At 50.5% G+C, this 565,364-nt stretch overlaps 15 protein-coding genes, 2 long non-coding RNA genes, 1 other non-coding gene and 3 pseudogenes across 73 annotated transcripts in view; 7 read left to right on the top strand and 14 right to left on the bottom strand.

Annotated features, from left to right (window-relative positions):
- Positions 1–5,170: 5,170 nt before the first annotated feature.
- HIF3A (hypoxia inducible factor 3 subunit alpha) lies at positions 5,171–52,094 on the top strand. 9 transcript variants are annotated; one of them, XM_004061014.4, is made up of 15 exons: positions 5,171–5,242; positions 12,041–12,231; positions 13,388–13,533; positions 16,361–16,445; positions 16,800–16,912; positions 17,288–17,496; positions 20,292–20,398; positions 20,637–20,784; positions 28,582–28,700; positions 29,905–30,095; positions 33,591–33,695; positions 37,284–37,555; positions 39,471–39,588; positions 43,596–43,677; positions 48,193–52,094. In XM_004061014.4, the coding sequence occupies exons 1-15, from the start codon at positions 5,217–5,219 to the stop codon at positions 48,288–48,290; spliced, it is 2,010 nt and encodes a 669-aa protein (XP_004061062.3). In that variant the 5' UTR covers positions 5,171–5,216; the 3' UTR covers positions 48,291–52,094. The 9 variants fall into 9 exon arrangements, with proteins under 9 accessions (XP_004061062.3, XP_063557541.1, XP_055225777.1 ...); XM_063701472.1 differs by lacking the exon at positions 5,171–5,242 and adding an exon at positions 6,518–6,654 and having other exon boundaries at positions 48,193–51,318; XM_004061015.5 differs by lacking the exon at positions 5,171–5,242 and adding an exon at positions 11,624–11,830.
- On the bottom strand, positions 14,616–14,721 carry LOC115931672 (U6 spliceosomal RNA). Its single transcript, XR_004068120.1, has one exon. It is a non-coding gene; the product is annotated as a U6 spliceosomal RNA (small nuclear RNA).
- A 3,354-nt stretch (positions 52,095–55,448) lies between the features above and the next one.
- PPP5C (protein phosphatase 5 catalytic subunit) lies at positions 55,449–99,092 on the top strand. Its single transcript, XM_004061018.4, has 13 exons — positions 55,449–55,842; positions 62,366–62,607; positions 84,008–84,155; positions 84,847–84,968; positions 91,802–91,867; positions 92,171–92,269; positions 93,195–93,300; positions 95,483–95,625; positions 95,756–95,843; positions 96,772–96,812; positions 96,917–97,095; positions 98,293–98,374; positions 98,526–99,092. Exons 1-13 carry the CDS (start codon positions 55,722–55,724, stop codon positions 98,586–98,588), a joined length of 1,500 nt encoding a protein of 499 aa, XP_004061066.1. The 5' UTR covers positions 55,449–55,721; the 3' UTR covers positions 98,589–99,092.
- On the bottom strand, positions 84,150–133,386 carry CCDC8 (coiled-coil domain containing 8). Of its 21 annotated transcripts, none has more exons than XR_010132005.1 (5): positions 115,281–115,870; positions 95,983–96,112; positions 92,480–92,611; positions 91,058–91,212; positions 84,150–84,569 (listed from the first exon to the last, which is right to left on the bottom strand). XR_010132005.1 is itself a non-coding variant. In XM_019014352.4 (2 exons), exon 2 carries the CDS (start codon positions 129,424–129,426, stop codon positions 127,786–127,788), a length of 1,641 nt encoding a protein of 546 aa, XP_018869897.2. In that variant the 5' UTR covers positions 129,427–129,789; positions 133,264–133,386; the 3' UTR covers positions 127,194–127,785. The 21 variants fall into 21 exon arrangements, 2 of the variants coding, with proteins under 2 accessions (XP_018869897.2, XP_018869896.2); XR_010131995.1 differs by lacking the exon at positions 84,150–84,569 and adding an exon at positions 85,951–90,915 and having other exon boundaries at positions 91,146–91,212; XR_008673862.2 differs by lacking the exon at positions 84,150–84,569 and adding an exon at positions 85,951–90,915.
- Positions 133,387–140,096: 6,710 nt separating this feature from the next.
- Positions 140,097–144,365, bottom strand: PNMA8C (PNMA family member 8C). The gene is made up of 2 exons (XM_019014388.3): positions 142,043–144,365; positions 140,097–140,378 (listed from the first exon to the last, which is right to left on the bottom strand). Exon 1 carries the CDS (start codon positions 143,789–143,791, stop codon positions 143,177–143,179), a length of 615 nt encoding a protein of 204 aa, XP_018869933.1. The 5' UTR covers positions 143,792–144,365; the 3' UTR covers positions 140,097–140,378; positions 142,043–143,176.
- A 39,205-nt stretch (positions 144,366–183,570) lies between these two features.
- Positions 183,571–189,278, bottom strand: PNMA8A (PNMA family member 8A). 4 transcript variants are annotated; one of them, XM_055369808.1, is made up of 3 exons: positions 188,354–189,278; positions 186,744–188,131; positions 183,571–185,666 (listed from the first exon to the last, which is right to left on the bottom strand). In XM_055369808.1, the coding sequence occupies exons 2-3, from the start codon at positions 188,050–188,052 to the stop codon at positions 185,650–185,652; spliced, it is 1,326 nt and encodes a 441-aa protein (XP_055225783.1). In that variant the 5' UTR covers positions 188,053–188,131; positions 188,354–189,278; the 3' UTR covers positions 183,571–185,649. The 4 variants fall into 4 exon arrangements, with proteins under 4 accessions (XP_055225783.1, XP_055225781.1, XP_055225782.1 ...); XM_055369806.1 differs by having other exon boundaries at positions 186,577–188,131; XM_055369807.2 differs by having other exon boundaries at positions 186,673–188,131; positions 188,354–188,624.
- An 8,839-nt stretch (positions 189,279–198,117) lies between these two features.
- PPP5D1P (protein PPP5D1) lies at positions 198,118–326,616 on the bottom strand (annotated as a pseudogene). 3 transcript variants are annotated; one of them, XR_010132011.1, is made up of 4 exons: positions 326,483–326,584; positions 248,408–248,555; positions 247,163–247,284; positions 198,118–198,473 (listed from the first exon to the last, which is right to left on the bottom strand). The product of XR_010132011.1 is annotated as a protein PPP5D1, transcript variant X1 (transcript). The 3 variants fall into 3 exon arrangements; XR_010132012.1 differs by lacking the exon at positions 326,483–326,584 and adding an exon at positions 250,268–250,375; XR_010132013.1 differs by lacking the exons at positions 198,118–198,473; positions 247,163–247,284; positions 248,408–248,555 and adding exons at positions 268,532–268,635; positions 272,636–272,780 and having other exon boundaries at positions 326,483–326,616.
- Positions 211,158–216,467, bottom strand: PNMA8B (PNMA family member 8B). The gene has a single exon (XM_019015018.4). The coding sequence runs from the start codon at positions 215,434–215,436 to the stop codon at positions 213,529–213,531; it is 1,908 nt and encodes a 635-aa protein (XP_018870563.3). The 5' UTR covers positions 215,437–216,467; the 3' UTR covers positions 211,158–213,528.
- On the top strand, positions 280,153–281,139 carry LOC101129178 (glyceraldehyde-3-phosphate dehydrogenase-like; annotated as a pseudogene).
- Positions 326,617–326,820: 204 nt separating the features above from the next.
- On the top strand, positions 326,821–336,367 carry CALM3 (calmodulin 3). Its single transcript, XM_055369810.2, has 6 exons — positions 326,821–327,037; positions 331,420–331,450; positions 333,783–333,926; positions 334,068–334,174; positions 334,432–334,567; positions 334,711–336,367. Exons 1-6 carry the CDS (start codon positions 327,035–327,037, stop codon positions 334,737–334,739), a joined length of 450 nt encoding a protein of 149 aa, XP_055225785.1. The 5' UTR covers positions 326,821–327,034; the 3' UTR covers positions 334,740–336,367.
- Positions 333,418–334,862, bottom strand: LOC129528585 (uncharacterized). Its single transcript, XR_008673867.2, has 2 exons — positions 334,684–334,862; positions 333,418–334,591 (listed from the first exon to the last, which is right to left on the bottom strand). It is a non-coding gene; the product is annotated as an uncharacterized lncRNA (long non-coding RNA).
- A 10,295-nt stretch (positions 336,368–346,662) lies between the features above and the next one.
- PTGIR (prostaglandin I2 receptor) lies at positions 346,663–351,332 on the bottom strand. Of its 2 annotated transcripts, XM_055369811.2 has the most exons (3): positions 351,187–351,332; positions 349,653–350,432; positions 346,663–347,868 (listed from the first exon to the last, which is right to left on the bottom strand). In XM_055369811.2, exons 2-3 carry the CDS (start codon positions 350,418–350,420, stop codon positions 347,476–347,478), a joined length of 1,161 nt encoding a protein of 386 aa, XP_055225786.1. In that variant the 5' UTR covers positions 350,421–350,432; positions 351,187–351,332; the 3' UTR covers positions 346,663–347,475. The 2 variants fall into 2 exon arrangements, with proteins under 2 accessions (XP_055225786.1, XP_063557543.1); XM_063701473.1 differs by having other exon boundaries at positions 349,653–351,306.
- Positions 351,333–360,071: 8,739 nt separating this feature from the next.
- On the bottom strand, positions 360,072–365,422 carry GNG8 (G protein subunit gamma 8). 2 transcript variants are annotated; one of them, XM_055369813.1, is made up of 3 exons: positions 362,076–365,422; positions 360,675–360,801; positions 360,072–360,326 (listed from the first exon to the last, which is right to left on the bottom strand). In XM_055369813.1, exons 2-3 carry the CDS (start codon positions 360,756–360,758, stop codon positions 360,198–360,200), a joined length of 213 nt encoding a protein of 70 aa, XP_055225788.1. In that variant the 5' UTR covers positions 360,759–360,801; positions 362,076–365,422; the 3' UTR covers positions 360,072–360,197. The 2 variants fall into 2 exon arrangements, with proteins under 2 accessions (XP_055225788.1, XP_055225787.1); XM_055369812.1 differs by having other exon boundaries at positions 360,675–365,422.
- Positions 365,423–373,263: 7,841 nt separating this feature from the next.
- On the bottom strand, positions 373,264–387,650 carry DACT3 (dishevelled binding antagonist of beta catenin 3). Its single transcript, XM_055369815.2, has 4 exons — positions 387,136–387,650; positions 379,262–379,358; positions 378,943–379,095; positions 373,264–376,148 (listed from the first exon to the last, which is right to left on the bottom strand). The coding sequence occupies exons 1-4, from the start codon at positions 387,646–387,648 to the stop codon at positions 374,758–374,760; spliced, it is 2,154 nt and encodes a 717-aa protein (XP_055225790.1). The 5' UTR covers positions 387,649–387,650; the 3' UTR covers positions 373,264–374,757.
- LOC109024142 (uncharacterized) lies at positions 387,651–402,772 on the top strand. Of its 4 annotated transcripts, none has more exons than XR_008673869.2 (4): positions 387,750–388,756; positions 394,449–394,591; positions 398,315–398,431; positions 402,459–402,772. It is a non-coding gene; the product is annotated as an uncharacterized lncRNA (long non-coding RNA). The 4 variants fall into 4 exon arrangements; XR_002003587.4 differs by having other exon boundaries at positions 387,769–388,756; positions 398,324–398,431; XR_002003586.3 differs by lacking the exon at positions 394,449–394,591 and having other exon boundaries at positions 387,651–388,756; positions 398,324–398,431.
- On the bottom strand, positions 399,625–442,473 carry PRKD2 (protein kinase D2). 3 transcript variants are annotated; one of them, XM_019015023.4, is made up of 19 exons: positions 442,296–442,473; positions 441,476–441,880; positions 439,209–439,347; positions 436,281–436,412; positions 429,874–430,028; positions 429,548–429,770; positions 426,417–426,494; positions 426,181–426,334; positions 423,101–423,218; positions 422,523–422,600; positions 419,241–419,499; positions 417,293–417,345; positions 417,095–417,167; positions 415,959–416,065; positions 414,897–415,058; positions 406,977–407,075; positions 403,718–403,985; positions 400,339–400,424; positions 399,625–400,041 (listed from the first exon to the last, which is right to left on the bottom strand). In XM_019015023.4, exons 2-19 carry the CDS (start codon positions 441,713–441,715, stop codon positions 399,829–399,831), a joined length of 2,637 nt encoding a protein of 878 aa, XP_018870568.2. In that variant the 5' UTR covers positions 441,716–441,880; positions 442,296–442,473; the 3' UTR covers positions 399,625–399,828. The 3 variants fall into 3 exon arrangements, with proteins under 3 accessions (XP_018870568.2, XP_018870566.2, XP_055225789.1); XM_019015021.4 differs by having other exon boundaries at positions 442,160–442,473; XM_055369814.2 differs by lacking the exons at positions 439,209–439,347; positions 442,296–442,473 and having other exon boundaries at positions 441,476–441,588.
- A 2,391-nt stretch (positions 442,474–444,864) lies between these two features.
- STRN4 (striatin 4) lies at positions 444,865–471,856 on the bottom strand. 3 transcript variants are annotated; one of them, XM_063701476.1, is made up of 18 exons: positions 471,531–471,854; positions 464,168–464,271; positions 463,544–463,617; positions 462,177–462,255; positions 458,401–458,598; positions 456,094–456,235; positions 453,980–454,139; positions 453,258–453,371; positions 452,816–452,910; positions 450,855–451,030; positions 450,714–450,761; positions 450,189–450,310; positions 448,492–448,662; positions 448,187–448,327; positions 447,618–447,716; positions 447,362–447,448; positions 445,890–446,125; positions 444,865–445,692 (listed from the first exon to the last, which is right to left on the bottom strand). In XM_063701476.1, the coding sequence occupies exons 1-17, from the start codon at positions 471,810–471,812 to the stop codon at positions 445,956–445,958; spliced, it is 2,262 nt and encodes a 753-aa protein (XP_063557546.1). In that variant the 5' UTR covers positions 471,813–471,854; the 3' UTR covers positions 444,865–445,692; positions 445,890–445,955. The 3 variants fall into 3 exon arrangements, with proteins under 3 accessions (XP_063557546.1, XP_063557544.1, XP_063557547.1); XM_063701474.1 differs by having other exon boundaries at positions 452,816–452,931; XM_063701477.1 differs by lacking the exon at positions 448,187–448,327 and having other exon boundaries at positions 452,816–452,931; positions 471,531–471,856.
- Positions 471,071–483,902, top strand: FKRP (fukutin related protein). 11 transcript variants are annotated; one of them, XM_055369817.2, is made up of 4 exons: positions 471,071–471,472; positions 473,426–473,487; positions 473,915–474,287; positions 480,832–483,902. In XM_055369817.2, the coding sequence occupies exon 4, from the start codon at positions 480,871–480,873 to the stop codon at positions 482,356–482,358; it is 1,488 nt and encodes a 495-aa protein (XP_055225792.1). In that variant the 5' UTR covers positions 471,071–471,472; positions 473,426–473,487; positions 473,915–474,287; positions 480,832–480,870; the 3' UTR covers positions 482,359–483,902. The 11 variants fall into 11 exon arrangements, with proteins under 11 accessions (XP_055225792.1, XP_004061077.2, XP_063557548.1 ...); XM_004061029.5 differs by having other exon boundaries at positions 473,915–474,117; XM_063701478.1 differs by having other exon boundaries at positions 473,915–474,034.
- A 16,450-nt stretch (positions 483,903–500,352) lies between these two features.
- On the bottom strand, positions 500,353–515,484 carry SLC1A5 (solute carrier family 1 member 5). 2 transcript variants are annotated; one of them, XM_019015032.3, is made up of 8 exons: positions 512,883–515,484; positions 509,981–510,023; positions 509,561–509,608; positions 507,843–508,009; positions 504,137–504,370; positions 502,658–502,852; positions 502,422–502,556; positions 500,353–501,200 (listed from the first exon to the last, which is right to left on the bottom strand). In XM_019015032.3, the coding sequence occupies exons 1-8, from the start codon at positions 513,446–513,448 to the stop codon at positions 500,963–500,965; spliced, it is 1,626 nt and encodes a 541-aa protein (XP_018870577.2). In that variant the 5' UTR covers positions 513,449–515,484; the 3' UTR covers positions 500,353–500,962. The 2 variants fall into 2 exon arrangements, with proteins under 2 accessions (XP_018870577.2, XP_063557551.1); XM_063701481.1 differs by lacking the exon at positions 512,883–515,484 and adding an exon at positions 512,722–512,774.
- Positions 515,485–534,579: 19,095 nt separating this feature from the next.
- Positions 534,580–535,174, top strand: LOC115931579 (heterogeneous nuclear ribonucleoprotein M-like; annotated as a pseudogene).
- A 27,508-nt stretch (positions 535,175–562,682) lies between these two features.
- The window catches only part of AP2S1 (adaptor related protein complex 2 subunit sigma 1), a 12,792-nt gene continuing 10,110 nt past the window's right edge, over positions 562,683–565,364 (bottom strand). For both annotated transcript variants that reach the window (XM_031004429.3, XM_031004428.2), the window contains exons 3-5: positions 563,960–564,073; positions 563,262–563,321; positions 562,683–563,070 (exon numbers count right to left, since the gene is read on the bottom strand). In XM_031004429.3, coding sequence (XP_030860289.1) covers positions 562,969–563,070; positions 563,262–563,321; positions 563,960–564,073 — 276 coding nt within the window. In that variant the 3' untranslated portion in view covers positions 562,683–562,968. The remainder of the gene's footprint in view (positions 563,071–563,261; positions 563,322–563,959; positions 564,074–565,364) is intronic.

Genomic DNA, 565,364 nt, shown 5'->3' on the forward strand with positions numbered 1-565,364 from the left:
GAATGAATGGATTAATGGGTGCATATATTGTTGGAAGAATAGATCCAAGGGAAAGGAAAGAGGAGGGTAACAGGAAAAGAGCCCAGCTCACCCTAAAAGCATGAAGGCTTCCATTTGCCAAAGGCAGAAGATACTTAAAAAAAAAAATCTTATCTCCACAACCAGATGATCAACCAACTAATCAATCACTCTCCAAACCATGTCCCTCTTGCCTCCTAAACATTTCTTGTTTCTTCCAACATTTTATTATGAGCAATTTCAGGCATGCAGAAAAGTTGAAGGATTTTACAATGAACACCCTTACCCCAATCACCTAGACTCCACTCTAAACATTTTACTGTATTTGCTTAATTATATTTCTATACATTTATCCATCCCTCCATCCATCCCTCCATCCCTCCATCCTTCTTCCATCCACCCATTACTCCATCCATCCATCCATTACTCCATCCATTCATCTCTCCTTCCATCCATTACACCACCCATCCATCCATCACACCATCCATCCACCCAACCATCCATCCATCCATTTATCCATCCCTCCATCCATCCCTCCATTCATCCCTCCATCCATCCATCCATTACTCCATCCATTCATCCATCCATCCATCCATCCATCCATCCCTCCAGCTTAGTTTTGATGCAGTTCAGTGAAAGTTGCAGACACCAGTACACTGCCCCCTAAGTCCTTCAGAGTGTCTATCGGTATTTGTTTACCATTCTTTATTTTCTATTTTGAAGTAAAGTTTACATACAAGATGTGCAAATCTGAAGTGTGCCATTCACTGAGTTTTGACAAATTCATATACCCGTATAATGCAAACTTCTGTCAAGATAAAGAAGCACTCCCCTGATGTTTTTTCCACTATACATGAGCCTTACTTGTTCTGGAACTTCATTTAAATGAAATTGCATAATACATTCTTTACTGTGTCTAGCTTCTTTCGTTCATCATAAGGTTTTTGAGAGTCATCCATGATATATGTGTATCAATACTTCATTTTTTTTTCTTGCTGATAGTATTCACTGCATGGGCATACCACAATTTGCTTATCCATTCTACTAATGATGAACCTCAATATCTCTTCAATCCATCCCTTTTCCTTCATCTCCATGGCCCCTTCCCTGGCCCAGGCACCTCTTCTTTACACCCATGTCTCCACTCCAGCCCAGCCTCCTTCTTGCTCTCTGATCTCTAATCTCACTCCCTGTCATCCACCTTCCAGAGGATTTTGTTTTGTTTCATTTCGTTTTGTTTTGTTTTTTAATACAGGGTCTCTGTCACCCAGGCTGGAGTAAATGGCAGGATCATAGCTCACTGCAGCCTCAACTTCCTGGATTCAATCAATCCTCTTCTCTGAACCTCCTGAGTAGCTGAGACTACAGGTGCATGCCACCATGCCCAGCTAATTTTAAAATTTTTTAAAGAGATGGGCTCTCACTACGTTGCTCAGGCTTGTCTCAAACTCCTGGCCTCAAGCAATCCTCCTGCCTTGGCCTCCCAAACCTGGGATTACAAGTGTGAACTACCACACCCAGCTCCCAGAGGAATCCTTATCAGGCACATGTTGTGTTCTGTCCTGCTCAAAACTCAGCCATGGCTCCCCAGTGCTCCCTGGGGAATGCCCAAGATTCTTTAATGGCTTTCAGACTTGGTTTGATCTCACCCCGACACACCCCTCCACCATCACTTCCCATCTCCTCTCTTTATACTCCAGGCTGCAACCACAGTCTACCTGTCAGTTCCCTCAATGTGCCAAGCTCTCTTTTGCTTCCAAACTGTTGTATTATCTTCCCTTTGCCTACAATACTTTTCCCCCAGCCCTCTGATTCATGTATTTATTTATTTTACAGATGAGGTCTCACTCTGTTGCCCAGACTGGAGTGCAGTGGCACAATCATAGCTCATTGCAGCCTCCAGCTCCTGGGCTCAAGCAATCCTCCCATCTCAGCCTCCCAAGTAACTGGGACTATAGGTGCACATCACCATGCTTGTCAAAGTTAAAAAAAAAATTAAGAGATAGAGGCCGGGTGCAGTGGCTCATGCCTCTAATCCCAGCTCTTTGGGAGGTTGAGATGGGCGGATCACCTGAGGCCTGGATTTTGAGACCATTCTGGCCAACATGGTGAAACCCCGTCTCTACTAAAAATACAAAAATTAGCCAGGCGTGGTGTCGGATGCCTGTAATCCCAGCTACTAAGGAGGCCAAGGCAGGAGAATTGCTTGAACCTGGGAGGCAGAGGTTGCAGTGAACCAAATCGCACCAATGAACTCCAGCCTAGGCGACAAGAGCAACACTCAGTCTCAAAAAATAAATAAATACATACATAAATAAAATAAAAATTAAGAGATGGGATCTTGCTATGTTGCCCAGGCTGGTCTCAAACTCCTGGCCTCAAATGATCCTCCCCCTACAGCCTCCTGAGTCATTGAGATTACAGGTGAGAGCCACTGCACTCGGCTGTCCCCAACCCTCTCTCTGCTTGCCTCACTGTTATTCCTTCTTAAGTCTGCATCCAAATGCCCCTTCCACAATAAACCTTTCTGACAGCCCCGACAGGGTGGGTAAGGTGCTTCCACTAAGCTCCCACAGTTCCTGGCAGCTCAGACCACTCTACAATTTAATATTAAAAGGTCTTAAATTCCCACTTAACTTCAGTTCCAGGTACAAAACTTGTCTCTTCAGACAAACAAGAACATATCCTTTAGCAAAAATTGGAAATCATTTTAACGGACACATTTCCCTTATTGCCTTAGCTGCTGGGAACCTCTGAGCGAAGTTTAACGCTAACCTACATCATAGAGAGACACCTGTTGCATCTCTATATGTAAAGTGTTAGTTCTATTTTAATGTTTGTTGAAATAGTGCCAGCTTTTCCTGGGCACTGTAAATCCCTCCGATTGGCTCTCTGCTATGACTCCCTCATACCAAAATCAATGAGTTCTTCCACTGAATCTATCATCCAACTACTGCCCCCTCCAAACTCTTCCAACACACCCACTGGAACTCTCGTTGCCTTGTTAACAACCACTCCCCTTCCTCAGTTTCTCCCTTGAACATTTCTTATACCCCATGTCCTTACCTAAACCCTAAGAAGCTCTAAGAACAATGCTTCCTCTGCAGCCCCTTCTACTATTTATTTATTTATTTAGAGACAGAGTCTTACTCTGTCACTCAGGCTGGAGTGCAATGGCATGATCTTGGCTCACTGCAACCTCTGCCTCCTGGGTTCAAGTGATTCTCCTGCCTCAGCCTCCCGAGTAGCTGGGATTACAAGGGTGTGCCACCACGCCCGGCTAATTTTTGTATTTTTAGTAGAGATGGGGTTTCACCATGTTGGCCAGGCTGGTCTTGAACTCCTGACCTCAGGTGATCTGCCCGCCTCAGCCTCCCAAAGTGCTGGGATTACAGGCGTGAGCCACCATGGCCGGCCCCCCTTTATAATTCAGACTGCTCCTTTTCTAACATCCCACCTGCCTCCACACTGAGGGTTGAAAGCTGATTTCTCTATCAAGATTCTTTTGGGTGCAACTATCTAAAATCCATTCAAACGAATCTAAGCACAAAGCAAATAAGGCAATAGTGAGTGAAGCAATATTTGACAAAAGCAACAGAAAAAAAAAAAAGCCCATTGTGGGTTTCATTTGAAAATCCAAGAATTAAACTGGAGTTCAGGTATGGCTGGATCCAGGCACTCAAGTGCTGGTGTCAAAACTGCCTTTCACAATCGTTCATTTCTGCACAATCTCTTTTGCACTGAACCTCATCTCATAAAGCCTCTCCTCTCTTTGTGGCAGTGTGAGCCCCATCTGCTCCATCTGCCCAGCAATTCCAGCAGACGTAGAAAATCCTCTTTCCTAATGGTTTCAGCAAATGTCTCACGGTTGATTCTCATTGGGCTAAATTAGGTAACATGACTTCCCTGAACCAATCACTGTGGCCAGGGAAGCAGACTCAACTGATTAGCCAGGTTTGGATCCTATGTCCATCCCTGGAGCTGGTGAAGGCAGAGCAGTGGCCAAGCCCTATTCAAATTATATAGATGAAGAGGACAGAGAAGTGGTTTCCCAAAAGAAAACAGAGTGGGGAACTGGCGTGAGCCGGGGAGCCGTGTGGATTCCTGGAGGAAGAGTGTTCTAAGCTGTGGGAACAGCAAGTGCAAAGGCCCTAAGGTGAGCAACTTGCCTGGCAAGTTCAAGGTTCAACAAGGCCACTTCTGCTGTAGTATCCTCTTCCCTGCCAACCAAATCCAGAAGAGTGGTCCAACACACACACACACACACACACACACACACACACACACACACACACACACACTCTGTTCCTTATCCAACTGTAATGCTTTCACCCTTGCTTGGTAACTTTGTACTTCTCCCTTCATAGTCGACTAGTTTAAAAAAAAATATTTCTCGGCTCTTTTTTAAATTAGGTGTGATTGAGTTAAAACATATTTACTTGACATAAGCTTAATTATTCATCAATGGGAACCTGAAAAGGGAGTCAGAGAGGCCAAGAGGTTAGGGTGGAGTAGAGGGGGTAGGGAAGGTAAGCTGGGGTGCAGAGGGTGCAGACTGGAGGAATGGGGGCGAGGTGGGGTATGGGACTGGGGTGGCAGGGAGGGGCTGGGGAGTGAGAGAGAAGGGTAGGTGCCAGAGGGCCAGGGATTGTGGAACTGGGGTGGGGTTGGGAGTTGGGGGGTGGGGAGGGGATGTGGGGTACTCTGTGAATACCTTAGAAGGGATAGAGGAGGCAGGGCTAGGGGTTTGGAAGGGGTGGGATTGGAGGTCAGAGGGGCCCAACTGGGGTTAGGAAATGGAAAGGTGAGAAGAGGTGGGGGTTAGAGGCTGGGGACTGGGGTCCAGAGAGCAGAGTGAACTGAGTGGGTTCAGAAGAGTACTGGCGTTGGCACTTCAGAGGCTGGACTAGAGAAGGCGCGTTCAGCCGACGGTGCGGGCTACACTGCCGAGGAAGTCCGCGGCGAGGGGCGTGGTTGGGGGGTGTGTATTACACGGTATCCCCCGCCCTTGCCTTTCCAAGTCTTTTCCTCTGGTTCCGCCTCCTTTTCAGGAGTGACATACCTTCGCCCAATCAGAGCCGCGGGCCTGGCGCGGCACAGCCAACCGAGCGGTGTGGGGAGGAGCTGGGGAGGGGGCTCGCAAGGCCGGGGAGGGGGCTAGGGGCCTCCGAGGGCTCCGGAGCGGCGACTGGCGAGCCATGGCGCTGGGGCTGCAGCGCGCAAGGTACTGAAGTTCGGGGGCAGGAGTTCTGGGAATTGAGGGGCTCTCCTCCTGGAGACCCCTGAGCTGGATTGTTGGTGGGGGGGGGTTCGCGGGTGCGAGCCAAGAACGCCCCGGGGCGCGCAGTTGGAGGCACATCCCCACCGCACTCTCCACCCTTAGGGACTGCAGGGGTGGGGGATTCCCTACGTCTCTGGCTGCCCCGCCCCTCTGGCCAAGAGCGGCTTCGGGGTTCCCGATTTCTCGCTACCCAAGGCTCACTTACCCTCCTGGTTGGGGGTGGAACTTGGGATTCCTGATAAATTAGGGGTGATTGCATTTGAGCAGTCCCCAGGCTTCTGCGGGAGATATTCGCCCTCCACATATTGATCCCTCTGGCCTCTGAACCCCCCAAATTGAGGGTGTTCTCTGCCACCAGGTGCCTGGGATCCTAGGTGATATGGGATACCCCTAAATGGAGCCTTCCTACATATAGGGAGTCCCTTGGAATGGCATTCAACTCCTGAGTTCAAGAGAGGAGAGATCTCCTCTGATAGTATGCTTCCTGACACAGTCTCCTAAACATTGGGTTTCCCTAGAAATGGGCAGAGGGGAGCCCCTTTCAGAAGCCGTCTGGGACCCTTCCCAAGAGACTTTTTGTATCCTTTCAAAAGCCAGAGTCACCCCCTTAAATAACAGGGAAACAAGCTGGACCCACTTCCCAAAGTCCAGCCCCTCATCTCACCCCTGCACCCCCATCCTGAGAGACAGGGGAGCCTCATCCAAGCTTTATTTTGGGGAGACTCCATGGCGGGGTGCTGTGAGCCTGCAGGCTGTGATGGGAGCGCCCCCTGCCGCAGTACTCAGATGGGGTCATCCCGGGCAGAGGGTGGGTTTCTGGGTTCACTTGCCCAGCAGGTGCAGCTCTGCTGGAACACAGGGGAACCTGTGCCCTGGGGCCGCTGCCGGGGGGGTCTTATCTGGCCATGTTCTCATGGGACCCTGGAAAATGTTCTAGGTCCTCAGCTTCCCCTGTCCAATGTGAGGCACCCAGTAAGCCTCACCCCCTTCCCTCCTCCCTGGCTTCTCAGGCCTGATTGGATCCGTGCACACCCCATGTTTCTAACCGCCCCCATCCTCTCCCCGGTCCCCCACTCTATTCCAGGCCCTGGCTCTGGGCCTAACAGGGAACTCTATCCCACCCCTTTTGGGCCAGCTGTCGTCCCGCCCCTCTCAGCGCCCCCTCCTGGCTGGGTGGGGGCCCCTCTTGGCTGAGCTGGGGTGCCCCCCCCTCCCCACCCAAGGCCGGCCCTTTCCTGTGGAGTCATCTCACCGCCGTGCGCACCCACTCGTAACTCGCACCCGGGTCCTGGCTGCGCCGCATCCCCTCCTGCACCCCCTGGATGGCCCTTCAGCCAACGGGGGCCTGGGCGATGGTGAGTGGGCCCCCCACACCCCCTTTCCCCCTTCCCTTCCTTTAGCTGGGGCTGGCTGCCATCCCACTGTGGCCAAGGATGCTCTTGGGAAGTCCCTGGTGGGTACGGCTTGCAGCCCAGAGTGCCCAGTGAGGTAGTATTCCCGGAGAAGATAGGATTTTGGGGACCAGCACCCTACCAGATTACCATGTCCTTGAGAACAGGCAGAGTCGGGGGGCAGAGAGACTCCCCCAGACCCCCATGCCAAGTCCCTTTGCAAACCCAAACCCTGCCTCTGGTCTCTCAGGACGCCTCTCTGCAATGCCAAGAGGCATCCTTGCCCAGCTACAACCTAAGCCCCCACCCACCAAATCCTCTGTGCTTTTCGTAAGACCCCCCCCCCCCCCGCCCAAATACCCAGCTGGGTGTCAGAATAGAAAAGCCCAGAAGTAGCCCTGAATGTGGGCAGGGACTCCCTGCTTTTATTATGCCTTCCTCATGGGTGGCAATTCTTCAGGGCAGGGAAGAGGTGAACTTCTCTCCTTCCTGGTTGGAGGGGGGCACTGGGCCCCAACCCCCATTCTCAGGCCTCACCCTGAGCCCGCCAGGCCCTGGCCCCACCCCCTGTTCTTGGCTGGAACACGGAGGAAGGGTGGCAGAGTTCCAGCTGCACGTCCCAAGCTGGGCAGAGTGCCAGGGGGCTGGACCAGGGCTGGGCATGGGGCCAGCTGGGGCGATCTGGAGGCAGCAGGGGTGTGACAGGGGAAGGGACCGAGGCTGCTAGGCAAAAGAGGGGCAGGGCAAGGGCCTCTTGGTTGGGGGGCACACCTGCCAAGAGCACAGGCCCCAAAGACAGGGTTCAAATCCCATCTCACCCACTTCCTGGTGGTGTGGAATTGTGTCAGTGACTGCTGCTCTGAGCCTCACTTTCAGATCCTGGAAATACGGGCAGGCCGGGTGCGGTGGCTCAGGCCTGTTATTTCAGCACTTTGGGAAGCTGAGGTGGGCGGATTGCCTGAGTTCAAGACCAGCCTGGGCAACATGGCAAAATCTCATCTATACTAGAAATACGCAAATTAGCCAGGCATGGTGGTGAGTGTCTGTAGTCCCAGCTACTCAGGAGGCTGAGGTGGGAGGATGGCTTGAGCCTGAGAGGCAGAGGTTGTAGTGAGCCAAGATCAGGCCACTGCACTCTAGCCTGGACAACAGAGCCGGACCTTGTCGCAAAAAAAAAAAAAAAGAAAAAAAAGAAAACTGGGTATCACACTCCCTTTCCACCACCCCAGATCAAGATGAGGAGCCAGTAGTGAGGAAGGAGACGGTGGGGGGCGGGACACCCAATAGGTGTGCCACAAACTGAGCTCAAGTCAGAGTAGACAGACCTGGCTTGAATCCTGGCTCTGCTACTAAAAGCTGTGTGGCTTCAGGCAAGTTTCATCACCTCTTTGGGCCTGCTTCCTCATCCGGAAAATGGGGAAAGTCATTGCAGGAACATGGTCGGATTCACTGAGAAGTGGTTGAACATAGTTCAGAGTCGATGGAGGGCGCTGGGTTACTTGGGCTGGGGATGCCATTGCTCCAGATCTCAGTCTCTGCCTCTTTAAAAGGAGAGATCACTTCTCCTGCTCAATAGGGTAGTAGTAAGGACTTAATGGGTTCTCTAGCTCCGTGAGTGTTCAACACACCAATGCTATCATTATTACAGTATCACTGTTATTTAGTCCTCCTTTTAAGATGCTTGTGTAAAAAACCATGTATGTAATTGCATGCACACACCACACTATGGGGCGTGTAGAGTAATCCACAGGTTACTCTAAAGCCCAAGAAGCTCCTAAGCCCATGCTTTCCATCTCTGATACGCACAGAGGGAGAACAGTAAGTCTAACCTTGGCCGGGCGCGGTGGCTCATGCCTGTAATCCCAACATTTTGGGAGTCCGAGGCAGACAGATCACCTGAGGTCAGGAGTTCGAGACCAGCCTGGCCAACATAGTGAAACCCTGTCTCTACTAAAAATACAAAAATTACCCAGGCGTGGTGGCAGGAGCCTGTAATCCCAGCTACTCAGGAAGCTGAGGCAGGAGAATCGCTTGAAACTGGGAGGCAGAGGAGACAGTGAGCCAAGATCAAGCCACTACACTCCAGCCTGGGCAACAGAGCAAGATTACGTTCACACAGCTTATAAGCAGTCACACAGCTTGTAAGTAGTGGAGCTTGTAAGTAGTAGCTTATAAGTAGTGGAGTTTATAAGTAGTAGAGTCAGGATTGGAACCCTGAGCCAGAGGAACTAGCTCCCAGTCTGTGTAATGGGAAAGACCCACACTTCCCAGTAGAACATCCAGAGGGCAGGCTGGGAGCTGGAAGGAGGGTCCCTCCGCAGCCACCAGCTGGCTCCTTCTATGGAAGAAGCAGCCCAGCCACAGAGGATTACAGAGCCCAGCTGCCTGGGAGGTGGGGCGCTGGCCCCACCTCCCTGCCAGTTCCCACTCCCTGTTCCCTCTGTCGGGCCCCCAGCTCCGTGAGGCCCTCTCGCCCCCACCCTCTGGGCAGGAAGACAAACAGGGCTGGAACAGAACAGGACGGAATGTCCTCTCAGGCAGGCAGGACTGAGGCCCCTGCCCCCACCAGCCAGGAGGGAGGGGACGGGGACAGGGGCCGTATCTCCCCTGCTCCAACCCTCCATCCAAACTGCCCCCTTCTGTGCCTCCCTCCCTGCTGTACTGAGGATTTTATTTTCCTTCTGTCTCCAGACAGGAAAATATCCCCTTGCCCTGGGGGGTGGGGCCGCAGGTCTCTTGCCTGAGGCTGGGGTTGATGCCACCCCAGAAGCACCCTCTGCTCTTGAATTTAAGAAGGGACAGTGTCCCCTCCTAGAGGTTCTGCTTCCCTCGGATGGGTCCCAAGGAGGGGATGAGAAAAAGCCTGAAGACTGGAAACTCACCGCCCAGATTCAAATCTCAGCTCGGCCAGTTGTTGGCTTTGGGGTGTCTTGGGCAAGGACTTCACCTTTCACAAGCTGTTTCCCCACTGTAAAGTGGAAGTTTAAAATGCCCCCCTCCGCCGGGCATGGTGGCTCACGCCTGTAATCCCAGCACTTTGGGAGGCTGAGGTGGGCAGATCACTTGAGGTCAAGAGTTCGAGAGCAGCCTGGCCAACATAGCGAAACCCCGTCTCTACTAAAAATACAAAAATTAGCCGGGCGTGGTGGCAGATATCTGTAATCCCAGCTACTCGGGAGGCTGAGGCAGGAGAATTGAACCCGGCAGGTGGAGGTTGCAGTGAGCCAAGATCGTGCCATTATACTCCAGCCTGGCTGACACAGCGAAACTCCGTCTCAAAAAAAAAAAAATTAAAAATTAAAAAAATAAATAAAAAATAAAATGGCTCCCTCCTAGGGGTCCCCTGAGGATTGGATGAATACATGTAGAATATATAGTACAGTGGCATGCACATAAATGCTTAGCAAATGACAGCTGCCTATTACTAATAGTAATATTTATCAATATAAATGTAGATGAGACTATATATACCATATACTACACTAGATTATATATACAATATAGTAGATGTAATACATCATATAATAATTTTTTATTTTGCCTATTTTTGTTAATTTGTTTTTTGTCTTTTTTTTGTTTTTTGTTTGTTTGTTTTGAGACGGAGTCTCACTCTGTCGCCCAGGCTGGAGTACAGTGGCGCGATCTTGGCTCACTGCAACCTCCACCTCCCAGGTTCAAGCGATTCTCCTGCCTCAGCCTTTCGAGTAGCTAGGACTACAAGGCGCCCACCACCACGCCCAGCTAATTTTTTGTATTTTTAGTAGAGACGGGGTTTCACCATGTTAGCCAGGATGGTCTCGATCTCCTGACCTCGTGATCCGCCCGCCTCGGCCTCCCAAAGTGCTGGGATTACAGGCGTGAGCCACCGCGCCCGGACTGCTTTTTGTCTTTTTTTAGAGACGGAGCCTTGCTGTGTCACCCAGGCTGGAGTGCAGGGGCACAATCATGGCTCACTGTAACCTCAAACCTGGGTTCAAGTGATCCTCTGTCTCACCCTCCCAAATTATAGCCGCTTCCGGCTATAATTTTGTATGAAAGTAAAGAGGCCAGGCGTGGTGGCTCACACCTGTAATCCCAGAATTTGGGGAGGCCAAGGTGGGAGGATCACTTGAGTTCAGGAGTTCAAGACCAGCCTGGACAACAAAATGACACACTGTCTCTACAAAAAATACAAAAATTAGCTGGGCGTGCTGATACGCACCTGTGGTCCCAGCTACATAAGAGGCTGAGGCTGGAGGATGGCTTGAGCCTAGGATATTGAGGCTGCAGTGAGCCATATTCATGCCATTGCACTCCAGCCTGGGCAACAGAGCGACAGCCTGTCTCAAAAGAAAAGAAAGAAAAGAAAAGAGAAACTTTGGGTTCAGACAGACCTGGAGTTTGAATTTGAAGACAGTGGCAGAAACAGGGAGAAGAGCTAAAATTCTGGACATAAACCCAGGCCCATAGAGAGAGAGAAAATTTGAGAATTTAGGTAGACCATTGTTTAAAGGCAGGCTTCCCTATTTGTGGGCAGGCACTGCACCTCTCTGAGCCTCGGTGTCCTCATCTGTTCAATGGGACGTTATCAGCTTCCTTCTGGGTTGCCTGAGCATTAGGCGGGTTAATATAAGTTTCGCACTTGGCACTGGGAGTGACAAAATAGTAAAAGCTGGATAAGTGGCAGGTATTTCTGACAAAACGACACTTATTCTTCCAACCCCACATGCAAAATGTAGGTATTTGAAGTGGATTATAGGGCAGGGTGAGTGGTAAACAGAACAGGTTGCTTTGCTGTGTCACCCTGGCGGATACCTGCCCCTCTTAGGGCCCCTGTTGGTGGTTCGTCGTTAGACTTTGAGATCTATGTTCCAAGATTCACAGGACGGCTCAGTTGAGGGAAAAGGGCAGAGGAGGAGATTCTGGGAAACTGCAGGGCAGGGGGCCTGGGAGGCTGTAGGCCTCTCCTTCGTGGGCCCTCCCTCCTCTGGCCCCTGGCCAGCTCAGCCAGCCCCCTCCCAGCAGGGGCCCTCCCTGTCCCCCAGGCGTCCCTAGCCCGGGAAATAAACTGCAGATAAGTCAGGGAGGGGACAGAGCGGCCCTAGGCACGCCACAGAGAGGAGCGAGGCGCCGGAGGCACCATGGACTGGCAAGACCACAGGTAAAATCAGGGCTAGGAAGGGCTCCACAGTGTAGCCCTTCCAGGCCCAGGGAGCGCCGCGAACTCGACAGGGCCACACATCGAGGCCTGCGCAGCCGCGGCCCAGCACTCCACGAGCCCCGGCCCCACGTGGCAGCTCCCCACGTGCTCGTCCCGTCCTCCTTTTCTCTTTCCCGAGTCACCACCAGTGAATGCTGCCCATGCCCTCAGGTCGACCACCGAGCTGCGCAAGGAAAAGTCCCGGGATGCGGCCCGCAGCCGGCGCAGCCAGGAGACCGAGGTGCTGTACCAGCTGGCTCACACGCTGCCCTTCGCCCGCGGCGTCAGCGCCCACCTGGACAAGGCCTCTATCATGCGCCTCACCATCAGCTACCTGCGCATGCACCGCCTCTGCGCCGCAGGTGAGCCCCGCCCGCGGGAATTCCCGTCTTGGTCAGGCCCCGCCTACGGAAAAAAACTACATCCCAGGGAGGCCCCTCCTCCGGGAAGCCTTATTCTGACAAAGCCCCGCCCCCTGGTGACGTCTTTTCGGCGGAGCCCCACCCCCCTGGAATCTACTTCCCCGGGAAGGCCCCGCCCCCTTTGAGTTCCTGGCCTGCTGGGAGTCCCGCCCCCTTCGAAGTCTATCCCTTGTGAGGCCCCGCCCCTGGAACGCGCCCTTTGGAAGCCCCGCCTCCTTAGGACTCAGAAAATCCCCTAACCCTTCAACGCTTAGGATTTGGTCCTCTAGGAGACTCTCCCGGATGGATAGGCCCTGGTCTCTCATAATATATCCACCGGGAGGCTGCGCCGCCCAACTTTTCGTTACTGTATCTGAGAGTCCCTTGTCCCTTCCCCACCCCTCTAGTTCTACATCACTTGTTCTCTTAGTAGGCATCTCCTTGAATTTCTACCCAGTTAGAATTGCATCCTGCAGCGGGCTTTGCCACGCACGTGCACGCGCGCGTGCACACACACACATACACTCACACATAAACCCCGTGGAATCCCAGGACCCTGAAAGCGAGGGAAGTAGCGTTATTCTCTGGGAGGCTCTGTCCATTTGACTTCCCTGCCCCATAGAATTTTACTTTTCTTGGAGGCTTTACCCCCTTAGAGGTCTGTTCCCTGGGGGTCCCTGCTTCTCTAGAGTTCTGTCCCTCTGGAAGGTCCTGCCGTCCATGAGTTTTGAACCCCTTCGAGGCTTCCCCCTCAGCTCTATATTACAATTCCCCTTAGGCCCTGGCCCCTTCATATTTTGACCCTGGGGAGTTCCATCCACTTAGAATTCTGTCCTCCTAGGAGGCCCACCCACATCCTTAGAATTCTGTTCCCTTGGGAGACTCCTACTTCCTTAGAATTCTGCCACCCTGGGAGGCCCTGCTTCTAATTCCAGTGCTTCTTGGTCCTGCTTTCTTCCTTGGGAATCCAGGCCACTAGGATGTACCCCCACTTCCTTGGGGGTGCATGTAAGTTTCTCTGAATGAGGAAAGGCAGAGGGAGGCTAGCCCAGGGTCAGTCCATAATTCAGTCCATAACTGACTAGAGATGCCCCCATCCCCCTGCCCCGGGCACCAGGGGAGTGGAACCAGGTGGGAGCAGGGGGAGAACCACTGGATGCCTGCTACCTGAAGGCCCTGGAGGGCTTCGTCATGGTGCTCACCGCCGAGGGAGACATGGCTTACCTGTCGGAGAATGTCAGCAAACACCTGGGCCTCAGTCAGGTGAGAGGAGCTCCTTGCTCTGTGCCTGGCCCTGTACTGGTGATGCTGGGGATACAGTGGTGACCAGGACAGCCATAGCCCTACCTTTATGGGACTCACAATACAAAGGGGATATAGGTATGTCACTAGACAGGAAGACCCAGAATGGTCAGGGCTGGGATGGGACAGTCTAGGGGGCTGTGAGAGCACAGGGGTGGGGTGTACCTGACCCAGCCTGAGTGGGAATGGAGGGCTTCCTGGAGGAGAAGACATCTGAGCTGAAATCTGAAGAACTTAGCCGGTCAAAGGGTATGGAGAATGGATGGGATGAGTGAAGATCAGGAATGTACATGGCAGAGGGAACAGAGGAGGCAAAGGCCAAGAGGTGAGGAGAAAAAAAACAGAATAATTTGGGGAAATAAAGTTGGCCACGTGCAGTGGCTCACACCTGTAATCCCAGCACTTTGAGAGGCCAAGATGGGAGGATAGCTTGAGTTCAGGAGTTCAGTGTTTCACCTGGGCAACATGGCAAAATCCCGTCCCCACCAAAAATACAAAAAATTCGCCAGATGTGGTGGCACATGCCTGTGGTCCCAGCTACTTGGGAGGCTGGGGTGGGAAGATCACGTGAGCCTGGGAGGTGGAAGTTGCAGTGAGCCAAGATTGCACCAGTACACTCCAGCCTGGGTGACAGAGCAAGACCCAGTCACAAACAAACAAACAAAAAAATAAAATAAAAAGTTTATCCTCCTAGGTGCAGAGTGCAATAGGAGAAGCTGAGAGACAAAAAGCTAGAGAGGTCATCAGGGTAGACTGTGGCCAAATTTAAGGCCAAATTATCTTTATCTCCAGGGCCCTGGGGAGCTATAGAAGGATTTTAAGCAGTGGAGAGGTTGTGCCAGAAAGGTAGAATCAGATTTACATTTTTGAAAGATCCTCTAGGTACGGCATGGAGGTAGATTTGGAGGGAGTGAGATCAGAGGTTGAAAGATCAGCAATGGGTAGATGCCAATCTCAGGTGGGAGAAGAGGAATAGGGGCAGGGACCATGGGGATGGAAAGATAGGAACAAGAGACATTTAGAAAGTAGAACTTACTTTTTTAATTAACATGGAAGGCTTCATGCATTTGCATATCATCCTTGTGCAGAGGCCATGCTAATCTTCTCTGTATTATTCCAATTTTTAGCATACATGTGGCCTAAGCAAGCATAGAAAGTAGAACTAACTTTAATTCATCCTTACAGCAAGGCCTACAAGAAAGTTCCCATTCTTTTTTCTATCTCACATAAATGGGCTCCATAGTCGGTATCTGTTCCTTTTCTCTGCCTCGTTACCCCACTCCTGGTACCAATTTCTCTGTTAGTGTGAGTGAGCTTTTTGGACCCAGAGAGATGAATGTCCCGAGGTCCCAAAGCTAGGAAGTGGCACAGCCAGGATTCGACTCCAGCTACAAGAGATGTTGTCAGAGGAGCGAGATCTCCCTCTTTCCCTATTCACCAGCACCAGCACCATTCACATGGTGAGCCAATAGGGTCCACCTTCATCTGTGTCCCCTCCTCCCAGCACCAGGCTCATTTCCTAAATTGAAATGAAGAGTTGGGTTTTCTGCCTGCTAGAAAAGTGTGATTTGAATGGAGTCTCATCTCGGGGCCTTGCGCTTACTATTCCCTCTTTCTAGAATACTCTTACTCCAGGGGGCCATAAGGCCACCTCACTTGCTTTGTTCAGCAGTTTTTTTAAATGTCACCTCTTCAAAGAAACTGTCTAGACCACTCTGTCTAAAGCAGCCTCCCATCATTGCGTTACCTTGTACTGCTTTTGTTTTCTTCATGTTACTTGTTATATTGTTGTTATTTGTTCTTTCATTCACTGTCTGTCTCACCCCACTGGCCAGTAAGCTCTTCAAGGCAGGGATTTGTGTGTGCGGTCACCGTGTCCATACCATTTAGAAGAGCCAGGTGCAGTAGCTCCCACCTATAATTCCAGTACTTTGGGAGGCCAAGGTGGGAGGATCACTTGAGCTCAGGAGTTTGAGACCAGCCTGGGCAACATGGTGAGACCCCCATCTCTACAAAAGAATTTGTAAAAATTAGCCAAAAGCTGGATGCGGTGGCTCACACCTATAATCCCAGCACTTTGGCAGGCCAAGGTAGGCAGATCACTTGAGGTCAGGAGTTCGAGACCAACCTGGCCAACATGGTGAAATCCCGTCTCTAATAAAAATGCAAAAATTAGCCGGGCGTGGTGGCACACACCTGTAGTCCCAGCTACTCGGGAGGCTGAGGTGGGAGAATCACTTGAACCAGGGAGGTGGAGGTTGCATTGAGCTGAGATCGCACCATTGCACTCCAGCCTGGGCAACAGAGCGAGACTCCATCTCAAAAAAAAAAAAAAAGAAAAGAAAAAATAGCCAGGTGTGGTGGTGTGTGACTGTAGTCCCAGCTACTGAGGAGGCTGAGGTGGGAGGATCAGATCGCTTGAGCCCAGGAGGTTGAGGCTGCAGGAAGTCATGATCGCGCCACTGCCCCGCTGCATTCCAGCCTGGGCAACAGAGCAAGACCTGTCTCAAAAAATAGATAGATAGACAGATAGATAGGTAGACAGACAGACAGACAGACAGACAGACAGATAGATAGATAGATAGATGAGGGCCTGGCACTTGGTATGTGCTGAATAAATGCTTGCTCAGTGGGTGGATGGATGGATGGATGGACAAATGGATGGATAAATGAATGGGGAGACTGGTGAAATCATCCAGGCTCATGAATTGGAGCAGGGGAATGAGGATGGGATGGAGGAGATGGATCAGAAGCCCTGGTAGACCCCCACCCCTCTCATCCCTGGCAGCTGGAGCTCATCGGACACAGCATCTTTGATTTCATCCACCCCTGTGACCAAGAGGAGCTTCAGGACGCCCTGACCCCCCAGCAGAGTGAGTTCCCTGGAGGCCTCTGTCCCCACCATACAGAGGAAGCTGAGGCTCCACCCCTCCCTCAGCATATCCCCACCTCCTGTGGAACACCAGACTAAGACAAGTAGGAAGAGGAGAGATGGCCCTGCCCTGGGGTCTGTGGGGACAAAGACCCTGCCCTGGGGGGGTCTGAGGGGACACAGCCCTGCCCTGGGGGGTCCGAGGGGACACATACTACCCCTGGGGGACCCTCTCTGGTTCCAGGTCCCAATTGTTAGGATGGAGCTGGGGAGGCCTGAGCAGCCAGGGTGCCGGAGAGCACTGGGCCTGTGTGTAGCTGCCTGTGACCTCCCCCCTGCCCCCGGGCCTCCCCAGCCCTGTCCAGGAGGAAGGTGGAGGCCCCCACGGAGCGGTGCTTCTCCTTGCGCATGAAGAGTACGCTCACCAGCCGCGGGCGCGCCCTCAACCTCAAGGCGGCCACCTGGAAGGTGCGTGGGGCCGGGCCAGAGGAGGGCGGGGATGCTGGGGCTGGGTGTGAGCCCCGAAAGATCTTGAAGGGTGCTGGAGTCCAGGCATCTCCTGGGCTGGGGACCCTGCGGGGCTCACTCAGGTCAGGTCTAGCAGGTCTCAGGGCATCGAGGAGCATGGGTGTCTGTGGAGTTGGGACCTGGGGCTCCTGTAAGCTCTCTTAGGATGGGTTCCTATGGGCCTGGGGCTGGGGATCCTCAGTCCCTTTGAACCTGGAGTCTTCATGGGTTTGGAATCTCAGCTCCCTGATGGGCCCTGAGGACGCATCTTCCAACCCCATGGGTGGTCTCAGGCCCAGAGGCGCCACTGCCTTGTCCCCTCATCTCGACCCCCAGGTGCTGAACTGCTCTGGACATATGAGGGCCTACAAGCCCCCTGCACAGACTTCTCCAGCTGGGAGCCCTGACTCAGAGCCCCCGCTGCAGTGCCTGGTGCTCATCTGCGAAGCCATCCCCCACCCAGGCAGCCTGGAGCCCCCGCTGGGCCGAGGGGCCTTCCTCAGCCGCCACAGCCTGGACATGAAGTTCACCTACTGTGACGACAGGTGGGCAGGGGCCCCCTCTTCCGTCTGCCCAAGTTCAAGTGCTGTTTCCCTCCCCACCTCCACACCCCCGCATTTCTCTCTCTCCTTCTCTCTCTCTCTCTCACTTCATCCATCTCTCTCTCTCTTTGTGTGCTTGCCTGTCTCTGAATTTTCTACGTGCCTTTTATATCTTTTCTTTTTTTGTAAAAACGCTGCCTTGCCATTTGCCCAGACTGCTCTCAAACTCCTGGGCTCAAGCCATCCTCCCACTTCGGCCTCCCAAAGTGTTGGGATTACAGGTGTGAGCCACCACACCTGGCCTCCTTTTATCTTTCATTCTCTTTCTGTCTCTGAGTCTTTCTCTTAGTGTCTGTCTCTCTTTGTCCCTTTTCTTAAATGAGTCAATTTGTGTCAAGCAGTTAATATGGTGCCCAGCACACAGGAAGCATTCAATAAATTGTTGATAGGCCAGGCACAGTGGCTCACACCTGCAGTACCAGCACTTAGGGAGGCCGATGCGGGAGGATTGATTGAGACCAGGAGTTCAAGACCAGCTTGGACAACATAGGGAGACCCCATCTCTACAAAAAATGTAGCCAAGTGGGGCCGGGTGCAGTGGCTCATACCTGTAATCCCAGCACTTTGGGAGGCCAAGGTGGGTGGATCACCTGAGGTCAGGAGTTCAAGACCAGCCTGGCCAACATGGTGAAACCCCAACTCTACTAAAAATACAAAAATTAGCTGGGTGTGGTGGCGCATGCCTATAATCCCAGCTACTCGAGAGGCTGAGACTGGAGAATTGCTTGAGCCCGGGAGGCGGAGGTTGCAGTGAGCTGAGATTGCACCATTGCACTCCAGCCTAGGCGACAGAACAAGACTCCGTCTCGAAAAAAAAAAAAAAAAATTTGTCAGGCGGGTGGCATATGTCTTTAGTCCCAGCTACGCAGGAGGCTAAAGTGGGAGGAATAATTGAGCCCAGAAGGTTGAGGCTGCAGTTAGCCATGATTGCACCATTGCACTCCAGCCTGGGCAACAGAATGAGACACTGTCTCTAAAAAAATAATAATAATAAATAAAATAAACTTATTATTTGTTCACCCTCTATCCTTCCTTTCATCTCTTTTTCTCTCCCCCTCTCTTCCTTCTGTCCTTCTCTTCCTTCTTCTGTCTTATCCCTCGCCCTGGTGTCATGCTTAGGAACGGTGACTCTGGATTCAGCCTGCTTGAGTGTCAGTCTTGGCTGTGTATCCTTAGCCAAATGACTTCACCTCTCTGTGCCACAATTTCCTCACCTATCCTGTGGAATCATAACAGAACCTGCCTTGTACGGTCGTTCTGAGCAGCTCAGTGAGTTTCCCGGTGCAAAGCACAAGTATCTAATTTTTAAATCATTATTGTCATCATTACTTTTTGTTGTTGTTGTTGAGGTGGAGTCTTGCTCTGTCACCCAGGCTGGAGTGCAGTGGCAGGATCTTGGCCCACTGCAACGTCCACCTCCCGGGTTCAAGTGATTCTCCTGCCTCAGCCTCCCGAGTAGCTGGGATCACAGGGGCCTGCCACCATGCCTGGCTACTTTTTGTATTTTTAGTAGAGATGGGGTTTTACCATGTTGGTCAGTCTAGTCTTGAACTCCTGACCTCAGGTGATCGGCCCGCCTCGGCCTCCCAAAGTGCTGGGATTACAGGCGTGAGCCACCGCACCCGGCCTATCATCCTCATTACTTTTTATTTATTTTCATTCTTCTCTTTCTTTTTGTGTTTTTTTCTTCCCCTATCTTCCTCTCTCCTATGTCATGCATGCTGTCTCTTTTTCTGTCTTTTCTTAGCTCTTCTTCCCCTCTCCACCCCTTCTCTTCCCTTGTATTAGTTCCCTATTGCTGCTGTAATATATTACCACAAACTCAGTGGCTCCAAACAACACAAACTCACTGTCTTACCGTTCTGGAGGTCAGAAATTTGAAATGAGGCCAGGCATTGTGGCTCACGCCTATAAACCTAGCACTTTGGGAGGCCAAGGCAGGAGAATGGCTTGAGGCCAGGAGTTCCAGATCAGCCTGGACAGCATAGTGAGACCTCATCTTAAAGAAAGAAAAAGAAATTAGAAATGAGTTTTACAGGCCAAATTAAGGCTGTGTTCCTTCTGGAGGCTCCAGGAAAGAATCTGTTTCCCTGCCTTTTCCAGCTCCTAGAGCTGGGCCCACCTGCATCCATCTCCCCATCTCAAGACTAACGTTAGGCAGGCCGGGCGAGGTGGCTAACACCTGTAATCTCAGCACTTCGGGAGGCTAAAGCAGGAAGATTGAGCCTGGGAGTTCAAGACCAGACTGGGCAACATAGTGAGACCCCCATCTCTACAAAAAAAATGCAAAAAGTAGCCAGGCAGGGCACACACCTGTAGTCCCAACTACTCAGGAGGCTGAGTCAGGAGGATTGCTTGAGCCTGGGAGGTCAAGTCTGTGGTGAGCCATGATTGAACCACTGCACTCTAGTGTGCGTGACGGAGCGAGAGCCTGCCTCAAAAAACAAACAACAAAACAAACAAAAAACTTCTAATGTCATCATATCTGTAAAGTCCCTTTAGCCACGTAAGAGACCATATCTACAGATTCCGGGAATTAGGATGTGGACATCTTTGGGGGTCATTATTCAACCCACCACACTCCTCTTGTTCTATTTCTTACTCCTTTTCTCTCGGTTACAATCCTTCTCGACATCTTGCTGGCTTTGTTCCTGTGTCCTCTGCTGCTACTTCCCTCTACCTACCCTCTCTCTCATCCAGTAGCATCCTGACCAGACCCCACTCCGCCCCACCCCCAGGATCGCAGAAGTGGCTGGCTATAGTCCCGATGACCTGATCGGCTGTTCCGCCTACGAGTACATCCACGCACTGGACTCCGATGCGGTCAGCAAGAGCATCCACACCTGTATGTATCCCATTTCCCCAGGTGTGAAGCCAGCTGCCACATGGCCCCCAGCTGACACCAGGACCCCCCAGCTCCCCATACCCCAGGATGCACTGCCTCCCCACCTCAACACCAGCTCCCTGCTCCCCAAGCCCCAAGGAACTGTCTCCTTCCTTGCCCCCTCATACCCAGTCCCCAGATCTTTCTCTCCCCATTTGCCCCCTTGGTGGCCCTGACCCCTCCCGATCCCCCTCCTCAGTGCTGAGCAAGGGCCAGGCAGTAACAGGGCAGTATCGCTTCCTGGCCCGGAGTGGTGGCTACCTGTGGACCCAGACCCAGGCCACAGTGGTGTCAGGGGGACGGGGCCCCCAGTCGGAGAGTATCGTCTGTGTCCATTTTTTAATCAGGTAAGCAGGAGGAGGGGCTGGGGTGGCTGTGTGTGGGCCTGATCTGCATGTGTGGACAGGTGTATGTGTGTGTGTGTGTGCATATGAGCATGCATGTGTATCATGCATAAGTGTATGTGAGGGAGTGTGCACGTGTACACATATGAGGAATGTGTGTCACCATGTAAATGCCGGTGTGTGTGTCTGCATGGACACAGTTACGTGTATGGGTGTGTAGACTGTTAATTTTGTGTGTGCGTGTGTGTGTGTGTGTGTGTGTGTGTGTGTGAACCTCTGCTTAAGTGGACTGTTAATTCAAATTAGAAAGGGCTCTTTATTTGACCTGGCATGGTGGTTCATGCCTGTAATCCTAGCACTTTGGGAGGCTGAGGTGGGCAGATTGCCTGAGCTCAGGAGTTTGAAACCAGCCTGGGCAACATGACAAAATGCTGTCTCTACCAAAAATACCAAAAATGAGCCGGGTGTGGCGACACATGCCTATAATCCCAACTACTCGGGAGGCTGAGGCACGAGAATCATTAGAACCCAGGTGGTGGAGGCTGCAGTGAGCCGAGATTGCATCAGTGCACTCTGGCCTCGGCAACAGAGCAAGACTCTGTCTCAAACAAACAAACAAACAAAAGGACTCTATATTCAAGTTAAAATAAGAAGTGTAACAGAATCATGGGGTCTTTTTTGCTTTTTAAATTTTGATGTGGCTCACGCCTGTAATCCCAGAACTTTGGGAGGCCAAGGGAGGAGGATTGCTAGAACCTCGAGGTTCAAGACCAGCCTGGGCAAAGTGGTTAGGACCCATTCTCAAAAAGAAAAAACAAACAAACAAACAAACCTGAAAAGAAACCAAAAAAAAACCACACACACAAAAAGATATATGTTTGCATACGGTAAATTCTCTTTATGGTGCACAGTTCTGTGAATTTTTGACAGATGTATGCAGTTGTGTAACCACTACACAATCCAGCTATTGACCAATTAGTGTGATTATAATAGTGGTTACACAATTACCACGATTTTTTTTTTTTTTTTGAGACAGAGTTTTGCCCTTGTCACTCAGGCTGGATTGCACTGGCACAATCTTGGCTCACTTCAACCTCTGCCTCCCAGATTCAAGCGATTCTCCTGCTTCAGCATCCCGAGTAGCTGGGATTACACGCAACAACATGCCCAGCTAATTTTTATATTTTTAATAGAGAAGGAGTTTCACCAGGTTGGCCGGTCTGGTCTCGAACTCCTGACCTCAGGTGATCCACCCTCCTCAGCCTCCCAAAGTGTTGGGATTACAGGCATGAGCCACTGCACCCGGCCCATGTTGTGGTATATATCAGTAGTTCCTTTGTAAATAGTGAATAGTATTCCATGGTATGAATAGAGCACAGTTTTTTTTTTTTATCCATTCACCAGTTAGAAGACATTGGGCTGTTTCCAAGTTTGGGTGATTACAAAAAACAGCTACTGTAAACATTCTCATACAAGATTTTATGAGATCACATGTTTTCATTTCTCTTGGGTAAACAGCTAGGATTGGAATGGATGGGTTATATAGTAAGTGTGTATTTAATCTAAGAAACTGCCATGGCTGGGCACAGTGGCTCATGCCTGTAATCCCAGCACTTTGGGAAGCCAAGGAAGGAGGATGACTAGAGCCTCCGAGGTGAAGACCAGCCTGGGCAAAGTGGTTAAGACTCAATCTCAAAAAAAAGAAAAACAGAAAACCTGAAAACAAACCAAAAAAAAAAAAAAAAAACCACAAAAATATATATGGTTTTCATGCAGTAAATTCTCTTTATGGTACACAGTTCTGTGAATTTTGACACATGCATGCAATTGTGTGACCACTATCACAATCCAGCTATTGACCAATTAGTGTGGTTACACAATTACCACGATTTATTTATTTTTATTTTTATTTATTTTTTTTTTTTGAGACAGAGTTTTGCCCTTATCACTCAGGCTGGAGTGCACTGGCACGATCTCGGCTCACTTCAACTTCCGCCTCCCGGGTTCAAGCAATTCTTCTGCTTCAGCCTCCTGAGTAGTTGGGATTACAGCTGGGATTACACCAAGCCCAGCTAATTTTTGTATTTTTAGTAGAGTCGGGATTTCACCACGTTGGCCAGGCTGGTCTCGAACTCCTGACCTCAGGTGATCCACCTGCCTCAGTCTCCCAAAGTGCTGGGATTATAGGCATGAGCCACCACACCCGGCCATTACCACGAATTTTTACACAAAAATATTCTCTTGTAGTAAACCCCTCCCACACCCCCATGTCCCTGGCAACCACTGTCCTCAGACCCCAGAGTTTTGCTTTTTCCAGAGGGTCACATACAGGGAATCGTACAGTGTGTAGCCTTTTGGGCCTGGCTCTTACTTAGCTTGATATATTTAAAATTCCTCCATGTTGTGGTTTTTCTTTCTTGATTTTTTTGTTTTATTTTGTTTTTAGAGACAGAGTCTCATTCTGTTGCCCAGGAGTGCACTGGTGCAATCTTGGCTCACTACAGCCTCCGCCTCCCAGGTTCAAGTGATTCTCCTGCCTCAGCCTCCCGAGTGGCTGGGATTAGAGGCGCGCACCAACACGCCCAGCTAATTTTTATATTTTTAATAGAGAAGGAGTTTCACCAGGTTGGCCAGGCTGGTCTCGAACTCCTGACCTCAGGTGATCCTCCTGCCTCAGCCTCCCAAAGTGCTGGGATTACAGGCGTGAGCCACCGCACCCAGCCCATGTTGTGGTTTATATCAGTAGTTCCTTTGTAAATAGTGAATAGTATTCATGGTATGAATGGAGCACAGTTTTTTTATCCATTCACCAGTTGGAAGATGCTGGGCTGTTTCCAAGTTTGGGTGATTACAAAAAAACAGCTACTGTAAACATTCTCATACAAGATTTTATGAGATCACATGTTTTCATTTCTCTTGGGTAAACAGCTAGGATTGGAATGGATGGGTTATATAGTAAGTGTGTATTTAATCTAAGAAACTGCCATGGCTGGGCACAGTGGCTCACGCCTGTAATCCCAGCACTTTGGGAGGCCGAGGAGGGCAGATCAGTTGAGGCCAGGAGTTTGAGACCAGCCTGGCCAACATTGTGAAACACTGTCTCCACTGAAAATACAAAAATTAGCCAGGTGTGGTAGCACATGCTTGTAACCCCAGCTGCTTGGGAGGCCGAGACATGACAATCACTTGAACCCAGGAGGCGGAGGTTGCAGTGAGCTGAGATCACACCGCTGCACTCTAGCCTGGGTGACAGAGTGAGATTCTGTCTCAAAAAATTAAAAAAAAGAAAGAAAGAAACAGCCAGGACAGGGTGCGGTGGCTCATGCCTGTAATCCCAGCACTTTGGGAGTCCAAGGTGGGTGGATCACCTGAGGTCAGGAGTTCCGGACCAGCCTGGTCAACATGGTGAAACTCCATCTCTACTAAAAATACAAAAATTAGCTTGGTGTGGTGGTGCATGCCTGTAGTGCCAGCTACTCAGGAGGCTGAGGCAGGAGAATCACTTGAACCTGGGAGGCAGAGGTTGCGGTGAGCTGAGATCACGCCACTGCACTCCAGCCTGGGCGACAGAAGGAGACACCATTTCCAAAAAAAGAAAAAAAGAAACAGCCAAACTCTTTTCCAAAGTGGCTGTATCATTTTGCATTCCCATCAGCAACGTATGGGGGTTCCAGTTGCTCCACATCTGTGCCAGCATTTCGCATTGTCTGGGTGTTTGGGTTTGGTGTTACTTTTAGTCATTCTAATAGATGTGCAGTGGGAAAATCACGATGGGGTTTTTTTTTTCCATCATGTGTCATAGAAGCTTTTCACCATTTAGAAATGCAGAGGTATCCATGACAACATTATGAGGCAGAGTTAGAATTATAGCTTTTCGGTCGTGCGCAGTGGCTCAAGCCTATAATCCCAGCACTTTGGGAGGCTGAGGTGGGCAGATGACTTGAGGTCAGGAGTTCAAGACCAGGCTGACCAACATGGTGAAACCCCGTCTTTCCTAAAAATACAAAAATTAGCCAGATGTGGTGGCGTGTGCCTGTAATCTGAGCTACTTGGGAGGCTGAGGCAGGAGAATCACTTGAACCCGGGAGGCGGAGGTTGCAATGAGTGGAGATCAGACCACTGCACTCCAGCCTGGGCGACAGAGTGAGAATCCATCTCAAAAAAAAAAAAAAAAAAAGAAAGAAAGAAAAGAAAAAAGAATTACACCTTTTCTTTGAAGGTTATCTTATAGGACATGCACCAGTTTTCTAAAGCCTTAGGGGTTTTTCTAGATCTGGAGGAATGTTCTGAAATACAAATCAACATATACATATGTATATAAATTTTTTTTGAGATAAAGTCTTGCTTTGTCATGCAGGCTGGAGTGCCGTGGCACAAACAGGGCTCACTGCAGCCCTAACCCACCTGAGCCTCCCAAGTAGCTGGGACTATAGGCACGCACTATCATGCCTAATTTTTTTTGTATTTTTTGTAGAGATGGAGTTTCATCATGTTGCCCAGGCTGGTCTTTAACTCCTGAGTTCAAGCGACCCACCCGCCTCGGCTTCCCAAAATGCTGGGATTACAGGTGTGAGCCCTGGTACCCAGCCTATAATTTTTTAAAAATAGGGATGGGGTCTCCCTGTGTTGCCCAGGCTGGTCTCAAACTCTTGGGCTCAAGTGACCCTCCTGCCTCAGCCTCCCAAAGTGCTGGGATTGCAGATGTGAACCACCATGCCAGGCCTACAAATCAACTTATGCCTCATGTCTCTACCCTTCTCAGAGCCCTTCTGAAGCTCCCCAGTATCCTCAGGAGAAAAGCCAAGGGCGTTGGTGTGGCTCACCAGGCCCTGTGAAGCTCCTGCCTCCCTCCCCTTCTCACTTACCCTCCAAATCTCAGGGCCTTTGCACAGGCAGTTCCTCCTTCCCAGAATGCTCTCTTCTCTTCCCTCCTCTCCTTTCTCCTGAGTCATGCCCGCTCATCCTTCCAGTCTCAGCTCAGACATCACTTCTGGAGACCCTCTTTCCTGAGCCCCTACATGAGCTCAGGTGCCCCCCATGCCAATTTTCTCTCCTGGTGTCCTGTACTTTTGCACCAGAGCACTTAAAACCATTTGTAATTATCCTATTAACTTGTGTGTTCAGCCAGGCCTTCTTCGATCGTCCTTTTCAAAATTGCAAACTCCCATCACTGCTTTATTTTCTCTGCAGTACTTACCACTATCTTTTTCTTCTTCTTCTTCTTTTTTTGAGACAGTCTCATTCTGTTGCCCAGACTGGAGTGCGGTGGCACAACCTCAGCTCACTGCAATCTTAGCCTCCCGGGTTCAAGTGATTCTCCTGTCTCAACCTTCCAAGTAGGGATTACAAGCACCCGCCACCACACCTGGCTAATTTTTGTATTTTTAGTAGAGATGGGGTTTCACTATGTTGGCCGGGCTAGTCTTGAACTCCTGAGCGCAAGTGATCCACCCACCTCAGTCTCCCAAAGTACTGGGATTACAGGCGTGAGCCACTGTGCCTGGCCCTCCCTAGTATTACCACTATCTAACCCAACGTTGTCCAATAAAAGCATGATGCCAGCCACATATGTCATTTGGATTTTTTTTTTTTTCTTTGAGACAGAGCCTTGCTCTGCCACCCAGGCTGCAACCACATTAAAAAGGTAAACAGAATACTGGGCATGGTAACTCACACCTGTAATCCCAACACTTTGGGAGGCCAAGGCCAGGAGTTTGAGAATAGCCTTGGCAACATAGGGAGACCCCATCTTTACTAATAATTTAAAAATTAGCCCAGCATGGTGGCATATGCCTGTAGTCCCAGCTACTCAGGAGGCTGAAGCAGGAGGATCACCTGAGCCTGGGAGATTGAGGCTGCAGTGAGCTGAGACTGCACCACTGCACTCCAGCCTGAGTGACAGAGTGAGATCCTGTCTCAAAAAAAAAAAAAAAAAAGTAAACAGAAGCAGGTGAAATTAATTTTATTTTTTAAATTTCATTTTATTTATTTATTTTGAGATGGAGTCTCACTCTGTCACCCAGGCTGGAGTGCAGTGGCATGATCTCGGCTCACTGCAGCTTCCACCTCTGGGGTTCAAGTGATTCTCCTGCCTCAACCTCCTGAGTGGCTGGGACTACAGGCGCATGCCACCACACCCAGCTAATTTTTGTATTTTTAGTAGAGATGGGGTTTCACCATGTGGGCCAGGCTGATCTTGAACTCCTGACCTCAGGTGATCCACCTGCCTTGGCCTCCCAAAGTGCTGGGATTACAGGTGTGAGCCACCGCACCTGGCCTAATTTTAATAATACATTTTATTTTCATATTCAAGATCACACCACTATGTAAGTAGCGGAGCTGGGATTTGAACCCAGGCCCCTGACTACAGAGTCCTTGCTATGAACCACTACACAGTAGTGCCTGATGAGGATATATTTGTGGAATGATGAATGAGTTAACTGAATGTGTCACACGTGCACATATTCGAGCCCAAGTGTATGGAGCATGTGAGCGTATATGTCCCTATATGCACTCAGGTGTATGTGAGCGCTCCTGTTTGTGCCTGTGTGTACGGAGTGTGTGTACAAGTTCGATTGTGTGTGCTTGTATCTTTCAGGGGAATAAGGGTGGCTTTGATCCAGCCTAAATTGGGATGTTTCCAGCCCAGGGAGGGTTTATTGAGTGTGGGGAGAGGTCATAGCTTCTCAAGGAGCTGGTGGGAAGACCAGGCCCACCTGCCTCCTGTCCTGAAGGGGGTTATGCAGATGAGATACAAATGAGGGCCTGATCCTCAGCCCCACCCAACTCTCCAAAAGCCAACTTGCACAGCGAGCATTTAGATTGTCTCTGCAGCCAGAGACTGTGTGAAGGGAGGTGCCGGGGACATAAGGATGTATTTCTAAACCTGTTCCCTTGAATATGAAAAATATCTATGAATAGAAACAGCATAAATAAAATCTTATTCATAAAAATTACAGCCCTATGAATTCTTCCTATTTGGTCATGTAATGAAGACTATGTTAAAAATATATTTTTTCATCAATACCTTTCTAAGAATATGTTTATAAGTAAAAATCTATAAAGAGAATATTTAGTTATTCTGAAGCCTTTCACTCACCCCTCTCTTTGCCCCTGGGCCTCCTTTCTCTGTTCCTAGGTCTCCTCCCGCTTCTGTCTTTCAGTGCCGCCCCACCCCCTTCCCTCAGTCTTCCTCCTCTCTGCCCAGGCTGTGCTAAATGCCAGCTCTTTTTTCTGCCTTTCCTTTTACAGAAGGAGCTTGGGAAGGGACAAACTTAACTTTCTTTTAAAAATGCTGTCAGAATAGGCCGGGCGCAGTGGCTCACGCCTGTAATCATAGCACTTTGGGAGGCTGAGGCAGGTGGATCGCCTGAGGTCAGGAGTTCGAGACCAGCCTGGCCAACATGGTGAAACCCCGTCTCTACTGAAAATACAAAAATTAGCTGGGTATGGGGGCTTGCATCTGTAATCCCAGCTACTCGGAAGGCTGAGGCAGGAGAATCGCTTGAACCTGGGAGGTGGAGGTTGCAGTGAGCCGAGATCGCACCACTGCACTCCAGCCTGGGCGACAGAGTGAGACCTTGTCTTAAAAATATAAAATGCTGTCAGAATAAAAAGCAGTCAACAGAAATGAAACCCTTATAGGAGACAAATAAATGTGGGCAATTATTTTCTGCAAAATGCCCTCCAAGCCCCTGGGCGCCATTGCCTTCTGTAATAGGACATCACCTGAACAGGCTTTCTGGGCTGGAGCCAAGGACCCTCCCTGACTCCCACCTCCCTTTCTGCCTTGTACCCCAGCCGGGTGGAAGAGACCGGAGTGGTGCTGTCCCTGGAGCAAACGGAGCAACACTCTCGCAGACCCATTCAGCGGGGCGCCCCCTCTCAGAAGGACACCTCTAACCCTGGGGACAGCCTTGGTATGGGGCAGGGCTGGGGCCGGGAGGGGTTGTGTCCCCAGGGCCCTTGGGAGAAAGCCCAAGGACCTTAACATGGCTCACCAGGCCCTGTGGGACCTGCCTCCTGCCTCCCTTCCCTGCGCACTCAGCCTCCAAAACACACAGCCTCCTAAGAGCCCTTGGAACACTCCAGCCTCGTGCCTCAGGGCCTTTGCACATGCAGTTTCCCAGAATGCTCTTCTCTCTCCTGTCCTCCCTCCCCTTCTGTGGCTATGGCGTGGTTGCTTCAGTCTCTTGCTGGCCTCTGCTCTAAATCCTGCTGTGGCTCCACATTGCCCCCACGCTTCTGCCTCTTCCCTGTTCTGGCTTTGCTGCTCTTTGGCTTCCAGTAATCTCGATCCTCCTAAGTCTGGCTCCTTTCTCCCTCTTCCTTCACTCTCCTGCCATCCTGGATGAGCCTCCCTCCCGGTCTATCCTTCAAGACCTCACCTTCTCCAAGCTGTTGCTGGCCACCCATGCTCCTGGGTGTGGGGTGGGATTGCTGATATAATATCCTTTCCTTTTCTGGCTCAGAGCTGGCTCTGGGCCTTGTCTTAACTCTGGGGACCTTACAGCCTCCTTGAGGGCTTGGGGCCAGTCTTTTCTCCTAAGGTGAAAGCTCCCCAGAGCTGAATGGCCAAATGCTGTTCTGAGCCACCAATCCCTTCCCCTCGGACCTTTCAGAGCCTCACCACAATCTGGCCACTGAAGTTCACAACCGGGCTGGGAGCAGTGGTTTATGCCTGCAATCCCAGCACTTTGGGAGGCCGAGGTGGGCGGATCACTTGAGGTCAGGAGTTTGAGATCAGCCTGGCCAACATGGTGAAACCCTGTCTCTATAAAAAATACAAAACTTAGCTGGGTGTGATGGCAGGCACCTGTAATCCCAGCTACTGAGGCAGGAGAATTGCTCGAACCCAGGAGGCAGAGGCTGCAGTGAACTGAGATAGTGCCACTGCACTCCATTCTGGGCAACAGAGCAAGACCCCATCTCAAAAATAAAAATAAAGTTTACACCTGGCCCAGCAGGGGTCCTCCAGGCCCCTTCCTTACCCTCACACTAAGAACAGTGGCCAACCTGACTTGCTGAAGATGTCAACTGTGTTCCTGGGGTTGGTATGGAGGGCTCTGGCCCTCGGCCCTCAGTCACCAGCCCGTGTTCTCCCCATCTCCATGTGTCCTGCAGACGCCCCTGGCCCCCGGATCCTTGCCTTCCTGCACCCGCCTTCCCTGAGCGAGGCTGCCCTGGCCGCTGACCCCCGCCGTTTCTGCAGCCCTGACCTCCGTCGCCTCCTGGGACCCATCCTGGATGGGGCTTCAGTAGCGACCACTCCCAGCACCCCGCTGGCCACGCGGCGCCCCCAAAGTCCTCTTTCGGTAAGCCATCCCACCCACGTGAGCCCTCAGCATCCAGTGCTCAGTCCCTCAGGGGGTCTTGGCCTGTGACTTAAACCTGACTGTTCTCTGGGCCTCAGCTTCTCCATCTGTGTAGTGGGGAGGTTGGGATGAGATGGGGTTGAGGTTCCTTTAAGACGCAGATCCAGATTTTTCAATTGTTAGAATTCCAGAGTCTGGCTCTGTTTAGGGAAAAACTCTCTCAAGCTATGTTTTTCCTCTGCTCTCCTAATAATGCAACAATCGTCAACACAGAAGAAGACTTCTGTGACCAAATGTGGGCAGTTTTTCCCACACACCAAGCAGCAGACACCAGCTGGGTGTCCTCCAATTCAATTCCGGCATCATCTACCTGGAGATAGTGTCAGATTTCACAGGTTGGGCCCCAGTCCCCAAGACTGCTCCTTGCTCTTCAGACACCAGTCACAAGTCTGGGCCTCCAGAATTTCTTTTTTATTTTTATTTTTATTTTCGAGATGGAGTCTCACTCTGTCACCCAGGCTGGAATGCAGTGGCGCAGTCTCGGCTCACTGCAACCTCCACCTCCGAGGTTCAAGCAATTCTCTTGCCTCAGCCTCCCAAGTAGCTGAGATTACAGGTGCATGCCACCACACCTGGTTAATTTTTTGTATTTTTAGTAGAGGCAGGGTTTCACCATGTTGGCCAGGCTGGTCTCGAGCTCCTGACATCAAGTGATCTTCCGGCCTCGGCCTCCCAGAGTGCTGGGATTACAGGTGTGAGCCACCGTACCTGGCTCTTTGGGTTTGATTAATTTGCTGGAGCAGCTCACAGTAATCAGGACAACACTTATTTAGGTTTACTGGTTCATTGTCAAGGATATTGCACGGATACGGATGAAGGGATACATTGAGTGAGGTATGGAGGAATGTAGGGTCTCGGAGCTTCCATGCCGTCCCGGGCACCACCCTCCAGAAACCTCCATGGGTCAGCTATCTGGAAGCCCCTCCAACCCAGTCCTCTTGGGTTTTTATGGAAGCTTCATGACATCAGCATTCCTTCCCCCAGGATATGGGGCAGGACCCTCTCTGGGGACAGTGTTTTTTTGTTTTGTTTTGTTTTGTTTTTGTTTTTGTTTTTTTTGAGACGGAGTTTTGCTCTTATCGCCCAGGCTGGAGTGCAATGGCATGATCACAGCTCACCACAACCTGCCCCTCCTGGATTCAAGCAATGCTCCTGCCTCAGCCTCCCAAGTAGCTGAGATTACAGGCGCACACTACCACGCCCAGTTAATTTTTTTATTTTTAGTAGAGACGGGGTTTCACCATGTTTGTCAGGCTGGTCTCGAACTCCTGACCTCATGATCCGCCCGCCTCAGCCTCCCAAAGTGCTAGGATTACAGGCATGAGCCACCGCGCCCGGCCTCTGGGGACAGTCTTATGACCCACAATCAAAAAGGCAGGGGAAGATTAGAGACCTGCCTTTGGGCAGGTGAAATGAGGGCAGAAGAAGGCTGGAGAGATTCTGTTTCCTGAGGCCTAACACACCCAGTGTTCTAACAAAAGACTGTTAGAACTGTTTTACTAGACTGTTCTAATAAAAGACTGTTCTAACAAAAGACAAGGGCCATGGGAGTTTGACCCAGGAACCATGCACAAAATCATATATATATATGTGTGTATAAAATAACACCACAGGCCCTGTATTAGTCTGTCTTCACGCTGCTGCTAAAGACATACCCAAGACTGGGTAATTTATAAAGAAAAAAAGATTTAATGGACTCACAGTTCCACATGGCTGGTGAGGCCTCACAATCATGGCGGAAGGTGAAAGATATGTCTTACATGGCGGCAGGCAAGAGAGAACGAAAACCAAGCGAAAGGGGTTTCCCCTTATAAAACCATTCAGATCTCATGAGACTTATTCACTATCACAAGGACAGTATGGGAGAGACCACCCCCATGATTCAATTATTGCTGACCAGGTCCCTCCCACAGTGTGTGGGAATTATGGGACTATAGTTCAAGATGAGATTTGGGTGGGGACGCAGCCAAACCCCATCAGGCCCCTAACCTGGGATGTTTGGAACTGGCACAGATGACCCTCCTCCCACTCCAGCTTGTGACTAAGCATCCAGTTCTCTGAACTTTGACCTCAAAGAGTCAAAATGTCTAATATCCTGATTTATACAGACCTGGATTAAATCCTAAATCTGCCATTTATCAGCCACGTTACCCTGGCTGGGCAAGCAAGTTCTTGAGGCCTTAATTTCTTCAGCTATAAAAGAAAGATATTAACATGTCACCACATCATTGGTTATTCTGAGCATTAAGTGACAGTATTCATGAGAAGCACTCAGTAGGGGCCTGGCACCTATTGGTGCTCAATAGATCATACCAGTTACTATCACTATTTGTTGTGAAGATAGTCTGACCTTTGACCTCAGTGGGTCCATGTTATCCAGTGTTGACTGTCTTCATCCCCACTCTCCACCCCAAGAAAATATCCTCTCTCCAGAGAAATACAGACTGTGACCTTTGACCTCATCCTTTACCCCTGAGACAGCTGAACTCTCCATTGTTTCCCCACTAAACTCCAGGCTCCAAGACCTTTAACCCCAGAGGATTTGTTTGAAAGTCTTGGCCTCAGGCTGGGTGCGGTGGCTCATGCCTGTACTCTCAGTACTTTGGGAGGCTGAGGTGGGGAGATCATCTGAGGTCAGGAGTTCAAGACCAGCCTCACTAACATGGTGAAACCCTGTCACTACTAAAAATACAGAAATTAGCTAGGCGTGGTGGAGGGCGCCTGTAATCCCAGCTACTTGGGAGGCTGAGGCAGGAGAATCACTTGAATCCAGGAGGTGGAGGTTGCAGTGAGCTGAGACCATGCCATTGCACTTCAACCTGGGTGACAGAGTAAGACTCCCTTTCAAAAAAAAAGTCTTGGCCTCAAGCTCATGTTTTTATTTATATATATATAGTGTGTGTGTGTGTGTGTGTGTGACAGAGTCTTACTCTGTCACCCAGGCTGGAGTGTGGTGGCATGATCATAGCTCACTGCAGCCTCTGCTTCCCAGGCTCAAGCCATTCTCCTGCCTCAGCCTCCCTAGTAGCTAGGACCACAGATGTGTGCCACCACACCCAGCTAATCTTTGTACTTTTAGTAGAGACAGGGTTTCACCCTGTTGGCCAAGCTGGTCTCGAATTCCTGACCTCAAGTGATCCACCCACCTTGGCCTCCCAAAGTCCTGGGATTACAGGTGTGAGCCACTGAGCCCAGCCAGGCTCTGATCCTTCTAACTGGAACTTCCATGTTTGCCCCATCCATCTATGTACACCCAGGCATTCTGAGTTTTGAACACCCAGGTTCAAAACTCATCTGCATTTGCTGTTGGACCCCCTTTGTGCCCCAGATGCCTGGCATTTGATCCCCACTTCTACCCTTGAGCTGCAGACTGTCTTAATGTTGATACCTCCCAGGCTCAAGATTTCCTGAAGTTTCTACTCCGTCTCTCCACAGGCTGATCTCCCAGATGAACTACCTGTGGGCACCGAGAATGTGCACAGACTCTTCACCTCCGGGAAAGACACTGAGGCAGTGGAGACAGATTTAGATATAGCTCAGGTAAGCGCTGGCATGGAAGGGAGTAATCCTCAGCCCTGTGTTCTGGGGATTCACATATGTGGCTTTAGAGAAGGGTAGTGGGATGGTTAAAGGAATGAATGGATGGATGGATGGACCATTGTATTCATTAGGTGGATGATGGTGGATGAATGGATGAGGTTTAGGCAGATATTTTAATGGATGGATAGATGGGTGGGTAGGTGGATGAATGTTTGGATGGATATTTTGATAGCTGGATGAAAAATGGATGGGTGATATTTGGATGAATGATTTATTGAATGCATAGATAAAATGACAGCAGCATGATGCATTAGTTATCTATTGCTGTGTAACAAATTGCCTAAAAACTTAACACCTTAAAACAACAACTATTTATTATGTCACATGGTGATTGAATATCAGAAATTCAGGAGCACCTTATCTGCTGGTTTTTGCTGAGTCTCTCTCATGAGGTTGAAGTCAAACTCTCAGTCAGGGCTACAGTCATCTGGGGTTAGAGGGTTTTCTTCCAAGCTCACACACATGAGGTTGTTGGCAGGCCTCAATCCCTCACTTTGCTTTGGCTGGAGGCCTCGGTTCCTCATCATGTGAACCTCTACATAGACTCCCTAGGTGTCCTCACAACATGGCAGTTGGCTTCCCTAAGGCAAGCAATCCAACAAAGAGAGAAAGGGACAAATGGAGAAGTAGAGAGACAGAAAGAACAAGTCCCAGACTGAAGACACAGTCTTTCATGGCCTAATCTCAGAAGTGACAAACCATCGCTTCTGCCATATTGTTTTGGTCATATAGATCAATCCTGTACACTGTGGGAGGCAATAACATAAGAGTGTGAACATCAAGAGGCAGGGATCATTGGGAACTTCCAATGATTGATGTCTCTCCCTCATGCAAAATACACTCACCCACCTCTCAAGGCCCCCCAAAGTCTCCCAAAGTTTCTTCCCATTACAGCATCAGCTTGAAGTCCAGAATCTGATCATCTGAATCTGGTCTTGGTGCTGGGGAAGCTCCTTGAGTACAGTTCCTCTCAACATTTTGGCTTGTGGACTAATGGGGACAAGTCGTCTGTCACCCACATACTCAATATACAGTGGTGAGACAGGAATAGACACTACTATTCAAAAAGGAGGGGGAAGAGGGGCATGCATATATCCCTGGTCCATAGCAGTTTTGAAATCCATGTGGGAAAATATCACAAGTTCTTTCATTAGGACTTTAAAAAAAATTGGGGGCCAGGCGTGGTGGCTCACGCCTGTAATCCCAGCTCTTTGGGAGGCCGAGGCAGGTGGATCATGAGGTCAGGAGATCAAGACCATTCTGGCCAACATGGTGAAACCCTGTCTCTACTAAAAATAAAAATAAAATTAGCTAGGCGTGGTGGCACATGCCTGTAATCCCAGCTACTCGGGAGGCTGAGGCAAGAGAATCACTTAAACCAGGGAGGCAGAGGTTGCAGTGAGCCGAGATTGTGCCACTGCACTCCAGCCTGATGACAGAGCTAGACTTTTGTCTCAAAAAAAAAAAAATATATATATATATAAAAATAGAGACAGGGTCTCAGCCCAGGCTGGTCTTGAACTCCCAGGCTCAACCTCCCAAAGTGCTGGGATTAGAGGTGTGAGCCACTGTGCCTGGCCCAAGGGTGCTCTTCATTGCTCTGAGACCACTTTTTTTTTTCTTTTTTCTTTTTTTTTTTTGAAATGGAGTCTCACTCTGTCACCCAAGCTGGAATTCAGTGACGCAATCTTGGCTCACTGCAACTTCCAACTCCCAGGTTCAAGTGATTCTCTGGCCTCAGCCTCCTGAGTAGCTGGGACTACAGGTGCCCACTACCATGCCCAGCCAATTTTTCGTATTTTTAGTAGAGATGTGGTTTCACCAGGCTGACTCAGAGACCACTTCTTAATGTTAGCATCATTTGCCATCTGGAGGGCTCCTGCAGTCAGCCAAACTCAAGGTTAATGGCATGGTTCTCCAGACTGCCAAGTCTGCCCAAGACTTCTGACATCAGACACAAGTTTGAGGGTCCCCAGGGTCACCCTTACTTTAGACCAGCTGCCTACCAATGTGGAGATTCCCAGACTCCTGTAGACTCCCTCAGGTTTGATAATTTGCTAGAAGTGTTCATGGTACTCAGAAAGTGCTATACTTAAGATTGTAGTTTTATTATAATGGAAGAATACAAATCAGAAACAGACAAAGGAAGATATTCATAGGTGGAATCTGGGACTGGAGGGTCCTAGATGGAAAGTTTTCTTCTCCTCAGGGACATGTTGTCCTCCCAGCATTGATATGTAGCAATATGTGGAGAGTAATGGCAACTCAGGAAGCTCACCAAAGCATCAGTGTTCAGAGTTTTTATTGGGGTTTCATTGCATAGGCATGATTGAGCAAATTACCGCCCATGTAATTGAATTCAGTCTCCAATGCTACCTTTACCTTCCCTGGATCCGGCTGATTTTGTGTGGGCCAAAGCCCCAACCCTCTAATCACAATGGTGGTTCTTTCTGCATGGCCAGCCTCCATCCTGAGTTATCTCATTAGCAAAAACTATCTAGAGGCTCACCATGAGTCACCTGGTTAGCATAAACTATCCAAAGGACCCACAGTGAATAGCAAAGACACTGCTATCACTCAGAAAATTCCAGAGGTTTAGAGGTTAACTTCCAGGAGCTGGGACAAAAGCCAGACCTCTCTTTGGGTAAAGTTAATTATTCACTACACAAGGAGGTTGAGAATCTTCAAAACCTTCAAGTACTATCTCCTTCATGTTTAACATTTCTTCCTTTAGGAGAAATATTTTTTTACCTCTCTCTCCTCTTGCCTTTTACTATAAGTAACAAGAAGAAATCAGGCAGCCCCTTCAACACTCTGGCTGGGAATCTTAGCTGGATCACCTCGTGTATTTGTTATATTTTCTACTTTCCACATAACTGCAGGCAACAGTGTTGCTAAACTTTCAGCCACTACAGGACAAAAATTCTCTTTCCTCTGGTTTCCAGTGATACGTTTCTCACTTCTCTCTAAGCCCTCACTGAGTCTTCTCAATGTTCAGATTTTGACCAATGGTTTCTTTGAGGCATTTAGGTGTTTTGTTTTTTTTTTGTTTTTTTTTTTGAGACAGTATTTCACTCTGTCACTCAGGCTGGACTGCGATGGTGTGATCATGGCTCACTGCAACCTCAAACTCCTGGGCTGAAACAATCCTCCCACCTCAGCCTCCTGAGTAATTAGAACTACAGGCATGGGCCACCATACCTGGCTAATTTTTTGCCTTTTTTATGTAGGTGGGGGTCTCACTATGTTACCCAGACTGGTCTCTAATTTCTAGCCTCAAGTGATGCTCCCGACTCAGCCTCCTAAAAGCTCTGGGATTACAGGTGTGAGCTACCATGCTTCTGACCCAGTTTAGGATTTCTCTAACATGTTCTTCAGGGAGTCCTTATACCCATTTTACAGATGAGGAAACTGAAGCTCAGACTGTTGACCACAGGCACAGAACTCAGAAGTCGTGGTGCTGGGACTTCAGCCAAGGTCCACCCAAGTCCAAGGCTCATCCTCTTACCTCCCTCCTGCCCTCCGCAGGATGCCGATGCTCTGGATTTGGAGATGCTGGCCCCCTACATCTCCATGGATGATGACTTCCAGCTCAACGCCAGCGAGCAGCTACCCAGGGCCTACCACAGACCTCTGGGGGCTGTCCCCCGGCCCCGTGCTCGGAGCTTCCATGGCCTGTCACCTCCAGCCCTTGAGCCCTCCCTGCTGCCCCGCTGGGGGAGTGACCCCCGGCTGAGCTGCTCCAGCCCTTCCAGAGGGGACCCCTCAGCATCCTCTCCCATGGCTGGGGCTCGGAAGAGGTGAGCCACAGTAAAGGGGGGACATCAAGGCAGCATCCCCTCACCCCGTCTTGCCCCTGCCTCCTGCTTCAGCCTCATCCCTCACCATTTCTCTAACCCTGATCTCTGCTCCAGCCAGGCCCTCGGTGGGCCCAGCACATGCCAAGTTTGTGCCAATCTCTATGCCTTTGCCTAGGCTGTACACCCCTTCTGGAGTGCCCTCCACTGCTCTCACGGTTTATCCAAATCCCACCTGTCAACCAGTGCTCTCTCCTTTGGAACATAGTTATATCTGATCTGGTGACAATTTTTGTCAGAGTTTAGAAGACATTGCCGCAGTGTCAGAGAAACTATCTAAGCTGGGTGTGGTGGTGCATGCCTGTAGTCCTAGCTACTTGGGAGGCTGAGGTGGGAGGATCTCTTGAGCCCAGGAGATTGAGGCTGCAGTGAGCTGTGCTTGTGCCACTGCACTCCAGCCTGGGCAACGGTGAGACCCTGTCAAGAAAAAAAAAAAAAAAAAGAGAGAGAGAGTGAAGAGAGAGGAAGGAAGGGAGGAAGGAAAGAAGAAGGAAGGAAGGGAAGGAGGGAGGGAGGGAGGGAAGGAAAGGAAAAAAGAAAAGAAACTGTCTGGAACTAAATTGCAAGCATGTGCTCATTTCGAATCCAGAGTGATCTTATCCTTATGGATACATCTTGGTATCTCCCAAGGCTCCCAGCTTGGTACTGGCTATAAAGTGGGTACCTAATAAATAATTATTAAATGAGGGAGGGAGGGAATTATTAATGAATATAGTTGGCACTTTAATGGGTGGACAGGTGGATGGATGCATAGGTCGATGGAAGGACAGATGGATGGATGTGTAGGTGAAAGGGTGTATGTATGTATGTGTGGATGTGTGGATGGATGGATGGATGAATGATGGATGTCTGGGTAGACAGAAGGATTGATGGATGGGTCAACGGATTGATGGGTGGCTGAAAGGAAGGATAGATGGTGGATGGATGGATGGATCAATGGATGGATGGAGGGATGGATGGATGGATGGATGGATGGATAGTTGGATGAATGGTGGATGGATGGCAGATGGATGGTGGGTGGATGGATGGTGGATGGATGTGTGGATGGATTAATCAATGGATTAATGGATGGATGCATGGATGGTGGATGGATGGATGGATGGATGGATGGTGGATGGTTGGCAGATGGATGGTGGATGGATGGCAGATGGATGGATGGATGAATCAATGGATTAATGGATGGATGGATGGTGGATGGCAGATGGATGGCAGATGGATGGATGGGTGGATCAATGGATGGATGGATGGATGGATGGATGGTGGATGGTTGGCAGATGGATGGTGGATGGATGGCAGATGGATGGATGGATGAATCAATGGATTAATGGATGGATGGATGGTGGATGGCAGATGGATGGCAGATGGATGGATGGGTGGATCAATGGATGGATGGATGGATGGATGGATGAATCAATGGATTAATGGATGGATGGATGGTGGATGGCAGATGGATGGATGGGTGGATCAATGGATGGATGGATGGATGGATGGATGGTGGATGGCTGGCAGACAGATGGTGGATGGATGGCAGGTGGATGGATGGCAGATGGATGGATGGATGGATGGATGGTGGATGGCTGGGTGGAAGGATGGATGGATAGATGAAGGACAACTAGGTGGATAAATAGGTGGATGAATGGAAGGATAAATGGATGGAGGTTGTTTGGGTGGGTGGGTGATGGATCATTGGATAAATGAGAAGATGGATTGGTGGATGGATGGATGGACTGGTGGGTGTATGACTAAAGGAATAAATAGGTGCTCAGGGGAGTGAACAAATGCTCACCACCTGCTTACACTGTTATCCACACTTGCCCAGGTTTGCTGTGTCCTGAGATTCTTGCCTGTTTTCCTCCAGGACCCTGGCCCAGAGCTCAGAGGACGAGGACGAGGGAGTGGAGCTGCTGGGAGTGAGACCTCCCAAAAGGTCCCCCAGCCCAGAACACGAAAACTTTCTGCTGTTTCCCCTCAGCCTGGTGTGTTGGGGGATTAATGGGATTCTCTGGCCCTCATTACCTAGCTGGCTTAAACCTACTGTTTTATAGATAGGAAACCAGAGAGGAGCAGGGGCTGGTTGTGGGTCATACAGAAAGTCAGTGGGCCAGCTGAGACTAAAGCCTGATCTTCTAGTTTCACTAATGGGTATTAAAAACCTCTGCAGTGAACTGAGATTGCGCCACTACACCCCAGCATGAGCGACAGAATGGGACCTTGTCAAAAAAAAAAAAAAAAAACTCTGCAAATACATGTAAGATGGCAGTAAGTCAGCTGGGCGCAGTTGCTCACGCATGTGATCCCAACACTTTGGGAGGCCGAGGCAGGCGGATCACCTGAGGTCGGGAGTTTGAGACCAGCCTGGCCAACATGGAGATACCCCGTCTCTACTGAAAATACAAAATTAGCTGGGCATGGTGGCGCATGCCTTTAATCCCAGCTACTCAGGAGGCTGAGGCAGGAGAATCGTTTGAACCCGGGAAGAGAAGATTGCAGTGAGCTGAGATCGTGCCACTGCACTCCAGTCTAGGCAACAAAAGCGAAACTCTGTCTCAAAAAAAAAAAAAAAAAAAAAAGGCAATAAGTGCAAAGAAGGAAAAATTAAGCAGGCTAAGGGGAGAAATGGCATGTGGCTGGTATCTGCAGGGATCTTCTCTGCTCCCATGGGACCCCCTCCCCAAACTAGAACAGGTCTTGGCCTTGGATTACTAGTGCAGAGTTCAAAGTGCAGACACTAGAATCAGACTGACCTGGGTTCAAGTCCCAGGTCTGCCACCCAGTAACTGCCACCTGACCTTGGGCAGGTGACGTCACCATGTGGAGCCTCAGTTGCCTCATCCAGAAAGTGGGAATAGTTACATCTCACGGGACTGCCATGAGGATTAAAGGAAATTAGGCCCTTAGCTGACACTCAGTGGGCTGACCATAAATGGTGTACAAAAACAAACCAAACGGCCTGGCGCGGTGGCTCACACCTATATTCCTAGCACTTTGGGAGGCCGAGGTGGGTGGATCACCTGAGGTCAGGAGTTCGAGACCAGCCTGGCCAACATGGTGAAACCCCGTCTCTACTAAAAATACAAAAATTAGCCAGGCATGGTGGCAGGCGCCTGTAATCCCGGCTACTCTGGAGGCTAAGACAGGAGAACTGCTTGAACCTGGGAGGCGGAGATTGCAGTGAGCCGAGATCCTGCTGCTGCACTCCCAGCCTGGGTGACAAAGAGCAAAACTCCATCTAAACAAACAAACAAACAAAAGCAGCCTCCCTGCAGTGTCCCTCCTCCAGTCTCCCCAGCTATTCATTCTGCACAACAGCAACCACAATACCCTTTTCAAAAGCCTGGGCCAGGTGCGGTGGTTCCCACCTGTAATCCCAGCACTTTGGGAAGCCAAGGCAGGAGGATCACTTGAGCCCAGGAGTTCGAGACCAGCCTGGGCAACATAGTAAGATGCTGTCTGTACAAAAAAAAAAAAAAAAAAATTAAAATTTAAGCGGGTGTGGTGGCATGTGCCTGTAGTCCCAGCTACTCAGGAGGCTGTGGTGAAAGGATCACCTGAGCCTGGGAGGTCAAGGCTGTAGTGAGCCATGATCGTGCCACTGCACTCCAGCCTAGATGACAGCACAAGACGCTGTCTCAAAAAAATAAAAATAAAAAAGCCAGCCTGGACTATGTCACTTCTGCAAGGCCTCCCTCTAGGACCTTTCATGGCCCCCTAGTGCTTACAGCAGTGCCCTGGTTCTTCACTCTGCAAAGGGTTGTTTGAATATGAGATGTGCCAGACATAATGCCTCACACCTGTAATCCCAGCACTTTGGGAGGTTGAGGCGGGATACTCACTTGAAGTCTGGAGTTCAAGACCAGCCTGGCCAACATGGTGAAACCCTGTCCCTACTAAAAATACAAACATTAGCCAGGTGTAGGTGCACACCTATAGTGCCAGCTACTCGGAAGGCTAAGGCACAAGAATTGCTTGAACTCTGGAGGCAGAGGTTGCAGTGAGCCGAGATCGCGCCATTGCACTCCTGCCTGGAGGACAGGGTGAAACTCCCTCTCAGAAAAAAAAAAAAACCTTTCTCTCTCTATATGTATATATGTGTGTATATATATGTATATATGTGTGTATATATATGTATGTATGTGTATATATGTATATATGTATATATACATATATGACAGCTTACACTTATTAAGTGCCTACCATGTGCCAGACACTGCACTAAATTCCTTGCATGACTAACTTATTTAATCCCCACAACTACTATTGAAATGTTCTTGTTACTGTTATACACACTTACACAGAAGAAGTTAAACAACTGTATCAGAGTCTGCACAGGAAAGGTAGCACACTCAGAGGGAGTGTTGAGGAGAATTTAATAACAGGACTGTTGAAAAAGGTGTTAACATAGTGTAGGGAAATCAGCAAGCCTGGTGCAGTACCTTGGGGCACAGCATGGGAAGTGGGCATCAGCCCTGGCCTGAAGGTGCAGGGCAGGGTGGTCACCAGATCCTGCAGCGAGTGGAGTCCAGCTAATGAGGGCTGAAACCTTCCATGGAGGGACACTGCCAACTCACAGAGAAGAATAAATACCCTACCTGCTGGTGTCTCCCGTGAGCTAACCAACAGGAACACACGGAGCAAAGTTGCACGCTGTCACGGTCTCTGTGTACAGGTCCTCGGGCGAAGGAAGAAGGAGAAGGGGGAATGAGGCTCAGGAGGAACACAAGTAGGATGACTGGACAGGGACTGACCCAAAGTCACACCACAAATGGGTGGCCACTGGACCCCAGCAGCCCTTAACTGCTGCACACCATCTTGTCTTTGGATATATATTTTTTTCCTTCCTTTCTTTTCTTTTCTTTCCTTTTTTTTTTTTTTTTTTTTTTTTTTTTTTTTTTTTGAGACAGAGTCTCACTCTGTCGCCCAGGCTGGAGTGCAGTGGCGCGATCTCGGCTCACTGCAAACTCCATCTCCCGGGTTCACGCCATTCTCCTGCCTCAGCCTCCCGAGTAGCTGGGATCACAGGCAGCTGCCACCATGCCCGGTTATTTTTTTGTATTTTTAGTAGAGGCAGGGTTTCACCGTGTTATCCAGGATGGTCTCGATCTCCTGACCTCGTGATCCGCCCGACTCGGCCTCCCAAAGTGCTGGGATTACAGGCGTGAGCCACCGCACCCAGCCTCTTTTCTTCTTTTTTGAGATGGAGTCTCACTCTGTCTACCAGGCTAGAGTGCAGTGACACGATCTTGGCTCACTACAACCTCCTCCTCCCAGGTTGAAGCAATTCTCCTACCTCCGCCTCCCAAGTAGCTGGGATTACAGACATGCGCAACCACACCCTGCTAATTTTTGTATTTTTAGTAGAGATGGAGTTTCACCATGTTGGCCAGGCTGGTCTCGAACTCCTGACCTCGAATGATCCACCCATCTCAGCCTCCCAAAGTGCTGGGATTACAGGCGTGAGCCGCCATGCCCAGCTTATTTCATTTTTTAAATTTTTTGTAGAGATAGGGTCTCGTTATGTTGCCCAGGCTGATCTCAAACTCCTGACCTCAGGTGATCCTCCTACCTTGGCCTTCCAAAAGCACTAGAATTACAGGCATGAGCCACTGCACTTGCCCTTATTTTTATTTTTATTTTTATTTTCATTAGAGATAGGGTCTCTGTCACCCAGACTGGAATGCAGTGACACGATCATAGCTCACTGCAACCTCAGACTCCTGGTCTCAAGGGATCCTCTCACCTCAGCCTCCTAAGTAACTAAGATTACAGGCACATGCCACCACACCCAGCTAATTTTTAAATTTTTGTAGAGATGAGATCTCACTATCTTGCCCAGGCTGGTCTCAAACATTTGGGCTTAAGTGATCCTCCCAATCCTCTGGCCTCAGCCCCCCAAAGTGCTGGGATTACAGTCACCACGCCCGGCTGTTCCTTGGATACTAATGATGATAATGATGATGGTGGTGGCTTTGTCTCTCTCCCACAGAGTTTCCTTCTGAGAGGAGGACCAGCCCCAGGGAGCCTGCAGGACCCCAGCACCCCACTCCTGAACCTGAATGAGCCCCTGGGTGAGTAGCAACCTGGGTATCCAGAGCCCCAGAGCACCTTCTCCCCCAGGAGGTGCGAGAGGGATGGAGCCATTCCAAAGGTGCTGGGGAACTGTCAGTGCTTGGAGGTGACCTTGGTGGAAATGGCAGCTCCTGTCTCTTCTCTCTTCTCATGGGCACTGTGGAGGAGAGAGGCCCTAAGGGAGGCAGGGGCTCTCCAAGGCTGCCCTTTGGGATGGAAGCCCGAGCCTAGGTCTCTGGAGCCTGCACGCCTATGATCACATTTATTTATTTATTTATTTATTTATTTATTTATTTTTTGAAATGAAGTCTCACTCTGTCGCCCAGGCTGGAGTGCAGTGGCATGATCTCGGCTCACTGCAACCTCCGCCTCCCAGGTTCAAGCGGTTCTCCTGCCTCAGCCTCCCAAGTAGCTGGGATCACAGGTGTGTGCCACCACACCTGGCTAATTTTTGTATTTTTAGTAGAGATGGGGTTTCGCCATGTTGGCCAGGCTGGTCTCGAACTCCTGACCTCAGGTGATCTGCCTGCCTTGACCTCTCAATGTGCTGTAATTACAGGTGTGAGCCACTGCACCTAGCCTAAAAAAATTTTTTTAATTGGCTGGGCATGGTGGTGCATGCCTATAGTTCCAGCTACTCTGGAGGCTGAGGTGGGAGGGTCACTTGAGCCTGGGAGTTCAAGGCTGCAGTGAGCTATGATGATGCCACTGCATTCCAGTCTGGGCAACACAGCGAGACCCTGTCTCAAATAAAAAAGAGTGCAAGAGGGCAGGGTGAGTGTTTCATGCCTGTAATCACAGTGTTTTGGGAGGCTATGGAGGGGAGGATCACTTGAGACCAGGGGTTCAAGACCAGCCTGGGAAACATGGCAAGACCCCGTCTCTACAAAACATTTTTAAAAACCTGGTGGGTGTGGTGGCATGCACCTGTTGTCCTAGTTACTTGGGAGGCTGAGACGGGAGGATTGCTTAAGCCCAGGAGTTCGAGGCTGCAGTGAGCTGTGACTGCACCACTGTACTCCAACCTGGGTGACAGGGCGAGATCCTGTCTCTATTAATTTATTTTCACATTTTTATTTTCTTTCTCTCTCTCTCTTTTTTTTTTTTTTTTTTTTTTGAGACAGAGTCTCACTCTGCCACCCAGGCTGGAGTGCAGCCGTGCGATCTTGGCTCACTGCAGGCTCTGCCCCCAGGTTCATGCCATTCTCTGGCCTCAGCCTCCCGAGTAACTGGGACTACAGGCGCCCGCCACCTCGCCTGGCAAATTTTTTGTATTTTTAGTAGAGACAGGGTTTCACCATGTTAGCCAGGATGGTCTCAATCTCCTAACCTCATGATCCGCCCACCTCGGCCTCCCAGAGTGCTGGGATTACAGGCTTTCTCTTTTTTTTGAGAAGGGGCTCGCTCTGTCACTCAGGCTGGAGTGCAGTGGTGCACTGTCAGCTCACTGCAGCCTCTGTGTCCCCGGGCTCAAGCAATCCTCCCACCTTAGCCTCCCAAGTAGTTGGGACTGCAGGTGGGCACCAGCACACTCGACTTTGTGTGTTTGTGTGCATGTGTGTGTGTGTGTTTAGTAGAGACAGAATTTCACCACGTTGCCCAGGCTGGTCTTGAACTCCTGAGCTCAAGCGATCCACTCGTCTCAGTTTCCCAAAGTGCTGGGATTACAGGCATGAGCCACCACACCAGGCCCCTGTCTCTAAACAAACAGGCCAGGTGCAGTGGCTCATGCCTGGAATCCTAGCACTTTGGGAGGCTGAGGCAGGTGGACCACCTAAGGTGAGGAGTTCAATACCAGCCTGGCCAACATGGTGAAACCCTGTCTCTACTAAAAATACAAAAATTAGCCAGGCACACTGGCAGGCGCCTGTAATCCCAACTACTCGGGAGGCTGAGACAGGAGAATCACTTGAGCCCAGGAGGCAGAGGTTGCAGTGAGCTGAGATCACGCCATTGCACTGCAGCCTGGGCAACACAGCAAGACTCTGTCTCAAAAAATAAAAATATAAATATAAACAAATGAACAAAAAAGAGTGGGAGATGAAAATAAGTGTAATGGGGAAATAATGCATGCAAGGAAAAAGGTTTGGAGTAGGGGGATTTCAGTTTTAAACAGTATGATCAGGGTGGTTTCATTGAGAAGGTGATAGCTGAGCAAAGACCTGGAGTGAGTCCTGACGATATCGGGGGGAAGAGTGTCCCAGGCAGAGAGAACAGCAAATGCAAAGGCCCTTAGGTGGGGACTGTATCTATCTTTTTTGGGGGGTGGGGGGACAGGGTGGGTCTTGCTGTGTTGCCCAGGCTGGAGCACAGTGGTGCAATCACAGCTCACTGCAGCCTTGAACTCCTGGGCTCAAGCGATCCTCCCATCTCAGTCTCCCGAGTAGCTGGGACTACAAGTGCGCTTCATTACGTCTGGCTAATTTTTTAATTTTTGTATAGAAAGAGGTCTTGCTATGTTGCTCAGGCTGGTCTCAAACTCCTGGGCTCAAGTGATCCTCCTGCCTCAGCCTCCCAAAGTGCTGAGATTGTGCCTGGCTGCCTCTGTCTTATTCGGGGAAAAGCAAGGCCAATGTAGCTGAAGCAGAGAGGAGAGAAAGGTGAGGGCTGACTGCATGGAGCCTCTGTGGGGCATTGTGATGGCTTTGAAGTCACCTTGCTTGAGGAGGCTGCCTCAGGGCCTTTGCATATCCTGATCCTTCTGCCTGGAATACTTTTCCCTCTGTTCTTTGCCATGTTACCACATCCTTTAGATCTCAAACCAAATATTACTCCTTACACAAAGCCCTGCCTAACTTCATACGCTCATGGTTTATAACACTCCATAATTACACAGGCCTTTGTGTCATAATTTGATGACTGTCTGTCTTCTCCTTTGGGTATGAGACCTTCAAGGGCAGGGGCCAGGGCTGTCTGGGTCCCTGCTGTTCTCTTCTTTGTGCACATGGGTGGGCGGTGGCTAAGCACAGAGGAAGTTCTCAGCACATATTTGTGAATGAGGAGCTAAGATTCACACACTCGCACCGTGCCTAGCTTTGTGCTAAATCCTCTATGCACCTGATCCAATTGGTGCTTCTCACTGGAGTGTCGGTCCCATAAGGGCAGGGAGATTCATCCATCCTGGTCACTGCTGTGTCTCCAGCACCTGGCACAGTGCCTGACACAAAGTAGGTGCTCAGTAAACGTGTTGGGTTTTTTGTTGTTTCTGAGATAGGTTTTCACTTTGTCACCCAGTCTGGAGTACAGTGGCACAAACACGGCTCACCGCAGCCTCGACCTCCTGGGCTCAAGTGATCCTCCTACTTCAGCTCCCACAAGTAGCTGGGACTGCAGCTATGTGCTATCATGCCTGGCTGATGTTTATATGTTTTGTAGAGACGAGGTTTCACCATGTTGCCCAGGCTGGTCTTGAACTCCTGAGTTCAAGCGATCCACCTGCCTTGGCCTCCCAAAGTGCTGGGATTACTGGTATGAACCACCACGCCCGACAGTAAATATGTTTTGAATGAATAAACTCTCATAAATGAAGTACGTGTGAGTATCCTGGTTTCCCAAGTAACAACAGCTGACTTAACTGCTTTCTCACCAGTACTAGTTATGATTCAAAACACCTTCCATGGATTTACTCATTTATTCCTCACAACAGAGGAGTAAATCAAGAGGGAGGTGCTGTTATTAGCCCGTCTTACAGATGAGGGAACTGAGGCACAGAGAGGTGAAGCCACCTGCCCCAGGTCACACAGCAAGTAAATAGCAATGCCTGGATTCAAACTAGGGCAGCATCTGACTCTGGACTCGGGTTCTTCACCGCAGCCCTGAACACCCCAGAGAGGTTCAGAGAGCAGAACGTGCCCAAGACGTCACTGCCGTTTGAATCCAGACAGGCTTGCCTCACCACCCAGGCTTTTAACTGCCAGGAAGGGGAGACGGGTTGGTGTGGGATATGATGAGGTTTCTCTTCAAATAACCCGATCAATCTTTTATTCTTTAATTCATAGTACCCCCCCACCTTTTTCCCTTCTTCTCCTTTTTTCCTTTTTGCCTTTGTTAAATGCCCAGACACACCACAATACCAGGCGTTATCAATACCAGCTCACATTCCTTTCCTTATTTAAAAAAAGGACTAACTTTCTAACTCATCACAGACACCCCTTCCCCTTTCCTCTCTGCTTTCTTTTACGTGTCCACCTTATCTAAAAAAAAAATCAAATGTTTAGCCAACTGAAATTAGTTTAAATTGTATAACCCGACCCCAGCCAATAAAAAAAAAGTACAAAAACAAGACTTGCGTCAAAAATAAAGGCTCTTGTGCCCCTTTGTTCCAGTGTGCTCTCATGGCAACTAGCCAAAGAGGCACCCCTCTGCGCAAAAGTAAAATTACTAAAAATCCTTTGTTCGAGTGTTCAATTTCCTTAAGATTTTAAACATTATTCCTGACATTGGGGTTATGGTTGTCCTGTGATTTATCTTTCATCTTTTACCTTTCATTTATCATTTATCTTTCATCTTTGCAGGCCTGGGCCCCACACTGCTCTCTCCGTACTCAGACGAGGACACTACCCAGCCCGGGGGCCCCTTCCAGCCAAGGGCAGGCTCAGCCCAGGCTGACTGAGCCGGCTCCTCTCCCCATCTGCCTTCTCCCCCAGAAAGGACCTCAACCACACTCCACGCCGGCAGCCAACGCACAGGATGGGGGCACGAGGAGAGGGGCCCCTCTCTCCTCTATGTGCCCCCTGCCCACCTCGGGCCTACCTCAGCCCTCACCCCTCTGCCTGCTCCCAATCTGGGGGCTCTCTGGGGTGGTCTCAGCTCAGTGACCTCTGGGAGGTGGTCCCTGGCCCCCTCCTCCTTCTCTCAGGATTTCTCTTGGGGTTCTCAATACTTGGTTACCTCATTATCCCTTTCTCTGCCTCTCTTGGCTTTATTTTGGGGAATCAGGGGTGGGGAGGGTTGGGGGGGTCATATCTGTGTTTCCAGGTTCTGGGGAGAACAATGATCCACGGGTCAACGTGATCACGTTTCCTTCTATCCTTCTTGTATTATTATTTTTATTTTTGTCAATTTCATGATATGGTTTTTAATCATGATGAATTGCCTGGGGTCTGTAAGAATGTGGGACTCTGATCTTCCCCCTCCTCAGGTGTCAGTGCGGAGAGGCTCTGGGCCAGACCTCACCCCCAGTGACTTCCGATTGAGGCCAAAGACCCCAAGCTGCCTGCCAGCTCTGCCTGCCCCTTGCGCTCTGGGCTTCCTGCCGCCCCCAGCTTTGCCTGGACACTGACTTCATTCATGGTCCTCCTACTTCAGGGGCAGCCTCCCAGTTCCTCTGCTTCCAAACTATGCAACCTCCAACCTGCTCCAGTTCCAGACTGTATAACCTCTGACCTGCACTGGTTCTAGACCACACAACCTCCAATGTGGTCTGCTTTAGATCACCTTCTTCTTCTTCCTTCTTCCTTCTTCCTCTTCCTCCTGCTCGTCTTCCTCTTCTTCTTCTTTTTTCTTGACAGAGTCTTGCTCTGTCACCCAGGCTGGAGTGCAGTGGCGCGATTTCAGCTTACTGCAGCCTCCGCGCCCTGGGTTCAAGTGATTCTCCTGCCTCAACTTCCCAAATAGCCGGGACTACAGGCATGTGCCACATTGCCCGGCTAATTTTTGTATTTTTAGTAGAGATGGGGCTTCACCACGTTGTCCAGTCTGGTCTCGAACTCCTGACCTCAAGTGCTCCACCTGCCTCAGCCTTCCAAAGTGCTGGGATTACAGGCGTGAGCCACTGCACCCGGCTAGAACTCACTTTCCCCAAATCCCTCTGCTTCGAATTTCACCGTCTTCAGCTCTTTCTAGTTCTGGACCTCACCAGCCTCTCATTCTGCCTGTTTTCAAACCTTACGATCCCCAAAAATTGTCTGGTTCTGGGCCTCTAACTCCCTCTGGCTCTATAGTCTATGACTACCAGATTCTTTTGGTTCTAGAATTCACTAACTTCCTCTGGTTCTAGACCTCTTCCTATAAATGAATCCCTCTTGTTTTAGATCTCACACCCTCCAACTCCCTCTGGTTCCGGATCTTATATTCAGTGATTTCCTCTGGTTCTGGACCCCACAACTCCAAGCTTCCTATTGGTTCCAGTTCTCCTGATCGGTAATACATTTGGTTCCAAATCCAGACCTCTTAATCTCTCTCTTTTTTTTTTTTTTTGAGACAGAGTCCCACTCTGTCACCCAGGCTGGAGTACAGTGGCTCAATCGCGGCTCACTGCAGCCTCCACCGCCTGGGTTCAAGCAATTCTTGGGCCTCAGCCTCCCAAATAGCTGGGATTACAGGCGTGTGCCACCATGCCCAGCTAAGTTTTATATTTTTAGTAGAGACAGTGTTTCACCATGTTGGCCAGGCTGGTCTTGAACTCCCGACCTCAACTGATCCACCCGCCTCAGCCTCCCAAAGTGCTGAAATTACAGGAGTGAGCCACCATGCCTGGCCAGACTTCTTAATTTCTAAATCACTTTTGTTTTAGACCTTATGAGGCTCAGCTTATTCTTCTGCAGTTCTCTATAACCAAGACTCATTTTCTCTCATCAAAAACAAGTACGGAGAGTTTGATGTGTTTATCTCTTTTTTCTTCTTTTTTTTTTTTTTTTCTTTTTTGAGATGGAGTCTCTCTCTGTTGCCCAGGCTGGAGTATAGTGGTGCCATCTAGGCTCACTGCAACCTCCGCCTCCTGGTTCAAGCAATTCTCCTGCCTCAGCCTCCTAAATTGGTGGGATTACAGGAGCCCACCACCACATCCGGCTACCTTTGTGTATTTTTTAGTAGAGACGGGGTTTTGCCAAGTTGGAGGGGCTGGTCTTGAACTCTTGACCTCAGATGATCCACCCGCCTCAGCCTCCCAAAGTGCTGGGATTACAGGCATAAGCCACCGTGCCCGACCCTGTCCTTATCTTATAATAACCAGTTCTTCTAGAACCAGACGATGCTCTAGTTCTCCTAGATTCTGAACCTCATGACCTGTACCACTCACTAGTTCCAGACTACACAACTTCTAGAAGGTGCCACCTCCAGGGTCCTGATTCAAGATCTGGTGATCTGCTGTTTCTCTGGTTCTAGAACTGACTTACAAGTGCCTTCTGATTCTAGACCTCATTCCGTAAGTTCCCTTGGCTCTAGACTTCATCATTTCCAGCTCCTCCTCACTCAAGATCTGACTCCAAATTACCCTGGGTCTAGAATTCAGCCTTCAAATATCTTCTGATTTTAGACTTTGCCTTATACATTTCTCTGGTTTTAGATCTTACCACCCTCAACTCCTTCTGATTCTAGATCTTATGGTTCCCAAATCTCTCTGGTTCTAGAACTCAGATTTTAGGCTTTTGTTTTTCCTTTTTTTTGTTAAAAAAAAAAAATAGAGACGGGGTTTCGCCATGTTGCCCAGGCTGGTCGCGAACTAGTGAGCTCAAGCAATTCTCCCTCCTTGGCCTCACCAAAGTGCTGGGATACAGGCATGAGCCACTGAGCCCAGCCAGGCTTTTTCTAATTCTATGCTTTATTCTATAAATTCCTCTGCTTCTAAGCCTCACAGCTTCCAACTGCCTTTGATTTCAGATCCAAATTCCTCTGATTCTATAATTCAGCCTCCAAATGCTTCTGATTCTGGAATCTAGACTTTTCCCTAAAGATTCCTCTGGTTCTGAATCTTATAACCTCAACTCCCTAATTCCAGACCCCAGCCTCCTAAATCTATTCTGGGCTTCCCACCCCACTGAACTTACCCAATTCCTTCTTTCAGTCTTAAGTCTTCCCATTCTAGACCCCTATCCTCTAGGCTGTGCTGCTCCTGGACTTCATGCCTCTCCATTCTCATTGCCTACAATCTTTGTGTCCCAGAACCCCCTCCACTTCCCACCCCAGCCCTCCAGACATGCACTTACCTTGACTTTACCCCACATGTTTGGGGCACCTGGGGCTCCCTCACCCCTTGGATGGTTTGCAATCTGAAGACTTCTCCAGCCACACAGGCACATGCACAGGCATGGTGCTGTCTGCATATTGCCAGGTGGGGAGAGAAGCCAGGACCCCTCAGCTGTCTGCCACCATCTATGTGCCTCCCTTACCCCCCAGCTTTCTTTCTACAGATGGTGCTACTCTTGATCTCCCACAGGAAAAGGCCTCCCCCCTTCTTAGCCCCATTTACCCCGTTTGTGGAAGGCACTGCTCGCTCTGTTTTGTCAGAGAGTGGCCTATCCAGATTGGTGCTATGGCGGGGTCTGACCCCTCCCTCCTCCCTCTGGAGGTGATGTGGGCCCTCAATGGAGGGAATTGTGCTGGGCTAGGGAAAGGGGAGGGACTAGACTGGCCACACTGGCTCTGAAACTCACCAATCTCTATACACCATAAAGACCTCACCTTGGTAGGCACCAGAGCTCTGCGTGTTGACTCATCTTTTGGATCTCCTCTGGGAGTGTGGGTGCACTGGTGGCTGAGTGTCTTTCTTTTTTCCTTCCTTCCTTCCTTCCTTCCGCTCTCTCTCTTTCTTTTCTTTTTTTTTTTTTTTCTTGGAGTCTCACTCTGTTGCCCAGGCTGGAGTGCAGTGGCACAATCTCTGCTCACTGCAACCTCCACTACCCAGGTTCAAGCGATTCTCCTGCCTCGGTCTCCCAAGTAGCTGGGATTTCAGGCATGTGCCACCACACCCAGCTAATTTTTGTATTTTTAATAGAGACGGGGTTTCACCACATTGGTCAGGCTGGTCTCGAACTCCTGAACTCAGGTGATCTGCCCGCCTCGGCCTCCCAAAGTGCTGGGATTGCAGGCATGAGCCACCATGCCAGGCCCTTTCTTTCTTTCGAGACAGGGTCTCACTATCTCACCCAAGCTGGAGTGCAGTGGTGTGATCACGGCTCACTGCAGCCTCCTGGGCTCAAGCAATCCTCCCATCTCACCCTTCCTGGTAGCTGGGACTACAGGTGCATGACACGAGGCCCAGCTAATTATTTTCATTTTTTTGTAGAGACAGAGCCTTACCATGTTGCCCAGGCTGGTCTCAAACTCCTGGGTTTAAGCGATCCTCCTGCCTCAGCCTCCCAAAGTTCTAGGATTATAGGCTTGAGCCACTGCACCAGCCCCATGTTACTTTCTGATTCTGTGTATCTGTATGTGTGTGTGTGCGTGCACACGAGTGTGTGCACAGTGTCATTCTGTGTATGTGTATGGGTCTTCGTGACATTCTGTGAACCTGTGTTGCAGCGGGTGGGTGGGGTTGTGATTCCTTCTACAAGTGCATATTAGTATCTGGGTGCAGTGATTCTGCCTTATGTGTGTTTCTGGTTATTTTGGGTTTCTGTGTTTCTGAGTGTGGAAGGTGCTGTGATTTTTTTTTTTTTTTTTTTTTTTTTGCCTATGTATGTCTGTATGATATGATTCTGTGTACATGTGTGGGATTGCTTGATGCTGTAATTCTGGGTACCAATGTGTGTGTGACATGATTGCCCATAGTTAAGTGAGCATGTGTGTGCAAGAGTGTGTGTCCATGGACTCATGTGCAGGTGGGTGTGTCTGTTGTCATGTACGTCACTCTCATAACCCCCCATACAGGGTTGCACATAGGAATCTCTTCAAGGGAAGAAAAACACTCTCAAGCCTTTGCACTTCCTATTCTTCTGCCTGAAATGCCTCTCTCCCTTCCCCTCTCCCCTCACTTGGTTACCTCCTACTCATATTTCACATCTTGGTTTAGGTACCAGCTACTCCAGGAAGCCTTCCCTGCCTGCTCCAATTGGGTAAAGTGCCCCTAAAAGCTCGCCTTGGAAGCCCCCTCCCATCACAGCACTAGGCACTCTGCCCAACTCTGAATATTTGTTTTGTTTTATTTGTTTTTTGAGACAGAGTCTCACTCTGTAGCCCAGGCTGTCGTGCAGTGGCGTGATCTCGGCTCACTGCAGCCTCCGCCTCCTAGGTTCAAGCAATTCTCCTGCCTCAACCTCCCTAATAACTGGGACTATAGGTGCGCACCATCATGCCCAGCTAAATTTTTGTATTTCTGGTAGTGACGGGGTTTTGCCATGTTGGCCAGGCTGGTCTTGAACTTCTGACCTCAAGTGATCTGCCTGCTTTGGCCTCCCAAAGTGCTTCGATTACAGGCATGAGCTACCATACCCAGCCCACTTTGAGTATTTGTGATGGAGTGAATATAAAAGTACTACTCTGTGTCAGGCTCCCTGACAAATGCTGTACTCATGTTATCGAACTCTCCTCTAATCCTGTATGATGGGGATAATTATTATCCCCACTTTACAGAGGTTGAAACTGAGGCTTAGAAGAGGGTGATCACTTGCCCAAGGTCACAGAGTCAGGAAGGATTCCGCTGACTCAAATCCACTATGGCAGCTCCTTTTCCCCCAACCCCAAAACAAACAATACGAACAAACAAAAGAAAAATTTACTAACCCACCAAGATGGGCTCTGGCACCTACAGAGGCAGTAGAGTGGCAATGAAGGACATAGGAATTAGATGGGATTCCTGATCCTGGCTCTGTCACCTTCTTATGTTGTTGTGACCTTCGTCAAACACCTCTGCAAGTCTGTGTCTTTATCTGTAAAATGGAGATGATACTAATATCTGCCCTTTAGGGTGATTGTTGGTTGTGCTTGGGGCCAGTAGGAGAGATGGGGTTGGACTAACAAGAGGTTTGGGAGTGGGATAGATAGGTTTAGGAGTGTGCTTCCAGGAGGGGATCCAGAGCCTTACAGGACTTAGTGCTACATGAGGGCTTAGAAAGGACAGACTGGAAGGGTGTACGGCGGGTGGGGATTGGCAAAGGGGTGGAATCTGGATATTAGACTATTCAGCCTGAGGTTAAGACTATTCAGGGTCTCCTAATCAGGAGTTTGGGTTTTCTCCTAAGGGTGCTGGGGCCATGGAAGCCTGGGAGCGAGAGTGTGCCACGGTTTTATCATGTCTTAGAAAGATCCCTCGGCCGGGCGCGGTGGCTCACGCCTGTAATCCCAGCACTTTGGGAGGCCGAGGCGGGCGGATAGCTTGAGGTCGGCAGTTCGAGGCCAGCCTGGCCAACGTGGTGAAACCCGTTTCTACTAAAATACAAAAATTAGCCGGGCATGGTAGCGGGCGCCTGTAATCCCAGCTACTTGGGAGGCTGAGGCAGAAGAATTGCTTGAACCGGGAGGCGGAGGTTGCAGTGAGCCTAGATGGCGCCACTACACTCCAGCCTGGGCGACAGAGGGAGACTCCCTCTCAAAAAAAAAAAAAAAAAAAAAAATGTGAAGGGTAAACTGGAGGGAGGCAGAGTGCATGCAATCAATGCTGTGATCTCAGACAAGAGAATCTGTAAAAACACAAACAGGAGAGTTTATTTGAAGATTCAGGATTTGGGAAGCTGAACACAGGAAGAAAGGAGATGGTGCAACACACTTCTAAGCCCTGCTCAGGACTTGAAATCCAGAGTGCCTTCAGTTAAAAACTCAAACACTGACCCTCAAGGTTGGACCCTTTTTGGCTTGAGAAACCACTCATTTTTCAGAGATGGGTAACTGAGACCCTAGAGAGGAAGGGAAGATTTGTTCAAGGTCACACAGGTAGTCGACAATAGGGCTCGACGCCCGGGTCCGGCTCCGCGTAGGGCATGGCGCTGCCTTGCAAAACAGCCACACCCGCCAGCGACATTCACAACCCACCCCCCAACCCTAGAGGACAGCGGGGAAATCCCACTTTCAGAACCGAGAAACTTTTTACAGCCTTGGAACACGGTAACTTTGGGAGGAGAGGCCACACCAGGTCTGTTTCCCCGCGCGCCCCTTCTCTCATTCCCTATTGGCTCTCTCTACCAGGGGTACCGTCTGGGGAACCTCTGGTCACCTTGTCCTCCGCGCGCTCTATGGCGAAAGGGACCTGCGCAGGCGCGTGAAGGGCGCCTTCAGGGCCCGCGCTTTACGACACTTGTGCGGCAGCGGCGGCGGCCACCCGGCGCTCCTTCGCGACGGTTCGGCCGGGTGCCGCTGGCGGCCGTTGCCAGGGTAGGGGTCGCTTTGCGGCATGGCGATGGCGGAGGGCGAGAGGACTGAGTGTGCTGAGCCCCCCCGGGACGAACCCCTGGCTGATGGAGCTCTGAAGCGGGCAGAGGAGCTCAAGACTCAGGCCAATGACTACTTCAAAGGTGCGCCCGCCTGGCAGGGAGGGTGGACAGTGGCCCAGGCTGAGGGGTGCCGGGCCCGCGCGGAACCATAGCAACGCGGAGCTGCAGCCTGGGCGCGGGGCAGACACTACCAAGTGACCGGGCGTGGGGAGGCCCAGGATGGCGCTGCCAAGGGGCGACATAGGGGGCTTCGGAGAGTGATACCTAGGAGTGGCGTGCGGAGCGGGTGCTACTCAGTGGAGAGACTGAGGAGGGCGCCACCAATTGTGGGGCGAGAGGGGGACTGGAATGAGGGCGCTACCAAACGTGAGGCCTGTAGAGGGCGCTACCAGGCAGTGACATGTGGTGGGGGAGTGATTGATGGCGCTACCAAATGGGGAGTCCTGGGGTGGGTGCCGCCAAGTCGGGGGTAGAGGAGGCACAGTCCCAATAGAGAAGGCAATCGTGGGGGTGGGGAATGGATCATTAGATGGGGGGAACAAGGAAGTAGGAGATTTGGGCTGACCCGAGGAAAAGGAATGTGATGGTGGGGGCCTTGGGAGTAGGGGTGGGGATCCCTAAGAATAGTATCACTTAGAATATTGAGAGTCAAGTGTGGGGCACCCATTCATTCATTAATTCAACAAATATTTATTGAGTACCTGTTATGTGCCAAGGACTGTGCTTGACTTTGGGGATATAGCAGTGAATGAGACAGATGTGGTCCTGTCCTTAGCTTGTAATTTTGCAGGTGAACCAGACATGAAAAAAAAAAAAAACCATGTAAATAAGTAAAATACTTAAATTGTGATGAGTGCTTTGAAAGCAAACCAGCAGTGTGATGAAGTAGAGAATAAGGGTTGGAGGCTACTTTAGATAGGGTAGTGGGGGAAGGCCTTACTGAGCAGGAGGCGTTTAAGCTGAAACTCACAGAGGGAGAACTGGAGAGGAGTGTTCCAGGGAGGTAAAGCAGCCTGTGCAAAGGCCCTGGGATGGGGAATGAAAGGATACTGGCATGGCTGGGGCTTTGGCTACTTAGGGGGAGACCAATAACAAGATGAGATTAGGACAGAGGCCAGATCGTGCAGGGTCTCCCTGAGTCATTGCAAAGACCAGTTTGGAATTTTTTTTTTTTTTTTTTTTTTTTTGAGACGGGAGTTTTGCTCTTGTTGCCCAGGCTAGAGTGCAATGGCTCAATCTCGGCTCACTGCAACCTCCGCCTGCCTGGTTCAAGCGATTCTCCTGCCTCAGCCTCCCGAGTAGCTGGGATTATAGATGCACACCACCATGCCCAGCTAATTTTTGTACTTTTAGTAGAGACGGGGTTTCGCCATGTTGGCCAGGCTGGTGTCGAACCTCTGACCGCAGGTGATCCGCCCATCTCGGCCTCTCAAAGTGCTGGGATTACAGGCATGAGCCACCACGCCCGGCCCTACAAGAAGACACATTGAGTAAGTAAATGGGCCAGTCTGGACTGGAGAAGAATTTGGGCGTGATCAAACTATGGTTGGGAATGGATGAGATCATCTAGTAAGAGGGTCTAGAGGGGGGACTTAGGACAGAACCCAAATGGAAGAGGGTGAGGCTAAGGAGGAGCACTTAGTGAGGTGGAAAAGAAGCCAGGAAAGGTGTCGGGAAGGCTGAGAGAAGACAGCGCTTCTAGAACAAGGAGCTGGTGCCTTTAGTCCGATGCTGCCAAGGCAAGCACTGGCCATTGGCTTTGGCTCCATGGATGCTGGTAGTGATGTTGACAGGAGCAGTTATTGGGGAGTGATGGGGGTGATGCAGCCAGGAGGTGCTGAAGAGTGAATGGGAGGGGAGGAAGTGGAGACAGCAAATGTTAAGTGTTAGGAGTATTAGTTCTGAAGGGGAGTGGAGAAATGGGGGAGGGTGGTAAGACGAGAACGTGCACAGGAGTTCGAGACCAACCTGGCCAACATGGTGAAACGTCGTCTCTGCTAAAAAAATTAGTCGGGTGTGGTGGCACACACCTGTAGTCCCAGCTACTTGGGAGGCTGAGGCAGGAGAATCACTTGATCCTTGGAGGCAGAGGCTGCAGTGAGCCAAGATCACACCACTGCATTCCAGCCTGGGCAACAGACTCTGTCTCAAGAAAAAAAAAAAAAAAGAGAGAACATGCAGTGTCAGGGAAAGATGGATTTTTTGTAAGGATGGAAGAGAGTAGAGTCCAATAGAGATGGAGAATTGATTCTGCACGGGAGAGGGGAGACTTGCAGCAGCAAAACCCTGGAGAAGGTGGAGGTGGGAAGGATCTGGAGCCCTGGAAGAGAGTTGGCCTCCAACGGGAGCAGAAGCAAAGTGTGGAGAAGTATGATCCGGTGGGAGCCGTGAAAGGGAGGTAGGACCAGTGAGAGATGAGGCCAGAGGTAGAACCTTGGAAGTCAGATTGGGGAATATGGGTGTCATCCTGGGGGTGGTCGATGCCATGGGAAGTTTCAAGAGCAGGGTGCTGTGGTTCAGTTAGTGTTCAGAAAAGATCCCTGGCTGCCATGCAGAGACTGGACTCCAGGGTAAGACAGGAAGGAGTCTAGATTAGTGGACAGGTGAGGGGTGGTGATCGCCAGCCAGGCTGGAGGGAAAGAAATAGATTCAAGAAGTGTTTCAGGGAGGAAGAGAGAGTGGCTGCCTGGAGAGAGGGTGGATGGTACTCCAGGCAGGGAAAAAAAAACAAAAACAGGTGGCAAAGGCCCAAAGGTGAGCAGAGCCTGGCATGGAGGCCATAAGTGGGGCCACAGCGTAGGAGGCTTTAGGAGGTTATGATGAGTTTGCGGGGAGCAGATTGCGCAGGGCTGTGGGAAGGAGCCAGGGCTTTCTGGGGTGGGGTGGCGGTGGGGGGTGGGGCTCTGGGGAGCCCTGGGAGGTTCTGAGTAGGGAAAGGGCAGGGTCAGGTTTGTGTTTTAGGAACACCCCTCTGAAGGGGCAGGACAAGAGGCTGCGAGGCCAGGTGGAGGCTGAGCCAGGAACCTGGGAAGGAGAGGCCAGACCAGGGCTGGGTGGGGCTGGAGGGTGAGAAGGGAGTGGCTGAATCTGAGAGATGTTCAGGAGGCTGACTTGGCAGAATAAGTGAAGTGACTACGGGGCTTTGGGGGCTGAGGGATGGAGAGGAGTCCAGGATGAGGCTGTCTCAGCTGGGTGATGGGGTGGAAGGTGGAATTCCCTGGGATGGGAGCAGCCTGCATGGGGGTTGCTGCTGAGGCCGCATCAGAATTCTGGGCCACAGCAGCCATTGGAGGAGCCTGTTGACCCCCAGGACCTGGGATCCAGGCTCTCAGGAGTCCTGGGGCTGGGCAGGCAGCCAGAGGGGCCTGGCACTGAGCTGGCACGGAGGAGAACGGCCCTGCTGGCCCAGGCCCCTTGCTGTCTGTCAGGCAGTAGCAGGCACAGAGCCCCAGGCTCCAGGGCTGTGGGAATAACAATAAAAAAGAATAATGACAGCTCACCTTAATTGAGCCTTGTGGTGGCCAGGTACGCTGTGGGGTTTAATCCTCCCCGGGGGCTGGGAGATGGCTAGGAATGGCCCTGTTTGTTTTATAAAGGAAGCAAGGCTCGGAGAAGTGAAACCACTCGCCCAAGGTCAGAGTGTGTGAGCAGCAGGGCCCGGATATCCCCTTCCTCGCCACGTGCTTGGCTCCCATGTTCAGGTTCCTCCCAGAGCTGTACTGGCCCTGTTGAGGAGAAGAGGGGCCCCAGCAGGGAGAAGAGAGGTCCCAGGGCTCAGAGGACTGTCCCCTCAACTGTGGCTGGTTGCTCTGTAAGTTCAGGCCTATTCCAGAAATCCTGGGGGCAGAGCCTCGTCCCCCGTCTCATGTCTGAGTCTAAGGGAAGTGTCTCAACTGTCTTCCCCTCTCTGTGGGCCTCAGTGCCCCGCTTCTGTAAAATGGGGGGTGGGGGCTTATGCTTAACCCCTAAGGCGGCTCCAGGTATAAGAGCTTGTGGGGAGGAAGCAGGCCATGGTTGAGAGCTCAGGCTGCCTGGGTTCAAACCCTGTGTCTTCCTCTACCTGCTTGATGACGCCTGGACAAATGACTTAACCTCTCTGGGCCTCTGTTTCCTTGCATCGAAAATGGGGAATGTCTTGAGGCTTAAATATGGTCCTGTTTGTAAAGCGCATAGAACAGGGCCAGGATATGGCATGTGGGTCGACCCGTGGAGTACAGGCTCCTCCCATTTCCTCTTGTTCCCTTCACTTCCTCCCTTCATTTAGTCATTCACGCATTCACTTCTTTTGCCTGCTTCTTTTGCTGCAGCCAGTTTTCTTACACAAGTTCGTAAAACCCTCACGGCCACCCAGTGAGGCAGAGCTCAGAAAGAGGAGGCTGTTTGCCTGCAGCCTCGAGTTAGAGATCTGCAGAGCCGGGTGGCAGGCCCTGAGACTCCAGGCTCCCCTCCCTGTGCCAGTGGAGTAACAGCTGCCCCATCAGGAGCGCGGGCCAGGCGGCCTCTGGACCACAGCCAGGAGGCCTGAAGGAGTCCTCGAAGGTGCTGGCATTCCAGGGAGGGTCGGTCAGATCTGGGCTGCCCGGTTCTGCCCTTGCTTGTTTTTGGGAAGTCCCGGGCCCTGCCCTCCTGGGGCTTACAGCTCTGGAGGGACACACTCATTACTTAACAGTGACGATGAGAGTGGACAGGGCTGGCACAGGAGAGCCCAGGGGCTGGGGCAGCCCAGTCGGGGGCCTGACCCAGCCTGGGAGTAAAGGAGGGCTTCCCGGAGGAGGGGACATGTGAGCATTTGAAAGATTGCCAGGAGTTAGCCTGGCAAAGAGGATTGTTGTTAGATTGTTGCTGGCCACATCCCCAGGACCCGGCTTCTCCCTTCTGTAATGTCAGTCCTCATCTCTCTCTGCATCCCTCCTTCCTTTCCCTCTGGAGCCACTCATGGAGCCTGGGACTCTCTTCTTCCATCTCTTCACCCAACTGACTCCCATCCTCCAGGTCTCAGCCCCAGTGTCCCCTCTAAGCTGCCCCAACCCTAAACACTGGGCACCACTGTCTAGGGATGGATCTGTCTCCTCCACTGGATGGTAAGCCCTGGGAGGGCAGGGCTGTGTGTAGAAGGACTCTTGGAGTGCTGTTAAGAACATTAAAATGGGAGTGAGGGTGGGGACTCTGTTCAGGGCTGCTGGTAGAAGGACTCTAGGAAACCCTAGTCCACAGGGGGTTCCTCAGTAGCCCAGGGATACCCAGGTAGTAAGAGGCAGAGCTAGGGACTGGGCCCAGGCCACCTACTCCTGCCTCTGTGCTTACCCCTGTGCCACGCTCCTGCCCAGAGGTCACCATGGCATGGGGCGTGAGAGTGGGAGACTTTTGGTCTTGGCCTGGCTCAGAAGGCCCACTTGTCGGCCAGGCGCGGTGGCTCACGCCTGTAATCCCAGCACTTTGGGAGGCCAAGGCAGGAGGATCACGAGGTCAGGAGATCGAGACCATCCTGGCTAACACGGTGAAACCCCGTCTCTACTAAAAATATAAAAAATTAGCCGGGTATGGTGGCGGACGCCTATAGTCCCAGCTACTCGGGGGGCTAAGGCCGGAGAATGGTGTGAACCTGGGAGGCGGAGCTTGCAGTGAGCGGAGATCGTGCCACTGCACTCCAGCCTGGGCGACAGAGCAAGACTCCATCTCAAAGAAAAAAAAAAAGAAGGCCCACTTGTCACCTGCTGTGTGACCTTGAGCACCGGCCTTTCTTCCCTGAGCTTCAGTCCCCAGATTTGGAGATGGGGGTTAATGCAGTTTCCCTGGGCTTGTGAGAGTTCAGTGAAGGGGGCCTGTGTACTAAAGCCCTGCATGGCTCTGGTACATCACGGCCCCCAGTGGGGACAAGCCTCTAAGGCTGTTTAAGCCTTGGCTCTCCTGCCTGTCAAATGGGCACGAGGGAGGGATCAAGCCTGGCTCTGCAGGTGCAGACAGGGCATTTGACCTTGAGCAAGACCTCCATGGCTTGTCTGTAAAGTGAGCACCAGATGGTCCGTACTCCCGTGGAGACATGAGGATTCCACAGGTCACGAGGTAAAGTGCAGGGTACAGCTGTAGCTCATCTCAAATAAAATCCGACCTCTCCTCCTTGGCCAGATGTCACATCCTGTCACTCCACACTTAGAACATCAGTGTCCAGACCTCACTGTGGCTGCCCGGGGCCCAGGGATCTGTCCCACCAGCCTCCCTGCCTCATCTGTCCTCCCCCTGCCCACTCCACCCAGCTGCCTCAGCTCTCACTGGCCCTCAGACAAGGCTCAACTGCCTCTGGGCCTCTGCACCTGCTCTTCTTGCTATCGGAGTGCTCTTCCCTCAGTCTGCTGCAAGTGCACAGCTTGGGGCTGGAGGGGTGGGCGGGCGGGTGTGTGGAGTCCTGGAGACTGTGGCCGAGAGGACGAGCCCTGAGCTAGGTTGGTTGGGACAGGCAGGAGGGGCAGGCTGAAGAGATGTCTCTGGGCTCAGGGTAGCCCTCAGCTTCCCCATCTGTGAACAGGGAGACTGGGCGTCACCCAGCCCAGGGCCTGTCCTCGCAGGGTTGGGGCACTGCCTCATGCCTCTTCTTCTGTCTCCGCAGCCAAGGACTACGAGAACGCCATCAAGTTCTACAGCCAGGCCATCGAGCTGAACCCCAGCAATGCCATCTACTATGGCAACCGCAGCCTGGCCTACCTGCGCACCGAGTGCTATGGCTACGCGCTGGGAGACGCCACGCGGGCCATCGAGCTGGACAAGAAGTACATCAAGGGTTATTACCGCCGGGCTGCCAGCAACATGGCACTGGGCAAGTTCCGGGCCGCGCTGCGAGACTACGAGACGGTGAGCTGGGGAGTGGGCCAGGCCTGGCACCTGAGCCAGGCAGATACTGAGGGCTGGGCTGGCGGGAACGGGTGTGAGGAGCCATTCACTCCTCTACTTACCACTCAGACAGCCAGCAAGTGCCTGTGGGGCCTTGGGCCCAGGCCAGAGTGCCCAGGCCACAGCTCTGCTCAGCCATCTCACATTTTGTGACCCTGAGCCAGTTACCCCGCCTCGCCACACCTTCCTTTCCATATCCGTGAAATGAGGAGAACAAGAGGATCAGCCTCAAGGGTAGCGGTGAGGAAAAGTGAGCTTTTGCCTTTCACACGAGTAGACCAGTACTTGGCCCGGGGTCAGTGTCCTGTGATTGTTCACCTGATGGTTACTGTCATTGTTAGTGCTGGTGCTGGACAGGAGCCACACAGCCTCTCTTCTGGTGGAGCTTGTCTTTCAGGGGCAGGCAGAAAACCCACTACTGAGTAGGTTAGCAGAATAATTGCAGGTGAGGATCTGCACTTTGAAGAAAAGAGGAAGGGCAGTCGGGCACAGTGGCTCACGACAGTAATCCCAGCACTTTGGGAGGCCAGGGTGAGAGGACTGCTTGAGCCCAGGAGTTTAAGACAAGCCTGGGCCACATAGGGAGGAGACCTCATCTCTACAAAAAATACAAAAATTAGCCAAGCGTGGTGGCACGCACCTTTAGTCCCAGCTACTCAGGAGGCTGAGGCAAGAGGATTACTTGAGCTCAGGAGCTCAAGGCCGCAGTGAGCTATGCTCTCACCACTCCACTCCAGCCTGGGCGACACAGTGAGACCCTGTCTCAAAAAAAAAAAAAAAAAAAAAAAAGAAACAAAACAGGAAGGGTGATACGCTGCCAGGGACAGCATACAGTGATATGCTGATGAGGGAGAGGACCTAGGGCACAGTGAGAATTCGCTAGTGCCCTCACCCACCTAATGAAAATCCTGACGGTATGAGGCTCTGCAGAGCGAGCACACACCTTCACACCAGGTGTGCTCTGCATCTTCCTTCAGGGAGGCTGGCTGAATCATTACAGCACCCTGGGACGTGGGAACTGGGATTACTCCCCTTGCACAGATGAGGAAACAGTCCCTAAGGGGTGAAGTCACCTGCCCAGTGACCCCCACCTGGTTAGTGGCAGAGCTGGGATTTGAACCCAGGAGGTCTGGCCCTCAGGGCCTTATCTCTCCCACCTCAGAGTTCGCTCCCTGAGATGGGGCCATGCGCTTGTCCTGCGCATGGGGATGGTGCAGCAGGGGACTTGGTCAGTGTGTGTCGAGAGGATTGTTATCCTGCCCCCACACACAGACACACTTCACTCCCTCCTTCCCTTGCAACCATCACACTGGGAGCTGCTTCTGTCGTGTAGGGAGGGGCAACCAGGGAGCTGGGAGCCGCGAGTCTGCAGTTGGTCGCGGGGCTGAGAAGCACGAGTCTGCAGTCGGTGGAGCCAGCTCAGACACTGTCCTGGCTGTTGGCCGCTGGCCTGGGGTGGAGGGTGGACTTCAGGCCAGGTGAAGGCTTGAGCTAAGCATGAGTCCAGGGGACACATGTTAGGATGGGGGCAGAGATGTGGCAGGGGGTTAGGGCGACACCTAGAAGGGTGGGGGCAGGGGCAGTAGAGCAGAGGCCTTCCCAGCTTGGGCTCTCAAGCCATTCTTGGCCAAGCCCCTCCCTCATTGTCTCTTCCTGTCCTCATCTAGAAAATGGTGACAAGAGGAGTGGCCGCCTCCGGATGGCTGTGGCTGTGATGACATGGTTGAGTAAAGGTCACGAGCTGCAGGGCTCAGTAATGAGTAACCAAGGACAGTCGGTGTTGGGTTGGGGCAGGGCTCCAGGTGGGAAGGGGGCCTGGGGAGACAGTGGGGCAGAAGAGAGGAGCCCCAAGGACAGGTTTAGGGCAGGGTCTTCATCTCGTGTGGGGCTGCAGGAGCATCTTTCCCCAGGGTAAGGAGCAGGGGCTGCAGGCAGGGTCTTCGTCAAGTGTGGGGCTGCAGGAGTGTCTTTCCCCAGGGTAAGGAGCAGGCTTTTCAAGGCTCTGGCCCAGTCTAGGGCCCAACCCCGCATACTCCCTGAGGCTGGGCTGGTTGGCTTGAGCCATCTTGTGGGTGTGCCACGTCTGAGCTGTGTCCCAGGCCTGGCGGATGGCAGGGAGGGTTGAGGGGGTGGGGAATTCAGAGTCTTTTACAGAATACCCAGCACCTAAATTGTCATGGCCCATTTCCCCATGGGGGCTCTCCCAGCAGCATTGGGGACCCCCACATGAACATGAGGGCTTACCTGTCATCAGGCCATCCATATGCCTGCAGGCCTTCAGCCTTGCTCCTTTCTGCGCAGTTCTTCAGGCTCCATGTGCCCTGGGGCAGTTCATCTTCCCAAGACTCTACCTCCTGCTTGCTGGATGCTAGAGTTTCCTCCTAGACCAGAAGCTCGCCAGGGAAGCAGAGCAAAGACGTGACCTTGGCCTTGGGCGGGGGAGCTCCCCTTAGCCTCGGTTTCCTCAGCTGTCTGCTCACTCTGGGCCCAGCACTGCTGGGAGCCCTTTGTGCACCTGAATTCAGCCTGAATTCAGACTGAGGCCTAGAGAGGAGATGTCCCTCCTCCAAGGTCACCCAGCAGGGAAGTGGCAGAGCTGAGACTTGAACCCCTAGTCCATGCTTGTAACTGTTTCTGGGCCACAATCAGTTGAATAGCTTCAGCACTTTTGTCTTCATCAAACAGAGAAGAAAAAACGGTTCATTGTTTGGAGGAAGTGTGTATAAATATTGTTTTGTGGAAATGACTTTTCATTTACACAAGTACAGATGAGTGATGGGTGTGATATAAAAATCCCTATTTTACATGTGGGCTGCAGGCAGAGAGTCTGCGGTCACCAGTGCAGGGGCTAGATGGGGCAGGCTCTGGGCTCAGGACGCCTAGGTTCACAGCCAGCTCAGATTGGGTAGCAGCTGCATGGCTCCTAGTGCCTTTTTTCTCAGCCTCAGTGTCCTCATCTGTTAAAGGAGGTGAGAATATAGGAATAACAACCAAAGTGTTTTTTCTTTGTTTTTGTTTTTTGTTTTTTGTTTGAGAGAGAGTCTTGCTCCGTCACCCAGGCTGGAGTGCAGTGGCACAAATCTTGGCTCACTGCAACCTCTGCCTCTTGGGTTCAAGCGATCCTCCCACCTCAGCCTCCCAAGTAGCTGGGGCTACAGTCGTGTGCCATCAAGCCCGGGTAATTTGTGTAATTTTTGTGGAGATGGGGTTTCACCATGTTGCCCAGGCTGGTCTCAAACTCCTAGGCTTAAGGAATTTGCCCACCTTAGCCTCCCAAAGGGCTGGGATTACAAGCATGAGCCATGGCACCCGGCCCCAAAGTGTTTTTTCTATTCCCTCAGTCAACAGTTACACAGAAAGTTTCTGTGACCACTGGTCACGAAAGGGAGTGGAGGTCTCTCCCTACCGGCAACCAAGCAGTCGATTCTGCAGTGGACACCAGCTGGGTGTTCTCTAATTGAATTAATTCTGACACTATCTGTCCAGAGATAGCATTAGATTCCACAGGTTGAGGACTTAGTCCCCACTTGTCCCTTATTTCTGCTGCTGATCACAAGACCTAGGTTATTTTGCCGGTGATTCTGACTGACTGGCTGTTAATTAGGGTTCCTGTGACCCACTCCTTGGGTTCAATTGATTTGCTAGAGAACTCCCTCATGGAATTCAGAGAAACACATTTACCAGCTTATTATAAAGGCTGCTACAAAGGATACAGATGAGATGCGCAGAGCAACGTGTGGGATGGAGTGCAGAGCTTCCGCGCCCTCTCCTGGAGCACCACTCTTCAGGAACCTCCATGTGTTCAGCTATTCGGAAGCTCCCTGGACTCAGTCCTTTTGGGTTTTTATGGAAGCTTCATTATGTAGACATGATTAATTATACCATTGGCCACTGGTGATCAACTTAACCTTCAGCCCTTCTCCCCTCCCGGAGGTTGGAGGGTGGGGCTGAAACATTCCAACCTTACAGGCCCACTTTGGTCATTCCAGTGACCAGCTCCCATCCTGAAGCTACATAGGGGTGGCTAGCCATTAGTCAACACATGAGCATGCAAAAATACACATCATTTTGGAGATTCCAAAGATTTTAGGAGTTATGTGCCAGAAAACAGTACATGATGAATATCAAACCTGTATTTCACAGTACCGCTGGCCACCCATCGTCTTCAAACACAGTTCCCTCATATCCAAAGAATATACAACTCAAAAGGTACTACTGGCCAGTTTGTTACTAGAACTACATTAGGTCATTAATAATTAGTTCATCATATTATATGATTATGTCTCCCAGGGTGAGACCAGTCAGGTTTGCAGGTTTCTATTCAGTCTTGCCAATTTCCAAAAGCAGGCGTGATCTCAGCAAATATATGGCTTCCCCCTTTCAGGCATTAGGTATAATTGAGATAAGAGACAATGTCACCCTGGTTCTGAGCCTCTTTCAAAGTGTTAATGTAATACTGGAGATTTCTTAATTCATAACTCATTTATTCATTCGTTTACCCTCGTAAATGTTCCTCCGTTTCTTCATTTATACCTGTTGTCCTAAAGGAAGAAACTGAGGCAAAATTAATATAAGTAGAGATTTTATTTGGGCCAAGGTTGAGGACCAGCCTGGGAGCCTCAAGTTATCTCGGGAAGTGCTCCAGAGAACAGATAAGCTCAAGCGTTTAAAGACAAAAGGATAAATCGGGGAGGAGTGATTACAAAGGGTATCTTTCAGGAATTCTCATTGGTTTAGAAAATAACATTGATCAGTAATTGGCTCTGCGTTATTAAATTACAGGGTGTAAGTGATGGCATCCGTGTATGGCATTGTGAGGTTGATGTGTAGCTGTCTCTGGACTCTTACTCTTGAGTCCACAGGGTCAGTGGCTTCGGGGGATGAGTTTTTCTCAAGGTGGGGAGTGGGACATGACTGCTCCCTCATTCCAGTTCCTCTCTAGGCTCAGTCATTTAAAGGGGGTTTGCATTACTCAAGGAAAAGTTTCTTTTCTTTCTCATTTTTCCCTTTTGGTCAAAATCTTTCTTTTTAAAAGCATTGATCAGAGTCTGAGTGTCAGGGTGTCCCTCGTCACTAGGAAGGCTCACTTTAGGACAGGCGTGTTCTGTGTTGGGGAGGGGGAAGGAGATGGTTCAGTGAGGAATTTTCAGTGTGTCCAAAAGCTGAAGTAGGATGGCCTCACAGAGTGGCAAAAAGAAGACCTGAATCAAGTCACTGATTTATACAGCTGCGTCTCCGTGTCCAATCATCTCTAGTCTTCAGAATACCATGATTTTCATTTTCTCGGAAGTAAAACAAGAAGATTAGTAATTTAAATAGTAGAAATATAATGCACATAAGGATTATAATGAAAACAAGAATGTATACGCCAGAATGAAAAAAAAAACCTTTTCCAATTAGGGAGCCAACTAAAAACATGAGGAAAATGAAACCCAGCTTCTGCTTTGGGGACTTACTGTAGCCAAGATAGAATTCAAGATTCAGTACAAACTGTAGGCAAGTAATAAAAACCCAAAAACAGTGGTCATGGCTAGAATCTAAACACAGATGTGCAACTGAAGCATCATTTTTCCTCTCCAGTCTCCCAGTTTTACCAAAGACACTAATAATAGCAAGACCAATTTATTCTCAAAATAAGTTTTAGTGTTATACTTTATTTGCATAAAGTACAGCAAGATTAGTGACTGACCATATAGACTCCTTTTAAGTTGGCTTTCCCGGAAAATGAGGAATTTCGGATTAGACTTTTTTTTTTTTTTTTTTTTTTTTGAGGCGGAGTTTTCCTCTTGTTGCCCAGGCAGGAGTGCAATGACACAATCTCGGCTCACTGCAACTTCTGCCTCCTGGGTTCAAGTGATTTTCCTGCTTCAGCCTCCTGAGTAGCTGGGATTACAGGCACCTGCCACACACCTGGCTAATTTTTGTATTTTTACTGGAGACGGGGTTTCACCACATTGGCCAGGCTGGTCTTGAACTCCTGACCTCAGGTGATCCACCTGCCTCGGCCTCACAGAGTGCTGGGATTACAGGCCTGAGCCACTGCGCCCGGCCTGTAAGATACTTTTTGAGAAGAATTAAAGTAAAACAATAATTGCCTGTGTATGACAGAGGACTTAGAACAGCCATGGTTAAAGACTCAATTGACCAGGAAATTTGGCTGTTTCTGCAGCATACAATTTAACATAATAATCATAATTAATAACTGATAACATATACGAGGACATAGTTTCTTTTTTAGAAATCTGTACAATTTTGGAACATATATTAATGAGACTCATACAAATATAACAAAAAAGATCAGCACCATTTCCTACGTGACAATACTTCCCATATGGTTTTTAACATCCCAGATAAGCCTAATATGTCTCTCTTGGTCTTCTGGGGTCCCTGACATCCAGAAGTTAGTTCAAGGTCAAAAAGACTTAGTTTTAGAATTTGAAATTAGATTTTTCTTTGAAATTAGATTTTTCTTTTTTTTTTTCTTTTTTGGAGACAAAGTCTCACTGTGTTGCCCAGGCTGGAGTGCATTGGCACAATCTTGGCTCACTGCAACCATGGCCTCCTGGGCTCAGTTGATTCTTGTGCCTCAGCCTCCCAAGTAGCTGGGATTACAGGCATGTGCCACCACACCCCGCTAATTTTTTTGTATTTTTTGTAGAGGCAGGGTTTTGCTATGTTGGCCAGGGTGGTCTTGAACTAGCCTCAAGTGATCCGCTTCAGCCTCCCAAAGTGCCAGGATTACACGTGTGAGCCACCACGCCCAGCCCTGAAATTTGGTTTTGTAAACCCTACAAATGCATCAAAGGTTTGAAACACTTAATCAAAATAGGATCACACATCACTGTGAAATAATATAGTCATTCATGTAGCCAAAGTGTTAATTAGAAGATTTCAAAAAGCAAAAACCTTTACTCTTTGGTAGAGAGGAGACTCAGTTTCCCAAATAATCAAAAGACCTAATAAAGACAGCATAAGAGCAACAGAATCTTTCTCTCCCTCTCCCCTTTTTTGTTTTTTCTGTGTTGTTTGTTTGTTTGTTTTTTGGGATTTTTGTTTTGTTTTGTGTTTTGCAATTTACCCAAAAGATAAATGAAAAAAAAAAAAATTTTTTTTTTTTTTGAAACGGAGTCTCACTCTGTCGCCCAGGCTGGAGTGCAGTGGTGCAATCTCGGCTCACTGCAAGCTCCGCCTCCTGGATTCACCCCATTCTCCTGCCTCAGCCTCCCAAGTAGCTGTGACTACAGGTGCCTGCTACCACGCCCAGCGTATTTTTTGTATTTTTATGAGAGATGGGGTTTCACTGTGTTAGCCAGGATGGTCTCAATCTCTTGACCTCGTGATCCGCCCGCCTCGGCCTCCCAAAGTGCTGGGATTACAGGCGTGAGCCACTGCGCCCGGCCGAAAAATCTTTTATTATCTTTACTAATACTACACCAGCCAGGCATGGTGGCTCACGCCTGTAATCCCAGCACTTTGGGAGACTGAGGCAGGCGGATCATGAGGTCAAGAGATCGAGACTATCCCGACCAACATGGTGAAACCCTGTCTCTACTAAAAACTTAAAAAAAAAAAAAAAAAATTAGCCGGGCTTGGTGGCATGTGCCTGTAGTCCCAGCTACTCGGGAGGCTGAGACAGGAAAATCACTTGAATCCGGGAGGTGGAGGCTGCAGTGAGGCAAGATCGTGCCATTGCACTCTAGCCTGGCGACAGAGCCAGACTCCGTCTCAAAAAAAAAAAAAAAAAAAAAAATACTATACCAAAATCTTGTTCAAAAGAGAAAAACAAATTCTTCCTTTGTATCAATGTATTATTTATGGTAAAGCTAATTTTAATAAAACCTTATAAACAAATCTATCCAATCTCAATCAGCTTTGACCATACAAAATAAGATTTCCATGAATCTTTTATAACTTATAAATTTTTCCATTCTTTTTTCTCCCTACTTTCCATATCTATTCAGTTTATCTCATTTTTTCTTTCTTTTATTCCTTCGATTTAATACAACCTTTACCTCTAAACTAAGTAAAATTGCTTTTCCTTTAACAAAACCACATCCTCTGTCTTGTGTATAACCTTCCTTACCAAAACCACATCTTAGACGTTCTGTATACAGAATTGTTTCTCTTGGTTATCACATATTAGAATTTTAACTCTTAGTAACCGTAATTCATAGCAAAAACCTAAGAAGTAAGCAATTTTTAACTGTTAGTCATGTAGCAGTAATTTATGGTGCCATCTTTATAATTTTTAGAAATATAGGGTTTCTAATGGAACAATTTTTCAATGGAACAGGACATTTTTCTTAACAGATCTCAGTATCTTTTGTTTCTCTAAAATAAGAAGTCAAAAGCCATATTTAGTAGTTACTGTCTTAGCATCATCTCTTATTTGGAAATGATCTAGATATTCAATGAATATTTGTCATTAATTTAGCTTAGTAAAACCCTAAGGGCATAATTACCAAAAGATTTGAGAAACCTTTTCAAGTAGGCATATTATAAAACATAATTATTATTAAAAGTTCATTTATAAAGTTGATTCTATTTATATGTATTTAATTTATTCATTTTTAGTGATTGTTGGGAAAATTTCGTGAGACAGACAAATCCAACCATCATCTCAAGTTAAATTTTCTATTAACCATTTTTTATTATTTTACGTTAGGCAAGTATCATAGAAGTAAGAACCTTAAAGTTAGATACATACATATTTTGCTGGTAACTCAGAAAACATAGTTTTTATTATTTATTTATTTTTATTTTTATTTTTATTTTTATTTATTTTTTTTTTCAGACGTGGTCTCACTCTGTCGCCCAGGCTGGAGTGCAGTGGCGCAATCTCGGCTCACTGCAAGCTCCGCCGCCCAGGTTCATGCCATTCCCCTGCCTCAGCCTCCTGAGTACCTGGGACTACAGGTGCCCGCCACCACACCCGGCTAATTTTTTGTATTTTTAGTAGAGATGGGGTTTCACTGTGTTAGCCAGGATGGTCTCGATCTCCTGACCTCATGGTCCGCCCGCCTCGGCCTCCCAAAGTGCTGGGATTACAGGCATGAGCCACTGCCCCTGGCCGCCGATATAGTTTTTATTAAAACAACAATTTTAAACTAGTTTTATTTGCCAAAAGATTTACTCAGGTCATGTGAACTTGGAAAATATTTGGGCTTACTTTCTTTATTTTTTTCTTTTTGAGACGGAGTCTCACTCTGTCGCCAGGCTGGAGTGCAGTGGCGCGATCTCGGCTCACTGCAATCTCTGCCTCCCAGGTTCAAGCGATTCTCCTGCCTCAGCCTCCGAGTAGCTGGGATTGCAGGCACGCACCACCACATCCACCTAATTTTTTCATACTTTTAGTAGAGATGGTGTTTCACCATGTTGGCCAGATGGTCTCGATCTCCTGACCTTGTGATCTGCCCCCCTCAGCCTCCCAAAGTGCTGGGATTACAGGCATGAGCCACTGCACCTGGCCTCGGTTTACCTTCTAATTTGTGAGTGCTCGTTTGTCTTTAATTTTGTATCATGTAGATAATATACAAAAACATGTATAGACATATATGTAGACACAACATATAGCACACATGTTGTATACATGTATGTATCGACAAGTTACAGAGATCAAGGAGTTCTATGTAAAAGAGAATAGAGCTTTAGACCTGAGAGGAGCCTGTTTACCCACAATGCTTGGGGCTCCATGAGGATAAACAGAGGTTCCCTCATGTGATACCAAAGGTGGCAAGAGGAAGGAGGGACAGACAGCGGTACATCAAAGAACAGGACTTAGAGGAGCCAGTCAAGGAGATCTTGTTTTCCATAAAGCAATTAAGTTTTACATTATCCTTGGCAAAAATCATGTCAACAAGAAGAAAGAGGGATTGTGTATAGTTAGGAGCAGTTTGAGAAGAGAGGAAATCAGAGAGAACAGAGGCATCAAAAAATATATATATACGTGTGTGTGTGTATGTGTGTGCATACATATGTAGCCAAATATCAGCTTTTAATCAAGTCAGCTTTTGACTATAGAGCTCTTTAAAAACTTTTAATTGGGTTTTAGCCAGGCAGATAGTAAACATTCAGCCAGATGCGGTGGCTCACCCCTGTAATCCCAGTATTTTGGGAGACCGAGGCAGGAAGATCACGTGAGGCCAGAATCCTGGGCAACATGGCAAGACCTCTTCTCTAGTCTCAAAAAAATATTTTTAAAGAGATAGCAAACCTATCTGTTTCTTGGCTTTCCCTTTCTGAAATTCACATCAAGGAGTTTGCTTTGGGAGGTGGGGCATATTTGTTTATTAGAGGTCTAGGGTAATCATTATTTAAAGCTATTTGTCTTTTGTAAATCTTGCAGCAAAGTTCAGCAGACACTTTGAGCATTTAAAGGGTTTTCTGGGGGAGTTTCCTAAAAAAAAAATAATTGTACCTTTCAAATCTCTTATGAGATTGCAGCCAGGACAAACAGGAAGTAGGTCTCCATTCGATTTGTCTGGTTCTAAATCCTGCCTTTTCCAATTGTGTGCACAAATACATTAATTTAGGAATTTCAAGACCCTCATTTGGGCCATTGCACTTTGGGGTATCTCCCGCCGCTGGGTCCATTTACCTAGGTATTTGCAGGATGGCGCTCCATAGGTATTAGACATAAATCCAGCTGGTGTTTCGGGGCTGGGGCGGGGGGGCTGTCCTTTAAGGCAAAGCTCAGTTTCAATGAGCAATTTCCTATAATTTTATTTATTTATTTATTTGAGATGGAGTCTCGCTCTGTCACCCAGCCTGGAGTGCAGTGGCACAGTCTCAGCTCCCTGCAACCTCCGCCTCCTGGGTTCAAGCAACTCTCTTGCCTCGGTCTCCCAAGTAGCTGGGATTACAGGCATGAGCCACCACGCCGAGCTACTTTTTGTGTTTTTAGTGGAAACGGGGTTTCATGATGTTGGCCAGGCAGGTTTTGAACTCCTGACCTCAAGTAATCTGCCCACCTCAGCCTCCCAAAGTGCTGGGATTACAAGCGTGAGCCACCATGCCCAGCTAATGTTTGTGTTTTTAGTAGAGGCGGGGTTTCACGATGTTGGCCAGGCTGGTTTCAAATGCCTGACCTCAAGTGATCCACCTGTCTCGGCCTCCCAAAGTGCTGGGATTACAGGCGTGAGCCACACACCCAGCCTCCTATAATTTTAGAATTTCCTTCTCAAAAGTGACCAAGGCCAGGACAGTATATTGGGTCGAGGTGTGCCGCTCTGTGGGTGTCACTCTTCCAGGTGTCACCAGTGAATCGTGAGGCGTGTTCTTATTTGTCTTGGAATCTCTTATCACCTTGTGGCAGCAGAGTGCTTCAGGTATCAGAGTGACCAGTCCCTTATTCATACCTTTCCAGCTAAGCAAGAGTCCTTACTGGTCTTCTTCCTAATGGGAGGCCCTTTAAGACTCCAACACGTCATGCATGGAAAAACGTCCCCATACCTCTGCAAAGTCTCTGGTTGCCTAAAGAATCCAGTGGGTCAAAGGGGGCAATTTTCTCTTCTCTTTGAGGCAAGATGACTTACCCTCATGCAGCTTAGTCAGAAGCAGCTGCAATTTAAAAAGCATGCTGTCTAATTTCAGCCCAGAAGTGCAGCCACCAGTGCCAGAATGCCAGTACTGTGACCCGGGCCTCCTGCTGTGAAGCAGCAGTGGAGAAGGCAGTTTTCTTTTCTCCCCCCTGAAACTCGAATCCCTTGCTCATAGACAAAGATGGAAACCTTCATTCTAGAAAAAGAGAGATAGAAAGAACCACTCAAATAAAGTCTAGACCTCATCTGACAAGAGAGGGGGTCCAGATTCAGGAGCACTCACCCTTTTGCCCCCAGTGAACCTGTGGAGTTGGAGGAACACAGTGGGTTTGTTCTGGTACTGAGCATCGAGTCCAGGGGCACCCAGTGTCTGAGTGGGTAGCTCTGAACCCTGCTCACAGGGCCAGAAAACATTGACATAACCGAAGAAACTGAGGCAAAATTAACATAGACAGAGTTTATTTGGGCCAGGGTTGAGAGAATTGCAGCCCTGGAAACACTTCAAGTTACCTTGGGAAGAGCACTGGAGAACAAGGGAGAGGCTTGTGGTTTTTGTTTTTTTTTTTAGAGACAGAATCTTACTCTGTCACCCAGGCTAGAGTGCAGTGGCACCATCATTGCTCACTGCAGCCTCAAACTCCTGGGCTCAAGTGATCCTCCCACCTCAGCCTCCCAAGTAGCTGGGACTGCAGGTGCATGCCACCATGCCTGGCTAATTTTTTTCTTTATTGTAGAGATGGGGTCTTGCTTTGTTCCCCAGGCTGATCTCGAACTCCTGGACTTCTGCCTCAGCCTCCCGAATTGCTAGGATCACAGGTGTGAGGCACCATGCCTGGCCTGCTTGAGCTTTTAAAGAAAAAAAGGACAAATGAGAAGAGGGGTGATTATAAAAGGGGTTTTGCAGGAAATATCATTGGTTTACAGAAATAACATTGATTAATAATTGCCCATCCATTGTGGAACTAGAGGGTGTGAGTTACGGTGTCTGTGGTTGGTGGCAGTCTAGAGTCCACGTAGCACGTGGCTTCAGGCGATGAGTACTTCTCTTAAGTGAGAAGTGGGATATGACTGCTGTCCTATTCCAGTGCCTCTCTGGGCCTGATCATTTAAAGGGGCTCACCAGATAACTTTTCTTTCTCATACCCACCCTTTTCGAAGGGGCATTGGAATTGGCCACTGTGCTGGGTCTAGGTTGTAGGCAGCAAACTAATCTAGCACATGCCTCCCCTTAGATCACTTCCATTCAGATAGGGTGTGGTTACATAGGTGCGGGACTAGTGGGCTATTTTTATCAGCAGGCTATATAACTGCATTCACTGTTAGCCCCAGTTTCGCCAGATGGTGTGAAAGCACAACCCACTCCCATCCGGCCCTTGGGAATTCTGACAGAAGGTTTAAAAACATAGTTACGGTTTCTTAGGAATTATCCCTGCTTCCAGCACTGTAGATAGAGCCTTGGTGCTAGGACCATTACATCAGGTAGGAGAAAGAAAGAGAGAAATAAAATTTATAATCACTGTACCAGCGTATTTCTCCCTTGGCTAGAACTGCAGAGTCACACCAACATCTTCCCCAACCCCTCTTCCCCAGATTCTGCATGTAATGTTGCTGCTCGGGGAGTTTGAGAAGACGCTGACAGTTTGAAACAGGGATCAGAAGGTGGCCCACCAGGAGTGAGCTGGAGATGCCCGGTCTCTCTTGGTTTAACGTAGAGGATGGGGAATCAAAGGCTTAGGGAAATTGGAATGCTTGAGTGGATTTGTAACATAAAACCCACTCACCCACACTGGAGGGTCCAGAGAACACACCTTTCACCAATACTTTGAGAAGCAGATTTATGAGGGGGCCCCGGCATCCCTGGTTGCTCCTCTCTGCAAGCTGGACCTTACGGTGGGAACCGCAGTCACTCAGTTGGAAAACTTACATGCAGTGGGAACAATTAGATCCTGGAGAGGCAGGGACCAAGTGTCAGCACTCAGCTGCTGAAGGCAAGATGTCTGTCATGGATGCAGAAGCAAATCCACAATTAGAATAATCTGACTGTTGCGCCCCAGTCAGAATAAGGGCTTATGGGGGCCTGGTGATGAATGGAGTTTTAGCTCAGGTCCGACTCTCAGTGGGTTGAGTGGGTCCCTGGACCCCTCCTGTGGTTATTTCCCCCATTCCAGCTGCACAATTGGAATAAATGTACTCAGCAGCTGGCGGAAAATCCCCACGTTGGTTCCCTAAGCTGTGGAGTAAGGGCCATTATGGTGGGAAAGGCTAAATGGAAGCCATAGAGCTGCCTCTACCTAGGAAAATTGTAAATCAAAACAGCAGCACATCCCTGGAGAGATTGTAGAGATTAGTGCCACCATCAGAGACTTGAAAGCTGCAGGGGTGGAGAGCCTTACCACACCCCCACTTCACTCTCCTGTTTGGCCTATGCAGAAGACGGCTGCATCCTGGAGAATGGCAGGGGATTATTGTAAGCTTCACCAGGTGGTGACCCCAGTTGCAGCTGCTGTACCATGTGGTTTCATTGCTTGAGCAGGTGGACGCACCTCCTGGACCTGCCGTGCAGCTACTCATGTGGCAAGTGTCCTTTCTCCATCCCTGTCCGTAAGACCCACCAGAAGCAGTTTGCTTTCAGTTGGCAAGGCCAGTGCCACACCCTTGCTGCCTGCCTCAGGGACATATCAGTCCTTCAGCCCTGGGTTACAGTTTCCTTCACAGGGATCTTTTCTTTTTAAAAAATTAATGAAATTTTTATTAATTTGTTCCCTTTTTATTTGAATAGCTTTTGGGGTACCCGTGGTTTTAGTGGCATGGATGAACTGTATAACAGGGATGAACTGTATAGTGGCAGAGTCTGAGATCTTAGTGCACCCGTCACCCGAGTACTGTACACTGCACCCAGTACATAGATTTTACCCCTCACCCCTCCCACCCTCCCCCTTCTAGGTCTCCAGTTTCCATTATACCGCTCTGTATGCCTTGCATACCCATAGCTTAGCTTCCACTTACAAGTGAGAACATAGAGTGTTTGACTTTCCATTAGTGAGTTATTTCACTTAGAATAATGGCCTCCAACTCCATCCAAGTCTACAAAAGACATTATTTTGCTCTTGTTTACGGTAAAGTAGTATTCCTTCATGGGGATCTTGATCACCCTTCCCTTCTGCAAGCTATCACACTGGTCCACGACACTGATGGCATTTTGCTAATTGGACCTAGTGAGCATGAAGCAGCTACTCTGTACTTATTGGTAAGACAGTGTGGAGTGAGGCAATTCTCCTAATAAACACCCTCTCATATATATCCACATGCATAGGTACAGTCACGCATTGCTTAACAAGGGGTAGTTTTTGAGAAATGTGTTGTTAGGTGATTTCATTGTGTGAGCATCATAGAGTGTGCTTACACAAACCTAGATGTTACAGCTTACTGCATACACACCTAGGTTATGTGGCATGGCCGAGTGCTCCTAGGCTACACGCCTGTACAGCATGTTACTTTACTGAATGCTGTGGCAACTGTAGCAAAACAGTAAGTATTTGTGCATCTGAACGTAGAAAAGGGATGGTAAAGTCATGGCTCACGCCTGTAACCCCAGCACTTTGGGAGGCCGAGGCGGGTGGATCACGAGGTCAGGAGATCAAGACCATCCTGGCCAACACGGTGAAACACCGTCTCTACTAAATATACAAAAAATTAGCCGGGCGTGGTGGCAGGTGCCTGTAGTCCTAGCCACTCTGGGGGCTGAGGCAGGAGAATGGCGTGAACCCGGGAGGCAGAGCTTGCAGTGAGCGGACATTGCACCACTGCACTCCAGCCTGGGTGACAGGGCGAGACTCTGTCTCAAAAAAAAAAAAAAAAAAAAAAGGCCAGGCATGGTGGCTCACGCCTGTAATCCCAGCATTTTAGGAGTCTGAGGCGGGCAGATCACAAGGTCAGGAGTTCAGGACCAGCCTGGCCAAGATGGTGAAACCCCATCTCTACTAAAAATACAAAAATTAGCCAGGCGTGGTGGCATGCGCCTGTAATCCCAGCTACTCGGGAGGCTGAGGCAGGAGAATTGCTTGAACCCAGGAGGCGGAGGTTACAGTGAGCCGAGATCAAGCCATTGCACTCCAGCCTGGGCAACAGAGCGAGACTCCGTCTGAAAAAAAAAAAAAAAGAGAGATAAAATCTAGTACACCTGTTTAGGGCACTTACCATGAATAGAGCTTGCAGGACTGGAAGTTTCACTGGGTGAGTCAGTGCGTGAGTGGTGAGTGAATGTAAGGCTAGGACAGTAATGTGTATGTCTGTAGGCTTCATAAGCACTGTACACTAGATTATATTAAATTTATTTTTAAAAGTTTTTGGTTCTTCAATAATAAATTAACCTTAGCTTACTGTAACTTACTTTATAAACTTTTTAATTTTTTAAAACTTTCTCACTTTGTTGTAATAACACTTAGCTTAAAACACACATATACACCTGTACAAAAATATTTTCTTTATATCCTTATTCTGTAAGCTTTTTTCTGTTGAAAAAATACTTCTTTTGCTTTTTAAACTTTTTTGTTAAAAACGAAGACACAAACGCAGACATTAGCCTAGGCCTACGCAGGGTCAGGAGATCAGTATCACTGTCTCCCACCTCCACACCGTGTCCCACTGGAAGGTCCTCTGGGGCTGTCACACGCATGGAGCTGTCATCTAGGGTGACAGTGCCTTCTGGATACCCCTGAAGGACCTGCGTGAGGCCCTTGAGAAGGTGTGGTTCTTTTCAGAAAAATGTCCATGGTGGTTCGCTTGGCTTCTTTTTTCGTCATGGATTTGTGTGAGTAATGGCGTTGTGCTGAGACATTCCCATGGCTGTGCTGTCACCAGGCAATAGGACTATTTCAGTGTGTTTATCTTCTGGGACCACACTTGTATATGCGGGCCACTGTTGACTGAACATCATTATACAGCTCATGACTGTGTGTATGTCTCTCTCTTTTTTTTTTTTTGAGACGGGTCTTGCTCTGTCGCCCGTGCTGGAGTGCAGTGGCGGGATCTCGGCTCACTGCAAGCTCCGCCTCCCGGGTTCATACCATTCTCCTGCCTCAGCCTCTCTAGTACCTGGGACTACAGGCGCCCGCCACTGCCTCTGGCTAATTTTTTGTATTTTTAGTAGAGATGGGGTTTCACTATGTTAGCCAGGATGGTCTCGATCTCCTGACCTCATGATCCGCCCACCTTGGCCTCCCAAAGTGCTGGGATTACAGGCGTGAGCCACCACGTCCAGCCTGTGTGTGTGTGTCTCTCTGATTGGTTCTGTCTCTCTGGAGAACCCTGACTCTCATGATGGATCTGTCCCTCACGGGGTCCTTTTCCGGAAGACACCACCTATGTTCTTTCCTGTCTATGCTTGGAACTTGGGTGCAGACCTAGGCCGGATCTGGGGGACTCCCTCTGCGCTCCCTAGCCCTTCCTGGGATCTCCTGATTTTTGTTCTGTGGCTTTGGGTTCCTTATATCAGAGTCCAGCACAGTCAGAAATGCGTGTTGCCTTGCAAGCGGATACTAGTGCCTGTACACCTACAGCATGGATCTGTGAATGTAACAGGAATAGTCACAACCACTATTTCATCCAGCGCTCGCCAGGGCCCAGGTTGTGACCTTCATGCAGTAATAACTCATTTCATCTTCACGGCTACCCTGCGCAGTGGAGACTCTCTTTATCCCTGGTTTATAGGTGAGGAAACCAAGGCCCAGAGGGTAGTTCACTCCACTGAGGTTGCACAGCCAGGAGGTGGCAGCTTTGTCCCAGAGTCAGGCCATAAGCAGGGCAGGCGCAGCGGGTCCGAGTTTCTCGGCACAGCACTCACCCTTAGCTCAGGCACTGCACCTTGGTGGTCTCTCCTCTGACTTATTATACAGAGAATGCTGGGTATGACTTGCCAAACTCATTCACCAGAAACTAACCCACTAGGGTAAAAACCCTCATGTCAGGCTTCAGGCTGTCACTAGCAGCGACATTTCCTGCCCTGGAAACCTGACTTCCCCCAGCTGCCTGCATGCCTCAGGCGGGCATGGCTCCCTTCTGGGCTGCTGCTCATTGTGTGCATGTTGGAGATATTCAGAATGCCCTGTTACACCTTGTACTGTGGGTCTACTCCACGTGGGATCTTGATGCTGCTCTATAATCCCTCACCCTCAGTTTTAAAACCCAAGCAGTTCTGAAGAACAGTTGTTCTGGTAAGTTTGGGCAGCTCGTTCAGTGGCAAAACCTGACCTGAACTACTAAGAAGCTGCTGATGGTCTTGATTACTCTCCAGTGGCGTGTCTGGAGGTTTTGCTGCAGAAATGGCCGTGTGTGTGCTTGTGATTACTAGGTACTGACCTGGACCTGCTGGGAGTGTCCTATGATAGAGCATGTACACCAAATCATGTGGGTTTTTTGTATTGTTTTGTTTTGTTTTGTTTTTGAGACAGAATCTCACTGTGTTACCCAGGCTAGAGTGTGATGGCACAATCATGACTCACCGCAGCCTTACCTGGGCTCAAGCAATCCTCCCACCTCAGCCCCCCAAAGTAGCTGGGACTACAGGCATGCACCACCACACGTGGCTAATTTTTTTTTTTTTTTTTGGTATTTTTTTCTAGAGATAGGGACTCACTATGTTGTCCAGGCTGGTCTTGAACTCCTGAGCTCAAGTGATCCTCCCACCTCAGCCTCCCACAGTGGTGGGATTATAGGTGTGAGCCACCACACCCGGCCATCTACCAAATCACCTTACTAAAATCCAAAAAATTCCCAATCCCCAAATACACGCAGCCCCCAGGGCTTCTTAGGGGATTGTGAACCTGTGTTACCATTTCACCAGCTCCAGACATCATTACCCATGAGTACTCACCGCCGAAGATAATGCTTTTAGAAAGAACTTGTTTACTTAGCACTGTGGATTCACCTGCAGTTGTAAGAAGTAATACAGAAATCCCATTTTCCCTAAAGGTATATCTGGCATAACTACATAAATATCACAGTCAGAATACTGACCTTCATACAATCCAAATGCCACTTTAAAAAAAAAAAAAGTTCAGTGTGAAGTTCTGACCCGGTGGGCCTTCAGGAGCTGAGTCCCTTCCGGTCTGGACTGAATGACCTTCCTCAGGAGCAGGAGCCCAGCAGGGCATCTTCACTGTCCCAGCTAGACCTTGCGTGTCTCAGCAGCTACAGTAGCAGCAGGCCTTGGGATGAGCACTTGCCTGCTGCTGCCTGGCATTAAGTTCTCACGACAATCCTCCAGGGGGTGCTGGCACCACCCCTACTTTCTAGAAACTGAGGGAGGCTTGAGATGTGAGGCCGCCTGTCCTGCCAGGCCTGGATTCAGACCCAGGAGGCCTAGTCCCAGAGCCCAGGCTCATAACCACTGCCCCACGCTGCCTCCCTGGAGGGCATTCAGTGTGCCCCAGGGACGAGAGGCCCAGGCAGGGAGGGGAGGTGGCGGAAGGGGAGCCCGTCCCAGCGTGCATGGCGGAAATCAGGAGCCTGGGCTTTGGCGCAGTTTCGCCTGGGAGAGAAGGGAATCCTGGCTTCCTGGGTGGGTGACTTCACCTCCCCCGGCCTTGGTTTTCTTGTCTGTCAGATGAGGATTGTGAAAACACTGCCATGTAGAGGTGCATGGAGGATAAATGAGCAAGTGAATTGCTTACACAATATTAGGCACATAGTAAGTGCTCTAGAAGGGAGCTGTGTATTATTACTGTTGCTGCTGCCACTGTTGGTATTCCCACTCCCTTTCTCCTCCCTGCACTGTCATTGTTTGCCTTCATCTGCCTTCCCAGCCCGCCCACCCCTGGAGAACAGGAGACTGGCGGGGAGGAAATGCTCAGTCACTCATTCATTTCTTTGGAGACAGGGGGGAAGGGAAATTCATTGACTGCTGCACGCACAGCTATGGCTGAGCCTCAGCCCTGCCGTCACAGGGCCACCTTCCAGTGGGGTGGACAGACCGGTTCCCAGCAGGGCTCACGGCTGGAACAAGGGAGCCCAGGGGCCTTTGGGAGCCCAGAGAGGGTGCCTGACCCAGCCTCTGGGGCTTCCTAGAGGAGGGATCAGTGGGGCTGAGACCTGGAGGAGGAGCTGGAGGTGCAAATGAGGTGCTCTGGGCAGAGGCAGCCTGCACAAAGGCCTGTAGCCAGCATGCTGGGGACATGAGTGGTCTGGCTAGGAGGTATAGAGGGGTGGGAGGAGCCGCATGGGCCAGGCCACATGCTGGTTTGGATGCCAGCCGGGTGTGGGCACATAACCACTCCCCATTGGGAAGGATGCCAGGGGCTGCCTGGCACTGTCTTCCTCCCCTGCCTTACACCCACCCACAGCCCAGGTGGAGCTGCCTGGCAGGGTGCCCTGGGCCTGCCCAGACAGGGAGGAGGCCGTGGCCTGCTGGGCCTGGGCTCTTCTCACCCCGCTTGGCGCACACACCTGTTTCCAGCATAGATGAGCCTCACCCCCTGCTTCTGTCACACCAACCTGCAGGGGTCAGTGGGTGTCTCTGTGGAGGTTTCTGAGTCACGCTGCCAGGCTTTCCACCAGAGGCCACCCCTGCTCCTTGAGGGCCGGCCCTGGGACCTCCCAGTCTGTCCTCTGGCACAGGAGATACGGGGGTCCGCTCCTGGGGAGGCTAAGGATGGTGGGCAGGTCAGACGGGGGTCTACGTGACTAAACAGGTGAAGTCACTTGCCCAAAGTCACATGGCAAGTAAGTAGCAGAGCCAGGATCTGAATCCAGCCCCCAAATCCAGTCTGCTTTTCAGGTTAGAAGATCAGAGTTTGCAGGAATCGGGGTAAATAAGGTTGGGGGGATAGGGCTCCTTTCACTGGGAACTTGCTATGTCCCAAAGCTGAACGCCCCATGCCTATCGTGTATGATCTGGTCATTAGCGCAGCAGCCCCAGAAGGGGGACCGTGAAGAGCAGTGGGCGCCCACGTGGAGTTTCCTTTCACCTGGCACCACTGTGCAGGGTTCACAAGCATTCACCCATGCAGCTCTCCCAGTGGCCCTCTTGAGGGAGATATGGTTCTCAGTCCCACCTCAGAGAGAAACTGAGCCACAGAGAGGCAGACTCACCTGCCTGAGGTCACCCAGCTCATGACTTGCAGAGCTGGGATTTGAACCCGGTCTCAGGGATCTGTGACCCTCAGTTCCTCTCTTCAGTGGACAAAACAGAGAAATCTTTTGTCCCGGGCCTCACCAGAGCGTGAGGGAGGGAAGTGACAGCACTCGGTGCTGCTGCCCGCCTGCCCCTGCTGCATGCCGGGCCCCCTGTGTTACTTATTCCTTCCCACAGCCCTGGCAGGGGAGCCCTGTGTCACCTCCCTGTTAGAGATTAGGTAACCTGGGCTCGGGGAGTCCATGTCGTCCAGCAAGTCATTGGCCCTTTGCGTGAGTCTGGGCTGTTCTGTGACCGTAGACCCAGCTGGGCCCTTCCTCTCATGCTCCACCACCTTGGTAGTCACGATAGTAGCATCAGGACCTGTGCTTGGGATGCTGCTCACCCCACAGGGATTCTCACAGGGCACCCGAAGCTGAGCCCGCAGTCCTTAGACAGGCAGTTGTTTGATTTTAGCGCACTCATAGCTAAGATTGATGAAGTGCACCCGTGCGGGCAGCTTTGCTGTGCCCAGTTTTGGGGTGCAGAAACCAAGGCTCGGCAGTTAAACACGTCTAGGGTCGCACCATCAGCACCTGGCGTCCAGGCGGTCTGACTTCCACTTTCATGGAACCCAGGGCTGGGCAGCCTGGGGGCAACCGCTGTGCCCCCACCTCAGCCTCAGTGTGCACGCCCCTTCCCTCCCACCCAGGTGGTCAAGGTGAAGCCCCACGACAAGGATGCCAAAATGAAATACCAGGAGTGCAACAAGATCGTGAAGCAGAAGGCCTTTGAGCGGGCCATCGCGGGCGACGAGCACAAGCGCTCCGTGGTGGACTCGCTGGACATTGAGAGCATGAGTGAGTCAGGCCTGGATGCTCCACGCTCCAGCCCAGAACATTCCACATGGGTCTTCTCCATTCCCTGGGGGTGGGGTTGGGCTCAGGGGTGGCCCCTTGTTCTGTCCCCAGGCTGCTGTCTGTCGCTCCTCTGCCTGTGCTCCAGGGCGCTCCATCCGCAGTCCAAAGCTGGGCCTCACGCTTCCCAGTGAGCGAGATTGGAGAGCCATGGACCCCCTGCCATTTCACGGGCCCTTCCTCCGGGTAGTAGCACAGTCCCCACAGGCTGTGTCTGATTCACCTCTAGGTGCTGAGAAGGTCCAGCCATTCATCCCACAGATGATTATTGAGCATCTCCTATGTGCCCGGCACTGTCCTAGGCACTAGGGGTACAGCTATGAACAAAACCCTTCCTGTCCACATGGAGCCGATATTCTAGGAGGGAGATAAGATGATGAACAAGTCATGAAATGAATAGTGCTAAGTGCCATAAAACTGAATAGAGTAAAGGGGGGTGGGTGAAGGAAGACAGGGAGGTCAGGAAGAGGCCTCTGGGCCAGACCTGACCCAGGAGGGGACTCTTCACTCACTCTGTCCCTCTCTAGACCTGTGTGTCCAGACCCAAGTTTGCCCCATCCCTGGGAGCGAGACCCCCTTCTCCCTCACAGTGGCTGTGGTCACTGACTCTCGTGTCCCCTTGTTCACACCCTAGCCATTGAGGATGAGTACAGCGGACCCAAGCTTGAAGACGGCAAAGTGACAATCAGTTTCATGAAGGAGCTCATGCAGTGGTACAAGGACCAGAAGAAACTGCACCGGAAATGTGCCTACCAGGTAATGCATCTGTCAGGTACCGGGCACCCGGGAACCCTGGGATGGCACCACAGCACTGCCAGCCGCGGGCACTGAGCAAAACGACAGGAGAAGGGCAGCCATGACAGCCAACACCAAACAGGAGTCGTGTGCCGGACACTGTCCCGAGGGCTTACCACATGATCTCATCTTGTCCCACAGCAGTTTGGGGAGGTGGCAGGCAGTGCCATTTTACAGATGCAGGGACAAAGGGCCAGAGAGGTCAGGTGACTGGCCCAGGGTGAAAGGTGAAGAAGCAGTAGAGTCTGTTGCTTTGAGTTCTCATCCCAGGCTCTTGGGCGTCTGTGGCTGCTGGTTGTTGCAGGTTGTTTGGGACCTGATGGTTGCTCCTAGTCCTGAGACCACCCTCTCCCCGACCCAGGAGGGCAGCTGGCCACAGGGTGTTAACTGGTTGAGTGAGACTCAGGCTCTGGTATCCCATCTGGACAAGGCCCCCTGCCCTGACCTCTCAGGGCTACAGGGACCTTACCATAGTTTTGGGGAACTGCTGAGATCCACCACCTCCTGGGTTGGTTATGAGGATTCGGGACTTCTTGTGAGTCAGGTTGACAGGCAGGTGACTCTTACAGGAGTGTGCAGGCAATATGGGAAGCCGCCATTTGATAGGTCCTAGAGAGCCAAGTGGCCTGGGTTCAAATCTCTACCTTCCCACATACTAGCTGTGTGCCTGTGGGCAGATGGCTTCACCTCTCTGTGCCTTGATTTCCTCCTCTGTACAGTGGAGATAATCATACCGTCTCCACCAAGGGCTGTTGTAAGGAGTAACTGCGTGTAATCCACATCAGTGCTTCGAATAGTGCCTAGGACATGGTTAGTGCTCTGTATGGGTTAGCTGTTGATGATCACGTTGTTAAAGATGAAACAGGAGGAGGAATGTCCACATTCCTGGTTGTTTTTAATTGAAGTATAATTAATGCACAATAAAATACACAAATCTGAAGTGTCCTGTTAGATGAGTTTTTAGAGTTTTATGTGCCCACTGCCCAAACAAGTTACAGAACATTTCCATCAACCAGAAAGCTCCCTTTGACCCCTTTCTAGTCAGCCCTCACTCCCATCCCAGCGGCAACCACTGATCTGATTTTTCACCACTGTAAATTAATTCTGCCTGGTTTTGAATTTCATGTCAATGTCGTATGGGCTTACAGCGTTTAGTGTCTCTTCTTTCATGTGGCACAATGTGTGTGGGATTCATACATGGATGTTGTGTATATCGGTAGCTCAAGTCCTCCATTGTCTGAACAGCCCATGACTTGTTTATGCAGTCTTCTTTTGAGAGACATTTGGGTTATTTCTACTTTGTAGCTTTTATAAGTATAAGCTGCTATGAACTTCTTGGACAAGTCTTTTTGTGAACATGTTTTCATTGTTTATGTTGAATTTCTCTATTGATTGTCTTTTGTTTCATTGATTTTTCATTCATTATTCTCTATGCATGCTTGAGGTTTAATTTGCTTTCTTCTGGCTTCTGAAGATGGACATTAATGCTCTTAATTTTACATCTTTTCTTCTACACAAAGCATTTAAAACTAAATTTCCTTCCAGGCAGTAAGTTAGCTGCGTCCCATGAATTTTAATATGTCGTATTTTCATTATCATTGAGTTAGAATTGTTTTCTAATTTTCTTTATGGTTTCTGATTTTATCCATAGGTTATTGAGAAGGGTATTGTTTAACTCCCAAATATTTGGGGACTTCTAGATGTTACTGTTACTGATTTCTAATTTGGTCAGACAACACACTCTGGATGATTCCATTGGGGCTATTTTTAGATCTGTCTTGGCAAACATGCAGTATGTACTGGAAAATAGTGTGTATTTTGCAGTCGTTAGTCATAGGGCTCTATAAATGTCAATTAGTTCAAGATGGTTGAGACTGCTGTTAAAAATCTTTTATAGCCTATTTTTTTCTAATTGCTCAATCATTTATTGAGGGGGGCTGTTAAAAGCTCCGACTATACTTGTAGATTTGCCTATTTCTCCCTATAATTCTCAGTTTTTTGCTTCCTGTATTTGGAAATTTTTATTAGGCACACATTTAGAATTGTTATGCTTTCTTGATGAATTGACTCATTATAATGAAGTGACTTCAGTACTTTTTGGCTTGAAATCCCTGTTTTCTATTAAAATAGTTAAACCAGATTTTTACAGTTAATATTTGCATGCTATAACTTTTCTACCATTTTGTATTTAACACATTGGTATCTTTATATTTAAAATGTTTTTCTTATAAACAGCATATACTTGGGTCTTGCCTTTTTATCCAGTTGGACAATCTTTACCTTTTTTTTTTTGAGGTGGAATTTCGCTCTTGTTGCCCAGGTTGGAGTGCAATGGTGTGATCTTGGCTCACTGCAACTTCTGCCTCCTGGATTCAAGCAATTCTCCTGCCTCAGCCTCCAGAGTAGCTAGGATTACAGGCACACGCCACTATACCCAACTAATTTTTGTTTTGTTTTTTGAGACGGAGTCTCATTCTGTCACCAGGGTAGAGTGCAGTGGCGCAATCTCAGCTCACTGCAACCTCTGTGTCCCAGGTTCAAGTGATTCTCCTGCCTCAGCCTCCCGAGTAGCTGGGACTACAGGTGTGCGCCACCATGCCCGGCTAACTTCTGTATTTTTAGTAGAGATGGGATTGTACCATGTTGGCCAGGATGGTCTCGATCTCTTGACCTCGTAATCCACCTGCCTCAGCCTCCCAAAGTGCTGGAATTACAGGCATGAGCCACCATGCCTGGCCTAATTTTTGTATTTTTAATAGAGACAGGGTTTCACCATGTTGGTCAAGTTGGTCTCAAACTCCTGACCTCAGATAATCCACCCACCTCAGCCTCCTAAAGTGCTGGAATTACAGGTGTCAGCCACCATTCCCAGCCAATCTTTACCTTTTAATTGGAGTGTTTAGTTCATTTATGTTTAACTATCAGCAATCATATGATTGCATTTCAGTCTACTGTCTAGATATCTCTTTTCTATATGTCCCATTTGTTTTTTTTTCCCCTTGTTTCTCCTTCTTTGACTTTCTTTGTGTGAATCAGGAATCTTTTAGCATTTCATCTGTTTTATTGAATTTTTTGTTATACTTTTGAATGTGTGTGGCGAGGGGTGGAGTGTTACATGGTTGCTCTAGAGCAGCCCTTCTCAGCTGAGGCTCTATAGAAAGAATTAAGCCCTAACTCCCTTAGGCATCCATTATATCTGCAGTGAATTAACTCCTCTCCTGTGAATCTGTGTGCTCTTCTTGGGAGAACTGAGCAGATATCACTGAAAATATTTTTTGTGGGGCTTAATCATTTCCCGGAACCCTGGATGAAAAAAGCTGCTCCAAAGATTACAATGTGTAACTTTAACTTGTCCTATTCTACTTTCAAATAATAATATGATACTTAATGGACAATATACGAATCTTATGGCCTGGGGCAGTGGCTCATGCCTGTAATCCCAGCAGTTTCAGAGGCCGAGGCAGGTGAATCACTTGGGGTCAGGAGTTCCAGACTAGCCTGGTCAACATGGCAAAAACCCCATCTCTACAACTCTGTCTCTACTAAAAATACAAAAATTAGCCAGGCGTGGTGGCACACACTTTTAATCCCAGCTGCTCAAGAGGCTGAGGCAGAAGAATCACTTGAACCCAGGAGGTGGAGGTTGCAGTGAGCCAAGGTCGTGCCACTGCACTCCAGCCTGGGCAACAGAGTGAGACTCCATCTCGAAAAAAAAAAAAGAATCTTACAATATTGTGATTGCTTTTATTTTCTCCCAGCCTTTGTGCTCTTGTCATGCTTATGCATCTGCCTATAAATACATTGTTGTCATTTCCTTAAATAGACACTAGTCTTCTAAAGAAATACACGTATGAATACATGGAAAATGTCTTTTATATTTACCCTTTCTCTTACTCCTTGTTTCTTCTTCCATATGTGAGTTTCTATCTGGTATCATGCCCCTTCTGCCTGAGTACTTTTAGCATTTCTTACAGTGCACGTCTGCTGTAGACTAATTCTCTCAGCTTTGGTCTGCCTGAAAATGTTTTTATTTTGTCTTCATTTTTAGGGGTGTCTTTGCTGGATGTAGAGTTCTAGGTTGACATTGTTTCTTTCAGTGCTTTAAATGTGTTTTTTTCCCATTGCCTTTTGACCTCCATTGTTTCTGTGAGAACTCAGCAATCATTCATATCTTTGTTCTATATAGTCTCTTGTTTTCTTCACTGGTTTTAAGATTTTATCTTTGGTTTTTAGTAGTTTGACTATGATGGGCTTTGATGTGCTTTTTTTGAGTCTGTGGGTTAATATCTTTCATTGGTTTTGGAAAGTTCTTAGCCATTATTTCTTATATTTCTTCCCATTTCTGCTCTCCTCTCCGTCTGGAAAGCTAACAACATGCTCTTTGATACTATTTGATACTATTCCTTAGATCTTAATGACCTGAATTTTTTTAATTCTTTTCACGATTTTTCCTCTATGTATTTCAGTTCAGATAATTTCAGTTGTCCTTATGTTCACTGATTCTTTGTAACTGCCGTTAAGCCCAACAAATGAATTATTTATTTCTTACATTGTATTTTTTATTGGTAGCATTTTCATTTAGTTGTGTTTTTTTTAATAGACTTTTCATCTCTGTGTCTCATATGTTCATGCATGTTGTCCACCTTTTCCACGAAGTCCTTTCACACATTTACCATGGTTATCTTAAAGTCTCTGTCTGATAGTTCCATCATCTGGTTCATCTCTGAGTCTGCTCTGTTACCAGTTCTTCATGTGTTTTACAGTTTTATTGTATGCCAGCTATTTTGTATAAAAGAACATTAGAGACTGAGGTAAATAAAGTTTTTCCTCAGAAAATGGCACACTTAGGCTGGGCACCGTGGCTCAGGCCTGTAATCCTAGCACTTTGGGAGGCCAAGGTAGGCAGATCGCTTGAGCCCAGTAGTTCAAGACCAGCCTGGGCAACTTGGAGAAACCCCACCTCTACAAAAAAAAATACAAAAATTAGCCAGGCATGGTGGTTGGCACCTATAGTCCTAGCTACTTGGGAGGCTGAGTGGGGAGGATCACCTGAGCCTGGGAGGTTGAGGCTGCAGTGAACTGTGATCGAGCCATTGCACTCCACCCTGGGTGACAGAGTGAGACCCTGTCTTAAAACAAATAAACAAATAAGAAAATGGCACACATTTCTCCTGTAGAGCCACAAGAGGGAGGGGCTGTGTGAACCTCATCTGTAGTTTAGGGGCAGCTTTTATTGGAGTTTCTTTACCACCGGCTTTAAATGTGTTCAGAGTAGAATTAGGACTTTCCCTTCAGCACAGCTTGGGATCTTAGCCCTGGCAGAATTCCAGGGATGTCTTTATGTTTTAAAGTCGCCAGCTTTTGGAACTGTGGGAGGCCTCTGGTATTCAGCCCTGCCGCCAGACTGTGGGGCCACTGGGGTGCTCTCCGCTCTCCAGTCTCGCCCCCACTTCTGTACCTCAGGAGGTTTCTCTGCACCTCACTCCCTCGCGCCCAACCTTCCATGAAGCCCGTGTGAGGGAGTTGGCAGGGGGCAGAGGCGGGCTGTGCTGGGGCTCCCTGGAGTCCTCATCTGTCACGCCAATCCCCACACGGTCATGAACTTCCACTCATTTCCCCTCACGCAGGGCATCCCACCCTGCTGCCTCGCACCAGGATGAAAGCTGTGGGCTCCTTCACCAAGGAAGGGCTCGTCCTGTCTGCATTTTGATTAATTTAGGTCCCTTTGCATTGCCAGCTCTCAGACGGCTTTACATTTGATTTTGTTGCTTGTTTGGCTTGTTTTCATCTTTAGGGCGAGACAGTCTTTTGTAACTTTTCTACCTTCTGACTAGAAGTGGATGCCGCCTGCATTTTCTTAACACCTTTTTCCCCAGCTTATTTTGGAAATCGTCAAACCTACAGAGAGCTGAAAGAACAGTACAGTTAACATCTGTCCACCCTTCACACAGATTCACCACTTGTGAACATTTTAATGCGTTAACTTTATGTGTCTGTCTACTTATTTATGCATTTGTATATGTATACTTTTTTCTTTTTTTTCCACTAACCCATTTGAGAGTAAGTTGCAGCCATCATAACTTGGATCTCCCAAAAACAAAGACGTCCTCTTGTGTGACCACAGTTGAATTGTCCTACCTTAGAAATTCATCATTGATGTGATAATACTGACTAAGGTAGACAGTCCACAGGCCATCCGGAAAATCTGGAAACATTGACAAATATGCATGTCATTGTCAAGGTCATCTCCAATCTGTGAAAAATAAATCATCTGCATTTCTAGACATCTATTAGTATTTTAATTCTCCCCAGCTCTCCCCAAAACATCCTTTTTAGCTGCTTTTAAAAAATTCAGCGTCCGTTGAAAGCACCAGTGTTGCCTATGACCTGCCTTTTTACCTCTTTTTACCTAGAAAGTCTCACTTCTTTTTTGGGAGACTCTTTTATGACAGTGACATTGCGCTGTGTCCAGGCCAGTTCTTTTATAAAATGTTCTACGATCTGGATTCATGCATGTATTTCCACATGATGCTGAGTATTTTAAGATAATTCAAGAATCAGGTTTTCGTATGAAACAATCGCAATGCTCCAGCACTGCACAGGCCACAGAAGCCTGCGGCTGCCTCCGGCCCCGCCTGCTCCCGCTCCCCCAGGCCTGCCCTGCCCTTTTTCTTCTCTCCCTGCTTCTCCCTCGCCCTCAGCCCAGCAGCGTCTCATGGGCAGTCCAGGCTTTCGGGTCCGGGTTGGGCAGCAGCCCCTGCAGCCGGTCCCACTGAGTCTGCCCTACCTTCCAGATTCTGGTACAGGTCAAAGAGGTCCTCTCCAAGCTGAGCACGCTCGTGGAAACCACACTCAAAGAGGTGCGCGTTGTGGGGCAGTGCGGGGAGGGCCAGCGGGGGTGGGCTCTCTGGCTGGGGAGGGGCCACAGAGCTCAGGAACTCACGGATCCACCTCCCTCTCTCCCTCACACCCCACCCCTGTGCCTTTCCTCCTGAATATCCCATTTCTCTCCTGGCCTCTTGGTCTTCGTTTGTGTTCCCTGCTTGTGTCTCTTGCATGATTCTTCTTGGTCTACTGTGAACTCTTACCCTTCCCCTCATCTCTGCCCCCTCCCCACGTCTCTCTCTGGGCCCCTCCCTCTCCGGTGGCCTCTTTTCTTTCAGACAGAGAAGATTACAGTATGCGGGGACACCCATGGCCAGTTCTATGACCTCCTCAACATATTCGAGCTCAACGGTTTACCCTCGGAGACCAACCCCTATGTATCCTTCTCAGCAGAGCCACCCTCTCCCCACCTCCACCCCCAGCCGCAGCCTCAGGTCTGCATAGAGTGGGAGGAGCCCCTGCCAGGAAAAGACGTGACCTTGGAAAGGAGAGGCCTGGCCATGCTGGGGCACCAAGGTGTGGGTGGAGCTGCAGGCTGGCCATGCACCCCAGGCTCCAGGCTCGGACAGGCCTGGGCCAGCACCCACCTGCTGTGTGACCTGAGCTGGTAGCTCAGTCTCTCTGGGTCTTGGCTTGTCTTCGTCTGCCTCAGGATCGCATTTGAATGGCACCTGGCACTGGCCACACTTGGGTTCCATCCTGGCTTTGCCACTTCGCAGCTGTGTGACCGAAGCAGGTTACTTCACTGCTTGGTGTCACAGTTTCCCCATTTGCAAAGAGGGATAATAATATGTGCAACCTTGTTACTCAGCAGTTACTGAGAGGACAGGTTAAGAACAGGGCCTGGCCCACACCTGATGCTATCTAAGTATTTCCCGTATTATGGTATCTGCTTGATGAATGGCCACTTGTAGGGCCACTAGGCCTATGCATTGTTGAGTGGGAGGGCCCGTGTCCCATCTCCCCCATGGCTCCAGGCCTCTCTGAGGAGAGCTGAAGGAGGTAGACTGACTAGTCCCTGCACCTCCCCGCCACTGGCTTTCCGGGAGACAGGAGGCAGGGTCCTCAGTGCCATACTACTGAGGCTCAGCGGCCAAGCTCTGGCTGGAGCCACAGTGAGGAAAGGATTAGAAACCCAGATCCCTTGAGCCCTGCCAAGTCCTCACTCCTTGGGAGGTGCTGACAGGAGGCTTGAGGCCAGGCAGGAGCAGCCCATCTAGCCCATCTTCTGCCACCACCCCCAACCCCACCACACCGCACCCCTTCCCCTCCACGCTTGCCATGTTTTCCTCAGCAGGACAGATATTTAATGGTGACTTTGTGGACCGAGGCTCCTTCTCTGTAGAAGTGATCCTCACCCTTTTCGGCTTCAAGCTCCTGTACCCAGATCACTTTCACCTACTTCGAGGTGAGCTGGGAAGTGACAAGGTTTGGGTTCATTGTGGGGTCCTGAGTGGGGCACTCACTCTGCAAGGATAATAGTTGCAGCTGTATTTATTTTGTGGACTCGGAGATCATGCACAGGGCGGCCTTTTAAGATTGAGTATGTAGTGCACTGCACAAAAGCATCACACCAAAGGATGCGTTTACATCGTAGATAGTGTAGAAATGGATGTTTACTCTGACCATTTTTCAGCAGATGGCAAACAAGGGTGTGAGGATGGGCCCCTTTTTCTAATTTGCACAAGGGCATGAAACAGGCTCCTGGGTGGCCCTAAATCTGGCACTAAAGCTGAGTGACTGAGTGAACAGACCAGGGCTCGAGGGTGGGAGTAAGGAGACTGTTGACGAGGCAGTTGTGCCCCCTCAGATTCAGGCTTGGTGTCAGATTTGGGTTCTCTTGATTGAAGTAGAGCCTGGAGCTGAGTGTGCTGGTTCACACCTGTAATCCCAGCACTTTGGAAGGCCGAGGTAGGAGGATCACTTCAGCCCAGGAGTTTGAGACCAGCCTGGGCAACACGGTGAGACTTTGTCTCCAGTAAACATTTTTTAAAAAGGCCAGGCACAGTGGCTCATGCCTGTAATCCCAGCATTTTGGGAGGCCAAGGCAGGTGGATCATCTGAGGTCAAGAGTTCGAGACCAGCCTGTCCAATGTGGTGAAACCCCGTCTCTACTAAAAATACAAAAATTAGCCGGGCATGGTGGTACACGCCTGTAATCCCAGCTGCCTGGGAGGCTGAGGCAGGAGAATCGCTTGAACCCAGGAGGCACATGTTGCAATGAGCCGAGATTGCGCCACTGCACTCCAGCCTAGTCGATAGAGTGAGACTCAGTCTAAAAAAAAAAAAAAAAAAGCCAGGCATGGTGGCACCGTGCACCTGTAGTCCCAGCTTCTTGGGTGGCCAAAGTGGAAGGATTGCTTGAGCCCAGGAGTGTGAGGCTGCAGTGAGCCATGATCACACCGCTGCACTCCAGTGTGGGCAACAGAGCAAGACCCTGTCTCTTTGAAAAAAAAAAAAAAGTGAGAAACTTGAAGTAGAGCCCAGAGTATTTGCTGGAGGAACAGACACAGGTGTGAGACAAAGAGGGAACGAAAGGGGCCCTCTAGGGTTTTGGCCGGAGTATCTGGAGGGCTATGGCTGCCAGTGACGAAGACGGGAACATGTAGAGCAGGGTGTGGCCAGGAGCTGAGGAGCTCCCCTTTGGATGTGGCTGAGACTCAGGAGACATGGGATGTGGGTGGGGTTCCAAGGGGTGTTGAAAATGTAGGTTTCTTGGTGTCCAGATGAGATTAGACAAGAGGAGCTCACCGGGATGTGAGGGCCACACAGGGGAGGCCCTGCCCATGGCGGGGTCGGGGTGAGTTGGGAGGTGAGTGGTAGGCTGGGGCGAAGCCTGCATGCCCGTGTCCCTGGGCTCACAGGGTTCACGCAGCAGTGTCCAGCACAGGGTCAAAGCTCAGGAAGCCCCACTGTGGGCCTCGTTGCAGGAGGCAACAAGTGCTCAGGCCGAGGAGTCGGACAAGCAGAGTCTGAGCAGGTGCGAGACTGGGCAGCCTTCTCCTTGCCCCCAAGCTCTGGAAGGGAAGAAGGAGGCCGGGTGCTTGTGTCTGAGACAGAAGGATGGAGCTCAGGGTGGGGTGGGCTGGGGACATGTTCTGTAGATGGGCCTACTTTTTGGTTTTGAGATGGTCTTGCTTTGCTCTGTTGCCCAGGCTGGAGTGCAGTAGCATGAGCATAGCTCACTGCAGCCTCCGCTTCATGGGCTCAAGTGATCTTCTGGCCTCAGCCTCCCAAGTAGCTGGCACTATAGGCACGCACCACCATGCCCAGCTAATTTTTAAAATTGTTTTGTAGAGAGGTCTCAGTATATTGCCCAGGCTGGTCTCAAATTGCTGGGCTCAAGCAGTTCTGCCTTGGCTTCCCAAAGTGCTGGAATTATAGGTGTGAGCCATGGTGCCTAGCCATGGACCTACTTTTTGTCAAGATTCCCCCCTTGGTACCTCCAGTCTGGAAGGCACCGCAGTGGGAAGTGCGAGGCCCGTGGGGGCAAGGGACACATGCACAGTTCTGGGCCTTGAGGGTGCCAGGCTGGAGGACACTGATGTACCTGGAGGCTGAGCTTTCTCTTCTGTCCCCGTGTTGGCCAGGCAACCACGAGACAGACAACATGAACCAGATCTACGGTTTCGAGGGTGAGGTGAAGGCCAAGTACACAGCCCAGATGTACGAGCTCTTTAGCGAGGTGTTCGAGTGGCTCCCGTTGGCCCAGTGCATCAACGGCAAAGTGCTGGTGAGGACGGCGCGAGCCCCGAGTGTGGGTTCCCCACCCAGCCACACCTGGGCAGATGTGCTGGTAAAGGAAGTTGGGGCCTGTGGGTGGGTGGCGCCTTCCCTCACAGCGGCATCCCCCATCTCCCCAGATCATGCACGGAGGCTTGTTCAGTGAAGACGGTGTCACCCTGGATGACATCCGGAAAATTGAGCGGAATCGACAACCCCCAGATTCAGGTGAGCAGCGCGGGGCCAGGTGTCTCCAGCAGAAAGGGGCAGCCTGGGCTGAGCTCTCCCCTGCAACCCATCCCTGCCTTAGAGGATGGGCTTTGTGCCCTTGGCAAGAAACAGCGGGTCTGAGCCTCAGTTTCCTCACCTGCGACTTGGGCCAGTGCACCTCCTTCATGGGGCTGTGATGGCAAGCACGGTCGTGACCATGGTGCGGGGTGAAGGCACGGTGACCGCCGAGCACACCTGTCCTTATTTGTGAGTTCAGCTGTGGAACCCTGGAAGGAGAGGAGGTCTTGGGGCTCCTGTCTTAGTGACAGGCACACTTCAGAGAGTTCACCCACAGGTGCACACGCACATGCACACTGTGAGTGCTGCAGAGGACATGGATTGGGTGGGCTGGTGCCGGGTGCTCAGGGAGGCGAGGTTTGAGCTGACACTGCGGGAAGCAGAGGCACCTGCTGTGCACAGAGCCTGGCGAGCATATTCCAGGCTTGAGGAGGGGTCCTAAGGCAGGGAGAAGTTGGCGAGTGGGCAGGGCTGTGCTTTGAGGGCTGACATTGGACATGGGGTTCACTGGGCCCAAATCCTATGGCGCTTTACAGGCCCCAGTGAGGAACTTTGTTCCTAGGGCAGTGCGGAGCCACCAAAGGCTTTGAGTGGGAGAGGGGCCTGATCTGAATAGTGACATTGAAAGCTCTATCTGGCTTCGGGGCCACAGGGGATTGAATGGGGTCTGGAGGGCAGATCAGCAGAGAGGGTGGGGGTGGCTCAGAATCATTCGCCTGTCCTGAATGTCCATGCTGGATGTCCCCTGCCCAACACCCACCCAGGCTGGGCTGTGGGGTCAGCACCTGGCCAGGCCAGGAGGTGGCCTGTGAGTGACCACCCCCGGGGAGGTGGACGGGTCCCTAATGTTTCCCTCGCTCCCCACCAGGGCCCATGTGTGACCTGCTCTGGTCAGATCCACAGCCGCAGGTGAGTCTAGGGTGGGATGCAGGGCCGGTGGGTGTGGGCTGTGGCAGCAGGTGGAGGCAGACAGTCACCCTGAACCCCTGTCTCTCCCTTCTGCCCACCCTCAGAACGGGCGCTCGGTCAGCAAGCGGGGCGTGAGCTGTCAGTTTGGGCCTGACGTCACCAAGGCCTTCTTGGAAGAGAACAACCTGGACTATATCATCCGCAGCCACGAAGTCAAGGCCGAGGGCTACGAGGTGGCTCACGGAGGCCGCTGTGTCACCGTCTTCTCTGCCCCCAACTACTGGTATGTCTTTGCCTTTCCCTCCCAGGGCCTCTACCAAGCCATGGGTTTTTGTCTTGGTTTTTGTTTTGCCTTTTTATGATGGAACATTTCAAAGACAGGCAAGAGCAGATAACATGACGAACACCCCCGTGTGTGTCACCCACCCATGCAGCACCAGTGGGGCCAGCCTGTGGGCGCTGACCAGCTGCCCTGTGTTACAGCAAGCCCCTGGCACTTCACCTTTCTCCCACTGATTGCCCAGCACTTTTCAGAAGGAAAGGGATCTTTTTCTTAACCACAATATCGTGTTTACAGTTTTGAGTGCTGGCTGGGTGTGGTGGCTCACGCCTATAATCCCAGCACTTCGGGAGGCCGAGGTGGGCGGATCACCTGAGGTCAGGAGTTTGAGACCAGCTTGGCCAACATGGTGAAACCCCGTCTCTACTAAAAATACAAAAATTAGCAGGGCGTGGTGGCACACACCCGTAATCCCAGCTACTCAGGAGGCTGAGTCAGGAGAATTGTTCAAACCCGGGAGGTAGAGGTTGCAGTGAGCTGAGATTGCGCCACTGCACTCCAGCCTGGGCAAGAGTAAGACTCCATCTCAAAACACACACTCACACACACACGAGTGCTGATCCCTTGCCCCCACCCGAATCCTGCCAAGTTCTTTCTCCTGGTCTCTCCTAAGTGTCTTTTCCAGTTGACTTCTTCCAGACAGGACCTAAACAAGGACCACATTTTCAGTCTCTTTGCCTGTGAGTTCCCTGTCTCTCCCCACCCGCATCATTTATTTATTGAAGAATAGGTTGCTGCCTGCTGTACGAGTCACCTGTGTCCTGGACTAGGCTGACTGCATCCCCGTGGTGCCGTGTGACATGTTCCTCTGTTCCCTGCATCTCTGGGTGGGCAAAGCTAGAAGCGTGATCAGATTCCTAGTGGGGTCTGGCGAGCATCCACCTCCATGAGCTATGCCCTGCCCCTTCCTGCTCCTGCTTCCCTCACTCCCACCCTCTTTTCCCCATCCCCATCCTCCTGCCCCTCCCATTCTTTCCCCTGGATTCGTCTTTCCCATCTCTGTCTCTCTGTCCATCTGTGTCTGTTGTGGCTCTGTCCCTCCCTCTCCCTCTGTCCCTTCTTGCCCAGCCCTTCCTTCTCTTAACCCACCAGCCTCACCCAGCCCTGACCACACTGTCCACTCTGCTCCTGTCCCTGCAGCGACCAGATGGGGAACAAAGCCTCCTACATCCACCTCCAGGGCTCCGACCTACGGCCTCAGTTCCACCAGTTCACAGCAGTGGTGAGTCACCCCTCAGGGCCCCTGCCCCTCCCATCCCGGCCTGGGGACAAGGAGGCTGAGACCCTGGTAAGGGGCAGGGGTAGGTTCTGCTGGTGGGTGCTCAGGGGCTCTGTTCTGACTTCTCTCCATCCCACCTGCCCTCGTCCCACAGCCTCATCCCAACGTCAAGCCCATGGCCTATGCCAACACGCTGCTGCAGCTAGGAATGATGTGAGGTGATGGGCGGGGCGGCCTGCATCCCAGGGCCCCTCCACTCCCACCGGACCCAGGCCCCGGGCCAGGGGCAGAGCAGGCCCCGCCCCAGGGCAATGTTGGACCCCCTTTTACTTTGTAAAGTTTGTATTTATTCCCCTTTAGGTTTGCAGAGGGGGTAGGGGCAGTCAGGGGCTGGCCAGAGGGTCTGCTCCCTGGACAGAGAGGAAGGAGGTGGAGCAGCTGGGGCTGGGGGCACAGCCCGGGCATTCGGTGGGGAGGCCGTCCTCGGGGTGGGGTGGGGCCGAGTGGCTGCCCTGCCCCCCTCATTTGCATGGCTCCTCCCCCACTCAAGCAATAGGGCCCCGCCATAGGAAGACCCCCAGAGAGAGGGTCAGCAGGGGGGCCCCGCCTGCGCCTCCCCTCCTATAGCCCCATGGTGGGGCTAGGCTGGGGCTCACCCCCCTCCCCAGCTATTTTATGTCTGTAATTAAATATGTTAAAATAAAGTCATTATCGGAAGTCAGCTTGTCTCTGGATGGTGGAGCCGAAGGAGCTGCCCGGGTTGGGTTACGCCTGCTCAGGAGATCCGGAGGGTGGGGAGGCCGCAAAGTCCCACTGGCCGGGCCCACCCAGCTCTGGGCTGACCGCCCAAGTGGCCTCTGCCTCTGCCCAGCACCGTGGGCTCCTGGGGAGAGTTCTGCCCCCTGGGTGGGGCGATGAGGCCAGCACTGAGTGGAGCAGAGCAGAAGCTGAGGCATATCCTCATCCTTTGCTGGCTCCAGCAACAAGCATGACAGTGCCATGACAGTGCCGCTTCCTGCTCCCTGCTTAGGGTAGGCCCAGCAGTGGTTCTTGACATCACACGATGAGGCATGCATCTCCTGTCATCCAGGGAGACCAGAGGACCCTTGTCTCACTCCCGGTTGGCTCTTAGTCACAGGTAACGTTGGATTCCATTCAGGCTGCCCTGCCAGGCCTTGGCCCTCCAGAGAGATTGTGTTTTCAAGTTTGAGCTCCTCTGGACTCAGCTTTCTCCAGTGGTATGTGGCACTGGGGGATGGTCTACAGCAAATGACTCCTGCAGGGCCGAGTCCGGGAGTGTTTGGCCCTTTGGAGGCCTCCCAGGCAGACATGAGGCGTCCGCGGTCCTGATTGCGCGTAGGCGCTGGGGAGGTGTTCTCTAAGGCCCATCAGCCTTACAGTAAGTGCACCGCCTTCTGGGGTCAGGTGCGCCAAGGTCCAGAAGCCAAGTACACATGGCTTCAGGAAAACAGGCACGAGGCCCAGGTTGCCAGTGCCATTCATTTCCCCTGGGAAAGACAAAAACAGCCACCATGACTGTCGGGAGGGTGCTTCAGACCTGATGGGAGTCAGCCAGGCGGGCAGCTGTGAGGCTCTCAGACTCACTGGGTGTCGGGGTTCCCTGCCGCTGCAGTTCAGGAGGTCTCCCAGGACCCAGTATGGTCATTATCCTCAGGGCCTATTATAGCAAGAATATGGGGATGAGAATGAGAGGAGGGAAGAGGCAGGCGCAAGCGTCCCACTGCCCTCTCCCGTGGAGCTGTGTGGACAGCGCTTATTTTCCCCGCATGGATGCGACAGCGTGCTGGAGTTTGGCCACCTAGGGAAGCTCACCCAGGCCTCTGCAACCAAGGTTTTCTTCAGGGGTTGGTCATGGGGACTGCTCACCCCGCGTGGCTGACCATAGCCTCCAGAAAGACCCACGGCCCCCACCCTAAATCACATCCTTAGCATAGACTGTCCACTGTGGCCCAGGGCCCCAGATAAAGAGACGCTCCTATGAGGGAGGACACACCGAGGGCTCTCCGGTGACCTCCCAGGAGCCAGCCTTTTCTTCCTTCAGGGCTGCAGCCATGCTGCACAGCTGCATAACAAACACCCTAACCGCACACCCCCCCGCCCCCACCCCCCGGCTTCCACAACAAATGCCTTGCTGTCTTCCTCAGTTCTGTGATTGGCTGGGCCTGGCCGTGCAGGGCGCACCTGAGGGCTGAGGCATTTGTGGTCGGGGGCATTTGGGGCTGGAGGCATCCGAAGACTCGCCCGGCTGGACTCTGTGGGGGCTCACTCCTGTGACGGCAGTTGCTGTGGGCTGTTAGCTGGGCTGGCACTGGAACGCCTGCGTGTGGCTTCCATGTGGCCTGAGCTTCTCTCAACGTGGCAGCTGGGTCCCTCAAGGGAGCATTAAATGTTTATATTTAAATCAACCAACTGCATTCCAGCTGTAGCTCTTGCCTCAGCAATGTCCTGCCACACATTCAATTGTCTCTTTCATTTCCTTCAATCTGGAACATTTCCTCAGCCCCTCTTTGTCTTTGACATGGACGTTTGTGATGATCACGCTCCTCCTGCTCCCCGTGTCTGAAGAGTGCTCCCTGACTGGCTGCCGTCTCCTCCCTGTCGGGTCTGGCTGGGTTCTCCAGAGGGAGTGCTGCGGAGGGGACACAGCAGAGGCCCCATGCTTGTGATGTATGTTGCAGATCATTTTCCCCCATTCTGTCCTTTTTTGTTAAATTGTGGTAAAAAGCACATAACATAAACTGTACCACCTTAACCATTTGAAAGTCTATATCCCAGACTGTCTTTTATCTTTAGACTTCACTTGTGGTTTGTTGCCACGGTACAAGTTTATTTTTATGAAGCCAAATGTATCAGTATTTCTTTAATTGTGCTGGCGTGGGAGTCAGCACTTCTCCGTACACCCAGGTTTCAGGGAAGTTCCCTCGGGTTTCTTCTGGTTTTTGTACAGTTTTCTTCTTTATGTCAAGATCTCCAGTCTATTTGGAGTTCCTTCTTGTATGTGATGTGAGGAATGGGTCTAATTTTATCTTTTTCCAAGTGGCTATTGGAGGAAGTTTTTAAACGAGAAGAGAAATTCAGAAGATGCTGCAAGAGATGGGACCTTTACGGCGATCAATGTCTCAGTAAAGTCAGAACAAAGAGACTCAGGCACACCCACCACAAGTACCAAAACTTTGAGCAGATCAACGCCACAGAGCTGGGCTTGGGAAAACGGAAGGGCCATGGGAGGGAGGGAAAGCATTTAATGGGGGAAGGTCTGGGTAAGCCGATAAGTTTTGGGGAATCAAGGGGGATAAATACACATGAGTAGGGCTCTGAAGTTAGAGGCAGTGAATTGAACCAAAAAGAAACAGTAACTTCCAAAAGGGAGTGTGACGGAGAGACGCCCTTAGAGGCAGGTGATGAACATCCAGGGCTGGCCAGGCACGGGGGCTCACGCCTGTGATCCCAGCACTTGGGGAGGCCGAGTCATGTGGATCGCTTGAGCACAGGAGTCTGCTAAAATAGGGGACACCACTCTAGTTACAGTTTGGATCAGGGTCATCACGCTGGGGACATGCCAGGCACACGGAGGTGGGGGAGAGGCTGGGGGCAGGTGTGGACACTAAGCAATGGTGTCGGAGGCTGCTGGGGAGTCTCAGGGTCTGGCAGGAGCAGATGTGGACTCCCAGGAGTCATGGACATGAATTAGGGGTCCTAAGAAGCCTCGCCACTGACAAAGGAAGCTGTGAAGGGAAGACCAGAGAACCGGGGGGAGGGGGGGTCTTAGGTGCTCCCCACCCCATCGACCAGGATGGACCCAGGCATCTGCCCAGCTGGATGGAACAGAGACTCCAAGGCAGGAAGGACCCGAGTTCTGTCTCCCTGTCGTTCTCTTGAACCCTTTCACGCTGTCTTCCCCCACCCCCATCTGTCAATGGCCATGATTAGATCACAGACCCAAGCTCTGGCCACCAGGGAAGGCAGAAAGATGACCTAACCTCCATAGCACCGGGTGGGGCCCCTGCCTCCCACCTGTGGGGGGTGTCAGTTGCTTGGCAGCCAGAGGGACAGATGCCACCACCCCTCCCCTCCCGGCCAGCACCACAGATGGAGAAACTGGGCCCATGGTTCCCTCTGCCCACACCCTCCCGTGGCTCTCATCTCCGTGGTCCAGCGGATGGGGGGAAACAGGTTGAGGAATTTGGACACTGGAAAATGGGTGGAAGCAGTTAAAACCTGAGGGGACCAGGAGGGGCAGGGTGGGCACCCATCTCAGGATGAGTCGAAGAGCAGCAGGGTGATTTTCCATGCCCGCCCCCTTGGCTCTGTTCTAAGAGTTTACACGCATTAACATTTCATTCTAACTCAGTGAGTCAGACACTTTTCAGATGCCCATTTTACAGATAAGCAAGATAAGAAGTACAGAGAGGTTAAGTTACATGCTCAGAGTCACACAGCCAGCAAATGGCAGAACGGGACTTGAGCACCAGCTGACTGGCTGCAGAGTCTGTGCCCTGAGCCAGTTTGCAGTAGCATTGAGCACTTTGTGTCAGGCGGTTTACAGGCACTTTGGGTCCTTGCAACAGCCCCATTTTACAGATGAGGAAACTGAGGCACAGAAGCAGCAATATACCTGAGGGGACACAACTAGGAAGGAGGATAGAGCGTATTCGGTGGGAGATAATAAAACCTTTGATGCCAAATGCTAAAATAATATTTGGGGAAAAGCTTTTGACCCCTTTTAGCAAACAATTTTATGATGGCAAGAATTTATCCTGCCTGGTTAATCTGATTTTTCCCTTTTTAGTACATGGGTGTTCCCTAACCTTACCCCTGAAGAGAAAACTCACGACTTCCCCCAGAGCTGTGCATTCTCAAAGCTTTTTTTTTTTTTTTCCTGAGATGGAGTCTTGCTCTGTCGCCCAGGTTGGAGTGCAGTGGCGCAATCTCGCTCACTGAAGCCTCCACCTCCTGGGTTCAAGCCTCCTAAGTAGCTGGGATTACAGGCGTGTGCCACCACGCCCAGCTAATTTTTGTATTTTTAGTAGAGACGGGGTTTCCCCATGTTAGTCAGGCTGGTCTCGAACTCCTGACCTCAAGTGATCTGCCCGCCTCAGCTGCCCAAAGTGCTGGGATTACAGGTGTGAGCCACTGCACCCGGCCTCAAAGCATTTTTGTTAGCGGTCTTTTTAAGATTTCTCCACCGGGCGCGGTGGCTCACGCCTGTAATCTCAGCATTTTGGGAGACCGCGGCGGGCAGATCACGAGGTCAGGAGTGTAACACCAGCCTGGCCAACATGGTGAAACCCCGTCTCCACTAAAAATACAAAAAAATTAGCTGGGCATGGTGGCACGTGCCTGTAATCCCAGCTACTCAGGAGGCTGAGGCAGGAGAATTGCTTGAACCAGGACCCAGGAGGCGGAGGTTGCAGTGAGCCGAGATGGCGCCACTGTATTCCAGCCTGGGCTACAGAGCGGGACTCCGTCTCAAAAAAAAAAAAAAAAAATTTCTCTTGGAACTGTTCTGTGACTGTCCACTGTATGGCGCTAGGGGGCGCTGTAACACCACGGTGTTTTATAGTCATTACAACACTCTTCCAGCAGATGGCGGCAAAGTGTTGGGGAAAGGGTGCCTTTTCGCCAATCCCCATATATTTTTCTAATTTTCTTTGTATGGTATGCAAACATTTCCAATGCTCAAAATTTGGTCTCAGCTACCATTCTAACTATTCGAGGCTTACGCTTCTCTGTTTCCCCTCCAATCTGGGCCGAAGTCTTCCTGTCAGTGAAACAGGGATGTTTAAAGGAGTTTTTTTGGGGCCCCTTTCCCAGAGCTGTCCTGATGGCCCATTTGGGGCAGTTTCTCTCTTTTTGGAAAGTGGAGCTGCTCTTAAGGCCCTGCCTGCTGGATTCTCAAATAGCATGGTGGACACTCCCCTCCAGACCTCCTCTGTGGGCCCAGCCTCCCCTCTCTTAGCCCCTTGGAGTTCCCGCCCCTTTTGGGCCCCAAAGTCCTGTCTCTAACTCAAAGACAGTTAGTTATCTGTGTTAAAATAAAATAACATGGGCCGGGCGTGGTAGCTCACGCCTGTAATCCCAGCACTTTGGGAGGCCGAGGTGGGCGGATGACCTGAGGTCAGGAGTTCCAGACCAGCCTGGCCAACATGGTGAGACCCGATCTCTACTAAAATTATCAAAAAACAAGTTAGCCAGGTGTGGTGGCGGGTGCCTGTAATCTCAGTTACTCGGGAGGCTGAAGCAGGAGAATTGCTTGAACCCGGGAGGTGGAGGTTGCAGTGATCGGAGATCGTGCCAGCCTGGGTGACAGAGCGAGACTCCATCTCAAAAAATAAATAATTTTTTAAAAATGGAGACCAGGACTGAGAATTCCCCAAAGCAGACAAAAGCAGTTAGGCCATGTAAACAAAACTTAATCTAGTTTGACTTCTGAATGTGAGTGAAACTTAGCTTATTCCCTGTAAATAAATGCTGCTGAGAATCATAAACAAAGCTGAAATCGCCTTCCAAAAGGATGTAAGACAATCACTTTTAACCGATCCCTTGTCATATGGAAGCCCCCACCATCATAGTCGGTCATCGTGAAGGTGAAGCCGCCTCCTGGTTTTTGCTTTTTTTTTTTTGAGATGGAGTCTCACTCTGTCGCCCAGGCTGGAGTGCAGTGGTGCAATCTTGGCTCACTGCAAGCTCCGCCTCCCAGGTTCACGCCATTCTCCTGCCTCAGCCTCCCGAGTAGCTGGGGCTACAGGCGCCCACCACCACGTCTGGCTAATTTTTTGTATTTTTAGTAGAGACAGGGTTTCACCATGTTAGCCAGGATGGTCTCGATCTCCTGACCTCATGATCCACCCGCCTTGGCCTCCCAAAGTGCTAGGATTACAGGCGTGAGCCACCACGCCTGGCCTTTTTTTAATATTTTTTAATTTTTTTATTTTTTTGAGATGGAGTCTCACTCTTGTCGCCCAGGCTGGAGTGCAGTGGTGCAATCTCCATTCACTGCAACCTCTGCCTCCTGGGTTCAAGCGATTCTCCTGCCTCAGCCTCCTGAGTAGCTGGGACTACAGGCACCCACCACCATGCCTGGCTAATTTTGTGTATTTTTAGTAGAGATGGGGTTTCACTATGTTGGCTAGGCTAGTCTCGAACTCCTGACCTCGTGATCTGCCTGGCTCGGCCTCCCAGAGTGCTGGGATTACAGGCGTGAGCCACTGTGCCTGGCCGGTTTTTGCTTTCTAAGCCATCCTACACCAGCCTGCCTCTGAGTTGCTTACCGCTCAGATTGAAGTCTCCTGGATCACGATTCATGCTTTTTGCATGACAATAAACTTTTTTTCCCCCCCCCTAATTGGAGCCTATTTTATTCTGGACATTTTGGGGGAATTAGAAGTGAGATTCAAAGAAGATCCCAAGGAGTCCTGACTGCAGGGAGTAACCAGGCATGGGCACCCACACAGCCAGCTGTGTTCACTACTTTCTTGCTAACCAAGGGGTTTGGGATAAGTCTTTTTCGGATCTGAGCTTCCTTCTCTTCACCTTTGAGCTCTCCGTTTGTCACACAAAAGGGGGCGATTCTGTTTGTTTCTATTTGTCTGTCTGAGTTTGAGCTCGGGTAAGTCATTCTTTCCTGTTCAATAATGGAGGAGGATCTGTGTTTCCCTGCATCCTAGAATGGTAACCCCCTGGCTAGACACCCCATAGCTTATTTGGCAGAGTCTCAGAGGAAACAAAGGCCAGGGTGCATTCAGGACATCCCAGTATTCTCCACCTAGAACTCTACCTGCTTATATGTTTAAGAACTATGGCCAGGCATGGTGGCTCACACCTGTAATCCCGGCACTTTGGGAGGCCAAGGCAGGGCGGATCACCTGAGGTCAGGAGTTCAAGACCAGCCTGGCCAATATGGCGAAACCCCATCTCTACTAAAAATACAAAAATTAGCCGGGCATGGTGGCAGGAACCTGTAATCCCAGCTATTCCAGAGGCTGAGGCAGGAGAATCTCTTCAACCCAGGAGGTGGAGATTGCAGTAAGCCGAGATCGCGCCTCTGCACTGCACTCCAGCCTGGCAATACACCGAGACTCCATCTCAAATTCCCAGTGTCAGCCAGGCACAGTGGCTCATGCCTGTAATCCCAGCACTTTGGGATGCCAAGGCAGGGAGGATCACTTGAGGTCAGGAGTTCAAGACCAGCCTGGCCAATATGGCGAAACCCCATCTCTACTAAGAATACAAAAATTAGCCGGGCATGGTGGTGGGAGCCTGTAATCCCAGCTACTCCAGAGGTTGAGGCAGGAGAATCTCTTGAACCCAGGAGGCGGAGGTTGCAGTGAGCTGAGATCGCATCACTGCACTCCAGCCTGGGCAACAGCCAAAATGCTGTCTCAAAAAAAAAATAGATACATAGATAGATAGATAGATAGATAGATAGATAGATAGATAGATAGATAGATTTTTATGGATCTCTCTGAGATCCCTGACACTGTATGGGCCTCTTCTTCCACAGATGTGGGCAAAATAAAAAATGCTGCACCTATGAAAATTCAGACTGATCTTTCAAAACCACTGTTGAAGTTGTCTCAGTACCCGCTTTACAAAAAGCCATACATGTGCAAACTCCTACAACAGAAGATTTAATGAAACAGGGGCTATTTCTTGTAATGTTCCTATCCTGTTTTAAAAAATGTACAGATGAGGATGGATATTTGTACAAGATCTCGATCTCCGTGGGATCTTTACTACATCCATAAATAAAACATTTAAAAATGTCCCGTATACATATGTAACAAACCTGCACGTTGTGCACATGTACCCTAAAACTTAAAGTATAATAAAAAAAAAATGTCCCATAGTGCCCAACCCCAACACCCTATTGATGAAGGTGCCAAATGATTCCAAATTGAATGGTTCACAGGAGTGGACATATGCTGTCTGTGCTGCTTCTTTTTTTTTTTTTTTTTTCTCAGAGAGTCTCACTCTGTCGCCCAGGCTGGAGTGCAGTGGTGGAATCTCGGCTCACTGCAACCTCCGCCTCCCGGGTTCAAGCAATTCTCCTGCCTCACCCTCCCGAGTAGCTGGGATTACAGGCGTGCGCCACCGCGCCTGGCCCCAACCTGCATTTTCATTGGTTGCAGGGATAAAAGGCAAGTCCCACTAGAAAATCAATGCCAACCAGGAACTGAGGGTGGCGGTGTTCAGTCTGTTCCCAGGGTTTTGAGAACTGGTGCAGTGCCTAACAAGCACACACGTTCCCCTTAGTAAGGAAATATGGTTAAGAATGAAGTAAAAAAAATTGTTTTCTTTCAATTTATGTGTCTATATATTTTCATTTTTTATGTTAATAAAGACAAGGTCTCGCTATGTTGCCCAGGCTGATCTCAAACTCCTTAGCTCTGCATATTTTCAAATGGCTACTAACTTCTTAGGACATAAGAGCTTAGGTTGTTTAGACCTCACCAGATGAGAATGGAACTGTTAGGTATTTCTTTGGGGGCGCTATGGAAAAAATGACTGAATTACTAAGGTCTGGTGCACCAAGCAAGTCCAGGGCCACCTGCACCAGGGCACAGGGGTTGAGAGCCTGGGCTCTGGAGTCAGAAGACCTAGGTTTGCCACCTCACTTTGCCATCCTTGGGCATTGTGCGACCTCTGCGCCTGTAAAACGGGAATAGTTAACAGTTGTGGGATTAGTGACAAAGCCCATAGAAAACATTCAGACAGGCCGGGCGTGGTAGCGGGCGCCTGTAGTCCCAGCTACTCGGGAGGCTGAGGCAGGAGAATGGCGTGAACCCGGGAGGCGGAGCTTGCAGTGAGCCAAGATCGTGCCACTGCACTCCAGCCTGGGCGACAGAGCAAGACTCCCTCTCAAAAACAAACAAACAAAAACATTCAGACAATCCCTGGCATGTCTTAGCAGGCGATAAATGTTAGTTTTATAAATTTATTTATTTCACCAAAATGGACTCATTCTACATATGTATTTCTATCAATTTTTTCCTTATTATAATCTGGACATTTTTTTCTAGGCAGGCCTGTAAGGATCTTTCTTTCTTTCTCTTTCCTTCTTTCTTTTCTCTTTTTCTTTTTTTTTTTTTTTTTTTTTTTTTGAAACAGGGTCTTGCTCTGTCACCCGGGTTGGAGTGCAGTAGCACGATCTCAGCTAACTGCAGCCTCCATCTCCCGGGCTCAAGCTATCTCCTCCCACCTCAGCCTCCTGAATAGCTGGGAATACAGGCACATGCCACCACGCCCAACTAATTTTTTGTAGAGATAGGGTTTCACCATGTTGCCCAGGCTTTTCTCACTCCTGAGCTCAAGCCATCCTCCTGCCTCAGCCTCCCAAAGTGCTGGAATTATAGGCATGAGCCACTGCGCCTGGGCAAATGTTCTTTCTAATAGCCCCCTAGTCTGCATCCTTCAGGAACTTCTTAAAGTAAAAACTTCCAGCCAGGCGCGGTGGCTCACGCCTGTAATCCCAGCACTTTGGGAGGCCGAGGTGGGTGGATCACGAGGTCAGGAGATCAAGACCACCCTGGCCAATGTGGTGAAACCCTGTCTCTACTAAAAATACAAAAATTAGCCGGGCATGGTGACACGTGCCTGTAATCCCAGCTACTCAAAGGCTGAGGCAAGAGAATCACTTGAACCAGGGAGCTGGAGGTTGCAGTGAGCTGAGATTGCACCACTGCACTCCAACCTGGTGACAGAGCGAGACTCCGTCTCAAAAAAAAAAGAACTTCCAAGACTTCAAGGTTCCCCTGAAGCTTGGATGCAAACGTAAAGCCTGACCTATCCTCATTGATAAATAGGCCCTTATTCTCCCTTCCCTTCCATTACTTCCCTCCTTCTCATAGGAAGGCGTTCCATTTCTTCATCCTGCCATTTGAGGCCTCTGCCTCTGTGTCCTGCCCTGGCTAAGACCCCTGCCTCTGTCTCCACCATGCCTTGTGACCCTGGAGAGGTCCCTCAATTCCTTGAGCCACAGTTTCCTCATCTATATAATGGGGGTGATAATAATAGAAGCTGCATCCCTGGGCTGCTGTGAGAATTACAGAGTTCAACCCCCAAGGCTATGACGAATCTGCCTGTAGTAAAGAGTGAGGCCGGGGGCGGTGGCTCACCCCTGTAATCCCAGCACTTTGGGAGGCCAAGGCAGGTGGATCACTTGAGATCAGGAGTTCAAGACTAGCTAGGCCAACATGGTGAAACCCCGTCTCTACTAAAAATACAAAAATTAGCCGGGTGTGGTGGCAGGAGCCTGTAACCCCAGCCATTAGGGAGGCCGAGGGCAGAAGAATCGCTTGAGCCCAGGAGGCAGAGGTGCAGTGAACGGAGATCGCTTCACTGCCCTCCAGCCTGGGTGACAGAGCAAGACTCCTTCTCAAAAACAAACAAACAAAAAACCAAACTGTTCCCCTGAACTTGTTTTTTTGTGGCAACTGGTGGCAGCTGGGCCTGTCAGATAGAGGCTGATTTGGAATCAAGACGTCGGTCTTTTGGGGCAACCGTTCAGATTCTGTGAGTTTGAAACCACAAATGCCAAAGTTTAAATTGGGAGACTGGACCCTGCAGGCACTATTTAAATCCGTTTTTGTGTTACAAAGAGTGAACCCCCCCCCACCCCCCCCGCTGCCATCTGCAGGCCACTAAAGTGTCCATTCCACATCTGAGTCCTGGGCGATTCTGACGTGGGATCCAGAGGACAGAGATACTAATAAGTTGGCTCACGCCTGTAATCCCAGCACTTTGGGAGGCCGAGGCAGGCAGATCATGAGGTCAGGAGTTCGAGACCAGCCTGGCCAACATGGTGAAACGTCGTCTCTACTAAAAATACAAAAAATTAGCCGGGTGAGGTGGCGGGAGCCTGTAATCCCAGCTACTCAGGAGGCTGAGGTAGGAGAATCACTTGAAACCAGAAGGCGGAGGTTGCAGTGAGCTGAGATTGTGCCACTGCACTCCAGCCTGGGCGACAGAGCAAGACTCCGTCAAGAAAGAAAGGAAGGAAGGGAGGGAGGGAGGGAGGGAGGGAGGAAGGAAGGAAGGAAGGAAGGAAGGGAAAGGAAGGAAATGAAGGAATAAGAAAAAAGAAAATAAAGAAAAGCAAAGGAAAAGAAAAGAGAAAAGAAAAGAAAAGAAGAAAGAAAAAGTTGTGTCCATTCCTGAGTCAAACTTAGACCCCAGGCCTCTTTTCCCAGCTGCCGCCAGGGGGCGCACCGTGGCGCATTGTCTCCAAAAAACAGCCGCTGTCAATTCTTCCCTTCCCCGTGTGCCCCTGGTACTTCCCCTCGTCAAGAGGTGAAGCCTATTTCCCCTCCGCTTGAATCCAGACTAGCCTTATGACTTGGTTGGACCAAGAAGTTGAGTCCCATGGAATGACTCCTCTTCTCTTCAAATCCTCTCATGGCTTCCTATGTCACTAAAGGTCAAAGCCAGAGTCCTTATAACAGGGTCTGGACCTGTTCAGTGCAGCAGCCACTACTGACATGGGGATATTTTAATTTCAATGTAACTAAATACAACTAAACATCCACATCCTGAAGTCACAGTAGCTACATCGCAAGTGCTCAAGAGCCACACGTGGCCAGTGGCTACCACATCACGCAGTGCTGGTGCAGGACACTGCCACCATCGCATGCAGTTCTCTTGCACAGCTCAGGTCTACACACTCCGCCTCCATCTCCCCCTCTGCCTTGTTTCCCACCTCCCTCTCTGTGTCTCCCCCCGTGGCTTCAGCCACTCGGGTCTCCGGGTCACACCAGGCATATTCCTGCCTCAGGGCCTTTGCACTACTGTTCTCTTTCTGCAAATGTCACATTCCCAGGGAGGGCTTCCCTGACCACCTATAAAAATGTAACCCAGGCTGGGCGCAGTGGCTCACCCCTGGAATCCCAGCACTTTGGGAGGCTGAAGCGGGCGGATCACCTGAGGTTGGAAGTTCAAGACCAGCCTGACCAACATGGAGAAACCCCGTCTCTACTAAAAATATAAAATTAGCCAGGCGTGGTGGTGCATGCCTGTAATCCCAGCTACTCAGAAGGCTGAAGCAGGAGAATCGCTTGAATCCGGAAGGTGGAGATTGCGGTGAGCGGAGATCGCGCCACTGCACTCCAGCCTGGGCAACAAGAGTGAAACTCCATCTCAAAAACAAAACAAAACAAAAAACAAACAAACAATGAGGAGCAGCTGGACTGGTCCAGATGAAGGCTGATTCAGAGACCAATCTCTGGTTTCCTGGGCTTCCTCTTGGAAACCTTCGTGCATTTGAAACCACACCCCAGAGGCATCAAGGGACTGATTGGCCCTGCAGGTGCTGTTTGAAGGCCCCTGTGATGAAATATAATAACGAACACTCTGTTCTGTCTCAGTTACTAGAGGGCTCCCCCTACCTGTGGGGCCTCCCTGAATGCTCACGGTGGGGATGCTGGGAACAGGAGTTCAGAAAAGGTTGTGTTCACTCGACGGGGGACAAATTTTGACTCAGTGGGGGATAGACTTGCCCAAAGCCTCAGGGCCACCCAGAAAGGCTATGCAAATAAGACCCAGGGATGGCCGGGTATACAAATAAGACTCGGGGGGCTGAGGCACGAGAATTGCTTGAACCCGGGAGGCAGAGTTTGCAGTGAGTTGAGATCGCACCACTGCACTCCAGCCTGGGTGACAGAGACTCTGCCTAAAAACAAAAACAAAAACAAACAAACAAAAAAACCCAGGGAGACGGTGTGAAACTGTTTCTTTTTTCTTTTTTGAGACAGGGTTTTGCTTGTTGCCCAGGTTGGAGTACAATAGCACAATCTCAGCTCGCCGCAACCTCCTGGGTTCAACTGATTCTCCTCCTACCTCAGTCTCCCGAGTAGCTGGGATTACAGGCATGCACCATCATGCCCAGCTAATTTTTTGTATTTTTAGTACAGATGGGGTTTCACCACGTTGGCCAGGCTGGTCTCGAACTCCTGACTTCAGGTGATCCACCCACCTCGGCCTCCCAAAATGCTGGGATTACAGGCGTGAACCACTGCGCCCGGCTGTGAAACTTTCTGCAAGCATCTGTGTGTCTGTGACTGCCTGGCTTTTGAGTTTCTGTGTGATAACATGTGAGTGTGTCCATCTGGCTGAGGGAATCAAAGTGTGCAACGGCGTCTAGCAGTGTGTGATGAGTCCTGAGTGGGTGAACACGTTGACATTTCCAAGTATGTCAGTGTTTGTGTGAATGGGTCTGTGAGTGTGTGGGGGTTGGCTTCCCGGAGCACAGTGGGTCTGTGTGCCTCTGTGAGTACACGTGTGTGTACTACATGTGTGTGTCCGTGTCTGTGTCTATGTATGGCCAGATTAATCATAATGTCTGCTGGTGAATGTGGGTCTGCCAGTGGTGCCTGAGTGTACATGTGTCTGTGGTATGTGCTGTGCCTGAGTGCCTGGATCCGAGTGTGTATGTGTCTATGTGTGTGTACACACGTGTATGGCAGTGAGAGAGACTGACCCAGTGTTGCCTGATGTCTGTGAAATCCACACAGCTCCTCGTTTAACTCCATCTTGCCACTTGTTTGGGGTCCACACCACTTTCCTTCTCGTGGGCCCCTGATGTTCCCCCAAGACCCCCCCCCGCCCATAGCTCTGGGCGCTGCAGGAAGGAGGAGCAGAGAGACTCGCTCTGAGCCTTCATTTCCTGCATTCATGCCGTCGGCTCCTCCAGTCTCCGAATCCCTCCAAACATCTGTCTCTGCTGTTCCTTTTTACCTTCCAGCTTCTCAGGCAGGCCAGGTCCCCAGGGTCACGAGACCTCTGCCCTCCCAGGTGGGCAGCGACAAAGGAGAGCCACCCTCCCCACCACCAACCAGAACCTTCCCACCCAGCCTGTCTTCCTCCGCGCACCTGCAAAGCCTCCCCTCCAGGTGAGGTCCACAGCTTGTATTTCTTCCAAACCTCCCAGGGCCTCGTTCTTGCCAGGCTGTGAGCCGTGGACTACACGGCCAAGTATCCACCAGCATGCACAAAGGGGCTCTAGCAAGGCCATGCGGCGCGCCAGGCAGCAAGCAGCACCAGCAGTAACCACTCCATTCAGAAAAGAGCAGGGGTGGGGCGCGGTGGCTCCTTCCCATAATCCCAGAGCTGAGGCCAGAGGATCGCTTGATCCCAAGAGTGCAAGTGAGCCGTGATTGCAACACCACACTCCAGCCTGGGTGACAGAGCCAGACCCTGTCTTGAAAGAAAGAAAAGAGAAAAGAAAAGAGAGAAAGAGAAAGGAAAGAAAGAAAGAGAGAGAGAGGGAGGGAGGAAGAAAGAGAAGGATGGAAGGGAAAGGAAGGAATAAGAAAAAAGAAAAGAAAGAAAAGCAAAGGAAAAGAAAAGAAAAGAAAAAAGAAAAGAAAAGAAAAGAAAAAGCAAAGAAAGAAAAAGAAAAGAAAGAAAAAGTTGTGTCCATTCCCGAGTCAAACTTAGACTCCGGGCCTCTTTTCCCAGCTGCCGCCAGGGGGCCGCAACGTGGCGCATTGTCTCCAAAAAACAGCTGCTGTCAATTCTTCCCTTCCCCGTGTGCCCCTGGTACCTCCCTCCGTCAAGAGGTGAAGTCTATTTCCCTTCCGCTTGAATCCAGACTAGCCTTATGACTTGGTTTGACCAAGAAGTTGAGTCCCATGGAATGACTCCTCTTCTCTTCAAATCCTCTCATGGCTTCCTATGTCACTAAAGGTCAAAGCCAGAGTCCTTATAACAGGGTCTGGACCTGTTCAGTGCAGCAGCCACTACTGACATGGGGATATTTTAATTTCAATGTAACTAAATACAACTAAACATCCACATCCTGAAGTCACAGTAGCTACATCGCAAGTGCTCAAGAGCCACACGTGGCCAGTGGCTACCACATCACGCAGTGCTGGTGCAGGACACTGCCATCGCACGCACTTCTCTTGCACAGCTCAGGTCTACACATTCCGCCTCCATCTCACCCCCTGCCTTGTTTCCCACCTCCCTCTCTGTGTCTCCCCCCGTGGCTTCAGCCACTCGGGTCTCCGGGTCACACCAGGCATATTCCTGCCTCAGGGCCTTTGCACTGCTGTTCTCTTTCTGCAAATGTCACATTCCCAGGGAGGGCTTCCCTGACCACGTATAAAAATGTAACCCAGGCTGGGCGCAGTGGCTCACCCCTGGAATCCCAGCACTTTGGGAGGCTGAAGCGGGCGGATCACCTGAGGTTGGAAGTTCAAGACCAGCCTGACCAACATGGAGAAACTCCGTCTCTACTAAAAATATAAAATTAGCCAGGCGTGGTGGTGCATGCCTGTAATCCCAGCTACTCAGAAGGCTGAAGCAGGAGAATCGCTTGAATCCGGAAGGTGGAGATTGCGGTGAGCGGAGATCGCGCCACTGCACTCCAGCCTGGGCAACAAGAGCGAAACTCCATCTCAAAAACAAACAAACAAACAAACCCTAGCCTAGCTCGGTGGCTCACGCCTGTAATTCCAGCACTTTGGGAGGCCGAGGCGGGTGGATCACTTAAGGTCAGGAGTTCGAGACCAGCCTGGCCAACATGGAGAAACTCCGTCTCTATTAAAATATACAAAACTTAGCCACGCGTGGTGGCGCGCGCCTGTAATCCCAGCTACTCGGGAGGCTGAGGCACGAGAATCGCTTGAACCCGGGAGGCAGAGGGGCAGTGAGCCGAGATCGTGCCACTGCACTCCAGCCTGGGTGACAGAGCAAGACCCCGTCTCAAAAAGAAAAAAAAAGTGACGTCTTCTGCACTTGCTCGCTTTATTTTTCAGACCTCTGATTGCCCCTGGTTCACTCATTTGTTTCTCAATAGCACGCCGACTTGTCAGGAAGGTTAATAGAGGAAATTGGTGACACAGACATTGCAATCAGGAAGGGCTGAGAGTAGGAAGTCAGGTGGGCTCACCATTAGCAATGCAGGGAGCTGCTGTCTCGTGAGGATTGGAGGAGCCACGTGGAAAACGCTGCTGCCCGGAGCCCAGGTGGCTGCGCTGGCCAGGCAGAAGCCCCTGGTTGGCGGCGGTGGCCGTCACTGCTGCTGCTGCTTCTGCAACCACCACGGCCCAAGCATCCCCCAGATGGCGTCCCCTTCCTCTGGCTTCCTCTCCCATAGCAGAGGACTCTGGAGTGGTGGTTGCGGGGTCCTACCCCGCAGGGGGCAGGTGGGCGTGGCGGGGAGAGGCAGTAGAGTCGCTCAGGGTCAGCTCTGACCTGTCCCCGCGGTGTTCCAGGCCCCAGCAGCTGCTCAGTTATTTGTCGAATGCTGACGCTCGGTCGGAAGAAACCACCCGGACTGAGGAAGGCTGACCCCAGATGCGCCTAGTTGGGAATGTGCTGGAAAGATACGCCCCCTGGAGGGAGTGAGCCCAGGAAGTGGGGAGGAGCGTTTGAGATCGAAGGAGTGGCCGCGTAAAGGCCCTGAGGTCTCGCAAGGAAGGGTCCCGGGGCGTCCCAGGCCCTGTTCTAGGTGCAAGACACAGGAACCTCCTGGAGCGAGCATGCGGTGGGGAGGCAGGGGGTACGCCTCCTAGATGAGGAGGAGATCCACGCATTAGGAAGATGAGGCCTGCTGGGGACAAAAGTCTGGCAGGCAGGGCCCGAGGAGGGCCGGGGCAGGAGAGGGTTTGCAGTCATCGTAAACGGGGCGGCATGGAAAGCCCTCACTGAGAAGGTGCCAAAGACCCCAAGGAGGTGAGGGGTTGCGGCCGGCAGATGCCTGGGGAAAGCGCACGACGGGAGGCGCGGGAAGAGCCAGGTTAAAAGCCCCAAGCCAGAGTGTGATAATAGGGGGCTATTAATGTGTGACTCCTGCCCCTCCCGTGCCAGGCTCGGTGCTGGCGTAGGGGAGGCAGTGGGGCCAAAGAAGGCCACCTGCCTCCATGGTGGTCGCTGTCGGGTTGGATTTCCACGTGCCTGGAGTTTAAAAGTGAGGCAGCCTGGAAATGAGCTTGCAGAGTTCGCTGGGGGCGTGGGGGAGGTTTGGCCGTGTAGACTTTCAGATAGCGGGCCCAGGCAGGGACCTCGATCCTGACCCCCCCCCCCCCCACCCCATCCCGGAGCCAGCTCAGAGACAGGGGCGCCCGAAAACTCCTAGGGACATGACCAGGTGCTGGAGGGAGGGAGAAGTCTGGGTTCCGGGGACAGAAAAAGACACTCCCTACCCACAACGGGTTCCCCAGACCCGGTTTCCACTGAGGCCCCGCCTTCCCCAGCTCAGTCTTCGCCCCTTGCATAGGAGGCCACATCTCCCACACGTAGATATGCAGAGAGCGTGTCAACGCGCAAGAGCTGCAGCGCGCCATTTAACCACCAAGAGGCGCTCCAGGGCCGCTGGTTAAAATCGTGCGGGAAGAGATAGCTTGACGCCAGGAGTTCAAGACCGGCCTGAGCAAAATAGGGACCCACCCCCAACCCCCGCTCCCCGCCTCTCGTCTATACAAAAATAAATATACATAAATAAAATAAAATAAGCAAATAAATATTACATCGTGCCGGCGATGGTGTTTCCCGAGCACTCGAAGCGCCTAAGTTTTCCCTGGCCTTTGAACGCTAGACTGCAGAAAGCGGCAGGACAGCGGTTCTCAAAGTCAGGTTCTGGACCAGCTGCGTCAATGTCTCCTGGGAACTAGATACACATTTTCGGGCCCGCCCGAGACCTACGGAACCCCTTTGGGCAGGCAGCCCAGCAAGCTGAATTTTCGAAGGACCCCCCCAGGCACCTGCGATACGGGACCAGTTGGAGAAACGGTCCGGCATCACAGTTTGAGACCCCAGCTGTGGGGTCTGATGGTCTCTAGGACGCCTAGGGTCACAGTTGTCAGCCCTGGCTGCCCGTTGCTGGGAATCACCTGGGAAGCTTTAGGGACTGTTGCTGCCCCAGCGGAGGCCTGCACCATCCCGAGATTCCGAGAGTGGGTCCTGTATGCATGCTGGACATGGGCTCCGGGTCGTTTCAGGGGCAGCCGGGGCGGGGACTGCTGCCGTGGGGTCTCTGTCAAGGCCGACGTGTGCAGTGAAGAACTGGCCGCTGCTGATGCCTAGCAGGAATAAGACGAGATGACGTCTCCTAGGCTTGATTGGAGCACGAACACATCTCACCCTTTTCAGTACCCTGAGCAATGCTGGAAGGAAAGCTCTGCTATGATCCCCCTTTCCCATGAGGACATGGAGGCACAGAGAGGTCAAGTAACCAGCCCAAGGTCACACAGCTTGCAAGGGGCGGTGCTGGGGGAGCCAGGCAGCCGAGCTCCAAATTGCTCTCCTGTCACACCCTGTGGGCCTGGGAGGGGGACCCACAAATCAGAAATCCTTCCACCCCCATGTCTTTTTTTTTTTTTTTTTTTTTTTTTGACAGAATCTCACTGTTACCTAGGCTGGAGTGCAGTGGTGCAATCTCGGCTCACTGCAACCTCCGCCTCCTGGGTTCAAACAATTCTCATGCTTCAGCCTCCCAACTAGCTGGGATTAAAAGCACCTGCTACCACGTCCAGCTAATTTTTGTATTTACAGTAGAGACGGATTTTTGCCATGTTGGCCAGGCTGGTCTCAAACTCCTGACCTCAAGTGATCTGCCCATCTCGACTCCCCGAAAGTGTTGGGATTATAGGCGTGAGACACTGTACCCAGCCCCTCCGTCCCCATGTCTCAGTGTGGCATCCCTCCCCTCCATGTCTGTGTTCTGGAATCACCTGTGGCCTCTTATGTTCCTCTTTGGTAACAATGAGGAGCAGCTGGGCCGGGCACGGTGGCTCACGCCTGTAATCCCAGTACTTTGGGAGGCCGAGGCGGGCAGATCACGAGGTCAGGAGATCAAGACCATCCTGACTAACACAGTGAAACCCCATCTCTACTAAAAATACAAAAAAATTAGCTGGGCGTGATGGAGGGCGCTTGTAGTCCCAGCTACTCGGGAGGCTGAGGCAGGAGAATGGCGTGAACCCAGGAGGCGGAGCTTGCAGTGAGCCGAGATCGTGCCACTGCACTCCAGCCTGGGTGACAGAGCGAGACTCCATCTCAAAAACAAACAAACAAACAAAAAACAATGAGGAGCAGCTGGACTGGTCCAGATGAAGGCTGATTCAGAGACCAATCTCTGGTTTCCTGGGCTTCCTCTTGGAAACCTTCGTGCATTTGAAACCACACCCCAGAGGCATCAAGGGACTGACTGGCCCTGCAGGTGCTGTTTGAAGGCCCCTGCGATGAAATATAATAGCGAACACTCTGTTCTGTCTCAGTTACTAGAGGGCTCCCCCTACCTGTGGGGCCTCCCTGAATGCTCACGGTGGGGATGCTGGGAACAGGAGTTCAGAAAAGGTTGTGTTCACTCGACGGGGGACAAATTTTGACTCAGTGGGGGATAGACTTGCCCAAAGCCTCAGGGCCACCCAGAAAGGCTATGCAAATAAGACCCAGGGATGGCCGGGTATACAAATAAGACTCAGGGGGCTGAGGCACGAGAATTGCTTGAACCCAGGAGGCAGAGGTTGCAGTGAGTTGAGATCGCACCACTGCACTCCAGCCTGGGTGACAGAGACTCTGCCTAAAAACAAAAACAAAAACAAACAAAAAAACCCAGGGAGATGGTGTGAAACTGTTTCTTTTTTCTTTTTTGAGACAGGGTTTTCTTGTTGCCCAGGTTGGAGTACAATAGCGCAATCTCAGCTCGCCGCAACCTCCTGGGTTCAACTGATTCTCCTCCTACCTCAGTCTCCCGAGTAGCTGGGATTACAGGCATGCACCATCATGCCCAGCTAATTTTTTGTATTTTTAGTACAGATGGGGTTTCACCACGTTGGCCAGGCTGGTCTCGAACTCCTGACTTCAGGTGATCCACCCACCTCGGCCTCCCAAAATGCTGGGATTACAGGCGTGAACCACTGCGCCCGGCTGTGAAACTTTCTGCAAGCATCTGTGTGTCTGTGACTGCCTGGCTTTTGAGTTTCTGTGTGATAACATGTGAGTGTGTCCATCTGGCTGAGGGAATCAAAGTGTGCAACGGCAACTAGCAGTGTGTGATGAGTCCTGAGTGGGTGAACACGTTGACATTTCCAAGTATGTCAGTGTTTGTGTGAATGGGTCTGTGAGTGTGTGGGGGTTGGCTTCCCGGAGCACAGTGGGTCTGTGTGCCTCTGTGAGTACACGTGTGTGTACTACATGTGTGTGTCCGTGTCTGTGTCTATGTATGGCCAGATTAATCATAATGTCTGCTGGTGAATGTGGGTCTGCCAGTGGTGCCTGAGTGTACATGTGTCTGTGGTACGTGCTGTGCCTGTGTGCCTGGATCCGAGTGTGCATGTGTCTATGTGTGTGTACACACGTGTATGGCAGTGAGAGAGACTGACCCAGTGTTGCCTGATGTCTGTGAAATCCACACAGCTCCTCGTTTAACTCCATCTTGCCACTTGTTTGGGGTCCACACCACTTTCCTTCTCGTGGGCCCCTGATGTTCCCCCGAGATCCCCCTCCCCCCATAGCTCTGGGCGCTGCAGGGAGGAGGAGCAGAGAGACTCGCTCTGAGCCTTCATTTCCTGCATTCATGCCGTCGGCTCCTCCAGTCTCCGAATCCCTCCAAACATCTGTCTCTGCTGTTCCTTTTTACCTTCCAGCTTCTCAGGCAGGCCAGGTCCCCATGGTCACGAGACCTCTGCCCTCCGAGGTGGGCAGCGACGAAGGACAGCCTCCCTCTCCACCACCAACCTGAACCTTCCCACCCAGCCTGTCTTCCTCCGCGCACCTGCAAAGCCTCCCCTCCAGGTGAGGTCCACAGCTTGTATTTCTTCCAAACCTCCCAGGGCCTCGTTCTTGCCAGGCTGTGAGCCGTGGACTACACGGCCAAGTATCCACCAGCATGCACAAAGGGGCTCTAGCAAGGCCATGCGGCGCGCGAGGCAGCAAGCAGCACCAGCAGTAACCACTCCATTCAGTAAAGAGCAGGGGTGGGGCGCGGTGGCTCCTTCCCATAATCCCAGAGCTGAGGCCAGAGGATCGCTTGATCCCAAGAGTGCAAGTGAGCCGTGATTGCAACACCACACTCCAGCCTGGGTGACAGAGCCAGACCCTGTCTTGAAAGAAAGAAAAGAGTGAAGAAAAGAGAGAAAGAGAAAGGAAAGAAAGAAAGAGAGCTAGAGAAAGAGAGAGAGGGGGAGGGAGGGAGGAAGAAAGAGAGAAAGAGGAAGGATGGAAGGGAAAGGAAGGAAAGGAAGGAATAAGAAAAAAGAAAAGAAAGAAAAGCAAAGGAAAAGAAAAGAAAAAAGAAAAAGCAAAGAAAGAAAAAGTTGTATCCATTCCCGAGTCAAACTTAGACTCCGGGCCTCTTTTCCCAGCTGCCGCCAGGGGGCGCAACGTGGCGCATTGTCTTCAAAAAACAGCCGCTGTCAATTCTTCCCTTCCCCATGTGCCCCTGGTACCTCCCCCCGTCAAGAGGTGAAAGACGTCTATTTCCCCTCCGCTTCAATCCAGACTAGCCTTATGACTTCGTTTGACCAAGAAGTTGAGTCCCATGGAATGACTCCTCTTCTCTTCAAATCCTCTCATGGCTTCCTATGTCACTAAAGGTCAAAGCCAGAGTCCTTATAACAGGGTCTGGACCTGTTCAGTGCAGCAGCCACTACTGACATGGGGATATTTTAATTTCAATGTAACTAAATACAATTAAACATCCACATCCTGAAGTCACGGTAGCTACATCGCAAGTGCTCAAGAGCCACACGTGGCCAGTGGCTACCACATCACGCAGTGCTGGTGCAGGACACTGCCATCATCGCACGCACTTCTCTTGCACAGCTCAGGTCTACACACTCCGCCTCCATCTCACCCCCTGCCTTGTTTCCCACCTCCCTCTCTGTATCTCCCCCCGTGGCTTCAGCCACTCAGGTCTCCGGGTCACACCAGGCATATTCCTACCTCAGGGCCTTTGCACTGCTGTTCTTTCTTCAAATGTCACATTCCAGGGAGGGCTTCCCTGACCACCTATAAAAATGTAACCCAGGCTGGGCGCAGTGGCTCACCCCTGGAATCCCAGCACTTTGGGAGGCTGAAGCGGGGGGATCACCTGAGGTTGGAAGTTCAAGACCAGCCTGACCAACATGGAGAAACCCCGTCTCTACTGAAAATATAAAATTAGCCGGGTGTGGTGGTGCATGCCTGTAATCCCAGCTACTCAGAAGGCTGAAGCAGGAGAATCGCTTGAATCCGGAAGGTGGAGATGCGGTGAGCGGAGATCGCGCCACTGCACTCCAGCCTGGGCAACAAGAGCGAAACTCCATCTCAAAAACAAAACAAAACAAAACAAAAAACAAAGAAACAAAAAAACCCTAGCCTGGCTCGGTGGCTCACGCCTGTAATTCCAGCACTTTGGGAGGCCGAGGCGGGTGGATCACTTAAGGTCAGGAGTTCGAGACCAGCCTGGCCAACATGGAGAAACTCCGTCTCTATTAAAATGTACAAAAATTAGCCATGCGTGGTGGCGCCTGCCTGTAATCCCAGCTACTCGGGAGGCTGAGGCACGAGAATCGCTTGAACCCGGGAGGCAGAGGGGCAGTGAGCCGAGATCGTGCCACTGCACTCCAGCCTGGGTGACAGAGCAAGACCCCGTCTCAAAAAGAAAAAAAAAGTGACGTCTTCTGCACTTGCTCGCTTTATTTTTCAGACCTCTGATTGCCCCTGGTTCACTCATTTGTTTCTCAATAGCACGCCGACTTGTCAGGAAGGTTAATAGAGGAAATTGGTGACACAGACATTGCAATCAGGAAGGGCTGAGAGTAGGAAGTCAGGTGGGCTCACCATTAGCAATGCAGGGAGCTGCTGTCTCGTGAGGATTGGAGGAGCCACGTGGAAAATGCTGCTGCCCAGAGCCCAAGTGGCTGCGCTGGCCAGGCAGAAGCCCCTGGTTGGTGGCGGTGGCCTTCACTGCTGCTGCTGCTGCTGCCACCACGGCCTAAGCATCCCCCAGATGGCGTCCCCTTCTTCTGGCTTCCTCTCCCATAGCAGAGGACTCTGGAGTGGTGGTTGCGGGGTCCTACCCCGCAGGGGGCAGGTGGGCGTGGCGGGGAGAGGCAGTAGAGTCGCTCAGGGTCAGCTCTGACCTGTCCCCGCGGTGTTCCAGGCCCCAGCAGCTGCTCAGTTATTTGTCGAATGCTGACGCTCGGTCGGAAGAAACCACCCGGACTGGGGAAGGCCGACCCCAGATGCGCCTAGTTGGGAATGTGCTGGAAAGATACGCCCCCTGGAGGGAGTGAGCCCAGGAAGTGGGGAGGAGCGTTTGAGATCGAAGGAGTGGCCGCGTAAAGGCCCTGAGGTCTCGCAAGGAAGGGTCCCGGGGCGTCCCAGGCCCTGTTCTAGGTGCAAGACACAGGAACCTCCTGGAGCGAGCATGCGGTGGGGAGGCAGGGGGTACGCCTCCTAGATGAGGAGGAGATCCACGCATTAGGAAGATGAGGCCTGCTGGGGACAAAAGTCTGGCAGGCAGGGCCCGAGGAGGGCCGGGGCAGGAGAGGGTTTGCAGTCATCGTAAACGGGGCGGCATGGAAAGCCCTCACTGAGAAGGTGCCAAAGACCCCAAGGAGGTGAGGGGTTGCGGCCGGCAAATGCCTGGGGAAAGCGCACGACGGGAGGCGCGGGAAGAGCCAGGTTAAAAGCCCCAAGCCAGAGTGTGATAATAGGGGGCTATTAATGTGTGACTCCTGCCCCTCCCGTGCCAGGCTCGGTGCTGGCGTAGGGGAGGCAGTGGGGCCAAAGAAGGCCACCTGCCTCCATGGTGGTCGCTGTCGGGTTGGATTTCCACGTGCCTGGAGTTTAAAAGTGAGGCAGCCTGGAAATGAGCTTGCAGAGTTCGCTGGGGGCGTGGGGGAGGTTTGGCCGTGTAGACTTTCAGATAGCGGGCCCAGGCAGGGACTTCGATCCTGAACCCGCCCCCACCCCATCCCGGAGCCAGCTCAGAGACAGGGGCGCCCGAAAACTCCTAGGGACATGACCAGGTGCTGGAGGGAGGGAGAAGTCTGGGTTCCGGGGACAGAAAAAGACACTCCCTACCCACAACGGGTTCGCCAGACCCGGTTTCCACTGAGGCCCCGCCTTCCCCAGCTCAGTCTTCGCCCCTTGCATAGGAGGCCACATCTCCCACACGTAGATATGCAGAGAGCGTGTCAACGCGCAAGAGCTGCAGCGCGCCATTTAACCACCAAGAGGCGCTCCAGGGCCGCTGGTTAAAATCGTGAAATCGTGCGGGAAGAGATAGCTTGACGCCAGGAGTTCAAGACCGGCCTGAGCAAAATAGGGACCCATCCCCAACCCCCACTCCCCGCCTCTCGTCTATACAAAAATAAATATACATAAATAAAATAAAATAAGCAAATAAATATTACATCGTGCCGGCGATGGTGTTTCCCGAGCACTCGAAGCGCCTAAGTTTTCCCTGGCCTTTGAACGCTAGACTGCAGAAAGCGGCAGGACAGCGGTTCTCAAAGTCAGGTTCTGGACCAGCTGCGTCAACGTTTCCTGGGAACTAGATACACATTTTCGGGCCCACCCGAGACCTACAGAACCCCTTTGGGCAGGCAGCCCAGCAAGCTGAATTTTCGAAGGACCCCCCCAGGCACCTGCGATACGGGACCAGTTGGAGAAACGGTCTGGCATCACAGTTTGAGACCCCAGCTGTGGGGTCTGATGGTCTCTAGGACGCCTAGGGTCACAGTTGTCAGCCCCGGCTGCCCGTTGCTGGGAATCACCTGGGAAGCTTTAGGGACTGTTGCTGCCCCAGCGGAGGCCTGCACCATCCCGAGATTCCGAGAGTGGGTCCTGTATGCATGCTGGACATGGGCTCCGGGTCGTTTCAGGGGCAGCCGGGGCGGGGACTGCTGCCCTGGGGTCTCTGTCAAGGCCGATTGAACCTCCTGGGTTCAACTGATGCTTCTCCTACCTCAGCCTCCCGAGTAGCTGGGATTACAGGCATGCACTATCATGCCCAGCTAATTTTTTGTATTTTTAGTACAGATGGGGTTTCACCACGTTGGCCAGGCTGGTCTCGAACTCCTGACTTCAGGTGATCCACCCACCTCGGCCTCCCAAAATGCTGGGATTACAGGCGTGAGCCACCGCGCCCGGCTGTGAAACTTTCTGCAAGCATCTGTGTGTCTGTGACTGCCTGGCTTTTGAGTTTCTGTGTGATAACATCTGAGTGTGTCCATCTGGCTGAGGGAATCAAAGTGTCCAACGGCATCTAGCAGTGTGTGACGGGTCCTGAGTGGGTGAACACGTTGACATTTCCAAGTATGTCAGTGTTTGTGTGAATGGGTCTGTGAGTGTGTGGGGGTTGGCTTCCCGGAGCACAGTGGGTCTGTGTGCCTCTGTGAGTACACGTGTGTGTACTACATGTGTGTGTCCGTGTCTGTGTCTATGTATGGGCAGATTAATCATAATGTCTGTTGGTGAATGTGGGTCTGCCAGTGGTGCCTGAGTGTACATGTGTCTGTGGTATGTGCTGTGCCTGTGTGCCTGGATCCGAGTGTGCATGTGTCTATGTGTGTGTACACACGTGTATGGCAGTGAGACTGACCCAGTGTTGCCTGATGTCTGTGAAATCCACGCAACTCCTCATTTAAATCCATCTTGCCACTTGTTTGGGGTCCACACCACTTTCCTTCTCGTGGGCCCCTGATGTTCCCCCAAGACCCCCCTGCCCATAGCTCTGGGCGCTGCAGGGAGGAGGAGCAGAGAGACTCGCTCTGAGCCTTCATTTCCTGCATTCATGCCGTCGGCTCCTCCAGTCTCCGAATCCCTCCAAACATCTGTCTCTGCTGTTCCTTTTTACCTTCCAGCTTCTCAGGCAGGCCAGGTCCCCATGGTCACGAGACCTCCTCTGCCCTCCGAGGTGGGCAGCGACAAAGGACAGCCTCCCTCCCCACCACCAACCTGAACCTTCCCACCTAGCCTGTCTTCCTCCGCGCACCTGCAAAGCCTCCCCTCCAGGTGAGGTCCACAGCTTGTATTTCTTCCAAACCTCCCAGGGCTTCATTCTTGCCAGGCTGTGAGCCGTGGACTACATGGCCAAGTATCCACCAGCATGCACAAAGGGGCTCTAGCAAGGCCATGCGGCGCGCCAGGCAGCAAGCAGCACCAGCAGTAACCACTCCATTCAGAAAAGAGCAGGGGTGGGGCGCGGTGGCTCCTTCCCATAATCCCAGAGCTGAGGCCAGAGGATCGCTTGATCCCAAGAGTGCAAGTGAGCCGTGATTGCAACACCACACTCCAGCCTGGGTGACAGAGCCAGACCCTGTCTTGAAAGAAAGAAAAGAGAGAAAGAGAAAGGAAAGAAAGCGAGAGAGAGAGAAAGAGAGAGAGAGGGAGGGAGGGAGGAAGAAAGAGGGAAGGAAGGAAGGAAGGAAGGAAGGAAAGGAGGGAGGGAGGCAAGGAGGGGGAAAGGGAGGGAGAGAGGGAGAGGGGAGGGAGAGAGGGAGAGGGGAGGGGAGGGAGAGAAGGGGAGGGGAGGGAGGGAAGGAGGGAGGAGCGTGGAAGAGAGAAAAACAAAAGGAGGGTGGTGGGATAGAATTCTTTACTTTCCTGAGGAAAAAAATAAGAAACTTAGGCCAGGCCTGCAACCAGTTAGGAAGACAGACTGGCCATTGGACCTCCATGAACTCTCTTTTCTCCTGCCCTCAGCAAGGCTAGAGTGTGGTCATTTGCTGTTTTTCACTGCTAGGGGTTGTGGGGACACAAGACAATACAGGCCCCCAGCTTCCTCCTAACCTCCACAGGGCTTTAGCAACCCAATTTCTTCCCAATTATAGGAAGCAGTTGGCCGCGCGCAGTGGCTCATGCCTGTAATCCCAGCACTTTGGGAAGCAGAGGTGGGCAGATCAGTTGAGGTTAGGAGTTGAAGACAAGCTTGGCCAATATGGTGAAACCTCATCTCTACTAAAAATACAAAAATTAGCCAGGTGTGGTGGCACACACCTGTAGTCCCAGCTATTCGGGAGGCTGAGGGAGGAGAATCGCTTGAACCAGGGAGGCGGAGGTGGCAGTGAGCCGAGATCGTGCCACTGCACTCCAGCCTGGGAGACAGAGAGTGAGATTCCATCTCCAAAAAGAAAAAAAAAAAGCAGCCGCAATTAATGCACAATACACACAGCCTCTTTTTTTTTTTTTGAGACAGAGTCTCACTCTGTCACTAGGCTGGAGTGCAATGGCACAATCTCGGCTCACTGCAACCTCCACCTCCTGGGTTCAAGAGATTCTCTTGCCTCAGCCTCCCGAGTAGCTGGGACTACAGGCGTGCGCCACAAGGCCAGTCTAATTTTTGTATTTTTATTAGAGACGGGGTTTCACCATGTTGGCCAGGATGGTCTCGATCTCTTGACCTCGTGATCCACCTGCCTCGGCCTCCCTAAGTGCTGGGATTACAGGCGTGAGCCACCATGCCCAGCCAACCACAGCCCCTCTTTTGGGCCTTTTCCTATTGCAATGATTTTTCAATGTGTCCAGTGGCCGAGTTGCCCAGATGTCTGTGGAGCTTGATGCAAACAGAATTCAGAGCCACACAGGCACCGCTAGCAAATCCACACCTCTGGTGCCGAGGGCCCCAGAATCTGTGTTTTGAATGCATTTTTCAGACCCTTTTACTGTACCTTATAACCAAGATCGGGTGAGGTGTGCAAACCAAGGGCCCTGTCCCCTCCAAACTAGCAGAGCCCGGGGCATGAGGATGGCAAGCGAAGTGACAACATAAACACAGGTGTCTCCATCATCAAGGATGGGAGTGGAACGGACAGCAAGGGCCAGGTCACCCCCAGAGCATTCGTCAGTTGTCAAGTCCAAAGCTAAGAAATCAGTTCATAAATTTTTTTTATTTGCATGTTGGCTCAAGCCCTCTTTTTAAGTCCAAGGAGGCAGTCCACATTAAGTGTGCAGGCAAAAAAGAGATGGAAAAAGGAGTCAGTTTCTCCCCTGCCCTCCCTCTCTCCCTTTATCAACCTGAGCACCTTGAGTTGCATTTGAGGAAATTAAAACTATAGGTGACGCAACCCCATTGTATCGAATTCTTTCTTTACATTTTTTGGGTTGCTACAAGGAATCAGTATTTTTTTTTTTTTTAAATCAGATGGTGTGTGTGGTGGCTCACATCTGTAATCCCAGCATTTTGGGAGGCCGAGGCAGGAGGATCACTTGAGGCCAGAAGTTTGAGGCTGCAGTGATTTATGATCATGCCACTGCACTCCAGCCTGGGCAACAGAGTGAGACCCTGTCTCTAAAAAATTTTTAAAAAATCAATGCATGAACAAAACTTTAACAAGAGAATAAAGAGGGTTGTTAGGTGGAGATGTGGCCAGCACTCCACCTCCACTTTCAAGTTCGGAGGCAGAGCATCTCTCCCTCCCACACTTGGAGGGAGGGCCCGTGAGCTGTCTTTAGCCCTCACCTCACAGCTGGTCTTCTTGCTCTCCCTGCTTAGCTTCTGCTCTGGCCTCGGCCCTCAGCACCCTGAGGTTCCTGGCCTCGCCTGCCCTGGGGACTCTCTTGGGCAGGGTTGGCAACCGGGGAGTGTGCCAGAAGGCTCTCCGGCGCTTGCGAAACCACGAAAAGCGTCCAGGGGTCTGGAACCTCACTGTCTTGACCTGTTTCCGGGCCCTGGCTCCTGGAGCTGTTCCTGTGGTCCCTTGGGCAGCTGAGACTTCAGCTTCCTGGATACCTGGGGCCCCTGCCCTCTGATTATGTGCAGCCTCTGCCCTCTGGTTATCTGCGCCCTGTGACCTCTGGTCAGCTGGGGCCTGTGCCCTCTGATTATCTGCACCCTGGACAGCTGGGGCCCTTTCCCTCTGGTCATGTACGGCCTCTTCCCTTTGATTATCTGTAGCCTCTGACCCCTGGTCAGCTGGGGCCTCCGCCCTCTGATTATCTGCAGCCTCTTCCCTCTGGTTATCTGCGCCCTGTGACCTCTGCTCAGCTGGGGCCTCTGCCCTCTGATTATCTGCAGCCTCTTCCCTCTGGTTATCTGCAGCCTCTGCCCCCTCCTCAGCTGGGGCCCCTGCCCTCTGATTATCTGCAGCCTCTTCCCTCTGATTATCTGCAGCCTCTGTTCCCTGGTCAGCTGGGGCCCCTGCCCTCTGATTACCTGCAGCCCCTTCCCGCTGGTCAGCTATGGCCTCTTCCCTTTGACTATCTGCAGCATCTCCCCCCTGATCAGCCTCGATGTCTGCCCCCTGACCTGTGGGTGCTGTCTGCTCCTTCCTGCGGCGCCGAAAGGAGACCCAGTTGATCTTGGGCCTCCATCGCCTAGGGGAGGCCTGGGGCACACAAACATCTCCCGCGTTTCCCAGGCGATCCCCGGGGCTGGTGCCCTCTGGCGCCGATGATACCCCTGCGCTCTCCACTGCGGTGGAGGCCAGCCGGGCCTCGCCCACCCCGGGGCCCGTCCTCGGCGCCCAACCCTTCACCCTCCGCTTCAGCTTCCCCCAGGACACCTGGCTGACATACTCCCGCCACCTGTCCGCTTTGGACAGCTGAGGCCCCAGGTTGTCCTCAAACATGGGCACTGGCAGGTTGACGCGGCGGCGGGCAGGCGGCGCGCTGGGCTGCTTCTCCTGTCGCCGGAGGAAGGCCTCGACCAGTTCCTCATCATCCTCACTCTCCAGGTCGCTTCCCAGGAACTTGCTGCCCAGGTAGCTGACGGGCATTTTGCGCACCTTCTTGCCCCGCCGCGGGCCCTGGCGGCTCTTGTCTCTGGAGGTCTCGAAGTCGCTGAACTCGCTGTCGCTGGCGTTGCTACTGTCGTACGTGCCCACGACCAGCCGGGGCGGAGGAGTCACCATCTGCTGCACTCTCCTCCTCACTCGGGGCTCCTTGGGCTTTTTGGGGGGCTGGGGCGGGTGCGGGGTGCTCTTCTCGATGACGCGGGCCACGTCCTCCAGGGTGCGGCCCTCTTCTTCCAGGAACTGGGTCAGCCGCTCCCGAAATTCTGCTTCCTTGGTGGCGGGCTTAGAGATGACTCTCCAGACGCCCCCGGCCAGCCTGACCTCCCGGGGGATGAGCAAATAGTCGACGTCCTCCCCGATCTGCAGCATCCCCACCGTGGAGTCCTCCTCCTTGCGGAACACCTTGCCGATCTTCTTAAACGTCCCCACGGGCTTTAGGGCTTCCACGAGGACGTCCAAATCCACATCTTTGCAGACATCGGGGACGCTCCAAAGAATGAGGCAGTCGGGGGACGGCAGGAAGCCCCAGGGGAACCAGCCCCCCACGTGGCTTTTCTCGAGAGTCTTTAAGATCTCCAGGGTGGTATCTGGGGTGAGGGGGTAATGAGCCCCAACAAACTACTGTAGCCCTTAGTCTTGAGGGAGGGACTGGATGGGGGGAGTTCCAGCAACGCTGACCGGAGAGTCTCACCTCCCCAGCCAGGGACGAGCCAACGCCTCCGCTCTCTTCGCCTGCAACAAGTACAGTCTTGATCAAGTACGGCTCCCCCACCAAGGACTTGGGGGAATCAATTTCCAGGATGCCTACGTGAGCCGGGGGCGAGGTCAGTCCCAAGGCTCAAGGCCCACTCCAAGCTGGAAACGTGGTGTCCCAGCTCCAAGTTGGGGCGCGCGGGCTGCCAACGACTCTTCCTGCCCCAGGCCCCAGGGACGCGGCTGGAACTTGGGACAGGACTTCGCAGACAAAGACGGTCCAGTCGAGGCTATTCAATATGGCCGAGGCGCTGGGAGGCCCCAGCCCGGCCCCCCAGTAGGGTCTCCCGCCCCCAGGCAGGCCGCCACCCAGCTCCAGGCTGACCTTGACGCGCCGCAGCCTGCCAGCCCGCGCGCTTAGAGCTCTGCACGGTGGAGCGCGCGGGCAGGAAGTTCCTCCTCGCCCTCCGCCAGAATGAGGCCCACCTTCCCCCGTCTCATCTTACACTCCCAGACTCTGGAAGACTGACAGGGGGGCTGTCCACTCCCTTCGGGGCGGCCTCCTTCCCCTCCCCCACAGGGGTGTGGCCGCGCCCCGGGCCTAGCTGGGCCCATTGCTTCCCAGCGAAGCGGCAGTGGCCCACGTCAGCACCTTTCCTGAAAGGCAGCGGTTCCCAAACCTGCCATCCGAAATGTGCAAGTTTCCAGCCAAGTCCGGGAGGTGGGTGTGCTAGTGGATTCTACTTTTTGAGAGCCACTGGCACCACAGATTAGCATTTTAAATTCACGCGACTATCGGTACCCGTACACCTATATGCGTGGGTAGAGAAATGGGTACCGGGGTCTTACTGCAACAGTCCCACTGTGGCGCTTGGCAGGTCAGGGCTCAACACATATTTTTGAGGGGATGAATAAACCCAAATGTTCATGGCCAGGCGCGGTGGCTCATGCCTGTAATGCCAGCACTTTGGGAGGCCCAGGTGGGTGGAACACTTGAGGCCAGGAGTTCGAGACCAGCCTGCCCAACATGGTGAAACCCTCGTCTCTACAAAAAATACAAAAATTAGCCGGGTGTGGGTGGTGCGCGTGCGTAGTCCCAAGCTACGCGAGAGGCTGAGGCAGGAGAATGGCGTGAACCTGGGAGGTGGAGGTTGCAGAGATCGCGCCACTGCACTCCGGCCTCGGCAACAGAGGGAGACTGTCTCAAAAAAACAAAAGTGCAAAAAAAAAACACCTACAAATAAACAACAACAAAAAACCCTAAAAGTTCATGAGTAGAGACTGCCTCTATTTTATGGTAGTATCTTACAGTGAAATATTTTGCAACTTCGAAAAAAGAATGAGATGGCTAAGGATAGGCACGGTTTATGAGGCGCTTCCTATGTAGTAGGCACCATTCCCAGTGCTTTCTATGAATGAACTCAGGAAATCCTTGCTATAACAGGAGACTGGTAGCATGAGTACAATTCCCATTAGACAGCTGAGGAAACTGAGGCCCACGGACATAAAACCACACTCTCAAGGTCACAGCCATGGGGAGTGGTTGAGTTTGGATTTGAATCCAGAATAGTCTGCCTTTTGTGTCGACCAAAGAGTCAAGATGGCCAGGCGCGGTGGCTCACGCCTGTAATCCCAGCCCTTTGGGAGGCTGAGGCGGGCAGATCACGAGGTCAGGAGATCGAGACCATCCTGGCTAACGCGGTGAAACCCTGTCTCTACTAAAAATACAAAAACATTAGCCGCGCGTGGTGGTACGTGCCTGTAGTCCCAGCTACTCGTGAGGCTGAGGCAGGAGAATCTCTTGAACCCGGGAGGCGGAGGTTGCAGTGAGCCGCGATCGCACCACTGCACTCCAGCCTGGGCGACAGAGCAAGACTCCGTCTCAAAAGAAAAGAAAAGAAAAAAAGAAAAGAAAAGAAAAGAAAAGAAAAGAAAAGAAAGAGAAAGAAGGAAAGAAGGAAAGAAGGAAAGAAAGAAAGAAAAGAATCAAGATGTGGACCAATGCTAGTCGCATTCGGCCGGGAGCTCTGTTCTTGAGACGCGAGTCTACCGAAGCTCCCGCCAGTTGAGAGGCGAGTCTGCCGAAGCTCCCGGCCGAAAAAAGCCAAATCCTTCCTTAACCCGGTGTCTGAGGGGTTTTGTCCGTGGCTCCTCCTGCTACAGTACATGCGAATAGCATTGGTCCACATCTTTGGAACCAGGCATCCAGAGACATGTTGAATAGGCCTCGTTGTTAGGAACCCTCAGAGGTACATGGTAAGGCCAGTGCCATCGATCATCTTTTTACAGATGGGGAAACTGAGGCTGGTCTGAAGTTGCACAGCTCTGAGTGGTGGATCTAATATTAGAACCAGATCTTGGGCACTAGCATTTAAAACACTAGCTGACGCTAAAGATACAGCTAATCCCCTTCTCCTAAATGTGTTGCACCATTTAACCACTTAGCAGCCACAATACTTGCAGCCACTCTTGCCTGGATGTGTACAAATCCCCCTCACTGGGCTCCGCGCCTCCCCATCACTGCTTGCAACCCAGGCCCCATCCAGAAGCTGGGGGCATCTTTTAAAAACTTAGGTCCGATCTGTCTCTACTCTTTTGAAAATTCTCCATCTCAGGCTGGGTGCCGTGGCTCACGCCTTTAATCCAGCACTTTGGGAGGCTGAGGCGGGTGGATCACCTGAGGTCCGGAGTTTGAGACCAGCCTGGCCAACACGGCAAAACCCCATCTCTACTAAAAAATACAAAAATTGCCGGGCGCGGTGGCTCACGCTTGTACTCCCAGCATTTTGGGAGGCTGAAGCGGGTGGATCACCTGAGGTCAGAAGTTTGAGACCAGCCTGGCCAACATGGTGAAACCCCGCCTCTACTAAAACTACAAAACAAACTGTCTTGGTGGCGCATGCCTGTAATCCCAGCTACTCCGGAGGCTCACGCAGGAGAATCGCTTGAACCCAGGATTCAGAGGTTGCAGTGAGCTGAGACTGTGCCATTGCACTCCAGCCTGGGCAACAAGAGCGAAACTCCGTCTCGAAAACAAACACAAAGAAAGAAAACAAAGAAAGAAAGACAGAAAGAAAGAAAAAGAAAGAAAGAAAGAAAGAAGGAAGGAAGGAAGGAAGGAAGGAAGGAAGGAAGGAAAGAAAGAAAGAAAGAAAGAAAGAAAGAAAGAAAGAAAGAAAGAAAGAAAGAAAGAAAGAAAGAAACAAGAATTAGCCGGGCGTGCTGGCACATGCCTGTAATCCCAGCTACTGGGGAGGCTGAGGCAGGAGAATCGCTTGAACTGGGAGGCGGAGCTTGCAGTGAGCCAAGATCGCGCCACTGCACTCCAGCTTGGGCAACAGAGCGAGACTCCGTCTCAAATAAATAAATAAATGTGATCTTATTTAACTCATAAAGGAACCAGGCAAATTTTTAAAGAGGGAACGGAGGAAAAAGAGACGGGCGAGAGGGAAAGAAAAGATGTGGGGGCTTAGGGGAAGTTAAGGTCTCAGCGAGCGGCCTGTTCACAATTACCGGCTTATTCAGGTTGTTTTTCTCTTGCAGAGCCAGGTCGTTGGGCTTCGCTGGATTTTTCTCCTCTTTCTCCCTGGCTCAGTCCCAGCCGCCGCGCTCAGCCCCCGGGCCTCCCGCGGCCCCGCCCCTCCCCTCCCTCTCGCACAGTTTGTGGCCTCCGCAGTCCGGCGGTCTCCATGGCAACCACGGGACGCGCTCCTCCGCGCGGATCAAAGCTAAGCGGGTGGGGCGGAGGCGGACTAGAGTGCAATGGCGCAATCTCCGACTCACCACAACCTCCACCTCCCACGTTCAAGCAATTCTCCTGCCTCAGCCTCCAGAGCAGCTGGGATTACAGGCCACCCCACCCAGCTAATTTTGTATTTTTAGTAGAGACGGGATGTCTCCATGTTGATCAGGGTGGTCTCGATCTCGAACCTCAGGTGATCCACCCACCTTGGCCTCCCAAAGTGCTGGGATTACAGGCGTGAGCCACTGCACCTGGCTTTTTTTTTTTTTTTTTTTTTGATGTTAATTTTAGAATTTATCTCACAGAGATTTTTTTTCCCCCATCATCCTAAATTATTTTCATCACAGCACTTACCACTTTCTGTTTTTGTTTTTTTTTTTTTCTTTGAGACAGGGTCTCACTCTGTCACCCAGGCTGAAGTGCAGTGGCATGATCATGGCTCACTGTAACCTCGAAATCTTGGGCTCAAGCAATCCTCCCACCTCAGCCTTCTGAGTGTCTGGGGCTACAGGTGTGTGCCACATGCCTGGCTATTTTTAAAAATTTTTTGTAGAGAGGTATTCTCATTATGTTGCCCAGACTGGTCTTGAACTCCTGGCCTCAACTGATGCTCCTGCCTCTGGGTCTCAAAGTGCTGGGATTACAGGCAAGAGGCACCACGCTGGGCCTATTTGTATGTACTTATTTATTATTTCACCCTATTAGAATACTATCCCCATGAGGTCTGGGATATGAGTCTGGTTTGTTCACTGCTGAAGTCTCAGCATCTAGAACACTTCAGGTAGGAGCTACAAATATTTATTAACTGAATGAATGCTGAGAATTGCACTAGATTTATTACTATAAAATGTGTTTTCACTTAATGTCCTTCTGTATCAGTGCGTGCCAGTCTGTTTTCATTTGTCACGACAGCTTCCATCTTTATTCCTTCAAGCCAGGAACATGACACTGATAATAATTCATTTTTACTGAGCACCTACTTTATCCGTGGCCCTGTGCATTTTCTCATTCAGTCCTTAGAACCCTTCCTTAAGCAAGTGTTATTCCTATTTTTCAGATTAAAAAAAAACTGAGTCCAAAGAAAGTCACACCGCTAGGTAGTGGCAGAGCCAAGCTTTGAATCACTCAGGTTTATTAGATTCCAATCTCCACACACTTTTTGTTTGTTTGTTTGTTTGTTTGTTTGTTTGTTTGTTTGTTTTGAGACAGGGTCTTGCTCTGTCGCCCAGTGATACGATTTCTGCTCACTTCAGCCTCGACCTCCTGGGCTCAAGCTATCCTCCCATCTCAGCCTCCCAAGTAGCTGGGACTACAGGCCCATGTCACCATGCCCAGCTAATTTTTTGTAAAGTTGGAGTTTCGCCATGTTTTCCAGGCTAATCTCAAACTCCTGGGCTCAAGTGATCCTCCTACCTCAGCCTTCCAAAGTGCTGGCATTATAGATGGAAGCCACCATGCCTGGCCCCAATCTCCACACTCGGTGGGGTGGATCGCTTGAGCCCAGGAGTTCAAGACCAGCCTGGGCAACATAGCAAAACCCCATCTCTACAAAAATAGTACAAAAAATTAGCTGAACGTGGTGGTGCACGCCTGTAGTCCCAACTACTCGGGAGGCTGAGGTGGGAGGAGCATCATCTGAGCATAGGATGTCCAGGCTGCAGTGAGCCATTATCGCACCACTACACCCCAGCCTGGGTGACAGTGAGACGCTGTCTCAAAAAAGTTTAGAAAAAAGAGGCCAAGGGCTGGGCACGGTGGCTCGCGCCTGTAATCCCAGCACTTTGAGAGGCCGAGGCGGGCAGATCACAAGGTCAGGAGATCGAGACCATCCTGGCTAATACGGTGAAACCCCATCTCTACCAAAAATACAAAAAATTAGCCGGCCGCGGTGGCAGGTGCCTGTAGGCCCAGCTACTCGGGAGGCTGAGGCAGGAGAATGGCGTGAACCCGGGAGGCGGAGGTTGCAGTGAGCCGAGATCGCACCAAGGCACTCCAGCCTGGGAGACAGAGTGAGACTCTGTTTCAAAAAAAAAAAAAAAAAAGAAAAGAAAAGAAAGAAAGAAAAAGAAAAAGGAGGCCAAGGAAGATACCACAGAGGCAAAGCCGTACAGAGTGGAGGAGGCGATGTGGATGTAACCCTGCAGGCAGAGGCTGGAGAGATGCAGTCAGCAGCCAAGGAACTCCTGGAGCCACCGGAAGCTTGAAGAGGCAAGCAAGTTCCTCCGCCTGGAGCCTCTGGAAGGAGCTCAGCCTTGCCAACAGCTTGATTTTGGATTTCTGTCCTCCAGAACCATGGGAGAATACATTTGTGATGTTTTAAGCCATCTAGTATATGGTAATGTGTCACAACAGCCACAGGAAACGAATACAGAGCCCGTTGTGTGGCCACGAATTCCCCTGAGTCCAGTGAGGGCAATTCCAAATTAAAACATGCTAATTTTATTCTGTGACCTTGTCTCTCAGGAATAATTATCCCTGAAGTGAAAGAATTCTTGGACAGTGTCCTGCGCCCTAGGAATTACATATGGGTGACGGGCACCTTGGAAGTGGTGGGGTTTTTGGGGTTTTTTTTTTTTTTTTTAGACTGAGTCTCGGTGTGTTGCCCAGGCTAGAGTGCAGTGGCCCCATCTTGGCTCACTACAACTTCCACCTCCCGGGTTCAAGCAATTCTGCCTCAGCCTCTGGAGTACGTGGGATTATAGGCATGCGCTACCATGCCCAGTTAATTTTTGTATTTTTAGTAGAGACGGGCTTTCACCATGTTGGCCAGGCTGGTCTCAAACTCCTGACCTCAAGTGATCCAACCACTGTGGCCTCCCAAAGTGCTGGGAATACAGGCGTGAGCCACTGTGCCCAACCACTGCTCTGATTTCTGTCCCTATAGTGTTTTTTTAGTTTTATATAAAAGGAAGTATATAGTGTGTGTCCTTTTTGGTCTGACTTCTTTGACTCCGCATAACGCTTCTGAGGTTCACCAATGTTGCTGTATGCATCTGAGGTTCATTCCTTTTTATTTTTTTGAGACGGAGTCTTACTCTGTCACCAAACTGTGACAGGAGGAGTGCAGCAGCACAATCTTGGCTCACCACAACCTCCGCCTCCCCGGTTCAAGCAATTCTCCTGCCTCAGCCTCCCGAGTAGCTGGGACTACAGGCACCCGCCACCACGCCCAGCTAGTTTTTGTCTTTTTAGTAGAGATAGGGTTTCACCATGTTGGCCAGGATGGTCTCGATCTCTTGACCTCATGATCTGCCCGCCTCAGCCTCCCAAGGTGCTGGGAGGGCGACTGCGCCCGGCCAGTACATTCTTTTTTGTTGCTAGGTCATATTCTGTTGCATGAATACATTGCAGTTGGTTTATTCATTCACCTGTCGTCGGCCATCGAGTTGTTTCTAGTTTTTGGTTGTTAGAAATAAAGCTGCTGCCGGGCGCCATGGCTCACGCCTGTAATCCCAGCACTTTGGGAGGCCGAGGTGGATGGATCACGAGGTCAGGAGATCGAGACCATCCTGACTAACACAGTGAAACCTCGTCTCTACTAAAAATACAAAAAAATTAGCTGGGCGTGGTGGCGGGCGCCTGTAGTCCCAGCTACTAGGGAGGCTGAGGCAGGAGAATGGCGTGAACCCTGGAGGCGGAGCTTGCAGTGAGCTGAGATCGCGCCACTGCACTCCAGCCTGGGTAACAGAGTGAGACTCCGTCTCAAAAAATAAAAAATAATAATAAAAAAAAGAAAGCCTGAAGGGCGACTGAAAGTCAGAGGGAACAGCAGGTAAAGAGCCGTGTGCTCTGTGCCCACCTAGGCACATATGCCCACCCCTTCCCTGTCCCCCCCAACTTCCTGCCCCATCAGCCGGGGGTCCCACAGCACCAGAGGACACATGCAGCTGGGATATACATATATATATGTTTTTTTCCTTTTTGAGACAGAGTCTTACTCTGTCACCCAGGCTGGAGTGCAATAGCATGATCTTGGCTCACTGGAACCTCTGCCTCCCAGCTTTATGCTATTCTCCCACCTCAGCCTCCCGAGTAGCTGGGATTACAGGTGCGCAACACCACGCCCGGCTAATTTTTGTATTTTTAGTTGAGATGAGGTTTCACCATGTTGGCCAGGCTGGTCTCAAACTCCTAGCCTCAAGTGATCCACCTGCCTCATTCTCCAAAAGTGCTGGGATTACAGGCGTGAACCACTGCACCTGGCCGGAATCACAAGTTATGTGTCGGTCACTCAGAGACTCAGAGACTGCCTTCAGAATCCCTGTTTCTCACCAAGGACTGCTGGGAGGAGGCCTCAGGGTGCTGTCTCCCTGGATTCACCAAGACCCCATTCCTCTTTGTGCTGTGCCAGCCCTCCATGTGGTGGAGCACATGGGCTCTGGAGCTAGGCTGCCTGGGTTCAAATTCTGGCTCTATCACTCTGTGGCTGTGTGATCTTGGGTCAGTTCCTTCACCTCTCTGAGCCTTGGCTTCCTTCTCTGCAAAATGGCAGTTGTAATGAGACTTAACCTCATGGAGAGGTTGTGAGCAGTTCACGAGACCATGATAGGTATTGGCACAGAACCCAGGGATGGTAAATGCTCACAGTTATTAGAAAAGGCAGAGTGGGCCAGGCATGGTGGCTCATGCCTGTAATCCCAGCACTTTGGGAGGCCAAGGCGGGCAGATCACAAGGTCAGGAGATTGAGACCATCCTGGCTAACATGGTGACGCCCTGACTCTACTAAAAATACAAAAAATTAGCCGGGCGTAGTGGCACGTGCCTTTAGTCCCAGCTACTTGGGAGGCTGAGGCAGGAGAATCACTTGAACCTAGGAGGTGGAGGTTGCAGTGAGCCAAGATCGCACCACAACACTCCAGCCTGGGTCACAAAGCGAGACTCCATCTCAAAAAAAAAAAAAAAGCAGTGTGGTCTAGCTGTTTGTAGACTCAGTTCCGGTTCACATCCTGGCTCTGTTTACAAATCGTGTGGCTCTGTGCCTCAGTTTCCAAATCTGGAGAATGAGATTGTATCAATCTCATGGTGTTGAGTCTTATGAGGATTAAATTAATTGTTTGTGTAAAATGCTTAGAATAGTGCCTGGTAGATATGATTATTCAATATGCACAAAGATTATTCTCTGCTCTAAGCCCCTACTTAGAACCAGAGCGTGTACTGCAGTTTCAAACAGGCCCTCAGAGTGCCACCCACCTCTTTCTTGTTTCTCAAGGAATCCTGAAGAATTTCTTCTGCCCAGCCGTTTACCAGAGAAATCATGCTCTATGACTCCGATGTCAGCTGGGGCCTCCCAGACTGAGAGAGACCCGAATCAGTGTTAGGAGCACAGAATGTGGTCAGAGGCCTGTTTTCAATTCCTGTTGTGCTTTGCTCTGTAGCCTTAGACAAGTTACTTAGCCTTTCTGAGCTTTACTTTCTTCATCCATAGAATGAGATGATGATCTTAATAATAGTACAGTTTGATCATCTAATCTCTTATCTGGTCTTTTTTTTTTTTTTTGAGATGTAGGGGGGTATCACTCTGTCATCCAGGCTGGAGTGCAGTGGTGCAATCACAGTTCACTGCAGCCTTGATCTGCTGGCCTCAAGCGATCCTTCCACCTCAGCCTCCAGAGTAGCTGGGACTACAGGTGCATGCCACCTTGCCTAATTTTTTTTTTTTTTTTTTTTTTTAGTTTTTGTAGAGATAGGGGTCTTGCTGTGTTGACCAGGCTGGTTTTGAACTCCTGGCCTCAAGCAATTCTCCCACCTTGGCCTCCCAAAGTACTGGGATTACAGGCGTGACCCACTGCACCTAGCCCACTACAGAAGTATTGATGGAATTATAAGGGCTTCCTGCATCCCCCTGGGAAGTAAATTCTACAATATAAGGTATAGTCACTGTATCATTTTTCTAAAATCCAAAACTCTGAATTCTGAACCACATATACCCCTGAAACCACACCTGGCTGAGGGTTTTTATAAGGGATTGTGGACCTATAGGGCCATAACTCACAGGGTTGGCAGGATATGATGGGTTAATGATATGAAGGAATGTGGCATAGTGCCTGGAACACAAGATAGCTGTTACTGTTTTTATTTCAGTTAAATTGTTTCACCTTTCACACCAGCCACTGGAAAATGACCTGACATCCTGAGAAGTCCGTAGGATAAAAGAAAGCTGTGTTTCCGCCGGGCGCGGTGGCTCACACCTGTAATCCCAGCACTTTGGGAGGCAGAGGCGGGCAGATCATGAGGTCAGGAGATCGAGACTATCCTGGCTAACACGGTGAAACCCCAACTCTACTAAAAATACAAAAAAATTAGCCAGGCGTGGTGGCAGGTGCCTGTAGTCCCAGCTACTTGGGATGCTGAGGCAGGAGAATAGTGTGAACCCGGGAGGCGGAGCTTGCAGTGAGTCAAGATCACGCCACTGCACTCCAGCATGGGCAACAGAGAGAGACTCTGTCTCAAAAATAAGTAAGTACATAAAAATAAAAATAAATGCAGTCCTGGAAGACTTCAGGCCATGGAAGCAGTTTTCAGTACTTGTTTTAGCAGCCACATCATTTTTCCAAATTAAATCTTACATGGATTTCCCCCCATATGTCAAGGGGCAGACTATGATTTCATTAGCATACATTTATTTTATGAGTTCATATTTGTACAAAAGAGCATCTCAATCACAAAGAACAATGAAGAGTTTTAGCTGAACCCCCTTTTGAAATCAGGGGTTTACAGAAGCCAGACGCAGCCCTCCAATAGCTGGCACATTCAATTTACTTGTGAATTTTTGCTTGGGATTTGCCCTGCCAGTGATGTTTTCACTCAGCTAAGTAGCTTCAAATGGTGACAGTTTTGCATGACAACTTGCTTTGGAGTCCCAGGATACACTTTGGTCCAGAAAATCTTGAAAGAGAAGTGGTAGGATTTTGATTTCATGGGCAACATTGAACAACCGCGCATGTTGTGTATCACAAATATAAATGTTATACCCCTGAAATCCACAATAAGCACAAAATACAGTCTTCATGCTGCAATATGATAAGAAATGTCACACTATCCCTTATTATACAACGAATATGCCTTGATGGGAGAGCAGCATGCAACAAACACGCTGGAGGCTTTCGTAGCATTTATTCAAGCTCAGACTCTGGGATGCAACAACGAACACAGTAGTACAATATTCTGCGAGTGGGTGAGCCCAGGCTGGGCATTTACAAGGAATAGAAAGATCAGGCCGGGCGCGGTGGCTCACGCCTGTAATCCCAACACTTTGGGAGGCCGAGGTGGGCGGATCACAAGGTCAGGAGATTGAGACCATCCTGGCTAATACGATGAAACCCTGTCTCTACTAAAAATACAAAAATTAGCTGGGCGTGGTGGTGCGCACCTGTAGTCCCAGATACTCAGGAGGCTGAGGCAGGAGAATCACTTGAACCCAGGAAGCAGAGGCTGCAGTGAGCCAAGATCGTGCCGCTGCACTCCAGCCTGGGCTACAGAAGGAGACTCCATCTCAAAAAAAAAAAAAAAAAAAAAAAGAATCAACAGAGAAGCTGGGCGCAGTGGCTTATACCTGCAATCCCAGCACTTTGGGAGGCCGACGCGGGAGATTGAGACCATCCTGGCCAACATGGTGAAACCCTTTCTCTAGTAAAAATACAAAATTTAGCTGGACGTGGTGGTTCGTGCCTGTAATCCCAGCTACTAGGGAGGCTGAGGCAGGAGAATCGCTTGGACCAGGGAGTCAGAGGTTGCAGTGAGCTGAGATTGCACCTCTGCACTCCAGCCTGGTGACAGAGCGAGACTCTGTCTCAAAAAAAAAAAAAAAAAAAAAAAGACGTTAGGAGTCTCTGACATTACAACTTGGTAGGCTGAGTCTTTGTGTTGTGTGTTAAGTTACATTTTTGAAAAGAGATTCAGCTCAAACCTTTGCAGATCCTTGAACTAACAGAAGTTTGCAAATTAATAGGTCCGTTGTCTCTGAGCAAAAGATCTGCCTACTCACATGTATTTGGATTTTACCTGATTTTTAAAATTCTTCTTCACCTCAGTGTTAACGTCGTTCATTGGTAACTCTTGAAAATGGCCTCTTAATTATTTACCTCCTTTTGGACCATTGCCCAGAAGCCTTGCCTCTTCTTTAGAGAGTGGAGTTCACTCCTCCTCACCAAGCCAGAGCTTCTGGAATTTAACTTGGGGAGACTCACACCCTCACCCCAGGCGCCAATCGGGGCAGAAGGTCCCGCTTCTGACCCCTTCTGTAAGAGAGACTCAGCGTGTAGAGAAAGGCGACAGCTTTTCAAGAGCCGCTTACAGATCAGTGAGTTCCTCAGAGGTGGGGAGCAGGCAACTCACTCTCAGCCATGGTTTCTGCTTGACATGCGCAAAACAGGGTGGCCCACTCCGAACAAGTTTGTGCCAGAGGTACATTCAAGGTACATGCTTTTGAAACACAGAAAACGGCTCTAGACTTTGCAATAACAGGATTTCCAGGAGGGCGCAAAGCTAGAGGGGTCCGTGCCGCCCGCCTCCCCCCAGCAAGAGAGGCTGTCCCCAGAATCAGGCCGTACCCACGGTGACAGCCGAAGGAGGATGGCGGCCCTTCTCCCGAGTAAGGATCTCCCTGACACGTTCCTCCTGGATCTGCGTGAGTTTTCTTCAACTCCAGTAAGAGATCTGCAAAACCTTGGAATCCAGGACCGTTTCCACCTCCTCCATTTTCTGCAAAGGGCGCAGGCGCCTGGGGGCAGCCTGTGGTCTCCATAGCAACGGTCGGACGCGCTGCTAGGTTCTGGCTCTGACTGCGCCTGCGCGGCTGGTCCCGCGGGGTCTCCCGGGTGGCGGAAGATATTTGTGGGTCTTTGAGACCCTTCCTTGCTTAGAAATTACTCTCATCTACTCAGATGATACCCATACACATATTCAGGTGTTAACCCGCACACTCTCAAATATTACCCACAACTACTTTCAATTATACGCGGATGCCACCCACACACTCTAATGCTACCCACACTCACTAACGTGTATTCAAGTAACCCAAATGTTACCCGCACCTACTCAAATAGCTACTATGAGAGTCACGGGCAAGGTTTTGGTCTGTTTATTCCCCTTCTGTATCCCCAGTGCCTGGCACACTGTAGGTCCTCAGGAAATTTTGTTGGTTGCATGGATACATGGATGAATGAGCAATCCACACTCAACCAGATTTTATGATCATTCAGCTGTTACCCACATGTACTCAAATGCTACCTACGCTCACTCTGATGTCTCCAAGTAATTCAAATATTACCCACTTACTCTGAGTGCCATGAAGGCAGGGATTTTTATTGAGTTTACTCCCTTCCATATCCCCAGCTCCTGGAACAGTACCTGGAACATAGTAGGTATGCAATAAATATCTGTAGGATGAATAAATGAGCCACGGGCACCCAGACGTTAACCACACCCACTCAGATGTAACCCACAAGTTAGTTAACTCAGATAAAGATATCCACCTCTTTCGCACTAGTCAGATGTTACCTGTGCTATCCAAATGATACCCATTCTTACTCCAAAGTTACCCCCTCACTAGAGTCATTCCCACCCTCCCTTGCATTACCCACACTCACTCGCACTCCTTAAACGTAGTGAGGTGGTACCTACCCTCCCACAGTCATCACCCACACCCCCTCAGACACTCCCCACGCCCACCCGATGCCACCACCTCACAGCTTCTTGTCTGAGGCGTGATGCCGCCGGCGGTTTTTCTTGTTCTTCCTTTTGCCCCTCTTGCCAACTCCAGCCTTGCTCTCCTTCTCGGAGGAGTCCAGAGGTGGCACCACGTCCATCTGGACGGTGGCCCCAGCCTCCGGTTTCTCCCCCAGCCCAGGCACAGAGCACTTTCTTGCAGGCAGCTCTCTGGGGCCCGTGGCTGGGGGACACAGTTCCTGCCTCAGGACCCGGGCCATATCCTCCACCGTCCTGCCCTCGCTCTGCAGAAAGAGGTTCAGCTTGGTCAGGAATTCAATGTCCTGCTTCCGGGGCATGTAGACCACTCTCCACACACCGCCCTTGCCCTTGATCTCCCTGGGGACCACGGCGTAATTGATGTCCTCCGTCAGCTGAATGATGGCCGCCTTGGATTTATCTTCTTCCAGATAGGCCTTCCCAGCCACTTCGAACTTGCCTAGAGGTTTGAGGGGCAGCCGAATAATCTCTTCGAATTCCTCGTGGTTGCAGTCCTCTGGGATCCCCAGGATCATCAGGGACTTGTAACTGTCCACCTCCAGGGCCTTGCACCCGTGCTCCAACAGTGCAATGTCCTTCACCCCGAACAGCATCTTGCCCAACTCTTTGAGGCAGCAGTATGCCCGCTGGTGGACACCTGAGCTGCCTCGGGAATCCACGAAATTATCCAGGATGCCGCGATTCCTTCCCAAAGGCTACGAGAGAGTGAGGCCTCAGGGGCCGGAGGCCGCTCCCAGGACCCCTTCGTCCAGCTCAGTGAAGGATGCCCCCAGCCCCTGCCTGCAGGGCTGTGCAACGTCGGGGCTTCTGTGGCTCCCTCTGAGTGGGCTCGAAGATTCCCAGGGACTTACGCGTGCTGGAGAAGCAGAAGGCGGTGTTTGCCCCCTGACTCGTGGCTCCCGGGTCCTGGGCAAGGCTGCACCAAGGAGGGTCTAAAGATGATGCTTCCCCTTTCTTGGCGTGGCCTCCGAAGGTCTCACAGGCCCCAACGGTCTCTCCGGATCTGGGACTGCTGATCTCCCTGGGACAACTGCCAACGGAGTGTTGTAGGCGCGGCCCTGGCAGGCAGGGAGGCGCGTCCCTCACCGCTGGCCAAGAGGTTGCACTCAGTGTCCCGTGGCCGGACTAGGACGAGGATGTGGCCGCTGCACTTGCTCCTGCAGTGACGTCACCGCCTCCTTCCGCTCTGCGGCCTGGCGGTCTCCATGGCAACCGCTGGAGCATCCATCGCCTCTGCCATTGGCCGACTGGCCGCATTGAAATCAAGAGTCTGAGGGGGTCATTCGGAGGTGAGGGGTCGGCCACCAGCCATCAGAAGCGCCCGCGATTCTCCTTTGAATAATAGCCGATTCCAGGTGTGAGGGGACAGCGAATGTACAAGAGGCACCCGGGGCATCTTTTGGGGTCAGAAAGTAAGGAAGTGATTAAAAAAAAAAAAATGAGAACACCTGGAAAGACAGAGGAACCAGCCTGAAAGGCTCCCACTGGCCAACCCTGGGACAATTTGAGCATCAACGTTAAAAATGAAAGTAACAGATTATAACCCCTTGAATAAAATTAGAATCTATGAGTTGATGTAGATATAAGCACATGAATGCAAAGTTTGGTGAGGAATGTGAACTATCAAAGTACCTGCCCATATAATACTCATCAAAGGAAACAAATGTATCTTTACAGTGGAATGTTCTTGCATGTAGGACACACACGCACACACACACTATAATATTCAGAGCGATATGACAATTTAGACTCAAAATGCTTCAGGGGAGAAAACATTCTTTTTTTCCCTCTGTTGCCCAGGCTAGAGTGCAGTGGCCCGATCTCGGTTCATTGCAACCTCCGCCTCCCCAGTTCAAGCGATTCTCCTGCCTCAGCTTCCCAAGTAGCTGGGATTACAGGCATGTGCCACCACGCTCAGCTAATTTTTGTATTTTTAGTAGAGATGTAGTTTCACCATGTCGGCCAGGTTGGTCTTGAACTCCCAACCTCAGGTGATCCGTCCACCTCGGCCTCCCAAAATGCTAGGATTACAGGCCAGAGCCATTGCACCTGGCCGAGAAAACATTCTTTATACTATATTTGCAACTCTTCTGTAGGTTTATGGTTGTTTCAAATAAATGTTTAAAAATAAATAAGAAATGTCTCCCCCATATGATGACATCCACAATGTCTATTCCTCTCCTCCCCAGTCCTCATTAATAAAGCCAAAACATTTGGGTTAGGTCGACACCCTTTATACCCCCAGTTCCAGGGATAAGCCCTGATTGGCTTGAACCAATTAGCATAATCTCACCCCCCCTTCCCACAGTGATTGGTTCAGAAATGGTCACCCAGGTAACCTGGACAAAAAGCAATTAGTGCGTAATATGCCCCTCTTCTCTGAGATTGGTTAAAGGTTAGACACGTGAACTCAGTAAGTCCAATCAGAATGAAGGTAAGGATTTCTGCAACTGGTAAGAGGAGGAAGACTCTCTCTTTCCTCCTAGACATGAAAGACTAAGTATAGGAGCTGCAGGAGGCTGTCTTGGAAGCATGACAAACTCTCTCTCCTTCCTTCCTTCCTTCCTTCCTTCCTTCCTTCCTTCTTTCTTTTTTTCTTTCTTTCCTTCTTTCTTTCTTTCATACAGAGTCTTGCTCTGTCGCCCAGGCTGGAGTGCAGTGGCACGATCTCGACTCACTGCAACCTCCACCTCCCAGGTTCAAGCAATTCTCCTGCCCCAGCCTCCCAAACAGCTGAGATTACAGGCCCCCGCCACCACTCCTGGCTAACTTTTTGTATTTTTAGTAGAGACAGGGTTTCACCATGTTGTCCAGGCTGGTCTCAAACTCCTGACCTCAAGTGATCCACCTGCCTCGGCCTCCCAAAATGCTGGGCTTACAGGCATGAACCACCGCGTCCAGCCAATAAACACTTTGAGGATGAACTTTGCATCTAGAGGAAGGCAGAGTTGAGGGAACAACCAGAAACCAGGCCATAGTCAGGAAGACATCATATGCCTCAGGATCAAACAACACCTGAAACCGACATCCCCTGAAACTTTGTTTTTACACGTAGTCAGAAGTGCATGAATTATAAATGAAAATCCATTAACTGAACACATGGTGTAACCAGCACCCAAATCAGTAAATGAACATCATAGCATTCCCAGAGGATATCCCGTGCTTTCTCCAAATCAGTATATCCTCTCAAGGGAAGCCACTATCTTGACTTTCAACAGCATAGGTTAGTTTTGACTGTTTTTGTATTTTACATAAATGGAATCACATATTACGTGGTCTATGTTTCTTGGTGAACATATAGGTACATATCCATTAGTTTTAAGCCTGAACAAATGCCTTAGCAGATTCTACAAGTTTCCCAAACTGGTCGTACCATTTTATTCTCCCACCAAACAGTGTAAAAAAAAAAAAAAAATCCAGTTTCGCCACATGCTCATCAATACTAGATTTTTTTTTTTTTTTCCCTGAGATGGAGTTTTGCTCTTGTTGCCCAGGCTAGAGTACAATGCCACGATCTCGGCTCACTGCAAGCTCTGCCTCCTGGGTTCACGCCATTCTCCTGCCTCAGCCTCCCGAGTGGCTGGGACTACAGGCGCTCGCCACCACTCCCGGCTAATTTTTTGTATTTTTAGTAGAGACGGGGTTTCACCGTGTTAGCCAGGATGGTCTCGATCTCCTGACCTCGTGATCCGCCCGCCTCGGCCTCCCAAAGTGCTGGGATTACAGGCTTGAGCCACCGCGCCCGGCCGAATATTCCTGATAACCAATGAAATTGAGAATTTATTTTCAGATGCTTATTGGCCATTTCGATATTCTGTTTTGTGAAGAGTCTGCTAAAGTCTTTCACTTGTTTTTCTATTGGATTGTCATCTTTTTCGTATTGAATTGTAATCTTTCTTTCTTTCTTTCTTTTTTTTTTTTTTTTTGAGACAGGGTCTCACTCTGTCACCCAGGCTGCAGTGCAGTGGCCCAATCATAGCTCACTGCAGCCTCAAACTCCTGGACTCAAGCGATCCTCCCACCTCAGTCTCCTGAGTAACTGGAACTACAGGCACATGTCACCACGCCCAGCTAACTTAAAAAAAATTTTTTTTTTGTAGAGATGGGGGTCTTACCATGTTGCCCAGGCTGGTCCTGAAATCCTAGGCTCAAGCAATCCTCTCACCTCTGCCTCCCAAAGTAATGGGATTACAGGCATGAGCCACTGTGCACGGCTGTAATTTTTTTTTTTTGTTTTTGTTTTTTTGAGACAACACCGAGGCTGGAGTGCAGTGGCATGATCTCGGCTCACTGCAACCTCCACCTCCCTGGTTCAAGCAATTCTCTGCCTCAGCCTCCCGAGTAACTGGGATTACAGGCACCCAGCACCATGCTCAGCTAATTTTTGTATTTTTAGTAGAGATGGGGTTTTATCATCTTGGCCAGGCTGGTCTTGAACTCCTGACCTCGTGGTCCACCCGCCTCGGCCTGCCAAAGTGCTGGGATTACAGGCGTGAGCCACCGTGCCTGGCATTTTTTTTTTTTTTTTTTTTTTTTTTGAGACAGGATCTGGCTCTGTCGCCCAGGCTGGAGTGCAGTAGCACAATCTTGGCTCACTGGAACCTCCACTTCCCAGGCTCAAGCGATCCTCCCACCTTAGCCTCCTCAGTAGAGTTGGGATTACAGGCGCACACCACCACACCTAACTAATTTTTGTATTTTTTGTAGAGCTGCGGTCTCGCTGTGTTGCCCAGGCTGGCCTCAAACTCCTGAGTTCAAGTGATCCGCCCACCTGAGCCTCCCTCAGTGCTGAGATTACAGGCATGAGCCACTGCACCTGGTCCCCAGCTGTAATTCTTTATATATGTTGGGCATTATCAGGATTGTTTTAAGCTGATTTTATTTTCTGTAAGTTGTATCCCAAAAGACAGCTTACCTAGCACAGAAAGACTCATGAGTTTGCCACACACAACATTTTGTTTTGTCTTTTTCATGTCTAATAATTGTCATGGCCATAAGCTGATTCTTTTTTTACAACAGAGGTTTATTACCTACTGAGAAACTTCTTTCTCTCAATTTTTTTGTTTTGTTTTGTTTTTTGTGGGGGACCAGGTATCTGTTGCCCAGGCTGGAGTGCAGTGGCACGATCTCAGCTCACTGCAACCTCCACCTCCCGGGTTCAAGCAATCCTCCTACCTCAGCCTCCCGAGTAGCTGGGATTACAGGCATGCCACCATGCCTGGCTAATTTTTGTATTTTTAGTAGAGACTGGGTTTCACTGTGTTGGTCAGGCTGGTCTTGAACTCCTGGCCTCAAGTGATCTTCCCACCTCAGCCTCCCAAAGTGCTGGGATTGCTGTTGTGAGCCACTGCGCCCGGTTGTCTCTCTCAAATTTCAAAGACACTTCAATTCTCAGTGCCTCCTCCTTTGAGTCGTCCTGGGAGCAGACTGGAGACTGGACAGGTAGACTGCTTGATCTTGAGGGCAGGACTAGCAGGGATCAGGAACTGACCTAGAACACGACAAGTCCATCTAACTGGGAATCAACTTAACTCCATATTTCACCTGTCTATGACACCTTGCACTCAGCACTTTGCAACGGCACCCCACGCATCCATGCGTGCCAGCACTGAATGGCTAGCGTAGCTATGTCAGTGAGCATGTGGGCAGTGTCTCGGGAAAAGTGGGGAGTGTTACAATGACCTTGGGTAATGCCTTGGGAAAGGTCCGTTCTTAGAAGAAAATGTTTAAATCAGAGGCCACAGATTAGAAGCCTAAACAGTGGAAATGGGGCTTCAGATATGCTTTATTTGTTCAACTCCACATTTCAAAAATTTGAGGCTGGGCATGGTGGTTCACACCCTGTGCTACCAACATTTTGGGAGGCCGAGGCAGGAGAATCACTTGAGCCTAGGAGTTTGAGACCAACCTGGGCAACATAGTAAGACCTTGTCTCTACAAAAAAATAAAAAAATTAGCCAGGCATGGTGCCTGTGGTCCCAGCTACTTTGGGGAGCTGCGGTGGGAGGATTGGTTGAGTCCAGGAGGTGGAGGCTACAGTGAGTCATGATTGTGCCACTGCACTCCGGCTTAGGGGACATAGAATTTGTCTCAAAAAAAAAATGATGTTGGCCGGGCATGGTATCTCACCCTTGTAATCCCAGCACTTAGGGAGGCTGAGGCAGGAGGATCACTTGAGGTCAGGAGTTCAAGACCAGCCTGACCAACATGGTGAAACCCAGTCTCTACCAAAAAGTACAAAAGTTAGCCAGGCATGGTGGTGCACGCCTGTAATCCCACTTACTCAGGAGGCTGAGGTAGGAGAATCACTTGAACCTGGGAGGCAGAGGCTGCAGTGAACCGAGATGACCCCACTGCACTCCAGCCTGGGCAATAGAGGGAGACTCTGTCTCAAAAAAAAAAAAGTGATATTGATAATAATGATACTACCACAAATACTACTACTACTAACGTTGGTTTTAACATTCATTGGTTGGCATTACGTATCAGTCAGCATAGGTTAGATTACAGAGCAGGAACAAGTAATGGGCAATTGGAAATAATAGAAACAGTAATGTCCACCACAAGCCCACACAATGTGCACAGCACCAGGTTCAGCTCTGTACACATTGTTTCATTTCACAACAACCTATGACATGGGCACTATTGATGCCTCCGGTTTTTTTTTTTTTTTTTTGGTTTTTTTTTTTTTTTTTGAGACGGAGTCTCACTCTGTCGTCCAGGCTGGAGTGCAGTGGCGCGATCTCGGCTCACTGCAAGCTCCGCCTCCCGGGTTCACGCCATTCTCCTGCCTCAGCCTCCCGAGTAGCTGGGACTAAAGGCGCCCGCCACTAGGCCCGGCTAATTTTTTTGTATTTTTAGTAGAGATGGGGTTTCACCATGTTAACCAGGATAGTCTCAATCTCCCAACCTCCTGATCTGCCCTTCTCGGGCTCCCAAAGTGCTGGGATTACAGGCGTGAGCCACCGCGCCTGGCCTGATGCCTCCGGTTTTATAGTCAGGAAAACCGAAGATCAGAGAGGTTAATTCACTTACCTAAGGTCACACAGCTAGTGAATGGCAAAGCTAGACTTCCCGCCTCAGCACCCTGACTCCTGGGCGCACAGATTTAACATTATACAATACCATGGAGTTCCCTGAGAAAGGGGTCCCATATTGTGTCACGCGGCTTAGTTTCTGTTCTGTCGTGAAGTTTCTGAATGACAGTTCCCTCTCTGGGCTGTATGTTGATTTTGTTCAGTGCCAGTTTAGCTAAGCTGGGCCTGTGTGTCCTAGAATAGCTTTCTGCAGGTGGCTGTTGGTTAGAGTCGTCTAAAAGAGAAATGTGCATTAGATTTACACAGCGGCTGGTGCTGTGAAAAGGTCTGCACAGGGTGCCACATGGCTCATGCATTTCGTGACTGGTCTGTGGGTTCACCTTGTTGGCTTGGGGCAGCCTCTGGGACTCCACCTGCTCCTGCCGGTCTCCTTTTCAGCGTCGGTGAACTTGGGGCCAGCACCGGAGCAGCTCTGTGGGGGCAAAAGGCACCAGCTTCCCCTGCAGGTCAAGCGTGGAATTGAGGTTGAAGGTGGGAAAAGAGACATTGGTGGGGGGTGGGGGTTCCAGTTTGTCTTCAAGGATTCTAATTTTTTTTTTTTTTTTTTTTTTTTTGAGACAGAATCTCGCTCTGTTGCTCAGGCTGAAATGCAATGGCGCCATCTCTGCTCACTGCAACCTCCACCTCCCGGGTTCAAGCGATTCTCTGGCCTCAGCCTCCTGAGTAGCTGGGGATTACAAGCACCCGCCATCACGCCCAGCTAATTTTTGTATTTTCGTAGAGATGAGGTTTCACCATGTTGGCCAGGCTGGTCTCGAACTCCTGACTTCAAATGATCTGCCTGCCTCGACCTCCAAAAATGCTGGGATTGCAGGAGTGAGCCACCGCACCTGGCCTAGATTGTCCTTGTAGGTTCCAATTTGTCCTCCCTGTCCTGGTTCAGTTTCTAAATTGCCCAGCAGACTGGCCTACAGAGACTTAAAACCCAATACTAGTCACAGAAAAAAAACTTTGATACACCCCTCCTCCAGCAACCCTACTGCTCCCTGGATAGTAATATATATATATATTTTTTTTTTGGAGATAAGGGTCTCTCTATGTTGCCCAGGCTGGTATCAAACTCCTGAGTTCAAGTGATTCTCCCACCTAGGCCTCCCAAAGTGTTGGGATTACAGGCCTGAGCCACCACGCCCAGCCTCAGTAACTTTTAAACAAGATCTCGCCATCCCTATATTATTATTATTATTTTGCCATCATGAATATAGTTTATTTTTTAATTTTTAATTTTTAATTGTGTAGGTACATGGTAGCTGTATATTTGTATGGGGTGCACGAGATATTTGATACAGGCATGCAATGAGAAATAATCACATTGTGGAGAATGAAGTCGCCATCCCCTTAAGAACTTATCCTTTGTGTGACAAACAATCCAATTACATTCATTTAGCTATTTTGAAATGTACTATTATTATTAACAATAGTCATCCTGTTGTGCTATCAAATAGTATGTCTTATTCATTCTTTCTATTTGTGTTGAGTATTGTACCCATTAACCATCCCCACCTCCCCCATCCATCCCCCCGACGACCCTTCCCAGCCTCTGGTAACCTTCTGTCTATATGTTAAAAAAAAAAAAAAAAAAAAACTGTTTTTTTTGTTTTGTTTTGTTTCGAGATGGAGTCTCACTCTGTCACCCAGGCTGGAGTGTAATGGTGCGATCTTGGCTCACTGCAACCTCTGCCTCCCAGGTTCAAGTGATTCTCATGCCTCAGCCTCCCTAGCAGCTGAGATTACAGGCACGCGCCACCACGCCTGGCTAATTTTTGTATTTTTAGTAGAGATGGGGTTTCACCATGTCAGCCAGGCTGGTCTGGAACTCCTGACCTCAAGTGATCCACCCGCCTCGGCCTCCCAGAGTGCTGGGATTACAGGCGTGAGCCACCATGCCTGTCCTCGTTCAATTGTTTTGATTATTTTAATTCCCACAAATAAATGAGAGCATGCAGTTTGTCTTTCTGTGCCTGGCTTATTTCACTTAACATAATGACCTCCAGTTCCATCCACGTTTCTGCAAATGGCAGGATCTCATTCTTTTTCATGGCTGAATAGTACTCCATTGTGTATAAGCACCACATTTTCTGTATCCATTCTTCTGTTGATGGACACTCAGGTTGCTTCCAAATCTTCGCTGTCGTGGACAGTGCTGCAACAAATATGGGAGTGCAGAGATCTCCTTAATCTACTGATTTCCTTTCTTTTGGGTATATACCCAGCAGTGGGATGGCAGGATCGATTTTTAGCTTAATTTTTAGTTTTGAGGAATCTCCAATTTACATTCCCACCAACAGAGTATGAGGGTTCCCTTTTCTCCACCAGCATTTGTTCTTTGCTGTCTTTTGGATATAAGCTTTTTTTTTTTTTTGAGACGGAGTTTCACTCTTGTTGCCCAGGCTGGAGTGCAATGGCGCAATCTCGGCTCACTGCAACCTCCTCCTCTCAGGTTCAAGCAATTCTCCTGCCTCAGCCTCATGAGTAGCTGGGATTACAGGCATGCTCCACCACGCCTGGCTAATTTTTTGTATTTTTGGTAGAGACAGCGTTTCTCCATGTTTGTCAGGCTGGTCGTGAACTCCCGACCCCAGGTGATCTGCCCACCTCAGCCTCCCAAAGTGCTGGGATTACAGGCGTGAGCAATTGCATCTGGCCAGATATAAGCTATTTTAACTGGGGTGAGATGATATCCTTATCTTATTTTAGTTTTGACCACTATCCCTTTCTGGGTCCTCACCTCCCCAGATTCACCCACAATTGTCTAAGATCCAATCACATAATGTTTCTTATCCCACATGGCTCATAGCAGACCTCCTTCTGCTTAACACCGACCTATCCTGAACAACCATGACTCTTCCTTTATAAACATCAGTTGCACTAACATATTACTTTTCAGGTTTTCCAGTAGAGAGAAAACAAGGGAAGTGTACCCTCTCATTTAGGGGTTTTAGGAACCAGCTCTTCCACAGATTTCTTTTAAGTCTAATTTTGTCATAAAAAATTTTGCATTCGAGCCGGGCGTGGTGGCTCACACCTGTAATCCCAGCACTTTGGGAGGCTGAGGTGGGCGGATTACCTCAGGTCAGGAGTTCGAGACCAGCCTGGCCAACATGACGAAACCCCATCTCTGGTAAAAATACAAAAATTAGCCGAGTGTGTTGGCATGCACCAGTAATCCCAGCTACTTGGGAGACTGAGGCAGGAGAATCACTTGAACCTGGCAGGTGGAGATTGCAGTGAGCCAAGATTGTGCCACTGCACTCCAGCCTGGGTGACAGAGTGAGACTCTGTCTCAAAAAAAAAAAAAAAAAATTCACATTCGACTCCATGACATGACCATTTTAATCCAAAGATGAGTTTTCCTTCCAAAGATGAAGTAAAATTGTTGATCCAAAATATTTGCCACAAGTTTATGAATCCTTGACATGCCATTGCATATCCCTGGGCTTATGCATGTTCCAAATTGAGAAGCAAGGGAAGAGAATGGTTCATTTATTTGATCCACCAGGATTTACTGAGAAGTGTCCTTGTTCTAGGCTTGGGTAACGTGCTGGGCATACTTGAGTGAGGGAGACAGGCTCTGCTTTGAGGAGCTCAGTCCAGTGGTTACGACAGGCTGGCTCAGTCTGTTTACAGGCAGGGAGAGAAGCCTTATAATTCCCACGATGTGTTCCGATCCTGGTGTGGGGTGTAGAATACAGAATATATCAAGTGAGCTTAGTTTTCCTGGAACATGTTTTGCTAGAGTTTAAAGAGAGAACCGCATAAAGTCCTTTGGAGGCCCTGAGATACCTGACTGACATCATTACTGTATCAGTAACCTTTTTATTAATTCACTCTTCAACGTATCTGATTAATTCTCCATAAAGGAATTCATCTGTCTGGTCTCATCTGGGAAGGCTTCCCGCAGGAGGTGACATTTGAGAGAAATCTTGATGGATGCATATAATAACCACAAATAATACTATTTTAAAAAGTAATCACTGCTAACTTTTGCATAGGGCATACTAAAATATTCTAAGCCTTCTATGTGTACTAAGTCATCTAATTTTTACAACAGTCCATGAGTTAGATGTTTTATTGATTCAATCATTTATTCATTCAACAAGTATTTATTGAATAGTTCCTGTATCTTATAGTCAGGAAAACTGAGGACCAGAGAGGTTAAATCACTTACCTGCGGCCACACAGCTAGTGAGATTTTTCTTTTTTTTTGAGATGGGGTCTTGCTCTGTTGCCCAGGCCGGAATGCAGTAGCGCAATCATGGCTCACTGCAGCCTCAACCTCCCAGGCTCAAGCAATCTTCCCACCTCAGCCTCCTGAGTAACCGAGACTATAGGAGCATGCCACCACACCTAGCTAAGTTAATTTTTTTTTTTTTTTGTAGAGACAGTCTCACTATGTTGCCCAGGCTGGTCTCAAACTCCTGAGCTCAAGCAATCCTCCTGGCTCAGTCTCCCAAAGTGCTGGGATTACAGGTATGAGCCATTGTGCCTGGCCAAATGAGTTTTGATTTTTTTTTTTTTGGGACGGACTCTCGCTCTGTCACCCAGCCTGGAGTGCAGTGGCGCGATCTTGGCTCACTGCAACTTCCGCCTCCCGGGTTCACTCCATTCTCCTGCCTCAGCCTCCCGAGTAGCAGGGACTACAGGTGCCCGCCACCACGCCTGGCTAATTTTTTGTATTTTTTTTAGTAGAGACGGGGTTTCACCACGTTAGCCAGGACGGTCTCGATCTCCTAACCTCGTGATCCGCCCGCCTCAGCCTCCGAAAGTGCTGGGATTACAGGCGTGAGCCACCGCGCCCGGCCTTTTTTTTTTTTTTTTTTTTTTTTGAGACTGAGCCTCGCTCTGTCACCCAGGCTGGAATGCAATGGTGGGATCTCAGCTCACTGCAACATCCGCCTCCCAGGTTCAAGTGATTCTCCTGCCTCAGGCTCCCGAGTAGCTGGAATTACAGGTCCCCACCATTACACCCAGCTAATTTTTGTATTTTTGGTAGAGAGGGGGGTTTCTCCATGTTGGCCAGGCTGGTCTCAAACTCCTGAGCTTAGGTGATCTGCCCACCTCGACCTCCCAAAGTGCTGGAATTACAGGCATGAGCTACCACGCCTGGCCGAGATTTTTACAATTTGATTTAGCTTAATTTTTTTCCATGAATTTTCTGTTTGTATCTTTTACCCATTTTTATTAAAAAATGGGGTTTCCTTTTTTGCTGAAGAGTAAAAAAGCTTTACAAATAAAGGAAATTAGCATATTATCACACCACACGTAATAGCTTAGTTACTTGTTTTTTGTTGGTGGCTTTTTTTTTTTTTTGAGACGCAGTCTCATTCTGTCACCCAGGCTAGAGTGCAGTGGCCGATCTCAGCTCACTGCAAGCTCTGCCTCTCAGGTTCATGCCATTCTCCTGCCTCAGCCTCCCAAGTAGCTGGGACTACAGGCGCCCGCCACCACGCCTGGCTAATTTTTTGTATTTTTAGTAGAGACAGGGTTTCACTGTGTTAGCCAAGGTGGTCTCAATCTCCTGACCTCGTGATCTGCCCGCCTCGGCCTCCCAAAGTGCTGGGATCACAGGCATGAGCCACCGCGCCTGGACGATGGAGTGTTTTTTTTTTAAATAATCTATATTTATTTATTTATTATTATTATTTTATTTTTGAGATGGAGTCTCACTTTATTGCCCAGGCTGGAGGGCAGTGGTGTGATCTCGGCTCAATGCAACCTCCGCTTCCCAGGTTCAAGCGATTCTCCTGCCTCAGTCTCCTGAGTAGATGGTATTACAGGCGTGAGCCACCACGCCTGGCTAATTTCTTCGTATTTTTAGTAGAGTCAAGGTTTCACTATGTTGGCCAGGCTGCTCTTGAACTCCTGACCTCAAGTGATCCACTTGCCTCAGCCTCCCAAAGTGCTGGGATTGCAGGCGTGATCCACCGCGCCCGGCCTTGGCTAAGTTACTTGTTGGTTAGAGTCTAGGTTCTGGGGATAGAGCAATGAATGAGATGGACAAAATCCCCTGATTTCCAAAAGCTGACACTGTATTGGGCCGACAGAGCAGGGACAAATAAATAAGATATATAATATGTCATGTGGTGATCAGGATTGGTTATGGGGAAAAATGAAGCAGGAAAGACAGAGAAGGGCCAGATGCCAAGACTCACGCCTGTAATCCCGCCACTTTAGGAGGCCAAGGCAGGAGGACTACTTGAGCCCAGGAGTTTGAGACCAGCCTGGGCAACAAAGTGAGACCCCAGGCTGCAGTGAGCTATGAGGATACCACTGCGCTCCAGCCTGGGAGACAGAGTGAGATCCCATCTCAAAAGAAAAAATTAAATTAAAAAGACAGAGGGCTGGGCATGGTGGCTCACGCCTGTAATCCCAGCACTTTGGGAGGCCGAGGTGGGCGGATCACGAGATCAAGAGATGGAGACCATCCTGGCTAACACGGTGAAACCCCGTCTCCACTAAAAATACAAAAAATTAGCCAGGCGTGGTAGCGGGCGCCTGAAGTCCCAGCTACTCGGGAGGCTGAGGCAGGAGAATGGCGTGAACCCGGGAGGCGGAGCTTGCAGTGAGCCGAGATTGTGCCACTGCACTCCAGCCTGGGTGACAGAGCAAGACTCCGTCTCAAAAAAAAAAAAAAAAAGAAGAGAGCGAGAGAGACAGGCATAGAGAGTGTGTATTGGGAGAGGATGCTATAATTTACAGTGTGCCAAGTAAAGGTTTCATGGAGGTGACATTTGGAGGAAAGACCTGAAGGAGGTGAGAGAGCCACCTTGTGAATATGTGAGGGAACTGTGTTCCAAGCAGAAGGAACCGTCAGTGCGGCCGGGCACGGCGGCTCACGCCTGTAATCCCAGCACTTTGGGAGGCCAAGGCGGGTGGATTGCCTGAGCTCAGGAGTTCAAGACTAGCTGGGCAACATGGTGAAATCCTGTCTCTACTAAAATACAAAAAATTAGCCGGCGTGGTGGCGGGCGCTTGTAGTCCCAGCTACTCGGGAGGCTGAGGCAGGAGAATGGCTTGAACCTGGGAGGCGGAGCTTGCAGTGAGCCGAGATCCCGCCACTGCACTCCAGCCTGGGTGACAGAGCAAGACTTCTTCTCAAAAAAAAAAAAAAAAAAAAAGTCAGTGCAAAGGCCCTGAGGCTGGAGCCTGCCTGGTGTACTTGAAGAACAGCAGAAACCCGTGGTGCCTGGCAGCAGAGGGAGCAAGGGAGTGTTGAGAAGAAAGCCCAAGAAAAAGCAGGCCGCGCAAGAGAGGAGGTGACAGCCAGATCTTACAAGACCTCAAAGCTCCTGGTGGGGACTTGGGACTTTTCTCTGGGTGAGATGGAACACCCAAGGTGGGGAGGTTTGATGAGGTAACTGAGGGCGTTATAGGAGTTTGCCAGTCAGGAACGATGTTGGAGTAGGAGGATGTAGGTTTCTGAGAGTTGAAAAGGAACAATTAATCCTTCACACAGCAAATGTATATATTTATACATTTAACTCTGGCTCTGTTCCAAACCTTGTGTTAACAGTGAGCCCAATAGATATTAATACAAATAGAATGTAATGCCAGGAATTTAGCCACTCATAACTTACATGAGTTATGAACTTTTTTTTTTTTTTGAGACAGGGTCTCTCTCTGTCATCCAGGCTGGAGTGCAGTGGCGTCACCTTGGCTCACTGCAATCTCTGCCTCCCGGGTTCAAGCCATTCTCCTGCCTCAGCCTCCCAAGTAGCTGGGATTACAGGAGCACACCACCACACCCAGCTAATTTTTGTATTTTTAGTAGGGATGGGGGGTCTCAACATGTTGCCCAGGCTGGTCACGAACTCCTGACCTCAGGTGATACCCTTGCCTCGGCCTCTCAAAGTGCTGGGATTACAGGCGTGAGCCACCACGCCCTGCTTGAGGTGTCGCTTTTGACATTTAAATCTGCAATCTAGGCTGGGGATGGTGGCGCACGCCTGTAATCTCAGCTACTTGGGAGGCTGAGGCAGGAGAACCGCCTCCACCCAGGAGGTGGAGGTTGCAGTGAGCCGAGATGATGCCACTGCACTCCAGCCTAAGTGACAGAGTAAGACTCTCTCTCAAAAAAAAAATTAAAAAAAAAAATAAATAAATCATAAATCTCCAATCTACCTCTAACTTTATACCTTTCCAGATGGCTATTGAGTGTCTTAGTTTTATGGAGAAAAGTCCATCTCGTTTTCAATGATATGAAATTCCACCGTTAAGATGTAAATTCCCAGCTGGGTATGGTGGCTCATGCCTGTAATCCCAGCACTTTGGGAGGCCAAGGTGGGCGGATCACGAGGTCAGGAGATCGAGACCACCCTGGCTAACACAGTGAAACCCCGTCTCTACTAAAAATACATAAAATTAGCCAGGTGTGGTGGTGTGTGCCTGTAATCCCAGCTACTCGGGAGGCTGAGGCAGGAGAATAGCTTGAATCCGGGAGGCAGAAGTTTCAGTGACCCAAGATCGCGCCACTGCACTCCAGCCTGGGTGACAAACCGAGACTCCATCTCAGATAAAAAAAAAAAAAAAGATGTAAATTCCCATATGTATTTCTGCCCCCTCTAATCTGTCCCTTTTAACCAGTTGTCTGTCCTTTTATGGGCCAGTCCCAAACTCTTTGAAAACTATACTTTTATGATCAGTTTTCAAATGCAGAAGGGCTGATTTCCTCTTACATTTTCAGAAATGTTCTGCATCTTTTCACATTTTTTCTCTTTTGAACCTCAGAATCAACCTGCCTAACTTTAAAAGAGCCTTTTAGTGTTTTAAATAAGGCTAGATTAAATTCATAGCCTGGAGGGGAAACCAGGTTCAACTTTTTAATACTGGATCTTCCCAAATATTCAAATCTTGTATGCTCAGCCCTAGCAGCAGTTTCAAGTTTTTTGAACTAGATCCTGTGCCATTTTTGATAAGCTCATTCCAAGATATTTTTATTATCTTTTAATTCTTGCTTGAGTAAATGCAATGTTCTTTTCTTCTGCTTGTTTTCTAAGCCAGTTTTCTGTATACTGGCACTTGTTTAGGTTGAGGATATTAATTTTGCAACCCTAGAGCCCCCTTGCTCAATTCTCATTTCTTCCAATAGTTTATGGGTTATCTTTCAAAGTATACAGTCACATTGAGGCAGGAGAATAGGGCCTGGAGGCAGGGAACCTAAGGCTGATTCACCCTGACTTCTAGAACTACATCGAAAGAAAAACCTCAACCTTCCACGCTTAAGTAACGAAAGGACCAGGGGAGACTCCTGCAAACCCCAACCTTTTCTGTGGGGCAGATGGGAAATCGAAGGTACCTCTGACTGGTTGCAGAAGGCATAGAAGTGTAACTTCCTAACTTCACTTCAGCCTCTGATTGGTTGCTGTCCACAACCACCGTCCACAACCAATCAGACTGAATGCAGGCGAGGTCTTTGTTTGCATAGAAGTGCAACTTTGTAACTTCACTTTAGCCTCTGATTGGTTGCTTTTTGCTTGCAGACCACCACTTCATTTACATGGGGTGAACAGCAAGTGGCCAATGGGAGGGCCGGGTGCAGTGGCTCACGCCTGTAATCCCAGCACTTTAGGAGGCCAAGGCCAGCAGATCACCTGAGATCAGGAGTTCAAGACCAGTCTGGCCAACATGGTGAAACCCTGTCTCTACTAAAAAATATACAAAAATTAGCCAGGCATGGTGACAGACACCTGTAATCCCAGCTACTCAGGAGGCTGAGGCAGGAGAATCTCTTGAACCCGGGATGCGGAGGTTTCAGTGAGCCAAGATCACACCATTGCACTCCAGCCTGGGTGACAAGAGTGAGACTCCATCTCAAAATAAATAAATAAATAAATAAAAATAAGTGGCCAATGGGAAACCTATAGGAGGTATTTGGACCTAAGAGGATCCTGTATCCGGGGCCCTTGAGCAGCTGCTGGGGCCTGCTCCCACACTGTGGTGTGTACTTTCACTTTTGATAAATCTCTGCTTTCCTTGCTTTGCTGTGCGTTTTGTCCAATTCTTTGTTCAAAACACCAAGAACCTAGACAACTTGCAGTCAAGACCCTCTATCGGTAACAACATCATCTCTGAAGAATAGACACGCTTCCTTCTTTCTAAGGTTCATACTTTTCTTCCTTTTCCCTATATAATTACATGAGTCATATTCCTTGAATCTGAGCCCACCACTCAAGGTTTTTGCTTCCTGGCACAGGGCCTGGGGCCTCTGTCCATCCTTGAAATTCTTTGCCTGTCATTTTCTGCTCCAAAACGGTTATACCCAAAGGTGCTTTACCATGACTTCTCAGGCATGAAGGCATCACTCCATTGGGAGCCATTTTGGCAGGAAGCTTCTCTGACTGTCCCAGTCCTCATTCCAACAAACATAAAAACAACAATCATAGGCATTGACATGCATTCTGAAGAACCTTATATTTTGCTCAATAGCATGTTTGTTTTTTGTTGTTCTTTTGTTTTGTTGTTTTTTTTTTTTGAGATGAAGTCTCGCTCTGTCACCCAGGCTGGAATGCAGTGGCACGATCTCGGCTCACTGCAAGCTCCGCCTCCTGGGTTCTGGCCATTCTCCTGCCTCAGCCTCCCGAGTAGCTGGAACTACAGGCACCCGCCACCATGCCCAGCTAATTTTTTGTATTTTTAGTAGAGACGGGGTTTCACCATGTTAGCCAGGATGGTCTCAATCTCCTGACCTCGTGATCTGCCCACCTCATCCTCCCAAAGTGCTGGGATTACAGGTGTGAGCCACCGCGCCCGGCCTGTTTTTTGTTTTTGAGATGGAGCCTTGCTCTATTGCACAGGCTGGAGTGCAGTGGCATGATCTTGGCTCACTGCAACCTCTGCCTCTCAAGTTCGAGCAATTCTTCTGCCTCAGCCTCCCCAGTAGCTGGGATTACAGGTGTGTGCCACCACACCTGGCTAATTTTTGTATTTGTAGTAGACACGGGGTTTCACCATGCTCGCCAGGCTGGTCTCAAACTCTTGACCTCAAGTAATCTGCCCACTTCGGCCTCCCAAAATACTGGGATTACAGGTGTGAGCCACTGTGCCTGGTCAATAGCATGTTAGAATTAAATGAGCCTTTCGGGAAAATTCAGGTGAGGGTAGGTTACCCAAAGACTATGTAGCCATGTTCAAACCTTTGGTGGTTTATGTATTTATTTAGAGACAGGGTCTCACTCCTGTCACCCAGGCTGGAGTGCCGTGGCATGATCATGGCTCACTGCAGCCTCGACCTCCTAGGCTTGGGTGATTCTCGTGGCCACCTCAGCCTTGTGAGTGGCTGGGACTACAGAGACGCACCATCTCGCCCAGCTAATTTTTTTTTTTTTTTTTTTGTATATTTGTATTTTTAGTAGAGACAGGGTTTTGCCATGTCGCCCAGGCTGATCTCAAACTCCTTGGCTCAAGCGATCTTCCTGCCTCAGCCTCCCAAAGTGTTGGGATTACAGGCATGAACCACTAAACTCAGCCCTTTGGTGTTTTGTTTGTTTGTTCGTTTGAGATGGAGTCTTGCTCTGTCGCCCAGGCTGGAGTGCAGTGGCGCCATCTCCGGCTCACTGCAAGCTCCACCTCCCGGGTTCACACCATTCTCCTGCCTCAGCCTCCCGAGTAGATGGGACTACAGGTGCCCGCCACCATGCCCGGCTAATTTTTTTTTTTGTAGTTTTAGTAGAGACGGAGTTTCACCGTGTTAGCGGGGGTGGTCTCAATCTCCTGACCTCATGATCTGCCCACCTCGGCCTCCCAAAGTGCTGGGATTACAGGCGTGACCCACTGCTCCTGGTCCTTAATTTTTAAAGTTTTTGTAGAGATGGGGTCCCACCATGTTGCCCCAGCTGGTCTTGAACTCCTGGGCTCAAGTGATCCTCCTGCCTTGGCCTCCCAAAGTGCTGGAATTACAAAGTGCTGGTGACGTGAACCACCTTGCCCAGCTGTGTACACTCTAAATGGTTCATTTTATATTATTTCTAAATGGTTCATTTTATATTAATTATTTCTAAATGGTTCATTTTATATTATGTGAATTTCACCTCAATACAAAACTTTTTTTTTTTTTCAGACGGAGTTTCCCTCTTGTTGCCCAGGCTGGGGTGCAATGGCATGATCTCGGCTCACTGCAACCTACACCACCCCAGGTTCAAGCGATTCTCCTGCCTCAGCCTCCCGAGTAGCTGGGATTACAGGCACGCACCACCATGCCCGGCTAATTTTGTGTTTTTAGTAGAGATGGGGTTTCACCATGTTGGTCAGGCTGGTCTCAAACTCCCGACCCCAGGTGATCCACCTGTCTCAGCATCCCAAAGTGCTGGGATTACAGGCGTGAGCCACCGCGCCCGGCTTTTTTGTTGTTGTTGTTTCTTGTTTTTTTTAATTGACTCAGCTTTGGGCTTGAACTATTAGAATGATGGTGTGCCCATTCACTGAGATGAGGAAGCTCTAGGGAAAATGAACTTGGGAGTGGGGAATCCCATTTTGAATGTCTTAAATTTGATATGCCTCGTAGGCTTCCAAGCCGAGTTAGATATGTGAGCCTGGAGTTCAGAGATGGGGCGGAGATATAAATTTAGAAGCCATTGGCACACGGGAAATATCTTAAGCCATGGAGCTAGATGAGCTCATTTAGGCCAGAGGTGTCCAATCTTTTGGCTTCCCTGGGCCACATTGGAAGAAGAATTGTCTTGGGCAACACATAAAATACGCTAACACTAACAATAGCTGATGAGCTAAAAAAAAAAAAAAAAAATCGCAAAAAAAAATCTCATATATTTTTTTTGATGTTGTTTTTTGTTTTCGAGACGGAGTTTCGCTCTTGTTGCCCAGGCTGGAGTGCAATGGCCCAATCTCGGCTCACTGCAACCTCCACCTCCGGGTTCAAGTGATTCTCCTGCCTCAGCCTCCCAAGTAGCTGGGATTACAGGCATGCGCCACCACACCCGGCTAATTTTGTATTTTTAGCAGAAACAGGGTTTCTCCATGTTGGTCAGGCTGGTCTCGAACTCCCGACCTCAGGTGATCCGCTCGCCTCAGCCTCCCAAAGTGCTGGGATTACAGGCGTAGCCACCGCACCTGGCCAAAATCTCATAATGTTCTAAGAACAGCGATCCTCCTGCCTCAGCCTCCCAAGTAGCTAGAATTACAGGCACCCGCCACCACGCCCGGTTAATTTTTGTATTTTTAGTAGAGACAGGTTTTCACCATATTAGCCAGGCTGGATCTCGAACTCCTGGCCTCAAGTGATCCACCCGCCTCGGCCTCCCAAAGTGCTGGGATTACAGGCGTCAGCCACTGTGCCTGGCCACAGGACTGGCTTTCAATAGGAAGCACAGAAACTTCCTCCAAGGGGCAGGAGAGAAGGACAAGGTCACACACGTCCAGCAAATGCAGAGTTCCTGGTAAGAAGCTGAAGAAACAAATTTTATTATTTAACAAAAATGTAGATGATGCTTCCTATATGCCTGACCCTGTTCCAAGCACTTTGCAAATACTTCATTTGCATGAAAAGCCTTTGAGGTAGCTACTGTTATATTCTCTCATCCTCATCTTACAAATGAGGAAGCAGGCACAGAGGGCAATCACCTTCCCCAAAGTCACACAGCTGGTAAGAAGCAGGGCTGCTTAAAGGTGGGCAATCGGGCAGCAGAATTCATACTCTTAAACAGTACTCCATAATACTTCTCTGTGCTTGACCTCCTGGGCTCAAGCAATCCTCCTGGGCTCAAGCGATCCTCCTGCCCCAGCCTCCCAAGCAGCTGGGATCACAGGCTTGCACTGCCATGCCTGGCTAATTTTTCTGTATTTTTAGTAGAGATGGGCTTTCACCATGTTGTCCAGGCTGGTCTCAAACTCCTGGCCTCCAGAAATCCTCCAGCCTCAGCCTCCGGAAGTGCTGGTATTACAGGCGTGAGCCACAGTACCCAGTCCTCTGTGCTCTGTTCTTGATAAATGACATTTTATTGTGCAGATGTGTTTTATTTTTAGATGGAAGATCAGTGGGTGAGGATTCAGGCTGGTTCAGGGCACTGGGAGTCTTGAGGAGAGAGGAGACTCAGAAGCTGCCGTCTTGGAGAAAAAAACTTACTAGAAAAACAGGAGGGCTCCATGTTTGAGGTTTGTGGTGCTGGGTTTTCAGTGAAATCCCGGAGGCTGGCTGAGATTTTTCCTGCTTCGTGGGAGGAAATGGCTTTCGCATGGGAGGGGGAAAGATAAGTATGGCCCAGTTCACAGTCTGTCTGCAAATCCCCAGGCACTCTGGTTCCCTGGTTCTCTTGGGGTCCTGGAATCTGGTGCTGGGTGGCCTGTCTACCCTTCCAACTGGCCACCTGGTCCCTCTGAGCTGAACCCCGGGAACCCAGCATGGCCAGGCCAGGCTGCAGGGGAGGCAGGGGCCTGGAAGCCTGTTCCCAGGCCATGGCCAAAGGAAACGAGTTACCTTCCAGGAACTGGAGCCCAGAGGCAGGGGTGGGGAGCTGGAGGCCTGGAGGGAAAGCAGTGCCCAGAACTTGCAGGGCCTCTGAAGCTGGGCTGGAGTTTGGCTCTGGGCACTAGAGCCAACAGGGCCTGTCATGGGCACAGTCTCCACCCCATGATTTGGGGACTGAATAATGGTCCTCAAATACAACCACCTCCTAAGTCCTGGAACCTGTAAATAGGTGACTTCATGTAGCAAAAGGGACTTGGAAGATGATCCTGAATTATCTGGGTGGGACCAATGTCATTACAAAGGTCTTTATAAAGAAGGCCAAGCTCAGTGGCTCACACCTATAATGCCAACATTTTGGGAGGCCAAGGCAGGAGGATGGCTTGAGCTCAGGAGTTCAAGACCATCCTGGGCAACACAGTGAAAGCCCCATCTCTACAAAAAAAAAATTTTTTTTTTTTTTTTTTGAGACGGAGTCTTGCTCTGTCTCCCAGACTGGAGTGCAGTGGCGCCATCTCAGCTCACTGCAAGCTCCGCCTCCCAGGTTCACACCATTCTCCTGCCTCAGCCTCCCGAGTAGCTGGGACTACAGGTGCCCGCCGCCACGCTCGGCTAATTTTTGTATTTTTAGTGGAGACGGGTTTTCACATGTTAGCCAGGATGGTCTTCATCTCTTGATCTCGTGATCCACCCACCTCGGCCTCCCAAAGTGCTGGGATTACTGGCGTGAGCCACCACGCCCGGCCTAAAAAATTTTTTTAAGAAATTAGCCAGGCGTGATGGTGCATGCTTGGAAGTCCCAGCTACTCAGGAGGCTGAGGTGGGAAGATTGTTTGAACCCGGGAGGTCGAGGCTGCAGTGAGCTGAGATTGTGCCACTGCACTCCAGTCTGGGCGACAGAGCAAGACCCTGTCTTGGAAGATAAAAAAGGGCTCACACCTATAATCTCAGCACTTTGGGAGGCTGAGGTGGGTGGATTGCCTGAGCTCAGGAGTTGAAGACCAGCCTGGGCAACATAGTGAAACCCATCTCTACTAAAAATACAAAAATTAGCCAGGTGTGGTGGCAGGTGCCTACGGTACCAGCTGCTCAGGAGGCTGAGGCAGGAGAATCACCTGAACCCGGGAGGTGGAGATTGCAGTATGCCAAGATTGCCCTGGGCGACAGAGCAAGACTCTCTCTAAATAAATAAATAAATAAATAAATAAATAAATAAATAAATAAATAAATAAAATTTAAAAAGAAAAGAGGCAGACGAGAGGGTCAGAATCGGAAAAGAAAACGTGCCAATGGAAGCAGGGTTTGGAGTCACGCAAGAAACGGCCCCAAGCCAAGGAATGCAGGCGGCCCCTGTACGCTGGGAAAAGTGAGGACACGTACTCTTCCCTGGAGCCTCCAAAGGAACACGGCCCTGCTGATCCATTCAGACTTGTAACCTCCCGAACTGGCAGCCAATACATTTTGTGTTGCCTTAAGTTAATCCATTTATGGTAATTTGTTACAGTGACAGAAGCTTGAGACAGCAAGTTTCTTTTTTTCTTTTTTTTTTTTTTGAGACAGAGTCTTGCTCTGTCACCAGGCTGGAGTGCAGTGGGGTGATGTCGGCTCACTGCAACCTCTGCCTCCCGGGTTCAAGCAATTCTCCTGCCTCAGCCTCCCAAGTAGCTGGGACTACAGGCACCCACCACCATGGCCGGCTAATTTTTTATATTTTAGTAGAGATGGGGTTTCACCATGTTGGTCAGGCTGGTCTCAAACTCCTGATCTCAGGTGATCCACCCGCCTCAGCCTCCCAAAGTGCTGGGATTACAGGCATGAGCCACCATGCCTGGCCCAAGACGGCAAGTTTCTTTATCTCCTGGGGACTCTGTTTCTGAAACTGTGAATCAGTGATAACTGAATCCCTGCAGCGTTGTACTGAGGCTATCGGAGGCAGATACATCAAGTGTTTAGGATGGTTGCTGGCACTCCGCAAGTGCTTGACAATATTAGCTATCATTATCTTCAAAGTGTTACCAAAACACCAGGGGGTTGGTCTAGGTCATGCTGCTCACAGCACAGAAAGCCAATAAGGGAAGAAGGCTTTAATTGGGCGCTGCCGCTGAGGAGATGGTTCAATCTCAAATCCATCTCCTTGACCAGCTAAAATCAGGGGTTTAAATAACAGGGAAGAAATGTAACAACGTGTAAGAAAATAGGAACTAGGGAGGGGCAAGGAAGCAATCATGATGAATGAGAGGTCCATTATCTCATTGTCTGGATGTGATGATCTGGTAAGTTTCAGTTATTTGATACTTTTTGTTTTTGAGAGGCCTGAAAGCGAAAGGAACTCAGATAAAACAAATTAAGTCTCAAGCTTAAAGACCAGAAGGGTCAGTTTCCTATGTTTATCCAAAAAACTATCTATGGGACTATTGGGTCAGTTTCAAAAGTGTAGGCAAAGTATTCGTTTGTCCAACAAATATTTATCGAGCATCTATTATGTTCCAGGCACTATTACTGCTGGAGATTCAGCATGAACCAGACAGATAAACACTCCCTGCCTCGGCCCTCAGCCCTCAGGAAGCTTTCAATCTAGGGAGGGAGAAAGACAATAAACAAAAGAAATGGGAGAATGGCGTGAACCCGGCAGACGGAATTTGCAGTGAGCCGAGATCGCGCCACTGCACTCCAGCCTGGGCAACAGAGCAAGACTCTGTCTCAAAAAAAAAAAAAAGGAAAGAAAAAGAAATGTGTCCTTTTAGTTTTTTGTGGTTATTTTTTGCCATACAAAAGGTATTAATTCTTATGAAGTCATATGTAGCTATATTTTCTTTTCTGTTCTAGTTTTGGTACTCGTCTTACAAGACCTTCTTCTCTCCAAGAAAAGCAAATGTGAAGCACATCAAGGTGGTTTTTTTTTTTTTTTTTTTTGAGACTGAGTCTCACTCTGTCGCCCAGGCCGATGTACAGTGGCACAATCTCGGCTCACTGCAACCTCTGCCTACCAGTTCAAGCGATTCTCCTGCCTCAGTCTCCCAAGTAGCTGAGATTACAGGCACCTGCCACCACACCCGACTAATTTTTTGTATTTTTTAGTAGAGATGGGGTTTCACCATGTTGACCAGGCTGGTCTTGAACTCCTGACCTTAAGTGATCCACCTGCCTTGGCCTCCCAAAGTGCTGGGATTACAGGTGTGAGCCACCGTGCCTGGCCCAAAGTCTTAATAGTTATAATTGCTTTTGTTTAAACTTATATATGTGTGTATACATACACTCATACATATGTACACACATATACACAAACATATACACATTCATATATCACACATGCACAAATACATACAACATACTCATATACATATGTATATATCCACCCATATATACACATAAATGCACATATATATGCACATATACATATGTCCATAAATATATTTACATAGACACAGAAAAGCAAACATATACATAAATTTACACACATATATACACAAACATACACTTAGACACAGAATTATAGACATACACACAAATTCATGCCCACACCCATAGACACACATATACATATATACACGCATGTATATGTCCGTATAGAGAGCTCTATGCTGGAATATACAAAAACATTTTTTCTCTTTTGAAGGAAAATGAGAACCTGCTATGGCTTTTGTGGGAGGTTGGGGAGAAGCAGACGGGGCACTCTCCGTTTCTAATTTTGTACAGCTGGAATGTCTAACACTCTGCATATCTTATTTTAAAATGTCTACGTGGGCTATTTTAGCAGCGGGATGATAGGTCATTTCTTGTTTTCATCTTTATATGGCTCTTTATTCAATAAAAACAAAACCACTGCCACCTAAAAATAAAATGCTTTAGGAGCCAAGACCACGTTATAGGTTACAGCCACAGTCATTCTTTTTTTTCTTTATTTTTCTTTTTCTCTGGGTCTGGTATAAAGCTTTCATTTAACCTGATTTACTCTTGCCAATCTGTCGCTGAATAAGCCATTCATAGCCCTATCTGCCGATCCAGGCCTGGGCATGTCCTGGTATGTCAGATTGTCCAAGCCAGCAGCTGCCACGGTTCCCATTCCTCAGGCTTCAAGAAAAGGAGCATCTGCCAAGGGTTCATCCGGCCATGGTGACCTGAGAGCTTTATAACAACAAGTGATTTGTCTAATGAATTTGAACACAAGGGTTTGCTGTTCTAGGTGGCTTCACAGTGCTACGTTCAGGGTATTTCCAATGTGATTTTCTAAATTGTGATAAGAAATAAGAGTTGTGCAATTCCGCTCAGAAATATAAAAAAATTCCTCCACCAGGACACTTTGAATCCTTCTGGATCTATGTAAACAGGATTAGAACAGGCAGCTGTCTAAATGCCATTACTAGGTCCCTCAAGTTATGACACTGCTGGAAAGAAGGGGAGACTAACTCATTGAACAACCTACCAAATCCAAAAAAGAAATACAATAATTGAGACTGGGCGAAGTAGCTCATGCCTGTAATCCTAACACTTTAGGAGGCTGAGATGGGTGGATTGCCTGAGCTCAGGAGTTTGAGACCAGGCTGGGCAAAATGGTGAGACCCCTGTCTCTACTGAAAAAATACAAAAAAAAAAAAAAAAAAAAAATATATATATATATATATATAGGCTGGGCGTGGTGGCGCACGCTTGTGGTCCCAGCTACTTGGGAGGCTGAGGTGGGAAGATTGCTTGAGCCTGGGAGGCGGAGGTTGCAGTGAGCCGAGATCATGCCACAGCACTCCAACCTGGGTTACAATGTGAGAACTTGTCTCAAAAACAAAACAAACAAAAATAATTAAAAATTTTTGAAAATGGATAAAACCACATGGATGGAATGAGTTCAAATACACACATTCACGGGTTTTTGTGGGTTTTTTTTTTAACTTTATGATTTTTTGGTCACATACAATCTTTAAACTTCAAATGCATGGCCAGGCACAGTGGCTCACACCTGTAATCCCAGCACTTTGGGAGGCCGAAGCGGGTGGATCACCTGAGGCAGGAGTTCAAGACCAGTCTGAGCAACATGGCAAAACCCCATCTCTACTAAAAATACAAAAATCAGCTGGGCATGGTGGCCGGTGCCTGTAGTCCCAGCTACTCAGGAGGCTGAGGCAGGAGAATCGCTTGAACCCAGCAGATGGAGGTTGCAGTGAGCTGAAATCACACCATTGCACTCCAGCCTGGGCAACAGAGCCAGACTGTGTCTCAATTAAATAAACAAAACAAACAAACTTCAAATGCATGAAACTCGTCCTTCATAGCTTCTGAGATAGGTTTTTCTGCTTAGAAAAACACTCTCCCTGCTTCTAAGAGTATAGATTACTTCACCATTTGCAGGGAGGCACTTGATGTCTTCATGCTTTGCATTTACATCTTTCATCCAGCTGGAATTTTTCTCAGTGAAAATAACATTGGAATAGTCCATCACACTCCAAAGAAATGTTTGGCCACTTGATCCTTGTCTCATCTGCTGGCCTGTAATGCTGCCTTCATCAAAACTGAAAATCTCATATTTAGGGATGCCAAACTGTCAGAAATATTATAGATTCATAATGCATTTTAGTGCCTGATAGGGCATACTCCTGCCCCACTGTGCATTTCAAAGTTTCTGGGTTACTTTCATATGGTAACAATTTTTCAGCAGCTCATCTTGCATTTATATGTTAAACTCCAGAAGCTGGACAAAGAGGAGGCGGGATGTTTTACTTTTACAGTTAAATGACTGGGCTAGGTGCAGTGGCTCACACCTGTAATCCCAGCACTTTGGGAGGCCGAGGAGGGCAGATCACCTGAGGTCAGGAGTTCGAGACCAACCTGGGCAACACAGAAACCCCGTCTCCACTAAAAATACAAAAAAATTAGCTGGACATGGTAGCACATGCCTGTAATCCCAGCTACTCGGGAGGCTGAGGCACGAGAATCACTTGAACCCAGGAGGCGGAGGTTGCAGTGAGCCGAGATCGTGCCTCTGCACTCTAGCCTGGGTGACAGTGAGACTCTGTCTCAAAAAATAATAAAATAAAATAAAATTACTAACACTATGAATAATTGTTCACATTCACCCAGCACTCATCCGCCATAGCACAAGACCACAGCCTTACTTCTTACACATTCGCTTATTTTTTGTTGTGTGTGTTTTTGTTTGTTTGTTTTTTTGTTTTTTTGAGACTGGGTCTCATTCTGTCACCCAGGCTGGAATGCAGTGGTGTGTCTCTGCTCATTGCAACCTCCGCCTCCTGGGTTCAAGTGATTCTCCTGCCTCAGCCTCCCCAGTAGCTGGGATTACAGGCACACGCCACCACACCCAGCTAATTTTTGTATTTTTTGTAGAGATGGGGTTTCACCATGTTGGCCAGGCTGGTCTCCAACTCCTGACCTCAGGTGGTCCACCCGCTTCAGCCTCCGAAAGTGCTGGGATTATAGGCGTGAGCCACTGTGCCCGGCCACATTCACTTGTTTTTCTAGAACTATTATGCAGGGATTGGAGCTTTTCCAAAGCAGCCATGCCTGAGGTTTACTTGTCACTGGACTTGAGCATGACAAGGCATGCAGTTTGCAGACATCGCAGGTAGAGTTTTTCAGTCGCAGGCGTGCCCATGCCAGAAAAAATTTCAAACGAACCAGGACAGGCAGCGACCCACCTTCCAAAACAAGGACGCTTTGTATAACGTGCAAATATTTGTCCAGAAATGGCAAGAAACGCTTCTAAGAACTGCAGAAAAATCCAGTTAACTTAGCAATATAGGTGAATGTAGTTTGGGGTAATGTAACTTTTTAAATTTTTTGTTTAAGTATAATGTTGTTTTAATGTAAGGAAGTATAAAGAAAATAAAGAATGACCCACTATCTGTCCTGTCCACATCAGCATTCTAAAATATAATGTGTTACCAAGTGTGTGAGTTACAGATGGGGACATAATGAAGTCCTTCCCTCCATTCCCCTCAGTTCCCCACCTCAGAAGCAACCCGTTTTCCATTTGTTGTTTTTCCTTCCAGAAAAAAGGAAAAAGATTGATACATATACTACCATATATAATAATATAATGTTTTTCATTTATAAAAGGGTCATCATATGTGCCCCAGTGCACCTTGGTACTTATCACTTCATAAAATCTCTCTCTCTCTCTCTCTCTCTCGACAGGGTCTCCCTCTGTTGCCCTGTCTGGAGTGCAGTGGAGTGATCATATCTCACTGCAGCTTCAAACTCCTGGGCTCAAGCAATTCTCCCATTTCAGCCCCCTAAGCAGCTGGAAATACAGGTATGTGCTTGGCCTTAATCCCTATCCCTTCCCCTTCCCCTTCCCTTCCCTTCCCCCCTTCCCCTTCTTTCCTTCCTTTCTTTCTTTCTTTCTTTTTTTTTTTTTTTGAGACGGAGTGTTGCTCTGTCGCCCAGGCTGGAGTGCAGTGGCGCGATCTCGGCTCACTGTAAGCTCCGCCTCCCGGGTTCACGCCATTCTCCTGCCTCAGCCTCCCGAGTAGCTGGGACTACAGGCGCCCGCCACCGTGCCCAGCTAGTTCTTTGTATTTTTAGTAGAGATGGGGTTTCACCGTGTTAGCCAGGATGGTCTCGATCTCCTCACCTTGTGATCCACCCGCCTCGGCCTCCCAAAGTGCTGGGATTACAGGCATGAGCCACCGTGCCCGGCCTCTTCCCTCTCTCTTTCTCTCTCTGTCCTCCCTTCCCTTCCTCCCCGCCTCCCTCCTTCCTTCCTTCTTTCTTTCCTTTTTTTTTTTTTGACAGAGTCTCATTCTGTTCCCAAGGCAGTGGCGTGAACATGGCTCACTACGGCCTCAACCTCCCTGGGCTCAAGCAATCCTCCCACCTCAGCCTCCCGAGTAGCTGGGACTACAGGTGTGCACCACCACACCCAGCTAATTTTTATTTTTTGTAGAGACAGGATCTCAGTATGTTGCTCAGGCTGGTCTTGAGCACCTGGGCTCAAGTGATCCACCTGCCTCAGCGTCCCAAAGAGCTGGAATTACAGGTGTGGGTGACACCCTGTCTCTAAAACAAAACGAAAACCAACCAAACACCCCACCAAGCATGAAATAAGGATGGACATATAGATGAATGCAATAGAGTTGACAGTCTAGAAAACCATCATGTGATACTGTTTTCCGCATGGCTGGCAAAAGTTCTAAGCTTTGTCTAAAATCCCGTTCCAGGCCAGGCACGGTGGCTCACGCCTGTAATCCCAGCACCTTGGGAGGCTGAGGCGGGCGGATCACGAGGTCAGCATATCGAGACCATCCTGGCTAACATGGTGAAACCCCATCTCTACTAAAAATACAAAAAATTAGCCTGGCATGGTGGTGGGCACCTGTAGTCCCAGCTACTCGGGAGGCTGAGGCAGGAGAATGGTATGAACCCGGGAGGCGGGGCTGGCAGTGAACTAAAATCACACTACTGCACTCCAGCCTGGGCGACAGAGCAAGACTCCATCTCAAAAAAAAAAAAAAAAAAAAAAGAAGAAGAAAAAAAAGAAAAGTGCTTGGCACACTGTATTATATAAACCTTTGTGAGATTAAATAAGTAAGCAATTTTTCAGTTTTTTGTTTATCTTTTTTTTTTTTCCTGTGGATTCCCTATTGAGATTCATTGCCAGGTTATTCTGTATTTCTTTTCTTGATACGTGCAAGCTCTTTGTGATTCAAGGAAATTATCTTGAGTCCATCCTTGTGGTAAATGTGTCCCCGGGTTTGTTGTTTGTCTTTTGACTTGTGGATTTTTTTTTTCTGTCTGAGGATTTAAATGTTTATATAGTCAGGTTGATTAATCTTTTCCTTTATGACTTCTGGGCTTGGCTGGGTGCAGTGGCTCACACCTGTAATCCCAGCGCTTTAGGAGGCTGAGGTGGGCGGATTGCCTGAGCCCAGCAGTTCGAGATCAGCCTGGGCAACATGGCAAGCCCTCGTCTCTATAAAAGATACAAAACAGCCATGCGTGGTGGCACATGCCTATAGTCCCAGCTACTTGGAAAGCTGACGTGGGAGAATCGCTTGAGCCCAGGAGTTCGAGACCAGCCTGGACAACACAGGGAGACCCCATCTCTACACAAGATCAAAAAGTCAGCCGGGCACAGTGGCTCACGCCTGTAATCCCAGCACTTTGGGAGGCCGAGGCGGGCAGATCACCTGAGGTCGGGAATTTGAGACCAGCCTGATCAACATGGAGAAACCCCGTCTGTACTAAAAATACAAAAATTAGCTGGGCATGGTGGTGCATGCCTGTAATCCCAGCTACTTGGGAGGCTGAGGCAGGAGAATTGCTTGAACCCGGGAGACAGAGGTTGTAGTGAGCCGAGATCGGGCCATTGCACTCCAGCCTGGGCAACAAGAGTGAAACTCCATCCCCCACTCCAAAAAAAAAAAAAAGTTAACTCAGTATGGTTGTGTGTGCCTGTACTCCCAGCTACTAGGGAGGCTGAGGTAGGAGGATCACTTGAGTCCAGGAGGTAGAGGCTGCAGTGAGCCACGATCACGCCACTGCACTCCAGCCTGGGCAACACAGCAAGACCCCGTCTCCAAAATACAAAAATTCTTCTGCTTCCAAAATTATAAGTAAACTCATTCCTATTTTTACCTAAACGTTTATTAATTTCATTTTTCACATTTACATCTTTGATTCATCTGGAAGGTATCTGAGGACTCAAAGAAGGAGCTAGGGAAACCAACTTTATTCTTTTTGTTTTGTCCAAATAGCTAGCCAGTTTTCAGAGCATTAGCTAAGTTTAGAAAATCTCTTTTCTCTCCTGCCGATTTAGAATAAATAGCACCATGGCTGGTCATAGTCTACGTTCTCAGATGTATGAAGCTCTATTTCTGGGTTCATGATTCTGTCCCACCATTTTGTTGGCCTAGTTCCTCAACACAAGTAAACTACAGTGACATCGTATCCTCACAATCCATTCCTTGATCTATCAGTGGGACTAATCCGCCGACATGAATTTTCATTTTCCGGAATATTCTGGCCATTAACAGAGGGTAGTCGATTTTTATTTTTTATTTTGTTTGTTTGTTTGTTTGAGACAGGGTCTCATTCTGTCGCCTAGAGTGTAGTGGCAGGATCATAGCTGACTGTAACCTTGAACTCCTGGCCTCAAGCGAGCCTCCCAACTTAGACTCCCTAGTAGCTGGGATTACAGGTGCATGCCACCATGATTTTAAATGCAGTAATTTGCTTTATAATGTCAGGACGTGGTTTGGTGAGACCAACCCAGATGCTTGTAAGTCAAGGATGAAAAACTTGGGTCACCCGGCATCACTAACATTCCCTAAGAGCTGAACGCTTTCCCCTCATAAATGTCAGGGTCACGGGAAGCAACAGGAAAACCTTCTCCAATGACTCCTCTGGGGTGGCTTGTTGCGCCCTCCCTCTGGGCCACGCAGCCCCTAAAAGTCAGTCCCAGACCTTGAGCTCAGTGTAATATCTAGATTCATGCTAGAGACATGAATCAAAGGTTCAATTTTATGAGAACGAATGTGTAGGGCCTGAATTTTAAACACGGAGCCATGTTAGGCTGCAAACAGTCTTAAACCACAGCATGCTGATCAGAAGTGTGAATGAGACACACAGGGAGGGCAGGGGCAAGTTTATTACAAGTTCTATAATCACACACAAGATGCGTTAAACTGGGCCCATCAGTGGCTGGCTTTGGTGTGCAGCATTGCTATAGCTTTGGCTGTTTATTCAGTGCACAGGATTGTAAAGATGAAGATAAAATAGCCACCCCATTGCTTTTTATTTTATTTATTATTATTTTTAATTAATTAATTAATTTTTTTGAGACGGAGTTTCACTCTTGGCACCCAGGCTGGAGTGCAATGGCGCCATCTCGGCTCACTGTAACCTCCGCCTCCCGGGTTTAAACAATTTTCCTGCCTCAGCCTCCTGAGTAGCTAGCATTACAGGTGTGTGCCACCACGCCTGGCTAATTTTCTATTTTTAGTAGAGACAGGGTTTCATGATGTTGGCCAGGCTGGTGTTGAACTCCTGACCTCAGGTGATCTGCCCGCCTTGGTCTCCCAAAGTGCTGGGATTACAGGCGTGAGCCACCATGTCTGGCCATTTTATTATTATTTTTTAAATAGAGATGGGGGTCTCGCCGTGTTGACCAGGCTGGTCCTGAACTCCTGGGCTCAAGCGATCCTCCCACCTAGACCTCCATAAGTGCTGGGATTACAGGCATGAACCACTACACCTGGCCCAGTTACTTTTTAAAAATAGTTTCCATTCAAGTATAATTTGCATGTGGTGAAATGCACACATTTAAAGTATACGTACAATTTGATGATTTTTGACAGAAATTCATTTTAACACCTGTGCAACCACCAGCCCAGACACAGAACCTTCCACCACTCCAAAAAGTTCCTTCTCAAAGTCCTTCTCCTTACTGAGACACCCACTGTTGTAATTTTTGCCATCATAGATTAGTTTTTCCTATTCTAGAACTTCTTAAAAATGAAATCATATAGTACATGGGCATCTTTTGCTCCTGGCTTCTTCCCCTTAGCATAAAGCCTTTGAGATCCATCGATATTGTTTTTTTTTTTTTTTTTGGAGTTTAATTTGTGGCATATATTCCTAATCCCAATGATCAATAATGTTTGTATATCATATTAGTACACAGATTCAGTGGTGGCTATTTCATGTGGTCTCTGAATTATGCCTTTATATAGTGTAGGCTCTGTCCTATTTGGCTTGGTAAACTTACCTAGATTAAACAAGAGGTGTTCATTGCACACAGAGGCCTCCTTGTTGTATGGTTAGTACATCTAGAATTATGTGGTGGTGAGCACTGCTAAAACCAGAGAATTAGCTTCTGTCTGGAGCTTATGTAAGGAATCTAGAGTTGTATATTTGGACTGGACTCTATTAGTCTGGAACTCTTTCTTTTGCTGCCTACGTTTTTTTGAGATGGAGTCTCCCTCTATCACCCAGTACAATGGTGCGATCCCGGCTCACTGCAACCTCCACCCCTGGGTTCAAGCGATTCTCCTGCCTCAGCCTCCCCAGTAGCTGGGATTACAGGCCCCCACCATCACGCCTGGATAATTTTTGTAGAGATGGGGTTTCACCATGTTGGCCAGCCTGGTCTCAAACTCCTGACCTCAGATGATCCACCCACCTTGACCTCCCAAAGTGCTGGGATTACAGGCATGAGCCACGGTGCACAGCCCCATTGATATTATTGTATCAGTCCTGCAGTCCCGTTTATTGTTGGGTAAGGTTCCACTGAAGGGTTGTACTGATGCAGGATAGGCAAGCCCCCAAATTGAGGCTTAGTCTAGGAGAGTTCTTGGCTTCACCCTTGAAATAATTCAAGGGCAAGCTGGTGGTGATAGCAACTTTTCTTGAGGCCGCAGTGCACAGCCGCAGCAGAGAGACTGCTCCTTGCAAAGCGGGGCTACCCCATAGGCAGTGTGCCTAGAGGAGCAGCTCAGAGGCAGTGCTGCTGTCATATTTATACCCACTTTTAATTATATGCAAATTAAGGGGTGGTTTATGCAGAAATTTCCAGGAAAAAGGTGGCAACTTCAGGGTTGTCAAGGGCATTGCCATGGAAAGGGGCAGTAACTTCCAGGTGTTACCATGGCAACGGTCAACTGGCATGGTACAGTGGTGGCCATGTCTTCTAGAAAGCTGCTTCCACCCCAGACCTGTTTTAGCTAGGTCTCAATTTGGTCCAGTTTCTAAGCCCTACCTCTAGAGTTGAGCTCCACCTCCTACCGCAGTACCACTCCTAGCTATATACAAGAGAAATCTATGCCCACACAAAAACTGGTACACCAATGTTCATGGTGGTATTATTCAAAATAGTCAAAAAGTGGAGGCAACCCAAACGTCCATCAACCAATGAATGGATAAATAAAATGTGGTACAACATTTGGGCTGTTTCCAGATTTAGGCTATTATGAATAAGTATGCTATTATGTACATTTGTGTACACATCTTTGGTGGATATATATTTTCATTTATCTTAGGAAAATACTTAGGAGTGGAATGTCTGGGTCATATCATAAGGGTATGTCTTTTTTTTTTTTTGAGACAGAGTCTCGCTTTGTCACTCAGGCTCAAGTGCAGTGGCGTGATCGCAGCTCACCACAACCTCCACCTCCCAGGTTCCAGTGATTCTCCAGCCTCAGCCTCCCAAGTAACGGGGATTACAGGAGCCCGCCACCATGCCCAGCTAATTTTCGTATTTTTAGTAGAGACGGGTTTTCACCATGTTGGCCAGGCTGCTCTCGAACTCCTGTCCTCAAGTGATCCTCCCGCCTCAGCATCCCAAAGTGCTGGGATTACAGGTGTGAACCACTGAGCCCAGCCAGGGTATGTCTAACTTTTTAATGAATTTCCAAACAGTTCTCCAAAGTGGTTGTACTATCTCTGGTTACTTTAAAATAAATGAATATAAGTATTTATTGTTTGTGGTTGAAATATTCAAAGACACAAGATGAAAAGTGGGACCCTGCTGGGTGTGGTGGTGCATGCCTGTTATCTCAGCACTTTGCAAGGCTGAGGCAGCAGGACAGCTTGAGGCCAGGACAAGCCTGGGCAACATAGGGAGCTGTCTCTATTAAAAAAAAAAAAAGTAAAACAATTAGCTGGGCAAGGTGGTGTGCTCTTGGGGTCACAGCTACTCAGGAGGCTGAGGCAGGAGGATTGCTTAAACCCAGGAGGTGGAGGCTGCAGTGAGCCGTGATCATGCCACTGTACTCAAGCCTGGGCAACAGAGCGAAATCCTGTCTTTTAAAAATTAAAATTGGCCGGGCGCAGTGGCTCACGCCTGTAATCCCAGCACTTTGCATGTCTGTAATCCCAGCTACTCAGGAGGCTGAGGCAGGAGGATGGCCTAAGCCCAGGAGGCAGAGGTTGTAGTGAGCTGAAATTGCACCACTGCACTCCAGCCTGGACAAGAGAGCGAGACACAGTCTCAAAAAAAAAAAAAAAAAAAAAAAAGGAGAGTCACAGAAGAAACACCAAATCTTACCCTGGGCACTGGGATGATGCCTCATGTCATGTTGCCAAGCTGAGACCTGCCACGCATTCTCTTGCTATTATTTGGCCATTCAGGCCTGAACAAGAGCCAGGACCCAAGGGGTTTGCAAGAGTCATGCCTGAGTTTAATTAAGTGGGACAGATGTGCTATTTAGAACCAGGACACCTGGGAGCAAGTTTAAAGGCTTGGATGTGCCCTGCCTGTGATGAACTTTAGCACAGACCAGCACAGTTCCCTAAGCCTCTTAATTGTTCATACCACTACAAAAAGTGCAAATCTAAAACAGAGATGAACAGAAAAAAATGATTGCATTATCGTTAATCTGACCACAGTGGCTAATGTTGCTTGAATAATGCATTTGGGTGCTTTTAAAAGTCTGCAGTCAGCCTGGGCAACATGGCAAAACCCTGTTTCTACCAAAAAATACAAAAATTAGCTGGGCATGGTGGTTTGCACCTGTAGTCCCAGCTACTTGCAGAGGGGCTGATATAAGAGGATGGCTAGAACCTGGAAAGTCAAGGCTGCCGTGAGCCAAGATCATGCCACTGCACTTGAGCCTGGGTGAAGAGCAAGACCCTGTCTCAAAAAAAATAAATAAATAAATAAATAAAATTTAAGAAGTCTGTGATGTTTTATTTTTTAATGTGGGAAAAATATTAAAAAGTAAATTGGCCGGGTGCGGTGGCTCACGCCTGTAATCTTAACACTTTGGGAGGCTGAGGTGGGCAGATCACGAGGTCAGGAGATCGAGACCATCCTGGCTAACACAGTGAAACCCCATCTCTACTAAAAATACAAAAAAAAAAAAAATTTAGCCGGGCATGGTGACGGGTGCCTGTAGTCCCAGCTGCTCGGGAGGCTGAGACAGGAGAATAGTGTGAACCCAGGAGGCAGAGCTTGCAGTGAGCCGAGATCGCACCACTGCAGTCCAGCCTGGGCAACAGAGCGAGACTCCATCTCAAGAAACAAACAAACAAAAAAAGTAATTTAAAAATATATAGGTCATGGTGGGGCACAGTGTCTCATGCCTGTAATCCCAGCACTTCAAAAGACTGAGGCAGGAGGATTGTTTGAGGCCAGGCATTCAAGACCAGCCTGGGCAACACAGTGAGACCTCATCTCTACCAAAAAAAAAAAAAGTTAGCTGGGCATGGTGGTGCGCATCTGTAGGCCTAGCTACTCAGGAAGATCATTTAAGCCCAGGAGTTTGAGGCTGCAGTGAGCTGTGACCACACAATTGCACTCCAGCCTACGTGATGGAGCAAGAGCCTGACTGTTAAAAAAATTTTGTTTTTAAATAATTGAAACTACTACTCAAACACACATGAATCTCAAAAACACTATGCTGGCCGGGCACGGTGGCTCACACCTGTAATCACAGCACTTTGGGAGGCTGAGGCGGGTGGATCACGTGAGGCCAGGAGTTCGAGAACAGCCTGGGCAACATGATGAAACCCCATCTCTAAGAAAGATACAAAAACTAGCCGGGCGTGGTGGTGCACACCTGTAGTCCCAGCTACTTGGGAGGCTGAGGCAGGAGAATCGCTTGAACCTGGCAGGCGGAGGTTGCAGTGAGCCAAGACTGTGCCACTGCACTCCAGCCTGAGCAACAGAGTGAGATGCCGTCTCAAAAAAAAAAAAAAAAAAAAGGCCGGGGCGTGGTGGCTCACGCCTGTAATCCCAGCACTTTGGGAGGCTGAGGTGGGCGGGTCACCTGAGGTCAGGAGTTTGAGACCAGCCTGGCCAACATGGAGAAACTCTGTCTCTACTAAAACTACAAAATTAGCCGGGCGTGGTGGTGGGCACCTGTAATCCCAGCTACTAGGGAGGCTGAGGCAGTAGAATCACTTGAACCCGGGAGGCGGAGGTTGCAGTGAGCCGAGATGGCGCCATTGCACTCCAGCCTGGGCAAAAAGAGTGAAACTCCCTAAAAAACAAAAACAAAAACAAAACAAACAAAAACACTATGCTGAGGAAAAGAAGCCAGACACCAAAAAAACCATATGCTGTATTGACTCCACTTATATGCACTCCTGGGACAGACACACTGAGCTTTGGCTGGAAAAATCATTACAGTGCTCACCTCTGAGAGCTGGGGCGGGGACCGACCGGGAAGGGGCACAGGGAGGCTTTCTAGGATGATGATATTGTTCTGTACCTTGTCGCAGGGGTGGGTTACACAGGTGTCTGCTTATGTCCAAACTTATCAGACCATTCACTTAAGATCTGTCCATTTCACTGTATATAAATGTTTTATTTTACCTAAAAAATGAAAATGTAAAAAAAAGGAATAAATGAATAAGTAAATCAACATAACCCACTTCTTTCTTCTTGGCAGCTCTGCTAACCAGATCCCCAAATGGGCAGCTTTTTCTTGGGCCTCCTGGGTCCAGCCACAGTCACCTCCCCACTAGGCTCCCAGCTGCCACCTCACCCTCTGCAGTCTGTTCCCCATCAGGCTTCCAGGGGGAGCCTGGAAACAACCTATGTAGGATCCTGATGCTGTGCTCAGCACCCTCCCATGGCTCCCATCTCTCAGATTAAAGCCAGAATCCATCCTGGCCGCACCTGTGGGGCTTTGCACACCAGCCTCCAAAGCCCCCTGCCCTCTTGCTCCTCACCTCCTCCTTGCTTTTTTATTTTTATTTTTATTTTTTTGAGACAGAGTCTTGCTCTGTCGCCCAGGCTGGAGTGCAGTGGTGCGATCTCAGCTCACTGCAGTCTCAACCTCCTGGGTTCAAGCAATTCTCCTGCCTCAGCCTCCCAAGTAGCTGGGACCACAGGCACGCGCCATCACACCTGGCTAATTTTTTTGTATTTTTAGTAGAGATGGGGTTTCACCATGTTGGCCAGGCTGGTCTTGAACTCCTGACCTCAGGTGATCTGCCCGCCTTGGCCTCCCAAAGTGCTGGGATTACAGGCGTGAGCCACTGCACCCGGCCTTACTCACTTTCTGAAACAGATTAGAGCCTCCCTCCACGATGACTGTTCCCTCTGCCCAGGAGGCCGTCCTTGGCCAACTGCTTGTCTCACCCCTCACTCCCTTCAGGTCTGTTCAGACATCCAGTTCCCAGAGAGGCTCCCAAAACCATTGTAAGCGACAGCCAGCCGCTTCTGCACACTCACCTTACCTGCCTATCTTCCTGTTTTATTTTTCATGGCAGAGCTCCCCACCCCTCCACCTGTGTCTATATAAGGTCTGTCCTCACTCAAACGTCAGGCTCCAGGAAGCCAGGACTCTTTGTCTTGCTCCTGGCTGTCGTACAGCACATTCTCAATGAACCTTGCTTGAATGGCAGCATGGGCAACCAGGACACTTTGCCCTCGAGCCCTGCTGGTGGCATCCACAGCTCTCCATCTTCCTGCAAACACTCCGGGCCAGCCCCTCCCCAGACACACCCCTGAACAGAACACCTCCACCCGGGGCGATGAGGCTTCTTTGAAGAGAGCTTTCATGTGCCCCAACCTTGGATTCCCCCCATTTTTAGGGCACGTAGGCCTTTCATACTTTACTGACAGCCTGGGTGTAACCAGTAGGAGTGACTATTATTGTGGGAGGTACTTAAACATCTTGGTCAAATAGGGCTTTTCCCATTGTGGGGGTGTGGGGGCACCCAATAAATAGAGCTTCATCCAGATGCTTCTGTGAGTACACGGCAGTTCCTAACGAGCTCCGTGTCCTCAAATCCCAGCTTCCCTTTTGGTCTCTTTTGCATCTTTCCTCACAATCTCCATTCACTTTCACAAAACCTCAACCTGGACCCCTAAGGACACTTCCGTTTCCCCAAGTCTGAATTATTCCACCTGAAGCTCTTCAACCTGTATTATTAATAGAATTCTTGGCTGGGCGTGGTGGCTCACGCCTGTAATCCCAGCACTTTGGGAGGCTGAGGTGGGCGGATCACGAGGTCAAGAGATCAGAGATCGAGGCCATCCTGGCCAACATGGTGAAACTCCATCTCTACTAAAAAAAATACAAAAATATTAGCTGGGCGTGGTGGCGCACCCCTGTAGTCCCAGCTACTTGGGAGGCTGAGGCAGGAGAATCGCTTGAACCTGGGAGGCAGAGGTTGCAGTGAGCTGAGATCATGACACTGCACTCCAGCCTGGGCGACACAGCGAGACTCCGTCTCCAAAAAAAAAAAAAAAAAAAATTCTCAGGAGAAACTGTTTAAGATGCAGATAACTATGTACAACCCCCAAGAGATCCTGAATCAGCAGGTAGGGCCACGAAATGGTACCTTGAACAGATTCCAAGTGACTGATGTAGTGGCCACCCTGGTTCAGGAGTTCCTGGGGAGGGGCAGGGGAGGGCCAGAAGAAAACTATATTTTTAGCTAAAAGACCTCAGCTTCTGGCCTGGCGTGGTGGCTTACACCTGTAATCCCAACGCTTTGGGAGGCCGAGGTGGGCAGATCACTTGAGCCCAGGAGGTAGAGGCTGCAGTGGGCTGAGATTGTGCCACTGCACTCCCACCTGGGTGACAGAGCAAAACTCCATCTCAAAAAAAAAAAAAAAAAAAGACCTTGGCTTCTGTGTGAGGGAATAGGAAGGGAGGGAAAGGTTTTCATTTTCCAGCTGTTTATAAAAAAATAAACTGGTACTTTGAGGTAATTTGCGTCACCAGATACCTATTCTAGAAACCCCAAGATCTGTGGGACATCCTTCCACATCAGTGGAAAGCCATTCGCAAAGAGGACAAATGGCTTCTTCTCTCATGGATCATTAACAATTCTCAAAGCTTGAACCCGTATCTGATAACCAGTCACATCTGGCTGGGGGCACTGTTTGAAAGGGGAACCCTTTCCTCAACTTTAATAGTCCATGCAATCCTCACCTACAAGAGACTTAACAGGACACTTCATTTGCTAAACTTTATTTTATACATACACGTTTACATTTACTAGTCATGGTGTCAACTTGTTAACACAACGAAGCCCTAATGGACCCGTTTTGAAATTAGAAGCTGGACAGTTGCAGGCTTTGGTCTCTTCAAGAATCCAATTCACCCCTGGGTTTCGCTTGTCACACACCCCAGGAGAACGTCGATGCACACAGCTGTGTAGCTGCAAACGGAAACCACTCTCTTTTCTCTCGTATTTTTCAGTCAGACTCACTCAGGATTTTGAAATGAATCATCACGAGAAATTTGTTTTAAAGTTGAATCACTGAGAACATCTAACAACTGTTCACATTCTTTACCACAAAAACTGAAGTCGGAAAAGACGCCCTGAAAACTTGCAAGGGCTAATACTCTATGATAGAATATTACTACTGTTCACCATGTTAATACATTTACTTACTACCATACAACTGAACAGTCACGGCAGAACAAGAGCATGTGAATGACGAAAGGAAACTTGCTTTCAGGGTGTCAGATTATAGAACATGCACAGGAATTTCTTCCACTTCTAACCTCGCTCATCAGTCACATTTACAAGAAACTCAATTTTAAGGAAAGAGATGCCTGAAATAACTAACTCAAGACGTGTACAAAAACAAGTTAACCTATGAACACAAGGTAATATTCTGATAGTCTTCGATGTGACTTCCAACATTTCTGAGTAGTCACTTTTCAGTTTTTTAAACACGTGAGAAAAATAGATTCGGATTACATCTTTGTGGACGGCTACGATACAGTTTGGAAACCATTATCTCAGGGACCCTGCTCTCTCCTCTCCACATGCGCACGCAAACACACACACACACACACACACACAATGACACATGGTGGTCTGGTCTAATATAGTGTGTCTGAATTCAGAGGGCAGACATTAACAGCCAAGTTTTGGGTTTTTTTTTTTTGAGAGAGAGTCTCACTCTGCTGCCCAGACTGGAGTGCCATGGCACAATCTCGGCTCATTGGAACCTCTGCCTCCTGGATTCAAGCAATTCATCTGCCTCAGCCTCCTGAGTAGCTGGGATTACAGGCGCGCGCCACCACGCCCAGCTAATTTTTGTAGAGATGGGGTTTCACCATGTTGGTCAAGCTGGTCTTAAACTCCTGACCTCGTAATCCACCTGCCTCTGCCTCCCAAAGTGCTGGGATTACAGGCGTGAGCCACCGTGCCCGGCCAACAGCCAAGTTTTAAAAGATTTTTTTCCCCTCTTACTATAATGTGAGTACTGACCTTCTGCTGCAAAGATGGTGACAGTTTGGTGCAAAGATGGTGACAGTTGGGTAGAGTAGATGGATGGAATTAGAGCTGGGGACCTAGGAATGCCTGCGTCCTTCCCTATAATCACCCCCCTTCCCCACAGGATTCCTGAGAGGGCTCATCCCAAATGGGAATCAAAGTGCCATTTTTACTAACAGACTCTAAAACTCAAAGACTTTGAGGTCTAGGCAGACATTCTTTTTCCCTAAAACTAACTCTTGGGACCTCCTGGCTAGATAACTGGAGGATGGAAGCTGGAGACTGAAGGAGCAATGAAACCAGGTTTGCAGTGAAGGTCCTGGCTTAACTTACCCCGCTGATTACACAAGAGGAAGGCGGGAGGGAGAATATGGCAGGGCCACCCAGCTCTTCCAAACGCCAGGGCCTGCAGAGGTCGCTGACCATTCCGAGGAGGGAGCAAGGCGTGGGGGAGAAAAGCTGAACATGGATGAGTGTAACAGTGACCCTGCTCATGCATAAAGGGGAATGAATGTTCTAGAATTTTCCCAATCCTCTTACCAACTCTCCTGCCTCCGAAGAGAAGGTGAGTAGAGAAGGCGGTGAAACGGCAGGCCTGGTAGAGAAAAGGGCATAGAGATCCACCTCCCTTCCCCAACTCCCTCCCACCCAAGACCTCACCTATCATTTACCTCAGAGCCAGATCTCTATCAACAGGGGCCCTAAGAGAGTCCAAAGTCTTATTCAGTGACAAGAGAAAACTTGGTTGACTTGGAACTTCTTCCTTGTTCTTTCAACTCCTCAGTATGGGTGGTCCCCCAGATCAAACCTTTCTGGATTCTGCAAATAAATGAGAGAACAGATCAAGAAGGGAAGCAGAGAGGTGTCATCAGGAAATGCATTACTTCCAAGAAATTTCTGGGTCCCTGAACATTTCTATTCCCCAGCCAGGTCTCTAGAAAACTTCACCCTTAAAGCCACATACCCTGCAAACACCGTAACTCCAAAGTATTAATATTTTTTTTTGGGTGGGGGGGAAACAGGGTTTCACTCTATCGCCCAGGCTGGAGTGCAGCAGTGTGATCTTGGCTCCCTGCAACCTCCACCTCCCAGGTTCAAGCAATTCTCATGCCTTGGCCTCCCCAGTAGCTGGGATTACAGGCACAAACCACCACGCCCAGCTAATTTTTGTATTTTTAGTAGAGACGGGGTTTCACCATGTTGGCCAGGCTGGTCTCAAACTCCTGACCTCAGGTGATCTGTCTGCCTTGGCCTCCCAAATCATTAAATTCTTTTTTTTTTTTTTTTGGAGACAAGAGTCTCACTCTTGTCACCCAGGCTGGAGGGCAGTGGCACAATCTAGGCTCACTGCAACCTCCACCTCCCGGGTTCAAGAGATTCTCCTGCCTCAGCCTCCCGAGTAGCTGGGATTACAGGTATGTGGCACCACACCCGGCTAATTTTTTGTATTTTTAGTAGAGACGGGGTTTCACCATGTTGGCCAGGCTGGTCTTGAACTCCTGACCTCAGGCGATCTGCCCACCTTGGCTTCCCAAAGTGCTGGGATTACAGGCATGAGCCACCAAGCCTGGGCCCAAACCATTAAATTCTCATCAAGGAAGATGGGTCAGATGGAGTGGCAAATGACCACAGCAACACTCATTGTGGGTTTCCTCTGCTGCCTCCTGCCCACCAGATGTCCCCAGCATCGGCCTTCAGGGGCTCCTGGAAGGGCGGTCTGGGCTCTTACCCTCCTCAACTGGTGTGTCATCCACCTCCTGCCATGCACCAGGGTCCTCCTCATCACCCGCTTGACCCACCACCTCCTCGGGCTCCTCTGCCCCACCTGCCACTCCTGCTCCTCCTGCCTCATCCACTTGCTGGCACGAGCCCAGTCACTTCTGCTGTCATTCTCACCATTGGTGGCACGCCGAGGAGAGCCTTCTGGCTTGGCCTTCGGACCCCTAGAGGTTGAGGCTGTTGCCTCGGCAGGCTGCTGGCCCCGAGGGGCCTTCTGAACTGATGCCTCCCTTCTTGAGCCTGGCCCTTTCTTTGGCATCACCGGCTTCTTCCTGCCATCTTCTGAGTCAACCAAGACGTAAGAGACAGGGCCCAAGCTCACCTTCTTCTTCTTCCTCATGGGAGCGGGGTTCTTGGCAGAGACCCAGGCCATGGCCTTCTTCTTTGGCGGGCTTTCATGGCCACCATCTTGGTCTGACTCAGAGGCGCCTCCTGGGCTCTCTGCCCGGGCTTCTGCCCGGGCATCCTGAGGTGGCTCTCTGGGACCCTTCCAGGCACATTTCGCCATGGGCTTCTTCAAAGCCAGCTCCTCCTGCTTCACACAGGGCTTTCTGCTGCCCTTGATCGGCTCTGAGATCGCCATGCTTTCAGCATCACCCACCTCAGTATCCTCCAAGTTAGCTGTGCTGTTGGAGTTGATGCCTTTGGGTTTTTTCCAGGGCACTGCTTCCTGCCTGGAGTTCTTCTTCTGCTTCTTTCTCCTGGAGCGAGACTTAGCTCCAGCCCTGCGAACCAAAGGTTTGGTAGGGTCATGCTGGTCTTCCGTGGCATTCCAGTTGTTGGGGGTCTCTGCCTTTAAGGCAGAACCCACCTCTGCTGCAAGCCCCGGTTCTTTCTTCACCTTCCTCCCTGCTGCTAAAGCCCAGGCTGCCATCTCCTCGAATTCAGCAGCCTCCTGGGCCCTGGCTTCCTCCCGGCTGCGGATCTCGGCATCCATGCAGAAGATGATCTGCACCACCGCTCCCAGAAGCACCCCCAGAGCTTCTGCCCAGTTCTCTGGGGGCTGATGCTGGTTCTGGGACAGGGTGGGGTGGTTGAGCTGGAGCAAGCGGACCACATCCTCCCAGGTGCGCCCCTCGGCATCCAGGAATTCATTCAGATTTTTTAAAAACTCAGCATCCTGGGTAGGGTCTCTACAGACCACTCTCCAGACACCACCCCTTCCTGGGAATTCACGGGGGATGGTGCTCAGATTCACACCTTCACCAACCTCAATGAGGGCAGCTTTAACATTCTCTTCCCTCACAAAAATCTTGTTGAGCACGCGGTACGGGCCCAGTGGGGAGAGGATCCCATTCAAGGTCTCCTCAATTTCTGCCTGCCCACAGTCTTCTGGGATGCCTGTGACCAATAAGGACCTGTGGATGTCCACTTCCATTCCCCTGCACCAATCCTCCAGAAGGTTCATCGCCATGGTCTTGGACATTTAGCGGCTCTGACCCTACTACGTGTAGTAAATAGTCTATCAGGTGGACGTGGGCTGCAGGGGTCTCCAAACAGTAATCCTGCAAGGTGACAAGGGAGCGAGGTCAGGTTCCCAGGAAGATGACCAAGCTCACAGATACTAGCTGCCCCCTCCGCGGCTGGCCTGCAGGAGGCCTGGCGCTTTCCCAACACCCTCCTCCCCAACCCAGGCCCCGGTGCTCACACGTGTCCCTGAATCTGCAGCAAAAGGCCCTCGGACCCTCCCCCGGGCCTGACGCTCCGCCTGCCCAGCCGGGACTTACTTGGCAGACCAGCTTCCGACCGCCCAGCCAGGCCAAGGAGACGCAGCGGAATGCAGCCGTTTCCCAGTCGCTGGCTGCGGCTACCCCGGCGCCGCTGCTAGAGGTAGAAAGGGCCAAGAAGGCGCGGTCCGCCCCCGCTCCGGCCCAGCCAAGAAGGCGCCGTCCGCCCCCACTCCGGCCCAGCCGGGTCACGCGGCGTCCAGCCTCGATGCCGTTAGCTGCGAGAAGCCGAGGTTGGCGTCGCAGCGCGCGCCTGCGCACTGGCTCCCGCACCGCCGCTCGGGGGTCTTGGGCTGCGCAGGTGCCGACGTCTCCATGGCAACCGGGCGTGGGTTGCTAGGGCTGAGCCCGGCCGGCGCGCCGGCGCTGCAATTGGACCTAGGGAGCCGGGTGCAAGAGTGGCCTGTTCAGGTCGCAGAGCAAGGGGGTCTGGATACACTCCGGTGGCGCCTCCACGGAGGCCCTCTTTCCACCCAAGTGGGCCTCGCGAACGGGGGTTAGGTCGATGAGAAGCGCCAACATCTATGGCTGCACCCACTGACTCTATTATCCTCTGCCCCACCTGTTGGATTCACCCAACGCAACTCTTGGGAGACACTAGAAATCAAGAAAGGAGGAAAACGAGGCTTTAATCTTCTTGGGTTCCTCCAACAACAGGTGCAGTTCCTGTTGGGCTTGTAGCCTTCTCTACTACAAGCTGCTGGGTTCTTCCAGGAATTTTCAGAAACTTCTAGAAATTTCTTAGTCTCCTCCCCGACCCCTTCCAGCATGAGGATAATGCCTCGCCTTTTCTTGTTTCCTCAACGTGATTCAGGGCAGGTTCTTGGCATCCTCCAGGCAGGGGACAATGTTACAGCTCAGTGACTGCCCCTACAGAGAAGTGTTAGTCCAAACTGCAACCATTTTGTAAGCCCCCGACTATTTTGCAGATCTTGGTCAAAGTGAAATATTCCACGGGGGTTCGGGCCAATGAGAAACATCCTGCCTAATCACCTGACCGCAAGGCGGACAAAGGCCCAGCTAAAGAAACATTATCATACCCTATCGTGCAGAGGCCCAACTGAAGAAACATCCCTATCATATTCTGCTGGGAGAAAGTGCAGAGAACACCACATTCCACCAGAACAAGGGCCAGAACCGCCTCATCATGGAACCATCTTATCAATATCCTGCTGGGCAGCAAACCATACTGCTCAGACCCCTCCCACCCATAACTATAAGTACCCCCAGCCTATAAGCAGCGGTGGGCTCTGGCATGAGGCTGGTTCCCCACTTCCCCAGGTGTCTGCAGTATACCTGGGTTGCTGTTGAGCCGCCTTCTGTCTGTGTGTCTTTAACCCTCACCTTCCCTCCAAAACCTAACAAGGAGGGCTACCCTCTAGGCAGTGTGCTGAGAATAGCGCCTCGGAGCAAGGCTGCAGTCACATTTATACCCACTTTTAATGACGTGCTAATTAAGGGGTGGGTTTTCAGAATTAGCAAATTGGCAGTAACTTATGGGTGTTGCCATGGCAATGGTAAACTGTCATGGTGCTGGCAGGCATGTCTTATGGAGAGAGGCTTTCGGTGCCTTTTCCAGGTTTTGGCCAGTCTTCAATGTGGTCCTCAGTGGAGTCCCCTGGGCCTCCTACCTCAACCTTGCTGCCCATGAGCAAGAACTTTGTTAATAGTTTATTAATGCCCAGCGCTGTGGCTCACGCATGTAATCCCAACACTTTGGGAGGCTGAGGAGGGCGGATCACTTGAGCTGGGGAGTTCGAGACCATCCTGGGCAACATGGCAAAACCCGGTCCCTACCAAAAACGCAAAAAATTAGCCAGGTGTGATAGCGGTCACCTGTGGTCTCAGCTATTCGGGAGGCTGAGGTGGGAGGATTGCTTGAACCCAGGAGACCTTGTCTCAAAAAAAATAAACTAATTAATTAAGCACTCCTATGAGACTCGGTTGGACTGGCCATCTGTTTTTTTTTTTTTTTGTTTTTGTTTTTTGCCAGGCCCTCACTGATCCACCTACCAATGTCCCTTCCTGGCTGTGTGATCTTAGAGAAATAATTTGACCCCGCTGAGCTTATTTCTTTCCTCTGTAATAGGAATTCTAATAAAAAATCTTCCTGATTTGGAAGTTTTGAAGATTCGGGGGGATCTCATCTGAAAGATGCATGGAAGTACAATTTGGGCCTTGGTATTCAACTAAAATCTGTTCTTTGGGTTCATTTTTGAAACTGACATTTGCAAGGCCAAATAGCCAAATGTTCATTTCACTGTCATCTCTGGCATTCCTAAATTTGGGCATCATCAATACTTGTGTGATTGCCCAAGTTCCCGTCATATTTTGTGCTAAAAAGTTGTGTCATTCAAATCGTTAACCTCTGATTATTCACATAATTCACACCTGAATATTCCAATAAACACTCTAGCTATGATTAAAGTCTTTAAATCTCATGTGCTTTATATGTTGAAATTCTATGTATCAGTGGAAGAATAAGTGTATATTTTTAGGCAGTGGTTTAAACACATAGCCGTAAATTCTCTGACACTTCTATTGAGAAGTGATGATCTATGTCCCCTCCTCCTGAATCTGAGCAGACTTGTGACTAACCAATGGAGTTTAGTGGAAAGGAAGCTATGTGGCTTCTCAGACTATGTTACAGAAGGGCACGCAGCTTCTTCCTCATTCACTGGAACACTTTTTTTTTTTTTCTTTTTTGAGACAGATTCTCGCTCTGTCGCCCAGGCTGGAGTGCAGTGGCGCGATCTCGGCTCACTGCAAGCCCCACCTCCCGGGTTCACAGCATTCCAGGTTGGGAAGAACAATGAACAATTTTTCTGAGAGATGGCTAATCACAATCCCCCATGGGCACAATGACCTCTTTCTGCATGTAGCCCCCTCCAGCATACCCCTGTGAAACTTCCAGTCCCTGCCTTTTTGCAGACAGCCCCCTTCTCTGCTGTGCTGCCCATTGCAACCGTGCAATGTATTTTCATATCTTCTCTAATAAATCTGCCTTTCTTTACCTACAACTGTCTTGGTAAATACCTTTACTGCCCACAACACCTGCCGCACCTAGTCGTACCCGTGACAGTTGGGGGTGACTCAAATGACTGAGAGCTAGAATCATCTGGGAGTTTCTTCACTCACATGTCTGGTGCCTGGGCTGAAATCCTTTGAAAGCTGGGCTCAGCTGGGAAATGTTGATGGAAGCACTGATGTGGCTTGGGCTTCCTCACAGCATGAAAACCAGAGGGTAGATCATTGAACTTCTTACTTGGAAGCTCAAGGATGCAAGAACAAGAGTGTTCCGGTGAGGCTAGGCGTGGTGGCTCACGCCTGTAATCCCACCCTTTGGGAGGTTGAGGCGGGCAGATCACGACGTCAGGAGATCGAGACCATCGTGGCTAACATGGTGAAACCCCGTCTCTACTAAAAATACAAAAAAATGAGCTGGGCCTGGTGGCAAGCTCCTGTAATCCCAGCTACTCGGGAGGCTGAGGCAGGAGAATGGCCTGGCCAACATGGTGAGCCGAGGCTGCACCATGGCATTCCAGCCTGGGGACAAGAGCGAGACTTCTTCTCAAAAAAAGAAAGAGAGGCCGGTGCGCGCTCACGCCTGTAATCCCAGCACTTTGGGAGGCCAAGGCGGGCGGATCATGGGTCAGGAGATCGAGACCATCCTGGCTAACATGGTGAAACCCCGTCTCTACTAAAAATACAACAACAACAACAAAAATTAGCCGGGCGTGGTGGCGGGCGCCTGTAGTCCCAGCTACTCAGGAGGCTGAGGCAGGAGAATGGCGTGAACTCGGGAGGCAGAGCTTGCAGTGAGCCGAGATCACGCCACTGCACTCCAGCCTGGGCGACAGAGCAAGACTCCGTCTCAAAAAAAAAAAAAAAAAAAAAAAAGTTACTCTAGAGAAGTATTTGGGACCCCCATGGGAATGAGATGAGTCTACCACCGTAACAGAAGGGACCTCTGCATCCAGGACATCTGGGTCCAGGAACGCTAGTAGGAGTGAAGGTAGGAAAATTAAGACGGGCTGGGCATGATGGCTCACACCTGTAATCCCAGCACTGTGGGAGGCCAAGGCAGGCGGCTCACCTGAGATCAGGGGTTCAAGACCAGCCTGACCAACATGGAGAAACCCTGTCTCTACTACTAATACAAAAATTAGCCGGGCATAGTGGTGCATTCCTGTAATCCCAGGTACTTGGGAGGCTGAGGCAGGAGAATCGCTTGAACCCAGGAGGCGGAGGTTGCGGTGAGCTGAGATTGTGCCATTGCACTCCAGCCTGGGCAACAAGAGTGAAACTCCGTCTCACAAACAAACAAACAAAAAAAAGCAAATTATTTTTTGAAAAATAAATATAGGTTAAAATAGTGAATTTTATGTTATGTGTATTTTACTACAAGAGTGAACAAATAATGCGTTACAGAATGGAGAGATGGGGGCAAGGGAGGGAGAGAGATGCCTTCAGCTTTGCCTCAAAAGCCAGGTTTCAGCTTTCTGCAGAGCCAATATTCCTAACAGTCCTGGCTGCCCCTTGAGGAATGCCACCCAACCCCAGTGCATGCACACAGAATCAAAGTTCTGGAACTTTCTCTTCAAAGAGAAAACAAAACATCTCAGTGTGTTTGAAAATTCTGCTAAGGATTTGTCAGACCAAAATAATAATAATAATAATAATAAAAGAAAAGAAAAAGAAGAAAATCGTCAATCTAGACAGGATAAAAAGTAAATTTATACCAGCAGTGGATTGTAAAACATCATAACTAAAATGAAATGGGATGGATGTTTGCTGAATCTCAGAGGCTTTTGCTATGTTTGCCAAGTAGTTTTACAAATGCGGGAGCTTGTTTGTGATCCAGGCTGCAGACAAAGTTGCTGCAGTGGAAACTGAGTCACACAGTGACTCAGAATTAGACACTGTCTGTTTTTTCTTCTCTCTTTTTCAGTTATGTATTTTGGCCTGCAAGGGAATGACAGACACTGGGTTTTGATAAATATTGGATTTTTAAATGCAATAATCCTCAAAGTGACTATCTCTGGGGAGAAGAAGAGGGCAAGTCATATGGGAGGTAGGACACAGCCTATTTAAACAATAATTTTGTTTAAAGATGTGTAAATAAATTTAGCATAGTATAAGATTTGATAAAGAATGGCAAGGGATACATAACGGTTAATTATATAAATCTCTTTTTTTTTTTTTTTTTTCTGAGACAGAGTCTTACTCTGTCACCCAGGCTGGAGTGCAGTGGCGCACTCAGCCTCCACCTCCTGGGTTCAAGCAATTCTCCTACCTTAGCCTCCTGAGTAGCCGTGATTACAGGCACGTGCCACCATGCTGAGCTAATTTTTGTATTTTTAGTAGAGAAGGGGTTTCCCCATGTTGCCCAGGCTGGTCTCAAACTGCTGACCTCAAGTGATCCGCCTGCCTCGGCCTCCCAAAGTGCTGGGATTACAGACATGAGCTACTGAGTCCAGCCAATAATGCTAAAAAAAAAAAAAAAAAAAAAAAAGGTGTAAATAAATTTAGCATAGTATTAAGATTTGATAAAGAATGGCAGGGGATGCATGAGGATTAGTTATATAAATATCAATTTTTTTTTTCGAGACTGAGTCTCACTTTGTCACCCAGGCTGGAGTGCAGTGGTGCGACCTCGGCTCACTGCAGCCTCTGCCTCCCGGGTTCAAGCAGTTCTCCTGCCTCAACCTCTCAAGTAGCTGGGATTACAGGGACCCGCCACTATGCCTGAATTTGTACTTTATTTTGTTTTGTTTTGAGACGGAGTCTCGCTCTGTCACCCAGGCTGGCTTGCAGTGGTGCGATCTCGGCTCACTGTAAGCTCCACCTCCCGGGTTCATGCCATTCTCCTGCCTCAGCCTCCCAAATAGCTGAGACTACAGGTGCCCGCCACCACGCCCGGCTAATTTTTTGTATTTTTAGTAGAGATGAGGTTTCACCATGTTAGCCAGGATGGTCTCTATCTTCTGACTCCGTGATCCGCCCGCCTCGGCCTCCCAAAGTGCTAGGATTACAGGCATGAGCCACCACACCCAGCTTTTTTTCTTCTTGAGACAGGATCCTGCTCTGTCTCCCAGACTACAGTGCAGTGGCAGGATCACAACTCACTACAGACTCAACCTCCTGGGCACAAGCGAGCCTCCTGCCTCAGCCTCCTGAGTAGCTGGGACCACAGGCATGCACCACCACGCCCAGCTAATTTTTAAAACTTTTTTGTAGGGCCAGGGTCTCACTATGTTGGGTAAGATGGTCTCCAACTCCTGTCTCAGCCTCCCAAAGTTCTGGAATTATAGGCATGAGCCAACGTGCCCAGTCAATTCTCTATTCTTGACTTTGAGTTTGGAATATTCCACAATTTTTATTTTATTTTATTTTATTTTATTTTATTTTATTTTATGAGATGGGGTCTCACTCTGTCACCCAGGCTGGAGTGCAGTGGCTTAATCACAGCTCACCGCAGCTTTCATCTCCTGGGCTCAGGCAATCCTCTTGACTCAGCCTCCCAGGTAGCTGGGACTACAGGCATGTGCCACCACACCCGGCTAATTTTGCATCTTTAGTAGAGACAGGGTTTCTCCATGTTAGTCAGGCTGGTCTCGAACTCCCGACCTCAGGTGATCCACCCGCCTCAGCCTCCCAAAGTGCTGGGATGACAGGCATGAGCCACTACACCTGGTTTTTTGTTTTTTTTTTTTTTGAGACAGAGTCTTGCTCTGTCTCCCAGGCTAGAGTGCAGTGGCGCACTGCAACCTCTGCCTCCCAGGTTCAAGCAATTCTCCTGCCTCAGCATCTCAAGTAGCTGGGACTACAGGCGTGCACCACCACAGCTGGCTAATTTTTGTACTTTTAGTAGAGATAGGGTTTCATCATGTTGGCCAGGCTCTCAAACTCTTGAGCTCAAGTGATCCTCCTGCCTCAGCCTCCCAAAGTGCTGGGATTACAGGCATGAGCCATTTCATTGCATCTGGCCATGTTTTTGCCATTACTTTCAATGGCAAAAACTGCAATTAATTTTGCCTCAGCCTAAATATTATAAAGGTACAACTATGTGTGTATATGTGTGTGTGCGTGTGTGTGTGAAGTGGAGTCAGCTGCCTGCCTGCTCTCCCATTAAAGAGCCACAGTGATTGCTAGCTGATTTAAAAATAGTTCAAGCACCCTTAACAGGAATCATTACAGTGGTTTCCATGACAACACGATGTGCTGTGGTTTCCAAGGCAACAACTGGCACTGTGGTTTCCATGACAAAGCATCCCTGCAGCCCCAACCCTCCCCTCCATCTCTGCACTTCCAGTTTAGGGTTCTCCTTCCATCCTCTTCCGCTGTGTTTCACCTTTGGGTTTTTATTTTGCCCTGCTGTGTATTTTCAGTGAGAACCCACAGAGTTTCCATAAACACTGAACCCAAAGAAAGTCCAGGGGGCTCTGGGATCCCGCCTAGATGTTTCCTCCTGAGTCAGTTGCAACAACCCATCATGGTGGTTCTGTGACTCAGCCTGGCTGGCTCTGTCCAATTTGTTCTGTGAGAGCCCCTTCTTGCTGCAGAATTTCCTTTTTTAAATTATTTTTTTTCCTTTCTTTTCTTTTTAATTGAGGCAGAATCTTGCTCTGTCACTCAGGCTGGAGTGCAGTGGTGCGATCTCAGCGAGGATTACAGGTGCATGCCACCATGCCCGGCTAATTTTTGTATTTTTAGCAGAGACGGGGTTTCACCATGTTGACCAGGCTGGTCTCAAACTCCTGACCTCAGGTGATCTGCCCGCCTCGGCCTCCCAAAGTGCTGGGATTACAGGTGTGAGCTACCATGCCTGGCTTTATTTTCTATTATAGCTACGTGTGTGTGTGTCTCCTAGGTCACAGCAAAATGTATTTCTTATCACAGATCATGATCAAACACGTGTGACAGCCACTGCCATAGGTTAATTACCGAGTCCCCTATGGATGGCTATGCAGATTGTTCTCTATTTTCCGGTCTTTCAAATGAAGAGCTGAGAAGGGCTGGTGGCTGATGCCCTACAGACATCTATGTTGCTTGGATTCAGGTGTGACTTCTTAACTTGTTTGAAAATACGGCCAGGCGCGGTGGCTCACCCCTGTAATCCCAGCACTTTGGGAGGCTGAGGCGGGTGGATCACGAGGTCAGGAGATCGAGACCATCCTGGCTAACATGGTGAAACCCTGTCTCTACTAAAAAAAAATACAAAAATTTAGCCGGATGTGGTGGCAGGCGCCTGTAGTCCCAGCTCTTCGGGAGGCTGAGGCAGGAGAATGGCATGAACCCGGGAGGCGAAGCTTGCAGTGAGCCAAGATTGTGCCACTGCACTCCAGCTTGGGCAACGGAGCGAGACTCTGTCTCAAAAAATAAATAAATAAATAAAATATGATGCTTTTCAAAAGTTACAGTGTCAGCTGGTTGCAGTGGCTCACGCCTGTAATCCTAGCACTTTGGGAGGCTGAGGCGGGCAGATCACTTGAGGTCAGGAGTTCGAGATTAGCCTGCCCAACATGGTGAAACCCCGTCTCTACTAAAAATACAAAAATTAGCTAGGCATGGTGGCCCATGCATGTAATCCCAACTACTCAGGAGACTCAGGCAGGAGAACCGTTTGAACCCGGGAGGTGGAGGTTGCAGTGAGCCGAGATCGCACCACTGTACTCCAGACTGGGTGACAGAGCAAGACTCTGTCTCAAAAAATAAAATAAAATAAATGAAATAAAATAAAATAGCCTGAGACGGGAGGATTGCTTGAGGCCAGGAGTTCAAGGCTAGGCAACATAGGGAGACACCTGCCCTCCCACCAACCCTGTGTCTATTTGTAAGATAAAAAATTAAAAACGGCCGGGTGCAGTGGCTCATGCCTGTGATCCTAGCACTTTGGGGGGCCGAGGCGGGTGGATCATGACATCAAGATATCGAGACCATCCTGGCCAACATGGTGAAACCCCGTCTCTACTAAAAATCCAAAAATTAGCCAGGCGTGGTGGCAGGCACCTGTAGTCCCAGCTACTCGGGAGGCTGAGGCAGGAGAATTGCTTGAACCTGGGATGTGGAGGTTGCAATGAGCCGAGATCGTGCCACTGCACTCCAGCCTGGTGACAGAGCGAGACTCCGTCTCAAAAAACAAACAAACAAAACATTAAGAACATAAAGTCCAGTAGTTTTATGCCACAATCCAGGCAACTCTATCCTGAGCCGTTCTGAGTTAGCTCTCTCTCTCTCTCTGGAAATAACCAATAAAACCTTAGGATTATGCGGCGGGAGAAGAGATGTGTTCTCCTTTGAGCTGGGGCGGGGGGCGGGGGGGTGGGGTGGTCGGGTTACAGCCACAGCTGCAGGCCCTGAATTTCCTTCTGACAGAAAAAACGCCAGCAGCTGTCTCCACTCTCTACAGTGAGGGAACAACATTCCAAGTGAGGAATTGTGGCCAGGAAACCGAGAGGCCCCATGTCCTTTTTCTTTTCTTAATGTATTTTTTGTGAAACACACACACACACAGCAAAAACAATCCACCAATAGGATTGCATTCATATAAGATTCAAACATAATCAATTCTACCGTGTGGAGAAATTCATAGTTTGTTAATAAGCATACATGTGTATAGAAAAGGCAGCATTTATCACAAAACAGGATGTTATTTATCCCTGGGGCAGGGAGGGATTTGAGATGGCCAGAGCACATGAGGGGCTTCTGGGAGGATGATGATTTCTAGATCAGATGACAGTAACATAGGACTTGCTATGTAATTATTTGCCAAATTATATATTTGTGTTTAGGGCACGTTTCTGGAAGCATGTTACATATTCTACAATTGTAAAAAAGTGTTTTTTTTAGAAACACAGCTACACATTCAGGGTTATAGCTGTGAAATAAATGTTATCACTATTTTTTTCTAGAATATTCTATGGCTGAAAACCTGAACGCAGCAGTAAAAGTACACGTTTTTAAAATGACTCATAAACCAAATGCACAAAACACAGTCAGGTGAAGTTTCTCTCATTTGTTACGGATGTTGGTCGTATTTCTTCCTGGTGCCTGGAAGACGTCACGTGGTCCGAACACAGTCTTGGCTGGTGATGATTCCTGATTTTTGTCTGAAATCCTTGGCCAAAGAAAAGAAAGAGAACAAATGAGTCTCTTTATTTTTTTTAAAGAAGGTTTGTATCATATTTCTCGAATTCTAAATGTATATTTATGTTTGACAAAAGTTATAAATATCTACTTGAAGAGGTAACACAGGAGAAAAACTGGCAAGCCAAATTTAATAAATGTAATGAAGAGTTTACATTGTGTTATGTGGAGAGAGATCATATTCTCTTGTTATGGGCGGAATCTTATCGTCTTGTGGGCTTGGAAGATGTCACACAAAGGAAATAAGAATCACATACATTTACAGACAGGCCTGGCCAACATGATGAAACCCCATCGCTACTGAAAATACAAAATTAGCCGGGCGTGGTGGCGGGCGCTTGTAATCCCAGCTACTCGGGAGACTGAGGCAGGAGAAACACTTGAACCCAGAAGACGGAGGTTGCAGTGAGCCGAGATTGCACCACTGCACTCCAGCCTGAGCGACAGAGTGAGACTCTGTCTCAAAAAAACAAAAACAGAACAAAAAGAAAAAAAGAATTACATAAATTTAAGCCCTAAATGCAAGGAAATAGGTTAGGTAGGACATTAGGACCAAGGGGTCACCCTAATTAGGAACAGAAATGTATGATCCAAGAGTAGAGAGATTTTTTTGCCAACTGAAACAAGATTTCTGCAGGAATGAGGCCATCTTTCAGGGCCACCCACTCACCCTGGGGAAAAGTTTTTAGCTTAGAGGTTGAAGAGAAAAATGAATCATCTGGACATCTTTCCTCTTTTTCCCTCCCCTTGGCTAAACCCAGTATTTCCATTAAAATGCTCCACGTCCATCCCACCCTACTTAGTCTACTTGCTTTTGTTTTGTTTTTTTTCCCCAGCACCACTTATATAGTTTTTTTTTTTGAGACAGAGCCTCGCTTTGTTGCCCAGGCTGGAGTGCAATGGCATGATCTCGGCTCACTGCAACCTCCACCTCCCGGGTTCAAATGATTCTCCTGCCTCAGCCTCCTCAGTAGCTGGGATTACAGGCACGTGCCACCGCACCTGGCTAATTTTTGTATTTTTAGTAGAGACTCGGTTTCACCATGTCAACCAGGCTGGTCTCGAACTCCTGACCTCAGGTGATCCGCCTGCCTCAGCCTCCCAGAGTGTTGGGATTACAGGCGTGAGCCACCGAGCCCAGCCATAGACATTCTTTATCTGACCACAAAAGTGATGTATGATTACTGTAGAAAAACTTGATAAATATGGGGGGAAATCACCCATCATTCTGCTGCACATATATCATTACCATTTCACTGTAGAACGTTTTGCTTATTAAAGTTAGAATATTGGTTTTAAGGAGTTCGAGGCTGCAGTGAGCTGTGATTGCACCACTGCACTCCAGCCTGCACGACAGAGCAAGACTCTGACTCACACACACACACACAAAGGAATGTCATATCAGCAGTCAGACTCCCTGGGTGTCAACACTTCCTGGTGGTGTGGCTTTGGACAAGTAATTAATTAACTTCTCTGTGCCTCAGTTTCCTCATCTATAAAATGGTAACTATTAGACTAGCACCAAACTCATAAAGAGGTGAGGCTTAAAGGAGTCAATTCAAGTAATGGTCTTAGAATGGTGCATCATGAGTACCCAATAAATGTAAGCTATAATTATCATCCATGTGAGGATGCTGTAAGGATGAAATGAGTTCATTCATACAAAGTGTTTGGAACAGCCCCCTTGGGGCCAAAATGGGACACCTTGTTGGCTCTATGTAAAGATTCACTATTAAAATTAAGGAAAATGTTTTAATTGGGGGATGCAAGAGTTTCATATCTTTATTTCATATAGCTACAAACTTAAACTAAGGCTAGATTCTAAAAATATGTCTGTTCATTCAAAGCACATAAAAAGATGCTCAATATCATTCATCATCAGAGATATTATTAAAACCATGATGAGTTGCCAGCCTCCTTGCTTTCTTTTATACACAGCAACTCAGGTCAGACGCGGTGGCTCATGCCTGTAATCCCAGCACTTTGGGAGGCTGAGGCAGGAGGATCACTTGAGGTCAGGAGTTCAAGACCAGCCTGGCCAACATGATGAAACACCATCTCTACTAAAAATACAAAACTTAGCTGGGCATGGTGGCATGCGCCTGTTAATTCCAGCTATTCAGGAGGCTGAGGCAGGAGAATTGCTAGAACCTGGGAGGCAGAGGTTGCGGTGAGCTGAGATCGCACCAATGCACTCTAGCCTGGCAACAGAGAAAGACTCCGTCTCAAAAAAAAAAAAAGAAAGAAAATAAGAGAAAAGATGGAGGACAACCTGAATGTCCAATAATGGGACTGATTTCAAATATGGTTCATTCACACAGTGTAATACTACACAATTGTTAAAAAGAAAAAAAAGGCATGAGGAAGATCTCAATGTGCTGATAAAGATGTCCAAGCTACAATGTTAAGTGAAAAAAGCAAAGTAAGGATCATTATGCATAGGATGCTACTATTTATGTAGAAAGTAAGGAAAAAATGCACCTATTCATATATACTTTATATGCATTAAAAATACCTGGAAGTGGCTGGGTGCAGTGGCTCATGCCTGTTATCCCAGCACTTTGCAAAGGAGGCCAAGGCAGGCGGATCACTTGAGGTCAGGAGTTCAAGACCAGCCTGGCCAACATGGCAAAACCCCGTCTCTACTAAAAATACACACGAAAGGACCAGGCATGGTGGCTCACACCTATAATCCCAGCACTTTGGGAGGCTGAGGTGGGTGGATCACCTGAGGTCAGGAGTTCAAGACCAACCTGACCAACATGGTGAAACACCGTCTCTACTAAAAATACAAAAATTAGCCGGGCATGGTGGCCTGTGCCTCTAATCCCAGCTACGTGGGAGGCTGAGGCAGGAGAATCGCTAGAACCCAGGAGGCGGAGGTTGCAGTGAGCCGAGATTACACCATTGCATTCCAGCCTGGGGGACAGGGCGAGACTCTATCTCAACAAAACAAAACAAAACCAAAAAAAATGCACACAAAAAATTCAGCTGGGCGTGGTAGTGTGTGACGGTAATCCTAGCTCTTCAGGAGGCTGAGGCAGGAAAATTGCTTGGACCCGGGAGGCGGAGGTTTCAGTAAGCCAAGATCGCACCACCGCACTCCAGCCTGGATGACAGAGCGAGACTCCATCTCAAAAAAAAAAGAACACCTACCCGGTAACAGCATCTCCACCAAACACGCCAACTCTGGTTTTGAGCCTCTGAAATCAATAAACTCTGCTTTCAAACAGCTTATGTGAGCTTCTCTTTTCGGCCAGGAAAAGCCTCTCTTTGTCCCCCCCTCCTCAGACGCATCTGTGGCTTGCCATAGCCCTGCATCCTGGATTACAATCCTTTGTGCTTACTCCTGAATACATTCCTGCTATCAGAAGACATTTTTCTCTGATGTCTTTTTTTCAGGTTGACACAATAGATAGCTTATTTCTTTACCTCGTTTATTGTCCTTGTCTTTTTAACAGACCATCGGCTCTGTGGGTGGGGCCTTTCTATCTGTTCTGCTCTGGTGTGCCCCCAGCTTCTAGAACAGGGCTGTGCTGTGTTGAATTGTGTCTCTCAAAGTTCATGTCCACTCAGAATCTCAGTGAAGATGAGATCATGCCGAATTGGGTTGGGCTGTAGATCCAATGACTGGGTCCTAGTGAGAGGAAAGGTACAACCAGGTGCGGTGGCTCACACCTGTAATCCCAGCACTTTGGGAGGCCAAGACGGGCAAAATCAACTGAAGTCGGGAATTCGAGGCCAGCCTGGCCAACATGGTGAAACTCCGTCTCTACTAAAAATACAAAAATTAGCTGGGTGTGGTGGTGGGAACACCTGTAATCCCAGCTACTTGGGAGGCAGAGGCAGGAGAATCGCTTGAACCCAGGAGGCGGAGGTTGCAGTGAGCCGAGATCGTGCCACTGCACTGCAGCCTGGGCAACAGAGTGAGACTCCGTCTCAAAATAATAATAATAATAAATCCTAATACAGACACCTATGCAGATACATACAGAGGTTGTTGGGAGTATTTCATTTTTTATCAAATAAAGGGGAAAGGGTCATAGTGTATGAACTTTTCTTGCATCTCGCTGTGTTCACTCAAAAGGTCCCAGTGGAAACTCTCCAGTCCGTCCTTTCAAGACTGCAGAAGAACCCTTGTGTGGTTGGACCATGGTTCACTTGGCCACTCTCCTATCTGTGGGCATTTGCAGGGCCCGGGCTGTTTTGCCAACACAGTGAAGCCACCCTGATGCTTAAAACTTGAGCCCATGCCAGCCTGTGGTGTGCTAGAAATCCTCACTCTTTATGAACCCAATCATCTCGTGCACCACGGTGGTTATGTTGCTTTACATTTTGTGTGTATTAAAGCCATCATTTGCTAAATGTCACTGATTAAATTATACCACCGTTCAGTGGTACGGCTGAAATGATTTGACACATCTTCATTTTCTAATGAACCAGGAGACTTTTCTAAAAAGCAGACTGGGCCGGGCGCGGTGGCTCACGCCTGTAATCCCAGCACTTTGGGAGGCCGAGGCAGGCAGATGACAAGGTCAGGAGATCGAGACCATCCTGGCTAACACGGTGAAACCCCGTCTCTACTAAAAACACAAAAAATTAGCCGGGCGTGGTGGCGGGCACCTGTAGTCCCAGCTACTTGGGAGGCTGAGGCAGGAGAATGGCGCGAACCCGGGAGGCGGACTGGGTGACAGAGCAAGACTCCATCTCAAAAAAAAAAAAGAAAAAAAAAAGCAGACGTGATTCTGAATTATCTCAGGGAACAGGGGATCCTCTGTACAGAGAGAAGGCTACGGGCACACAAGGGGAAAATGTTATCTGTGAAAACTATAAGATGGAAGGGTTTGAGGCAGCACCTCTTTGCGGTCCTGGAACCAAGGGAACAAAGACTGAATAAGGGTTTCTTCCCCTCCTTCACCTCCTTCATCTGCCCAGATCTGAAATCTACCTGCGTTTTCCTCTTAGAACCGACAAGGGATTAAAGAGACACAGGCTTGAATTCCAGCTGTGCCCACCACCAGGCATGAGTTTGGGCAGATGGTGTAGGGAGCTCCCCAAGACCACTCAAGATTCACAGAACTCAGAAAAGCCGCTGTGCTCATGGTTACAGTTTACTACAGTGAAGAGTAGAAAAGGGAAGAGATGCATAGGTCAGGATCCAGGAGAGAGCAGGCGTGAGCTTCCAGTTGTCTTCTTTCAGTGGAGTTGTGTGGACAGTGCTTACTCCTCCCCGCAATGACGTGTGACAACACACTTGGGCTATTGCCAAACAGGGAGGCTCACCCAAGCCTTGGTTTTTAATGGGGGTAGATCACATAGGCATGGAATACCTGCGGGGCTGACATTCCGTATGCAGTCTCCAGCCCTTCCGGAGGTCAAACTGACACCACGTGGCCGAAGGCACCCAGGCAAACAAAAACAGGCATTCAGCATAAATAAAATCATTAGGACAGGTGTGGTGGCTCACATCTGTAATCCCAGCAATTTGGGAGGCCGAGGCAGGGGGCTCACTTGAGGTCAGGAGTTTGAGATCAGCCTGACCAACATGGCAAAACCCCGTCTCTACTAAAAATACAAAAACTAGCTGGGCATGGTGGTGGGTGCCTGTAATCCCACCTACTTGGGAGGCTGAGGCAGGAGAATCACTTGAACCTGGGAGGTGAAGTTTGCAGTGAACCGAGATCATGCCATTGCACTCCAGTCTGGGCAACAAAGCGAGACTCCGTCTCTAAATAAATAAATAAATAACATTAGTACAAACTACCTGGTGTGGCCCAAGGTCCCAGGTAAAGATACTCTTATCAGGCAGGATATTCTGAGAGGTTAGAATATCCTCAATCTGGGCAAAGGGTTAGTATCCCTCCACCCCCACTTTTTTTTTTCTTTTTTTTTCCTGGACTATGCAGGGTTTGATCAGCCCAAGTCCTTTTTTTTTTTTGAGATGGAGTCTTGCTCTGTTGCTCAGGCTGGAGAGTGCAGTGGTGCAATCTCGGCTCACTGCAACCTCTGCCTCCCAGGTTCAAGTGATTCTCCGACCTCAGCCTCCTGCGTAGCTGGGACTACGGACTTGTGCCACCACGCCTGTCTAATTTTTTGTACTTTTTTAGTAGAGACGGGTTTCACCGTGTTAGCCAGGATGGTCTCGATCTTCTGACCTCGTGATCCGCCTGCTTCAGCCTCCCAAAGTGCTGGGATTACAGGCATGAGCCACGATGCCCGGCCCTAAATCTTCTGAGTTAAGCTTTTACTGCACAGGTGATACGGTTTGGATTTGTGTTCCCACCCAAATCTCATGTCAAATTGTAATCTCCAATGTTGGAAGAGGAGCCTGGTGGGAGGTGATTAGATCATGGAGGCGGATTTCCCCCTTGCTGTTCTCGTGATAATGAGTGAGTTCTCATGAGATCTGGTTGTTAAAAAGCGTGTAGCACCTCCCTGCCCTCCTCCTGTTCGGCCCATGTAGGACACGCCTGCTTCCCCTTGCCTTCCTCTACGATTGTAAGTTTCCTGAGGCCTCCCCAGCATGCTTCCTATGCAGCCTTGCAGAACCATGAGCCAATTAAACCTCTCTTCTTTATAAATTATCCAGTCTCAGGTAGTTCTTTATAGCAGTGCGAGAACGGACTAATACAGCAGGGAACACCTCTGGAGCTGTCTGTGGAGGAGGCTCTGGGTGCCAGGCTGAGGGTGGGAAGACTGCTTCCCATAGACCAAGGAGGCCTCACCCTGCTGGGGATCTGCAAGGTGGGAGGATATGGGAGAAGCAGAGATGGTGAGAGACATTGGGAGAGGTTCAGACAGCTGGGACAGGGGAGCCCTGTCTCAGGGACTCAGTGAGGAGTCATGCTATGGCCTTTTCCAATAAATCCTGCCCAAAGCCAGCTGAGTGTATCTGTCTGTCTCTTGGTCCTGGAACCAGGGTGACTTGGATGGGAAGGAAGGCAGTGGGGGTAGGGCTGGGCCCTGAATGATGGAACCAAATCAGATTCAAAGTGAGCAGTGTGGATTTCATTCGTATCTGCCCACCCCGTGAGAGGACTGCTGTCTCTCCCTCAGTCACACATACACACACACACACACACACACACACGAGTCATGGCTCACAGATGCACATACTCACAGACACAGACATCACACACATTATGGCCAGAGACCTCCCCATCCCCAACGAATCACAAACACACACGTGCAGGCATGCCACAAACAGACACATACATTCACAAAGTCACAGATACACAGACACACAGCAGCACATAGAAAAGTACCCACAGGCCAGGTGCCAAGGCTCACGCCTGTAATACCAACACTTTGGGAGGCCAAGGCGGGTGGATCGCCTGAGTTCAGGAGTTCGAGACCAGCTTAGCCAACATGGCAAAACCCCGTCTCTACTAAAACACAAAAATTAGCCAGGCGTGGCCGGGCACGGTGGCTCACGCCTGTAATCCCAGCACTTTGGGAGGCTGAGGTGGGTGGATCACGAGGTCAGGAGATCGAGACTATCCTGGCTAAGATGGTGAAACCTCGTCTCTACTAAAAATACAAAAAAATTAGCCAGGTGTGGTGGCGGGCGCCTGTAGTCCCAGCTACTCTGGAGGCTGAGGCAGAAGAATGGGACGAACCCAGGAGGTGGAGCTTGCAGTGAGCCGAGATTGCGCCACTGCACTCCAGCCTGGGCCACAGAGTGAGACTCCGTCTCAAAAAAAAAATAAAATAAACAAAAATAAATAAAAATAAAAAATTAGCCAGGCATGGTGGTGGGTGCTTGTAATCCCAGCTACTCAGGAGGCTGAGGCAGGAGAATTGCTTGAACCTGGGAGGCGGAGGTTGCAGTGAGCTGAGATTGCACCATTGCACTCCAGCCTGGGCGACAAGAGCAAAATTCCGTTTCAAAAAAAAAGTGTTCACAAACTCCTAAACCCACAATTTTAAACACCATGCTCCAAGACTCATTAGTCTAGACACACACATGCATACAAGCCTATGTACAAACACAGATCAATACAGACACCCACACTATGTGCAGACACATACACCTACTCATGCACACACTCACACATTCACTCACATAGACACGGACACCCATACACACCCTAATGGCTGAGGGGTGAGCACACACCTGTATGCACACTGGGACACTCAGACATGGATTCACATACACACCCCTAAGTGTACACACACACATACACTCAGAGACACACGTGTCAATCACACACAAGGTTTTGATCCTCCCACCCCCTCTGAGTATCCGTGACACTTTGGGCAAATCTGTCTCCCACTAGAGTCTCTGTTTCCCCCTTGAGTGGACATAATATTTTCTGCGCTCCATTCCCAGCATCTTCAGTGTGACATCCAGTGAGGCCCCAGGGGTGCAAGGAGCCCTTGGGTAACTTGAGATGACATGCGAACAGAGGCGTCAATATTTTCAAATCAAGGGGGTTTCAAATGGAGCCTGCAGGGCCAGTTCTCCTGAGGTAGCCAGTTGATGCCTCTGGGGTATGGTTTCAAACGTCCCAGAAAACCAGCGATTTGACTCCAAATCAGCCTTCATCTGGACCAGTCCAGCCACCCCTCACTGTCACTAAAGAGAAAAATGAGAGGCCACAGGTGATTCCAGAACACAGACATGAAGGGGAGAGATGCTACCCTGAGATAGGGGTGGGGGGAGGGGGGCTTTCTGGGTCCCCCTCCCAGGCTCACTGGGTGTGACAAGAGAAGAGGAAATGGTTAGAGATGGGAGGAGGGGTTTGGAGCCCCGCTGCCTGACTCCCCCAGCATTGCCCCTTGCAAGCTGTGTGACCTTGGGCTGATTACTTGACCTCTCAGTGCCTCCACATCCTCATGGGAAATGTGGATCACAGCAGAGCATTCCTGCCAGTACTGCCCAGGGGACTGAAGAGGGTGTGATGTGTTTGTGAGGTCATCTCGTCTTATTTCTGCTACGTATCAGCGGCGGCCAGCTCTTCACTGCACACCTCAGCCCTGACAGGGACCCCAGGGCAGCGGTGCCCACCCCGGCTGCCCCTGGAATGACCCAGAGCCCATGTCCAGCCTGCAGATCTCGGGAGCCGCTCTCGGAATCTCTGAATGGTGCAGGGCACGGCTGGGGCAGCAACAGTCCCTAAAGCTCCCCGGTGATTCCAAGCAATAGGCAGCTGGGGCTCACAACCGCGACCCTAGGGGTCCTAGAGACCATCAGACCCCACAGCCGTGGTTCTCAAACTAGTCCCGCATCGCAGGCACCTGGGGGTCCTTTGAAAATGCAGCTTGCCGGACCCCACCCCCAAAGGGGTTCTGTAGGTCTAGGGTGGGCCCGAGAATGTGTATCTAGTTCCCAGGAGACGTTGACGCAGGTCCAGGACCTGATTTTGAGAACCGCTGTCCTGCAGGCAAGTCCGCTTTCCCCAGCCTGGCGTTCAAAGACCAGGGAGGGTTGTCCCTTTAAAGCGCTGGGGAAGCGCCGTAGCCCCACGATTTTAAACGGCGGAACTGGGGTGCCTCCTGGTGGAATCAGCGGGCACCGCAACTCGCGCGGATTCTTCCCATGCTCTGGAGTCGTAGGTTGCCGGGGCAAAGGGAAGGGTCGTCGTCTGCGGCGCAGTTCTAGGACGTGGCCACATTCCCAGAGTTTGGGGATCGCTCATTTCCCGCTTAAGCAGGCCGAGGGGCCAAGACAAGTTCAGCCTCTAGGGGAAAGGGTCTGGACCCCGGGATTCTTCGCGGTGGGGAGGTGGCAGGGGAGGGGGGAGAGGGAAGAGGTGAGGGAGGGTCTGGGGTCTGGACCCCAGGATACCTTGGCCTCATCCTCCGGGGAGGACCATTCCGTCCCTCCCCTGGGGCCGGGAGGGCCGATTATTCGAGGGAGCCGTAGAGTAAGAAACGTGGGTTCCAGCTCCCTTCCTTGCCTCTCTGAGCCTCGGTTTCTCTATCTGGGAAATGAGGGTGAAAATCTGCCTGCATCCTCTTCCCTCCTTCATCCTGCCCTCCTCTCTACAGAGCCAAATAAAGACGCACAGACATATACATTCGAATGTGTCCACCCTCAGATCCACACAGAGACACAAACACATACACACACAACCTCAGCCCGCCAGTCACCTGGTCAGCTGAAATCAGGCTCCTGAAAACTCTTCAACCACTTCCTGCCATCCCCACCACCCTGCGCCGGTCCAGCTTTAGGCCTGTCCCCTAGGTTCCCGCCCTAGCCTCCTCCTGCTCCAGCCTTGCACCCTGCACACGACAGACCTAAAGCATAAACTTCTCCCTCTCCTGCTCAAATCCCTCCCATGGCTCCCCAGCGCTTAACGAGGCCCTAAGGCCCTGCCAGTCTGCACGCCCTACTCCAGGGACCTCTTCATGCTCATTTGCTGCCTCAGGTGAAAATCCAGCCAGACAGCGACCACCATGGAGGCAGGCGGCCTTCTTTGGCGTCACTGCCTCCACTCCACCAGCACTTAGCCTGGCATGGGAGGGGCAGTAATTACACGCTAATAACCCCCTATAGTCATACCCTTGGCTTGGGAAGCTTTTGCCCTGGCCCTTCCTACACCCCGGTCATGGACTTCCCCCAGGCAACCGCCGGCCGCACCTCCTTCGGGTCTTTGCAACATTCAGAGACCCCGTCTCTACAAAAAATACAAAAAGTAGCTAGGCTTGGTGGCGCGTGCCTGTGGTCCCAGCTACTCTAGAGGGAGGCTGAAGTGGTGGGAGGATCGCTTGAGCCCAGGAATTCGAGGCTGCAGTGAGCCGTGATCGCGCCACTACACTTGTCACCTTCTCAGTGAGGGCTTCCCAGGCCACCCCGTTTATGACGACTGCAAACCCTCTCCTGCCCCGGCCCTCCTCGGGCCCCCTGCTTGCCGGACTTTTGTCCCCCAGCAGGTCTCACCCCCTAATGCATGGATTTCGTCCTCATCTAGGGAGCGTAACCCCAGCCTCCCCACCGCATGCTCCCTGCGGGAGGGTCCTGTTTCCTGCACCAAGAACAGGGCCTGGGACGCGCCTGCCCTGGATAAATCTCATGGACTGCGCGGACGGCGCTGAGGGCTTCTCCCAGACAGTCGCCTTCTCTCCCAGGAGGGGGCAACCGCGCTCCGCTCCACCCGTCGCCAGAGGCTCCACGCGCGGGACAGACCCGGCTGCTGCAGCCTGTGCTGGTCTCTGTGCACCGGGACCCTTCCCTGCAGGATCTCAAGGCCTTTACGCGGCTGCTCCTTCGACCCCAAACGCTCCTCCCCATCCCCGCCGAAGCACTCCCTCCAGGAATGAGGGAATGAAAACAATGTTTCTTTCCAGCACATTCCCCACCAGGCGTATCGGGGATCTGACTCACCCAGTCCGCGTGGTTCATTCCGACCGTCAGTCATTCAACAAATAACAGCAGCCGCCGCGTGCCAGGCACGGTGTTGGGGCTGGGGACACGAAGGGGAAAGGCCAAACCACACTTTTTCCCTACGGAGCTGGCCCTAAGCCGCTCTGCCGCGCCTCTCCCCGCCACGCCCACCTGCCCCCATGCCGCGTAGGTCCCCACAGCCATCGCTCAGGGTCCTCTGCAGGGGCTGCTGCTGCTGCAAGCCCATGGGGCGCTGGGGGGAGTTTGAAAGTAGGAGGAAAGGGACGCCATTTGGGGGAATGCTCAGGCCGTGGTGGCAGCAGCAGCTGGCGGTCACTGCGGTGAACCAGGGGCTCCCGGGTCTCTCCTCAAGCAAGCCGGCCCCGTGCGTGGAATTGGCAGTCCTACACTAGGGCTCTGATCACCAGCCTTTCCCAAGTGGCTGCTCCAGCCCTCGGGAGGGAGCAGCTCCCTGCATTGCTAATATTGGGACAAAACGACCTCCCTGTTTTTGCACTTCCTGATTACAACACCCCAGTCACCAATTTCCTCTATTAACCTCCCTGACAAGTACAGTCGGTGTGCCAGGGGGCAGTCATAGTTCTGAAAAATAAAGGGAGGAAGTGCAGAAAGGATTCCTTTTTTTTTTTTTTTTTTTTTGAGACGGAGTCTTGCTGTCACCCAGGCTGGAGTGCAGTGGCACGATCTCAGCTCACCGCAACCTCTGCCTCCCAGGTTCAAGCGATTCTTCTGCCTCAGCCTCCCAAGTAGCTGGGATTACAGGTGTGCACCACCACACCAGACTAATTTTTATATTTTTAGTAGAGACGGGGTTTCACCATCTTGGCCAGGCTGGTCTTGAACTCCTGCCCTCGTGATCCACCCTCCTCGGCCTCCCAAAGTGCTGGAATTACAGGCATAAGCCACCATGCCTGGCCGGCCACAAAGAGTTACATTTTTATAGGTGGTCAGGGAAGACTTCCCTAGGAATGTGGCATTTGAAGAAAGGTCTGAGTGACGTGAAGGTTGGAGCCACGCCTATAGCCCAAGAAAGGGCACTCCAGGCTGCAGGAAGAGCAGTGCAAAGGCCCTGAGGCAGGAATATGTCTGGTGTCCCGGAGACCTGGGTGGCTGAAGCCACAGGAGACACAGAGAGGGCAGTGGGAAACAAGGCAGAGGGTGAGATGGGGGTAGAGTGTGTAGACCTGAGCTGTGTGGGAGAGCTGCGTGCGATGGTGGCCATGTCCTGCACCAGCACTGTGCAATGCGGTAGCCACTGGCCACGTGTGGCTCTTGAGCACTTGTGACGTGCCTGGGAAGACTGAGGACATGGATGTGTATTTTTATTTAATCTTAATTACATTTAAATCCAATTTACCCCGTGTGATTACCTAGTTGAACAAAGCATGTCTAGACAGTCCTAAGAACTGCAGATGTGACGGCACAGGAAGGAGACCTTGGGGGATTTGGGGAGGCGAGGGACGCAATCAGACCCCAGGTGTGACTTCTAAGAGGACGTCTCTGGCAGCCATGTATGGTGGGGGGACACAGGATGGAGGGAAGCAGAAAACTCAGGTAGGATGGAAGGCTGAGTCTGAGGTCCAGGGCACAGGTGAGGGGTGGAGGCTGGGGGGAGAGTGCCTGCAGCTGTGGCCTGGCAGAGTGTATCTGGGTGGAAGCTAGGGTGGGGATTGGCTGGGCGGGGTCTCCATGGGTGTCCAGGGGCTTCGGAGCTGAGGCTGGAAGTGGGGAGGCGTCAAGGGTGGGAGTGGAAGCTGGCTCAGATCTGCAAGGGGTGAGATGATGCTGGGGGGGTAGGGAGAGCCAGGCAGGGATCCCGAAGCAGCAAAGGACAGTGTATGTAAACCAGTGACAGGACAGTTCCCAGGTATTCTGGGCAAACCACAGTCAAGACCGTGGACATCTGTGGCCCACGCTCCCACACCCCGCCTGCCCCATTGCCCAGAGCACAGAGAGAGTACAGTGCTGAATTTCACTTTACTGGAGGATCCAGGTGACACAGGGCACAGGGAGAGAAGCCTAGGACTGCTACGGGAGAAGCATACCTGGGGCCCTCCCCACCCACAGGCAACACCACAGGCTGCTGTGCCCAGCTCAAGGTACACCCAGCCTGGTCCTCAGTGGGTGGGTCACTGTCCAGGGACAGCCTCCAAGCAGAGAGGAGCACCCACGCCCTGCAGCAGGTCTCAGTCAGCTTCTGCATCTGGGTGTCCCTGACATGGGACTGGGACAGTCTGGTCCAGACTGTGAGGTCACACCCAAGCCCCCCTATTCCTTCCCAGGGACAAGTGGGGCAGGGCCCCCTGGCACGACGGGCTCCTCACTGCCAGGGAATGGAAATTGGGACGAGGAAGCACACACATTGCCCCAGGGACAAGAAGGCATGAATGAAGGTGGGGTCCCCCGTGGAGACTGATATTTAGGGAAAAATCAAGCTCAGCAGGGGTTGCAGGAGCTGAAGCATACGGCACGGCACAGCACAGACTCACACACAACTCAAGCGTGCTTGGGACAGCAGGTTGTGAAGCCTCACAGCACTGGCCCGCCTACTCTGGAACCTCCAGGGCAGGGCTGGGGTTTCCTCCCCAGGTCATTTCATCCCCTGTAAGGAGGGACACTAGGCCGGCTTCTGCACTGCCCAGGTGAGCCTCTGTCCCTCACAGTGCCCTTCGGGGCCCCTCTGGCCTTTAATTCACTCAGGGGGTGAACCCAGGGACTTTCAAGGCTTTTAGTAAGGGCTGCAAGGCTAGCGCTGAGCGGTGGGTCAGCTCCACTGGAGAGGGGGCACCCAGGGGAGCCACAACCTACGGGAGGGGCCAGGGCCCACTCAGCCCAGAAGAACCAAAACTGGATTTTACGTGAATTACCCCAAATTGAACACCTCTGCAAATAATTAGAATGTTGGGAAACACTGCAGTCTGAGTGACAAATTCAACTTGTGGTCAGGGGCAGGTGGCCTTGGCCTGGGGCTGGTTCCTTTGTTATCAGGGGCGCCCCAGTAGGCCGGGCTGGCATGTGTCTTCCCTCTGCTCCCCCTCTCCCCCTCCTCCTCCTCTTTCCCTTCTCCCACCGTTCCTCTCCCCTTTCCTCCTCCTCCCCTTCCCAACCGCCTTCTATCTCTCAGACTTTCCTTTCTGGAATCATCTCTTCCCCTGGCTGGGAGCTGGGGCCTCCCCTGGCTGAGAGTTGCGCCCTGACACGCGCTGCGCGGCTGGTGACTGAGCCTCCACCACAGACCCAGGGCCCAGTCAGACTGGGGTAGGGGCGACAGCGGCCTACAGCACCTGCCAGGCACAGGCCCCGAGAGCGCCACGAAGAGCCCTGCTCGCCTCTGCAGGTGCCCGGCGTCCACACACACACCCCCTCCGGGGGCAACCCGGGCCCCCAATCCTGGTCCACTTGGCGCGTCCCCATCTCGGCCCTGCGCTGCTGCCTCAGGCGCCCACTTCTTTTTCCTCCTCCCATCCGGGCTTCCTCCGTCGGGATCGCTGGCGCCCCCGGCCTGCTTGGGCCCGAGAGGGGAACGTGACGCTGGCAAAACGCGGCCCGGGCGCGCTGTGAAGCGAGGAGATTGCGTCTGCGGAGGACAGGAAGAGGGGAGGGGAGGGCGGGGGCCACACGCGGGCGGGTGCCCTGCGGGGCCTGCTCGCAGCCTGGGCGGCTTCTTGGGGGGCCACTAGCGGCATTTAGGGGGCAGCCTCCGGCCCCGACGGGCCTTCTTCCCGCGCGCGGCCTTGGATCCAGTGGGCGCCTGGCCCTTGGCCTCGCCTGCCCTGGCATGGGCCCCGGCGCCCGCGCTCCCCTTCTTCTTCCTGCTTCCTGCGGCGTCGTCCTGGGCCGAGCCCCGGCTCCCGGCTTTCTTCTCGGGAGTGACGCCCCGGCCTCGGCCTCGGCCGCCCGCGCGGGTTTTGCGGGCCCCGGACGCGGTGGGGGGCGCGCCGGCCGGAGTCAGGCCCCTGGGGGCCGTGCGCGCCCTCTTGGCCCGGGGCTTCCTGGATGCCCCGTCCTCCGGCTCCGACGCCTCGCTCTCGGTGTCCTCCGACTCCTCCTCGGACTGTTCGTCCGAAGCCTCCTCCGACCCCTCGTTGGACCCCATGTTCTCCCGGGCGGCCAGGAGCGCCAATACCTCCCCCAGTTTGCCTTTGGGGTATTTGTACTTCCCGCCTTCCCAGGCGTTTTCTTTTTCCTCCTTCATCACCTCCGCCATGTCCTGGGCAGCCAGGAGCGCCACCAGCTCCAGAAGACCCCCTTCGTCCTCACCGTGCTCGCTCCAGCCCCCGAAGAGGCCACGCCCAGCCTTCTTCGCCTGGGGAGGGAGATCTGGCTGCGCCAAGGTGGAAATGCACTCCCGGAGGTCCCCGTCGTCCCCGGCCTTGCGCAGGACCACGGCGTCCACCTCGCGGCCCGCCTCTTCCACCTTCACGCGGGTCCCGTTAGTGTCCTTGGACATGACGGACAAGACCTGTCGGAGGGCGTCTCGCTTGTCTTTCTCGTCGCTCCAGCCCAGCGACTCGATAACAGAGGCGATTTTCAACATCTCCTCCCGGGCCCAGGGGTCCGACGGGTCGGTATAGGCCACAATGGCCACGAACTCAGGATTACCCAACTCCTCTGTTTCTTGGTCCCCACTTTCCTGCGAGTCGCTCTCCGAAGTGTCGCTGTCCACCGGCTCCTCGTCCGGGGTGTCTCTCACAGCCAGCAGGGCCACTAAGTCGGGGACGCCATTTTTGTCTTCTTTGGTGTTCAAGCGGATGGATTCGGCCCCCGCTGGCTCCTTCTCTGCCTCTTCTTTCTTCGCTTTGTCGGTGACGGTGACCAGAGCCAAGAACTCTCGGGGACCGTCTTCTTCCCCCTCGGAGTTGCAGGGCGCCCACTGCCTAACCAGCTCCCTGGCAGCGGCCTGGAGCGTGGCGTACAGCGCGCTCTGGTCCTCTTCTCCGCTCAGGTCGCCCTGGTCGATCTCCTCGATCACGATGCCCAGGCTCTCGTCGGAAGAGTCCTCGGCCTCACTCCTCGCGGGGGCAGACGGCCGTCCTCCTCGGCTTCTCTTCTTGCCCTTCTGGGTCAACCTGTTGCGTCTGGTTCTGTTTCTGCGACCCCGACGGCCCCTCCTTGGGTTCCTGGCTGCCCCAAGAAGCGAGCCAGCCTGCCCTGTTACCTCCCCAGAATCCTGGGCCTGCGTCTCCGAAGCGGGAGGGGTGGGCGCCTCCCCGGGGGTCCCAGCCTCCGCGGCCTGCGTGGGCCCGTCATCCAGCAGCAGGCGTCTCATCTGCCTCAGGACCCTCGTGTCCTGCGCACGGTCCTTCCACAGAACCCTCCAGACCCCATCCTTGCCTGGGATCTCCCTGGGAATGGCAGCGTGATTGACGTCCTCCACAAACTCCACCAGGGCGGCCTGGGCCTTCTCGTTCATCAAACCCTTCATGTGTCGCAACCTGAACGTGCCCAGGGGCAGGAGGGTCAGCTGCAGGACGGCTTCGACGTCCGCCTGCTCCAGGCCCTCCGGGATGCCGGTGACCAGCAGGGCCCTGTGCGCGTCCACGTCCAGGCTCCGGCACCAGTCCTGCAAAAGGCTCATGGCCATGGTGCCGCCCCCTTGGCGCTGATCTTGGGGTAGCAGGGAGCCCGAGATAGGGGTGGGCTGCAGCGCACGGTGTCAATGCAACCCTAGAAAGCCACCTGCGGGGCTTAGAGTCCCGGTTCCGGTGAATGTGGCAAGGCTGGAGTGGGGCTCAGGGCTCGGGGGCTCTAGCTGCCTGCTGGCCGGCTGGACGCAGTGACCTTCCCCCGGGACCCCTCCTCCAGAGCTGTCTGAGGATCCGCAGGGGGCTTACGTGTCTGCTTTCCAGGGCAGCTCCCTCCCTCTCTCCCTGACACAGGCCTGAGTGACTCGGCACCGCAGCCAGGTGCAGGGGGGCGGCGCCGAGTGCACCTGGAGAGGCGTGGGAGGTAGCAGCCGCCGCTTGCCTGGCGCTCGCCCCGCGTCTGAGCGCGCACCCTGGGCCTGAATCTCAGCAGTTCCGCTGCGACGCGGCTGCTCGGGCGTGCGCCTGCGCAGACGGAGCCGCACACCCTGCCCTGTCCCCCGCCCAACCGTCTCCATGGCAACGGTGCAGCCTTGAGCTGGGGTCTGCGTCGCTGTGGCCTGAGACGCTTTTCTTAAAGGTCCCGATGACAAGGACTTGGGGCCTGGAAGCACCACTTTCATTAACCAGCAAAAAACAAGGCCGAAACCACAGAGGGCCAGAAATCACTCAAGGATACCCGACCTCATTCAGGGGATAGAGGCCTCCTTCCAGAGGGTACCGGCATCACTGGGGGTTACAATTCCCCCTTCCAGTGGCCAGGTGGAATTCAGGATTATACAGGCCTAAATCAAAGGGCACTGGCCTTGCAGCGTAGGACCAGGACTTACTCGGGATACTGGCCTCATTCACAGTATATGGGTCTCAGTATCAAATAGGGGGGCCCAGGCCCCACCTGTGAGCAAGACACCATTCAGGGTATATGGGCCTCACTTGCAGGGTACAGGCCCCACTCAATGGGACCGGCCCTCACTCCCATACACGTTCCTGTATTCTGAACTATGCATGCACAATAAATCCTGTGGTTTTGCACATGCTTTGAGCATATGTATGATTGTGAGACCAGGCATGAATTTTGCAAGAAAGCATTTCGCTTGACTGGGACAGCAGACTGGGGCGTGTGAACGTCAGTCATAGCTACTGTAAACATGCGTTTGCTTCTCTGTCCCTTGTTGGCCACGAGGCTGTCCCCTACTCTATATGAATCTGGCTCTGTAGCCCAGCTGGTAGGTTTATATCTCAACCATCATCCCTACCTCAAAGGGTTTTGTTTTTTTTGTTGTTGTTTGTTTTGGAGATGGAGTCTTGCTCTGTCACTCAGGCTGGAGTGCAATGGCACAATCTTGGTTCACTGCAACTTCCGCCTCCCATGTTCAAGTGGTTCTCCTGCCTCAGCCTCCTGAGTAGCAAGGATGACAGGCCTCCCAAGTAGCTGGGATTACAGGCATACACCATCACGTCTGGCAAGTTTTTGTATTTTTTGTAGAGATAGGTTTTTACTATGTTACCCAGGCTGGTCTCAAACTCCTAACCTCAAGTGATCTGCCCGCCTCAGTCTCTGAAAGTGCTGGGATTACAGGATTACATGGTGAGCCACCATGCCTGGCCTCAAAGGGTTCTCATGAGGATTAAAGGGAATAATCCAGGAAAGCATTTAGAAGAGCAGCTGGCCCACAGCTGGTGCTCCATGAAAGATGGCTAAGAGAAGTATTTGTTGAGAACTTACCATTATAAAAGCATCTGTTTTGTTGGTTTGTTTTTGAGATGGAGTCTTGCTCTGTCACCCAGGCTGGAGTGCAATGGAGCAATCTCGGCTCACTGCAACCTCCACCACCCGGGTTAAAGCCATTCTCCTGCCTCAGCCTCCCGAGTAACTGGGACTACAGGCATGCACCACCATGCCTGGCTAGTTTTTTGTTTGTTTGTTTGTTTGAGACAGAGTCTCGCACTGTCACCCAGGCTGGAGCGCAGTGGCGTGATCTTGGTTCACTGCAACCTCCGCCTCCCGGCTTCAAACCATTCTCCAGCCTCAGCCTCCCAAGTAGCTGAGATTACAGGTGCCCGCCACCACGCCCAGCTAATTTTTTGTATTTTTAGTAGAGACGGGGTTTCATTATGTTGGGCAAGCTGGTCTCAAACTCCCGACCTCGTGATCCGCCTGCCTCGGCCTCCCAAAGTGCTGGGATTACAGGTGTGAGCCACCGTGCCCGGCCTAGTTTTGTATTTTTAGTAGACGGGTTTTCACCATGTTGGCCAGGCTGGTCTGGAACTCCTGACCTCGGGTGATCTGCTGGCGTCGGCCTCCCAAAGTGCTGGGATTACAGGCATGAGCCACCGTGCTCAGCCCAAAGCATCTGTTAATAAACAAATAAATAGGAAACCAAAACACCTCGAGTTTTTTGTTTTTGCCACCAGGCCCAACCCCTTACTTTTGTGTTTGGATTTTTTTATGTTTAAGGAGAGTTTAATTGCAAGGTTACCATGGCAACTGGGCAAACCGCTTACTCACTCCTATTTTCCCCCACTTTTTCCTCCTCCAATCTTCCTGATCCACAGATGGATGTGATGTGACTCTTTTCTCCAGAGCAGCGTTGTCCAGCAGGAATAGAATGCCAGCCCCAAATTCGAACCGCATGTGCAATGTTAAAACTTCTAGTTGCAGCCAGCCAACACTGACCTCAGGTGGTCCACCCACCTCAGCCTCCCAAAGTGCTGGGATTACAAAGTGTCATTTTTGACATTTGAATCTCCAGTCTAGGCTGGGCATGGTAGCGCACGCCTGTAATCCCAGCTACTTGGAGGCTGAGGCAGGAGAATCGCATGAACCTGGGAGGCAGAGGTTGTTGCATTGAGCCGAGATTGCGCCACTGCACTCCAGCCTGGGAGACAGAGCAAGACGCTGTCTCAAAAAAAAAAAAAACACAAAAAACAAAAAACAAACAAACAAAAAAACCGAGCTGCTTTTTCTGCATCTATTGATTTAAAAAAAGAAGAAATATGGTGACTCACCATGTAATCCTGTAATCCCAGCACTTTCAGAAGCTGAGGCGGGCAGATCACTTGAGGTTAGGAGGTCGAGACCAGCCCGGGCAACATGGTGAAAACCTATCTCTACAAAAAATAAAAAATTTCCTAGGGGGCCACCTTCAATAAATAAAAAAGAGGGAAGAAAAGTGAATTTTAAGAATAGATTTTGGCCAGGCGCAGTGGCTCACGCCTGTAATCCCAGCACTTTGGGAGGCCGAGGCAGGCAGATCACTTGAGCCCAGGAGTTTGAGACCGGCCTGGCCAACATGGCAAAACCTCGTCTCTACAAAAAATACAAAACTTACCCAGGCTTAGCGACACACATCTGTAGTCCCTGATACTCAGGAAGCTGAGGTAAGAGGATTGCTTCAGCCCAGGAGATCAAGGCTGAAGTGAGAGATGATCATGCTACACTGCACTCCAGCTTGGGCAAGAGGGTGACCCTGTCTCAAAGAAAAAAAAAAAAAAGGAAAAGAAAAAAAGAAAAAGAAAATAAAGAATATATATTATTTATCCCAAAATATACAAAGTGTTGTCATTTGCACATGTTGTCAATGTAAAACAATTATTTATGAGCTATCAGACACTCTCTTTTCATAATGAGTCCCTTTGGAGTAGCCGTATTTCAAGGGCTCAGCAGCCACACAGGGCCATTGGGAATTTGTTTGCAAGAATTAATTAGGGGGAGAGAGAGAGAGAGAGAGAGAGAGAGAGAGAGAGAGAGTGTGTGTGTGTGTGTGAATACACTCAGCACAACTGTTATTTATAACTGCAAGATTGGAAAACACAACAAAAAGAGAAACAGGAAGCTTGCACTTTGTGTGTGTGTGTGTGTGTGTGTGTGTTTTAGAGTCAGAGTCTTGCTGTCTCCCAGGCTAGAGTGCAGTGGCATGACCATGGCTCACTGCAGTCTTGAACTCTTGGCTTCAAGCACCTCTCCCACCTCAGCCTCCAGAGTAGCTGGAACTACAGCACACCATCAGGCCTGGCCAATTTTATTTTTTGTAGAGATGGGGTCTTGTTATGTTGCCTAGGCTGGTCTCAAACTCCTGGGCTCAAGTGATCCTCCTTCCTTGGCCTCCCAAAATGCAGGGATTGCAGGCATGAGCCATCATGCCCGATGAAGCTGACACTTTTCTAAGTCGTTGTGGATAACCACAGGTGAAATTCTTGTAAAAATGAAGATTCATATACCATATAACCCACCCATTTAAAGTGCACAACTCAATGGCTGTTAGTTCATTCAGAGTTGTGTGACCAACACCACGATTGATTTTAAAACATTTTCATCACCTCAAAAAGAAATCCCACACTGCTTAGCCATCACGCTCCAACCCTCTAATTTCCCCCCAGCCCTTGGCAACCACTAATCTGCTTTCTGTCTCTATGGACTTCCCTGTTCTGGACATTTCATATGAATGGAGTCATACAATACGTTGTTCCTTTGTGTCTGGCTTCTTTCACTCAGCATCATTTGTTCAGTGTTGTGTGGCAAGTGTCGTCCAATGCTCTGTTCCATTTATTTAGAGACAGAGTCTCGCTCTGTCACCCAGGCTGGAGTGCAGTGGCACAATCTCAGCTCACTGCAACCTCTGCCTCCCGAGTTCAAGGAGTTCTCCGAGTTCACCTGCCTCAGCCTCCCGAGTAGCTGGGATTACAGGCACCCACCGCCACACCAAGTTATTTTTGTATTTTTAGTACAGACAGGGTTTCACCATGTTGGCCAAGCTGGTCTCAAACTCCTGACCTCAGGAGTTTGCCTGCCCATCTGCCCATCTCGGTCTCCTAAAGTGCTGGGATTTCAGGTGTGAGCCACTGCCCTAGCCTCCATTCTTTTTATGGCTGAGCAATGTTCCATGGAATGGATAAATCAAATTTTCTTTATCCATTCATCAGTTGATGGACATTTGGGTTGTTTGCACTTTTTGGCTATCATGAATATGCTATGAACATAGGAGCATGATGAATATGCTGTGTGCAAATTTCTATGTAGACATATGTTTTCATTTCTCTTGGGTAGACACTTTTAGGAGAGGAATCCCGGGGCACATGGTAACTCTATGTTGAGTCATTTGAGGGGCTGAAGGGATGCTTGTAGCAATGGTCAACGCAGAGCAAGAGTCTTTCCTACTTCCCACAAAGGCGCTGTAAGTGCTAAAATGGAGTTAGGTTCTGGACCCAGATCATTGTAGACTGATTTTTCAACAGTGTCACAGGCTGGGTGGCTTAGATAACAGAAATCTATTTTCTCCCAGTTCCAGAGTCTGGAAGTCCAAGATCAAAGTGCCATCCGGGTTAGTCTTTTACATTTGCCCAATAACCAAGCAAGTCACTTTGTCTCTTCATGGCTCTGTGGCCCCAGTTTATCGTGAAGTTGTGAGGATTTAAGAGGGGTGTGTGTGTGTGTGTGTGTGTGTGTGTGTGTGTGTTGGAACAGTGCCTGGCCCCGAGTGTTACTGGGACAAAGATTTCATTCTCACCGTGGGACAGGATGAGGTGGCACGCTGGAATGCAGAGGGGACTCCCCAGGAGAGCGTCTGGTTTATAAGAGGACCCAAAGGTACAGAGGCTGAATTATGTCTCTTTAAAATTCATATGTTGGAGCCTGGGTGTGGTGGCTCACGCGTGTAATCCCATCATTCTGGAAGGCTGAGGCAGGTGGATTGCTTGAGGTCAGGAGTTCGAGACCAGCCTGGCCAACATGGCGAAACCCCGTCTCTACTAAAAATTCAAAAATTAGCCAGGTGTGATGGTGAGTGGCTGGAATCCCAGCTATTCAGGAGGCTGAGGCAGGAGAACCGCTTGAACCTGGAAGGCGGAGGTTGCAGTCAGCTGAGATTGTACCACTGAACTCCAGCCTGGGTGACAGGCATGACTCTGTCTCTAAATAAATAAATAAAATAAAATAAAACATAATAAAATAAAATTCATATGTTGGGCTGTGTGTGGTGGCTCACACCTGTAATCCCAGCACTTTGGGAGGTTAAGGCAGGCAGATCACTTGAGGCCAGGAGTTCAAGACCAGCCTGCCCAATATGGTGAAACCCCATCTCTACCAAAAATACCAAAATTAGCTGGTCATGGCCAGGCATGGTGGCTCATGCCTGTAATCCCAGCACTTTGGGAGGCTGAAGCGGGCGGATCACGAGGTCAGGAGATCGAGACCATCCTGGCTAACACAGTGAAACCCCGTCTCTACTAAAAATACACAAAATTAGCCAGGTGTGGTGGTGGGCACCTGTAGTCCCAGCCACTTGGGAGGCTAAGGCAGGAGAATGGTGTGAACCCAGGAGGCAGAGCTTGCAGTGAGCCGAGATTGCGCCACTGCACTCCAGCCTGGGCAACAGAGCGAGACTCCCGTCTGAAAAAAAAAAAAAAAGAAAAATTAGCTGGTCATGTTGGCAGGTGCCTGTAATCCCAGCTACTCAGGAGGCTGAGGTGGGAGGATTGCTTGAGCCTGCCAGGTCGAGGCTGCACTGAGCCATGACTGAGCCACTGCACTCCAGCCTGGATGACAGAGTAAGACCCTGTCTCAAAAAAAAAAAAAAAAAAAAAAAAAAAAAGGATAGACTATGAACCCCAAGCCCTGTGCACAGAAGATCTTACAGGGACCAGCCAGGCAGGGACATCAGGAGCCCCAACATGTCCTGCCCAGTCCCGCCCTGGGCATTTCCCCTGGAATCATGATCTCTTCTTAGGCAGAGATGAGCCTATGACTGACCAAGCCACTGCCTGTAAGGTTCCAATGGAAACAGCTGGAAGAAAGGGCGTAAAGTGTTCAAGGCCGGGCGTGGTGGCTCACGCCTGTAATCCCAGCACTTTGGGAGACCGAGGCGGGTGGATCACATGAGGCCAGGAGTTCAAGACCAGCCTGGACAACATGGTGAAACCCCATCTCTACTAAAAGTACAAAAATTAGCTGGGCCTGATGGCATGCACTTGGAGTCCCAGCAACTCAGGAGACTGAGGTGGGAGGATCGCTTGAAAAAAGTTGTTCGAAATTCTTCTCCCCCTCATTTTGTGTTTGAGAAAAATACAAGTGAATCTGCTTAACTGGAAATGGCGCTATTGGAGCAAGGGTTCTCTTTCTTTGTTTTTGTTTTTTTTTTTTCAAGACGGAGTCTCACTCTGTCGCCCAGGCTGGAGTGCAGTGGCGCAATCTCAGCTCACTGCAAGCTCCGCCTCCCGGGTTCACGCCATTCTCCTGCCTCAGCCTCCCGAGTAGCTGGGACTACAGGTGCCTGCCACCAGATCCGGCTAATTTTTTTATTTTTTTAGTAGAGACGGGGTTTCACCGTGTTAGCCAGGATGATCTCGATCTCCTGACCTCGTGATCCGCCTGCCTCAGCCTCCCAAAGTGCTGGGATTACAGGCGTGAGCCACCGCCCCCGGCCAGAGAAAGGGTTCTCAAAGTGTGGTCTGGGGACCTCTACAGGTTACAAGGACATTCCAGGGCATCCATCAGATAAAAACCATTTTCATAATACTAAACCATTATTTGTCTTTTCACTCTTACTCTCTTACCAGTGTTCAGTGGAATTTTCCAGAGGCTACATGCCGTGCCATATTGCAGCTGACTGAACCAGGAGGCAGGTCAAGGATTGTTGAGCCAGATATGAAAGTGAGTTGAAAAACACCAAAATACTACAGTGCCACTCTTCTCACTAACTTTGTTTTGTTTTGGGAAATATATCTATTTTTAGGGCCAGGCAAGGTGGCTCATACCTGTTATCCCAGTACTTTGGGAGGCCAAGGCAGGAGGATTGCCTGAGCCCAGAAGTTCGAGACCAGCCTGGACAACATAAGGAGACCCCATCTCTACAAAAAACACGAGAAAAATTAGTCAGTTGTGGTGGCCCATGCCTGTAATACCAGCTACTGGGGAGGCTGAGGTAGGAGGATTGCTTGAACCTGGGAGGTTTGAGGCTGCAGTGAACCATGATTGTGCCACTGCACTTCAGCCTGGGAAACAGAGTGAGACTCTGTCTCAAAAAAAAAAAAAATCCTATTTAAATATATATATATATGTTATCTACATGAGTGTGTAACATGTTTGTTACTAGGCAGGACATTTTCGGGCTCCAGATGGCCCTACTTGGCTGGTCACTGTTAGATCTTACGTGCACGGGGCCTGGGGCTCAGGGTCTATTCTTTTCCCTCTCTCGTTTTTTTTTTTTTTTTTTTTTTTTTTGAGACAGGGTCTTACTCTGTCACCCAGGTGGAGTGCAATGGCTCAATCATGGCTCACTATTTTTGAAAGGGTTAACAAATACCATATTCTTTTAATTTATCAGGAGAGATTCCTAATAGAGTAAATATCGACACATATAACCCACATAAACAAACGCTCTTTAGGGTCCTTGAAAATTCTTAATAATTTGAGAGGTCCTGAGACCAAATCGCTGGAGAATATACATACTCGAGAATATAACACAATGTTCCCTAGGGCCCAAAACAGAAAAAACCATATTTTTCAGCCGGGCGTGTGTGTGTGTGTGTGCGTGTGTGTGTGTGCGTGTTTCTCCAGCAAGTTACAATTGAATCGTGGGAGTTAAGTGCACTGCAGACTCATCTCCCATCTCCCCTCCGTTGTCTTTCTGCTCCTCTCTTTTCAGCCTCAGAGCAGTGTTGCCAGGGAAACCAGATCAGCACATCCTCAACACAAAATCAATTTACCTCCCGTGTGTCTGGAGGGTGATGAATGGCAGGTCTGCCTTTCAACACGTTTACATCCAAGGAGCTGTCAACTCCGCCTGCCTCCACGTCTTAGAAATGCCATTTTATCTTCATCCCCCTCTCCCATTCCTTTTCACTTTTCATTTTGTGATGGCTGTCCTTTTATTTTCATGTGTTCCTGCAAAATGTGCATTGCTGTTTGGGGGCATCTAGGCTAAATTTGCATAACTTGTTTTCCATGATCTATCTCTTTTTGTTTCTCATGGTTTGTGTGTGTGTGTGTGTATGTGTGTGTGCATTTTTTTTTTTTTTTTAGCACTCAGCAGTAACGTGTCTAAGATTGATCCCAGTTCTGTATCTTGCTGGTAATTTCACCTGCTGAGTGTGGCTGCATGGTTGCTAAACATTGCTGCAAGTTCTTTAACTCCGCTGAGAGGTGAGATCTACCTCCTCTTTCCTTGAAGCTGAATCTGGGTGAGTTTGTGACTACCTCAACTGCTAGCATACATCCACTTGCTCTGTGTCTTTCAAGGTTAGCTGGATGCTAGGTGACTTCCAAGGTTAGTTATAAAAGGCTTTTGCCTGGTTCTTCTGGAATAATTACTGCTTGGAACTTAGCTGCCATGCCGTGAGGAAGCCCAACTCACATGGAGAGCTCTGCATGTAGGTGCTCAAGTCAACAGCTCCAACTAAGCCCAGTCTTCAAATCGTCTCAAATCAGGCACCGGACATATGAGTGATGAAGCTTCCAGATGATTCCAGACCCTAGCCATTGGGGTCATCCCAGCTGTGGCCCCACACATTATGGGCCAAAAGAAGCCATCCCCTTTCATAACTACCGACCCATGGAATCTATGGGCATAATGAGATGTTGCTGCTTTATGACACTAAGTCAGGGTTGGTTTGTTACACAGTGAAAGTAACCAGTGCACACCCAGATCCATCTCCTGCTCCCACATACACACAGCACAAATACTCTACCATAAATGTTCTTGTACACATTTTCTTATGATGTTGAATGAGAATGAGACACTGAGACTGCCCTTGGCATAGGTCCCAGGAGCAGAATTGCTTGGGTCTGCATATTCCTTTATTTATTTATTTATTTTTGTCACCGAGTGACAGTAGCCATCATGGCTCACAACAGCCTCGACTTCCTGCACTCAGGTGATCCTCTTGCCTTAGCCTCCTGGGTAGCTGAGACTACAGGTATGCACCACCACGTCTTGCTTATTTTAAAAAATAATTTTTGTAGAGATAGGGCCTCACTATGTTGTCTGGGCTGGTCTCGAACTCCTGGGCTCAAGCAATTCTCCTTCCTAAGCCTCTCAAAGTGCCGGATTACAGCATGGGCCACTGTGCCTGACTAGGGTCTGCGTATTCCTAACTCTACCACGTCCTGCAAGGCACTCAGTGCAATGAATGTCCCTATTTGCTCACATATGAGGATTCCTGTGCCCCCAGTGCCCACTCCCACCTCTGGAGATTCTCCAGGCTTCTAGGATTTGCCCATCTCATGGGCATAAGGTGGTAGCTCATTGTTCTCCAACTACAAATGAGTTTGCACATCTCTTTTTTAGTTTATTTGGAAATCCCCTTCTTTAAATAGCCTGTTCATAGTGTTTTCCCATTTTCTCATTGCTGTTTGTGCTTTTACCACCACAACTGTTGACTTTTTTTTTTTTTAGACAGAGTCTCGCTCTGTTGCCCAGGCTGGAGTGCAGTGGCACAATCTTGGCTCACTATAAGCTCTGCCTCCTGGGTTCACGCCATTCTCCTGCCTCAGCCTCCTGAGTAGCTGGGACTACAGGTGCCCGCCACCACACCCGGCTAATTTTTTGTATTTTTAGTAGAGACAGGGTTTCACTGTGTTAGCCAGGATGGTCTCGATCTCCTGACCTTGTGATCCGCCCGCCTTGGCCTCCCAAAGTGCTGGGATTACAGGCATGAGCCACCGCGCTCGGCTAATTGTTGACTTTTTTAACAGAGCCCAATGCAATTCCTAAAGGTATTTTAGCTCTTTCTGTTGCTCCAATAATATATTGTTAAATGTGAATAACATTTCTATAATACAAAGAGGATAGTATAACATGGTGCTCAGTAAATCTTGTATTGAACAGATGGAGGAAGAAAGGAAAGGAGGAATTATAACATCACACACACCATGCCAAGGGATGATCTTATGCCAGACATTGGCTAGAATAGCCTTTAATATATTGCTTCACTTAATCTTCACCACAGTCATGTAAAGCCAGCCCCATTATTATCTCTATTTCCCAGATGAGAAATCTGAGGCTGTGTGTGTGTGCACACACACGCAGGGTGGAAGGTCTTTTACAACTGGGAAGTGGTGAGACATCAATTTGACCTCAGGTCTCTGTGATTCCAAACCTCTGATTCTTTTGTTTGTTTGTTTGTTTGTTTTTGAGATGGAGTCTTGCTCTGTCAGCAGGCTGGAGCGCAGTCGCGTGATCTCGGCTCACTGCAACCTCCGCCTCCTGGGTTCAAGTGATTCTCCTGCCTCAGCCTCCCAAGTAGCTGGGATTACAGCCACCTGCCACCACGTCCAGCTAACTTTTGTATTTTTAGTAGAGATGGGGTTTCACCATGTTGGCCAGGATGGTCTCGATCTCTTGACCTCATAATCTGCCCGCTTTAGCCTCCCAAAGTGCTGGGATTACAGGCGTGAACCACCGTGTCTGGCTCCAAACCTCTGATTCTAACAGGGATACTAGGCAGACTTTCAGCAGCACCATCCCTCCTCAGCACTCATTCATTCATTTGTTCATTTAATCATTTAGCAAACACAAAGAACCCACACGTGTGGGGTATGACTGTGACTACATCAGATCAGTGCCTGGCTGACATCATAGGGAGATCAGATATGAACCACTAATAACTACGAATTCATAATGATGAAAAGAGTGAATAAATCACTTCACAGCCTTTCTGTGGATTTTCATGTGATGATGAAAAACAGTGAGCTGGGTCCCAGTGTATTTTCTGGCAAGTGGCCATGTTCTATTGTTGCAGAGAAGCAAGCAAGATACAGGATGAAGTGTATCAGTGATTCCATTCACACTAGAGTGGACCGTGAAATATTGATTTCAACCTTAGTCAAGCCTCATCATGTTCCACCTTAGAAAATGCTAAAAAATGTTAACCCACTATTTGCAAAAGAAAACAAAAAGCTAGGCTGGGCGCAGTGGCTCACGCCTGTAATTCCAACACTTTGAGAGGCCGAGGCGGGTGGATCACCTGAGGTCAGGAGTTCGAGACTAGCCTGGCCAACATGGCAAAACCCCATCTTTACTAAAAAAGCAAAAATTAGCCGGGCATGATGGTGGGTGCCTGCAATCCCAGCTACACAGGGGGCTGAGGCAGAAGAATCACTTAAACCCCAGAAAGTAGAGGTTGCAGTGAGCTGAGATCGCACCACTGCACTCCAGCCTGAGCGACAGCATGAGACTCTGTCTCAAAACACACACACACACACACAAATGAAAAACAGTAAAAGCAAGCATTCAGTAAGATGTGACATGCACCAAGGAGGAGACATATGAGGTGCTGTAGGACGAGTAATGGCTCTGGGGGGCCGGAGGGGTTGTGAGAAACAAAGTCAAGGTACCAAGGGATAAAACCTGCTCCTGGGGCCGGGCCCGGGGGCTCACGCCTGTAATCCCAGCACTTTGGGAGGCCGAGGAGGGCGGATCACTTGAGGTCAGGAGTTTGAGACCAGCCTGGCAAACATGGTAAAACCCCATCTTAGTAAAAATACAAAAATTAGCTGGGCATGGCGTGGGCACCTGTAATCCCAGCTATTCAGGAGGCTGAGGCAGGAGAATCACTTGAACCCAGAAGGTGGAGATTGTAGTGAGCCAAGATCGTGCCACTGCTGCACTCCAGCCTGGATGACAAGAGGGAAGCTCCATTAAAAAAAAAAAAAAAAAAAAAAAAAAAACCACTCCTGGGAGGAAACAGCTAGTGACCCAAGTTGACCAGGGTCTGCTTTAAGACAAGGAATGAAGAGATCTCCAAAGACCAGAGTATCCCAGGGGACCACATAAAAAAGTCTTTAGTTTTTAAAATAGTTTGCATAACTGGACCCTTGGGACACTGGCCTGAGAAGGAAGGAATTAGTCAAGAGATGGACAATGCCAGAAAAAGCTTTTCCTTGGAAAAAGACCCTGGTTTAAGTTCAAGATAGCCTCACGAGTAAAGAAGCAAGACACAAAAGTGTATATCTTTTTTTTTTTTTTTTGAGATGGGAGTTTTGCTCTTGTTGCCCAGGTGGGAGTGCAATGGCACAATCTGGGCTCACCGCGACCTCCGCCTCCTGGGTTGAAGTAATTCTGCTGCCTCAGCCTCCCGAGTAGCTGGGATTGCAAGCATGCACCTCCATGCCTGGCTAATTTTGTATTTTTAGTAGAGACAGGGTTTCTCCATGTTGGTCAGGCTGGTCTCAAACTCCCAACCTCAGGTGATCCACCTGCCTCAGCCTCCCAAAGTGCTGAGATTACAGGTGTGAGCCACCGCGCTTAGCTAAAAGCATACATCTTTCTATGATTCCATTTGTATGACATTCTAGGACAGGCAAAACTATAACCTATGGTGGAAAAAAATCAGAGCAGTGCTTGCCTCTGGAATTCAGGGACTGGCTGGAAAGGAACATGCAGGAACTTTCTGGGATGATGGGGCGTTCTCTATTTTTTTTTTTTTTTTTTTTTTTTTTTTTGAGATGGAGTCTCACTCTGTCGCCCAGGCTGGAGTGCAGTGGTGCGATCTCAGCTCACTGCAAGCTCTGCCTCCTGGGTTCACGCCATTCTCCTGCCTCAGCCTCCTGAGTAGCTGGGGCTACAGGCACCTGCCACCATGCCTGGCTTTTTTTTTTTTTTTTTGTATTTTTAGTAGAGATGGGGTTTCACCGTGTTAACCAGGATGGTCTCGATCTCCTGACGTCGTGATCCGCCTGCCTCAGCCTCCCAAAGTGCTGGGATTACAGGCGTGAGCCACCGCGCTGGCCTGTTTTTGTTTTTTCCTTTTCTGGGACAGAGTCTCACTCTGTTACCCAGGCTGGAGTGCAGTGGCGCGATCTCAGCTCACATTGCAACCTCAGCCTCCCGGGCTCAAGCAATTCTCCCACCTCAGCCTCCTGAGTAGCTGGGATGACAGGCACACCACCATACCCAGCTAATTTTTGTATGTTTTTGTAGAGACAGGCTTCTGCCATGTTGCCCAAACTAGTCTCAAACTCATGGACTCAAGCAGTCCTCCCACCTCGGCCTCCCAAAGTACTGGGATTACAGGCATGAGCCCCTGCACCCGGCCTGAGTTCTGTATTTTGACAGGCATTTGGTTTTTCAGGGGTATGTATTTGTCAAAACTCAGTGAATTTATACCTGAGATCTGTGCATTTTATTGTGTGTATTTTACATTCTTCTGTCAAAAGAACAAATATTAAACCTTAGTTAATGATATGAAGCATTAAGAGGGCAGTGGACAGATAATCTATAATTTATTTTGAAATGCACAAGAAGAGATGGTTTGATGGATATGGGATACAGCCACACCTGTGATACAGCAGGCATGATAAAATGTCAATGGTAGAATCTAGGAGGTGGGGATAGGGGCGCTTGTTGTGAAATCTTTCAACTTTGCTCTATGTTTGAAAGTTTTTGTAATAAAGTGTTGGAAGGACTGTAGTAAAATTGTTTTTTGTTTGTTTGTTTGTTTGTTTTGAGATGGAGTCTTGCTCTGTCATCTAGGCTGGAGTGCAATGGCATGATCTCTGCTCACTGCAAGCTCCGCCTCCCAGGTTCACGCCATTCTCCTGCCTCAGCCTCCCAAGTAGCTGGGACTACAGGTGCCCACCACCACGCCCAGCTAATTTTTTGTATTTTTAGTAGAGACGGGGTTTCACTGTATTAGCCAGGATGGTCTTGATCTCCTGACCTCGTGATCCGCCCGCCTCGGCCTCCCAAAGTGCTGGGATTACAGGCATGAGCCACCGTGCCCAGCCTGTAGTAAAATTGTTTAAAAAGATGATACTGGGCTGGGCACGGTGGCTCATGCCTGTAATCCCAGCACTTTGGGAGGCCAAGGCAGTTGGATCGTCTGAGGTCAGGAGTTCGAGACCAACCTGGCCAACATGGTGAAACCCCATCTCTACTAAAAATACAAAAATTAGCCAGGCATGGTGGTGGGAGCCTGTAATCCCAGCAAGTTGGGAGGCTGAGGCAGGAGAATTGCTTGAACCTGGGAGACGGAGGTTGCAGTAAGCTGAGATCATGCCACTGCTCTCCACCCTGGGCTACAGAGCAAGACTCCGTCTCAAAAAAAAAAAAAAAAAAAGATGATACTGGGTACCAAGAGGGTGGGGGCTGGCACCATGGGGGCCTGAGTATTAGGGAGAGGAGACCAAGTTCAGTTACTGCAGGGACAAATGCTTATTGAGCATCTACTGTGTGCCAAACCATGTTCTAGGTACTGGGGACATAGCATCAAACAAAACACAAAAATCCCTGCCCTCATGGAACTGATGTCACAGGTGACATGGATAAGTGATAAAATATATATACATACATATATATATGTACACATATATATATATACATATATATACACATCTATATATACATCTATATACACATCTATATACACATCTATATATACATCTCTCTCTCTCTATATATATATATATAGTGGCTGGGCACAGTGACTCATGCCTGTAATCCCAGCACTTTGTGAGGTCAAGGTGGGCAGATCACTTGAGCCCAGGAGTTCGAAACCAGCCTGGGCAACATGGTGAAACCCCATCTCTACTAAACAATACAAAAATTAGCTGGGCCTGGTGGCACACACCTGTAGCCCCATCTACTCAGGAGGCTGAGGTGGGAGAATAGCTTGAGCCGAGGAGGTCAAGGCTGCAGTGAGCCAAGATTGCACCACTGCACTCCAGCCCTGGGGACAGAGCGGGGCTATGTCTGTCTCTCTCTCTCTCTCTCTCTCTATATATATGTGTGTGTGTGTGTGTGTGTGTATATATATATACACGTGTATATATACATGTATATATATATTTGAAGAAATAAAATACATAACACGTCAAGTGTAAGTGCCAAGGTAATATTAACACGGTGTAAAGTGGGTGCAGAGGTGCTCAAAGAGGATCTTAGTGAGAAGGTGACACAGGAGCAGACAGCAGAAGGAACTGAGGGGCAAGACATGGGGAGACAAGGTACAGTGTGCAGTAAGTACCAAGGCCCTTAGGGGAGCTTGGCCCATTGGAGAGTCAAAAGAACAATGCAGGAATGGGAGGCATTCAGGGCCCTACTGCTCTGATAAAAACGTTGGGTTTTGCTGTGGGTGAGATGGGAGCCATGGGTGGGTTTTGAGTTTTCGAGTGGATGTTATCTATTGCAATAAAACATGCCACCCCCAAAACTTTGTGGCTTAAAGCAGTGGCAGTATATTTTTTCTCTTGATTTTACAATCAGGACTGGGTTCAGCTGGCTGGTTCTTCTGCTTGATGGGCTTCCATTAGGGTAGGGATGTCCAAGATGGTTCCTTCACTTAAGATGTCTGGCACCTCGGATGGGATGATTCTAATGGCTGGGGACTGTCTGGCATCTCTTTCTTCACACAGCCTGTCCACATGGTTGGCTTGGGCTTCCTCATACCATGGCAGGATCACAGGGGTCAGGCTTCTTACATGGTGTTAAAGCAAACTAAATATGGCCTGAGAAGGATTCTATACTCCTATTTTTGAGTCCTTGTGGACACGCTATAACCTAGCTTAATAGGCAGACAAGATCGAAAACCTAATTCAAACTGTGTTCAAATAAGGCAAACACCAACATGTAACCAATCCTGCTGTTTCTGTACCTCACTGCTGATTTTTGTATGTCACTTCCCGTTTTTTGTGTGTGTGTGTGTGTGTGTGTGTGTGCGTGTGTGTGTGTGTGTTTTGGCGATGGAGTCTTGCACTGTCGCCAGGCTGTAGTGCAGTGGCGCGATCTCTGCTCACTGCAACCTCCGCCTCCCAGGTTCAAGGATTCTCCTGCCTCAGCCTCCTGAGTAGCTGGGACTACAGGCATGCACCACCACGCCCAGCTAATTTTTTTATTTTTAGTAGAGATGGAGTTTCACCATCTTGGCCAGGATGGTTCCATCTCTTGACCTCGTGATCCGCCCGCCTTGGCCTTCCAAAGTGCTGGGATTACAGGTGTGAGCCACTGTGCCCAGCCACTTCCCTTTTTTTTAATCTATAAATTTGTTCTGACCAGGAGGCATCCCTGGAGTCTCTCTGAATCTGCTGTGATTCTGGGGGCTGCCCAATTCACAAATCGTTCATTGTTCAATTAAACTTTAAATTTAATTCAGCTGAAGTTTTTAACAATGGCGGCTGGCTTCTAACAGGGAGGCGGTGAATCCTGCCATGTCTCTTAAGGGCTACACCTGGAACTTGTATCACATCACTTGTGCTGAATTCTATTGGTCCAACCAAGTCGTAAGGCTAGCCCAGATTCAAGCTGAGGAGAAAGAGATCCCATCTCTTGATGGGAAAGGTAGTGGGCTCATAGGGCAGGAGAACTGATAGCAATCGTCTTGGATACCATGCCCCACAGTGTGCCCTGTGGCAACAGCTGGCAGAGAAAAGACCTGAAGAGTCTAAATCTGTGTTTCTCTGGAATGGACACAACCATCTCTACCCCTGGGATGCCACGAGAGCATCAGCCAAGGGCTCAGCTATGAGATGGCCACTTTTGTAATCCAGAGATGGCAGCAACAATATTCATTATTTTTAACTCAAGGAGGATTAAATTCAGTTCCCAAATTCATGGTTATGGTCTCAGACAACAGGATTTTCTTTTTTATTTTATTTTATTTTATTTTATTTTTTGAGGTGGAGTCTCACTCTGTCACCCAGGCTGGAGGGCAGTGGTGTGATCTTGGCTTACTGCAACCTCCGCCTCTCGGGTTTAAGCAATTCTCCTGACTCAGCCTCCTAAGTAGCTGGGATTACAGGCACGTGCCACCACGCCCAACTAATTTTTCTATTTTTAGTAGAGACAGGGTTTCGCCATGTTGGTCAGGCTGATCTCAAACTCCTGACCTCAAGTGATCCACCCGCCTTGGCCTCCCAAAGTGCTGGGATTACAAGCATGAGCCACCGCACCCAGCCCAGACAGCAGGATTTTTGAGGAAATCGCCCCACAAAACTGGAATCTTGACTCCAAATTAGCCTTTACCTTCCCAGGGAGAGGACGAGTGGGGACATTCTTGGTTCTAAAGTGGGGAGCTGGGGGATGGGGGAGGCGCATACAAGAGATGGGGACAGGGTTTGGTGTGGGAGGGATATTTGCAGTGCTGTTGCCTGGGCTCACCCCACCCCCAGCCCCTGCTGTCACTTACAACCTTCGGCTGCTTAATTACCTGTTGGGGCCTTCATTTATGTACCTGAAAATAGGGATCTCGTTCTCTTAGCATCATCAAGAAGATGGAAGCCTTGTTCCCTCTTAGAGAAGGGCTCCCAGCGAGGCCCGCACGACCCTCAGCAAGTCCAATAAACTTTATTAATCAGCGCTGGTTACCGCCAGCCCACCTTGCACCTGACTGTGACCCCCTCGTGGGAGAGGGGAGGTGTAGAGACCACTGCGAGCCTCAGGACGGTGCACTCTCCCAGGCCGGCGCCTCGGGCGCCTAGAGATCTGTTCCACTCACTCCCCTTGTTCTCTTGGCCCTTGCTCCCCCACACCCTGCTTTCCCCCTCCCTGGGGCTTGTAGGGTGGGGGAGGGAGGCAACAATTGACAGTCGCCCAGGTACAGACTCCAGAGTCACACGAATGGGGTGTGAGTCAAGTCAGACTGCCTGTGTTCAGATTCCAGTGCTATATGACCCTGAGCAAGGCATGTACCATCCCTAAGCCTCAGTTTCCCCCACCTGTAAAATGTGCACAGTAAGAGCGCCTAAATTTGTGTTAAAGCCATCTCAGCACTTCAAACAGTGCCTGTAATATAGTAAGAGCTATAAAAATAATAGTTATTGTTGTAATGAATACTGAATCCCAGCTCCCCACTGCAAAGCCAAACCAAGCTGGGCAAACTTTTTTTCTTTTTTTTTTTTTTGAGACAGTCTCGCTCTGTCGCCCAGGCTGGAGTGCAGTGGCGTGATCTTGGCTCACTGCAAGCTCCGCCTCCTGGGTTCACGCCATTCTCCTGCCTCAGCCTCCCGAGTAGCTGGGACTACAGACTCCCGCCACCACGCCCGGCTAATTTTTTGTATTTTTAGTAGAGACGGGGTTTCACCGTGTTAGCCAGGATGGTCTCGATCTCCTGACCTCGTGATCCACCCACGTCGGCCTCCCAAAGTGCGGGAATTACAGGTGTGAGCCACCTCACCCGGCCAAGTATCTTTGTATCTTTTAGTAGATAATCTTTTGTATCTTTTGTATCTTTAGTAGACAATTTTTATATATTTTGTATCTTTAGTAGATACAAAAGATATCTCTCCTATCTTTAGTACCTAATCCTTTAGTAGAACCCCGGGTTCACCATATTGGCCAGGTTGGGCTCCAACTCCTGAGGAGTCATCTGCCCACCTTCGGCCTCCCAGCGTGCTGGGATTACAGATGTGAACCACAGCGCCCGGCCACAATGTACATATTCTTCTGTATCTTTCCTTACCTTATGTCATGAAAACCTCTATAAGTCAGTGGTTCCCAATCTGGCTGCACTTTTGGAATCACTTAGGGGAAGATTTGCAAAATACCGATGCCCTGGCTCCACTCCCAGGGACTCTGATTCCGCTGTTTTGGGGTGTGGCCTGAAGATTGGGATCTTTAAGCACTCCCAAGTGATTCTAACATACAAGCCAGGCTGAGGACCACTAGGCCAAGCCACCGGGCCAGGGCGTTCGGAGCCGGCGCTTTAGCCAGCGGTCCTGCAGCGCCCCCTGGTGGGGAACACGAGCGCGTCGCCTGTTGTCTGTGGAACTCTCCTTCCTCCCTCCTAGCCGCGTGTCTCGGGCGCTCCTCTCCCTGCTTGAACCACAGGAGGGGCTTGAGCATTCAGCACCTGGGGATGGTGTTGTAGGGACCAGCGCGACATCGGGTCTAACTCTCCCGAGGGACAAGGGGGTGGCAATCAGAGGGGCCGACAGACCGGAGTTCGAGCTCTTCCCCACCTCTGAGCCTCAGTTTCCTCATCTGAGAAATGGGATGAAAATTTGACTTCATGTTGCTCCCCAGTGTCAGCCCCGGGAGGGTGCCTGCCCGACTTCCACCAGGGGGCCAGAACCTGAACAAGAGTGGGGACAGTTAGGTGAGGAAGTGGGATGTATCCAAACGTAAATGTTTTCTATTTATTTATATATGTATTTAGAAACGGAGTCTGCCTCTGTCGCCCAGGCTGGAGTGCAGTGGCCTGATCTCAGCTCACTGCAAGCTCCGCCTCCCAGGCTCAAGCCATCCTCTCACCTCAGCCTCCTGCCCAACTGGAACTACAGGCGCGCGCCAACACGCAAGCTAATTTTTGTATTATTAGTAGGGGCAGCGTTTCACCATGTTGGGCAGGCTGGTCTCGAACTCTTGACCTCAAGTGATCTGCCTGCCTCGGCCTCCCAAAGTGCTGGGATTATAGGCATGAGCTGCCCACCTGGCCATGTTTTCCATTTAAAATCCTCGTTTTAGTTTGCAATTCTCTCCCACCCATTCTTTGGCTTTATGTTTTCCTTTCTTCACATTGGTTTCATTTTTGTGTTTGTTTTTACTCATTTTGCATTTATTTGGTTTTGGCTACATGAGAAGCTGGTGACCCTGTATTTGGGAAGTCCCCAATATGTGAGGATTATACTGAAGGTGACACCCAAAATTTGGGAGCATGCTGAGGATGGGTCCTTGCAGAGACTGAGGGCAGGGGTTGTCGGGTTCAAGGTGTGGCCGTGGGCTCCTGTCAGCTAGTGTCACAGTCACACTAATAGGCACACACCTACACACACAGACTTACACAGGTGCCAACACACTCACAAAACACACAATCATGCTCACACTCCTAGTCACATTCTAACACACACATCCAGATACACCGACATGTTCACACACACTTGCACATCCAGCATACCCAGATTCACACACCTTTGCACACACATATGCCACACCCACTGAAACCCTCTCACATGTCCACACACACCATCACCCCGACCCTGACACTCACACACACACACACACTGACACTCACACACACACACACACTGACACGTCCCCTCCCCTAGTCCACCCCTAATCCTGGTCACACAAATGCCCATTCTTTCTCCCCAGGATGGGGCCAAATGGTGTTTTCTTGGTCATCCTTGGCCGACCTGGCGGCCTGTCCCAGGCAGCCGGACTTACTGGAATCTTACTGTGGTGTGCACAGGAGAACTCCAGATGGGGCCCCCAGTGAGGAAGGCCTGAATGAGGTGGGGCATCTGGCTGGAGACCATCCTTTCCTCCCTTAGACCACAAGAGGGCGAGGCCCTCCCTCTCCTCCGAGCCAGGGGCTTCGCCCTGGTATTCCCCCACCCATGGCCCCACCCCTTATCCCGGCGCCTCCTTATCCCCCTCTCAGCCCTAGGTCTCCCATCCCCAGTCTTCCCCCATCCCACCCATTTCACCCATGGCAGCACAAATTTGCCCCTGTTCCTCCCCCTGCCTGGAACCTGCCATGGCTCCCCAGTGCCCTCAAGACAACACCCAGCCCTTCACCATGTGCTCCAGATCTGGAAAGAAAGCTCTGGCCAACCCTTCTCCCTGGTTTCATCCAGTCTAAAGCACGTGGACTGGGTCGGGTGTCCCCTTGGGGTTGTCAGTTCTCTCTCTCCCACTGGACTTTGAGTCCCAAGAGGGCAGGTCCGGTATTGTCATGGTCACCGCTGGGTCTCCAGTATGGAGAAGGGGCTCGAGAAGGTTTATTAAACAAAAGAAAGGGCCGTGCGCCGTGGCTCGCACCTATAATTCCAGCACTCTGTGAGGCCGAGGCTGGCGGATCACCTGAGGTCAGGAGTTCGAGACCACCCTGGCCAACATGGTGAAACCCTGTCTCTACTAAAAATACAAAAATGAGCCGGGTGTGGTGGCGCACGCCTGTAGCCCCAACTACTCGGGAGGCTGAGGCAGGAGAATCGCTTGAACCCAGGAGGTGGAGACTGCAGTGAGCCAATATCGTGCCATTGCACTCCAGCCTGGGTGGTGACAGAGCGAGACTCCGTCTTACCAAAAAAAAAAAAAAAAAAAAAGAATGAATTCACCTAACTGTTTAAAGGGTGGATGTATTTTCCTTCTCCCGGAGCTGTGGCTCCTCATGCCCACTAGAGGGCAGAAAAAATCTAGAATTCAATGCATCTACCAAGTGTCCTCCCTCCACCACCAAAACATGCCCCCTCCGCCCCCACCTAAGGAGAAAGGAATAACAATAACAATGTGAATAACTGCTAATATCAGCCCTACTGCTTGTCAGACCCCTGCTAAGTGCTCCACACACCTGATCTCTAAATCAACTGCTAGATGAGACCCAGCCAAGGTAGAGGAGGAGGAAAGCAAGGATCAGGGAGGGTGTTTAATTTTCCCAAGTCGCACAGCATCCAAACTGCAGATAAACTTCCAGCTCAAGCCTCTGTGACTTCACAGCTCTTTGTCCTGTTTGTGGCAAAGTTTCTCAAAAGAGAGAGTGGTGACTGGGTGTTAGACCCCTTGATGAGGATGGAGAGGGGCAGCTCATGCAAAGGGGGCCTCTAGCCAGGCAGCCCTCCCCACTGCCACTACCCGGGGAGCCTGCACACTTTAAGGCAGATTCTTCATAGCCTTAGGGGGTAACCTCTGAAAGTGTCACATCAGCCCAGAGATGCGGGTTCTATTATTTTATCCCTGTGATACAGATTAGGAAACTGAAGCTCAGGAAAATTGAGGGACCTGTCCTGGGTCACGAGGCATGGAGGTGGCAGAACTGAGATTTACCCTGCAAGGGGCCTTAGCCAGGGCAGGACACAGAGACTTCAAATGCTAGGAGGAGGAAATGGAACTCCTTCCCCAGAAGAGGGAAAAGTAACTACAGGGTGAGGGTCTGGGAGAGGAGAACAAGGACCTATTTTCTGATGAGGAAAGGGCAGGCTTTTGCAGGTCTGTATCCTAGGTTCAGGGGAGCCCAGGGAACCTCAAGGTCTTGGAAATTCTTATTTTAAAAAGACCCTGAGGTCAGGCGCCAGTGGCTCGCACCTGTAATCCCAGCACTTTGGGAGGCCAAGGCAGGTGGACTGCCTAAGATCAGGAGTTTGAGACCAGCCTGGCCAACATGGCAAAACCCTATCCCTACTAAAAATACAAAAATTAGCTGGGCATGGTGGTGCACACCTGTAGTTCCAACTACTTGGGAGGCTGAGGCAGGAGAATTGCTTGAACCCGGGAGGTGGAGGTTGCAGTGAGCTGAGATCGTGCCACTGCACTCCAGCCTGGGGTGCAAGACACAGCAAGACTCTGTCTCAAAAACAAAAACAAAAACAAAACAAAAAACAAAACTGAAGGGTGCAGACTGAGGAAGAGGGAAGTAACAGTCAAATTGTGCATTTATTAGAAAAAACAATCTAGGTCCCTTTGGGGAGGCTGGAAAAAATGTCCAGGTAACAGTAAGTGAAGCAAAAAAAAAAAAAAAAAAAAAAATTGGTAGAAATATGTACATAGAATGAGTCCATTTTGGTTAAATAAATAAATTCATAAAGCTAACATTTATTGCCTCCTAACACAGGCCAGGGATTGTCTGAATATTTTACAAGGGCTTTTGTCACTAATCTCATAACTCTGAACGAGTCCCATTTTACAGGCACAGAGGTTGCACAGAGCCCAGGAATGGCAAAGTGAGGTGGCAAACCAAGGTCTTCTGAGCCCAGAGCCCAGGCTCTCAACCCCTGTGCCCTGTGCAGATCACCGTGAACTTGCTCAATGTACCAGCTGCCATTTTTTCATAGCACCCCCAAATAAATACCTAACTGTTCAATTCCTCATCAGGTGAGGTCTAAACAACCCAAGTATTTATGTCCTAAGAACTTAGTAGCCATGGCCGGGTGCAGTGGCTTGGCCTGTAATCCCAGCTCTTTGGGAGGAAAGGCAGGCGGATCACTTCAGTTCAGGAGTTTGAGACCAGCCTGGCCAACATGGTGAAACCCAGGTGTGATGGCGGGCACCTGTAATCCCAGCTACTCAGGAGGCTGAGGCAGGAGAATTGTTTGAACCTGGGAGGCAGAGGTTGCAGTGAGCCAAGACTGCACCACTGCACTCTAGCCTGGGTGACAGAGCAAGACTCCATCTCAAAAATAATAATAATAATAATAATACACTTTTTTCAATTTATGTGATGAAAATATTTGATATGATGAGGAGACAGTTTTCAAAAACGCTTTTGGTAGCACCAAAACAAAGTTTGAAGTCCTCTATCCTGAGGCCTTGCGGTTTCTTTTCTTTCTTTTTTTTTTTTGAGATGAAGTCTCACCCTGTCGCCCAGGCTGGAGTGCAATGGCACAATCTCAGCTCACTGCAAACTCTGCCTCCCGGGTTCAAGCAATTCTCCTGCCCTAGCCTCCCTAGTAGCTGGGATTACAGGAGCATGCCACCAAGCCCAGCTAATTTTTTGTGTGTCTTTAGTAGAGATGGGGTTTCATCATGTTGGCCAGACTGGTCTTGAACTCCTGACCTCGTGATCTGCCCGCCTCGGCCTCCCAAAGTGCTGGGATTACAGGCGTGAGCCACTGCGCCCGGCCGGGCCTTGCATTTTCTATAAATGTTCTTACTTAGTTTAAAGCGAGACGGGAGCGCAGGACCCAGTCCTGGGAGGAAATGAAGTCTCAGAGGGAACTGGCAGGCAAAGCTTATAAAGACCACAGTGATTAAGCCAAGGTCAAGCAAAGGGTTGGGGAGGGTGGGGCAGGCTCCACCTTTTGAGCAGGGCAGCGGGGAACTCCCCCAGCCATCTCTGCGCCCCACAGGGATACTCACACATTAACACGCGTGTGTACAATGAGACTGTCTGCCATACAAATGGCATCGTATTCCACGCGCTGAGGACTGCTGTAACAAACTATCACAGAATGGGTGGCTTCAATGACAGAAATTAACTTTTTCACAATTCTGGAGGCCAGAAGTCCAAAATCAAGGTGTTGGCTAGGTTGGTGTCTCCTGAGGCCTCTCTCCTTGGCTGTGCAGATGGCCGTCTTCTCCCTGTATCCTCACATGGTCTTCCCTCTGCATGGGGCTGTGTCCTGGTCCCCTTTTCTCATAAAGACACCAGTCAGGTTGGATTAAGGGCCCACCCATGGGACCTCATTTTACTTTTTTTTTTTTTTTTTTTTAGCCAAAGTTTCGCTCTTGTTGCCCAGGCTGGAGTGCTATGGCATGATCTCGGCTCACTGCAACCTCCTCCTCCCTAGTTCAAACAATTCTCCTGCCTCAGCCTCCCAAGGAGCTGGGATCACAGGCATGCGCCGCCACGCCAGGCAAATTTTGTATTTTTAGTAGAGATAGGGTTTCACCATGTTGGGCAGGCTGGTCTCGAACTCCTGACCTCAGGTATCTGCCCGCCTCGGCTTCCCAAAGTGCTGGGATTACAGCTGTGAGCCACCATCGCACCCGGCCTCATTTTACCTTAATTACCTCTTTAAAGACCGACCCCCATCTCCAAATACAGTCACATTCAGAGGTGCTGGGAGTTAAGACTTCAACATATGAATTTGGGGATGGCGATAGCATAGTATATGGTAACTCTATGTTAAACTTCCAGAGGAACTGTGGCCACAGGTAACTCTTTAACAGAAACTTGCCTGTGTTTTCTTTGTACTCATTCTGCCTTCTGGAGAATTCCTAGGAACCAGGACAAAGGTAGTTGGGCACAGTGGCACATGACTGCAGTCAAACCTACTCAAGAGGCTGAGATGAAGAATGCCTTGAGCCCTGTAGTTTGAGTCCAGCCTGGGCTACACAGCAAGACCCCCATCTCTAAAAAAACAAAGACAAAGCTAACCTACAAATTGTTCTCAAATGTAAAGACATGGAGGCTGGGCATGGTGGCTCACGCCTGTAATCCCCAGGCCAAGGTGGGAGGATTGCTTGAGGCTAAGAGTTTGAAATCAGCCTAGGCAACATAGGGAGACCCATCTCTATAAAAATAAAAAAATTAGCCAGGTGTGGTGGTGCATGCCTTCGGTCACAGCTACTTGGGATGCTGAGGTGGGAGGATCACGTGGGCCCAGGAAGTTGAGGCTGCAGTGAGCTGTGATCGCACCACTGCACTTCAGCCTGGGTGATAGAGCAAGACCCTGTCTCAAAAAAAAAAAAAAAAAAAAAAGACATGATAGAAATATTTAACAATTACTTGACTTGATTTACTATGAAATATTTAATGATGCATTAGTTAACTGTGATTTTGCCAGTTTCTTCTGTATTTTGAAACCGATACTTTTTTTCTGGCTCAAAAATTTTTGGAAGGTGCTTAAGAAATAACTGTTCCTCCCCACTGGGCCTGTGGAGACCTGTAGACAAAGTACTAAAGTAACTCAGCACAAATGTGCAAAGTCTGTAAATTTGGGTCTTTGATTTTCATAGCTATGAAGAGCTCAGCATGACTCTTCGTGGTTAAGAGGCAAATTTTGCTATATTTCCTCTTCCTGCTGCAGCTGTACTATTAATAAAATCATTCTGAACAGCTTTCCTGAAATGTAAAAATAAGCCAAGATGTCTATTTTGTGGATTTTTTTTATTATATGTATAAGCACAGGAAAAAACAAATCTGGTAGGACCTGCATCAAAAGGTTAGCAGGGTTCCTCTCTGGGCTGGGGGCTTAAGGGAGGGGTGTCTGCTTCAGCCACATATTGCTGTTCACAACCCGCTAGAGTTTAGTGGCTTCAAACAATGACTTACTAGGATTCAGAGGGTTGACTGCGTGGTTCTGCTGCTGGTCTCTCCCTGGGTCACTTGTGTGGCTAATGTCAGCTGGTAATAGGCTGATTCTCCCCCACACAGCCTCTCTGCATTCACCTGGGCTTTCACTATTTTGTAACCCAGCTTTAGCTTCCTTGCAAGATGGCAGCTGGCATGCAAGTGAGCAAGAGTGGGAGTCTCCTGGCCTCTTAAGGCCTAGGCTTGAAATTGACACATCACTCTGCTACATTCTATTGGTCAAAACAAGTCACGAGGCCTGCCCAGAATGGAGGGGAGGGGAAGTAGACCCCCCTGGTGATGGGAGGAGTGATGCGTGTGTACAGGGAAGGGAGGAATTGTTAGTAGCCATCTTTGAAGGCTGCTGACCTCCGTGTCTTTCTTTCTGTGTTTAATAGTATGCTAGAATAATAATACCACCTAGAATATTATATAATAATGCCCAGAATATTATAGAAAAATAATATCAGACATGTATTATTTTTATGATGATAGATTTTTTTAAAATAATGTAATAAATTGTGGGAAACTTGTTGGTTGGACCAAGAATCCACAGAAATAAGTGAAACCTGGCTGGACGCGGTGGCTCATGTCTGTAATCCCAGCACTTTGAGAGGCTGAGGTGGGCAGATCACTTGAGATCAGGGGTTCAGGACCAGCCTTGGCCAACATGGTGAAAACCGTCTCTACTAAAAATACAAAAATTAGCCAGGCATGGTGGCAGGCAATTATAATTCCAGCTACTTGGGACGCAGAGGTGGGAGAATCGCTTAAACCCGGGAGGCGGAGGTTGCAGTGAGCCGAGATCGCGCCAGCCACTGCACTCCAGCCTGGACGATGGAGCGAGACTCTGTCCCTGTCCTGCCCCCTCCAAAAAAAGACACAGCAAAAGAAAAGACACAGAGAAGAAGAGAAGGCCAGAGACTGGAGCCAAGAGACATCAAGAGCCCCCAGAAGCTGGAGGAGGCAAGAAAGGATTCTCCCACAGAACCTTCAGAGCCAACAAGGCCCTGCTGGCATCTTTGTTTTGAACATCTGGCCTCCGGAACTGTGAGAAAATAAGCGTCTGTTATTTTTAGCCACCAAGTTTGTGAGAATTTATGACAGCAGCTCTAGAAAATGAACACAGACATAGACAGAGAGAGGGAGACTGATCTGAATGTAGATGGAGATGTGGATATAGTTGCAGATAGAGGATAAGCCACCAATAAGGATATAGCAGCCCCTATGGTGAGGTATAGATTAGGATAGAGCTGTGGGCGTAGACATGGATATAGACATAAACATCAATGTAGACATAGATATTACTGTGGATATAGACATAGAAGGAGATAAAATAGACCTTGAAGGGCCGGGCACGGTGGCTCACGCCTGTAATCCCAGCACTTTGGGAGGCTGAGGTGGGCGGATCACCTGAAGTTAGGAGTTCGAGACCAGCCTGGCCAACATGGTGAAACCCCATCTCTACTAAAAATACAAAAATTAGCCAGACGTGGTGGCCCACGCCTGTAGTCCCAGCTACTCGGGAGGCTGAGGCAAGAGAATCGCTTGAACCCGGGAGATGGGGGTTGCAGTGAGCCAAGATTGCACCACTGCACTCCAGCCTAGGCAACAGAGCAAGACTCCATCTCAAAAACAACAAACAAACCAAAAAAACAGACCTTGAGGAAAGCTTGAGGAAGGAATGGGGTCACCTGGGCTAACTATGGGCCATTGCCAACAGGAGGTCACAGCAGATGTCACGGAGACAGCCTCCTACAAACACTCCACAGCTAAGCTCTTCAGGTTTTCTGGAAAATCCCAAATATCAGAAATTGCTTTCTTGGTTGGGCACAGTGGCTAATGCCTGTAATCCCAACACCTTGGGAGGCCAAGACAGGAAGATTGCTTGAGGCCAGGAGTTCAAGACCAGCCTGGGCAACATAGCAAGACCCTGTCTCTTTAAAAAAAAAAAAAAGCTTTCTTTCACTCTTCCAGCCATCCTGCTCTTTTCTAGTTTCTGGATAATCAATTTGACCACCAAAATGTGAAAACACAATTCATTGTTTTCAGTCAAAAGTTGTATTTTTCTTTTCTTTTTGAGACAGAGTCTTGCTCTGTTGCCCAGACTGGAGTGCAATGGCGTGATTATGGCTCACTGTAGCCTTGACCTCCTGGCCTCAAGTGATCCTCCCATGTTAGTCTGCCAAGGAGCTGGGATTACAGGTGTGAGCCAGGGCACCCAGACTTCAGTATGAAGTTTTCTCTCCCTTCTCTTACCTTTCTCATATAAATCCTGTTTTGCTTTTGAACGTTGACAACAGTCCTATGACCATCTCCCTCCCCTTTGCATGCCAGTGTCCAAAACAAAATCAGATCCAATGAATAAATATTTAAAAGTTTGTTGTCATTAAAAAAAAAGTGGGGACAGGGCACAATCCAGGAGACCTCAACCCAGGTAGTAAGAAGCTCAGAGGCATGTTGTTACAGGATGGCTGAGAAAGCAAAAATCAGGAAGTGGTTTAACCTTTACAGTGACTGTCTATACAGTGGAGGTTTCCAGACTGCACGGGACTGGTTAAAAGCAATCCTCTTATATCATTTGGGGAAGGCAACTTAAGTTTCGTTTATGATTATCAGAGGCATTTGTAAGAAATAACCTAAGCTGGCTGGGTGCGGTGGCTCACCCCTGTAATCCCAGCACTTTGGGAGACTGAGGCAGACAGATCACTTGAGGTCAGGAGTTTGAGACCAGCCTGAGCAACATGGTGAAACCCCGTCTCTACTAAAAAAAAAAAAAATACAAAATACAAAAATTAGCAGGACGTGGTGGTGCGTGCCTATAATCCCAGCTACTTGGCAGGCTGAAGCACAAGAATTGCTTGAACCCGGGAGATGGAGGCTGCAGTGAGCAGAGATCATGCCACTATACTCCAGCCTGGGTCACAGAGCAAGATTCCATGAAAGAAAGAAAGAGAGAAAGAAAGAGAGAGAAACGAAAGGAGAAAGGAAAGAAAGGGAGAAGATGGCCGGGCGCGGTGGCTCACACCTGTAATCCCAGCACTTTGGGAGGCCAAGGTGGGCGGATCACGAGGTCAGGAGATTGAGACCATCCTGGCTAACATGGTGAAACCCCGTCTCTACTAAAAATACAAAAAATTAGGTGGCGGGCGCCTGTAGTTCCAGCTACTCGGAAGGCTGAGGCAGGAGAATGGCGTGAACCCAGGAGGCGGAACTTGCAGTGAGCCGAGATCGCGCCACTGCACTCCAGCCTGGGCGACAGAGCCAGACTCCATCTCAGAAAAAAAAAAAAAAAAAAACAAGGGAGAGAGATTGAGAGAGAGAGAGATCGAGATCTAAGTTGAGTTTCGCTTACATTCAAAAGTCAGAGTACCTTAGGTTTTGCTTATGTGGCCTGATTTTGTCTTCTTGGGGAATTCTCAGTCTGGGTCCACCCCCCTACTTTTGTGTGTGTGTGTGTGAAACAGGGTCTCGCTCGGTTGCCCAGGCTGGAGTGAATGGCACGATCGCAGCTCACTGTAGCCTTAACCTCCTATGCTCAGGTGATCCTGTTGCCTCAGCCTCGCAAGTAGCTGGGACCACAGGCATGCACCACTTTGTGCAGCTAATTTTTTTTTTTTTTTACTTTTGTAGAGATGGAGTCTTGCCATGTTGCCCAGGCTGGTCTCAAACTCCTGGGCTCAAGGATCCTCCCAATTTGGACTCCCAAAGTGTTGAGATTACAGGTGTGAGCCACTGTGCCTGGCTCCACCCATTTTATTTTAACAACTTTCCCCTTTTGACATAGCAAGCTGAGGGGGTAATGAAATCGTATAGCATTACTTTCTGGGAGTGCTATTGGCTGGGACAGATGGGTGTATAGTCATTTTTGATAGCTGCATAGTCATCTTAGACATACATGGTAGAGTCCTTAGGTTCTCCAAGTTGTCTAATGCAGATGGGTGTCGTTGGTTGCATCAGTGGCTGTTGAGAGGCATTGGAAACCCTTAAGAGGATGCAACTCCCAGGGAGGTTAATATCATGACTAGGAGGAGAATAATATAGCCAAGGGTTGGAAAATTCACCAGAGGAGAGATTCCCAGGAGCCAAGATGTAACCAACTAAATAAATAAATGCAAAAAGTATCACCTATCTGATAAGATTTACATCTGTTCTTTAAAATCCTCTGAAGTGTGGGCAAAAATTCTTGAGATATTAACACAGAAATGACAGCTTCATTCATTATACCTCCTTTTTGGGCAGTTAGAGTAGCTCAGACTCATACATTTTGTGAAATTATTGAAGCAAGGCTAGAAACCTCGGTTTGTAAGCCTTGGAGGAAATTAACAGTGTCATTGAAGTTTTTTTCTAAAGTTTTAGAGCATTTATAATAGCCCCTTCCTTCCTTCCTTCCTTCTTTTTCTTTTTCTTTTTCTGTTTTTGTTTTTTGATATGGAGTCTTGCTGTCTTGCCCAGGCTGGAGTGCAGGAGTGCAGTGGCATGATCTTGGACCACTGCAACCTCCCCTTCCTGGGTTCAAGCAATTCTCCTGCCTCAGCCTCCCAAGTACCTAGGACTACAGGTGTGCACCACCACACCCAGCTAATTTTAGTATTTTTAGTAGAGAAGAAGTTTCACCATGTTGGCCAGGCTGGCATTGAACTCCTTACCTCAAGTGATCCACCTGCCTCGGCCTCCCAAAGTGCTGGGATTACAGGTGTCAGCCACTGTGCCTGGCCCATAATAGCCTTTTCTAAATCAGAGACACCAATACAAGGAATTGGAGCTCTGTCCACGAAAGGAAATCAGTGTCATGTGTAGTGAGAGGGTTGGTGCTTCTTGGATTTCTCTAACAGGGTGCTATCTTCTGAACAAGTGAGCCAAGGTTGGTGGCTTTATTTGTAGAGATAGTTCATTGTATCTGAATATTGGGAGGGATTACTGCCAATCCATAATGACCACGACTCCTGTTTGGTGTTGGCTATCGTGGCTGCCCTTCTCCTGTCGTTTTGCTCAGTGCCCGCGGCTGGCAGTGCTGTGAAGCCATCCCAGGGTTCCCGGGTGCCCGGTACCTGACAGGTGCATTACCTGGTAGGCGCATTTCTGGTGCAGTTTCTTCTGGTCCTTGTACCACTGCATGAGCCCCTTCATGAAGGTGATTGTCACTTTGTCGTCCTCAAGCTTGGGTCCGCTGTACTCACCCTCGATGGCTGGGGTGTGAACAGGGGAGACACGAGAGTCAGCGACCACGGCCACTATAAGGGGGAAGGGGGTCTCGCTCCCAGGGATGAGGTGGACCTGGCTCTGGACACACAGATTGAGAGAGGGACGGAGCGAGTGAAGAGTCCCCTCTCTGGTCAGGTCTGGCCCAGAGGCCTCTTCCTGACCTCCTTCTCTTCCTTCACCCGCCCCCCTTTACCCTATTCAGTTTTATGGCACTTAGCACTATTCATTTCGTGACTTGTTCATCATCTTATCTGCCTCCTAGAATATCAGCTCCATGCGGACAGGAAGGGTTTTGTTCATAGCTGTACCCTTAGTGCCTAGGACAGTGCCGGGCACATAGGAGATGCTCAATAATCATCTGTGGGATGAATGGCTGGACCTTCTCAGCACCTAGAGGTGAACCAGACACAGCCTGTGGGGGCGGGGCTACTGCCAGGAGGGAGGGAGGGAGGAGAGGATGATAGAGTGGCCAAGAAGCCAGCATGGAGAAGCGCCCGAGCAGGGGTGATGCTGGTGGGTAGGGAAGGTGTATTAGTCCATTTTCACACTGCTGATAAAGACATACCCGAGACTGGGTAATTCATAAAGAATAAGAGGTTTAATGGACTCACAGTTCCATGTGGCTGGGGAGGTCTCACAATCATGGCGGAAGATGAAAGGCACGTCTCACGTGCCGGCAGGCAAGAGAGAATGAGAACCAAGTGAAAGGGGAAACCCCTTATAAAACCATCAGATCTCGTGAGACTTACTCACTACCGCGAGAACAGTATGGAGGAAACTGCCTCCACGATTCAATTATCTCCCACCAGGTCTCTCCCACAACATGTAGGGATTATGGGAGTTACAATTCAAGATGAGATTTGGGTGGGGACACAACCAAGCCATATCGGGGGGGTGTTGCAGCTCCTGACCTCGCCCGTTGGGAATCATGAGACGGAGCTTTGGGCTGCGGATGGAGCGCCCTGGAACGCAGGCAGAGGAGCGACAGACAGCAGCCTGGGGGCAGAACAAGGGGCTACCCTTGAGCCCACCCCCACCCCCAGGGAATGGAGAAGGCCCGTGTGGAATGTTCTGGGCTGGAGCGTGGAGCACCCAGGCCTGACTCACTCATGTTCTCGATGTCCAGCGAATCCACCACGGAGCGCTTGTGCTCGTCGCCCGCGATGGCCCGCTCAAAGGCCTTCTGCTTCACGATCTTGTTGCACTCCTGGTATTTCATTTTGGCATCCTTGTCGTGGGGCTTCACCTTGACCACCTGGGTGGGAGGGAAGGGGCGTGCACACTGAGGCCGAGGTGGGGGCACAGCGGCTGTCCCCAGGCTGCCCAGCCCTGGATTCCATGAACGCGGAAGTCAGGCCGCCCGGGCACCGGTGCTGATGGTGCAACCCTGGACATGTTTAACCTCCAAGTCTTGGTTTCTGCACCCCAAAACTGTCCATAGCTAAGCTGCTCACACCGGCGCACTTCATCAACCTTAGCTATAACTACATTAAAATCAAACACCTTGCCCGTGTGAGGACCATGGACTCAGCTCCTGGTCCCCCGTGGGAACCAGTGCAGGCAGCGACAACTCCAGGCTTCCCAGCCTTGGACTCCAGGACTTACGCCAGCTGCCCCTCAAATTCTCAGGCCTTTGGCTTCGGACTGAGAATTACACCGTTGGCTTCCCCAGTTCTGAGGCCTTCGGACTTGTTCTGAGCCACGCTCCCTGCATCCCAGGGTCTCCAGCCTGCACACAGCCTCAGGACTTCTCCACCTCCATAACTGAATGAGCCAATTGCCCAATAAACCCCTTCTCCTATCTCTCTCCACACATATCCTGTTGATTCTGTCTCTTTGGAGAACTCTGATTAATATGCTTCCTCTATGAAACAAACAGGGCCGTTCCTAGCCATCACCCAGCCCCTAGGGAGATGAAACCCCATGGCATACCTGGCCACTGCAGGGCTCAATTAAGATGAGCTGTAATTATTATTATTATTATTACTTTGAGATGGAGTCTCACTCTGTCACTCAGGCTGGAGTGTAGTGGCGCAATCTTAGCTCACTGCAACCTCCATATTCTGGGTTCAAGCAATCCTCCTGCCTCAGCCTCCTGAGTGGCTGGGATTACAGGCGCCTGCCACCACCCCCAGCTCATTTTTGTATTTTTAGTAGAGATGGGGGTTTCACCCTGTTGGCCAGGCTGATCTGGAACTCCTGACCTCCTGCCCACCTCAGCCTCCCAAAGTGCTGGGATTATAGGCGTGTGCCACCGCACCTGGCCAAGATGAGTTGTCATTATTCTTTTTATTGTTATTCCCACAGCCCTGGAGCCTGGGGCTCTGTGCCTTCTACTGCCTGCCAGACAGCGAGGGGCCTGGGCCAGCAGGGCCGTTCTCCTCCGTGCCAGCTCAGTGCCAGGCCCCTCTGGTTGCCTGCCCAGCCCCAGGACTCCTGAGAGCCTGGATCCGGGGTCCTGGGGGGTAAGGGATCCCTCCCAAAGGCTGCTGTTGCCCGGAACTCTGACGCAGCCTCAGCAGCAACCCCCACGCAGGCTGCTCCCATCCCAGGGAAGTCCACCTTCCACCCCATCACCCAGCTGAGACAGCCTCATCCTGGACTCCTCCTGACCCCTCAGCCCCCACAGCCCAGCAATCACTTCACTTCTTCTGCCAAGTCGGCCTCCTGAACATCTCTCAGATCCAGCCATTCCCTTCTCACCCTCCAGCCCCACCCAGCCCTGACCTGGCCTCTCCTGCCCAGGTTCCTGGCTCAGCCTCCACCTGGCCTCACAGCCTCTTGTCCTGCCCTTCCAGAGGGGTGTTCTTAAGGCACAAACCTGACCCTGTCCTTTCCCTACTTGGAACCTCCCAGTGCTCCCCAGAGCCTCCCGCAGAAAGCCCTGGCTCTCCCCACAGCCGTGCGTGATCTGCTCCCTGCAGCTTCATCATAAACCCCACGCACACACACTGCAGCCCCACTCACCGCCTCCATGCCAGGCTCCGCTAACCTCTGGAACTTTGCCACCAGGTTCTTTCTGCCTGAAGGCCAAAACCATCAACCCCCTAGGGAGACCCCCAGGCATGCGTCCAGAGACCCAGCATCCCCCATCCCTCGTCCACTATCTCACCCCACTGTGAGAGCTGAAAGGTTGTTTCTGCCCATTCAGGGACAGAGCCCACTCCAGGAGGCCCACTAGATTCTTAGGCCCACCAGGGCCCATGAGTGGCAGGACCCACACTGGGGGACTGGGAGCTGTAACCCTCTAGGCTAACGGGGAACTACGGGAGCTCTGCCTGGGGACACAGGGCCTCAGGCCTGGGCCAGGTCAAGAGATGAGTGGCTGGCAGCTCCCAGCAGATCACCGGGCTGGGGACGAACCCTGAGGGTGAGAGAGACTCCTCTCCCAAACTAGGAGTGGGCTAGGGTCCTGGACTTTGCCCCAACATCCCCCTCCCACACCCTGCACGCCTTCAGCCCACCCCATTCCACGCCTTCAGCCCACCCCTTCCGCAGCCTCCCGGTCGGGTCCAGCCTCAGCCTCACCCGTCTCATTCATCCACATGACATCGCAAACTTGACCCTCCCCCTCCCTTATTCCAAAATTTTCTGTAGTTCCCCAGTGCCCCGGGAACAAGTCGGGTTCCTATGAAGCCCCGTACCCGCAGTCCCACCTTCTCCCCAGTGTTAAGCTCTACTCAGGTGGGGTTCCTCTGCCTCCCCCTACCGGGCTGTAAACCCCCCGGGAAGGTAGGACCTGGGCTGTTTCAGTCCCCATCTAGGCAGGATCAGACCCTGGTGAATGCATGTGGAGGGAAGAAAGGGAAAGAAAGGGAGGAAGGGACAGAATAAGAAGGGGAGGGAGGGTGGTGCCCTTTAAAATCAAAACCTCTGGTTTCATCTTTCTTCCCTGAACTGGCTCCCCACGCCCACCAGAGGGCGCTCTGACCCAGCAAATTCCTCATACAGCAACAGCCCGTTCTACACACAAAAGGGAATTATGAAAATAAGGATTGACACCAATAATCGATACTTAAAGCCCTACTGTGACCAGTACCTATGCTAAATTATCCACGTGCCTAAATCAACACAGCAATTCTGAGAATATCTTATAAATGAGGAAAGTGAGGCTCAGAGAGGTCATTTAACTTTCCCAGTGTCACACAGCACATAAGCTGCAGAGAAGCTTCCAGCTCTGGCCTTGGTAACCCCACAACCTTCCGTTCCTTGGTCATACCCTGACGTGACCAAACCACAATGCCCTCTGTGCCTGGCCCTGCCACCTCCTCCCCAACCCCCATCCCGAGGCTCAGCCACACCCTTCCACCCCCAGCTCCTTAGACATCCTGTTCCCCATTTAGTCACTGGAATCTTAGCCCATTGGCTGCCTCGAAAGCACTTCTTCCCTTTCCCTACCCCCACCTCCCACAAATGGTCACCTCCTTCCTTCAGCTCAATGTCACCTCCTCTGAGTAAGCCTGTCCTGATCCAGGGTTAGCTCCAGCTCTTCCGACTCACCTCCCCTAAGAATCCAGGCTTTCCCTGCGCTCCAGGAGGCAGGGCTTCAGTCATCATCGTGTCCCCAGAGCCCTGCACAGGCACTACAGAAAGACTGAATGAATGAATGGATGAATGAAGTCTACGGGGTTAAATAAATGAACACTCAATGAGTGACACCCTCTCCCTCTCCCCCAGCCAGAAATTGAGACATTCTCCAACAAACACCCACAGCCAAGAAGAGAAGATCCCGGACCGGCTAGCCAAGAGTGCACGCTTCAGGCTCCCAGGACCCCCAAAATTCATCCTGCTGAGGATGTCGGGGGATGCTGCCAGGACTCTGTTGGAAGCCGAGGCCCTAGGGCTCCTGGAGAGGGTCCCATACTCCCTTCAGTCCCTCCCCAGGCCAGGTACAGTGAGTCTCACTAATGCCATCATGCCTTTAGGGCAGAGTCTCCTGCTTTCCAGCCCAGAGTCCACTTCCCTCTCCTGAATGATTCACCTCCATTTCTCTCCAGAGAACCCCCCTCCCCACTCTCCTTCCAGGTGACTCCTACAGGGCTCACCCAATCCCCTGCCCACACAAGCCTGGCCAGTCAGTACACGTCCTCCCTCCCTGGTCACTGTGATTGGGGCAGGGGCAAGCACATGATCCAGTTCATCCAATAGGAGTCAGCCCTGGGTCCTGGGCTAAATTAATGAATGAAGGAGCCCTAGAACCAGCCATGCCTGAAGCCAGTGCAACGCTGGACTTTTTTTTTTTTTTTTTTGAGACAGAGTCTCGCTCCATTGCCCAGGCTGGAGTGCTGTGGCGCGATCTCAGCTCACTGCAAGCTCCGCCTCCCGGGTTCACGCCATTCTCCTGACGCAGCCTCCCGAGTAGCTGGGACTACAGGCGCCTGCCACCACGCCCGGCTAATTTTTTGTATTTTTTTTTTTTTTAGTAGAGACGGGGTTTCACCGTGTTGGCCAGGATGGTCTCAATCTCCTGACCTCGTGATCCGCCCACCTCGGCCTCCCAAAGTCCTGGGATTACAGGCGTGAGCCACCGTGCCCAGCCAACCCTGGTCTTTATAGTAACATGAGCCAATGAATTCCTTTTTCACTAACCTGCTTAAACATGGCTAACTTGGGTTTCTGTACTTGGGACCTAAACAGTCCTGTGTATCCCACTCCTCAAAGCATTCTCTGAGCCCCCAAGGGAAGCAGGGTGGGGGGTGGCTTCTCAGTGCCCTGCCAGTCAGTACATCTGGCTCCAAATGCTGGACCAGGAGTTAGGGGGAGAGGGAAAGGGTCTTCTGGAGTTTTTAGACCTGGCACCATCATTTGCCATATTCCTGAGTCTTTTCACCTTGTTCCTGGGGCTCTGGGTCTCTTGTCAACAGGGAACAAGATGACAGCTGCCTGGTAGAGATGGTGTCACCATCCCTGGAGCAGATCTGTCTGGCAGGCATATTCTCAATCCCTGCATTTGCAGGACAGACCCAAGCTTGCACAGAAGTCAGACCAGCAGCTTAGTCATGGGGTGGGCTGAAGATACGAAACAGCTGATTTTTCTCTGCATTATGTTGTCCAGGTGGAAGAAGGGATGAATGAATGAACCCTGGGGTTCATCCTAGGGCCTGGGGCTTGGCTCACCGTGACAGTGTTCCCAGACACGGGGTGCAGCCCAGGAAAGTACTGAGGCCACCCTGGGGATGCTGGTGGCACAGTTAGCAAGACATGAAAGGGACCTCCTGGGTGTCATGACATGATAATTTGCAGGTGTCCCAGGGGTTCTTCCTGAAGCCCAAAGATCCCCCCCTCCCTCCACCAGCAAGTCCTCACCTGAGCACCCCGCCTACTTCCCACTGCACAGCAGGCCCCAGCAGGGTCATGGTAGCAGTGGCTGCCCAGAGGTCGTGGTTTTTCATTTTTTGCTCTGTGGCCCAGGCTGGAGTGCAGTGGCGTGATCTTGGCTCACTGCAACCTCCGCCTCCCGGGTTCAAGTGATTCTCCTGCCTCAATCTCCTGAGTAGCTGGGATCATAGGTGCACACCACCATGTCTAGCTAATTTTTGTATTTTCTTTTCTTTTTTTAAAAAATTTTTGTATTTTCAGTAGAGACAGGGTTTCACCATGTTGGCCAGGCTGGTCTCAAACTCCTGACCTCAAGTGATCCGCCTGCCTTGGCCTCCCAAAGTGCTGGGATTATAGGCATGAGTCACCGAGCTCAGCCAGTTGTGATTTTTTACTTTATTTTATTTATTTATTTATTTATTTATTTATTTATTTATTTATTTATTTATTTATTTTTGAGACAGAATTTTGCTTTTGTCATCCAAGCTGGAGTGCAATGGCGCGATCTTGGCTGGTTGCAACCTCTGCCTCCCAGGTTCAAGTGATGCTCCTGCCTCAGCCTCCTGCGTAGCTGGGATTACAGGCTCCCACCACCACACCCAGCTAATTTTGTATTTTTAGTAGAGATGGGGTTTCATCATGTTGGTCAGGCTGGTCTCGAACTCCTGAGCTTGGATCTGCCTGCCTTGGCCTCCCAAAGTGCTGGGATTACAGGCATGAGCCACCATGCCCGGCTGGTGGTGGTTTTTTTACCTGGATAGAATCTGTGCCCCTGCATCAGGCCCAGCCCACCGCCCAACCTTCACTCAGTCTCTGTTTCACCTGGCCCACACTGGGTCCTAAACATCAAACTCACCCTAGATCTGGAGCCTGATGCCCAGAGGGAGGCCCAGTCCCACTGACTAAGCCTAGCTCTCTGTGTGAGGCCTGTCTCCCAGAGTCACGAAAGACCCCAGTAAACAAACAAGATGCATAGTCTCGTTTTCAGTGGGCTTCTTAGACAAAAAATGCTCTGTCCCTGCAACAGCCTGAAAACGGTTGTCATGGAAACAGCGGTAGCCAATGGAGGAGGGAGAGACAGGCCCCTCCCAGAGCCCAGGCCTCCTGCGGTGGCTGATGGGGCACAGAAGAACCATCAAGATTAAGGGGCAACGGGGAGAGGGGTGTCCCCATGTGGCTGGAGCGGGAGGAGTTTCCTCATCTGGTAGCTCTGAGAGGGAGCCGCTGCTCTCAAAGGGACCCATGAGCATCCCTGGAGAACAGATCCATAGTCTCCTGCGGATCCTCAGACAGCTCTGGGGAGGGGTCCTGGGGAAAGGTCACTGCATCCAGCTGGCCAGCAGGCATCCAGGACCCCCGAGCCCTCATCCCCACTCCAGCCTTGCCACATTCACTGAAACTGGGACTCTAAGCCCTGCGCGTGGCTTGCCAGGGTGTCATTGACACCGTGCACTGCAGTCCATCCCTATCTCGGGCTCCCTCCTGCCCCAAGATCAGTGCCCAGTGGGCGGCACCATGGCCATGAGCCTTTTGCAGGACGAGTGCCAGGGGCCTGGACATGGATGCGCACAGGGCCCCGCTGGTTACCGGGATCCTGGAGGGCCTGGAGCAGGTGGATGTCGAAGCCCTCGTGCAGTCGACCCTCCTGCCCCTGGGCACATTCGGGCTGCAACACATGAAGGGCTTGATGAATAAGAAGGCCCAGGCCACCCTGGTGGAGTTTGTGGAGGACGTCAATCACGCTGCCATCCCCACAGAGATACTGGGCAAGGATGGGATCTGGAGGGTTCTGTGGAAGGACCGTGCGCAGGACATGAGGTTCCTGAGGCAGATGAGATGCCTGCTGGTGGATGATGGACCCATGCAGGCCGCGGTGGCTGAGACCCCCGGGGAGGTGCCCACCCCTCCCGCTTCGAAGACCCAGGCCCAGGGGTTGGGACAGTCATGGGGAAGGCCGGTGCCCTTCCTGGAGCTGCAAGCGATAGTAGCAAGAAGAGTAGGGGTCACAGAAATCGAGCCAGAAGCTAAAAGAGGGCCCGAGGGACATGTCCATTTCCCTTGGCAAAGAAGGAATCCAAGGAAGTTCCCCAGGAGAACTTGGACATCAAGATGGAGGAGGCAGATGAGGGGGCTTGAGCGGAGATGACAATGACAGCAGGCTGTACACAGTGCTCCAGGCAACAGCCAGGGAGCAAGTTCGCAAGAAGTGGATGCTCTGAAGCCACAAAGACGAGGCAGGTGGTCCTATGGAGTTCTTGCCCCTGATGACCAGGACAGACAAAGCCAAACAGGAGATGATGGAAGAAAGCCCTCTGATTTGATGCACTTGACCATCAAAGAAGGCAGGAGCAGTGACTCCCACATGTGGCTCTTCTGGCCACCAGAGACATACCTGAGTGAGATGCTGAAGGGCTGTAAGGCTTCAGAAAGTGGGCGGGTGCAACCACCAGGTCACAGAGCGGGGCTGGAGGACCCTGAGTTCCTGACTACTGCGGCCTGTACCAGCCCTTCAGACACCAAAAGCTGCCAGGAGGTGTTGAAAATCGCTTCTGAGGCGGGGTGCAGTGGCCCACACCTGTAATCCCAGCACTTTGGGAGGCCGAGGAGGCAGATCACCTGAGGTCAGGAGTTTGAGACCAGCCTGGCCAACATGGTGAAACTCTGTTTCTACTAAAAATACAAAAATTAGCTGGGCGTGGTCGTGGGCACCTGTAATCACAGCTACTCAGGAGGCCGAGGCAGGAGAATCACTGCAGCCTGGGAGGCAGAGTTTGCAGTGAACCGAGATCGCGCCACTGTACTCCAGCCTGGGCAACAGAGCAAGACTCCATCAAAAAAAAAAAAAAAAGGAAGGAAAGAAGGAAAGAAAGAAAAAAGAAGGAAGGAAAGAAATAAAAGAAAGAAAGAAAGAGAAAGAAAGAAAGAAAGAAAGAAAGAAAGAAAGAAAGAAAGAAAGAAAGAAAGAAAGAAAAAAATTGCTTCTGTGATCGACTCTTTGGGCTGGAGGAATGAGAAAGAAAAAAAAGATGCCCTCTCACAGGTCTTGTCTGTCCTGTCCAAGGACACCGTGGTCCTGCGGAAAGCCCGAGACGACAGGAACCTTCTGGAGTGCATTTTCACCTTGGCGCAGCCAGATCCCCCTCCCTGGAGGAAGAAGGCTGAGCCTGGCCTCCTCAGGGTCTGGGGCGAGGATTAAAAGAGACAAAAAGGACAAAAAGAGCGAAGTGGCTCCTGGAGCTGGTGGTGCGCACGTGGCAGCTCAGGCATTGCTGCAGCCGGGAGCAGCACCTGGGGAAGAGGGAAAGAGGAAAAGGGTGGGGAGGTGGGAAATTCAAATACACCAAAGGCAACCAAGGGACTACGCAGCTTTCCAGGCTGCCAGTGAGGACGTAAAGTCGGGAAAGGCGGCTGCAGGGGCAGCAGTAGCAGAGTTCGAGGACACAGAGAGCAAGGCATGGGAGCCCGAGGGCAAGGCGTCCAGGAAGCCCCTGGCCAAGAGGGCACACACGGCCCCCCAGGGTCTGGTCTTCAACTACAGACACAAGTGATTCTCCCGCCTCAGCCTCCCAAAGTGCTGAGATGATAGACGCAAGCCACCGTGACCAGCCTGGTGTCCACTTCTTACTTGTCCCATTCCTTGGTCTGAACACTTAAGTTCCACCCATGGTTTCGTGTTTGGCTCCTCTGGGCCTGCTCAGCATATGTGAACTTCAACCTGGGGGTCCATGGCAACTGAAAAAACAACTCACCATTTTATTCCACAAAGTTGAACCGGATTAGGCTGGTTCAGAGGTTACATGAACAACAAGTTACCTGCTGTGACTGTAGTCCCAACTCACTCCCTACCTTGGAGGGCTGTCACTGTGTTTATCTCAGTAACAAAGACCCCTGAAGTCCCAGTGCCTTGCAATGATTAAGGTTTCTTTTCTTTTCTTTTTTTTCTTTTCTTTTTTCTTTTTGAGATGGAGTCTCACTCTGTCACCCAGGCTGGAATGCAGTGGCGCCATCTTGGATCACTGCAACCTCTGCCTCCCGGATTCAAGCGATCCTCCTGCCTCAGCCTCCCAAGTAGCTGGGATTACAGGCCCACACCACCATGCCCAGCTAATTTTTTTTTTTTTTTTTTTTTTTAAGTAGAGACGAGGTTTCACCACGTTGGCCAAGCTGGTCTCAAACTCCCGACCTCAAGTGATCTGCCCGCCTCAGCCTCCCAAAGTGTTGGGATTACAGGTGTGAGCCACCACGCCAAGCCTAAAGGTTTATTTTCACATACATGTTGGTAGTAGTGGCTGTGGGTCAGGCAGAAGGGAGAACCCCTGTTTGGATCTGTTCTGCAGGGGCTCACAGCATGGCCACTCATACAACACAGACCAATGCAAGTCGCAAGTTGCCTCTTTGGGGTAAGAATGCATCCCCTCCCACAGGGGTACCCCAAGCCACATGGCGACAGTCAGGGACCTATATCCTCCTACAGGGAGGCAGCGAATGGAACAACAAAATAATCTAACACATCGCCCGCTCCCCATCAGAGGCAACACCTCTTCCCATGTGGCTGATGAGATCTTGTCTCCTCCACTAGACTGTGACCACCGTGGGGACAGATTTTGTTCACTGTTGTGTCCCCAGTGCTTGGCATATTGTAAGAACTCAATGAATATGTGTTGAATCCATGAATAAATAAACAAGTAAGTCTTGCTTTTCTGTCTCATATCTGACTCTCCCCAACCCCTCTCCCCAACTCAGGCTTCCTAGACTCAAATCCTGAATCCACTGCTTACCACCTGTGTGATCTTGGATAGATATTTAACTTCTCTGGGTCTCAATTTGTTTATTTGCAAAGTGGGAAGGATACTATTTTGCGCTTTATAGGGTTGTTATTGTAACTTACCACACACACACACACACACACACACACACACAGACCCTGTGCCTGGTATGTAGAGAGTCTTCTATACCAATTAGCTGTTGTGTTTGTTTGTTTGTTTGCAGAGGAGGGACAGGATATCACTCTGTCGCTCAGGCTGGAGTATGGTAGTGCAATCTCGGCTCACTGAAACCTCTGCCTCCCAGGCTAATGCGATCCTCCCACCTCAGCCTCCCAAGCAGCTGAGACCACAGGCTCATGCCACCACGCCTGGCTAACTTTTTGTATAGACATAGGTCTCACTATGTTACCCAGGCTGGTCCCCCAAACTCCTGGACTCAAGCAATCTGCCTGCCTCAGCCTCCCAAAGTGCTGGATTACAGGCATGAGCCACGCAGTTATTGCTGCTGTTGTCACTGTGGGGAAGTGGCCAAGGGCACAGGTTTGGAGCCAGACGGTCCTGGTCTGAGTCTCACTCTGCCACGTGTTATGTTTGGCCTCAACTCCCTGAGCCTTAACGTCCTCACCTGTAAAACTCAACCTCAGGACATTCTTGTGAAGTTCAGGCGTGATTTTTTACGCAAAGCATTTAGCACGCCCCTGGTGCAATGTAAACACAAGCCATAGCTATGAGGATGTAGGAACACTGTGGGAATCGTGCGTGTGTTGATGACTGCGTGTGGAGCGCCCCTGCTGGACAATCACAGAACAGCAGGACTGCCCTGACGGGAGACCTCTCTATCTCAGCATCCTCAACTGTAAAATTATAATAACAGTAATGCCAATATGAGATTGAGGATTCGTTGAGTTAATACATGTAAAGTTTCTCGAGTAGCATGATGGGTTAAAGATGAGTACAAATTCCTTATCCTTCTCCCCATCCAGAGGTGGAGTTTATAGAATGAGATGGAAGTAACATTGTTACTGATGTGGGATGTAGACTTCAAGAAGACTGGCAGCTTCTGCTTACTGACTTTTAGAACACTTGCTCTTGGGACACTGTCCCTGAAAACCCAGCCACCATGCTGCGGAAGCTCAAGCCACATGCAGAGGCTATGGGTAGTTGCTACAGTTGACAGCCCCAGTTGAAATCCCAGCCAATAGTCAACATCAACTGGCAGGCATGTGAGTGCACCATCTTGGGTGTTCCAGCTCATCTTGGGTGTTCCAGCCCCCATGTGACTGCGCCCAACCAACATTGCAGGAAGCAGGGAAACCGTCCTGTTGAGCCCTGTTAACCCACAGAATCGTAAGAGACAATAAAATAATTATTGGGTTGTTTTTTTGTTTGTTTGTTTGTTTTTTTAGATAAGGTCTCACTCTGTCACCAAGGCTGGAGTGCAGTGGTGCGATCATGGCTCACTGCAGCCTCGACTGCCTGGACTCAAGCAATCCTTCCACATCAATCTCCCAGGTAGCTAGGACTACAGGTGTGCACCACCACACCTGGATAATTTTTCTGTACTTTTTTGTAGAGACAGGGTTTCACCATGTTGCCCAAGCTGGTCTTGAACTCCTGGGCTCAAGCGATCCACCTGCCTCAGCCTCCCAAATTACTAAGATTACAGGCGTGAGCCACTGCACCTGGCCAGTAATTATTGTTTAAACCACAACATTCTGGGGTAGTTTGTTATGCAGCAATAAAGAGTTGAAACAAATAATATCTAGAACATAGTAACAATAAGCTGCTATTATTATGTCATTCAGTCTTCACAACAACTCTGTAAGGTTGACATCAATAGTACCTGTATTAGTCTGTTTTCACACTGGTGATAAAGATATACCCGAGACTAGGCAATTTACAAAAGAAAGAGTTTTGATGGACTCACAGTTCCACGTGGCTGGGGAGGCCTTACAATGATGGTGGAAGGTAAAAGTCACGTCTCACATGACGGCAGACAAGAGAGTGAGAGCCAGGGAAAAGGGTTTTCCCTTATAAAACCATTAGATCTCGTGAGACTTATTCACTACCATGAGAACAGCATGGGGGAAACCGCCCCCATGATTCAACTATCTCCCACTGGGTCCCTGTCACAACATGAGGGAATTATGGGAGCTACAATTCGAGCTGAGATTTGGGTGGGGACACCGCCAGATCATATCAGTACCCAGTTCTACAGCTGTGGAAACTAACACTGCACCCTTAACCACACTGTAGCATTTGATGGAAGTTGAAGGACCTAAAATGGATTTCTTGTGTCAAAAGATTTAGCTGAGGGAATCAAATATATATAGATCTGTGATTTGGGCAGGAAACAGAAACCCAGAAGCCTTTTGGGAAGCACTTCCCAGGAGTATAAGATACATGCATAGCCGGGTGTGGTGGCTCACACCTGTAATCCCAGCAATTTGGGAGGCTGAGGTGGGTGGATCATGAGGTCAGGAGATCGAGACCATCCTGGTGAACACCGTGAAACCCCGTCTCTACTAAAAAGAAAAAAAAAAAAAATTATCCGGGCGTGGTGGCGGGCACCTGTAGTCCCAGCTACTTGGGAGGCTGAAGCAGGAGAATGGCGTGAACCCGGGGGGCAGAGCTTGCAGTGAGCCGACATCGCCACTGTACTCCAGCCTGGGCGACAGTGAGACTCCGTCTCAAAAAAAAAAAAAAAAAAAGATACATGCACTTCCCATCTGCAGAAAAGTTAACAGAAAATTGTGTGTATGCATGGGGATAAGTTACTCATCTACTGGTGGAAATTTTCTTTATTTATTATTTTATTTACTTATTATTATTATTTGAGAAAGCTGGAGTGCAGTGGCATGATCTCGGCTCACTGCAACCTCTGCCTCCCAGATTCAAGCAATTCTCCTGTCTCAGCCTTCTGAGTAGCTGGGATTACAGGTGCACGCCACTACACCCGGCTAATTTTTGTATTTTTTAGTAGAGAGGGTTTTGTCATGTTGGTCAGCCTGGTCTCAAACTCCTGACCTCAGGTGATCCACCTGCCTTGGCCTCCCAAAGTGCTGGGATTACAGGCATGACCCACAGCGCCTGGCCAGAAAATTTTTTAAAACAAGTTTCAAATACTTAGATTCTGGCTTGGTTAAAACTATGTTTTAAGGCTGGGCACAGTCGGTCACCTCTATAATCCCAGCACTACTTTGGGTGGCCAAGGCGGGTGGATCACTTGAGGCCAGGAGTTTGAGAACAGCCTGGGAAACATGGTGAGACCCCATCTCTACAAATAAAAAAAAAAATTAACACACATGTACTCTTAGTTACTTGAGAGGCTGAGGTGGGAGGATCACCTGAGCCCAGGAGGTTGAGGCTGCAGTGAGCTGTGATCATGCCACTGCACTCCAGCCTGGGCAACAGAGTAAGACCCTGTCTCAAAAAACAAAACAAAGCAAAGCAACAAAAACTATAGTTGAAGCTGTTGGCAGCTAGTTCCAAAGATATTGGTGGGTGTATTAGTTTGCTAGGGCACATATACTGGGTGGTTTAAACAACAGAAATCTATTTACTCACAATTCTGGAAGCTAGAAATCTGAGATCACAGTGTTGGCAGGATTAGTTTCTTCTGCAGCCTCTCTCCTTGGCTTGCAGATGGCCGCCTTCTCCCTGTGTCTTCACGCGGTCTTCCCTCTGTACCATCTGTGTCTAAATTTCCTCTTCTCTCTTTTTTTTTTTTTTTTTTTTTTTTTGAGACAGAGTCTCACTCTGTCGCCCAGGCTGGAGGGCAGTGGTGCAATCTCGGCTCACTGCAGCCTCCACTTCCTGGGTTCAAGCGATTCTCCTGCCTCATCCTCCCAAGTAGCTGGGACTACAGGAGCCCACCACCACGCCTGGCTAATTTTTGTATTTTTAGTAGAGACGGGGTTTTGCCATGGTGGCCAGCCTGGTCTCGAACTCCTGGGCTCAGGTGATCCACCTGCCTCAGCCTCCCAAAGTGCTGGGATTACAGGTGTGAGCCACTGCGCCCGGCCTAAATTTCCTCTTCTTATAACACCTGCCATGTTGGGTTGGTGCCCACTATAAAGACCTCATTTTAACTTAATTGCCTCTTTAAACGCCCTTTCTCCAAGTATAGTTATATTCTGAAGTACTGGAGGTTAGGACTTCAACACAGGAATTTGGAGGGAACACAATTAAATTTGTCACAATGGGAAACTCAGGACTGGAGGGACTGTGGGCACAGGTGTTTCCCAGGCAGGCGAGGGAAGGTTCTAATTAGGTTACAAGATGGTAAGGTCCATACGAGCAGAAACCTATTTTCGAATTGTTCACTTCTATGTTCCTGAATTATACTGGCACTGAGGAGACGCTCAGTAAATGTAAATTGAATGAATGAAAAAATGAGGCCGGGCGCGGTGGCTCACGCCTGTAATCCCAGCACTTTGGGAGGCTGAGGCGGGCGGATCACCTGAGGTCAGGAGTTTGAGACTAGCCTGGCCAACATGGTGAAACCCTGTCTCTACTAAAAATATGAAATTTAGCCGGACGTGGTGGCAGGAGCCTGTAATCCCAGCTACTCGGGAGGCTGAGGCAGGAGAATCGCTTGAATCCGGGAGGCAGAGGTTGCAGGGAGCTGAGATCTCACCATTGCACTCCAGCCTGGGTGACAAGAGTGAGACTCAGTCTCCAAAAACAAAACAAAACAAAAAAAACAAAAAAAACAAAGATTGGATCTATATATATCATGTTTACTTCCTGGGTGAATTGTAAGCAAAAAGCTTGCCTATAAGACAGAATGTTAAGCCCAATGGTCTTGTGTTGATTCTTTCTGGAATGTAACTCTTCATCTTCAGACTGTTGTTCCTATAAAGTTTGTTTCAAGTGTTTATTATATTTAATTATTGCATTTTTTTTGAGACAGGGTCTCACTCCATTGCCCAGGCTGGAGTGCAGTGGTGCAAACATAGCTCACTGCAGCCTTGGCCTCCTGGGCTCAAGTGGTCCTCCCACCTCAGATTCCCAGTGTTGGGATTACAGGCATGAGCCACCACGCTTAGCAAAGTCAGTGCTTTTAAACATAAAAAAAAAAGAGCCCGTTCTCTCTTGCAGCTGTATAGGAAGGGGTTCTATTCTGCATCATGAAATTGCTCTAAATAATTAGTTTTTTCACTTTAGGAGGCCGAGGAGGGTGGATCACTTGAAGTCAGGAGTTTGAGACCAGCCTGGCCAACATGGTGAAACTCCATCCCTACTAAAAATACAAAAAAATTAGCCGGGCGTGGTGGCAGGCACCTATCATCCCTGCTACTCGGGAAGCTGAGGCAGGAGAATCGCTTGAACCTGGGAGGCGGAGTTTGCATTGAACCGAGATCACGCCACTGCACTCCAGCCTGGGTGACAGAGCAAGACTCTGTCTACAAAAAAAAAAAAAAAAAAAAAAAAAAAAAAAAAAAAATCAATTTTAATAGAGTGGCACATTGAGAACATACCCTAAACATTCATTCTGTTCTCCCGTGCAGCCAGGAGCTCCAGTTAATTTTCCTGTTACCAGCCTCATTTGTTAACTCTGTTCATTTGTGTCTTTCCTTGAAAGGATAATTTGAACAAAAGAGTCTAAGATTTTTTTAGAAATTGTTGCAATATCTGAAAAAAAAAAAAAAAAGAACCTCCCAAAGAAACCTGCATTCTGATTGGTTGTCTTCCTTGATTATTTGTTGCTATGGTGACCAGGAGGTTAAATAGCATCTCTGTATTTCCTAAAGAATAAATACTGGTTGGTTTTCTCTGGCAAATCAGAAAAGGATCATTTCTCTCCTTCCATGAACATGATGCAATAAAAGCCTAGGGCTCTTCTAGATTTATATTTTATCAGAGAAAGTGAGAGTCTCGTCTTACCCAAATTAACAGAAGCACTTAGTCCAGTGTCCAGTCGCTTGAGTGGCGGTGGCCACTCTCGGAAGGGCAATTACAAACTCTACTAATAGTAAGTGCAGCGCGCCATCTGGTGGCCAATTAGAGAATAGCATGACCGTATCTACTTAAACTAAAAGGCGACTCACCTCCCTTCTTGTCTGTTAAGGCTGCCCTAGCAAATTAATACAATAAGCTTGTTCCTGTTGGTCTTAGTCTGATTGAGAAAGAACCCTTGACTGCTTTGACTCATAGAATATGACAGATGTGACACTGTGCTGGGCATGGCGGCTCACGCCTGTAATTCCAACACCGAGAAGCAGAGGTGGGCGGATCGCTTGATCCCAAGACTGCAAGACCAACCTGGGCAACACAGAAAGACCCCAACTCTACTAAAAATAACTTTTTTGTTTTGTTGTGAGACGGAGTTTCGCTCTTGTCGCCCAGGCTGGAGTGCAATGGCGTGATCTCGGCTCACCACAGACTCCGCCTCCTGGATTCAAGCGATTCTCCTGCCTCAGCCTCCCGAGTAGCTGGAATTACAGGGGTCTGCCACCACACGTGGCTAATTTTGTATTTTTAGTAGAGACAGGGTGTCTCCATGTTGGTCAGGCTGGTCTTGAACTCCCGACTTCCGCCCACCTCCGCCTCCCAAACTGTTGGGATTACAGGCCTGAGCCACCACTCCCGGACAAAAATATAACTTTTAAAAATAGGCTGGCGTGGTGGCCCGCACCTGTAGTCCCAGCTACTCGGGAGGCTGAGGCAAGAGGATCCCTTGAGCCTAGGAGGTAGAGGCTGCAGTGAGCTATGATGGAGCCGCTGCACTCCAGCCTGGGTGACAGAGCGAGACCCTGTCTAAAAAAACAAACAAACAAGTGACACCGCCAGGCCTGGATCTACATTTTAAGGGAAACAGCAGATTCCGTCGTGATCTCTTTGGCTCCCAGGCTGCTGTGTAAGAATTGCAACTCCCCGGCCGGGCGCGGTGGCTCACGCCAGTAATCCCAGCACTTTGGGAGGCCGAGGCGGGGGGATCACGAGGTCAGGAGATCGTGACCATCCTGGCTAACACGGTGAAACCCCGTCTCTACTAAAAATACAAAAATTAGCCGGGCGTGGTGGCGGGCGCCTGTAGTCCCAGCTACTCGGGAGACTGAGGCAAGAGAATGGTGTGAACCCGGGAGGTGGAGCTTGCAGTGAGCCCAGATCGCGGCCACTGCACTCCAGCCTAGGCAACAGAGCGAAACTCCGTCTCAAAAAACAAAAAACAAAAAAAAAAAAAAAAAAAAAAAAAAAAGAAGAATTGCAGCTCCCCTAAGAGCACGGAGCTGTGAGAAGGCCCAGGAAAATTGAAGCTTCCAGACATGGGAGTGAAGAAGCCATCTTGGAGGTGGGTCCTCCAGCCCTCATCACATGATGCCACGTGGAACAGAAATGAACATCCAGTCAAACCCTTTTCACATTCCTGACCCACAAAATCCTGAACAAGCTTGGGAATTAAGCTATTACTGTGCCATTTTTTGTTGTTGTTGTTTTTGTTTTTTCTCTTTTTTTTGGTTTGTTTTTTGGGTTTTTTTTTTAGATAGAGTTCTGCTCTTGTTGCCCAGGCTGGAGTGCAATGGCACTATTTCGGCTCACTGCAACCTCCGCCTCCTGGGTTCAAGTGATTCTCCTGCCTCAGCCTCCTGAATAGCTGAGATTACAGGTGCCCACCACCACGCCCGGCTAATTTTTGTATTTTTAGTAGAGACAGTGTTTCGCCACGTTGGCCAGGCTGGTCTCAAACTCCTGACCTCAAGTGATCCGCCCACCTTGGCCTCCCAAAATGCTGGGATTACAGGCGTGAGCCACCGCCTGTGGCCATTGTGCCACTTTTATAGAGGAGGAGATTGAGGTTCAGAGGCCCAGGTGATGGTCCAAGATCACACACTGGGAAGTACTGGAACCAGGGTTATGAAATCCTGTCTGCTTGGCTGCAAAGCCTCTACTCTTCCACACTGCATTATTTAGGAAGACAGACAGGCTTTGGGCACGAGCGTAGGCCTCACTGAGGGGAGAGGGGCCTTCTGGCCTCAGTAATATCCCTGTTCCCTTCTCTGACTGTCACTTCCCCCTTAGAGACAGAGTTTCTGCAGAGTGGAGTCTCTTCTCACGCCTGGGAGAGTTTGTGCAGGAGACATGAGAGCTGAAGATCTGGCACCACCTTTGCCTTAAAGACAAAAGGTGACATTTGGGAAAAGGATGCCACTCTTCGAGTGGTACTTAAGGATCCATGGACTGAATCTGCCTTTTTTTCCCCAAGTGATTTGGCAAGGACCTTCAAATAAATCCAGTGGAGCTTCTTGGGGCAGCATGGCCCACTCTCAAGAGTTTAGCCTTTGAGTCATGTGTGGTGGCTCGTGCCTATAATCCCAGCACTTTGGGAGGCCGAGGCAGGCTCACTTGAGGTCAGGAGTTCGAGACCAACCTAGCCAACATGGTGAAACCTCATCTCTGCTAAAAATACAAAAATTAGCTGGGCATGGTGGCAGGCACCTGTAATCCCAGCTATTCAGGAGGCTGAGGGAGGAGAATCGCTTGAACCCAGGAGGCAGAGGTGGCAGTGAACTGAGATCGCACTACTGTACTCCAGCCTGGGCAACAGAGCAAGACTCTGTCTTGACAAAAAAAAAGAGAGAGAGAGAGAATTTAGCCTTTGGACTCGCACAGATCTAGGTTCAAACTCCAGCTTTGCTACTGCAGCCTCAGCGCACTTATCTGTAGAACGGGATTTCAAAATGATGTCTGCTTCTCAAAGTTGCTTTGAGAATTTGCTGATATTTTGTCTTTAAAATACTTCATTGTGTGCTGCCTTACACAAAGATCAGAATCTCTGAAAGGACAGGACAGGAACTTTTTACTCACTCACTGCTTCAATCACTGCTGTATGCCCAGTGCTTTCAAAAGCACCTGGGGCTGGGCGCGGTGGCTCATGCCTATAATCCCAGCAGTTTGGGAGGCAGAGGAGAGCAGATTACCTGAGATCAGGAGTTCAAGACCAGCCTGGCCAACATGGCGAAACCCCGTCTCTACTAAAAATCCAAAAAAAAAAAAAAAAAAAAAATTAGCCAGGCATGGTGGCGCATGCCTGTAATCCCAGCTACTCAGGAGGCTGAGGCATGAGAATTGCTTGAACCCGGGAAGTGGAGGTTGCAATGATCCGAAATCAAGCCACTGCACTCCAGCCTAGGCTCCATCTCATAAAAAAAAAAATAATTAAAAATAGTAAAAATAAATAAAAAGCACTCAGCGTGGGATTTTCAATAAATAGTTACTGAATGAGTAAATCAAAAGCAGTCAATGTTACATATGATGATCAGGGCATTTTCAGTTGCAAGCAACAGAAATCTAAGTCAAACTGGCTAAAGGAGAAACAAAAATTCACTGGCCATCTTATTGTAAGACAATAGTGTGGCTTAAACATTAAAAACAAATTGAATTCTCTTTCCCATAGTAGCTCCGGGGTGAATGATCTTGTGAGGCTGTGCGTGTGGCCATCATTCAGGAACCCAGATTCTTTCGGATTGTTGCTTAAAGTGTAGTCCCGAGACCAGCAGCAGCCTCTGGCAATTCATAGGAAATGCACATTCCCAGGTCCCCCCAAGACCTACTAAGTCGGAAGCACCGGGGCAGGACCCAGAAAACTGTGCCCTAACAAACTCTCTGGGGAATTCTGATGCCCACTTTGAGAGCCACTGACCTCATGCTCTGTCAGCATTTGCATAATTGAATGTGCCACCTCTGAGTGACTTGGTGAAAGGGAAAAAAGAGAAAGTCCAGAGCAAGAGATTTCCTTGTAAGCAGGTAAAGTGGAAATTGCACAAGTCATATCCACCTGCAAGCCACTGGGGAGGACCCAGTCATGTGGCTGCAGCCAACCTCAAGGGAGGCTGGGAAATGTAGTCCCCAGCCAGTCAGCCATGTGCCTGAGGAGAAGAGGAGATGGGCTTTTGCTGTCCAAAGGTTTTTGTTTGTTTGCGTTAAGAGACAGGACCTCACTCAGTTGCCCAGGCTGGAGTGCAGTAGCTGCAGCCTCAATCTCCCAGGCTCAAGGGAGCCTCCTGTCTCAGCCTCTCAAGTAGCTGGGACTACAGGTGCATGCCACCATACCCAGCTAATTTTTGCATTTTTTTAGAGACTAGGTCTCAACATATTGCCCAGGCTGGTCTCAAACTCCTGGGCTCCATTCACCTGGGCCTTCCAAAGTGCTTGGATGACAGGCATGAGCCACCACTCTAGGCCCCTGTCCAAAGCTTAAGACTGCTGCAGCCATACTCCTCAGGGTCCCAAAGTCTTCCTTGTTACCTGAAAGCAGAAATAAATAGTTCTGAGGTGCCAGCAGTTTTCATGGACACCTCCCCAGGTGATATGATTAGGCTTCATGTCCCCACCCAAATCTCATCTTGAATTGTAATTGCCATAATCCCCATGAGTCAAGGGAGAGACAGATGGAGATAATTGAATCATGGGGGCAGTTTCCCCCATGCTATTCTCATGATAGTGAGTGAGATCTAATGGTTTTGTAAGGGGCTCTTTCCCCTTTACTGGGCACTTCTCCTTCCTGCCGCTTTGTGAAGAAGGTGCCTTGCTTCCCCTTTACCTTCAGCCATGATTGTAAGTTTCCTGAGGCCTCCCTAGCCATGTGGAACTGTGAGTCAGTTACACCTCTTTCCTTTATAAATTACCCAGTCTCAGGCAGTTCTTCACAGCAGTGTGAAAATGGACTAATAGGCCAGGCGCGGTGGCTCATGCCTGTAATCCCAGCAGGAGAGGCTGAGGTGGGTGGATCATGAGGTCAGAAGTTCGAGATCAGCCTGGTCAATACGGTGAAACCCTGTCTCTACTAAAAATACAAAAATTAGCTGGGCCTGGTGGCACACACCTGTAATCCCAGTTACTTGGGAGGCTGAGGCAGGAGAATCACTTGAACCCAGGAGGCGGAGGTTGCAGTGAGCTGACATCATGCCATTGCACTCCAGCCTGGGCAACAGAGAGAGACTCCATCTCAAAAAAAAAGAAAAGCAAAGAAAAGAAAATGGTCTAATACACCAGGGCACTGCCAAAAGGGTCCTTAAAGGTTTTGTTCCCCAGCATCAGTTTAACCACTTGGAAACAAGAGGCCAGAAATTGCTGCAGGCAGGCAACAGAGTTCTTGTGCTATGGACTGAATTGTGTCCCCTTATCCCCAAAATTCATATGTTGAAGCCCCAACCCCCAATACGACTGTATCTGGAGATAGAGTCTTTAGGAGGTAATTAGGTTAAATAAAGTCACAAGGTAGGATCCTAATCTGATAGGACTATGACCTTATAAGAAGAGAAAGGGCCAGGTGCAGTGGTTCATGCCTGTAACCCCAGCACTTTGGCAGGCTGAGGCTGGAGGATCACTTGAGCCCAGGAGTTCGAGACCAGCCTGGGCAACAGAGTGAGACCTCACTTCTAAAAAAATAAAAAATAATTTTTAAAAAAAGAGAAGAGAAAGCTGTCTCCCTGACCATGTGAGGACATAGTGAGAAGGTGGCTGTCTGCAAACCAAGAAGAGAGCCCTCCTCAGAACCTGAACATGCTGGCACCCTGATCTCACACTTGCAGCCTCCAGAACTGTGAGAAAACAGAATTCTGTTGTTTAAGCCACCCGGTCTGTGGTATTGTCTTACGGCACTCTGAGCTGACTTAAGACAGTCCAGAGGGGAGACATTGTTAGGAGAAGAGGCCTCTAAGAAGGTGAAGAGCGTGCCTGAGACCCTTCCCAGTGTAGCTCCGGCAGTCCTCAGCCTCAGTCTTCCCTGGGTCCTTCTGGATGACAAAGAAGCCCCCATCACAAAGAAGCACCATTGATTGGGTCTGCAAAAGACCCAGTGGGACTCACAGGAGCTCACATCAGGGTCACTGGAGTCAAAGGCCTCCACACCACAGGCTCACCACATCTGGGATCTCACCACTAGCACTAAATATGGGAATAGGAAACCTCACCCTGTGTGGGTCCCAAGGAGCAGGCTTCTAGTCTGGGAAATCATGTCTCTTTTGATGGCACTCCCGGTTCCTCCTTCCCTGGCTCTAGTCTACACTTATTACTGTGCTCTACAAAGCCCTGTATGTCTAACTCCTGCATAGTAATCCAAGTGGCAGAAACACTTTCTTTTTATTAAAATTCATTCTCCCATTCCTCCCTTTAGTAATAAGATGATTGTGGCTGCCCAATTAGAAACAACATCTGGGCTGGTCATGGTGGCTCATGCCTGTAATCCCAGCACTTTGGGTGGCCAAGGTGGGAGGATTGCTTGAGCCCAAGAGTTCGAGACCAGCCTTGGCAGTGTAGCGAGACCCCATCCCTAAGAAAGAAAGAAATAGAGAGAGAGACAGAGAAAGAAAAAAAGAAACAAAACACCTGCCAGCCTTCCTGATAACTAAGTAAGCTCATGCACCTAAGTTCAAGCCCTTATGAGCTCAAGTGATGTGTACAGCTTCTGGTCAGTTCCTATAAATAAAGATGCCGGCCCTTGACTGTCCTCCTTTCTCCTTCCTGGCTGGGGAACAACTACAGCAGGAACATATCTAAAGATAGAAGCCATTTCTTAAAGATATCAAAGCCAATTCACAAGCCTGAACACCCTCATGAAGCAAAAGTGTCTGCCTGCCCCAGACCAGCCACCTACCTTTGGATAGAGGGAGAGAGAGAGAGAAAAAAGTTCATCTTAGTTAAGCCACAGTCTTTCCTTAGCTATTTTCACTGTCTTAAACTCTCTTTTATATTTTTCTTCTTTTATTTTCTCTGTGCCTCAGTCTAGATATTTTCTAGTGGCCTGACTTCCAGCTCATTCATCCTGCCTTCTGCTGTGTCTAATCTGTTGTTAAAGCACATTGACTGAATTCCATGTTATTATTATTTGTATAAATTTAAGGGGTGCAAGTGCAGTTTTGTTACATGGATATATTGCACAGTGGTGACATCTGGGTTTTTGGTGTAATCATTACCTGAATGGTGTACTTCGTATCCATTAAGTCATTTCTCATCCCTCGCCCCCTACCACCCTCCCACTCTTCCCAGTCTATTATTTCACACTCTATCTGTGTATACACATTATTTAGCTTCCACTTATAAGTGAGAACACGGGGTATTTGACTTTCTGTTTCTGAGTTGTTCCACTTAAGAAAATGGCCTCTAGTTCCATCCATGCTGCTGCAAAATACATGATTTCATTCATTTTTATGGCTGAGTGGTATTCCATTGTGTGTATGTGTGTGCACACATACACACCACACACACACACACATATATATAATTTTCTTTATCCAATCATCCATTGCTGGACACTTAGGTTGATTTCATATCTTTGCTATTGTGGATAGTGCTGCTGTAAACATACAGGTGCAGGTATCTTTTTTCTTTTTTTTGAGATGGAGTCTTGCTCTGTTGCCCAGGCTGGAGTGCAGTAGTGCAATCTCTGCTCACTGCAACCTCTGCCTCCTGTGTTCAAGTAATTCTTGTGTGTCAGCCTCCTGAGTAGCTGGGATTACAGGCACATGCAACCATGCCCAGCTAATCTTTTTGTATTTTTAGTAGAGACAGGATTTCTCCATGTTGGCAAGGCTGGTCTTGAACCCCTGACCTCAGGTGATCAAGTGTTGGGGCCTCCCAAGTTGTTGGGATTATAGGCATGAGGCCACCATGCCCAGCTATCTTTGCCTCTTTGATGTAATGATTTATTTTCCTTTGGGTATATACCCCATAGTGGAATTGCAGGGTCGAATGGTAGTTCTATTTTTAGTTTTTTGAGAAATCTCCATACTGTTTTCTGTTTTCTATAGAGATTGTACTAATTTACACTCCCACCAACAGTATATAAGTGTTCCACTTACTGAATTCTTAATTTCAGTTATGGTACTTTTCTACTCTAGAATTGCCCTTTCTCTGGTAAAATTACCCATCCTTTCATATAATCCCTGCATTTCTTTTTCTTTTGTCTTGAGCATATTAATTCTAGCTATGTAAGATCCTTGTCTGGTAACTCCAATATTAAGATTATCCATGGGTCTATTTATACTATCTGTTTTTTCTCTTGCTTTTCAGTCATTTGGTCTCGCCTCTAGCATGTCTAGCTATTGAATGTCAGGCATTGTACATGAAAAATTGTACATACTGCTCCAGAGAGGAAATTATCTTTATGCAGATAGAGTGGTGCTCGTCACTTTAATTCAGTCAAAAACTGGGCTGAATCTAGACTGGGTTGCCATTTTGGAAAGTCACCATGCATATCTAGTTTGCACTTGCTCATGGATTTTCAACTTGGAGCCTGGGTTATAACCTGGGGGTCCATGATCCTGGAAGCTCTTGAACTCTTCTTGTCTCTTCAGCATTGCAAGTCGGCTGAAACTCTATTCTGCTTTTCAGAGGCTTTCTTCCTGGCTTCTTAGACTCTACCCCATGTAGCTTCAGAGTTCTGCAATGTCCTAAAACAAGAACCAGAAAATCATTAGGCTCTTTTTAACTTCTCCTTTCCGCAGGTCTTAGTCCTTTAAGTCTAATTTTGTCCTTCCTGCTCTGTGGGTGTCTGAGAAGGATTCTTCTGCCCAACTCTTTTGCCCAGATCTTCAGTCTCCTTCCCCATACCCAGAAGCATCAAATGCCCTGGAGACAGAAACTGCAAAATGTTGGCTCAGCTCAGCTCTCTATACTGTTCCCCCATATTTGAGATTTTGTTCTCTTGACTCCTAGTTGCCTTAGCAGCTCACCAATGCTTTGAAATAATCATTGCTGCTTTTTACATTTTTAATTGGCATTTCAAATTACTCCTAGCAGCACTATTGGTCTTTCATAAACAATTTCACCATATCCAGAATCATGGGTTGTTGTATTTTGAGGTTTTTGGTATTCATAGCTTAGCCTGTACCCTGACTAACACATAACTTGGCACCTGGTAGTGGCACTGCAGTAACAAAACCCTAAAATATGTGACATTGGCTTAACAATCAGGCAACAAGTAATTTAAAATACAGATTTTTGGCTGGTCATGGTGGCTCACACCTGTAATCCCAGCACTTTGGGAGGCTGAGGTGGGCAGATCACCTGAGGTCAGGAGTTCAAGACCAGCCTGGGCAACATGGTGAAACTCCATCTCTACAAAAATACAAAAATTAGCCAGGCATGATGACAGGTGCCTGTAATCCCAGCTACTCAGTTGACTGAGGTGGGAGAATTGCTTGAACCCGGCAGGCGGAGGTTGCAGTGAGCCCAGATCGCACCATTGCACTGTAGCCTGGGCGACAGAGTGAGACTCCATCTCAAAAAAAAAAAAAAAAAAAAAAAAAAACACCAAACAAACAAAAAAACAAACAAACGAACAAACAAACAGATTTTGCAAACCTCGCGGCAAATGACCCCTATGGGGCTGTGTAAAATCATTTGGTAGAAAAATCATCTGCAATAACATGGAAGAGAGTCCACATACTTATGAAGTCTATGGTTTAGGGAGCTGTTAAAAAATAGGATTTTTATTGTAGTAAAATATATATAACATAAAAGTTGCTATTTTAACCACTTTTAAGTGTGCAATTAAGTGGTATTAATTGCATTCACAATGTTGTGAAACCATCACCACTATCTATTTCTAGAACTTTTAATCACCCCAAACAGAACTCTGTAGTCATTATTTAGGGAATAATTTATTGTTATAATTTTTAAATTGAGATATCATTCATCTACTACAAAATTCACCTCTTTTAAAGTATACAATTTAGTGTATTTTATATATTCACAAAGTTGTGCAACCATCACCACAATCTAATGCTTGACCTTTTTCATTGCCCTAAAAGTAAACCCCATACCCATTAGTAATCACTCTCCATTCTCTTCTACCCCCAGCCCTTGGCAACCTCTAACCTACTTTCTGTCTATGTAGATTTGCCTATTCTGGATATTTTATAAAGACAGAATCATACAGTATGTGCCTTTTGTGTCTGGCTTCTTTCACTGAGCATAATGTTTTCTGGGTTCATCCATGTTGTATCATGCGTTCAAATTTCATTCTTTTATTATGGCCGGATAACATTCCATTGTATGGATATCCTAAAATTTATTTATCTATTCATCAGTTGGGAGACATTTAGGTTATTTCTATTTTGGGAATCTTATAAATAATACTGCCCTAAACATTCATGTATGAGTTTTTGTGTGAACATATGTTCTTGGGTATATATCTAGGAGTGGAATTGCTGGGCCATATGGTAACTCTATGTTTAACTTTTGAAGAGCTGCCAAGTTGGTTTCCAAAGTTGCTATACCATTTTACATTCCCCACCAGCAATGCAAGATAATTGTAATTTTTTCCACATCTTTTCCAAGACTTGTTGTTGTCTGTCATTTTTATTAAAGCCATCATAGTGGGTATAAAGTATCTCATTGTGATTTTGATTTGCATTTTCCTAATGACTAATGATGTTGCCTTCTTTTCATGCACTTCTTGATCATTTGTATATCTTCTTCGAAGTAATTTCTATTCAAATTATTTTCCCATTTTAAATTGGGATTGTTTATATTTTGTTGTTGTTGAGTTGCAAGAGTTATATAATATATATACATATTTCTTGGATGCTAGACTCTTACTATATATATAATTTACAAATATTTTATCCTATTCTGTTTGTTGTCTTTTTACTTTCTTGATGGTACCCTTCAAAGTGTGAAAGTTTTACAATTTGATGATGTCCCATTTATCTATTTTTTTCTGTAGTAGTTTATGCCTTTCATGACATATTTAAGAAACCATTGCCTAGTTTAAGATCATCAAGACCTGCTCTATGTTTTCTTCTAAGATTGTATATTTTTAGATGTTACAATTAGGTCTTTGATTTGTTTTGAGTTAATTTTTGTATATGGTGTGAGGTAGGGTTCCAGCTTTGTTCTTTCACTTGTTGATATCCAATTATCCCAGCACCACTAGTTAAAAAGACTATTCCTTCCCCCATTAAATGATCTTGGCACTCTTGTTGAAAATCAATTGACCATGAATGTGAGAGTTTATTTCCGGAATCTCGATTCTATTCCATTGATCTATATGTCTGTGGGTGAATGGTTTTTAAAAGGCAGGATATTGATGTATTCTGGCTACTTCCTGCTGCTTTTAAAAAATCATAAGTCAGAAATGCTCCCAGGCAAGAATTGACCAGTTCACAAACAAAAATGGACAGAAGTAAAATTCAGCAAAGGAAAGAGGCATTTTCTTTCTTTAGCCTAACATCTAAATGTATTGTGAGTCTAGAGGCTTGGAGTCTTACAGATTGACAAGGTTACTAAACAACAAGAGAGAGCCTCCAAGCCTTTTTGAGAATTGACATGAAGATTTCGTGGCCAGAAAAGGAGAATCAGACCAGAAGCAAAAATCTGATTTCATATATTATTGTTCCATTCAAGATTGTTGTTTCCAATGGTCTCAAATAGCTGCTATAAATATGGAGTGATCACAGGAACTATCAATGGCTTACAGACACCTTATGGAAGCTCACTGCACCATCTGTAAAGTTGTCTTGCCAAAGAGTGAGATTTAAATTTGATTGAGCTTCTAGTTCTAAATACTAGTTTACAGGATAAACAGGGAACAGAGGAATACATTAAGAAACCCCACATGGATGCAGTCAGCAGAATTCAGAATGTGGAAAAGCTATAGGAGAAAATGACCTGGTTTCTCCAAAAAAATAACTGCAAGAAATTAAATAATGATCCATGCTACAATATGGATGAACCTTTAAAACATTATGCTAAGTGAAAGAAGCCAGACACAGAAGCCCACATATTGTATGATTTCATTTATATGAAATAACCATAATAGGCAAATCTGTAGAAAAAGAAGAAACTGAGTGGTTGCTGGGGCTGCCAACCGGCATGGGGTTTCTTTTTTGGGATGATGAAAAGTTCTAGAATTAGATAATGGCGATAGTTGGACAACTCTGTGAATATACTAAAAGCCATCAAATTGTAACCTTTAAATGGATGGATTATATGATACATGGATTTTCTCTAAATAAAGCTATTTAAAAATCACAAAGAAAAAAAGAAGGGGAGGTGTATTAGTTGAATGAAATACATGGGCTTTGTTTTGATCCTGATTGAAAATGTTTTAAAATTATGAGACAATTGGACAAATTTCAACACTGACTAAATACTTGGTGATATTAAGAAAGTACAGGCCAGGTACAGTGGCTCATGCCTGTAATCCCAACACTTTGGGAGGCCAAGGTGGGAAGATTGCTTGAACTCAGGAATTCGTGACCAGCCTAAGCAACATAGCAAGACCCCATGTCCACAAAAAAAAATAATAAGAAGAATAAATTAGCCAGGCATGGTGGCATATGCCTGTAATTCCAGCTACTTGGGAGGCTGAAGTGGGAGAATCACTTGAATCGAGGAGGTGGAGGCTGCAGAGAGCCGTGATCATGCCACAACACCCCAGCCTGGGCAATGGAGCAAGACCCTGTCTCAAAAAAAATTAAGAGAAAATATTTTTAGTATTGGGGGGGTATTGTAATGATATTATAATTATGTTTTTAGTAGTAGTTATCTCTTGGAGATACATACTGAAGTGTTTACAGGTTAAATACTATGTCTGAAATTTGCTTTAAAATAATCCAATCATAAGGGAAACCAGGAGTATATAGATGAAATGAGACTGACATATATTGACAATCATTGAACATAAGAAGGTTCATTGCACATTCTCCCTGCTTTTGGACAGTTTGAAATTTCCCATAACAAAAAGAAAAAATAAAAATCTAAATGCTTAAGAATTATAGCTGGAAGAGATCTTTAGGGGTGGGACTCATAAATGGAATTGATTGGAAGCAAATAGACCAAAAACTTACCAAGCATTTGAGGAAATTTTCTTACTAAGGAAACCATAAGCCTGATCTATAAAAGACTAATTGCTCAATGTCTCAGAGAGGTGAGTTGACTTCTGCAGAGTCCCTGAAGACATACAGAGAGGAAATGGTGCGAAGCAATATCGAAAGACATAACATCTGCAAATGTTTCAGAACTGATGAAAGACACCAATCCACAAATTCAAGAAGTCTTTCAAACTCAAAATAAAATAAACACAAAGGAAATCAAACACAGACACATTATAGTAAAACTCCTAAAAGACAAAGGCAAAGAGAAAAGTCTTAAAAGCAGTCATATAAAAAAAAGGGTACATTACCTTCAAAAGAGGAACATTATTAAAGCTGACAGCTGACTTCTCAATCAGAAGACAATGAATCATATTTTTAAAGTGCTAAGAAAAAGTAAATGCCAACCTAGAACATATACTCAGTGAAAATAGGATTATGACATACTGTAGTGCCAGCTTAAACATACTATATAAGATTCTTTTTAACTTTATGGACTCAAACTAATACTGAGCTATTTAATGAATAATCTTTGAACACCTGGATAATGTATAAGTATGGGTTAATATATAAGATTTTAAAAAGAAAATGAGAAAGAAAAACAGATTGTATCATGCCATCTGGATGATGGGCAAAAACAGTAAAACTAGAATTTGATGTTTTTTCTGTCTTTAAAATGACAAAGGGATCTTAAAGTATTCAGTCTGCTCTCAGCAAGGCATAGTAAAAAGTTATTCTTTACTTTCTGTGAAATTTGTCCGGGTAGCAGAGGTTCTTGCCTTACTAAACATTCTTGTTTGAGAAGATTTAACTTTTTTTTCCTTTTTTCTGACCTTTGTCATATTGTTGAATTGTTTATTTTTTAAAACGTGCAGTAAAGGATTCTCACTTACAAAAAGCTAAATTCCCTTATAGTTACCTTCTACTTTATTTATTTATTTATTTATTTATTTATTTTTGAGACAGAGTTTCACTCTGTCACCGAGGCTGGAGTCCAGTGGCATGATCTTGGCTCACTGCAACCTCCGCCTCTCAGGTTCAAGTGATTCTTCTGCCTCAGTGTCCCAAGTAGCTGGGACTACAGGCACGCACCACCATGCCTGGCTAATTTTTTGTATTTTTAGTAGAGACAGGGTTTTGCCTTCTTGGCCAGGCTGGTCTCAAACTCCTGACCTCAGGTGATCCACCCACTTCAGTTTACCAAAGTGCTGGGATTACAGGCATGAGCCACCGTTCCTGGCCTAAATTTACTTTTTTTTTTTTTTTTTTTTTTTTTGAGACAAGGTCTCACTCTGTCACCCAAGCTGCAGTGCAGAGGTGCAATCACGGCTCTCTGCAGCCTTGAACTCCCAGAGCCAAGTGATAATACCACCTCAGCTGGGACCACAGACATGCAACACCAATGCCCTGGTAATTTAAAGAAAAAAACAAAACTGTAGAGACCGAGTCTCCCTATGTTGCCCAGGCTGATCTCTAACTCCTGAACTCAAATGATCCTCCTGCCTCAGCCTCCCAAAGAGTTGGGATTATGGGCATGAGCCACTGTGCCTGGCCTATTTTTGAATATCTTGATTGTCATTATGGTTAATAGGGTAGCCAAGCTATAATTACTCCTTTCTCTTAGGCAATTATGCACCTATTTTAGTCAAGTGATCAGTATTTTGGACAATTCTTTTTGATGTTTCCTTTCACAAAATCAGACTATAAATTCAGAAAAGTTAAAAATCATCAAGATATTTGTACATTCAAAATAATCTTTGGCCCTTCCTGGATGGCCAAAGCACCAAAGATCTGTTTCCTCACCTTGTAACCCACCATAGGAAATACACACACAGGGCGGGATGCTAGAACTCTTAAGTATATTTGATATGCTTTTTTTTTTTTTTTTTTTTCAAGACAGAGTCTCACTCTGTTGCCCAAGCTGGAGTACTGTGGCGTGATCTTGGCTCACTGCAATCTCTGCCTCCCGGGTTCAAGCGATTCTCCTGCCTCAGCTGGAGAGTGTTGCCCAGGCTGGTCTCGAACTCATGGGCTCAAGCAATCCACCTGCCTCGGCCTCTCAAAGTGCTGGGATTACAGGCGTGAGGCACCACACCCAGCCTATATTTGATATGCTTCTGTTTTCAAAATGATTCTACAATAGTGTAAAAACCTCCCTGATTTTTGAACACACAATGTGAAAAATGCTTTCAAACTAAAAAGATGAGCTCAGCCTCCCTTAGGTTAATTTTGTGCATTAAATGTCACTATTATAAATATATCTCAGAGACTGTCCACTTTTACAGGATGGTGATGTGTCAATATCTTCAGTGTCCATAATCTGTTCTTGCCCCCAGGAGAAACACTGATCTAATTCTCTTGGAATAATTATATAGTATGCCCTAAAAGAGCATTCTGTTTTCTTCTTATTAGATAGTATTAGTCACTGTAGTAAATTCCCCATCATTATTTAGTCCTACAATCAATAAGTGACTTCTGCTTTCCTTTCATGCTTTCCTGAAGGTTAACTGGAAACTACAGGCCAGAAATTGGGTCTTGGAGAAAGGAAAGTCAAAGTGCCTCGATGAATAGACAATACCTGATACCCTGAGCTATCGACACTTCAAGAAATAGACTCACTGGGTTCAGGTTTTCCCATGTGTATGAGTCTGTTTTCATGCTGCTGATAAAGACATACCTGAGACGTGGTGATTTATAAAGAAAAAGAGGTTTAATGGACTTACAGTTCCACATGGGGCTGGGGAGGCCTTCCAATTATGGCGGAAGGCGAAAGGCACATCTTACACGGCAGCAGGCAAGAGAGAGAACTTGTGCAAGGAAACTCCCCCTTATAAAACCATCAGATTGGCTCTCTGCTCCTCCCATTCAACAGACAGCCGCATCTTCTTGTGCTTTGCCAGCCACATAGGTCCCTGAGACACCACGGTGAAGTTGAAGTCCGGAGTCAATGGACTTGTTGGAACTGGGAGCCTGGTCACCAGGGCTGCTTTTAACTCTAGTAAAGTAGATATTGTTGCCATCAATGACCCCTTCATTGACCTCAACTACATGGTCTACATGTTCCAGTATGATTCCACCCATGGCAAATTCCATGGCACCGTCAAGGCTGAGAACAGGAAGCTTGTCATCAATGGAAATCCCATCACCATCTTCGAGGTGCAAGACCCCTCCAAAATCAAATGGGGCGATGCTGGTGCTGAGTCCATCATGGAGTCGACCAGCATCTTCACCACCATGAAGAAGGCTGGGGCTCGCTTGCGGGGAGGAGCCAAAAGGGTTATCATCTCTGCCCCCCTCTTCTGACGCTCCCATGTTCGTGATGGGCGTGAACCATGAGAAGTATGACAACAGCTTCGAGATCATCAGCAATGCCTCTTGCACCACCAACTGCTTAGTGCCCCAGCCAAGGTCACCCATGACAACTTTGGTATCATGGAAGGACTCATGACCACAGTCCACGACATTACTGCCACCCAGAAGACTGTGGATGGCCCCTCCGGGAAACTGTAGCATCATGGCCGTTGGACTCTCCAGAATATCATCTGTGCCTCTACTGGCACTGCCAAGGCTGTAGGCAAGGTCATCCTTGAGCTGAATGGGAAGCTCATAGGCATGGCCTTCCATATCCCCACTGCCAACGTGTTGGTCATGGACCTGACCTGCTGTCTGGGAAAACCCTGCCAAATATGATGACGTCAAGAAAATGATGAAGCAGGCATTGGAGGGCCCCCTCAAGGGCATCCTCGGCCACATTGAGCACCAGGTCGTCTCCTCTGACTTCGACAGCGACACCCACTCTTCCACCTTCAATGCTGGGGCTGGCATTGCCCTCAACAACCACTTTGTCAAGCTCATTTCCCGGTATGACGATGAATTTGGCTACAGCAACAGTATGGTGGACCTCATGGCCCACATGGCCTCCAAGGAGTAAGACCCCCAGACCACCAGCCCCAGAGAGAGCATGAGAGGAAGAGAGAGGTCCTCACTGCTGGGGAGTCCCTGCCACACTCAGTCCCCCACCACACTGAGAATCTCCCTCTCCTCACAGTTTCCATGCCGATCCCCTGAAGAGGGAGGGGCCTAGGGAGCCCCACCTTGTCATGTACCATCAATAAAGTCCCCTGTGCTCAGCCAAAAAAGAGAACAAAAAAACCATCAGATCTCCTGAGACTTATTCACTATCACGAGAACAGCACGAGAAAGACCTGCCCCCATGATTCAATTACCTCTCACCAAGTCCCTCCCACAACACGTGGGAATTGTGGGAGCTACAATCCAAGATGAGATTTCGGTGGGGACACAGCCAAACCATATCACCGTGTAAACCAGCATTGTCATCCCAAGTAGACACCTGTGATATTCTGTACCAGAAGCAGAACCAGAATTTCCAGAGTTCTTTCTATTCCATAAGTAGATTATTTCATAACGACTAACCCTGTATCTGATAAAAATAAATAAATAAATAGGCCGGGCGCGGTGACTCATGTCTGTAATCCCAGCACTTTGGGAGGCCGAGTCGAGCGGATCACGAGGTCAGGAGATCGAGACCATCCTGGCTAACACAGTGAAACCCCGTCTCTACTAGAAATACAAAAAATTAGCCGGGTGTGGTCGTGGGCGCCTGTAGTCCCAGCTACTCGGGAGGCTGAGGCAGGAGAATGGCGTGAACCCGGGAGGCGGAGCTTGCAGTGAGCCGAGATTGTGCCACTGCACTCCAGCCTGGGTGACAGAGCGAGACTCCGTCCCAAAATAAATAAATAAATAAATAATTTTTTAAAAACAGACTCCTATTTACATAGAACAAAATGAAACTGATGAAGGAAATCTGCTTGTGGTTATTTATTTTTAATATTATTGAGAATTGCTTTACAAATGTTCTTTCTTTTTATGGGCATAGGAAGAAGCTCTTTTCCTTTCTTCGTGACCCACTGCCAACTCTCAATTTAACATTTATACTTGTGGAAATTGGAATGAAAGCCTCTCAGTAGTATTTTTCCATCTGACTCTTCCAAATTCTGGAAAACATATCCTGTGTCAAATCTCAATATAAATTATAAACTGTCCGGGTGCAGTGGCTCACGCCTGTAATCCTAACGCTTTGGAAGGCAGGGGTAGGATGATGTCTTGAGCCCAGGAGTTTAAGACCAGCCTGGGCAATACAGTGAGACCCCATCTCTACAAAAAATAATTTTTTAAAAATATTAGCCAGGCGAGGTGGCACACGCCTGTAGTCCCAGCTCAGGAGGCTGAGGTGGGAAGAGTGCCTGAGCCCAGGAAATCGAAGCTACAGTGAGCCATGATTGCACCACTGAACTCCAGCCTGGGTAACAGACCAAGACTGTCTCAAAAAAAAAAAAAATTATAAGCTAACAAATCATCAGAGACTGAAATATTATAATAATTCTAATCAGAATGCAGATGAATGCATTTATGATGGGTAAGGCTTAGAAAAATTATAACTGCTCCTTAACAAAGAACATTGGTTGTGCTTGAATTTTATGGTTATAATGTATCAATAAATAACTGAACCATATTTATATATAATCTGGAAACATCCATAATGATTCTGATAAAAATATGAAAAACATCAACTAAGTAGTCGGTGCAACTACTTAGAATAATGGGTAGATATTATTACAAATAACTTCATCCTTTCTGACAATGCAGAATAACTTCATCCGTCCTGACAATGTAGCATTTTCATGAGTTTAATATGCATTAGCTCCCATTGTTGCAAGGATATAGACAAATCAAATGTACTACCCAAGGCTAAACTGACAATATCGTATGTGAGAATGAAGACAGTTAATCTAGTAAGAAAAGCCCACCATTATGGAACAAAGGCTGATGTGTAGAACTTCATTTGTAGAACCAGATCCTACAAGCCCTCCCAGGAAATTAAACCAGTACATATGCTGTGGTTTACAGGACCTCAGTCCAGACTTAAAGGATCTTGAAGGAGGAAGAATTCACCCATAAAAGTAGGCAGCAGGGTGTGGTAGCTCACGCCTGTAATCCCAGCACTTTCGAAGGCAATCACCTGAAGTCAGGAGTTTGAGACTAGCCTGGCCGCATGGTGAAACCCCGTCTCTACCAAAAAATACAAAAATTACCTGGGGGTGGTGGCACATGCCTGTGATCCCAGCTCCTTGAGAGCCCAAGGTGTGAGACTCGCTTGAACCCAGGAGGCAGAGGTTGCAGTGAACTAAGATCGCGCCACTGCACTCCACCTCCAGGTGACAGAGGGAGACTCCGTCTCAAAAAAAAAAAAAAAGTAGGCAGTAAAAGAAAGTTCTATTAGTTCCAGACTAATAGAGTCCAGTCCAAATATACAACTCTAGATTCCTTACATAATATCCAGACAGAAGCTAATTCTCTGGTTTTAGCAGTGCTCACCACCACATAATTCTAGATGTACTAACCATACAAAAAGGAGGCCTCTGTGTGCCATTAACACCTCTTGTTTTATCTATGTAAGTTTACCAAGCCAAATAGGACAGAGCCTACACTATATAAAGGCACAATTCACAGACCACATGAAATAGCCACCACTGAATCTGTGTACTAATATAAATGATATACAAACATTATTGATCATTGGGATTGGGAATATATGCCACAAATTAAGCTCCAATTTTTCTATTTCCCGTAACATTTGTGGGTTATCTGATATTTTAATTAAGGATAGTACAAACCAGAATCAGACCAACCCTTTATTTTACCAATAGTTACCTTTAGAGATAACACGATTTCAGGAGCTCTGTGCAGGAAACTTATTCAACACTTGGAAAATAAGACTTAAAAATGATTTTCATCTGGCGCAGTGGCTCATATCTGTAATCCCAGCACTTTGGGAGCCGAAGCAGGTGGATCACCTGAGGTCAGGAGTTTGAGACCAGCCTGGGCAACATTTCAAAACCCCGTCACTACTAAAAATACAAAAATTAGCTGGGCATGGTGGTGGGTGCCTGTAATCCCAGCTACTCAGGAAGCTGAAGCAGGAGAATTGCTTGAGCCTAGGAGGTGGAGGTTGCGGTGACCAGAGATTGCACCACTCCACTACAGCCTGGGCGACAGAGCAAGACCCTGTCTCAAATAAAATAAAATAAAATAAAATAAAATAAAATAAAATAAAATAAAATAAAATAAAATAAAAGATTAGAACACCTGTTAGCCAATGAGGATAAGTGATGATGAGGGAAGCTGCATTTCCGGCATGCTTGGTCTCAGAGCAACACTGGCAGGACAAGTTTTAGCACAAGTGTCAAAGCTAAAATGCAGGTTGGGAGCAGGTGGGTCAGATACTGCAAAAATATGGCCAGGCGCGGTGGCTCACACCTGTTATCCCAGCATTTTGGGAGGCCAAGGCAGGTGGATCATGAGGTCAGGAGATTGAGACCATCCTTGCTAACACGGTGAAACCCCGTCTCTACTAAAAATACAAAAAATTAGCCGGGCGTGGTGGCGGGCGCCTGTGGTCCCAGCTACTCGGGAGGCTGAGACAGGAGAATGGTGTGAACCTGGGAGGCGGACCTTGCAATGAGCCCAGATCATGCCACTGTACTCCAGCCTGGGTGACAGAGCGAGACTCCGTCTCAAAAAAAAAAAAAAAAAAAAAAAACCACACACACACACACAAATGGAAGGAAGGCTGGGGCTGGGGTTGTGGGGCCCACCCCGTGTACCCTCCATGTGGCCCAGCTGAGAGCTCCTCAGGTTAACACAGAGCACAGGCAGGCAGACAACAGGTATCCTAATTTGCTTCCAACACCAAAGCCCTAGCATATTTCAGACAACCTCGGAAACAAACCCTAAATGCTCAGCATTTGGAGGCACTAAAAACATGCACAAAACACACAAGCATTGAGTGATTTATTTGCCATGATCTCTTGCTGCTGTTCAGATCCAAGAGACCTCAGGGAGAAGGGCTGAGCAGGCAGGGGTGTCCATCCCGCCACCGCCTCTCCCTTTCCTCTTGAGGGCTCTGAGGGGTGTTGGACTCACATGAATAATCCCAGATCTGAGGACGCTGACACTGTCACTGATGGGACAGAGAGCAGTCACCAGACCAAGTCTGAGCTCTCCTGGGGCTTCCGGTCTACTAGGATAAGTGGAAACTAAATAAACAACTAGAAATGCAATCATTTCATGGAGCAAAAACACATGCTACCAGGAAAGTCCAACTAGGTGATGTGGTGGAAAGTGACTGCAGGAGGACTCTGCTTTAGGTAGCAGGGCTGGGGAAGTTGGTGACACCTGGCAGGAAGGAATACAAAGGAATACAAAGGAGGTAGCCATGGTGGGCAAGGGGAGTGACAAGAGGAGAGGCCCAGGCATGGAGAAGAGAAGAGAAAGTGAAAGTGCAGAGATTTTGGTTTGTTTGTTTGTTTTTTGTTTTTTGAGACGGAGTCTTGCTCTGTCTCCCAGGCTGGAGTACAGTGGTGCAATCTCAGCTCACTGCAACCTCTGCCTCCCAGGTTCAAGCAATTCTCCAGCCTTAGCCTCCCAAGTAGCTGGGATTACAGGTGCACGCCACCACGACTGGCTAATTTTCGTATTTTTTGTAGAGACGGGGTTTCACCATGTTGGCCAGGCTGGTCTCCAACTCCTGACCTCAGGTGATCCACCTGTCTCGGCCTCCCAAAGTGCTGGGATTACAGGTGTGAGCCACCACACCCGGCCAGTACACAGCTCTTTAGTGAAGAACTTGGAGGACTTGAGGATCTGAGAGAGGCCAGAGGACAGCCCCCAGTGAGCAAGACTCAGTGAGTTCTCAACTTGAGGCAGGAAGAGATCAAGATATAGAGGCTCCTATTTTATTTCATGCATAAGACAGAGCCTTGGAGTCTTCAACAGGGGTGACAAGACCTGGATTGTGCTTTTTTTTTTTTTTTTTTTTTTTGCAGAGTCTGTCACCCAGGCTGGAGTTTAGTGGTGCAATCTCGGCTCACTGCAACCTCTGCTTCCCGGGTTCAAGCAATTCTCCTGCCTAAGCCTCCCAAGTAGCTGGAATTACAGGTGCGCACCACCACACCCAGCTAATTTTTTTGTATTTTTTGTAGAGACAGGGTCTCACTGTGTTGCCCAGGCTGGTCTCAAACTCGTGAACTGAAGCGATCCACCTGCCTCTGCCTCCCAAAGTGCTGGGATTACAGGCATGAGCCATCATGCCCAGCTGGATTGTGCCTTATAAAAGTCCCTTTGGCTGAATGTAGAGAGAAAATTTGAGGAAAGCAGAGGTGGAAACGAGTGGCCAGATTAGAAGGCTGTTTGCTCAAGCAGGAGAGAGAGCATCGTGGCTTGGGTGAGGGTAGGGGGAGAGGGAGGTAGATTCGGATTTGGGATTGATTTTGGAGGCATGACCAACCTATGTTCTCATGAAAATGGATTTGTCCCCAGAGAAATTACAAGTCTATGTGACATCAAGGTTCATAAGACAGGAGAATCACCAAGGGAAAAATAGGGCCCCAACCAATAATACAAAAGGAATAGATGTAAGGAGAATTGGAACAGGGCCCTAAGATCTAGAAGTGCTGGTGTTGGAGGTCAACAGAGTGTCATTCACTTTGTCAGCCAGCATTTCCACCCCTCTGGTTTGGTGTCAGTGTTTATCTGCTGGCTTTCTGCTTCATTCTCAGCCATCAGCACCCTCCTTTGTACCACCAGGCTAGAAGCCTGCAAACTACATTGCCCAGCTTCCCTTGTGAGATGGCTTCCCAATAGGTACTGCTTGCAGGAAGCACCACTTCTCAATTCTTTCTGCTTCTAGGAGGGCCTCTGGCCACAGCCAAAGAGGTGAGCAAGGTCCCAGTTCCCACTGGTCATGAATTTGTAATGTGTCAATTTCATTAAGTTGAAGGAGGTTTCCCACAAGCCCTTCCCTATGCAGCTGAAAGTTAGCATGGGCCCCAGGAGACAACATGCATGAATGTAGAAGGCAGAAGGGAAGCAGAAGCCATATGCTTTTGTGTTGGGCAGGTGGGTGCAGGCCCAGGCACTGTGGCTGTCATGCACATTGTTTGCACCTTGAGGCTCTCCCTGGGGATGTGAGGCAGCAGCCAGGCCCCTACCTCTTCCAGCTCCCACAGGCTCCTCCCGCAGGTGCACATTTCACTCCAAATCAAAGAGCAGTGACTTCTCCTGGAAGACATCCGCTCATGAAAATTGGAGTCCTGGAGACTGTGAGGGTCCCGTCTGTCTACATGGCTTCCCACTGATCCTCTCGGTTCGTCTGCCCTGGCTTCCCCACTTCGTATCCCATCTTCGCTTCCCAATACCTGCCCTGCTGACTTCCGGCTGTACCAGCAGATGCAGAGAGATCACCCTTACATAGATGGTTCAACCAGCTTATGCAATGCATACGGTCAAATCCCTATCACCCATCCCTTATGAATTGTGATATTCAGCTTCCTATATCCATTTACCTAGATGATATGGTTTGGCTGTGTCCCCACCCAAATCTCATCTTGAATTGTAGCTCCCATAATTCCCATGTGTTGTGGAGGGACCTGGTGGGAGATAATTGAATCATGAGGATGGTTCCCCTGTACTCTTCTGTAGTAGTGAATATGTCTCATGAGAGCTGACGATTTTATAAGGGTTTCCCCTTTCACTTGATTCTCATTCTCTCTTGCCTGCCACCATGTAAGACGTGACTTTTGCCTTTTGCCATGATTGTGAGGCCTCCCCAGCCACGTGGAACTGTAAGTCCATTAAACATCTTTTCCTTTATAAATTACCCAGTCTTGGGTATATCTTTATCAGCAATTTGATCAAACACTAGTATCCAGTTATTTGATCAAACACTAACTTAGGTGTTGCTGTGAAAGTATTTTGTACATGTGACTGATATCTACTATCAGTTGACTTTAAGTAAATTATCCTAGATAATCTGGGTGAGCCTGATCCAATCAGTCGAAAGGCCTTTGGGGGAGCAGAACTGAGGTTTCCCTGAGGAAGAAGGAATTTTGCTTTTGAATGACATCAACTCCTGCCTGAGAGTCTCCAGCCTGCCCTGTGGATCTTGGACTTACGTAGCCAGCCCCTAAAATGGCAGAAGCCCATTCATTTGCAATAAGTAAATACATAAATGCATAAATAAATACATGTACACATATATGCATACATATATACATGTATGTATATATATGTGTATGTGCATATATCTTAGTCTGTTTTGCTTTGCTATCAAAAAAATACCTGGGCTGGGCACGGTAGCTCACGCCTGTAATCCCAGCACTTTGGGAGGCTGAGGTGGGTGGATCACAAGGTCAAGAGATCAAGACCATCCTGGCCAACATGGTGAAACCCTGTGTCTACTAAAAATACAAAAAACAAATTAGCTGGGCGTGGTGGCATGTGCCTGTAGTCCCAGCTACTCGGGAGGCTGAGGCAGGAGAATGGCTTGAACCTGGGAGGCAGAGGTTGCAGTGAGCCGAGATTGTGCCACTGCACTCCAGCCTGGCAACACAGCGAGACTCCATCTCAAAAAAAAAAAAAAAAAGAACCAACTCGAGCCTGGGTACTGGGTAATTCATAAAGAAAAGAGGTTTATTTGACTCCCCAGTCTGCAGTGGTGAGGGCCGCAGGCTTCTTCCACTCATGGCAGAAGTGGAAGCGTAGCTGGCATGTCCAAATCACATGGCAAGAGAATGAGCAAGAGAACGGGAAGATGCCAGTCTCTTTTTAATAACCAGCTCCCAGGGGAACTCTTGCAGGTGCTAATAGAGAGATAACTCACTCACTACCAAGAGGCTGGCACCAAACCAATCGTGAGGAAGTCACCTCCATGACCCAGACACCTCCCATTAGGCCCCACCCCTGACATTGAGGATCAAAATGCAACATGAGGTTTGGAGAGTCAAATATCCAAACTCCAGCAGCATATATGTGTATTTATATGCATACGTGTATATATCATATCTATATCTCCTACTGGTTCTGTTCTTCTGGAGAACCAGGACTGATACCTGAATACATATATGCATATCCATATCTCACTTCTTATCATTCTCTTTCTCTGACTGACCCCTGGCTGGTACTCTGCTCTCCCAGAGCAAACCCAGAGAAGATATTTTATTTTGCCAGTATTTCACTTTCCTGCTTGCTCTTGAGCATCTGTCCTTTAAAAGCTTATGTGAGAACTAACAACTTTTGTTCATTCATTCCTTCATTTATTCCACAAACTTTTTTTTTTTTTTGAGATGTGGTCTCACTGTGTCACCCAGGCTGGAGTGCAGTGGTGCAATCTTGGCTCACTGCAACCTCTGCCTCCCAAGCTCAAGTGATCTTCCTGCTTCTGCCTCCTAAGTAGCTGGGACTATAGGAATGTGTCATCAGGCCCGCTAATTTTTGCATTTTTTGTAGAGGTGGAGTTTCACCATGTTGCCCAGGCTGGTCTCAAACTCCTGGGCTCAGGTGATCTGCCCGCCTTGACCTCCCAAAGTGCTGGGATTATAGGCATGAGCCATTCTGCCTGGCCTACTCCATGAACTTTTGAACGCTATGCACAAACATACCCTGTGCCGTGCTGTCTGATGACACACAGGTTACAATACTGATAATGGTCCCTACCCTCACAGACATCACAGTCCAGTGAGGGGGGAAAGAGAGGGAGTGGGGAGAAGAATATTTATTAGTTATGTATTAGTTATCTACTGCCACATAACAAGTGTATTAGTTATCTACTGCCACATAACAAATTATACCAGGCCAGGCATTGTGGCACATGCCTGTAATCTTGGCACTTTGGGAGGCCGAGGCAGGAGGATCACTTGAGCCCAGGATGCCGAGGCTGCAGTGAGCCATGATCATACCACTGCACTCCAGCCCAGGCGACAGAGTAAGACACTGTCTCAAAAAGACAGAAACAAAGGCAAAACAAAAATTACACCAACATGTATTGGCTTAAAACAAGAAACATTTACGATGTCACAATTTCCAACAGTCAGGAATCTGGGTGAGGGTAACTGGGTGCCTTTGGCTGTAGGTTCCTCAAGGCGAGAGTCAAGGGGCTGGCTGGAGCTGCAGGCATCTCAGGGTGGAAAATCTGCCTCCAGACTCACTCATGGCAGTGGGCAGCCCTCAGGTCCTTGCTGGCTGTTGGCTGGAGGCATCAGTTCCTTGCCCCATGAGCCTCTCCCTGGGCAGTTCCCAGCATGGAAGCCCCTTCCACAGAGCAAGCAAGGCAAGGTGGGGAGGACCAGCAGGACATAAACCAGTCTTCCAGTAACCTGTCCCGGAAGTGACATCCCATCACTACTGCCATATGCTGTTTGTTAGAAGCTTGTCACTATGCCCAATCTACACACAAAGGGGTATAGGTCCCAGAAGGGCATGAATACCACGAGGCTGGACCACTAGAGGTCAACCTACCATAAGTAAACATGTTAAGATGTTAAGATAATAAATATGACCATGGCTCCACCTGGTGGGAAACAATGGCAAACAGAGTGACGAGGTAGAAAGTTCTAGTTTTAACAGTTTTGGTTTTTTTTGTTTTTTTTGTTTTTTTTAAAGACCAAGTCTCGCTCTGTCACCCAGGCTGAAGTACAGTGGTGTGATCTTGATCTTGGCTCACTGCAACCTCCACCTCCCAGGTTCAAGTGATTCTCCTGCCTCAGCCTCCCCAGTAGCTGGGATCACAGGCCTGCACCACCACGCCCAGCTAGTTTTGTATTTTTAGTAGAGACAGGGTTTCGCCATATTGGCCAGGCTGGTCTCCAACTCCTGGCCTCAAGTGATCCGCCCACCTCGGCCTCCCAGTGTGCTGGGATTACAGGCGTGAGCCACCACTCCTGGCCTTAGTTTGAACAGTTTCTGACTTCATAGTTGTGTTGCCAGATAAAGCAAGGTCACTCACATTTATCATGACCAAGTGAGATTTATCGCAGGGATGCAAGGATGGTTCAACATATGCAAATCAGTCAATGTGATACATCATATCAATACAATGAGGGAAAAAAACCATATGATCATTTCAATTGATGCTGACAAAGCCTTTAATAGAATTCAACATCCCTTCATGATAAAAGCCCTCAAAAAATTGGGTATAGAAGGAACATACCTCAACACAATAAAAGTCATGTATGACAGACATACAGCTAGAATCATACTGAATGGAGAAAAACTGAAAGCCTTTCCTCTAAGATCTGGAGCAAGACAAGGATGCCCACTTCCCCCACTGTTCTTCAACGTAGTAGTGGAAGTCCTAGCTACAGCAATCAGAAAAGAGAAAGAAATAAAGGGCATCCAGGTTGGAAAGGAAGAAGTCAAATTATCCTTATTCGCAGATAATATGATCTTATATTTGGAAAAGCCTAAGGGCAAAAGATCAGAATAGACATTTTTCAGAAGACACACAAATGGCAAACAGGTATATGAAAAGGTACCCAACATCAACATCACTGACCATCAGAAAAATGTGAATCAAAACTACAACGAGATATCACCTCACCCCAGTTACAATGGCTTTTATCCAAAATATGTAATAACAAATGCTGGCGAGGATGTGGAGAGAAGGGAACCCTCATACACTGTTGGTGGGAATGTAAATTAGTACAGACACTCTGGAGAACAGTGTATGGAGGTTCTTCAAAAAACCACAAAGAGAACTACCATATGATCTAGCAATCCCATGCTGTGTATATACCCAAAAGGAAGGAAGTCAGTGTATCCAAGAGATACCTGCACCCCCATGTTTGTTGCAGCACAGTTCACCACAGCCAAGATTTGGAAGCAAGCTGAGTGTCCACCAACAGACATATGGATAAAGAAAATGTGGTACCTATGCACAGTGGAGTACTGTTTTGTTGTCGTTGTTGTTATTGTTGTTATTGTTTTTGAGACAGAGTCTCACCCTGTTGCCCAGGCTGGAGTGCAATGGCACGACCTCGGCTCACTGCAACCTCCACCTCCCAGGTTCAAGTGATTCTCCTGCCTCAGCCTCCGGAGTAACTGAGATTACAGGCGCGCACCACCATGCCCAGCTAATTTTTTCTTGTATCTTTGGCAGAGATGGGGTTTCACCATGTTGGGGCAGGCTGGTCTCAAACTCCTGACCTCAGGTGATCCTCCCACCTCAGCCTCCCAAAGTGCTGGGATTACAGGTGTGAACCACCATGCCTGGCCACAATGCGATACTTTTCAACCATAACAAAGATTGAGATCCTGTCATTTGCAACAACATGGAGGGAACCAGAGATCATTATGTTGAGTAAAATCAGCCAGGCATGGAAAAAGAAATGTCCCATCTTCTCACTCATTTGTGGGAGCTAAACATTAAAACAATTGAGTTCATGGAGACGGAGAGTAGAAGAATGGTTACCAGGGGCTGGGAAGGGTAGTGGAGCAGGGGGAAGTGGGGATGGTTCGTAGTTATAACAATGTAGTTAAATAGAATGAATAAGTTCTAGTATTTGCTAGCACAACAGGGTGACTACAGTCAACAATACATTTTAGGGCCGGGCACAGTGGCTCACACCTGTAATCACAGCACTTTGGGAGGCCAAGGCGGTGGATCACCTGAGGTCAGGAGTTCGAGACCATCCTGGCCAACATGGTGAAACCCTGTCTCTACTGAAAATACAAAAACTAGCCAGGTGTGGTGGCGCACACCTGTAATCCCACCTACTCAGGAGGCTGAAGCAGGAGGATCGCTTGAACCCAGGAGGCGGAGGTTGCAGTGAGCCGAGATTGCACCACTGCACTCCAGCCTGGGTGACAGAGCAAGACTCTGTCTAAAAAAAAAAAGAAAAAAACAAACCCATACTTTACTGTACATTTTAAATAACTAAAAGAGTATATTTGGGGTGTATGTAATACAAAGAAATTGTACATGCTTGAGGGGATAGATACCCCATTTACCCTAATGTGATAATTACACATTGCATGCCTATATCAAAATATCTCACGTATCCCATAAATGTATACACTTACTCTGTACCCGTAAAAACATTTCAGGCTGGGCATGGTGGCTCACGCCTGTAATCCTAGCACTTTGGGAGGCCAAGGCGGGTGGATCATGAGGTCAGGAAATCGAGACCATCCTGGCTAACACGGTGAAACCCCATCTCTACTAAAAATACAAAAAATTAGCCGGGTGTGGTGGCGGGTGCCTGTGGTCCCAGCTACTTGGGAGGCTGAGGAGGAGAATGGCATGAACCCGGGGGGCGGAGCTTGCAGTGAGCTGAGATGGCGCCACTGCACTCCAGCCTGGGCAACGGAGCGAGACTCCATCTCAAAAAAAAAAAATTTTTTTTCAAAAAGAATTTTTTATAAAAACATGTCACCCAGTTAAATTGGAATTTCAGATAAACAACAAATACTTTTTTAGTATGAGTATATCCCACGCAACATTTGGGATATATTTATAAAAAAACACCTCATTGTTTATCTGAACTTTAAATTTAACTTGGCTTTCTATCTTTTTAGTTGCTCATTGTGGCCACCTTCCTCCAGGGCAGCACAGGGCTCAGGAGTGGAGGAGCCAGGCTAGGGACTATGGTACCAAAACCAGCCAGCAGGTTAGAGGTGAGGACGCAATGAGGACAAACTCCTGGAGAGGGAGACATGGAGGCAGGATCAGCAAAATGTCGGGGAAGAGGACTGAGCTTTTTTTTTTTTTCTTTTGAGACAGAGTCTCCCTCTGTCGCCCAGGCTGGAATGCAGTGGTGTGATCTCGGCTCACTGCAACCTCCACCTCCCAGGTTCAAGTGATTCTTCTGCCTCAGACTCCCGAGTAGCTGGGACTACGGGTAAGCGCCACCACACCTGGCTAATGTTTGTATTTTTAGTAGAGGCAGGGTTTCACCATATTGGCCAGGCTGGTCTCGAACTCCTGACCTCATGATCTGTCCACCTCGGCCTCCCAAAGTGCTGGGATTAAAGGTGTGAGCCACTGTGTCCGGCCCTGAGCTTCTTTTTAACCCCATAATAAACCACATATTTAATGTCTTTACATTATTGCTGCCTGAGTCCCCCCCATGAGAAGGAAAACTCCACAAAAAAACAGGGACTGCTGTCTGATTTGTTCATTGCTGTGTTCCCAGTACCTAGAAGATGACTTGGCACCTAGCAGGCGCTCAAGAAATGTTGTCTGAAGGCCAGGCGCGGTGGCTTACGCCTGTCATCTACCACTTTAGAAGGCCAAGGTGGGCGGATCACCTGAGGTTGGGAGCTCAAGACCAGCCTGGCCAACATGGCAAAACCCCATCTCTACTAAAAATACAAAAATCAGCTGAGCATGCTGGCGGGCACCAGTAATCTCAACTAATCAAAAGGCTGAGGCAGGAGAATTACTTGAACCCTGAAGGTGGAGGTGGCAGTGAGCCGAGATCCTGCCACTGCACTCCAGCCTGCAAGACAGAGCAAGACTCCATCAGAAAGAAAGAAAGAAAGAAAGAGAGAGAGAGAGAGAGAGAGAGAGAGAGAGAGAGAAAGAAAGAAAGAAAGAGAGAAAGAGAGAGGAAGGAAGGAAGGAAGAAAGAGAAAGAAAGAGAGAAGGAAAGAAAGAAGGAAAGAAAGAAGGAAAGAAGGAAGGAAAGAAGGAAAGAAAGAAGGAAAGTAGGAAGGAAAGAAGGAGAAAGAAAGAAAGGAGGAAAGAAGCAAGGAAGGAAGGAAGGAAGCAAGGAAGGAAGGAAGGAAGGAAGGAAGAAATGTTGGCTGAAGAAATGAATCTTTGAGTTGCTTAAAGAATCTCAGCTCTCTGGCTCAGGAGTCAAGGATGAGAGGAGGACAGGAGGAGATGAGTCTGCTGGGAGAGACAGAGGAGTCATCCCTGGGATGGGGATGTGAGAGGAACAGGACTGGGGGGGGAAGATGCTGAGATCAACTTGGACACGGTGAGTGGAAAGTACCCAGCAGACATCTGGAGAGAGACATTCAGGAATCCCTTGTCTAGCCAAGCCTGGAGCTCAGAGAGAGAACTGGTGTGGTAGACAGAAAAATGCCCCCTCCAAGGATATTCACGTTCTAATCCCTAGACTTGTGAACAGCTTTGCTACTTGGCAAAATGGACTGTGCAGGTGTAATTAAGCTAAGGCTGTTGATATGGGGGGATTATCCCAGTGTACCTGGGTGGGCCATTATAAACACAATCTTCATAAACACAATGCTCTTTATAAGCGTTATGGGTTGAGTGGTGTTTCCCAAAAAGACATGCTGAAGCCCTCTTTCCCAGTCCCTCAGAATGTGACCTCATTTGGAAACAGGGTTGTTGCAGATATGATTAATTAAATGAACATAAAGTCATGGCCAGGCGCAGTGGCTCAGGCCTGTAAACCCAGCACTTCAGGAGATCGATGGTAGAGGATAGCCTGAGTGCAGGAGTTCTAGATCAGCCTGAGCAACATAGCAAGACCCCCTCTCTACCAAAAAAAAAAAAAAAAATTTTTTTTTGTTTTTGACAGAGTTTCACTCTTGTTGTCCAGGCTAGAGTGCAATGGCACGATCTCTGCTCACTTCAACCTCCACCTCCTGGGTTCAAGCGATTCTCCAGCCTCAGTCTCCCAAGTAGCTGGGATTACAGGCATCCGCCACCACTCCCATCTAATTTTTGTATTTTTAATACAGACAACGTTTCACCATGTTGGCCAGGCTGGTCTTGAACTTCTGACCTCAGTGAGCTACCTGCCTTGGCCTCCTGGGATTGCAGGCATAAGCCACGGCGTCTGGCCTCTACAAAAAAATTTTTTTTTTAATTAGCTGAACGTGGTGGCACACACCTGTAGTCCTAGCTACTTGGGAGGCTGAAGGAGAAGGATTATTTAAAACCAGGAGTTTGAGGCTGCAGTGAGCTATGATTGCACCACTGCACTCCAGGCTGGATGGCAGAGTGAAGCCCTGTCTCAAAAACAAACAAACAAAAAAAATTCAAGGTGTTGGCAAGGCCATACTCCCTCTGAAACCCGTGCCCTTATCTCTCCATTCAAGTTTCCCATTTATACCTTTGGAATTTGTAGTTATTGATTTCCACACAATTGCAACCAAGGCTGAATGGGGCCCCGGGCTCCAGCCACTGGGCTGGGCATGACAGCCACACTGGAAGTCATCAGCACAGAGACAATGCTGGGAACATCCCTGAGAAGTGGGAGCTCCTGGCTGCCCACACAAGCGACAGGTGTCAGCCTTGGGCTTCTGTCCTTCGAGCTCAAGTCATCTCTCTGACCGTTTCTTGCCAGCCTCCCCAGGCACCTCCTCTTCCCTCCCCTGAGCATGATCCGTGGCTGCCCTGTGCCCAGGCCCTCTTGCCATCTTCACCCATTCTCCCCGATCTCATTCATTCTCGCCACTTCCGTCTCTCATTCCTTTTCCTCCCTGTGCATCTCTGTCCTCAGCCCCAGTGTGTTCAGGTCTTCTTGCTGCTGTAATGAATGACACAGGCTAGGTGGCTTAAACAATACAAATTTGCTCTCTTGCAGTTCTGAGGGGTAGAAGTCTAGCACGGGTCGCACTGGGTTAAAATCAAAGATATGCTCCTTCTGGAGGCTCTAGGGCAGGAATCCCCAACCCCCGCGCCACACACTGTGATGTGGTTTGGCTCTGTGTCTCCACCCAAATCTCATGTCAAATTGTAATCTCCACATGCCCGGGGGAGGGACCTGGTGGGAGGTAATTGGATCATGGGCGCGGTTTCCCTGACGCTGTTCTCACCATAGTGAATGAGTTATCATGAGATCTGATGATTTAAAAGCGTGTGACAGGCCGGGCTCGGGGGCTCACGTCCGTAATCCCAGCACTTTGGGAGGCCGAGGCAGGCGGATCACCTGAGGACAGGAGTTCAACACCAGCCTGGCCAACGTGGTGAAACCCTGTCTCTACTAAAATACAAAAATTAGCCAGGCGTGGTAGCTGGCGCCTGTAATCCCAGCTATTCAGGAGGCTCAGGCAGGAGAATCGCTTGAACACAGGAGGTAAGGTTGCAATGAGCTGAGATCGTGCCACTGCACTCCAGCCTGGGTGACGGAGCTAGACTCCTCAAAAAAAAAAAGTATATATATATATATATATATATATATATGATATTATATATGATACATATTATATATATATGATATATATGATATTGGGAGGCCAGGCACAGTGGCTCATGCCTGTAATCCCAGCACTTTGGGAGACTGAGGCAGGTGAATCACCTGAGGTCAGAAGTTCGAGATCAGCCTGGCCAACACGGCGAAATCCTGTCTCTACTAAAAATTCAAAAACGTAGTTAGGTGTGGTGGTGTGCGCCTGTAACCCCCACTACTTGGAAGGCTGAGGGTACAAGAATTGCTTGAACCCAGGAAGCGGAGGTTGGAGTGAGCCAAGATCACACCACTGCACTCCACCCTGGCAACAAAATGAGACCCTTTTTCTTTGAAAATAACTTAAAAATTAGCTATGCAAAGTGGTGCAGGCCTGTAGTCCCAGCTACTCGGGAGGCTGAACAAGAGGATGTCTTGAACCCAGAAATTCGAGGCTGCGGTGACCTGGGATCACACTACAGCCTGGGTGAGGGTGAGACTCCATCCCTTTAAAAAAAAAAAAAAAAAAAAGAAAGAAAGAAATTAAAAACAGCCAGGCACAGTGGCTCACACCTGTAATTTCAACAGGTTGGAAGGCAGAGGCAGAACCACATGATGGGACCTTGTCTCTACAAAAAATTAAAAACAGAAAAAAGATTGGGTGATTAAACAACAGACATTTATTTTTTCACAGTTCTGGAGGCTGGGGAGTCCAAGATGAATGTGCCAGCAGATTCAGTTGTTGGCGAGGCCTTGCTTCCTGACTTGCAAGCAGACGCCTTTTTGCTGTGCCTTCCCATGGCCTTTCCCCAGTGTGTGCACGTGGAGAACGTGAGCTCTGGTTTCTCTTCCTCTTGTTTTTTTTTTCTTTCTTTCTTTTTGAGATGGAGTCTTGCTCCATCGCCCAGGCTGAAGTGCAGTGGCGTGATCTCGGCTCACTGCAACCTCTGCCTCCAGGGTTCAAGCGATTCTCCTGCCTCAGCCTCCCAAGTAGCTGGGATTACAGGCACCCGCCACCATGCCTGGTTAATTTTTTTGTATTTAGTAGAGATGGGCTTTCACCATGCTGGCCAGGCTGGTCTCAAACTCCTGGGCTCAAGTGATCCACCTGCCTCAGCCTCCCAAATGTTGGGATTACAGGGTGAGCCACCGCTCCCAGCCTCTCTTCCTCTTCCTATAAGGGTACTAATCCTATCATGGGGGTCCCAGCCTCCTGACCTGATCTAAATCTAATTACTTCCAAAATTCCCTGCCTCCAAATAATATCACACTGATGGTTTTGGCTTCAAGATATGAATTCAGAGAGGACACAAACATTCAGCCTACAACACTCAAGCAAGCAGAAAGTGGTAAGAATAATATGATTTCTCTTTTTCAGTCCATTGTCTGTGTGCCAGATATTCATGATCATACACATTATGTTCATATACATGATCTCACTTACCATGATCCTGACGTAGTAAGTTATCTATCGCTGTGTAACAAATCAGCCCAAGATTTACTGGTTGATGTGGTTTGGCTCTGTGTTCCCACCCAAACCTTATCTCAAATTGTAATCCCCACCTGTTAAGGGAAGGAGGTAATTGGATCATGGGGATGGTTTCCCCATGCTGTTCTCATGATAGTGAGATCTAATGTTTTTTGTTTTGTTTTTTTTTGAGACGGAGTTTCGCTCTGTCACCCAGGCTGGAGTGCAGTGGTGCGATCTCGGCTCACTGCAACCTGCGCCTCCCGAGTTCGTGCCATTCTCCTGCCTCAGCCTCCCGAGTAGCTGGGACTACAAGCGTCCGCCACCACGCCCGGCTAATTTTTTTTGTACTTTTAGTAGAGACGGGGTTTCACCGTGTTAACCAGGATGGTCTCGATCTCCTGACCGCGTGATCCGCCCACCTTGGCCTCCCAAAGTGCTGGGATTACAGGCATGAGCCACCGCACCCAGCCAGATCTAATGGTTTTATAAGTGTTTGACAGTTCCTCCTTCACATGCCCTCTCATTTCCTGCCATATAAGACATGCCTACTTCCCCTTCCGGCATTATTGTCTGTTTCCTGAGGCCTCCTTAGCCATGCAGAACTGTGAATCAATTAAACCTCTTTTCTTTATAAATTACCCAGTCTTAGGCAGTTATTTATAGCAGTGTGAAAACAGACAAATACACTGGTATAAAACAACAATGGGCCAGGCGTGGTGGCTCATGCTTGTAATCCCAGCACTTTGGGAGGCTGAGGCAGGCAGATCACTTGAGGTCAGGAGTTCGAGACCAGCCTGGCCAACATGATGAAACCCCGTCTCTACTAAAAATACAAAAATTAGCCGGGCTTGGTGGCGCACCCCTGGAATCCCAGCTACTTGGGAAGCTGAGGTGGGAGAATCGCTTAAACCCGAGAGGCAGAGATTGCAGTGAGCCAAGATCATGCCACTGCACTCCAGCCTGGGTGACAGGCTGAGACTCTATCTCAAAAATCATCATCATCATCATTATCATCATCATTTGTTATCTCTTGCAGTGCCTAGGAGTCAGGAATTCAGGAGCAGCCCAGCTAGGGAGTGGCAGCTCTAGGTCTCTAATAAGTTTGCAGTCAGACAGTGGCTGGGTGTGGGATCATTTCAAAGCTTTCCTAAATTACATATCTGGTACCAAAGGCTCCTTGGCTCCCTTCTCTCTCCATAGGGTCTCTCCACCATGGTGACTCAGAGCTCCCAAGGCACAAGTCCCAAGACAGAGAGACCCAGGGAGTGGCTGTGTCACCTTTTCTAATCTAGCCTCAGAAATCACTTATCATCTATTCATGAGGAGCAAGTCAATAGGGCTGCCCATATTCTAGAGGACAAGAACTGGAATCCACCTTTTTATTTTTTCAATTTTTAAATATATTTTTTTAGGCAGGGCGTGGTGGCTTACGCCTGTAATCCCAGGACTTTGGGAGTCCGAGGCAGGCGGATCACGAGGTCAGGAGATCAAGACCATCCTGGCTGACACGGTGAAACACCGTCTCTACTAAAAATACAAAAAATTAGCCGGGCGTGGTGGCGGGCGCCTGTAGTCCCAGCTACTCGGGAAGCTGAGGCAGGAGAATGGCATGAACTTCAGAGGCGCAGGTTGCAGTGAGCCGAGATCGCGCCACTGCACTCCAGCCTGGGCGACAGAGTGAGACTCCATCTCAAAAAATATATATATATTTTTTTTTAAATATATATTTATTTAATATATATTTAATATTATATATATATATATTTTTTTTAATAGAGACAGGGTCTTGCTCTGTTGCCCAGGCTGGTCTCCTGGGCTCAAACAATGCTCCCACCTCAGCCTCCCAAAGTGCTGGGATTACAGGTGTGAACCACCATGCCTGGCTAGAATCCATCTTTATATAAGAGGAATGTAAATAATTTGTAGACACTTATTAAAACTACCACTGTAGGTATTATTTTATGCCCATTTTACAGACAAGAAAACTGAGGCACAGGGAAGCTAAGTAACTTGCCTAATGTCACATAACTTGGGCTTCACGCATGGTGGCTCACACCTGTAACCCAATACTTTGAGAGGCAGAGGCAGGGGGATTGCCTCCAAGAGGCAGAGGCAGCAGGATTGTACCACCAAGCCCAGCTAAGGAGGCAGGAGGATTACTTGAGCCTAGAAGTTCGAGACCCACCTCAGCAACATAGTGAGACCTTGTCTGTACAAAAAAATGTTTTTAAAAATTAGCCAGGCATGGTGGTGCAGGCCTTTGATCCCAGCTACTCGGTAGGTTGAGGCAGGAGGATCGCTTGAGACCAGGAGGTCAAGGCTGCAGTGAGCCATGTACATGCCACTGCACTTCGGCCTAGGCGACAGAGGAAAACCCTATCTTAAAAACATAAGTAAATTCATTTAAAAATTAAATAAAATGCAAGTCTCCAACCATTAACAAAGGGAGTGTTAAAAAGTAATGGAAAAAAGGGTTTTTTTTAAAAACAATTTAAGGAACATAAAGATAACGTTTAAAATGTAAAATAGAAGTGAATATATTTTTTCCCTGCAACTACACTGAAAGAGACACTGTTTTGCATAATAAAACTGTCTAAAGAATCTGTCCTGATAACGTAATTGAAAATATTCCCAAGAATGCCTGTCTTGTTTTGCTGTGCGGTCAGGAGCCCTGAGTTCCTGTCACCACCTGGTCTGTTCATTTAAGACTGTCCTTGGAAAGATAATTGGAACAAAAGAGGCTTGTGAGATTCTCCTAGAAATTGTTGCCAATCTTGAGAAAAATAATCTCCCAGAGAAGCCTGCAATTCTGATTGGTTTTCTTCCTGATCATCTGTTGCCATGGTGACAGCCATCATCTCTCTATTATTAAAAGGAAGAAATGACTGTAGGTTTTCTCTCTCTAAACCAGAAGAGGATCGTTGGCACTTTTCTCCCACAAACATAATGGAAATAAAAGCCTGTGACTCTGCTAGATTTTTTTTAAAAAACAAAGACATTGAGAGTCCTGTCTCATTTAAATGAATCAAAGCACTCATCCCCACGCACAGATAGACATAAATGGTGGTAGCTGTGGGCATCGCAGTTGTGGTCGGCTGTCATCTTCACTTCATCAGAGCGCCCACTGGTGGGTAATGAGAGAACAGCAGGGCTATCCCAGCTAGGAGACCCCCTTCCCTCCCTTCCTCTCTGGAGGGTTCACCACCCCAAATAGCCAGGCTTGCAGTGGAGGGAGGAACTAGGGACAGAAATCCCTGGATATTCTACCAAGGATGGGAGGATGGCCCCTCCTGCTCTCAGCCCCCGTCATGGTCTCCTATTGTGTACCAGACATTGTTCTATCCCCTCTACATTCTCCATGCTCACTACAACCCCTTAAGTGGGGAATTATGACTGCCCTACCCACAGATGAGGATTCCAAAACCAGAGAGGTTTAGTCTCCTGCCCAAGGTCACACATAAACTGGAGGAGCTATGAGTTATTCAAACCCAGGTCTCTCTGACAGTAGGCAGAGAACTTCAGCGTAGAGGGAATGTGGCGAGACTCAAAAGGCTCCCAATCCACCCTCAAGAGAGACTTTTCAGGACTGATTGGGTTTATCAGCAAGAGGCATCCAACACCCAGCTATCTAATAATCAGGGTGATTCATGGCTAACAGTTATTGAGCTCTCATCAAGTGCTATGTTCTGGGCTAAGTACTTTGGATGTATAATCCCACTAAATCCTCCTGACAAATTTTGGGAGAAAAATTACGATTGTGCCCATTTCACAGAAGAGAAGACTGAGGTTCAGAGAGGCCCATTATATTGCCCCAGGTCACACAGCGGGGAAGTATTGGAGCCAGGTTTGTAAACTCGTGTTTGCCTGGCTCCAAAGCTTCTACTCTTCTCCAGTAGACTATTTAGAAAGACCAGCTTTGGATATGGGTGTGGGCCTGACTCAATGCAGTAAGTGCTTTCTGGGCCCAAGTAAAGGCCCTGCCATTTTCCGATTTGCTGTTTCGTTTTTTGTATTAGTTATTTATGGCTGTATAACAAATCACCCCAAGATCCAGCAATCCCACGACTCAATATACATACAGAGGAAATGAAATCAGTATGTCAAAGAGATCTCCGCATTCCCTTGTTCATTACAGCACTACTCACAATAGCCAAGATATGGAATGAACCTAAGTTGCCATCAACAGATGAATGGATAAAGAAAATGTGGTACACAGACACAATGGAGTACTATTCTGCCTTAAAAAGAAGGAAATTTTGTTCCTGGCAACAACATAGACAAATCTGGAGGATACTGTAAGTGAAATAACCCAGAAATAAGCCAGTCAAATAAGCCAAAGAAAAACAAATACCACATGATCTCACTCGCATGGGGATTGTAAAAAAGTTAAAGTAAATAGAGAGTAGAAAGGTAATGGTTGTAGGGGGTGGAGGGTTGGGGAGATGTTGGTCTAAGGGCACAGATTTTTAATTAGATAGGAGGAATAAGTTCAAGAGATCTATTGTATAATATGGCCACTATGGTTAATTACAACTATAATTATTCTATAATTATCTAATTATACTATAATATTCAAGAATGTATTTTACTCTTGAAAATTGCTAAGAGAATAAAAAATCACCCCCAAACCTGGCAACTTAAAAGAACAACAATTATTTATTTTACTCACAAATCTGCAGTTTGGAGTAGCTTTGTCAGGGACAGTTCTCTGCTCTGCAAGGTGTTAGCTGAATAGCATCAGAATCTGCTTTGAAGAAGACAACTACTTTCCTAGCTATTTTCTGGGAAGTGTGAGCTTGGGACCTCATTCCTCTTCATATGATCCTTTCCTCTGGCTCCTTGAACTTCCTCACAACATGGCGGCTGGATTCCAAGAGCAAGCATTCTAAGAGAACAAGGCATGCCTTTTTTTTTTTTTTTTTTTTCTTTTTGAGACAGGGTCTCCTTTTGTTGCCCAGACTAGTCTTGAACTCCTGGGCTCACACAATCCGCCCACCTCAGCCTCCCAAAGTGCTGGAATTACAGACATGAGCCACCATGCCTGGCCTATGCATAGCATTTGTATGACCCAGCTTTGGAAGTCATATCATCGCTTCCACTTTATTAGTCAAGGCAGTAGGGACTGCTCAAGCTCAAGGGAAGAGACATAGACCCCATCTCTTGATTCTAGAAGCATGTGGAATAGGAGATATTATTGTCGCTATCTGTAGAAAGTAAAATCTGACATACTCTCAAAGGCAGGGGTAGACTGGAATATCCCACTTGGTCCCTCGTTGCCCACTCTCTGGGAAAAGGGGGAAGTTTTACTGCAGAGGATGGGAGGGTGAAGATCCAGCAAGGTCTTGGTCTTGGAGCTCTAAGAATCCAAGAATCTAATAATAGTTTTAGGGACAAGAGTGTCACTAGGAGAGAAGGTGTGTCTTTGGGGGATATTTAAGGATCCATGGGCTGGACCTGCCTTTTATTAAATAACTACTAAAGATCTCTAGATAACACATGGCTAGCTCTGGAAGAAGATCCTAGACATAGCACGAAGGTCAAGATCCTAGACATTGGGGCCAGGTAGGCCACCGTCCCAGTTCCAGCTATCTATGTATTCCTTGGTCACTATCTATGTATTCTTTGTCCGTTGCAGCCTCAGTTTCCTCATTTGTAAAATTGGCATAAAAATAATATATAGTACAGGACTGGGCGCGGTGGCTCACGCCTGTAATCCCAGCACTTAGGGAGGCCGAGGCGGGCGGATCATGAGGTCAGGAGATCAAGACCATCCTGGCGAACACTGTGAAAACCCATCTCTACTAAAAATACAAAAAAAATTAGCCGGGCGCGGTGGCAGGCGCCTGTAGTCCCAGCTACTCAGGAGGCTGAGGCAAAAAAATGGCGAGAACCCGGGAGGCAGAGCTTGCAGTGAGCAGAGATGGCGCCACGGCACTCCAGCCTGGGCAACAGAGCGAGACTCCATCTCAAATAATAATAATAATAATAATAATAAGTAGTAGTAGAGGTTAGGTGAAGCCTGAGACCTGGTGGTGTATGAGCCAGAGCAGAATCCAGAGTAAAACCCAGTATTGTTGTTGCCTCAGGCCCTCTGTGGCCAGCATCTATCTCCATCTGTGCCATCAGTGCCTGCCCCTATAGGGGCACTAGCTGTTCCAACTGGGTCACCCTGGCTGAATTCAAGATAACTTATAAAAAGCCACATCTTGGCTGGGTGCGGTGGCTCACGCCTGTAATCCCAACACTTTGGGAAGCTGAGGCAGGTGGATTACCTGAGGTCAGGAGTTCAAGATGAGCCTGGGCAACATGGTGAAACCCCGTCTCTACTAAAAATACAAAAATTAGCTGGGCATGGTGGCACACACCTGTAATCCCCACGTACTTGCGAGGCTCAGGCAGGAGAATTGCTTGAACTCAGGAGGTGGAAGTTGCAGCGAGCCAAGATTGCGGCACTGCACTCCAGCCTGGGCGACAGGGTAAGACTCCATCTAAAAAAAAAAAACAAAGAGCCACAACTTTAAAGTTGTGGAAATTGGATGCCATTAACATTGTCAACAAAAGTTTTTGAAATACCAGCCAGGCGCAGTGGCTCATGCCTGTAATCCCAGCATTTTGAGAGGCTGAGGAAGGTGGATCACCTGAGGTCAGGAGTTTGACACCAGCCTGGCCAACATGGCAAAACTCCATCCCTACAAAAAATACAAAAATTAGCAGGGCATGGTGGCATGCACCTGTAGTCCCAGCTACTCAGGAGGCTGAGGCAGGAGAATCGCTTGAACCCAGGAGGCGGAGGTTGCAGTGAGCTGACACCATTGTACTCCAGTCCGGGCGACAGAGCAAGACTCTGTCAAAAAAATAAAATTGAAATATCTAAGAATAAGGCCAGGTGCAGTAGCTCATGCCTATAATCCCAGCACTATGGGAGGCCAAGATAGGAGGATTGCTTAAGGCCAGGAGTTCGAGGCTGCAGTGAGCTACGATTGCACCATTGCACTCCAGCCTGGATAACAGAACAAGATCCTGTCTCTAAAAAATAAAAAGAAAAGTTTAAAAAAAAGTTTTTTCAGTGAAAGACAAATCAGATCAATGAAAATGAACACATGATATACAAAAACATATGGGATACACTAAAGTAGTGCTTGGAGGAAAATTTACAGCTGCAAATTGCCTATATTGAAAGAGAAAAATGGTCTCAAATCAATAACCTAATCTTCCATCTTAAGAAACTAGAAAAAGAAGTGCAAACTAAACCCAAAGCAAGCAGAAGGCAGGAAATAATAAAGATTAGAAAGGAAGTAAATGAAACAGAGAAAAGAAAAACAAGAGAAAATTGACAAAACCAAGTTTGGTTCTTTGAAAAGATCTACAAAATTGACAAATCTTTAACTAGACTAACCAAGGGAAAAAAGAAAAGACTAAAATTATTAAAGTCAAGAATGAAGGAGGAGACATCACTACTGACCTTACACAAATACAAAGGCTTATAAGGGAATACCATGAATAAGTGCGTGCCGACATATTAGATAGTCTAGGTAAAATGGTCAAATTCCTAGAAAGACACCAACTATCAAAACTGACTGAAAAATATAGAAAATCTGAGTACACCTATAACAAGAGATTGAACTGGTAATTTTAAAAGTTTTCACAAAGAAAAGTCCACAATCAGATGGTTTCACTGGTGAATTCTACCAAATATTCAAAGAAGAATCAACACAAATCCCTCATGAATGTTTTTGAAACATAGAACAAGAGAGAACACTTCCTACCTCATTCCACGAGGTCAATATTACCCTGATACCAAAATCAAACACATCATAAAAAAAGAAAACCAAAAGGAGACCAATATCCTTTATAAATATAGATAAAAACATTCTCCACCGGGCACAGAGAATCACACCTGTAATCCCAGCACTTTGGGAGGCCAAGGTGGACGGATCACCTGAGGTCAGGAGTTCAAGACCAGCCTGGCCAACGTGGCAATGGCAAAACCCCGTCTCTACTAAAAATACAAAAATTAGCCAGGTGTGGTGGCGCATGCCTGTAGTCCCACGTACTTGGGAGGCTGAGGCAAGAGAATTGCTTGAACCCAGGGGGTGGAGGTTGCATGAGCCAAGATCATGCCACTGCACTCCAGCCTGGGCAACAGAGAGATAATCCATCTCAAAAAAAAAAAAAATTCTCAACAAAATACTATCAAATTGATTCCAGAAACATATAAAAAGGATTATATGCCATGACCAAGTGAGATTTATTTTAGGAATGCAAGACATGAAAATTCATCAGTGTAATAAACCATATTAACAAACTAAAGAACAAGAAGTACATGATCATCTCTGTAGGTGAAAAAAAAGCATTTTACAAAAAATCCAACATTCTTTCATGATAAAAAATTAAAACTCAATAAACTAGGAATAGAATGAAATTTCCTCAACCTAATAAAGGGCATTTATGAAAAACCTACAGCTGACATTATACTTAATTATGAAAGACTGAAACCTTTCCCCTAAGATCAGGCACATGATCAGATGTCTACTCTTATTGTGTCTATTTAACATTGTACTGGGAGTTCTAGCCAGGACAGTCAGGCAAGGAAAAAAAAAAAAAAAGCATCCAGGCAGACGTGGTGGCTCATGCCTGTAATCCCAACACAATGGGAGGCCGAAACAGCCGGATCACTTGAGGTCATGAGTTTGAGACCAGCCTGGCCAAGATGGCAAAACCCTGTCTGTACTAAAAATACAAAAATTAGCTGGGCGTGATGGTGCATGCTTGTAGTCCCAGCTACTTGGGAGGCTGAGGCAGGAGAATTGCTTGAACTGGGAGATGGAGGTTGCAGTGAGCTGAGATCATGCCACTGCATGCACTCCAGCCTGGGCGACAGAGCAAGACTCTGTCTCAAAAAAAAAAAAAAAATTCAGACTATAAAGGAAGAAGGAAAACTCTATTTGCAGGTGACATAATCTTACACATAGGAAAGTCTTAAGGAATCTACACACACACACACACACACAACTACTAGAGCTAATTAACAATTTTAGCAATTTTTCAGAATACAAGATCAATATCTAAAAATCAGTTGTATTTCTGTATACATCAGCAATTAACAATCTGAAAATAAAATTAAGAAAACAATTCCATTCGTAATAGCATCAAAAAGAATAAAAGGCTTAGGTATAAACTTAAGAAGACTTTGTAAGAATTTTACACTATAATGCACAAAACCAGCATCAAAATAAATGTTAACGGACATAGATAAGTGGAGAGACACTCTGTGTTTATGAATTGGAAGATTATTGTTTAGATGGCAATATTCCCCAAATAGAACTGCAGATTCAACACAATCCACATCAAAATTACAGCTGCCTTTTTTGTAGAAATTGACAAGCTGATTTTAAAATTTATATGAAAATGCAAGGAATCCAGAATAGCCAAAATAATCTTGAAAAGGAACAAAGTTAGAGGACCTACACTTCCCAATTTTAAAACTTACTACTAAGCTGAGTAATCAAGATTTTTGGTACTTACATAAACACAGAGGAATGAGAGTCTATTTTAAAAACTCATATGTCTATAGTCAATTGATTTTCAACAAGGGTGCCAAAAAAATCAGTGAAGAAATTCAATGCCTTTTCAACAAATGGTGCTGGCACAATTATATATCCACAGGTAAAAACAGGAAGTTGGACCCCTGCCTCACACCACATATACAACTTAACTTGAAATGGATCAGAGGCCTAAATGTTAAGAGTTAAACCTGGAAAACTCTCAGAAAACATAGATGTATAGTCTTGCGTTGCTTAACAATGGGGATACATTCTGAGATATGTATCGTTAGGTGATTTCATCATTGTGCAAACATCATGGAGTGTACTTATCCAAACCTAAATGGTAGAGCCTACTGAATACGTGGGCTAGAGGATAAAACCTATTGCTACTAGGCTACAAACCTGTACAGCATGTTACTTTACTGAATATTGTAAGCAATGGAAACACAATGGGTATTTGCATACCAAAACATAGAAAAGGTATAGTAAAAATACAGTATTATAATCTTATAGACCACCATCATGTACGTGGTCCATCACTAACCAAAATGTCATTATATGGTGCACGACTGTATATCTTTGTGACCTTAGATATGACATCATGGCTTCTTAGATATTACATCACAAGTACACGCAATAAAAAAATACATATAAATTAGACCTCATCAAATTTAAAATTTTGTGCTTCAAAAGACACTGTTAATGAAGTGAAAAGAAAACCTACAGGATGGGAGATTTGCAAGTCATCTGATACAATCTGATAAGTAGTGTCTAGATTCCAGAATATATAAAGAGCACTTACAATTCAACAGCAAGAAGACAAATAACTCAATTTTAAAATGGGCAAAAGATCTAAGTAGACATTTCTCCAAAGAAGATATATAAATGGCCAAGGAGCCCATAAATATATACCCAACATCATTAGTCATTAAAGAAACTAAATGGATGAGCCAGGCACGGTGGCTCACACTTGTAATCCCAGCACTTTGGGAGGCCAAGGCAGGCAGATCATCTGAGGTCGGGAGTTCAAGACCAGTCTGACCAACATGGAGAAAACCTGTCTCTACTAAAAATACAAAATTAGCCAGGCGTGGTGGCAGGCACCTGTAGTCCCAACTACTCGGCAGGCTGAGGCAGTAGAAACGCTTGAACCCGGGAGGTGGAGGTTGCGGTGAGCCAAGATCGCGCCATCGCACTCCAGTCTGGGCAACAAGAGTAAAACTCCATCTCAAAAGAAAGAAATTAAACAGATGGACTAAAATGGTGGCCACTACCCAAGTCAAATGAAATCTTCCCCTCCATGGTCCCTGGGCAAGGGAATGTTACTCTTACAAATCTTCTGTTGACAATGCATTTTGATTGTTTGGGTTTTTTGTTTGTTGACAAATAATTGCATATAATCATGGGAAACATAGTGATATTTCAATAAAGAAAATGTATAATGATCATAGCAGGGTAATTTCATGTCCTTTGTGAAAGGAAAATAAATCTCCTCCAGAAATCACTAAGCCAAACGGAAACGTCAAGGTGGGACATCCATCAGGCAAACATGCCTCCTGTTTTATTCCTAAATAAGATAACTACAAAGATTTAAAAAGCTACACAGTTCCCTCAAAATATGTCAGAAAGGAAATTTCTTGTGAGCCTCAAGATCTTTATCCTGAAACAGTTCTGTTGAATTTCACCCCGGCAATGTAAATTGATAACTGATACCTTATCTTCACAGATGGGGGACAAAGGACAGACAGAACCCAACGCCATCCCTCTTCTCACCTGAGACAAATGCACATCTGATGGCTTCCTCTGCCCAGTTGTTTATGTAAAAATGCAGGTTCACTAAGCGAGACTCAGGCATAAGTGACTACTCCTCTATGGCGTCTCACATGTAAATTTTGTATGCAGTGAAAGGCTTATCAGAGACTCAAAAGAATGCAACTGTTGGTCTCTTATCTATCTGTGACCTGGAAGCACCCCAGCCCCCAACCCTGGTAGGTGCATCAAGTTGTCCCATCTTTCCAGACAGAACCAATATACATCTTACATATATTGAGTGGTGTCCATGTCTCCTTAAAATGTATAAAGTGAAGCTGTGCCCCAACCACCTTGGGCACATGTCATCAGGACCTCCTGAGGCTGTGTCACAGGAGTGTCCTTAACCTTGGCAAAATAAACTTTCTAAATTGATTGCAACCTGTCTCAGATACTTTTGGATCACACCTCTAACAAGCCTCCCCCATCCCTTCCCACCCTCTAGTATCCTACATGTTTGAGTGGTAGAAGTTCCAAGCTAGGAGGAATTGGTCTTAAAGATAGTCTAACAACATTCTCAAATTTTAGGATGTTTCCAAGTCATCTGGAGGGCTTGTCAAAACACATATTTCTGGAGCCCAATCCCAGAGTTTCTGATTTAGTAAGTCTGGGGTGGGGTCCAGAAATTAGATTTTCTCAAAAGTTTACAGTTGATGCTGATGCAGCTGGTGTAACCCTTTCCTTCTACACATATGAAAGCTGGCGCCAACAGAGATGGTGTGAATGGTGCAGCTAGTTGTACAAAGTGCTGTCAAGTAAGAACCTTCTGTGATGATGTACATGCTCTTCTGTCCTCTCCAACACAGTAGCCACATGTGGTTACTGAGCACTTAAAATGTGGCTAGTGCAACTGAGACTTCAAATTTTTAATGCAATTAATCTTAATGAATTTTAATTCATATGATCGCATATCATACTTACTAGAGTAAGTACCATGTTGGACACCACATTTCTACAAGCGAGGCCTCCTGACTCCCAAGCTAGTAAACTTTCTAATACACAGTACTGCCTTCTGTTTTCAAGCCGCTAAGGATGTATGCAAGAGAAGAATCTCTAGGTCTTAGCAAACCTACATGCTCAACTTGCCAATAGACATTGTCAAATGGTTGTCTGTGGCTGAGACCATGGTATACACTCACCAAATTCTGTTTCCAGTTCCTTCTTCAAAGGCACATGAGAAAATATATTTCTCCATCCACTTGCAGTGAGATGAGACCACATGACTGGTTCTGGACAAGTAAATATAAGCTGAAGTGACATATGTCACTTCTAGACCGAGGCAATGAAAACCTCCTGAGAGATTTTCTCTTTTTTGTTGTTTTTTTCTTTTTTGAGACGGAGTCTTGCTCTGTCGCCCAGGCTGGAGTGCAGTGACACAGTCTCGGTTCATTGCAAGCTCCGCCTCCCGGGTTCATGCCATTCTCCTTCCTCAGCCTCCTGAGTAGCTGGGACCACAGGCACCCGCCACCACGCCCGGCTAATTTTTTTTTTCTTTTTTGTATTTTTAGTAGAGATGGGGGTTTCACCATGTTAGTCAGGATGGTCTCGATCTCCTGACCTCGTGATCCGCCCGCCTCGGCCTCCCAAAGTGCTGAGATTATAGGCGTGAGCCACTGCGCCCAGCCTGAGAGATTTTCTCATCTCTCTCTCCCCAGCTCTGGCAGCATGGAGGCCTTTAGGAGAGATGAAAGATCCTAGGTTACAGGGTTAACACATGGAGTAGAGCTGGCCTGAAGAGTAGCTGGGATTTACAGTGGACTTTGTGTGAATGAGAGATAAACTTTAATGGTGCTAACTGAGATTTTTGGAGTTATTTGTTACTGCACTGTGACCTAGTCTATCCTAAATTATACACTCGCTGGCATGATTGTATCAATACTCCCATCAGCATTTTATGAGAATTTCCATCTCCCCATACTTATTTATTTATTCGAAAAATAGTTATTGGCCAGGTGTGGTGGCTCACACCTGTAATCCCAGCACTTTGGGAGGCCAAGGCGGCTGGATCACCTGAGGTCAGGAGTTCGAGACCAACCTGGCCAACATGATGAAAACCCATCTCTACTAAAAATACAAAAAATTAGCCAGGCATGGTTGCGGATGCCTGTAATCCCAGTTACTCAGGAGGCTGAGGCAGGAGAATCCCTTGAACCCGGGAGGCGGAGGTTGCAGTGGGCAGAGAGCACGCCATTGCACTCCAGCCTGGGAGATAGAGAGAGACTCCATCTCAAAAAAAAATAAAGTTATTGATAGCTGGGCCTGGTGGCATGCACCTGTAGTCCCAGCTACTTGGGAGGCTGAAGTGGGAGGATTGCTTGGGCCTGGGAGGCAGAGGTTGCAATGAGCCAAGATTGCACCAACTGCATTCCAGCCTTGGCAACATAGCAAGACACTGACTCAAAAAAACATAGTTATTGAGCACCTACTATGTTCCTGGGTCTATTTTAGGCACTGGAGATACAACAGCAAACAAAATAGACAGAAAATTGTGACCTCATGGAGCTTATATTCCAGTGAAAGAATCAAACAATAAATATAATGAAAAAGAAGATAATATTATATTTTAGCAGGTGGTCACTGCTATGAAAAACATTAAAGCCAGGTAAAGGGAATTGAGAGTATTGGGTTGCAATTTTTTTTTCTTTTTTAAATTTTATTTCTTTATTGATACATAACAGATATACATATTTTCAGGGAACATGTGGTAACTTAATAAATTTATATAATTTGTAAAGACCAAATCAGGGGGCCAGGTGTGGTGGCTCATGCCTGTAATCCCAACACTTTGGGAAGCCGAGGTGGGTGGATCATAAGGTCAGAAGTTCAAGACCAGCCTGGCCAAGATGATGAAACCCTGTCTCTGCTAAACATACAAAAATTAGCCTGGCATGGTGGTGGGCACCTGTAATCCCAGCTACTTGGGAGGCTGAGGTAGAAAATTGCTTGAACACGGGAGGCGGCGGCTGCAGTGAGCTGAGATTGCACCACTGTACTCCAGCCTGGGAGACAGAGCAAGACTCTGTCTAAAAAAAAAAAAAAAAAAAAAAAAAAACATCAAATCAGGGTAATTAGGATATTCATCACCTTAAATATTCATCTTTATGCTAAAAACATGAAGTCTTCTTCTATTATTCTACCTATTTTGAAATGTACAACAGATTATTGTAAACTATACTCACCCTACTGATCTATCAAACACCAGATCTTATTTCTTCCATCTTACATTTCTTCCAAATGTAGCTATACATTTGTACCCATTAGTCAATTTCTCTTCATGTCCCCCCTCCACCCTACCCTTCCTGGCTACTGGTAGGAATCACCTATCTGCTCTCTATCTTCATGAGATCCACTTTTTCAGCACCCACACATGAATGAAAACATACGATATTTGTCTTTCTGTGCTTGGCTTATTTCACTTAACATGATGCTGCAAATGTCAGAATTTCATTCTTTTTTATGGCTGAATAATATTCCATTGTGTACATATAGCGCATTTTTTCTTTTTTTTTTTTTTTCTTTTGAGACAGCGTCTCTCTCTATCACCCAGGCTGGAGTGCAGTAGCGCGACCTCAGCTCCCTGTAACCTCTGCCTCCAGGGTTCAAGCAATTCTCATGCCTCAGCCTCCCTAGTAGTTGGAATTACAGGCATGAGCCACCACCGGTTAATTTTTGTATTTTTAGTAGAGATGGGGTTTCACCATGTTGTCCAGGCTGGTCTTGAACTGACCTCAAGTGATCCACCTCCCAAAGTGCTGAGATTACAGGCGTGAGCCACCTCACCCAGCCATATACCACATTTTCTTTATGCATTCGCTCTTTGATGGGCACTTAGATTGACTCCATTATCTTGGTTATTGCAGCAAATAGTGCTGCAATAAACATGTGAGTGCAAAGAGCATTTCCCCAGTGTTTTCCTCTGGTAGTTTCATAGTTTCAGATCTTAGATTTGAGTCTTTAATAGATTTTTGTTTAATTCTTGGATACACTGACTTCCTTCCTTTTGGGTGTATTCATAGCATGGGATTGCTGGATCATATGGTAGTTCTATTTATAATTTTTTGAGGAACCTCCATACTGTTCTCCAGAGTGGCTGTACTAATTTACATTCCCACCAACAGTGTATGAGGGTTCCCCTTTCTCTACGTCTTTGCCAGCATCCACCTTTTTATAAAGGCCGTTTTAACTGGGGTGAGGTGATAGCTCATTGTAGCTTTGATTTGCATTTCTCTGACAATTAGAGATGTTGAGCATTTTTGTATATACCCCTTAGCCGTTTGAATGTCTTCTTTTAAGAAACGTCTATTCAGATCCTTTGCTCACTGTATTAGTCAGGGTTCTCTAGAGGGACAGAACTGATAGGATAGATGTATATATGAAGGGGAGTGTAGTAAGGAGTATTGAGTCACATGACCACAAGGTGAATAGGCCGTCTGCAAGCTGAGGAGCAAGAAGCCAGTCCCAAAACCTCAAAACTAGGGAAGCCGACTGAGCGCAGTGGCTCAAGCCTGTGATCCCAGCACTTTGGGAGGCCAAGGAAGGTGAATCACCTGAGGCCAGGAGTTCAAGACCAGCCTGGCCAACATGGTGAAACCCCATCTCTACTAAAAACACAGAAAATAGTCGGGCGTGGTGGTGCACGCCTGTAATCGCACCTACTCGGGAGGCTGAGGCAGGAGAATTGCTTGAACCCGGGAGGCAGAGGTTGCAGTGAGCCGAGATGGTGCCACTGCATTCCAGCCTGGGTGACAGAGTGAGACTCCGTCTCAAAAAGAAAAAAAAAAGTAGGGAAGCTGACAGCGCAGCCTTCAGTCTGTAGCCAAAGGCCCGAGAGCCCCCGGCAAATCACTGGTGTAAGTCCGCAAGTCCAAAAGCTGAAGAACTTGAAGACTGATCAAGGGCAGGAAGCATCCAGCACGGAAGAAAGATGAAGGCCGGAAGTCTCAGCGAGTCTGCTCATTCCGTTTTCTTCTTCCCGCTTTATCCTAGCCGTGCTGGCAGCTGGTGGGTGCCCACCCAGATTGAGGGTGGGTCTGCCCCTCCCAGTCCACTGACTCAAATGTTAATCTCCTTTGGCAACACACTCACAGACACATCCAGGAACAATACTTTGCATCCTTCAATCCGATCAAGGTGACACTCTGTATTAACCATCACACCCGTTTTTGTTTTTTTGTTTTTGTTTTTTTTTTGAGACGGAGTCTCGCTCTGTTGCCCAGGCTGGAGTGTGGTGGTGTGATCTCAGCTCACTGCAACCTCTGCCTTCTGGGTTCAAGCAGTTCTCCCTCCTCAGCCGACTGCATAGCTGGGATTACAGGCATGTGCCACCACACCCAGCTAATTTTTGTAGTTTTAGTAGAGATGAGGTTTCACCATGTTGGTCAGGCTGGTCTTCAACCCCTGACCTCAAGTGATCCGCCCACCTTGGCCTCCCAAAGTGCTGGGATTACAGGCGTGAGCCACTGAGCCCGGCCCACACCCACTTTCTAATTAGATTTTTTTTTCCTGTTGAGTTGTTTGAGCTCCTTATATATTCTGGTTATTAATCCTCTGTCAGATGGATAGTTTGCAAATATTTTCTTCCATTCTGTGGTGTGCCTCTTCACTTTGTTTATTGTTCCCTTTGCTTTGCAGAAGCTTTTTGGGTTGATACAATCCCATTTGTCTATTTTCACTTCGTTGCCGGTGCTTTTGAAGCCTTACACAAAAAATCTTTGCCCAGACTAATGTCCTGGAGCAATTCCCCAATGATTTCTTCTGGTAATCTCATAGTTTCAGGTCTTGGATTTAAGTCTTTAATAGATTTTTATTTGTTTATTTATTTATTTTTATTTTATATATAAATTTATTTATTTATTGAGTCAGATTCTCCCTCTGTTGCCTAGGCTGGAGTGCAGTGGCACAATCTCGGCTCACTGCAATCTCCACCTCCTGGGTTTGAGCGATCCTCCAGCCTCAGCCTCCCCAGTAGCTGGGACTACAGGCTCACACTACCACACGCAGCTAATTTTCCAGAGCATCCCAACTGGAAAGGAAGAAGTCATATTAGCCTTGTTCATAGATGACATTTTTTTTACAATAGCTTTATTTATTATTTTATTTTTTAGAGATAGGGTCTCACTCACTCTATCGTCCAGGCTGGAGTGCAGTAGCACCATTATAGCTCACCGCAGCCTTGATCTCCTGGGCTCAAGTGACCTCCCTGTCTTAGTCTCCTGAGTAGCTAGGACTACAGGTGCACCCCACTATGCCTGGCTAATTTTTTAATTTTGTTGTAGAGGTTGGGTCTTGCTCTGTTGTCCAGTGTGGTCTTGAACTCCTTGCTTCAAGTGATCCTCCTGCCTTGGCCCCCTAAAATGCTGGGATTACAGGCATGAGCCACCTGGGCAACACGGCAAAACCTCATGCCTGGCCTGGTATGATCTTATACTCGACTCCACCAAAAAACTGTTAAAACTGATAAACAAATTCAGTAAAGTTGCAGGATACAAAATCACCATACAAAAATCAGTAGCGTTTGGCCAGGTGCAGTGGCTTACGCCTGTAATCCTAGCAATTTGGGAGGCCGAGGCAAGTGGATCACCTGAGGTCAGGAGTTCCAGACCAGCCTTGCCAACATGGTGAAAGCCTGTCTCTACTAAAAATACAAAAAATTAGCCGGGTGTGGTGGCGGGCGCCTGTAATCCCAGCTACCTGGGAGCCTGAGGCAGGAGAACGGCTTGAACCCGGGAGACAGAGGTTGCAGTGAGCCCCGAGATCACACCATTGCACTCCAGCCTGGGCAAAAAGAGCAAAACTCTGTCTCAAAAACAACAACAACAACAAATCCAAACCAAAAAAAACCTCAAATCAGTAGCATTTATATATGCCAACAGCAAACAATCTGAAAAAGAAATCAAGAGAGCAGTCCCATTTACAATCGCCACAAAGAATATAAAATACCTAGGAATCAATTTAACCAAAGAAGTGAAAGATCTGTACAAGGAAAGCTATAAAAACACTAATGAAAGAAGCTGAAGAGGACACACACAAAAAATTGAAAGATATTTCATGCTCATGGTTTAGAAGAATTAATTTTGTTAAAATGACAATACTGCCCAAAGGAATTTGCAGATCCAGTGCAATCCCTATCAAAATACCGGCGACATTCTTCACAGAAATAGAAAAAACAATGCTAAAATTTACATAGAACCACGAAAGACCCCAAAATAGCCAAAGCAATCCTGAACAAAAAGAACAAAGCTAAAGGCATCACACTACGTGACTTCAAAATAGACGACAAAGCTATGGTAACCAAATCAGCATGATACTGGCATAAAGACAGACATGTAGACCACTGGAGCAGAATAGAAAACCCAGATATAAATCCACACATTTACAGCCAACTCATTGTCAGCAAAGGCACCAACAACATACAATGGGGGGGAGAACAATCTCTTCAATAAATGGTGCTGAGAAAATCGAAAAACTGTATGTAGAAGAATGAAACTAGAGCCGTAGCTCTCACCATATACAAAAATTAAACAGGCCGGGTGCAATGGCTCATGCCTGTAATTCCAGCACTTTGGGAGGCTGAGGTGGGTGGATCACTTGGGGTCAGGAGTTCAAGACCAGCCTGGTCAACACAGTGAAACCCCGTCTCTACTAAAAATACAAAAATAGCCAGGCGTGGTGGCAGGCACCTATAGTCCCAGCTACTCGGGGGCTGAGGCAGGAGAATCGCTTGAACCAGGCTGCAGGGAGCCAAGATCGCACCACTGCACTCCAGCCTGGGCAACAGAGCGAGACTCTATCTCAAAAAAAAAAACAACCAACTGTATTATCCTCTCACTGAATATACCCCTTTATCATTGTACAGTGACCTGCTCTGTTTCTTTTCACAAGCTTGGAATTGTAGTCTCTTTTATCTGATACCATATATAGATACCAAGTGTAGCTACCCCTGCTTTTTTTTTTTTTTTTTTTTTTTTTTTTGGTTTCCAGTTGCACGGAATATCTTTCTCTAACTCTTCACTTTCAGTCTAAGTGTGTCTTTATAGGTGAACTGGGTTTCTTGTAGACAGCATAGAGTTGGGCCTTTTTTCTTTTTTCTTTCGTGATAAGGTTTGTGGCCCAGGCTGGAGTACAGTGGGGAAATCTCGGCTCACTGCTATCTCCGCCTCCCGGGCTCAAGTGATCCTCCCACATCAGCCTCCTGAGTAGTCAGGAATACAAGTGCACGCCAGCCACCACGCCCAGCAAATTTTTTTTTTTTTTTTTGGTAGAGACGAGGTTCACTATGTTGCCCAGGCTGGTCTCCAACTCCTGAGCTCAAGCAATCTTCCTGCCTTGGCCTCCCAAAGTGCTTGGATTACAGGCATGAGCCACCATGCCTGGCCTGGGTCTTATTCTTTATCCATTCAGCCACTTTATGCCTTTTAATTGGATAATTTATTTCCTTAACATTCAGTGTTATTATTGATAAGTAAGGACGTACTACTGCCATTTTGTTGCTTATTTTCTGGTTGTTTTCTTCCATCTTTTTTTTTTTTTTTGAGACAGAGTCTTGCTCTGTCGCCCAGTCATGACTGCAGTGGCGCGATCTCGACTCACTTCAACCTCTGCCTCCCGGGTTCAAGCAATTCTCCTGCATCAGCCTCCCGAGTAGCTGGGACTACAGGCACCCGCCACCACACTCAGCTAATTTTTGTATTTTTAGTAGAGACGGGGTTTTGCCACGTTGGCCAAGTGGATCTCGAACTCTTGACCTCAAGTGATCCGCCTCCCTTGGCCTCCCATAGTTCTGGGATTACAGGCGTGAGCCACCGTGCCTGGCCCCCTTTTATTCTTTCTTACTGTCTTCCTTTGTGGTTAAGTGATTTTCTCTGGTAGTATGTTTTAACTTGTTACTTTTTATTTTTATTGAATCTATTATAGGTTTTTGCATTGTGGTTACCTTAAGGCTTATAAAAAAAATCTTATAACAAGTTTTTTGTTTTTTTTGAGATGAAGTTTCATTTTTATTGCCCAGGCTGGAGTGCAATGGCACAATCTCGGCTCACCACAACCTCCGCCTCCCAGGTTCAAGCGATTCTCCTGCCTCAGTCTCCCGAGTAGCTGGAATTACAGGCATGTGCCACCACGCCCGGCTAATTTTTTGTATTTTTAATAGAGAAGCGGTTTCTCCATGTTAGTCAGGCTGATCTCGAACTCCCGACCTCAGGTGATCCGCCTGCTTCAGCCTCCCAAAGTGCTGGGATTATAGGTGTGGGCCACCGTGCCTGGCCCCCTTTTTTCCTTTCTTACTGTCTTCCTTTGTGGTTAAGTGATTTTCTCTGGTAGTATGTTTTAACTTGCTACTTTTTATTTTTATTGAATCTATTATAGGTTTTTGCATTGTGGTTACCTTGAGGCTTCTAAAAAAAATCTTATAACAAGTTATTTTAAAGCGATAACATCTTAGATCACAAAGAAAAAAATAGAAACAATGAATAAAAACTCCACACTTTATCTCCTTCCCTCCCACATTTTGACTTTTTGTTTCCTCAATTTACATATTTTTATTTTGCTTGCCTCTTAACAAGCTGCTATAGCTATTATTGTTTTAATTATGGGGTCATACTGTGTTGCTCAGACTGGCCTCAAACTCCTAGGTTCAAGTGATCCTCCTGCCTCAGCCTCCCAAGTAGCTGAGACTACACCCAGCTCAATATTATTGTTTTTGATAGATTTGTCTTTGAGGCTTTATGGTAGAGTTAAGAATGAATTGCATACCACAATTACAGTATTGGAGTATCCTGGGTTTCTCTGTGTACCTAATTTTACCAATGGGTTTTATACCTTCAAATATTTTCTTTGGCCAGGAATGATGGCTCACACCTGTAATCCCAACACTTTAGGAGGCCAAGGGGGGAAGATTGCTTGAGCTCAGGAATTCGAGACCAGCCTGGGCAACATGGCAAAACCCCATCTCTACCAGAAAGAAAATACAAAAATTAGCCAGGCATGGTGGTGTGCACCTGTAGTCCCAGCTACTCAGGAGGCTGAGGTGGGAGGATCACCAGAGTCTGGCAGTTTGAGGCTGCAGTAAGCTATGATTGGGCCACTGCACTCCATCCTGGGTGATAGAGCAAGACTGTGTCTCAAAAAAAATTTTTTTTCTTTTTGCATGGTTTTTTTTTTTTTTTCCGGATTGAGGAACTCTCTGGAACTCTCTTTCTTCAAGAGAGCATTTCTTATAATACAGATCTGGTAGTGGTGAATTCTCTCTGCTTTTATTTGGGAAAAACTTTATCTCTTCTTCATATTTGAATAATAGCTTTGCTTGATACAGTATTCTTGGATGGCCTTCATGGTTTCGATTGAGAAGTCTGTGGCCAGGTAAATTAGAGCTCCTTTAAGTGTTATTTCCTTCTTTTCTCTTACTGTTTCTAGGATCCTCTCTTTGTTCTTGACCTTTGAGAGTTTGATTATTATATGCCTCGGGGTAATCAAGTCTATTTCGTGTTCTCTGGCCTTTCTGTACCTGGATATTTGGAATTTTTGAATGTCTTCCATTGTTTCTTTGAATATCCTTTCTATCCCCTTGCTCCTCCTCAGCTCCCTCTTGAACACCAATAATTCTTAGATTTTGTCTTCTATATTTCGTAGGTGATTTCCATTCCTTTCATTCTTTTTTCTTTTTTCTTCTGTATGTATTTACAAACAGCCTGTCTCCAAGTTCACTAATTGTTTCCTCTGCTTGACCCACTCTGCTGTTGAGAACCTCTAATGAACTTTTCAGTTCAGCAAACGTATTTCTCAGTTCTAAGATTTGTTTGGGGTTTTTTTAAATTATTATTTCAATCTCTGTTAAATTTCACTGATAAATTTCTGAGTTGCTTTTCTATGTCGTCTTGGAATACACTGAGTTTCCTTAAAAATGCCATTTTGAATTCTTAGAAAGCTCCCATATTACTGTCTTGTTAGGTTTAGTCACTGGTCCCTTACTTGGTCCATTTGGGGAGCTCATGGTTCCCTGTTTGCTTTTGTTTGTTGTTAATGTACATCTATGCCTTTGCACTGAAGGATTAGTCACTTATTCCAGCCTTCTCCGTCTGGCTTGTTTTGGCTTTTACTGGCTCCATTTGCTTACAGAGTCTTCGTAATTGACCTGTTGGTTTCTTTTTTTCTGCTAGGTTGCTGCCTCCTTTTTAGCACTCAGTGGCACCTTAAAACCAGGTTTGCCTTGGCTCTATTAAAGATCAGAGTGTCTCCCATCCCGATTGGGGGAGGTCCCAAAGGGGATATCCCAGTAGCACAGTAAAGCTGGCTAGGGGTTCATTCCCAGGGGAGCTATGGAAGAAACCTCCCACAGCATGGTGCTAACGAACAGCCACTCTGATTTGGCATCTCCTTTGGCCAAGTTACAGAGTAGAGAGAGTTTCCAGGGCTGGGGATGGTAGTCCCACCTCCCCACTTTGTCTGTGGCTATTCTCAGAGGATATTTCTCCCTTGAGGCACTCCTGATGCTTCCTGTAGGTTGAGGCAGGGACAGATTGCCTGTCAGGGAACCCGAGATGGTGGGGAAGCTGGCTATTCACCTCGATCTGACTCTTTCCCACATAGAAACCATGAGTGGAGGGGAATTTCCTGCCCACTTGGTGCCATGCAGATTGGAGAGAGGGATGTCACGGATATGGAAGAATTATTCTCTTACTGTCTGCTCAGAAGATTTTTTCCTTTCTCTGTGGTCCCAGGAACTGTTTCACCCTCATATTTGGGTTCTGGGATATTGGGATATTGCTGACGATAATTTTGGCACCATATATTTGTTTTTGGTTTTCTGAGGGAGTGTGGGGAGTAGTCAGTGTTTTAATCTGTTTGCATTACTATAAAGGAATACTTGATACTGGGTAATTTATAAAGAAAAGAGGTTTATTGCGGCTCATATTTCTGCAGGCTTTATAGGAAGCATGGTGCCGACATCTTCTTCTGGTGAGGGCCTCAGGAAGCTTCCAATCATTGTGGAAGGTGAAGGGGGACCAGGCACATTCTATGGACAGACAGAGAAAGAGAGGGAGCAAGAGAGACAGGGAGGAGGTGCCAGGCTCTCTTAAACAACCAGATTTGCCCCCGGGTGTAGTGGCTTACACCTGATTACAGCACTTTGGGAGGCCAAGGCAGGTGGATCACTTGAGCTCAAGAGTTTGAGACCAGCCTGGCCAACATGGTGAAACCCTGTCTTTACTAAAAATACAAAAATTAGCCAAGTGTAGTGGTGGGTGCCTGTAGTCCCAACTACTTGGGAGGCTGAGGCAGGGGAATCGCTTAAACCCGGGAGGCAGAGGTTGTAGTGAGCCAAGATCACGCCACTGCACTCTAGCCTATGTGACAGAGCAAGACTCCATCTCAAAAAAAATACAGATCTTGTGTGAACTAACAGAATAAGAACTCACTCGTTACCGTGAGGACAGCACCAAGTCATTCATGAGGGATCCACCCCTATGACCCAAACACCTCCCACCAGGCCCCACCTCCAACATTGGTGATCATATTTTAACATGAGATTTGAGACTGAGTAACATAGTGAGACCTCCATCTGTACAAAATTTTAAAAGTTAGCCTGGCATGATGCAGCAAGCTACTCTAGCTACTCAGGAGGCTGAGGTGGGAGGAATGCTGGAGCCTAGGAGATGGAGGCTGCAGTGAGCCAAGATAGTGCCACTGCACTCCAATCTGGGTGACACAGACCCTATCTCAAAAGAAAAAAAAAATTGAGATTTTAGGAGGACAAATATTCAAAACATATCAGCCAGCTTGCTTCTACCACCATTTTGGAACTGGGAGTCCTCCTGGGTTGCAATTTTTAATAGCATCATTATGGTAAGTCACAATTGAGAATGTGTCATTTGAACAAAGACTTGATGTTAAGGAGAGGATAAGCCACGCAGGGATTATGGGGAGAGCGTTTGATGAAGGGGAAATAATAGAAACCAGCCAGAAGTGTTCAAGTGCCAATGGCACTCAACAGAGCGAGTGGTGGCGGAGCGTGCTTCGGTAGGTAGAGTTAAAAAAAATAATGGGGTTGGGCCGGGAGTGGTGGCTCACGCCTATAATCCCAGCACTTTGGGAGGCCGAGGCGGGCAGATCACGAGGTCATGGAGTTTGAGAACAGCCTGACCAACATGGTGAAATCCTATCTCTACTAAAAATACAAAAATTAACCGGGCGTGGTGACAGGTGCCTGTAATCTCAGCTATTCAGGAGGTTGAGGCAGGAGAATCGCTTGAACCCAGGAGGCGGAGGTTGCAGTGAGCTGAGATTGCGCCACTGCACTCCAGCCTGAGCAACAAAGCGAGACTCCATCTCAAAAATAAAAACAAAAAAAATGGGGTCATCAGATTGTGGTGTGGGTACAACAGCAAATAGTATTGCTGGGCTTAGTGTTTGTCCAGCTAATGGATGTAAACTGGTGTGTTATTGGGATTTTAGTTTACATTTCCCTGATTACAGTGGGGTAGAGCCTTAGTTTATCAGTCATTTCTAAAGCTCAGAAGGTATTGAGACTCTTGGCTAACTGCATAGACAATTTGGAAGACTGGAAGCCCAGGAACCCCCTGCGAAGACCATAACATTGTTTCCCAACCCTGGAAAAGAGTGGCTTTGAGACTGGGGTTACCAGATTTAGCAAACAGGAATATAGAATGCTCAACTGAATTTGAATTTCAGATAAATAACAAAAGAAAAATTTGTACATAAGTATACCCCCATGCAATTTTTGCTTAAAAATATATTGAGCAAAAGAAGCTGGCACACACAAAAAAACATGTTATTTGATTTCATTTCTATAAAATTCTAGAAGAGGCGAACTAATAAAAAATGACAGAAGTCAGAACAGTGGTTGCTTGAAGAGGGCAAGAATTGACTTTTAAAGGGTCACAGGAGAACTGATTTCTGGGGTGATGGTAATGTTCTATAGCAATAATATTGTCTAGGATGGTGGTTACATGGGTGTATGCAATTATCAAAGCTTATTGAAGTGAATATTTAAAATCTGTGAATCTGTGGCTTTTTTTTTTTTTTTTGAGACAGAGTCTTGCTCTATCGCCCAGGCTGGAGTGCAGTGGCATGATCTCTGCTCACTGTAACCTCCGCCTCCCGGGTTCAAGCAATTCTCCTGCCTCAGCCTCCCCAGTGGCTGGGATTACAGGCATGCGCCACTACGCCTGGCTAATTTTTGTATTCTTAGTAGAGATGGGGTTTCACCATGTTGGCCAGGCTGGTCTCAAACTCTTGATCTCGTGATCCTCCCGCCTCAGCCTCCCAAAGTGCTGAGATTACAGGCGTGAGCCACCACCACGCCCGGCCCAATCTGTGGCCTTTTGTTTTGGTTTTTTGTTTGTTTTTTCTTTTTCGAGACAGAGTCTCCCTCTGTCACCCAGGCTGGAGGGCAGTGGTGGCACAATCCCAGCTCACTGCAACCTCCACCTCCTGGGTTCAAGCGATTCTCATGCTTCAGCCTCCTGAGTAGTTGGGATTACAGGTGTGCGCCACCACGCCTGGCTAATTGTTGTATTTTTAGTAGAGAAGGGGTTTCACCATGTTGGCCAGGCTGGTCTCGAACTCCTGACCTCAAGTGATCCTCCCGCCTTGGCCTCCCAAAGTGCTGGGATTACAGATGTGAGCCACCGTGCCCCGCGGGCCTTTTTGTAACGTAAATTATGCCACACAAGCCAAAAAAAAAAAAAAAAAAAAAAAAAAAAGTTGGGGGGGCACATGGCTAACTGAACCAATCAGAGGCAAGAAAGCAGAGCTATGCTGATTGGCTTATGCCTGAGGCACAGACCCCTCGCTAAACTAGGCGCAAGAGGTGACGGTCATGGTGGCTCAGCCTGTAATCCCAGCACTTTGGGAGGCCAAGACAGGAGGATCACTGGAGTTCAGGAGTTTGAGACCAGCCCGGGCAACAGAGTGAGACTTCGTCTCCATAAAAAGAAAAAATGGCCGGGTGTGGTGGTTCACGCCTGTAATCCCAACACTTTGGGAGGCCAAGGCAGGCGGATCACCTGAGGCCAGGAGTTCGAGACCAGCCTGGCCAACATGGTGAGACCCCCATCTCTACTAAAAGTACAAAAATTAGCCGGGCGTGGTGGCGGGCCCCTGTAGTCACAGCTACTCGGGAGGCTGAGGTAGGAGAATCGCTTGAACCCGGGAGGTGGAGGTTGCAGTGAGCCGAGATCAGATCACTGCACTCCAGCTTGGGTGCCAGAAGGAGCCTCCGTCTCAAAAAAATTTTTGTGTTTTTAGTAGAGATGGGGTGTTACCATGCTGGCCAGACTGATCTTGAACTCCTGACCCAAGGTGATCCACCCACCTCGGCCTCACAAAGTGCTGGGATTTACAGGCGTGAGGCACTGCGCCCTGTCCTAATTTTTGTATTTTTATTAGAGACGGGGTTTCGCCATGCTGGCCAGGCTGGTCTCGAACTCCTGCGCTCAGACAATCCGCCCGCCTCGGCCTCCCAAAGTGTTAGGATTAAAGGCATGAGCCACCGCGCCCGGCCATCTTCTTTACCTCTCCACTGTGTCAGTTTTATTTTTCTCTTCTTCTCTAGACACTTTGTTCCTCAAGATAGGGAGCAGAGTGGGAAAATGACTATAGTCAGAACCTATGGGAAGGACCCACCCAAAAGGAAAAGGCTTCTTGTGCCCAGGCTGCAGATCCAAACCCCAGGGAAGGACTCTCATTGGTTCAGTCTCCATTCTGTTCCAGGTGGAGCATAACGATTGGTCCAGCCTGACTCGTTTGCCCATCTCTTAACCATCACCATGGTGGGGAGGGGACACGCAGGAGACTGTCAGCTCCTATCCTAAACGGGGGAGGGGGCAGGGGTGATCATTTTCTGAGCTCCTATAAACAAAGTTTCAGTTCTTTTTCCGCCTATGGCTGGAACACTGGAATAAGGAAAGAGGTCGTCTGTCTGGAGAGGCTGGTTTGGGAGTATGGTCTCCCCAGCCCAGCCAAGCTCAGGTCCCTGCATACAGCCGGCGCCTAATTGATGCTTATAGCACGAATAACTGAATGAATACCCCGTTCCCACAGGCTGTCCTGGGATGGTCCTAATTTCACAGACCCTGAGCGGATCAAGAATGAAGCGGGCCCAGGGGTCCCGCCCACCGGCTGAGTGCGTCTTAGGACGCAGAGACAAGACCAGGGAGGGCGGAACCTCTGAGCGTTAGGTGGCACCTTGGAGACCCCGCCACCTCGAAAGGCCCAGTTAGGGGCGGAGCTTCTAAACCCTAGCATTTTGGATTGAACCATCTTCCATCGGTTAAAGGGGAGAGCCGAGAAAGCCCTTCTGCATTTGTCGCCAGCCTTTTTACCACCTCCTGGCCACAGAAACGACGTATTTGCTTCTCTAACGGCGACGCCGTTTTCCCCTTCGCCTCGTTACTCCTCAAAGCCCCACGCGGCCACAGAGTTCAGACTTACCCACCACCACCTTGCAGTGGCTCGCCCCAGTTTGACGCATTGCAGGGAAGGTCGGACCAATGGGCGCCACGCTCTCATTTCCGCCATGGGCCAGGCCCAATAGTGACGCGACTCACAGAGGGACGCGTCACGCACCGCCGAGCTGTGCCCCTTCGCCGAAGAAAGTGAAGTGGGCCCGGGAGGCGGGGCGCGCGGCGAGGGAAAGTAGTCCGGCGACGGGAGCGAGCGCGCGCGCGCCCGGCGGCAAACCCAGTTCCTGTGCAGGGTGGGGACGAGAGATTCGCGGGCCCGTAGGTGTGGAGCGGGGCGCGGAAGGATCCGTGGGAGCCGCAGTGCGGCGGCGCGCGGGCCGGGTAGGGCGGGGCCGAGCGAGGCGGGGCGCGCGCTTCGGCCGTTGAGGGACCGTTGGGGCGGGAGGCGGCGGCGGCGGCGGCGCGCGCTGCGGGCAGTGAGTGTGGAGGCGCGGACGCGCGGCGGAGCTGGAACTGCTGCAGCTGCTGCCGCCGCCGGAGGAACCTTGATCCCCGTGCTCCGGACACCCCGGGCCTCGCCATGGTGAGTGAGGCTGGGGGGTCGCCGAGGCTGCGGGCTCTGAGGCGGGCTTAACGGGGCAGGACCCCTGAGGGGGCGACAGATCCCAGAGTGGGGGGCGTCTGGGCACGGCGAGAGCCTCGGGACCCTTTTCTGCCCGCGTTGTCGGGGGCTGTTGAACCCAGAGCGGGACGTCTGGATCACCAAAGGTTTCCAGAAGCGACTTTAGCACCAAATGGGATGTTTAAGTCCACAAATGGGTATTGAGCCCCTAAAGGGGACATTTGAACCCCGGATGGAGGATCGGGACCCTCAGTGGGACCCTTCAAAAGGATTTTGGACCCAGGATGGGGGGTTGGGTTTCAGGATGGAGGTGTTTGGACCCCAGGGGACGAAATAAGAAAGATGGGCTGGGGAGGGGAGCTATTCGGGCCCTGATGAAGGCGTTTGGTCCTGAGAGGATGCGGGGAACGGGGGACGAAGGGAGGCTGGGCTGCTCCTGGATGGGGTGGTGGAGGGTAGCTGGGCCCGGGCGGGGAGGGGCGACCCCTGGGCTCCTGTGGAGCAGAGGAGAGGGTCAAGGATGGGCGGTCACTTCTACAGATGAGACTCCCGAGGGTGGGGGAGGGTGGTCTCCAGAGCCCAGCACTGCAGAGGAGGAGGAGGGTGAGGTGCAAGCTTATGGGAGGAAGAGCCTGGGGTGGGTGGCAGCGGAGATTAGAAGATACTTTTGAAGGCTTCCGGGACGGAGAAGGATCAGGGTCGTGGAGGTGGTGAAAAGGGATGGTGAGAGTGGGGCTCGCCAGTAGTCGGGGGACAGGGACCCTTGGGGTTAATTTGGAAGTAGCTAGAAAAGGTTCCGAGGTTACTAGTGGGTTAAGACTGTTGCTCTAGAAAGACAGAATTTTTTTAACGGGGTAGGAGTGTTGTGTTTGGGTCCAAGAGAAGATGGATTTCCAAGGTGAGGGGTGGGGGAGGACTTGGGCTTGGGTGGTTGGGAGGTGAGGTGGAAGGGGAAAATGAATGGCAGTCAGGGTGGGCCTAGGTTTGGGGGTGGATGTGGGTAGCACCCTGCCAGTCTCCAGGGACAGGCCAGGACAAAGACGGCTCAGTGTGGATGGGGAGTGGGCTGCAAGGCCCGGAGGAAGCTTTTCTACCGTCCTCCTTCCTCAGGAAGAACGCGGCTGGGTGGAAGGCACCGGGGCAGTGGGAGCAGGTGGGCGGAGCTGTTCAGGCCCCTATTGCGCACTGAAGCCTCATGAAATGGGGATGGGAGATCAAAGTTTGGGGTGCCTCGAATGAGCCAGCTTTTTCAAGCCTAGAAGCCTCACTCTGTCGCTGCCCTTTTCAGGCCAGGAGCACTGCCTTTTCCCAGCAGGAGCGCCGGTTTTCTCATGATCCCCAGCCCCACGCACCATGCTGCACCTCCTCACTTGTGCCAAATGACAGTGCAGTACAGTGTGGCGTCAGTGACAATCAGATGCCTATTCCCGTGCCCTCGGGGTGGGGGCTGCAGAGCTTGATCAGAGAGTGCCTCTGGGGAGACCCCTTCATCAGCCTGAGGGCCACTTGTTCCATTCAGGACCCTCACTGAGCGTGTCTGTTAATTCACAGGGCTTTGAGGGAAAACCAGCAGGCTAGTTCTGTCCTACTCCCTGCCACCCACAACACCCACAGCCCCCCCAGGCTGAGCCTGGGAACCGTGTGCAGCCATCCTCCCTGGCAAGGCTGGGGAGAACAGGCAGCCGCTGCTGTGTATCAGATCTCATACTTGCTGACACAGACCTGATGGCTCCTCTTGCCGCTACCCCATTTTCCCCCAGCAGAACCTGGCTAAAAGGGGCCCTGAAGCACTAGCAGGCCCCCTACCTCCAGAATAGGACCCAAGCTTTGGCCACAACTAGTTTCTCTTTCTGTTTGTAATCAGCAAGGTAGAGGTGGGACAAGTCACTGTTAACTGGCCTTGGACTTTGGCCTGAGCTCTGTGGCTCCTCCTTGGCCCGGGTGAGGGGCCCTGGCCTTGGTTTCTGATCTCATCTAACACTGCTCTCTGGCATTGGCTGGGGGCTGGGGCAAGGCAGAGAAATCATACCCTCTTCCCTCCCCCAGCTCATGGTTTTTTTTCTTGTCCAGCCCCTTGCTGGAGCCTAAGATGAGGGATAAGGAAGCAGGAGACCAGCTGAGTTATTTTGGAAACAGTTTTTGTTGAAAGTTTAGTCTTCAGGTCTAGAAAGGGAAGAAACCTTGAGCAAGGATCAATGATCTCTTCTTAGGCGGTCGGTTTTCTGGGCGGCAACCTTGCTTGAGGTCTGTACCTTGCCTTGACCAAGCAGGGAAGTGGGTCTCCAACATGGGAGGGAGAGCGTCTGACAGGCCCTCCATGCAGAGCCACGCCTATTTGCAGCAACCCTGTGACAGAACTGAACATGGCAGGGCCTCATCTGCATCTTCCAGTCTTTTGGTGGAGACTGGCAAACGGTGGCCTTCCGAGCCGCTCGGGGCAGTCTGCAGCCTGTCACAGCCTCCTCGCCCCCACCCCCAGCCCCTTACGGTGCTGCCCAAAGGTCCGGGGAGCTGGACTTCTTGCAGGGCAGAACAGTGGGCTGGGAAGGCCCTGACCTGGCTCGCTTTTTCCATTCTAGGCCAGGGGAAAGAATGAAAAGCAGATGGGATGGCAGCCACCTCCCCACACTGCTGCCCTCCTCTCTGTTCTTTCCCTGACCCTCCCTGGGCATTGCCTAGTCTCGGTAACCAGAAGCCCATCCTCCCTTCTCACTTTCCCTAAGCCTCTTCCTCAGGTGTCAGGACCTAAGGTATGGCTCCAGGCTTTTTTGCCCATGGTGGGAGGTGGGGGGCAGGTGGATCAAGAGACTCATGGGCCTGGGGCTACCAGGTGGGCATTTAGAAGCCCAGCCACCCTGTCTGTTTTGAAGGCAATGCAGAAGCATCTTCATTTGGCCTCCCCACCTCCCCTTTACACTTTGGACTTTTCCAGAATGTGCATGTGTGCCGTTTTCCTTCTCTGCCTTCCTCTTTCCCCCTCCCTAAGCCCTCTCCCCTCTGTGATCATCATTTTGATTACCCCTCCCATTCTGCCTGTTTGGGGCTTGCAAGTTCTTCTTCCATTAGGTTTTTTTTTCTTTCTAACTTTTTTAGATCAGTGATTGTTAATATTTGGGACGGGGATGGGGGTAGGGGAGGCAGGCAGTGGTTTGTTCCTAGCCTCTGGAACCTTTCCGTAGAATACTGCAAATTCACATAATAGTCTGCTTCTATTTCCGAGGCTCTCAGACTCAAGACTAGAACATGCTATAGACTTGGAGCCCCTTTCCCTGATTGTGAAAGGAAGGGGAACAGACCCACCGTGGTCCCGGGATGGTGGTGCCTTCTTAACAGCATCAACAAAAACCAGGGAAAATGTGTCTTTTGGCTGCTAAAGCTAAATGTTGGGATTCAGCCTCCCCAACCCCCCAGCCCCGCTCCTGCCCCATAGGATCACTATGCCTGGCTGATGCCCAGCACACCAGTGCAGGAGAAGCCAGTCCCCGCATCTCCTCCCCACCCCCAAACCCCGCATGCAGCAAGGGCTGCCTGCCACCCACTGGCCAGTCCCCAGAGTGCCCAAGCTGGAAAGGGTTAAAAACTGCAGTGCAAGCCAGCTTCAGTCCTCTGCTGCTGCCCGCTGCAGCCCTCTCCCTGACGTTTGTCCCTCCTGCCCAAAAGAAACAAAACAGAATGGCCCTGTGCCCTCACTGTGCGCAGGGGGTGGAGCGCCTGCCTCCAGCCTGACCAGAGTTCTTTAGGTGCTTAAGCAACTCGGGCTGCCAGTTAGGAGAATTTTTGCCACTTGGGTCGACTCTGCCTGAGCCAACCGCCTCCAAATAGGTGACACAGAAACTAGCAGAGATAGCCCCAGACATCGTCCCTCTGCCCTACCCAAGGACTGGCCTGCTTCAGTTTGGAGCCTTCTAGAGCTTCTTGATGAGGCCTCCAGGGCAATCGTTCCCTTCACTCGGCCTCTGGGGCTCCCACTGTTGAGATGCAAACCTGTGCCAGGCCTCACCAGCGCTGCTGGTTTGGGGCTGGGGCAGGCTTTTCTCCCGCCCCTGTGGCTCCCACATGCTGAGTTGAGATTGGAAGCCCGTGGGTCTGGGCAGCTTCATCGGGCCGTGCGTCCAGCAGGCCTAAGTGTCCAGCCCACCCTGGTACCCAGCTTTCTGAATCACCAGACTTTATCATCAGGCGCTGGCTCTGCCTCAGACCCTGACTCTGGCATGCTCCTCCCTGGCCCGGCGGGAATGGCACGTGGAGCTGGCCTCACTGGGGCCAAGGGCCTGGGCTGAGTGAGGAAGATGCGTCCGTGCTGTCCGGCCTGGTGACTGACTTTCCCCTTCATGCTTTTACAGGCTGACCAGCTGACTGAGGAGCAGATTGCAGGTGAGTCTGCTATCCCCCTCATCTTAGCTCAGGAAAGCCTCCACATCCCCAGCCAAACCTTAGCCACTGAGGAGTGACATCTGATGGGTGAACCTGTGTATCCCTTGTGTCACCTAACACTATGCCTTGTGCCTAGAATGCTGATAAATGTGTGTAAGAGCACACCAGTGCCCCAATGACACCAAGCCCCATGGCCCTGAGACAGGCCTTTACCAGACACCAAAGGCTGTGTTCCTCTCCTGGGCCTGGGTCATCTAGGGGCTTGATATCAGTGGCTGCAGGACGAACCCAACTCTCTCTCCCAGCTTCAGCCAGGTTGGCTTAGAAGGTGAGCTCCCTGCCTCCCTGTGGGGCCTGCAGAGCTCCTGTCCCACTTTAGGGGCCACCCAGGAGCTGGCTCGTCACTCCCACCTCTGCGCTTGCCTGCGCTTTGCACTTTCTTTCGCATGTGCCTGCGCCTGCCTGTTCTGCTGGCGGAAGTGCCTCCCCAGTGCTTTGCATGGGCAGCTCCTTCCCGTCCCTTAGCTCAGATGTCCCCTCGGGGAGGCCTTCCCTGACCCCCATCTCAAGTACACAGCCTTCCTTTACTCTCCTTCACATCACTTTATTTTCTTCATAACCTTTCTTGCTGTCTGAAATTATTTTCTTATGTCTTCACCTGTTGTATCTCCTGTTACTAGATGTGAGTTCCATTGAGTTTGGGACTTGGTTTTGTTGGTCCCTGCTATAGCCTTAATGCCTGCCTAGAACATAGTAGGTCCTTCGCAAACTTTTGCTGGCTAAACAAACATCTCTCTCTCAGCAAGCTAGAAGAAATCCCTGGATCCCATCTAATTCATTTTTCTAACCCCTCCAAAACCCCAGAAGGGTCAGCTACAGGAACTATTGTGTAATTACAGATCCGTGCCTGCCTACCCACCCATACTGAGCTGCCCGAGGACAGAGAGCAACTCTTGGTTTATCTCCATAGCCAGGGGCCAGCACACAGTAGACCAGAGTAGCGATCCAGAGAATGGGCCTCTGCTCCCCACCAGCTACCCAGCCCCCAGCTCTGCTGTCAGGTTCAACCGGCTGTGTAACAAGTACTAAAGGCCCAGCTTCTGCTGTGGGAGGCAGGAACGGACTTGCCTTCTCTCCTTTCTCCCCTCAACCCCCATCACAGAGTCACCTTTGCAGCTTCAAAATTTTGGCCCTGGGTGGCTATGGAGACCCCTGAGGAAAGCCAGAAGATGGCCTGGTTTAGTGATCATGAGCTCGGGGTGCCCCATGACCCACTACCTGCCCTCCCCAAGAACAACAAGGCCTCAGCACAGGGAGGTGCCAGCCTCCCCAAAGAGACTCTTGCCATGTCCCCAGGGCCCAGAGGCTCAGGGCCACAGCTTCCCAGCTGTGCATGTCCCTCCCAATGCACCTGCCACCCATCTCCCAACTCTGGCCTTGTGCAACATAAACGGTCTGCTTTTCACCCTGTCCCCATTAGCAAACTGTCCACCGCCTCACCCCAGCCCACACCCTCTGGGAATAGGCTGCCAGACATCTGTTTTTGGAGGGCTTGGGGGTAGAGGAGCACCAGGTGCCAAAATGGGCCCAGTGGGAGGGCAAGAGCCATGTGCTTCTCTCCCTGCCCCTGATGCGGCCCTAGCTGTGGCCTTCCCACTCAGCACTGCTAGCTCCTCATCCTCCTGGCTTGGCAGCCGTCCCCTCGCTTTCCATCCCCCCACCCACCCCACGCACCGTCCGTCAGCCATGTTCTGCTGCCGACCACCCCCACGCTCACCACACGCAGTGGCTCAGCTCCTTTGGAAGCTGGTAGCACCCACGGCAAGGAACAGGGCTGCCAGTCAGAAGGGAGTGGATGCCTGCATTTCCTCTTCAGGCCGGCCAGAGGCATTCTGCAGCCTCCCCTCCTCGTCCCAGCCAACCAACCCTGGCTAACACACTCAGACAAAGAATCCTTTCGGCTCTCATTCACTCCATGACTTTGCTTCATTTCATCATTTGAGGGAGAAGTCAAAGCCAGGGACCAAACAGAAATGTAGAATCATCTAAGGACGGCTGTCAGACCATTTTCCCCACTGTCTTCACTGGCTGGCCAGAAAAATAGCTTTACCTAGCACAGTGTTGATGTTCAATAACTGTTGAATGAAGGTTAGAAGGGCTTTGCCCTGAGCACTGAGGAGAGAGCTGGTTGCGTGGGACTTGAAGTCTGTCTCAGTTTCTTTAGGTGGGACTGATGCCCTTGGCCTTCCTCCAGGGAAGGCATCCAGCATCCAGAGGTAAGGATTCTCCTGTGGACCTTGTGACCTCTGACTCCTCCCCCTTCTTCCCCCAGAGTTCAAGGAGGCCTTCTCCCTCTTTGACAAGGATGGAGATGGCACTATCACCACCAAGGAGTTGGGGACAGTGATGAGATCCCTGGGACAGAACCCCACTGAAGCAGAGCTGCAGGATATGATCAATGAGGTGGATGCAGATGGTGAGCCCCACAGAGCACGTGGGCAGCCCTGCTCCTGGTCACCCCGAGTGACTGCAGGGAGCCTCCCTCAGGGTGATGGATGAGCCCGTGTCTCTCAGGGCCCAGGCCAAGAGCATTCTCCATCCTTTCCCCACCTTCCAGGGAATGGGACCATTGACTTCCCGGAGTTCCTGACCATGATGGCCAGAAAGATGAAGGACACAGACAGTGAGGAGGAGATCCGAGAGGCGTTCCGTGTCTTTGACAAGGTAAGCAGCCCTCTCCAGGGGCGGCTGTGAGACTGACGCCAGCCTTCAGGCAGACAGGCAGAACTGGAGCCACGGAGCTACCACTTCCAGGAGGTCCGGGTCCTGGTGCCAGCCTCATTGCCAACCTGCTCTGCCACCTCAGGCAGCCTCCCTCACTGTGCTCACTGCTGAGGGATGGTGATGACAGCCACCCCTCTCACTGCCTGTCTCCCCGCCGGGAGAAGTGCCCAGTGAAAGGCTTTATCCCCAACCCCCAGGATGGGAATGGCTACATCAGCGCCGCAGAGCTGCGTCACGTAATGACGAACCTGGGGGAGAAGCTGACCGATGAGGAGGTGGATGAGATGATCAGGGAGGCTGACATCGATGGAGATGGCCAGGTCAATTATGAAGGTGAGTCAAGGCCAGGCTTGATCTCTGGAACAAGAAGAGAATCGCAGCTTCAGGAACAAGCCCCCAGATCCCTCTTGTTGGGGAGGGCCGCTCGCCACTTAGCTTGCCCGCCTGACCTCCTCTCTCTCTGCTTCACTCCACAGAGTTTGTACAGATGATGACTGCAAAGTGAAGGCCCCCCGGGCAGCTGGCGATGCCCGTTCTCTTGATCTCTCTCTTCTCGCGCGCGCACTCTCTCTTCAACACTCCCCTGCGTACCCCGGTTCTAGCAAACACCAATTGATTGACTGATAATCTGATAAAGCAACAAAAGATTTGTCCCAAGCTGCATGATTGCTCTTTCTCCTTCTTCCCTGAGTCTCTCTCCATGCCCCTCATCTCTTCCTTTTGCCCTCGCCTCTTCCATCCATGTCTTCCAAGGCCTGATGCATTCATAAGATGAAGCCCTCCCCAGATCCCCTTGGGGAGCCTCTGCCCTCCTCCAGCCCGGGTGGCTCTCCTCCATTTTGGTTTTTTTCCTCTTGTTTGTCATCTTATTTTGGGTGCTGGGGTGGCTGCCAGCCCTGTCCCGGGACCTGCTGGGAGGGACAAGAGGCCCTCCCCCAGGCAGAAGAGCATGCCCTTTGCCGTTGCATGCAACCAGCCCTGTGATTCCATGTGCAGATCCCAGCAGCCTGTTGGGGCAGGGGTGCCAAGAGAGGCATTCCAGAAGGACTGAGGGGGTGTTGAGGAATTGTGGTGTTGACTGGATGTGGCCCAGGAGGGGGTCGAGGGGGCCGACTCACAGAAGGGGACTGACAGTGGGCAACACTCACATCCCACTGGCTGCTGTTCTGAAACCATCTGATTGGCTTTCTGAGGTTTGGCTGGGTGGGGACTGCTCATTTGGCCACTCTGCAAATTGGACTTGCCCGCGTTCCTGAAGCGCTCTCGAGCTGTTCTGTAAATACCTGGTGCTAACATCCCATGCCGCTCCCTCCTCACGATGCACCCACCGCCCTGAGGGCCCGTCCTAGGAATGGATGTGGGGATGGTCGCTTTGTAATGTGCTGGTTCTCTTTTTTTTTCTTTCCCCTCTATGGCCCTTAAGACTTTCATTTTGTTCAGAACCATGCTGGGCTAGCTAAAGGGTGGGGAGAGGGAAGACGGGCCCCACCACGCTCTCAAGAGAACGCACCTGCAATAAAACAGTCTTGTCGGCCAGCTGCCCAGGGGACGGCAGCTTCAGCAGCCTCTGCGTCCTGGTCCGCCAGCACCTCCCGCTTCTCCGTGGTGACTTGGCGCCGCTTCCTCACATCTGTGCTCCGTGCCCTCTTCCTGCCTCTTCCCTCGCCCACCTGCCTGCCCCCATACTCCCCCAGCGGAGAGCATGATCCGTGCCCTTGCTTCTGACTTTCGCCTCTGGGACAAGTAAGTCAATGTGGGCAGTTCAGTCGTCTGGGTTTTTTCCCCTTTTCTGTTCATTTCATCTGGCTCTCCCCACCACCTCCCCACCCCACCCCCCACCCCCTGCTTCCCCTCACTGCCCAGGTCGATCAAGTGGCTTTTCCTGGGACCTGCCCAGCTTTGAGAATCTCTTCTCATCCACCCTCTGGCACCCAGCCTCTGAGGGAAGGAGGGATGGGGCATAGTGGGAGACCCAGCCAAGAGCTGAGGGTAAGGGCAGGTAGGCGTGAGGCTGTGGACATTTTCGGAATGTTTTGGTTTTGTTTTTTTTAAACCGGGCAATATTGTGTTCAGTTCAAGCTGTGAAGAAAAATATATATCAATGTTTTCCAATAAAATACAGTGACTACCTGATTTGGCTCCTCTCCTCCTGTCTCAGTTTCTGGCCTGCCCCCTCCAACACACACACACCAACCCCAACACTGACTCCTTTGGCCCAGAGGTGGAAGAGCCTCTCCTCAAAGCTGGCTCTGAAGCTGTGTCCGGTCAGTGCAGCCCAGTGGACGCCTCTGAACCACAGTTCTGATCCCAGCTAGATCGCAGGGTCATCAAGGGCAGGGTCCTGTCCTAGAGATAGTCGCACAAATGGACTGAAAGGCGGGGACTGAGAAGGCTCCTCTGAGGCAGGCCCATCATGCCACGGGAGCACACAGAGAAGGGGTCAGCCCAGTCAGGTGGCAGGACTGAGCTGAGACCTACCTGAAAGATGGGCAGTCCCCTAGCCGGGTAGGGGAAGGAAGGGCATTCCAGTTCGGGGGGACGACATGTATGGAAGCCCTGAGGCAAGAGGAGCCCAGACACCAAGGAACTGAAGGAAATCCATCGAGACTGGGTGAGAGCCCCGAGCAGCTTGGAGCCCAGCTGGGTGAAGAGAGGAAGGCAGGGGCAGGCCCTGCAGTGGGTGAGCCTCTTGATGCTTTGGGGAGAGGGGTGGCATTCACTGCTTTAGTCTCACAGGCAGCCAAAACATGCCAAGTTTGGATCTACAGTGGTGAGAAAGGCATGGTTCTGAGCTCACAGGGAGGGCATGGGACTCAGTGTTGGTTTGAAGATCTGAAACAAAAAGCCCAAAACAATTGCAAACCACACAAGGCAGAGAACAAACCACTATGCGGTCACAGCCAAATTACAAACCACAGAAAGCTCAACTTCCTCGTGGCAAGTGGGGATGTGAGGAAGAAGCCGCCTCGACAGCGCCCAGTGGCACATGCCTGTAATCCTCCTACTTTGAGAGGCTGAGGCAGGAGGATTGCTTGATGCCAAGAGTTTGAGACCAGCCTGGGCAACATAGCAAGACCCTCCCATTCCAGTGGGGCTATAGTGGAGGGATGGGTCAGAATCCTCAAGGGCTCTTCTCATTCTCCCTCAGGGCAATGGGGAATGAGAGGTTAATAAGCATTTTCTTTAACTTCTGAGCTTCTCACACAGGAGCTGGGCAAGGGTGGAGCAGAGACAGAAGTCAGTGGAATAAAAAGAGGTCTTTCCACTCATCTGCACTTGGCCTCAGAGGGCAGGGGAAGCCTGGCCCAATCCCAGGGCCCTCCTTGTGGCAGAGAGATCAGGCCTCGGCTGGGTTTTCCTGGTGCATCCCAGTCACCGGAGCCAGCGGCGAGGGTGGAGACATTGGGAGTGGCAGGCCATTTTCCAGGGCCCCAACTTCTGGGCCCCCTTTTCCTGCCACCTGGTTGTGGCTTGGCATTTGGTGGTGCAGTAAAGACGGTAGAGTGTAGTGGGTAACTTGGGGTCTGAGCAAAAGCACCTGCCTTAGCCTTCCGGTTCCAGCACTTACCTGCCTTGTGGCCTTGGGCAGATGCCTTAGAGTTTCTGGACCTCAATGACCCAGTCCACAAAATGGGGGTATAATGGTACCTGCCTCCTGAGCTGAGGATTGGATGAGGCTACAGGAAGGAGGGGGGTGTGCAGTGCTCAGGAAGTCTTCTGTGAGCACCTGCCGCCATTGGCTGGGTGCTTCCTGCTTCATGGGCTGCCTTTGAAGCTCTGCATCCATGAGCTCATCGGAGCCTTAAAGCAACCATTTGGGCTGGATGCCATTAGTTCCCATTTTGCTGACCAGGAAACTGAGGCCCAGAGAAGTGAAGTCACTACTGCAAGGTTATGAAGTAGGAAGTGACACAGCCGGAATCTGAACCAGATCTAACCCTGAGGAGTTTAAAATGGTAGTTTAAAAACAGACAGACTTCAAGCAGGCCAGAGCCAGAGCCAGTGGGGAGGCCAGGCTGAGGCTGGCGTCCCAGTGGTGGGGTCTGAAATGGGAGCTGCCCCCTTAGCAGTAAGGGTACCTGAGGAAAATTCTGGTCTAGTAGTTGAGTCAAAGATGGGCTGTGGTTTCCCACAGGATTGGGCTCAAATCCCAGGTTGAGACTCACTCACAAGAGTGAGTCTTCATGCTCACTAAGTCCCAAGGGGCCACCTCTGCCACTTCAATAAACTTGGAGCAGCGATTTAACTTCCCTCGGCCTCCATTTACAAGTCTGCAAAATGGCAAATGATAATAATCTGTAAAGGAAGACGATACAAATATCCACCAACTTGGGTTGTGCCAAACTTTTTTTTTTTTTTTTTGAGATGGAGCCTCACTCTTGTCTCCCAGGCTGGAGTGCAATGGCATGATCTCGGTTCACTGCAACCTCTGCCTCCCAGGTTCAAGTGATTCTCCTGCCTCAGCCTCCCGAGTAGCTGGGATTACAGGTGTCTGCCACCACGCCTGGCTAATTTTTATATTTTTGTAGAGACAGGTTTTCACCACGTTGGCCAGGCTGGTCTCGAACTCCTGACCTCAGGTGATCCACCTGTCTTTGCCTCCCAAAGCTCTGGGATTACAGGTGTGAGCCACCACACCTAGCTTTTTTGTTTTTTGTTTTTTGTTTTTTTTTTGAGATGGAGTCTCACTGTGTCGCCCAGGCTGGAGTGCAGTGCTGCAATCTCAGCTCACTGCAACCTTCACCTCCCAGGTTCAAGCCATTCTTCTGCCTCAGACTACCCAGTAGCTGGGATTACAGGTTCCCCCCACCACGCCTGGCTAATTTTTGTATTTTTAATTTTTAAAATTTATTTATTTATTTATTTATTTTGAGACAGAGTCTCACACTGTTGCCCGGGCTGGAGTGCAATGGCGAGATCTCGGCTCACTGCAACCTCCGCCTCCCAGGTTCAACTGATTCTCCTGCCTCAGCCTCCTGAGCAGCTGGGATTACAGGCACCCACCACCACACCTGGCTAATTTTTTGTATTTTTAGTAGAGACGGGGTTTCACTATGTTGGCCAGGCTGGTCTTGAACTCCTGACCTCGTGATCTGCCTGCCTCAGCCTCCCAAAATGCTGAGATTATAGGCGTGAGCCACCGTGCCCAGCCTGTATTTTTATTTTTTATTTTATTTTATTTTTTGAAATGGAGTTTGGCTCTTGTTGCCCAGACTGTAGTGCAATGGCACAATCTCAGCTCACTGCAACCTCCGCCTCCCAGGTTCAAGCGATTCTCCCGCCTCAGCCTCCCTAGTAGCTGGGATTACAGGCGCCTGCCACCACACCCAGCTAATTTTTGTATTTTGGTAGAAACGGGGTTTCACCATGTTGGCCAGGCTGGTTTCTAATTCCTGACCTCAAATGACCTCCGCCTGCCTCAACCTCCCAAAGTGCTGGGATGCCAAACTCTCTTTTCGCCTCCCCCTACCCCCCCCCCCCACATCTCCCCTTCCCCCCCAGCCTAGGCTGGAATGCAGTGGCGCCATCTCGGCTCACTGCAACTTCCGCCTCCCAGGTTCAAGCAATTCTCCTGCCTCAGCCTCCTGAATAGCTGGGATCACAGGCGCCACGCCCCACTAATTTCTTTTGTATTTTAGTAGAGACGGGGTTTCACCGTGTTGCCCAGGCTGGTCTCAAACTCAGGCAATCCGCCCGCCTCAGCCTCCCAAAGTACTAGGATTACAGGCGTGAGCCACCGCGCCCGGCCGTGCCAAACTTTACAGACATCATTTCACTTAGTTCATACCCAGGCTGGATGGACTGATTCTAAAACGCAGCACCCGCTCAAGGTGTGCGGACCCTGCCCAGGCTTGCCGGCAGGAGTCACTAGAGAAATCTGGCAGTAGAGGAGTGGAGGCCGGGCAGGTGAAGCCTCTTGCCCCACACTTACTGGAAGCAGCTGAGCGGGGTCTCAAAGCCCAGCGCACTCGGATCCCAACGCCCACGCCTTCTCCCACCGCATCCCGGTACCCATGCTTCTCAGCGGCCTAGCAGTAGTTTCCCCCTTGGGCCCTATGTTTTGAAAGACTTTTACTGCCAGACAGGCTACATTATTAAATAATCATGACTTCCCTTCCCATTTTTTATTAATCAAAGACAAATAGACCGCACTCAGCTTCTAAAGGCCCCTGGGCAAGCGCTGAGGGGAGCCGGCTCCAGCCCAAAGAAGAGAAATGCCTGGACCGGGAGTCATTTCCAGTTCAGCCTCGCAGGTCTACTAGACCAGCTCAAAACCTGTCCTGAGAAAGTGACTTAGAGAAGGGGACTTACCAGGGATGCCCAACCAGGGCCGCCTGGGATCCTTGGGCTCCCAAGGATCCCCTCACTTCCCAGAGGGTGGCTCTGGGGCCACTCCTGAGTGTCACTCCCAGTGTGACCAGCAGGTGGGGCAATGACCACGGAAGACCCTGAAGAGCTGCAACTCCCAGGCCCAGCCCACGGCATAAGTCTGTGTGCGCCGGTGTTTAAGTCCCATTTGTGGGTCAGGCCGGGTGCTAGGGAGATGGGAATGAATAAAAAGAAAGAAATCGTAAAATGAATCAAGTCCCCTTGAGTCCCCCGTTCCCAGCACATCACTTCCTGAGCCCCACCCCAGACTAGGGCAGGCGCCTAGAGCAGTCAGCCTCTGTGTCTGCTGGTTTGAGCCAACTGCAGATCAAAAATATTCAAAACACACAGGGTGCGGTGGCTCAAGCCTATAATCCCAGCGCTTTGGGAGGCTGAGGTAGATGGATCACCTGAGGTCAGGAGTTTGAGACCAGCCTGGCCAACATGATGAAACCCCATCTCTACTAAAAATACAAAAATTAGCCAGGTAAGCTGGGAGCGGTGGCTCACGCTTCTAATCCCAGCACTTTGGGAGACCAAGGCAGGTAGATTATTTGAGGTCAGGAGTTCGAGACCAGCCTGGCCAACATACTGAAACCCCGTTCCTACTAAAAATTCAAAAATTAGCCGGGCGGTAGTGGTGCGCACCTGTAGTCCCAGCTACTCAGGAGGCTGAGGCAGGAGAATTGTTTGAACCCAGGGGGCAGAGGTTGGAGCGAGCTGAGATAGAGCCACTGTACTCCAGTCTGGGCAACAGTGAGACCCTGTCTGCCCCACCCCCCCCCAAAAAAAATTAGCCAGGTGTGGTGGGCTCCTATAATCTCAGGTAGTCGAGAGGCTGAGGCCCAAGAATTGCTTGAACCCAGGAGGTGGAGGTTGCAGTGAGCCGAGATTGCGCCACTGCACACTTGGGTGACATAGCGAGACTCCGTCTCAAAAAACAAAACAAAACAAAAACACAATAAAATATACAACTTTTAAAACAATACAGTATAATTATTTACATAGCATTTGCATTGAATTAGGTGTTATAGGTAATCTAGAGATGAGTTAAAGTATAAAGGAGGACGTATGTAGGTTATATACAAATATGACACCATTGTATATAAGGAACTTGAGCATCCACAGATTTTGGTATCCCAGGAGGGTCCTGAAACCAATCCCCCTAGGATACCGAGGGATGACTGTCTATATTTTCACAGATCCTTGTACTGTGCCCTCTTAGTACAGCTTGTGATTTTGTGTCTGAGCTGCTTATTATAAAACATTTTTTTTTGAGACGGAGTCTCACTCTGTCACCCAGGCTGGGGTGCAGTAGTGTGATCTTGGCTCACTGCAAGCTCCACCTCCCCGGTTCACGCCATTCTCCTGCCTCAGCCTCCCAAGTAGCTGGGACTATGGGTGCCCACCACCACGCCCGGCTAATTTTTTTGTATTTTTAGTAGAGACGGGGTTTCACTGTGTTAGCCAGGATGGTCTCGATCTCCTGACCTCGTGATCCACCCGCCTCAGCCTCCCAAAGTGCTGGGATTACAGGAGTGAGCCACCACGCCCAGCCAAAACATTTTTTTTTAGACAGAGTCTCACTCTGTCGCCCAGGCTGGAGTGCAGTTGTGTGATCTCGGCTCACTGTAGCATCAACCTCCCGGACCCAAGCAATCCTCCCAACTCCACCTCCCAAGTCGCTGGGAATATAGGCACAGACCACCACGCCCAGCTAATTTTTGTGTTTTCTGTAGCGAAGAGGTTTTACCATATCACCCAGGCTGCTCTTGAACTCCTGGGCTCAAGCGATCCACCTGCCTCGGCCTCCCAAAATGCTGGGATTACAGGTGTGTGCCACTGCGCCCGACCTTTGTAACACATTTTTATGTGATTATTCAATCACCCATGTGGATCGTGAATGAGGTAGGGTCAAGGCTATGTCAGTCACCATTATATTCCCAGTGGGCACGAGGCAGCCTCGGGTCCAGACCAGAGCAACTCAAGGTAATGTATGTTGAGTTAATGAATATATAGGAGGCTTAGAAGGGAGGCATCAGATGCCCCAAGTTGGAGGTGTAAGCACGACAGAAATGCTTTTTTTTTTTTTTTTTAGATGAAGTCTCACTCTGTCGTCCAGGCTGGAGTGCAGTGGCGTGATCTCGGCTCACTGCAACCTCTGCCTCCCGGGTTCAAGTGATTCTCCTGCCTCAGCCTCCCAAGTATCTGGGAATGCAGGTGCCCGCCACCACACCCAGCTAATTTTTGTATGTTTAGTAGAGATGGGATTTCACCATATTGGCCAGGTTGGTCTCAAACTCCTGACCTTGTGATCTGCCTGCATCAGCCTCCCAAAGTGCTGGGATTACAGGCATGAGCCACCGCACCTGGCCAGAAACCCTTCTCTTAACTTGGTTCACTTTCTTCTAAACCTCAGGTCCCCGCTCAGCCATCCCCTCCTTTCAGAAGCCCTCCTGCCTAGACACCCTTCCACCCTGCTTCATGACCATTCCGAGGACAGGGCTGTCTCCCCCACCGAACTGAGCTACAGGAGGGCAGGGCCAGGTCTATCTCTATCACTGCCATGTCACCAGCATCACAGGGACAAGCCCTGACATACAGTAGTCCCTCAACAAGACCCTGTGGAGCAGGTGAGCAGACACACGTCCTTGCCATGGCAGGCTGTGGCCAGTGCCATCGTGCAGCCGAAAAAGTTCTGAGGGCCTGCTGAGGCAGGAGTGGTTGCATCTTCAAGGAGGAAAAATGTAAGAAAGAATTTGAAGGGCAAGGGTGTTTTTGACGGATGGAAAAGGGAAAAAACAGTTCCAGGAAGAGTGAGCTCAATAAGCAAAGATGCGGGGGCCCAAAATGTCACGGCCTCTTTGGGGAAACCGCAGCCATCTGTTGCGGCCTCAGCCAAGGCCTGCAGGGGAGTGGGAGCGCGGGAGCTGGCCAGGAGCCTCCAGGTGGCGCCTGAGCCCTGGGAGCTTTCCAAGGCTGGCAGGGACTGCCAGATAGAGCTCTCTGGACAGGACCCGGGCAGCTGGCAGAGAGGATGAACTTGGACAGTCAGGGGCCAGGATCCCATCTAGGAGGAGTTTCCAAATCACCCCCGAGGGGCAAAGGGTGGATGGGGGGCATTGTCTGAAAACCTCTGGCCTGTTAGACAGTGTAGACACCCAGGTCAGAGGTGGGGTGAGGGGAGGGGGTCTGCAGTAAACAGTGAGATTTCAGGCCCTGGGGGAGTAAGAGCCCACAGAACCCCAGCTTCTACGTTGCATCCTCACTTCCCCTTAATCCTCATCTGAAAAATGGGAATGAGAGCAGCATCCACCGCAGGCAAGGATGCTGTGGTTCAATGCTCAGCTCTGCCTGGTACACAGTGAGCCCTCAGAGGTCAGATGGGCAGAACTGACCCACCTTTGGGGGTGACACAGAGAGAGGAGGTGAGCACCCTTCAATGCCCTTCTCCAGAACCCCCCATCCCTTCCTCACCATCCTCTGTTGGGGGTAGGAGGGTTGGCCAAGGTTTGGCCAGGCTTGGTGACAAAGTCAGGTCCCAATCTGATGTTTGTCAACCTGTTGTGTTTTTGCTTTTAACAAGTGGCTTTTTTTTTTTCTTTGAGGCAGAGTCTGGCTCTGTCACCCAGACTGGAGTAAACATCTCGGCTCACTGCAACCTCTGCCTCCCAGGTTCAAGCAATTCTCGTGCCTCAGCCTCCCGAGTAGCTGGGACTACATGTGTGCGCTACCACACCTGGCTAATTTTTGTATTTTTTTTTTTTTTTTTTTTTTTTGAGACGGAGTCTGGCTCTGTTGCCCAGGCTGGAGTGCTGTGGCGCGATCTCGGCTCACTGCAAGCTCTGCCTCCCGGGTTCACACCATTCTCCTGCCTCAGCCTCCCGAGTAGCTGGGACTACAGGCGCCCGCCACCACGCCCGGCTAATTTTTTGTATTTTTAGTACAGATAGGGTTTCACTGTGTTAGCCAGGATGGTCTCGATCTCCTGACCTGGTGATCCGCCCGCCTCGGCCTCCCAAAGTGCTGGGATTACAGGCGTGAGCCACTGCGCCCGGCCTAATTTTTGTATTTTTAGTAGAGATGGGGTTTCACCATGTTGGCCAGGCTGGTCTCAAACTCCTGACCTCAGGTGATCCTCCTGCCTTGGCCTCCCAAAGTGTTGGGATTACAGGTGTTAGCCACCACGACAGGCCAGCACCCAGCTAATTTTTTTATTATTATTTGTAGAAACGGGTTCTTGATATGTTGCCCAGGCTGGTCTTGAACTCCTGGGCTCAGGGGATCCTCCTGCCTCAGCCTCCCAAAATGCAGGGATTACAGATGGGAATCACCTCGCCCTGCCTACTTACTTTATTTTTTTTATTTTTTTTTAATCGCAGTAAGATACACATAACATAAAAGTTGCTATTTTAACCATTCAAAGTTACAATTCAGTGGCATTCAGTGCATTCACACTGTTGAGCAACCCTCACTACTATCCAATTCCAGAACATTTTCATCACCCCAAAGGGGAACCCCAAGCTCATTCATGGGTGACCTTGACCTGTTTTTAACTCTCCCAGACACCCCTTGTTCTGCTTTATTGTGATTTGAAACATGGTTACCTGGGCGGGGTGGGGGAAGTCAAAACACCTGAACCAGAGCCGGGAGGTGCTTTGCTTTTAAATTGTATCTGTCCAAATAACAATAGCAACAGCTACAGCAATGGCAATCATAGTGACATTTCTTATGGGCTTTATTCCAAGCCCTGAGCTAATTTGCTTTTCAGAGGGAATTGCTTAATCCCCAAAGCTGCCATGTAAGCTAAGTGCTAGATTATGATCAAAAGGAAACCAAGGTGTCCCGGAGTGGATAGATGGGCCTGCTCCAAGCCCACGCCCACTCGCTGTGTGAGTCGGGACAGGTGGATTATCATCTCTGGACCTGGACTCCATCTTCTGTAGAAAGGACTTATTGCTGGGCTCAGAGGCTCCCACCTGTAATCCAAGCATTTTGGGAGGCTGAGGTGGGAGGATCACTTGAGGTCAGGAGTTCGAGACCAGCCTGGCCAACGTGACGAAACCCCGTCTCTACTACAAATACAAAAAAATTGGCCAGAGGTGGTGGTGCACGCCTGTAATCCCAGCTACTCGGGAGGCTGAGGCAGGGGAATCACTTGAACCCGGGAGGCGGAGTTTGCAGTGAGCCAAGATGGTGCCACTGCACTCCAGCCTGGGCGACAGAGCGATATTCCGTCTCAAAAAAGAAAGAAAGAAAGAAAGAAAGGATTTATAATAGGTTGCCCTGTGGATGGAGTGGGAGGAAGCGCTGCCTACCCCTGGAAGAGTTGGCTGCTGTTGTCCTCATGGGAGGCTCAGGCCTCACGTACCGCACCTCTCCCCAAGTGTGGATTTTTTGTTTTAACAGAGGGGGAGAGTAGGAAAGGGGAACTGGGACTGGCAGTGCAGTGGGGCTGGGTGGGGTGAGTTCCCACTCACCCTCCCCCACCCTAAACGCCTACTCACTTCCTTCCATGCTCGTCAGCTCACTCCTGAGCACCCTCCATCCTGGGCCTCTCTGAGGGCAGGGAGTGGTCATGAGAAGCTGGTGTGGATGGCAGGTTGGAAATCACCCCGGCAGGGCCCAGGGTGGAGTAGGGGCTTGTCTGTGTCCTTAACACCAGGCAATCAGCACTGCTGAATTTCATTGGAAGGTTGAGGGTTTTTTGGGGTTTTGTTTTTGAGACAGTGTCACTCCGTCACCCAGTGGCACGATCTCAGCTCACTGCAGCCTCAACCTCCCACGTTCAGGTGATCCTCTTGTCTCAACCTTCCTAGGAGCTGGGACTACAGGTGTGCACCACCACGCCCAGCTAATTTTTAAAATTTTTTTGTAGAGACAAGTTCTCGATATATTGCCCGGGCTGGTCTCAAACTCCTGGGCTCAAGTGATCCTCCCACCTGAACCTCCCAAAGTGCTGGGATTACAGGCTTGTGCTATGGTGCCCAGCCAAGTATCTGTTGAATGAATGAATGAATGAAATCTTGGTGAGGGCTCTAAGGACACATAACATGAGGTCAGGCTCTGCAGGGAGGCTTTTATTTATTCAGGACCCTGGGGACAGGCACAGGACTTAGGTTTGTGTTCTGGGGCAGTCCCTGGGATCCGCAGCCCCCACCTTTCATCTGCCAGCTTCTCCATCTGTCTCCCCACCACCTGCACCCCCCCCAGTTCTCATCTTGCAGCCCGTCAAGCTAGGTGGAATGTCTCAGCCCCTTTTTGTACCAAGCACATGTCCTGCGTCATCACCCACAATGCAGCAGCCTCCCCTTCCTCCCATTGCCCCTTTGGGATGCCAGGGCTCCCAAGCCTGATGGGGGACCAGCGGCAAGGGAAGGCAGGGAGCTTTTCCAATAACTGTGGTTTTTGTGGAGCAGAGAGGGGCTGGTTCTTGGAGTGGCTTGGTAGAGGGGGAGGGCCATCCCCTGGGGACTTGGGGTGGGCAGTTGGGCCCCCTAAGTGGACGCAGATTGGAGCCAGCACCCAGACCAGAGCAGACCTGAGTGTACAGAAGCCGCTGGGAACTTCTCCGCCTTCTAAATATTTAGACAGTGAGATGGATGGGGAATCCAGGGCCAGAGCAGGTCGGCCAGGCCACTGGTTATTTTGAGAGAACCATTCTTTCTGCACTCCAGGATAAACGTTTCCTCTGTCCCTCACTCTCTTCCCAGAGCCAGCAGCGACTGTCCTGCCGCAGGAGAAACAGCAGCTGATCGGCCCCAGAGTTTGGGGGCCAAGGTTCCAGCATCCGCAGCCATCAGCCATGTCCCTGATTTTCTGGCTCTTGTCGCCCGAAGACAGGGCAGAGATCACAGGGTCAGCTCGAAATGTCAGCAGAGGGAGCAGGCGACGCTGGCTTCTGCTTTGGACGACGTTCCCACGGCGCTGCCGCTGGACTGCTGTGTGAGAGGCAAGGGCTCCACCTGCCCCTCGCCCCAAGCTGACAAAGGCACCCAGCTCCCCTCCTTTCCCACAGGAGCAGAGGGGGCCCTTGGGTCCCTCCTCCCGGAGGCGAGCTGGGAAAGGGGTGTCTGCGAGTCGCCGTGGGCAGGCCCGAGGCACAGGCAGCAGACCCAGAGCTTGAGTCGCTGGAAGACAGCCTTGCGGAAAAGGATGAAGACCCAGGGGTCCAGGATGGGGTTGAAGGCGTAGAAGCGGAAGGCAAGGAGGTCCCCCATCTCACTGCTGCTGTCAGGGGCGACGGCCTGGGTGAAGCAGCGGATCTGAGGGCAGGGTGAGGGCGTCAAGGAGCACCCAGGAGTCCTCAGCCTCCCCACCCTGGCTGCCTCCTCCCACTTGCTTACCAGGGATGAGGTAGGGGTGACATGTCAGAGGGGAAGGAGATAAGATAAAGACTAAGTAACAAATGTATCTGGGGAACACAGGGAGAGAAAGCCCCAGGAAATTGCCAGAGATGCCTAAGGGGAGAGGGATGGGGGCCAGGTATGTGGGTCCCCCCACCCTTAGAAGCTGGGAGGACCCTCGGGCTCCACAGATTTTTGAGTATAACGTCCCTGCAAGAAGGCGGCGCCACCCGGCTGGGCCCCCTGAAACTGCCGCAGAGCTGTGGTGGTGCCTGTGTGTATCTGTCCACAGCATCTGAGTCTCTGAGTCAGAGTAACCCCCAAAAAAGATTTAAGGACCCCCCAATCCAGCCTGGCCTCTTGCATTTTACAGAAACAGAAACTGAGGCTCAGAAGAAAGGTGGCACGACCAGGTGTCACAGACACTGAGTGGGTACCGGGGTCTGTGCCACTCCCATTGGGGAGGGGCAGGACAGGAGTCCCCGCAGGAAACCGAGGTGCAGAGGCAAGGGTGGGGCCTGCTCTGAGGCAGAGGGGAGCCAGGTAGGTGGGAGATCAGGCTCTACAATCGAAGGACCCAGGACCAGGACCTGGCTCTGTGTGACTGTGGGCGAAAGACACTGCCCCTCATCTGTAAAAACGGGGATGGGAGAGAATGTTCTCTTGGTTTCCTGCCAAATACTGTAGAATGGGTGGCTATGATCATTTTGAAAATTATCTTAGGAAGTATCTGTAAGCCACTAAGCACGGGGCAGGCATAGAGAAGCGCTCAATGAGTGGTGGCCTTGTCATTACAGGGGTGGGGAAGGATGGGGGATGCATTTCATCATGTGGGGCTCAGGATGCCTAAGCTGGGAGACAAGGTATCAGAAGAAGTCAGATGCAGAAAGACCCCTCCAGAAAGCCAGGAGCTGTCTGACTGAGGACCAAGCCTCTGTCTGATTTGTTTTTGTTTTCTTTGTTTTTGTTTTGAGACAAGGTCTTGCTCTGTCAGCTAGGCTGGGATGCAGTGGTATAATCACAGCTCACTGCAGCCTCAACCTCCCAGGACGGAGCAATCCTCCCACCTCAGCCTCACGAGTAGCTGAGACCACAGGCACAGGCCATCATGCCAGGCTAATTTCTAAATGTTCCATAGAGATGGGGTTTCACCACGTTGCCCAGGCTGGTCTCAAACCTCTGGGCTCAAGTGATCCTCCTGCCTCGCCTTTCTTTTTCTTCTTATTTTTTATTTTTTATTTTTTTGAGACGGGGTCTCACTCTGTCACCCAGGCTGTAGTGCAGTGGCACGATCTCAGCTCACTGCAACCTCCGCCTCCCGGGTTCAAGCGATTCTCCTGCCTCAGCCTCCCAAGTAGCTGGGACTTCAGGCATGTGCCACTACGTCCGGCTACTTTTTATTTATTTATTTGTTGTATTTTTAGTAGAGACAGGGTTTCATCATGTTGGCCAGACTGGTCTCGAACTCCTGACCTCAAATGATCTGCCCGCCTCGGCCTCCCAAAGTGCTGGGATTACAGGTGTGAGCCACCGCATCCGGTCCTGCCTCGGCCTTTCTACATGCTGGGATTACAGGCGTGAGCCACCATGCCCACGATGTCTGACCTCTTTTGAGCCTCAGTATCCCCATCTGTGACATGGGCACAACCCACAGAGCTGCCCTCCTCCTCTCCCCACTCCTCCCGGCTCCGGAGGGGACTCACCGTGAGAGGCAGGGAGCACACGGCCATGACCACTGTCATGAGGGCCAGCAGGATCAGGTGGTCTACCTCGTCCTCTCCGGTGCGCGGCCGTGGACCCAGAGAGCCCTGGTGGCGCTTCTGCTGGCGGTACATGCGGCAGAGGCTGAGGGTGACCGAGCCATTGCAGAGGAAGATGGCAGCCACCAGCAGGGCCACCAGGCCGGCGTAGGCCAGCGAGAAGGCGGCGCCGCCCGGCTGGGCCCACCGCATGCGGAGGAAGCACCAGCTGCCGGGGCAGTACTGCTGGTGTTGGCCCAGGCCCAGCAGGGGCAGCGCGCAGAAGAGGACGCAGAAGGCGTAGATGGCTGGCAGCGCCAGGCGGGCGCAGCGGGGCCCGTCCAGCTGCGCGTAGAGGTAGGGGTGGCTCAGCGCCAGGCAGCGCTCCACGGCCATGGCAAAGAGGATGAGCATGGACGCCAGGCCGAAGAAGGTCATGGCGAAGGCGAAGGCATCGCACAGCGCGGGGCCGCCTCGGGCCAGGCCCAGCAGGGAGCTGTTGCGCGCATAGGCCACGAACACGGCCGGGCTCAGGAAGCTGGTGCCCAGCAGGTCGGTGGCCGCCAGTCCGGTGACCAGCACCGCGAAGGCCGAGGGGCGCGCCGGTCGCCGTGCGCTCAGGATGCCCAGGGCCAGCCCGTTGCCCACCACGCCGGCCACGAACATCAGGGTGCTGGTGGCCGGCCCCACCGAGCCCCGCACGTAGGTGAGGTTCCTGCACGAATCCGCCATCCCAGATCTGGGCTGGAGGGTTCCCAAGGTGGGGGGTCAGAGGGAGCCAGGGCTACCCCCACCACCCAGCCCACTCAGATGTCCCTGCTGGCCAGTCCTTTTGGCAGTTGGGGCCTCCCAGCCAACCCCCAGTTCTCCTGTGTGTGCGGGTATGCAGTCCTCTCCCCTCTGGCTTCTCCAGTATCTCTCTCTCTGTCTCTCCCCACCTTCCTATTTCTCTTTCTCTCTTTCTTTTCTTTCGAGACAGAGTCTCACTCTGTTGTCCAGGATGGAGAGCAATGGCATGATCTCGGCTCACTGCAACCTCCACCTCCTGGGTTCAAGCGATTCTCCTGCCCCAGCCTCTGGAGTAGATGAGATTACAGGCGTCCACTACCACGCCCAGCTAATTTTTGTATTTTCAGTACAGACGGGGTTCCACCATGTTGGTCAGGCTGGTCTCGAACTCCTGACCTCAGGTGATCCATCCACCTTGGCTTCCCAAAGTGCTGAGATTACAGGCGTGAGCCACCATGCCTGACACCCACCCCCCCCGCCCCCCACCTCCTATTTCTTTCCTTCTCTAGCTCTGTTTCTGCCATTAAAGAGACAGAGAACATCCGGGCATTGCCAGTTCTTTCCCTCCCTGTCTCTTGGTCTCTTGCTGATATCTCCCTGTCTTTGTCCCCTCCCTTGTCCTTGTCCTCCCCGTACCTTTCTCCCTCTAACCCCACACCCTCTACCTGCTCCTGCTCTGTGTTGCTGCATCCCCAGCCCCTCACCGCACCTCTCCAGTCTTGCCCAGGCTCTCCTGTCCCGTGCGTCTGTGCCTTCACTTGCTTTGCTCCGCGTGTCTCTCGCTGCCTGTGTCGGTCTGTGTGTCAGCTTCTCCTTCCCTCCTCCCTCCGTCCCTCCCTCCCTCCCACCCTCCTCAGCTTGCCTGCTCACCCCAGCTTTTTCATTTCCTCTCTCTGCCCCGCCCTCCCTCACTGTTCTCCAGAGGCCCCCCTGGCACACTCCCCACTCCCCGTCCACCCGCCCAGTCCAGGATATCCATCTCCCATCGCTGCCTCCACTCTCCTCCCCACATCCTCTCTTGGTTCCCATCACTGAGCCACCTGCCACCTCCCCACACATAGGTCTCCTCCCTCCCCCAGTGTCTCCCTCTCTGGCCTGGGTGGGAAATTCCTGAGTCACCATCACTTAGGCTTGGAGCCTCCTGGGGTAGTAGGGGGCCTCTAGGAGGGACCTGAAGGGCACAGTTGACCAGGCTTCAGTGGGGTGGTCTTGGCCTGGGCTGTCTCAGGGTGGCCTCTGGGATCTATTCTGGGCTCCAGGCCCCGGGGCTGAGGACATTGCCCAGGGATTGAGAAATGACCAGGAAATTCCTCTCTGATGTAGTGTTTTCCAGACACCACTGAGAGTTCTGGTCCCTGGACACAATTCACTCCTTCCAGAAAGCTGAGGAAGGAGGCTTGGCCAGAGAGAGACATGCCAGTCCCTCGAGCCTGTCCCTGGGCACCCAGCTCACCCTGCAGAGACCGGAGAAGAAAGCATGAAGGGGCGTATTTGGTGTCCAGTTGTCAGGGACAGGCTTGGGAGACTTCCATGGCCCATGATGGAAAGGTAGCACTGGGCCACCATCTGACTTCTCTCATAGCACCCCTAGGCCCCAGGCCAAGCTCTGGTGACATTGACCTTCAGGAATCATATTTTGATCACAGGAAGCTGTCCACAGCTCCAACATTGCTGCCATATGTCCCCCACCCTCCCCAAACACAGCCAAGCCACCACCGCTGCAGCCTTGGGCCAGTGTGACAGACCCACGTGTTCCTGCTGCCCGCACAGCGTTCACGGGTCTCCCTTCCCACGGAGTCGGTGGCTTCCCAGGCAGCCTCCCAGCCCAAAAGGGCCAGATAAAACCTCAGAGACCCTCTCTGAGCCCCACTGTTTCTCAGGGGGACGGTCTCAAATCCATTCGACTTGGCTTCCTGTTTCCATCTGACCACCTTTTTTATTGCTGCGGGATGGTTCCAGGTGAGGAGAGGGAGCTGGTAGACTTCAGCCTCCTCTACTGTGCGTGGGGTAACACGGGCCTCAGGGGCCTGGTGGCCAGCCTCGGCCTGCAGTGCATCCCAGATTGGTCTTTGTAACAAGGAGAGAGGCTGTGCGGGTGTCTCTTGTCCAAGGCCAGGAGGGATGTGTCCAACCCAAGGACTGGACTGTGGGCAGCTGCCGTCTTGCCCTCTCTGTACCCTGGTGTGTGACCACAACCCCTTTGCCCCTTCCCCCCATCTCCCTATCACCCTTGCCCAGCTGGCACCCGCAGCTTCCAGCAGGGTGGACGCCCAAGTTCCAGCCCAACCGTGGCTCCCTAAGGGACCCCCCAGCCCTGCTCTGGGGGTGCCTGTACATGTGGGCTCCAGGTCCTGCCACGTTGTCCCGCCTCATGCCATGTGGTCCCCAGACAGACCAGAGGGAACTCAGGAAGTTACATCATATTAATGAAGGATGATGCCTGGCAGGCGTGCATCTTGTTTCGGCATCGGGGGGGGGGGGCCTCTGGTTCCCGGAGACTCCCTCTCTCGCTTCCTGTTACAAGGACAGTTAACATTCAGGAAGTCCCCTCTGCTCCCATGCCCAGTGGGGCCACAGTCAAACCCTCGTCCCTTCCAGGCCTCAGTTTCTTTTTTGTTGTTGTTTTTCTTTTTGCTTGTTTGTTTTTGTTTTGAGATGGAATCTTGCTCTGTCACCCAGGCTGGAGTACAGTGGCATGATCTCAGCTCACTGCAACCTCCGCCTTCCGGGTTCAAGCGACTCTCGTGCCTCAGCCTCCCGAGTAGCTGGGATTACAGGCATGTGCCACTGCGCCCAATTTTTATATTTTTAGTAGAGGTGGGGTTTCACCATGTTGGCCAGGCTGGTCTTGAACTCCTGACCTCAGGTGATCTGCCCGCCTTGGCCTCCCATAGTGCTGGGATTACAGGCGTGAACCACCATGCCTGGCTGTTCGTTTGTTTTTGAGACAGGGTCTTGCTCTGTTACCCAGGCTGGAGTGTAGTGCTGCAATCTCGGTTCACTGCAACCTCCACCTCTGGGGTTCAAGCGATCCTCCCACCTCAGCCTCCTGAGTAGCTGGGACTACAGGCACCCACTGCCACGCTAGCTAATTTTTGTATTTTTGTAAAGACAGGGTTTCACTGTGTCACCCAGGCTGGTCTCAAACTCCTGGACTCAAGTGATCTGCCTACCTCGGCTTCCCAAAGTGCTGGGATTATAGGCCACCACGCCTGGCCTCAGGCCTCAGTTTCCCCGCCGATGCCACTAGGAGCCATGAGCCCTCGCAACCCCAGGATTGGTTCTGTGTTCCTGCATCAGGAGCAGGTAGGGGTGGCAGTGACTGTGACTCCCTCCTAGTGAGGGGACTGAGTTCCCCAGGGTCCGTACTGGCGCCAGACATGCCTCAGTCACCTTGCCCTGAAACCCAGCCTCCTGCTTGGCCATGGCCCCAGCTAGCAGGGCCAAGCCCACAGCAGGGTCCCTACGGGGGTTCCACTCCCCAGCCAGGTGCCTTGGGGTAAGAAATCACCCACGGTGCGTTGTGCCAGGGGCAGCTTCCAGGGTGGGCGGAGCTATGGAAGGAACTGCCCTGGGGGCGTGGGTCCGTAGCCCTCCTCTCACACTCTCTCCACCCATGGCGAGGAACAGGACCAGGCCTCCCTGAGGGGGACCCTGAAGCAGCAGGGAAAAAGAGGAAGGACAGCTCAGAGACCACTGAGATTAGGGACGGACACACAGCACCCAGGAGGGGAGAGAGATCGAGGCTAGTGTGCTGGGGACTGTGGGTGTGTAACCGGATTGTGACTCTGTGTAGAGTTAGTGCAGCCCACGTGACCTAAGTGAGCATTTTTCTCAGCATTGTGATTGTGTTTGTGTGTGTATTGTGTGTATGTGTGTATTGTGAGCTCGTGGGACTTTGTGTACACATGGGCACACAGCTATGTTGTAGTTTTCTTTTGTTTTTGAGATGGAGTCTTGCTCTGTTGCCCAGGCTGGAGTGCAGTGGTGCCATCTCAGCTCACCACAACCTCCACCTCCCGGGTTCAAGTGATTCTCCTGCCTCAGCCTCCCGAGTAGCTGGGATTACAGGCACCCGCCACCACGCCCAGCTAATTTTTGTATTTTAGTACAGATGGGATTTCACTATGTTGGCCAGGCTGGTCTCAAACTCCTGATCTCAGGTGATCCGCTGGCCTCAGCCTCCCAAAGTTCTGGGATTACAGGTGTGAGCCACCGTGCGCAACCTAGCTTTTTTGAGACAGGGTTTCACTCTGTCACCGAGGCTGGAGTGCAGTGGCACGATCTCAGCTCACGGCAACCTCTACCTCGCAGGCTTAAGCAATCTTCCCACCTCAGCCTCCCAAATAGCTGGGACCACAAGTGCTCACCACCATGCCCAGCTAATATTTTTATTGTTTTGTAGAGATAGGATCCCACTATGTTGTCCAGGCTGGTCTCAAACTTATGGGCTCAAGTGATCCTCCCACCTTGGCCTCCCAATGCACTGGGATTACTGGCATGAACCACGGCACCTGGCCGAGAATGGTTTTTGGGTTTGTTGTTTGTTTGTTTGAGATGGATTCTCACTCTGTTGCCCAGGCTGGAGTGCAGTGGTGCCATCTCCGCTCACTGTAACCTCTGCCTCCCAGGTTCAAGCGATTCTCCTGCCTCAGTCTCCCAAGTTGCTGGGACTATAGGTGCGAGCCACCATGCTAGGCTAATTTTTGTATTTTTAGTAGAGATGGGATTTCGCCATGTTGGCCAAGCTGGTCTTGAACTCCTGACCTCAAGAGATCTGCCTGCCTTGGCCTCCCAAAGTGCTGAGATTACAGGCATGAGCCACCGCGCCTGGCTGAGGATGGGTTTTGAAGTTCATCTCCACCACTCACCAGTCAGTCACCATGTGACCTGAGAAAATGACTTCCCCTAGCAAAGCTTTGATGTTCTTCATCAAATGGCTGCCTTGACCTTGTTGGGGTGTTATGTGAAGATAAGAGACAGTTCCCCCTGCCTGCCTCTCAGGAAGCCCTCAAATAGCTGTTGATATTATTCATTCAACAAACCGTAACCAGCAGTTTACTGTGTGCTAAGAGCTGGGGACACAGAGGGGCTCAGAGGGCACAGCCCAGGAAGAGTGTTCTCAAACAGGTTTGTCCACCCAGTGTGGGGATCCTGAGCAGGGGTGCCTGCATCTGTTTTTTTTGTTGTTGTTGTTGTTGTTCTGAGATGGAATCTTGCTCTGTCGCCCAGGCTGGAGTGCAGTGGCGAGATCTCAGCTCACTGCAACCTCCACCTCCCGAGCTCAAGCGATGCTCCTGCCTCAGCCTCCTGAGTACCTGGGACTTCAGGCGCCCGCCACCATGCCTGATTAATTTTTGTATTTTTAGTAGAGGCGGGATTTCGCCATGTTGGCCAGGCTGGTCTCGAACTCATGACCTCAAGTGATCCGCCCAACTCGGCCTCACAAAGTGCTGGGATTACAGGCTTGACCCATCACGCCCAGCCCAGGCCTGCATCTGGAAGTGCCGCAGACCTAAGATCCTGGCTTGCCCTGGGCCTGACCCTCTCCGGACTCCCTGGTTTCCGTCCTCCTGGCTCTGGCCCTGGGAGGAAGTGGGCCTTATCTCATGTTCTGCACACACGCACCACCAGCTGCTCGTGCCTGCCAGGCCTCCCGTCTGCCTGCTGTGCCCTCTCACTGCTTTGAGAAACTGCTATGTGTATCCCAGACCTGTCTCGCCTTGGCTGGTTCCAGCATCCAGAGCCAGAGGCCTCCTTTCTGTATCCACTCACTGCCCTCCACCGCAAATGGGCCCTGGCCTACCTTCTGGTGGCTGCACCTCACCTTGCTCCAGGGGGCATAACCCAGTCTCCTGCCTACCCTGCCTCTGAATGGGCCGTGCCCCTCACCTGGGGATCCCCTCATTTCCTAGCCTTCAAGGCCTCTTGGTCACCCCCTGAGCCTCTCCTGAGCGGTCATCCATCAGATCCTCCCACTCCCATTCCAGTCTCAAACCCCAGCTGATGGAGTCTTGCTCTGTCCTCAGGCTGGAGTGCACTGGTGCGATCTCAGCTCACTGCAACCTCTGCCTCCTGGGTTCAAGCGATTCTCATGCCTCAGCCTCCCGAGTAGCTGGGATTACAGGTACACGCCACCATGCTCAGCTAATTTTTGTATTTTTAGTAGAGATGGGGTTTCACCATGTTGGCCAGGCTGTCTTGAACTCCTAACCTCAAATGATCCGCCTGCCTTGGCCTTCCAAAGTGCTGGGATTACAGGCATGAGCTACTGCGCCCGGCCCCATGACTGTTTTCCTTGTCTGTAAAATGGGGATAAACAGAGTCGCCTTGAGGGCTATCGTGAGCATTGAGCAAGATGGGACTGTTGAACTGTTCCCCTAGGAAGTTATGGCCAAGATTGCAGCTCCTGCTGGCTCTAGGCTTTCCCTCCCCCGCTGTACCCCTTCGGCCAAGCCAAGTGCTGCTCTGAGCGCCTGGGTTGGGGTGCAGCGTGCGATGTGGGTGCAGAGGGAAGACAGCCTGAAATAGGGCAGCTGAGAGCCCTTGGGGTCTGGAGGAACAAGCACCTCGCCCTGCATGCACCTCTACCTCTTGGTCTGTCTCTGACCCCAGCATGGGCCTGGCCCCAGAGCTGACTTCACCCCTGGGGGTGGCAGGAAGCAGCAGCTGGTGACCAGAAGCTGGTGCTGCTACAAGGCGGTAAATTTAATAAGATTATTCGGATCTGTTCTCATGGAGGCTGGGCACGCGGGGACCTGCCCTGTCCCTCCTGGATTGTGACTTCTGACTTCTCCTTTCCCCTAGCCTCAGTTCCCCATCCTCCTCCTCCTCCTCCAGAAAGACACCTCCTTCTGGTCCCCTCTGTGTCCCACTCCCACCAGCCCTCCCTTCCCCCAACCCAGGTCCCATTCAGCTGCTTACATCTCCATAGTTTCTGTCCCCCAAGACCAGGAATGTGAAGGAGGAAGGGTTTGCACTACGCAGCTCTGAGATTCCAGGGCTCGAAGGATCTAGCTCCCAAGAGCCTAGGCTCAGGAACTCCTTACACTTCTGAGATGCCGAACTCTGGAATCCTAGGGTGCAGGACCCCAGGATCTTGGCCCCATAGGATTGAAAGATGCTGGAATTCCAGCCCTCAGAGGTCCTGGGATCCTAGATTCCTTTGCATTTCAGGTTCTGAGCTGTAAGGATGCAGGATCTGTGAATTCTGGAATCCTTCTAGCTCCTTCCTTCCCAGCTTCTCTCCCCGCTCCTCCTCCACACCCTGGCTCATCTCTAGCTCACTCCCTGTCCCCCGTCTCCCCCGGGGCTCCCACAGACATGATGCAACCAGGCCGGAGCCAAGCCAGCTCAGAGGTGGGAAGCAGGAGGGAGATGTAATTACAGACGCTCCTGCCTGGATCCTACAGGAAACTCAGAGTAGGGGCCCGGGGGACCCTAATCCAATGTGAATAATGGAGCAGACTTGTGCACATTCCGCCTGTGGAGGGGAGGCCCAGCAAGCCACCTCCAGCCAGACCCAGGGTCCAGCCTCCACCAGCCCCAAGCTGGGGAGCCTGAGTATTAGACAAGATAAGAAGAGATGAGGGAGAGGAGAGGGAGTGATCCTCAGGCCCTTGGGCCAACCAGGTAAAATAATTGGCCAAACCCACAGCTTCCCTGACCTGCATTCTCCCCATTTTCAATGGAGACACAGAACATTTCATTTTTCTTTTCTTTTCTTTTCTTTTTTCTTTTGAAGTAGAGTCTCACTCTATTGCCCAGGCTGGAGTGCAGTGGCGTGATCTTGTCTCACTGCAACCTCCACCTCCCAGGTTCAAGCGATTCTCCTACCTCAGCCTCCTGAGTAGCTGGGATTACACGTTCATGCCACCATGCCCAGCTAATTTTTGTCTTCTTAGTAGAGGCGGGGTTTCACCATGTTGGCCAGGCTAATCTTGAACCCCTGACCTCAAGTGATTTGCCCACCTCGGCCTCTCAAAGTGCTGGATTTATAGGCGTGACCCACCACGCCCAGCCATTTTATTTCTCATTCCTCCATAAGAAGCCCCCGACACAGGCTTCAGGTTAAATGGCAATTGGTCCCCAGCTTCCTTGACCAGAAGACAATAGGGCATGGTGGGGACTTTGGTGAGCTGGAAAGCCCAGGCCCCGTCTCACAGCCTATGCGTCACCAGACCTTACAATTTCAAAGAAGCCTTTGCAATTCCAGAGGAATATGGACTTTGATGTGAAATATCTGTGTTTGTCAATTGGCAGCCAAGTCAAGAACATCTTTAAACATCATGTAAAGCCATAAAAACATAACTGCGGCCGGGCGGGTGGGTCACGCTTGTAATCCCAGCACTTGGGAGGCCGAGGCAGGCGGATCACTTGAGGTCAGGAGTTCAAGACCAGCCTGGCCAACATGGTGAAGCTCCGTCTGTACTAAAAATACAAAAATTAGCTGGGCGTGATGGTGCATGCCTATAATCCCAGCTACTTGGGAGGCTGAGGCAGGAGAATTCCTTGAACCTGGGAGGCGGAGGTTGCAGTGTGCCAAGATCCTGCTGCTGCACTCCAGCCTGGGTGACAGAGCGAGATTCCGTCTCTCTCTCTCTTTCTGTCTCTCTCTATAGATAGATAGATAGATAGATAGATAGATAGATAGATAGATAGATAGATAGATCTGCAAGCTACATATGTCCTGCAGGCCAGCAGTATGTGAATTGGAAAACAGAGGGCAGGAACCAGAGCTGTCATAGTCATCCCTTTGTCTCCAGAAAAATGATGAAATACAAGAAGAATGAAGGAATGTACTCATTATTTTCTTTCCTCTCCCTCCCTCTAGCCATGTTTCTCTCTTCTGGGTCCCCAAATTTTATTACCACCATGTTCCAGCTCAGATGTCACCTCCTCCAGGAAGCCCTCCCTTACCTCCAAGCTGAGTCAGGAGTCATCTCTGCGCTCCCCCACCCAGCACTGCGCACTCTGGGTTTTTACCATCTGGGGACAGGTCTTTCTCTCCTACTGGACTCTGAGCCCCAAGAGAGCAGGGCAGGGCAGAGCCAAGGCTGTCTTGGTCACAGCCATGTCCCTAGCATTGCCCAGCGCTGGTCAGAGAGTAGGTACTCAGGGAGTGTTTGGAAGAATGAATGAATGAATGAACAAGTGAGCAGAGAAAAAGTGCAGGGCTTTAGGACAGAAGCGGGCCTGCGGTAGAGGGGAACCAGGTGTGAAAACAGGAGTCGTTAAGGGGGTGAGAAGTGTGGGATGGGGACTGGGGACCCTAAGAATGTCCCAGCCAGTGGGGAGGAGAGGAGAGAGGATGGCGGAGGGGTTCAGGGGGCACTAGAGTACCCCCGTCAGCGCCCTGTTACCGCCTAGCTTTGTGACTCTGAATAAAGGACTTCCTTTGGCTCAGTTTCCTCTTGGGTATCATACAAGTAGTTAGCTGTCTTCTGGGGCTGTCGGGACCATTAAGTTCAGGATCGACCGTGGAGGAGAGAGCACCGAATACTCATCTCCTCCGAAGCTTTGGTGGAGTCGGTACTCCCTCCACGTCCACCCCTACCCCCAACACACACACTCAGAAGGAATGAGAACGGACACAGCTTCCCCTACGGTGGCCCCAAGCTCTGTGCGTGCCTCAGTCTCCCTGAAAGCACAGGCACCACCACAGTTACCAAGTTTATTGGATCCACACATTGGCAGGGGAGGGTAAGCTGTCCGGAGGGCTCAGAGCAGAACACAAAAGAGGCGCTTGTCGCGGAAGGGGTTCTCCGCGGCGGGTACTGGCGTCACCAGCGGGTCATCTTTGGCATGCGTCTCGCAGAAAGCCAGGAGTTCGGCTGCTGCCTGCGACACCTGCGAGCACCCGGGTGGAGATGTCACCGCCCTGCCCGGCTCCTTGGAGCCGCCCACTTAGGCCCCGCCTCTTGCCCTGTCCCCTCCTCCCACCTTGCCCCGCCCCATACAGGCCTTTCCCCTTGTCTTACTCCGCCCCCTCGTCCTGGCCCCTCCCCTGCCCCACCCCTCTCCTCGTCCTGGCCCCTCCCCTGTTCTGCCCCTCCCCTCGTCCTGGCCCCTCATCCTGCGCTGCCCAGCCCTGTTCCCAGGGGCATCCTTGCACTATGGCTCCGGACCGGGCCGACACAGCCCCGGACAGACCGCAGGCCCAGAACCCCCGCCCTATTCCCCACCCCGACCCAGCACCTTCATGCGGTCGATGTTCACCTCCAGCTTCAGCTGTTCCACCGTCTTGCGGGCCTCGGCAATCTTGGCCATGTTGTTGGACATGGTTGCGGCGGGGAAGGGGTTAAAAGACGCGCGGGAGTGGGGGCTGTGGGGGTAGGTTAGGATACGTCTGGGTCCCGAGGTGGGGGCGAGAGGGCGGGCCCCGGTAACAGGTGCGAGGGTGGAAGGGCGCGTGAATGGGGTGGCCAGGGGCTGGTGGAGGGAGGGACAGATGAAGGGGACAGGAACAAGAGGAGCGATGGAGGGGTGCACGGATGGAGGTAGCTAAGGCAGGTGGGGAGAGAGCAGGGAGGGGCGAGGGAGGGAAGGAGGGGCGCACAGATGGGAGGCTGAGACAGAAGGACAGGGCCACAGGTGCTGGATCAGAATCCAGGTGTCCTCACCCCCGGGGGCAGAGCGAGAGCCAGGAGGGGGGCCCCTCCCCCAGGCCAATTAGCAGTGGCTCCAGGGAGAACTGGGAATTAAGATCGCGGCGGGAGGGGCACAGAGGGGGCCTCATTAGGGCCTTGGCAGCAGCTGCCCCCTCCGCCACCCTCAGGGAGCCCCCCCACCCTAGCCCTGGTCACCTCAAAGCCTCCTCTGCTCATTAGCAGCCAGGGGAGAGGGTTGGGGGAGCCCAACTCGGGCACCTGAGGAGAGGCCTATCGGATGGACAGAGGGACAACGGGACGCGCAGAGGCAGAGACAGAGTAATGGAGGGAGAGACTGAGGCACGGGAGAAATGAAGAGACAGGGAGGAATAGAGAGAGGGAGAGACTGGGGGAGGAATGAAGTGATGGAGGAGAAAATAGAGGGACAAATGAAGGGGGGAGCAAGGAACAGGGTGATACAAGGCGACAGGCACCGAGGGGACAAAGGGACAGAGGGGACAGAGCAGGGGAGATGGAGGGAGGGGGTGTGGGGTGGGAGAGGATGGGGAGATGGAGGGAGGGGGTGTGGGGTGGGAGAGGATGGGGAGATGGAGGGAGGGGGTGTGGGGTGGGAGAGGATGGAGGAGATGGACGGATGGGGTGGGAGAGGATGGGGTGATGGAGGGAGGGACGAAGGAGAGAGAAGGGGAAATGGAGGAAGGGGGGAGGGAGGAAGGAGCAGAGACACCAAGGAGATAAAGGAACAGAGACGGGGAGATAGAGGGACAGAGGAAAGAAGGGAAGGACAGAGAGAGAGATGGAGGGGTTGGGGAGAGATGGAAACAGAAAGTGGGAGAGAGGAACAAAGCGAGAGACAGGCTGATGGAGACGCAGAAGAATTCATTCACTCACTCATTCACTCATTCACTCATTCATTCCCAGGCGGAGAGACGGTGGCCACGGAGCAGGCAAAGGGACCAGCTGTGGGGCCGGGACCGGAGCTTCCTACCTGTTGCTGCTCTGGGCCGGGCTGGCGGCGGTGACAGAGGCTGGGAGGCAGCGTCTGGGTCCCTCTGGCCCGCCCCGCCCCCTCCCCTGGGGCGCAGCCCCTACGGACCCGCCTCCTCCCGGAGCCACCGTCCCCGCCGCCCGGCCACCTTGGGGCTCCCTCTCTGGGCCCTCTCTCTTGTCTGTCAGTCCTATCTTTGTCCCTCTCCTTGTGTCTCTGCCGCTGCTGTCCTCTTGTGTGACTCTCTCTGTGCCTCTCTCACACTCACTAGAAAACACAGTCTCTCTAGGTGGGCCCCGGGCCTCGCTACATTTAATCCACAGTCACAACAAACCACTCCAGTGTGTCCCACAGAGCTGCTCACTCAGCCACACTCGCCACCTCGGTGTCACCCCCCCCCAGCCTCATGCTCACTGTCCCTCACACAGACACAAACTATCTTGCCCTGTCACACGGTAGCACCACACAACCTCACGAATGACCTTGTTCAACACAACCTCACACGATCGCCCCAAATGCCACACACAGCCGCCACCAATGGCAGCTCCAAGCGCTACACAGTCAGATAAATTATCTCAGAGCACCAAACGTACCACAGTGTCACACATAATGTCTCCAAATGTCACACACATTTGCATGCCTTTTTTTTTTTTTTTGAGATGAAGTCTCGCTGTGTTGCCCAGGCTGGAGTGCAGTGGCCCAATCTCGGCTCACTGCAACCTCCGCCTCCTGGGTTCAAGCCATTCTCCTGCCTCAGCTTCCTGAGTAGCTGGGATTACAGGTGCCTGACACCACGCCCGTCTGATTTTTGTATTTTTCGTAGAGACAGGGTCTCACAATGTTGGCCAGGCTGGTCTCGAACTCCTGACTTCAGGTCATCCACCCGCCTCGGCCTCCCAAAGTGCTGGGATTACAGGCATGAGCCACCGTGCCTGGCCTTGCATGCCATTTAAACTTCTCTCTCAATCTCACATCCTGTCCCAGTCTCACACTTTCTGTGTCTCACGGTGGCATGCAATTACCCAATACAACCTGTCAAGTACACACTGTTTTATAGTATTTCATAGTAACACCCAGTCGCCTGTCCAGTGACAACCATGGAAGGTCACATACATTCTCTCACAGTCTCCTGGTGTCACACGCATCTGACACATTCCCTCCATTCACAGTCTGTCCCTTCACACACATGCATGCATCCCATCTCCTGGTGTCATACCTAGCTACCCACGATGGCTCAGTGTCTCACAGAGTCCCACACAATCTCGCAGCGTTTCACACACTCACTCCTACCTCTCCATCATCTCTTGCCTTCTATACACAAGGCCTCCCTCACGCTCTCGCTTCCGAGTGCCCTGCACAGCCTCAAACTCTTGCATGCACTGTCACAACGCTGCCATCTCTCACCAGCTCAGTGTCACACATAGTCACACAGTTTTGTTTTGTTTTTCGAGACAAGGTCTCTCTCTCTGTCACCCAGGCTGGAGTGCAGTGGCGTGATCTTAGCTCACTGCAGCCTCCACCTCCCAGGCTCAAGCGATCCTCCAACCTCAGCCTCCCAGTAGCTGGGACCACAGAGGTACATAACCGCACCTGGTTAATTTCTTTTATTTTTATTTTGGTAGAGACGGCGGAGGCGGGGAGGGGTCTCCCTATGTTGCCCAGGCTGGTCTCAAACTCCTGGCCTCAACGGATCCTCCAGCCTCAGCCACCCAAAGTGCTGGGATTGCAGCAATGTGCCCGGATCACGTACTTTTTCACAAGCCATACACAGTGTGGCCAACACAGACTGTCTGACACTCACTGCGTCTGTCCCACCCAGGCCCCCTATGTGCCTCTCATGACACCTGCCCACACCACCTCTCAGTGTACATCAGTCATCAGTCTCACTCTCTCTCACACAGAATCTGCTTGTGTGACACACACAGCACCGTATGCTCACCATGTTGCACACAGCCACACACACTGCCCCCTCACACGCACCGTCACACACGGTCTCTCACTCCCACATACGGTCTCTCAGTGTCCCATACAGAGCCCCAAAGAGTGTCTCTCCCACACCCAATCACACATAACCTTTCATCAGCACACACAGTCACCCACAATCTTAGCATCACCAGTAATCTCAGTGTCACACACAGTCAGCGACATGTCATCTCTGACATATGCAGTCCCACTCAGTCTCTCCTTGTCGCACATAATCTCACATCAATCAGTCACACACAGACTCCCAGCACCACACACCATCTCACCAGTACACCATCATGGCGGTACACACTCATGGTGTCCTGGTCCTGGCACTGCACACCATCTCACGGCAGTCGACACTCACACAGTTTCCTGGCGTCGCACACCATCTCACCACAGTACACACTCACAGATCTCCTGGAGTCACACACCATCAGGGCAGTACACACTCACACACTCTCCAGATGTCGCACGTCATCTCCCGGCAGTACACACTCACACAGTTTCCTGGCGTCGCACACCATCTCACAGCAGTACACATCTCCTGGAGTCACACACCATCATGGCAGTACACACTCGCACACTCTCCAGATGTCGCACGCCATCTTCCGGCAGTACACACTCACAGAGTTTCCTGCCATTGCACACCATCTCACGGCAGTCCACACTCACACAGTTTCCTGGCGTCGTACACCATCTCACAGCACTACACACTCACAGATCTCCTGGAGTCACACACCATCACGGCAGTACACACTCACACACTCTCCAGATGTCGCACGCCGTCTCCCGGCAGTACACACTCACACAGCCTCCAGGTGTCACACGCCATTTCCCAGTGTCACCGCGAACACCAGCGTCCCCCGCTCCCCAGCACTCTCCTTTTGGCGCTCACACGCAGCGTCTGCCGGCCACATGAGGGCGCGCGCAGCACGCCCAGGCGCCCACCCTGCCCCGAGAGGCCGTAGGGAGGAGGTGGCCGCAGGGAGGAGGTTGCCACAGGGAGGAGGGCCAGGCGGGAGATGAAAGGGAGACTCGGGACCAGAGGAAGCACGGCAGGGAGCCAGGGACCGGAGGGAGAGGACAGAAGATGGACGCAGAGAAATTCACAGACAGGGGAGGGAGATGCAGGGAGAGTCAGAGAGACGCAGGGGGCTATAGGGACACAGATTTAGAGAAGGAGCGAGCTAGGGACTCAGAGAGACAGAGACGGGGAGGGCGCTGCGGAGAGAGGGACAGGAGAGGCAGAGACAGACAGGACACAGAGAGACGGGGGTAGGAGAGAGACACCCAAGCCGAAACTCAGAGACAGGGATGAAGACGCAGACACACAGAGATGGAGGCAGAGGCGGCCAGAGAGACAAAGAGATGCACAGAGGGCGCCTTCCAGTGGGGACCCGACGACGGAGGCGGGGCCTGCAGAGGCGCGACCGAAGGGGAGGGGTCCGGGGCGGGGTTTCTAAGGGGGCGTGCCCCTCGGTGTACCTGGGGGCGTGTCCCGATGGACGGGGCTTGGGGTTCTTTCTGGACCTGGAGAAGGCGGGAGCCCTAGGAAGAGGTGGAGGTGGGGAGGAGCATCTTTACCGCAGTCAGCCCACCCTAACTCGGTTTTCACCGCCTGGACAGGGAAGGGAGACGGGCGGGGAGGGGACCCCGACCCAAGTCCCTGGTGGAGATTTGGGTCTCGGACCCTAGCTCCCCTCCCCCCTCCCCCCTCCCCCCTCCCCTTGCGGGCTCAACGGGGCCAGATAAAGGAGGGAAACCAAGCCCACATCTGGAAAGCATCAGGCGCGCCGGACGTGCCAGAGCCCCAGGCCCGGCTGCGGAAGAGGGGAGGGGAGCCAAGGCGCTCCTCGCCCCGCCATCGGGGTCCGCCGGCGCCGAGGAGGGGCCTGGGCGTGTGCCGAGCCTCCGCGCCTCTCGCAGCTGGTTTCTATCAGCAGTCTGGCCTGGGCAGCCCCCGAGGAGGAAACCAGCTCAGAGAGGGGGAAGACAGGGTGACGATCCAGTCTTCCCTCCCGCTCCTCCACCGCGGCCAGAAGCTGGGGGATGGGGGAGACGGACAGACAGACACTGCCTGCCGTGAGCGCAGCCTCCGTTCCTCTCCTGAGCTGCAGACCGCAGCAGATGACCTCAGTTCCTGTCCTGTGCCCCAGCCTCATGACAGCCTAGCGCTTGAAGGCATTACAGTCCCCATTTTTTGGAAGAGGAAACTGAGGCCCTGGATTCGGACTCCGTTCTGACGTTAATTATTCAAGAAATCATCAACAAACGGCAAGAGTGAATTCCAGGATCAAATACCCAACCGCCTGGGTGTTTAGTGGGTCTCTCGAACTCAACGCATCCAATACTGAGCTGATTCCATCGACCAAATTCGCTCTTACTTCAGGTTTACCCATCTCAAGTGATGGTAAATCTTTGAGTTTTTGTTGTTGTTTTGAAACAGGGTCTTGCCTGTCGCCCAGGCTGGAGTGCAGTGGTGCAATCATAGTTCACTGCAGCCTGAACTCCTGGGCTCAAGTGATCCTCCTGCCTCAGCCTCCCCAGTAACTGGGACTACAGGCATGCACAACCATGAAGAGGTTTTTGTTTTGTTTTGTTTTGTTTTTTAACAGAATCTCACTCTGTCACCCATGCTGGTGTACAGTGGCACAATCTCGGCTCACTGCAACCTCCGCCTCCCAAGCTCAAGCAATTCTCATGCCTCAGCCTCCTGAGTAGCTGGGATTACAGGCATGTGCCACCAAACCCGGCTACTTTTTTTGTATTTTTAGTAGAGATGGGATTTCACCATGATGGCCAGGCTGGTCTCAAACTTTGGCCTCAAGTGATCCACCTGCCTCGGCCTCCCAAAGTGCTGGGATTACAGGCGTGAGCCACTGTAACCAGCCTAACTTTTCATTTTTTTTTAGAGGCAGGGTCTGGCTATGTTGCTTAGGCTGGTCCTGAGCTGTGAGCCACCACACCTGGGCTGGGGTCATCCTTGACTCCCCGCCTTCTCTCACACTCCACAAGTCACCCAGTAAGACATCCTGTTGGCTTTATCTTCAAAGCAATTCCAGAATCCAATCCCTCTCACTTCCTCCGCTGTCCCCGCTTGGGTCCAGACACCGTTCCCTCCTGCTTGGACTATTACAGTGACCTCTGCATTGACCTCCTATCTTCTCCCTGTCCCCCTCAGCCTGTTTCCCACAGAGCAGCCAAAAGGACACTGTTTCAAACTGTCCCCATATAATAGCAAGTGAGTATGTGGAGCAAGCTGAACCCTCATAAGCTGGTGGGGATGTAAAATGGTGAAGTCACTTTAGGAAACAACCTGGCAGGCCGGGCATGGAGGCTCATGCCTGTAATCCCAGCACTTTGGGAGGCTGAGGCGGGCAGATCACTTGAGGTCAGGAGTTCAAGAGCAGCCTGGGCAACATGGTGAAACCCCGTCTGTACTAAAAATACAAAAATTAGCTGAGCGTGGTGGTGCACGCCTGTAATCCCAGCTACTTGGGAGGCTGAGGCAGGAGAATCGCTTGAACCTGGCAGGTGAAGGTTGCAGTGAGCCAAGATCGCACGACTGCACTCCAGCCTGGGTGACAGAGTCAGACTCTATCTCAAAAAAAAAAACAAAAAAAAACCTGGCAGTTCCTCAAAAGGTTAAACATACAGTTAACATATGACCCAGCAATTCCACTCCTAGGTGTATATCCAAGAGCAATAAAAACATACAAACACGTATATAAAAATGCTCACAGAGGCAATATTCATAATAGCCCAAAGTGGAAACAACACACGTTCATCAACTGATGAATGGACAAATGAAATGTGGTCTATCCAGACAATGGACTATCAATCATTTGTCAATAAAAGGAAATGAAGTACTAATACCTGCTACAACATGGATGAAAGTTGAAAACAGTATGCTGGCTGGGTGCAGTGGCTCACGCCTGTAACCCCGGCACTTTGGGAGGCCGAGGCAGGCAAGTTGCTTGAGCCCAGAAGTTCAAGACCAGCCTGAATAACATGGCAAGACCCTGTCTCTACAAAAAAATATTAAAAAATCAGCCAGGCCCGGTGGCATGTACCTGCAGTCTCAGCTTCCCAGGAGGCTGAGGTAGGAGGATCACCTGAACCCAGGAGGTAGAGGCTGCAGGGAGCCGTGATTGCACCACTACTCTCCAACCTGGGCTAAGTGAAAGAAGCCAGTCACTAAAGGCCTGTATTGTATGATTCCATTTATATGATATGTCCAGAACTAGCAAATCTATAGAAGGCAAAAGTCGATTACTGGTTGCCAGGGGCTGGGAAGGTTGGAGGATGGCAGCTGTGATGCAGGGTTTCTTTAGGTGGTGATGGAAATGTTTTAGAATTCATTGTGGTGATATTTGCACAACTCTGAATATACTAAAATACTGGTTTTTTCTTTTTTTTGAGACTGAGTCTTGCTCTGTTGCCCAGGCTGAAGTTCAGTGGCGTGATCTCGGCTCACTGCAAGCTCCGCCTCCCAAGTTCAAGAGATTCTCCCACCTCAGCCTCCTGAGTAGCTGGGATTACAGGCATGCACCACCACACCCAGCTAATTTTGTTGTATATTTAGTAGAGATGGGGTTTCACCATGTTGGCCAGGCTGGTCTTGAACTCCTGACCTCAAGTGATCTGCCCACCTCAGCCTCCTAAAGTGCTGGGATTACAGGCATGAGCCACCACGCCTGGCCACTAAAATACTGAATGTCTTTTATATTCAATATATTTAAAAACATTGAACTGTATACTTTACATGGGTAAATTTTTTGGTAGGTGAATATATCTCAGTACAGCTATTAACCCTCCCCCCTACCAAAAAAAAAAACTTAAAAAACTCTCTTTTATATGCTCAGAATTCTCCCATGGGTGCCAGGAAATAAAAACCAAAATCCCCACCATAGCCCACGAGGCCCCCACGATGTGACAGTCCTTACCTGCCCTCCCTCTCACCTCCCCACTCCAGCTGGCCTCCTTGCTGTTTTGCCAACATGCCAGGCAGAGTTTTGCCTCAGGGCCTTTGCACTGGCTGTTTCCTCTGCCCAGGATATTCTTCCCCAAGATATTCATAAGTCTCACTCCTCCACCTCCTTCAGGTCTCTGTTCAAATGTCATCTTCTCAATTAGACCATTCTTTTTTTTTTTAGACGGAGTCTTGCTCTGTCACCCAGGCTGGAGCGCAATGGCGCGATCTCGGCTCACTGCAACCTCTGCATCCCGGGTACAAGCGATTCTCCTGCCTCAGCCTCCCGAGTAGCTGGGACAACAGGCACATGCCACCACGCCTGGCTAACTTTTGTATTTTTAGTAGAGACGAGGTTTCACCATGTTGGCCAGGGTGGTCTCAAACTCCTGACCTCAGGTGATCCACCTGCCTCGGCCTCCCAAAGTGGTGGGATTACAGGCGTGAGCCACCATCTGCTCAATTAGACCATTCTTGATCACTCTACTTAAAATTGCACACTCCCTTGGCCAGGCACACTGGCTCATGCTTGTAATCCCAACACTTTGGGAGGCTTAGGCAGGAGGATCACTTGAGACTAGGAGTTGGAGACCAGCCTGGGCAACATGGTGAGACCCTGCCTCTGCAAAAAAAAAATAAAAATTAGCCATGCATGGTGGTGTGTGCCTGTAGTCCAAGCTGCTTGGGAGATTGAAGCAGAAGGATCCCTTTAGCCCAGGAGGTCAAGGTTGTAGTGAGCCATGGTTATGCCACTGCACTCCAGCCTGGGTGACAAAGTGAGACCCTATCTCAAAAAATAATAAGTAAAATTACAAACTCCCCGCTTCGCCACCCCACCCAATCCCCTCATATCTCTGGTCAGTTTTTCCCTATAGTCATCACCTTTAACAAACTATAGAATATATTTATTATGGTACCACCACCACCACCACCCCCAGCTTCCCTCCCTGGGACCCATTCCTGGTATATCCTTTTTAAGATCATGGATCCAGCAAATAGACCATGTAGGGCACTGACTAAGGCCATGAACTCTGAAAATAGTGTGCCTGAATTTGAATCCTGGCTTTGCCACCTATGAGCTTCAGATACATTTTTGTTTGTTTGTTTGTTTGTTTGTTTTTGAGATGGAGTCTCACTCTGTCACCCAGGCTGGAGTTCAGTGGCGTGATCTCGGCTCACTACAACCTCCGCCTCCCAGGTTCAAGTGATTCTCCTGCCTCAGCCTCCCAAGTAGCTGGGATTACAGGCACCCACCACCACACCTGGCTAATTCTTTTTTGTTTGTTTGTTTTTGTTTTTGAGACGGAGTCTCGCTCTGTCGCCCAGGCTGGAGTGCAGTGGCGCGATCTCGGCTCACTGCAAGCTCCGCCTCCTGGGTTCACACCATTCTCCTGCCTCAGTCTCCCGAGTAGCTGGGACTACAGGCGCCCGCCACCGCGCCCGGCTAATTTTTGTATTTTTAGTAGAGACAGGGTTTCAGTGTGTTAGCCAGGTGGTCTCGATCTCCTGACCTCGTGATCCGCCCGCCTCGGCCTCCCAAAGTGCTGGGATTACAGGCGTGAGCCACTGCGCCCAGCCTCCACACCCGGCTAATTTTTTAATTATTAGTGGAGACGGGGTTTCACCATGTTGGCCAGGCTGGTCTCGAACTCCTGACCTCGTAAGACGTGACTTTCACCTTCTGCCATGATTGTGAGGCCCCCCCAGCCACGTGGAACTGTGAGTCTATGAAACCTCTTTTTCTTTAAAAATTACCCAGTCTCAGGTTATGTCTTTATCAGCAGCATGAAGACAGACTAATACAGGTGGAGAGGATTAAATGGGTCAATATGTGTAAAGTGGTGAGAATAGAGTCCAGCACGTCGTAAGTGCTCAAATAAGTGTTAGCTGTTATTTTCTGTAAGCACTAAAATCTTAAAAGGGAGACCCTTAAATATCCATCCGTATTTACTTCAACCATTTTGGCCACTAAGTGACCTATGTAGCCCTAGACAAACAAATCTCTTCTCCTTTCTGACTTCAGTTGCCCCTTTTATGGAATGAAGTTGGAGTAATTGTTCCCAAGGGCCTGCCAAGCAATAGCTTTTCCTGGAAAAACTTTTAAAAATAACCTTTATTCATTATTACTCTAAGTGAAACATAGGTCTATCCCTCACCCTACCCCCACCATAGAAGCTCCGTAGGGCAGGGGTTTTTTTTCCTGTTTTGTCCCCTGCTCTAACCCCAGTGCCTGGCTGGGCGCTGAAGATACAAGTGAACACAGCAGGCCTGGTCCCTGCTCTTTCCGAGCTCAAAGGGAGGTAGATCTACCCATGCAGATTCAAAGGTCAAAGCAGCAACACACACCCATCCTTCTGACTGTGGATTCAGGTGGGGGCTGGGTCCTAGCCCTGGATCCCCCTTGCTTTGTGACCAGGGCAAGTAATGGCTCCTCTCTAAGCCTCCATTTACCCACCTGAGAACTGAGTATAATTTTACATACCCAATAGAAAAACAGGACGAGCACGGTGGTTCACGCCTGAAATCCTAACACTTTTGGTGGCCAAGGTGCAAGGATTGCTTGAGGTCAAGAATTCAAGGCCAGCCTGGGCAATATAGTGAGAGTTCATCTCTACACAAAATTGAAAAATTAGCCAGGCATTGTGGTGCATGCCTGTTAGTCCCAGCTGCTCATGGGGGGTTGAGGTGGGAGGATTGCTGAAGCCCAGGAGTTCGAGGCTGCAGTGAGCTGTACCACTGCACTCCAGGCTAGGTGACAGATCAAGACCCTGTCTCAAAAAAAATAATAAAAAATAAGAAGGAAGGAAAGAAGGAAGGAAGGAAGGAAGGAAGGAAGGAAGGAAGGAAAAGAGTAAAAAGGCAATTCACATAAGAGGAAATGCAAGAGCCAATAAGCACCCAAAACTATGTGTTACCTCAAGGAAAAGGGAGGAAACGTGCTAATTAAAACAGAACACAGTTTCTCCCCATAAGATTTGCAAAATGAAAATGATCAATAGCATCTATCGTTTGGTGAAGGGGTAGAAAACAGACATCTGAAAAACTGCTGTTAGAAATGTCAGCTGGGGGCAGTGCTAATGGATGGAAGTGTGGCAGTGTCCATTAAAAGTTCTTAAATTGGCATACTATTAATGACCAAGCAACTCTATTTCTAGGAATGGGTCCTACAAAAATACACACAGACATGCACAAAGAGGCAAATACAAGGACATTACTGTAGCAAGATTCATAATAGCAAAAGAACTGGAGAGCTGACAATAGGGTTAGATTATGAGAATCCCCATAATGGAGTCTTTTTTTTTTTTTTTTTTTGAGATGGAGTCTCACTCTGTCACCCAGGCTGGAGTGCAGTGCCGCGATCTTGGCTCACTACAACCTACACCTCCCAGGTTCAAGTGATTCTCCTGCCTCAGCCTCCCGAGTAGCTGGGACTATAGGCACACGCCACCACGCCTGGTTAATTTTTGTATTTTTAGTAGAGACGGGGTTTTGCCATGTTGGCCAGGCTGGTCTCGAACTCCTGACCTCAGGTGATTCACCTGCCTCGGCCTCCCAGAGTGCTGGGATTACAGGTGTGAGCCACCTCACCTGGCCATAATGGAGTCTTATATGCACCTATCAATAATAATATAGTGATAGGAAAATATGTTACCTAAATTTAGATGAAATGGGCCAGACATGGTGGCTCACATCTGTAATCCTAACACTTTGGGAGGCCAAGACAGGAGGATCACTTCAGCCTACAAGTTCAAGACCAGCCTGGGCAACATAAGGAGATCCCATCTCTACAAAAAGTTTAAAAATAGCTGGGCAGAGTGACGTGCACCTGTGGTCCCAGCTACTCAGGAGGCTGAAGTGGGAGGACTGTTTGAGCCTGAGGGGTTGATGCTACAGTGAGTCATCATCACACCACTGCTCTCCAGCCTGAGTAATAGAGCAAGACCCCATCTCAAAAAATAAAAGAAAAAATAAGTAGATTTAGACGAAATGGACAAATTCTTAGATGAATAGGGCCTAGCAAAACTGACACAAGAAAAAATAGAAAACCTAAATAGTACTACAACTATCAAAGAAATTCAATCCTTAAACCCTCCCCATAAAGAAATCTTCAGGCACAGAGATTTCACACAAAGAAGTGATAAACACTGCATACATATAGTTCAATTTATGTAAATATATACTTTCACACATATATTACATATATAACTATATGTATATTCATACATATATATTTATATATTTAGATTCATATATATACGCAAACACATAAACATGGGAGGATGCACGTCGAACTGCTGATTATGATGACCGTCAGAGAGGGGATTTAGGGACTGTCTGTTTCCCATGCTGTTCCCATTTTTGTGAAACCATATTTTTTTGTTTTTTGAGACAGGGTCTTGCTTGTCATCCAGGCTGGCGTGCAGTGGCACAATCATGGCTCACTGCAGCCTGGGCCTCCCAGACTCACATGATTCTCCCATCTCAGCCTCCTGAGCAGCTGATAGTTCAGGAATGACCTACCACACCCAGCTAATTTTTGTATTTTCTGTAGAGATGGGGTTTTACCATGTTGCCCAAGCTGGTCTTGAACTCCTGGGCTCAAGATATCCCCCTACCCCTGCCTCCCAAAGTGCTGGGATTATAGGCATGAGCCATCATATCCCACCTGAAATCGTATTTATGACCAAACATAACCCAATCAAAGGTTAGATTCCTTGATGTAAAATAGCCAATGGTAGGAAGATGATGTTGAGATTCACCCTGGGACCTCCCAGGAAACTGCCATATCCACAGCAAACAGAAGTTGCTCAATGAATGTCAGTCCAAAGGCAAAAGAGCATTTCTCCCATTTAACCATTCAGTGAGAGTCCACCACATATGTTACACTGTGCATTTATTTACAAAGAGGTTAGAGAAACACACAGAATCTGGCCCCCCTTTGCACTGGGGAGTCACCATCGTCATAATAAATACAGTAATTTTAAAAAAGAAAAAAAATACTAGATTGGAACAGCTGAGGGTCATCAGGCTTCCCCCATTCCCTCTCACAGGGAGTGGGGGGCATGAGATAGAAACCATCTTCCTTCCCCTCTTCTACCTCCGAATCCTCCATAATTGTCCAGGGATCGAAGTGAAAGAGTCCTTCTTTCCAGGTGTTACCAACCCCTACTTGACCCTCAAAACCCCCAAATCAGTGCTCCTTCCCTTCCCAGGGCACTCTGCAGGAACCACCTGAGTCAGACACAGAGTCTGACCAGATTGCCAAGGGGATATCTTAAGGGTCCAGGGACATGGAGGGGGCACTTTGTGAATGAGAGGGGGCCATAGCTGGGCAAGGAAAGGAGGAATGAGGGGGCTCATCAGCAATGAGAGGGAGAGCGGTGAAGGGGAACAAACAGACTAGGCTTCTAAACTAAAACGGGGAAATTCAAACCGAATTACCCCTTTTGCATACATGGACACTTACTGTACAGATGAGGAAAGTGACGCCCAGAGAAGGGGAACTGTCTTGCCCAAGGGCTTCCAAGCTAGAAGCTGAACTGGGTCAAACAGGGCTCATCCCCATTCCTCTCGGTGGTGGTGGGGGAGCCTTTTCAACCAAGACTGTTAGGAGTGGGGAGAGTGAGGGGGGTCTTTGGAAGCAGAGAAAACGATGGTCTTTGGAAGGTAGATGTGGAAGGGTCAGTGGTTGGGAGTGTGGAGGTGCAGAGGCCATGAAGGGGGAGCCCAAGCAAATCCCCAAACTCACACTGTAGTCATGACCTTGAGAGAACCCGAACGGAAACGCAGTATCTTTTTCTTGAGCGCGTGGGAAGCTTTGATCTTCACGAAGACTTTGGCGGGGCCTGCGGGCGCCCCTGCACCTGCTCCGCCCCCAGAGGCCGCGGTGGCCGCCACCAGCTGCTGCGGCCACACAAGGCCACCGCTGCCGTCTGAGTCGCTGGAGGCAGAGCTGAAGGCAGGCGATTCTCCCTCGCTGGCGCTCGATTCGCTCTCCCCGTAACCCCCGCCGACGCCTCCCGCAGGCCCCCGGCGTCCCAGGGGCCCCAGGCGCCCAGCCGAGCACTCGGAGTCGCTGCCCGCGCAGCCGTAGAGCAGACGACGCTGGGGAGCTGACGGGGACGGGCCGGGGCCGGGAACACGCGCCGCAGGGGCTCGGGGCCGCACGCGGCGCCCATCGGCAGCGTCGATCTCCGCAGTGGAGCGCCAGCGACGGCAGGACCCTGCGGCCTGGGCCGCCAGCGTGGGCGCTGGGCCGCGGCGTGGCCGTGGCGGCCGAGGCTCTTCCCGCTCCGCCGTGGGGTACTTAGGGGGCCCCGAAGGGACCGCGGAGGCGCGGCCCAGCAGGCTGGTCTCGGACTGGGAGCGCGAGGCCTTGCGGGCCCTGGGCGAGCCGCGGCGGCCCGAAGCCTCGGCCATGCGTCCACGGCGGCCGGCGGCCCGGGGACGCTCCCGGGGTGGTGACTGCTCCACGCTGCGGCCGCGGGTCAGCGGCGGCGGTTTGCGGCGGGCGGCGCGGCCAGGGAGGCCTCGGGTGGCCGCCTGCGCGCCCGGGATGTACTGCGCCTTCACCAAGCGGCCCTCAGCCGGGCTGTCGGGGGGTGAGGGGGCGGCGGGCGGCGCAGCGGGCTCGGGTGCCGCCTCCGACTCCCACGACGACGCCCAGGCGCGGCTCAAGGCGGCAGGGCTGGTGGGGTGGCCCCCGACGCGCTCCAACGAGGGCTCCCGCGCGGGCCGCGCGCTGCCGGGGGACGGAGACGCGTCGGGCGGCCGCTGGCGCACGCTGTTCTGGCGCCGCGGGCCGCCGTCCGCGCCCCCGGGACTGGTCCGGGGCTGGCCCGCCCCCCGGCGGCGGCGCCTGCGCAGGAGCGCCGAGATGTAGCCGTCCAGGGGCCGCCCTGCGCTCCCCGCGTCGGGCGAGTCGGTGGGAGGGCGGCCGCAGGGCCGCGGGCTGCGCATCGCCACGGCGTGCAGCGGGCTGGGCGTCAGAAAGGGCCCGGCGCGGGCCCGCCGCTCCGCCGAGGAGCAGGCCTCCGGGCCGGCGGACCCCCCTGCCGTCGGGTAGGGCGCTGAGAAGGACCGCGGCACCGCTGCCCGCGCGCCCACCACCTCCGGAGCGCTGGGACTGGCGTCTCCTAGGGAAGGAAGGCCAAAAAAAAAAAAAAAGAGAGAGTGGAGGGGCTCTCAAAGTCCTTTCCCATTTCTCATCCAGCCCGGAAGGGGCGGGTTGCCTCCCTCCCTTCCATCCTCATCTCAGCAAAAACCCTGCTCTCACACCTTCCTTCTTGTAAAATTCATAATAAAATCTTTACAGGGTCCTACAAGACCCTGTGTGACTTGTCCTGCCTCTGCCTCTCCAACTCTCACAACATCTTACCCCCTTTTTTTTTTTTTTTTTTTTTTTTTTTTGAGACGGAGTCTCGTTCTGTCGCCCAGGCTGGAGTGCAGTAGCCCGATCTCGGCTCACTGCAAGCTCTGCCTCCCGGGTTCATGCCATTCTCCTCCTGAGTGGCTGGGACTACAGGCGCCCGCCACCACGCCCGGCTAATTTTTTTGTATTTTTAGTAGAGACGGGGTTTCACCGTGTTCGCCAGGATGGTCTCGATCTCCTGACCTCGTGATCCTCCCGCCTCGGCCTCCCAAAGTGCTGGGATTACAGGTGTGAGCCACTGCGCCTGGCCTTTTTTTTTTTTAGACAGGTTCTTGCTTGCTCTGTCACCCAGGCTGGAGTGCAGTGGCGCAATCATACCTCACTGCAGTTTCCAGCTCCTGGGCTCAAGGGATCCTCTCGCCTTATCTTTCTGAACGGCTGGGACTACAGGAACGCATCACCATGCCCTGCTGATTTTTTGATTTTTTGTAGGGTGGGGTCTCACTGTGTTGCCCAGTCTGGTCTCCAACTCCCAGGCTCAAATAATCCTCCCGCCTCAGCCTCCTAAAGTGCTGGGATTACAGGCATGAACCACTGAGCTGACCCTTCTCCTCTACTTATAGGACTCCAGCCACACTGGCCTCCTGAAAGCAGGCGCCAGTCACATTCTGGCCTCAGAGCCTTTCTGCTTCCCATTCCAGATTCCAGATTCCCGGAATGCTCTTCCTTCTGGATATCTGCTAGGTCCACTGCCCCACTTAGTTCAGGGCACAACTCAAATGCTACAGTCTCAGTGAAGCCCTCCCCAGCCATATTTTCTAAAATTGCACTTCCCTCCCCAAACTCAAAGGGACACTTCTGAGTCCCTTTCCCCAGCTTATTTCTTGTCATAGCACATGGCATTATTTCATACCCTAGATATTTTACTTATTTATCCTGGTTTATTTATCTATCTATCTATCTATCTATTTATCTATTTATTTATTTATTTTTTAGACGAAGTCTCGCTCTGTCACCCAGGCTGGAGTGCAGTGGCATGATCTCAGCTCACTGCAATCTCTGCCACCCGGGTTCAAGCGATTCTCCTGCCTCAGCCTCCTGAGTAGCTGGGATTACAGGCACGTGCCACCACGCCCAGCTAATTTTTGTATTTTTTGTAGAGACGGGGTTTCACCATGTTGGTCAGGCTGGTCTGGAACTCCAGATCTCGTGATCTGCCCATCTCGGCCTCCCAAAGTGCTGGGATTACAGGCATGAGCCACCGCGCCTGGCCATTTATCCTGTATTTTATCTATTCCTCCAACTAGGCTGGCAGTTTCCTGAGGGCAGGGATTTGCCTGTTTTGTTCATTACTGTTCATTTTGTTCATTGCTCCTGGGATACTGCTAGATAGCACATAGTGGGGGCTCAAAAACTTACTTGTATGAATGAATGACAGCAGTTCCTGTTTACCAGTGACTGCCATGCACCAAGTCCAATGCCTTAGAGCAGAGGCTCACTGAATATTCAAAAATATCCCCTTAGGGCAGGCACTGTTTGTGTGTGTGTGTGTGTGTGTGTGTGTGTGTGTGTGTGTGTGTGTGTGGTTGGTGTTTTATTTTTATCTTTTTGAGGCAGAGTCTTGCTCTGTCACCCAGGCTGGAGCACAGTGACACCATCTCAGCTCACTGCAACCTCTGCCTCCCAGGTTCAAGCAATCCTCCTGCCTCAGCCTCCCAAGTAGCTGGGATACAGGCATGCACCACAATGCCTGGCTATTGAGGCACTGTTATTTTATTTATTTATTTATTTATTTATTTATTTATTTATTGAGATGGAGTCTCACTCTGTCACCCTGGCTAGAGTGCAGCGGCTCCATCTTGGCTCACTGCAACCTCCACCTCCAGGGTTCAAGCAATTTTCCTGTTTCAGTTTTCAGAGTAGATGGGACTACAGGCACACACTACCACGCCCAGCTAAGTTTTGTATTTTTAGTAGAGACAGGATTTTACCATATTGGTCAGGTTGGTCTCGAACTCCTGATCTCAGGTGATCCACCTGCTTTGGCCTCCCAAAGTGTTGGGATTACAGGCATGAGCCACTGTGCCCAGCCTATTTATTTATTTATTTTGAGACAGAGTCTTGCTCTGTCACCCAGACTGGAGGGCAGTGGCACAATCTTGGCTCACTGCAACCTCCACCTCCCAGGTTCAAGCGATCCTCCCACCTCAGCCTCCCGAGTAGCTGGAATTACAGGTGTTCGCTACCACACCCAACTAATTTTTGTATAGACGGGGTTTCACTATGTTGGCTAGGCTGGTCTCAATCTCCTGGCCTCAAGTGATCCACCCACCTCCCAAAGTGCTGGGATTACAGGCGTGAGCCACCGCACCCAGCCATATTTCATTTTAACAGATGGAAAAACAGAGACCCAGAAATAAGAGACCTGCTCATAATCACGTGAAAAGGAAATGTCACAGCTGGAATTGGAATCCAGGCCCGATTCAGAAGTCTGTGCCCACAACCATCCTCTTACTGTCCTTTCCCTGGCCCCAGGGCCCCACCCTCACCCACCTTACCTAGGGACTTGGGCCTCTCACTGGCATAGATGCCCCGGGGCTCAGAGGGACCCAGGCGACCATAGGAGCTGGATCCAGAGAAGCCACTGTCCCCACAGAAGGTTGAGGGTGGTGAATCTGGACCTCCTGTAGAGCTGGGATCTTCATAGAAGCCTAAATTTCCAGGAGAAGCAGAGAGACTTCAGGGGGTTTGGGTGGGAAAACCAGAGCTGGGGAAACGAGGAGATGGCGTGGGGAGAGACACGGGGGGCCTGAGAAATAGGGATACGGGGAACATGGAGGCATCCCAGGCAAACCCTACCCCTCCATCCATGCTCACCCGAGCTACGCCCGCTCTCCTGTTCCAGGCCCCCAGACTCCAGGCTCAGGTCTCCCAGCTGCTGTCCCAGGTCCCAGACGAGACCAGGCAGGGCCTCCTGAAGGCATAGGGAGAGAAGGATGGTCAGAAGGCCCCCAGTCCTCTGCCGACTGGTCCCCTATTCCATGAGCTCATGGGCAGAGTTTCACTTTGACAATGAGGCTCTCGCTTCAAAGGATAAAAGCAGTACCTGAGTCCCAGGACCCCCTCAAGATCTGTGTCTCTTCATCCCCATTAGAAAGTCCTTCCGACGTTCCAACTCCAGTCCTTCATGCTGCAGCCCCATCTCATTCCCTCTTAGGTGTGATGAGGACTCAGAAAACCCCCATCTCTTGCCCTGTCTTTATCAGTTGCTACCCCCAATCTGTGCTCAGAGCCCCTCAACCCTGATTAGAATGTCCCTCTTTGAGTCTAACTTCAGGATTGCTGTAAGGACAGTTTACTGCTAAAAGGTGGTGTCCAGGACCCCCAGATCTCTTAGTCATAGGTCTGCCTTCTTCTCCAAGTTTTTCTTTTTTTATTTTTATTTATTTATTTATTTATTTTGAGATAGGGTCTCACTCTGTCGCCTAGGCTGGAGGGCAGTGGCGTGATCCCAGCTCACTGCAGCCTCTACCTCCCGGGATCAGGCAATTCACCCACCTCAGCCTCCTGAGTAGCTGGGATTACAGGCGCCCGCCACCACGCCCAGATAATTTTTGTGTTTTCAGTAGAGGCAGGGTTTCACCATGTTGCCCAGGCTGATCTTGAACTCCTGACCTCAGGTGATCCACCTGCCTCGGCCTCCCAAAGTGCCGGGATTACAGGCATGAGCCACTGCACCCAGCCTCTCCCCGTCTTTGACCTTCTTTCTCAGATACGCCCATTGCCCCTTATCACCAACAGAAGGTCCTTTTGTGAGTCTTCCTTAAGTCCTTCCTGCTGCAGATTGCCTCTTTCCCCCATATGGGTAAAATAGGCTGACCACGACTCATAAACGTCTTTGCTCTCCCTTCAGAAAGAACCTCCCAAGCCTCCTAGACAGTCCTGTGAGTCTAGCCTTACTGGTACTGCAGCAGCCATCCCAGCACGTTCCTTTGCCCTAGAGACCACATCCTCCTTCTGCCTTTGGTCCACTCCCACCAGGAAGCTCCAGTGGGTCTACCTTTCCTCATTGCCATAAGAAATTTCCGGGAGTCAGGCCGGGCGCAGTGGCTCACGCCTGTAATCCCAGCACTTTGGAAGGCCGAGGCGGGCGGATCACATGAGGTCAGGAGTTGGAACCAGCCTGGCCAATATGGTGAAACCTCGTCTCCATTAAAAATACAAAAACCAGCGGGGCGTGGTGGTTTGCGCCTGTAGTCCCAGCTACTAGAGAGGCTGAGGTGGGAGGATTGCTTGAGCCCAGGAGGCAGAGGTTGCAGTGAGCCGAGATCACACCATTGCACTCCAGCCTAAGCAACACAGCAAGACTCTGTCAAAAAAAAAAAAAAAGAAGGAAAAAAGAAAAAGAAATTTCCATGAGTCTACCCTGGATCCTTCTTGCTGCAGGAAAAGAGCACTTCTCACGGATGGGGTCTCCAAGACATTAGGACTTAATCTCATTTTAGAAAAGAGAGGGTCAGAGCCAGAAAAAGTCTCACATGGGTCTGAGTGAGGCCGGGTAGCAGCAGGCAGCCTCGGGCTGACGGTTGACCCTCAGACAAAAGTGGCTTGTCTGGACCGCAGGAGGGAGGGAAGTGGGGAGGACGGTTTGGGAGGGCAGGCACCCAGCCCTGCCTATTTAGGGCAGAAAGACTGGCCGGCTCCCCGGCAGCCACAACCCCCCCGCCCCATCCCAGTCTCTCCAGGGCCCAGCCTCTCCCATCCCCCTAGAACAGAAGCCCCCATTCGGGCCTGTTTATTTGAGGAAGGTCAACAAATCCTTCCACTCTGGGCTCCTGCCCTGGGTATATTGAGATGCTCACAGTGAAGTCATCTTTGAGCAGAACTCAAAAAAGCAGCTGAATTGGGCAGCATCAGGAAGTAACTAAAAAAAAACTCTCGGACCTACCATGTACCCCATGTCATGTCCGCCACAAATCACTGGCATGCTCACTCCCCTCTAGCCACGCCTGGCCTTGCCACCATCCCTCGAACATACCATGTATGCGCCTACCTCAGGAGAATGTTTCCCCCACATACCTTCCTTGCTTCATTCAGATCTTTGGTGACCTGATCTCTTCTCTGACACCTTTCCAAAATAGCTCCCCTGTCATTGTGCACCCCGTTGCCCTGCTTTTTGGGTTTTTTCTACATATCAGTAATGACCTCTTGATTTAAAATTATACATCAGGCCGGGCTCGGTGGCTCACGCCTGTAATCCCAGCACCTTGGGAGGCCAAGGCAGGGAGGATCACTTGAGGTCAGGAGTTCAAGATCAGCCTGGCCAACATGGTGAAACCCCGTCTCTACTAGAAATACAAAAAATAGCCAGGTGTGGTGGTGCGTGCCTGTAATCCCAGCTACCCAAGAGGCTGAAGCAGGAGAATTGCTTGAACCAGGGAGGCGGAGGTTGCAGTGAGCCGAGATCACGCCACTGCACTCCAGCCTGGGCGACAGTAAGATTTCGTCTCCAAAAACAACTAAAATAAAATAAAAGTATACATCAAGGTATCATTTGTTTGTTGAATCTCACTAGAATGTCAGCCCTAGGAACGCAGAGATTTGTCTGTTTAGCTCACAGGTGCACCCCTACCCAGTGCCTAGAACAGTGCCTGGCACAAAGTGGGTGCTCAGGAAATATTTAATGGGCTGGGTGTGGTGGCTTATGCCTATCATCCCAGCACTCTGGAAGTGCCAAGGCGGGAGGATCGCTGGAGGCCGAGAGTTCAAGACCAGCCTAGGTGACATAGCGAGACCCAGTCTCTCTCTCTCTCTCTATATATATATATATACACACACAGACACACACACACACACATATACACACATATATATACACATATATACACACACATATATATACACATATATATACACACATATATATACACATATATACACACATATATATACACATGTATATACACATATATGTATGTATATGAAATTTATTTATTTATTTATTTATTTATTTTTGAGATGGAATCTAGCTCTGCTGCTCAGGCTGGAGTGCAGTGGTGCAGCCTCCACCTCCCAGGTTCAAGTGATTTTTTTTTTTGCCTCAGTCTCCCAAGCAGCTGGGATTACAAGCATGTCCCACCACACTTGGCTAATTTTTGTGTTTTTAGTAGAGACAGGGTTTCATCATGTTGGCCAGGTTGGTCTCGAACTCCTGACCACAAGTCATCTGCCCACCTCAGCCTCCCAAAGTGCTGGGATTGCATGCGTGAGCCACTGTGCCTGGTCTTTTTTATTTTATTTTTGAGACAAGGTCTCACTGTCTCACCAGGCTGGACTGCAGTGGCACGATCACGGCTCACTGCAGCCTTCACCTCCTGGGCTCAGGTGATCCTACCACCTCAGCCTCCCAAGTAGCTGGGACTACAGGCACATGCCACCACACCCCCGCTAATTTTTGTATTTTTTTGTAGAGACAGGGTCTCCCTGTGTTGCGTAGGCTTGTCTCGAACTCCTGGGCTTGAGCAGTCCTCCCGCCTCAGTCTCTTAAAGTTTTGGGATTGCAGGCATGAGCCATTGCACCCAGCTGTCTATTTTTTAAAAAGAAATATTAGATGAAAGAATGAATGTATACAATGGAATACTATACAGCTGTTAAAACAGAATGAGTCAAATTTCTATATAGAATCATTACCAAGATATAGCATTGAGCAGAAACAGAAAAGTGCAGAATATATATAGTATGAGTGACTCAGAATTACCTGGAGGGCTTGTGAAAGCCCAAATGACTGAGTCCCATTCCCAGAGCTTTTGATTCCAGCCTGCAGTCGCGCCCAAGTAGTTGTATGGCTAACAAGTTCCATGTCATGTGGTGCTGCTGGCTAGGAGGCCACACTTTGACTGGCATAGTCTCTGGGACCTCACCCAAGAAACTAGAATTTGTAAAAAGCAAAGCTTTGACAAAAGCTCTACGTTTTTTGGTATGTAAACAGTTTCTGTTAGGAGATATGTTGGAAGACGTCTGGGAGGTGACACTAAGGTGACAATGATGGTGACCTCAGGGGATAGGTTGGATTTAGGGGCTCCAGGGAGGAATGAGGGGACTGGATGGTGGAAGGAAGTGTTTAAGGAGGCGTGACTTGGCATCACATTAAGCTCTGCTGCTCCCCAGCTGTGTGACCTCGGGTGGGTGACTTTACCTCTCTGGGCTTCAGTTTCCTTATCTATAACTGGGCATCATAGGACACCATCTCCTGGAGGTTATTGTGAGGATTAAATGAGTTTCTTTTTTTTTTTTTTTTTTGAGACGGAGTCTTGCTCTGTGGCCCAGGCTGGAGTGCAGTGGCACAATCTCGGCTCACTGCAAGCTCCGCCTCCCGGGTTCACGCCATTCTCCTGCCTCAGCCTCCTGAGTAGCTGGGACTACAGGTGCCCGCCACCACGCCCAGCTAATTTTTTGTATTTTTAGTAGAGATGGGGTTTCATGACGTTAGCCAAGATGGTCTCAATCTCCTGACCTCGTGATCTGCCTGCCTCGGCCTCCCAAAGTGCTGGAATTACAGGCGTGAGCCACCGCGCCCGGCCAATGAGTTTCTTTTGACACATAATAAATGCCAGTTTGTATGATTACAGGAAAGCTACGAGTTTCTTACAAGGAAAATAGAAAATGTTTCCATTGTTTAATTAAAAATAAACGTAGGTGTCGGGCGCAGTGGCTCATGCCTGTAATCCCAACAACTTTGGGAGGCCGAGGCGGGAGGATCACTTGAGGCCAGGAATTCAAGACCAGCCCGGCCAACATGGTGAAAGCCCATCTCTACTAAAAATACAAAAATTAGCCAGGGGTGATGGTGCATGCCTGTAATTCCAGCTACTCGGGAGGCTGAGGCAGGAGAATTGCTTGAATCCAGGAGGTGGAGGTTGCAGTGAGCCGAGAATCACTTGAACCTAGGAGGTGGAGGTTGCAGTGAGCAGAGATTGTGCCATTGCACTCCGGCCTGGGTGACAGAGCAAGATTCTGTCTCAATGAATAAATAAATAAAGGCCAGGTACAGTAGCTCACACCTGCAATCCCAGTGCTTTGAGAGGCTGAGACAGAAGGATTGCTTGAGCCCAGGAGTTGGAGACCAGCCTGAACAACATAGCAAGACCTCATATCTTTAAAAAAAAAAAAAAAAAATTAGCCAAATGTGGCGGCGTGCACCTGTAGTCCTAGCTTCTTGGGAGGCTGAGGCAGGAGGATTGCTTGAGGCCAAGTTAGAGGCTGCAGTGAGCTATGATCGTGCCACTGCACTTCAGCCTGAGAGACTTTGTCTCCAAAAATAAATGAATAAATAAATATATCATTTAAAAATACATAAATAAACGTGAAAGGATAGACTTTTTGGTAAGTTCTGCCAAGTCTAATTCCGGTTGTTCCATTACAAGGAAGAGCAGAAATTAGGGAGACAGACAGGAGATGCCTCCTCCTCTCCAGCACCTAGACGCCCCCCAGAAATATTCCAAGTCTACACCCCTCTATTTGCAAGTCTGGCCTCATTCCTTCCAGTTGCAAAAGGATGAATATTTAAAAGATTAGAAAGTCCTTGGCCTGAGTCTGGCTCTCTGCCTCCTCACGGTGCCCCTCATCCTTTCTCTGCAGGCTTAATAAGAGTGTGGTTAGGACCCCTGGAGACCCCTTTGCCCAAACTTCCCTTACCTTGTTTCTCCCCTCACATGCCTCTCGTTGGTATCCAATGCCCATTTATCTCTATTAGGAAGTCATTCCGCAAGTCTAACTTAAGTTCTTCTTGATGAAAGGAAGCTTTTTCCTTCTTGAGAGCAAGCAGGACCCAGGGAGCCCCTGCCCTCACCCAGGATTCCTGCCTCTCTTCTCTGCAACACCCCTGATCTTTACCTGGTATCCCCATCATTCCTATTAGAAAGTAATCAAGTCTGGCTTCAGTCTTTCTTGCCTTGAAGGAAGCGTATTCCTGGCAGGGGCTGGGAGTGGGGGGATAAGTCATAAGACAAGGGTTGGGGGATCAGAGGAAGCCCTCACCCACTCTTCAGAGGGACCCAGGAACCCCCAGCACTAGAGAAGTTTATATTTAGCGCTTCTCTGCTCCTCCTCCTCCCCCCGCCTGCCACCGCCTCCTCCCTGATGCTGGGACAAGCTTTGCCTAGAGACTGGGGGGTGGGGGGGACAGGCCTCTCCACTATCAGCTCATGCCGGGAGGACAGAGGGCTGAGGGGGAGGAGGGGACAGAGGGACCGAGGAGAGGGAGACTGAAGGGCAGAGATGGGGAAGGTGAAGGGTGAAAAGGGGAGAGACCGAGGGCAGAGGGGGAGAGGACACAGCTACCCACAGCTACCCCATCCTCATGCCTCGCCTTCTCCTTGTCAGGATGGAAGGCGCCTTCCAAGCCGAGCCAGCTTGGGGTGGGGGGAGCTAGCGAAGGCCCCCACAATCCGTCTCTAACTTTGGGAGGGGGTGGGGCCTCCCACAGCTGTTTCTGTTTCCAGAAAAGAATGTGCAGGGGGGTCCCACTCCTGAGAGGGGGAGGGGCCGGGCGTGCAGCCCCGGGAGCCTGGCTTCAGTCTTCCTCCCCAGTCCCCATCTGGGGAGGGGGCGGTCGAGGTCAGCGGCGGGGAGAGCCCCCTCCACTGCCACCTCGGCTCAGGTTTCCCGAAACGGGAAGCTCTGGCCACACACAGGCTTGGGGATGGGGATCTGCCGTGGAGCCAGGGTGTGCGGGCTGGGGGGAGGGGAAGACAGACTGAGCCTGGGACGTCGGGCAAGAAGAAGAGAGCGAGGTGCAGACAGGCAGGAAGGGAAGGCCAAGGAGACAGATGCAGAGGGACACAGAGATCACAGAGACAGAGAGACAGGATGAAGAAAGAGAAGCAGACACAGAAAGTCACAGGGATGTGGCAGGACGGAGAGAGTGACAGAACCCCAGGACGAGATAGGGAGACTCAAGGAATGACATAGAAAGGGGAGAGGCATGGGGCCTCCTCAAGTCATTCCGGAGACCTCTGCCCATCTTCCACCATGAGAACACCCAGAGTCCAGAAGTCTCCCCCAGGCGCTGCCTCGACCTGCCTCCCCTTGGGTCAAGGAGAGCTGGGGCCAGGTAGGAAGCAGGGGAAGTGTCACCAAAGGGTCAAGATCCCAGTGGGGGGTCCTCAGGGACTGTGAGCTTCCTCTCAGCAGTGGTCCCTCCCTCTGGAGGCCCTGAGATTCCCCTCCTCCCACCCCGCCCCCTCCAGAGATCTCCAAGCACACCAGGACTTAGGGAAGATGGAGCCCTGGTGGCGGGGCCCAGAGAAGGGCATGTTTGGAGCCTCGCTGTGTCACCTTGGGTGAGTCGCTTGCTGTCTCTGAGCCTCAATTTGTCTCTCTGTTAAATGGGGACTATCACCCCCTGTTTCCCAAGCCTCAAGAAGACAACGCCTGCAAAGTACCCGGTCTCGGGTTTGACACATACTTGGCGCCCACAAGGATTTTCTTTGGGGAAGGGGTGTAAGAGACAGGGCCTGTGTTTCTCACGAGGCCCCAGTGGGGGCGATGCAGTTCCCCCTCCCCCGATTTGGGGGCGGGGAGGCCAGGTCCGGCCCGCCGCCGGAACTCCGGGGTCGCCAGCCCCACCCCCTGTCCTTTCTCACTCCCTGCCTACCCAGGTCCCCAACCCCCGCCCGGGTGTCTGAGCATCCAACCGAGACAGACAGACACAGACGGGGGTGGAGGGACGAACGGACAGGCAGCCCCTTACCAGCTGCTCCTCCAGGGCCGCTGCGGCCCGGCGCGCCGCCGCCGCATCTTCATCCTCATCGGCGTCCTCCTCGTCCTCGGCCTCGGCGCCCCCCATTCCGGGCTGGGCCAGCCGCAGCGCCTGCTGCACGCGGTACTCCTGCCTCTCCCGGAGCCAATGTAACTCGCAGAGCCCGGCCAGGCTACCCTCCAGCCAGCCCCGCAGCCGGCCCCGCTCAGGGCTCACCGGGAACGAGAAGGCCCGGATCATGGCTGCGGCCCCCCGCCCCAGCCCGGCCGGGCCCCGCGGCCACCCCTCTCCCGGTCCCACCTCCCCGCCCCAGCAGCCTGCCCGCCCGCCCGCTGGCCGGGCTGTCACCGTCTCATCTGCATAGGCGCCCGCCCATTGGGCCGCCCACCCGAGCCTTATCTGCATGGCCACGCCCCCGGCGACCGAGCAACAGCCGCCTATTGGCGAATAACCTTCCTGACGAAGACTCTCGGCCGTGCAACCGCACCGCCCAACACGACGCATGCTCGCAACTGCCTACTCACTCCGCTCGCCACGCCCCCTCCGTGCAACTGCCTCGGGGCCCTGGCCACGCCCCCCACGCGTCACAATGAAACAAGCCCGCCCTTGCTTCAGTGCCATTGGTCTGTGCCTGGCCGGTCCTGCAGCAGGTTCCACCCTCTTGCGGGCGAGCTCTGGCTACCATTGGACTGTCCGGCGCGAGGGGAAGGGTGATCTATAAATAGGGAATGGGTACACGTGACAGTTTGGCAGCTGCTCCTACCCCTCCACCCCGCCCAACCTTCAGCTTCTGAGGCTGCGCAGGGGGAGAAAAGGGTTAGGGGGTCGAGCCCTGACTTCGCCTCCTCTTCCAAGAAGCCTTCCCAGACACTCAGCTGTAAAACCAGACGGACGTCCTCCGATAAAATTGTTTCTACGTAGGGCCGGCTTCACCGGCTTGGAATCCACTTAGAAGGGTCTTCGCGCTTGGTTGAATGTTCCGCAACTTCTGTCTTGAAATTTTTAGTTTTTGAGCAAGGGGCCCCTTATTTTCACTTTGCACTAGGCCAAATATGTAGCCGGTCTTGCTGCTAAGAGTCTAAGATCGACTGCATTCCAAATTCTGGAATTATAAGACCCTGGGTGGAAGATTCTATGCTTTCACCAGAAGAGAGTCTAAGCAGCTTTTGTCTCCCAGGTGGAAGGAGGATGTGTGCTCATCATTCTTCCATTCCAGGGGCCTTTGTTCTACGTTCTAAGGGGCTTTGTTCTCAGCCTTCTATGATGCTCTATTCTCAACGTTCTCTGGTCCTAGGAGTCTGAGCCTGACATTCGTTTCCAAGGCTTCCTGCTGTCTCTCCAGGCTCCGCAAGCAGGGCTGGGGCACCCTCAGGCGGCCAATCTGTATCACTACGCCGAGCCTGCCTCTACCAACTTCCAAGACCTAGCTCTAATATTCATACTCATCTCTCAGACAGACCTTGGCTCCCTAAAAGCCAAGGCCCAGAAAATCATACAAGAAATTCCCTCTTTTATGATTCCCCGTGCATGAAGTGACCTTCTGGTGGTGAGATGGAGAGAAATTGATAGTGGCGATAGACAGCAAAGTCTCCAGGAGCCAGACTTCCTCGGGGTGAGTCACAGATCTGTCACTTTCCAGCTGTGTGACCTTGGAAAACTTACTTAACCTCTCTGTGCCACCGTTTCTTCATCTGATCACGGGATCATAATACTGGCTGCCTCATAGAGTTGTTCTGAGGATTCAATGAAATGTATCAGGTCCTTGGAGCAGTGTCTTCCATGGATCAAGAGCCACAGAAGGGTTTGACAAATAAGTTTAAAAACTAATCTAGTAAGTTTCAGGGGGGGAAATGTCTTGAAATTTATTAGAGACAACCTTTATTCAGTCCTCCTCTTGTTCAAAATAGACTTAGAAAATTAGTCGGGTGTGGTGGTGCACACCTGTAGCCCCAGCTGCTTGGGAGGCTGAGGCGGGAGGATCACTTGATTTCCTTTTTGACTTCTTGATGCTTTTATTAATGATGATGCCAAAAGATTTCTGGAGAATCAGCCAGGTGCGGTGGCTCACGTCTGTAATCCCAGCACTTTGGGAGGCTGAGGCGGGCAGATCACCTGAGGTCAGGAGTTCAGATCAGCCTGGCCAACATGGCGAAACCCCATCTGTACTAAAAATACAAAAATTAGCTGGGCATGATGGCACACACCGAGATTGTGCCACTGCACTCCAGCCTGGGCAACAGAGGGAGACTCTGTCTCTAAATAAATAAATAAATAAATAAAGAGAGAGAGAATGCAAATGAAAGGCAAAAGTCATATGATGAGAAGCAGGCACGGGAGGACCAGAGTGGGTATTAAAATGGGGAATCCTAGCCAGGCTCTGTGACATACACCTGTAGTACCAGCTACCCAGAAGACAGAAGCAGGAGGATTGTGTGAGCTCAGGAGTTCAAGGCCAGCCTGGGCAATATGGTGAGACCCTGTCTCTAAAATAGTGTGTGTGGGAGGGAATCCTGGAGTTTCTGATTCCAGGAGCAGGCTGTCTCATGATGTCGTCTGCTTGACCCAAGGTTCTTGGGAGAGCTGTCTACAATTGCACCCTCGTCTGCTTCCAGGGCTCTTGAAAGAGCTTCCCTCTGAGGTCTCCAATGGGAGTGGATTCCCATTCAGCACAGGTCTTATATCTCTTCATCTCTGAGATATGAACCCAAGGCAGGACAGTCTGGTGTTTGCAATAGTGTAGGGTCCATCCCATCTGAGTTCAAGGTTAGTCTTCCTGCAATGTCTTTTCCGGAGGACTAAATTCCCTGTTTGGAAATTATGAAGAGGCCGTGATGGAGTATTTGGAGGGAAGGCAGCTCACACCTGTTAGTGACAAGCATAAGTGTACTTAGTCCTTGATAATATCTGAGAATGTCGATTGTAATAGACTAGAGTCCTCAAGGGCCCAATAGGAGTAGAATCCTTGTGAGTCTTTGAGTGATTATTTCATAAGAAGATTATTGATATGTGCTCTGGTAGGAAGAGTAATGGCCCCCCGCAAGATGTCTACATCTTTATCCCTGGAACCTGTGAATATAGCACCTTTTATGGAAAAAGGAACCTTTTGTGATTAAGAACCTTGAGATAGGGAGATTTATCTTGGATTATCCTGGTGGACCCAGTATCATCACAAGTTTCCTTATAAGATGGAGGCAAGAACGTTAGAGTCAGAGAAATATGTAAATATAGAAGCAGAGGCCGGGCCAGGCACAGTGGCTCACACCTGTAATCCCAAAGCTTTGGGAGGCCGAGTGGGGGAGGATCGCTTGAGGCCAGGACTTTGAGACCAGCCTGGGCAACACGTTTCTACAAAAAAAAAAAAAAAAAAAAAAATCAAAAAATCAGCCAGGCATGATGGCACACATCTGTGGTCCTGGTTATCTAGGAGGAGGATCGCTTGAGGCCACCAGTCTGATGCTGCAGTGAGCTGTGATTGTGCCAGTGCATTCCAGCCTGGGGCGACAGGGAAAGACCCTGTCTCAAAAAATAAAATAAAATAAATCTGTGTTGTTTTAAGCCACCACATTCATGGTGATTTGTTCTAGCAGTGTATTCATTTGCTAAGGTGGCCATAACAAAACACTACAGACATAGTTTAAACGACAGAAATTTATTTTCTCACCAATCTAGAGGCCAAGAAGTCCAAGATCAAGGCGTTGGCAGGGCTGGTTTCCTCCGAGGCCTCTCTCCTTGGCTTGCAGATGGTCACCTTCTCACTGTGTCCACACATGGTTTCCAGTATGTGTGCACGCATCCCTGTGCCTCTCTGTCTTTTTTTTTTTTTTTTCAAGACAGAATCTTGCTCTGTCATCCAGATTGGAGTGCAGTGGCACGATCTCGGCTCACTGCAACCTCCGCCTCTCAGGTTACAGTGATTCTCCTGCCTCAGCCTCCCGAGTAGCTGGGATTACAGGCATGAGCCAACTCACCCAGCTAATTTTTGTATTTTTAGTAGAGACGGGATCTCACCATGTTGGTCACGCTGGTCTCAAACTTCTGACCTCCAGTGATCTGCCTGCCTTGGCCTCCCAAAGTGCTGGAATTATAGGTGTGAGCCACCGCACCCAGCCCAAAAAACTTTTTAATTAGCTGGGCGTGGTGGTGCATGCCTGAAGTCCTGGCTACTGGGGAGGCTGGGGAGGAAGGATCACTTGAGCCCAGGAGGTTGAGGCTGCAGTGAGCCATGATTGCACCACTGTGCTCCAGCCTGGGCGACAGAGCAAGACTGTCTCAAAAAAAAAAAAAGAAAGAAAAAGAAAAGAAAAAGGAAAATAAGCTAATGCTTGTGGTTACGGGGAAGTCAAGGGACAACAGTGGGCAAGGGTAAGTTCAATTCTTCAGTTAGTTTGGCAAGTTTAAGTTTGACGAGACTGAATCGGCATGTTCAATTTGTCCTGATGATCATGGGCAATAGGGCTAAAGGATTTCTGTGAAATGGGAGTACCCACTGGTTCTCTGGATTAGCCTGCTTGATATGGGTAGGCTTTGTGACTCCACCCAAATCTCATTTTGAACTGCAGTCCCCAGGTGTTTAAGGAAAGACCTGGTGGGAAATGATTGGCTCACGGGGGCTGTTCTTGTGACAGTGAGGGAGTTCTCACGAGATCTGATGGTTTTATAAATGGTAGTTTTTCCCGCATTTACACACACGCACTGTCTTGCCTACTGCCCTGCGAGATGGGCCTCTTCACCTTCCGCCATGATTGTAAGTTTCCTTAGGCCTCCCCAGCCATGTGGAACTGTCAGTCAATTAAACCTCTTTCCTTTATAAATTACCCAGTCTCGGCAAGGCGCGGTGGCTCAAACCTGTAATCCTAGCACTTTGGGAGGCCAAGGTGGGCAGATTACTTGAGGTCAGGAGTTCAAGACCAGCCTGGCCAACATGGTGAAACCCCATCTCTACTAAAATACAAAAAATCAGCCGGGCATGGTGGCATGCACCTGTAATCCCAGCTACTCAGGAGGCTGAAGCAGGAGAATCACTTGAATCCAGGAGGCGGAGGTTGCAGTGAACCAAGATTGCACCACTGCACTCCAGCCTGGGTGAGAGAAAAAGACCCTGTCTCAGTTATTAACTGTGGTCACTGTGCAGTGCATTGGGCCGCTAAAATGTATTCCTCCAGTCTAGCTGAAACTTTGTACCTTTGATCAACATCTTTCCTGGGTCAGGCACAGTGGCTCATGCCTGTAATCCCAGCACTTTGGGAAGCCGAGGTGGGAGGATCGTTTGAGCCCGAGAGTTCAAGACCAGCCTAGGCAACACAGTGAAACCCTGTCTCTACAAAAAAAAATTAAAATCTTCCTTTTCCTCATCCCCCCTCTGGCGCTGAGTGTGCTGTTTGGGCTGATGTGGGTTCAGGGAGGCATGGAAACACTATGAGCTTGCTGAAAGTCAGAAGAGAGGCTACTGATTAGAAATTTCCTGCTGGGTGTTTAAGGTGAAGGGCCATCCACAAAGAGGGTGACAGGAGATTGTCACATGGAGGCTCTGCAAGGTCAGGACAAGAAAGAATAAGAATCTGGGGCCTGGGGGCCGGACGCGGTGGCTCACGCCTGTAATCCCAGCACTTTGGGAGACCCAGGCGGGTGGATCACAAGGTCAGGAGATTGAGACCATCCTGGCTAACACGGTGAAACCCTGCCTCTACTAAAAATACAAAAAATTAGCCAGGCATCGTGGTGGGCGCCTGTAGTCCCAGCTACTCAGGATGCTGAGGCCAGAGAATAGCATGAACCTAGGAGGCAGAGGTTGCAGTGAGCTGAGATCACGCCACTGCACTCCAGCCTAGGCAACAGAGCAAGACTCCGTCTCAAAAAAAAAAAAAAAGAATCTGGGTCCGGGCCCGGTGGCTCATGCCTGTAAATCCCAGCACTTTGGGAGGCCGAGGTGCAAGGATCGCTTGAGGCCAGGAGTTGGGAACCAGCCTGGGCCACATAGTGAGACCCTATCTCCAAAAAATTTAAAAACTTAGCCAGGTATAGTGGTGCATGCCTGCAGTTCCAGCTAGTAGGGAGGCTGAAGCGAGAGGATTGTTTGAGCCTGGGAGTTTGAGGCTGCAGTGAGCTATGATCATGCTACTACACTCCAGCCTGAGTGAGAGAGCAAGATCCTGTCTCAAAAAATTAAAAAAAAAAAAAAGCATGTTAGGGAGCTCCAATTCCCCAGGCAATCCTTCCTTGCCTCTTCCCAGCTTCTGGTGGCTCGTGGCAATCTCTAACATTATTTGGCTTGTGGCTGCATCATTCCAAGCTCTGCCTTCATCCTCACATGCTACTCCCTGTGTCTTACGCGGCCACCTTCTCATAAAGACACCACTCGGCCAGGCGCGGTGGCTCACACCTGTAATCCCAGCACTTTGGGAGGCCGAGGCGAGTGGGTCACCTGAGGTCGGGAGTTTGAGACCAGCCTGACCAACATGGAGAAAACCCCGTCTCTACTAAAAATACAAAATTAGCCGGGCATGGTGGTGCATGCCTGTAACCCAGCCACTCGGGAGGCTGAGGCAGGAGAATCGCTTGAACCCGGGAGGCAGGGTTTGCGGTGAGCCGAGATCGCGCCATTGCGCTCCAGCCTGGGCAACAAGAACGAAACTCCATCTTAAAAAACAACAAAAAAAGACACCAGTCATGTTGCATTAGGGGCCCACCCTACTCCAGTATGACCTCCTTTTAACTGATTACATCTGCAATGACCTTATTTCCAAGTAGGGTCATATCCTGAGGTACTAGGGAGACAAAATTCAACCGATGACCAGCCCAGAAACCACTGGAGTTGCCTTTTAGTCTTGGATAAAACAAAAATAATAATGGTATAAATGCATGCTGTGTGGATAAGGTTTTGCCTTCAAGGGCAAGGTCATGCCCTAAATCTTGTACTTATGAATTACATAGTTATAATTTGTCCTAGACACCCTTTTTTTTTCTGAGACAGGGTCTTGCTCTTTTGCCCAGGTGGAGTGCTGTGATGCAATCTCGGCTCACTGCAGCCTCAACCTGTCAGGCTCAAGCAATCCTCCCACCTCAGCCTCCAGAGTAGCTGGGACTAGAAGCGTGCATCACCACACTCAGCTAATTTTTTTATTTTTTATTTTTGTAGAGATGGGGTCTCCCTATGTTACCCAGGCTAATCTCGAACTCCTGGGCTCAGGTGATCCTCCCACCTTGGCCTCCCAAAGTGCTGGGATTACAGACATGAGCCTGTCCTTTATGAGCAAGGGCTTGGGGCAGATTTTTATTTGTTTTTCCTACTTCCTGTATAATTGCAGAAACTTGGGGCACGTGTGGAGTGTGAGTGAGTGAGCTGCTGGAATGAATTGACCAGACAGGACATCATCTATGTATGGGATTAGAATGGAATTACAGGAGAAAACCAAATCCCTCAAATTAGCATTCAGGATCGGAAAAAAAAGTAAGTAGGGGTTTCAGCGAACCACTGAGGCATAGCAGTCTATGTATGTTTACTGTTGACTTTCAAGGAGAAAGGGAAACGGGCTGTGGATCATCAGGTGTGTGAAAGAAGGCAGAGGGCATGTTAGTACAGTCGAGTGGCTGGTGGTGGCTTGTCTAGAATAGAGGCCAGTATAATGTTTGGATTGGAAATGGCAGGAACCACAGTGTGACTATTTTGTTTACAGCCTTGAGGTCTTGGACTGGCTGGTATCCTTTATCACTGAGACTGTTACTGGGATTTTTTTTTTTTTTTTTTGAGACAGAGTCTCACTCTGTCATCCAGGCTGGAGTGCAATGGTGCGATCTCGGCTCACTGCAACTTCTGCCTCTCGGGTTCAAGCAATTCTTCTACCTTAGCCTCCTGAGTAGCTGGGATTACAGGTACCTGCCGCCATGCCCAGCTAATTTTTTAATTTGTTTTTAGTAGAGACGGGGTTTCACCGTGTTGGCCAGGCCGGTCTACAACTCCTGATCTCAGGTGATCTACCCGCCTCGGCCTCCCAAATTACGGGTGTTATCATTGGGATTCTTGGCAGACAGGAGTGTTGTAGGAGATGGAAGTGGATAGTAGGAGGCTCTGAATAATGGGTTGGGGGCCCTAGTGTGCCTCTGGTGTCAGAGCACATTAAGGCAGCTTCAAGAAGGGCATGAAAAGATCTAATTCTATTCCACAACTTGGGGTAATTGGTTAAAAAAAAAAAAAAGGGAGCCAAGTGCAGTGGCTCACACCTGTAATTTCAACACTTTGGGAGACCGAGGTGGGAGGACTGCTTGAGGCCAGGACTTTGAGACCAGCCTGGGCGACATAGCAAGACCTTGTCTCTATTTAAACACAATTTTTTTTTATTCTAAAAAAGAAAGGATCTACTTCTACCTTAAGAGGTTCAGCCTCCCAGAGGCACCCTATGTTTGTTGAGTTGGGGGCTCAAAGAGAATCAGGAATGCAAGTCACAGATCTTGGATATGTAGGTCTGAGGGAGAGGTGGATGTTTTGGGAAGGGGGTGGTTGGAGTGGTGGGAAGGTTAGTGGACTAAGATGAACAAGGGCAGAATTAGGGACTGGGAGACATAAGCCCTCTTGTGAATATGAAATATTATGGCTTTGGCTGGGCACGGTGGCTCACACCTGTAATCCCAACACTTTGGGAGGCCAAGGCAGGTGGATCACTTGAGGTCAGGAGTTTGAGACCAGCCTCTCCAACATGGTGAAACCCTGCCTCTACTAAAAATACAAAAATTAGCCGGTTGTGATGGTGTGCACCTGTGATCCCAGTTGCTTGGGAGGATGAAGCAGGAGAATCGCTTGAACCTGGGAGGTAGAAGTTGCAGTGAGGTGAGATCGCACCACTGCACTCCAGCCTGGGTGACAGAGCGAGACTCCATCTCAAAAACAAACAAACAAACAAAAAAGAAATATTATTGTTCTACGTTGATAGAACATCCCTTTCTAAAGGGATTATTGGAGTAATTTGAATAAGAAACTGTGCTGGGTAGTAGAGAGCCCAATGAGCCCAAGAGTGGCTTAGACAGGCATAAACCATGTGGCTAATTGTGCTGTCATCACCATTATTGCTGTGTACTGAGGTAGGGAGGGGGGACTGAGATATTTATGGCGAAGCATGTGGCCCGTGTCTACAAACACCCTGGCAGGATGCTCATTAAGGGGGTTGATGGTCATTTCCCCCTGAAGGTTAAGGAATCCTTATAGACACAGAGGAGAAAGTTGGCTGGAAGTGAGTCACTGGGAGACTGAATCTTAGACTCAAATTCCTTTTGCATTTCAAAGCTAAATAGTGTCAAGTCCAATGTCCCTTTTCTTTACAGTATATACAAGTGTCTCTATCAACATTAGGTTTTGAGGCTGAGTGCAGTGGCCCACACCTGTAATCCCAGCACTTTTGAGAGGTGGAGGATCGTTCAACCCCAGGAGTTCAAGACCAGCCTGGGCAACATAGTGAGACCCCATCTCTATAACAAATAAAAACCATGCCTGGGCACAGTGGTTCATGCCTGTAATCCCAGCACTTTGGGAGGCTGAGGCAGGCAGATCACTTGAGGTCAGGAGTTCGAGACCAGCCTGGCCAACATGGCAAAACCCCTTCTCTACTAAAAATACAAAAATTAGCTGGGCATGGTGGCACGTGCCTGTAGTCTTAGCTACTTGGGAGGCTGAGGTGGGAAGATCACTTGAGCCCAGGAGGTTGAGGCTGCAGTGAGCTGTGATCATGCCACTGCACTTCGGCCTGGGCAACAGAGCGAGATTCCATCTCAAAAAATAATAAAATAATAAAAAAATTAAAAACTACATAAAAAACAAAAAATTAGCCAGGTGTGGTGGCTCATGCCTGTAGTCCCAGCTACTCAAGAGGCTGAGGGGGAGGATGGCTTGAACCCTGTAGTTTGATGCTGCAGTGAGCTACGATCATACCACTGCACGGAAGCCTGGGTGATAGAGCAAGACCCTGTCTCTAACAAACAAAATTAGGTTTTGTGATTCCAGTGGTCCTGATAGGATAAACTTTTTGTCTCTTATGATTTAAGTTATAGGGCCCTAAGTTTTCATTGTATGGATTTGATTGTTTTTTTTTTTTTTTTTTTTTTTTTTTTTGAGACAGAGTTTCGCTCTTCTTGCCCAGGCTGGAGTGCAGTGGCACCATCTCAGCTCACCGCAACCTCCGCCTCCCAGGTTCAAGCGATTCTCCTGCCTCAACCTCCTGAGTAGCTGAGATTACAGGCATGCGCCACCATGCCCGGCTAATTTTGTATTTTTAGTAGAGACGGGGTTTCTCCATGTTGATCAGGCTGGTCTCAAACTCCTGACCTCGTGATCCACCCACCTCAGCACTCAAAGTGCTGAGATTACAGGCGTGAGCCACTGCGCCCGGCCTTGATTTTGTCTTTCCTGGCATCCTCATGATATACGCTATCTCCTGGAATTCTATAATTGAGGAATTTCAATGTTTTTGAATCATGTCTCTCATTTCTGGTCTCTGGATATTAACTAGTGGCCAAGACAGAAGCAGATCAGGGCTGATAGTCTTTTCCATACATTTTCTAGCCTGGGTCTGTCACGGGAGATGGATTCATCTCTATGTTGCCTACACTTCTGGACCTTAGACTAAATAGAGGGATAGGCACTGGGGATGGAGTCTAAGAGCCTTTCCCCAATAGTCTTAGCAACTATGCCTCAGAGGTATACTGCTCCTTTGGATACCTTCATTTACTGAGGCTTGTTTAGCATTTTCAAATCAAAGAGCTGCATTTTGGCCAGGCGCAGTGGCTCATGCATGTAATCCCAGCACTTTGGGAGGCTTAGGCAGGCAGATCACTTGAGCCCAGGAGTTTGAGACCAGCCTGGGCAACATGGCAAAACCTCTGCAAAAAATCCAAAAAATTAGCTGGGCATGGTGGCATGTGCCTGTAGTTCCAGCTACTCAGGAGGCTGAGGTGGGAGGATCACTTGAGCCCAGAAGGTCAAGGCTGCAGTGAGCTGTGTTCATGCCACTGCACTCCAGCCTGGGAAACAGAGACCCTGCCTCAGGAAAAAAAAAAAAAAAAAAAAAAAGCTGCAGCTCTGGAACCATCAGATGGACAAGGTGATACAAATCAAATTGGAAAATCCCAGAGTAAGCTCTCAGTATTAGCCTAAATTGGCTACTAAATTCTTCCCTGTTTTCCTGAGTTTTTTTAGGCTATGTTGCCCAAACTGGACTCGAACTCCTGGATTCCAGCGATCCTCCCACCTCAGCCGCTTAAGTAGCTGGGAATACAGTCACCCGCCACCATGCCCAGCTTTCAGGTAGGTCTTTGCAGCACGTAAGTCAGAGCGTTCTGAAAGTCTGAAGAAAACTTGTTCAGGTCCATGCTCGGATCGTTCACCTTCAGCTGTGGAAGGTGGAGGACCATGTGTTAGGGTGTTACTGGGGAGCTGGAGGGCTGGAGTCAAAGGTAGAGAGAGGTGGATATGTGTTCCCTCCAGTTCATTCCCTCTGCCTTCAGTCTTTCAAGGCCAAGATGAAGCCTAAGAGGTCCCCTCTGATTCCCCACTCTCTCTGACCCCTGAGCTCATTCTAGGCTGCCCAAGCCTCCCAAACTCCCCCAGTCCAGCCCTTCCCGTTCTGGGTCATCACTGTCCAGGGGCAGGTATGTCTCTCTACTGGAAGGGCAGTCCTTGGCTGTCTCAGTCACCACTGTGTCCCCAGCATCACCCAGCTCAGTGACACAAAGGAATGAGTGAATATATACTTCTCTATATATTTCATATATAGAGAAGTCATCACATCAACATAAAATAAAATACTGAATGTTACATATCAGTTTTCTAGTATGGATCAGACTTGGGCTAATTGCATTTTATTATTTGATTTTTGAGACAGGGTCTCACTCTCTTGCCCAGGCTAGAGTGCAGTGGTGTGATCCTGGCTCACTGCAATCTCTGCTTCCTGGGCTCAAGCGATCCTCTAGCCTCAACCTCCAAGTAGCTGGGACCACAGGTGCAAGCCACCACACTTGGCTAATTTTTGAACTTTTTGTAGAAACGGAGTTTCACCACGTTGGCCAGGCTGCTCTCAAACTCCTGAGATCTAAGGGATCTGCCTGCCTTGGCCTCCCAAAGTGCTGGGATTATAGGCATGAGCCACCACACCCAGCCTGAATTAATAGTTGTGATTAGTAGTAACACCACCACATAAAAAATCAGTCATCACAAACCATGAGATTACTTTTTCTGCAAGTTCTCTACCCTCCAGTCACATTCCTTCCATCTCTCCCCAGTTTCCAACTCCTCCTCCATTACTCCTCCCTCTCCCTTCTCATCTTCTCTCCTGGCAATCTTCCTCTATATTTTCTACCCCAGCTCGTCCTCCTTCCAAGACTCCTCTCCCATCAGTCCTCTCTCCCCACCCCTTCCATCCTTCCTGTTTTCAGGCAGTCCTCCTTCCAGATGAACTCCATGTTGGTACAACAGAGTAATGATTCGAGAGTGCCGTGTGCTGAGATCAAGGCCATGGGGCCAGAGATGAGTCCGTTTTAATTGCTGGGGAAACAGGGAGGGGACTTGGAAATAGCTCCCCCCACCCCACTCCCCATGTGTCCCATCCAGTTTGGGCAGGAAGCCACTTTCCCTAGAACAGTTCATTGCTGGGATCCTGTGAAGAACCGCTGTGGAGGGCAGCAGCTGGACGAGGGCACAGGACCTCAGAGAACACTGATGCGCTCCGCCAGCCCCTGCATGTCGTGGTCCTGTGGTGGACGGGCCCCACCGAGATCCCTGTCCGTGGGCAGCCCAGACCCAGGCAGCGGATGCTCTGCTGCAAACTGCTCCCAGCGCGCGTCGTCACTCTCATGCGTGATATATCGCTCTCCCATCTTCCCCTCCAGCTCTCGGAGGTCCAGCCACGTCTGGTACTCCTGGGCCCGAGAGAACTGGGGTTAGCTTGGGGTCTGCACTGGAGCAGTGCCTGGATATCCTCTGGTTTGCCACTGAGAGCTGGGTACCAATGAAGGTGAAGCCATACCCTCTGCAACCCACCCAGCCAGTAGACATTTAGCTCCACCCCCTCTTCTTGCACCCAGCCAATGGGAGGCCTAGCCACATTCCAGACCCAAGGAAACCTACATCCTTCACAACCTGCCTAGCCAATAAGCGATCTAGTCCCACCCCTTCCTCCAATCCAGCCAATGGGCCAGCCCTGCCCCCTGCATCACCTGTAACCAGGGGTGGCTGAGAGATTTGTCCACGCTGTAGCGTTTGCGCATCTTCACCTGCAGCAGGTTGTTGATGAGGTCAATGGCTGCACAGGAAAGAGAAACAGGTCAAGCCCTACAGGTCAAGGGTCACTCCTCCTCCAATAGGCACCCCCTAGCCTACCTGCCTGCCATCAACACCTTCCTTCTGCACCAGCTCAGGTGGCTCAGAAGCCTCACCTGTGCCAATCACTCACCCACCCATTTCCTCATTACATTACAAATTTGTCTCCTCCTGCCCACACATGTTCACACCAGCTCCCTCTCTTCACCTGTTCTCTACTTCAATTTCCCCATTCCCCTATGTCACCTTTTTTTTTCTTTTTGTCATACACAGGTACATACAATTACACTTGTACTATTCTTTTTATTTTTACTTATTTATTTATTGAGACAGAGTCTCGCTCTGTCGCCCAGGCTGGAGTGCAGTGGCACGATCTTGGCTCCCTGCAACCTCCGCCTCCCGGGTTCATGTGACTCTCCTGCCTCAGCCTCCCAAGTAGCTAGGAATACAGGTGTGTGTCACCATGTCCTGCTAACTTTTTGTATTTTTAGTAGAGATGGGGTTTCACCATATTGGCCAGGCTGGTCTCTAACTCCTGACCTCAAGCAATCCGCCTGCCTTGGCCTCCCAAATTGTTGGGATTACAGGCATGAGCCACTGCGCCCGGCCTAAATGGATTTTCAACCTACAATGTTTCCTTTTTTTTTTTGAGACAGGGTCTCATTGTTATCCAAGCTGAAGTGCAGTGGCGTGATCAATGCTCACTGAAGCCTCCACCTCCCCAGCTTAATTGATTCTCCTGCCTTAGCCTCCTGAGTAGCCAGCTGGGACTACAAGCACCTGTCACTATGGCCGGCTAATTTTTGTATTTTTTGTAGAGATACATTGCCCAGGCTGGTCTTGAACTCCTGGGCTCAAGCAATCTGCCTACCTTGGCCTCCCAAGGTGCTGGGATTATGGGCTTCAGCCACTGCGCCTGACCAACTTATGATATTTTCAGTTTACAATGGGCAATGGGTTTATCAGGTTTATCTAACCCCAGTGTAAATCAGGGAGCATCTATGTCATCAGGCTGGGCGCGGTGGCTCATGCCTGTAATCCCAACACTTTGGGAGGCCGAGGCGGGTGGATCACCCGAGGTCAGGAGTTCGAGACAAGCCTGGCCAACACGGAAACCCCGTCTCTACTAAAAATACAAAAAATTAGCTGGGCATGGTAGTGCATGCCTGTAGTCCCAGCTACTCAGGAGGCTGAGGCAGAATCGCTTGAACTCAGGAGGCAGAGGTTGCAGTGAGCCAAGATCGTGCCACTGCACTCCAGCCCGGGTGACAAAAGCGAAACTCCATCTCAAACAAAACAAAACAAAACAAAACAAAACAACATCATCAGATGGTAGGTAGTCACCATTGCCTGCAGAAGGCTCAGAGATAGGCCTGTTCATTGTGAAAAAGAGGACTAGGGAATGTCAAGCTTCAAGACAAGCCAGCACTCATCCGAGGCTCTCTCCTTGATGGGAAGCCATGAAGGACAAGGCTTCACTGTAATGAACCCATCCGAGGACAGGCCTGGTGCACACAGGCACCCTGCTCCCGTCAACACCCACAGGATTCTGTGATCCTCACACAGGTGCAACCACACTTAAATTCACTTGTGCACACTCGATGCACTTTTACTGAGGGACTTCTGAGTGGGTCTCAAAAGACAATGTTGGTGGGGTGTGATGGCTTATGCCTGCAATCCCAGCACTTTGGGAGGCTGAGGCGGGCAAATAACTTGAGGTCAGGAGTTCAAGACCATCCTGGCTAACATGGCGAAACCCTGTCTCTACTAAAAATACAAAACATTAGCCAGGCATGGTGCTGTGTGCCTGTAATCCCAGTTACTCGGGAGGCTGAGGCAGGAGAATCCCTTGAACCCAAGAGGTGGAGGTTGCAGCGAGCCGAGATCACGCCACTGCACTCCAGCCTGGGTGAAAGAGCGTGACTCCACCTCAAAAAAAAAAAAAAAAAAAAAGCCAGTGTTGAGCACCCCCAATATTACTCCAGGACTCAAGTCAATCCACATTCTCACTGCTTAGGGCCCATGCTCTTGGACCACCACCAAGACCTTGTCTTGTCCTGCACCGAGCAACCTCCGCGTCACCCTGCTCCACCTGCTCCATGAAGCCGCACCCTCCAGAGAGGACCCTTCCCCTTTCCACCCTTCGCAGACCACTCAGTGAGCTACCCTGCACCTGACCCCTTCTGTCCAAGTCATCACAGTATTCCCAGAGCTGGAACAGTCAATGCCTGGCACATCGTGGCCACTCAACATGTTGAATCAATGGTTACAAATACATGAATGTACTTGTTGAATAAATGGTTATAAATAAATGAATGAATGATCCCCCCCTTCCCATACTCCATCTGTCTTCCCGAGCTCCCTGGCTCCAAGACAGGTCCCTTGTTCTCCTGGCTTCTGACACACCCCAGTATCTTAGCCCTGCCTCTGGCCCTCTAAACATGCCATCCCACACCCAGCCTCAAAGCTCCAGGCCTTAGGACTTAACTTTTCCAAGCAGGGCAAGTTACAGACCCATTCCCAAGTAGGTTCAAGTCACCAGGCCCGGTGCCACTTCATCAGGCCCAGCCACAACACCAAAGCCCCAGAATGCAGAGTGCAATGTCTGCCTCAGTCCTGGCTCCCTTCTCCTCCCTGCTCCCATCCACTCCCAGCTTCCAGGACTCAGGGTCAGCCCTGTTCCTGGACCTCTTCGGAAACCCTCCACGGCCACGCCCCTAGACTGGCTCCCTTGGTCACTGAACCTACCCCAGGCTTCAGGCCCATCTTCACCCAAGTCACGGCCCCAGTACACAGCAAAGTAGCCATGCCCTTGATTCTCAACCCTACCCACTGGTGCCTCCTTTTTGCAAGGCTGACCCTTTTGGGGTCGTAAACCCAAAGGCTCCAGGTCCCAGCCAATGCCTTGGGAGGCTCAGCCCCTTCTCCTGGTCACCACAGCCCTTTGGTACCCTCAAGTCCAGTCCCTTTCCTGGTCCCACCCTAGACAAGCCAAGTCTCACTCAGCGCCCCTAAGGTTCCAAGTGTCCTCAGCGCTTCTGGGGCACTTGGTTTCCAGCCCAAGTAACCTAGTCTAGGCCTGAGTCCCACCCAGCCCACCTTTTACAGGACGGCTCCTCCTGTGGCCACACCCCTCCAGTAGGCCTGCCCCAGCACTGGGCTCCACCCCCAAGGTGCCAGGCTGTTTCCGGGTCCACCCACCTCTCATGGCTCCGCCCACTTCTCCAGCCCCACCCCACAACCCACCCGCCCATGGGGTAGGCGGGCCCCAGGCACCTCCAGCTGAGATGTGGCTCCAGGGGCTGGCCGGGTACATGAAGGCGGCGTTCTGGATCTGGTCATTGATGTCCTCGTCCTCGTTGAAAGGGAAGGTGCCACTGAGGCTGACGTACATGATCACGCCCACTGACCACATGTCCAGCGAGCGGTTGTAGCCCTGGTTGAGCAGCACCTCCGGCGCCAGGTAGGCCGGCGTGCCCACCACTGAGCGGCGGAACGACTTCTCGCCGATAATGCGAGCAAAGCCAAAGTCACACAGCTTCACCTGCAGAGGGCAAGGGATGGAGGCTCCACCAGGTGATGGAGCTGCACCCGCCCCAGCATCCCCACCACGCCACCCTCCATGGTATGCCAGAGAAAGCTGGATGCTGGTTTGAATCCAGGCTCCTCGGCTCACTAGCTGAGCAACCCTGGGCAGGTGACTTCCCCCCTCTGTGCCTCAGTTTCCCCATCTATAGGAAGAAGAGCAGAAGAGCACCTATCTCAGAGGACTGCCATGATGGTTAGTGAATTAAACTATCCAAAGCCCACAGGACAATATTTGGCATTCAGTTGGTGCATAATACATGCTAGCTGCTGCTATACCTCTGCCACCTCCAATGGGTCGCTGTTTCCTCTTTTGAATAATGCAGATTTTAAAAAATAGCCTCAAAATATACATGATTGGGGCGTGGTGGCTCATGCCTGCAATCTCAGCACTTTGGGAGGCCAAGGAAGATGGATCATTTGAGGTCAGGAGTTCGAGACCAGCCTGGCCAACACGATGAAACCCCATCTCTACTAAAAATACAAAAATTAGCACACGCCTGCGGTCCCAGCTACTCAGGAGGCTGAGGCAGGAGAATCGCCTGAACCTGGGAGGCAGAGGTTGCAGTGAGCCAAGATCGCGCCACTGCACTCCAGCCTGGGTGGCACAGCGAGACTCCGTCTCAAAAAACAAACAAAAAAAACATGAAACATAATGGAGATCTTAACAGTCCCTACCTTAAAGGGTGCTTGTTTAGACTGAAAGAGAAATATATGCAACGTGTTAGGAGCAGTGTCTAGCACAGAATGAGCCTCGATGATCTCAGGTCAAGGACCTGATTTCTCCAGGCCTTGATTTTGTCATCTGTATTGGGGGGTTGTTGATAGCAGCCTCCTCTCAGGCTTTCCTGGGGATTAGGTAGGAGTGGGTGCTGACTGCGGTAGCCGGCAGACAGTATAGTGTATGCCTACCTTTCCTTCATTGTTTTATTTTTTTTGAGACGGAGTCTCGCTCTGTCGCCCAGGCTGGAGTGCAGTAGCGTGATCTTGGCTCACTGCAACCTCTGCCTCCTGGGTTCAAGCAATTCTCCTGCCTCAGCCTCCTGAATAGCTGGGATCACAGGGACCCGCCACCATGCCTGGCTAATTTTTGTATTTTTAGTAGAGACAACATTTCGCCACATCAGCCAGGCTGGTCCCAAACTCCTGACCTCAGGTGTTCCTCCTGACTCAGCCTCCCAAAGTGCTGGGATTACAGGCATGAGACACCACACCCGGCCCCTTTCCCTCTTTGTTAATGGCTGCAGTCTAAGGTCATGGACAGGCTTTGGAGCCAGCAAGACCTGGGTTCAAGGTCTTGCTCTGCTGCCTACCTCTCAGCCTTGGTTCCCAGCTCTGTTCATGTACTGTCCCTTCCCTGTTCAAAACCCTTCCTTGGCTCACTGTTGCTTGCAGGATAGAGCCCCAAATCCTTGAAGCCTGAAGCCTCTGTCACCTTTGAAACCAGCCACGCCCCAACCCCTGAGCTGAATCTCAATGTGACAGCCACCCTTTCCTGAGGTACTCTGCCCTTTCTACAGATCTTATAGCTCTTTCTCTTTTCCAAGATCTATGCTTTCCTATGGATCTTTTTTTAAATTTTTATTTTATTATTATTTTTTTGAGACGAGTCTTGGTCTGTTGTCCAGGCTGGAGTGCAGTGGTGTGATCTCGGCTCACCGCAACCTCCACCCTCCTGGGTTCAAGCAATTCTCCTGCCTCAGCCTCCTGAGAACCCGGGATTACAGGTTCCCGCCACCATGCCCAGCTAATTTTTGTATTTTTAGTAGAGACGGGGTTTCGCCATGTTAGCCAGACTGGTATCCAACTCCAGACCTCAAGTGATCTGCCCGCCTCAGCCTCCCAAAGTGCTGGGATTACAGGCATGAGCCGCTGCGCCCAACCAGAAAACTTTTAAATATGTTTGGAACAACTTGGGCATGTCAATCTATTTCCCCAACTGTTATACACACCAGATTTTGAAGACATAGTATGAAAAACAAGCAGAATATTTCATTGAGTTTTGTTTCTTTTAAAAAAGACAGGGTCTTGCCCTGTCACCCCAGCTGGAGTGCAGTGGCACAATCATAGCTCACTTCAGACTTGAACTCCTGGTCTCAAGCCGTCTTCCCATCTTGGCCTCCCAAAGTGCTGGGATTATAGGCATGAGCCACCTCCCCTGGCCTTAATAATTTTTATGTTGACTACATGTTGAATAAAGTGCTGTATGTTGGGATAAACTATATATATATATATTTGTTTTGTTTTGTTTTGTTTTTGAGACAGAGTCTCGCTCTCTTGCTCTGTCACCCAGGCTGGAGTGCAGTGGCGTGATCTCGGCTAACTGCAAGCTCCGCCTCCTGGGTTCACACCATTCTCCTAACTCAGCCTCCCAAGTAGCTGGGACTACAGGCACACACCACCACGCCCGGCTAATTTTTTTGTTTTTTTAGTAGAGAAGGGGTTTCACTGTGTTAGCCAGGATGGTCTCGATCTCCTGACCTCGTGATCCACCCGCCTCGGCCTCCCAAAGTGCTGGGATTACAGGCGTGAGCCACTGTACCCAGTCTTTTTTTTTTTTTTTTTTTTTTTTAAGAGACAGATCTCACTCTGTTATTCAGGCTGGAGTGCAGTGGCACAATCATAGCTCACTGCAGCCACCAACTCCTGGGCTCAAGCAATCCTCCCATCTCAGCCTCCTAAGCAGCTAGGACTATAGGCACACGCCACCATTCCCGGCTATTTTTTTTTTCATTTTTTGTATAGATGAGGTCTCGCTATGTTGCCCAGGCTGGTCTCAAACTCTTGGGCTCAAATGATCCTCCTGCCTCAGCCTCTCAAAATGCTGATTACAGGCAAGAGCCACTGTGCCTCGCCCCCACATCTTGATTAGTATAATCCCCTTCCCCACCCCCACCCCAGCCATCAGTGTTGCCTGGATTTCCCCAAATCAGGAGGGGACATAACTGACCTGAGGAAATGGGTCTGCTGATGCCAGCAACACGTTTTCTGGTTTCAAGTCGCAGTGGACAATGTTCTTGAAGTGAAGGTGTCTCAAAGCCACCAGGATCTGAGGGGAGCAGATGGGGCCAGTAAGAAAGGTAGACAGGTACTCAGCCAAATCCCAACCTCAGCAGCCAGCCCTCCAAACCCATCCATACCTTTTTTTTTTTTTTTTTGAGACAGAGTCTCGCTCTGTAGCCCAGGCTGGAAGTGCAGTGGCATGATCTCAGCTCACTGCAACCCCCCCACCTCCTGGGTTCAAGTGATTCTCCTGCCTCAGCCTCCCAAGTAGCTGGGACTGCAGGCATGCACCACCACACCCAGCTAATTTTTTTTTTTCTTTTTGAGGCGGAGTCTCACTCTGCCGCCTGGGCTGGAGTGCAGTGGCATGATCTCGGCTCACTGCAACCTCTACCTCCAGGGCTCAAGTGATTCTCCTGCCTCAGCCTCCCAAGTAGCTGGGATTACAGGCGCTGGCCACTATGCCCAGCTAATTTTTTATATTTTTAGTAGAGATGGGGTTTCACCATGTTGGCCAGGCTGGCCTCAAACTCCTGACCTCGTGATTCCCCCACCTCGGCCTCCCAAAGTGCTGGGATTACAGGCGTGAGCCACCGGGCCCAGACTTGCCCTGATAATTTTTTTTTTTATTTTTAGTAGAGACAGGGTTTCACCATGTTGACCAGGCTGGTATCAAACTCCTGGCCTCAAGTGATCCACCCACCTCGGCCTCCCAAAATGCTGGGATTACAGGCGTGAGTGAGCCACTGCGCCTGGCCCCATCCATGCCTTCCTACACACCCCTGCAGACACCTCAGCCAGGGAAACAGGAGGCACTGGAGCACCAAAGAATCTCAGAATCATAGAACCATTTACACCTGAGAGACAAGAGTTAAATGTAAACTAGAAAGTCTGGGCTAGATGAGAGGGGCTGTGAAGATCCCAAGATCTTCTAGCATGTGGTAAACTCCTGAATGCTACTCACAGAGCAGGCAGTTCCAAGATCCAACTATGTGATTCTATTTTTTTTTTTTTTTTTTTTTTGAGACAGAGTCTTGCTCTGTCACTCAGGCCGGAGCACAGAGGCGGGATCACAGCTCACTGCACCTCGACCTCCCAGGCTAAATCCATCCTCCCACCTCAACCTCCCTAGTAACTGGGATTATAGGCACACACCATCACACCTGACTAATTTTTGTATTTGTAGAGACAGTGTCTCACCATGTTGCCCAGGCTGGTCTCAAACTCCTGCACTCAAGTGATCCACCCACCTCAGCCTCCCAAAGTGCTCGGATAACAGGCGTGAGCCACCCCACCTCACCCATTTTTTTTTTTTTAAGAGATGGAGTCTCCCTCTGTCACCCAGGCTGAAGTGCAGTATCATTCACTACAGCCTCAAACTCCTGGGGTTAAGTGATCCTCCAGCCTCAGTCTCCCAAATAGCTGGGACTACAGGCATGTGCCACCGCCACCATGTCGGGCTTTGATTCCTGTTTTTTTTTTTTTTTTTTTTTTTGAGAAGGCCTCCTGATCCTCCTGCCTCAGCCTCCTGAGCAGCTGGGATTACAGGCACACACCACCATGCCCGGCTAATTTTTGTATTTTTAGTAGAGACGGGGTTTCACCATGTTGGTCAGGCTGGTCTTAAACTCCTGACCTCGTGATCCACCAACCTTGGCCTCCCAAAGTGCTGGGATTATAGGCGTGAGCCACTGTGCCCAGCCTGATTCCATTTTTTAAAAAAATATTTTTCATCCTTACAAAAAACTTTGGCTGGGCATGGTGACTCATGCCTGTAATCTCAGCACTTTGGAAGGCTGAGGCAGGTGGATCACCTGAGGTCAGGAGTTAGACACCATCCTGGCCAACATAGCAAAACCCTGCCTCTATTAAAAATACAAAAATTAGCTGGGCGTGGTGGTGGGCGCCTGTAGTCCCAGCTACTCGGGAGGCTGAGGCAGGAAAATCGCTTGAACTGGAGAGGTGGAGGTTGCAGTGAGTCGACATCGCGCCATTGCACTCCAGCCTGGGCGACAGAGCGAGATGCCATCTCGGAAAAATAAAAGAGTACCGACCTTACAGTTTGCTATAAGGTTTAAAGCATATCTAAAGATGCATGTAAAACGCTTAGGATAGCTAACCACTGTATGTTAGCTGTTACTGTTGTTATTAGTTATTATTTTTGTGATGGCTTGTTGGTAAATATATTTGTGTGTGTCTCTTAAATAAAGCTTCTCCTGCTGTATCTGTTCTATGATAAGGTGAGCTGATTGAAAAAAAAAAGTTACCATTTGTAACCATTCATCTGTGAGAATCATATTTCTTGATTCTCTGTAACTCAAAATGCCAAGTACACCAGAAGCGTAGAGTGTTGTACGACTGCAATTATTATCTGTCTCGGAGTTTAAATACTTGTGTATCTGTCTCAGAGTTTAAATACTTGTGTTTATTCCGATTGTTTTCTTTTTTAAAAAAATTTTTTTGTAGAGATGGCATCTCGCTATGTTGCCCAGGCTGGTCTTAAACTTCTGGCCTCAAATGAGGCCCCACCTCAGCTACCCAAACCTTGAGATAATAGGCACAACCCACCATGCCTGACCAACCTCCTCATTCTACAGACTGGGAGACCAAGCTGGAAAGATGCAAGTGTTGTATATGTCATCTCCAGATTGTTTTTTTGAGATGGAGTCTCACTCTGTTGCCCACGCTGTAGTGCAACGGCATGACCTCGGCTCACCACAAATTCCGCCTCCCAGGTTCAAGCAATTCTTGTGCCTCAGCCTCCCCAGTAGCTGGGATTACAGGTGAATGCCACCACACCTGGCTAATTTTTGTATTATTAGTAAAGATGGGATTTCACCATGTTGGCCAGGCTGGTCTCAAAACTCCTGACTTCAGGTGATCCATCTGCCTTGGCCTCCCCAAGTTCTAGGATGACAGGCGTGAGCCACCTCACCCTGCCCATTTCCAGATTTTGTCAGTTGATTTTCTCCCAGTTCATGTGAACAAAGAGGGCAGGTTAGGCTGGGCACGGTGGCTCACGCCTGTAATCCCAGCACTTTGGGAGGCTGAGGCGGGCAGATCACGAGATCAAAAGTTCAAGACCAGCCTGATCGACATGGTGAAACTCCATCTCTACTAGAAATACAAAAATCAGCCAGGAATGGTGGCGTGTGCCTGTGTTCCCAGCTACTCAGGAGGCTGAGGCAGGAGAATCATTTGAACCTGGGAGGCAGAGGTTGCAGTGAGCTGAGATAGCACCACTGCACTCCAGCCTGGGCAACAGAGCGAGACTCCATCTCAAAAAAAAAACATTGGCCGGATATGGTGGCTCACACCTGTAATCCCAGCATTTTGGGAGGCCGAGGCGGGTGGATCACAAGGTCAGAAGTTCAAGACTAGCCTGGCCAACATAGTGAAACCCCGTCTCTACTAAAAATACAAAAATTAGTCCAGTGTGCTGGGACGCACCTGTAGTCCCAGCTACTCAGGAGGCTGAGGTGGGACAATCGTTTGAACCTGGGAGGCGGAGGTTGCAGTGAGCTGAGACTGTACTATTGCACTCCAGCCTGGGTGACAGAGTGAGACTTCGTCTCAAAAAAAAAAAAAAAAAAAAAAAAAAAAAGAAAGAGGGCAGGTTGGAAGCTAGATAGATCCAGACTCAAATCTTGGCTGGAAAGCTACTTGGCTGTGACCTCGGGAGAGACTGCTATCTCCCTGAGCCTCAGTTTCCTCATCTATACAATGGGGTTTATAACAATACCTACCTCCTAGGATGGTGGTGAGGCCTACATAAGCTCAGGAGGTAAAGGGCTTACCACAGGGCTTAGGTGTGGGGCAGGCAAGAGCCCAGAAAGCAGAAATCTGCAGAGAGAGAGAGAGAGAGAGAGAAAGAAGAGCGAGCAGGCAAAAAGAGAGGAAGAGATGAAGGCCAGAAAGAGAAACCCCCTCAGCTGCTGAAAGCAGCCACCTGTGAGAACCATGATTCCTTTCCACACCTGAAGTCTGGATGTGGCCGGGCACGATGGCTCATGCCTGTAATCCCAGCACTTCAGGAGGCTGAAGCAGGCAGATGACTTGAGGTCAGGAGTTTGAGACTGGCCTGGGCAACATGATGAAACCCCATCTCTACTAAAATTACAAAAATTAGCCAGGCATGGTGGCACACACCTATAATCCCAGCTACTCGGGAGGCTGAGGTAGGAGAATCGCCTGAACCCAGGAGGCAGAGGGTGCGGTGACCGAGATCGTGTCACTGCGCTCCAGCCTGGGCAACAAAGCGAGACTCTGTCTCAAAAATACATAAATAATAAAGTCTGGATGAGGGTGCATCAGTGGGTTTCTGTCCCCACCCCATAAGCCAGCCTGACAAACACAGGCACACTGCCTGAGAGGATAAGGGTGCTGGGCCAGGGTAAAGGGAACACAGCAACGATGGCTCTGAGACCCACAGAGATGTCTCAGAAGGCGGCAAGGCACCCACCAGAGGGAAGCCTTTCTAGGAAGGATGTGAAACACAGAAACCACAAAAGGGGATATTTAACATCGTAAAAGTTCCACTCTATGGCCAGCTGGACGCAGTGGCTCATGCCTGTAACCCAGAACTTTGGGAGGCTGCAGCAAGAGGACCACTTAAGCCCAGGAGTTCGAGACCCAACATGGCAAGACCCTGCCTCTACAAAAACATAAAAAAACATTAGCCAGGTGTAATGGCTCATGCCTGTGGTTCCAGCTAACTCAGGAGACTGAGATGGAAGGATCGCTCGAGCCCAGGAGTTCAAGACCAGCCTGGGCAACACGGCGAGACCTTGTCTCTACAAAAACGTTAAAAAAAAAAAAAAAAAAAATTAGCTGGACGTGGTGGCTCATGCCTGTGGTTCCAGTTAACTCAGGAGGCTGAGATAGGAGAATCGCTTCAGCCTAGGAGTTTGAGGCTGCAGTGAACTATGATTACACCACTGCACTCCAGCCTGGGTGACAGAATGAGACCCTGTCTCAAAAAAAAAATAAAATAGGCCGGGCGCGGTGGCTCACGCCTGTAATCCCAGCACTTTGGGAGGCCGAGGTGGGTGGATCACGAGGTCAGGAGATCGAGACCATCCTGGTTAACACAGTGAGAGACCCTGTCTCTACTGAAAATACAAAAAATTAGCCGGGCGTGGTGGTGGGCACCTGTAGTCCCAGCTACTTGGGAGGCTGAGGTAGGAGAATGGTGTGAACCTAGGAGGCGGAGCTTGCAGTGAGCCGAGATGGTGCCACTGCACTCCAGCCTGGGCAATAGAGCAGGACTCCGTCTCAAAAAAAAAAAAATAAAATAAAATAAATAAAACCCTATGGCAAATAAAAACTAAATATAAAATAAAGAGGCAAACACTGGGATAAAACCATTGAACAATGTAAGTGATAAGAATCTACTCTGCACCTCCACCAAAAAAAAATAAATGCAGAACAGAGGCCGGGCACAGTGGCTCATGCCTGTAATCCCAGAACTTTGCGAGGCTGAGGCCGAGTCAGGAGGATCACTTGAGCCCAGGAGTTGAAGACCAGCCTGGGCAACATAGCAAGTCTTTATAAAAATGTCTTTATAAAAATTAGCCGGGTGTGATGGCTGATGCCTGTTGTCTCAGCTACTCAGGAGGCTGAGGCAGGAGAATCGCTTGAACCCGGGAGGTCAAGGCTGCAGTGAGCCATGATTGTACCACTGCACTCCAGCTTGGGTGACGGAGCGAGACCCTGTCTCAAAAAAACAAACAAAAAGCACAGGCACACAAGGAAAATCTGTTTGAATATAACACAAATGAGTTTGACATCACTAGTTAAAAGCAAAGAATCCTAGGTTCAAATCCCACCAGCTATGTGACCCTGGACAAGATATTTGATGTCTCTGACCCTCAGTTTCTTCAACCATAAAAGGGGACTGATAATAATAGCACCTGCTGCACAGGTTACTATGAAGATTAAATGAGTTTGAAGAGTGCTTGGCACATAGTAAGTGCTCAATAAATGTTAGTGACCACATTATTTATCATCACCATTATCAGCCTCCCTTGTCCTAGCCCTGCTCACCTGAGCGATCACTGTCTAAGAATGGGGCTGTATTGGTCATCCCTGTGTCCTCAACACTGCCCAGCAAGGGACCAAGCACAGAGCAGGGACTAGGGAGTGTTTGTTGACCAACTGAATGAATGAATGAGAGAAAAAGGGCTGCTTGCCCCTTTTTTCTATTGTTTGGTTTTGAGACAGGGTCTCACTCTGTCACCCAGGCTGGAGTGCAGTGGCACGGTCATAGCTCACTGCAGCCTCAACCACCTAGGTTCAAGAGAGCCTCTCCACTCCCTTCCTCCCAAGCAGCTAGGACTACAGACATGTGCTACCAGGCACCACATCCAGCTAGGTTTTCTATTTTTTTTTTTTTCTTTTTGTAGAGGTGGGATCTCACTATGTCGCCTAGGCTGGTCTCCAACTCCTGGCTTCAAGCGATCCTCTTGCCTTGGCCTCCCAAAGCGCTGGGATTACGGGCATGAGCCAGACTGTTTTTGAGATGGGCTCTTGCTATGTTGCTCAGGCTGGCTCAAACTCCTGGGCTCAAGCAATCCTCTGGCCTTAGCTTCCTGAGTAGCTGGGATTACAGGTGTACCCCACCATGCCTGACTCCCCTTTTTTCTAGATGAGTCAAGTCAGGTCCAGGGAGCCTGACTGATCATTTATTTTTTATAATAAAAATAGCTATCATTACCGCTAGTCTATTTTTTTTCTAGTATTATGATTACTCTTTATTATTATTATTATTTTTTTTTTTGAGACGAAGTTTCACTCTTGTCCCCCAGGCTGGAGTACAATGGCACGATCTCAGCTCACTGTAACCTCCGCCTTCTGGGCTCAAGGGATTCTCCTGCCTCAGCCTCCCGAGTAGCTATGATTACAGGTGCCTGCCACCACACTCAGCTAATTTTTGTATTTTTAGTAGAGACAGGGTTTCACCATGTTGGCCAGGCTGGTCTCAAACTCCTGACCTCAGGTGATCCACCCGCCTTGGCCTCCCAAAGTGTTGGGATTACAGGCGTGAGCCACCGCGCCTGGCATACTCTTTATTATTTTTAATTGTTATTGTCACTATTATTTTTCTTTTTTCTTTCTTTCTTTTTAGAGGCGGGGTCTCGCTATGTTGCCCAGGCTGGAGTGCAATGCCTCTTCACAGATGTGATCCCACTACTGATCAGCACGAGAGCTTTGACCTGCTCCATTTCCAACCCGGGCTGCTTTGCAACCTGGTGGTCCCCCACTCCTGGGAGGTCACCACATGGATGCCAAACTTAATGAGGACACCTGATCAGCACAGAACTCCTGGGATCAAGTGATCCTCCTGCCTCAGCCTCCTGAGTAGCTGAGACCACAGACACGTGCTACCATGCCCGGCTTATTTTTTCTATTATGGTTATTATTACTTCTGTACGATTATGGTTCCTTTTTTTTTTTTTTTTTTTTTTTCTTGAGATGGAGTCTTGCTCTGTTGCCCAGGCTGGAGTGCAGTGGTGCGATCTCGGCTCACTGCAAGCTCCATCTCCCAGGTTCACACCATTCTCCTGCCTCAGCCTCCCGAGTAGCTGGGACTACAGGCTCCTGCCACCATGCCCGGCTAATTTTTTGTATTTCTAGTAGAGACAGGGTTTCACCATGTTAGCCAGGATGGTTTCGATCTCCTGACCTCGTGGGCCTCCCAAAGTGCTGGGATTATGGGTGTGAGCCACTGCGCCCAGCCTGATTATGGTTTCTGTTATCTGCTATTGTGACTCCCGCAAGTGTCTGCCTGACCCCCTAGGCATACAGGGCCTCTCCAAGCCGACACCTGATGGGGAGGGGCGGGTGGCAGCAGGCAGGGCAGACACACCTGGGTGATGAGGAACTTGGTGAGGCGCTCAGGCAGCCGGCCCTTCTCACTGGACAGGATCATCTCCAACATGTCCCCATGCAGCTTCTCCATCACCACAAACACTTTCTCAGGCGTCTCGAACATGCATTCCAGGTTCACGATCCCGGGATGCCGCAGGCTCTGCAGGGTGGGGAGCGGGGTCAGGGCCCAGGTCACCCACAAACTCAGACCCCAAAGGGTCAGGTATAGGAGCAGGAGGATGACAAACAAGGAGAAGGATGTCCCTGGGGTATTGGCACTCGGGGAGGGAAGGGGGCTTCCCACAGGCCAAGACAGAACAGGCCCACCTCCACCCCACCTGCCAGGTGCCCAGAAGGATCTTTTTTTTCTTTCTATTTAAATATAGAGATGGGGTTTCACCATGTTGGCCAGGCTGGTCTCAAACTTCTGGCCTCAAGTGATCCTCACACCTCGGCCTCCCAAAGTGCTGGGATTACAGGCGTGAGCCACCATGCCCGGCCCAGAAGGATCTTTACATCCTGAAATTCTGGTGGAGGCCCAGGGTTGCAGGAGGGAAGAGGGGGAGCTTGGAGAAATGGGGAGAGCTCTGCACATCTGTATCTTTTAAATCCATACCCCCTCTCACATTCTCCAGTCCCATCCTGGCCTAACCCCTCTCTCCCACCCAGATCCCCACTCAGCCTCCTGGCTACAATCACTTCCCTTTCCACCCACCCTCCAGATGGCAGCCCGAGGGATTTTCCTAACGTACACACCTGATCCTGCCCCTCCCTTTCTCAAAAGCCTTCTGTGGCTCCCCAGTACCCTCAGGAGAAAGTCCAAAGGGTCTGGCTCCGCCCTCCTCCCTGGCCTCATCTCCCAGTACCTCCTTTCTAGAAAACCTCATGCTCCTCTCACCAGGCCTTTGTACAGGCTGGTCCCTCTGCTAAGAACACCTTCTCCCCTTCAGTCTCAACAGGCATATGCCCTCCTCCAGGAAGCCTTCCCTGACCACCCCTACACTGGGTCAGCTGGCCCATGAAAGGAAGAAGCAGAAAGGGAAGGCGGCCTGGTGGTTACCTGCAGAATGGCCACTTCGTTCCGGAGCTGGCTCTCCTGCTTGGTAGGGAAGCGCAGTTTGTCAATGACCTTAACTGCCACGTCCCGGCCTGTCTTCCGGTGCTTTCCTGCACAGGGAGTAGAAGAGATGGGGGATGAGAGAGCAAGACCACCCAGTCCTGGCAGGAGTATCTCCACCTCTGCCAACCTCTGCCCCCCACCATGGAGACAGCCAGAGTTGGGCAGAGTTGGAAGGCCCCAGGAGATACGTGAAAAGGCCACCTGAGGTGCACCTTGGGAGTAAAGGCAGAAAGAAGGAAAGCAAAAAACAAACAAAAAGCTCCGAAGAAGAGAATGTATAACATGGGAAACTGGATTTATAACCAGTCAGAATCTAGCATCTAGTTTTGTGTGACCCATAAGAGTCCTGGGGACAGGGGAGAGACACCAGCACCAGGGGAGGCAGACTGACCCTATTATACAGAGAAGGAAACTGAGTCTTAGAGTTTAGAGTGTAGAAGTTACCCTCCCTGTCCTATTGAACTCTAGGATCTAGCTCTGTGGCAAATCAAAGTGTAAAATTTACCCCCCCCCCCCATACAATCAGAATCTAGGATTTAGCCTGTGGCCAATCAGAATGCAGAATCTACCCTCCAATCCAATCAGAATCTAGGATCTAGCCCTGCGGCCAATCAGAATGCAGAATCTACCCTCCTATTCAATCAGAATCTAGGATCTAGCTCTGTGGCCAGAGTGCAGAATCTACCCTCTTATCCAATCAGAATCTAGGAACTAGTTCTGTGGCCAATATGAATGCAGAATCTACTCTATCCAATCAGAATCTAGGTTCTAGCTCTGTGGTCAATCAGAGTGCAGAATCTACCTTCCCTATCCAATCAAAATCTACCTCTGTGACCAATCAGAGTGCCGAATTTACCCTTCCTATTAATAACAGGAGGAATGTCCATTGGTTTTTCCCAATGAGAAAAGGAGAACCTGCAATCAGTCCACCCAGGATCTAGCTAAGCCAATCAACATGGGAGGTGAGCATGTGACCAATCAGAAAGGAAGGGTTGGAGCCAGAAAGAAAGGGCTGGAGCCACAGCAGCTTCCCCCAGCCCCGGGCTCCCTCTGGGTTAGCTCTGAAGTGTCCTCACCTCCATAGACCACTCCAAACTGCCCTGAGCCCAGCACTTCATCAGGGAAGATCTGGTAGACAGTGGCAATGTCCTACAGGGTGAAGACAGGGCAGGTCAGGGGTGCAAATGGAAATGGGGAAGGGGGAGTTAAGGAGACGAGAGAGCTGGGGAGGGTTTGTGGGAGGGGAGGGCATCAGGTGGGGGCAGGAGTCTCACCACATTCTCTTGGATCTGACTGTTGGACACAGAGATGCTCAGAGAAGCTTGTCCTAGGGAGAGGGGAGAGACAGAGGTGAGGGGACTCCAGGCTCAGGATTATCTCCACCCATACCTGCAAAAGCAGACTTGGGAGTCAGGCCACCCAGATTTGAATCCAATGTTCGATACAATGTGCAACTTCAGGCTGGTGACTTGTCCACTACAAACCTCAGTTTCCTCATCTAGAAAATGGGAATAATAAAAGGACCTCCCTCATAGAGCCACCAGGAGGAGTAAATGAGATGTGCTGAGCGGCTAAAGGAGTGATGTTACAGATGATTTTGCTGAGCATTTTACCCCAGGATCTCAGCACCAGGGGAGGCAGACTGACCCCATTGTACAGAGAAGGAAACTGAGTCTTGGAGGGAAAGCCCAGACTGACTCCTGCATCTTCCCTTGAACTTTTCCCCCTACAAACCCAACCAGAGCCAGACATTTCTAAAGTCCGATCCTTCTGCCATTTGAATGTCTCTCTCTTCCACCAGTCTAGGCCCCTGCTCACCCCCCAACTCTGGGTCCTCACCCCACAGCCCCTTCCCTGGTCTCCTTGCCCCAATCCTGCCCCTTCCTACTCACCTCCCACAGAGAAGCCAGAGGGATCTTACTGAGGCACAAGACTGACCCTGTCCCTCCTCTGCTCACAACTCTGCCATGGCTCCCCAGTGCCCTCAGGAAGAAGCCTGAGCCCCTTAAATGGCCTAAAAGCCATGGCCTAGACCCTCATCTACCTCTGACTTCTACCCCCAACATGCTATTCCTGACACACTGGCCTCCTTGCTGGGCCTCAAATACAGCAAGCTCTCTTCTACCTTCTGGTCTCTGCATATGCTGTTTCCCCTGCCAGGAATACTCTTTCCTTCATCCTAGACTTAGCTAAATCCTCCTCATCCTCAAGTGTAAGCTCAAATGTCACTCCTAGGACCAAGTTGGATTACTCTCGCAAATGCTCTGCATCACACTCGTTGCTTGTATGGGTTAATGATCAATGTCTGTCACCCACACTGGATTATAAGCTCCAGAGGGTGGGAACCTGGTACTCTCTCAACATTTTTTGCCTCTGCCTAAAATGACCTCCCATTTTCTTTCCCACATCTCACCCTGCCTCGGCCTCCAGATCTCAGTTCAGATGTCACCTCCTCCAGGAAGCCCCCCTATATACCCAGATTGGGTCAGGTACCCCTCTGGGCTCCTCCAGCTCCCTAGCTTCCTTGTCCCAACCCTGCCCACCCTGGACTGTCACTCTCTGAAGATGGGTATTCTGCCCTACTGGACTCTGAGCCCCATGAGGGCAGGTCTTGGGCTGTCCTGGCCACCACTGGGTCCCCAGCACTGTTCCGCACAGAGGAGGCACTCAGTAAGTGCATGAGGACTTATCAGCACCTGGGACAAGGCTCATGGAGGGGAAGTGATATGCCCAGGGCCACATATCAGGCCAGGAGCTTAACAGAGATTTGTTGTGGATTTTTTTTTTTTTTTTTTTTTTTTTTTATGTTTTGGAGACAGAGTCTTGCTCTGTCACCCAGACTGGAGTGCAGTGATGCAATCATGACTCACTACTCCCAGGCTCAAGCAATTCTCCTGCCTCAGCCTTCCAAGTACCTGGAACTACAGGTGTGCGCCACCACACCTGGCTAATTGTTTTTATTTTTTGTAGAGATGGAATCTCATTATGTTGCCCAGGCTGGTCTTGAACTCCTGGCCTCAAGTGATCCTCCCTCCTTGGCTTCCCAAAGCGCTGGGATTAACAGGAGTGATTAACAGAGTTTGAACCTAGGCCTGCTGAGTCCAGAAGCTGCGTTCTCAACCCCACCATTGCCCACTTTCCTCTTTGGCCCTTCCATTCCCCAGAACCCTGCCCCACCCATCTAGACCTATTCTCTCAAGGACCCGGGGTGGGAGGACTTACTGTGGGGCGCGTGGCCTGGGGCGCTGGGTGCGTCCTGAAGGATGACGGGCATCAGGGCCTGGCGGATGGCTGTCTCCCAGCCCCGGGCGGCCTCAGCCCCCTGCCCACTTGGCCCACCCGGAGTCCCGCCAGGCATCTCGCCCACGAAGTAGGTGGCATTGGCAGTGACGATCTCAAAGCAGTGTGGGTTGGTGCCCGGCGGCACAAGGCTGAAATTCTGGGCGGACTCCACCGTGAGGATTTCTGACAGCGGAATTTCCTGCAGGACGTGGAACCAGCACAGGTGAGGATGCCAGGCAGACCTTGGAATTCTAGTGCTTACCCAGAAGGATACACAGGATCCATGTTGATGGGGATGGGCCTGGTTTGCACAGTGGTCAGACAAGTTCCCAGTAATTCTAAGCCTGTTCTCACTGTTCTTTTATAATTACTGGCAGAGGCCAGGTGCGGTGGCTCATGCCTGTAATCCCAACACTTTGGAAGGCCGAGGCCGGCAGCTCACTTGAGGTCAGGAGTTCGAGACCAGCCTGGCCAACATGGCAAAATCCCGTCTCTACTGAAAATACAAAAATTAGCCAGGCGTGGTGGTGTGCGCCTGTAATCCCAGCTAATCGGGAGGCTGAGGCAGGAAAATCGCTTGCACCTGGGAGGCGGTGGTTGTAATGAGCCAAGATCGCATCACTGCACTCCAGCCTGGGCGACAGAGTGAGATTCCGTCTCAAAAATAATAATAATAATACTAATTACTGGCAGAAGTGATATTGAAGCAGAGACCAGAAAGGTAAGAAGAAGCCAGCTGGCAAGGAGTAGGGGAACAGCATGTGCAAAGGCCCTAAGGAAAGGCTATGCTCAAAAGCCAAGCTGTATCCCCATCACATGGGCGGTGCCTGGACATAGTAAAAGCTTGATAAACATTTGATGGCCGGATGTGATGGCTCGTGCCTGTACTCCCAGCACTTTGGGAGGCCGAGGTGGGCAGATTGCCCAGGAGTTCAAGACCAGCCCGGGCAACACAGTGAGACCCCGGCTCTACAAAAAATTTAAAAATTAGGCATGGTGCCACAAGCCTGTAATCCCAGCACTTTGGGAGGCCAAGGCAGGCAGATCGCTGGAGCCCAGGAGTTTGAGACCAGCCAGAGCAACACAATGAGACCCCCATCTCTACAAAAAATAAAAAAACTAGCCAGGTGTGGTGGTGCGCACCTGTAATCCCAGCTACTGTGGAGGTGGGAGAATCATTTGAGCCAGGGAGGCAGAGGTTACAGTGAGCCATGATCATGCCACTGCACCTGGGAGACAGGGCAAGAGCCTGTCTCAAAATAAATAAATGGGCCGGGTGTGGTGGCTCACGCCTGTAATCCCAACACTTTCGGAGGCCAAGGCGGGCGGATCACAAAGTCAGGAGTTCAAGACCAGCCTGACCAACATGGTGAAAGCCCATCTCTACTAAAAATACAAAAATTAGCCAGGCGTGGTGGCACACCTATAATCCTAGCTACTTGGGAGGCTGAGGCAGAAGAATCACTTGAACCTGGGAGGCGGAGGTTGCAGCGAGCCAACATCGCGCCACTGCACTCCAGCCTGGGTGACAGAGCGAGACTCCGTCTCAAAAATAAATAAACGTTTGATAATAAATGGAGGAAATGAGGCCACACAGGGCTTTGCGGGCCACAAGGAAGAGCCTGGGCTTTGTCCAAGGGCCCTAGGAAGCCACTGAAGGCTTCTGAGCATCATCCGCTTGTGTGCGGAGGGCAGATGGAATAGAACGAGATGGAGACAGAGAACCAGGAAGGAGGCTGAGGGGACCCAGGCGGGACAGAAGGCACAGGGACCATGGGGTAGGAAACGTGTCAAAAGAGGAAGGAGGGAGGTAGGAGAGAGGAAAGAATGAATGACTTAGGCAGCCCATAAAACCAGGTGATGACATGGACACGTCGGGGGGGGGGGCATGGTGAGGACAGCATTTTATTTTATTTTTTTGAGATGGAGTCTTGCTCTGTTGCCCAGGCAGGAGTGCAGTGACGTGATCTCAGCTCACTGCAACCTCCACCTCCCAGGTTCAAGCAATTCTCCTGCCTCAGCCTCCCAAGTAGCTGGGGTTATAGGCACCCACCACCATGCCCAGCTAATTTTTGTATTTTTAGTACAGACAAGGTTTCACCATGTTGGCCAGGCTGGTTTCGAACTCATGATCTCAAGTGATCCGCCCGCCTCGGCCTCTGAAAGCGCTGGGATTACAGGCGTGAGCCACCATGCCTGGCCAAGGACAGCATTTTAGATGGTGTGGTCTGAGCAAAATGGGAAGATGATAAGGAACCAGCCATGGAAAGTTCAAGGAAGACGCTCCAGGGCAGGTAACAGCTGGAGTCCAGGTTTTATTACTCTAAGACAATGGGAGCCACTGGGGGGTTTGACGGTTTTAATAAAGACTGCCCTGGCTGTGGGGGAAATGACAGAGGTTGTGAGGTCAGAAGCAAGGACCCTGCAAGGAGAAGGCTGAAACCATCCAGGTGGAAGACAGTGGCTGGGACACAGTGTGGGCATGGGAGGTGGTGACGAATATGCACACATAATGCAATACATTAATTATAAAGGAATAGTGAGGCCGGGCGCGGTGGCTCATGCCTGTAATCCCAGCACTTTGGGAGGCCGAGGGGGGCAGATCATGAGGTCAAGAGATCAAGACCATCCTGTCCAACATGGTGAAACCCCGTCTCTACTAAAAATACAAAAATTAGCTGGGTGTGGTGGCATTCACCTGTAGTCCTAGGGTGGGAGGCTGAGGCAGGAGAATCGCTTGAACCCGGGAAGCGGAGGTTGCAGTGAGCCGAGATCGCGCCACTGCACTCCAGCTGGGTGACAGAGTGAGACTCTGTCTCAAAAAATAAACAAATAATAAAAAATAAAGGAATAGTGAGAACAGCCTTAGAATTACTGGGAGCTTAATATATACCACGCCTTAAGCCGACTGGTTTAGTGGATTGGCTCTTCGAATTCTCGCACCAGCCCTGAGGTGAGTATTAGCATTTGAGGCATTTTACAGGTGAGAAGCGTGAGGCACTGAGAAGTAAGGGAAACTGCCCGGAGTCCCCCTCGCTGGAAAGTGGTGGGGCCAGAATCGGATGGGCAGCACTTGCTGATGAGCTGGAAGCAGGGAGGCTGGGGGTGGGCAGAGGGTGTGATTTGCAGGATCTGTCTGGAGTAACTGGGGGTAAGAGGAGGTGTGGGGAAGTTTGTGGGCACAGCGGGAAGTCCGAGGGAGCTGAAAGCCCGGAGGCTTACCTTATAGTATCTGTTGGTCGTGTTGTTCTGGAAGAGCGTGATACACTTGCAGTCCAGGCGCCAATAGTGCCGCTTTCTCTGCAGAGATGTTTGAAGAGTCACGTGAACCGCCAGACTTTCCTGCCCAGTCCCTATCCCGTGGAGCTGCTTGGGGCTTCAGGTGCCTGGAGCACCACGTGCACGCCCTAACTCTAGCACCTACCCCACGCCGTAACCCCACCCCACCACACGCCCTAACCCTAGCCCCGCCCCTAGCCTTAACCCTAGCCCAGCCCCCACGCCCTAACCCCAGACTCGCCCCCCACTTAGCCCTCTTCCTCCAGCCAAGCTCCTCCCCTAACTCTAGCCCCGCCCCTGACCTTGCCCTGAGCCCCGGGTCTTCCCTAACTCCTGCCCCCTAGTCCCACCCTTATAGCCCACACTTCTAATTCTAGCCCCGCCTCCAGCACGGCCCAGCCCACTACTGGCCCCGCTCGCGCCTAGCTCCAGCCCCACCCACCTAGCCCCGCCTACTCAAGCTGAGCCGCCCCTCTTCCAGCCTTCGCTCCGCCGCACCTGGCCCCGCCCCGGCCACTCACCAGCGTGTCCTTGTTGCTGTAATGAACCACCCAACCCTCCCGCAGCGTGGTGCTGGATTTCCGCGTCGTGTGTCGCACCGATTGCACCACCCTCATTAGGGGGATGTACCCCAGGGAGCTGCGAAGGAAGAGGAAGGGGTGAGAAGTCACATGCAGAAAGTGACCATGCTGCTTGGGAATGCAGGGGGCATCTCTGGGTAACTAGGGAGTTGGGGACTGTTTTTGTTTGTTTGGTTTTTGTTTTGACATTTTCCCCCCAACACACACCCGGGAGTTGCTTTCTGTTTGTTTTTAAGAGGCTCGCTCTGTCACCCAGGCTGGAATGCAGTGGTGCGATCTCGGCTCACTGCAACCTCTGCCTCTCGGGTTCAAGCGATTCTCGTGCCTCAGCCTCCTGAGTGGCTGGGACAATCACGGTGACCATTAGGCGCACGCCACCACCCCTGGCTAATTTTTGTATTTTTAGTAGTGATGAGGTTTCACCATGTTGGCCAGGCTGGTCTCGAACTCTTTGCCTTAACTCCTTCCCTAACTCCTGCCCCTAGTCCCATCCTTATAACCCACCCTTAGAATCCGTTCAAGAGATCCATCCGCCTCGGCCTCCCAAAATGCTTACAGGTGTGAGCCACCACGCTGGCCCAGAGGGAGATTCTTGAGAGGGCTTCTGTAGTAGGCCTTTCTGAAGTCAGGCTGCCTAGCAAATTACCTAACCTCTTCATGCCTCAGTTTGTCCACCCAAAGGGGATGCTATGAGGAGTGGAAACCTTTCTACGGAGCTTAGTACAGTGCCTGGCATACAGAGGACCTCCAGTAAGTGCTAATTGGTATTTAGTCCAGCAATTGTGGAACCAGCTGTGTGACATTGGGTAAGTGATTCAACCTCTCTGGGCCTCACCTCCCTCATTTGTGCAGATGCTGTTAGTACAGTAAGGAAGGTCTAGAGAGATTAAGTGGCCTGCTGGGCATGGTGGTTCATGCCTGTAATCCCAACACTTTGGGAGGCAGAAGTGGGGGGATCACTTGAGGTCAGGAGTTTGAGATTTGAGAGATTAAGTGACTTGCTCAACTCTGGAACCAACAATCTCTGGATCCCTGTGCTAGATCAGAACCTGGGTGGCCTTGATCACATCTCTTTGCCTGAGACTCAGTTTCCCCATCTGTGAAATAGGCTGCCTCTCCCCACACCCGCCACCCCCAATCCCTCAAGGTCCAACTCTTGACAGTGTATGACTGTGTTACTAGGCATTCCCAGGAAAGACGTGGGAGAAAGGGAACCTGCGGCTTCAGGCTGCTTGGGTTGGGAGGCACCACAGGAAACACTCTGTTGTCACTGTGACTGGCTTACCCATCCCCTTTCTCTCCAACCCTCTTCCCCTCGCCCTCCCTGCTGCAGCTACATGGGTCTCTTTGCTGTCCCTGGAACACGGTGCCTCCACCCAAGGGCCTTTGCACTCGCTGTTGCCTCTGCCTGGAAGCCTTTTCCCCCAGAGCCCCACAAGGCTCCTTCCCTCCCCTCCCTTCAACTGCCACTTCCTCAGCGAGGTCTCCTTGAAGGACCCTAAGAGAGCATGTCCCCCATTCTCCATCTTCTCTTGTTTTTATCACCATTACCAATACCCGATGCTATTGATGCATTTATTAGCTGTCTCCCCACTGAGGCAGTCAGCTCCAGAAGGGCAGACTTTTACCTCTTTCGTTCATAGCTGTGTGCTTGAACACAGCAGGTGCTCATTAAATATTTTCCAGTGCACCTGTGAGGGTGCACCCTTACCCCTACCCCAGGTTTATCACCCTGTGGGGTAGGTACCTCATCGCCCCAGGAGGAAACCGTGGCACACAGGGAAGCACCTAGCAAGTGAAGTGGTAGAGCTGGGATCTGGGCTGTCACCCTCCAGCGCCTGTGTGAACTGTGCTTTCTCAATAAACATTCATGCCACACCCAGATAGGAAGTGCCTGATCTGAGCCAGTCCTGTCCTAGGCACCTGGGAGGGCAGAAAATATCCTTGCCCTCATGCACCTGAGCTCACATTCCAGTGGAGCTAAGTATGAACTCCGTGTATAGTTTAAAAATGCGTAGGCTGGGGGCACAGTGGCACACACCTGTAGTCCCAGAACTTTGGGAGGCTGAGGTGGGAGGATTGCTTGAGCCCAGAAGTTCAAGACCACCCTGGGCAACATAGCAAGACCCCCTATCTTAAAAAAAAAAAAAAAAAAAAAAAGAAGAGGAATATAGGTCAGGCGCGGTGGCTCATGCCTGTAATCCCAGCACTTTGGGAGGCCGAGGCAGGTGGATTACCTGAGGTCGGGAGTTCAAGACCAGCCTGACCAACATGGCAAAACCCTGTCTCTACTAAAAATACAAAAAAAGTAGCCGGGCATGGTGGCAGGTGCCTGTAGTCCCAGCTACTTGGGAGGCTGAGGCAGGAGAATCGCTTGAACCCAGGAGACACAGGTTGCAATGAACTGAAATTGCATCACTGCACTCCAGCCTGGGCAACAAGAGCGAAACGCCATCTAAAATTAGCCAGGGATAGCAGTGCGTCCCTGTAGTCCCAGATACTCGGGAGGCTGAGGCAGGAGGATCACCTGAGCCCAGGAGTTTGAGGTTACAGTGAGCCACAGTCACACCACCGCACTCCAGTGGGCAATAAAGCAAGACCCCTTGGGAGGCTGAGGCGGGTGGATCACTTGAGCTCAGGAGTCAGGAGTTCAAGACCAGCCTGGGCAACATAGGGTAGACCCTGTCTCTACAGAAATACAAAAATTAGCTGGGTGTGGTGGACGAGCCTGTGGTCCCAGCTACTCGAGAGGCTAAGGTGGCAGGATCGCTTGAGCCCAGGTGGTCGAGGCTGCAGTGAGTCAAGACTGCACCACTGCACCAGCCTGGGCGACAGACCGAGACCCTGTCTCAAACAAAAAATTATTTTTAAAAAATTTTAGTGCTTTAAAAGGTTTGCCTCAGGAACTGGGAAAATTTATAAATATAAGGTGATGTCAGCCCATTGTACAGAAAAAGAAATTGAGGTTCACTGTGCAGGAGGGTCTTCCCCCAGGGTCTCTTGGAGGGTTCTGTGTATACCTCTGGGCCTTGCCTCCCTCGCCTTCCTCCTCCTCACTGGCGTGGAGCGCATTCTCTGAGTGGGAGCCAGGGATGACACCGGAGTCCTCTGACTCATCCATGAGGGCGCTCTTGTCAGCCTCACTGAAATCGGTGGCCTCCTCCATCGGCACATCTGTGGGGACGGAGGCATCAGAGGGGTCTCCACCCAGTCCTGCCCCTTCCCCTTTCTCCCCAGCATCCCCCCAGCCTCTCACCTCCATTGATAAGGGCCTCCCCCAGGCAGTCATTAGGGACGCGGGTGGCGCAGCGTTTGTGACAGTTAAACTTGCAGTCTGGTAGGACAGGGAACAAGGGAACGGGTGAGAAGGGGAAGAGAGGTTACCTGGAAGGCTTGAACCTTGACCCTAAGCCTCAGGCTCAAAAGAGTCTACTCTTGCTGTCTGGGTAAGAACACTGGCTGCTGCTGCCCTGGTCATTTTCCCACTTTCAGCCACAGTTTTCCCAACTATCGGGGGGTCTTGATTAAGTAGGAGGGCTAGACTCAAAATCCCGACGACTGCCGAGTGCAGTGGCTCCCGCCTGTAATCTCAGTATTTTGGGAGGCTGGGGAGAGCAGATCATTTGAGGTCAGGAGTTTGAAACCAGCCTGCCCTACATGGTGAAACCTCGTCTCTACTAAAAATACAAAAATTAGCTGGGCGTGGGACTACAGGCGCCCACTACCACGCCCAGCTAATTTTTTTGTGTTTTTAGTAGAGACGGGGTTTCGCCATGTTGGTCAGGCTGGTTTCGCGCTCCTGACCTCAGATGATCCACCTGCCTTGGCCTCCTAAAAGTGCTGGGATTACAGGCGTGAGCCACCGCGCCCGACGTGTGTGTGTGTGTGTGTGTGTGTGTGTGTGTGTGTGTGTGTGTTATTGGTTCTAATGTGCTGTGACTCCAGACTCTGAACACCCTAGGGCTGGGTTCCTCAACCCGTGACACTAACACAGTGCCCAGGATAATTCCTTGTTTTAGGGCACTTGCTCTGTGTATTGTAGGATGTTTAGCTGCATCTCTGACTTCTACCTACTGGATGCCAGTAGCACTATCCCAGCGTACCAAACAAAACCATCTCCAACCCTTGCCAAACATCCCCTAGAAGTGAAACGGCCCCTGGTCGAGAACCACTGCTGTAGAGTTCAGTGTTTCCACAGTTCTAGGGACACTATACATCGAAGATTCTAGAGGTTACTAAAAACCTATTTTATGAAGGTTCTATGATTCTGTTTTTTTTTTTTTTTTTTTAAGAAACAGTCTGGCTGTCACCCAGACTAGAGTGTGCAATGGCACCATCTCGGCTCACTGCAACCTCTGCCTCCCAGGCTCAAGCGATCTTCCCACCTCAGCCTCCTGAGTAGCTGAAACTACAGGCACGCACTACCATGCCCAGCTAATTTTTCATATTTTTTGTAGAGATGGGGTCTTTCCATGTTGTACAAGCTGGTCTTGAACTCCTGGGCTCAAGCAATCCACCCACCTAAGCCTCCCAAAGTGCTGGGATTACAGGTGTGAGCTACTGCCCCTGACCTGATTCCGTATTTCTAAGGCTTCAGAGTTTGATGTCCAAGTTTCTAGAACTCTAGACATCTATGAATCGACACTTCTAAGACTCTTTAATGTCCAAGATTTTAGGGTGTTATATATCTAAACTCTAAAATTTGACAGTTCTAGGGTTCTACAATTCTAGGCTTCTCTACCTCCAGAATCTGCAGATTCCAAGGTTCTAGGATTCTATACATACAAGATTCTAGAATTTGATGTTTCTATGCTTCTTTAGCTCTAGGCTTCTAAGATTCTAGAATTCGATTGTTCCAGTAAATTCTTGAATTGGATGTTTCTAGGTTTATGTGGATCTAGGCTTCTGAGGTTCTAGAATTTTTTTTTTCTTTTTTTGAGACAAGTTCTTGCTCTGTCACCCAGGCTGGAATGCAGTGGCACAATCACGGCTCACTGCAGCCTCAACCTCCTGGGCTCAAGCAATCCTCCCTCCTCAGAGTCCCAAGTAGCTGGAACCACAGATGCATGCTGCCACGCCTGGCTAATTTTTAATTTTTTTTGTAGAGACAGGGTTTCGCCATGTTGCCCAGGCTGGTCTTAAACTCCTGGGCTCAAGTGATCCACCTACCTTGGCCTCCCAAAGTGCTGAGATTACATGCATGAGCCACCACACCTGGCTGGATTCTAGAATTTGATTGTTCAAAGTTCTGGGAGCCTAGAATTTCCAGGATTCTAGGTTACGATGGTTTCAAGCTTATATGATTCTAGACGTCTAAGACACTCAAATTTGATGTGCCTATGTTTCTATTACCCTCAAATCCCATGGTTCCAAAATTCTCATGTTCTGAGAGTCTATAACTTGGGAGATCTAAGATGTGTAATCTAAAGTTCTGTTGTTATTTTAGCTGAATTCTATCATTCGGAATTCTTGAATGCTATGGTTCTGATTCTAGAATTCTCAGGTTCTACAGTTTTAGAATTCCATGCTAAGCACGTTATGAATCTAGGATTCCAAGGTTCTAAAGACTGAGGTTCAGCTGGGCGCGGTGGCTCACACCTGTAATCCCAGCACTTTGGGAGGCCGAGGTAGGAGGATTGCTTGAGCCCAGGAGTTCAAGACCAGCCTGAACAATATAGTGATACCTTCTCTCTACAAACGATTTAAAAATTAGCTGGGTGTGGCCAGGCGCGGTGGCTCACACCTGTAATCCCAGCATTTTGGGAGGTCGAGGCAGGTGGATCACAAGGTCAGGAGATCGAGACCATCCTAGCTAACATGGTGAAACTCCGTCTCTACTAAAAATACAAAAAAATTAGCCGGGCGTGGTGGCGGGCGCCTGTAGTCGCAGCTACTCAGGAGGCTGAGGCAGGAGAATGTCGTGAACCCAGGAGGCAGAGCTTGCAGTGAGCCGAGATCACACCACTGCACTCCAGCCTGGGCGACAGAGTGAGACTCCATCTCAAAAAAAAAAAAAAAAGAAAATTAGCTGGGTGTGGTGGCATCACCTGTAGTCCTAGCTACTTGGGAGGCTGAGGCAGGAGGATCACTTGAACCCAGGAGGTTGAAGCTGCAGTTAGCCGTGATTGCGCCACTGCACTCCAGCACTCCAGCCTGGGTGATAGAGTGACACCGTCTCCAAAAAAAAAACAACACACACACACACACACACAACTGAGGTTCTAAGATTCCAGAATTCCAAAGGTCCCAGAACACTAGGATTCAGGGCCCTCCCCTTCTGAGGCCCTGGGGTCCCAAGGCTCAGATCCTTGTGTCCTGCCACAAGACCAGGTTGCGGCGGGAAGGAGGTTCTGACCCTGTCTGTCCTCCCCGACAGGCCCAGCTAACCTTTGCATTGCAGGCCCTGCCGGAAGAGGCCCTTGAGGAGTTTCTTGCAAGCCTGGCAAACGGTGGGCCGTGTATAGCTGTGGATGAGGAAGGTGTGCGGCACCTTGACCTTGGAGAGCAGCATCTTGTCCAGCTCAATGGGGCGGCCCGTATACGATGAGGCAGAAGAGGAGGAAGAGGATGACGGGGGACGGCGAGGCAGGAGTTCGGTGGTGCTACGGCTCTGTCGTTGGCAAGAATGGAAGGGACACATCAGTGCGTTGGCCCCATGCCTGGGCCAAGTCACCCCCCTAGCCACCAACCCGTCCCATCCCCCATCTCCTCACCAGCTCTTCAGCCGTGCAGGGCAGGGACTCGGAGGTGCCGAGGCGCACCGAGTGGCCACTGGCCAGAGACGTGGATGACAGGCGCCGTTTGCGGGCCCCACTACAGTTGTTGGGGATGCTGAAGGCACAGCGCTTGTGGTAGTTCAGCCCGCAGCCTGCAGGGGGCGCCAGAGAGTATAAGAGACATGGCTTCTGCCCCTCCTAGGTCTCTTCTTGAGAAGTTGTGCCCTTTCCACCCAATCTCCCACCTGGTCCTGTCCCATCACCCCCCAGCACGATCTCCTCCAAAAGGCACTACTACCCGTAAGTGTATCAGCCCCTTCAGGCCCGCCCCTCCTTAGAGTTCTGCCCCAAGTTCCAGCTTGTAGCCCCACCATCACCCCATCTGTCCCCTAGACCCTGAACACAACCACACCCCTTTTCTCACTCCAACAAGGGACACCTCAAAGGTTCCCCCCAAAGCTCCGTCCCCAGTTTCAGCTTGTAGCCCTGCCATCACCCCATCTGTCCCCCAGACCCTGAACACGCCTCACACCCAAAATTTTCCCACTCCAACAAGGGATACCTCAAAGGTTCCCTCCAAAGCTCCACCCCTAGTTCCAGCTTGTAGCCCTGACATCACCCCATCTGCCCCCCAGGCCCTGAACACGCCTCACACCCCACCTTTTCCCACTGCAACAAGGGATGCCTCAAAAGTCCCCTCCAAAGCTCTGACCCAGCCCCAATCCTCTATGGTAAGCACCTCCTTCTAGTCCTCCCCAAAACTCCTGTCCATCTCCCTAGAGATACCTGTTCCCCCTTCTAACCCTGACCTTCCTTTTTCTGAGGCCCCTTTGGTTCCCCCTCTTTCCCCAGCCCCAACTTTCCAAAAGAAAATGCCTCTCCTCACCCCCACCCCTAAGGTCACTATCCCTCCAGGTCTGCTCACCCCCTGTACCCCACTTTCTCTTTTCTGTAGACCTGGAATCCAGGCAATCCCTAAGAAGTGTGATTAAATCTTAGTAGTGTGGGCCACGCATGGTGGCTCACGCCTGTAATCCCAGCACCTTGGGAGGCCAAGGCCGGCGGATCACTTGAGGTCAGGAGTTTGAGACCACACTGGCCAACATGGCAAAACCCCATCTCTAACTAAAAATACAAAACTTAGCCAGGTGTAGTGGCACATGCCTGTAATCCCAGCTACTCTGGAGGCTGAGGCAGAAGAATCACTTGAACCCAGGAGGCAGAGGTTGTAGTGAGCTGAGATCACGCCACTGCACTCCAGCCTGGGCAATACAGCGAGACTCAGTCTCAAAAAAAAAAAAGAGTTCTCAGTTGTACTCAGGTTCATTGTACCATACTAGGCAGAAGTATGACTTCTTATTGTCTTATTTTATTTTGTAGAGACAGGATCTCCCTGTACCCCAGGCTGAAGCACAATGGCACAATCATAGCTCACTGCAGCCTTCAACTCCTGGGCTCAAGTAATCCTCCTGCCTCAGCCTCCTGAGTAGCCAGAACCACAGACATACGCTACCATGCCCAGATAATTTTATTTTTATTTTTTTGTAGAGGTGGGGTCTTGCTACGTTGCCCAGGCTGGTCTCGAACTCCCGGGCTCAAGTGATCCTTCCACCTCAGCCTCCCAAAGTGTTGGGATTACAGGCGTGAGCCACTGTGCCCTGCCTATTTTATCTTTTAAAATCCTCATCCATGGAGAAATCAGCTCAACTCCCTGTTTCCCACTGGACGTTCTGTATGCGTGCTCTAATACATCTCCAGTGATTCCAAACGACTCCAGGATCGCTTTCTATTCTGGAGTGAAGAATGTTCCTCCAGCCTTTGGGAGCCCTTCTGGTACCCGCCTGCTCCAGGCTTTCCAGTTCCACACCTCCTCATTGTAGGCACTGTCTTGGCTGCATGCTGTAATCACGGCGGCAAGCTTGGAGAACGGTGTTGGCCCTGCAAGAAGAGCTTCAGCAGGGCAAATGGTCTTTGCACACAGTAACCATTTCCCAGTGTTGGCCTTGAATCACTCATATGCTTTCCAGAATTTCAGAATCTTATCTATAACTCTCAGAATGAGTCTCAGGATAGAGTTAAACTCCTGTCGGAATGTAGTCATTTGGGGTTCTCTTGCCACCATAGGAACTGGGACCATCATCTGTGATGCTGTGCCAGTGAAGTCTGTGCTGATAACCCATTAGGGCTTGATGACACCAGGGCTGTACCATGACAAAGACTGCATATGCTGAGGCCTCGAGAGTTGGATATGGTGTGTGGACGATGGCAGTATTTATAAGAGCTTTGAATGCACTGAATCAGTATCTGCAGGCCTACAGTCCTTAAATAATACAAATATACTTTGGACTGCATGATGATCTGGAACACAGGATATTGGAGAAACTGGATTTCTTTTTTTTTTTTTTTTTTTTTGAGACAGAGTCTCACCCTGTCACCCAGGCTGGAGTGCGATGGTATGATCTCGGCTCACTGCAACCTCCACCCTCCCCAGGTTCAAATGATTCTCCTGCCTCAGCCTCCCGAGTAGCTGGGATTATAGGTACCCGCCACCACACCCAGCTAATTTTTGTAGTTTTAGTAGAGACAGGGTTTCACCATGTTGGCCAGGCTGGTCTCTAACTCCTGACCTCATGATCCGCCTGCCTTGGCCTCCCAAAGTGCTGGGATTACCGGTGTGAGCCACCGTGCCCGGCCCAGAATCAGGATTTCTGTACAAGCGTGGCACCCACGGAGCTAGAGATGCTGTCTCAGACCTAATACCCAATGGAACATCCAAGAATATGGCTCTAATTGCAGGGCACGCCATACAAAAATGGAGGCACATGGGGCCCAGCGCAGTGGCTCATGTCTGTAATCCCAGCACTTGGGGAGGCTGAGGTGGGTGGATTACTTGAGACCAGCCTGGCCAACATGGTGAAACCCCATCTACTAAAAATACAAAAATTAGCCAGGAGTGGTGGTGCGCACCTGTAATCCCAGCTATTTGGGAGGCTGAAGCAGGAGAATTGCTTGAACCCAGGAGGTAGAGGTTGCAGTGAGCCAAGACCACGCCACTGCACTCCATCCTGGATGACGGAGCAAGACTCTGTCTCACACACACAAAAAAATGGAGCCACAGGGTCTCATCACAGAATGGATGGTTCTCACCTGTCATCTGTCCTCATAGCCAATGCAGGTACATGGCCTTCATCTGTAGGCAGAGCCCCGATTTCAACATTCTCACTCAGAAGCATGAATAACAGGGACAGAGGACCTATATAGATCTTGACACTTGGGCTGAACCTTGAGACATCTTGGCTTAAAGAACTGTATGTTTTGGACAGGCGCGGTGGCTCATGCCTGTAATCCCAGCACTGTGGGAGGGCAAGGCGGGTGGATCATTTGAGGTCAGGAGTTCAAGACCAGCCTGGCCAACGTGGTGAAACCCCGTCTCTACTAGAAATACAAAAATTAGCCAGGCAGTAATGGCGCGTGCCTGTAATCCCAGCTGCTCGGTAGGCTGAGGCAGGAGAATCGCTTGAGCCTGGGAAGTGGAGGTTGTGGTGAGCTGAGATCGCGTCACTGCACTCCAGCCTGGGTGACAGACTGAGACGCTGTCTCCAAAAAAGAAAACCTGTATATTTTTAAACTATGATTTAAGGAGATATGTATGGGTGCTGTTATGGACTAAATGTCTGTGTCTCCCCCAAAATTCTTATGTTGAAACCCTAACCTCCAATGCAACTATATCTGGAGACGGTGCCTTTATGGAGGTAATTAAGGTTAATTGAGGCCGAAAGAGTGTGACTGTAATCCAATGGGACTGGTGACCTTTTTTTTTTTTTTTTTTTCTGAGACAGAATCGTGTTCTGTCACCTAGACTGGAGTGCAGTGGCGTGATCACGGCTCACCGCAGCCTCAACCTCCCAGGCCCAGGTGATCCTCCCACCTCAGCCTCTTGAGTAGCTAGGACTAGAGGTATGCACCACCATGCCTGGCCAATTTGTTGTATTTTTTAGAGACGGGGTTTCACCATGTTGCCCATGCTGGTCTCGAACTCCTGGACTCAAGCGATCCACCATCCTCCCAAAGTGCTGGGATTATAGGCATGAGCCACCATGCCTGGCCTTCCTTATAAAGGGAAGAGATACCAGGAATCTCTCTCTCCTTGTCCCATTTGAGCACACAATGAAATGATGGCCCTCTGCAAGGCAGGAAAGCAGGCTACACCAGAAACAGAACCCTGCCAGAATCTGGATCTTTGTCTTTCCAGCCTCTCACAATTCCAGGGATTTTGAGAAGTAAATGTCTGTCATTTAAGCCACGCAGGGTGGTATTTTGTTAAGGCAGCCCTGACAAACTAAGACAGGTGCCAGGTTGACAAGAGATGGACCCTGATAGTCATGTTTATGTGTCAGCTTGGCTAGGCAAGATCCAGTTATTCAGACACTAATCTAGATGTTGCCATGAAGGTTTGTTTGTTTGTGTTTTTTTGTTTTTTTTTTTTTTGAGACGGAGTCTCGCTCTGTTGCCAGGCTGGAGTGCAGTGGCACGATCTCGGCTCACTGCAACCTCTGTCTCCTGGGTTCAAGTGATTCTCCTACCTCAGCCTCCCAAGTAGCTGGGACTATAGGCACATGCAACCACGCCCGCTAATTTTTGTATTTTTAGGAGAGATGGGGTTTCACCATGTTGGCCAGGGTGGTCTCGATCTCTTGACCTCATGATCCGCCTGCCTCAGCCTCCAAAGTGCTGGGATTACAGGTGTGAACCACTGTGCCCAGTCAAGGTTTGTTTTTTCTTTTCACCTTCTCAACCCAGCTTTTCCCCGACTCCAGGAAGAACTGGGAAGAGAAGGCCCCATGGAGGTATTTTCTTTTCTTTTCATTTTTTTGAGACAGTTTTGCTCTTGTTGCCCAGGCTGGAGTGTAATGGTGCAATCTCAGCTCACTGCAAGCTCTGCCTCCTGGGTTCAAGAGATTCTCCTGACTGAGCCTCCCGAGTAGCTGGAATTACAGGCGTCCACCGACACGCCGGCTTTTTTGTATTTTTAGTAGAGACGGGGTTTCACCATGTTGGACAGGCTGGTCTCGAACTCCTGACCTCAGGTGATTCACCTGCCTCGGCCTCCCAGAGTGCTGGGATTACAGGCGTGAGCCACCGCACCCGGCCCAGTGGAGGTATTTTCTGGATGTTATGAAAATCCATAATCAGCTGACTGTAAGTGAGAGAGGTGATCCTGCTTGTTCTAGGTGAGTCTCATTCAATCAGCTGAATGTTTTAAAAAGCAGATCAGAGATTTTTCGGATGAAGAAATTCCACCTGTGGACATCAGCTTCGGCTTGTGCCTGAGTTCCCACTTGCCCTTCCTGATAGGATGGATTTTTTTTTCTTTTTCTTTTTTTTGTTTTGTTTTTGTTTTTGTTTCTGTTTTCAGAAGGAGTCTCACTCTGTCACCAGGCTGGAGTGCAGTGGCACGATCTCGGCTCACTGCAACCTCCGCCTCTCAGGTCCAAGCAATTCTCCTGCCTCAGCCTCCCAAGTAGCTGGGACTACAGGCGTGTGCCATCACGTCCGGCTAATTTTTTGTATTTTTAGTAGAGACGGGGTTTCACCATGTTAGCCAGGATGGTCTCAATCTCCTGACCTCGTGATCCACCCGCCTCGGCCTCCCAAAGTGCTGGGATTACAGGGATGAGCCACCGTGCCCGGCCTTTTTCCTGTTTTTGAGCCAGGGTCTCGCTCTGTCACCCAGGCTGGTGTGCAGTGGTGCAATCAGGGCTCACTACAGCGTCGAGCTCCCAGGCTCAAGTGATCCTCCCGCCTCAGCCTCCCAAGTGGCTGGGACCACAAGTGTCTGTCACCATGCTTGGCTAATTATTTTTTGTACAGGCAGAGTCTTGCTATGTTGCCCAGGCTGGTCTTGAACTCCTGGCCTCAAGTGATCCACCTACCTTTGCCTCCCAAAGTGCTGGGATTACTGGCCTCCCCCACTGTGCCCAGCCGGATTTGAGTTGCCTAGCCAGCCCACACAATTCTGTAAGCTGATTCCTTGCATATAAATATCTTAATATTATATCTCCTACTGGATCTGTTTCTCTGCTTGATCCCTGACTGATAGAGGCCCCACCCTCTTCCCCAGCCACCCTTCTGCTCCCCTAGGCTGTTCTTAGGCCCCTACTTGTCCCTCCCAGCTCCACCTCCTAGGCTCCGCCCCTAGACCTGAGCCCCGGCCCAGCCCCACCACTCCTTCCCCAAGCTCTGCTTCTGGGCCCATCCTTCTTCCCATTATTACTTCCTAGGCTGCGCCCCCAGCTCTGAGACCCGCTCCTCCTCCCCACGCTGTCCCCGTGCCAGGACCATTACGCTCCGCCCCCGGTGCAGAGCCCCGCCCCAGGCCCCGCCCCCAACCCTTTAGCTCTCACCATCGCACTTGAGGCCCTGGCGCACTAGGCCGAAGAGCATCTCCCCGCAGTGATCACAGAAGGCAGGCGCCCGATAGGAGTGCACCGTGAGGGCGTGCGGGCGGATCTGGAAGTCCTCGAAGGTGGCCGAGGCTGTAGGCGGAAAACAGGGATGGATGCTTGAGGCGGGGTAGGCCAAAGCTTTTCCAGACCCCACGTTCCCTGATTTCTCACAGTCCTCCCAGCGGCAAGGTTTGATCTTTCCTTCCTTCCTTCATTTGCTCTCATACTACATTCTGCCTGGGTTCAAATCCCAGCTCCACCCCTGAACAAAACACATATATCCATCCCTACGCCCGGGGCAGGGACAGAGCGGGAATTGGGGAGTTGTTTAACGGGCAAGGAGCTTCAGTTTCGCAAGATGACAACAGTTCTGGAGACTGGCTGCACAACAGTGTGCATGAACTTTAAATTACTGAACTGTACGCTTAAAAGTGCTTAAAATGTTGTGGGCTTTTTTGTTTGTGTTTGTTTGAGAGTTTCATTCTGTCACCCAGGCTGGAGTACAGTAGTGAGATCTCGGCTCACCACAAGTCCACCTCCCGGGTTCAAGCAGTTCTCCTGCCTCAGCCTCCCAAGTAGCTGGGATTACAGGCATGCGCCACCACACCCGACTAATTTTTGTATTTTTAGTAGAGACGGAGTTTCACCATGTTGGCCAGGATGGTCTCAAACTCCCGACCTCAGGTGATCTGTCCGCCTCGGTCTCTCAAAGTGTTGGGATTACAGGCGTGAGCCACTGCACCCGGCCTAAAATAGTAATTTTTATGTTATGTATATTTTACCAAATTAAAAAATCTTTAATTAAAAATACCACCACCAACAACAAAAAAGAACATGGATAGGCGGTGCCCGGTGGCTCACATCTGTAATCCCAGCACTTTGGGAGGCCCAGGTGGGCGGATCACTTGAGGCCAGAAGTTTGAAACCAGCCTGGCCAACATGATGAAACCCCGTCTCTACTAAAAATACAAAAATTAGCCAGGCCTGGTGCCAAGTGCCTGTAATCCCAGCTACTCAGGAGGCTGAGGCAGGAGAATTGCTTGAACCCTCGAGGCAGAGGTTGCAGTGAGCCAAGATCATGCCACGGCACTCCAGCCTGGGTGACAGAGCAAGATTCTGTCTAAAAAAAGAAAAAAAAAAAAGCCCAGTGTGGTGGTGCATGCCTGTAATGCCTGTAGTCCAGCCACCTCAGGAGGCTGAGGCGGGATGATTGCTTCAGTCTGGGAGGTAGAGGCTGCAGTGAGTGGTGGTCATGCCACTGCATTCCAGCCTGGGTGACAGAACAAGACCCTGCCTCAAAACAAAATAACAGGGCCGGGAGCGGTGGCTCACACCTGTAATCGCAGCACTTTGGGAGGCCGAGGTGGGCAGATCACTTAAGATCAGCAGTTCGAGACCAGCCTGGCCAACAAGGTGAAATCCCGTCTCTACTAAAAATACAAAAATTAGCCACATGTGGTAGCAGGCGCCTGTAATCCCAGCTACTCGGGAGGCTGAGGCAGGAGAATCGCTTGAACCCAGGAGGCAGAGGTTGCAGCAAGCTGAGTTTGCGCCACTGCACTCCAGCCTGGGTGACAGAGCGAGACTCCGTCTAAAAAAACAAAAAATAATAAAAATGACAAAAACAAAACAAAACTCAGGTTTAGGGGAGAGACAAGGATGAAGATAAAAATTCAAGTGAGGCCAGCTTATGATATGAAAGAGTACTTAAAGCCTGAACAAGGTCACTAAAGGTGTAAATCCAGACTTCTGTCATTCATTCATTGAGCCGGTTTCACTGGGTACTGCAGTATGCAGGAGCAGCAGGGAAGACAGCCATGAAAAAGGCAGCTGCCCCCACCCTCAAGAGGGACCAAGGGCCATAGACTGCTCTAAGGTGCTGAGAGCATGCCCATGTATACTACTGGAATAGTGAGTGGGTGAACTGGCTTCTGGCTGTGTCTTAGAAAATCACCTGGGGGCTTTTAAAAATACTGATGTACAGATCCCATCTCACTTTGCAGAGATTCTGATTTAATTTAGCATTTTCGTGGCAGGAGCCATGGACAGCATAACTTTTTTTTTTTCTTTTTCTACTTTTTTTCTTTTTTAGAGATAGGGTCTCTCTCTGTCGCCCAGGCTGGAGTGCAGTGACATGATCGTGGCTCACTGCAGCCTCAAACTCCTAAGCTCAAGAAATCCTCCCACCTCAGCCTCCCAAGTAGCTGAGACTACAGACATGTGCCACCTTGCCCGGTTAACTTTTTTTTTTTTAAAGAGATGGGGTCTCCTTATGTTGCCCAGGCTGGTCTCAAACTCCTGGGCTCCAGCGATCCTCCCACCTCAGCCTCCCAAACTGCTGGGATTACAGGTGTGAGCCACTGCAGCTGGCCCATTTTTTACCTTTATATTAAGCATAACACAGTCAGTTACAGATCCAACTCCTTCTTCTCCTCTTTTCCCCCTTCTAACTACTGCACTTGACTAGTTTTATAAATAAATAAATATAACATATGTTCAGGAAAGGCCGCACATCACAAGTGCACAGCTCAATGAATTTTCAAACTGTACAAAGCATGTCACTAGCATCCTAATCCATAAATGAAAGTTTAGACCAGTCCCTAAAGAGCCCCTTCATGACCCCACTCTGTAACCATCTTCCGGAAACCCCCAACTCTCCTTTTTTTTTTCCAGAGGGAGAGAAAGGGGTAGAGATGGAATCTCACTATGTTGCCCAGGCTGATCTCGAACTCCTGGGCTCAAGCGATTCCCCCAGCTCCAGCTCAGCCTCCCAAAGTGCTGGGATCACAGGCGTGAGCCACTACACCCGGCCTCTCCTGACTTCTAACTCCCCCTACCCTCTCCTCCCCCAGATGCCCCGCCCCCAGGCCGGCCACCACCTCTCACCCGACAGCACCACCTCCACCAGGTCGCCCTCCTGGATGTCTCCGGCCGAGCGCACCAGCTGCAGGAGGTTGGCCGACGTGGGGTCATGTTTGAAAAGCAGGATCTTGTCGTAAAGGCCGTAGAAGCCACACTCAGGGAACTGAGGGGCGGGAGAGGAATGTGGCGACGGAAAAGCTCAGAGCCGCCTTCAGCAGCGGGCGGACTGTGACCCTCCCAGGGCAGGGCCGGCTGTTTCCCCCGGAAACGCAGAGACCCCGCAGGCCCTCGCTTCCTGCCTACCCCCTCCCAACCCCAGCGCGAGCCGGGCAGGATGCCAGCGCCCCAATTGTGCGGGGAGGGGGCGCCGGCGTGGGTTTGGTGGCTGGAAGGGGGAGCTGGGGTGGGAGGGAGAGTGGCTCCGGGAGCGTGGACACCTCGAATTTTCCGGAACCTGGCGGAGGTGGGAGGGGATGCTGAATGAACACTCCCTCCCCTGTGCCTCCTCCCCAGGCTCACACACCCGCCCCCCACCTTCCTTCCTGGATCTGTCTATTGTTGTCCCAGTTACCTGGCTCCAGGCCCAGCACTGGGGTGGGGCGAGCTGGAAGGAGGACTTTTCGGGGCTCCTGGGAAAGTGGGGGGGGAGCCGGGGGACTTGGACTCGAGGGGGCTGGAGATAAGGAGGGCGCCTGCCACCCAATGCTCAAAGGACCCAGGTGTCTGGGTCCTCAGCTTTGGGGGCCTGGGGGCAGGAAATGAAACCTAGTAGAACAGAAAGTGAAACTGCCCCGGTGGGGCCTCGGGAAGGAAGGTACGCGGCCCTAACACACCTGGACCTGGCAGAAAAATAAAACTGGGGTGAAGCCTGAGCGGGGCAGGCTGGGGACTTGAGCACTGGACAAAGAAGTTCACCCAAGGGACAATCTGCCCCCGTACCCCCACTGCCACCAGCTTCCCATGAAGTGGGCTGAGTTGGGGTGGGGAGCTGGGCCTGCTGGATTTAGGCATTTGGTGGGCAAAACCCTATCAGTTCTCACTGCTAAGAGAGAGTCCACAGAAGACCAGGACTGCCTTGGCCCTGACCCCTTGGGAAGTTTTTCTCTAAGCTTCAGTTTCCTTGTCTGTAGAATGAGGGAGCTGGCCTAATTCCCCACGTTTCTCTGATGCCCAAAGGATTCATTTCCAGGAGTCTGAAAAGATTCTGGAATTTGGATATTTTGGGACTCCAACATGCTCACATTATAGAATTATACATTCTAGATTCCAACCTGGTATCACTATACATTTTAGGATTTCAATAAGCTAAATAAGCGGTAATCTAATATTTTAATATTCTAGGAGTCTGACAAGCTAGGACTGTGCTCTTTGAATTCTTTAGCATTCAAGGACCTCATCCATCCAGCATTCCAAAATTCTAACATTTTAACTTTCTAGGATTCAACAATCTAGGAATCTAATATTCCAGCATTTTAATGTTTTACTATTTCACAAACCTAGAATTCTAATATTTGAACACGAACATGGGGGCAATTTAATTGCCTAGGATGCATATTCCAACAAGTTATGATTCTAATATTCTAACATTTCTACAGTCCAGTACTCCAACACAGAAGCCCACTATTCTTTTAACATTTCACGGTTTAGACGTGGAGTTCCACCTGGTTTCCTCTTGCCATAACACCCAGCTGCCCACCCTGGGGACCCTGGTGTCCAAAATTAAGAGTAGGCTAACAGCACTGTGACTAGGAAAGGGAATAGAGTCCCCAGGGTCTGTAGGAGTGCCTGCCCCTCCACACATATCTCAGGCTTAGGGGAGGGCAGAATTGGGCTCCGAGACCTCACTTGCCCCTGGCAGCTAACTCAAGCACCTGCACCCACACATGTCACCGGATCACCATGGCCAGCCCGGGTTCAATTTCTCCTGTTTCCACCAAATGGGAGGCCCGGGATGGGCCTGGACGTGGAGGTCCGCCGACATCTGCTGCCCCTTCCTCCCCTCTCTACACCTGGCTGGCCCCTCCCTTCCTCCCTGTTTGCTGCAGAAAACAACGACATGCAGGGACATGAAATTTGGGGAGGCCTCTGGGGCACCCCACCCCTGCCCAGTCCTCTCTCAAAGGGATGGTGGGGAGAGGGGCAATGGAGGGGGGCAATGCCCCCTATCCCTCCATCACCCAAAGCTCAGGTCTCCTTCCTCCCTCTTCCGCACACCAGGCCCCAGACCCCTCTGCCAGCACCCCCTCCTTCAACCTCTCCCCGAGCTGGATCCAGGGAGCCTGCGCCCTCACCTTCTGGTCCACGATGGAACAGGCCAGCTGCTTCACATGAGCCAGCTCGGAGGCGGCGGGCAACAGCACGAACTCGCGGGTCAGCCCGATCTGGATGTGAAAGGAGACCCCGGAACCCGGGGCCGGGATCTGGGGCAGTAGCGGTGGCGGCGACTGCAGCTCTAGGCCGCCGGGGGGCGGAGGAGACCCCGGCCCGGGAGAGCCAGGGAGCCCGGCGGGATAAGAGGGGGCGGCGGCCATGGGGGGAGGCCGGGGACCGGCCGCCTGGAGCCCACCCGGGACCCGGCCGGGGGGCCCCGGGGGACCCTGGGTTCTAGATCCGCGGGATCTCGTGAGCAGGTGGTGGGAGAGCGGGGATCCGAGGAAAGATCTGGCAGGCGGAGGGGACCTGAGGATGGCGGGGTCCTGGGAAGGAGAGAAAGGCACTATAGTGGGTCAGAGGCCCGGAATCCAGGGCTCCCAGAAGATCAGAAAGGAGAAAAGTAGTGGGTTGGAGGTCCCAGCGATTGAGATTCCAAGAAGCCTGAGAGGTAATCTAGTAGGTCGGGGTCACAGGGATCAGGAAAGCCCGCGATTCAAAGGCCCCTTCCCTAGAGGAGGGATTGAGAAGGTGGCAGAGGGAATCCCAGGATCCAGTGCTCCAAGAAGAGGATCCCACTCAGAAGGCGGCCCGGGGGAATTCACCTTGGGGGTGGAGGGTAGGAGTCTCTGAGTCGGGGACCGAGTGGATTCCAGAGATAAAGTGGTTCGCAGGGACTCGACCGGCCCGGGGATGGGCAGAGGGGTCCCGAGGGCCGGAGTGGGTAGAAGGGAATCTCACAAGTCGCAGAAGTTGGAGAAAAGTTCGGTCGGGAGCCGTGAGGAAGGGGGCGTTGCCGGAGCGGGGTTGGGTGGGGGGCAGGGAGGGTCGCCAGGCGCCAGTAGCTCTTTTTCCCCCTCCAAAGTTTAAGTCGGCGGCGGCGGCGGCGGCCCAGGAGGAAGTGTCCGGAGCGACAGTGCAGTCGACCAATCGGCGCGGGCCTCGGCGACGTCAGAGAGGGGAGGAGCCTGCCGCGGGGCCGGGGGCGGAAGGGGAGAGTGGGCCCGGTGCCTCCGAGTTGGGGGCTGGACCTCCGCCTCCAGGGTCCTGGACAAGGGATGGTGTGAGAGATGGAGGGCAGGCAGGCGAGACCAGTTCCTTCCCTGAACACAGCCAAGCCTGGAAAGTTAACTTTTCTCTCGGCTGGACAGGGAGGGGAAACACTATCACCCACCGCCCGTCGCAGGCGTCGGGCTTGGAGGCCACTGGCCCTTTAAGGAGGGGAGCCCTCTCCGGCAGGCGTCCGGCGCCCATGGCAGGGGACGGGTGGGAAATCGGTATCAGGTCCCGGCCCGCTCTCTGGGTTCAGCCTCTCTGTTCTCCGAGCGTCACCCCTGCCCTCCCCGCCGCGTCCCAGCCCAGGGAAGGGGGTGCTGCAGAGCGTCCCCCCGCCCCAGCCCATTTAACACATGGAAAGACCGAGGCCTCCAGATGGGTAGGAAGGGCTCGCCTTAGGTCTGTCTCCAGCGATGGTGGGCAAGGTGCATGGCGCTAACTGGATGGGTGGGGAGGGTCCATCCCCCCGCCTACCCCAACCCCGCCTTAGGATAGTGTGGGGCTGCCCCGAGGGAGGACAGCACACCCATACCACTTCATAGATGCAGTGTGTCTCCTGGGGATGTGGAGTACGTGTGCGTGTCTTTCTCTCCATGTGACTTCAGGTGAGTGGCTTCTCTGTGAGCCTCAGTCCCTCCATCTGTTAGGACTGTAATAGGATTGACCCCACATGGGATGGTGGGAGCCGATGCCATGGTATACTGGTGCCTGGAAACGCAGCAGTTCAGTAAGTGGTGGTTGTCTCTGATAATATGCGGAAAGGACTGGCCACCTCCAGCACTCAGGCTTTGATGGGTGGGCACACTCATTCAGTCACCCAGCAAGTATCTGTGAGGACCTACTGGGTGCTGGGTGGGCCCTGCTGTAAAACTCCAGCCGCTACAGGGGTCAGGCTTGATCTCTCCTCCCTAGCTAATAATCAAATAGTGGCTACCATTTAGTTTACACAGAATAAGCTGAAGCCTCAGAGAAGCAAAACGTCTTGCCCAAGATCCCAGAGTGAAGTTGCTTGAGGGAAGCTGCCCCACCCACCCCTTTGATTGACAAGTCAAGGCCTAGGTTTGAGCTCTGAGAGAAGGGCCACCTGTCTGGCTGGGATGCTGGCAGGACTGGAAATGGCAGGGCTGGCTGGGGATGGGGGCTGCCAGAACAGCCCCTCTTCCTGGTGTACGGCCGTTGGGGGTAGCTGAGGTCGGTACAGTATCGATTCTGTCACCACATCCGGGGGCTGGGGCTGAGGAAGGAAGTCTGAGGCTGGAGTGAAAACCCAAACCACCACCTGGGGAACTGCATCGAGCCCAGAGGGATGGGCAGGGAGCACACCACGTGGAGCCCACGCAGGCTCCCCTTGGCGTCACCTAAGGGCCTCCTGCCCACCTGCACCCTTTTTCCTGAGGGGCAGATAACTGTCCTAGCAAAACGCTGCCATGTCCCGAGTGTCCAGACAGCGGCCTCCATCCTTTCTCGTATGTTCACTGGGGCCTGCTGGGGGACTGGGGCACAGCACTTTACAACCCAGGAAGTGGGCATTAGTGCCCTGTGGCAGAGGTGCTAGGATTACCGAGGACGCCTGGCTGGTAGGTGGTGGAAGCCTCCTCCTGGAGACAGGAGCAGCGGTCCCCTCCGTCTCATCTGGAGCATGTGGACACCTGCTCCCTCTTTTTAAGGCTGTGGACCCAGTGTAATGCCATGTAAAGCACTCAGTACAGTAGACATGGCCCACTGAGAAGGGAAAGGAGGGACGCATCAGGACGAGCCACGAGGGCTCGGGCACCTGCGGCACCTCCTCCCAGCATGGAGGAGCCTGCAGCTTGCGCCCCAAAGCCATCATCCTCCACTGGCAGGTAGAGCCTTTTCCCTCCCTGCTCCTTGTGGGCCTGGGATGGGAACAGGAAGGGGGTTTACGTCCTCTGGGCACCAGCCCTTTGGCCTCGCCACCACCCTCACACATCCCAGGCGGGGCTGAGGCTTCAGCTGGACTGTCATCATAGTATCTGCTCCCCAGGGCTCTACCCCTGGGGAGGGAGCACTTAGGGACAGAAAGAAAGGGCACAAGGAGATTCGGTCCAGTGCCTCCACTTCTCTCCACCCACACCCCACCCAAGCTCTGGGCCCGTCTCCGGCCCCTGCTGCCCTACCACAAAACCCCAACCCATCATATCCCCTCTCTCCAAACTCCACCCAACCCAGGCAGAGCCGGTCACTCCTCCCCCGAAGTCCCCAGTGCCCTCAACAGATGGCACCGTCACCCATCTTACTCCAAAGGGTTTATTGAGACAAGTTTTCACATACAAGATGGGGGCAGAGGGGTTAGGGCTTATAAACAGGAACCTGGAAGGGGACCGAGGGTGCAGGGTAGAACCAAACAAGAGAGTGAAATAAATAGAGGGAAAGAGTGGAGACAGGGAGGAGACTGACTGAGACCATCACACAGTGATAATGCGGGTGGGGCGGCGCCATGAAAATCCCGTTATTTATACAGATATACAGGGAGTTCAGGGGGACCCGAGGCCCACTCCACCCTCCATGCCCCAGGGAGGGGCACAAGAAAGCCGTCTCTACCCATGGGCGACCCCATGGGGCGCTGGGAGGGCTGCCCTAGGAGTGTTGGGCAATCCCTGGCCTGGAGGCCTTGGTTAGTGTCTGGAAAGCAGTGGAGAGGGCCGGAGGGGAGGGGCAGCCAGGCCGGGGCTCAGCTCTGAGGCTCCCGGCTGCCACCCTTTCTCCCAGCACAGCTCCTGCCCAGGTCTGGGAGGATGGGGGATGGGGGAGCAGGAGCTCAAGGGGAGAACCTGGCACCTTCTGGAGTCTTGGAAAAACTGATCCCTAAAGACACCCGGCCCTGGCTATGCTGCCCTCTGGAAGGCAGCTCCGATACCAGGAGCGGCTGTCAGGGCACAGGGGGAAACCCCAAGGCCATCCTCGGGGGTGATTCCTGAAAGGGGCCCATCCCCAGGCTGGATGCTTGGGGAAGGCAGCCGTGGGGGAGGGATTCCTGGGGAAAGGGCCATTAGCACCACCAGGCTCCATGGCAAACAGACAGAGGCCAGGCCTCTGCACCTCCAGTGAGGCTGGGAGTCCCCTGCGGGAAAGAGAAGGGAGGGGAGACTGAGCCGCCGCCTCTAGGGCGCCTCTGAGGCCTCAACCCCTCCCCTGCATGCCCAGGGCTCCCCCAGTGAATCTCACAGGACGCCCCTGACTGGACTGCGGGGCTCAGCACACCTGGCAGTACTAGGCATGGGCGTGCAGAGACTCAGAATGTGGGGTTTCTGCCCTCACCTCAGCCCCACCTGCCCGGCCCTGCACCCCAGCCAGCGTGGCGGCCAGGGCAGGGCCAGGTGGGCATCATACGAAGACCTTGGCCAGGGCATCAGCGCCAGCACTGGCAATGAGGGCCTTGCTGGGGTGGCAGGCGACAGCGTGGATGGCCTCCTCGTGCTTCTTGCGGTGGGCCGTGATCTCCTGCACGCACGTTTTGTTGTCCAGGCTCCAGAGACGCAGGGAGCAGTCATGGCCTGCACAGGTGTCGGGGACAGAAGGGGTGGTCACTGGGCTCCTCGCTCAGACGCAGCCCTGGAACCCCTCACCTGGCCTTGTCCAAAGGCCTCAGGGGAAGTGGGGCTCAACTCTCCTCTCTCACCCTCTGCTCATCACCTCCTGTGGCCCGCCCAAAGGAGAACCCTGGTCCCCTCCTGTCCACAGTCCATCTCACCCCCCAGCATTTCTTGAGCAGCTACTGCACACTGAGCCCCAGGGCGGCAGGGGGCAGTGAACAAAACAGGCAACTCTCCCTGCCCCGCGCAGTATTGACGCTGCAGCTGGGCAACAGGAAGAGAAAGAAGAAAGCAACCCAGCCGGTCAGTGTGAGGACAGAATGGCCCCAGGAGGAATGCAGGGAGCCTTCCAGGCAGAAGGACAGGCGCGAAAGGTCCTGAGGCAGGAGGTGGGGGTGGCCACAAGAGCCTTAGCAGGGGCTTGGGGAGAAGAGGGGAGAGGACGGCAGGCTGGGCAGGGCCCTGGCGAGGAGAAGTTTAATTTAGGGTCAAGAGGATCAGGCAGGGCAAAGGCTCAGCTCCCTCCACTGTCTAGTGGCCCCCAGAATAGAGCCCTGTCTGGGCACTGGGCGGGAGCTCACTGACCAGCCCCTCACCCACCAGAGGCTGCCAGCACAGGCCCGGAGGCAGAGCCCAGCCACAGCCTCCAACACCACGGCCTGCGCCTCTTGTGCACACACACTCACTTGCTGCACTCACTGCAGGCCTCACCCTTCACCCCCACAGCAACCTCCAGTCTCCTTCTCCACCCCCCCACATCACACTCCATCCCTTCTAAGCACAGCCACGTTGCTGGCCTCAATGTCCTTATCCAGAGACAACAGGGTGAGAGCACAGAAGTCCCACGGGTACCCCCAGGTAGACCTGGACTGATGTTACAGAGCTTCAATGGCCAAGTTACAAAGCGTCTGGGCATCAGGGCCCACATCTGTAAACTGGGGATCAAAGTACCAACCGCACACGCTGCTTAGAGGCCCAGGCTGCTTAGAGGCCGAATGAGACGATGCAGCTCCAGTGCCCCAGAGGAGGGCCCCAGCGGACTGTGCTGCCCCCTATGGTCACCACGGTCATTCCCGCCCAGCCCAGCTTCCCCCAGCCCTGGCCCCCGGGGCCCCCTGAGCACTTGCCTGGAGCCAGTGCCCAGGCCTCTTCCTCCCCTTCTCCCCAACCCTGGTGGGACTAGTGTGCCCAACTTACTTCCTGACATCAGGAATGCGCCGTTGGGGTCCACGGCTAGGCAGGTGACTGCGTCCAGGTGTGCAACCATGGAGTGCACTGGCTTACCTGAGGCGAGAGGGGCGGGTGGCAGGTTCCCCTCCCACTCTGGGCCTCGCCTGAGAGAGTGAAAGGACTGGAGGAGAGACTCCCAGAGCCTCCCACAGGGACGCAAGCATCTCTGCTGCCTGCCTCTGGCCCTCCCCACCCACCACGAGCACAAGGGGCTAGGCCTCACCTGTCCGATTGTCCAGGAAGCGGATGCCCCTGTCGTCGTGGGCGGTGATGGTGAGAGGCTGGTTTGGATGACTCACCACTTGGTTGATCTGGGTTGGACCTGAAGGAAAACGCAGGAAGAGGGAAGGATGTCAAGTGGAAAATCAGGAAGACCGGAACAGAGGCGCAAGCGCAGCGTGACAGCCCCTACACCAGCCTCTGCCTGGATGTCGACGGGGACTGGGCGAGGGCACTCCAGTCCCCGACCGCAGTGCTGGTTCTGCACAAGCAGCCCCTGGGCCCTGTTTTGGGGCTGGGGGAAGAGGAATAACAAACATGAACACATTCCGCCACTCTACCAAGAGGGCCCGACGGGGCGGCCCTGACGCGCTCTCCCCACTCAGCCCCGCCAGTGCCCTGGCTGTGAGGGCCGGGGGCCCTCCACTGGGACCCGACTTCCTTCCTGCTCAGGGCCTGAGGGTGCAGGGGAGTCATCTGAGCTGACTGACAAGGGGTCGCCAAAGCCCCAGGAGGAAGTGGGGCCCAGAAGACACTGAGACCAATTCCATGAGCTGATGTCAGCCCCCTTACCGCTGCTGCCCCGGGACTCCAGCGTGAGGAGGGCACTGCCAACCTCCATGTCATACAAGACTGTGTCGCCAGAGCGGAAGGAGGCCACTATGTGGGCAGGCTCGGTGCTGGTGAAGGCCACTGAGGTGGGGACCCCATGCTCTGAGGGCACAGGGAAGAGAAGGCTGCTGAATGGACCCTCAGACCCAGCCCTGCCCCAGGGTGGGGGACAGTGGGTGGGAGGCCTGGGGCCTCAGCAGGAACCACTCTTGATAGCCTCCAGATCCCGCACAGCTCCAGGGTGAGGCGCCGGGGCCCCCACTCACCGCTGGCTGTGGGGAAGGTGCAGAGGCAGGCCGGGCTGCTGCTGCTGGGGTCCCAGATGCGGACGGTGCCATCGGCAGAGCAGGAGGCCAGGCGCTGGGAGGTGGGACTGAAGGCCAGGCCCCACACGGCGTCCCCGTGGCCCTCCAGGACGTGGCTCAGCACGCTTGGGTCTGCACCCACCGCAGGGAGGAAATGAGCTGTGTCAGGGCTGCCAGCTCCTCCCTGGACAGCCCAGAGCCCCAGCTCTGCCAAGCCCCAGGCAGCTGGGCTCCAATCACCCACGCACCCGCTTCACGCCTGGTGCCCCTTGGAACTGTCCACTGCCAGGACAGCCCGGCAGCTGCTCACACTGCCCACTAGCTCTCCAAGGAAGGTTCTAGGGCTCCAGAAGGCAGGGATTTCCCTCTATTCACGGCTGTCTCCCCAAGCAGGGCCCAGAAACTGGGAGCTCAGTACAGAATTTTTCGGGCTCCATTAAGGAAGAAGGAACAGCATGTTTCTGTGGCCCCAGGAGCGGCACGCAGCCTGTGCTGGACAAGGGTTGGTCCCAACCCTGGCCCGAGCAGTCTTTTCAGCCCATGGCCAAGTGCATGGGCTTTGCCTGGTCTCTCCAAAGCCCCCTGGTCATTCAGAGGTCCAATCACTGCTTCCCTGGTTGCTGGAGTCCACACCAGCAGCTCTGGCCTGCTGACACCGAAAGTGTGGTGGCTAATGTAGCTGGGACCGATCCTGACCTTGTGCAGGTGAGCCTGTTCTCTAAAGTCTGTCCTCCCCTTGAGAGGAGACAAAGACCTCTGAACTCTGCCCGGACAAGGTGGAGCACAGGGCCAGGTGCATGATCAAGAGGAGGCAGAGCCGGGCGCAGTGGCTCATGCCTGCAATCCCAGCACTTTGGGAGGCCAAGGTGGGTGGATCACCTGAGGTCAGGAGTTCAAGACCAGCCTGGTCAACATGGTGAAACCCCGTCTCTACCAAAAATACAAAAAATAGCTGGATATGGTGGTGCGTGCCTGTAATCCCAGCTACTCGGGAGGCTGAGGCACGAGAATCACTTGAACCCAGGAGGTAGAGGTTGCAGTAAGCCAAGATCAAGCCACTGCATTCCAGCCTGGGTGACAGAGTGAGACTCTCTGTCTCAAAAAAAAAAAAAAAAAAAAAAAAAAAAGGCAGAGAACAGGGGGACAGATGTTGAATAGAAGTGACAGTCTGGTCACTTCCCTACTTAGGTCTTAGATGCTCCAAAGAGAAAGCCCCAACTAGCTCCAGCCTGGCCCAGCTAACTCCACCTTCTCTGCTTTCTCTGGACATGCCCTCCCGTCAACCACGCAGAGACCCTGGCGGATCCCCACACACAGAGTACACGGCATGGCAGAGCAGAGGCTGCCAGGGCCAGCCACGCCTGTGCATGGGCTGCTCCCAGCCTGGGCTGCCTCAGCTCTGCCTTCTGGACGCCGGCTCACAGAGATTCTCAGGCAGCTTCACCACCTCCTCCCACAGCCATCATTCCCATCCCGGCTGGCTCGTCCCTTGGCCACGCGCTGCATCGCGCTGCTCACAACAGAGCAGACAGGGGAGCCGTCACACGCACTCCTGAGGCCGGCAGTGTTGGCAAGAGGTGGACGCGATGTGTGCGTGCGTGGAGGGGACGGCCAGGCCCCAGTGGATGTGAGGGGAAGGCGGGAGGCGTTGTCCTCACCGTAGCCATCATAGGGATCCATGCTGAGGTCTGGAATCTTCCAACTATGGATGCAGGCATCTGCCCCGCCACTGTAGCAGTATTCACTGTTGCTGCCCATAGCCACAGCCAACACTGGGCCCCTGGAAGGGACAAATATGTGGAAACGGGGATGAGACAAGCTCAGGGCCTCCCCTGGCCACAGGACCTAAGTTCCCTACTAGCATTCTTCAAGGATGGCCAAAAGGAATTCAGCGACTGGGGCTCTGGCCATGCTACCTGGACAAGCTGCCTGTCCCCTGCCCTCCCCCACCCCACCTCCATCTCCTCCCCTGAAGGGCTGTGCTGAGTACCAGCTGCCAGGGAATGTGAAAGTCAGCATGGAGCCCCAGGAGCCAGGGTTGTGTATATCATGAAGGGGGCGGGGACTCAGAGCCCCCTGCTGTCCTGCCTCCTGCCGTGGGCCTCCCGCGATGGCAGTGAGCAGGTCAGGAGTCAGGCTGCATTTAGGACGAGTTTCTAGCAGGCTCAGGGGCACCTCCCTACCTGTGAGCCCGGAAAGCATGTATAGGTTCCACATCTAGCGCCGCATTCCTGTGGGATGACAGAGGAGCCTGATGTCACTGAGACCCTGTCACCCCCGTCCCCAGATGCCCCTGCCCCCGGCTCTGAGCTTGCTGCCCTCACTTCTTGGCCGTGACCGCCTTCTGCAGGTTCCAGAGCTTGAGCGTGCCGTCCTCGGAGGCGGTGAGCAGAGCCGACTGGCTGTGGTGGAAGGCCAGGGAACGAATGCCGTCGTAGTGCGAGCGCAGGGTGAACTTGGGGTTCCACGTCTTCTTAAAAGCATCTTTGCTGTCAGACAGCTGGGGTTGGGGGGAGCTGCCTCAGTGTCTTCGCATCCATCCCAGCAGTCATGCAGACACCGACACCCAGGGCTTGAGGCCCCGTCTTCCACCCACATGACCCTGGCAGGAATGCCCTCAGAGCCTGGGCTCCAGCCGGGACCTCTCCCCTTCCTCTGCTGGGCAGAGTCTCCATGCTCGCCCAACAAGTCCCCACACTGCGCTGGGTTCTGGAGAGACAAAGGTGAGCCTGACCCCTTGGGGTCTTGCAGTTGAGAGGAAGGGGAATGGGGGACACAACTGGACCATCCCACAAGTGTGCAGGATCATCAGCCATGAGCAGGGCAATGAATTAAAGATGCACAGAGAGACATCAGGCAGCCTGCCCTCCTCCCTGGAGGCCACTGAGGCTTTCCTGAGGAAGCACGAGCGAGCAGGACTTCACCAGATAAGGAGAGGGCCCTGGAGAGGGAAAGGGCCCGTGCAGAGGCCCTGAGGCAGCAAGGGCGAGCCCAGGCCTGAGAGGTCATTGGTACAGGCTGCAGGAGGCAAGGAGAGTGGCAGGGGATGAGACAGGTGCTGGGTGGTGAGCCCCGGAGGAATGCGCATTTCATCCTAAGAAAAAGCCTCGGAGAAACAAGGAGCTGGGGAAGTGTTTAGAGCAGGGGAACGACATGGCTTGTTCCTGCCACCCCTGAGAGGCTTAGATTAGGGGCAGGTAAAAGTAGCCACAGACGGGGCACAGTGGCTCATGCCTGTAATCCCAGAACTTTGGGAGGCCAAGGCAGGACGATCATTTGACCCCAGGAGTTCGAGACCAGCCTGGGTAACATAGGGAGATCCCCTCGAGGAGCAAAAAAAAAAAAGGTAGCCTCAGAGAAAGAGGTTGAGAGGCCAGGAAGTCCCAGGGGAGATGAGGGCACGGAGACCAGACACGTGACCATGAAGGGGAGGCAATGCACAAGTGGGAGAGCTGTGGGGGCCTCTGTCCACCACGCTGCATGCGCCCTGGTGCCGCTCACCCAGCAGGGGACCCGGAGAGGGCCAGGTTCAGGAGAGATGACGAGCAGAGTACCAGGCAAGCCTCAGCACCATGCCCCAAGATGGGCTCCCAGCTGACGTCCCTGCCTCAGCTGTCCCTTCTGCCACAGTTCTTTAGGGTCAGAGGATCTGCTACTGTGTGGTTCACTCACCCCCTCCCCTAGCGGGGCTCAGAACACTGTACTTCCCCAAGATGAAGTGACATCTCGGGGCGTGCAGAGGGACCCCATGGCACACTCCACTTCTCAGGCCTCTGCTCTGACCCCCCTTCCTGAATCTCACAGCAGTCCCCACCCAGCCTTGCTAGGGTCACCAACACTGGAAATCCCATTCTGTCACAGTAAAATGTGCACATGCACCCACACCAAAAGCTCCCAGCTGGCCAAAGGCTCCCAGATGGCCAGAGGCCCGTCCACTGAGGCCCGGAACATTTCATTTCAGCCCAGCTGCCCATTCACACTAGATTGGCCTGACTTGGCAGAGCAGGGGGTGGCTACAGGTCATCTTCCTGCATTCCAAATCACCAGGGTGGGAGGGGTACTGAGTGGAGGAGCCATGGAACTGTGATTATTAAGACACAGGCTCCAGAGTCTTCCAGGCCCTGCGCCTTGGCGACCGCAGTCAAGTCCCTCCACCGTCTACATCTGCACCCCTCTGTGAAACAGGATGAACAGGGCATGGGCGGCACCCAGTCAGAGCTTGCAGGGGCTGGCCCTGGGCTCAATGCCCAATGGGGACAGTGTGGGGGGCACCCGGAGAACTTACATCGCAGCTGAGGTCGTTGTCGTTGGTGACGGTGAGATCTGCCAAGTCCCCCAGGCTCACCTCCCCGCCCCCGATAGTGTCCATGATGAAGACGTCTGAGGAGAAGCCAAAGGAACCTGGTAGGGGGAGGGGAGGGAGAGGCAGAGAGGGCCAGGGAGAGAGAGAATGACAGAGAGAGGCAGAGAAAGAGATAAAGAGCAAGAGAGAGAGACAGGGAGAGGACAAGATGAAGAATCACAGCTGGAAAGAGACAGAGAGACAGACAGGGCAGGACAGACAAAAAGAGAGGGAGACAGACAGACAGACGAACTTTTGGGGCAGGGAGGCTGCAGACTGGAGGCTGGGCCTCGACCCTGAGGACACAGAAGCCCTGGGCTCAGCTCTGCAGCCTCCCTCTGCCATGGGCCCGCAGGACTGGGACCAGGTAGGGGGTGCCTCTTACCTTCGTGTGGCCGGGGCTGGGGTGTGCCAGGAGGCGGGCCAGTCACTTTTGGGGGCAGCCCATCCACATCCCGCAGGTCAGCCAGAATGCCTTGGAGTTTGACCCGACGGCTTTCTGCAGGGTCGAGGCATAGGGCCGGAGTCGCCCAGCAGTTCCAACCCAGTTTGGCATAGGTGACGCCTTCCCCACAGAGGGCCTCCTGCCACTCTGTGGGGCTGTGAAGCTCTGGCCCCGGGGGAGGGGGGGAATGGGCAGAGGAGAGGAGGTTGATTGGGCCCCTCCGTGGGGCAGTGGGCAGGTCACTGCCTTGCCTAGGCCTCAGGCCCCAGCCACCCATCCCATGTATCCTGAGAGCCCTCCTAGCTGGGAGTCACAGGACAGGGAGGAAGATGCGGCCCTCCCACCTGCCTCTCCCCAACTGGGTCCTCATCCTGTTCCCTCCTTGAGGCCAGCCAGAGCTGGACGCCCGCCCTGGAGGGCTGGCGGCCCCACTTCAGGAAGAGCCAGGACTGCCTGTGTCTCCATGGGGATTTTCCAGGGAAGGGGTGAGGGGCCGGCGGCCATGACCTGGGCCTCCTGCTCTCCTTGGCTACCCTCCTCTCAGGAAACATATCCGTCCGGTAGAGAGACCCTGTACAGGAAGCAGCTGCGGGCAGCTGAGCCTGCTCCCACCCCCTCGATGGGGAAGGCAAGCAGGGGCTGGCCAGAAAACGTCAGCTCACCCAGCTCATGGGGGCTCCCATCCACAGTGCACCGCCGAGGGTCTGGAGCCCCTTCCCCATCCTCTCCTGAGCCCAGGAAATCAAACTCATTGATAGCATCCTCGGAGTCGTCTTCCTCATCCTCGTCTTCCATTTCGGGCACCAGAGCCTTGGATGGGAGCTGGCGCATGGAGAAAGCCAGACAAGTCAGGGGGCCTCTTGTCCAGAGACTAAGCCACCTCCGTGCCTAGGAACAGATAAGCCGGGGCTCTGGGCCCGTCTCTGTTCATGGGGCTGCCTCAGCCGCCAGCCAGCTGCCCTGGAGCGCCCCCTGCTGGGCCTTGGACAGCTGCTACCACTAGGGCCGGTTGGCCTGACCCCACCCTCACGCAGTCCTTCCCCTAGCCAGGGCTCAGCCTGCTCCAGTCCCCCAGCAAGGTGCCTCGGATGAAGAAAAGTCAGATAATGCAACAATCTGCCTGCAGGGAGGGCAGATATGCACTGGTGTCCGTGTGTGAATATATGGAGGTGCAAACAAGTGAGGACGAATGGACCACAGCATTGCAGCGATAAACACAGCACCAGCAGCCGTGCTGGCACAAGAGCAAATTCCACTCACTGAATGACCACTGACTACCCCTCGCAGACACGACTTCACTTAACCCCCAACCCTGCGAACAGCTACCGTGAACACTGTCATTATCATCCCACATTACAGGCCAGGAGACAGGCTGAGCAGCAGGAACCCACTTGCCCTAGGTCACCAAGGCCAAGCTCTGCCCACTGTGAACTCCTCCAGGGCGTGGCTGGCCCCTTCCACATGTCAGCCCCCCAGGGTGAGTTTGGCGACACCTCTCGGGCACCAGTGAGGGGCCAGCCTCTGACCTGCATGGGGGGGACCAGAGGGAAGGGGCATGGAGAAGACCTAGGGCCAAGGTTTATTCGACACTTGTGCAAAGAATGGGGAAGGGGAGGGTTTAGACAGCATGCCCAGAAAGGCAGCAGCCGGGCTCAGGACTCCAGAGGAGGGAACCACCACAGGTGCTCTGAGGGGCACACGAGTGGCAATTGTGCTCTGCCAACAGTGCCTGGAACCATGAGGGCTCCACCACTACCAAGTGCCACCAGCGCCACTAACACCTACTGAGCACTTGGGGGACAGCCACCGTGCAGCTGAGGGCTTCCTGGGCACCAGCTCATTCTAATTAAATCCTCAACAATTCAGACGGAGGGACTCAGCCCCATCTAAAGGGTGAGGAGACTGAAGCCAAGACAAAGAAGTGTGGGCCCAAACTCACGCAGCTGGGCCAGCGCCCCCTGGGAGCCATGGGCAGTCCCCTGGGTTCCCAGCTGGGCCTCGCTGGAGGGCTGCTGCGTAGAGACAGAGAGCCCTACCCAACCAGCCAGCCCAAGGGTGTGGGCCCGAAGGGGTGCAAACACCATGGATGATTCCTGATGGAATGGGTGGAGGGGTGGAAAAGGACTAGAAATTCTCAGAGGTGTGGGAAGGACCAAGCGTCTGGACCAGGGGCCAGCGTTTTGAGACCCTGGACTCAGCCCTCCTTCTCTTCCTCTAGGCCTCCTGCAGTGCTGCGGCTCCGTGCACGCCACTCTACTTGGGGTGCGACTCTGTGCTGAGCCACACTGGGGATACCGGAGATGGAGTGGAGGCCCACACAGGCCCAGTCCCTCCCAGGGAGGGGTCAGGAGGAATACAGACCAGACAGGGAGGACCCCAGAGTGGCCAGGGCCAGGGAAGGGAGCCCAGGGTGAGTCAGAGAAGGCTTCCTGGAGGAGGGGGTGTCTGAGCTGAGTCTAAAGGAGGAAAGAAAGGGGACCCAGGCAAAGGGACCCGCTAATGGGAAGCCCGGGGCTCAGGGAAAGCTCCGAGGCCATCTCCCACAGGTGCCTCCTTCATAGGCACATGCCCCTGCCTCCACCACAACGCGTCCTTCTGCACATGACTATTTACAAGGCCGCTGCTGGCCACAAGCTCCTCCAGGCCAGGGCCTGTGTGTCTCCATATCCCTGCTGCCAGCACACACCGCAGCCCCTGAAGGCCCAGGCTGACTCGGAAGGGCTTCGATCAGGTCACACCCAGGCCAGGCTGTGCAGGGCGTGGAGGAAGGGCTCACCTTCACACGCTGCTTCTTGTGCTGCACGCTGTCCAGCTCATCGTCCTCGTCGCTGTCTTCGTCCTCGCAGTTCTGCAGGAAGGGGATCTGCCCCAGCACTGAGCCGCCCAAGCGCTCTTTGCCATCTTTGCCTGCCGCGTTCCTGCCAAAGACAGCAGAGCAGAGGAGGCATGAGTCCTGGCAGGTGTCAAAGCTCAGATAGGAAGGTGCCCTCCCAGGCTTGGTGGCCAGAGCCCAGACCCAGCTAACCCCCTAAGCCCTGAGCAGCCTTGACTCTGGTCATACACAGAGCCCCAACCCCAGCCTCTGCCCAACAAATGCTCATTCCAACTGGAAGCCTCACTCAGACCGCAAACGGGGCCCTGCTCCTCAATGACCGCCGACCTGAGTTTCAGAGGGCCAGCCCCCAACCCTGGTCACAAATCCCCATCCTGTGCTGAGTCAGAAGGAAAGCTGGATGAGAAAGTGCCACTGACTCAGCAGTCCTCATTTCTACAGCCCAGTCAGACCACAAGGGCAGGTCAGGCAGGAAGCAAACATGCCCTGCAGGAAAGAGGAACTGGCCATTCTACAAATGCTCGGGGAGGCGCCGAAAGCCAGCCAGCCTCGCGCAAGCAGGGGCGCCGGCGATCCCTGCTACCCAGGAGCCTGCACTATCCCCAGCAACAGATGGCACTCCTCCTTCCACCTCCTGGCTTCCAACTTCATGACAAGTTATAGCAGAGGAGGTACTGACCCAGCCTGACTGCGGGAGAAGGCAGGGTGCAATTCCAAGTGCAGATCGATGCAAACATCCCCCCTTTCTGCCATCAGGTTGATGCCCTGGAGGTCTTGTCAACTGCCAGTTACCAACGGGTGCAGAGGTCACTGCAGATGTACCCTCTCGCCTCACGGCTGCCGTCACCAGAGCTCCACTCCATCCTCAGAACACTCGCTGCACTTGCAGCGGGACACAGGACTCCATTCTCACCGGCCTTCCTCCCACAACGACACTGACACGCCACACAGGCTCAGCCTCTTTCTCAGCTTCCTCCTCCTGTTCCTCCCTCCAGCCTCTAAGTGGGAGAGCACCCGGGCAGTCCCCAGATCTCTTCTCTGCGTCATCTACACTCACTCCTGCAGGCACTGCAGACGGCCATGGCTTTCCAAAGAATGCCCATGTGCTTGTTCAACTAGAGCTATGTTTAGGGGCCAAATGCCCCCCAGCTCCAGATGAGCTCTGCTTCTCCACTTGGGGGTAAACAGGCCCCTCACACTTCACACAACTTCGGCGGCCCCCAGAACTTCCACTCCCAGGCTTCCCCGTCTCAGGGGATGCTGCTCCAATGGCTCACACCAAACCCTGGAGTCGCTCGTTTCTTTTCCTCTCCCCTTAGCTGCAGTCCTTCAGTGTCGACTGCCTGAAAGCCTCTGGGGAAGCTGACACCTCTCGCCTCACCACCGCTAAAGTCCGTCAGCTCTGTCCCGGACATCGAGCCATCTCCTAACTGGTCCGCCTGCCTCCTCTGTGACCCTCCCACACCTCTCCTTAGAGTGGATCAGGTACGTCAGATTATGTCACTCCGCTGCTCGAAAGCACTGGCTTCCCACAACCCTGAGTCAAACTCAGGGTTGACTATTCCAGCCCAAGGCCCTGAGTGGCTGACTCCTGAGACCACAACCTCCCCGCAGCCCACGCCTCACTGCCTGCGGCCATGCCGGCCTCGTGCTGCTTCTGTGCAGGCTGCGTCTCTCCTGCCTCTGGACCTCGGGGTTCACTGTGCCCTCTGCCTAGAACATTCTCCTCCCAGCCACTCGTGTGGCTTACCCTCCATTTAATGCCCACAGAGGCCCTCCCTGCCCACCCCCCACAGAGGAGCACATATTGGCCCTCGTGGTCTCCATCGTGCTTAGCATCACCTACGTGGCCTCACTTGTTCTGCTTAACTGACAATTGCTGATGAGAGTGAACAAGCCAGAGATTCCTGAGGGTGACGACCACGTATGCTCCACTCTCTGCTGGCGAGGCACCCAGGGTGTGCCTTCGGTAAGCACCCCACTCGACCGAGAAGCGGGCAGGCCTGAGTATCAGGACGGGGGCAGGGCTGGAGATGAGGCCATGGCGAAGTGTGTGGAGGGAACCCAGGACAGAATCCGGGGGATCCCAGCAGTGAAGGGACTCAGGGTTTCAGAACAAGGGAGCCCACGGCATACTCCAGGAGGAGGGGCCACCACGGCACCCAGCGCCATCAGCTGACACTCTGACCCTGGCCTTCACCAGCAGTCAGGAGGAACAGAGAGACACACCTGCCATGTCCATGGGCTCACCTCTTTATCTGCTCCTCGATCTGTTTCACCAGCAGCGACTCCCCGCCACTGAGCCCCGCAGGGCCTGGTGGAGCCCTGGGGGCCCCTTCACTCGGCTCCACTGCCCCATTGAGCTCCAGGGAGCGGCCCAGCAGGGAACGGACGCGCTTGGACCGCATGTCGAGGATGGTGTCTGTGTAGCCCACCTCTTCCAGGTACCTGCAGGAGTGCAGAGCCACGTGGGTCAGACATCCCCTGAGCTTCTTCATGTACCACAGGGGCCAATGCAAACCGAGACAACCTCGTAAGGGGCCACTTAAGAGCATACACCAAAATCTGACATAAGCACACCCTCGCTCCAGCAGTTCCCCGTCAAGGCTATTTCCAGTGGAAGCCCTTGTACACACACACAATGCTATGTGTGAGGGTGCTCCCTGCACTGCTGTATGGAGAAGCCGAAGCACAGGGACCAGCCTCAGCACCCACCGACAGGGGCTGTGTCAGCAAATGACTCATAGCGCTGCGAGGCAGAAGATCAACAGGGCAGAGCCTTAAGGGAAGCTGGCCACGGTAAACAGCAAAACGAAAACGCTAAGTTCTATGATCCACATGATGCCAATGTTTGTAGAAAAAAACAAAAAGGCGTTAATGTGCATAAAGCTTACACAACACGCAAACACACGTTTGTATTATGTCCCCCAAGAGGCCTAGAAAGATCCATAAAAAACATAACAGCAGTGACCTCTGGAGAATGGGATTAGGGGCGTAAGAGGAACTTTTGCAACTTACTCTACTTACTTCTACAAATGAGCACTTATTACTTCTGCAATTTAAAAACTGAAGCCAGCTGGGACTGGACTAAAAGTAAAAAAAGAAGAAGGAAAAAAGAACAAAAATCAATTTGGGGTATCTGTGGCTTCAAAATACAGTGACAACAGTCCCTTGCTACTCCTCAGGAGGCTTCCTGGCCAGGAGGCCTTTGCCGTTCCCTGTCCCTTCGCAGCTCTGACCCTGTCTCTTGAACGTTAGGCTGCACGCACCTGCATGTACGTCTCATCCTGTGCGCCTGTGTGTGTCTGAGGCTCCTATCTCCCCACCAAAAGAGAGACAGGGAAGCACGGGGCTTTAAAGCTGGGCACTGGGGGCGGATTGCCCAAGATCCCACAAATTAACCATGCAACCTTGTGTAAACAGATCACCTCACCGCATGCCAGTTTTCTTACGAGGGGAACACTAGCATTACACCACAGAGATCTCAGTGAGGAGCCAACAGGTGGAAAATGTTTAGCACAGTGCCAGGCACGTAATAGGTACTTGGTAAGTGTAGCCTGTTAGTATTACTATTATTGTTTTAGGGTTATTGTTTGCACACACTTTAAGCTAGCAACCCCACTTCCAGATATCTAACTTGAGGAAATCAAGGATATGCACAAATACCTTCCTGATTTTTATCACACTGTCTATAATACAAAAAAATTAAAAGCAACCTCGACAAAATACAAGGAACTGACCATGGAGAGTTATGGTTATCTATATGACAGACATTATATGTTGGGTTTTTTTTCTCCATAGGACCAAAGGAAGGAAATTATGAGGTCTTCAAAGTGATGCAACATAACTAATTAATACGGAGAGATGTTCGTAACTCTTTTTTTTTTGTTGTTGAGACAGACTCTTGCTCTGTCGCCCAGGCTGGAGTGCAGTGGCACGATCTCGGCTCACTGCAAGCTCCGCCTCCCGGGTTCCCGCCATTCTCCTGCCTCAGCCTCCCGAGTAGCTGGGACTACAGGAGCCCGCCACCACGCCCGGCTAATTTTTTGTATTTTCAGTAGAGACGGGGTTTTGCTGTGTTAGCCAGGATGGTCTCGATCTCCTGACCTTGTGATCTGCCCGCCTCGGCCTCCCAAAGTGCTGGGATTACAGGCGTGAGCTACTGCACCCGGCTGATGTTTGCAACTCTTTAACAGTGAAAACAAATCCCAGCTTTTATAAAATATATAAGCTGGGCTGGGCGCGGTGGCTCACACCTGTAATCCCAGCAGTTTGGGAGGCCAAGGCAGGTGGATCACTTGAGCTCAGGTGTTCAAGACCAGCTTGGCCAACATGGTAAAATGCTGTTTTTACTAAAAATACAAAAATTAGCCAGGTGTGGTGGCACACACCTGTAATCCCAGCTACTTGGGAGGCTGAAGCACGAGAATCACTTGAACCCGGGAGGCAGAGGTTGCAGTGAGCCGAGATTATGCCACTGCACTCCACTCTGGGTGAAAGAGCAAGACTCTGTCTCAAAACATTAAAAAATAAATAAATAAATAAGTAAATGAAATACATAAACTGAGCAGTGTGGCTCATGCCTGTTGTCCCAGCTACTCAGGAGGCTGAGGCAGGAGATCACTTGAGCTCAGATCAAGCCTGCTGTGGGCTCTGACTGCACCACTGTACTCCAGCCTGGGAGACAGAGTGAGTTTATTTATTTATTAAGATAACTGAGGCAAAAATACACAGCCACGGAAGAAACTGAGACCATATATGGCAAAATGTTTATAGGGGTATGAAATTTCTTGGGTGGAGAAATTATGAGTGATTTTTCTCTCTGCTCTCCTATATCTTCTACATTTTCTAAAATGCACAAATCTCTTCAGCAATTAAAAAATAATAATTTGAGGCTGGGCACGGTGGCTCACACCTATAATCCCAGCACTTTGGGAGGCCAAGGCAGGTGGATCACCTGAGGTCAGGAGTTCAAGACCAGCATGGCCAACATGGTGAAACCCTGTCTTTACTAAAAATACAAAATTAGCTAGGCATGGTGGTGCATGCCTGTAATCCCAGCTACTAGGGAGGCTGAGGCAGGAGAATCGCTTGAACCCGGGAGGCAGAGGTTGCAGTGAGCCGAGATCGCACCACTGCACTCCAGCCTGGGCAACAAGAGCGAAACTCTGTCTCGAATAATAATAATAATGATAATAATTTGGCCAGGCGCAGTGGCTCATGCCTGTAATCCCAGCACTTTGGGAGGCCGAGGCAGGCGGATCACTTGAGCTCAGGAGTTTGAGACCAGCCTGGCCAACATGCTGAAACCCCATCTCTACTAAAAAATACAAAAATTAGCTGGGTGTGATGGCACCTGCCTGTAATCCCAGCTACTCAGAAGGCTGAGGCAGGAGAATCGTCTGAGGTGGATAGAGGCAGAGGTTGCAGTGAGCTGAGATCGTGCCACTGCACTGCAGCCTGGGCGACAGAGCAGAAACTGTCTCAAATAATAATAATAAATAATAATAACATTAAGAATTTGCTGGTCCAAACATGGTGAGTTACTGTGATCATTCACAGTCAATTACAGACCTACTTACAGATCTGCCTTCTCCCCACTTCCCACTACTGTATTTGATTAGTCTTTAAATAAATAATTAACAAATAAAAAACAATTTAATATTACCCTTGGGAAATAAAAAGCCACGCTTCATAAATCTTCGCAAGGTATCTAAAAAAAAAAAAAGCCACACAGGGCTCCTATGGCCACTGAGACCAAAAAAAAAAAAAAAAAAAGCCACAGAGGCATTCAGGGACACATTCCAACGGGGGCGTCCCCATGTCTGCCTCCTGCAGCAGGTTTCCTTCCCTCTCCCCAGGCCAGGCTCCGCCCACAGGGTGAAAGCCATTCCAGCCATGGCTGGCTAAGATCCTGATAGTTCAGCATCCCCAGTGGGGACGGAAAAGGACTGTGGAGTCTTTGGACTTATCTCTCAAGCCAAACGTGTCACGTGTCCCCAGCCCCACTCCCCTAGCACACTCACTGTCGGAGAAGCTGCCGCCCCTCCTTCCACACCAACGGGCTGTTCTCCAGGGTGACCGATTCCACGGGGCCATTGGAGACTGGCGGGTGAGAGAACGGAGGCTGTCTTAAGTCAGGCCACTGCCACCTACCCATCACCTCCTCCATCTTCCTCACCCCTCCAACCCAAATCGGTCACTGTCATGGGTCCTGTGGCATCACTTCCTGAGTGTTGGAACCCTGCTCTCTTCCCTTACTCGGGGATTCCTCCTCCTTGAAGCGGTCCTCATCTCTAGGTCTCCTGACTGGTGGTTCCCCAGACTGGCCCCCGACAAGATAAGGGTTTTATTTCAAAACTCTGGGTGAGTTGTCATTTTCCTTCACAGAAAGCTGGCCTGGTTCTGAGAGAAGGGCCGACTGGGTTCAAGCCCGGCTCTGCCCCATCCCAGCTGTGTGACCCTGAGTTAGTGTAAGCGGTGTCAGTTTTGTCCTCTGAGAAATGAGCTTAATGATAACAGCATCTCCCTCTTGGGAGTGCTGAGAGGATGCAATGAGATAATTTGCTTAGTATTTTATTCAAGTCTTTCCTGGGCATCTACGCTGTGCCTGGCCAGGGGCCTGGGCTACATGGGTAAACAAAGACCTGCCCTTGTGGAACTTCCGTTCTAGTGAGAGGAGCTGGCAGCAGGTAATGACCATCACTATCAGCTGAGCACACAAGGTCTTCTCAGCTTGCCTCGGCCAAGCTTCCCCCTCACCCAGCCCGCCCTCCCACATCCTCTGCCCTACACTGTTTGCCCAGGCACACTGACCGACTCCCTGTCCCTTAACTCTTTCAGCGTGCATCTCTGTATCTGTGCTCTCTCCCCTGACTCTCCTGCTGGGGAACGGAGTCATCTTTCAAGGAGCTTAGACTCTAAGGGACCAGAGGGTAGGGACCATGTCTCCCGTGCTCTCTGCTGTATTCCTGATCTGTGATACAAAGCCTGTACCCTACAAATAAAGTCTTTTTTGGATGAACGATTGAACGGCAACCCTGTTCAAATGCCACCTCCTCAGTGACGTCTTCCCCGGCTTTCCCGCACCGTCCCCAGCACTCTATAAATAGCCCTGGCGCCCACTCCTCGCAAAGGGATCCCGTGAGCTGCTCGTGTGTCTGCCTCTGTTGCACAGGGGGACCCAAGCAGGACTGGCCCCCAGGGTCCAGCACGGGACCTGGCAGCCCACAGGGAGGGCTCTGAGAGTGAGATTCCGCCCCTCCCCAGCCCCGGGGCCGATTCTGCCTTCTAAGGAGCAAAGTGAGAAAGAGGCACCCCATCTTCCTGCTTCTCCAGAACACTGAGATTCCGCGGGAGGGTGCCGACAGTGCGAGCATCAGAGGGTGGGTACCTTGTTCTGACACATCTGCTTTCTTCTCCCCCTGGTTCAGGTCTGTCCCAAACTTCAGTTTATGATATTTGGCCCTAAAAGAGCAAATGATTAATGAATAAGAGATGCGGGAGAGTAGACAGGGTCAGTAGTCACCTAAGGAATCCGGAATCCCAAACCCCAAATCACAGGGCCTCCCCCAGCTGGTCTCCTACTACTGAGGCTGAAGCATCCCCCCACACCCCTGGCCTGGTGGAAGAAACCACTCCCTGGAGTCAGGCAACCTAGGTTGCTCTCAGGGGTCCTTGAGGAAACCATCAGCCCTTGAAACCCCAGTTTCTTATCTGAAACAGGGCTAACAATACCCGTTAGGCTATTGGAAGGTATAAGGGATAACGGAGGTAAGGACTATACGATATTTGGCGCACAGTGGGCCACTAGCATCGTGAATATCGTTCCTGGTGTCTAACCCAAATCCCACCTACTCCGTCCTGTTTCTCCCCTAGAATCTTATGGTACTGGAATGATGGAAAAGAATGTCGACCCCAAATCTCCCTTAGCTGGAAGGAGGCGTGGCTGGTGGCCTCCTGACACTGTGCTTGAGATGGACCCAGAAGGCAGGCCCAGGGCAGGATGAAGGCTCACCTTTCCTGCTTCAGCGCATACTCTAGCATCTTGATCCGCCGCACCAGGTCCGTCTTTAGATTCTCCTGCCCTTTCCTCTCTCCCTGAAGGAAGGCCACCTGAGCCTGGGAGGGCAGACAGGAGGCAAAAGGAGACAACGGGGCTCAGGCTCAATGCCAGTGTGTCTATCACTCACCCAGGTATAGTGCCAGCCCACAGTCACCCCACAGTAATGGGCGGCAGCGACTTCCTCAGGCACAAAGATCCCAAGCCAGGGTTCAGGGAGCACTGAGAGGACAGGATGGATCTGTTTCCAGGGCCCCCTGCCACGTCACCCACAACGAGGGCCGAAGGGGAGCCCTTAACCCCTGATATAACAATGGGGCCAGCCTGGGCCTCACCTGGTGGCTGCCTTTGGGGGGAAGTCGGGTCAGGGACGGCAGTGGAGAGGAGGGTGGGCATTCACCGCCCTGGACTACCCCTGACGCCCTCTGGCAGGTGCTGTCCCTAAGGCTGCTGGTGGAGGTGGCGTCCCACTATTCTTACCAGAGCATCTGTCTCTGGGAGGCGTGGGAAGCTACTTCTGGAGCTTAGGGACAAGAGTGGGTGGCTCGGCTCGGCTCCTGCTCCAATAGAAAAGCTTTACAAGCCAAGCCCGCCGTGGGGACCAGCCGTCCCACTGCATTCCGCCCAGGGTGTGAGAGAAATGTGCCACAGACACGACCCCGGGTTCCTGCCAAGCACTTCACACCGTCTGCTGGCTTGAGCTGCCCCGTCTGCTCCAGTCTGTCAACAGGTCATTTGGAGACACTGGGCCCACTGCCTTCCAGGCAGGATCCTGGCCCCTGACCATGGTCCAGAAGCCCTTCTGCCAAAGCCCTGGCCCAGGGCTCATCTCTGGCTTCTCCCCAAGCACCCCACTGTTCCAGCCCAGAACAGCCAGAGCCCAGGCCCAACTTAGACACTTACTAGCTACATGATCTTACACAGGTCATCGGCCTTCTCTGAGCCTCCATTTGCCCCTCTAGAAAATGAGAGTCACAAGAGTGCCCTCCCCTCATGTGCTAGGTTCTGCTCAGTCAAGGCCTGGCACAGAATAAAGGCTAACAAATGCCAGCTTCTACTTCTTTCATCATTTTTATTCTCCCTGTCCATTGTTCGCAACTTCAAAATGGGCCCAGTTCCTTACGGGAGGTAGGATCCCTTGGAGACCCCAGATCAACTAGAAATGTCTGTGGATTGGCCAGGCACAGTGGCTCACGCCTGTAATCCCAGCCCTTTGGGAGGCTGAGGTGGGCAGATGACTTGAGGTCAGGAGTTCAAGACCAGCCTGGCCAACATGGTGAAACCCCATCTCTACTAAAAATACAAAAAACTTAGCCAGGCATGGTGGTACACACCTGTAGTCCCAGCTACTCGGGAGGCTGAGGCAGGAGAATCGCTTGAACCTGGGAAGTGGAGATTGCAGTGGGCCAAGATCGTGCCACTGCACTCCAGCCTGGGCGACAGAGCGAGACTTCGTCTCAAAAAAAAAAAAAAGAAATACATGTCACCAGTTACCTTATAGAAAAGAAAACTCATCTGTCCGCTTCAAGAATGGGAAATTTTTTTCCTTTTTAACACTTTTTACCAACACATATGTATATAAATGTCCAAGACCAGACAAGGAAACTACTTATATGACATCAACATCTCTGAAGCATGAGTTTCTGTCTTTTGTGTATCTTCTCAGTCCCCCAAATCTACTCTCTGAATCACTGGAGAAGGTGTGAGGAGAGGCAGACCGACCACCGAAGACAAGTCCTGACTTTCCTCCTCACTCTCCTCCCTTCCCTCCTGGGGTTTGGTGATTGATCCCTCAACCTCCCAGGGGCAGTTCAGCCTGCCGGGAACCTACACCTTGGTCGACACCTGCCACTGTTTGGTGACTGCCCACACACATCAGGTGCCCCAGTAAGGCACTGGGGAGTAACAGAGGAGCCATGTGGTTCCTGCACCCACAGGGCTCAGTCCCATGCAGGAGACAGGCATGAGCAGCAACTCACATGCAATGTGACTAGGACCCCATTGCGGGAGCGAAGGACACTATGGGAGGAGAGACAAGAGGCGACAATTCAGCTAAGGCCTGAAGCTGAAGAGAAGTTAGCCAGGGGAGGGAAGGGCCCTGCTGGCAGAGGACGGAGACAAGAGCTGCATGGTGGGCTTAAGGAACTCTAAAAAAGGCCAGGATGGCTGCTTCAGAACGTGTAAAAGGCTCAGTGAAGCCATGGAAGGGTTTTAAGTACAGAGAGGTAACCGACTCACATGTTATAAAGGCAGCCCCAGCTAAAACATGGAGAACTGACTGGAGGGAGTTCTGGAGGGAGACTAGAGGGAGGGAGCAGGAGAGCAGCAGAGCTGGACACAGAGACCCCCATCACAGATGAGGGCAGTCCCAGAAATTCCAGGACAGAACGGTAGTGGCCTGGACTAGGCCGGGGCAGTGGACACAGTAGTGGTCCATCTGTGGGGACAGCAGGTGGAGTTGGGCATCCCAACCAGACCTGTCACTGGCTGGGTTCCCCGTTCATCCCTCTGCTGCCTCATCGAGCCGTGGTCTCCCTCCTCCTAATGAGGATGTGAGGGTCTTCAGCTGCCCACTCTGCTTTGCTGTCCCTTTCCTAGTGCCTCTGGAAAGAGAACCAGAAAGACGTGGTTGGAGCATCTCAGGGAGGTGGAAACCCACCAAAAACGGGAAGCGTCATTGGCCAGTCTCTCCCTTGCTGCAAACGCCAGCAGCCCCCACGGGCTGTCTGGTCTGCGAGGGCCAAGGTAGGCCTGAGGGTCGGTAGGGGATCTGGAAGTGCTGCTCACCATATCCACCCACTGCCACTCCCTCTAGCCAGAGCCGCAGAGCATGCGCCCCCAAAACCTTCTGATACCTGGCAGCTACTGCCTCTCCGCCCCTCCAGCTATTCCCAGCAAGGCGACATCTAAAGGCTTCGGAGGAGTCCCAGCAATTCAGTCCTCCCAGGAGCTGATGCCTCTCTGAATTCGCTGCTTCCTGTCCCAGCTAGCTGGGAGGAGTCCCCGTTTCGTGCCATCTAGCCCTGCATCTCCTAAGGACCTCCTTCCCAAGCTTCAGCAGCTGCTGGCAGGAATGAGCCCCCAGGAAGCTGAAGTGGGGAGGGGCAGCTCCGCACATTCTCTGCTGGCACCGCACTCACTGCAGGTCCCTGTCGCTGCTCCTATACAAATCTCCAGTTCAGATCCCTCATTAAAAGGTCCCCCCATCCTCAAAAAGCTTCCCCTCTCAGAGTTACCACAGAACAGGGGCAGAGCCACACAATCAACTGTGCATGAACATCTACAGCTCTGCGGTCCCCTGCACGAACAAGCTTCCTCTGCCAGCCTGGAAGTTTCGGATGGGCAGAAACCGCGTCACTTACTTCTCAGAATCCCCCACCTAGCAAATGCCTGCTCATTATCAGACTGCAGCTCCGCCACCTTCCTGCTCCAAACTTATGGTGACTACTGGCAGGACCTCCCAGGGGGCTGCCTTCTCTGCCATTCAACACACATGTACCAAGCAGGGTCGCACGGCAGGTCTTCTGCTAGGAGCAGCTGTATTAAGCTCTTCAGAGAAAAGTTATTCAGAGTCCATCAGGAAAATCTGACACTGCCTAGCTCTTAAGGGATCTCACAGGGGAAGTCACACCGTCTGTTAGCACTAAGTGTTCAAGTAAAGGTGTGTAAAAGAGGTGCCGCTGATGGGAGAGTAAACTGGTGGGTCAACGTGGCAGAGTCATTCACTGTTTCTTTTTTTATTTTTATTTTTTTGAGATGGCATCTCGCTCTGTCACCAAGGCTGGAGTGCAGTGGTGTGATCTCGGCTCACTGCAACTTCTGCTTCCCGGGTACAAGCGATTCTCCTGCCTCAGCCTCCCGAGTAGCTGGGACTACAGGCGCCCGCCACCACGCCCGACTAATTTCTGTATTTTTAGTAGAGACGGGGTTTCACCATATCGGCCACGCTGGTCTTGAACTCTAGACCTTGTGATCCACCTGCCTCGGCCTCCCAAAGTGCTGGGATTACAGGTGCGAGCCACCGCGCCCAGCCCAGTCACTGTTTCATAAACATATCCATTCTACTATTCCACTCATCTGTTCTGCTTCATTCTTGCACAGGAATAAGGGGTTCTCACTGCAGCCATGTCTGATGGGGGAAAAACTAGAAAAAATCTAAAAGTCCACCAACCAGGGTCAAACTCAATCAGCTATGGTGCAAACATCCCGTGGGACGCTATGCAGCTATCAAAAAGAAAAAGAAAGAGTTCTCTGTGCTGATATGAAAGGAAAACCAAAACAGATTATTATGTCACAGAATGATACATACAGCAGTAGTTCATCTATTACATAAGCACAATAACTCTTCTCTCTCAGGAGAGAAGAGCAGGAAAGAGACGAAGAGAAGGAACTTTCCTTTTTCACTTACATATATATGTGTATACACACACTCACACACACACACACCCCTCTGAGATGTCTGAATTTTTACTAACTTAACAGAATAAAAGAAAACAAAAGCACAAAGTGACAGTGCTGGTACCATGCCAGACACAAGTTCCTCTCAAACTCCAAGAACGGTCAGTAAGTGAGGGGATAAACATCTTTTCTCTCGTCAGCCTCCAGGATGAGAAGATGGTGTGGTGGGTGCTGTGCGGTGCACTAGTGCAAAGTCCCAGAGGCCAAGATTCAGTCCAAGCTCTGCTATGACTGCTTGGGTGACCCTGGGGAGGCCACTATGCTTGCCTGAACCAATTTTCTCAACTGTACTGGGTAGCAGAGAGGTACAGAACATGGGCTTAAAAGTCTACCGACGGTCGGGCATGGTGCCTTATGCCTGTAATCCCAGCACTTTGGGAGGCCGAGGCAGGTGGATCTCTTGAGGCCAGGAGTTCGAAACCAGCCTGACCAAAGTGGCAAAACCCCATCTCTACTAAAAATACAAAAATCAGCCAGGCGTGGTGGTGGTGCACACCTGTAATCCCAGCTACTTGCGAGGCTGAGGCAGGAGAATCGCTTGAACCTGGGAGGCAGTGGTTGCAATGAGCCAAGATCATGCCACTGCACTCCACCCTGGGTGACAGAGTGAGACTCTGTCTCAAAAAAATAAAAATAAATAAATAAATAAATAAAAGGTCCACCACAGACCAGCCCTTCTGCTCATCTGCTGGGATCCTAGATAAATCACCCTCTCAAAACCTCCATTTCCTCTCCTGATTTTTTTTTAAAGGCAGGGGGAATATCCTTTATCCTCCCAGAATGCTGCAAGAATTAAATGACAGCTCGTATCTACAGTACTTGATACAGCGCCCCAGACATGGTATGTGCTCACTAAATTGCAGCTGGTACCGTTATTGCTGAGTGAGGTAATGACACTGCCTCTGCCTACATCACAGGGCATTGTGAAGATCTGATGAGATGTATGCTGGGAAAGAGCTTCGGAAGTAGAGAGTGGGACAGAAGTGAGAGCAGTTACATAAGGATTCTGCTCCCACCCCAGCCCCAAGCCTCAGCCACCACAAGTGAGGGCAGGGGGAGAGTTACTGGAGGGTCTTTACTCATCCTATGAACAAAATGCTTTTTTTTGAGACAGGATCTCACTCTTTCGCCCAGGCTGGAGTGCAGTGGTGCAATCATGGCTCACCGCAGCCTCAACCTCCGGGGTTTAAGCAATCCTCCCACCTCAGCCTCCTGAGTAGCTGGGACTACAGGCGCATGTCACCACACCCGGCTAATTTTTGTACTTTTTTATAGAGATGAGGTCTTGCTATGTTGGCCAGGCTGGCCTCGAACTCCTGGGCTCAAGGGATTCTCCCACCTCAGCCTCCCCAAGTGTTGGGATTACAGGCGTGAGCCACCGCACCCCATCCCTACCGACACAATTCTCATCAGCTATTTATTTGGGTACCAGCTTCCTACTAGATAGCAAATGGCAAATCGGAAGGGGAAAGGTGGGCTGCTACAAGCAAGTACTGACAATTTCTGCTAATAATAACCGAGTCCAAGAATCTTCAGACTTCCAGCGGGCCATTCCTGATCCCTTCAAATCCGGACATCTCCATGGTCCTCCAGTCACTGCCAATGGACCTGACGCTCCACGAGGTCACAAACCCTAGCCCAACTCCTCAGACTCTTCCATGCAACATCCCTGTCCCAAGCTACCCCACAAACCATGGGGTCTTTTCCCAAGACTTCCACAAACATATCCCCTTCCCCCCAACCCCAGCCTACCCCCGTTCCCGAGATGCCTCCTCATGTTGCCTTCGGGCTCTACAAAATTCTCCCCCCTAAAGCATCACCCCAGGGTAACCCTTAACTCGTCCTCATTGGCACCATCCCAGGACCCTCACCTCCATACTGGACATGCCCAACACCCCACACTCCAGTTCAGGGCTCTCTACCTACATCCTACAACACACGTGCCACCTCAGTGCCATCGCGCCCACTCCTGCACACCCCCAAAGTGGAACTTCCACTCTTAAGCTCTCCCATCCAGGCTCCTAGGGTACATTCCCTGCTCTGTCCACACTTCCAGTCCAAAGAACCCTTCCCTGCCCTGTGCAGCCACACATGCCCGGGATCCCCAAAGTTTCTCCTCAGAGGGGAAGGCACACACTTTCATCCTGGACCCTTTGAAACCCTCCTCCCACCCCTCGGGTCCTTACACAGCCATCCTTCCGTGCCCACCGTCCAGTCGCCCCGAAACACACCGATCCCAGGTTCCCGACTTCCTCTCCCTAAATCCTCCCGGTTCCCCATCTGGACCCGCTCTTTCCCAGCGGGTCCCAAGTTCCCTCCTTGGACGCTCCCACCTCCAACCTGCACCTGGCTAGGGCCAGGGTCGGGGTCGGGGTCGGGAGTCCCTCGGCGCCCGGCAAGCTTCTGCTTACTCCCACAGGAGACCACTCAGGTCTCCCAGACCCCTCCAGCTCCTCTCCACACCCTTTCCCGAGTTCTCTTAGCCTCCCCTCCAGGGCTCGAGTCGCCTCTCTCAGGAGCCCCGCGGCCAGCGTGCTCAGTCCCAGTCCCAGTCCCACTCCCAGCTGGTTGTGGTCCCTCCGCCCCTTTCTCTCGGCCGGTCCCGGTGATCCCTCCCACCCCCGGTCCCTCCACTCCCACCTCGGGCCGTCCCGGTCCCGTCCCACCCCGGAGTGCCCTCAGGACACCCCTCGGACGGCCCCTCACTCGCCCTCCGGGACCGTCGCGGTCCCCTCCCGCCCCCCCCCCCCCTCGGCCGTCCCGGCGGCCATTGCTCCAAGATGGCGGCGGCGGCGGCAGCGGGTGAGGCCGGGCCGGGCCGGGCCGGGTTGGGGGTCGGGGGTCCCGGGACAGCGCTCACCTGTAACTCGGCGCGCTCGGCCTCCCAGCGGGCTTTCTCGGCTTCGAAGCGCGCCCACTCGTGCTGGATAAAGTGGAGGATCCCCGGCAGGCTCAGGGGCTCCGGGCCCGCCGTGGGCCCGGGGCTGCCTCCGCCGCCGCCTCCCTTACCTGCCGGGCCCGGCCCGGGGGCAGGGGCGGAGACCGGGGCCGCCCCAGTGGGGCCAGGGCCCGCGCCTGAGCCGAGCGGACGGCAGGAGGAGGCGGCGGCAGCGACCGCGGCGGCCGCTCGCTCCTCCATCATGGAGGCCCCGGGGCCGGCCCGCGCGCCCGCTGTGCCTCGCGCGCCTGCGCGGCCGCGCCAACACCCCCCTCCCCGCCCGCAACCACCGCGCGCGTGCCCGGCGGGGGACGGTAGGAAGGGGGGCCGGCGGCGAGCGCGAGGCCAGGCGCGAGCCTCGCCCACCCGGGTCGACACCGAAGGGTAGCGTGCCCGCGCGGGGGGCGGCGGGTGGGAGATCGCGCCCCGAGGAGGGCGAGGGAGACCCAGGCCCCGTGCGACGGTGCCCCTCGCTGGAGTGAGACTGAGGAAGGGGCCGCTTTCTGCCCCCCTCCTCCCACTTCGCCCCAGAGAAAGAGCCTTACCCCTTCCACACCCAAACACCACTCTCCTGGACAATTACTTTTACTCTGAGAGAAAGGGCGACCAGCAGTGGCCCCATCCTCTCTGATTGCTGGCCTGGTTGGTTGTCATGGTAACCCTTCCCCAGCGGTGGGGGCGAGGTGGTGGGGGGCAGCCTTCCCCTCCCTTCCACCTTTGTGGTTATGGAGCCCCAAACCTCTTAGGACTCTGCACCAGGAGAAGGTTGCTAAGGTAACCTAAGTGTCCGTGGTGGTCCTTCTGCTCCTATCCTCATTGATTATTATGGCAACCTCCCCCCCGCCACCTAGCATTCAGGTAGAAAGGACCCCAGCCCCAAGGACACTGATCTCTAAGAGAAGCACCTCTTCCCCAGCCCCTCCCCCATAGCCACCTAGTTGGCATTACCATGGTAACCGTCTTCTCCTTCCCATCGTGGGAGGCCCATGCACCAAACCAACCAGGTGTTTTTATTTAGAGGAGATGCTCTGCTGAGGGGCAGTTGCTATGGTTACAGGGCCTGGACCGTCCTCCGGACGGTGAGAAACAGGCAAGTTCAAGGCCTGGTTACTATGATAATAGAGCAGCCCCCTTCGAGTGACCCTAGGAACCAAGCCCAACAAAGGAGGGGATTTTTTTTTTTTTTTTTTTTTTTTTTTGAGACAGAGTGTCACTCTTGTTGCCCAGGCTGGGATGCAATGGCCCAATCTCGGCTCACCACAACCTCCGCCTCCCCAGTTCAAGCCATTCTCCTGCCTCACCCTCCCAAGTAGCTGGGATTACAGGCATGCGCCACCATGCCCGGCTAATTTTTTTTTTTTATTTTTAGTAAAGACGGGGTTTCTCCATGTTGGTCACGCTGGTCTTGAACTCCCGACCTCAGGTGATCTGCCTCAGGCCCGCCTCGGCCTCCCAAAGTGCTGGGATTACAGGTGTGAGCCATCACGCCCAGCCAGGGGATGTTTTAAGAATGTCTCTCAGAGGTAGAGTGTGTCTAGGGAAGGGGTTGTCATGGTAACAGCTTCTGTTGGCTTCTAGCCCTACCTTTTCTGGACACATTCATGCTAGAGGGATGGTTATAGGTTGCTATAATAACTGACATCCCTCCCATTCACCCCACCCCACTCCTGAGACACCCCAGGTGGTGCCCAAGATTATGGGACTTCAAGAGAAAGGATTCCCTGACCTTTCTCTTGCCACTTTTGTGGATAAGATGAAATTGTGCTCTATTGTACGGAAATGGCTGATTTGGGATTTTCTGGTTCTCCTCCTCTCAGGAGCGCAGCTCAGCTGGGCTGGAACTGCCCTCCTGGAACCCCCCCAGCCTGCAACCTAGGAGGTAAGAAGTCCCTCAGTGTCACCTACACTCTCATGGAAACTGCCCTTCCTCGTTCCTTAAGGCTTTCCCATGTCTCTCATTTTTTTCTTTTTCTTTCTTTCTTTTTTGAGACGGAGTGTCGCTCTGTTGCCCGGGCTGAAATGCAGTGGCGCAGTCATGGCTCACTGCAACCTCCACCTCCCTGGTTCAAGCGATTCTCCTGCCTCAGCCTCCCGAGTAGCTGGGATTACAGGCAGCTGCCACCACGCCCGGCTAATTTTTTGTATTTTTAATAGAGATGGGGTTTCACCTTGTTGGCCAGGCTGGTCTCGAACTTCTGACCTCGTGATCCGCCCGCCTCGGCCTCCCAGAGTGCTAGAATTACAGGCGTGAGCCACCGCGCCCAGCCCTCTCATTTTTTTCTAACCGTCACATTCCCATTCCACAGGTGCAGGGACTGAGGCTCAGGCCAAATCGCAACTCAGACCCAGTGAACCCAAGGCCTGAAGAGAATTTGGATTCATTTACATTGTTTTGTGGGGACTGGAGAGACAAGTAAACTCTCAGAGTAAGTGTCCCCTCTGACTACCATTTCTAAGGCAAGCCCCCTGTTTCTACTCTTGTGCCCCCTGCTGGTTTCCTGCCCTGTCTGTAAGTTGCATGGCTTTTGTCCGTCTTTTTTTTGTTGTTTTTTTTTTTTTTTTGAGACAGGGTCTCACCCAGGCTAGGGTGAAGTGGAGCAATCTCGGCTCACTGCAACCTCCGCCTCCTGAGTTCAAGTGATTCTCACACCTCAGCTTCCCCAATAGCTGGGATTACAGGTGCGCACCACCATGCCCAGCTAATCTTTGTATTTTTTGGTAGAGAGGGGGTTTCACCATATTGCCCACGCTGGTCTCTAACTCCTGACCTCAGGTGATCTGACCGCCTGGGCCTCCCAAAGTACTGAGATGACAGGTGTGAGCCACCACACGTGGCCCTATCAGTCTTCTTTCTGTCTTCTGGAGGGCTGACCTAATGAGTACCTCGTTCATTCTGTATCCTCAAAACATGGGGTCCACCACAAAGAATACTTGCGTTTGTTGAGTTACTGAGTTGAATTAATTTATTAATGTGCCATAGCCAAGCTTTGAAAGCACCTGTCAGGTTAGGGCTGGGGAAGGCTCACCAAAGATGGGCTGAGAGTTGGGGCTTCAGAAAGAACCCAAGAGAGAAGGTAAAGTTTATTGGTTTAAAGTACGACTCTGTAGCCAGCTTCTTGGATCAACTCTTGGGTCCACTACTTCACACTGTGTGACCTTGAATAAGAGACTTTAACTCTTTAACTCTCTGTGCCTTTGTTTCCTTTTTTTTTTTTTTTTTTTGAGATAAGGTCTCGCAGCCAGGCGCGGTGGCTCACGCCTGTAATCCCAGCACTTTGGGAGGCTGAGGCGGGCGGATCACGAGGTCAGGAGATGGAGACCATCCTGGCCAACATAGTGAAACCCCATCTCTACTAAAAATACAAAAATTAGCCAGGCATGGTGGCGCATGCCTGTAATCCCAGCTACTCGGGAGGCGGAGGCAGGGGAATCCCTTGAACCAGGGAGTTGGAGGTTGCAGTGAGCCGAGATTGCGCCACAGCACTCTAGCCTGGTGACACAGCGAGACTCCGTCTCAAAAAAAAAAAAAAAAAAAGTCTGGCTCTGTCACCCAGGCTGGAGTGCAGTGGCACAATCTCAACTCACTGCAACCTCTGCCTCCTAGACTCAAGTAATCCTACCACTTCAGCCACCAGAGTAGCTGGGACTACAGGCGCACACCACCATGCCCGGCTAATTTTTTAAATTTTTTTGTAGAGACGGGGTCTTACCAGTCCATGCTGGTCTCAAACTCCCAGGCTCAAGCAATCTCCCCCAGCCTCATCCTCCCAAAGTGCTGGGATCACAGGCATGAGCCACCACATCGGCTGGTTTCCATTTTTAAATGTGATCATAACACGAGGATTAAACAAGTGAATATGCCTAAAGTGCTTAGAACAGGGTCTGGCACATGGTGAGCTGCTAGAATTGTTATTATTATCCTCCCAATTCAGAAAAATGTAGAACATTCAGACCTTCAAAATCATCATTGTATCCACTTTGCCCCAACGAAGGGGTTTGTAGCCCTTAGAGGCGGTGAAGTCCGCATGGCTTTATCAGGGTACTAGATGATTCCTTTCCCCGCCTCAGGTTCCCTCACACCCTCACCAGCAGGTGGCACCTCTTCATCTGGCCATCAAATCTGCTGGTGTCTGGTCTGCGAGGGCCAAGAGTTGTGCTGGGCCTGAGGGTAGCCAGGACCTGGCTGCTGTCCTCTGCCCTGCTGGGCACCTCCTGCCTGGCCCAGAGTCAGTCAGACAGTGTGGAAAGAGCCAGGGCCTCAGAAGCGGAGACCTCGGTTCTCGACCCTGCATCCTTCTTATCTCTCTGAGCCAGAGGTTCCTATCTTTCGTTTTTGAGACTGGGTCTCGCTCTGTCACCCAGGCTGGAGTGCAGTGGCTGAATCACAGCTCACTGCAGCCTCCACCTCCTGGGCTCAAGGGACCCTCCTGCCTCAGCCTCCCTCCTAAGTAGCTGAGACCACAGGTAGGCACCACCACACCTGGCTGATTTTTGTATTTTTTGTAGAGACAGGGTTTTGCTATATTGCCCAGGCTAGTGTTGAACTCCTGAGCTCAAGCGATCCTCCTGCCTCAGCTTCCCATAGTGCTAGGTTTACAGGAGTGAGCCCCCATACCCAGCCCACGTTCCTTATCTTAATAATTCAAGTCACTCATTCATTCAACACATATTTATTGAGCACCTGCTATGCACCAAGCACTGAGCTGTGCTCTGAGGATACAGTAGGGAAGAAAACAGATTCCCTGCCTTCCATGGAGATTCTGACAACAAACAAGCTAAGTAAAATCCACGTGATAACTACTAGGGGAGCAAAATAAAGCAGGAATGGGGGATAGGAAGTACATGGGAGATGCTTTTTTTTTTTTTTTTTTTTAAAAGACAGACAAGGTCTCACTCTGTTGCCCAGGCTGGAGTGCAGTGGCGCCATCACAGCTCACTGCACCCTTGACTTCCCCAGCTCAAGTGATCCTCCTACCTCAGCCTCCTAAGTAACTGGGACTACAGGTGCAAGCCATCACATCCAGCTAGTTTTGTTTATTTTTTGTAGAGATGGCATCTTACTATGTTGTCCAGGCTGATCTCAAACTCCTGTTCTCAAGCGATCTGCCTACCTCAACCTCCCAAAGTGCTGGAATTACAGGTGTGAGCCACCGCACCTGGCCAAGATGCATTTTTTTGTTTATTTACTTATTTTGAGACAGAGTTTTGTTGTTGTTGCCCAGGCTGGAGTACAATGGCATGGTCTCAGCTCACTGCAGCCTCTGCCTCCTGGGTTCAAGCAGTTCTCCTGCCTCAGCCTCCCAAGTACCTGGGATTACAGGCGCCTGTCACCATGCCCAGCTAATTTTTTTTGTATTTTTAATAGAGATGGGGTTTCACCATGTTGGCCAGGCTGGTCTTGAACTCCTGACCTCAGGCAATCTGCCCGCCTCGGCCTCCCAAAGTGCTGGGATTACAGGCATGAGCCACCATGCCCAGCCCATCAAGATGCATTTTTAAATAGGATGGCCAAAGGAAGGGGTTATGGGAAGGTGACATTGGAGCGATGGGGGTGGGGGCCGGCGCGGTGGGGTGGATCGCCTGTGGCTACCTGGGATAAGAACACTCAGAGGCAACAGGCAGTTCTGCAGCTGGAGTGTCCCAGGTGTGTTTGAAAGATGGTGTTGGTGGCCAATGTTCCTAGAGCTGAGGGAGTGAGTAGGAAAGGATGGAAGATCACGCGGGGCCTTATGGGCCACACTGAGGACCTTGGCTTTTCCTGCGAGGTGCCAGCCACAGAAGGGCCTGAGCAGAGCCAGGACAGGATGAAATGTGAGTTGTGACAGGATCTCTCGAGGTGCTGAATGAGGAACAGACCACAGGAACAGAAGTGGGAAGACAGTCTCTTGCTGTGACCTTCAAGGATATGCAGACTAACCATCTCATGTGTGTTCGGAGCTCCTATGTACCTAAACTCTTAAGATTTTGAAGGGCTTGAGGTTCTGTGGTTGCAAAGGTTCCTGCCCCTGCACTAATGGGAGCTCCACAAGGGCAGGAATGTTGTCTGTCTCTGAGCATCTGTTGCTCTCTCTCCAGTGCCTAGAACAGTGCCTGGCATATTGTAGGAGTTCAACAAATAGATGTTGAAGGATTGAAGGAAGGAAGAATCAATCTAAGGTCCAGAATGCAATTCCAGGATTCTAAAGATTAGAAAGGACATGGTGACTCACGCCTGTAATCCTGGCACTTTGGGAGGCCGAGACGGAAGGATCACTTGAGGTCAGGAGTTCGAGACCAGCCTGGGCAATATAGTGGGAGCCAGTCTCCACAAAAATGTGTTTGAAAAATTAGCCAGGCACAGTATTGCATGCCTGTAGTCCCAGCTACTTGGGAGACTGAGGCAGGAGGATGGCTTGAACACAGGAATTCGAGGCTGCAGTGAGCTGTGATCGCACCACTGCACTCAAGCTTGGGCAGCAGAGCAAGACGCTGTCCGTTTAAAAAAAAAATTATTTTGGCTGGGTGTGGTGGCTCACTCCTATAATCCCAACATTTCTGGAGGCCAAGGCAGGCAGATCATGAGGTCAAGAGATTGAGACCATCCTGGCCAACATGGTGAAAACCCGTCTCTACTAAAAATACAAAAATTAGCCGGGCATGGTGGCACGTGCCTGTAGTCACAGCTACTCGGGAGGCTGAGGCAGGAGAATCGCTTGAACCCTGGAGGCGGCGGTTGCAGTGAGCCAGTCGCACCACCGCACTCCAGCCTGGCAACAGAGCGAGACTCCGTCTCAAAAAAAAAAAAAAATTGTTTTTGGCTGGGCGCGGTGGCTCACGCCTGTAATCCCAGCACTTTGGGAGGCCAGGGTGGGTGGATCACGTGAGGTCAGGAGTTCGAGACCAGCCTGACCAACATGGAGAAACCCCGTCTCTACTAAAAATACAAAATTAGCCGGGTGTGGTGGCACATGCCTGTAAATCCCAGCTACTCAGGAGGCTGAGGCAGGAGAATCGCTTGAACCTGGGAGGTGGAGGTTGCGGTGAGCCTAGATGGCGCCACTGCACTTCACCCTGGGTAATGAGAGTGAAACTTTGTATCAAAAGAAAAAAAAAAATATATATATATATATATATGATTAGCCAGGTGTGGTGGCATGCGCCTGTAGTCCCAGCTACTTGGGAGGCTGAGGCAGGAGAATTGCTTGAACGCAGGAGGCAGAGGTTGCAGTGAGATGAGATAGCCGCCACTGCACTCCAGCCTGGGCAACAGAGGGAGACTCCATCTCAAAAAAAAAAAAAAAAAGAAAAGAAATAAGAGCAGTTTGAGAAAATGTTCAGGGTGACTTAAACATACAGGTTGGGGAAAGCATGGCAAGAGATGAGGGCGGAATGGGGGGCAGACAAGGGGAATGTCAGAAGAAGCTTCCATTTTCTCCCCTGGGCACTGGGAGCCATGGCAAGTTCAGAGCAGGGGAAGGAGAGGTCCGACTTGTGCTTTAGGAAGACTCCTCTGGCTATCACAGGGAGAGGAATTGCCGGGAGACCAGGGGGAGGTTGGATGGGAATGTGGGTGGACCTGGTTGAGGAGGGAGCTGTGGAAATGGGGAGGAGGGGACAGAGGATTTAGGACATAGGGAGGTTAGTTGGATGCCCCCTCTTTCTAGGAAGGGCAGAAACCTACAAAAAGCCTTCATTGGGAAATTATTTGATCATCTGCTTGGAACCCAGAGCTACACCACCTGTGTTGGAGACTGGCCAGCCAAATTTTCAGTCGCGGTGGGGACAAGGAGACAGCGCCATCTGGTGCTTGAGGGTGTGGCCAATGAATGTGGAGGGGAGTGTCCTAAGGTTGGCAGCCTCTTTTGATGCAAGCTACCCCAGTTTTTTGTTGTTGTTGGGTATTTTGAGACAGGGCCTCACTCTTGTCCATGCAGAGTGCAGTGGCACGATCATGGCTCACTGGCTCAAGCCATCCCCCCACCTCAGCATCCTGAGTGGCTGGGACCATAGGTGAGTAGCACCACACCCAGCTAGTTTTTTATTTTTTGTAGAGATGAAGTCTCCTTATGTTACTCAGGTTGGTCTCAAACTCCTGGACTCAAGTGATCCTCCTGCCTTGGCCTCCCAAATTGCTGGGATCACAGGCGTGAGTCACTGTACCTGGCTCACCCCACTTTTGTTTTTTCTTTTTTTTTTAATATTTATTTATTTATTTTTTTTTTTTTTAATTTTATTTTATTTCGAGACAGAGTCTCTGTTGCCCAGGCTGGAGTGCAATGGTGCCATCTCGGCTCACTGTAACCTCCACCTCCCTGGTTCAAGTGATCCTCTTGCCTTGGCCTCCCAAATTGCTGAGATCACAGGCGTGAGTGACTGTACCTGGCCCACCCCACTTTTGTTTTGTTTTTCTTGTTTTAAATTGGTTTGTTTGTTTATTTATTTATTTATTTATTTTTCGAGACGGAGTCTCGCTGTGTCGCCCAGGCTGGAGTGCAATGGTGCCATCTCGGCTCACTGCAACCTCCATCTCTCAGGTTCAAGCGATTTCCTGCCTCAGCCTCCTGAGTAGCTGGGCTTACAGGCACCCGCTCTCACACCCAGCTAACTTTTGTATTTTTAGTAGAGATGGGGTTTCACCGTGTTGGCCAGGCTGATCTCAAACTCCTGACCTCAGGTAATCCACCCGCCTTGTCCTCTCAAAGTGATGGGATTACAGGCATAAGCCACCGTGCCCAGCCTAACCTTTTTTTTTCATTTATATTTTTCAGCACCCCACTTAAAATTTTTTTAAAATTCTGATTAAGTATATATAACATTAAATGTGCCATCTTAACCATTTTTCAGCACACGGTTCAGTAGTGTTAAGTGCATTCATACTGTTGTGCCAACAAACCTCTGGGACCTTTTCATCTTCCCAAACTGAAACTCTGTACTTATCAAACAACTCCCCATTCCCCCCTGCCCGCAACCCCTGGCACCCGTCATTCTACTTTATGTTTCTATTAGTTTGACTCACTCTGTTTAAAAAAAAAAAAAAAAATTCTGAGGACACCCAGAGTTGGTGCATGGCCCAGACTGGGAGGTCAGGGAGTGCTTCCTGGAGGAGGGGAAGTCAAAGCTGAAACCAAATAGGGAAAAGAAAGGGAATTGAGAAAGAGCTGTAGAAAGGGGCAAGGCTGAGGGTGGCAGAAGGGGGTGGTTCTGACAATCAGCTGCTGCCTTCCCTTTCGTCCCCCTCCCCCAGGATGCCCCGGAGGCCCAGCTAGCCCCAGACTTCGGCCCCATGCGGCTCACCCGCTGCCAGGCTGCCCTGGCGGCCGCTATCACCCTCAACCTTCTGGTCCTCTTCTATGTCTCGTGGCTGCAGCACCAGCCTAGGAATTCCCGGGCCCGGGGGCCCCGTCGTGCCTCTGCTGCCGGCCCCCGTGTCACCGTCCTGGTGCGGGAGTTCGAGGCATTTGACAACGCGGTGCCCGAGCTGGTAGACTCTTTCCTGCAGCAAGACCCAGCCCAGCCCGTGGTGGTGGCAGCCGACACGCTCCCCTACCCGCCCCTGGCCCTGCCCCGCATCCCCAACGTTCGTCTGGCGCTGCTCCAGCCCGCCCTGGACCGGCCAGCCGCAGCCTCGCGCCCGGAGACCTACGTGGCCACCGAGTTCGTGGCCCTAGTACCTGATGGGGCGCGGGCTGAGGCACCTGGCCTGCTGGAGCGCATGGTGGAGGCGCTCCGCACAGGAAGCGCACGTCTGGTGGCCGCCCCGGTTGCCACGGCCAACCCTGCCAGGTGCCTGGCTCTGAACGTCAGCCTGCGAGAGTGGACCGCCCGCTATGGCGCAGCCCCCGCCGCGCCCCGCTGCGACGCCCTGGACGGAGATGCTGTGGTGCTCCTGCGCGCCCGCGACCTCTTCAACCTCTCGGCGCCCCTGGCCCGGCCGGTGGGCACCAGCCTCTTTCTGCAGACCGCCCTTCGCGGCTGGGCGGTGCAGCTGCTGGACTTGACCTTCGCCGCGGCGCGCCAGCCCCCGCTGGCCACCGCCCACGCGCGCTGGAAGGCTGAGCGCGAGGGACGCGCTCGGCGGGCGGCGCTGCTCCGCGCGCTGGGCATCCGCCTAGTGAGCTGGGAAGGCGGGCGGCTGGAGTGGTTCGGCTGCAACAAGGAGACCACGCGCTGCTTCGGAACCGTGGTGGGCGACACGCCCGCCTACCTCTACGAGGAGCGCTGGACGCCCCCCTGCTGCCTGCGCGCGCTGCGAGAGACCGCCCGCTATGTGGTGGGCGTGCTGGAGGCTGCGGGCGTGCGCTACTGGCTCGAGGGCGGCTCACTGCTGGGGGCCGCCCGCCACGGGGACATCATCCCATGGGACTACGACGTGGACCTGGGCATCTACTTGGAGGACGTGGGCAACTGCGAGCAGCTGCGGGGGGCAGAGGCCGGTTCGGTGGTGGATGAGCGCGGCTTCGTATGGGAGAAGGCGGTCGAGGGCGACTTTTTCCGAGTGCAGTACAGCGAAAGCAACCACTTGCACGTGGACCTGTGGCCCTTCTACCCCCGCAATGGCGTCATGACCAAGGACACGTGGCTGGACCACCGGCAGGATGTGGAGTTCCCCGAGCACTTCCTGCAGCCTCTGGTGCCCCTGCCCTTTGCCGGCTTTGTGGCGCAGGCGCCTAACAACTACCGCCGCTTCCTGGAGCTCAAGTTCGGGCCCGGGGTCATCGAGAACCCCCAGTACCCCAACCCGGCACTGCTGACTCTGACGGGAAGCGGCTGAAGCCCTGATAACCTCGCCTTTGTTTTTCGGGGGTCCGTCTGGATGTGGAGAAGCTCTGTGTGAGCGGTGAGGGGTGGAGGGATGTCGCGGAGAGGGGAAGGGGGAAACTGACCAAGAAAGAAATTCTAAGGAGAGCATGAGAGAAGGCTGGCATTGGCAGGAGGAGAGCACCAGGACGAGGATGGGAAGCGACCTCCAGATTTATCAAATGGTCATGCCCACTGGGAGCCGTGGATATGCGTGGGGACATCCTGGGTCATCTCAGTCATGGAGGGAGACGGGGATGTCACGCCGTCCCGCAGGGCCCGGCACAGCCCCAGACCCGAAAAAAGTGTCCTGCCCAAGATTCCGAGAGCCCTGCGCTCTAGGGCAGGGGCAGAGTTTTGGAAACAGTGCAGGCTCTGGAGCCAGACTGGTGAGATTCAAATCCTGGCTCTATCGCTTCGGAGCCAGGTGGGCCTGGGGGGGCGTCGCAGTCTCTCTGTGCCTCAGTTGCTTCCAGGATGCGGGACCCTTGGCTGCAGGGGTTGCTTCCGCCACTAGAGGGCGCGCCGGTCCCGCTCCTGGTGGCCCACTGTGGCTGCCCGGGCGACAGTACGCCCAGGGCCTCTGTTCCATAGCCATCTACTCTCTTGAGCCTTTGGACTTCTCTCCAAGCCCCTGTGGGAGGCGGACAGCAGTGACCACCTCCCCTTCTTTTGGACTGCGACCTCCTTCCCTCCTGGGAGAGCCCTGTGACCTGCATGCTACTCTTAACTATTCTATTCAAGACTGAATAGAAGTATTTAAGTCTTGCAGAGGAGGAAATGCTCAGAGCTCCGAGGTGCGGCTGTGGTCGAGAACCGGGTGCTGGGCTGGGCGCGGGGGCTCACGCCTGTAATCCCAGCACTTTGGGAGGCCGAGGTGGGAGGATCGCTTGAGCCCAGGAGTCTGAGACCAGCCTCGGCAACATGCCAAGACCCCGTCTCTATTTTTAAAAAAGAAAAAGAACCGACTTCTGAATCTCAGCTCCACTCATGATTGTTACCTCATTATTTCAGCTGTCTGCACCTAATTCCCCACTTGCACGGCAGGGTAGACAATAACCATAGCTCACACTCACTGAGCACCTACTGGGTACCAGGCACCATTCTCAGTGTTTCACCTGGATCAACTAATGCGTCCCTCACCTCAGCCCTCTGAAGTGACAGCTGCTATTATTTTCATTATACAGATGAAAAAGCTGAGGCCAGAATCGTGAAGTCACTTGCTCAAGGTCAGGCAGCTTAGGAAGGGGCAGATCGGGGGCTTGAACCCAGGTGGTCAGGCTCTGGAGCCCACAATTGTCTTACCCACTATGCCCCTCTCTAGTCATGGTCCCCAAGAGGGGCTTGGAGGCCCACTTAGCAGGTGAAAGCAATGGCAGCCTTCCTTATTTGATTATGCACCTAAGAATAAATGGTATTTGGGCATGTATTCCCAATATGTGTATATTTATTTATAAATACATACAGATACTATTATCTGTATGTCAGTAATAAAGCTTAAATTATTCCATTTTAAAATTATGACTATGAATAGGGTTTTTTTTATGTTTCTTGCCTCATCCCAATGACTTGTTTTGCACACCCAGGTGTGAGCAACCAGCATTCAAGACCACAGGTTAAAAAAAAAAAAAAAGCTGGCCAGGCGTGGTGGCTCATGCCTGTGATCCCAACACTTTTGGGAGGCTGAGACAGGAGGATCACTTGAGCTCGGGAGTTCGAGACCAGCCTGAGCAATAGAGCAAGACTCTTCTCAATTAAAAATAATAAATAAAGCCAGGCATGGTGGCTCACGCCTGTAATCCCAACACTTTGGGAGCCCAAGGCGGACGGATCACAAGGTCAAGAGATCGAGACCATCCTGGCTAACACAGTGAAACTCCGTCTCTACTAAAAATACAAAAAAATAGCTGGACATGGTGGCGGGCACCTGTAGTCCCAGCTACTCAGGAGGCTGAGGCAGGAGAATGGCATGAACCTGGGAGGCGGAGCTTGCAGTGAGCCAAGATTGCGCCACTGCCCTCCAGCCTGGGCAACAGAGCAAGACTCCATCTCAAAAAAATAAAATAAATTAATAAATAATAAATAAATAAGAGGCAAAATGTTAAAAATAAGCAAGGACTGGGCACAGTGGCTCATGCCTGTAATCCCGGTACTTTCGGAAGCCAAAATTGGAGGATCCTTTAAGGCCAAGAGTTCAAGATCAGCCTGGGCAATGTAGCGAGATCCCCTGTCTCTACAAAATAATAAAAAAATAGCCACTGTATTAGTCCCTTCTCATGCTACTAATAAAGACCTACCCGAGACTGGGTAATTTATAAAGGAGGAAAGGTTTAATCGACCCACAGTTCAGCATGGCTGGGGAGGCCTCATGAAACTTAAAATCATGGCAGAAGGGGAAGCAAACACATCTTGTGATGGCAGGAAGAAGTTCCAAGCAAAAGGGGGAAAGCTCCTTATAAAACCATTAGATCTCATGAGAACTCACTATCACGAGAATAGCATGGGGGTAACCGCCCCCATGATTCAATTACCTCGCACCCAGTCCCTCCCACGACACATGGGGATTATCAAAACTACAATTCGAGATGAGATTTGGGTGGGAACACAGCCAAACCATATCAGCCAGGCATAATGGCATGCACCTGTAGTCCTCGCTACTGGGGAGGCTGAGGCAGGAGGATTGCTTAAGCCTAGGAGATCAAGGCTGCAGTGAGCTCTGATTGCACCTCTGCACTCCAGCCTCGGCAACAGAGCATTATCCCATCCCCCCACAAAAAAAAAGAAAAAAAGAAAAGACATGGGCTCTGAGGTTGGAGAGGACCGGGTTTCCCAGCGCTGCCACCTCCTCCCAGGGCCTCTGTTGACTCTGTCTCTGCGCCCCCACCTTGCTTTGGGAAGTGAAAGCAATGAGATCGCTCCTCCCACAGGAGTGTGTTCGCGGTAAAGGGGTCCAGAGTCTGGCTGGGTTTGAATCCTGGCTTGGCCACTTGGTTTCTTTGTAATCTCAGACAAGTCGCTGCCTCTCTGAACCTGTAAACTGGGGAGATTGGTAATATTGCACAATTGTACATTCCTGGGAGGAGGAGGCTTCATAGACCAGCAAGAGAAGATTACTGTTTGGCCCAGTCTCCTGAGGCTCAGACATCCAAAGCCTGACTTCTTGTAACCCAACCCCTGCTTTTAACCACTGAACCCAAAAATGGTTCACAAAGAGACTTGGCAGGTCCACAGGGAGGATTCTGGAATGCATGGGGATGATTTGCATTATCATCATGACTGGAAGCTGCTCTTGGCTCTTGGCAGACATGGTCCAGGGATGCAGATGTCTTGTAATATTCAGGAATCTCCACACAGTACAGCATCATCCCTTGTCTCATGCAGCTTCCAGATGTCTCATTGGACATTCACGAAGGAAGGGTAATATTCAAAATGTTTTGCCACTGGTACTGTAATATAAATTAGTATATGTCAATGTATGCATCAAATTTTTTAAATATTTTAGGCCAGGCATAGTGTAATCCCAGCACCTTGGGAGGCCAAGACAGGAGGATGGCTTGAAGCCAGGAATTCGAGACCAGCCTGGGCAACATAGACAGACCCTCATCTCTACAAAACATTTCAAAAATTGAGCAGGGCATGGTGGTTTACACCATTAATCCCAGCACTTTGGAAGGCCGAGGCAGGTGAATTGCTTGAGCCCAGGAGTTCAAGACCAGACTGGGGGCCAGGCGGGGTGGCTCATGCCTGTAATCCCACCACTTTGGGAGGCTGAGGCGGGCAGATCACTTGAGGCCAGGAGTTCAAGACCAGCCTGGCCAACAAGGCAAAACCATGTCTCTACTAAAAATACAACAATTAGCTGGGCGTGGTGGTGCACCCCTGCAGTCCCAGCTACTCAGGATGCTGAGGTGGGAGGATCACCTGAGCCCAGGAGGTCAAGGCTACAGTGAGCCATGATCATGTCACTGCATTCCAGCCTGGGCAACAGAGTGAGACCCTGTCTCAAAAAAACAAAAATCCTTATTATCACCTAAGTTATGATATGACAAAGATCTGTCACAATTAACTTGAACTAATTCATTTTTATTCAAATATGTATTGAATTTCAGTGCTTTCTCAACTACTCTTGTACTATTATTATCCAGTCAGAAGTATTTCAGTATTTTAACAACCAGTATTGGCCAGGTGTGGTGACTCACGCCTGTAATCCTAGCACTTTGGGAGGCCGAGGTGGGTGGATCCCAAGGTCAGGAGTTCAAGACCAGCCTGGCCAATATGGTGAAACCCTGTCTCTACTAAAAATACAAAAACTAGCCGGGCGTGGTGGTGGGCGCCTGTAGTCCCAGCTACTCAGGAGGCTGAGGCAGGAGAATCACTTGAACCCAGGAGGCGGAGGTTGCAGTGAGCCGAGATCATGCCACCGCACTCCAGCCTGGGTGACAGAGCGAGACTCTGTCTCAAAAACAAACAAGAAAGAACAGTGTTTCCATACTAGTTCAGACCAACTAAATTTTAGCCTTACTTGGAGGTGAAAACCCTGGCCAAAAATCTCTCTCTTGTATGTACAAAGTCCTTTTTGTTTTTAAATGGCCTCAGAATCTTCCAGGAAGTGCAACTACCACAAAAAATGAGGGAAGCTTGTATCGTGTTTTGTTCAAAACTTGGCCAAAGGTTGCCCACCATGTGAAAAAAATCACATTGCACATGGCTCTTGGTAATTGGACACCAGTCCACGTGTTTTCAATGTGTTGGAACTGTCTATATTACAGGCGTAAACATCTTTCTACCTCCTTGGGTTCTAGGGGACTGGCTCCACACATCCGCATAATGAAATGCTTATTGTAAGTTACTATGTTCTTATTTCTCCTTTTTATTACATTTAGGGCAATCAAGGATCGTTTTTGTTGCTGCTGCTGTTGTTGCTTCTGAGACAGGGTCTCACTCTGTCACCCAGGCTGCAGTGCAGTGGCACAGTCTTGGCTCACTGCAGCCTCAACTTCCCAGGCTCAGGCGATTCTCCCACCTCAGCCTCCCGAGTAGCTGGGACTACAGATACGTACTACCACACCCAGCTTTTATATATATATATATATATATATATATATATATATATATATATATATATTTATATATATAACGTCTCTACTAAAAATACAAAAATTAGCTAGGTGCGGTGGCGCACGCCTGTAATGCCAGCAGTTTGGGAGGCCAAGGCGGGTGGATTACTTGAGGTCAGGAGTTCGAGACCAGCCTGGCCAACATGGTGAAACCCCATCTCTACTAAAAATACTTATGTGTTTGTGTGGTGTGTGTGTGTGTGTGTGTGTGTTGTGTATTTTAGGTAGAGATGGGGTTTCACCATGTTGCTCAGGCTGGTCTTAAACTCCTGGGCTTGAGCGATCTGCCCACCTTGGACTCCCAAAGTAGGATTTTCTTAAATCATGTTAAATCATGTGCCAGTGGGTTATACCATCTATGAACTTCATTTCAGGAGAACAGAGAGAACTTTCCCAGAACCGACATTCAAGCCAGCACACGCCCTGGTATGGCCACGTCAGTGGTTAAGACAGCAAAACACTAAATTATGGATTATTTACTCAGTCATAAACGGTCACTGCCATGAACCCCCTGACTATTAGTATCCTCCTAGCTCTCCCTGGGGATCCCCTGGGCTGCCCTCTGGCCCAGAAGTCCAGGGGTTAAACTGGGTATAGTGGGAGGTAAGAGGGACCCATATCCCGGATGTTTGATGGACTGATGACTTTGCCAAGCAGTAAATATTTTGTGTATCAGCCCTACATGTTACAAAATATTTGCTATGAACAATAGTGGCATGTAAAGACCTGTCTACATTAGCCAGGTGTGGTGGCTCATGCCTGTAATCCCAGCGCTTTGGAAGACCAAGGCTGGAGGATCACATGAGCCCAGGAGGTGGAGGCCACCCAGGGTAATATGTTGAGACCCTGTCTCTACAAAAAACATTTAGGAGGGGCGAGTGGCTCATGCCTGTAATCCCAGCACTTTGGGAGGCTGAGGCGGGCAGATCACTTGAGGTCAGGAGTTTGAGACCAGCCCAGTCAACATGGTGAAACCACGTCTCTACTAAAAATACAAAAATTAGCCAGGTGCGGCGGCTCACACCTGTAATCCCAGCACTTTGGGAGGCCGAAGAGGGCGGATTACTTGAGGTCAGGAGTTCAAGACCAGCCTGAACAACATGGTGAAACCCCATCCCTACTAAAAATACAAAAATTAGCCGGGTGTGATGGTGGGTGCCTGTAATCCCAGCTACTCAGGAAGCTGAGGCAGGAGAATCGCTTGAACCTGGGAGGTGGAGGTTGCAGTGAGCCGATTGCACCACTGCACTCCAGCCTGGGCAACAGAGCAAGATTCTGTCTCAAAAATAAAATAAGGTAAATAAAAAATAAAAAACCTGTCTACAAATGCACCTTTATGCACAATAGCCCCAACCTGGAAACCATCAGATGTAAATCAACAGGTGGGTGGATAAGCAAACTGTGGTACACTCAGACAACATAATACTCCTTAGCAAGTTTTTTAAAAAAGGAAAGAACTGGGCCGGACGTGGTGGCTCACGCCTGTAATCCCAGCACTTTGGGAGGTCGAGGCGGGCCGATCACCTGAGGTCGGGAGTTCAAGACCAGCCTGACCAACATGGCAAAACCCTGTCTCTACTAAAAATACAAAATTAGCTGGGCATGGTGGCACATGCCTGTAATCCCAGCCACTTGGGAGGCCAAGGCAGGAGAATCACTTGAACCCAGGAGGCGGAGGTTGTAGTGAGCCGAGATTGTGCCATTGCACTCCAGTCTGGGCAACAAGAGTGAAACTCCATCTCAAAGAAAAGAAAAGAAAAGAAAAGAAAGAACGAACTACTGATACATGCAAAAACAAGAATAAATCCCAAAAGCATTATGACACATAAAAAAAAAGCCAGATGCAAGACGCTACATAGTATATGATTCCACCAATGTAAAATTCTAGAAGAGGTAAAACTAATTTATAGTGACCAAAAGCAGATCAGTGGTTACCGGGGCCTGGAGCTGGAGAGAGGGGCAGACTGCAAAGAAGCATGAGGAAATCTGGGGATGATGAGAATATCATGTATCTTGATTATGGGAGTGGTTTTTCACAGTATATTCATCTGTCAAAACTCATTTAATTGTATTTTATTTATTTATTTATTTATTTTGAGACACGGTCTCACAGCGTTGCTCAGGCTGGTCTCAAACTCCTGGGCTCAAGCGATCCTTCTGCCTCGGCCTCTCAAAGTGCTGGAATTACAGGCATGAGCCTGGCCTAATTGATTTTAACGGGTGCAATTTATCATATGAAACAATTTTTTTGGAGCCAGCCTTGCTCTGTTGCCCAGGCTAGAGTGCAGTGGTGCAGTCTTGGCTCACTGCAACCTCTACCTTTTGGATTCAAGTGATTCTCATGCCTCAGCCACCTGAGTAGCTGGGATTACAGGTGTGCACAACCACACCTGGTTAATTTTTGTATTTTTAGTGGAGATGGAGTTTCACCATGTTGGCCAGGCTGGTCTTGAACTCCTGGCCTCAAATGATTTGCCTTGACCTCCCAAAGTGCTAGGATTACAGGTGTGAGCCACCTTGCCCGGCCTATTGTATGTAAATTATACCTCAATAAAGTTGACCTCAAAAAGAGCAGATAGGGGGCAGAATCCAACAAGCCTAAGAACATTGACCTGTCTCTAAGAGAGACAAAACTGAGTCACTGCCCTCTGCCTTTCTGTCCCCATACTGCCACTCTGAGCCTAGAACCCAGGACCAACCCTAATCCGGGGCCAGCCTGGGCCCTCCTTCCTGGGCCAAGCTCCTTCAAAGAGGCAAGAGGGGTGGGTGGGGCAATGGAGAAAGGGAGAGAAAGGTGGGAGCTGGGAACTGGGACCCAGGGAGTGACCGCCAAAGTGCCTTTTCTTCTGCTCTTACGTAACCTGCACTAGCAGCTTTTGGGTGAGGCATAAGAGAGCCATTGTCACCGGCGGGTGAGACCTGGCAGTGCTCATCCAAGGTCACATAGTTGCCAGGCAGCAGAGTCGAGACTGAACCAGCCTCTTCCACCATTCCACGAGTGTTTATTGAGCTCCTGCTATACGCATGCACTGGACCCTATGCTAGACTCTGAGCCTACAGCAGTGAACAATTCAAAGATGGTTCCCCCACAGAGTGACCTTCCCAGTGGGGACAGGCAGGAAACAATAAACATCATAAACCAGTGAATTCTATCGTCTGTTGGGAGGGGACTGTTGCTATTAAAACAGGAGAACAGGGCAGGGCACGGTGGTTCACAACTATAATCCCAGCACTTTGGGAGGCGTAGGTGGGAGGATCCTTTCAGCCCAGGAGTTCAAAACCAGCCTGGACAACATACAGAGACTGTGTCGCTACAAAAAAAAAATTAAGAAAAAAAAATAGCTGGGCAGGGTAGCATGGGCCTATAGTCCCAGCTACTTAGGAGGCTGAGGTGGGAGTATCACTTGAGCCTGGGAGGTCAAAGCTGAAATGAGCTGTGATCATGAAACTGCATTCCAGCCTGGGCAACAGAGCAAGACCGTGTCTTTAAAAAAAAAAAAAAAAAGTAGAGCAGGCCTGGCGTGGTGGCTTATGCCTGTAATCCCAGTACTTTGGGAGGCCGAGGTGGGAGGATTGCTTGAGCTCAGGAGTTTGAGACCAGCCTGGGCCATAGAGCAAGACCCCATCTCTTTTTTTTGTTTGTTTGAGACAGGGTCTATCTCTGTCACCCAGGCTGGAGTGCAGTGGCGCGATCTTGGCTCACTGCAACCTCTGCCTCCCGGGTTCAACAATTCTCATGCCTCAGCCTCCCGAGTAGCTGGGATAACAGGCGCCCGCCACTACACCCAGCTAATCTTTGTATTTTTAGTAGAGACAAGTTTTTGCCACGTCTCTCCAACTCCTGACAGCAAGTGATCCACCTGTCTCGGTCTCCTAAAGAGCTGGGATTACAGGCGTGTACCACCACGCCTGGCTAATTTTTGTATTTGTAGTAGAGACAGGGTTTCGCCATGTTGGCCAGGCCGGTCTCGAACTCCTGGCATCAAGTGATCTGCCTGCCTCAGCCTCCCTAAGTGCACAGATTACAGGCATGAGCCACTGCGTCTGTCCAAGACCCCATCTCTTAATTAAAAAAAAAAAAAAAAAAAGAGGAAAAGGGCTGGGCGTGGTGGCTTACGCCTGTAATCCCAGAACTTTGGGAGGCCTGAGGTGGGCAGATCACGAGGTCAGGAGATCAAGACTATCCTGGCTAACATGGTGAAACCCCCGTCTCTACTAAAAATACAAAAAAAAAAAAAAAAAATAGCCGGGTGTGGTGGCGGGCGCCTGTAGTCCCAGCTACTCGGGAGGCTGAGGCAGGAGAATGGCGTGAACCCGGGAGGCGGAGCTTGCAATGAGCCGAGATCGCGCCACTACACTCCAGCCTGGGCGACAGAGCGAGACTCCGTCTCAAAAAAAAAAAAAAAAAAAAAAAAAAAAGAGAAAAGGGTAGAACAGGGTATGGGTTGGGTGGGTGAGGGTGGGGGCAGGAAGCAGGGGTGGTAGAATTAAATAAAGCGGTCAGAGAAGGCTCACTGAGGTGACACTGCAGCCAAGTCGAGAGGGAGGTGTGGGAAGAGCCAAATGGAAATCTGGGGGGCAGAGCAGCCAAGAGAGGAACAGCCTGTGCAAAGGCCCTGAGGCACCAGCAGGCCTGGCATGTTCAAGGAATGGCAGAGGCTGGAGTAAGAGAGGGAGGAGGAGAGTGGGAAGAGGTGAGGTCAGTGAAGTAAGGCGCATCCTACAGAGGCTATGGGGAGCACCTTGGATTTTTCTCTGGGTTCTGAGCTGCGGAGGGCCACGAGCTGCCATGATGGAAACAGGTGCCCTCTGGAGGCCATATGGGGAACAGACGGAAGACGTTGGGGCTCAGGAGTCCCGCGTGAAGGCAATTGCAATAGTTCAGGTGGGAGATGATGGCAGCTGGCCAGGGTGGTACCCAGTGTGGAAGGTGTAGAGGGGCCAGATTTGGGGTTTCAGGGCAGAGAAACTGAGATTTCTGGTAGCTTGAATGTGGGATATGACGGGCAGAAGGAGGGCATAGCAGGGGAAGGAAATAAAGTGGCTTGTTCTGTGTGTGACTGGAGCCCAGCTCCTTGCACCAACCCGGGCTCCTGCACCCCTCAGCAGGCCCAGGGATCCCCAACGCCAGGCCAGAGCCAACCCCATGGAACCCAAAGTGCTCAAGCTCCCCAGTGAATGAGGCTCTTAATGTATCACCGCCCGTCAGGTCTGGCCTGGCATCCGGGTTTCTCCGCCTGCAGGGTGCAGGGGCCACATTGGTGGGTTCCAGATTCCAAGTTCCAGTATTTGGAGGAGGTGGCAGAGGAGGGCTCCCACCCCACCGTTTTCATCTTTCACCCAAGATTTGCACAGATTTCATTTTAATGACAGTCCACTGTCTGTTTGTTAGTTAGCTTTGAGATAGAGTCTCACTCCGTTGCCCAGGCTGGAGTGCGGTGGCAAGATCTCAGCTCACTGCAACCTCCGCCTCCTGGGCTCAAGCGATTCTCCCACCTCAGGCTCCTGAGTAGCTGAAACTACAAATGTCCAGATAATTTTTTACATTTTTAGTAGAGATGGGGTTCCACTATGTTGGCCAAGCTGGTCTCAAACTACTAACCTGAGATGATCCACCTGCTTCGGCCTCCCAAAGTGCTGGGATTACAGGCATGAGCCACTGCGCCCAGCCACCCAGCCACTGGTTTTAAAAAATGTTTGACACTGGGCACAGTGGCTCATGCCTGTAATCCCAGCACCTTGGGAGGCTGAGGTGGGTGGATCACCTGAGGTCAGGAGTTGGAGACCATCCTGGCCAACATGGTGAAACCCCATCTCTACTAAAAAAAAATACAAAAATTAGCCGGGCATGGTGGCAGGCACCTGTAATCCCAGCTATTCGGGAGGCTGAGGCAGGAGAATCGCTTGAACCCGGGAAGTGGAGGTTGCAGTGAGCTGAGATCGCATCATTGCACTCCAGCCTGGGGGACAAGAGCGAGACTTCATCTCAAAAAAAAAAAAAAAAAGCAGTGGCTGGATGCAGTGGTGCACACCTGTAATCCCAACACTTTGGCCTGGGAGTTCCAGACCAGCCTGGGCAACATAGTGAGATCCCTTGTTTACAAAACAAAACAAAAACAAAAACCTTTTCTAATTAAAAATAGCTGGGCATGGCCAGACACGGTGGTGGCTCACTCCTGTAATCCCAGCACTTTGGGAGGCTGAGGCAAATCACCTGAGGTCGGGATTTCGGGACCAGCCTGGCCAACATGACAAAACCCCGTCTCTACAAAAAATACAAAAATTAGCCAGGCCTGGTGGCAGGTGCCTGTGTGGGGAAAAAAAAGAGAGAGATCAGATTGTTACTGTGTCTATGTAGAAAAGCAAGATATAAGAAACTCCATTTTGATCTGTACTAAGAAAAAATTGTTTCTGCTTTGAGATGCTGTTAACCTGTAACTTTAGCCGCAACCCTGTGCTCACAGAAACATGTGCTGTAAGGAATCAAAGTTTAATGGATTTAGGGCTGTGCAGGATGTGCCTTGTTAACAATATGTTTGCAGGCAGTATGCTTGGTAAAAGTCATCGCCATTCTCCATTCTCTGTTAACCAGGGACACAATGCACTGCAGAAACCCGCAGGAACGTCTGCCCAAGAAAGCCTGGGTATTGTCCAGTGTTTCCCCCCACTGAGACAGCCTGAGATATGGCCTCATGGGAAGGGAAAGACCTGACTGTCCCTCAGCCTGACACCTGTAAAGGGTCTGTGCTGAGGAGGAGTAGTGAAAGAGGGAGGCCTCTTTGCAGTTGAGATAAGAGGAAGGCTTCTGTCTCCTGCTCGTCCCTGGGAATGGAATGTCTCGATGTAAAGCTGACCATTCCCATTCCTTCTATTCTGAGCTAGGACAAAACCTCCCTGTGGCTGGAGGCGAGATATGCTGGCAGCAATACTGCTCTGTTGCCCTTTGCTACACTGAGATGTTTGGGTAGAGAAACATAAATCTAGCCTACGTGCACATCCAGGCACGGTACCTTTCCTTGAACTTACTCATGATACAGATTCCTTTGCTCACATGTTTCCCTGCTGACCTTCTCCCCACCTGTTGCCCTGCTACACTCCCCTCGCTAAGATAGTAAAAATAATGATCAATAAATACTGAGGGAACTCAGAGGCTGGCGCCAATACAGGTCCTCCGTATGCTGAGCGCCGGTCCCCTGGGCCCACTGTTCTCTCTCTATACTTTGTCTCTGTGTCTTATTTCTTTTCTCAGTCTCTCGTCCCACCTGACGAGAAATACCCATAGGTGTGGAGGGGCTGGTCCCCTTCATGCCTGTAATCCCAGTTACCGAGGAGGCTGAGGCAGGAGGATTGCTTGAATCTGGGAGGCAGAGATTGCAGTGAGCTGAGATCATGCCACTGCACTCCAGCCTGGGGACAGAGTAAGATTCTGTCTTAAAAAAAAAAATAGCTGGGCATGGTGGTGCATGCCTGTGGTCCTAGCTACTCAGGAGGCTGAGGTGGGAGGATCGATTGAGCTCAGGAGTCTGAGGCTACAGTGAGACATAATCACACCACTACATTCCAGCCTGCGAGACAGAGCAAGGTCCCAAATCTTTAAAAAAAAATTTTTTTTTTTTTTTAGAAAAAGTTTGAGCCAGGCGCAATGGTTCACGCTTGTAATCCCAACAGTTTCGGAGGCTGAGGCAGGCGAATCACCTGAGGTCAGGAGTTCAAGCCCAGGCTGGCCAACATAGTGAAACCCCATCTCTACTAAAAATACAAAAAATTAGCCGGGCATGTTGGCACACACCTGTAATCCCAGCTACTTGAGAGGCTGAGACAGGAGAATTGCTTGAACCCGGGAGGTGGAGGTTGCAGTGAGCTGAGATCGTGCCATTGCACTCCAGCCTGGGCAATAGAGCAAGACTGTCACACACACACACAAAAATAGAATAGAAAAAAAATGAGTAAGTAACGTTTGGTAAAGCTTGTTTCATGAACATGTTTTTCTTTATATACATAGGTTGTTTATGAAATATTATGTAGGTAGGTTTATAGCTCCATAAACAGGCATCCCTCAGAATATAAACCTAATCTATTCCCAAAAAAGTATTATATAGAAAATTTGGGGATAAACCACTATTTATTTATTTATTGTTTGAGACGAAGTTTCGCTCCTGTTTCCCAGGCCGGAGTATAATGGCATGATCTCAGCTCACTGCAACCTCTGTCTCCCGGGTTCAAGCGATTCTCATGCCTCAGCCTACCAAGTAGCTGAGATTACAGGTGCACGCCACTAACCCAGATAATTTTTGTATTTTTAGTAGAAACAGGGTTTTACCACGTTGGCCATGCTGTCCTCGAATTCGTGACTCCAGGTGATCCATCCGCTTCACCTCCCAAAGTGCTGGGATTACAGGAATGAGCCACCTGCCCAGCTTTTATTTATTTATTTATTTGAGACGGAGTCTTGCTCTGTCGCCAGGCTGGAGTGCAGTGGCGTGATCTCGGCTCACTGCAACCTCCACTTCCCAGGTTCAATTGATTCTCCTGCCTCAGCCTCCTGAGTAGCTGGGACTACAGGCGCTTTCCACTACGCCCGGCTAATTTTTGTATTTTTACATCCATGTTGGCCAGGATGGTCTCCATCTCTTGACATTGTGATCCACCCGCCTCAGCCTCCCAAAGTGCTGGGATTACAGGCGTGAGCCACTGCACCCAGCCCCGGCTTTTATTTTAAGCAGAGAAAATAATGCACTCCCAGCTTCATCCAAAAACGCTAAACAATTTCCTAGAATATCAATAAAAGACTCTTAAACACCTATATAACAGCCCACCACGGATTATGGCATAGTAGAAAGCATTTAAAATACCAATTACCTAATTATTCAACACTTAAACTCATGAATGATTATGTTTGTGTACAATACAAAACTATTCTGCACAGAATCAGATATAAATTATATTTTCCTTCCGCAGTGCAATGATCATGGGGTATAACTAAACAAACAAACAAAAAGATACTAAAGATACCGTCTATAATTGGACCCAGGTCAGTGGTGCCTCCAGGCACCTGGCCAAAGTCAACACAGGGGGTTTGGAAGCGGAAGATAATATCAACAATGGCTAACACATTCAACGCACAAAACAGAATCCTGTTAGAACAGGTGAAAAGTAGGGCTGGGTGCAGTGGCTCACACCTGTAATTCTAGCACTTTGGGAAGCCAAAGTGGGAGGATCATTTAAGTCCAGGAGTTTGAGACCAGTCTGGGCAACATAGTGAGACCCCGTCTCTACAAATAAAAATTAGCGGCCGGGTGTGGTGGCTCATGCCTGTAATCCCAGCACTTTGGGAGGCCAAGGCAGGCAGATCACCTGAGGTCGGGAGTTTGAGGCCAGCCTGACCAACATGGAGAAATCCTGTGTCTACTAAAAATATAAAATTAGCTGGACATGGTGGCTCATGCCTGTAAACCCAGCTACTCAGGAGGGTGAGGCAGGAGAATCACTTGAACCCGGGAGGCAGAGGTTGCGGTGAGCCAAGATCGTGCCATCTCACTCCAGCCTGGGTGACAAGAGCAAAACTCCGTCTCAAAATAATAATAATAATAATAATAATAATAATAATAATATTTAGCTGGGTGTGGTGGTGTGCACCTGTAGTTCCAGCCACTCAGGATGCTGAGGCAGGAAAACTGCTTCGGTCCGGGAAGTTGAGGCTGCAGTAAGCCATGATAGCACCACTGCACTCAGCTTGAGCAACAGAGACCCTGTCTCAAAAGAACAGGTGAGATACAACAGCAGCATAGTACTTTTTTTTGAGGGGGGCGCGGTGAGACAGAGTCTCACTCTATCGCCCAGGCTGGAGTGCAGTGGCGTGATTTCCAGTCACTGCAACCTCTGCCTCCCGGGTTCAAGCGATTCTCCTGCCTCAGCCTCCCAAGTAGCTAGGATTACAGGTGCCCACGACCACACCCAGCTAATGTTTGTATTTTTAGTAGAGATGAGGTTTCCCCATATTGGTCAGGCTGGTCTTGAACCCCTGACCTCAGGTGACCTACCCGCCTCAGTCTCCCAAAGTGCTGGGATTATAGGTGTGAGCCACCGCGCCCGGCCAGCGTAGTCCATATTCTGAACTTACACAGGATGTAAAACAGTTGCAGAGTGGGTTTTTATCCAAATAGCTATCTTGGGGTTTCAAGGAAATAAAATAATTATTGGGACAATTTGGATAGTGAGAGTTGGGATATGAAGGGATGCTGCATTCCTATGTAGGTGGTCACAAAGGAAAAAAAAATTGTTACCATGCGTTGTGCAGATTTTTGTTGTTGTTGCTCTTGAGAGAGAGTCTTGCTCTGTTGCCCAGGTTCGAGTGCAGTGGCGCAATCTTGGATTACTGCAACCTCCACTTCTTGGGTTCAAGCGATTCTCCTTGTGCAGATTTTTTTAAGAGATAGGGTCTCAATCTGTTGCTCAGGCTGGAGTGCAGTCACATAATCATAGCTCACTGCAGCCTTGAACCCTTGGGCTCAAGTGATTCTCTCGCCTCAGCCTCTTGAGTAGTGGAAACTCCAGATACGTACCAACCACCACACCCAGATTGTAGAAAAAATTTAACTGGAACGCACACAGGGCAAAATGCACGTGATTTGTGTACAGGTTCATTAACTTTCCCAAATGCATCCATCTGTGGAATCATCACCCAAATCAAGGTAAGACATTTGCTTTATCATAGAAGGTTCTTTTGTGCTCCCTTCTGATCAATATGCTATTTTTTTTTTTCTTTTGAGATGGAGTCTTGCTCTGTCACCCAGGCTGGAGTGCAGTGGCGCAATCTCGGCTCACTGCAAGCTCCGCCCCCTGGGTTCACCACATTCTCCTGCCTCAGCCTCCAGAGTAGCTAGGATTAGAGGCGCCCGCCACCATGCCCGGCTAATTTTTTGTATTTTTAGTAGAGATGAGGTTTCACCATATTAGCCAGGATGGTCTCGATCTCCTGACCTCATGATCCGCCCACCTCGGCCTCCCAAAGTGCTGGGATTACAGGCATGAAGCCACCGTGCCTGGCCCCGTATTCATTCTCAAAGGTCACCACTGTTCTGATTTCCCACCATAGGCCAGTTGAGCATGTTCTAGCCCTCCTCTAAATGGAACTATACAGTATTTACCGTCTCTGGCTTCTTTATCTCAACAAATTATCTGAAATGCATTTCTGTTGCAGTGTAGGTCAATATCGCTCTTATTTATTGCTGAGTAATCTTCCATTGTATGAATGTACCAGTGTATCCAATTGATTTGTTCCCAAATTTTGGCAATGATGAGAGTACAGCAGCTAAACGTTTGTGGACACATTTTTGTAAAAGCAAAAGTTTTCATTTCTCTTGGGTAAATGCCCAGGAGTGCAACTCCTAAGCTGCATAGTAAATAAATATATAATATATATATATATATATATATATATATTTTTTTTTTTTTTTTTTTTGAGACAGAGTTTTGCTTTTGTCACCCAGACTGGAGTGCAATGGTGTGATCTTGGCTCACTGCAACATTCTGCCTCCTGGGTTCAAGCGATTCTCCTGCCTCAGCCTCCTCCCAAGTAGCTGGGACTACAGGCATGTGCCACCACGCCCGGTTAATTTTTGTATTTTTAGTGGAGACGGGGTTTCACCATGTTGGCCAGGCTGGTCTCGAACTCCTGACCTCAGGTGATCCATCCACCTCGGCCTCCCAAAGTGTTGGGATTACAGGCCTGAGCCACTGCACCCAGCCTGTGTTTTTTAACTTTATTAAGAAACTGCCCAGTTATTTTCCAAAACAACTCAGCCATCTACTAAGGGAGCACCAACCAAGAGATGAGGAGTCCTGTTGTATCCCATCCTCCCTTGGTCTTGTGTTCAGCCATTCTACTGTGTATAGTGGTGTCTCATTGTGGTTTCCCGTGGTGTTTAAGAGACAGGGTCTGGCTGGGCGTGGTGGCTCACGCCTGTAATCCCAGCACTTTGGGAGGCCGAGGTGGGTGGATCACTTGAGGCACCGGTCTCTACTAAAAATACAAAAATTAGCTGGGCGTGGTGGCAGATACCTGTAGTCCCAGCTACTTCGGAGGCTGAGGCAGGAGAATCACTTGAACCTGGGAGGCGGAGGTTGCAGTGAGCCAAGATCGTGCCACTGCACTGCACTCCAGCCCAGACAACAGAGCCAGACTCCGTTTCAAAAAAAAAAAAAAGCTACAGGGTCTCACTCTGTTGCCCAGGCTGGAGTGCAGTGGCATGATCATGGGTCACTGCATCCTTAAACTCCTGGGCTCAAGGAATCCTCCCCACCTCAGCCTTCTGAGTAGCTGGGACTGCAGGTGTGCACCACTGCACCTGCCTAATTTTTTGTGTTGTTTTTGAGACAGAGTTTTGCTCTTTCACCCGGGCTAGAGTGCAGTGGTGCGATCTCGGCTCACTGCAACCTCTGCCTCCCGGGTTCAAGCAATTCTCCTACCTCAGCCTCCTGAGTAGCTGGGACTACAGGCGCCCACCACCATGTCTGGCTAATTTTTGTATTTTTAGTAGAGACAGGGTTTCACCATGTTGGCCAGGATGATCTTAAACTCCTGACCTCGTGATTCGCCCGCCTCGGCCTTCCAAAGTGCTGGGATTACAGGTGTGAGCCACCGTGCTCGGCCTTAATTTTTGTATTTTTTTTGTAGAGACGACGTCTCACTATGTTGCCCAGGCTTGTCTTGAACTCCTGGCCTGGAGTGATCTCAAAGTGCTGGGATTACAGGTGTGAGCCCCCATGCCCAGCCCAGTGGTGTTTCTTGATGAGCAGATACTGTCATTGCAGTGGCCAGTGCTTTAAGTCAAATTCTCAAGAACACCTGATTAAATAGTTGACACTCAATTTTATTGCTAAAAAAATGTCCTCTGGAGTGACAGCAGGTATTTGTCCTCAGCCTCTCCCCAGAGTCCCTGGGAGTGTTTCTGTTATTGTGGAGGGAATAGGGGATCTGGGGACAGGGTGGGACGTACCATGGGGATAGGAGGTCACAGAACACACACACACACACACACACGTGCACACACACATCCCCCCACAACTACAGCGGCCAAAATAACCAGCATGGTGTTGCAACATCCCCCCAGTGGGGGCTAGAATTCCCCATGGTGACCTGTGACCTGCTCCCCGAGACAGGGGAGGCCAGGCAGGTCACGGTGGGGATGCAGCAGGACATTATTTCTCCATCTTGCTGTTTTCTAGCCTTGAGTTGGGGACATGAGTGAGAACTGGGGGTTTTGAGGAGTAACCCTTATGAACACATGTACTCCAGCAGCCAGGCATCCCAGATCTCCTGTCCTGGAGGGAGCCGGGGCCCCTGGCTCCCCAGAGTGTGCAGGCAGACCCCCAGAGCCCTAGCTCATCCATTTATCCATTCCTCATAATCCAGTGTCCAATGAGCACCCCCAGCAGGGCAGGGAAGGTCTCTCCCGGGGTTTACATGACTGATTCCTTCTCAGAGGCAGCCGTGGCATCCCCTGCGGGCCCCCGATAGTGTTTGAGGAGGGGGTTTCCTTCCTCAGTGGGGACTGGCAGCGGATCCAGGGGCAGCTCACTCTTCACTTGTATCAACTCAGGCTCTGTGCTTCTCGACTCCGTACGGTCCACGTAATTTTGGAGGAGTCCTGCCCCCAGAGCGTCACCTTCTACATTGAGGACGGTACAGGACCGGTCACTAAAGGGGTAGAAATGACAGCAAAGTAAGCGGGAGGGGGAGGGGGAGAGGGAAGGAAAGGGCCAAGGCCTAAGCCTCCTGCCTCTCTCCCCCTGGAAGCTAAAAAGTAAAAATTAAGAGTTGGAGTCAGCCTGGGCAACATAGTAAGATCCCATCTTTGTATATATAAAAAAAAAAAAAAATTAGCCAGGCATGGTAGTGCACACCTATAGTCTCAGCTACTCAGGAGGCTGAGGCAGGAGGATCGCTTGAGCCTGGGAGGTGGAGGCTGCAGTGATCACAACCATGATCACATCACTACACTCCAGCCTGGGTGACAGAGCCAGACTGTGTCTCGAAAAAAATTATAATTCACCTACCATAAAATTAACCTTTTAAAAGTGTCCATCTTGGTATTTTTTAGTATATTCAGACTTGTGCAACCATTGCCAATAATCAATTCCAGAATTTTTTTTTTTTTTTTGAGACAGGATCTCACTCTGTTGCCCAGGCTGGAGTGCAGCGGCACAATCTCGGCTCACTGCAACCTCCACCTCCCAAGTTCAAGCGATTCTCCTGCCTCAGCCTCCTGAGTAGCTGAGATCACAGGACAGGCGTACACCACCATACCCGGCTAATTTTTTTGTATTTTTAGTGGAGATGGGGTTTCACCATATTGGTCAGGCTTGTCTCAAACTCCTAACCTCAAATAATCCACCTGCCTGGGCCTCCCAAAATGTTGGGATTACAGGTGTGAGCCACCGTGCCTGGCTGCTTTCCAATCTTTATACTCTTAATAGCTTAATCGTGATAGCAAATAATTATGTAGCAATTACTGCTTACTGGGGGCTGCTCTAAGGGGTGTGTGTCTGTTATCTAATCTCTAAGGGGGAGAGACTGTTCTTCTCCCCATTTTACTGATGGAGAAACTGAGACGCAGGGAGATTAAGCACTTCCCGAGGTCACAACAGTGAATGCTGGAGCTGGGATGTGAACCTGAGCAGTCTGGCTGAAGAGTCTGCTGTATTCACCACACAGACGCTCTACTTTTCTGACGTCCCTGTTAGAGCCACAAAGATGCCATTCCTTGCCCTCAGGAATGCTCAAGGTTCCCCCCATTTCCTCCAGAATTCCTTCCTTCTTCTCTTCCTCTTCTGTCCAGAGGCTCTAAGGACTCTCACTCACTCATCCTCTTTCCCAGGGGTCCCCTGGCCCTGCCCCAGTCTCCAGACCCACACTCACACTAGCCAGTCCACAGCCAGGATCAAGGAGATATGGTCGACCGGGAGGTTGACTGCTTCGAGGATGATGGCCAGAGTGAGGACACCTCCAGCAGGGATGCCCGCTGCCCCCACGCTGGACGCTGTGGCCGTGACCCTGAGGGAGAAGGTGGGAGGTTAGGCAGATGCCTCTCTTGTGGGAGAAGATGGGGGTCAATAGGGGTCCGGGGGTCCCATCCGCAGCCCCCTGACACTCACAGGATGGTGATGATCTTTACAAAGTCCAAGGACTGCTGGCTGAGCTGTGCAATGAACACTGCGGCCACGCACTGGAAGAGCGCGGCACCGTCCATGTTGACGGTGGCGCCGATGGGCAGGATGAAACGGCTGATGTGCTTGGCCACGCCATTATTCTCCTCCACGCACTTCATCATCAGCGGCAGCGTGGCGGAACTGCAAGGGATGGGGGAGCTGAGTTAGGTTAACCTGCTGACCGGGGCTCCGCCCACCCTCCAGGTCCAGCCCAGGTGAGGCCTCGCCTACCCCACCCCAACCAGCCAAAGCCCCACCCACCCCACCTAGTGGATCCCCACCAGAGCCTGCCTAAGCAAAGCCCTCTCACCCAACCAGCCAAAGACTGCCCACCCTCCAGGTCTAACCTGCACCACCCACCCAGTTGAAGCCCCGCTCACCCAGAGCCCACCCACACCACCTGCCCAGCCAAAGCCCCGCCCACCCAGATCCCGCCCATACCACTTGCCCAGCCAAAGCCCCGCCCACCAGATCCTGCCCATACCACCTGCCCAGCCGAAGTCCCACCCACGTCCCCAGTCTGTCCCTTGGCCCAAGGCCCCCACATCTAACCTAGACCCCCCTTCCCTCCTACCATGTCCAGACTCCACCCCCCAGCCCTCACTTGCTATATCTAAGCTCTTTTCCCACAAGCAGGCAGCACTAGGGAACTCAATACCAGGATTACAAAATCTATGAGTCCTGGAACCCCTGGGAGAGTATAGACTATACCTCCCAAAATACCCACACAATTCACACCTAAATTCTAATGTCTGGGTCCTGCTGACTCTCACCAATAATACACTAAGAATTACTATTGTCTTGGAAGGGGACAGGGTCAGCAGGGATGAATGAAATGCCCAGGAGAGACGGTGGAAGGAGTTCTGAGGTTGAATCAGAGCAGAACTTAAGAGCCCCCCAGGGGCATGGCAGCTCACACCTATAATCCCAGCACTTTTGGAGGCCAAGGTGGGCGGATCACTTGAGGCCAGGAGTTTGAGACCAGCCTGGCCAACATGGCGAAACCCCGTCTCTACTAAAAACACAAAAATTAGCTGGGTATGGTGGTGGACACTTGCAGTCCCAGCTACTCAGGAGGCTGAGGCAGAGAATCACTTGAACCCAGGAGGCAGAGATTGCAGTGAGCTGAGATCACACCACTACACTCCAGCCTGGGCAACAGAGCAAGACACCATTGTTTAAAACAAAAGAAAAAAAAGAGTGCCTCCAGGGCCACGGGGAGGCAGTGTAAGAAAGAGGGAAATAAATCTCTAGGGCAATCATTTCCTATCTTTTTAAGGGCGGGGATAAATCCAGGACCTTATGAGAATCTCCTGAAGTATGGCCCCTGTACCCAGATACAATGTCCCGGGCAGAGAAAATTTCATCCACTCCATGCCGCTTAGCGGATTAAACATCCCACCCTAGCCCACCCCAAGGCCGTACCTGGAAGAGGTCCCAAAGGCAGTGGCCAGCGGTGTCACGATGCCCCACAGGAAGCGGTAGGGGTTTTTACGGGTGAAGAGGAAGTAGATGAGGGGCAGTACCAGGAGCCCGTGGATGGCGTGACCCAGCAGGCAGCACAGAATGTACTTGCCAAGGCGGGCAAACAGTAAACCCACATCCTCCATCTCCACGATCTTGCCAGCCACCAGGAACATGATGCCCACAGGGGCGTACCTGATCAGTAACACAGGAGACAGCTTGTTGCCTCTTCCACGGGCCCAGTGGCCAGGCGTGAGGCTCAGCACCCTGCCCACATCTTCCCGCCTTCCTGAGGTCAGGAGAAGCCCCAGCAATATGTGCTTCAGCATGGGCACCACTCCCAGGCCTGGACCCTGAAGCCCCCATGCCAATCTCATGCTCTCTTTCCCCTCAAAGGTAGAGCAGCCCGGAGATAAAACTCTCCGTGCAGGCCGGGCACGGTGGCTCACAACTGTAATCCCAGCACTTTGGGAGGCTGAGGCGGGTGGATCACCTGAGGTCGGGAGTTCAAGACCAGCCTGACCCACATGGAGAAACCCCGTCTCTACTAAAAATACAAAATTAGCCAGGCGTGGTGGCGCATGCCTGCAATCCCAGCTACTCGGGAGGCTCAGGCAGGAGAATTGCTTGAATCAGGGAAGCAGAGGTTGCTGTGAGCCGAGATCATGCCATTGCACTCCAGCCTGGGCAACAAGAGTGAAACTCCATCTCAAAAAAAAAAAAAAAAGTCTCAGTGCTTCCATCACCACGTGAAGCAGTCACCAGATTTGGACTTCACATGGGAGCCAGAAAGAAATGTCCATCAGTGTGTGCCATTCACACTTCCTGGGTTGGTTTGCTATGGCAGCTAGCATGACTTGAGCCAATACGCTCTCTGCAGATGATGAAAGATAAAGAGGCTGGGCACAGTGGCTCATGCCTATAATCCCAGCACTTTAGGAGGCAAAAGCAGGAGGATTACTTGAGGCCAGGAGTTCTCGAGACCAGCTAGGGCAACACAGCAAGACCCAGTCTCTACAAAAAATAAAAATAGGCCAGGCACAGTGGCTCATACCTGTAATCCCAGCATGCAGGGAGGTGGAGGCAGACAGATCGCTTGAGCCCAGGAGTTCAAGACCAGCCTGGGCAACATGTCTCTCTCTCTTTTTTTTTTGAGATGGAGTCTCGCTCTGTTGCCGAGGCTGGAGTGCAGTGGCATGATCTCGGCTCACTGCACCCTCCGCCTCCCGCGTTCAAGCGATTCTCCTGCCTCAGCCTCCCAAGTAGCTGGGACTACAGGCGCGTGCTACCATGCCCAGCTAATTTTTTGTATTTTTAGTAGAGACAGGGTTTTTCCGTGTTAGCCAGGATGGTCTCGATCTCCTGACCTCGTGATCTGCCCGCCTCAGCCTCCCAAAGTGCTGGGATTATAGGCATGAGCCTCCGCACCGGGCCACCCAGTTTCTTAAACAACAACAACAACAAAAATGAGCTAGGCTTTGTGGCTGGGGTCTGTAGTCCCAGCCACTTAGGAGGCTGAGGTGGGAGGATCACCTGAACCCAGGAGGTCCGGGCTGCAGTGAGCTGTGATCATGCCACACTGCACTCCAACCTAGGCAACAGAGCGAGATCCTAGTTCAAAAAAACGTTTTTTTAAATTACTATTATTATTATTATTTAGACAGAGTCTCGTTCTGTTGCCCAGGCTGGAGTGTAGTGGTGCAATCTTGGCTCGCTGCAACCTTTGCCTCCCAGGTTCAAGCGATTTTCATGCCTCAGCCTCCCGAGTAGTAGCTAGGATTAAAGGTGTACACCACCATTCCCAGCTAATATTTGTATTTTTTTGTAGAGAGGGTTTTTCGCCATGTTGGCCAGGCTAGCCTCTAACTCCTGGCCTCAAGCAATCTTCCCACCTCAGCCTCCCAAAGTGCTGGGATTACAGGTGTGAGGTACCACAACCAGCCAAAAAACACATTTTTAAAATAAAAATTTGAAGGCCAGGAGCGGTGGCTCATGCCTGAAATCCCAGCACTTTGGGAGGCCGAAGAGGGTGGATCGCTTGAGGTCAGGAGTTTGAGACCAGCCTGGCCAACGTGGCAAAACCCTGTCTCTACTAAAAATACAAAAATTAGCTGGGTGTGATGGTGAGTGCCTGTGGTCCCAGCTGCTCAGGAGGCTGAGGCAGGAGAATCACTTGAACATGGGAGGCAGACATGGCAGTGAGCTGAGACTGTGCCACTGCACCTCCAGCCTGGGCGACAGAGCAAGACTCTGTCTCTAAATAAATAAATTAATTAAATAAATACAAATTTTAGAAAGGCCATGGCCTGGGTCTTAATAACAACTCCCAGGTATGAAGCATTTTCGATGTGCTCTGCCCTTGAACACGATGTTGAATCTTCCCAACAACCCCCGGAGGGAGGTCCTATGAGTCAGATTGCAGATTACACAACACCCAATAGATTCCTCATGGGAATGCTGGGAGGATGCAATGAGATGCCAGTTGAAAGGAGCTAAAGCTTTTAACAGACAATAAGTGATCTATAAACTTCAGGTGGGGTTATTATCACCCTCTCCTGCTGTGAAGATCCCAGGGATGGCTCCAAGCCAAGAGGACTCCCAAGTCCGGGCGCGGTGGCTCACGCCTGTAATCCCAGCACTTCGGGAGGCCGAGGTGGGCGGATCACCTGAGGTCGGGAGTTTGAGACCAGCCTGACCAACATGGAGAAACCCCGTCTCTACTAAAAATACAAAATTAGCCGGGCATGGTGGCGCATGCCTGTAATCCCAGCTACTCGGGAGACTGAAGCAGGAGAATCTCTTGAACTCGGGAGGCGGAGTTTGCAGTGAGCCGAGATCACGTCATTGCACTCCAGCCTGGGCAACAAGAACGAAACTCCATCTCAAAAAAATAAAATAAAATAAAAGCCTCCCAACATCACTTCCCTAGACTACTCGATCATCGGTCGCCCATCAATCATCACTGACTAGTTATCTCCCCAGTCCCTTCTTGTAAGTCACAGAAGAAAGGCATATTTTCCCAGCCACTTGTGCAGAGAAGGGAGGCTAGATACCCAAGTTCTGGCCAGTGGGAAGTATCCAGAAGTTATACAAGCAAAATGCCCAATAAATATTAGCTACTAGGATTTACTGTAGGCACGCAATAAGCCAGGCACTGTCCTAAGACCTTCCGTGTACTGTATTCACTTTCTTTTTTTTCTTCTTGAGACAGTTTCCCTCTGACCCCAGGTAGTGGCACGATCTCCGCTCACTGCAACTTCCGCCTCCCAGGCTTAAGTGATTCTCATACCTCAGGTTCCCAAGTAACCGGGATTACAGATGCGTGTCCCCACGCCTGGCTAATTTTTTTGTATTTTTAGTAGAGATGGGGTTTCACCATGTTGGCCAGGCTGGTTTTGAACTCCTGACCTCAAGTGATCCACCGGCCTCAGCCTCCCAAAGTGCCGTTCCCATTTTATAGATGAGGAAACTGAAGCAGAGAAGGAAAATCACTTGCCTAAAATCACATAGACAGGGAATGGTCAATGCTGGATTTAAATGCAGGTCATCTGGCTCCAAAGAGTAAATAGAGGGTGCCCCATCCCAAACAGAATGCCCCGCACCTGCCTCTGGCAGCAGACCGACCCTGCAACCCCACCCACCCCGAGCCTCCTCTCCCACCACCTACCACATGATCCAGGAGACTAGAACCATGGTGGCCTCATTGAAGGAGTTGAAGAAGCGGATAAGCAGCTCCCCCTCAGGCCCCAGCTTCCGCAGCGCCACACCAAAGACGATGGCAAACACTACCAAGCCCAGGATGTTCATCCCCTCCACCTCCTGCCCCACGGGCACCTGTGGGCAAGGAACAGATCGGGGTGGAAGGGACACTCAGTCTACCTGCACAGTCACTGAGGGCCTGTCCTTGGCACCACTGGGACCCAGCAGAGACAAGGCAGCCCTCAGACCCCTTCCTCCCAAGGCTCCCAGTCCAGGTCCAGGGGAAATATATTAGTTGTCAGGGATGGCCCAGAGTAGGTGGGACTGGAATAAGGGAGCCCAGGGGAGTGTGGGAACCAAGAGAGGGCAGTGCCAGCTTGGGGAGTAGGGGGCAGTCAGGGGGGACTTCCTGGAGGAAGAAGCATCTGAGCTGAGACCTGGAGGACAAGAGGAGTGAACCAGGTAAAGAAGGGTGGTAGAAGGATCTACAGAGAGGAAGCAGAATGTGCAACAGCCTAGAAATGAGTGCAACTTGGGCATTCAAAGAAGACCCATAATCTACTGTGGCTAGAGTAGAATAATCTGGGCAGGGTCACTAGTTAAGGATGGGCAGCCAGGCAGGCTGGCAGGGGTTTGACCTCACAGGGACCCCTTGGTCATAGACTGTAGCAAGGAGACTGGACTTTCTCCTGAAGGCACTGAGGCACATGGCAGGTCTCTGGGTACTGCAGAGATAGGGTCACATTTGTGTTTTGAAAAGATCCTTGGGCGGAGCACGGTGGCTCACGCCTGTAATCACAGCACTTTGGGAGGCTGAGGTGGGCGGATCACCTGAGGTGGGGAGTTCGAGACCACCCTGACCAACATGGAGAAACCCCATCTCTACTAAAAACACAAAATTAGCCGGGCATGGTGGCACATGCCTGTAATCCCAGCTACTCAGGAGGTTGAGGCAGGAGAATAATCACCTGAACCCGGGAGGCGGAGGTTGCAGTGAACCGAGATCGCACCATTGCATTCCAGCCTGGACAACAAGTACAAAATTGTCCCAAAAAAAAAAAAGAAAGAAAGAAAGAAAAGAAAAGATCCTCGGGGCCAGGAGCAGTGCCTCACGCCTGTAATCCCAACACTTTGCGAGGCGGCCAAGGTGGGCAGATCACTTGAGCCCGAGAGTGCAAGACCAGCCTGGGCAACATGGCAAAACTCAGTCTCTATAAAAGATACGGAAATTAGCCAGGTGTGTTATAGTCGCAGCTACAGGGAAGGCTGAGGTGAGAAGGATCACTTGAGCCCAGGAGGTCAAGACTGCAGTGAGCTGTGATCGTGCCACCGTACTCCAGCCTGAATGATGGAGAGAGATCCTGTGTCAGAAAAACAACAACAAAAACCTCTGGCTGGCTGCCAGTTTGAGCAGGTTGAGGGTGGATGGAAGGGGGCAGGGAGAGGGCAGCACGGAATGGGGTTGGTGGGTGAGGGATAAAGGGAGAAAGGAAGAGCCTGGACACCTGGGGCGGGAAAAGAGGGGACAAAGTAGAGACCTATCCAGAGGGCAGAAAAGACAGAAATTGGGGAAGGACTGCAGAGTGTCAATCAAATTCCACAGCAAAGACTAAGGCAGAAATAAAACCAAAAAGTTACAGCAATGGGCAAAGAGGTAGAGCCCCCGCTGCCTCCCACTGCTCTCACCTTCACCCTGGTTCCGGTGATATTCCTCTCTTCATAGGTGGTAGAGTACTGTAGGTGGGGTTGGGAAGAGTCAGTGTCCATCGTTACCAGGGCCTCCCAACCCCATGCCAAGCTAACAATGCTCAAAGCCTGCCCTTCCACATCCTTTCAATGTGATCTCATTTCATCTGCTGGCAACCCCATGGGGCAGGATGATCAATACCCCCATTTTCCAGAGGTGGAAAACCGAGGCTCAGAGAGGTAAACACATTTACCCAGAGTCACACAGCTAGAATTAAAACTCACAGGAGGCTCTGAGCCCGTATTCTCATTGACATGCATTTTTCCAGGAACTAACCAAAATCAGGTAGCAAGGGCTCCCCCTGGCTGGCATCCCTCCCTGTCCACCCCCATCCCCTCAGGACACCCCTGAGGACTCACTGAGCGAAAGGCTGCTGACACCAGGTTGGATGGGAAGATATTTCTGCAGAGACAGACACACAGAGGGTTATTAGATACCATAGTGGGAGGCAGCATTGTCTGAGAGGCTGGGTTGGCGTTTTAAGGCAGCGAGTGGAAGCTTTGGGGCCTGCACGCAAACACAGCCCCTACTCATGCCTCAGCCCGGCAGGGTTGGGCCCCTTTGCAGGACGTGGGGAGTCAGCCTCCTTCAGCCCCAAGAGGCTGGTGTGCTAGCCCTGAGGCACTGTGGGTTCGGGGTGAGGAATGCTGGCCTCCCACGGCAGGCCAGGGCAGGTCGCCCCGGGCCTCAGCTCCACCCCATGCAGCAAACTTAATACCCTGGACAGCTTGCATCAGCCACTTCCTCCTGGAGGGCCTGCCAGCGGCTCTGAGAGTATGGGGGAGGATCTGGGTGTGTTGGGAGGCGGTGGCAGGGAGGGAGACAAGGGACGGCTTCATATCTCATGAATATGCATCTGTGTTTACAAGGCTACTCTTACTCTTGTGTGACAGTGTCTGCCTTAAGATGAAAATAGTAGCTAAGGCCAAGGCGCCGTGGCTCTTGCCTGGAATCCCAGCACTTTGGGAAGCCAAGGCAGACAGATCGCTTGAGCCAGGAGTTGAAGACCAGCCTGGGCAACATGACGAAACCGTGTCTCTACAAAAAATACAAAAATTAGCCAGGTGTGGTGGCATGTGCCTGTAGTTCCAGCTACTCTGGAGGCTGAGGTGGGAGGATCACTCGAGCCCGAGGAGGTTGAGGCTGCAGTGAACCAAGATCATGCCACTGCATTCCAGCCTGGGACCGAGTGAGACTCTCTCAAAAAATATATATAGCAGCTAAGCCATCTACAGCACCTACTGTGTGGCAGGCAGGCATTTTGGCCTGTGCTTGACACAAATTAACCCATTTCATCCTCACAACAGCCTTGGGGATAATCACTATTACCCCATTTTATAGAAAAGGAAGCTGGGGCCCAGAAGGGTAAAGAAAATTGCCCAGCTGGAAAATAGCAGAGCTGGGATTTGAACCCAGCCAGCTGGCTCCATAGCCCCAACCACTCCACATGCTCCCTCTCACCAATGACCGGTGTACAGCCAATGCCATGTGTCCATATACAATCTGTCAAATGTTAATGGTTTGGGTGCAGGTTAAGGTTCAGCAGTATGGGACAGTGTCCATGGATGGCCAGCCATGCATCACGGTACAGTAAAATAACATCATGGTAGAGGAATGAGTTTGGCCAGGTGCGGTGGCTCACGCCAGTAATTCCAGCCTTTTGGGAGGCTGAGGTGGGCAGATAACTTGAGGTCAGGGGTTCGAGACCAGCCTGGCCAACATGGCGAAACCCCGTCTCTACTAAAAACACAAAAATTATCCAGGCGTGGTGGCACACCCCTTTAATCCCAGCTACTCAGAAGGCTGAGGCACGAGAATCACTTAAATCCAGGAGGTAGAGGTTGCAATGAGCCAAGATCGCACCACTGCACTCCAGCCTGAGCAACAGAGACTGTCTCAAAAAAAAAAAAAAAAAAAAAAAAGCATGAGTTTATTGGTGTGTGACCACACAGGTGTGTATGTGAGTGTGTATTGTGTGCTCTTGAGCCTGTGTTTAGATGTTGGCGTGGCTGGTGGCATCACTGAACGGCTGTGCTACAGGGGTCTTAGTACACAGTGAGCGTGTGTATGACCGCTGGTATCTGGCCATGTGTTTGTTGAGATGTTACAGCCTCAGCTGAGTGTCTGCGTGAATGTGTCCAGCTGTATGTTATTTGGTTATAAGCCTGTGTGGCAGGCCAAGTGTGAGCTACAGCTGTTTTGGCACGCAGGGGAGGCCTGTGCTCATAAACAGCCTCGGAGTGGGTGTGCCTGCCTGAAGGTCCGCCTGTACCACCCAGGCCCAGGCTGGGCCAGGACCCAGCTAATCTCCCCCCGCCAGAAGGTGCTCCCAGGCTTCAACTCGGGACACCAAGCCTGCCCCAGTCTCGCATCTCAGCCTGCACTGACGCCCCAGAGGCTGGGGAACCCTGTTCGGTGACTCATCATTTCCTTCCCCCAACTTCCAGGAAGTCCCCACCGTGGAGACACTGTGTCAGCAAGCCCTAAAGGCAAGCGCATGGGGGCCTCTGCCCCCCGCCCTCCTCAAAGTGGGGGAGGCCATTCTTGGGGGCGCGGGGCAGAGGCCAGGAGAAGGAAAAGAATCTGCTCCCCTTTCTAACTGGTCCTCTTCTGGGCTGCCTGCTAGGGGGTGGCCCAGACAGAGGAGGAAACGGGAGGGAAAGGCAGGGGTGGCAGGGCTGATCTAAAAGATAAAGGGGAAGCGGCCAGACCCCAGCTGAAATGGGCGGGAAGCGGAGGCCAAAAACAGAGCCTGGTTATGTCCGAGTGACACGTGGTGTGGGGGTGCCCCAGGGCTGGGAAGAGGGCCTGGTGGGAGTTACTCAGATCTCAGATCCTCCAGGGGCTCCTTACCCAGGGATCCCAAACTCTCCGACCCTGGCCCCAAATTATATCTAGAAGCCCCATCTTGGGGCCCTTGACCACGCAAAGATTCCCCCCGCAAAAGTTCCTCCTGGGGTCCCCTCCCCTCAGTGTCTTTCTCCCCTAGGCAGACCCTCCTATGTCTCCCCAGATCACTTTCTTCTCCCTCTACAAGACCCCACTTATGTACCCAGGCCCCCAGATTTAGAAACCCCCTTCCCCAGGAGACTAGACTCACACTCCCGAGGGCTGGAGCCTCCCCTCAATATCCTGTCGAGTTTTCCTAAGACTCTAGAGGGAAGTCTCTGCTCCAGGGGCCCCAAAGCCCCGTCCTGTCCACGTGGCCACTCCCGCCATCCGTAACACTCCTCCCCACCTCCCGGGGGAGCGGGATCTGACCTCGCAAGATCCAGGAACGAATCGAGCACCTCCTTGCTGGGGGCATTTTCGGCACTGCCCGCGGCTCCCACGGAGGCGTTGATGGCGGCGGAGGCGGCGCCCGGCTGCAGCGCCAGCGCCAAGCCCACTCCGAGCGCCGACGCCAGCAGCGTGGTGACCAGGAAAAAGAGCAGCGCCCAGGCGCCCAGACGGCCGAGCGCGCCGGGGTCCAGGCTGGCGGCGCCGCCGATCAAGCTGCACACCACCAGCGGCAAGATGATCATCCGCAGCAGACGCAGCAGCAGCTCGCCCGGGAAGACGAAGGCGCTCAAGCGCTCCGGGCCCAACGCCAGCGCACCCCCGGCCCCCGACACCCCCAGTCCCAGCGCCACGCCGGCCACCACGGCCACCACTGTCAGCAGCACAAGCAGGTTGGCTCGAAGGCAGCGGCGCACCTGGTCCCGGGAACCGCAGTAGCCGCCTGCTGCCGCGCCTTGGTCCTCGATGGAGGCCAGCGCCAGGCCCCCGTTGGCGGTGGGCTCCGCCGCTGCGAGCCCCTTGGAGTCTCGAGGAGGATCGGCCACCATGATGGGAGGCACCGGGGTTTCTTAGCGCCTGGAAGCTGGCTGGGAGCGCTTGGGCTCCTTCCCAGGACCCGACGTTCCTAGGACTGAGTTGAGTAACAGCACCTGGAGACTGGAACTTTGGAGGGCTCCTTAGAGTTTTGAGTTCACAGCACTGAAGTTCCTTGGCTCTTGGAAGCTGGAGTGTTTAAATTCCCCAGGCTGGGCGATGAGGCTTCTTTGCTCTGCCCCGTGTGCCAGATGTCCGAAAGCTGGGAGTTCGGAGCGCCTGGGTTCCTTGGCCCTAGGAGCTGGGAATACGAGAGTTTCTCTGGGTGGGACGTGGGGCCCTTGGCTCCAGGAGGTTCAGTGCCCCCAGATGGCGGAGGTCTGCAGGAGGCTAGGTTCTGGTGGCGCAGATCCTGGACGCCTGGATCCGGGAGGCGGGGACCCGGGCTGCCTGGGTCTTGGACACTGAGGGCTGGGATGCCAGAATCTGGGGGCCGGGAAGCGGAGCTCCGGAAACAGGGGACCCAGGCTCTTAGGTCCGGGAGGGTAGGATGCGGGCCCCTGTGTACGGAAGGCGGTGGTCTGGTGTCCGGGAGTAGCGGTTACCAGCCCATAGAAAGCCTCCCGGGCGTGCCGCGTGGCTCTGAGCCCGTTTAGCGGAAGCTGCCAGGGATAAGGGTAGGGGGCGGGGCTTGAGAAGGCGGGGACCGACCCGCGGGCGCCGATTGGCTGCAGAGCGTTCGGAGACTGGGCGAGTAGGGGCGGGGCTGATACCCGAGATGGGCCAGGTCCCCCATAGAAGGCCGATTAATAATACCCATCTCCAGGATCCGGGCCCAGAGACGACGGGGCGGGGCCAGGAAGGGGCGGGGCCTTGGGAGGGTGATGTTTCCCGCCAAAGGAATTGGGTTGTGGGTTGGAGCCCTTAAACCACAGGGGTTCGTTCCCTGGTGCGAGGGTCGCTAGAAAGCTCCGGTGGTCCTCGGTGATTCATTTGCAACTCAGCTCAGCTTTGGAACTCCTCAGCCCTGAGTTTGGTCTTTAGTCGCCTCTGAGAACTTTAATTCCTCGAATATAAAGTGCAGGTGTTAAAAGCTTTTGTCTCATATGATTGCTGTAAGATTTAAATAAAATTGATGTATTTATTTAGGGAGCCGTGGCTCAAGCCTGTAATCCCACCACTTTGGGAGGTGAAGCGGGCGGATCACTTGAGGTCAGGAGGTCGAGACCAGCCTGGCCAACATGGTGAAACCCGTCTCTACTAAAAATACAAAAATTACCTGGTGTGGTGGCACGTGCCTGTAATCCCAGCTACTGGCAGCCTGAGGCAGGAGAATCGCTTGAACCCCAGAGGCAGAGGAAGTCATTCACCTTGAGGCCACACCTAGAGAGGATGACACGTGCATGCCCACCTCCCAAGCCCCTAACGGCACCCACTCTGCTGCCTCCCCAAATTCTCTGTTAGTGGCCGTTTGGGAGGTTAACAATGAATTATGATTCCTTGCTCCACCTGACAGTGTTGAAATCCTCATTCCTTTCCCATCTCTAGCCTGTTCTGTGACATTTCATGCTTTCACGCTTGCTCAAAGATTGTAGTGGTAATGTCAGAAGCTTCCTCCTACAGCAGCTGTGAGGCCTCAGGTAATTTACAACCTCTATGAGGCTCAGTCTTCATATGTGTAAATGGGAATAATAATAAGTCATACCGCCTTGAGTGTTGCAAGGGTTCAAATGAGATAATACGGCCGGGCGCAGTGGCTCACGCCTGTTATCCCACCACTTTGGGAGGTGAAGCGGGCAGATCACTTGAGGTCAGGAGTTCCAGACAAGCCTGGCCAACATGGCAAAACCCTGTCTCTACTGAAAATGCAAAAATTAGCTGGGTGTGGCGGCACATGCCTGTAATCCCAGCTACTCAGGAGGCTGAGGCAGAAGAATTGCTTGAATCCAGGAGGCAGAGGTTGCGAAGAGCCGAGATCTCACCACTGCACTCCAGCCTGGGTGACAGAGCGAGACTCCACCTCAAAAAAATAAAGTTATTTATTTGTGCTTTAAAATTTTTTGTTCTTTCTCTCTTCTTTTGTTTCTAACAAAAATGCCCTTCAGAAGAAAGTCAAATACTACTGCTGCGATTGCTGTTATTGTTATTATTACTGAAGAACAAGCTGGATGCAGTGGCACGCACCTGTAGTCCCAGGTATTTGGGAGGCTAAAGCAGGAGGATCCCTTGAGGCCAGGAGTTCAAGGCTGCGGTGAGCTATGATCGTGCCCACGATTGGCCACTAGACTCCATCCGGGGCAACATAGTGAGACCTTATCTTTAAAAACATGAAAATAGGCCAGGCATGGTGGCTCATGTCTGTAATCTCAGCACTTTGGGAGGCCAGAGTGGGCAGATCATAAGGTCAGGAGATCCAGACCATCCTGGCCAATATGGTGAAACTCTGTCTCTACTAAAAATACAAAAATTAGTTGGGCATGGTGGCATGCACTTGTAGTCCCAGCTACTCAGGAGGCTGAGGCAGGAGAATCGCTTGAACCCGGGAGGCGGAGGTTGCAGTGAGCCAAGATCACACCTCTGCACTCCAGCCTAGTGACAGAGTGAGACTCCGTCTCAAAATAAATAAATAAATATTTTAAAAAATTTTTCGGCTGGGCATGGTGGCTCCCGCCTGTAATCCCAGCACTTTGGGAGGCCGAGGCGGGTGGATCACAAGGTCGGGAGATCGAGACCATCCTGGCTAACACGGTTAAACCCCGTCTCTACTAAAAATACAAAAAATTAGCCAGGCATGGTGGCGGGCGCCTGTAGTCCCAGCTACTGGGGAGGCTGAGGCAGGAGAATGGTGTGAACCCGGGAGGCGGAGCTTGCAGTGAGCCGAGATCACGCCACTGCACTCCAGCCTGGGTGACAGAGCGAGACTCCGTCTCAAAAAAAAAAAAAAAAAAAAATTCACAGTGGCTTACACCCTTAATCCCAGCACTTTGGGAGGCCAAGGTGGGAGGCTCACTTGAGCCCAGGAATTTGAGACCAGCCTGGGCAACATGGCGAGACCCCATCTCTACAAAAAAATTAAAAAATAAGCTGAGTGTGGTGGTATGCGCCAATAGTCCCAGCTACTTAGGAGGCTGAGGCGGGAGGATCGCTTGAGCCAGGAGGTCAAGGCTACAGTGAGCTGTAATCTCACCACTGCACCCCAGCTTAGGTGACAGAGCAAGACTCAGTCTAAAGGGAAAAAAGATTTAGGCTGGGAGCGGTGGCTCACGCCTGTAATCCCATCACTATGGGAGGCCAAGGCAGGTGGATCACTTGAGGTCAGGAGTTCAAGACCAGCCTGGCCAACATGGTGAAACCCCATCTCTACTAAAAATACAAAAACATGAAAATAGGTCAGGCACAGTGTCTCATGCCTGTAATCCCAGCACTTTGGGAGGCCAAAGTGGGCAGATCATGAGGTCAGGAGATGGAGACCATCCTGGCCAATATGGTGAAACCCTGTCTCTACTAAAAATACAAAAATTAGTTGGGCATGGTGGCGGGCGGCTGTAGTCCCAGCTACTTGGGAGGCTGAGGCAGGAGAATCGCTTGAACCCAGGTGTCAGAGGTTGCAGTGAGCCGAGATCACACCACTGCACTCCAGCCTGGGCAACAAAGTGAGACTCTGTATCAAAACAAAAAAACAAAAAATTCCTTGGCTGCTAGAGCTTGCATTCTAGTGCAGAGAGACAAGACAATAAACTTGGGCTTGGCCGGGTGCAGTGGCTCACACCTGTAATCCCAGCAGTTTGGGAGGCCGAGGCGGGCGGATCACTTGAGGTCAGGAGTTCAAAACCAGCCTGGCCGACATGGTGAAACCCCATCTCTACTAAAAATACTAAAAAATTAGCCGGGTGTGGTGGTGCACGCCTGTAATCCCAGATACTCGGGAGGCTGAGGCAGGAGAATCGCTTGAACCTGGGAGGCAGAAGTTGCAGTGAGCTGAGATCTCACCATTGCACTCCAGCCTGGGCAACAGAGCCAGACTCTGTATCTCACACACACACACACACATACAAAATCCTTGGCTGCTAGAGCGTGCATTCTACTGCGGAAGAGACAAGACAATAAACTTGGGCTGTCAGCTGGAACTAAGTGTTGGGAGAAAGCAAAAGCATCCTATGAGTAACAGAGTGAACAGTTCAGCCACAGGAAAGAAGTGACATCTGCACTGAGATCTGAAAGATAAGAAGGAGTCCATGGCATAATGTGGAAACATTCAAAGGACGTGTGTGAAGCCCTGAGGCAACAGAGAGGTTTCCATCTCTGTTAGCGGTGCTCACAGACATGGTTTTATCCCCACTAATCCAGGAGACCAGCTCACACTCCCATTTTCCTGATTTGGAAGCAGATAAGGGTAATGAGGCTTGCTGTGGCCCAAACTCCAGGCCTAAGCAAGAAATCTGAACTCAGATGTTTCTGATCCTGGTCTGCATCTCCTATCAGACACCCTAGCTACCCCTGCACTCAGCTCTCTCCAACTAGACATTTCCTTCAAGGGACAGTCATTTATTCTGAGCCCAGTGTTGGGCCCTGCGATGGGTGATACCAGGGACCCAGCGGCGAACAAGACAGTTCTGGCCCCGTTCTGCTGGGACTCAAAGTTCAGCGGGGGAGACAGATAGTGATGATACAGAGTGGGCAGGGCTGGGATGGGGGAGCCCAGAAGGGATGCTTGACCAGGCTTGGGGGTCAGGGAGAGCTTCCTGGAGGAGGAGGCATCGGAGCTGGGATATGAAGGAGTTGGACCCATCCCAGGGAAAGAATATTCCAGACAAAGAGAATAGCACATGCAAAATCCCAGACTTCTGGCCAGGCATGGTGGCTCACGCCTGTAATCCCAGCACTTTGGGAGACTAATGCGGGTAGATTGCTGGAGACCAGGAATTCCAGACCAGCCTGGCCAACATGGCAAAACCCTGTCTCTTCTGAAAATAAACAATAAAAAAAATAGCCAGGACTAATGGCACACGCCTGTAATCCCAGCTATTCTGGAGGCTGAGGCAGGAGAATCACTTGAACCCAGAAGGCGGAGGTTACGGTGAGCCAAGATTGCACCACTGCACTCCAGCCTGGGCAACAAAGCAAGACTCTGTCTAAAAAAAAAAAAAAAATCCCAGACTTCAGAAGAGTCTGGAATATTTCAAAGCACAGATCTAACTGGGCCACCCCTACTCTCTGAACAGCCCCAGCGGCCTCCCTCAGGATAAAAACCACTCTTCAGCTAGGCATCTGTCCGCTTGGTGATTCATTTATTCAGTCGTTCAACAAACCACATCCACAGAATAGAAGACTGAGAGACATCAAATAGAAGGAGACGGATGCCCATGAGCTGACATGGGATCATTGTGATGGCTCATCTGACCAATATTTATCAAACACTGAGAAAAACAGATGAGGAGCCGGGCGCAGTGGCTCACTTCTGGAATCCCAGCACTTTGGAAGGTTGAGGTGGGTGGATCTCTCAAGGCCAGGAATTCAAAACCAGCCTGGCCAACATGGTGAAACCTCATCTCAACTAAAAATACAAAAATTAGCGGGGCGTGGTGCTACATACCCGTAATCCCAGCTACTCGAGTGGCTGAGACAGAAGAATCACTTGAACCTAAGAGGCAGAGGTTGCAGTGAACCAAGATTGCACCACTGCACTCCAGCCTGAGCGACAAAGCATGAAAAGAAAAAAAGGCAAAGAAAAACAGATGAGAAAAACACGAGCAAAACAGATGAAGATCCCTTCTCTGCTAGCACTGATATTCTAGCAGGGGGACACGGTCAATAAATACTAAACATAATATGCAAGTAGGCTAAGTGGGTTATCTGGCTTGTAACTTATTGTCACAAAGCAGAAAGTGCTGTGGAGGGAAATATATATGTATGTATGCATGCATTAGGAAAAGTGAGGAATTAGATGAATGAAGGGTAAATTGCAATAATAAATCAGGCTGGGCTCAGTGGTTCACAACTATAATTCGAACACTTTTGGAGGCCAAGGCAGGAGGATCACTTGAGCTCTGGAGTTCAAGGTTATAGTGAGCTGTGATCGTGCCACTGTTGCACTCCAGCCTAGGGAACACAGTGAGACCTAGTCTCTAAAAAAATAAAAATTAGGTGGTCACAAAAGTATAGAGGGAGGCCAGGCACAGTGGCGCACACACTTGTAATCCCAGCAACCTGGGAAGCTGAGGCAGGAGGATCGCTTAAGCTCAAGAGTTCGAGGCTAGGCACAGTGGCTCATGCCTGTAATCCCAGCACTTTGGGAGGCCGAGGTGGGTGGATCATTTGAGGTCAGGAGTTCAAGACCAGCCTGGCCAACATGGTGAAACCCCACCTCCACTAAAAACACAAAAATTAGCTGGGCATGGTGGTGGGTACCTGTAATCCCAGCTACTCAGGAGGCTGAGGCAGGAGAATCACTTGAACCCAGAGGACGGTATTGCACCACTGCACTCCAGCCTAGACGACAGAGTGAGGCTCCATCTCAAAAAAAAAAAAAAAAAAAAAAGAGTTTGAGACCAGCCTGGGCAACATTTCGAAAGCTCATCTCTATGAAAGAATACAAAAATGAACCGGGCGTGGTGATGCACGTCTGTGGTCCCAGCTACTCAGGAGGATGAGGTGGGAGGATCACTTGAGACTGGGAGGTTGAGGCTGCAGTGAGCAGAGATTGCACCACTGCACTCCAGCCTGGGTGACAGAGAGACACCCTGTCTCAAAAAAAAAAAAAAAAAATAGAAAGGGGAAAAGGAAGGTGCAAGAAAGTGTGTATAGAATGGGGAAAAGCAAATGAACACAGCATCTGTTTTATTTTTTAATTTTTTAAATTTTTTATTTTTATTTTATTTTATTTATTTATTTATTTATTTTTGAGACGGAGTCTCGCCCTGTCACCCAGGCTGGAGTGCAATGGCGTGATCTCAGCTCACTGCAACCTCTGTCTCCCAGGTTCAAGCGATTCTCCTGCCTCAGCCTCCCAAGTAGCTGGGACTACAGGCGTGCGCCATCACATCCGGCTAATTTTTGTATTTTTAGTAAAGACGGGGTTTCACCGTGTTGGCCAGGATGGTCTCGATCTCCTGACCTTGTGATCTGCCCACCTCAGCCTCCCAAAGTGCTGGGATTACAGGCGTGAGCCACTGCACCCAGCAAATTTTTTATTTCTATTTATTTATTTTTTTGAGACAGAGTCTCACTCTGTCACCCAGGCTGGAGTGCAATGGCACAATCTCGCCTCACTGCAACCTCCACCTCCTGGGTTCAAGTGATTTTCCTGCCTCAGCCTCAAGAGTAGCTGGGATTACAGGCACCCGCCACCAGGCCCAGCTAATTTTTTTTGTATTTTTAGTAGAGATGGGGTTTCACCATGTTGGTCAGGCTGGTCACAAACTCCTGACCTCAGGTGATCCACCCACCTCAGCCTCCCAAAGTGCTGGGATTACAGGTGTGAGCCACCGCGCCCAGCCAACAGCATCTCTTTTAAATGCATTGACTATTCAAGAATTTGCAGAAACTGCTAAAAGGATTTGCTTTCAGGAAGGAAAGCTGTGGCTTTAGAGTTCGGTGCCAGGACCCTGAAATCTGTCATCTTGACCTTGTATCTCACTTAGCAGCTGAAAGATCTTGGGCAATTCATTCAACTCTCCTGTCTCAGTTTGCTGGGCTGTGCAATGGGGATCACTGTAGCTTCTGCCTTGGAGATCACGGAGGGGTGAGCAGAGTTCATGTGTATGGAGTGCTTTGGTTGGTGCCCGGCAAATCACAACCCCATGGTATTTTAAGTCATGACGATCTTTTGCAGATAAATATTATAAAGAAAGGAAAAGAAAGAAAGATTTCTTCCAGGCTGAGTGCGGTAGCTCACACCTGTAATCTCACCATGTTGGGAGGTCAGGACAGGTGGATAGTTCAAGTCCAGGAGTTTGAGAACAGCCTGGGCAACATGACAAAACCCCGTCTCTACCCCCAAAAATACAAAAATTAGCCGGGCATGGTGACGCAGGCCTGTAGTCCCAGCTATTCTGGAGGCTGAAGTGAGAAGATCGCCTGAGCCTAGGAGGTGGATGTTGCAGTGAGCTGAGATCGTGCCACTGCACTCCAGCGTGGGGGACAGAGTGAGACCCCATCTCCGAAAAGTAAAATAAAAGAGAAAAGAAAAGAGATCTCTTCCAGTGCATACCCCGGGCACAGATTCACAAGCTGGGAGCTTTTCCCCTGAGGACCCAGCGACCACTGGACAAAGGGAGGCCTGAGAGGCCCCTGAGGGACCCAGCAGCTGGTGACCCGGCTGCGGTGTGGAAGCTCTGGCAGCCCTCCAGGTAATCAGCGCCCCAGGGTTTGGACAAGTGGCCCAGGCCAGTTGGGCAACTTGAGCACAGGCCAGGCTCAGCCTAGTCACTGCCCACTCACTTTAGGGCTAGAGGTGCCAGACAGGGGGAAGTTGGAGGGAGGAGGCTCCTGGACTCAGGAGACCCCAGAATCCTAGACCCTTCAGGGAATGTGGGGTGGGTCCAAGCCAAGAGGGCATGGTTTGAGGGTTTGGATGATGTTGCCTGGAGCGCCTCACACCCTGCCCTCCCCCTTCTTAGAGAGGAAAATATACCAGCTGGTCTCAGCCGGCTTTCCTCCCCCTAAGCCAAACCTCCTACCCAGATTCTGATTTCATCATTGGAAAAAAAGGGCTCCAGGAAGGGGGTGAGAGAGACCAGGAAGAGGCTGGATCCCACAGAGCAGAGAGGCCCTTTCTGGCCTCAGTTTGCCACCTAGGAAATGGCTTTGGGTCTTGTCTTGTATTATCTTGTCTTTTTTCTCTTTTCTTTTCTTTTCTTTTCTTGAAACAGTTTTGCTCTCTTGCCCAGCCAGGAGTTCAGTGGCGCAATCATAGCTCACTGCAGCCTCAAACTCCTGGGTTCAGGCTATCCTCCTGCTTCAGCCTCCTGAGTAGCTAGGACTATAGGCACACGCAAACATGCCTGGCTAATTTCTTAAATTTTTTTGTAGGGGCCGGGCGCGGTGGCTCACGCCTGTAATCCCAGCACTTTGGGAGGCCGAGGTGGGCGGATCACGAGGCCAGGAGATCGAGACCATCCTGGCTAACACGGTGAAACCCCGTCTCTACTAAAAATACAAAAAATTAGCCGGGTGTGGTGGCGGGCGTCTGTAGTCCCAGCTACTCGGGAGGCTGAGGCAGGAGAATGGCGTAAACCCAGGAGGCGGAGCTTGCAGTGAGCTGAGATCGCGCCACTGCACTCCAGCCTGGGCGACAGAGCGAGACTCCGTCTCAAATAAATAAATAAACAAACAAACAAATAAATAAATAAATAAAAACAGTAGGACAGAGGAAGCAATCAGATATGCATTAGTCTTATGTGAGCAGAGGGATGACTTTCTACCTGTGAAGACGAGCTATCAGTTTACATGACCAGGGTGAAATTCAACAGAACTGTTTTAGGGTAAAAATCTTGAGGCTCACAAGGAATTTCCTTGTGGGCAAATTGTGAGGGAGATATGTAGCTTTTTTTTTTTTTTTTAATCTTTGTAGCTATCTTATTTAGGGATAAAATGGGAGGCAGATTTGTCTGACATAGTTCCCAGCTTAACTTTTCCCTTGGCTTAGCGATTTTGGGGACAGACCCAAGATTTATTTTCCTTTCACATAAGAAAAAAAAAGCAGGCCAGGCACAGTGCCTCATCCCTGTAATCCCAGCACTTTGGGAGGCCGAGGCAGGTGGATCACCTGAGGTCAGGAGTTCAAGACGAGCCTGGCCAATATCGTGAAACCCCATCTCTACTAAAAATACAAAAATTAGTCGGGCTGTGGTGGTGCATACCTATAATCCCAGCTGTTTGGGAGACTGAGGCAGGAGAATTGCTTGAACACAGGAGGCAGAGGTTGCAGTGAGTCAAGATCATGCCACTGCACTCCAGCACTCCAGCCTAAGTGACAGAGCAAGATCCTGTTAAAAAAAAAAAAAAAAAAAAAGATTCCTGGACTGCTAGAATCTGCATTTAATAAATACCCCAGGAGGCTGTGGGAGGCTTAATATTACATGGGTTTATTCTCTGAAAAGTCCAGAGATTCCAGCCTGGACAACATAGCAAAACCCTGTCTCTACAAAAATGCGAAACTTAGCCAGGCATGGTGGCTCATGCTTGTAGTCCCACCTAATTGGGAGGCTGAAGCAGGAGGATCATTTGAGCCCAGGAGGCAGAGGCTGCAGTGAGCCAAGATCACGTCATGGCACTCCAGCCTGGGTGACAGAGCAATACCCTCTCTTAAAAAAAAAAAAAAAATCCAGAGAGTGAAGTTTGAAATGGTTTCACTGGGCTGAAACCAAAGCGTTAGCAGGGCCACGCTCTGTTAGGAGGCTCTAGAGGAGAATCTACATCCTTGCCTTCTCCAGCTTCTCGAGGTCATCTGTGTTCCTCGGCTCATGGCCTTTTCCTCCATTTTCAAAACCAGCAGCATAGAATCTTCAAATCTCTCTGCTTCCATCATCCCACTGCCTTCATTCTCTTCTATGTCAAATCTCCTTCTGCCCCTCTCTTATAAGGGCACTCAGGGTTAATTTAGGGCCCACCCAGTTAGGCCAGGATCATCTCTCCATCTCAAGATCTTTTACTGACTCACATCTGCCAAGTCTCTGTTGTCATTTAAAGTAATATTCACAGGTTCTAGGGACCAGGATATCTTTGAGGTTTATTAGGCAGCCAACCACAGGAGCCATGCATGGATACAGGGTATGTAAATTCATGGGACTGGCTGGAGATTCACTAGGAAGTGAGTATAGTAGGGCCAAAGAAAACAATGGGTTCAATATGAAAGGTTGAAAAGACAAGAAAACCTAGCTACTTGGGAGGCTGAGGCAGGAGGATTGCTTGAACCCAGGAGATCAAGGCTGCAATGAGCTATGATCGGGCCACTGCACTCTAGCCTGGGCAGTGTAGTGAGACCCCATGTCTACAAAAACATTAAAAAAATAGATAGGTGTGGTGGCATGCACCTATAATCCTACCTACTCAGGAGGCAGGGGCAGGAGGATCACCTGAGCCCAGGAGATCGAGGCTGCAGTGAGGTACGATTGTGCCACTGAACTTCAGTCTTAACACACACACACACACACACACACACACATCAGAGTGCATTGAAAAGTGATTATTATTTTGTGAAATTTTTGCTTAATTTATATACATATTTGCACACATACTGCATTCCAGGTGAAATATACATCTAGCTAGGGTGTGGTAGCTTGCACCCAACTCCCTGCTAGTGAGAGGCTGAGGTGGGAAGACCCCTTGAGCCTAGGAGTTCAGACCAGCCTGGGCAACACAGCAAGTCCCCATCTCTAAATTAAATTCCTTGAGTTCAGAAATTGGAGGCTGCAGTGATCTCACCACTGCATTCCAGCCTGGGCAACAGAGCGAGACCCCATCTCTAAAAATAAAATAAATATGCTGGGCCCGGTGGTTCACACCTGTAATCCCAGCACTTTGGGAGGCCAAAGCTGGCAGATCACTTGAGGTCAAGAGTTTGAGACCAGCCTGGCCAACATGGTGAAACCCCGTTTCTACTACAAATACAAAAATTAGCCAGTGTGGTGGCAGGCCCCTGAAATCCCAGCTACTCGGGAGGCTGAAGCAGGAGAATCACTTGAACCCACGAGGCGGAGGTTGCAGTGAGCTGAGATCACACCACTGTACTCTAGTCTGGGTGACAGAACAAGACTCTGTCTCAAATAAATAAATAAATAAATAGATAAAATAAATAATCATAAAATAAATACATGAAATGTATACATCCTGTTGTGGATCAGGTGTCTCTAGTTCAAAATTACTTGAGAAACACTGGTGTGCCAAGCCTTCTGTGGTCCATGAGTCTCACCACATCACTCCTTTCCTCACACATTTTTTTTTTTTTGAGACGGAGTCTCGCTCTGTTGCCCAGGCTGGAGTACAGTGGCGCGATCTCAGCTCACTGCAAGCTCCGCCTGCCAAGTTCAAGCGATTCTCCTGCCTCAGCCTCCCGAATAGCTGGGATTACAGGCGCCCGCCACCATGCCCGGCTAATTTTATTTTTGTACTTTTAGTAGAGACGGGTTTTCACCGTGTTAGCCAGGATGGTCTTGATCTCCCAACCTCGTGATCCACCCGCCTCGGCCTCCCAAAGTGCTGGGATTACAGGCGTGAGTCACCGTGCCCAGCCTCCTCACACATTTTTCTCTTCATTTCTCCAGAATCTTCACATTTCCACTCAGGAATCTGCTGAGTCCACCAGTCTGGGTCACGTGTCTCCCCAGGCTTCCCCCAGGCCCCTGGACTCCTAATCCCAGCCCTGGCCACCCTGGGTGGTCAAAGTCTGGGGACCACGGTTTGCCACCTCCATTGGACTGAGGGTGGGGGTTGGCTGTCTCCACCTCCACTGTGTTCCAAGCACGGCCCTGCCTGGGGCCAGGCACACAGAAGGGTCTTCAGGAATATGGGTTGATGCTTTGCTTTCAGAAACAGGAAGGAGGACCGGGAGCACTGGCTCACCTCTGTAATCCCAGCTACTCCAGAGGCTGAGGCTGAAGGATCATTTGAACCCAGGAAGTGGGTTCAAGTGACTCCATCTCAAAAAAAAAAAAAAAAAAAAAAGGCTGGGCTCAGTGGCTCATGCCTGTAATACCAGCACTTTGGGAGGCGGACATGGGTGCATCACCTGAGGTCAGGAGTTTGAGACTAGCCTGGCCAAGACGGCGAAACCTCATCTCTACTAAAAATACAAAAAATTAGCCGGATGTGGTGGTTGGCGCCTGTAATCCCAGATACTCAGGAGGCTGAGGCAGGAGAATCACTTGAACCCGGGAGGTGGAGGATGCAGTGAGCCAAGATCACGCCATTGCACTCCAGCCTGGGTGACAAGAGCGAAATGTCATCTCAAAAATAAATAAAATAAAATAAAAATTAAAAAAATTAAAAAGTAAATTAAATTAAAAATAAAAAAGAGAAAGAAACAGGAAGAAAAGGAGGAGATGTCAGGAGCATTGCACTTTCCAGCCTGGGGAACTGGAGAACAGCCCTGCCCTTCTCTTCCTACCTCCCTGATTATTTAAGAGCTGGCCTGTCTGGGCGGCTCAGCTCTGTCTCCCCCAGCTGCAGGGTGGCAGGCCCCAGTGGCTCCTGGTGCAATTGTAACTCGGGGCCGGGCGCGGTGGCTCACGCCTGTAATCCCAGCACTTTGGGAGGCCGAGGCGGGCGGATCACATGAGACCAGGAGTTCCAGACCAAACTGGGCAACGTGGTGAAACCCTGTCTCTACTAAAAATACAAAAAATTAGCCGAGCGTGGTGGCGGGAGCCTGTAGTCCCAGCTACTCGGGAGGCTGAGGCAGGAGAATGGCATGAACCTGGGAGGAGGAGCTTGCAGTGAGGCGAGATGGCTCCACTGCACTCCAGCCTGGGCGACAGAGCGAGACTCCGTCTCAAAAAAAAAAAAAGGTAACTCAGGTTTCTGAGCCTTGAGGCCCAAAGCTGGGGTGGCAGGCACTGCCCTCCCCACCTCCCCCAAAATCCAGCCAAGGTGGGGACTTGTTTCCCTACCACAGCAAGGTCCCAGCCTGGGAACCTACAGGTATTTCAGGGCTCAGGTGACCTGGATGGAAAGACATTCAATACTTCCTAGGAGTCAGGATAAGACAATGGTTGAGGGGGAAATGGAGGCAGAGAGATGGGCCTCCCCAGCTTCTTTTTTTTTGAGACAGAGTCTCGCTGTGTCACCCAGGCTGGAGTACTGTGGCACAATCTCGGCTCACTGCAACCTCCACCTCCCGGGTTCAAGTGATTCTCCTGCCTCAGCCTCCCGAGTAGCAGGGATTACAGGCCCACGCCAGCATGCCTGGCTAATTTTTATATTTTTAGTGGAGACGGGGTTTCACCACTTTGGTCAGGCTGGTCTCAAACTCCTGACCTCAAGTGATCCTCCCACCTCGGCCTCCCAAAGTAGTGGGATTACAGGTACAGGTGTAAGCCACCACGCCTGACAGACACCCCCCTACTTCTTAGATGATCTTGGGTAACGGATTCCATCTCTGAACCTCGGGTCATCTCTGAAATAGGATGAAAGTAATACCTACCCCAGATGTGCCAGCAGCAGTAAAGAAAATCTTAGCATAGGTCTGGGCAATGCCATGAGATCAGTATATTAGGGGCTGGGGGGCCTATGACTGTGATTGTTACTTTTTGCTTTAGAGAGCCCTAGTCAGATGTGAGTCAGGCCATACAATGCAGCCTCTGAAGGGACGTAGCCCTATGGGGGTGGAGGGGGAGGTTGCGAAATAGCCTTGCCCTGGGGGTCTGAGGGAACAGGGTCCTACCCTGGCGAGTCTAAGGCCTGCCCCGGGGATCTGAAGGATCAGATATCTCAAAAGGCCAATCTACAACAGCGGTGTTATTTGCAGGAGAGTTGGGGCAGTAGCCTATCTTCTAACCTCCAGGATAATGGCTGATAATCTTTTATGTCTGCGCCTTAGCAGTACTCAGGGTCCTCTCTTCCCCGCAGCCTGATGACCTCCCGTTAACTTTACAAAAGCGGTTGAGTTTTGGGCAAAGCCTATTATCATTTAAACTGTACCCTAAATGTCTTCCAAAGTTTGGCCCAATCGCCCAGGAATAATGAAGGGAAAGGCAAGATGAAGTATGGGTTAGCTTAGCTCACTGTTATAATTTTTCTTACTGATATAATTTTTGCAAAAGTGGGCCAGGCACGGTGGCTCACACCTGCAATCCCAACACTTGGGAAGTTGAGGCAGGTGGATCGCCTGAGATCAGGAGTTCGAGACCAGCCTGGGCAACATGGTAAAACCCTGTCTGTACCAAAAATACAAAAATTAGCTGGGTGTGGTGGTGCATGCCTGTAATCCCAGCTACTCGAGAGGCTGAGGCAGGAGAATCGCTTGAACCCAGGAGGCGGAGGCTACAGTGAGCCGAGATCGTGCCACTGCACTCCAGCCTAGGCGACAAGAGTAAAACTCTGTCTCGAAAAAAAAAAAAAAAAAAAGATTTTTGCAAAGGCAGTTTCAGGTTTGAGGGGACACAGGCCCAGCCCTTTGGGGTCTGAGGGGACATGGGCCTGCCCTTGGGGGGAAGCGCTGAGAGGACATGGCCCTATAAAGCCAATTCTAGGGCCAGGCGTGGTGGTTTATGCCTATAATCTCAGCACTTTGGGAGGCCCAGACAGGTGGATCACTTGAGGTCAGGAGTTCGAGACCAGCCTGGCCAAATGGTGAAATCCTGTCTCTACTAAAAATACAAAAATTAGCTGGGCGTGGCGGGGGGCACCTGTAATCCCGGCTACTCGGGAGGCTGAGGCAGGAGAATCTCTGGAACCCGGGAGGCAGAGGTTGCAGTGAGCCGAGATTGTGCCACTGCACTCCAGTCTGGGCAACAGAGTAAGACTCCCTCTCAAAAAAAAAAAAAAAAAAAGCCAATTCTGAGAGTATACAATCACACAGCACATTCCTAGTGACTATGTGGGTGTCACCCCTGAGGGCAGTTGGCCTGAAGGACCAGGACAGTTTGAGTCTGGGAGGCACTGCCACCGGCTCAGATGCCTGGGCCTAGACATCCCTTGAATAAACTAGCTAATGAAAGGTCCCACCTCCACTTCCCCTTTCTGAGAGAAGTGTGAGGCCTGAGGCCTGGATTTGAGAGGTGTTAGAATTTGCACTTTAGCCCAGAGGAGCAGTGTAGGTGCTGATTAACAGGAACTGGGCAAAGTCCTCCCAGAGCTGAAGAGCCCTGGCATTTTGGGGGTGGGAGGGGCAGGGCAAAGGGGGTCCAGTGAGAAGCACACCTGAGGCTCCAGCGAGGCCCATGAAACTGAGGAGGCTAATCCCATCCTGATACAGACAAGGCAACCATGTCTCAAAGTCCCACAGCCAATGAATGAAACAGCCAGGAGAGAGGCCAGGAGCTGGGAACTTTATGCTTCCAACCACCAAAGCCTCGTGGTGGGGGACCTCATATGGCCTGAGAAAATCAGCAATACACATTCCACACAACTGCTTTCTTCCAAGGGCCAATTTATTATTATTATTATTATTATTATTATTATTATTATTATTATTTTGAGATGGAGTCTCACTCTGTCACCCAGGCCGGAGTGCAGTGGTGCAATCTCGGCTCACTGCAACCTTTGCCTCCCGGGTTCAAGCAATTCTTGTGTCTTGGCCTCCCAAGTAACTGGGATTACAGGCATCCACCAACCGTGCCTGGCTAATTTTGTATACATATATTTTAATATGGAACGCTTCACACCTGGGATTACAGGTGTGAGCCACCGTCCCCGGCCCGAATGCCAATTAAAAAACAAAAAACTTTACTATTATTATTTTTATTTAAGGAACAATGTCTCACTCTGTCACCCAGACTGGAGTGTGGTGGTGAGATCATAGCTCACTGCAGCCTCTAACTCCTGAGCTCAAGTCATCCTCCCATCTCAGCCTCCCGAGTACCTGGGACTACAGGTGTGCACCACCAATACAGACATACATACAGATAGATAGATAGATAGATAGATAGATAGATAGATAGATAGATAGATTTGTTTGTTTGTGATGGAGTCTTGCTCTGTTGCCCAGGCTGGAGTGCAGTGGTGCCATCTTGGCTCACTGCAACCTCTACCTCCCAAGTTCAAGCGATTCTCCTGCCTCAGACTCTCGAGTAGCTGGGACTACGGGCACATGCCACCACACCTGGCTAATTTTTGTATTTTTAGTAGAGACAGGGTTTCACCAGAAAAAAACAAAAACAAAAACAAACTTATTTGCTTTATCTTTTTGCTTTCCCCTGGTCCTGCCAGCCTGATTCCTTTTCCCGAATTAGGACTCCACAACTAATGTTTATCGAACATTTACTATAGCCCAGAGGTACAGCTTCTCAGCAAACCAATGGGTCCTATTAATATCCTCATTTTATAGCTGAGTAAACATAGGTACAGACAGGTGGTGTGACTTGGCCAAGATCTCACAGCTTAATTGATAGAGTCACATTTTTTTCTTTCTCTTTTTTATGATTATTTTAAAATTTTTAATTTTTTTTTAGAGACAAGATCTCGTTCTGTCACCCAGGCTGGGATGCAGTGGCATGCTCATAGCTCACTGCAACCTTGAACTCCTGGGCTCAAGCAATTCTTCTACCTCGGCCTCCTGAGTAGCTGTAATCTCAGCACTTTGGGAGGCTACGGAGGGTGGATTGCTTGAGCCCAGGAGTTTGAGAACAGCCTGGGCAACATGACGAAACCCCATCTCTACAAAAAATATAGTAGCTGTGTACCAGCTACTCGGGAAGCTGAGCCTGGGAAGTCAATGCTGCAGTGAGCTGTGATTGCAACACTATACTTCAGCCTAGGTGTTGGAGTGAGACCCTGTCTCAAAACACACACACACACACACACACACACACACACACACACACACAGCCTGACAGAGGCACGCACTGTTGAAGGTGATAACATGGAAGAGGACAAAAGTGACAGGCCAGGTGCTGGGCCTCATGGCAGCGTTCAAACTCCTGGAGCCAGCTATGCCTGAAGCCAGTCCATCGATTCCTGATGTCGCTGAAGAGTTACAATCAGGTTTTCAGCCACTTGAAACAGAAAGAGACCAAATGTACCCAGGGAAGGGACAAGTGGATTCAGCCCACTGATACGGCAATGGGAAGTAGGGTTCATGGAAAGGGGAAAGGCGGGACTGTGTAAAAGTGAGTAGGAACACGACCCATTCCAGGGGACAGACAGCAGATCATCGGGGTGGCTGCCATGCAAAATTTATAAGGGGTCATGGTGAGGTCATGGTGCCACCTTTCAGTTGCAAGAGAAAGGGAGAAGCCGTGACTATTGTGAAAGCAAAATAGAATCTCAGGACCCCAAATTCACTAGGCCAAAGGGAAAATTAAGCTGGGGAACTGAGGCACCAGTACTGTCTTCCTTTTGTTCCCAGATTCCTGTAATTTTCCAACCCCGTATCATAGCTTAATTTACTTTTTTTTTTTTTTCTGAGACAGAGTCTCACTCTGTTGCCCAGGCTAGAGTGCAGTGGCGAATCTTGGCTTGCTACAACCTCCGCCTCCCGGGTTCAAGCAATTCTCCTGCCTCAGCCTCCCAAGTAGCTGGGACTACAGGCACCCGCCACCACGCCTGGCTAATTTTTTGTATTTTTAGTAGAGATGGGGTTTCACCGTGTTAGACAGGATGGTCTCGATCTCCTGACCTCATGATCCACCCACCTCGGCTTCCCAAAGTGCTGGGATTACAGGTGTGAGCCACCACGCCTGGCCATTTTTTAAATTTTATTTTATTTATTTTTTTTGAGATGGAGTCTCACTCTGTTGCCCAGGCTGGAGTATAGTGGTAAGATCTCAGCTCACTGCAGTCTCCACCTCCCGGGTTCATGCGATTCTTGAGCTCAGCCTCCTGAGTAGCTGGGATTACAGGTGCCTGCCACCACGCCTGGCTAATTTTTATATTTTTAGTAGAGACAGGGTTTCACCATTTTGGCCAGGCTGGTCTTGAACTCCTGACCTCAGGTGATCCACCTGCCTCTGCCTCCCAAAGTGCTGGGATTACAGGTGGGAGCCACCGCACCCGGCCAACACCGGATTGTAGCATGAAGGGAGAAGGGCTTCATGCAGGATCAGTGGGGAACATCAAACGGTCTAAGCAGCAGAGTGACACAATCAAGTTTGTGTTTAGAAGCTTCTGCACTCTGACACATTTGCTGGTGGGTGTGGAAGTTGGTACAGCCTCCCTGCAAAGCCATTAGGCAAAAGGCCTTAATTTTAGATCCTCCCACACCCTTTGACACAGCAGGTCTTCTCTGAGGGATTTATTCCATGGCTATTGTCTTGCATGGGAAAAATCACCACAGCCCTGCTTGCAGTAGCAAAAGACTAGAAGCAAACTAAGCACATATCAGGAAGGAACCAGCAAAATATGTTATGGCCCATTCATGCTATGGAACACTAGGCAGCTGTAGAAAAGAATGAGCCACGTTTATAGGCGTTGCACTGGCATGCTGGTAAATATTTAACCAGGCTGGGCATGGTGTACTTCCAGCATTTTGGGGGGCCTAGGTGGGAGAATGGCTTGAGCCCAGGAGTTTGAGACCAGCGTGGGCAACATAGCAAGAACCCTGTCTCTACAAAAAAATACAAAAATTTGGCTGGGCGTGGTGGCTCATGCCTGTAATCCCAACACTTTGGGAGGCCGAGGTGGGCAGATCACTTGAGGCCAGGAGTTCAAGACCAGCCTGGCCAATGTGGCAAAACGCTGTCTCTACTAAAAATACAAAACTTAGCCAGGTGTGGTGGTACATGCCTGTATTCCGAGCTGTTTGGGAGGCTGCAGCATGAAAATCACTTGAACCTAAGAGGTGAAGGTTGCAATGAGCTGAGATCACACCATTGCATCCAACCTGGGCGACAGAGCTGGACTCTGTCTCAAAGAAAATACAAAAATTAGCTGGGTGTGGTGGTACGTGCCTATAGTCCCAGCTACTCAGGAGGCTGAAGTGGGAGGATCGCTTGAGCCCAGGAGGTCGAGGCTGCAGTAAACTCTGATTGCACCACTGCACTCCAGCCTGAGTAACAGAGCAAAATCATCCATATATATATATGTATGTATGTGTGTGTATATATATATACACACACACATGTGTGTATATATACATATGTGTATACACATATGTATATATGTGTGTATATATACATATGTGTATACACATATGTATATATGTGTGTATATATACATATGTGTATACACATATGTATATATGTGTGTATATATACATATGTGTATACACATATGTATATATGTGTGTATATATACATAATTTTTTTTTTTTTGAGGCAGAGTCTCGCTCTGTCGCCCAGGCTGGAGTGCAGTGGCATGATCTCAGCTCACTGCAAGCTCCACCTCCCAGGTTCACCCCATTCTCCTGCCTCAGCCTCCCGAGTAGCTGGGCCTACAGTTGCCTGCCACCACGCCCAGCTAATTTTTTGTATTTTTAATAGAGATGGGGTTTCACCATGTTAGCCAGGATGGTCTCAATCTCCTGACCTCATGATCTGCCTGCCTCAGCCTCCCAAAGTGCTGGGATTACAGGCGTGAGCCACTGCGCCCAGCCAATATATATAGATATATATATATATATATATATTTTTTTTTTTTTTTTTGAATTTAACCACCAGCTCTCTAGGGAAGAAACAGCCCTAATTTATACCATTTGCCAATTTCTACAGTGTAAATATTCCCACTGTGGTTGATTTCAAGTTACTGACAGGATGTCATTGGATGTGGAATTCAGAAGAGACAAGCAACCACCCACTATCACTCAGGATTTCCACCAGGCAGAGATAAGTAGCCTGGAGAGCATAGATAATAGTAAAAATGTAGCAGTTAGGATGCAATGCATTTGAACTATTTATTATATTTGTTTTTAACATAATTTATTTATCTGTAACTTCGTATCATTTAATTGTTAATAATACCTATATTTAACAACTGGTTTGTGAAATTCCCAAAAGTGTAGCAATCTGCTCTTGAGAACTGGCCACGGCACACACTGAGACACAAATGGATCTTCAAGAAGAGAAAGCAAAAGCCAACTTTTGGAAAATGGCCTGGAAGGTTCTACACTGCTCACTCTCTTCTTAATTTTAATTTTAATTTTATTTATTTATTTATTTATTTATTTATTTATTTTTTGAGACAGGGTCTCGCTCTGTCACCCAGGCTGGAGTGCAGTGGCGCAATCTTGGGCCACTACAACCTCCGTCTCCTGGGTTCAAGTGATTCTCCTGCCTCAGCCTCCCGAGTAGCTGGAACTACAGGTGTGGGCCACCACACCTGGCTAATTTCTTGTATTTTTAGTAGAGACGAGGTTTCACCATGTTAACCAGGATGTTCTCAATCTCCTGACCTTGTGATCCACCCACCTCGGCCTCCTGAAGGGCTGGGATTACAGGCTTGAGGCACCGCGCCCGGCCAATTTACGCTTAAGGAAAAAAAAAAGGTGCACCAGCCTGGACAATATAGTGAGATCCTGTCTGTACAAAAATTTTTAATAAATTATCCAGGTGTCATGGGCTTCAGCCTCAAGCGCATGGCCGCTCCCATTGACCATGTGGGCCAGACCATAGAGCACATGGGCTCTGGCGTGGAGCACATTGGCCCTGCCATCGAACGCGTGGGCCTGAACATGGAGCACACGGTGCTTGCAGGCATGGAGGCTGGCTTGGAGCACATGGGCCCCATGATGGATCACATGGTCACTGGCCTAGAGCACATGGGTGCCAAGAGCCTCGCGTGCATGGGCCTGGCCATGTGTGGCAGTGGCGGTGCCAGCTTTGACCGTGCCATCGGTATGGAGTGTGGCAACTTTGGAAGCTTTGCAGGTTCCCTTGGCAGAGCAGGAGACCATGCTCCTGGGCGTGGCCAGGAAGGCATGCCAAATATTTGTAAGAAATCTCCCATTCAATTTTACATGGAAGATGCTAAAGGACAAATTCAACGAGTGTGGCCACATGCTGTACACTGACATCGAAATGGAGAACAGGAAGTCCAAGGGGTGCGGTGTGGTTAAGTTTACGTCCCCAGAGGTGGCTGAGTCTGCCGGATAATGAACGACATGAAGCTGAATGGCCAAGATTGATGTTCGAATAAATAGAAATGCTTAAGCAGTTGCCTTTTTTAAACATCAATACCAGACCTCTGAATTTGTATTTTTTCTTGTTAACTTTTTTTTTTTTTTTTTTGAGACAGGGTTTCGCTCTTGTTCCCAGGCTGGAGTGCAATGGCGCAATCTCGGCTCACCACTGCCTCCCGGCTTCAAGAGATACTCCTGCCTCAGCCTCCTGAGTAGCTGGGATTACAGGTATGTAATACCATGCTGGCTAATTTTGTATTTTTAGTAGAGACAGGGTTTCTCCATGTTGGTCAGGCTGGTCTCGAACTCCTGACCTCAGGTGATCCGCCCACCCTTGGCCTCCCAAAATGCTGGGATTACAGGCATGAGCCACTGTGCCCAGCCCTCTTGTTAACCTTTTTATTTTTCTTTTCCTTTTTTTTTTTTGAGACACAGTCTCACTCTGTCGCCCAGGCTGGAGTATAGTGGTGCAATCTCAGCTCACCGCAACCTCTGCCTCCTGGGTTCAAGCGATTCTCGTGCCTCAGCCTCCCAAGTAGCTGGGACCACAGGCATGTGCCACCACGCCTGGATAATTTTTGTATTTTTAGTAGAGATGGGGTTTCACCATGTTGGCCAGGCTGGTCTCGAACTCCTGACCTCAAGTGATCCACCCGCCTTGGCCTCCCAAGTGCTGGGATTACAGGCATAAGCCACCACACTGGCTTTTTTTTTTTTTTTTTTTTTTGAGACAGAGTCTCGCTCTGTCGCCCAGGCTCAGTGCAGTGGCGCGATCTCGGCTCACTGCAAGCTCCGCCTCCCGGGTTCACGCCCTTCTCCTGCCTCAGCCTTCCGAGTAGCTGGGACTACAGGCACGCGCCACCGCGCCCGGCTAATTTATTTATTTATTTTTATTTTTGTATTTTTAGTAGAGACGGGGTTTCACCATGTTAGCCAGGATGGTCTCGATCTCCTGACCTTGTGATCCGCCTGCCTTAGCCTCCCAAAGTGCCGGGATTACAGGCATGAGCCACAGCGCCTGGCAGCTTTTTTTTTTTTTTTTTTAAATTTAGCATTTTAATTTTTTTTTTTTTTTTTTTTTTTTTTTGAGACAGAGTCTCGCTCTGTTGCCAGGCTGGAGTGCAGTGGTGCAATCTCGGCTCACTGCAACCTCCAACTCCCTGGTTCAAGCGATCTTCCTGCCTCAGCCTCCTGAGTAGCTGGGATTACAGACACGTGCCACCACATCCAGCTAATTTTTTTTTTCTTTTTTTTGTATTTTTAGCGAAGACGGGGTTTCACCATGTTGGCCAGGATGGTTTTGAACTCCTGACTTCGTGATCCATCTGCCTCGGCCTCCCAAAGTGCTGGGATTACAGGTGTCAGCTACCGTGCCTGGCCAATCATTTTATTATTTATTTATTTATTTTTGAGAGAGTCTCGCTCTGTTGCCTACGCTGTAGTGCAGTGGCACAATCTGAACTCACTGCAAACTCTCTCTCTCAGGTTCAAGCAATTCTCCTGACTCAGCCTCCCAAATAGCTGTACTACAGGCACTCACCACCACACGGGGCTAATTTTTTTTGTATTTTTAGTTTCACCATGTTGGTCAGGCTGATCTCACCTGACCTCAGGTGATCCACACACCTTGGCCTCTCAAAGTGCTAGGATTATAGGCATGAACCACCACGCCAGACCACTTGTTAACCATTTTAATTTGTTGGCTGGATGTATAAAGATGTTAAAAAAGCTTGAACCCAGGGAGGCAGAGGTTTCAGTGAGCCAGAGATCGTGCCATTGAGCTCCAGCTGGGCGACAAGAGCGAAACTCTATCTCAAAAAGAAAAAAAAAAAAGAAAAAGATGGTAAAAAAAAAAAACAAAAAAAAAACCAGTTGCTTTTTAGGCTAATTTAATTACTTTTTTAAATGACTGGTGTTCCATTTGACTGTTTGCCTTGAGATTGCACTGTGCGCAATTTTTTTTTGTAGCTATGGTGTCTTCTTGACATTGAATATGATTTTGATAATAAATACTGGTTCTTGAAAAAAAAATTAGCCAGGTGCGCTGGTGCACGCCTATAGTCCTAGCTACTTAGGAGGCTGAGGTGGGAGGATGGCTTGAGCCCAGGAGTTGGAGGATGCAGGTGAGCCCTAATTGTGCCACTACACTGCAGCCTGGGTGACAGACAGAGAGACAGAGAGACCCTGTCTCAAAAATAAATAAATGAGGCCAGGCAAGGTGGCTCAGGCCTGTAATGCCAGCACTTTAGGAGGCCGAGGTGGGCAAATCACGAGGTCAAGAAATCGAGACCATTCTGGCCAACATGATGAAACCCGGTCTCCACTAAAAATACAAAAATTAGCTGGATGTGGTAGTGCGCGCCTGTAGTCCCAGCTACTCGGGAGGCTGAGGCAGGAGAATTGCTTGAACCCGGGAGGCAGAGGTTGCAGTGAGCTGAGATTGCACCACTGCACTCCAGCATGGGTGACAGAGCAAGATTCTGTCTCAAACAAAAACAAAAACAGAAAACAAAATTAGCTGGGCCTGGTGGCACATGCCTGTAGTCCCAGCTACTTGGGAGGCTGAGGCAGGAGAATCGCTTGAACCTGGGAGGCTGAGGTTGCAGTGAGCTGAGATCGTGCTGTTGCACTCCAGCCTGACTGACAAGAGCAAAACTCTATCTCAAATAAATAAATTAATTAATTAAATGAAAGTTGCAGACACATGTGAATGACCTGGGCAGCATTTCTCCACCTGCTCTTGCATTTGCTAGACAGTCTGTGACTCTCTGTGGGAGAAAACACAAGAAACCGGCCCCTCTGCTGGTTCCCCACCTGGCCTGGCTCTCCTGTTCTCCACCCTGCACACTCATGCCTCGGAACCTGCTTCTCCTCTGAGTCTCCCTCACAGTGGCCCGGCCCACGTGGCCTTTAATCTGCCCACATCAGAGCCTCCACCTCCGGCCTACAGCCCATCAGAGGCAGCTGGAGCCGGGCATCCTCCCCACATGGGCCTTTGAGGATGGGATGAAGGAAGCTGAGCGGAGGTCGCAGTGCCTCCCAGGAGGGGCCTGGAGGGGAGGGAACAGGGGAGAGGAGAAGGTTTTTCCACTGTGTCCCCTCCTGTGACTGTAGAAATGAGCCATGTGACTTCAATTACCTATTAACATTTTTTGAAGTGTTCTATAAAAAGTGCCCGCCTCGGGCTAACGTGGGGAGCAGGGAAGGAGGAGGGTGAGTCCAGGCGTGAGGAGGCCGGGGCGGTGACCCGGGAGTGGGGACGGCCGGGGCTGCCAGGCAGTCACAGCCTGTTCCAGAAGGCCCCGTGGTGGAATGCTGTGCAGAAAGTCCCTAGAAGGCTCTGGCGGGGGCGGCCTGTCCCTCAGCACCCTCCTCTCTAAGCCAACTTCAGGGTTTCCCGGAAAGGCATCTCCTCCACCACCTCTGCCCCTACCCAAAATGATCCCCAAATGTCCGGTGGATAAAAACTCTCGATCTTTCCTTCGCACTAGGTCTGCAACGGTGGGAGCTGACTCACATCTGGCCCTCCACCTCCACCCTTCTCCTCTCTCCTCCCCGCCTCCTCCTCTCTCACCTCTGTCCTCTCCCTTCCTCTCCCTCCTCTCCCTCTTTCCCTCCTATCCCTCCTCCTCCCTCCAACCCCTCCTCCTCCCACTGCCTCTCCCGCCCTCCCTCCTTTCAGTGAGACACAACCTCCTCCAGGGCCCCCAAAACACCAACCCTCTCTCTGCTCCACACCTTTGCCCCTGCTGTTCCCTGGTAGATTTCATTTGAATTTCTCTGATGATTCATGACATTGAGTATCTTTTCGTGTGCATTATGGGCCATTTGTATGTCTTCTTTGCAGAAATGTCTATTCAAGTCCTTTGCTCATTTTTGAATCGGGGTGCCTGGAACTCTCTGCCCCCATCCCCCCCGCCACCTCTTCACCAAACCCTGTTTTCTCCTGGAGATCTTGGATCCTTCCTTCATCTAACAAATATTTGCCGGACGTCAACTCTGTGTCAGGCACCCTGCCAGGGATTGGGGAACACAGGGTTAGGAGAGGCTACATTGTAGTGGAGAAGGCAGGAAATAAAGGAGTCAACAGAGACTGCAAACAAGGGAATGTTTTCTTTTCTTTTTTTTTTTTTCTTTTTCTACAGCGTTCATGGGCTTGATTTAAAAGCTTGCTTGCTTATTTATTTATTTATTTATTCATTCATTTATTTATTTTTGAGACAGGGTCTCATTCTGTCACCCAGGCTGGAGTGCAGGGCATGATCTCCACTCACTGCAACCTCTGCCTCCTGGGTTCAAGTGATTCTCCTGCCTCAGCCTCCTGAGTAGCTGGGATTACAGGCTCCCGCCACCACGCCTGGCTAATTTTTATATTTTTTGGTAGAGACGGGGTTTCCCTGTGTTGGCGAGGCTGGTCTCGAACTCCTGGCCTCAAGTGATCCTCCCGCCTCAGCCACCGAAAGTCCGGGATTACAGACATGAGACACAGTGCCCAGCCAAAAGCTTATCTTTCTTATTTATTTATTTATTTATTTTTGAAACAGAGTCTCACTCTGTCGCCCAAGCTAGAGTGCAGTAGCACAATCTCAGCTCACTACAACCTCTACCTCCCAGTTTCAAGTGATTCTCCTGCCTCAGTCCCCTGAGTAGTTGGGATTACAGGTGTGCACCACCACACCCGGCTAGTTTTTTCTGTTTTTAGTAGAGACAGGATTTCACCATGTTGGCCAGGCTGGTCTCGAACTCCTGACCTCAGGTGATCTGCCCACCTCGGCCTCCCAAAGTGCTAGGATTACAGGCTTAAGCCACCGTACCTGGCCTATTTATTTTTGGAGATGAGGTCTCGCTATTTTCCTCAGGCTGGACTCAAATTCCTGGGCTCAAGTGATCCTCCCACCTCAGCCTCCCAAAATCCTAGTGTTTACAGGTGTGAGCCCCAGCACTTGACATAAGAGAACTATTTTAAAATTTATTTTTAGAGACAGAGTCTCACCCCATCACCCAGGCTGGAGTGCAGCAGTGTGATCATAGCTCACTGCAGCCTTGAACTCCTGGGCTCAAACAATCCTCTCAACTCAGCCTCCTGAGTAGCTGGGACTACAGGCATGCACCACCATGCCCAGCTAATTTTTTTGATTTTTTTGTAGAGATGAGGTCTCACTATGTTGCCCAGACTGGTCTTAAACTCCTGGGCTCAAGGCATCCTCCTGCTTCAGCCTCCCACAGTGCTGAGATTACAGGCATGAGCCACTGCACCTGGCCAAGACATTTTTTTGAAAGAGCTCAGTGCTGCAAGAAGAATTCGTCTGCAATCTGAATGAGGATAAGGAACCTGCCTGGTGAGGGACTGAGAAGAGAGAAGCTGGCAAAAGAAATAGCAAGTGCAATGAACCAGACGTGAGAATGAACTTGAAGTGGTCAGGAATCAGATGGAGACCAGGGGCCATGGCTCACACCTGTAATCCCAGCACTTTGGGAGGCCAAGGCGGGTGGATCATCTGAGGTCGAGAGTTCAAGACCAGCCTGGCCAACATAGTGGAACCCCGTCTCTACTAAAAATGCAAAAATTAGCTGGGCATGTTGGCGGGCGCCTGTAATCCCGACTACTTGGGAGGCTGAGGCAAAAGAATTGCCTGAACCCAGGAGGTGGAGGTTGTAGTGAGCCGAGATCATGCCACTGAACTCCAGCCTGGGCGACAGAGCGAGATTCTGTCTCAAAATAAATAAATAAACAAAAATGAAAAGAATTAGAAGGAACAGGGTGGCTGGATTCAAGGGATTGTGGGGAAGTGTCATCAGATGTGGCTGAAGAGGTAGGTTGAGATGGGCATCATAGACTCTGTGAAGAACTTAAGAACCTCTTCCAGGAAGCCCTTCTTGACTGCATCAACTAGGTTTTCCCATCCCAGCCCTGTTCCCACTAGGTTGTTGCTCCTGGGGCACTGGCCTATCTGCTCCGCTGGCCTGTGAGCCCTCTGTCGGCCAGGCCAGTCACCACTATGTCCTCAGCATCACCTAGCACAGGCCTGAGCACACAGGAGGTGGTCGGTAAATGCCCAGGTCATTCTGGCACTGCCAGCAAGCCCCAAGAAGCATCCCTTGCTCTGCCTCCCCGCCGCCCACCTCTGTTCCTGGGCGTAGCACCAGGGATTCCTGAGTTCCCCATTTGGCCATTCACACTGGTTTCAGCCTAGCCTCTTTCATCCCATCCTCAAAGGCCCATGTGGGGAGGAGGCCTGGCTCCAGCCGCCTCTGATGGGCTGCAGGCCGGAGGTGAAGGCTCTGAAGTGGGCAGATCAAACGCCATGTGGGTTGGGCCACCGTTGGGGAGGCTGAGAGGAGACGCAGGTTCCCAGGCATGAGTGTGCAGGGTGGAGAACAGGAGAGCCAGGCCAGATGGGGACCAGCAAAGGGGCCCATATGTTCACCCGTCTTTATAATAACACAGCTTCCAATTGTTGATTCATTACGGCCAGGTACAGGGTTAATTTTTTTTTTTTTTTTGAGACAGGGTCTCACTCTGTCACCCATGCTGGAGTGCTGTGGTGACATCATGGCTCACTACAGGAGTGTGCTACCATGCCTGGTTTATTATTTTTAAAAATGTTTTGTAGGCTGGGTATGGTGGCTCAAGCCTGTAATCCCAGCACTTCGGGACGCCGAGGCGGACGGATCACCTGAGGTCAGGAGTTCGAGACCAGCATGGCCAACATGGTGAAACTCCATCTCTACTAAAAATACAATAATTAGCCGGGTGTGGTGGCAGGCGCCTGGAGTCTCAGCTACTCAGGAGGTTGAGGCAGAAGAATCGCTTTAACCCAGGAGGCGGAGGCTGCAGTGAGCCAAGATCACGCCACTGCACTCCAGCCTGGGTGACATCATGAGACTCTGTCTCAAAATAGAAAAAAATGTTTTGTAGAAACAGGATCTCACTATGTCACCCAGGCTGGAGTGGAGGACAGTTGTAGCTCAATCCAGCCTCGAACTGCTGAGCTCAAGTGATCCTCCCACCTCAGCCTCCCAAAGTGCTGAGATTATGGGTATGAGCCACCATGCCCAGCTAAAGTCAATTCTTTTGATAGAAAGGTCAGAAGAGCAGAGCAGATCAAACAGCTGGTTCATGTGCTGATGGGAATGATCTGGATTTCTAGATTCCAGAAGAGAAGCAAGAGAGGAAAGTGGCTGGATTGTTGTCGTTGAGTAGGCAAGAGGGGAACCATCCCTAGGCTCAAGAGGAGAAGAGGTCTTGAGAAAGAGTATATGGCAGCCAGGCGCAGTGGCTCACACCTGTAATCCAAGTACTTTGGGAGGCCGAGGTGGGCGGATCACGAGGTCAGGAGATCGAGACCACCTGGCTAACATGGTGAAGCCCTGTCTCTACTAAAAAAAAAATTACAAAATATTAGCCGGGTGTGGTGGCAGGCACCTGTAATTCCAGCAACTCAGGAGGCTGAGGCAGGAGAATTGCTTACCTGGAAGGTGGAGGTTGCAGTGAGCCGAGATCACGCCATTGCACTCCAGCCTGGGCTACAAGAGTGAGACTCCGTCTCAAAAAAAAAAAAAAAGAAAGAAAGAAAGAGTATAAGGCACTCTGAGAGGCTGAGGCGGGCGGATCACTTGAGGCCAGGAGTTCGAGACTAGCCTGGCCATCATGGCGAAACCCCGTCTTTACTAAAAATACAAAAATTAGCTGCTTGTGGTGGTGCGTGACTATAGTCGCAGCTACTCTGAGGCACGAGAATCACTTGAACCCAGGAGACAGAGGTTGCTGTGAGTAGAGATCACACCACTCCACTCCAGCCTGGGTGACAGAAAAAAAAAAAAAAAAGAAAGAGAGTATAAGGCTGGACGCAGTGGCTCATGCCTCTAATCCCAGCACTTTGGGAGGCGGAGGCTTTCAAATCACTTGAAGCCAGGGGTTTGAGACCAGCCTGGCCAACATAGTGAGACCTCACGTCCACTAAAAAAAAAATACAAAAAATTAGCTGCGCATGGTGGCACACACCTGTAATCCCAGCTACTTGGGAGACTGAGGCATGAGAATCGCTTGAAACAGGGAGGCAGAGGTTGCAGTGAGTTGAGATCGCACTATTGTACTCCAGCCTGGGTGACAGACTGAGACTGTTTCTCAAAAAAAAGAAAGAGTATAGTTCAGCCGGGCACAGTGGCTGATGCCTGTAATTCCAGCACTTTGAGAGGCTGAGGCGGGAGGATGCCTTGAGCCCAGGCGTTTGAGACCAACCTGGGAAACAGCAAATCCCCGTGATATGATTTGGGTGTGTGTCCTAACCCAAATCTCATGTAGAATTGCAATATTCAGCCGGGCGCGGTGGCTCACGCTTGTAATCCCAGCACTTTGGGAGGCCGAGGCGGGTGGATCGCAAGGTCAGGAGTTCAAGACAAGCCTGGCCAAGATGGTGAAACCCCGTCTCTACTAAAAATATATAAATTAGCTGAGTGTGGTGGCACATGCTTGTAATCCCAGCTACTCAGGAGGCTGAGGCAGAGAATTGCTTGAACCCGGGAGGCAGAGGAAACGCACAAAGCAAGGCAGCAAAAGCAGACATTTATTTTAAAGGAAAGCACACTTCACAGGGTGGGAGTGGACTCAAGCTAGCAGCTGAAAAGTGTCAGTTACAGAATTTTTGGGGATTTGAACACCCTCTGGAAGTTTCCCATTGGCCTGTGACCAGTCTGATTGGTTGTAGGAGAGGACCAATCCGAATGAAGAGTAGGCCTGTAACCAGTCTGATTGGTTGTGGGAGAGGACCAATTAGAATGAAGCATAGGCCCGCAGCCAGTCTGATTGGTTGCAGGAGGGGGCCAATCAGAATGAAGAGTAGGCTCAGGACCAGTCTGATTGGTTACAGGAGAGGACCACTCAGAGGTACTTTGATTTTTCAACTGCCATGCAGAAAAAGGAGGGTTTGAAAGGGGAGTAGCCTCTGATATCCAGTCATCATGAATTGGCCTTAGGCTCTCTGGCTCCAGACCCTATTCTCCTGCCTCAGTTAGAGTGATGCAAGGAGGGCCTTGAGCTGAGGAATGTGGACAGCTTCCTGAAGCTGGACAGGGCAAGAGAGCCTCCAGGAGAAGCCCTAGAGTCTCCAGAAGGGATGCAGCCCAGCCAACACCCTGTAAAACCCATTTTGGGGGCCTGGGGCAATGGTTTATGCCTGTAATCCCAGCACTTTGGGAGGCCGAGGCAGGAGGATCGCTTGAGCCCAGGAGTTGGAGACCAGCCTGGGCAACATAGGAAGAGTCTCTACAAAAAATTTTTTAAAATTAGCCGGGCACGGTGGCACACACCTGTAGTCTCAGCTACTTGGGAGGCTGTGACAGGAGAATTGCTTGAGCCCAGGAGGCTGAGGCTGCAGTGAGCCATGATCAGGCCACTGCACTCCAGCCTGCACCATAGAGCCAGACCCTGTGGAAAAAAAAAAAAAAAAACCTCCAGAACAGTAAGGTAATAAATAAATCTGTCTCCTATGGAGCCACTAAGTGTATGGTCATTTGTTACAGGAGCAATAAAAAACCAATATCCTTGGCTGTGCACGGTAGCTCACCCTTGTAATCCCAGCACTTTGAGAGGCCGAGGCAGGTGGATCACCTGAGGTCAGGAGTTCGAGACCAGCCTGGCCAACATGGAGAAACCCCATCTCTACTAAAATACAAAAAAAAATTAGCCGGGTGTAGTAGTGGTGGGCGTCTGTAATCCCAGCTATTCAGGAGGCGAGACTGAGGCGGGAGAATCACTTGAACCCGGGAGGCAGAGGTTGCAGTGGGCCGTGATCACGCCACTGCACTCCAGGCTGGGTGACAGAGCGAGACTTTGTCTCAAAAAAAAAAAAAAAAAAAAGCCAGTCACAGTCTGCATGGAACAGAGGAAGAGCGGGTGGAAGATGAGGTCAGACAGAGAACAGGGAGCTGGTGAGTCGTGGTGAAGACGTTGTCTTTTAGTGAGTGTGGCAGGAGCCACAGGAGGGATTTGAGGAGGAGAATGACATCATGTCACTTCTGTCGAAGGATTCTGCTGCCATATGGGGACCTTTCTGTTGGGGACAAGGGCAGAAGCAGCGAGGAGGTGACTGCAGTTTTCCAGGTGAGAGATGATCATGGCTAGACTAGCTCTGGGGGGTCAGACTTTGTTTTTGTTTTTGTTTTTGTTTTGAGATGGAGTCTCGCTGTGTCTTGTCCAGGCTGGAGTGCAATGGCGCGATCACGGCTCACTGCAGCCTCCATCTCCCAGGTTCAAGCGATTCTCCTGTCTTAGCCTTCCGAGTAGCTGGGATTACAGGCATGTGCCACCACACCTGGCTAATTTTGTATTTTTTAGTAGAGACGGGGTTTCACCATGTTGGCCAGGCTGATATCGAACTCCTGACCTCAGGCGATCCGCCTACCTCGGCCTCCCAAAGTACTGGGATTACAGGCGTGAGCCACGGCGTCCAGCCTTTGGGGTTCCGACTTCGGGTGCATTTTGAAGGTCAACAGGATTTCCCACTGGATGGGATGTGGGGTGTGAAAGCAGAGAGGAGCCATGAGCCCTTTCTAAGTTTCCAGACAGCAAGCTTGAACACACGATGGTTTCTCTGTGGCTCAAGGACATTAGGCTACTCCTGGCCCTTAGCGTGTAGCTGTACACAGGAAGTGTCCTGCTGTGCTGTATTAATTAAAGTGGATATTGTCAGCCGAGTTGGAGACATCCCGGGGGAGGAAAGGCCGGGCTGACCCTGGTTAACTTCAGGCAGGTGTCAGGCATGCAGCCAATGTCATCTTCCGCCTCTCATTCTCCATCTGGGCTGGGCCTGCCTCTTCTTTCCCCAGCTAGCAAATAAATCATCTCTCCCATCTCCACCTGGAATTCATTCTCACTCATGTTTAATGAGGCTCCCACACCCTTCTGCCAGGTGTGTCTTCACCCAGGTCGCTGATAACTACAAATAGGTTATATTTCAACTCTTTTGAGTATGATGTGAGGTAGAGATCCAATTTCCTGCTGCGTGTGCAGAACAGGAAGACTGTCTCACAAACAAAAAGAAAAACCAAAACAATTATTTTAGGCCGGGCCCAGTGGCTCACACCTGTAATCCCAGCACTTTGGGAGGCTGAGGCAGAAGGCCGAGCTGGAGCTCAGTAGTTCGAGACCAGCCTGTGTAACATAGGGAGACCCCTGTCTCTGCTAAAAATTTTAAAAATCAGCCTAGCGTGGTGGTGCACGCCTGTAGTCCCAGCTACTAGTGAGACTGAGGCAGGAGTGATGGCAGTGGCTGCTGTCATTACACCGGCTGCAGCAGGGAGGTGCGGCTGGGGCTACACACTCCATGGAGCCGGTGGAAGCCCTGCCCCTTCTGAGCTGTGGTGGGAGTTCCCCAGATGCCACTGCAGCCGCCCAAACCGCCACTGTGGATTGAGCCTTCCTGTGCTCTTGCAGGGGCCAGAAGTAGGTAGGGTCTGCCCTCCCGGGTGCAGCTGCAGCTGCCCCCATGGCTGCCAACCTGGGCCTCCAGCTCCACAGAGTGGACAAGAGCCGGGCACAAGTGGGAGCCCCGCCCGTTCCGAGTTGGCAGGGCAGGAGCTCCCCGGATGCAGCTGTGGCCACCCTCTGAGGCTCAGGACCTGGGCCTCTCTGCAGCCTGCACTCTCAGAGGCCGGGAAGGCCCCCCCAATCTCTGCAGACTCCTGGGTGTCTGCTCCTGCTGCCTGGCCTCTCTTCTCTCCCAGCGCCAGCTCTGATCTGGGATCGGGGTCGGGGTCCAGTCCTGGGGCCATGAATGGCAGCAGGAGGCAGACGGATTCCTGGGCAGAAGTTGGTGGGGGGTCCCTAGTAAGGCCCCACCTTCTTGCCAGAGAGGGCCTGAAGGCTGGGGGCCAGGCTGCCAACCCCACAGACAAGAGTGGGGACTTGTACCTCCTCTGGGCCCACCCGTGGCAGCCCATGGACCAACCAGCAGGTACTTCCTCCTCTCTGAGGTCCATAAAAGCCCCAGGCTCCACCAGAGCAGGGCAGAGGGCAGAGGACAGAGAGACAATGGGATTACCACCTGCACAGAGGAGCTACCCTCTCTACTGAGAGCTTCAGAGACCTGCAGAGACACCTACATGACCTGCCTGCCGAGAGGAACCCCCCTCTTCAGGGCCTCATCTCTGCTGAGAGCTGAACACTCGATGGGGTGACCTGCCTACTGAGAGGAGCTGCCCACTGACAGTCTCCTCTGAGCTGTTCTAAGACTAAATAAAGCTCCTATTCATCTTCTTCACCCTTCACTTGTCTGCGTACCTCATTCTTCCTGGACACAGGACAAGAACTTGGGCAAAGGCACTGCAGCCACAGAGGTTTCTGGCCAGAAAAGCAACACCCCAAAGATCCCATAACAAGAGGATCACTTGAGCCCAGGAGGCGGAGGCTGCAGTGAGCTGAGATTGCACCACTGCACTCCAGCCTAAGTGACAGAGCAAGGCCCCAACTAAAAAAAAAAAAAAACAAAAAACAAAAAAAGCCCAGATATTTTATAATAAAAAAAAATTTTATGGCTGGCCACGGTGGCTCATGCTTGTAATCCCAGCACTTTGGGAGGCCAAAGTGGGCAGATCACTTGAGGTCAGGAGTTTGAGACCAGCCTGACCAACACAGTGAAACCCCATCTTTACTAAAAATACAAAAATTAGCCAGGCATAGTGGCACACGCCTGTAATCCCAGCTACTGGGGAGGCTGAGGCACGAGAATTACTTGAACCTGGGAGGCAGAGGTTGCAGTGAGCTGAGATTGTGCCACTGCACTCCAACCTGGGCAACAGAGTGAGACTCTGTCTCAAAAAAATAAAATAAAATAAAATAAAAAATAAAGTGAATGGGAAGACACAGAGTCTAGCACTCTAGAAATCTGGGTTCCAGTCTCATCTGCTCATTGTGTGTCCTTGGGCAAATGATCTTCCTTATCTACAAAGAGGAGATAATACTCAGAATTGCAATGCTAATACCAAGAGCCACTTCACAGCGTCATTACAAGATTAAATGGGATTATGCCTTTAAAGCCTTGGAAGCTGCTGGGCCTAGAGCAGGAGCTCCCCCTAACAGTTCAGAAGCTTCCTTGAGGCTGGGCTCAGTGGCTTACACCAGTCATTCCAGCACTTTCGGAGGCAGAGGTGAGCAGATCACTTGAGCCCAGGAGGTTGAGACCAGCCGGGGCAACATGGTGAAACCGCCATTTCTTTTTCTTTTCTTTTTTTTTTTTTTTTGAGACTGTGTCTCATTCTGTTGCCCAGGCTGGAATGCAGTGGCGCGATCTTGGCTCACTGCAAGCTCTGCCTCCTGGGTTCACGCCATTCTCCTGCCTCAGCCTCCCAAGTAGCTGGGACTACAGGCGCCTGCCACCACGCCTGGCTAATTTTTTTTTTTTTTTTTTGTATTTTTAGTAGAGACGGGGTTTCACCTTGTTAGCCAGGATGGTCTCGATCTCCTGACCTCATGATCTGCCCACCTCGGCCTCCCAATGTACTGGGATTACAGGTGTGAGCCACCGCACCCGGCCTTGAACCCACCATTTCTACAAAAAACACAAAAAATTAGCCAGACTTAGTGGCATACACCTGCAATCCCAGCTACCCAGGAGACTGAGGTGGGAGAATCACCCAAGCCTGGGAATTCAAGGCTGAAATGAGCCATGATAGTGCCACTGCAGTCCAGCCTGGGCAACAGAGTGAGACCCTGTCTCAAAAAAACAAATAAAACTGCCGGGCATGGTGGCTCACACCTGTAATCCCAGCACTTCGGGAGGCCGAGGTGGGCAGATCACGAGGTCAGGAGATGGAGACCATCCTGGCCAACATGGTGAAACCCCATCTCTACTAAAAATACAAAGAATTAGCTGGGCATGGTGGCACGTGCCTGTAATCCCAGCTACTCAGGAGGCTGAGTTAGTAGAATTCCTTGAACCAGGGAGTCAGTGGTTGCAGTGAGCCAAGATGGTGTCACTGCCCTCCAGCCTGGTGACAGAGAAAGACTCCGTCTCAAAAAAAAAAAAAAAGAAAGAAAGAAAAAGAAACCCCGTCTCTAAAAATACAAAAATTGGCCAGGCATGGTGGTGGGCACCTGTAGTCCCAGCTACTTGGGAGGCTGAGGCAGGAGAATTGCTTGAACCTAGGAGGTGGAGGTTGCATTGAGCCGAGATCGCGCCACTGCACTCCAGCCTGGGAGACAGAGTGAGAGTCTGTCTCAAAAAGAAACAAAAACAAAAACAAGAAGCTTCCTTGTTTGGTGGCTTTCTCAGGTTCCTCTTTGACTTTCTGTCCTCTAAACCCTGGAGCCCCTCAAAAGCCCAGAACTGACTCTGGCCTGTGCTTTAGTGCAGTTGCACCAGGGTTGCAAACACATGGCCTGAGGGCTCCATCCAGCCACCACGTTTCGTTTGCCACCCCAGAGTATTTTTAAGTTTTTTGTCTTTTTTTTTGAGATGGAGTCTCGCTCTTGTCACGCAGGCTGGAGTGCAGTGGCACGATCTCAGCTCACTGCGGCCTCTGCTTCAGCCTCCCAAGTAGCTGAGATTACAGGCGTGCACCACCATGCCCGGCTAATTTTTTTATTTTTAGTAGAGATGGGGTTTCACCATGCTGGCCAGGCTGACCTCAGATGATCCGCCTGCCTCGGCCCCCTAAAGTGCTTGGATTACAGGCGTGAGCCACCACGTCTGGCCCCCATGTCTTAAAAGAAAATAAAAGACAGGTGATCTCCACTCCACAGGCTCCACCACCTGCGTGGTCTCAAGGGCACCAACTTGAGTGGCTGTCACTCTCAGCTGACTGAGACTCACTCTTGCTTCCCATTTCACTGAGAAGAAGGAAGTCACTGGTGTAGGGACTTTTGGGAACTCTCCACACCAACACCACCACCACCTGCCTTGGCGCCCACGCACCCCTCCCTCCAAGATGCCTCTCGTGTGCTTGGATAATCCCAGCTGCCCCTTCCATCCCTCTCCCATCTCTTTCCTGCATCTTCCGGTTTCCCCTTGTCTATTGCATCATCCCCATCGGCATAAAACTGATGATTTGAGCCGAGCGCGGTGGCTCACACTTGTAATCACAGCACTTTGGGAGGCTGAGGCGGGCGGATCACTTGAGGTCAGGAGTTTGAGACCAGCCTGACGAACATGGCGAAACCCAGTCTCTACTAAAAATACAAAAAATTAGCGGGGTATGGTGGCGGGCGCCTGTGGTCCCAGCTAGTTGGGAGGCTGAGGCAGGAGAATCGCTGGAGCCCAGGAGGCAAAGGTTGCGGTGAGCCAAGATCGCACAACTGCACTCCAGCCTGGGCATCTGTCTCAAAACAAAACAAAAACCTGCTGTGATATCATCCACTCCACCAAACACCCTCCAATCTCACACCCCCCTCTAGCGACTATTTCTCTTCTCCCTTTATAGCAAAACTTCCTCTAAGGTTTTTTTTTGTTTTTTATTCAACATCATCATCAGACACTTACATTTAGCCATCAACAGCATGGGTGCAAAACAAAAATCTACATTAAAACCCTTTGTTGGAATGCTTTGCACTTTCCACAGAAGAGAAACTAAAATAACCTGTTATACGATTAGTCACAAATACAGTCCTGGAGTTTTTTGTTTTTGTTTTTTGTCCATACACATGAGTATTGTCTCCAACACATCTTCCACCGGGTGTGGTGGCTCATGCCTGCAATCCCAGCACTTTGGAAGGCTAAGGCAGGAGGATTGCTTAAGCCAGGGAGTTCGAGATCAGCCTAGGCAACATAGTGGAACTTTGTCTTTAAAAAATATTAAAAAATCAGGAGCCGAGGGTGGTGGCTCACGCCTGTAATCCCAGCACCTTGGGAGGCTGAGGTGGGCGGATGATTTGAAGTCAGGAGTTCAAGACCAGCCTGACCAACATAGTGAAACCCCATCTCTACTAAAAATATTTTAAAAATAGCCGGATGTGGTGGTTCACGCCTGTAATCCCAGGTACTCGGGAGGCTGAGGCAGGAGACTCCCATGAACTAAGGAGGCAGAGCTTGCAGTGAGCTCCAGCCTGGGCGACGGAGGGAGACTGTGTCTCAAAAAAAAAAAAAATAGGCAGGCATGGCAGCACGCACCTGTGGTCCCAGCTACTCGGGAAGCTGGGGTGAGAGGATTGCTTGAGCCCAGGGGTCGAGACTGCAGTGAGCTGTGATCATGCCACTGCACTCCGGCCTTGTCAACAGAGTGAGAGCCTGTCTCAAATCAAACACGGCTGGGCGCGGTGGCGCACGCCTGTAATCCCAGCACTTTGGGAGGCCGAGGCAGGCGGATCACAAGGTTGGGAGATCAAGACCATCCTGCTAACACGGTGAAACCCCGTCTCTACTAAAAAATACAAAAAAAAAATTAGCCGGGCGTGGTGGCTGGCACCTGTAAATCCCAGCTACTCAGGAGGCTGAGGCAGGAGAATGGCGTGAACCCGGGAGGTGGAGCTTGCAGTGAGCCTTGATCGCGCCACTGCACTCCAGCCTGGGCAACAGAGCGAGACTCCGTCTCAAAACAAACAAACAAACACAAAAAACACACCTTCTTCATAACAGACAGGCCCTGCCACCCCTGTGCCTGGCTGAGTTCACAAATCTGTTTGTAACCTGAGCTTCCCTGTCATTTCCCTGGCTCTGTCTGCTGGCTAAGCTTCATTTCCCCAAAGTAACTAAAGATTTCTGCCACCGCCCTGGCCACCAGGGCTGCTGGAACTGCCATAGCCATCTTGGTTTCATGTTTTGGCAAAATATTGGCCTCCATCACCATAGGGGCCAGGGCTTCTGCCTCCAAATCCTCCTCCCTTCATGGATCCAAAATTCGAAGACTGATTGCTGTTATGGCCAAGATTACTACAGCTTTTGCCACCTCCAAAACTACTTCCATCTTTACTGTGATGGGTGTTTGTTTGTTTGTATTTGTTTTTTTGTTTGTTTGTTTGTTTTTTGACAGAGTCTTGCTGTGCCTCCCAGGCTGGAGTGCAGTGGCACAATCTCGGCTCACTGCAACCTCCACCTATGGGTTCACACCATTCTCCTGCCTCAGCCTCCCAAGTAGGTGGGACTACAGGTGCCCACCACCACATCTGGCTAACTTTTGTATTTTGTATCTCTTCCTGAAACACCTGTGCAGACACAAACAGAAATAATGTTTTACCAGCTATGTGGGCACCCCTTAACCCAATCAGGTTGACACATACAATAAACCATCACTGCTGGGTGCAGCGGCTCACGTCTGTCATCTCAGCACTTTGGGAGGCCGAGCCACGTGGATCACCTGAGGTCAGGAGTTTGAGACCAATCTGGCCAATATGGTGAAACCCTGTCCCTACTAATAATACAAAAATTAGCCAAGCGTGGTGGCAGGCGCTTGTAGTCCCAGCTACTCGGGAGGCTGAGGCAGGAGAGTTGCTTGAACCTGGGAGGCAGAGGTTGCAGTGAGCCGAGATCACGCCATTGCACTCTAGCCGGGGCGACACAGCAAGACTCTGTAACAAAGAAACAATTAGCCGGGCGTGGTGGCGCATGCCTGTAATCCCAGCTACTTGGGAGGCTGAGGCAGAAGAGTCGATTGAACCCGGGAGGCGGAGGTTGCAGTAAGCCGAGATCACGCCATTGCACTCCAGCCTGGGAGACACAGCAAGACTGTCACAAACAAAGAAACACAATTAGCCGGGCGTGGTGGTGCATGCCTGTAATCCCAGCTACTTGGGAGGCTGAGGCAGAAGAATCGCTTGAACCCGGGAGGCGGAGGTTGCAGTGAGCCGAGATCGTGCCATTGCACTCCAGCCTGGGCAACAAAAACAAAACTCCATCTCAAAAAAAAAAAAAGAAGAAGAGGAAGAAGGCCAGGCGCAGTGACTTGCACCTGTAATCCCAGCACTTTGGGAGGCTGAGGCGGGCGGACCACTTGAGCTCAGGAGTTCGAGACCGTCCTGGCCAACATGGTGAAACCCTGTCTCTGCTAAAAGTACAAAAAAAATTAACTGGGTGTGGTGGCACATGCCTGTGGTCCCAGCTACTTGGGAGGCTGAGGCAGGAGAATCGCTTGAACCGAGGAGGCAGAGGTTGCAGTGAGCCGAGATCACGCTACTGCACTCCAGCCTGGCCACAGAGCAAGGCTCTGTCTCAAAAAAGAAATAATAATCTTCTGGATGTTGTTCTTCAGTGTCCTCTAATGCCATCAACAAAGATACTTATGTATATATACACACATATAGATATGTATATATATGTATAGCATAGTTATCAAATTTAGGAGATTAACTACTGATGTATTACATTTTATTTAATATGAAATCTATTATAAGAGGAAGAAATCATACACACAGTTGACAGTTCAGATTTATAAAAAACATAAAACTAGCATAGATAAATTATTGCTGACTAATGACACTAGCTATAAGTTTAGTAGAAACTTCTACAGTAGGTAGAATACGTCACACTGTGAATGTGGGTCATTTTTCCCGCCACTAGACTGAGTCATTGAGCACAGAAGATACATCAATTTTATGTGTTAGCAACATGTACAGTTCTTTTTTTTTCTTTATTTCTTCTAAAAAAAAAAAACAGGATACATGTACAGAACGTGCAGGTTTGTCACGTAGGTGTATGTGTGCCATGGTGGTTTGCTGCACCTGTTGACCTGTCCTCAAAGTTCCCTCCACTCACCCGATCCTTTTTTTTTTTTTGAGATAGGGTCTCGCTCTGTCTCCCAGGCTAGAGTGCAGTGGTGTGATCACAGCTCACTGCAGCCTCGCATCCAACTCTCGGGCTCAAACGATCCTCCCACCTCAGCCTCCCAAGTAGCTGGGATTACAGGCAGGAGCCACCATGCTTGGCTAATTGAATTTAATTTTTATTTATTTATTTATTTATTTATTTTTTCATAGAGACAGAGCCTTGCTATTTTACTCACGCTGGTCTCAAACTCCTCAGCTCAAATGATCCTCCTGCTTCAGCCTCCCAAATCTGGGATTAGACGTGAGCCACTATGCCCAGCCCAGAGCATTTTTATCACCGAGAAATGAAACTCCACAAACATTAAGCAAACCCTCCCTGCTCTCCTCTTCCCCCAGCCTCGGGCAACCACTAATCTACCATCTGTCTCTGTGCTGTACATTTCATGTGAATGGAATTCTGTGCTAGGTGGCCTCTTGTGTCTGGCTTCTTTCACTCAGCATCACGTCTTCGAGGTTCACTCATGTTGTAGCATGCGTCAGTGCTGCATTTCTTTCTTTCTTCTTTTTTTTTTTTTTTTTTGACATGGAGTCTCGCTCCGTCACCCAGGCTGGAGTGCAGTGGCACGATCTCAGCTCACTGCAACCTCCGCCTCCCGGGTTCAAGCAATTCTCCTGCTTCAGCCTCCTGAGTAGCTGGGACTACAGGCACGTGCCACCACGCCCGGCTAATTTTTTTGTATTTTTAGTAGAGATGCGGTTTCACCATATTGTCCAGGCTGGTCCCGAACTCCTGACCTAGTGATCCGCCTGCCTCGGCCTCCCAAAGTGCTGGGATTACAGGTGTGAGCCACCGCGCCTGGCTGAGTTCTGTACTTTTAAGCTTTTCTCTTGACATAAAATTCAGACGCGAAATGCAGTTTCCGTGCAGTGAGGCACACAAACACCTTTGCTGTGGATTCCCCATTTCGCACATGGGAACAGATGCATTTTCCCAGGCAATTAAATACCAAGGACTTCCTGAAGACACTGAGTGTCCAGGCCACCGAGTTTGTCCTTGAGTAGCTGTAAACACCCTCACCCCCGGGTATCCAGGAATCTGCCCGATGCCCTGGTGGCCAGCTCCAGGCGTTAACAGCTTCCTCCCCATTTCCAGCAGTTTCCTTCAGTTACTGAGTGGAAAGTTACTGAGTCAGAGGCTGGGGAGATGAGGTTCCTTGGCAGATGGCTTTCATTTTTACCTCTCCCTACCGCCCTGTCGTCCACACAGCCCCAACACACACACACACACACACACACACACACACACACTTACACACACACAGACCTGTTTTCTTATCTACAAAACATCTGTTTTTATTTAATATACATCATTTTATTTAATATGGGAGGGAGAAGAACAGCAGAAATAGCTCCTTAAAGCCCCGTTCTACAGGATGTAGTGGGGAAGAGGGAAGCTCTGACGTTAGTCTCTCCCTTCATCCATTTCTTTTATAAACTGCCTGCTCTATTTTTATAAACATTTTGTCCTGGATAAACCTTCCCAAAGGCGATAATATACAATGAAGAAAGACTAACAGAAAGCAAAACACTAAACCCTTCTTCCTGAAAAAAGATACCACATACAAAGTCAAAAGACAAAAGCAGCCTGGGGGGAATGTTTGTGACATGTATGACAGACTGTGGATCCACAATAAATAAAGAGCTACTACAAATAAACAAGAAAATGACAAACAGCACAGGAGGAAAATGGTCAAAAGGTTTGTACCAACACAGAAGAGGAATATGAATGACTAGTAATGTTCGACCTCATTGGTAACCAGGCACAATAAAATAAACATAGTGAGATCGCACAGTAGCAAAGCTACATGGAAACAGGGGGTCTCCTCCTATGCTACCAGAGAGTAAAAATCAGCACAGCCCGTTTGGAGAGCAATTGGGTTGAACCTATCAAATGACCTGTTACAGATACATGTACCCTTCAGCCCAGAGATTCATTTCCAGGTACTTACCCTCCACATGTATGTGAAAATGCACGTGGGCAAAGACATTCTTTCATCTTCATTAGGAGGAGCCACGCAGGCCTGGTTAAGTAACATAGGATGCACCCACATAACGGGATTCCACACAGACTATACACAGAATCACCTCCAAGATGCACTGATAGCAAGCTGCAGAACCACATACGGTGTGATCCTAAGACATCGAAAAAACCAGTTATATCCTCACAAGTATGTGCATGAAATTTATTTATGTATTTATGTGTTTTATTTATTAATTTGTTTCCAGTATGGAGCTTCGCTCTGTTGCCTAGGCTGGAGTGCAATAGCACAATCTTGGCTCACTGCAACCTCTGCCTCCTGGGTTCAAGCGATTCTCCTGCCTCAGCCTCCCAAGTAGCTGGGATTACAGGGATGTGCTACCACATCGGCTAATTTTTTGTATTTAGTAGAGATGTGGTTTCACCATGTTGGCCAGGCTGGTCTCGAACTCCTGACCTTAGGTGATCCACCCACCTCGGCCTCCCAAAGTGCGGGGATTACAGACGTAAGCCACTGTGCCTGGCCTTATTTCTTTATTTTGAGATAGGGTTTGTTCTGTTGACCAGGCTGGAGTGCAGTAGCTAGATCTTGGCTCACTGCAGCCTCAATGCCTTGGGCTCAAGCAATCCTCCCATCTCAGCCTCCCAAATAGCTGGGATCGCAGGTGTGATACTTACCATGTCCAGGATATTTTTCTTTTTTTTTTTTTTTTTTTGGTGGAGATGGGGGTCTCACTATGTTGCTCAGGCTGGACATGAACTCCTGGCCTCAAGCAATCCTCCTGCCCTGGCCTCCCGAAGTGCTGGGATTATAGGTATGAGCCACCGCGCCTGGCCGGGTTCATTCCTTTTCAATGTTGAGGAGTGCTCCATTGCCTGGAGGGGCCAGAGTTTGTTTTTCTATTCATTTTTGAAGAATATTTAGGTTGTTTCCAGTTTTTGGTGAATAAAACCACTATAAACATTCGTGTGGCCAGGCACGGTGGCTCACACCTGTAATCCCAGCACTTTGGGAGGCCAAGGCGGGCGGATCATGAGGTCAGGAGATCAAGACCATCCTTGCTAACACGGTGAAACTCGTCTCTACTAAACAAAATACGAAAATTAGCCGGGCGTGGTGGCAGGCACCTATAGTCCCAGCTACTTGGGAGGCTGAGGCAGGAGAATGGCATGAACCTGGGAGGCGGAGCTTGTAGTGAGCCGAGATCGCGTCACTGCACTCCAGCCTGGAAGACAGAGCAAGACTCTCTCTCTCAAAAAAAAAAATTCTTGTGCATTTTCGTTGTTTTTCTGTTTACAATTACAAGGTTAATGTCATTCATTCAGGTGTTTTGTAACATCTTTGTTGACATCTATTTACATACCATTCAATTCACTTATTTAAAATGTATACTTCGGCCAAGCGCGGTGGCTCACGCCTGTAATCCCAACACTTTGGGAGCAGGAGGGGGGTGGATCACGAGGTCAGGAGATTGAGACCATCCTGGCCAACATGGGGAAACCCTGTCTCTACTAAAAATACAAAAATTAGCTGGGCGTGGTGGCGTGCGCCTGTAGTCCCAGCTACTTGGGAGGCTGAGGCAGGAGAATCCCTTGAACCCGGGAGGTGGAGGTTGCAGTGAGCCAAGACTGTGTCACTGCACTCCAGCCTAGCAACAGAGGGAGACTCCACTAAAAAAAAAAAAGTATACGGCCGGCCGCAGTGACTCACACCTGTAATCCCAGCACTTTGGGAGGCCAAGGCGAGTGGATCACGTGAGGTCAGGAGTTCGAGACCAGCCTGGCCAACATGGTGAAACCCTGTCTCTACTAAAAAAAACACACAAAAAAATTAGCCAGGCATGGTGGCATGTGCCTGAAGTCCCAGCTACTTGGGAGGCTGAGGCAGGAGAATCGCTTGAACCCGGGAGGTGGATGTTGCAGTGAGCTGAGATCATTGCGATCACGCCATTGCACTTTAGCCTGGGCAACAGAGCGAAATTCCCTCACAAAAAAAAAAAAAAAAGGAAAGAAAAGAAGTTAAGAAAGACAGAAAAGAAAAGGAAAAGAGAAGAGAAGAGAAGAGAAGAGAAAAGAAAAAAGAAAAGAAAAGAAAAGAAAAAGTAAAGAAAGAAAAGAAACCCAAGCCAGGTTCAGTGGCTTGCGCCTGTAATCCCAGCCCCTCAGAAGGCCAGGGCATACCAAAGTTATTGAAATAAGAAATCAAGAAAGAGAGAAAAAAAAAAAAGAAAAACAGGTAAAAAGGAGGCTGAAGCAGGAGGATTGCTTAAGGCCAGGAGTTTGAGACCAGCCTGAGCAACATAGCGAGACCCTGTCTCTAAGAAAAATAATTTTAAAATTGGCCAGGTTTAAAACAGGCACAGTGGTTCACGCCTGTAATCCCAGCCCTTTGGGAGGCCGAGGCGGGCGGATCATGAGGTCAGGAGATCGAGACCATCCTGGCTAACGTGGTGAAACCCCGTCTCTACTAAAAAATACAAAAGATTAGCCAGGCGTGGTGGTGGGCACCTGTAGTCCCAGCTACTCGGGAGGCTGAGGCAGAAGAATGGCATGAACCCAGGAGGCAGAGCTTGCAGTGAGCCGAGATTGTGCCACTGCACTCCAGCCTGGGCGACAGAGCAAGATTCTGTCGCAAAAAAAAAAAAATTAAAATTAAAGTTTTTTAAAAAATTGGCCAGGTGTGGTGATGCACACCTGTGGTACCAGATACTCGGGAGGCTGAGGGAGGAGGATCACTGGAGCCCAAGAAGTCGAGGCTGCAATGAGCTATGATCACAGCACTGCCTGGGAGACAGAGTGAGACCCTGTCTTCTAAAAACAAAACAAAACAAGAAAGAACCCCAGTACCCTTTAGCTATCATCTCCCTCCCATTTCCCCTGGGTCCTGACAACCCGTCATCATTTTCTGTCTCTCTGTACTTGCCTGTTCTGCATGTTTCCTATAATGGATCATTCAATATCTCGCCTTTTGTGTCTGGCTTCTTTCACTTAGCTTAATGTTTTCCAGCTTCATCCATGTCAAGTGTTACAGTAGCTAGTTAGGCAGTTTTTTTTTTTTTTTTTTTTTTTTTGACGAAGTTTCCTTCTTCTTACCCAGGCTGGAGTGCAATGGCGTGATCTCAGCTCACTGCAACCTCCACCCTCCAGGTTCCAGCAATTCTGCTGCCTCAGCCTCCCAAGTAGCTGGGATTACAGGCATGCACCACCACGCCCGGATACTTTTGTATTTTTAGTAGAGACGGGGTTTCACCACGTTGGCCGAACTCCTGACCTCAGGTGATCTGCCTGCCTCGGCCTCCAAAAGTGCTGGGATTACAGGCACGAGCCACTGCACCCAAGCTCTGCTCCCAATTCTTGACCTCTTACATCAGATTTGGCACAAAACTGTCCCATGCCGCACATATTAAATGACCCTATTTATATGAACTGCCCAGGCAAATCCAATAAGACACAAAGTGGAGTAGTGGTTGCCAGGTGCTAGGGGAATTGAGGGGTGATGGCTGAAGGATAAGGTTTCTTTTTGGGGTGATAAAAATATTCTAAAATGGGTTGTGATGATAGTTACCCAACTCTGTGAATATAACAAAAACCACTGAACTGTAATACCATAAATGGGTGAATTGTATGTATCCCAAAAAAGCTGTTACCACCATCCCCCAGGTTCTCCAAAATGAAACATCCTTCCCATAGCGGGCATCAGACACAGAATAAACCCGAGCAGGCCCTGTGTGATCGGACTTCCCCTCCCATCCCCAGTCCCACTCTGAACCATCTCGAACCCCCTTCTGCTTACTCTGTTCCAGCCACACTGGCCTTCTTGCAAGTTCTGCCTCAGGGCCTTTGCACTTGCTGTTCCATCGGCTAGAATCCTCTTTCTGGTTAACCCGGCTAGCAGAGTGTGATTTTGACCTTAACAAAACCAATCTCCCCTCCCCTCCCCTCCCCTCTCCTTTGCTTTCCTTTCTTCTTTTGAGACAGGTTTCACCATGTTGGACAGACTGGTCTTGAACACCTGGGCTCAAGTGATCCGTCCACCTCGTTCTCCCAAAGTGTTGGGATTACAAATGTGAACCACCATGCTCGGCCCAAATTCTTTTCTTTTTTCTTTTTTTTTTTTTTGAGACAAAAAGAGTGTCACTCTGTCGCCCAGACTGGAGTACAGTGGCATGATCTCAGCTCACTGCAACCCATCCTCCTGGGTTCAAGTGATTCTCATGCCTCAGCCTCCTGAGTAGCTGGGATTATCGGTGCCCAACACCACACTTGGCTAATTTTTGTAGTTTTAGTAGAGATGGGGTTTTGCCACGTTGGCTAGGCTGGTCTTGAACTGCTGATCTCAAGTGATCTGCCACCTTGGCCTCCTAAAATGCTGGGATTATAGATGTGAGCCACTGCACCCAGCCCCCAATTCTTATATAGACACCATATAAGTGGCAGGCAGAATAATAGCACGCCCTAAATATCCACATCCTCATCTCCGGAACCTGTAGATGTGTTGTCTTACACAGTAAAAGGGACTTTGCAGTTGTGATTACAGTCCGGGTCTTGATATGGGGAGATGATCCTAGATTATCCAGGTGGGACGAATGTAACCACAGGTGTCCTTATCAGTAAAAGCAAGCGGCAGGAAAATCAGTCAGAGCCAGAGAGAGAGAGACTGGAAGATGCTCCGCAGCTGGCTTGAAGGATGAAGGATAGGGTTACATGCCAAGAGCAGGAGGCAACTTCTAGAGGCTGGAAAAGGCAGGGAAGGATTCTCTCCTAGATGTTCCAGACAGCTCTGCTGACAACTTGATTTTAGCCCACTGAAACCCATTTCAGATTTCATTGAGAATAAAATTGTGTTGTTTTAAGCCACTAAGTTTGTGATAATTTGTTACAGCAGCAATAAAAAACTAACATGCTAGTTTATAAAAAGAGGCTGAGCGCCGTGGTTCAGGCTTGCAATCCCAGCAACTTGGAGGCTGAGGCGGGCGGACCATTTGAGCTCAGGAGTTCGAGACCAGCCTGGCCAACATGGTGAAACCCCGTCTCTACTAAAAATACAAAAATTAGCCGGGCATGGTGGCAGGCGCCTGTAGTCCCAGTTACTTGGGAGGCTGAGGCAGGAGAATCACTTGAGCCTGGGAGGTAGAGGTGGCAGTGAGCCAAGGTTGTGCCATTGCACTCCAGCCTGGGGAGTGACAGAATAAGACCCTATCAAAAAGAAAGGAAGGAAGGAAGGAAAGAAACTGACAGGGGCCAGGGTGTTCTCAGCTTGCGAAGGACACCAGGCATAGGTGTGGCCAGCAGCCCCCACACTCTGCTCTCAGTGGGCATCGGGGGGCCCCTTAACTTCAGAGGGCCCTAGAAACACTCAGGGGTGGCTTCTATCATCACAATGGCCAGAAGGCCACTTCTGGCACTTGGTGGGTGGAAGTCAAAAGTCCATCCACTTCTGGAGCAGCCTCACAATGAGGGATTGTCCTGGCCCAAATGCCAGCAGTGCTGTTGCCAAGAAACACAAATCATCAAGCCCAGTGCCTACATTTCCAACAACCACCGGGGAGAGCAGATAAAAATGAGGGTTCTGGAGCTACCTGCCTGGCTTCAAAACTGGCTCAAAACAAACCTGGCTTGGCTACTGACTAGCTACAGACCTTGGTCAAGTCTTCTTTTTTTTTGAGATGGAGTCTCGCTCTGTTGCCCAGGCTGGAATGCAGTGGCGCAATCTCGGCTCACTGCAACCTCTGCCTCCCGGGTTCAAGCAATTCTCCTGCCTCAGCCTCCTGAGTAGCTGGGATTACAGGTGCACGCCACCATGCCCAGCTAATTTTTATATTTTTAGTAGAGACAGGGTTTCCCCATGTTGGCCAGGATGGTCTCAATCTCCTGACCTCGTGATCCACCCCCCTCCTGCTCCCAAAGTGCTGGGATTACAGGCGTGAGCCGCTGCACCCAGCCTGGTCAAGTCTTTTAATGTTCCTGAAACATTCCTGGAACAATGTTCTCACTTGGAAAATGGGGATAATAACAGTCCTGTCCTTGGCCGGATAGAGTGGCTCATGCCTGTAATCCCAGAACTCTGGGAGGCCAAGGCAGGAAGATCACTTGAGCCAGGAGATCACTCCAGCCTGGGCAACAGAGCAAGACTCCATCTCAAAAAAAAAAAAAAAAAAATTAGCTGGGCATGGTGGCACGCACCTGTAATCTCAGCTACTTTGGAGGCTGAGGCAGGAGAATCACTTGAAACTGGGAGGCAGAGGTTGCAGTGAGCCGAGCTAGAGCTATTGCACTCCAGCCTGGGCAAAAAGAGCGAAACTCTGTCTCAAAAAAAAAAAAAAATTAACCAGGTATGGTGGCACACATCTGTAGTCCCAGCTACTTGGGAGGCTGAGGTGGGAGGATCAACTGAGCCCAGGAGGTCAAGGCAGCAGTGAGCCATGATCCTGCCACTGCACTCCAGCCTGGGCAATAGAGTGAGACCACGTCTCAAAAAAAAAAAAAATAGTCCCATGCTTATAATCTAGTGAGCTTTAAGTAAGGTAAGACACGTTAATTGCTTAGAACAATGCCTGGGAGAGGGTGAGTGCCCTTCAGCATTAGCTGAGTATTGTTATTTTAGTAGCAAGTGCCTGGAATCTAAACCCATCACCCCTTCCAGCCTGGGGGCCCTTGGTGAGCAGGAGCAGGTCTGAAGAGCACCTGGGTGTCTCACCTTGCTCAGCACAATGAGGGGCGTTTGTTGACTGACTGACTGATGGACTGAAGGCAAGGCATCCTAGGTATCTGGTTCCCAGGGGAGACAGGCAAGGGCTCAAAGACAGCAAGGCCAGGCAGGACCACAGGTTTATTGGGGACTCCACGCACACACGCTTATGGCATCACACGACAACGGCACGGTTACTCGGGACACACACGGTGGCCTCCGCCCACAGCCAGGGCCCAGAGGCAGTGGGGTGCAGTGTCCTCCCTTGTGGCCCAGACCCAGCTGGGTCCCTTCCTCCTAGGCGGCTGAGGGAAGGACTGCTGGGTTGGCCACGGGCCTGGGAAGGGGAAGCGAGCAGGCGAGTCCAGGAGGGGCCGGGGCCGGGGCCGGGGCGGGGCTCGCCTGCCCTCACTCCAGGGACTGTAGCATCAGCAGCTGTTTCAGCACCTTCGTCTGGCTGGTCTCGCGGATTTCGCCAGCCAGGAACATCTCGTCCACGACCGTGTAAACCTATGTGAGGGGAGACCCTGGGGTGAGACGAGGCCCCCCGGGATGCTGGCCCGGACCCTGGAAGCTGGGGCTCTGATGCCCCTCGAGCTGGGACACAGACCTCAGCAGAGGCTCTGGGTGGCTAGTGCACCACGGGTCCCCCCCGTCCCCCTCCTCCGGCTTCTTCAGCCTCCTCTTCACCAGGAGCCTACCTTGTAGAAGTTGAACACCAGGTCCAGTTCACAGACATTGTGGAAATATTCGTTTAAGACCTGGGAGAGGAAGGCAGAGGTGGTAAGAGATGGGCAGGGAGAGAGCCACACACGCACACAGGTGGGAACAAGGTCATCAGAAAGAGACAGCAAAAAAAAGAGACCAAGGGGGAGGCAGGGGAGAGAGAGAGACAGCGACAGGGAGAGAGGCAAGGAGACACACAGAGAGAAACAAAAGCAAAGATCGATGCAAAGAGATGGCAAAAGGTCAGGCGCGGTGGCTCACACCTGTAATCCCAGCACTTTGGGAGGCTAAGGCAGAAGGATGACTTGAAGTTAGGAGTGCAAGACCAGCCTGGCCAACATGGTGAAACCCCATCTCTACTAAAAATACAAAAATTAGCTGGGCATCGTGGCGTGTGCCTGTAATCCCAGCTACTCAAGAGGCTGAGGCAGGAGAATCACTTGAACCTGGGAGGCGGAGGCTGCAATGAGCCAAGATTGCACCACTGCACTCCAGCCTGGGCGACAGAACAAGACTCCGTCTCAAAAAAAAAAAAAAAGAAAAGAAAAAGAAAAAAAAGAAACGGAGAGAGAGAGTCCCAGTCACTGCAGAGCGGAGGGCTCAGGAGGGACCAGGGAGGGTTCCCAGGCCTTGGGGGCCACTCCAGGGCTGCCCGCCCGCCTCCCCACCTTACCTCCACGAAGTTGTGAATGGCCTCCAGGTAAGCCAGGTTGTTGTCATTGACATCCACACAGATGCAGAAGTAGAGGCCAGCATAGCGGCGGTAAATGATCTTAAAGTTCCGGAACTGCAGAACAGAGAGGCTGTCAGCAACGGAGCTTGCCAGGACCCAACATGCCAGACAGAGTGGGGCCAAAACATTCACTCCTTCACTCCATACGTGGTCCCGAGGCTCAGCTCTGTGCCTGGCCCTGTGCTGGGGTCACAGCAGTGACCGAGACAGCCCTAACCCTGCTCACAGTGCAGCGGGGGCAGGCATCCCCAGAATGGACAGGATGGGCTGTGAGAGCCCAAAGAGGGTGCCTAACCCCCTCTGATCCTGGAGAGTCAGGGAGGGCTTCCTGGAGGAGGGGGTATCGGAGCTGAGACCTGGAGGATAGGCAGGAATGTTCTAAGCAGATAGCAAAAGCCCAGGGCTGGGCGGGAGCCTGACATGTTCAATAGTGTCCATGCAACCTTGCCACTCCCTTCTGTGACTTCCTGCTACCTCTGGAGACAGTCACATTCCTTAGCCTGGAATTAATTAACTCAATTATTTAACAAATACTTCCTGAGCAGCTACTCTATGCCAGGCCTGTGATAGGCAGTGTGGGGAGGAGGGTTACCACTGCCACCGACGATCCTGGGTCCTTGTCCTGCCCTCACTGAAATGCGATATACACAGCATAGTAACACAGACACACACCGTGAACAAACATGCCAGGATCAGGGACATGGATTCTCATTTTATGCGTGTGTTAAGTAGACAGAGACAGATATATATATGCATACTGGGTTGCAAAGTACAATGTCTTTGGCCAAAACCTGAAAATCCCAGTTCAGTTCTATATGTTCTCAATGTCAGGTTCATTACAAAAAAAAAAAAAAAAAAAAAAAAATCCCAGCACTCCAGGAGGCCGGGCGAGAGGATCACTTGAGCCCAGGAGTTTCAGGCCAGCTTGGGCAACATGGTGAAACCCCGTCTACACAAAAGTACAAAACTTAGCTGGGTATGGCGGCGTGTACCTGTGGTCCCAGCTACTCGGGAGGCTGAGGTGGGGAGATGACCTGACCCTGGGAGGTCAAAGCTGCTGTAAGCCACGTTCCCATCACTGCACTCCAGCCCGGGAGACCCTGTCTCAAAAAACACAAAAAAACAGCGGCTCTAGGTCTGGGGTGTGCGTGTGTCGCCACCTGCTGACAGCTATGAGTGCCAGCATCAGTCTTCGGCTTTTTTTTTTTTTTTGAGTCTCGCTCTGACGCCCAGGCTGGAGAGCAGTGGCGCGATCTCGGCTCACTGCAGTCTCAGCCTCCTGGGTTCAAGCGATTCTCCTGCCTCAGTCTCCCAAGTAGCTGGGATTACAGGTGCGCCACCACAC

Source organism: Gorilla gorilla, chromosome 20 (assembly GCF_029281585.2).
Source record: "Gorilla gorilla gorilla isolate KB3781 chromosome 20, NHGRI_mGorGor1-v2.1_pri, whole genome shotgun sequence".
Lineage (NCBI taxonomy): Eukaryota > Metazoa > Chordata > Mammalia > Primates > Hominidae > Gorilla > Gorilla gorilla.

What these genes read in the sequence shown, in the direction of transcription:
- STRN4 (XM_063701474.1), bottom strand. Translation starts at nt 471,812, where the DNA reads ATGATGGAGGAGCGAGCGGCCGCCGCGGTCGCTGCCGCCGCCTCCTCC. An exon ending in CCAGCCCCGGCCACACGAAG is followed by an intron (nt 452,932 to 453,257) that starts GTAAGAGGCACC and finishes TCCCCCTACCAG; the next exon opens with GTTCCTTTGGCTTCTCCTCA. An exon ending in GGATCCCTATGATGGCTACG is followed by an intron (nt 448,663 to 450,188) that starts GTGAGGACAACG and finishes CGGTGGGTGCAG; the next exon opens with ACCCAAGCGTGCTGAGCCAC.
- PNMA8C (XM_019014388.3), bottom strand. Translation starts at nt 143,791, where the DNA reads ATGCTGTTCGGGGTGAAGGACATTGCACTGTTGGAGCACGGGTGCAAG.
- FKRP (XM_055369817.2), top strand. Translation starts at nt 480,871, where the DNA reads ATGCGGCTCACCCGCTGCCAGGCTGCCCTGGCGGCCGCTATCACCCTC.
- PRKD2 (XM_019015023.4), bottom strand. Translation starts at nt 441,715, where the DNA reads ATGGCCGCCGCCCCCTCTTATCCCGCCGGGCTCCCTGGCTCTCCCGGG. An exon ending in ACAGCAACAAGGACACGCTG is followed by an intron (nt 422,601 to 423,100) that starts GTGAGTGGCCGG and finishes ACATCTCTGCAG; the next exon opens with AGAAAGCGGCACTATTGGCG. An exon ending in CAGCAGACCCATTTCCTCAG is followed by an intron (nt 403,986 to 406,976) that starts GTCAGTTATGTC and finishes TGCCCTCTGCAG; the next exon opens with GTGAAGCTGTGTGACTTTGG.
- PPP5C (XM_004061018.4), top strand. Translation starts at nt 55,722, where the DNA reads ATGGCGATGGCGGAGGGCGAGAGGACTGAGTGTGCTGAGCCCCCCCGG. An exon ending in GGCCAATGACTACTTCAAAG is followed by an intron (nt 55,843 to 62,365) that starts GTGCGCCCGCCT and finishes CTGTCTCCGCAG; the next exon opens with CCAAGGACTACGAGAACGCC. An exon ending in GGTCAGATCCACAGCCGCAG is followed by an intron (nt 96,813 to 96,916) that starts GTGAGTCTAGGG and finishes GCCCACCCTCAG; the next exon opens with AACGGGCGCTCGGTCAGCAA.
- HIF3A (XM_004061014.4), top strand. Translation starts at nt 5,217, where the DNA reads ATGGCGCTGGGGCTGCAGCGCGCAAG. An exon ending in GCACCGCCTCTGCGCCGCAG is followed by an intron (nt 12,232 to 13,387) that starts GTGAGCCCCGCC and finishes CCCGGGCACCAG; the next exon opens with GGGAGTGGAACCAGGTGGGA. An exon ending in TTCACCTACTGTGACGACAG is followed by an intron (nt 17,497 to 20,291) that starts GTGGGCAGGGGC and finishes CCCCACCCCCAG; the next exon opens with GATCGCAGAAGTGGCTGGCT.
- GNG8 (XM_055369813.1), bottom strand. Translation starts at nt 360,758, where the DNA reads ATGTCCAACAACATGGCCAAGATTGCCGAGGCCCGCAAGACGGTGGAA. An exon ending in TGAACATCGACCGCATGAAG is followed by an intron (nt 360,327 to 360,674) that starts GTGCTGGGTCGG and finishes GGGTGCTCGCAG; the next exon opens with GTGTCGCAGGCAGCAGCCGA.
- SLC1A5 (XM_019015032.3), bottom strand. Translation starts at nt 513,448, where the DNA reads ATGGTGGCCGATCCTCCTCGAGACTCCAAGGGGCTCGCAGCGGCGGAG. An exon ending in TCGTTCCTGGATCTTGCGAG is followed by an intron (nt 510,024 to 512,882) that starts GTCAGATCCCGC and finishes CTGTCTCTGCAG; the next exon opens with AAATATCTTCCCATCCAACC. An exon ending in CTAGTCTCCTGGATCATGTG is followed by an intron (nt 504,371 to 507,842) that starts GTAGGTGGTGGG and finishes GTTACTGATCAG; the next exon opens with GTACGCCCCTGTGGGCATCA.
- PNMA8B (XM_019015018.4), bottom strand. Translation starts at nt 215,436, where the DNA reads ATGGCCATGAGCCTTTTGCAGGACTGGTGCCGGAGCCTGGACGTGGAC.
- PNMA8A (XM_055369806.1), bottom strand. Translation starts at nt 188,052, where the DNA reads ATGTCCAAGACCATGGCGATGAACCTTCTGGAGGATTGGTGCAGGGGA. An exon ending in TGACACACCAGTTGAGGAGG is followed by an intron (nt 185,667 to 186,576) that starts GTAAGAGCCCAG and finishes ATTTATTTGCAG; the next exon opens with AATCCAGAAAGGTTTGATCT.
- CCDC8 (XM_019014352.4), bottom strand. Translation starts at nt 129,426, where the DNA reads ATGCTGCAGATCGGGGAGGACGTCGACTATTTGCTCATCCCCCGGGAG.
- DACT3 (XM_055369815.2), bottom strand. Translation starts at nt 387,648, where the DNA reads ATGCGTCGTGTTGGGCGGTGCGGTTGCACGGCCGAGAGTCTTCGTCAG. An exon ending in CGGCCCTGGAGGAGCAGCTG is followed by an intron (nt 379,359 to 387,135) that starts GTAAGGGGCTGC and finishes CTATGCCTTCAG; the next exon opens with GAGGCCCTGCCTGGTCTCGT. An exon ending in TGAGAGGCCCAAGTCCCTAG is followed by an intron (nt 376,149 to 378,942) that starts GTAAGGTGGGTG and finishes TTCCTTCCCTAG; the next exon opens with GAGACGCCAGTCCCAGCGCT.
- PTGIR (XM_055369811.2), bottom strand. Translation starts at nt 350,420, where the DNA reads ATGGCGGATTCGTGCAGGAACCTCACCTACGTGCGGGGCTCGGTGGGG. An exon ending in TGTGCTCCCTGCCTCTCACG is followed by an intron (nt 347,869 to 349,652) that starts GTGAGTCCCCTC and finishes CCCTGCCCTCAG; the next exon opens with ATCCGCTGCTTCACCCAGGC.
- CALM3 (XM_055369810.2), top strand. An exon ending in GACTGAGGAGCAGATTGCAG is followed by an intron (nt 331,451 to 333,782) that starts GTGAGTCTGCTA and finishes TTCTTCCCCCAG; the next exon opens with AGTTCAAGGAGGCCTTCTCC. An exon ending in CAATGAGGTGGATGCAGATG is followed by an intron (nt 333,927 to 334,067) that starts GTGAGCCCCACA and finishes CCCACCTTCCAG; the next exon opens with GGAATGGGACCATTGACTTC.